This window comes from Pogona vitticeps, chromosome 5, assembly GCF_051106095.1.
Source record: "Pogona vitticeps strain Pit_001003342236 chromosome 5, PviZW2.1, whole genome shotgun sequence".
NCBI classification, from domain to species: domain Eukaryota; kingdom Metazoa; phylum Chordata; class Lepidosauria; order Squamata; family Agamidae; genus Pogona; species Pogona vitticeps.
In genome coordinates this window covers 113,085,332-113,624,167 of record NC_135787.1, presented here as the reverse complement: position 1 = coordinate 113,624,167, position 538,836 = coordinate 113,085,332, and the positions used below count along the sequence as shown (strand labels likewise).

Sequence of the window (538,836 nt, the reverse complement as noted above, 5' to 3'; positions counted from 1 at the left end):
CTGCACTACCACAACTGTACTGCCCTTCCTCTAGTATCATCCCTAATTCTTTGCAGCTCTGTGGACAACCTTCAGAGGTCCAAGCACCTCACAAGCCTACCTCTGGGCCTTGAAGAGCTACAGTTTTGGTCCCCCGGGCTTTTTTTTCTGACCCAAAAGAGAGTTTTATTGAAAATGACCCTTTTGCATCCTCTAGTGGCCAAAACATTTTAATTTTAATTAATTTTTAAATGGCATGAGTTTGCTGAGGTTACTCAAAAAATAGCAAAAGTGGCCTCCATATCACCCGGAGGGCACAATGGGACATTTTGAGGGTGAAAGCCAAAAAAGGGAAGATCTGTGGAGTTGCCAAAGACTGTGTTTGGGACGCAGAGAATTGCATGAAGCCCAGCGACCAGATGTTGCCCAGTCTTGCTTTATATCTATCCAAAGATCTCTGTTATCAGAGTCCACAGAGTTTATGTCACTTTAGCAGTCATAAGCTCATCATAGGCCTCTGCATTCTACCACTACAAATAATCAAACCGTTGTTCTGAAGTTCCAGTCATCCTTCACCACTAGAGATACTGGCTAGGGCACAAAAAAAGGAGGGGGGGGGAAGGAGCTGCAGTCCCAGCCATATCAGAGAATTACATATTCCCTATTAGGGTTACATACCTTTCTGCCACTTGTGGCAGTTGCACTAGTGATCAGTAGCATTTGAAGATGTGCAGAAAAAAGCAGGGGGCTCAAAAAGATTTTCCCCTCATTTGCATGAGCATTTCTCCCTCAACCATATAAATTAAAGTAACCAACTGTCATCGCCTCAGAAGCTTTAATCATATCTTCTTTTATTTCTGTCCTCTGGGAATGTGGAAGTGTCTTTGTGAAGCCAGGCTAAGCATATTCCACAGCAGCGTGTAGCCCAGCACAACATTTAAGGGCAGGCACAGAGACTCAAATCAACAGGGCACATCAATGCTGTTGGGAAATAAAACACATATGCTTCTTATTAGGCAATCGGATCATTTGGGCGTAGAGTTGCAAAGTCTCAGGGTGCCCAAGGAAGTCGCTCTGCTTCCCCAAGTCTTTAGGATGGGGAGAAAAATTCAGAGCAAATGGTGCTGCAGGAAGAAGCAGTTGTGTTTGTGTTTGTGTGGCAGCTTTAACACTTGAACCCCCTTTTCTGGATCCTATCCCAGGGCTCATGTCTCAATGTGAAAGTGTTGTGCTTCTGTAAGGCTGGTGCACCAAAAAGGCAGGAACAAGGAGAGGAGAGTGCAGAGAGAGCCAGTGGATGCATGTGCTTGGGTCAATCAAGTTATTTGATGTAAATAGTTTTTTAAAAAATCCAGGGACTTACTATCATGTATGGTGCTCATGCGGGAAAAAAAAATGGTTACAGGTTTGGGAAATGTCGCAAGAAATTGTTCAACAAAAATTAAGTTTTAAACCTGAAATGTTATTATTGAATATAATGCCAGAAATCATTGATAAGAAAATAAAATACTGTATAGTTTACTGTATATATTTACTGCAGCTAGGTTACTCTGGGCCCAAAAACGGACGAGTGGTATATATATAGTACTGGATATTGCGAGAACTATATATGCCTTCAGAGGCACTATAGGATCAACCGAGACATTTTGCAAAGGAAAGCTGGAAGCTGATATATAATTGGGCCCAGAAAAAGACAGAAACTTAGGAGAAGAAATAGTTTATGGTGAATCAGTGCTCACTAGAATCCTTTTATAATATTTAGATGTTCAGACAATGGTGAAATTTCTGATCTATTTGTGTAGTATGGATGTTTAGTTTTGGTGTTTTGTTGTTATTAGTGTTTATTTCTGTTTGGTTTTAGTTTTCTCTTTTGTATATTTGCATGTATTGTTGCTACTGCAATTTGTGGGTGAGAGTTTAAATTCCGCCACCTTATTGCTGTCAGAATTTAAAAAGGGGGGGAGTGATAGGGGGCAAGGATGAGGTTTTGAACTTTACAATTTAAGACAACACATGCTATTTGATTCACATGTACTTAGCATTCATAATCAGCATTTTACACAAGTGGTCATGCCTTGTACAGTGGTGCCTCGCATAACGAGCGCCCTGTTTAACGAAGAATCCGCATAGCGATGTGGATTTTGCGATCGGTAATGCCCTTCTCCCGCTCCACCTCCTCTTCTTCCTCCGAGGATGAGGCGGCGGGAGCTCAGCTCAGGGCCGGCAGCGAGCGGTGCTTTAGCCGGCTCGCTCCTCCCAGGGCGGGGGAGGTGGCACGGGAAGGGAAAGGGCCGGGTGCCTGGCTCGCCGTCTCTGCCTCCATCTCCTCCCCTTCCTCCAAAGGCCGGCCACTGGCTGGCTTGTTCTTCCCGGGGCTGTGGAGGAAGGAGGAGAGAGGGAACGAGCCCCAGCGCTGCCGGGCGCCTGCACGCCCTCCCCGCCTCCATCTCCTCCCCTTCCTCCAAAGGCCGGCCACCAGCCAGTTTGTTCTTCCCAGGGCTGTGGAGGAAGGAGGAGAGAGGGAATGAGACCCAGCGCTGCCGGGCGCCTGCACGCACTCCCCGCCTCCATCTCCTCCCCTTCCTCCAAAGGCCGGCCACCAGCTGGTTTGTTCTTCCCGGGGCTGTGGAGGAAGGAGGAGAGAGGGAACGAGCCCCAGCATGGCTGAGCGCCTGCACGCCCTCTCCGCCTTCCCCTCTTCCAAAAGCCGAGAGCTCTCGGCTTGCTCTCCCGGCAACAGAGGGGAAGAGAGAAGGGAAGGGGCCCTGGCGCGGCTGGGCGCCTTGCTCCCCGTCTCCTGCTTCACCTCCTCCTCTTCCTCCGGAGCAAGGACCCGCCGGCCAGCTGGGGGGAAATGCCAGCTGACTGGCGGTTCCAAAATGGCTGCCGCTGTTTTCTGGATGGATTCCTTGCTTACCGAGGCGGCGAAAATGGCCGCCCCTATGGAGGATCCTCGCTGAACGGTGAGTTTAAGGCCCATTGGAACGCATTAAACAATGTTTAATGCATTCCAATGGGTTTTTGTGTTCCGTTTAGCGATGTTTTCACATAGCGAAGGTTAATCCAGAACGGATTAACCTCGCTATGCGGAGCACCACTGTACCTGTAATTGATATGTTTTTAAATAAATGTGACTTACATATAGACTGAATTGATGCACTGTCTTTATCTGTTATTCCCTGCCAGAGAATTGGAACCAAAATTGGGTGCTAACAGTATGAAAAAAATATGTGAGGCAGGGAGGCCACAACGCCCAAATCGTCTTCTTGCTTGGAAAACTCTCAGAGTGTTCTGTAGGCACGGAGGTGTAAAATGTGGGAATAACTGCAACAGCCACTGTTGTTGGTTTCTTTTTGTCATGTGCCCACATGTCAAGAGAGCACCCCACAGTAGCTCAGCATTGTCAGATTGCCTCACTAGCTGGATTTACCCTGGATTCAAGGTCTATTTCCCTGGATTTTCCAAATGTTAATTTCCACAGTTAACTGGCCCTGAGGCAGCTCCACTTCAGCCGACTCTTTCCTATCCTGCCTCTATGCAGTGGCAAGGGCCTGCCTCATAAACTTACATATAGCCCCCAAATCTCAGGAAATAAGAATGGAAGTGACTTGGCACCCCTATTTGGGATTCAGAGAATAAAATGGAAGATGGCATTTCTCAGCATGGTTAAAACTCTTCCTTTTTTCTTGATCCATGATCAAGGCCCATGCATTCTTCAGCATCCAGTTATTGGATATTCTTACTTGGTCCATTTTGAAATGGCTGAGGCATGGGGAGGCCAGGCCATATCCAGATTAAATAGTGAGTGTTATTCTTTTTTCTGACATGCTTTTAACTTGTTTTCAGTCGGGGATTACCTTTGTGTAATAATGTGTTTAAGTAAAAGTAAAATACTATTGCTGGCTGTAGGTGTTTGGGCTCTGCTTTAGAAAAAAGGCAGTTTATGGAATTTGGAGGGGGAGGGTTGGAAGGGGAGAAGAGAAATTAACAGACATAGCAGATTGCCACAGCTAGGTTTCAAAATGGAAGGTTCCCCCCTCTTTCCAGTAGGAACTAGTGACATGAGAGTGACTGTCACACCCCCCCAGTTCCCCTGTTTGTTCTTCCACACAGCCCAGATTCACTTTCGGGTACGACATTTATTTCTCAACCCTTTTCCGCTCCCACTCTATCAAATATGACTCTTAAATCACAGTTCTCCAATATAACAATTTATTATATTATATACAATTTATTTATGTGTTTATCAGTAAATCATGTAAAGTAAATCATGGATGGTCTTATTTTATTCATTTAATAAATTGTGCTTTGGTAACATTTATATTTGCATAGGTAGAATAATTTTAATCAAGGTATTTATTCATTTCGTTTCACTTCTAACTCTTTCCAATCCTAACCTTAAACCATACAAGGTTTGTACTTTCCTTATCTTATTCTCTATCTCTCTATTACCCTTCTCTAACACAAGGCTGGTCCTAACTGCCTAAACTGCTTCTCTCTAACTGATATCCCTAACTGAAGTCCCTAACTCTAACTCATATCCCTGTCTTCCTTAACGGATCTTTAACTGTCTTCCATTCTTCTTATATTTTTCTTAGTTCCGCCTCTTCTGTTCACCCATTGGTTGTTAAATCAGGGTTCCATCGTGATGGACAGGAGTGCTTACTGACCTGTCCATCACAGTGACCATGACAGGCAGATGTATAAGGTATGTAGAATCCTATGCAAAAGTATATAGACGAAGGCACTCTTTGGATACTGAGATGTGAGAGCACCAGGTGTCGTGCTAAGGACTCTGGTAATCAAACTAGACCCAGTTGCCTTATTCTTTGTATAGTGGTTTGATAGGTGAAGTTGCAGGTTAGTCCTGCAGATAACAGTGACCAGAGCTTAGTACTCAGCAGGGGTGAGACGGCTGAAAAAGCCAATAGAATTCCAACTGCTCCAGTAAAGCCAGTTCACAGACTCCCTGTCTTTTTCCCGCTGACTTGCTTAGCTAAGTCTGTTTATCCAGTACTTAACATTCTTGCCAGCCCATCAGCATTGACGTAACGATCTTAAAACTAACAACATTACAACAACACTGTGAAATGGCATTTTCTTCCTCTGTGACCCACGTCATTTTCAAAAGCCAGAGCAGCATAGCCCACAATTACTGAAAGTCTTTTGGAATACAGGGTAGGATGCTGGAGGAGTTCCATTGAAGGCACTTCAGGATGAGACATTGCCATCTTTCTAGCATTCAATATGATTCACACTTAATTTTTTCGTTTTTAAAATATGAATATACAAGCAAGTGCTTTCTGCCCAGGGCTGTGTGCTGGACTTTGTGTATTCTGAGCAGGTCTCATCCACGCAACCGTTGCACACAGCCAAGCTGTGAACCAAAAGCCCTTGCTCAGCAAGTCTCCCAATTTAATTATGCACTCGTCTGTGTTTTATGCTTTCATGCTGCGGATTGACATTCACATCTTGTTTCATTCACTTCCAGCACCTGAGAGAGCTGTGCACTTTTTAATTTTCAGTTACTTTTTCTTAGAGAAACGTACCCTAACCTATTCTTGTTTGCTTGGCTTGGTAGCCTGAGTAAGAAGCAAAATAATTCATGTGTTCTATAGGGGACATGTGGTGAGGGAAATTCATAAACCATTTTGCTTGATATTTTTGCTCTGAAAATAAAATGGGTGAATTCGAATACATGGTAATGTCTGCATGACATACGAAGCTGTTTCAAATCCTTCCAGCCTTTTTGCTGCCAAAGTGGCTTTCCCCCTCTACTCCTAGAAAGCTTCAGATTTTTTTATGATGGAACATTTTGATTATGTTTATTTAGAAGATGATGCATTTTACTTTATATATTTTTACTTTTAACAACTTCGATATCTTAAGAGCTATATTCTGGATTTGGTTTTTTGTGCCTTTTTAGGCTATTAAACTTGTATTTTTAGAATGCAATTGAAATATTCTCATTTTTCTTTTTTATTCTTAAAATATATTTTGCTCCTGTTTTTTGGATTGAAATATGGCTTAAGTATTTGCCTAGAACTTAAGATCAGTTTTCATATACTTTAAGCAATTCTGCTGATAGTTTTTCTCACAACTGTAAGAGTGTCTTCAATACATTTTGACTTGTTACTTTTTGAAGGAATTTTGTGCTTAAGGAACATAGAAGCAAAGTAGATAAATAAAGTTCTTCTTCGTGGTCTCTGTGAATGCACACTAATGAGTTTAGTCTGTACTTGCACAGAGGTTTCTGGAATCTTCTAGAGCTTAAACATTGTTTGCCAGGACCGCCCCCGCAGTACACGTGGTCTGTCCATCCTGGCAAGTGCCTCAGTTCCTTTTTGCCACTGCCGAGGTTTCTTCTCTCCAATGAGCTCCATTCGCTAGCATGTTCAAAAGGGACTTCTGTGAGATTTTTCCTGTTCTACCTCCCTTGCCAATCCCTCCCTCCGTAGTCCCCCCTTTTATCCCTTTTTCTTGTTTTTTTGCTATATAGCCTCCTCTGCACGAATGTGGAGATTGTTGCAATGAGCCCCCAGCCTATATCTCATGGTACAGATCTGGGAATGGTGTCTCGAACGTCATATATTCCCAATAGCCATTCACATTTCTACTCACCACAATCAACTTGCAGATTCCCTGAGCAGGCGCACCACTCAAATGCATGAGTGGTCCCTTGACGATATCATCTTCCGTCGTCTTTCCAACCTATGGGGACATCCACACATAGACATCTTTGCAACCGCAGAAAATGCAAAATGTCCCCGTTATTGCTCCTAGGCAGGAATCGGCCCCAGCTCCTTCGGCGATGCCCTCATGATACCATGGACACCAGACCTGATTTATCTCTTCCCTCCCATTCCCCTCCTCCTCAGGACAATTGTCAAATTGCATCAAGAACAATCCAAAGCAATCCTCATCACCCCATGGTGGCCGAGACAGCCATAGTTCACCATGCTCCATTCAATCTCCATAGACTTCATCTGTCTTCCCAACATTCCACATCTCCTCATTCAAAATCATTTCACCCCGATCTTCACATGCTCCACCTTACAGCATGGAGGATTCGCCCACTGTAGCTGCTATTTTGGGAAGTGCGAGAAAGCCCAATACCAACCAATTATACACTTACAAATGGTCTGCCTTCATCAAGTTTGCATCTCAACATCATCTCCCTACAGCACCTACAGCGCTTCACGCTGTAGTCCAATTTCTTACTCACTTATTCAATAGACATCTCTCTTTATCTACACTCAAGGTGTATCTATCAGCTATAATAGCCCATCAACCACAAAGTTCGGACTCCACTACGCTTTTTCAGCACCCTACCGTGAAACAGTTTCTTCAGGGGGTATCCAGCCTCCAACCTGAGCTAACCTGACACTCAGAAATTTTGTAAGTGGTTTTCTAGGTAGCATGAGTTGTGTGCAGAAAGGATGGGGTTCTCAGAGCTTTTACCTACAAGTTTATGCCAAGATGCACTCTTCAAGGACTTAAAGACTCTTTAAGGACTTAAAGAACAATATAAGTACGGATGTCTTCTTAGCAGTGTCATTTGACCATGGATATCTTCAATATTGCTTGATATGCCACAAACACAACACAGAATAATTTATTTCTACCCACTGAGTCTCTGTTTTCTCTCTCTTTGCTAAATGCCTATCCAGCCTTTAAAAAACAACAAAAAAGCCCAAGGCATTAAACTGCAGGGAAATACTGAGCTTGTAGAGAGGATCAAGCCTCTGCCAAGAACACATTGTTGTGGAGTCATCCTGCTCATTGTCTACTAATCTGTCCCTGTTAGCATTCATGCAGCAAAGAGTGTGTCATTGGTCAAGAATGTACTGGCTGAGATTTGAGTCCTGCATTTCATATGGGAATGAGCTCTAGGATAAAAAGACATCATGGAGGCATTTGTTTCCATAAGAGTAAGAGGGATGGGATCATTTTTCATGCTTTACGAGAAGAAATCCCCACTCTGTGCCAGGTTCCTCATTCCTGCAAGTGAGCATTGACGTGGATATTCAAGTGCATACACATGTTTTCCACTACAGCTTACATTGTACTGACAAGTGTCTTGAGAATATACCTTGACAAATGTTCCCTGTACTCAGCTAAAAAAAAATCAAACATGCCTTGATGTGTATACATGGCAAATATCTCCTGTGTGCGGGGATGGACCAAATTAATTTTTGAGAATTGGTAACTTAAATAAAACAATGTCAGACTATGTCCATTGAGGCATCATGAATCTGATGACTGTTCTCTACAGGTTGATGGAAGTGCTCTAGCCCTACCTGGTTCCCTACCTGTTCCATCATCCTTCTACACATGGAAGGCAATCTGCAGTGGCGATCCTCTGCTATCTCTGGCACTCTCCATATGTGTCATTTTCCAGGGTCATGACTCATCTGGAGAATGTCCAGACAGCAGAGTTGTGTCTTTTCAGGCCCAATGGTCTCTACAGGTAGGACAGTAACAAAACAGAATATATAAGATCTGTATAGATCTAGAGTTTTCCCCTCTCTTCTGTTGTTTTGAGAATATACAGCCTTGTCGTGCTCTTTTCCCAGTTTTTTTTTTATTACAGGTACAGGAAACTGATGGGTGAGGATGGTTCCTGATCAATCATATGAGTGGCCCCATATTCATTTTTAAAAGAAATCTGAGGTTTCTTCCATTGGATTGAAGAACTTTCAAATTTTGGAAAGTTCTGGTAAAAAATTGGGCCAAACCAAATTCTCACCCACTTTTGTAATCCACACAAATGCCTAATTTACTTGATTCTTGATGAAAAAAAGGTGGATTACAATAAGAACAAGAAGAATGCACCTGATTCCTCAGACAGGAGAACTTTCACCAGACTGTAAACATTTAATCCAGTTTTAAAGGATTAAGGATTGAAATTTGGAGCTGTTTGCTTGCTGCCATTTTGGCAAATAAGAGAAGCTGTTTCTGTTGCATTAGGCAAATCACCTGTTCACATCCTATACCAATTTAGGGCCATTCCAGAGAGGAGTACATTTCCACTGATATTTCCTGGCAAAAGGAAAAACCTAAAGTAGCAATGGAAGCTCAGAAGTCAAATTTCTGGCCCCTTAATCTGGGCTGAAGGAGCTATAGTTCTGAATGAATGAATGAATGAATGAATGAATGAATGAATTAATTAATTAATTAATTAATTAATGAATTAATTAATTAATTAATTAATTAATTATGTGAAGCTAATGACATTAGTTGCTGTGTCTTCTTTGTATGTATTGCTTGTCATTATTGTCCGCTATCATTTCCTTCCTCTGCAAATGCTACAGGAAGTGTCATAATGTTCAGCTATTCCATAGCTGCTTATCATATAATGACCAGAATCAATACTGAATGACACCACACATTATTTAGAAATTTAGTCTTATTTGCTGATCTCCCTTTACTTATTTTATCCTGGCATACTAAATTACCACTTGGCTGAACTTCAAATGTTGCATTAAATCCCAGAATATGTGTTTCTGTGAAGGCCTATTTGCAGTTAACTCATGTCATTTTAAAACTGCATATTCCAGAGAGTACAACTGCATTTCCTTATGATTATATTAATGCTAATGAAAATTTCTTTCAAGGATTGTGACAACTCAGGTTCACTTTTCTTTATGTTCAAGATGTTCATGGGTTGACCTTGTCCACTCATTATTTCTCAGGTAACCTACTTCACATGGTTGTTGTGAGGAAAAAGTGGCAGGGGAGGAGCAAAGAGCAAATTTCTTGAAGGAAGGGTAGCTAGATTGTTTGGTGTGTGTGTGTGTGTGTGTGTGTGTGTGTGTGTGTGTGTGTGTGTGTGTGTGTGTGTGTGTGTGTGTGTGTGTGTGTGTGTGAGAGAGAGAGAGAGAGAGAGAGAGAGAGAGAGAGAGAGAGAGAGAGAGAGAGAGAGAGAGAGAGAGAGAGAGAGAGAGAGATTATATAAACACATCAAGTCGAATCACTGATGTGATGCTATTTAGGCAGTTATTTCCCAAACTGAATGTAGGCTGACAACAAGATTTCCTGTTGGAGCAGAAACATTTCTGGACCAGACACAGAGCATGCTTTTTATGGGTTCTGGGCCATTCTAAAAATAAACAAGAATCTGGAATAGTATAGATTTAGATAGCCTCCAGGCATGCTAATAACCACTTCCCATAGAAAACTGGGGAGGGGGGGAAGCCATGAAGATTTGGTTCAGGCCCCTGAGCCCTGAAGACAGATCCTATATATGTTTATTTAGAAAAAGGCTCACTTGTGTTCAAAGGAACTTATGTTCTGAAGGCAGGAAGCAATGCTCTATGTCATGGTGTCATCACATAGTCAGATCTGACTGGCTGTATAATTGCATGACATTTACATGCCAAACACCTGATTCTTGATTGGTTAGATGACATAGCAAGATGGAAAACCATTATACGAAAGCAAATGGCATGAGAGGCAGTGGAGAAAATGATGCAGAAAGCTAAAGTTGTGTGCGGCTTAGGAGGGCAGGTGACTGCTTCAAGTAGCACATGTGGGATGTCCTGAAAGTCCACCAATGGCCTGATGATTACTTTGTTATTCTGTTTTTAGATCTACCAAATGAGAGAACAGCTGCTGGGGTTTTCTGCTCATGTGCCAAAATGACATGGCTTTGGGTACCACCCACTTTGGCTTGGATCTGGAGACATTTGTTTTTCTGCCTTTATCTATCTATCTATCTATCTATCTATCTATCTATCTATCTATCTATCTATCTATCTATCTATCTATCTATCTATCTATCTATCTATCTATCTATCTATCTATCTATCTATCTATCTATCTATCTATCATCTATCTATCTATCTATCTATCTATCTATCTATCTATCTATCTATCTATCTATCTATCTATTATGCCCTGCCTTTCTCCTTAAAAAGGACCCAAGGTCGCTTACCTCATTGAAAGTCTCAGGCCAGCCTTCATCATCTAGTTCCCTTTTTCCTAGTTAATCTGAGCCTTGAGTTTACTTTTGCTCTGAATAGATCTGAGTTCCCTTCCCTTCCCTTCAAAACAATACATTCCTAACTGATATTTCAAATTGAGCTGTTAGGTTTCCCTCTACTTTCATTTTGCTACCTGTCATCTTTGTGGCATAAAATGCAATGAAGGGAACTATTCCCATGGTCCAAGTTCTTTGGCTGAAATCCTGTTGTTTAGCAGAATAAGTCACAACTAGAATAGGCCCATTGAATCAGAGGGAATTTGGTGAGTTAACTCCATTGTAAGTTCCATTGATTTAATAAGCTTACTCTAGTCACGACTTACTACACTAAGCAATGGAATTTCAGCCACTATGTCCTTCTTTATCATGGATTAAATCCAGAGATTTAATGTCTAGAGAAGACCCATTGAAATGAATGAGATTTATTAGTCAGAAAAACTTCTGTTAATTGAAATATTCTGGGAATGTATTTGCAAAGGTTTTCACGGTTGGGATCTAATGGCTGTTGTGGGTTTTTCAGGTTCTTTGGCCGTGTTCTGAAGGTTATTCTTCCTAACATTTCTCCAGTCTCTGTGGCCGGCATCTTCAGAGGACAGGAGTTAGAACACTGTCTGTGCTCTGTTCTGTACAGAGTTCTGACTCCAGTCCTCTGAAGATGCCGGCCACAGAGACTGGTGAAACGTTAGGAAGAACAACCTTTAGAACACAGCCAAAGAGCCCGAAAACCCCCACAACAACCATTCTGGGAATGACTAATATTTGATTTGCCCTGTCTTCTTTTCAGATGTTTATTTAAATGCCCTTGTATTGTATCAAGTTTTGGGCCATGTACTGAGTTATTTAAGAGGTCTCAAAATAACATTTGTTGAAAGTCAGGACATATTTAGACACATGTTTGTTTTAATGTGATATTTTGTGTAGCCGAGAAGTCTCTTAGAAGATGCATTTGCAGCCAATAGCGAGGGGGGAGGGACAGGGTCAAGGAAATACTACCTTCAAAATATTTTTTGTTTTTGTCTGTGTTTAATTATAGCATGTTATACAGCAAAAAAGTCAATAAAATACTGGCAGGAGAAAGGCAGCGTACTACAATATGCTTGTATGTGACATTTACTTGCATGTATACTTTATACACCTATATACTAAACAATGATCATTCACTTAATCCATCCAGACATAAAATGGAGATGATTTATAGATCTGATTATAATGGGTGAAATTGAATTATGTTCAACCAAGTTAACCACTGAATCAAAAGTCCTAGGATCACCTCTTAAGACCAAGTTATATCCTATATAGTTCTAGTGACTTGTTGTCCCTATACCTCCCGCCCACACCAACTCCATAATTGCTGCATTTCAATAAACCCCATTCACTTGAAATGATTAATCAAAGATCTCCAGCATAAGATGCACAGTGGCCCTTGTTCTCTGATTTGATTTGCTTTTTTTTAAGGGAAGGACTCCACCATTGTAAGCTGATGTTATGAGAGTGGAGCAGATCATCAAGGTGGAGGAGGATTTGAAAGAGAAAAGTAAAGCTCTGTGGGGAAGCAACTAGATGTGTTACTAGAGTCTCAGACATGAAAGTGATGACCTCATTGTTCATTTGACAGTCTCCTCGTGAGGAGGTAGTGGGGGAAGAGGGGTGTTGATCTCCACATTCTTACATACCATTTCTACATATATCTTTCTGTTTGGGAGAACTTCAGTTCAGTTTTTGTAAGAATTTCCCATGATTTGCTAATTTCTTTACACCCCAGATTAAAAGATTTGGAAGCAACAACCAACCAAACACAAATAAATAAGTGAGTGACACTGACATTCATCCATATAATCCTAGGCCTTTTGAGTGATTAACTTAAAAAAAACATGAATTGCTGTGTATTTAACCATCTTAGTGTTGCATTAGGATTACAACTCTTTTTCTTCCTGAAAGGCTCATCATCTTTAACACTTCATAGCTAGAAGATTCAACATGGTCTTCTCTATCCTGGGAATAACTGTACCTATTGAATTTGGCCAGTATGGGTGGATGAACATTTTGTTTTGGCTTGTTCTGAAGGCTTTGCAAAAAGACATAATCTTATATTTGGGACTGAAAGAACTTAAGGTCCAAAACTTTTTAATGCAGGAGAAAGCAAAACTGACAGCTTTCTTCATCTCTGCTTCCAGTGCCACATTAATGATACAAGCCAAATGATGTCTCTAGTCTAAATACTTCCCTCAAAGAGTTATTTATACATTTATTTATTACTTAAGAAATCCTATAATTTCCTCTGTCCACTTTCAGTAAATCCATTGTTCTGTGAAATTACATAACTCATTATAGCAGATTATAACCTTAGAACTACAGAGCTGGAAAGGATCAGAGTCCAACCCCTGTCAAGGAGGCACATTGAGGAATTGAACTCCCAACCTATAGATCTGCAGCCAGATACCTAAACCACTGCTACTAATTTATGAGTGGTTGGTTGTGCTACTGGATTCACATCTGGTGCGCATCTGCAAATGCAGCCAGCACCTCATTCATTAGCAACCATTTGTCATTTTGACATGTGATTTCATTTACCCATGAGTAAATTGACAACAGGATTCTAGCCACTCTAAGGAAGAATTGCCTAGTGACCAGACCCAGGAAAAAAAAAATGCAGGAGAGGTGATGGTGATGGAAGAGACTTTCCTCTCTCAGTGGGGCTAAAGCTGTTTTTTTAAAAAAAAAAACCCAAAAAGTGCATCTATTTATACATATAAAGAGATTCTCAAAAGCCTTAGAGCATTGAGAAATGCCTATGAAAATATATTTATCTTCAGATGTCAAACATAATGGAAAAAGTGAAGTCATTAAAAAAACATGCACACATAACCTAAAGCCACAGTGGTATGTTGGAGGCATTAAAAAGGAAACCTGCAGGGCAAGGATCAAATCTTGCATAAATCAAAGGCGTTCTGCATGTGTTGTACATTACTAAATCCTTCTGTTTCTCACCCATGGGGCAGAGAGAAATGAGGCTCACTTTATTGCAAGAAAATGGTGACTGGTAACTGCGGAAAAACGAAAAACAAAGCCATCCAACCTTGTAATCTTTTGGCAGGAAACGGGTGCCTCCAAAGTGAGCCTGATACATTTTGAATAAAGGTCTCAGTCCAGTGCCCTGACCCCTGCATTGTTTGGCTGGATCAAAATAAAGACAAAGTGCAAGCCATTTCTAAGACCCACTGCTTCAGAATTGGGACTGGGATTGTAAAGTTGCCCAGATCCTGCTGTCTAACTAGGCATCATGACTGACATGGAGTGGCTGCCACTCCTTCCTTTCTCCTACTTGGTGCTGATGGCTGAAACATATGGCAAGCCAAAGGTTCTCCACTCCCAATCTGTTTAGACCTCGTATGACCTTGAGATCAGAAAAAGAAAAACAGTCACAATAAATTTCAACTGGATTTTGATTGCCAGTGTTATATATGAAGGTTTATAGAGTGTCCCTCTGTTGGCTGATGGCGTTCCACTTTAATATCCCAATAGGGTGAACCACTTTGACCTTCCCCTTTTTTCAGATAAACCTTCATATGGTGGAAAAGAAGCATTCTCTAGTGTTCTGAGTTTAATTCCAGAACCACAGTGGCCTTATGGTGTGGCCTACATCATGAGGACTGCAGTGCTGCCCACCAAACTAGTTCCACCACATCCTTTGGATACTTCATTTCATCCACAGCTCCTTAGCTGGTTATCCTAGGTTATCCTGTGCCTAGCCTCCACTGAAGTAGTTCCATTCCCTATCATCTGGATTTTAGCAGCAGTACTGTTCAGTTGCAAAGCAGTTCAGAGAATTTGCAATCCATGCATACAAACTTCTGCGTTAATATTCTTCAAGAATGCACCATTTCCCATTGCTGTTTCCTTTTGATGTACAACTTCATTATTATTGAAAACCTCTCTCGATGATCCAAGTATGGCTTGCCATAATTTATTTTATATTGATGCATTTATTTACTTGACTTATCCCACCTTTCTTCCAGAACTGGTACTCAAAGGCAGCTTGAATTATAGGTGACCAAGTAAGGAGACCATGTAGAAAACAGAAAAAGTTAAGCAGAAATATCTGCTTCTTAAGACAATGGTTTTCAAATTTGGTTCCAGAGTTTTCTAGGATGTCCTGAAGATTAAGTTTAGATTGCCTTGAACTCTGAGTCTGCCATCTAAGTATTCCTTAGAATCCTTTGGAATGCACATGGGTGCTGTGTCAAATACAAGGGCTTCTTCAGCAGATAAGCTGATGCAAACTCTGATCCTCATGAAGCTTGAAAATATTACTTTTTTCAACTACGGCTGCCAGAATCCCTAAACCAGAATGGTCACAGATCATCCTTGGGTGTATGTGTGAGCTGTAGTTTAAGAAAGTAACTTTCCCAAGGCTTCCCTCCCACACTTCAGAAAATAGCTTAGCTTTATGAGGGTTGCATTCTATTGTATTCTTGGTGGTCTTATAACACAGATCCATTTTTACTTCTACTTTCACGATCCTTGCTCTCCAACATACAAACACCTAAATCCTGTCTCTCTTATGTCCCATTTACGTACCTGGCAGCAACAATGTAGTGGCAAATGTCAACATGCAATTGTTCACTGTGACATTCCCCATAGACAACCACCATCAATGTCCACAAATGCAGGCAGCTGGATCATTCCACGTTGTCAAAGGAGGTCCAAATCTAGTGGCTTTTAATTTCGTGTTTAAAAAAAATCACCCTCAAGAATTTTGAGCGACAAATATAGATTGCTCCTGCGAAATTCATTTTTCTTCAAGTTACTTTGAGGATTGTAGCTAAGTTCAAAAGGGAAGAAGGAAGCTTCAAAGGGGTGGCTGATGATGTCATAGTCCCTGCTACTCAGAAAGTCCCAGGGCCATAACTGTGTGAGCCCTAGTTTCACTACACCACTGCCTGGCACTGGCAGTGACGGGGACTTGCTGGAGAGTCATCCCTTCACCCCATCCCTCATTGCTTTCCATGTTGAACAGCAGCATACCAGGTATATGAACCTTAAGATGTGTTCACATCTCAGGTACCTCAAAGTGCCCATACTAAAGTTCCAACTGCCCTTGGAAACTACATTTCCCAGACTTCACAGTGCTCTGGGTGTGTTGCATTACCAAATATTTATGCAATGGAGGGAGTTTCAAATGAACCCTGGGGGGAAAGGCCACTCAGTACAGCCAAGCATCAGAAGGTAGACACGTTTATATTCTGGGCCAAGTAAATAAATACAAAATGTACTACGTATTTTTGAATATCAAATTGTGGGCTTAATCTAAGCAAAGGCTTGGCTTTGAAAAAAAAATGGAAGGATTTTACTGGATCTGGAAAATGTTTTGACAACCTAAGTTAGCAGTTGTGTGTGTATGCACATGCATGCATGGGCACGCGCACACTGTAAAGATACATTTTACAATTGCAGTAAAAATTGCCTCCACCTATTTATTGCTTTGCTATGAAGAAACTGTAAAAAAAAATAACCTTCGAGGAAAGCTCTGTTCCAATGTGAATATTGCATGCCCTCATAAATGATGTCCTGTGCTATACTAAGGGCCTTTTCCTGTTTATTAGATCTATACAAAATCTAATACTTGGAAATGACAACAGTAAACTTTATTGAGATGATTAAATTACATCTAATTCTACCAGACCCTTAGCTCCCTGGCAGAGCCTGTGCTCTGCATGCAGAAGATCACAGATTCAGCGCCCAGCATTGTCAGGCGAAGGCAGGAAAAGATGCCTGACACACAGCAGAGTCACTCCAAGTCATAGCTGGCAATGCAGCCGTTGACAGACAAACAGTCTATGAGCCCAGCTCCTCTGAGAATAAAAAACGCAGAGAGGAGGCTGAGATGGCAGGAGCAGGGGGGAAGTCGGTGGCAGTGAGGATGCACACATCTAGCCAAAATCACGTGATTTTAGCCAATTTTTTTTAAAAAATGATGTCTCCCAATTGTGAAACCAGGCTCTAAGTTCGTAGAAGGCAACTTCCTACGTTCTTGAAACCAGCCTTCACCTTTGGCTAATGGTGCTCTAAATTATTTATATGTTTCAGGATTTATACCCTCTATGGTTGCCAGTGGAAAAATATTTTAGCCGAGAGCATGATGCATTTAGGAAATAGACCATTTAATTTTAAAAAGAACACTAATGTTAATGTTTATGTCAAAACTTAACTATTGTTATTCTATTGTTTGCACATCATTGATACAATATCTGAAGGGAGAAAACAAAGCATTTCCCTTCCCATGAACAATGATGTGAAGCCTAAAATAGGTAAGTTACAAAGATCAAGTAAGCCCCAATCTGGGCTTTTTCTTTTTTTTCCTTTCCTTTCCTTTCCTTTCCTTTCCTTTCCTTTCCTTTTTTTTGTGAGTTAAGCAAAAAAGAAGGGAAGCACACTCTTCAAATGTATAGTCACATGCTCGCTGCAAAGTGTGATGTGAACTGCTTTCCCAGGGATCAACAATATTTATTTTACAGACTATAGTTCCCAGTGGCCATGGCGATTGGGCAATTATGGGAGCTGCAGTCCAAAAAGTAATATTCCCAAGTTCTGTGCCATCACCCAAAATCGTAGTGTCAGATGTAATAAATGCAGATCCTGATACACAATTACATCCAGTCATTTTTGTCAGTAGGAAAGTCTCCCTTAATGGCTGGATTTTTCCCCCGAAAGCCTGATTTATTCTTATTCTGCTTTAATACCTCACACATCAAGGGATGTCTGATTCGGCCACAGCAGGCACTAAATCAGAACTTTCACATCTCTTCAGAAGCAGTAAGGGTCACTTTATACATCAAGAATACAATTCCCAAGGCAGTTCTTTTCAGATGTTGAGCGGGTGAGGGAGATGGATCATGCATACCAAAAGCCATTTATATCGGAGATGCTGTATGTCTTGTTCCATTAGGTATCTGGCTGCCAAGCACAGTTGGGAGTTCAGTTCCCTGCAGTGCACCCCAAAAGAGCCAGCCTGTGTAGCCTTGAGCAAGCTGCTCAGTCCTTAAGATGTCCCCAGAAGAAGGGAATGGTGAACCACTTCTGAGTACTCTCTACCTAGAAAGTCCAAAAAAGGGCCTCCATAAGTCAAAATTGACTTGGCATAGTTTTTCGTATTATTACACGGGAAAGGCTCTGTCTGCAAGATAAGGAACCCTGCATTTCCTGATTGCATGGTGAAGACTTCAGAAACTTTGTTGGAAAATGGAGATTTTGCCAATTGTTACCAAAAGCTGCTGCTCAGATACGAAGGATATCTTTATGATGTGCAAAACATATTATAAAATGATACTGGAATGAAGGGAGGCACTGCATATATGAGGCAAATGCTCTCCCTCCCATGACTGATGCAAAAGTGTCTAGCATCTTTGATGGGAGGAGAAGCAGATGCTACAGCAGAAGAACATTTGTTTTTCCTAAACAGAAAAGCCAATAAAAGCACAATATTGTAAGGGGAGAAATTGTGAACGGATGTCAGTACCGCACGTTGTTTAAAGTTACTTTCTTTCTTGGTAGACTCACAATAGTTATTGTTACTGTATTTGAACTTGATTTATTTTGTGTTCTTTTTATTTCTAGCCTCAGGCAATGATACATTTTACTTTCATTCTGTATTAATGAGTTCAGTTTATGGCTATCATCATTTTAGGACTCAATGTCTTTTGAAAATGTGCCCCTGTGGGAGAGGCATATTTTCATGCCTGAATAATTAAAGGAGAAATTGTTGCTTTTCTTAGAAGCACCAGAATCCCTGATGCTCATGTATTCTTATGTATTCTTGGCATCATTTGAATCTTGCTTTCAGAGGCACACCATTTTCTCAGCTTAGGTTCATGAAGGGAATGAATGATAGCCATGACCTTGTCTTGACGAAGTGACATAGTCTGCAATCCATGCAGAACAAAAGCATCATCAATGCACATGCAATTAGCAAAATCAAGTAAGTGTGAAGCATCCATGATGAAATAACCCAGAGCTTGGATAACAGAACAGGGGAAACTGATTAATTGAAGGACTTGGTTTATTTACTTCATAGACTAAAACCAAAAACCTAGGTGTTCCTAGTGACAACACCTTAGCTATGCATTAAAAAAGAGAGCTCAACGTAGCTAACACACATAATTAACATAGAGTGAAAACCAATTAAAAACATTTAAACAACAAGAATCCTGCTGATGTTCGTGCCTGAATACACACACACACATATACATATACATATACATACACACACACACATATACATATACATACACACACACACATACACATATACATACATACATACACACACACACATATGTGTATATATGTGTGTATGCATGTTTGTGTATGTGTATACACACACACACACACACATACAGAGATATATATATATACACATACACACATACACATATATACACATATATACATATCTACATATACATATACTATATGGCCACACACAAATATGTACATTCTCCTCGGCAAGGTTTAAACCTCCCTTTCTTGTCAGATCATGCAGGTTTAAACCTAGTCTCCCAAGCTGTTAACATTGCTAAGGTATATGGGAAATCGCTCTGTGATTCCCACATGAACTACTGTTTCTTTGGTCCTCACAACTGTTTGGAAAACATCAACCTTGGCCCCACAAGACCAACATCACTGTTCTGGAGCTGCTAATAGTGCCAGAACAGTGCCTCCCCTCATCACTTAGTTGATAAGAAGGGCTGTGGGAAATGTGAGCAGGTTCCTCACCAGCTTTTTGGCCATGGTGGAAGTGTCCAGCATGCTACAAGTGGCCTGTGAACCACAGTGCTCACATCTGGTCTAACAAAAAACATTCACTGAAGGCATCATTTTGACCATGTTTCTCTGAGGGCCATACAGTTCCACATATGAGTAACTAGAATGGCAACTCCCTTAAAAGAGATTGTCTGTCTATTCTAAAAGAAATGTGCCTCTATCTACATTTGGCAGATTTATTGCCTTTTGTTATGTAATTGGTCAGCTGATATGGTACATCTTTTGTTACATGTCTGGAAGGGCACGTAGCCCTGAAAAATTTGCCTGCCTGGAAGGATAACATTATAACCAGAGGATTTGCTTTAACATGTGAAGCATTTTAAATAGCCTCCTTTGTCGTCCTCTTGCAGGCAATTCATTTGCTTAGCAAACCAGAACATCTTATTCTAGGAATGGCTGGATAAAAATCAGTGTTTCTAGGAATGAAGGAGATGCAGAATGCTGTGTTCCTATCATTCTCCAGCCAATATTCTATTCCTGCACTTAATTGTGTTCTGGATATTGTGTTCTGTAAATGGTTGTTTGGTAGTCAGAGATGATTTGCTCTCTTCTTCCCATCTTTATGTTGGAGGGGGTCTGACTGATTTTGTCTGATGGAGATGGGACTACAGCGCTTTCACTGGTAATGTGGCAGACACCCTCTTGCTGTTTCACCCTGATTCAGCATCATAAACACATGGATATAAATCAAGCATTCATATGCAGATTTTGAACTACAAAGAACTCAAACCTTACTAGGAGCTTTTTCTTTTTCTGGAATCTACCTGAATTTCTTTTGTATCACTTTGTTCTGCATGCAAAGTTTTAAATACTTTAAATTATTTTTTGCTCCCCATTGATTAAATTAGGGGGAAACTGTGAATTCTGTAAAGTTCTTATGTAAAAACAACAACAACCAATCAACCAAAGAAAGTCTAGAATTACCCCTAGTTATGAATTGGCCAGACACTAACAGTGGGAGAAATCTGGTAGTTCACCTCACTTGAGTATTATAATAAACCCTATGGAGTTATAGCAAGCCCCATGGCTCAGTACTGTAGTCAAGTCTCTGCTCTCAACCTTGTATTTGATCCCAACATGTTCAGGTAGCCAGCTCAAGGATGACTCAGTCTGCAATCCTTCTGAGGTCAGTCAAATGAGCTCACTGGGGGCAAAATGATCCTTGCCTAATTATTTTGTGAACCACCAAGAGAGAGTTCCAACCACTATGGGACAGTATATACAGTAAGTCCAATCAATGAGTTCCAACCACTATGGGATAGTATATACAGTAAGTCCAATCAATCAGTCAATCACTCACTCACTCACTCACTCACTCACTCACTCACTCACTCAGTCAATCAATCAATCAATCAATCAATCAATCAATCAATCAATCAATCAATCAATCAATCAATCAATCAATCAACTGATAGTACACAGGTAGAACTGAAATGGGAATTGAGGAGATGTGTATGAACATAAGCATCCCCACACTTATCTGGATGTTGAAGATTTTATGGTGAGTGTAGAATTCTGAAGAGAGCTTTTAGAACTGCACTCAGTTGATCTCAAAATGAGAAGGACTTGATTGCAGCTGCATGCTTGGGGACACCTGCGGTGAAGAGAATGAGTGCCCCCCATATCCTCATTTCCATTTGAGTTCTATCGGTGTAAAGCCTATGTTCCTCCATAGAATACATGGAGAGCTGTATTCCTGTTACTGCTGCCACTTGCAACAGGGAAATCTGACAATTTTGCTTTCTCACATTTGAATTTTAAACCTTCACTGTCATGAATGTTTGATTTGCAAACATTCCTAAGTTCTTCAAAAAATAAATTTAAGCAAACATCTCCTCCATCTGCATTGGCTAATTTCAGTAAAGACTTCCCTGCTGCAAGGTGGAAGCTGGTTGGAATCATACTGGTATTTGTGTCAAATTTGCCTCATTTGTCACCATTAACTGACAAGTTGCTGGGGTGCATCTCAGTCGGATGTGTGACCAGGCATGTGATCGAGATTCTCTCCAGTGCCTCATCAGCTAGCTGCAATGAGCTGTGCTAAGTTATGTGAGTCTTGTGCAAACACTAATAGGATTGTGGGTACTGCATAAATCATCCAAGACTATACTGTTGATGCTGCACTACTAAGTTCAGGACCAGGGATGGGGAAGAGTGCAGGGAGAAAGAAGGGCAAGTGTGGAGAACAGCAGGCTCTCCTAAATGCCTTTTAATCAAACAGGACCATGTCCATTGCTCTTTTAAATGTCCCTCCCTCCCTCGCCTGTGGCTCCTTTAGGGATCTGATCTGCTCACTGGTGACACTAAAGCTCTCAAGTGAGGTTGTGTCTGGAAAGTAGGGGGGGAAATAAAAATAAAACAGAGCACCCAGCTCTGTAGACTGTTCTGTCCAGAAGTCTTTCCATCTCGCCTGCAGTATTCAGTCTATCACCTGCCTTGCCATTTGCATTTTCCTCATTTACAGGAATGTGCACTCCCCAAAGAGAACCAAAAGCACAAACAATGTTGTGATGTTGGAGAAATATCAAGCCAATGTGTCTTCACAAGAACACAAGGTAGTGTGGGCACCAATTTGTGTGCCTTTATCTGGGTTTAGGTGGGTCAGGAGGCCAACTTTGTAACCTCTTTGCAAGATAATAAATTGCTTTCCTGTCAGAACAATACAACAATGTAACCATGTATTTCCATAATTTCTGTCTATAGATCCACCCTGTTGACTCACCCTGTTGTAAAATTCTATCACATCTGTGATTCACACTCTGATAAAGTTTGGATTCCTTTGTAATCCCATCCCTTCTGCTAATAGGTCATGAACCATCCATTTCCACCTATTTCTCCTCCTATTTCCTTGTGTAACCCATGTTATAAAAGTCCTAGTCTTCCTCTGCATGACACGCTTTTTTTCTTGCCTACACTTGAAGGCATGAATTCTGTCTTCCTTTTATTTAGCTAAATAAAACAGCAACTATTTGAATTCTCTCTCTCATTTCAATGTTATTGGCGTTAACACTTTGACTCGCTATTCCAGAGACTAGCTCCTGGTTTCAATACTGTATTATTTATTTATTTATTTATTTATTTATTTATTTATTTATTTATTTATTTATTTATTTATTTATTTATTTATTTATTTATTTATTTATTTATTTATTTATTTATTCTATTTGTATCCTGCCTTTCTGGTCTTTGCGACCACTCTAGCCGGCTTACAACACATCACACAACAATAAACCTATACTATATAAAAAGAAAAATTAGTACACTAGATAGGGATTGAAGTGTACTAATTTTTATATATATGTTTATTGTTGTGTGATGTGTTGTAAACCGTCTAGAGTGGCCGCAATGACCAGATAGGCGGGATACAAACAGAATATATATGTAAAGAAAAATTAGTACACTAGATGGGGATTGAAGCATAGATCTTCGAGAGTGGCAATAAAAACTCAAAGCAAAATTTGCCTTCTTCCATGTTCAGTTTTCTTTCGAAACCTCACATTCTTTAAAAAGTCTGCAGATTTTGGCACCTTATTATGTGGAAGCAAGCTGAAACAATATTATTTACCTGTAACTTCTACCAATTGAGGTTACAGACTGTTCCTTTCAAGTGCAAAGTGTGGTGAAGGGCAGTCAGTCAGTGAGCCAGTGGCTTGAAGAAACAAGAAAGAGTAGTTATTTGAGAACTGTGTGTACACGGAGACTGTGCAAGGACCAAGAGGATCTGAGGTTTAAGGGGCCAAAGGCACTGAAACTTCAGTGGCCAAGTTTGTTAACTGTCTCATCTCAACCCTGCTTCAGGGCACAAAGGAACAATATGGGTAACACAACATTAGAAGAGGGAAATCTTTAAAGGACTGATGTGTATGAGTGTCTGTCATGACAGGAATTTGCTTCACCTTCCAGGGTTTGCAATATTAGTTTGCTTTGGTTTTTTTTATTGTTCTTCAGGGCTAAAACAGAGGAAGCCTTTGAAGTCTAATTTCTCAAACATAAAAGTCTTCCTGAATCACAACTCTCAAGGCCGACTGTGCTTCTAACTCTAATAATTGGTTAATGTCTACATCTGCTCCAGTTTTGTTGATAACCATTGGTATTTAAAAATTACGTCTCATCAACTATAAAACTAACATGAATCCCCCCTTCCTTTTCTAACTTATCCTGTAAAAAAACCCTAGATCCTGGTTAGTTTGCTAAGAAATTTAAGACAAGGCAGTTAGTCTTCAAATTGCCCATTTCAAGGAAAGCAAAAACATATATATAGCTAATTCTGTGACAGCCAGTTGACATTGCTATGTTCTCACTAGGCAGGTTAAGAACTGCCTAGTGCTCTGGTTTCTAGGAATCTGGAGACAAATTAGATACTCAGAACAGCTGACAGTTTCTGGAAGTAATTACATTTCCGGTGCACCATACTCCACAAAGATGGAGTTATTGCAATAAAATGAAACACGATCTATGTCTTGTACTTTTCATACTACATTTACCACAAAGCCTTCATTGAACCTCCTATTAAAAAAAGAAAAACAAAGAAAACATCAGTGTGCATATTAAGTAGCTACTGAGCACACTATATTTGATGTACTAAGTGCTCAGACCTATGTAACTTTTTTGGGGACAGGAGGAGAATTGCTACTACTGAGATCCTGTTGCTTAACATAGAGTTGCAACACAGAAGCCCCATTGGATGAGTGTAGATTTGGTGGTGGCATCACAGAGGAAACACAAAAGCAGCCAGGCTGTTGACACAGTTGCTTCAATTGCTACTTGTGGAGTGGCAACGTAAAAAACAGAAAGCCTTGTGGGGAAAAAAGAGAACCAGCTATGTGACAGCCATGACTAATGGGTAAGCCGTACCTCAGAGAAATTGATCATATAATTTTTTTCTTATCTCTGCCTATTGAGTGGAGAATTTCAAAAGGCCATCTGTGCACAGGTATCGTACGGATGACTGAAGTCATGGCTACTGCGCTTTCTCAGTTTCTCTGCTGTATAAGTTACAAGTTACAGTGGTGCCTCGCTTGACGACGATAATCCATTCCGTTCAAATTGCTGTTAAGCGAAATCATCGTCAAGCGAAAGTAAAAAACCCATTGAAATGCATTGAAAACCAGTCAATGCATTCCAATGGGCAAAATACCTCATTGTGCAGCGAAGATCCTCCAAAGGGTGGCCATTTTCTGATGCCTGTAAAGTGAAGAATCCATCCTGAACACAGTGGGGAGCCATTTTGCACAGTGGGGAGCCATTTTGAAAACCCAACAATCAGCTGTTTTCGATCATCATGAAGCGAAAAATCAGTTCCTGAAGCAGGGAACCAATCGCTGTCAAGCGGATTTTTCCCATTTAAACATTGCAATAGCGATCGCAAAAACTCATCGTAAAGCGGATTCATCATGGAGCGGGGTAATCGTCAAGCAGGGCACCACTGTATTGGCTTCAAGTTTCATCTCTTGCCTTTCCTCTTGTCCTTTGTGGTTTTCGTCTTTGACATTTGGCTTGGCAGGAAGAATTCAGCATTTCCCTGCCTCACCCAGGAATTGATATGAATCCTTCCTGAGTGGGGAAACAGCCAAACCATGGCTTCTTATTCACCACTGCCAGTTCAGAAGACCCCAGCACTGACATTCAGGTAAAAGAAAGGCTAAGTGGGAGAACCAGTTCTTGTATGTATGCTTTCCTAAGACTGGGTTCTCAAAAGGTGCTGGTGGCAAGTACTAGTCCAGTCTAAGAGAACCATCTGCTCTTCAAGGAAACTAGTTCCATTTGCTTACTCAAGTCATTTTCCCCCCACAACAAGCTTTTTAAAAAAGTGGTTATTGCACCCATCTCTGTATTGGCCATGATTGAATACTACAGATGTGCAACCAATGCAGAGATGGAGCAGATGGTTTATCCTTGTTAGAACCTGATTGGAAGGAAGCAAAGTCTGAGCATTAAACCACAGAGCATTAAATAAGTTGCTGCAGCCAGCAACCTGTTCTTGATCCTGTCGTCTCACAGGAACTGTTGATCGATTCATTTACCATTACACAGTAACAAGTTTTTTTTTCTTGGCACATGACTGGGGGATTAATCTCCTGTGCATTGATATTTATGTCTGGAGCCTTGCTCCAATACTGAAGCAATTGTTTTCACAGCAAAAGCTCACTAACGTCAGCAACCAGGAGAACATCCAAAAACAGCTATAATAGAAAGCTTAGATAAACAGGGCTGCCCTTTAATTACATTTGCATTTGAAGACAGTCTGCTTAAATAAAGAGTTCATCCTCCCAGTCTCACAGCTCTGATTTAGGCTGGTTTTAGATCAGGGGTGGGGCATGTGTGGTCCTCCAAATCCTGGATTACAAATCCCATCATCTTCAACCACTAGCAGTGGTGGCTAGGGCTAATGGGAGTTGCAGTGCAATGACACCTGGAGGTCCAGACCTTCTCCATATATGTTTTAAATAACAAGATGGCATCTTTGCATGGACCCCATCCTCCTTCTCACTCTTTCACAGGAGGTCCACCTACCCCAACGTCATCATCTAGATACAGAAAATGGCCAGGTTTCTCTTCCTTTCTTTCTCTATGCTCCACTGGAGAAAACCCAATTCCTATTGCTGTTCCTCTTCAATATATTGTATCTTTGAAAGAAGCTTCTAATGGGGGGAACAGGAGCTGGAGAAGAGTGGCTTACAGTGCAGGAGCATATGAATAGATAATTAAAGCAAATAAGTGGTTTACCAGGAAACACTTGTCCATTTTGCCACGCGTCACTTTCAGAATACACAAATGACATTATTTATCAGTCAAGGAGCTATTTATATTTCATGAGTACTAGACCAGAATCCCAGTTTCAATATGCAGCTCCTCCATATGCTCAGGCAGATGTTTGATAGAAATAAATTGCTAGTCAGCCGAGTTGAGCGATTATTGCTGAGACCATGTAGAACACACTGTCTTGTTTGAATATCCATCATTTAAAATAAATAAACAACAAATAGCATTGTCTGGATAAACTCCATGCATATTCTTGCGGTGGTAAATCTTAATTAAAAGCTCAGGGCTTTCTTTAAATTCACATTTGTTCAGAATACAAATGTGAATGACTAATGTGAACTAAATAGAGAGGGTGGGAGCACTGCTAGATACTTCCAGAAAATAATATGCATTCTCAGTGTTGAATTGGCCATCTTAGTGGCAGGCAATTAATAACCACTTTAGGCAATGTAGCTCTGTTTCTCCATCTTCTTATTCATTGCATTTCCACACTCCACATGATCCTTGTGGACATTCTAAGCAACTTTTACATTGAAAGACAACCATGAAAATATTTTTTAATGGGAATATGTAAACAGAACACAATTTTTAATTGAAAATTGCCCCTTGCTGAAAAATCTAGAATACCACAAAGCAGCAGAACAACGAAGAGAGTAATTGAGAAGATGGTTGTCAAAGTATTGTACTCAAGATGTGGTTGGAGAGCAATTCCCAGCATTTCGCATGACTAGCTAGGGTTGATGAGAGTTGCAGTCCAACATCTGGAGTGTTCCCTCTAAGGTGTGCAGATGCTCATACTTGCCCAGAGCTCCATTGGGGTTGTGCATGGGCAGCTGACAGTTGGTTTGTTTACTTCCCATTTCAAATGATGTCCCGCCAAACCCCCCCACACACATGGAGCGAGGCTCTAGGTTTCTCCAGGGCAATGTTTCCCAACCTTGGGTCCCCAGATGTTCTTGGACTACAACTCCCAGAAATCCGGGGCTGTTCAGCTAGTGGTGAAGGTTTCTGAGAGTTTTAGTCCAAGAACATTTGGGGACCCAAGGTTGGGAATCATTGCTCTAGGGAGATGATTTCAGGAGAAAGGTTGCCTGACACTAACAAATCTCATATTTTTATCCCACCAATCTGACTTCAAAGCGCTAGTAGAATGAAAACTCTTCCCAGTCTGGCCTATTGGCCAATTATGAGCCTGCTCTTCCTGCACATGCAGTGCAAGAGTCCTTTATTTCATGCCAGATCCAGGAGTTCATTATTATCTCTTGAAAGAAGCCATTGTACAAACTATTCATGCCAGAGGCACAGTTGTGTTACTCCAGGATGACATTGGTGCTGGGAACATTAGCCTGTATCCAACATAGTATTAATGGGAGCACTGGCATTTTTGCCTCCTTTCCCCTGCAACACTGTCCACCAAAAACAAACAAATAAACAAAAAACCGTCTCCAGTGGGTTTCCCAGCACTGCAAAACAATTTTTAGGACATGTGAGGAGCTCAAAAAAGAAGGAACACCTCCATGAGTAAAATAACACTCCTGTCCTTTTGTTGGATAGTGCCAATTGCTTATCATGACATCTTTCCCTGCTCTCAAGCTATGTTCTTGTACAGTTTTCTTTGTCTCCCTGAGGCAAAAATTCTCCTTGACGGAAATATTACTAAAATAACAACATGAGTTACAAAGTTCTGTAAAATCCACTGAATTTTTTAACCTTATGGGCTGGATCTTCACCGAAACCTCAAATGAAGAACTGGCACTTTCATTGATAGGGTTATTTGTCTGAGAATATAATGAATACTTTAGAGAAACTGAGGATCATGTGATGACAGCCACCTTCTTTGGACCACAACACTTTGGACTGCAAGTGAGGAATATTATGCTTGAATTTTACTCTGAAGCTACCACCAACTTTTGTCTAAAAGAAAATTCTAAGATGGATTTAAGCCACCACCAAATGTGATTGTTTCATTTTTATTCACATTTCTCCTACTGGATGGGAGACCAGCCACCTTTATCCTAATACTGGGACTCAAACTGAGTCATGGCATTGTGAAAAACAAAAACAAGACAGAACAAATACCAGAAGCCTGAAGTCCTATTACTTCTATTACATGTCTTCTATGTTATCTCTACCTCATTAACCTCTCAGGGTTCCTTCTTTCCCCCCTTCCTTGTGGAATGCATGCATCAGCTGACAATGACACAGTTGGAAGAGTCCTCAGCTGTGTGTTTGTTCAGCTGCAGTAGAGATGGGTGGTCTCAAATAGAGACAAGGGACATTTTTCAGATTTGCCAATAGGCTGCACTCCCAGGGTAAGTGGATGTGCACTAAAGGAAGATGGTGTGGCCAAATGGGCTAACTTACATGTTTTTAAAAAGTATTTTAAAAATTAAATATAGTGATTATGTAGTGTAAAACTTGTTGCAATGGGTTTTATTACTGAATTATGGGTTGAACTGAAAAAGGACAAAAATTTTTAAATCACCAAAATACACCCTCTAGAGCAAAGATCCCCAACTCCTGTCTGTGACCTGGCAGCAGTCCACAGCCAGGACCGAGCCACGGACACAGATCTCCTACACACCCATGAGCGCTCCCCACAGGCAACATCTCACACATGTGTGTGAGTGCGTTCTGCCCCCTGCGAGCGTGCCATGTGCTTGCATGCAAGTGCCCCCACATGAGCATGCTGTGCACATGTCTGCGAGCATGTTCCACCCCTATGAGCACACTGTGTGCATGTGTGTGAGCACAACATGTGCATGCGCATGTGCTAGCTCCGTCCCCCTGGGGGTGCGCCACACACACTCCAACTGGTCCACGCTTGGGAAAAGGTTGGGGAACACTGCTCTAGAGGATATATTTTAAGTTAAATTTGAGCCTGTGGTGTGCAGACCCATAAAAATGCACATGAGGCATGACCACCCATCAGCAACACACTAGTTGCTCTAGCAGAGTTCCTGGATGATGTCTGAGAGGTCACTATGCTGCTAAGAATAACAAAGCTGACCTGCACAGAGCTTGTATACAGTGGCATTCGCTGTCCAGTTTTCATAGGGTGGCAAGTGGCAAACTCCAAGCCTTTGCTTGGCACATAGCTTGCATGTACATAGGCAGTATTTATCTCCTCAAATGTACGGATGGAGGCTAGCAAGTGAGGACAAGCACACATTCATAGACACCAATGCATTGTGTGAACAGGAATGTAGTCCTGCACAACACAGATAGCGTCCCCGTCACATTTGTTCCAATGAATTCAGGACTCTGTGTCTTATTGGATCTGTGATTGTACAATAAAGATTGGATTGAATTGACCCTATATGTACCATTCTGAACTTTTTATTAGCCCTCTGTTATGCAGTTCTTCACATGCAGTTCTTCCAAGATTATGTTGGGCAGTAGAACCACAACCCTGTCTTTACAATTCTCCCTCAGTTATCTGTAGGTGATAAATATATGCTTGGAACAGTCAGGCATTAAAAAAATTCTTTGTATGCTGTGACAATATTTTTCTGTCACACTTGTTTAAAAGCCTTAATTGAGTCTCATTAAGGTTGAAAAATATAACCAGTTCGCTTCTTCACAGGCACATTTAATACATCGTGTCTCTTTATAGAGAGAACATTGACAATCCTCCATAATCGGGCTGAACCATTTATAATTAGTGTTTGTCGCCTGAAGACTTTCTGGCATGTATTTATAAAGACCTTTCATGGAATCCAAAACAAACTGAATCATCAGATGCCTTAATTAAATGGGACCCAAAATGAGGAGAGAGAGGTTTAGACCAAATCCAGCTGTGACTGACACTATACAAAAATAGCTGTTAGATTTGCTATCACCACCCCACAAATATTTTTTAAAACAGTAGACGGACATATTTGACATGTTACTGGAGTCAAAGAAGTCCTGACAAAAATGTACCATTTTGCAGTATGATCTCAGCTGGCTGACAACATACATTATCCAATGTATCTGCATGGAATCTAGATGTCAAGATTGTTCTCCATACATGCACTGAAAAAAGCTGAGGAAAGTTACATTTTTGGACTACAAGTCCCAGGATCGACTATTTTAGGGGATCTGGGAATTTGTAGTCCAAGCTCCTTACTCTTTTTTCTGCTGTGTGTGGGAGGAAAAAAAGACATCCACCAGTGCCATCTTTAGCAAGTAGCATGAATATGAATAGGCCTGTGGAAAGATGGAGGCAGCAGCGTTCCCTCCAGGTTGCCTCCCTATTTCGTTTTATCTAGTTTTTTAAATTTCTTAAACTTTTAAACTTTTTAATCCTTTTTTAATCCTTTTATACATGAATACAAACACTGCCGTTTGACTGAAGAGCAAGAGGGAGCAGCTGGCGACTCTACTTTGCGGTTACAAACCCGGCCTTTATCAGCAGCCTCATTAACTTTGTTATGTCTCTGAAGATAAAGAAGCAATACTATCAGGAGTACTATAACAAAACATACATCTCTGGCCTTGTAAAGAAAGGAGCCTGTTTACCGGACCACTGGTTTTTTTTCTAAGCTACAGTGGAAGCAGGAAAAGAGCTACCTCTCTGGATCTCAGATGAATGAAGGCAAGTTGGCGTTCCGGCAGTAAGTCCTGCTATTCTTTATCTTTATCTTTTGTCGCCTACTACTCCTCCTTATTTTATTATTTTACTACCTTCCGTTAACAATATGCCTTCGATTCTGAGAGCTAAGAGGAAGAGGCCTACCTCCTCTAAAGACCAAAAAAAAGGGAAAGCAATTAAAAGGTCCAAAAAACAGCAACAGGAGCCGGTCGTGCAATCATGCTTCGACTCATTTCTGCAGTCGTCTCATAATCTGCCCTCACCTGCCCATGCTCCAATGTTGTTGAGCCCCTCATCTCACCAGGAAATAACCAATCCCCCGCAAGATTTAACGGGCTCACCGGTTGTTAAAGACATGTCCCCAAATAACTCTCCGGTCTCCGAGGAGAAGAGTTCTGGCCAATCTCCAAACGCGAAGAGCGGGCGGAGCGACCATTTTGTATCTTTTTTGCGTGAATATCTGGCAGCGTCGGATACTCCATCATTGCCGCTAAGCCCCTCCGCGGAAATTCCCCAGTCTCTGGAGCAAAAGATTGGCGACTCTTGCTTGATTGCAGCCCGCGCCTTTTTGGTATTATTGGAAAGACTATGTTTAATTGAAAAACAAATTGCCTCAATTCAAACATACAGGGAGGAAAAGGCCGGAAGTCAGAGAACATGTCCCTCCGGTGGCGATCTATTGAAGAGCACACTCCCGACTGCCAATTTATGTAACCAAACCACTCTTGCGGGCCTCTCTGTACCTTCTAACGTTAAATTGACAGCTGCCCCGAAGGAGGATGACAACAAAGCTAACAACAAAAAAATTCAGTTGATCTGGTCCCCCAGAGATGTGCTCTTGACGTTCCCAGCCAGTGATGCTCGACAATGGTCTAACAAACTCAGAATTGCTAAATCGCTATCCCTACTTTTGGACTATAATACAGAGGTACTGGATCTAGAGTGCTTCTACTACCTGCCAACAGCCAAAGGGTACAAACGGCTCTTTCTTACAACGAAAACTCAGGACCTGAGTAGCAGAATCTTAAGAAAGAAAAACAAACTGCTCGCTTACGATATTGGGGCCCAGAGAGTCTTTAAGCAGGTGAGTGGACACCTGCATTTTAGGATGAAGCCTAAGAAAGATGGAGTCAATACCTCTTCACATCTATCAGATTCGTCCGATAGACGGCAGTCGACCATTGAACGTCGTGATACTAAATTCACCTCCGTACATTATTTAAGATCAACCCCTTCTCATCAACCATTTCTTACTAGACAAACTACTCATTTTTGTCAAACCACCAGTCTATCTGACAAGGTAGAGGCGAACAGCAGGGACATACCATCTCCTCGTCCAACTTCTCCCTCTGTCGCCGCAGAAAAGAAAGGCCCAGTCTGTGATGGACCGGAGATCCAGGACAAAGACCCTTCCACCCCTGGACCCCAGTACCCTGTGAAGCTGACGCCTATGAAACACCCGCACTCAACAGCAGCTACGGTCCCCCCTCTGGCGCTCTCTCCTACCTGCATCATAAACAAAGATCCCCGGGGGGGAACATTCACCCTTGTAGATGCCCAGGCTCAGTCTGTCCCCCCGCTGATCTATGATTACACTGCTCCCAAACAAAACTCCTCTTTACCTCCCCCACCCAACAGAACAATCTCTGGCACTGGTAATCAGGTTGGTTTAAATACTCTTTCTAACATTTATTCGGAACCAGAGCCTCCAGTTCAATCCAGGCCCTCAAACGGTTGTGTCTTTCAAGACACCACAGAGAGTTTGGATCCAATCGACCATCCTGAATGACTATCAGCCCCCACTCCTGTTCCGATCTCCACATCCAAGGTGAAAATTTTGTCATGGAACATCGCCGGCTGGGGCAATAAGTCATCGGACCCGGACTTCATCAACTTTTTGACACAATTTGACATCATCTGTCTACAAGAAACCTGGACACCGAGAGGGCCTCACATCCCCGGTTTAAGCTCTTATTATGTGCCAGCTTTCAAATCTCACAAAATGGGCCGTCACTGTGCTGGCCTCTGCTGTTTTATCCAACCCTCCCCACGTTTTTCTGTTACTCCCTTTACTTTTGAATCTTGTTACATCCAACCCTTTATCCTTCTAGGTGGCGAACTACCCATTCTCTTGGTTAATGTTTACATCCCCCCTAGAGAACCGGCAGCTTCAACCAGTTGGAAGGAACTGACGTCGCTGTTAGACTCTGTGTCGCTCTCCTATCCATCAACCTATATAGTAATAGCCGGAGACCTTAACTCAAGATTAGGCCTTAATAATAACGAACTGGCCAAATTCCTTAAATGGGAACTTGACGAAATGTCCCCAGCCTGGCTCCGCTTGGATAGAAGATCCAAAGACAGTTCCTTTAATGAGAATGCCCGCCACTTAGCAAACCTTTGTTCTACTTACAATCTTCACATCATTAATGGCTCACCCGGGTATCCCCACGCTGATAATTTTACCTTCCTCTCCCCCCTCGGTGCCAGTGTGTTGGACTACATTTTGGTTTCACCTGAACTATTGACCAGCTGCAGCAACTTCTCCATCGGCGCCCGCATTGACAGTGACCACTTCCCACTATCAATTAAAATTTCGATCTCCTCCCCCCAGGAACTCAACGACAGCCAGTCCCATCACCCCAAGCTTTGGCCCAAATGGTCCCCTAAGATTAGTTCTGCTTTTGTCCAATGGTCTCTCAGCCCTGACATGATTCTCTTAAGAAATACAATTCGGTCTACCACATCACCACCTCTAGCTGCTTCATCCTACCAGAAGATTACCCACTCCCTGGCAGAATTACTTGGCTCTGTAGCTAAATCAAAAAATAAAGTCGTATATCACACCTGGTTCGATGCCGAATGTTGGGCCACTAAACGCTTTATTCGCCACCTATTTTCTCTATCTCAAGCCAACAATTCCCCAGAGATCAAGGCCATTTACGGTAGAATGAGAATTATATGGCGCAGACTTACCGACATTAAGAAGCACAATTTCGCTTTGCGGAAATGGAGTCAGCTCTTAGAGGCCATTACTACAAAGAACAGTAAACTTTTCTGGTCACTGATAGCACACTCCATCACGGAAGACCCCTATAAAAGCTCCCTGCTGATCTCCCCCTCTGACTGGTCAACTTACTACTCGAAAATGTTTTCTTCCCAGGATCCAGCCCCGAGCCTAAAGAATATTCCTTCTGAGCTCCCCCTCTGGCCCCCGGTCTCTAGTGACGAGATCCTAAAGCTCATTCATTCCCTGAAACGCGGAAAGTCTCCCGGCCCTGATGGAATCTCCAATGACCTCTTAATTAACAACGCCCAATGGTGGGCTGACCCCCTGGCAAATCTGTTTACTCTAATTGACGAACATGGGTCTATTCCGGAAGACTGGCTCACCTCTATCCTAGTCCCCATCTTCAAAAAAGGTGACCCATTTAACCCAGGTAACTATAGGCCGATTAGCTTACTTTCCACAATTGGAAAGCTATACAGTAAACACCTTCTGGTCCATCTTAACACCTGGTCCTCTTCTGCAAATCTTCCAGGTCATGAGCAAATTGGTTTCCGCCCGGGTTGCTCAACACTAGACCACGCATTAATCCTCTCGTATCTAGCAGAGAAGTACACATACCAATTTAAAGGGAAACTATTTGTGGCCTTCGTTGATCTGAAAGCGGCCTTTGACTCAGTCAACAGATCCATCCTGTGGGGAAAATTAGCTACGTGGGGAATTCCCCCCCGTCTCCTTTTTCTAATACGCAAATTACACCACGCTAACTCCTGTCAGGTTCGTGATAATCATAGTGGTTCCGTCTCTGAGAAGATCCCAATCAACAGAGGAGTGAGACAGGGATGCATCTTAGCTCCATCTCTATTTAATCTCTTTCTAGCCGATCTCCGTTCCCAGCTAGCATCTGCCGAAAAGTCTGCCCCGTTCCTAAATAAGATACCTGTACCCCTTCTGTTATACGCGGATGATGCTGCTCTCCTCTCTATATCTAGTCTTGGTCTAAGAAAACTTCTCTCCTTGTTTCAATCTTACTGCTCATGTAATGATCTTGTAATTAATGCTGAGAAAACCAAGATTATGGTCTTCTCAAAATCCTGGAAGCTCTTTCACTGGAAAATTAATAGCCAACCGATTGAACAGGTGAGATCTTTTAAGTACTTAGGCTTACTTTTCCACTTTCAACTCAAGTGGACAGTACATAGAGACTCTGCAACTGCATCCGCTTCACATTTTCTAGGAGCTATAACCAAATTTCATTATAAAGCTGGGAACCAGTTCATCCCAGCTGCCATCCAAATTTTCCAGGCAAAACTGATCAATCGCCTACTATATGGAGCCCCAATATGGATTAATGCGATGGATAACAAAGTTGAACTATTGGCTGCCTCTTTTTACCGCCGGATTCTAGGGATTCCAAACTCAATTAAACTATCGACCATAGCCCTAGAGCTAGGCACGCATTTACCCTCAACGTTAGCGTGGGCACTTACCTTCAAATTCTGGCTCCGTCTTTTCTTTAAATCAAACCCAGACTCTCTCCTTGTGCACCTACTTAAAGATCATTACCAATCTAAGTGGTTTTCACTTTGTGAAACCAAACTTCAATCGATTGGTATATCTCTAAGCTCCATCTCTAACAGCAACTTTGAACAGGCGCTTTCTATTATTAAGAAGAAACTATGGGAGTCTGAATATATTTATCTAGTTTCCAGTATCAACCAAACATGCTCCCCAATCTACTTCGGTATCTTCCCCACCTTTGGCTCCGGACATCTTTATATACAGTCCCTGCTGAACCCTCTAACCAGGAGGGCTTTTATGTTAGCGCGGATGAATATCTTCCCTTCCGAAGTTCTCAAGGGTCGATATGCCAGAATACCCTTTGAAGAAAGAACTTGTAACCGCTGTGGATTAGAACCTGATTCAGTTACGCATATTCTATGTCATTGTCCAGAGCTAAGAGATCTCCGAGACCGTACTCTAGGGCCAATCATTTCAGGCTTTCCGGGTCCCCCCCAGCTTCTGACAGGTTTTCTTCTTCATGACTTCTCTCAAGAAACAACGACTTTAGTAGCTGAGTTCCTTGCACAGGTTCTCACTTCCCAGTCCTCAAAAAATTAACTTGACTCCTCTAAGCACCTCTGCGGGCTTATTCCCCCCCCTCCTAACTATTTCAATTATTCACTCAACGGTATGTTTTAACTGTTTTTGTCTTTATGCCAATAAAGGTTGTTGTTGTTGTTAAGAATAGGCCTGTGTGCATATGGATTTTCTACTGAACACGGAAAGGGTATTGGTGTTGGCAGAACTGGCAAGGATGTTGGTGATCTAGGGCTTGGTGATTTTGATAGCCATAGCTCCATCCCCTGCCCTACAGATTTCATGCACTCATGGAGGATATTTGCAAATATGTGACTTGATGGCACACAACAACAACAACAACAACAACAACAACAACAACAACAACAACAACAACAACAACAACAACAACAACAACAAAGCAAAATAACTGAACCATCCAAAGATGCTGAGGGTCAAATTCTCTGAGGGATCTATCTCTCCAAAGACAATTTGGACATGGAACAACTTAGAATACTAAAAAAAAAAAATGATATAACATGGCTGGTTTGGGGTGAGGTGAACCTGGATATATGTGAGGAAGCTGTTTGTTGTTCTACCTCAGGCAACAAAATGTGTCAGGGACAGTGGCAGATCTTATGCTTTGTTGACAGAAGGTGACAGCTTCAGTTCCCAAAGCAAGTCTGCCAGACTTGGCAATAAATAGTGAACTACATAGACCAATTACCTGAGATCAGCATGAGGTCACTTTCATTCCTATGTCAAGCTAGCCGTGAGTGGGGCTTTGTTTTCAGGTGTGACTTCTTACCTCTATGTATGGGCAGCTCCCACTGTCTGCAGACTGAACTGCTGTGAAAGACATAAGATCAATATGAACTAGAAGGGCTTTTCGGTTGGCAGTGCCAAGTGTAAGACTGGATTCACCTATGGGGAGCCTTGTTTCCACGATGCTGCAGGTAGACTCTCAGCTTATATACCCAAATGGCGTTTATGGGACTTTTATCTAGCCAGAAATCTAATATGGAGCTAGTTTCTTTCCCTAGAAAAATGAAGAGAGGAAAAGGGAAGTGGGAGGCAGGATCTCAACAAAGAAAACAGAGAAACCTTCAAGGAACAAAATTGACTGGAGAGGCAAACTTGAGATGAGTCATGCTGGTGTCTGCAGAGCAAGAAATAAAAGGCACGGCTAAAAGGCAGACTTTGCCATGCAGAGCTATAAAATATCACCTCCAAAATAAAAAAAGGGAAGAAAACAAAACAGAATGTGCAGAGTTTTTAAAAATAGCAAGCACAGTTTTCTTGTGCAATCTCCAAGGTATAAGAGAAGTTATGTCACTATGCACCACTTATTGCTGTCATCCTTATTTAACTTATAGAAAAGACAGTGTGTCTCTTCCTTGCGCCAGAGGGAGCATAAAACAGGGTTAAATGTAGTTCATGTGCCCAACCAGCCAGAGGAAGAAGCTGGATACGAATATTGGAGGAATTGGGGGACATTTCATTCGCTATTTAAACCTTGGATCTGTAGCCAAGGGTACTCTGGCAAGGGTGGGCTGATGCTGTAGCAAAAAACTCCTCCTCAGCCTTTTTCACGAGTAACCCATTCAGTCCCTGATTGCAAGCCTCCTTCACCTCGTTTGCCACTCTGCAGCTCTGTCTTTTTAAGGAGGTCTTCCTGCTTCACTCACACCCTCAACCTGCACAACTAAAAAAGAAGCATGTGAGGTAGGCCAGGCCAAAAGGCATTCCCCTTTTCTTGCCAGGGGCTCCTGAATCCTAGTGGCCAGTCTGACCAACCCCTTTCACCCTCTAGGTGCTTAGTGCTTACTTGTGATCACCTGTCCTTTTTCTATACTTCCCACAACAGACAAAGAACAAGCATCTACGGATCCTCCCCTTTCTCTACCAGACATTCCAATGTTATTCCTCAGGCCTCTCTCCTGACCCAATAAAACTAAGCTGTTGCCTCCATGTGTCAATTGAATGTTGCCTACTCTATAGAGTGACAGCACTCAAAAACAGTGGCTGGATGAGGAATGAACTGACCCAATCTAGACTCAAAGGAATTTGGAAATTCTTCCTTTGCCTGGATGATCAACCCCCCCCCTCCCAATGCACCCCTGCCTGAGTAAGATAGCTTCCCCACAGTGACTACTCCAGCCAGTGGACTTTTGAGAGCCTAAAACCTTCCAATGCCTATCACACAAGTGCCTTGTCCTTCAAGGGTCTTCAGTCACTGCCACCCAGTTGTGCCAACAGTAATTTGGAGGAGCTGCTTTGTGTCTGGGCAAGAGGGCAAAGAGCCAACTAGGCCAAGGCATACTCCTCTGGCCGAAACATTTCCTGTTTGACCAATTACCGAGGCTCAGTTTCATCCCCAGAATTCCTCTGGTGGTCTTCTGGGCACTCCAGTATATTGTGGTGCCCCCATGGCAGGACCTATTGATGAAAACTCAGCTCTCTGGCCTCTAAAACCAAACAAAAACAGAAATAAGTAACTGAAGTATCTGAACAGTCTCACAACAGAGTTTACTCTCCAATATTTGGATACAGGCACCACAACACCCTAATTTCCAATATCCAAAGGCATATATGGTCATGCCCTTCTGCCCCACAGCAGTAGCTGTGGATGCTTCGCCAATCTGAAAAGAGTGGGTGGAGAAACAGACTCTATGTGTCAATAATCAGAATGGGTATTTCACCAGCAAAAAGCTCTTTTGCTGCACCAACTGTTGGAGTTATTACAACATCACGTGCTGCCTCTACTGGGTTTGACTGGGAGGAACCTCTCTGGGCTGGAGTGACTGTCGACCTATCCAACACTAACCAATAATTCCTTCCCTGATTCTGAATTCAAAGAGAGCATGCTTCTCTGCTAAGAGCCCTTTTTCCTCTCTTTCCTCTGTTGGAAGCAGTACATGAGTCTGTTGAGGCCTGTTGCTGAAAGCAGCAGTTTGTTGCTTGAGTTATTCACAGTAAGTAATGAAACCTTATCCTTTCTCCTACTAATGTCTCACAGTGAGTTATTGAGACTGTAAGTGCCAGTTAATGAGAAAAAGGGGCGGGCTAATATGGGGAACTTGAAGCTATCCTGCTCTGTGAATCCAAGCACTTCTGCTGCCCTGGTAGAGAAATTTAACCAAAAATTCAAAACTCTGTAATCCTAACAGAACTTCTCTCCCCACAACCATCCGCATAGTGCAAGGTATTTGCTCATAGTCTTCTCCAGGCAAAGCTCTTCCTCCATACATGGCTCAAAGCCATTCACCTTAGAAGCCACTGCCAATTCAGTAATTCACACATTCCTGAAAAATATCAACAGGCAAATAGCGTGAAACACACATTCAAAACCCAAGTGGCATATTACCCTCTCCGTTCTTCCAAGAGTCTCCTGAATATGGGCAGAGAAATGCACTTCGCCTCGCCTCTCTGGGTCCCCAGATTCCTAGTCAAACCTTTTAATATCTTCTGCAGTCTGCAGTCAATGCTGTGGTCTTTTCAAACCTGTTCCTTGGCAAAAAATGGCCTGGTGTAGCCATTGGGAGTCCTGGGAGCAGCAAGGAGGGAGCCTTTAATAGTCATAAATCACTGCCAAATTGCTGGCAGCATGCCCAATCACAATGGCAGTATTCCAGGAACAGTTTTTGACTGTTCAAAGTTTCTCTCCACCCTCTTCTGTCTGAGGCTCCCAAAGGCTACTCAGTGGCAAAATGAAGCTCTCAGCAGCCTCAGAACCTGAGAGAGGGGGTGAGGGAAAACTTTTTAAATTATTATTTACATTAAATATTACCGGCTGCCAATTATGACTACCATCTGGCTCCACAGCATAAGTTTATGCCGACAGGATTTTTCCCAATGTATAGCTCCGTGAAGTCAATGGTAAACAAGACAGCACCCTTGTACTTTCCATCACACAGATAGTATCTCTGTATAAGTATATGAAATAAGCATGGAAAACCTGTATGCCTTATGAACAATCAATTCACCAAAATCACTGTCTCAGAACTACGCTCTGTAATGGGCCTACCTTGTGCAGCCATAACGAATAACCATTACACAGCCTCATTTAAATGCAGACAAAAGCGTTGCTCCATATAATTTACTCAATTTATTAGTCCAGCAAGATAACATTAATGGATATTTAGGTTGTGCTAAGTGTTTCTGAGAAAAGAAAATTTATTTGTGCCCCATGATTCATATGCTGAACAGGAACCTTTTCTAATGGGTTGTGGTAATTTAGTGATAACCTGTGACTCCCCAATTCATGAGCAATCAGCTCCATAAGAAAATATTAAAATTTCCCTGTCACATTTCCTCAGAAAAAGGTTATGTCATATGCATCCTCATCGTATTTATTCAACTTGGCCAACAAAATATTTTCCCTCCAAAATGAACCAGAACAAAGACGCCAACTGCTCTGCTCTGTCGCAATTTGGACTGCTGTAGAAAATATAGAAGGACAGCTATAGAAAATATAGAAGGACAGATCATAAGGAGGAAAAACCAGTCTTTCACAACCTGTTTTGCATCTGTTTGATTTTAAAGAAAAAGCAACTTCTGTCTGCATGGAGTAAAACTCCCCCCCTCTTTATTGTAATGGAGCTACACCCTAGTAACTATTCGTAAAGAATAGACTGTGGCAGCCATGTTGATCGGAAAACTTGATTACTTTTGTCTGTTTTAAGATCTGCTGCCTATATTCAGAGAAACTGAATTTTATCCAAAATATATTGGGTTTTTAAGTCATATATTTAGAATTGGCCAGAATCCTACTACTGTAGGACCACTTTATCTGTGGAATCAGTACCTGTGGTTTCAGTTATCTGTTGTCTCAAAATACAATGGTGCCTTGCATAGCGACGTTAATCGGTGCAGCAAAAATCACTGCAAAGCGATTTTGTCGCTATGCGATTTAAAAAAGCCCATAGGAATGCATTGAAACCCCTTCAATGCGTTCCTATGGGCTTAAAACTGACCTTTAAGCGAAGATCCTCCATACGGTGGCCATTTTCGCTGCCTGGTAAGTGAGGAATCCGTCCCTAAACACAGTGGGTGGCCATTTTTTAAAGCCGGTGGCCATTTTGGAACCGCCGATCAGCTGGGGGAAACCATCGCTTTGCAATAATCGGTAAGTGAAACGGTACTGATCATCGCAAAGCGATTTTTCCCCATTTCAAACATCGCAATGCGATCGCAAAAGCAATCGCAAAAAGTTCATCGGTATGCGATTTCGTCATTAAATGGGGTGCTCGATAAGCGAGGCACCACTGTAGTAAATAATATCCTCCATATATATATTTCCAGGTGTACTACCAGAACTTGCCACTAGAGGGAATCAGACATTATGCTATATATATAGTGTTTGCTACACATGGTTTTTGGCATGTGTAGCAAATATTACCAAGGTCCGAGTGTAATATTCTCCCATATATTAGCTTGCTGTGGATAATTGTGGCTCCTCAGTTACCTGCAGCAAGTTACACAAATTTAACTGATAGGATTCCAGCCCATTACTTCTTGGGGAATGACCTTTGCACTACTACACAACATGAGAGATACATTTCAAGGCACAATGCTTTTCAAGCAGTAATTAAAATGTAATTTCTGTTTTAAATTCTATGGACATACTTTATAAATTGGTATAACATTCAGGAGATCAAAATATTCATCCTATAGCCACCTTTTCATGGAACTGACCATATATAACTTCAGCATTCTCCCACAATCCTGATAACCACTGCTGTTGGATATAGATGGTGAAACTCTTGCCACAGAGTGGGAATTATAGCCCCCATTAACCAAAGTCTGGTTCCACTGGAGAGTCCCAGACCTCTTCCTATCTCACCCATGACCCAGCATTATTCTTGTCATGGGCAGTCTACTGGAGGGAACTTTGCATGATTTTTTCTTTCTGGATTCATTTCTGTTCAGCCATTTTGTGTCCAGATTGTTCTGGCTGGCTCCTGGGCAAGGCAACTGATTCCAGAACTGGATTGACATGATGTGCCTCAGTCTAAACTATGGCCAAATTGGGCCCCGAAATGCACTTTTTTAAAACCTTGGGATTGGGGATATGGCCAAATAGCAGGCATAGTGCTCATTATGTAGAAAGGAAAAGAAAATGTAAAAAAGAATAAAAGGGGAAAATAACTACTGTTTAAAGAGAGAAGGATTCTTTGCTGGGGAAGGGTTTCTCCTGCAGAGCAGGAGAACTTGTCCATGCCAGTGAAATACAAGGCAAACATTCACTTGGCTGTTAGCTTCCTTGCCACCCATGAAATCTACTTTGTCTGTGTAAATTTACATAGGATTATGCGGCAGGCTTCCTAGTCATGCAAGGCGAAGGACCTAAATAGAATGTCATAAAGAAAATTAACAGCTCTATTCCCCCGGTTGTTCACCCTGTAATTTGAGAACATAAAGCCAGGGTTTTTATTATAGGTTAATGGAAAAGAGAGAAGTCCTCAGGAAAACCTTTTAAATGCTGTTGAGTCCAAAGCTGCATACCGCGCGTGCTTCTGGAGCAAGAGCATATACTATAATTTTTGTGGCTACAGCAAATGAGAAGTCATACTTATGGCTGAGTTGGGGACAAAAGATCTGTTGCAGATGGTTTGGGTTTTTCCTCCCAGTGAGTCAACAGGGAAAATAAATCAAAGTTGGTAGTGTGCCAGCTGCATTTGTATGTGTTCGGTGGGGAGAGAGCAACACAGCAGAATATATTGCTGAACCAATGCAGTTTACAAGGCATTGTACTTCATATCCTTGATGAAGCAGGTGTCCAGAAGCTGACCTGATCAACATCGATAAGACTCTTCGAGGAAGTGAAACCAGTGACGTAGTGGAACCAGGTCTCACAGGGTCAAAACCCTGGGGCCTTCTGAGTAGCAGACATTGTAACATCAACTAGTTGCCATCCTCACAGTAGCTAGAAGATAAATGGATTTCCCCAGGAGTTAGATATTTTTGTAAGCCATCCCTCTTATAATTCAAGAAGGTATTTGAGGGTAGTTAAATGTGGAACAGGCAATTAAGAACCATTAACTTCACAAAAACCTACTCTTCCTTTGTTGATATTGATTGATCCAGTTGTCTGCCTTTCTGGGGTGTGGGGAGGCTAGCAACAGAGACTGCCAGCTCATCTATGCTTGATGTCTGTGCTACCGTCCAATTATTATTTGCTAACGACCACAGTTAAGGCAAACTACTCCATGAATCAATAGTGGGTTGGCAAGGTTCCTCAGGAGAATGTGTGTGTGTGTGTGTGGGGAAATGGCACATAAGGGTGTCTTTCATATACTCTTATAGAATAGGTTTGCTGTTCCAACGCAGATTTAAAAAAATTCTTTAATCTGCTCTACTGAGTTCCTGATGACTCTCCATGGAAGCCTGATCTTATTTTGCTGCCTGCTGCATAAGAGATACCCCTGCTTGCCAGAACATGATAGAGAACCTGGCTTTCATTGTGATCTGTGGGACATGGAAATTGTATCAAACAGAAATATTAAGACCTTTATCAAGTGAAGGTTGACAAAGGTAATTTACAACCTTTACAAAATGTAAATTCCATGGTCTTCTGAGGAGAACAAAAAAGACCCAACAACCCAAACCCAGCCCCATACCTGAGGAAACAGTATTTCCATATAAGAAAAACTTTCCTCAAATCATGACATAAAATGTTTTAGGAGTTATCAGAACCATATCCTCTTTATGACAATCACACAAACACTTTCATCCAAACCAAAGGATACTCAAAGACTAGATTAGTGTGTTCATTGCTTCTCACATTTTGGTGCAGTTTCCACTGCATGCTTAATATATTTTCGGGTAGGCCAGATTTTGGTTAGAATTAACAATCCTCTGGCATCTTCCTCTATGACTTTTGTGGGGGAATATTTAAAAAAAATCCAGCAAAGCACATATCACTGTCATTATTTCAGTGTAGTTGAAAATAATGTCAACCTCAGAGTGGTAAGCTATCCAAACACATCTGTAACATTAGATTTCAATGTGGTTTGAGATTCCAGTGAGTATACATGGAGAGGAAGTATGTATCCATCTATCTCCTTTTCAGATTTCTCCATCTGGGAAGTCTAAGATCAACACTAGACAGAGAACAGTGGTTATGAGGCAATTAAGAAATGTGATTAAATATAAACAAACAAACATGCCTACTGTCTTTATTTACCAGGTATTCAATGTGTTTTCCTTGTCTCTGTCCTTTATATATACCACTTTGCCTTTGAGGAAAATATGGAGATGTCTTTGAAAACTTTGTCAGCTTATATGCAGTAACCTTAAAATCCCACATGACTTCCTGTCTGGATAATAAATGTAATTGAATAGGTTGCAGCTATTATTTAAGCAGTTCCCAATTGTGAGATGTAAATTCTGCTCAACAGCATTCTTCTGTCTGCCCTTGAAAAGGGGAACTGTTTTGGTTAGCTTACAAACTCTCCACTTTCAGAAGCCATAGAATAAATGGATATTGCAACTGACAGGCAAGTAAAAAACTAGTAACAGTGGATAGTTTTGGGTTTCCCGGCAGTGATCCGTATGAGACAACAGACATGGGATAAGGTGAAAAACATCCATATTGGGTGATATGATGTAAATAGATCTTCCCACCTATTGTCTTTATATGTTAGCACATAAGCATGGAACTATAAAGGCTCAGAGGCATGTACAGTATAAAGGTAAAGGTTCCCCTTGACAATTTTTGTCCAGTCGTGTTCAACTCTTGGGGGCGGTGCTCAACCCCGTTTCCAAGCCATAGAGCTAGCGTTTGTCCGAAGACAATCTTCCGTGGTCACATGGCCAGTGTGACTTAGACACGGAACGCTGTTACCTTCCCACCGAGGTGGTCCCTATTTATCTACTTGCATTTGCATGCTTTCGAACTGCTAGGTTGGCGGGAGCTGGGACAAAGCAACGGGAGCTCACTCCATCGTGTGGATTTGATCTTACGACTGCTGGTCTTCTGACCCTGCAGCACAGAGGTTTCTGTGGTTTAGCCCACAGTGCCACCACGTCCCATGTACAGTATACGCAGCAGTAAATTGTCAAATCTAGAGGACTATTTATTTAAAATATTCTCACCCCATGTTTCTCGTTAAAAATGACACAACTTATATCATTAAAATACAATATTTAAAGCTAAAAAGACTTGACAGCTGTGAACTGGTGGAACAGAATCTGGTCGGAAACACTGAAAAGCTAACCTGCAAAATAAGGGATCAATTGAAGTAATGCATTTCTAGAAGCATGGCACTCTTTTACAGACTATTGTAAACAACTGAAACTTTTATCAACCAGTAGTTTCCTAACTCAAGTTCTGTAGATGTGATATTTAATAAATAAGGGACATACAAAAAAGAATGTGTAAATCCAGAAACCAGTCATCTTTTGCTTATGTGACTAAGAGCAGATGTACTGAAAGTTGGATGGATACATGATTTAAAATGCTTGATCTCTATGTTGCAGTAGCTGTAGCACATTTCTTTTTCACAATCATATTTGTAATTCGTGATCATGTTAAAATTAATATTACCATATTAATAAAAACAATAATATATATTATTAGTCTCTAATATTGATGAACGTGTAAGCAGAGCCCATTCAAAGCCGCAATAATAGGAAGGGAGGGAGGGAGGCAGGCAGGGAGGAGTTGTAATAGCAGTAGTGTTAGTTCAGGCTAGTTATAGAGTTAGTTCTTCAAAATATTTGTAAGTTCATTTTGTTGTGGGTAGGGAGACATTTCTGTTTCCACAGACATTCAAGGGGTGAACAAAGCAAAGCATATGAGGAGGTTGCTGCATAGGATTTGGGACCTGCATTTTCAGGATCTTGAACAGTATGAAGTGTTCTACTTAGGATCAAGTGGAAAATGAGGATGTGGAACTAACCTACGTGGAGTTTATTTTTTAAATTTTAAATTTTTAAAAAATATTAATGTAGCTCCCAGAATCTCCTAACCAGCATGGAAATGTTGTGTATACATATAGAAAGACATGTCTACAACACATTGGCTAATAATGATGCTATATCCCAAATCATTAAAAACAATTCACATCAGACAGAATATGAATTTCTTATTTTCACTGAGGTGGAAGGTAAAGAAAGGGATGTGGTGGCGCTGCGGGCTAAACCGCAGAAGCCTGTGCTGCAGCGTCAGAAGACCAAGCAATCGTAAGATCAAATCCACGCGACGGAGTGAGCTCCTGTCGCTTGTCCCAGCTCCTGCCAACCTAGTGGTTCGAAAGCATGCAAATGCGAGTAGATAAATAGGTACCATCTCGGTGGGAAGGTAAACAGCGTTCCGTGTCTAAATCACACTGGCCATGTGACCACGGAAAGATTGTCTTTGGACAAACGCTGGCTCTATGGCTTGAAGAGCGGGATGAGCGCCGCCCCCTAGAGTCGGACACGACTGGACAAAAAAAATTGTCAAAAAGGAAGATAAAGAAGAACGTCTGCAAACCAGATGAGCAAATATATGACCTAATGAACTATTTTGCCATTCTTACCATGTTTAGTTGGTAACTGTGATGTGCATCCCATGTCCTTTGTTTATTTTGTCTTAAACACAAGTCCACCCTCTGGATGTGTGTCCTCACGTCACGCTGCCACCAGGTATTATTCCCTTAATACCAAACAGATCTTAGACACGTGCTGCCAATTCAACAGATTTATTGATTTTACACATGTCATGCAAATCACAGGAGTAAACCACAGATGTTAAGGCTTTTTCATTGAATATCATTTGCTTTCATGTTGGGTTTGTTTGTTTTCATTCACTGTTATACTTTTCCTTGACTATTGATATATTGTTTACACTTTTACTCTTTCCTATTCTCTCTAGCAATCTCCCTTAACTTTATCAATTCAATCTCCTACCCTCTCTTTAATTCCCTATCTCCAAAATCACTTTTCTCCAACTCTTTTCCCTAACTGTCTCTCCAGCTGTCCTCTTGGTTCCGCCCCCTCCTGTCCTCTCATAGGCTCCCGGCCTTGAGTTTCTCATGATGGACACGCATGACGTGGGGGTTCCGCCACAGTAACTCTTAGTGGGTAAACTGACATACACAAGATCTGTTGAAGGATTATATTTGGCATGTAAGTTATTCTTGCAGAACCTCTTCTTTATTAGCCCATTGAAATCCAATGCTGGATACTGGCCTCCCTTTTTTGCTTCCACATGCTTCTCTTTTGTGCCGTTCTATTCTTCAGTTTTAATTTTATTATAATTATGATTAGAGACAGACATGAATCTCCAGTTTGGTGATTCATTCTGGTTCATTTTGCAGTTGAACAGGTATTCAGCAGTTCTCAGTCCAGCCTCCTCTGGCGGGCACTCACTCAGAGGCAGCACACAGAGGAGGTGGGGCAGGGGAGCTGTCAAGCACCTGTTTGGCTGCAAAACGAATCAGCACAAACCGAAGAAGTGGCAGTTCGTGCCCATCTCTAATTGCAACTACCAGGCCAGCCATGTTAGATATACAAGATAAAAATACAACAACAAGGCATACAATATTTACAATCAAGTCAAAGCAGGCTGAAATTCCTAATTAACCGTGAGTTCCTAATCTAATTACTGCAGTGCTTTTATCATCTGTTTTCTTTTTATACAAGCCATTCTGCATAATTTTGTAACCTTAGCTCTACTATCACTTGAGGAACCAGAAAGGAGAAACTAGAACATAAATCTATCAGGTCTACCAGGATGATTTTTTTTAAATTTGGAAAATAAGTAGATCATGTGAATCTTTATAAAATGTGCTCTACAACAGGACCTGTTGCACAGTTTCCATCATACCAGATGGGTGGGGCAAAAACGTGGGTCATAAGGGATACACAAGTATCTTCCCTTCGAAAAGACTAAAGGCAGAGTATTGAAATGGGCCAGGATGCAAGCTCTCCAGTGCTTCACAAATTCTAAATTAGAAAGGTAATCTGCTGAGATAAAGGTCCTATTGCGATTCTATTCTATTCCAATCTATGTCACTACTGCTGTTCTTTAAAAATCATCCATACATGTACTAGGGTGTAAAGCCTGTAGAATGTGATGGGACCTCTATGGCATGGATAGGATCGGACTGACAATTTTTGATGTATTGTGTATACTGCATTTCTTTTTTGAAACCTGGACACTCCGTGAAACTTAAAAAAAAATTAAACTAGGTGAACAAAACGCGTTATCCACGATGGCCAAAGTTGGAGGGGTTCTGGCATATTTCTTCTGATCTTTTAAAAACTCACGCCCATCACAGAGGCTACTAGTGCTATATTTGAGACAAATATGCAAGCAATATAAAGTAGATGATGCCAGGGCGCCCTCATGTGGCAACATCATGTATATGTGTTAATACAATTACTTGTTTCTGATGAGAATGTCAATTCTTTTTACACTCCCTGGAGAATAACTATTCCTGAACCCTCTGCACCAGTGTTTTCATTGTGTTTAATTTATTTTTATTATGCTATCCACCCTCCACATTCTTTCAAGGAAGTTAAAAGAGAAAAGAAGAAGAAAAGATCAGGGAAAAGTGCGAGCATGTGGAGAAATTGGTATCAAGTCTTCCATGGTGCATGTTGAGGGGCATATATTGACGTAGATGGGAAGCTGCCTGTTCTCAGCATTTGCAAAGGTCTGTGTCAGTGCAAAAGCCCCATTCTTTCAGACCCAGTAACAATCCTCCTAAGGACACAAATGGGAAAGACATGCTTGCTTCATAATCTTGCAACAGTCATTCCAACTAACTGCATTAAGTGAGAAAGGTGAGACAGTATGACAACTCCCCCTGTACTGCACTTTTAGTTGAACCAGGATCAAGATCTTCCCCCCAGTAGTGGCTGCTGACCATTGTTGCTGGTGCAGTGGAAGGGGTAGCATAAATGGACATAGCTGGGATGACAAGCAGAGGCCCAGTTCCCTAGTGGAAAACTCCAAGGACGGAACACTATAGCTGTCAGTGGCTCTGCTGTTCCTAGTCTTGTCTGGTTGATGTAGCCACATCCTTTACAGTATTTTGTCTTGTTGGTGTAGCTTGTGTCTTGGTGAACCACTGGTGGTAGCAAGTAGTTTACACCACTGGTTCTTAACCTTGGGTTACTCAGGAGTTTTGGACTGCAACTCCCAGAAGCCTTCACCACCAGCTGTCCTGACTGGGGTTTCTGGGAATTGCAGTTCGAAAGCATCCGAGTAACAAAGGTTAAGAACCACTGGTTTACACCTTAGATATTGGATGATCAAGGGAGAGTCAAGTGGAGCTGATTCCCCTTCAGCACTTTCTACTTGGGCGTGCAAATTCCACCTCTGGTTGTAATGTACCATTGCCATGTTCATGCTGCTCTGAATACTTGTTGTGGGTTCTGATTCAATCTGTGTTCTTCTTATTCAAATTGCAGTGCACTCAACGCAGCGGGATTTGAACATCCATAAAATGGCTCCATATGCAAGCATGCCTCTGTCCCAAATGGTTGAAAATTGTCTGCTCAACAACTGCTTGATCAGGGGTGTGTGCATTGTATGAATGGAAAATTGTGGAACTTACAGACAACCCATCATAACGCTCAGAGCTTTGAAGCAAAAACCAATCATTTGTAATTCATACTTGTTTTTGCCAATTGGCTGAAGTTCTGTTGCTTAGTATTGTAAGTCACAACTAGAGTAGGCCCATTTGAATCAATGGAATGTATGGAAAAATGTACTCACTGAATCGGCACTGATGCAATGGGCCTCTTCTAAAGTAACTTTACTACATTAAGCTATGGGATTTCAGGCAATGTGTTACCATTTATGATGCTACTAGTGTTATATTTTAGCTGTCATGTTAATTGAGTCTGTTGTCTTTCAGATTGATATGAAAGGCCTTAGAATGTTATTTTTTAAGAATAGCTAATTGCAATTATAGTTCTAACAACAACAAAAACAGTTATTATTGTATTTACAGTTTAATAACACTGATGCTTCACCTCATTACTTTTGTGGTATAATGCAGGTAGTATTATAAATTTTGCTGTGGGACAAATAACTACTTGTTATGTTTTCTCACTACTTGTGAGCAACTAAAAATGTCTTCATGTGGCATTTGATTTGCTCCCCCCATTTAAGTTCATTTTCTTGATTTTTGCACTGATTTTTTTTCTTAAAAGAAACAACATGATGAGAACTGATTGGAATGATTTATTAAACAGCTTTTGCAGTGCTAGCAACAATGACCTCCTTTCAGGAAGTTTGTAATGAGTTACATAATGAACTACTTTTCTTTTCTTTTCTCTTTTTTAAAAAAATTATTTATTTTATTTAATTATTTGATTTGTACCCCGCCTATCTGATCTATAAAATAACTTTATAAATCTCGTTCTGGTGCCAGTCATTAGGTAGGCAGCGATCAAGGGCAGAAACCAACCAATATACATAAATGTATGAGCAAGGCTTAGTTCTTAGTTCATCTTAAATGTGTTTTCTATAAAAATGTGGATTTTAGATTTTCCATTTTTTGCCTCTTCTCTAATCAAAAGCTTTGAACTCATTATACAGAAGGTGTCTTTTATAACATCTGTATTAATACATGGTTATGTTAAGGCTCCTCGTCCTTTAAATTTCAGCTTTTGGGCAACTTCCTTTGATGTCATTTCAAATGAAATATAAATGGAGTGGCAGATATATTAAATTTTAAGTCATCTGTAACTGAACATGATTAAGACTGGATGGAGACGTTCAAACCATCTCCCTCATCTTCTCATTAACCTTTTCCCAAGAAGTGGAGAACAGAAAAGAGTCAGCCCAGACAGGAGCTACTTCAGGCAAGAGAATTTGTTTGTCCTGAAGGACGGCTTGATCTTTGCTTTGTCGTTGTTATATTTTTACTGTGAGGGAATCAAGGAAAAGAGCTTGTTGGGTTTTCTCTTTCATGTGTCAAAATAATTTAGTTCCATTTGGGAACCATACATGTTACCTCTGGCACCAAAATGATGTTAGCCAAGCCTATGAAGAGAACATTCTCCCTGAGCCTTGTGGGAATCACATTCATCAGTTCCACCCCCCACTGCCAGCTAGCTGGCTGGCTAAGCCTGCAGTTAGTGGTTTCACTGGCAGCCATGTTAAGGAGTCCTACGCATATCCAAAGAAACTGTTCATCCAATGAGGCCAAAGTTCCTCACTCAGATGGAAAAACCTCTGTGTACATGAAGAGCACCCACATCCCTTTTGACTGTGTTGATAGAATGGCCTCTCCATGAGGCGTGCAGCTGCCAGGGAGGGGCTTCTTTGCCCACCAGGCTGGAGGAGAAGGATGCAGTTGTCCTTCGTCAAATCAGGCGAGTGGGCTGGGTTAGGCAGCCTTTAAGAAGGCAGCCCAGGTCCACCTCACCCTCTCCTTCCTGGCTTCGCCTAGGGAAGAGGTGCAGTGCGAGCGCCGAGTGGTTTTGTTTTCAGCTGCATGGCTCGCACTGCATCAGCACAGCCCTGTGGTTAGAGGGGCCCATAGAAGAGGGCTTTTTAGAGCCTGGACAGGCTCTAGAGTTTAGAAGTATATATTAAAAAAACAGGAGAAAAGGGGTTTGTATGTTTAACTCTATCGTGAGGGGGAGTTGGTTGGTGATTGTGTGGGGTAGCCTCCCCTGGGAAGGGGGACCAGGACCCTGAGTGGGGGATGTTTGAAGTGGTTGGATAGCTAGGTGGTGATCGTTCCCCTCCTAAGAAGTAGCAGAGCCCAGAACTGATCTAGCAATCCAAGGCCAGATTGAGGCTCCAGTATCTGTGAAGGTGTGGCTGTGAATCCCACTGCTGTCCAAGTTTAAGGGATATAGAAAGGGATTTAGGTCAAAAGAAAGAAAGAAAGAAAGGGAAAGGAAAGGAAAGGGAAAGGGAAAGGAAAAGGAAAGGGAAATAGCAGGGTATAAGATCAGAGGTAGTACAGGCCCCAGGACTAGAGAAGGTGCAAGAGCCTGGGAGGCCATCATAAGAGTCTTGCGACCCAGACTGCAAGGTTTATAAGGAGCCCAGTTAACAGCTTAGTTGGTGGATGAGGTCTAAGAAGCATCAGGAGAGGCAAAGAAAGGGAAGCAGCCTGCAAAGTGCAAGCCCCCTCAGGTCACCTCCAGCTATATATCAGATGATGAGGAGTGGTCCATGTGAGAGAAGCTTAGTGTGTTGGAAAGGGAGAGGGCTCAATTGAGGGAAGCAGGAGATCCACCTGCAATGTGGAGGTCCTGTAGGGAGTCCAAAGCACTTAAACTGGCAGAACTTAAAAGGATGGGGGACATTATGCTCTCTCAAATTGCTGTCTTAGAAGGGGAGCAACCCAGTCCTTCAGGAGCATCTTTGGCAGTGGCTACTGCCTCAGCTCAACAACTAGAGTCGGTGGTCACAACATGGCAGCCAAGAGGAATGTGGCTGTCGTGGGCAAGTACCCAGACACAGACGGACAGTGAAGCAAGGCTGCCAGGCAACACTGTGGAAATAGGGCCAAAACAACAGAGTATAGCAGAAGGGCCCAGTCTGAGTGTGCCAGTGTGAATGGAGTCCACCCCCACCAGTGTTTCTTTGGGGACTTCAAGAGAGACACAGTCAGGTGAGGGTACTGTTACACCAGGCACTGCACAGCCTGCAGATGCTTGGCTGTGGCACACCAGGAGCCAGGCAGTGCCGGTCCCACTTGCAGGCGACACTGGGTGGAGTCTACACATTTACAGAGGCAACTACTGCTACAGCCCCAGCAGCAGGGGCCATTCCCCAGGCTAGTGTAGGGACAGGCCTTGTAGGAGCCCAGCCAATTATTCCTGATGCAGGATATAATTCAGTTGCCCATAGTGTACTTCCAGAAGGCCCCTGGGGATCATCTCCCACCAGCCACAGTTGAAAAAAATTGGAAGGGTGAGTATGTGGATGTGGTTGACGTGTGGCTCCTCCACGATGAGGGGTTCCGTATGCATGTGTCATTGCACCCCAACATATGTTGGGATGTTCCCCATGATGCTTTGTGGCTTAGGCTAAGGATGCCCTCTCATCCCATTGTGGGGGACAGGTTTGATAGCAGCCACTTGGTACAAAGGGCATCACAGATTAGTACTCTGTTGATGGACTGGTTCAGGGTCTTGGCACCGGGGGCACAGCTTAAGCAGAGGTCCTACCAGATGAGGTATGGAAGATTGGAGGGCTGAGGCCAATAGGCCCATGAGCTTAGCTGTTGCCCCCAGCACTCATTGCAGCTATTCAGCAGAGTGCAATAAGTTTTTTCAAATTTTGTGAGGAAGAGGTTAGGGGGCATTCATATCCTATCCCAGCGGAACATTTTATGCAATTTGAGGTTTATTTGTATAGGAAGGGACTGGCACTTAGGCCAATACAAGAGAGAATGTCCACCTTGGTCTTTTATGCCAAAGCACAAGGGATTAGGGACCATTCCGCGTTTGGAAGATGGCTGAGGGATGGAGCAAGGAACAGAGTGCCATAAAGAGTGGTCGACCAGACCAGATGGGCGGGATACAAATCAAATAAATAAATAAATAAATAAATAAAGGACACCTGTACGCCCATATTACCAGCCATTTTGGATAAGCTAGGGAATACATGGGACGAAGTTTGTGTAGATCACTTTGAGGCTTGTCTTTTTCAGGTGGCAACATTGATAGCATTTTTGGGAGGCCCTCCGGGTAAGTGAATTAGTGGCAGTGGCAAAAAGTGATGCATCCCTATCCTCTTTGCAGAAGAAGGATGTAGTGGTGTCAGATGAGCAGACTGCCATCCACTCAACGTAGGTCAAAAAAACGGATCAGTGGGGGAAGGAAGGGGCAGATTATTGTCCTAGGATGGTGCTCCATAGAGGGGATCTGCCCTGTGAAGGCTGTGCAAATATACCTACATCTCAGGAGAGATGAGGAGGGAGGATTTTTGCACACAAGAATGGGACACCACTGATGAAATATCAATTCTCAGGCCTTCCGCAAGGTCGAGATACAGGGGTGGCGATTTGGGATCCATTCCTTTTGTATTGGTGTTACATCTATGGCAGCACCCCTGGGATATGGAGTTGAGAATATTAAAAGAGTGGGGAGGTGGTCATCCCACAGATACCGTTCCTATGTGCAACCTCTACCACAGTTTTAGGTGCTGTCTTGTTTGTATTGTTATGTCATTTCAGGTCCCGAGTTGCCATTGTCCCAAGTTCGAATTATGTTAGGCGGTCACAGTTACATGTTTTGGGCGGACAGATATGCCGGTTGGACCAGTTTGGGTTGGAACTTGAGAGTCGGAGCAATGGCTGTGCCCAGATGGAGGGGACAAAGAGGAATGCTCTGGGATGAAATATCAATTCTGGAAAGTGAATTAGCATCCCAGGGTACTCCGGATGTGACCCCTGATATTTTGTTGATCCATCTTGGAGGCAATGATTTGGCCCAAAGATTGGGCAAATCTTTGATTATACAGGTGATTGTTGACTTGAGGGCTTTTGCTGCACAGTACCCAGCAACACATATTGTGTGGTTGGCAATTATCCCACAGTGTGTATGGAAAAGTGGTTGTGACCCAAGGTGTATTGATTGGGCCCTGAAAGGAGTCAACAAGGAAGTTGGCTGAGCCATTAAAGAGGGCCTGTGATCCATTATAACACATCCTAACATCAGGTTTAGCCAGCCTTGGTTATACAGGGTGGATGGTGTACACTTACCGGGCACGGGGCTGGGTGTTTTCTTAAGGGATTTACGAGGTAAATCTCCTCACGCACAAGTTGTTGGCTTGGTGAGAGGCAAGGGGCAAACTTTGTAGCTCCTATGACGTGGTGGGTAGTGCAAAAATAACAGGTACGAGTGAGTTCCAAAGGGGGCACACAAGAGGTGCAAGACCCTTCTCCTCTCTGAAAGGAATTAGCAGAGGTTTAGATGAGGGGAGAGTAAGCAGGGGACCCCAGGGGATGATGGGCACTTTGGGCCAGGAGCACCACCTGAGGGTACTCCAACTATTTGAGGAGTGAGAGTGCACTGTACACTTCTGGAAGAGGAACTCCCTAGGGCATGGTCTGGACCAGAAGGGTAAGCTTGACCCTGGTTACAGACCTGTTTTTGCACTACGGTAGGCCCCCTTGTGAAAGGGGAAGTTCAGGTTAAATAGGTTAATAAAGTTGTGGCTCTAGTTACCCCATGCACTGTGTCTGCCTCTTATTCCAGTCTGGGTGGGCAAAGTAATTGACATCTATGACAAAAAAAAGAATTTTTTTGCAGGAACATGAGGAACACTGCAACAAAGAACAAGCATAGAAGCTGCTGAACTGGTTGAGATGAATGGGCTATTTTGCCTCACATTTCACAAACCTCCACCATGCGGTGTGATCCATGATAAAGGAGATATTTATTCTGGACATTTGCTTATCTCTATGAAAACATAACCATATGAGTGAGGTTCCTGTTTACACAATCCATTTCTGACTATGCATACATTTTCTATCATATGGAACTCACTTTGATGAAAATAATGGATGGAACTAGATTATTGTTGTTTTCCTTGACAAATCTTGTAGAAGGAAGTGGAATGTTGGGTTTTCCAATTCCTTTTTCATGCAATACGATATACAGATGTTTGTGTAACAGGACTATTTTTCTTAAAGTTCCTTCTATTGACAATGTTTATTTATTCTTGGGGATGATTAACAGAAACCATATTCCTGAATGTCTAAACTGCAGTTTGGAGCTGTTGTTACGGACCATCAAATCATTTCTTACTTATGGTGATCTTAATAGGGTTTTCAGAGTACATGAGATGTTCAGTGGGTGGTTTAAAATTGCCAGCCCTCAATGACTTTCCATGTCCAAGCGGGGATTTGAACCCAGACCCTTTAATCTGACACTCTTCTATTGGATCACTTTGGCTGAAACTCAATCCTAGAAGCTAATTTTAAATAATATTTTGAAACTCCAAACAAGCCTACGATCTCCACATCTTAATGATGTCTTCTGCCTGTATGGATGTGACTACTTCATTCTGATGTATCCACTGAGGGGTAGAAAAATAGTAGTCTGTGGGCTGTACAGGGCCCCCATAGCCCAAGTGCAGAAGGCTAGCACCCTTGGTAACCCAGTCATCCCAATTTTTTTAAAAAGACCTACATAACATTCCCGCCTATTCTGTGAAAGTTTTAGAGACAGTTTTTCCAAAACTGGAAGTGCAAGATTGTCTGAGAGCACAAAACTGTCTTTCATCTGTTATGTCTGGAGTTCTGCACCCCTCTCTACTTTTGGGAGGCCCCTCTAAAGTGCAGCACATTTGTAAGCAAGTGAAAGCTTGTTTGTCAGAGCAAGCTTTTAGTGATGTAAGACAATTTGTGTGCATTTCTGTTAAAGTGTGGTACCCTTATTTTCTATGAAGAGAAATGCCCATTAGATACTAAGAGATGCAGGGTCTTCAATGAAGTGATGAAACAAAATCCAGAACTTACAAGAGAGTGATACCTTTATTATTGTGGACCAATTAAAATGGTACGATTCCAACATTCCAAAATCCTGAAATTCTACAAGAGTGCAAGCTTTTGAGTTGTCAAGAACTCTTCCCTGGGATATTGTTTGGTACAGTATTTTTTTTTAAAGATGGAGGATAAATAGCAATACAGTATCAGAAAACTTTGCAGATAAATTATCTGGATGGGAAGAGAATATATGTTATTTATCTGGAAAATGATGTCACCATCCATGTCAATTAGCTAAGATGCTTGCTTTTCTCAGCGTTCTTTTACTCCCATAGATATAATTATGTATGTTTTTATCAAAGTACTTGCACTTCTGCTCTTATTATCTGACTGAAATGCTAGTAAGGATACTTTCTTTCAATTCTCTGCAAGAAATAGGAACTCTATTGTGTTGTTCTTAAATCTTGACTTCTCCGCAAATGATAAGAGGAGCATCTTAGCGCTGCCTTTTCCATTGCCCTTACTTTCATCCCATGACAACAGGAGTCTGAGGAGAGGGAGGCTCTTCTGTTGAGGCAGGCTCTCCATAGAAGCCAGGATTCCATTTGCATGTGTATTTACAGTATGTGTGATGTGGCTCATGGCGGGAGCCTGCACAAAGAGAACAACACCCCCCTCTTCAGACTTCTGCGTTCATGTAATAAAGATGATGGCAGAGGTGGCAGAACTAGCTTGTTCCCTACATCATTGTGAAAGCCACACACCTTAAGAAGACATAGGCTCGAACTGGGACATAATCCCAATCAATGTAAAAGTCCAGCAATGCTGATGAGAAAGCAAAGTAATATGCTGTCCTCTGAAGATGCCGGCCACAGAGACTGGCGAAACGTTAGGAAGAACAACCTTCAGAACACAGCCAAAGAGCCCGAAAAACCCAGAACAACCATGATATGCTTAACTTTCTCCCCATGAAATCAGTTGAGCTTAGAAGAGCTTAAATCTTGTCAGGAACGTATCATTAATATATTTTGCTTCACTCACATTCATTCATTCATTCACTCACTCAGTAAATACCATTCCTTTCTCTTTTCAAAGTGGGAAACATTATAGCTAATAAAATAAATACAGTTAAAACATAAAGCAGCTTGAAGCATCAGACATTTGGGGACATTTTTTTAAACTCTAAGGGGAAAAATGCACTCACCTGAAAGAAAAGCCTTTTCTGCAGCCATGCCGAAAGAAAATTACACAAAGCCCTACTTCTCAGAAAGCTCCCTGTACTAGATAGTTGAGAAGACCAGTGAAACAATGCAATTCACAGCATGTCAGCATTTGAGATTGAAATTTGGTTAAGATTTAGTGTTTTGTACTGATGGTACTATTTTGGATGTTGGGGTCAGGATAGAAGAAACAGGGAGGGGGCAGGGGAAAGGGACAGGGAAAACAAAAGTATCAGCAAATTGAATTGCCTGAGCTTGCCTATATTTGAGAGCACAATGCTGGGAGTAAAATGCAATATGGCCAGATTTGGCTGCATTAACCATTGATTCCAGTCTTGCCCAGCCCGAGCACAGTACCATTCATCCTCTCAACTTCCCTCAGTTTTTCTTTTCTTTTCTTGCCCAAGCTCATGCATACTGCATTTACTCAGAAGTAAGTGCCCTTAAGTTCACTGACGATGCAATCAGACAGTGATATCAGGTTCATATTGGATTGCACTGGAAATTATCCCTTCTAGGGTGTGATCTTAGAAGGGACCTTTTAAAATCAACATTCTGTCCAGCTCATCTCCCCTCCCCCCCCCCAAAAAGCAGCTTTACCACTGGACCCAAAAGGTCCAGACTGGGCACAGACCAGGGCTGGACAGGTTGATGATCAAGAGTATGTCGTCCGGTTGCAAGCAAGTAGAATAAACCAGACTGTGCTGTCAGCTTTCGACTAGTGAGCTAAATAACCATGCCCCAATTTTCCTGTCAAGAAAATGTGCACAGTAGTGCAGGCCTAATCAGAAACACTCTACAAATTAAGCAGAGGCCATGGGAAAGAGAAAGGGGAATAGCGGAGTGAAGGAGGTCAGGGTGTGGTGGAGGGGGCTAGAAGAGGCCACAGTCCTTCAGATTCTCTTTGATGATGATGTCTGTCACAGCATCGAACACAAACTTAACATTCTGGGTGTCCGTAGCACAAGTCATGTGGGCATATATCTCCTTGTCTTCTTTCCGTAGATTTAGGTCTAAGAACTGGTTCTTAATGTAATTTCCTGCATCTTCAAAAGTGTTGGTTCCTAGTGGGCAAAGACACAGGGGATTGCTCATAAAATATAACGATTCTTTTTAAATGTCCCCCCCCTTTTTTTTGCTCACACAATTTGTCCATAGGTATCATCCCTTTTAAAAAAGAGCATATAACGCATGTAGTCCCCAAAGTGCACCTGAAGGGCTCAAAGGTCCAAATCCTGTCATTTACACTTGTGGAAGGCAAACAACGTAACTCACAATGGCTTCTTGCTGCTAACTAATGAATTCCCTCTGAGGTTGGGGAGGAGGGTAGCATTAGCAGTTTGGGACCATGGACCATCATAGCTCCTGCCCACAAGGGTACCCTACTGGTGGCAGTATTTTAGGACATGGCACCTAAGCCCAAGTTGGAACAAGATAATGTACCTTTTCTGAGTTCTGGGATTGACCAACCAAATGGTCACATAGCAGTGGCTTGAGTAATTGTGAAACTTTCAACAGGAAGGCGAGAAGTGGAATGTATAAACTCACCATCGTATTCTGGAAAGCAGACGCTGAGGTGAACTTTGGCAATCTTCTCTTGGAACAGGTCTTTCTTATTTAGAAAAAGCACAATAGAGGTGGCAGCAAAGTACTTGTGGTTACAGATACTGTTGAACAGGTGGAGGCTTTCATGCATTCTGTTCTATTGAAGTGGAGAAAAAGTGACCGTTAGGCTCCATAACTGTCGCTCACTTTGACTCTGAAATACTTTTCCTATCAAGGCAGCAGGGATTCAAGTGATTTAAACCTCCCCAAGGTTATCAGAGCATAGATTGTGAATAAAGTCCCTAATAAACCATCCAAAGTGACATGAAATCCTTTTCAAGTCTTCCCCTCCCCGGTTTCTTTTCTCAGCTGCCGCTGTGACTCACCACTTCTTCATCTTCTACCAAGACCATGTCGTAGGCACTCAGGGCTGCACAGAATATGATGCAAGTTACCCCTTCAAAACAGTGAATCCACTTTTTCCTTTCCGATCTTTGTCCTCCCACATCAAACATCCTACATAATGAAACACACAACACAGCATCCACTTACTACATATATATTTGTTTCATCATCAACACATGTAAGATCTACTGTAGCATATCAACTAAAAGAAGACACTGTAAGTCAAGAAGCCATAGGTCCTTCACTCCTTTGGACAGCTGTTATCAGCCCTGTATCTCTTTGAGTGTGGAGACACACTATGTGTGATCTGTTACGTAGAATTTGGAAAAGCTACTTCTTCGGACTTCATTCTCAGAATTCCCTAGCCATCACAGCTCTTGATCATGCTGACTGGAGGATTCTGAGAACTGTACTCCAAAAAGTAACTTCTCCAAATGTTGGTACCGTGTGTGTGTGTGTGTGTGTGTGTGTGTGTGTGTGTGTGTGTGTGTGTGTGTGTGTGTGTGTGTGTGTGTGTGTGTGTGTGTGTGTGTGTGTGTGTGTGTGTGTGTGTGTGTGTGTGTGTGTGTGTGTGAAGGGTTATATAGAAATACTAAGCATTCTTGCATTTTGTATTGTTAACACTGACATGGTTTTCTTAGCTGCTGTTTCATTTTATAGCCATTCTATGATTTTTTCTTTAAAAAAGACTGACTTTTACAACACTGGAAAACTTGGAGACTAGTTCTCTTTCTTAATAAAGTTTTCAGGGGACATGGCAATGTTAACACATTCAGCTGAGTTAAGCAGTGGCATTCATAGCCTCAGATCTCTGGGTTGAAGTCCCCAAACAGTGTCACAGCTGTTGCTCCAACATCTTCTCCTCCTCTCCTTTTTTAAAACAATGTTTAGAGAAGTGGTCCCCAACCTTGGGCCTCCAGAAGTTCTTGGACGTCAGCTCCCAGAAATCCTGGTCAGCAGAGGTGGTGGTGAAGGCTTCTGGGAGTTGTAGTCTAAGAACATCTGGAGGCCCAAGGTTGGGGACCACTAATGACTTTGGAGCAAAGTGAGGAGCGGAGGCCTCATAGATCTTATTATCATTGTGGGTTCAGAGTGCAGTCTCTCCAGAAATGTTCTGCACAGAGGGCTGCAAAGACCTCCCCTATGCCCATGACAGAGAGTGGAAAAGGCAAGCCCAACGAGGCAATGAGGTGAAGGAAACCAAGGGTTTGTTTTCCTGGCCCCAAGGCTTCCTGTGTGATTTGTTTGCAAGGGGAATTGTGATTCCAACAGGCTTCCAGGAGCACATCTTGGAAATAAGCTGCATAGGGACCACCTACATTGTTTTCAGGAAACCAAGGTTCTTTGCTACTGATGTCAAAGAAGCCTTTCTCCTACAAAAATGATTGGGAACCTCACTTACCTTGTGGGCCACATATCATTCACTCCTTCTCTAGAGACTTAACAGGGTTACTAAACACTTAAGACCAGGGTTTCTCATGGCTTCTATACACACCCTAAAACTGTTTAATAGCCATTCTCCCAAAGGCCAAAATACAGTAAAGTCAAAATACGGACAGTGGTAGGTATACAGGAAAGAACTGTCTACAACTAAAGAAGGAAGACATTTAAAAAAGACTGTTGGGACATACATCAAATGCATCTGCAAATCTTGTCTGACAGTTTGTTATTTCTTGGATATTTGCTTGCCTAATTTTGTAAATAACATGCAAAGCAACTTACAAATACTGTCTGATTTGCCTCTATCTCCAACAACAAGAACCACTTTTTAAATATTAGAACTGCAAATCCCTTGCTTGCCCTGTGTTGGTGAATGAGTATCCATTTCTGCAGCCTGATGATGTGGTCAGGACCCTTGGGTTGGTGAGGGCGACCATGTGCCTGCTGGATCCTTGTCCTTCCTGGCTCATAAAAGCCGCCAGAAAGAGACTGGTTGATTGAATAGGAGGAGTGGTGAATGCCTCCTTGCAACAGAGTAAGATCCCATCATATTAAAAGGAGGAAACAGTAAGACCACTTTGGACCCCAAAATACCGAGTAATTACCAACCAGTATCTAATATCCCATTCTCAGGGAAGGTGCAAGAGCAGGTTGTGGCCTCTCAGCTCCAGAAGTTTCTGGATGAGACAGATTATCTAGATCCATTTCAGTTTGGCTTCAGGCCTGGTTATGGGACACAGACTGCCTTGGTCACCTTAGTGGATGACCTATGCTGGGAACTGGATAGGAGATCTGTGTCCCTGTTGGTTTTGCTGGATCTCTCAGTGGCTTTCAATACTATTGACCACAGTATCCTCCTGACCTGTCTCTCTGGACTGGGACTTTGGGGCACTGTTTTACGGTGGCTCCAGTCCTTCCTGGAGGAAATAAATCAAAAGGTGATGCTGGGGGATTCATGTTCAACATTCTGGCCACCAACCTCTGGGGTCCCTCAGAGTTCTATTTTGTCTCCTATGTTATTCAACATCTACATGAAACTGCTGGGAGATATTATCCAGAATTTGGGGGTTCAGTTTAACCAGTATGCTGATGACACCCAGCTCTACATGTCTTTGCCACCTAAATCTGAAGAAGCTGCTTCAGCTCTAGATTAGTGTTTGGTATCAGTAATGGACTGGATGAGGGTGAATAAACTGAAACTTAATCCAGGTAAGACAGAGGTGCTCCTGGTCAGTCAAAAGGTAGATCAATGAATAGGGATACAACCTGTACTGGATGGGTTTACACACCCATTGAAAAAAAAACATTAGCACAACTTGGGCGTGTTCCTAGATGCATCTCTAAGCATGGCTATCCAGGGATCACATAACCTCCACTGGCTGCGAATCAGCTTCCAGGCACAATTCAAAGTGCTATTTTTAAGCTATAAAGCCCTAAATGGCCTGGGTTAAAGCTATCTCAAAGACCGTATCTCCCATTATGAGGCGGCTCGGGTGTTAAAATCATCAGGAGAGGCTTTTGTCTAGGTCCTACCACCTTCCCAGGTGCATCTGATGGGGACATGGGAGAGGTTCTCCTCTGTTGCTGCTCCCAGACTTTGGAACTCCCCACCACCACAGGCCAGATTGACCTCATATTTAGCTGTCCTTCCACAAGCAAGCAAAGACCTTTCTCTTCAAGCAAGCCTTCCTCAGTATCTGCCTGTGTGTGATTTTTAGATGGATTGCCATGCATTATTGTTCTGACTGCATTTTTACTACTACTTGTATTTTCCATTTTTGTATTTTTCATTTCTCTGACATTTTTTTTAAAAATGTATATTTATTGTTCTTAGCTTTAATATTGCCTTTTAATTATGTAAGATGCCTCTTTACTCATAGTTCTAAATACTATCTTTTAATGATGTTAACCACCTTTGTGCACTCATCATTTTCAAATTCATATGTTGTCTTTCAGTGTTATTAGCCACCATGTGTCTTTTTCAAGCAGAAAGGTGGGGTATGTATAAATAAACGAATGAATGAATGAATGAATGAATGAATGAATGAATGAATGAATGAATGAATAAATAAATAAATAAATAAACAAACAAATAAATCTGTTCCATCCCATAGTCAACATGCCTCTCAGAATGCAATGGACATAGATGGAAAAATGATCTCTATGGGGGTTTGGACCTATGCACACTGAGCCGCCTATGTGTGCACATGTATCAAGCTAAGCTTTTTGTCATACAGCATACACTGATTGCCAGCTCTTTTCCAAGTGCATTTCTGGGCTCTTGTTTTTACCTTTAAAGCCCTATGCAACTTGGAATGAATGTCCTTGAACTAGTACTTGGAAGGTTACTTTTAAGAAGGATGAATATAATGGCATCATGAAGCCAGTTCATAGCAAAGCAATGGCAAGAAGAATCCTTTGCTTGGTTTTGTCCCTTCCTGGCTCTTTACCTTGCCTTTAGTCCAGTGTTTGCTTGTTATGTGGCATCAAGTGACTTATAGTGACCCTATTAAAGTTTTCAAGATACATTAGCTATTTAAGGAGTGGTTATATTAGTGTCATTCCCCACCCTAGTGAGTTTCCATGACTGAGCATGGATCTCCTGAGTCCTAGTCCATCACTCTATCCTCTAAACCACACTGGGCATGGTACTCTTGTTTTAATTCTGTATCTTATTTCTGTAAAAATGTTTGCTTTTATGCTTCATTAAATACTTCGAGGAACTCCATTTTGGAAAGGAAAAGAGAAATATACAGAAAGCTAGGCAGAGCACGGCCCAGCTAGGCCACATAGCCTTCCAGCTTTCTTCCAGGTGGGCCACATTTAAGGCTATATCTGTCAGATGGAATTCCCAAAATGGAGAATAATAGGATTTGTAGTCCAAAAAAATTCCAAAAATCTCATGCCTAATGAACAATAGAAATAAGTGTCATTTCCAAAGCATAGACATAAGCTACCAAAGACCAAGTAGGAAGAAGTGAGCTACAGTTAAAGACAGGCTGGCAGGATGCATCCCGAAGTTTCAAGGATGGATTTCTCTACAGGAATGAGGATCTAGAGCATCTGCCTTAACAGATCCCTCATTGTTATCTGTTACAAAGGTGCAGGGTGTCTTCTAGACCAGGGAAATGCCAACACGTTTTAGCTTAAAGCTCTTGGCACTATTAGCCAAGATCTCATCCTTTTGAAATTGGAAGTCTGGGAAATCATAAATCAGCGGTGTTATGACAAAGCAAGTGTGACTATCTGGGGAGCCCTAGAGGGCCAGATTGGGATCCCAAGAGGGCTCAATTTGGCCTTAGGGCCTAAGGTTCTCAACAGCTGTTCTACTACCAGACAGATGATTCATAACATCACAAATTAAGTTGTTGATGCAGCAGCTTTGGATTGTGCCATTTCCTTCATTCCACCATAAACTACACCATCTAAATCCTCCCTTTTCTGTTTCTCGGTTCACCTACTGACATGTTAAAGTTTTGTGTGCAAGTGGACAATCATGGTGATTCAAATTAACCTTCACATCATGGCCATACTGTGTCGAACAGATGCTGTAGGAAACCATCCAGTACTTGGTACAATACCTTCAATTTTTTCCCCGTTTGATTTTCCTTGTCAGCCTCTTAGAAGCAGATAGTATACAGACAATAGCATATCTCTGTTTTGGAATAATTTACCTAAGCTAGTACTGATGAAATAATTACATTGGCTCCTGGGTAGAAATGCTGATTTGGGGATGATTTTGATTACTCATTGTGATCATAGCCATCCCAAAGTCCTTAATTGCCTTTTATGTCATCCTGGGCTTCTTTGGTTCTCATTTATTTTGTTAGTTAGATTTAATGCCCATCTTTCTTCCAGTGAGCTCAAGACTATGTGCACAGCTTCCCTCCCCCAATTTTATCCTCAAGTTATCCCTGTGAGGTAGGTCAGGGTGAGAGACAATGACTGGCCAAAGATCACCCAGTCAGTTTCATGGCTAAGCGAGGATATGGATCTAGATCTTCTGTGTTATAGTCTGATCCTACCCCACACTGGCCTCCCCTGGGATTTAGGAAGAAAACAATTCATACCTGAAATGCAAGTCCTTAAACGAAAACTGAGTCTCAATAATCCCTGTTGTCTTGACTCTGGAACGAAGGACATCTTGCTCATTTGGGACATAGCCAGGAGCAGTTAACCTGTCCAGGTCATTCAGATAGCTGCAGAAACCAGGCAGAGATAAAGGAAGAGACTAAGCATGGCATTCCTGCCACTATTTTGCAAGACAGAAACAGGGGTGTACCTGGGCTGAGTGGGTAAGCTTGAGGCAAAGTCTGGCAGTGAGAAGTGGACAATGACGACAATGGAAGGCCAAAACAACTGAGGCCAAACCCACAGCATGGGAAAATCTAAAAGCCTCTCTCTTCCCCACTGTTGGGTCCTGATCCCAATTGGCCCCTCTGCACTGGATAGTTTTGAAAAAGCAGCCAAACACTAATTAAAGGATTTGTGCTCAAAGTCATTGGATTCTCAAATACAGATGGAGCATTGTGTAAAGCAATAGGCATTTAGCTACATCTAGCATGTGGGGACTATGGAAGTAACTTATCACTTACTATGCAGCCGAGTCATTGAGTTGATATTCTGATGCTCTTTCAAAACAGGCCTGGATCCCCGGGTCCTTCCACAATCGTTTGATTATGCTAGCCAGCTCAGGTGGCATTGTGCCATCTTCCATGGATTCTGTGATTGCAAAAAGCTGCCTTTCATCTTCCTGAGAATGAAATTTACATTTGTTTTCTTCTAAAATTCTGTGCAGTCCATTGCACGGTATATATAACTTGCAATTGGTGCTTAATTAACTTTACACAATTATCATCATCTGTGTTATTAGAAAAATATATACACGTTTCTATTATCATCTGCAGATCTTGGAACCTAATAATTTAGGACTTTGGAATACAAATCAGGCTAAATCCACAAGAAACAGATAATAAACATCACATGGGAATGCATAACATAGACATAAAATTTAATGGCCTGTTTCATAATGACCTCCAGGCCAGATACAATCTGGGATTTCTGCAGTCAAAACCTACTCATGACTTTGATTGCAGATTTTTATCTGTGTCCTCTTTTTTCAATTACACTCAAAAATTATTTCATTCATTCATTCATTGATTGTTCGCTAATTCATTTGTTCATTTTTATTTTTATTTTCTTGTTCCTCTTCAAATTCAGAGCTATGCAGAGTATTAAAAAACATAAAAACAGTACCTGATCATTAAAACACTCTTACAATAAATTACAGGCAGCAACAAAGACAAGTGTTGCACGTTTGTTTAAAGTATATACAAGTATATATAATGGACAATGCTGTTGGGGTGCCCTACAGACACAAAAGCAATATAGTAGGTCACAGTTTTTACAGTAAAAACAAATAAAGCAAGCCCCAAATTGTCAAAATGTTAAAATTGGAAAGATTCACTGATGGAATCTTGGCAAATCTTTGGGTCTGAGTCCCACGTTTGAGTCCAAGTCTTTGGTAACAAGTCCCAAGCCTCAAGCCTGATTCCCTATTAAATCAAGCTTTTTTACCCCAGAAAAAAAAGGAAGGAGCAGGTGGGTTCTGAGTCGCAAGTCAGGTCCGAGTCATTGGAAAAAAAATGAGTGAGCCCAAGTCAAGTCATAGGTGGGACTTAATTCTGAGTTGACAGCAAGTCCCATGATTCAAGTCTCTATCCTTGAATATGACAAAAATCAGAATGAACCAAACCAAAGCTTTAGCAGCCAAGAAATAAAACTAAATGACAGTCAGACATCATCCTTTGCAGGATGAACACAGGGTGAGAGGAAAATAACCTCCTTTGCAGGCAGAGGATTCCATGTATGGGTTTCTACCACCAAGAAATCCATCTCAAATGTTGTCACAAACTATACTTCTGAAGGCAATAGTGCTCAGTGTTACCATTGATTTCCTTTACTTCTATGCCATCTTTCTTCCAGAAATGGGACTCAAGGCAGCTTACAAATACATTTAGAAACAGAAGAAAACAAAACATGAATGCGAAAGTGGAATTAAGTTCATCATGCAATTAAAATTGTAAAACTCATAGCATCACTGAATTTAAAAATATTAATATTCACTTTCTTTAATAACACAAAAACACGTGAAAACAGCATGTCAGTTCAGATGTTATGATTTGAGGCTGTTAACACACACACACACACACAGAATATATATCTATATATATGATGCAGTATAAAAATGCAGTACGTAAATAAATAGATAAATAAATAAATAGCCAAAGGCTTGCCTGAATAAAAAGATATTAGTTTGTTGTTGGAAGGAGGGTGGGGGTAAGGAGGGGATGAGCCTCTCTTGGCAAGGAGTTCCAAAGCCCAGGTGCAACAACTGAGAAGACCCTCTCTTGAATCCCCACCAAATGGGCCGCTGAATGTGGTGGGGCCCCACATTCTCGAAGCTGGGATGGTCTTTATGGAAACATACTCTCCCAGATACCACCAAGTTCAAACCACAGAGTTCATAGCCAGGACCATGTAGTCCAAATCTTTCCTAATCTTTGCTAAGCAAGCTTGAATCTAGAAATTGGGACATTTAGAAAACCCCAGCACCCTATGCCAGCACTAGCTCAGCCATTTTCAATATGGAGCCAATAATGTTGCTTTATTCGTTTGATAACATCAGTGTGGGCGTCCTTGAAAGGCCTGAAAGACCTCTGATGATGCACCTCTCAGTCGTCACATTTTTTAAATCAGTCATCAGTTGCATCATCCATTTGGACCATTTTCAGGAGACATGCCTTTTTTCTGATGGCTAGAGGCCCTTCCCTCCTCCCAAATATACCGTAGAAATAACTGGAGAAGCCCTAGGTTGGTGACGTCAGGCCTGAAAACGAGGGAGCTGGGTAGCTGGTAGCCACAACGTGGCTCCTGGTGGGGGAGGGGTCATATGCAAACCCCACTCTCCCACAGACCACATTCTGCCCACCTCCTGTTGTAAGGCCTACAGGAGAAAAGTATGAGACTTTGACTAAAGACCATTCTGGGGAAAATAGGAAAGAACTTCCCTGTTTGTTGACACCTTTAGCTACAACTGCAGATGTATTTGCTACCTTTGTGAGACCAAGGCGCTGGTAATTTACAGTGATAAAATGTTGACTTTGGAGCAAGAAATCCCAGGGAGAGATAACTTTCTGCAATTCTGTTTTAAAATATCTCAACAGCATTGTGCAGAACTGGAGGTTGTAATAAAGGAGATAAACTGTAGGTAAAAATGACAGGTAACATTCAGGCATTGACCTTTGAGATAAGTCATATTTGGATCATCTCATGAATATGGAGCCTTGCCTTCTACACCCATTTGTGCTGGACTCTGCCCTCTCAGTTCCCAGCCTCCCCACAGTGGGCAGGGAGAAAGAAGTGTTTGACTAAACATTCACTTGAACTTTCCAAACAACCTTCAAACCAAATACAATATATTCTCATGTTGATATAGCAAGATCAGAGACTAAGAGGACAGATATTGGTACATTGATGCAGATAGTGAATGGGACAACATGCGAAGCCCATCCCTGTACAGTTTACCAAATGTGATGCTCCAGGTGTTGTTGGATCTCACCACCCATCATGCATGCTGATGGGAACTGCAGTTCAACAATTTGTGGTGGGCCACGAACTCTGCATGCTCCCTTCCCTATGCAGGTCCCGCTGAATGACTAAAGACAGTTTAGCAAATGTATCTAAAAACACACTTCCACCATTTCTCATGAAGTATATAACCATTTACACAGCGATACTGTACATATTTATTCATGGGTACCCTGTGTAGTGTGATGGACCAGAACTCTGGAGACCAGGGTTCAAATCTCCTCTCAGCCATGGAATCTCACTGGGGGATTGGAACTAGTAAAACCACTCGTTAAATACCTCACTTACCTTGAAACCTCTATCAGGGTTGCTACAAGTCGGTGCCAACTGAACATAACTAACAAACTGAAGTCACACTGGATGTTAGCTACAAGAACCAGAGACCTTCCAAAGCAAATCCTTCTTGTCCATTTTTTATTCCTTTTTGATTGGCCTTAAAAAAAAGTATCACCCAAGTATAGATCCTGATAAATCAGACCGGAATAATTTTTTGTTGGGAAACACAATGCTGCTTTGAGACTCTGGTGGTTTCCTCATGGTCACAAGTGCACTAATTAGAACTGACAGGGGTTGCCCCAGAAGTGTACCAAACAAGTAGCCCTAGGCCAAGTTTGATAGAGGCTGCTGCCAATCTTGGTATACACAGATTTGATGGTGACATCACTTCAATGAATTCAAAGAAAGAACTGGAGCCATATAACCATATGAGTTAGAGTGTGTGTTTTTTAAAATGATGCTCTGGAACAGTTCAGAGCAGAGAAGAACAGTAACAAACATAAATAGAGTTAGCTGAGTTAGGTTTTGTGAGGAACTTTCTTAAAATTTTATTTCAATTCAACTCATGCAAGCCAAGGTGGCAGGTAATCTGTTTGCCCTTCCCCATCTAAGCATTTCATGTCCAGAGAATGGGAGAGGAGAATGAAGAGGAAATCGTAATATACGAAATTAGGGAGAGAGCAAGAACAGTCCATCAGCACTCAGCTTCTTTTTAGTAGGCATGAGAACTCACATGGAACATCAGCCAGCGCTTCAGGTGTAATGGCTTCAGCCATCTGCTTATGTAGAAAATCTCTTTCTATGATCAGTCTCCCTCATCTCGCAGGCTTGATCCAATATTCTACTGGGGGTGTCTGGGATTTGAGAGATTTTTATGCATTTCCCTCAGAAATGTTATCTCTCTTGTGTTTGATATGCAGCTTATGTGTAAACGTATTCTTAACAATGGTTGTTAGAAGAGCTGGATGCCCCCATTCTTTTTAAATTGCACCCTTATGGATTGAGTGAGGATAAAAGTCATTTTTAGAGCACAAGTTTTCTGGCCATCACAGAAACTGTAATCCCAAATATTCAGAGCTGTAGAGGCAGCCCAGCTAGAAGGTGGATGGATCTCTTAGGGGTTACAATAAAAGAGTGGCAACTTGTTATTTAATTTGATATTTTCAAATAAAATTGGGGAAAGAGCAAGAAGCCACTTCACATATTCAAGGGCTCCTCTTTAACATCACGTCATAACAGTCTACCAGGGCTCCCAGGAATTTTCAAGTAAGCAAACAGCTGGTAGACATTTGACAATCATTAGCCTTCTACTAGATTAGGTGTTGGCACAACTTCAGTGCCCAGTATTATTGCTACCTGATAGGAGAAGGAGACATTATTGGGCAGAATGACAGCTATATATACTTCAGTGATACTTCAGTGAAGTAAATTGACTTGTGATCAGGGCCAGCGCTGTCTCAGGCAGTAGATTTGGGAAAGCACAGATGCATATGGTATAGTTTAGAAACTTCCTCCTGAGACACCCATCCATTCTCCTCTGGTGGAAGACAAATAGACCTGTCAGTACCTCATGGATGCCCCATTCCCTTCAATTGCTGCTTTTTGACATGGTGAGGGATATTATTCAGCTTGTTTGGGTGTCCAGATTAGCAAGGTTGCTTCTGAGCATGTGCAGAGTGTGAGCAGCAGCAGGGGGATTCCACAGCCGGGCCAGGGTGGGTTCAAGTAATTAATAATTAATCAAGATTATAGGGTAATAATTGTACAATTGGCTGTTTAAATAATGTTTTTGGTGTTTTGGGGGGGAAAGCCTCCATTGAATTTATTTTTATTTTGTAACTTAACTGTTTCTTGGTCAGTTCACTAAGAGACATTTCATGGCAACCATTGTAATAAAATTGTATTGATTGCGGGTTTAATCCAGAATGATTCAGATGAAACATTCAATACATCCTCCTGTGTCTTTTTTTTTTTTTTTTTGGTCTTTCTATGTCCTCCTTTTGGTACCCATGTATCTGGCAACCCTACCTGTATGTAACCTGAACAAGCATACAGTTCTGAGGTTCTGTGATCAAGATTCAAAATGGATGACATGAAGTACTGATAACAAGTATGAGAGAGTGTTTCTTGTGAAAGGCACCACACTCACCTTGCTTTCTGAGTTCCCATATTCAATACCCAGTGTGGACATTGCTTTTACAATAGCCAGAATGGATTGCAGTGTGTTGCTGTAAACCACAGATCTAAACTCTCTGCATTCCTGATCAGTGTAGCCATCTTTATGAATGATCCTAAAAAGCAATAAGAAAGCCTGAAGTAAGAACAGGAACAGCCAACACTTACCTAAGGCTTTGATTACACAGGCAAAAGAAACCCATTTTAAATCACATGTATGTTCAAATGAGTCAACCTTTGAAAGAGTGTTTCCATTACAGAAATGTAAGCTTGAATTACTTTGGCGGGGAAGCATGTTTCATAGTGTAATGCAAGCTAAAACACTGTTCTGCTAGAGGGTTGTTTAAAATAGTGCGCACATGAAACTCAGATTATTTTATTCATTTCTACATATGTACACCCCTGTCGTTGCACATTGTGCCTTGGGATAAACAGCAGAAGAGGTGGGAGAAGCAGCAGGAAGGAAGGAGGGAAAGAAGGTAGGTGCGCTTGTAAAGTTGTTTGTAAAAAGCTTGACTGCCTCTGTCTCTTTCAGAATGCTTTTGATGGTGTCTGGGAGGCAGAGAGAAGGGGAGGACTCCGATCAGCAGGCAGCGGCCATGGGTGATGAAGGCGGCTAAGGCGGCTGCTGCTGTGTCCTGGAGCATTTCTGCATGGGAAATGTTTGTGTTTGCTTTTCATGTGTGCTGCTAGGTCCACGTAATGAGAGACAGCAGGTTAGTAGCCATGGAGGCAGAGGGGAACAGGTGCTCTGAATGAAACCGCATCCCTTTTGCAAGCTCCAGTTGCCACGAATCCTCCACTCCTTGAAACAAAGAAAGGTGAAAACTGAAGCCAAGCATTTTCCCCAGGCTTCTCATGTGTATGTATGCACACACGTGTGTGTGTGTGTGTGTGTGTGTGAGAGAGAGAGAGAGAGAGAGAGAAAGAGAGAGAGAGAAATAGAGAGATGGTGAAGGGGAGGAATAGAGAGAGAAAAAGGTGTGTGGGGGAGAAGCACATCCAAACCAAAATGCGCAATAGGATGCACCCCGGTCCCCACCATAAAGGCAGGAAATAGGGAGATGAAGGGCAAGTAACCTGACTTGAGAGGCAAGGATTTATTGCTAACCTGTGTCAATGCTTTTTTTTTTTTTTTTTTGGTGGTGGTGGTGGCAGGGAAGAGAACCAAACACACAACTCCACACAGGGACTGCTGTTGCTGGCTGTCTCCCAGTTGGGAACATGAATAGTTACGTGATTTTAAATTGAATCCATTTAGAATGGAGCTAATTGAGGGGTAAATGTAAACCCCAGCTGGATGTGGGCATGTAATTGCAGTCCATGCCTGGTGACCCCAACACAAGGGGCGTTCACAAGACTCTGCCATATCTACAGCCAACGTATATTCAGGATGATAGGCTTGTTCCAAACACCTCCTGGTCTGCACCTCCAGCCAGAGCTTGGAAGGCATTACTTTTTAAGACTACGGTCCCCAGAAACCTTGTTGTCCAGTGGGCATACTAGTTCGTGTTGCTGTACTCATTTTTTAAAAAACAAAACCATCTTCCCAGGCTCTGCGAAGGGGAAATGTTGTGAGCACTAGCTTGCTGACAGAGGTTTTATGTGGACAAATAGGTAAAATCCCATTCATTTCTTAAACCATGTACAAACCACTTTTCCCCACCCTCTAAGGACCCTCCTTTTGAAACCAGGAGAAGAATTCTATTCTCCACAGTGGATAGAGAATGAACAAAATGCCAGGATATGCATTAATATACAAAATAACACACTAGAAGATCCTTTCATCAAGAAAATGTCATATTAGCTTTTCTGAATTAATGCCCTAAGTATTCAATACACCTTTTGACAACAGGCCAAAATCTGCAGTACATTTAAGGGAAAGTGTTTTTGTTCATTTGGCGCATCTCAAACCTTATCTTTTTCTTTATCTTAAAAACAAATCTTGAAATTGAATGGACAAGGACATTCCCACATTAAATGCTTGGACAAAACAGCTGGTTCCTAACTGGGAATCCATCACTACTATTTTTATCTTGATTTGCATTTTGGGATTGAAATGTGGGCTTATCTGTTCACCCCACTCCTTTTACAATGTAGTTTACACAGCATGTTTGCTGTACCTGACAGCCTGTGAATATGGATGTACCTACTTCATTTGTTTCACGATAGTGCTCTTCCCTGATTCTCCAGCTCCTGCAAACAAAGAACAGGCATAATTATGATAGATGCCATGATAATATGGGTCATATCACTGAAGCAGAACCAAATGAGAAAAAGAATAGGAAAGAATGTAATGGAGGGATGAAGCACAAACACATATCCAAAAGGGATATATCATGGGGGGAGGGGGAAAACATTTACTAATCTCAGCGAAGTTTGTCAAGCCTAATATGTGGAAAAAGTTATTCTAGGTAATGATCTCTTCTTCTACTCATGCAATCAAGGAAATAAGATGAATAAGGCATTTTTAATGTGCATTTACAGAAGAGATTTCAATAAGTATTAACATTTAGAAATAAGGGATTAAGGGAGCAACTATACATCACATACAAAAACATGGAAAGAAGGCCCAACGGCTGTTTTATTTAAAAAACATGAAAAGTACTATTAGGAATCACTGGTACCATTCCAGGTTGGTTTAGCCATGTACAAGGAGAAACATGTAGAGTGGAATAGCTTGAAGGGCAAGATTTAGGCAATGAGCAGAAAAAAAGTTATTTGTTTATTTATTTATTTATTTATTTGAAAGCTGCCTGGTTTTCATTACTTGAATTTGCAGGTAGCCTGTAATTTGCCTGCCCAAATTCAAGCATATGGAAAACATTCCCTAAAACCCATCATGTAAGAGAGAGAAACCACAGCAGACATACTAAGTGATCATGCAAAGTTGATTGAAACAGCAGTGTGCTAATGCCATATAAATGATGGCAACATTAGCTTTTGCATTTAAGACTTGCAAATTCAAAGGTGGTCTCCAGGAACAACTGAACGCTTTTCTGATCAAGCCAGAACCAATCATAAATGTCTTTGGATACACTGTTTTTATTATGGCCCTCTGAGAATCACAGATGCAAAATACAAGGAAGGTTGAAGAATCAGAGTAAAAATAATAACCAAATGAGTCTCTGTTCATTGCATCTGAAAGGCAAACCTAAATTGCAGGAAGGATTAGGCTAGTCATTTACAAATTGTATGTCCAAGCACAGGAAATGTGCTGTGAGAGTTCTGTTCACATGCAGTGAGCAATAAATCATTAAATAATTCAAATCTTCCATAGGGCCAAAGTATGCACCTACCAAAAAAATTGTTTGCTGTTTCTTTCAATGATTCACACCTTTGGCCTAACCACAGAGGGTCAGGAAGCAAAGAAGACAAAAGTGTCACAGCAGATTTAATGCTAGAGCCTTCCAGAATGATGAACAAACACATCAATTTAGTTTCTCTAGCCTCTCAATTTTCCAAGCTTCCACAGATGTCTTCCTGTTCCCATTAATTTCATAGAATCATAGAATAATCGAGTTATGAGGGGCCTATAAACCCACGGAGTCTAATTCTCTATTCAATGCAGGTATCCAAATCAAAGTATATCTGCCAGATGGCTGTTTTAATTTTCTTTTGAATACCTCCAGCATTGGAGAGTTCATCACTTCCTCAAGTAATTGGTTCTATTGTCATACTGCTGTAACACTTAGGAAGTTTTTCCTGATATTCAGCCAAACTCTTACTTCCTGTAACTCAAGGAGACATTTATTAGGCCCATCAGGAAGAAACCAAGTTTGGCAGCGGACAACATTGGCAACTATAGGCGTGTCGCCAAAGTTTTCTTCCTTAAAGTGGTAGAGAGGGTGGTGGCTGACCAGCTCCAGGTCCTTTCAGATGAAACCAATGCCCTGGATCTGGGCTTCAGGCTGTGCCGCGGCATGGAAATGTTTGATGACCTGTTGAGGGAGGCCAACAGGGGCAAAACATCTCTGTTGGTCCTTCTCGGTATCTCAGCCACCTTTAATACCGCTGACCATGGTATCTTCCTGGAGAGGCTCTCCAAGTTGGGAATCGGTGGTCTGGTGCTTGCCTGGCTCCGATCCTTCTTCAAGGACCGTCCTCAGAGAGAATAGCTTGGAGAGAGTGTATCAGCTCCATAGAGTCTCAATTGTGGGGCTCCACAGGCTCGATTATCTCCCCAATGCTGTTTAATATCTATATGAGGCTGCTGGGTGGGGTCATCAGAGGGTGTGGGGCTTTGTGTCATCAGTATGCTGATGACACCCATCCCTACATCTTTTTTTCCAACAACAGTGGATGCCGTTCTGTCCCTTCAGCACTACCTGGAGCCTGTACTGCAATGGATGCAGGAGAATGGACTGAGGCTGAAATCGGACGAGACGGAGGTCCTGAGGGTGGGTGGTCCTGAGGGTGGGTGGTCCTTCCATTGGTGGTTTGGGAAACTCCCTCTCTTTTGGGGGAGTGACTCTCACTGCAAAGAGTGAGATTCGCAGCTTGGGGGTCCATCTGGATCTGGGACTTACCATGGAAACCCAGGTGGCGTCAGTGATCCACTCCACCTATTTCCATCTCTGGCAGATTGCCCAGCTGTGCCCCTATCTTGATGTTGGGGTGCTCACCACTCTGGCCCATGCGCTTGTAATCTCGAGATTAGACCACTGTAATGCTCTCTATGTGGAGCTACCTTTGAGATTGATGCAGAAGCTTCAAATGGTGCAGAATGCGCCGGCCAGCCTTCTTACTGCATATACTGTTGTATGGGTATACTGTGTATATACTTACAATGACAATAAATAATAATAATAATAATAACAACAACAACAACAACAACAACTACTACTACTACTACTACTACTACTACTACTACTATTATTATTATTATTATTATTATTATTATTATTATTATTATTATTATTATTATTATTATTATTATTATTATTATTATTATTATTATTATTATTATTATTTCTTCAGCATATTTTCCCCACTCTGACTGCCCTGCATTGGCTGCCCATTCATTTCTGCACTGATTTCAAAGTGTTAATGATGACATATAAAACCCTAAACAGTTTAGGACCTCGATGTCTAGCGGAACGCCTCCTCCCACCTAGATCTACCCGAATCACTCGTTTTAGCCAAGACGGGTGGCTGAGGGGGCCTAACGCCAAGGGAGGCCCAGAGAGAAAGAACAAGAAACCGGGCCTTCTCGGCAGTGGCCATTTGCCTCTGGAACAGTTTGCCTGCAGAGATCTGCCTGGCTCCCTCGCTGGGTGTTTTTAAGAGCAAACATAAGACCTGGCTCTTTAGGCAGGCTTTCCCTCCTGTCATCACCTAATTACTTTTGCCATCTTGAATTATATTATTACTGTTGTCTTTATTTTATTATATTGTTTTTACATTTATATATTATTGCTAGCCGTCCAGAGTAGACTTCAGTCTGGATGTGCAGGGTATAAACAAACAAACAAACAAACAAACAAACAAACAAACAAACAAACATAAATAAATAAATAAATAAATAAATAAATAAATAAATAAATAGAGCCTATTATTACATGTCAGGAATGACCCCGCCCCTGCTTTATATAACTATACTTCTGTTAATATAACTTTTTTATGCCTTTTTTTTTTTACAACCACATCAAACTGTTGGCTAATATTTGCTTATGATCAACAAAAATTCTAAGATACTTCTCACTCATAGTAATGCTGAGCCAATTTTTCCCCTCTTGTAATTGTGTGTTTGGTTTTTTTGTTCTGAAGTACAGAGTTTTGCACTTTTCTTTGTTAAATTTCATTCTTTTATTTCCAGCCCAGTGCTGGAGCCTATCAAGAGTTTTGAATTTTGTTTCTCTCTTTCAGGGTATTAATTATGACTCCAAATTTTGTTTCATCCACAAATTTGGTAAGCATTCCCTGCTCTTCCTAATCCAAGTATTAATAAAAATGTTGAAGCGCACGAGGCCTAGGACTGAACCTTATGGTACCCCACTTGTTACCTTTTGCCAGTTTGAGAAGGAGCCATTGATAAGGACTAAGTGTGATTCTATAACTAACTGTATATCCACTTGACAGTAGTTTTATCCAGCCCACACCTAGTTAACATGCTTAGCAGAATATCATGGGGCACTTTGTCAAAGGTTTTGCTGAAGTCAAGATATAATACATCTACAGCATTTCCTCTGTTACCAGATAGGTAACACAATAAAAAAATGAGATAAGATTAGTCCGGCAGGATTTGATCTTGACAAATCCATGTTGGTTTCTAGTTATTACTGCTTTGCTCTCAAGGTACCTGCAGAATATCTGCTTTATAATTTGCTCAAGAATTTTCCTTGGGATTGATATCACACTGACTAGTCTGTAATTCCTAGGTTCCTCTTTTTTTGTTCTTTTTGAAGACAGGGGTAATGTTAGCCCTCCTCCAGTCATTTGGCACTTCATTCATTCTCCATGATTTCAACAAAATAATAGACAGTGGTTCTGAGAGCTCTTCAACTAGTTCTTTCAATACTATCATATACAGTTCATTGGTACCTGGAGATTTGAAGATGTCCAAAATATTTGGGTATTCCTTGACTATTTGTTTATCAATTACAAGCTGCAATACTGTCCCCTCCACTTTTACTTCACATTTGCCTGGAGGGTCATAAACTGTCTTTTGAGAAAAGCCTAAGTAGGAATTGAGCACTTCTCCCTTTTCTTTGTTGCCTGTTATCATTTTCACATCACCATCAAGTAGCTGAGCCACTATTTCTTTTCTGTCTTTTGCTATACACATACCTAAAGAATGTTTTTTTGTTGCTTATACATCTCATGATTACTTCAGCTCATTCTCAGTTTTTGCCTCCCTAACACCATCCCTGCAATTCTCTGTACTCTTCCTTTGTACCCTGGATTTCCTTGTACTTTCTATATGCGTCTTTTTGTTATTATTATTATTTAAAAGTTCTCTGAGCTTTCTGTGAAGCCAAACTGGACTTTTTTTTGCTCTGTTCCACTTTTTTTTTCTTGTTGGGATTGCTTGTAGTTCTGCCTTTAGAATTTCCTTTTTAAGAAACTCCCACCTGTCTTGAACTCTTTCTCCTGTTAGGATCTCCTACCTTACCATTGTTCTGAGTTTATTAAAATTTAGTTTCCTAAAATCTAGTGTACACTTTATTTTTCTCTCCTTTGGAATAATGAACTCAATTAGGATGTGAATTTATCCACCAAGTCATCTCTATTGGTTAGAATCTGAGGCTGAACCTGGGCAAAATGGAGGTCCATCGGGTGGTGGCCCAGACATCAGTGGTTTGGGAAACACCCTCTCTCTTTTGGGGGGGGGAACTCTTACCACCAAGAGTGAGGTTCGCAGTTTGGGTGTAAATCTGGACCTGGTGCTCACCACGGAAACTCAGGTGGCGTCAGTGGCCCATTCCACACACTTCCATCTTCAGCAGATTGCCCAGCTGCATCCCTATCTTAATGTGGGGGGACTTACGACTTTGGTCCATGCACTACTGTAATGTGCTCTACATGGGGGTGCCTTTGAGACTGACACGGAAATTCCAGATGGTGCAGAATCCGGCGGCAAGACTTCTTACAGGGGTAAAAAGATAGCACCATATTTCCCCCTCTCTGGCCACCTTGCATTGGCTGCCCATTCACTTCCATGTTGATTTCAAAGTCCTATCGATGACATATAAAACCCTAAACAGTTTAGGACCTCGATATCAGGCAGAGCGCCTCCTCCCAACCAGTTCTGCCAGAGTCATTCGTTCCAGCCAAGCTGGGTGGCTGAGGGGCCTAACGCCAAGGAACCAGGCTTTCTCAGCAGTGGCCCTTCACCTCTGGAACAACTTGCCCATGGAGGTCCGCCTGGATCCCTCTCTGGGTGTCGTCAGGAGTAAACTTAAGACCTGGTTATTTGGGCAGGCTTTCCCTCTCACCATATCTTAAATTCTATATTTTCGCCATCTTGGATTTATTTATATGTTTATTGGTTTTACTGTTTTTAAATTTGTAATGCCGCCCAGAGTAGACCTTTGGTCTAGATGGGCAGGGTAGACATCTAATTAAATAAATAAATAAATAAATAAATAAATAAATAAATAAATAAATAAATAAATAAATAAATAAATAAATAAAAAATAAAAAAATAAAAAAATAAAAAAATAAAAAGCAAGTCAAGGATACCTAATCCTCTAGTTCACTGGTCCCCAACCTTTTTGGGACCATGTGTGGTGTGTGGACTCCATGGGGGGGTGGGGGCACCGCCACACTCATGGGTGGGTGTGTCACACTTGCAGGTGGGCGTGTCATGCTCGTGAAGGGGCACGTCACACTCACAGGGGGCATGTCACGCTCACGTGTGGGCACAACACGCCCACCTAAAGTGCAACACGCCTCTCCGCAAGTGCAACACACCCACCATGCATGCATGCAGGGGGCGGAGGTCTGTCTCTGCGGCCAAGTTCCAGGAAGCCCATGGACTGGCACAAGGCTGTGGACCGGGGGTTGGGAACCCCTGCTCCTGTTCCTTCCTTCATGTTTTGTTGGAGAAAATTATCAGCCACAAATGCCAGGAATTTCTTGGAAAGGCCATACTTGGCAGAATTTTCCTCCCAACATATATCAGAATAATTGAAAACTCTCATCATTACTAGATCATGTCTCTCTGACATTCTTGCAGTTTATTTTTGAAAGGTTTCATCTACACCTTCTTGATTGGGTGGTCATTAGTAGACTTCAATTACCACATTCCTTTTGTTTTTGTCCAAATTATATTAATTCAGATGCTTTTGATGGGACAACCAACATCCTCCTCCTTTATTTCTATGCAGGGATATGTGTTTGTTTTCATATGCTGTGACTCCACCTTCCTTTCTATTCTCTCTATTCTTTTTTTAACAATTTATATCCTCCAGTTGCTGTTTCCCAGTCATGGGAGTCATCCCATCAAGTTTCAGTTATGTCCATCAAGCCATATTTACCCTCTTGAACTAAGATTTCCAGTTCTTCTTGTTTGTTTCCCATACTTATGGCATTCATATATAGACACCAAAGATTGTGTGATCTGTGACCTGCTTTCCTTTCTACATTTTTATGAAGATTATTGTTGGGCCCCCTTAGAGCTGCTTGGTCTGTTCTTTTTATTTTGCATAGGCCTCTATTTTTATCTCTGAGCTTGTATCCCCCTCCCCTTTCCAATTCAATTTAAAGCCCTCCTAATGAAAGTCTTCATGCTGTGGCCAAAAACATTTCCCCCAGTCTTTGTGAGGTGCAACTCGCCACTTGCCAGCCATCTATTTTCCAGGAAGAGTGACCCATGGTCTGAAAATCCAAATCCCTCACATCAGCGGGACCTTCATAACCAGTCGTTCACCCAGAACATTTCCCTTTCCATTCCTTTTTCTGAGTACTGGTAGGATGGATGTAAAGACTATTTGAGCCCCTATGTCTTTGGGTTTCCTTACCAGAGCTTCTTGGCTGTGTCCTTTGTTCCCACATGGATGGGAAGAAAGGCTATGCATCCATAGGTTTTATGAGTGATAGCAATTATTCCATCATATTCCTAATTCGTCCTCCAAGGAAACAGCATAATTGGCAGGTCCATGGATCTTCCCACCATATTTCTTGGCATATTTCAGTTTCAATCCTATGTAGTAGGGAGTCTCCCACTACAACTACTTTTCTTATTTTTTGAAGAGTGTGGGTTCGGTGACTCTCCTTGGCTGAGCTTAAGCCTCTTACATGTCCTCCTGCAGAGTCTCTTTTATGTGTGCCGTCTGCTAGACTCCTCTCCAAGAATCTGAAAGTAGTCTTGCAGTTCCACTGTCCCTTTCTTTTGCTCCTAACTGTGACTATTTCATGGTGCTCACTCCACTATGGCTGTTCTCTCCTCAGCGTTCTTCTTCTCTGCTTTGTCCTGCTGTTCTTCCACCTTTAGTGCCTCCATTGGGTGCTGCCACTGGAGAGTTCTGTCTATGTACTTTTAATCTTTTCTTATAGCAGTTGCCACTCACTGCTCCAGTTCTTTCACTTTTTCTTCCAACAGTGCAACCTGTTTACACTTGCTGCACGTGTGCACTGTATTGTTCTCAGGCCTGAAAACAAACATTGCACACACTTTGAAGGTCACCACCACTGAGGTGTCTCTTCACTCCACAATCCCTATTACCTTTTTACATTCTTCTATGAATGCCCTTTCCTTTGTCTTGCTTGCCATGAAGGATGCCGGGAAAGTCCACTAATATATAATTCTCTACCTTTCTCTCCTTGGTCTCCCTTTTCTTTTGTCTCTTCTTCCCATAGACTCTTTCCTTACTATCTCTCCCCTGTCAAATCCCTGTTAGCTGCCCGCTGCCTTGGGTCTGTCTCAGTTTTATTCCGGTGCTGTGCTCTGTTAGTACTCAGCAAACAGAAAGGCCTGTGCTCTGAGTAAACAAACAGAAATTTGCAACATTTCTCTTGGAAGCAAACAAACACACAGAGCAGAGAAGAATTCATCCTCAGAGCAGTGGGTGGATGTTAATTTAATTGTAAAGAAGGTTCTCAGTGAAAATATCCATTTCACATTCCCTGAGACTTGTTCTGAGACAAAACACACCTCATTTCGTAAATCTGCACCTTTGTGAAGTTTTCTGTGTATTTCTGGGGAAATAAAATCTGCACACACACACACACACACACACACACACACACACACACACACACACAATGTATTTCAAAAATGCAAAAAGCTGCAAATGCATGCAGTTCAAAATGCATACAAACCAAGGCTGTTCAAAGTTCCTCTGATTTGGTTTAGGACTTCATTCAGAGATTCAGATTCAAGCCTGATCTAGTTTTAGACTGATTAAGACCTGATCCAATCGGATTCCAATCAAAATCAAAATTCAGAATCTTTATTTCCAATGGATCATCATCATCATCATCATCATCATCATCATCATCATCATCATCATCATCATCATCATCATTTTGTGCCATCAAGTTAGCTTTGACTTATGGTGACCCTTTTCAGGGTTTTCCAGGTAGAAAGTATTCTGAAATGGTTTACCATCCCTTCTTCTGAGTGCATCCTAGAACTGTGCAGCTTGCCCAAGGCCACAAAGGCTGGCTCTTCTGGGATGCACAACAAGGAACTGAACTCCCAGCTTCTGGTTCTGCAGCCAGATACCTAATTCACTGAACCAGCCAGCCAGCTATTGATTTGCATTAGGAAATTTAAACTTCTGTATTTTTTCCTATTAATCCTAACAAACTCTAGGCAAAAACGTTACTTGCTATACCCTTTTAAATATTTCCTTTGAAACAGCCATAATTTATTTTTTTCATAAAGTAACATGAAATTTGGGGAAACAGGTCTTTCTGACTCGACGATTCCTGAGTAGTTTCACATAGGTCAGTGGAAAGGTTTTGTGCCAAACAAACTAACATGCTTAAGGTTTAACTGAATAGATTCAAGCTAAGCTTAAATGAACAAAAGGTCTGGTAATGAGCAGACAAAACCACAGACTAATTAAGACAATCAACCACCACTGAAATGATCAGTGCACTTTTTAAAAGTGATCTGTGGCTAACATCTCAAGAAAAGGAAAAGAATAAAGAGCTGCATGATATAACTCAATAGATCCAGATCAAGTTGGTTTAACTTGAGATTTGTTATCCAGGGAAATCAGTTGCATAGGCCAGTACAACACATTTTAGTCAGTGAGAGAAATGTATGCAAACATTCTCTCTCTCCCTCTGTCTCTCTCTCTCTCACACACATACACACACCCTTTTAGGTACAGGAAAATATGCACATATTCGTCTGAGAGAAGGAGAAAAACCAAAGACTGAAAACAAGTAAGTTGCAACTAGAGCAGGCCCATTGAATCAGTGGAGATATGGTGAGTCAACTTCTTTGTAAGTTCCCCTGATTCATGGAGCTCCCACTAGCTGCAACTTACTACTGGATTTTAGTCAATGTCTGAAAAATAGACACAAACCAAGGGTAGCACAAGAAGAGAAATCGGATTTGGGGAAATGCAGTGATCCTAAGAATCAGACTCAGAGCTAGTATATCTGGGTGTTCATCAACATTTATTTTATTTACTTTCTGTTTTTAGTAAATTTTAAGTTCTTCAAATTTACTTTAAAAAAGTTGCCATGACAAATAGCTGTAAACCTTTATCTTCATAAAGACAGAACTGAAAGCAATAGTGTCTTACTTTCTTTTCTTCTAACAAGGACTTATTTAGTTGCCTGATGATGATCTTTCTTTACTGGCCCTTTACTAGCCAGCCTTTTACCAAAGAAACAAAGCTGACATCTGGTCCTTAATACAGTGACACAATAAGATCAGACAATTTTATAATCTGTTTTAAGAAGCTCGAGGTAATCCATACCAAACAAAAAAAAAATTTTTTTTAACTAACAGTATCTTCTATGGTTATAGAAACAGTACTAAATTTTTCCTAAAGTGACATTTCAAGATGAATCTGGTAATTCCTGATGGTGGCAGCAGTGATAAACATTTTTTTTAAAATGACAATTGTTAGTGAAAAATAACACACTCCCAAAACAGTTTATCTCACAGACTGACAACCAAAACAACATGCACAAAAGAAAAAGATTAAGAGAGAGAAGGAATAATTGAAACCCAGTCATTAGTTCTTAGTTACTCATTTTATAATACAGTGGTACCTCACAAGACGAATGCCTCGGGCAACGAAAAACTCGCAAGACAAAAACATCTTGCGAGTTTTTTGGTGCCCCGCAAGACGAAGATATTTTCGTCTTGCAAGGTATGTTTTCCCATAGGAATGCATTTGAAATTTAATTAATGTGTTCCTATGGGAATTTTTTTTTAAAAAGTCACTTACCAGGTATGGAGCTGGGGAAGCACCATCGGAGGACTGGCGGGGGTCCCCTGCAAGCATGATCACCACTTTCATGGGTCCCCCAGCAGTCCTCTGATGGTGCTGGGCAAGCCTTCCCCAGAACCATTTTTGAACTTCCTGCCCTTTTCCTCTGCCTTTTTTCTTTTGGAGGCTTGCCGAGCACCATCAGAGGCAAGCCTCTGAAAGGAGAAAGGCAGGGGAAAGGGGCAGGAAGTTCAAAAATAGTGCTGGGGAAGTCTTGCCCAGCACCATTGAAGGACTGTCAGGGGACCTCTGAAAGTGGTGATCAGGGTTGCAGGGGACCCCTGCCAGTCCTCCAATGGTGCTTCCCCAGCTCCCTACCTGGTAAGTGACTTTTTTTAAAAAAAAAAATTCCCATAGGAACGCATTAATTAAATTTCAGTGCATTCTTATTGGAAAACTCACCTCGCAAGATGTAAATTTCACAAGATGGCAGGTCTTACAGAATGAATTATTTTCGTCTTGCGAGGCACCACTGTACTACAATCGAATAATCATCTACTTAATACAGTGGTGCCTTGACTTACGAACACCCTGACCTACAAGCAATTTGACTTATGAACAGCTCTGGAGGCTAAATATTGCTTTGAGTTATGAACAGAGCTTTGACTTACAAATGAAAAAAAAACTTTCCTTTTTTTGACCTAAGTTCATCTTAGGTCAAAAGAAGAAAAAAGAAAGAAAATTCTCCCCCTAATGGTAGAGTACGGATTAACCGGATTTGCATTAGTTCCTATGGAAACTAATGCTTTGACATACAAACCGTGCCTTGACATAAGGACAAAAAACAGCCGGAATGGATTAATCGGTTTTCAATGCATTCCTATGGGAAATGGTGCTTTGACTTACGAACGTTTTGACTTACGGCCACCGTTCCAATACGGATTAAGTTCGTAAGTCAAAGCACCACTGTAGTAGGTCCCATCAAACAGAGTGAGATTTACACACAGGTATATGTATATATGACTGTTGCATCTTTGTTCTTTCTGACAGGAAGGAAATAAAACCTATGGCAGGGGGAGATGCTCCAGTTAATGATCTGCCTATGAACATAACCATAACAAAATGTCAGAACAAATCTGGAGGTTCCTAGTTACAAGAAACCTATGAGGAATTTTGACAAAAGCCAAAAGATTTACTAAATTTTTTTGTCAAATTTTACTAAATATTTTGGGTGGGAGACACATTAATCCACACATCCCTCACCCAACATTTGGGATACAGGCATCTTTGCTTGGACACATGTCCTGTTGAAAATTAACAAGAAGGCAAGACTCTTTCAAAATTAAATCAGAATAGAGCAGTTATTCTTCAAGGTGCAGTAACATTTTTGTCCTCTTTATGGTTGAATTTTTGTTTTGTGTTTGCCTGACATAGTAGCACAAACTAACAAGGCTACCTGTTCTAAATCCTCTGACTTACAATAACCCTTTCCAAGGTTTTCTATGCAAACAGTACTCAGAAGTGTTTCATCCTTCTCTTCCCTTCTTCTAGGGGTGCTCTGGGACCAGGCAGCTTGACCAAGGCTACTCAGGCTGGCTCTTTGCCTGGGAAGCACAGCAGAGAATCAAGACTCTCGGATACCTGACTCCTGCCAGTACAGAAACAACCTGCCAGAAATCTGTCTTCTCAAAATCAGCTGAAATAAATGCTCCCAATTAATATTCAATTGTGCTATGAAAGGCCTGCTTCCTGGTGGAACAGTTCCGTAGAAATTTCAGGCTTTCCATCAGCAGCTGTTGCGCTAAACATTTTGCGAGTGATTTTTGTTCAATGAACATTCATTTTAACCATCAGAATTTGTACGTCCTTCCCACTCACGTAGACTGTACCACCCATTAAAGGCTTTGACTTAACAAAGCAGCAGATTTGGAAATGTTATATAAGTAGCCACTGTTTGCATGTGGTGATGCTTGTAATTATTCAGACACAAAGAATGTAATATGCAATGAAAACCTAACACTGGTTTTGAGTATTTGTATTGTACAGCATTGTGTATTCTTAAATCTACTTTCTGGTGCGGAATCTAAAATAGGGCAGTATAAAAAGGACAGAAACAGTTGAAATGCAGATTCAGTCTAAGAATTTATTGGTTCAAGAGGATAATAAATTGGGAAGTACTAAAGGAAATGAGCAAAGACCAAGAAATCATGGAAACGCATAAAATACAGAAAGATAGAATGCTTTTCTCATGGAAAGCTGACACAATTGCTTAGGGAATGTAATAATATATATTTACCCAGTAACAACAACTTGACTGTCCTGGCGTCTCTCACTGCATCTTCTTGGAGTCTTTTCTCAAGTTCCCGTGACCTTTTGGCAGATTCTTTTGATTCAGAGCTGACTCCGTTGCCCATATTGTGGATTAGATGGTATTAAATTTGAATTATTGTCTAGCTACAAAATGCCTGCTGCTGAAATAGAAAGTACAGCAGGAAGACTACAGGGAGGTATAGCACGTTCTCTTCCACCTTCTTTCTGTCTGCAGGCTATCTTCACACTAAGTAGTGGCTTTTGATCAGCCCCAGAGAATAGGATGCAAATGGATTTTGTGGATATCTATTCAGTCAGCTTATTATGATGTCAGACATGTAAATGTATCCATGTTGCTGTTTAACCATCGGAAAGTCATGTCTAAAAACAGAGCAAAAGAGCAACCAGGAGTGTTTCATAGTTCAGAGAAGGTTCTTTGAAAGAAAAACATGATCCTATCATCAGTTTTTTTTTCAGTTTTTCAGTTTTTTAAATATTGTACATTATACTGTAACATTGAATATGACAGTAAATAAAACGGGAGAGAGATAGTTTTTTTAAACACACAAAAGCAGTCAATGAAGATTATGATTATGATTATGATTATGATTATGATTATGATTATTATTATTATTATTATTATTAGTAGTAGTATTCTTATTCTTATTATTCTTATTATTATTAATAATAATAATTATTATTATTTATTTATTTATTTATTTATTTATTTATTTATTTATTTATTTATTTATTTATTTATTTAATTTATACCCCGCCTATCTGGCCCACCGGACCACTCAGTTTAACAGATTGTTAAACTGAGTTCAGTTTCAGGTTTTCTATGTGTTCCCAATAAGTTTTTTTGCTATCTTGTTCTAGTGTATTTCCATCATTCTTCATATTGTCTTTGTAATCTATGTGTCTTTTCCCATAATGTAAAGAGATACCATGTTTACATGAAGTTCCTTATGCCATTTTTCTTTTCTGGGGTAATTTCTTTCAAGCCATTGTCTCCTGTTATCTCTTTTACCTCTGTGTGTTGAAATCTTTTTCAGTGTTTTCCAATTCCATACCATACTCATTTTGTCTACAGCTGGCATAAATGAGATTAAATATTTATGCAATGCATTTTCATTTATTCCAATGAGAAAATAGAATAATACTAGGTCAGCATCATATTCACTTTTTTGTCCCATCATACTGTATGTTGCATCAAATCAAGTATATTTTTCCAGTACGTTTTCCACTTTGGGATATTCTTTATATAATGAAGGGATGCCCTATCAAAAATAACCCTTTGTGATGTGAATTGAACATAAGAAGAGAATGTTAGGATCAGATGAATGGAAAACTCACTGACATTGCTTGTTGAAATCAAGCCTGTATATTTCTAATTTCATTTGCTTCAACCCCCTACTGATCTTTGTCCCTTTTTGTCATTCTCCTAGTTACATTTTTATCTAACACATAGTTGTTCTTTGTGCTTCCATTCTGTAATGATCTTAATATGATTTTTGAGGTCTGTGAAATGTTCTGGGATGGTTTACCATTGCCATCCTCAGTGAGCGTCCATGTACAAAGAGTTGTACAGTGAGAGCTAGCCTGTTACTCTGCTACTACAGCTTACTGATTCTCAGCACAGAAGTAATCTTCTGAAACCATCTGGGTTATACAAAGCTGACACAGAATAGCTGACTAGGTATAATCCAATGCAGTCTGACTGAACTGGAATAAGAACCAGGGCCTTCTGAGTCTGGTATCTTAGGTGCTATATAGTAATGATTGTTTATTGCAAACTGTCTGGGAAAGGCTGTCTGTTTTGGTGCATTTACTGTCACATAATTTCATTATTGATCATCATCATTGTTGTTGTCGTTGTTGTTGCATTCCCCTTTCTTTTTCCTAAGTCAAGTCAAAGGGACTTAAAGATGCTGATGAATGGTTGGTTGTGCTTTTGTTAGATTGCAGCTATTGTCATTTAAAAAGGTGATCAGATGGACATTTGTCCCACTGTTTGGTCTACTGCAAGGATGAGTAGGTTTGTTCTTCCAGTGACCACATGACATGTGCTGGAATGACCAAATGGTCCCCAGAACACCCCTTTCCACTCCTTTCTGATCCCCTGGCAGGGGCTTCTATTTTTTTTTTTTTTTTTTTTTTTTTTTTTTTGTGGGAAGGATTGCTCTGGTTGGATCTGTTTCCAGCACATGTGATCACTGGGAACAGACCAAAACTGAACCTTATGACTGTCAAGACTATGTTTTGAATATCAGATATTGTGAACTGACTTAATAAGTGAAATACTTCAGGTTATTGGTAAACTGAATACTTCCTCTGCTCTAGCAGAGGGGCAGACTCTAGTATATCATTGTTGATGCACTGCATCACTAATAAAGTAAAAAAAAAAAAGTATTCTCTTTCCCTTGTCTGAATTGCCAGTTGAGAAACCACCTGCAACCAAATCTGTCAGTGCCTCCCTATGGATTCAGCTGCAGGCAGTTTCTTGACCAGTCCTTTAAGATTTAGCACAGATTTTGTTTTCATCAGGTAACTATGTACTTCTCACCCAAACACAAAGTAATAATCAGGGCTGTTTTTCAACAAGTGAGAATGGTAGCGAACACAAGAAGATATCCTGTGAACCCTCTTGACTGTTGCCATTGGTGTTGTCAACCTTCAGGCTGCTATGTAAAGCTGGGCATTCTTTTCTTGCTGGCAGTGTGGATACAATATTGTACAGCAATATTGGGCCATTTCCTGGCATTTTGAATGAAAGTCACCAAAGCGCAAGAGCCCACATTCATAAACAGGAGTGGGTATTTTTAAAAGAATTGAATACAATTGACATCACAATGCAGAGACCTCACAAACATGTAGGTGTCCCCACAATACAGTTTTTATCATGGGCTGAAACTCCTGGTCATTAGGGTTTCTGTTATCTTTTAAGTTTTTCATTATAAACACTTAATTTTCTTGGGACTGGTTGGTTGATGAACTTATATAATCTAATCATGTTACCATCGCAAACTTAATGAGCATGCACTGGATTGCAGGTTATGAAAACTTTGTTCCAATATGAAAAGTATCAGTTATTTCCACTGAAAGTAGCACATACCTGTGAGATAATTTGGGTTTGATTTGCTCTAGCACTCACTTGCTCATTTTCCTGGCATTCCAGGGTATACGCAAAGCTCTCTTCTAGCACCAGGTTCCAGAGGAATCTCTTTTGTTTTCCTTTCAGCTTTCTTCACTGTCCAGATTTCACAACCATACATAGTAACTGGGAATAAAATTGTGTGAATGATCTTGTCTAATTCCTTCATGGCTACCCTTTCGAATCTCAATCTTCTTCAGATTTCTTTGCTGCAGTGTTGCTTTGGATGCTTTAACTAATGTATACAAAATCTTTCACCATTTCAGTTTCTTCATTGAGAACTTTAAAGTTGTATAGTCATGAAGTTTGTCTTCTTAATGTTCAGCTGCAGCCCTGCTTTGGCACTTTCTTCTTTCACTTTCACTAAAAGTAGTTTCAAGTCATTGCTGCTTTCTACAAGTAAGATGGTGCTATCTGGATATGTTCAATTATAGATATTAATTCCACCAATTTTCATACCTCCTTCAACTGAACCTTTCCATATGTTCCATGTATGGATATTGGTGACAGATTTGGCTTCAGGCAGTTTCTTAAGGGGCCCTTTAAGAAAAGGCAAAAAAAAAGTTGTGTTTCATTTTGTGCTTTGTGGTCATGTGGCACATATACCTGGATGAGTGTCCCCAAGTGTTTTAAAAGTACCAGTTCATTTCCTTCCATTTGAATTGTTATGGCTGGCTACACCATGGTACTGATTTATTGCATCTCTTGTTTTATGGGGCATTGAAACTCCTGAATTTTGTTTGTTATTTGTTTTAAATGATACGTCAATATGTCAGGTTTTGTGTGTGAGTGAATACACACCCACAAACACAGTATATGCTGTATACTGAGACTATGTGTGTGTGTGTGTGTATATATATATATATATATATATATATATATATATATATATATATATATATATATATATATATATATATATATATATATATATATATATATATATATATATATATATATATATATATATATATATATATATATATACACACACACACACACAGAGTATGTATGTATGTATGTATGTATGTATGTATGTATGTATGTATGTATGTATGTATGTATGTATGTATGTATGTATGTATCTGACTGACTGACTGACTGACTGACTGACTGACTGACTGACTGACTGGGCAGCTATAAGGCTGTAAGGATAACCGCCTTCCCCAGTGAACTGGCTCACCCACGGGATCACTTGGTGAGAGACAATGACTGCTCTTGCATGCTTGTTGCTCTCCCTGTGGGATTCCGACCTATGCGTCTCCTAACTTCTTGTAGGATTGGGGCCTCCTTGTAATTGGCTGCCTCCACCTTCCACTCTCATTGACATCTGACACATTAACAATGGGGTTTTTTTTTTTGGTTTTGGTTTTGCCCATTTGGGGGAGACACAAAGGCAAGGGACAACCTTTGTGTAGAAAGGGACTCATTTTTTATTTCCCTGCCTGCTGTTGTTTGTGAATTAATAAGACTTGCTGTCTGTTGCAGGAGGAATGTGTTGTGGGTGGGGACGGGGAGTAGGGAGCTGCCGTTGGTACTATGCTAGGTAGAGGGAGATATGGAGAGAGGAGACAATTGTATTATTATAAGGGAGGGGGGAGGAATAGGATCCTGGTTACCCTCAAATTGTCTCTCAATTCAGACAGCCTACATAGCCTTGGCAATAGTCCCTGTTAGAGATGGGCATGAACTGGAAAAATGCTGCTTTGTTTTGATTTGTGTTTCATCAAGGTTGATGAATTAGGAGTGATGAGTTTATTATTTTTTTCTGATGAATCAATCAACAAATCAATTTGTCAATTCATTTTTGTTTTTAAAACCCTATAAAATGGTCCCCCAAGCACCTAGAGACTACAAAATCGCAGAGTAGTTTTCCCTGACTCTCCTCTACAAACCCCCCAGGTTTGGTGAAGATTGGCTGAGAGATTCAAGGAGCTGTTGCCTAAAGAAATATTTTTCCCCAAGCTCTGCTCATGCTATTGGGCTGGCTGAGGAGCATCCAGCAGAACATATCAGGAAAGGGAAGCAGGTCACACTGGTACAATCTTGGAAATAACAACTCCATCCCCAGGCAGCACTACCTTAAAATAACGAGCTAGATGAAATGAAAGGCGGTATTTTTGCTTCACATCCAAATAGCTGAGATAGAATTTTGAGAAGCCCCGTAGCCCAGTTGATGGACTGGTTTCATTCTCTAGACACTCCACTTGAAAACAGCACAGCAAGAAGCAGAGTTGGGAAGGGACTTGACTGGGAGCTGCTGAGTAGACTTTAAGGGGCTGGTAGGCCAGTTCATCATGCTGACTCTGAGTATAGAATTTTCATATTTTTATGCATGACCATGATTTGGGGAAAAATAGAGAAAAAGGGGCAACGAGGGCAAAAATAGTAGTTAACATGTCCATCCACAGCAACCATAACATTTAATCAAATCTTTATTGGCAGATTTCTGCTGTAGAAAGCTGTTGAATTATGCTTTTTTTTTCCTGGTGCTGTACACTAGATGGTGCTAAGAACACCTGTGGTTGGAAATGGACAGAAGTCACGAAAGAGGGTGCAATTTTCCATGAACTCTGAAACTTCTGAGGCTATGGTATATATTACAGGATGGAAATCTCAACCGATTAGACTTATCAAAGAGAGAATGGCATCCCGTTCCCCCTTTTACATTTGAATGTGGCTGTTCTCTCTGAAAGAGAGAAAACAGGACAATAACATATCTGAACAGAAAGTCGTGACATTCTTGAACCTTAGAATCTGAAAAAAAACCTCAGGGAGAATAGTTAGAATCTGCAAGGATGGAGTCGGGAAGGCTAAGGCTCGGAATGAGCTAAGGCTTGCAACAGATGCCAAAAACAACAACAAAAAGTTTCTTTCAGCACACTTAAGGAGCAAGAGCAAAGTCAAGGAAATGGTTGGTCCACAAGCTGAGATCATCTGTCTAGGAACAGACCTGTTAAGTGGCCTTCTGATATCAGTTTGATTACCTGCATGCAGCTCTCTCCTCCCAAACAGACCTGTAGCAAAATTTCTTGTTGACCTAGAAAAGGCTGATACAGAAGACCAAGGAAACTATCTGTGACAGACAGCTCACATGTCACTCCTGTCTGTCAGGTTAGAGCTCTGGTGTGGGAGCCTATGACAGGACAGGAGGGGCGGAACCAACGGAATTAAGAGGAGAAAAAAAAAAGACAGTTTGGGCCAGTTAGGGGCAGTTAGAGAGTTAGAGAGAAGAGACAGAGATATATAGAGAGATTGAAAGAGTTAAAAGGGATAGTTAAGGAAAGATTGAAAACAAGAACTCAGAAAGTTGGTGTGGTTAAGACTGGAAAGTGTTAAAAGTGCTAAGAAATAAATAAATAGTTGAATATAGTAATACCTTGATTAAAGTGAATCTACATAAGCAAACATAAATGTAATCAAAGCAACGTTTATTGAATGAAGAATAAAAGACCATCCATGATTTTCTTTATGTGATTAACCTACAAACCCATAAATAAACATTGTTATATTTGACAGCACTGATCTAATAGTCATATTTGGTACAGAGAGGAACATATCCTCTGGTGGCAGCGAAAAAGGGTGAAAAGTACATGTCGTGCCCAAAAGGGAACCTGGGTGTGTAGAAAAACAAACAGGGGAACTGGGGGTGCGTGACACCAGCCCAGTACATTGTCAGCAATCTGGGTTCCACTGGTCCATCTCTGAGCCTGTCAGAGGTCCACCAGCTTTGGACAGTGGGTTCATGGTCAGCTGGCTCACTGATGGATCCTACTGAAGAGGAAACATCCTGTTTTAAAGGGAAACCACCCCCCATCACTATCTGCTGCCACCACCATCTATTACAAAGCAAAAATGGTCACAGTGCAATACACCTATTTTTGAAGGTGCAGTGTGGTCCCCAAGAAGATTGTTCATCTCCTGCATTCAGTATGTATATGGTTTCACAGAAAGTTGAGATCAACCCATATTTGGATGTGGGCTTGAATGAGAATCACTGAATCAGGTGCCACCGGCAATGCTGAAAAGTGTGGAGGTGCTATGAAACCTATGCATGCTGTGAGCCTAGGCCCTACCCACCATCACAACCATCTCTTATCTGGTCATCCATTCCAGCTACACCCATAGAAGCCCCTCCTAACAGCCATGTTACTTAAAGCGGACATTAGATGCAGCGATCCGAACTCCCAGTAAAGGCAAGGTGCATGAACCATACAGTTATTGCTCTTGTACCCTGTTTGTAACTTGCTCAATGTCATGACTTCACCTAAGATATTGCCCAGCGAGGACAAGTCAGAGCCTCTTAGATCTGACATGGGGGAGGATTTGCCAGAGCTGTCAGACCCAGGAACCCTCCAAGGTTCAGGAGGCCAGCTCTCCAGATGGGAGCATATCCTTGCAGGCAGCTTGAATTCCCAGATGAAAGCAACTCTATGGTTGAGTGGGAAGAAACTGGATCACACACATCTGCCTGATCATGTAAGTTGTCCAGGTTGAAAACACAAGCTCCGAGTGAAGCTACAAGAAGTCCTTGGCTGCATGGAAAGTCTTCTTGGGAGAAGGTGCTCAGTCCAAAGCAAGAAGGTGTCAATAAAGCAACGCTCTTCCTCCTGGGAAGACTGGGGATCCAAACACTGCAGCTAAACTCTTCTACCAGCTAGCCAAATGTCAACAGCTGAGCTCAGAGTCTGCAGGGCTCAGGCAGCTCAATTAGATAACCCTTGAATGGGAAACAACACTGCTTCTGGCTCCTGATGTTGCTACTGACAACTGTGGTTTCAGACTCTTCCTGTTTGTTTACATGATTCTTGCACTGATTTGACTTCAGATGTCTTTGACTCTGGCTCTCTGCCTATGCTTCTGCTATGGAGAAGTCACTGCACTTATTCATTCATCCGTTTTTATATATCATCTGCTACCTGCCCCCTGCCAGCTTCATCATATGAGGATAATTCAACAAATATGTCAAGACTCAGATGTAAAGCTTGGATGCACATAGCATATCCACACACCACTGCTTGTTCCCTCCATCAAAATGACCTGATATCTGCTGGATGCTGCACCAGATTTATACTCCCCTTTGCTGCCACACCTCTACCACAAGAATCTGTCCATCTGATGCTCAATTATTATGTGGCCCTCCTCCTGGCGTGTCTGCACATGACCTGATGTAAATCTTCATTTATCTCTTAACAGTAAGATAAAGAACCTCTCTCTGCTTGCAAGTATGATGGGCAATCTGTTTTTATGTTGATGTTTATGTTTTGTACAAAACTGGCCTTTTGTGCTAATTACCGTATTTTTTTCATGTATAAAACGACCCTTTTTCCTAAAATGATTAGGGGAAAAAATGAGTGTTGTTTTATACATGGAAGGAAGCAGTCACATGCGCACTCAGGCGCCTCTTGCTGCCGCCCAATTGGCTCTTCCAGAGCTCACGGATTGTCCCCTCTGGTGGCCCTAAGGGGGCAGCAGCAGGAGGCGGTAGTGAAGGAGCATTCACACATGCTCAGGTGCCTCTTGCTACTGCCTTTCCCGCAGTGACGTGAGCTGGAGGTGAGCCTCGGCAGTCGCATTGGAGGAGGTAATCCAGCGGGCAACGGAGACAACAGCAGCAGGAGACGGAGGTGGAGGATCAGTTGCCCATTAACTGCTCCTCTGCCTCCATCAAGGGTCAAAATTAGGGGGTCATTTTATACACTGGGGGGGTCGTATACACAGTAAAATACAGTAGGTCAACCTTTGTACAATATTGCACAATCCATGCTATCTTGTGACGGGACAGAATCTAGCATAGATTCTTCTTGCTGAAGAATTTGAAAAACTGAACAAGTTGGTTTTGCCTTTCTTTACTATAATCCCGTCCTTTTATGCTTGCTTTCTGTGTGTGCCTTGCTTCTCAAACAGAAAAGACACAATGTAATATATACACAAACTGTCTCATTCTTGATGAAAAAGGTAGCTTGACATATCAAGACATGCCATAGAAAAGATACTCAAGTGCTTCAATATTTTTTTTCCACTCCTGTGTAAAGGTGAAACAATTAGTCCTTTTTTGCAGCAACATTAACCAAAAAACCAAACAAACAAACAAAAACATGTGTTTTGCACCAGAATGTTCATTTGCATCAAAATGTTTTATTTTTTATATTTAGAAACCTTTGTCTTTTGAGTTTGCATGTTTAGTTTCCAACCATGACTAATCAGAAAGCTACAACGCAACCCATATTGGTTGGTAGTAATAGAGGCAAATGAACTAGAGCATCACTCCCAATGACTGTGGGAAATCAGGTGATAAAAACTGTATATACTCAACAGCAAATGTCTCTCAGCCCCAAAGTTTGTCATGACTTTATGCACATCATGACTTTCAAACAGCTGTGGTGGTAAAAGTAATGAAAAGGGCATCATTAGAAACTGAAGACAAATGTTGTGTTGACGTTTGGTGTCTCTTAAGTTCTAATGAGTTTCTTTCAATACAAAGGTCACATCACAGATGGACCAGAACTGCATGATATAATGGAAAATGGTTGTTGTGGGTTTTTCAGGCCCTTTGGCCATGTTCTGAAAAACCCACAACAACCATCAGATCCCGGCCTTGAAAGCCTTCGAGAATATAATGGAAAATGTTTGCGTGGAAAATAGTGTTTAACATATTGTAAAAACCAAAGCAGTTCCACTTTTTCTTGGGGCTCACAATAACTTAGCCCTTCATGCCTTAGTAATGCATAACATGTTCAAAAATTTCTCAGCTGGTAACCTGCAGATGCAGTGTCTGAACAGTGGTTATCATCTGATGATGTTGCAGACATGAAAACTATCTATGCCAGAAATTATATAAAGGATGTTTGGGACATTTCTTTATGTCCTCATGTCAGGAGGCCAACCTACAGAGACTTATTTATCTGTAGCCATCCACCACATCTTATCTGGCTAGGTCAGTCAGGAGAGCAGAGTGTCTTTGCAAAGGTCATCTATCTGTTCCACCAGATCCTCCCAGACAATGCTGCTCCAGATGGCCACTGCAAAGAAGGCCAGGAAATCATCCATAAGAAGCTAGACCTTCTTCACTGTGTCACCAACACTCTGGAATCAGCTCCTGGTGGAACTGCCCCTGGCCCCTGCTTCTCAGAGAAGCCTTTCATGGCATCCCTGCCTGATTTTATGCCTTGAGTTCCACCTTTGATTTTGAAGCTATGCCTCTTGTTGTTTGTTTACTGTCTGATTGTTTTGCGTTTATACTTTTATTGCTGTTGGGTTTTATATTAGCAAAATTGTAAGGCTCCCAGAGTAGTGTGTTGCACTAATGGGGTGGTATATAAAACAAACAAACAAGAAGGCAAGCAAGGAAACAAGAGCAGGCTCTGTAGAAAATCTACAAAGTCCAAGATGGTGCACAACACTTTTGCCAGTATGAAAAATATTGCTACTTCATATTATTTATTTATTTATTTATTTATTTATTTATTTATTTATTTATTTATTTATTTATTTATTTATTTATTTATTTATTTATTTAACTTATATGCCCCCCACACTACCCGAAGGTCTCTGGGCGGCTTACAACATTTAAAATACAATTAAAAAAGCAAAATAAAAGGGCAAAATAATTAAAATGCAATTAAAAATATATACTCTAAAAATTGCCATGAGACCCACAGCTGATATTATTTCAATTAAAAGCCTTTTGGAACAGGAAGGTTTTGACCTGGCACCGAAATGTGATCAACGTCGGCGCCAGACGAATCTCAGTCAGGATTACAGTTGTAACCTTACAATGAGTAACTTTTGCAGCATGACACTAACTCTTAGGGTCAGAGAGGCATAACCTCATTTGCTTGTGGTGCAAATTACGTGGTTCAGGTGCTGGTTTGTGCTGTTTGTTATTCATAGTGCTGGTTCTTGCATTCTTGTGGGTGACACATTGGAACGGAGGAGAGTGTGTCTTGTAATGCAAGACATCAGCTTGCAGCGTTTAGATCTTTTTCTTTTTATGCGAGTAAATGTAACTATTTTAGTTGCTTTTAAGAAATGAGAAAGTAAAGAGGAAAACATTTTTTAAAAAAATCTTACTGTATATTGGTAACTAACCATTTTTGTGGTCTTGAAACAATAACTATACCTAACTGCTTTTAAAAGCTAAGCTTCTAAGCTCTGGAGCTAACATTTGAATTTGGAAATAGATTGGGAATCTGTAACAACAGATTAGTTCAAAACCTTCAAAATGCCCACTCCAAGTTTAAACATTTCTCTGCAATATTTGAACAAGATTTTGAGCTAACTGACAATTTCTGGACTATTTCCAAAGGCAGCCTCGGGGCAATGTACAACTAACTGCAGTAATTCTGCCACTGTAATTTCACAATCGTTTAAAAACTTCTGGTCTCATGTTCAAATTTATGACAATATGGGATAAAGTTTGTGACAGAAACTCCCTCTGCCTCTCTGAGGTCACTAATATGCAAGGCGGGGGGAATGCTGTTGACACTTGGAACACTTTATCTGTGGCATGACTTAGTTAGCTATGCAGCTTCTGTGATAGATCTTATTTTTAAACTGGGGAAATGAGTATGTTCTTTCCAAATCTTGTTGACACTTATCCCCCTAGACTTTTGTTGTATTGAATTTACAGAAGATAAGGGTGTGAACCTTCAGACAGGATCAAGATGTTTATTAACAAGTCCCGAGAGAAAGAGAAGGTTTGGGAAAGAGAAAGGGTCAGTAGAAGAACGTGATGTTTTATTCTGGAAAACTTCAATTCCCCATGGAACACGCAAGCCTGTGCAAATCCTCAGTTCCCATAGTGCTTTCTAACGCACAAAATGCGACAATAAAAGATTACGTTTGTTGTTTGTTACCTTTTCCTTGATGTATATACCTATACATTTTTTTCAAACCACGTTTTCAGTAACATGAGGAAAAACTGAGCACAGTTGACCTTTTGTGTCCTGTTCAGTCACATTTTGTCCATTTCACTGGTGTTTGTTGTCAGTTTTATTCTGTTCTTCTCAAAACTTAGAGACATTCTTGTTTCTTCATTATCTGTCAGCCAGGGGAGGGCACCAATGAATCCATCACGGAGAAGGCTCAGTTATTCATTTATTTGTGTGAATAATATTATGCAGTCATTTGACCCACGGTTTATTCATTTAGGTGTCAAACTGTTCTGGAACTGATTAGGGTGTCCGATATAATAATAATATAATTTATTATCATTGTAAGTATATACACAGTATACCCATACAACGAAATTCACATATGATATGCTGTCAGAGTAGAGATGGGCATGAATCAGAAAATTGGTGATTTGTTTTGATTCATGATTCATCAAGGTTGAAAAATCATGAATTATGAATTTATGATTTTCCCCCTGAGGAATCAATGAATTGATTTGTCAATTCAGTTTTTACTTTAAAGCCATATAAAATATCTTCCTAAGCATCCAGAGACACTAAATTTACAAAGAAATTGAAATATTTAAGAGATATTGGATACCTTGGCTCAATCATCAATCCAAATGGAGGCTACAGACAAGAAATCGGATGAAATCTGAAACTAGCAGGGACAACAATGAAGGAATTAGAAAATATAATAAAATGTAAGCATGTGTGATTGGAGACCAAGACTAAAATCATCCAGATTCTTGTCTTTCCAGTCACAATGTAAGTGGTGAGGAAAGCTGACCGGGAAGAAATGATTCATTTAAAATACGGTGCTGGGGAAATGCTTTCTGGATACCTTGGACTTCCAGAAAGACAAAGAAGTAGATCCTAGATGAAATCAAGCCTGAACTATCTCTGGAGGTTGATAGGTTTGGGATAAACCTGGAGGAATTGTTGAATACAATTTTGTACAATGAAATAAGTGTTTGTAAGAATCAGTGCTGTAGAAAAAAGTAAGGCTAGAATTTATACAGCTGAGTTAATTGTAACAGCTGAGGAAGAAATCCCAGGATTGGATAACCCTGGGATAAAGCTAGCAGACCTAGCACACACACTCTGTTGGTGTCGTCATGGTGCTGTGCTGGAGAAATCCTGGAAGAAGCTGTGTCTTTGTGCTGTATATTGGAAGAAGAACTCTGGCTACTGGACTGAAATATGGTACAGTGGGGTCTTGACTTAAGAACGGCTCGAGTTAAGAACATTTTGACTTAAGAACCACTCTCATAGGAAAATATTGACTTGACTTACATACTTAGATTTGAGTTACAAACTGAAAAAAAAACCACGTGGGAGGCAGGGAAAGTGCAAAATGTGAACTTTCAGTTAACTGTTGGCCAGTGAAAAGGGTGCCTGTCTGCTTCCTCACTCCTCCCAGCGTTTAGAGAGTGGATTGGGAGACAGTCTTCAGACTGCCTGGTACTGTACTGCCTGGACTGTATTTTCCCTGCCTTCCCTGAACCTTTCTTGACCTAAGAAAAAAAGATACAAAATATCCCCCTCTAGTGGTCGAAGGCAGAATAGCAGCTTCCCATTAGTTTCTATGGACGGAAAAGAGCAGATACGGATCAAATGGTTTTCAATGCATTCCTATGGGAAATGCAGATTTGACCTGCAAACTTTTTGACTTGAGAACCGCCTTCCAATACGGATTAAGTTCTCAAGTCAAGACCCCACTGTATTTAACTGCTGAACGAATTTACAAGGACTTTGACTCTGATTTATACATTGAACTCTGTTGAAACTGCTGCGTATGAATTCGGGACTGGAAACAAGGACTAAGCTGTACATGTATGTATATATCCTGTAAATAATACAACTATTCTGCTATCAACACTGATTTATTGCTTGGCGTCTTCATCTCTCAGGGAAGTTTTCTACTGGTTAGCGCCACCTGGTGTATCCTGGTAATACCGCAACTCTGTCAGAGGTAAAAATATTGAAAGTGAGGCTGTCCTGCTTTGGGCACATCATGAGAAGGCAGGATTATCTGGAAAAGACAATGATGGTGGGAAGGGTGGAAGGCAGCAGGAAAAGAGGAAGACCAAATATGTGAGGATCTGATTCCCTAAATGAACCACAAGCTTGAGTTTGCAAGAGCAGAGCAGGGCTGTTGAGCCTGAACATTTGGGAGATCATTTATTCATAGAGTTGCCATTAATTGGTAACTTGATAACACACAGCAATTTTCCAAACATCTGTATTTTCACAAATTCCTTTGCATGTCATCTAGAGAATAAATTAATGACAAGGACACAGCACACACATCCTGTGTCACCATACATGAAACAGGCACTGTGGTGGCAGAGAGTCTTTATTCTTTTAGGGCCCTTTTATACCAAGAGACCTTGGTATAAGCCACTACACAGGAATCTGTATAGGTAGGGGTTTGACTTCCCTCATGCTCCTCAGTCACCATTTTATGAGCGTGACACAGAACAAAATCACAAAAGAGAGCATTCACATTATTAGCTGGACAGGATACCAGCAAAGATCACATACAGCCCTCCTGGGACAGGATCTGAAAACCAACCCAAAAATACATTGGCCAAGAGGAAGAGGCAAAACACAATGAGGGCAGCCAGAAACACACATTGATGGAGAACAGAAGCCTCTAATGACTCAGTCCATAAGATATGTGGATGGGAAGTAGGAAGACAAAAGTTCACGGGAAAGGGGGCAGCAGGATATTGTTCGCCATCTCCACACCAGGGAAAGAAGGCAAAAGCCAATCTCCTGTCAGGGAAAAAGAGGTCATAGTGGCAGCTAGTCAATGGACACAGTGTGTGGTGTGTCTCTCACCCCTCATTTCCCCTCACCCCACTCTCAACTGCAACAACCAGATATATATGATAGGAAGATGCCTAAGAAGCTTCACTGCCATGTGTGCCATGTTATGTTTTATCGTTTGCACCATGCTGCTTCTAATCCAGATGCAGAGAGTCTCCTTAGAAAATATGTCCCTTTTGCTTTTTCCCTCATCCACTTGTTTTTTCAACCACAGATTCCTTCCATTTCAAAAATAAAGACATTTGCAAATATTGGTCCATTTTTCAAATGTGAAATTCCAACCATTCTCCCTAATTCACATGAACCAAATTTAAACATTCCAGCTATTCCTAAGAGGAGGCAGTCCTCATATTAGAAGAAAAAAAAATCTGGAAAAGGTCACATGGTTGTGGAAACAATACAAATGCAGGAGCAGGTGATACCCTTAATCAACCATTAAGAATATAAAACAACAAAACAAAACAAAAAACAGTGAGCTTTTGATAATAAATCATCTTCTTCAAGGCTGGGCATCAAGTTCTCCCAGCACTGCTGTCAGAAGTCTCTCCCCAACCCCTGAAATCCAAAATTTATTTTTTTTAAATGTACCCCGACAGGTAAACTATGTTGTAGTGACTCACACTATGAGTGCACAATTATATTAACATGCTTCTACGTAGCTTTGCCTCTCACCCTAGAAAAGTTCCAGTAGATGTGTTCAGTCGTGCCAACAAAGTATCTGATGGTACAATGAAGCCCCTGCAAAATCCTGAAGAAAAATTAAAACAAAGAAGGCAAAAATGTTGTGGCACTTTACAGACTTACTGCTATCCTTTAACACGAGCTTTCATGGACTAGTCCACTTCTTCAGACTTGTCCATGAAAGCTCACATTAAAATATAGCAGATAGTCTTTACAGTGGCACAATGTTTTTGTCTTCTTTGTTTTTATTTTTCTTCTGGACTTTTTGTGATATACTAACACAGACTAAAACAGCTAATACTCTAATACTACAAAACCCTGCTACTCCTCAGAGAGCATCGTTGAGGGATAGGATTGTGCCATTCACATGCAGCAGATTTTACCCATCTGTGTTACTGTTGGAGCTACATCTCAAAGAAACAGAACTCACCAAAAGCTAGACAATGTTTGCTTAGTTAAAACATAAGCCGTCCTTCACTTTCCTTTGCCTTTCTCTGATTTTTCTTTTCTTTTTTCTTAAAAAACCCAAACAAACAGAAAAAGAAAAAAACAGTCTCAGTATAATTAACATTCATGTTATTTCTATCATTGTTATTCTATGCCAGAGGTTCTTACACCCCTTACAGTACAAACTTCAGTGGAATAGATCTTAATATCAAACATACTACAACCCCACTTTTAAATATCACATTGGCTTTCTTACCAACTGACCACAATCCCTATATTTTGATGCCATGTATTAATATTTGCCATGTTATCTCTCTCTCTCTAATGTCGGTGAGTTTGAATTTAATCAACAAAGCTCACATTCAAATCTAAAAGTCTTTAAGGTGTCATGTAGTTGGGTTTTTTACTTGTTTTTCTATTTCTATTTTAACTTTTAAATCTTTTAAAACATTTAAAAGACAAATATCTAACTAAATAATTTCCAACTAAATTGTCTGGGCATTTCATAAGTTTATAAAAGGTTGAGAGACTTGATGACTTGATAAAAACTCTAACATATGTGAAGTCTTCTTACATTTATGAGGGACTGTGTTTACATTTAAGTTGGAAGGCTTGAATTCTCAGGATCATCAATCAAACAGAATTTGAAAGAGCTAAGGGCAAAGATCAGGGTATGTACTATACGTAGGAGATATGTATACAGGATAAAAGGCAGATATTAGCAGTGGATGACATGGAATTTCAGTCATTGGTCATTGACATAGCTACTGTGGCCATTGCTTCATACTTTGGGGAGACATTTACTTGCAAACAAATGCCTGCAAAGCTGTATCTGCATGTTTCTTGTATGTTATGTGACAAATAGAGCATCAAACTAAACAAGTGCAAAAGTAGAATAGGGCCATTCATTGCTTTTAATTAGAATGAGTAGTCAGCAAAAACTTGGCACACGAAAAGCCAATGTAAATGGTGGGGGGAGGGGGAAATTGCAGCTAATGAGCTCCAGTTATGTCAGTGTGAGACAGGGTGGATTCAGGCTTGAAAGGAAGATAATGTGGACCACATCCATTATCCAGTGATGTCATTTGATCAGTGGAACAGACACTGCTTCTGGACTGAATTTATCCTCCCCACTTCAGCTCCATCCTACCCACTTCCAAAACTCTTATATAGATGTTTTGTAATATCCTGTGGTGGGACAGCAGAAGGAAGTGAAATTCCCATTTCACATTAGAAGTCTCTTCATGGCATCATGTGACTCCAGGACTGTGTATCAATTCCACCACAGAAGGCTTCCTGAGAACTGACCAGAAAGATTAAGGGGTATTTTGCTCATGTTATTGAGCTAGAATGCCATGAATGGCCATTGTCCATGCATCCCTCCCTTCCTATCAGAACACTGCACAATTTAAAATTATAGCTGTAAATGAAATATAGATAAAATTAAAAGTGAATTAAAATGTGCTGACAGAACAAATCAAGGTCATCGTTCTTTGGGCACATTGTGATAAAAGAAGACTGCCTGGAAGGGACAATGATGCTGGGGAAAGTGGGATACAGTAGAAAAAGAGGAATACCAAATGAGTGATGGATTGACTCAATAAAAGAAGCTATGGGCTTGAATTTGCAAGAGCTGAGCAGTGGTTTTAACAACAACTCTCAGAGGTCACTAATTCATAAGATTACCATAAAGCAGAAGCATCTTGAAAGTCGCCAACTACAACAACCAATATCTGGCATGAGAAGCGTGAATGATATTTGAACTGTATTTGTAGTGTGGTGAAAGCTTTCATCAGGCTGGCTTTAGAGTCTCACAGAAATCAGTGCATCTTCTTAGTCTCTGGATCCAACCCAGCGTGGCATAGGCAAAGGGTTAAAGCCTTCCTCCCTCCAGGCCTCAATATGGCATGCCCCTTCTCCTTTATTTTTAGGATTAGGACAAAATGTTTTTCCCTCCTTCTTTTCCAGTCGACACACCTATCCATCCACCAATAAATTGTATTGTTTTCTTATTTCAGGTACTGCTGAAGATTTATATCTTTGGCTTTGATCCCTGTAAATATTCTCACATGCCTGTGTGCATCGTTCACAATCTCAAAACAGGCAAGCTGGAAGCATTCCTCTCCATGAAAACACTTCCTCTTCCTCTTCAAGGGACTCCTCCTATGTTCCAATGTAGGATAAAAACAAAGGCTCTCCACGTCTCCCTGAAAGCTATCAGCATTGTACTGTGTCTCACTGGACACTTAAGAAAAAGGAAAAAATAGTGTTGCTGTCCAAAATATAAGAAGCCCACCCAAGGAACTTAAAAATAAAAAGCAGAACTGACACGTGAGAGTGAGGCATTGTCCAAAGTACATAGTCTCAAATAACCCTATATTATTGCTTCACAGGGCTTCAAATCAGCAACACATTTGGCAAATCTGTAGCATACCATCTGCTCTCACTCTGAAACAAATATGGGAAAGATTGGGCAAAAGATTTGATTTTGTTTAAAGTACATCTTTTACCCCCAAACTTTACATAGCAAAGGGCAGCCTGAATGTGAACAACACCAATGGCAGCAGTCAAGATACAACCTCCAGCGTATCTACATAAAAATGGATTTTAAGGGTGCAAATTATCGTGAGAAGACAAACTTCTGTGGGGAAAGAGAATAATACTAGAAAAAGAGGCAGACAGAACTTGAGATGGATTGACTCAACAGAGAAACCATGGCCTTTATTTTACAAGACTGAAGCAGGGTTATTTTTTTTTTTACTAATGGGAGTGAGATTTTAGTGTGTGTGTGTGTGTGTGTGTGAGAGAGAGAGAGAGAGAGTGAGAGAGAGAGAGAGAGAGAGAGAGAGAGAGAGAGAGAGAGAGAGAGAGAGAGAGAGAGAGAGAACACTAATTCATAGCCCCTACCACACAGTGGCAGCAATTTGACAGCACATAATACTGCCACTAAGTATCTACTGCCTGATGTTTTGGGGGGGATCCTCACCCTGCTGCTCCTACTCTACCCCCCCAGGTTTTCTTAACTTCCCCTCCAGCTCTGACTCACCAATCTCACCCCCAGGCACAACTGGGGAAGGAATCCCCAGATCCCAGAAGGGAGAGGCAGTCCTTAGGGGAGGAAACCCCCCCCCCACTTTTCTCCACAGGAAGACTAAAAGAGAGAGAGAGGAAGGGAGTTTTTTTCATCTGCATATCCCATCCTGCCCTCCCAGCTCCCTTCCTCTCTAGGAACACAACTCAGTGACTTTAAACCTTGCTGAGAAAGTGAAGCAATAGTAGTCCATTAACTTCATAGGCATATGGATCATACCCCTTGGTTTATTTAAGCCTGGTGACCTCCCTTTGTGACCCCTATTGGGAGTTGTGACCCACAGGTTGGAAATACGTGGTCTACAGCAGTGGTCCCCAACCTTTTCCCAACCGTGGACTGGTTGGGGGGGCTGTGGCATGCTTGCGCAGGGGACATGGCATGCTTTCCAGAGTGTGGTGGCTCCACGGGGGGGGGGTAGAGTGTTCTTGTGTGCATGTGCATGGCACACTGGCAGAAGGCAGAGCACACTTACCTGCATGCACTTGGCAGCACTCACAGGTAACCCTGCTCATGAGGGAGTGCAGGAGATCTGTGTCCACAGCCCAGTCCTGCCTAGCCACAGACCACAGCCAAGTCACAGACCAGGGGTTCGGAACCCTGGTCTACAGGATACTCTCTTGTGCTCACCACCATTCACACTTGTGGAAAAAGAGCCCTGACAATTGTTTTGTGTTTGGGTGAGAAGCCATTAACTGATGAAAAAGGGAGTCCGCTTCTAGAATTTTCCCTTGCTTGGTGTCTCTTCCTGAATGATGATCCTGTAGATCATTTTGGCTGCTGTCATTGATGATGTCAACATTCAAGCTGCTCTTTGCTCTGTAAAGCTTGGATACAGAGGCACTATGTCCCACATTTATAAAATGGAGAATGTGGTGGTGGTTGTTTTGAAGCATTTAATCTACTTATATAGCAATAACCTGGCTGACTGCAACAGATCTCACACATAAAAAACAAAAACAAAACCCAGGCACTGAAAGGCCACAGTGAGAAATGAGAATGTCCAGACTGAAATCTCAACCACAAACTCCAGTTCAAAGCTCTTGTAAACATTAAAAGGAGATAATGGCTTAAATTCTGTGCACGTTTGCAGTGCAAAACAAGGATGACACAATCACATGCCTATACTACTGTTTATTTTATTTTAATATAAGCCTTCCTATTCCCTCCTTTCAGGTCCCAAAGATCCCTTTTGTCCTGAAGAAACCTTTGGGAGCCTTGAGGTAAGATGGGGAGATGTTCAAGCTCTTGTAATATGCTTCCAGAAATTCTGCTGTTGACAATTATGACACAGTTAAATGCTTTATTCTTTATTATTACTATAGCTGGCAGGCAGGATTATGACTGCAACACTCTGGTGAAAATATTTTAATTCGGCTAACAGTCCTGAAAAATTGTTTAAAAAAAACCCTCAAGCCCTCAATCTTTAACTCTCACATCACAGATTTCATTTTCTGTATTGAAAATACTTTATATTAACAGATTTTCTATTTAAATGCAGTAACAGAGATGAGAACTGACTAGGTTTACTACTGCTAACAACCCAGTCCAAGGGGAGGAACCTTTGAAAAGGGAAGGAAAAGTACAAAAACTGAGAGGGGGGACATGGCCACCTGGGAAGCCCAGAAAGGCAATATTTGGTCCCAAGATCAGACAATTCCTGCCCCTTGGTTAAATTACGCTTACTCCCTTCCTCAGTCCCAGTCATGACTGGAGCCCAATACCTCCAATTTTTATATACACAGAATTCATGAAAATTGCAAATCACACGTACTGTAATGATATCTAGTTTACTCTCAAACTGTTTGAATCTGTTATCTAAAGAATAAAGAGTAGGGGGCACAGAAGCACCTGTGACTCTAGGGCCATGGGGGCAGTAATTCAACTCTAGGCTTTAGTTTGAACTTTGCAGGAGCTATTCAAGGAGCTTAAATTATTTGGGAGAGCATGACTCAGCAACTTGGATAGCTCCTGTAATGCTCATCTTGAAACTGGGAGTGGATTCATTTTCCTCATGATCTTGGAGTTAACCAGATCTTGCTATGATGGCACCAGTAAATCAAGTGTCAGGAACATATTGTGTGATTGCACCTAATCATGTTCTGTGGTCTTCTCCTGATGCAACACAGCTAACACTGTTCATTCATTCATTCATTCATTCATTCATTCATTCATTCATTCATTCATCCATCCATCCATCCATCCATTCATTCATTCATTCACTCACTCACTATATTCCACTCAGGGCAGTTTACACAATACAACAATACAATATAATATAAATATAATTTACCATATATTTCTGTTTCGAAGATGCCCCCATTTATAAGACACACACACCCATTTTCTAACCCCAAAATTAAAAAACTTAGCTTTGAGCATTCAGCCTCTGGGCTCAGAACACTCAGACATTAGGAGTCCCTGTTGAATATGAGCCTACAGACCCCACCTCCAATGAGGTTTATTCCAATTGGTTTGTTGATGTCAGTTCCATAAGGCTAATGATTAGAGGAAGCTAAGCCTCGTGACTGAAGGAAGCTAAACCTCGTGATCGAAGGAAGCCTATTTACAGAGGCAAGGTATGGGCTGTTTTGTTCTCTCCATGTTCTCAGCTTACTTCCGTGTAAAATACACCCCTCATTTTTTAGTGTACAGTGGTGCCTCGCTTAACGATTACCTCGTTAAATGATGAATCCACTTGACGATGAGGTTTTTGCGATCACTTTTGCGATGTTTCAAAGGGCTTTTTTCACTTCCCGATGATCGGTTCCCTGCTTCATCGCATTACAACGATCAAAACAGCTGATCGTTGGGTTTCAAAATGGCTGCCCACTGTGTAAAATGGCTCTCCGCTGTGCTTTAGGATGCATTTTTCACTTTACAGGCACCCGAAAATGGGCGCCCTATGGACGATCTTCAGTGGATGCTGAGGTATTTAGCCACTGGGACGCATTGAACCGGTTTTCAATGCATTTCAATGGGCTTTTAAAAAAAATTTCGCTTGACGAGGATTTCGCTCTACAGCGATTTCGCTGGAACGGATTATCCTCGTCAAGTGAGGCACCACTCTAATGATTTTAGGAAAAAGTAGCTTCTTATACACTTTTTTTCCCCAAGAAATCTTGGTCTTTATTTTTAATATTTAAGTCATCCAGTTCTGATGTAGTCATGGTTTTTGTTTTCTTATTGTTCAATAGCAATCCTGCTCTGGCACATTCTTCCTTCACTTTTACTACAAGTTGTTTCAAGTTTTTTTTTTAATGTATTTATTTCTAAAGAATAAAAAGACAATCGACCATATTACAAATATTAAATACAAAACTATTCCCCACATTTCTCCAAATCACATATATACCTTTCCCCATCACCTTTTAAAGAAATACTGACCAACAATCTAAGTCTCTTTTCAAACCACATGTCTCTATTTTATCGCCATATTTTAATAATGGCTTCCAATTTTCCGTGAATTTACTATGGCTTATTTCTTATATACAAATGTATTATAATATATAAATATAATATACTGTTTGCAGGGCCAACCCTACTCTTAGCTTGAGTGAGGTGACTGCATTGGGTAGTGCAGAAGGGGTAGCTGTGTTAGTCTGTGCAAGCAGTATAGGTTCCCCTTGACATTTAGTCCAGTCGTATCCAACTCTAGGGCACAGTGCTCATCCCCGTCTCCAAGCCGTAGAGCCAGCGTTTGCCCGTAGACAGTTTTCGTGGTCACATGGCCAGCGCGACTAGACACGGAACACCATTAGCTTCCCACTGTGGTGGTACCTATTTATCTACTTGTATTTTTTAGGTAAAAACAAACATTTAAAAAGAATTAAAAAGGCAAAAATGTGGTAGCACTTTAAAAACTAACTTTTATATTCTTTAACGTGAGCTTTCATGGACAAGTCCACTTCATCAGACATATGAGAGGGAGGTACATGGCAAATATTTATACATGGCATCAAGGTTCTGGTTGGTTGGTTGGTGAGAAAGTCAGTGTGTGTTAAAGAGTTAAGACAGAGAAGTGGCCAGCCAAGAGTCTACAAACGCCAGCAGGCATTCTGTTCATGCACACATGTTACTACAAAGGGAAAAAACTGAAACAAAACCAAAGCAAAACAAAACAAAAACAAAATAACCTTTGCAACATGAGGTGTATATGTGTCCTAATTACCATTTGTAAAACAAGTTCTACTTAAGAGATTAAAAAATCCAATCAATATAGGCATGAACCACTCCTTTTGAATAGGCAAAAATGATTAACATCTAAAGAAGGTCAATCACCCTTCGTAATTATACAGTCACTCCCTATGTCTATTAAGTCAAGATCTGATTGCATCAAATCTGTGAATGTGCTAAGCTGAGCTTATTCCCACTGCACAGGTACATTTCGGAATTTTTCACTCTGTCTGGGAAAAGAGAAAGTAAAAAGACAATTTCACTGAATTTCTCCATAGCAAGAAAAAACATCTTGATCCACACTCTTTGCAAACTGCTGCAAAAATAAAAGTTTACACTAAGTACAAAATAATGGGGGAGACAGCTTAAGTCATACAGTGGGGTCTTGACTTAAGAACGGCTTGAGTTAAGAACATTTTGACTTAAGAACCACTGTCATAGGAAAATATTGACTTGACTTAAGTACTTAGATTTGAGTTAAGAACTGAAAAAAACCACGTGGGAGGCAGGGAAAGTGCAAAATTTGAACTTTCAGTTAACTGTTGGCCAGTGAAAAGGGTGCTTGTCTGCTTCCTCACTCCTCCCAGCGTTTAGAGAGTGGATTGGGAGACAGTCTTCGGACTCCCTGGTACTGTACTGCCTGGACTGTATTTTTCCTGCCTTCCCTGAACCTTTCTTGACCTAAGAAAAAAAGAAACAAAATATCCCCCTCTAGTGGCCGAAGGCGGAATAGCAGCTTCCCATTAGTTTCTATGGACGGAAAAGAGCAGATATGGATCAAATGGTTTTCAATGCATTCCTATGGGAAATGCAGATTTGACTTGAGAACTTTTTGACTTGAGAACCGCCTTCCAATACGGATTAAGTTCTCAAGTCAAGACCCCACTGTATTCCAACTGGTTGTTGTGGGTTTTTCGGGCTTCTTGGCCGTGTTCTGAAGGTAGTTCTTCCTAACGTTTCGCCAGTCTCTGTGGCTGGCATCTTCAGAGGACAGCAAACTGTGCTCTGGGCAAGCCTACCCAGAGCACAGTTTGCTGTCCTCTGAAGATGCCGGCCACAGAGACTGGCAAAATGTTAGGAAGAACCACCTTCAGAACACGGCCAAGAAGCCTGAAAAACCCACAACAACCATTAGATCCCGGCCGTGAAAGCCTTCGCGTATTCCAACTGCTAATGTGACCTACCCCTCTCAGATCTCATGCTTGATACTCAAGGCATCCATGGTATTATTATTCACATACGCAAGCTCTCATTGTTTTTGGACTCTAAAGTATAATACAAAACAAGATCTGCAGCCTACTAAAAGAAAAGAAGTAAAAATCTCTCCAATGCACTACCACTATACTAGAAGTGAGAGTGATGTGAATGAGATGCTTCAACAGACTTCCCTCACCCTTCCCTCACCCTGCCACATATTAGATGACAGACAGACAGACAGACAGACAGACAGACAGATAGATAGATAGATAGATAGATAGATAGATAGATAGATAGATAGATAGATAGATAGATAGATAGATAGATAGATAGATAGATAGATAGATAGATAGATAGATAGATAGATAGATAGATAGATAGATAGATAGATAGATAGATAGATATGTGGCTCGCTTGGAAAAAAGAAAACTTTGAGTCCATGTTTTGCCTAGCTTCCTGTTCAGAATGAAAACTCCCACCTGGCACCAGAGCAGGAACAGGAAGGTCTCAAAGTTTTCCAATTTGTGCCTTTTTCACATGTGAGCTACATTTAGGTGCCTGTCTGTCAAGTGTAACACCTAGAATAGAACACTGTGGGATTTGTAGTCCAAAAAATTTCAACATTCCAAACCCTAGTATATGTGCATGTGTGCTTGCATGAATCTGCACAAATATTTACTTACATACACACCTCCAGAAGATACAAATAGGATTTTTGGAACTGTAATCCTAAAAATTACTTTTATACTCCCTGAAAACTTTGCTCATGTAACGTTTGTAACAGAGAAAGAAAGCAGTCTCCCTTCTTCTTCTTCCATGTTTAGCATTGAGGTGGAAACATAGCTTAAGCAAAATGGACTTACAGCTCTACATTGGAAGGTATCTTGTTCCATTTAAATTAGGCAATCTTTCTTGTCAATGAAGAGAAACAGTCCAGCTTCCTTCAAATCTAAAACCAAGAACACACACTTGTTATATTTTAAAACACTTCAATACAACTTTTTTTAAAAAAAAAAAATTAGACTGGTTTAACAAAATTGTGACCACCCATCTGAGTAGATCCTTGGTCCAACCTAGAAACAATATAGCATTGTTCTGGGGCGATAATTTGGCTGCCATGTCCAAGGTCAAGAGGACAATGAGAACCTGATCTCAATGCATCCGCTTGTGTTTTGTTGTTCAGCTGTCATCACTCTTAGGCTGCAGTTGGAGACACAGTCTCCCGGGCATAAACCCAACTAATCATTCCATTATTTCATGGACCTGCTGGATAGCTCAGTACTTTAGGTATGGGGAGTTAAATTCCCCACTGTGCCTCCTTGACAAGGATTGCACTCAGTGATCCATAGGGTCCCTTCCAGCCCTGCGGTTCTGGGATTATTAATATGCTGATGATGTCATGGCACTATATTTTTCAGGCCCTAGCAAAGCTCTATGTTTATCACATAGTCTAATCACGACATTTGCATATTGCAAATGACAAACATGGGCTCGCTCATGTTAATATTTTGATGGTGTTTTTCAAAGTTCCTCAACTTTGGCATACATAGATAGTGGAGAGAACCTTTGTTTTGTAAAGTACAAAACCTGTTTCCTGTGTACCCATGCAAATGAGATATATTCAGATGATAATAGTGCAAATTATCCAAGTGAGGTAATTACTTAGCTATTGTTATTGCTTCCTTCAAAATAAATATGTACATATATTTAAAAGAAAGACTGCTAATAGACAAAACACAGCAGGAACTGCATACTCTAAAATCCTCACTAAAGTGCCCTGGTCCATCCATTACCTTTCAGTCTGGTCAAGATGATGTGGTGGAGAGGAGATTCATGTTATGCTATCATGAGCTCACTGACAGAGAGGCAGGATATATAAAGTACTCTTGCTCTATAGTGTTAGAATTACTTTTTCCACATACTAACAGGTGAAGAAACACCTTCCCGTCATATCAGAAGAGCAAAGTACTGTAAAGCGAAACAAAATGAGAAAACAGTGTGGTACCTTAAAGCAGTGGTCCCCAAACTTGGGCCTCCAGATGTTCTTGGACTACAACTCCCAGAAGCCTTCACCACCACCTCTGCTGGCCAGGACTTCTGGGAGTTGAAGTCCAAGAACATCTGGAGGCCCAAGGTTGGGAACCACTGCCTTAAAGACTTACTGTTATATTTCAAGAGGAATTTTCAAGGATGAAGTCCACTTACGCAGACATAGAAATGAGACTGTATGATTGTCATAGTTATACATAGTTATATGACTATGACAAGATGGGAATAAAAATAATGGACAAGTGGCAGTGGTTCATTAGTGACAGAATAAATTATCAGACTTTGCATAAAGTCATTGTATTTTTCTGTATTTCGAGAATATTGATTCTCACAGAGAATATGCAGACATGCATATTTCGATACACAGAATAGAGTGATAAAATCCAGCTGTTTATGTAGAATACTGTTTCACTACAGATTCTATACTTTTTCTCCCAGCTGAATTTCTAACTGAATTTGGCCAACAAGACATCCCCACCATTAGAAAACAGCCAACTTTTTTTTGTCTTGAACCACTACCTAGTGGTTGAGCACCAGAAACATAATATCAAGACACGGGATCCAAAATGACCAGTGATGCAGTGAGTACCAAGCACACAGCTACAGCCTGCATTAGAAAAAGTTGAAAGCCAGGCAGCCTGAAGGGTAACAACCTTAGTGTTCTTTGTTTTTATTTGGGAACAGTCTCAGACTGAGGTCCAAATTCAGTTCAAAAGCTGTGCTTTCTTGCAATTGTGTGAAAAAGTATGACAGCTTATTTACGACTTTTCTCTACTTTTGTTGTTAAAAAAGGCACCAGTAGGGATGCTTACATAGCATAGCAACCAAGAGACTTCGCACCTCAGTCTCTTCATTGCTAGCATAGCAACCAAGAGCTTGAAGTGCAAACAGGAAGTCCAAATTTTGTCTCTGCTATGAATCCATGAAGTAAACCACAGACTCCTATATTTCTCAGCACTCTCTCCCTGTGGTGGCAATGAAGCAAATCAACCTTTTCTTCCAGAAACTCCCTACTTCACACCTGTTAGAGATTCAGGAACCCTGCCTATTTTGGTTGTTTTTGTCAGTCTGTCAGTTGCCACACGAAATGGAAAATGTAGGTGTCCTGCATTTTAAAGGTGGCACCTGCTAAAACATCTTCTTCTGCACAACTTCTAAAAGTATTGGAGCCATGGTCACTGTTTCATATGGCAACTCCACTGGCCACACAATCTGAACCCTGTGGTGACAGAAAGTTGTGGTGGTTAAGTCACCACAGGGTTAGATTCCTGGTGTACCTCAACATTAGCAATTGACCCAGCTGGAGGAGGTTAAGTGCTTGATACACTGACTCTTAAGACCTTGGAAGCTATGTTGAGAGGAGCATGCATGTATGTGTGCTCAAGCCAGTAAGTTTGATAATAGAAGATCTGTGCCCTAGATACAAATCTGAGAGAAGGTCAGTATAAGCTCACATGCAAGTTTAAAAGAGCAGGTGTTGTGATATTAGATGGGTATCAGAACTATTATGTTTTTCAGAGAGTTTGAAATTTCTTCATAGATGAGTCAGAAGTGTGATTCTGTTATTATTTTCTAAATTAGAGTAAGAAGAAAATGTTCTGAAATTCTCTCCTCTTTGTCATTGAAAAAAATGGAGCTGTTGACAATAGCTTGTCAAATATTTTTCTGCCGGTCAAATGCTTTCTCAGAGGTGAGCCTTGCCAGTAATAGTCATGTAACTTCCCCACCTGCTGATGAAGGAAATGATTAGTACTGTTGAAGGTGATGGCAGGAACAGGAATAGCTTGTGGGTCTTGCTTTCTCTGTAACACCCAGATTTAATGTTCCATGGCAAGAGTGGGCTAAATATGCCTCTCCAAGTATTAAACTAGACCTTTTGTTACTCCTCCTTGTTGGCTGTGGATATTAGGCCTGACGGGAGTTATAGTCCAATATCATATGGAAGAGTATCTTTTATCCAGCCTTGTTCTGGAGTATTGTGAGGAAAACAATAGCTGCCTCTCCCTTTTTTAAAGGAAAATTTGGCAATTTTTTCTCTCACTCCCTCCAAATATTCCAGTTTTCTCAGCAAAATGTCTACTGAGAAAGTTCATTTCATAAAATATAATGGTTAATTTTTAAAGTGCTACATGTTTTGGTCTTCTTCGTTTTTTGGTATTGTTTTGTTTCTTTGGCTTTTGCCTGATATGCTTGGACAGACTAATGCGGCAACTTCTTCCAAAACTAGAGTCTCTTCTTTGGAAGTAGATAAACAGCTTGTCAACAGGGTTGTGAAGGTGGCTCATAGTTTATGTTCTTATTTTCGTTAATGCTACAAATTTATGAGCTTGGGATGGGATAAGCAGGTCGGGGCACTCTCTTCTTTTGAGTGATTGTGGGGAGGAAGAAACTCAGAGCTAGATATATGCCACACACCCAGGTCACAAGCGGAGGCTTTGTACATGATCCACCCTCTATTGGCACCCTAAGATTCCTACCTCTCCCTCTAGTATGAGAAGAGGCATCCTACTGTGGCCTCTTACTGGCTCTGATTCCCTCTTCCAACCCTAGACTTTTTCTGAGAGGAATTGCTACAGATGCATGGCTGGAAATTAATTTGGGTTTTGCACTGAATTTTTTTTTTAAGTGGAAGTCCTGTTGGGTGGTATTGGCCAGTGCACTGAAGGAAAGTTAAAAAGTATTGAAACCTGCAGTGTTGGTCTATCTGGAATTCAACCCCAAATGACTTTTGGGGAAGTGTAGGAGCACTGAATAATAGGGATCTGGTGAGTCAACTCCTCTGTAAGTTGTATTGTTTCATATGGGTCTACTCTAGTGGCAGCTTGCTAAGGCAAGCAACAGGATTTCAACCAAGGCCAGAGTTTAAGTAAGTGGAAATGTAAGAGTGGGGTGAGATCCTGAGGGAAATAGCTTGCCCTGCAGAAATAGCAGCTGCAGGTAGGATGCTGTAAAACAGTGGTTCTCAACCTTGAGTAACCCAGGTGTTCTTGGACCACAATTCCTAGAAGCTTTCACCACCAGCTGTGCTGATGAGGATTTCTGGGAGTTGCAGTCCAAGAACACCAGGGCTAGCCAAGGTGGGGAACCACTGCTATAAAGTGTCCCCTCTGCCTGCCACTTCTATCTGCCCATTTGCTTCCTCCTTTTCTAATACTGTTGAGACATTAATAGAAAAAGGTGATGGTGGCTTGGAAAAGAGCCAAATCTTCGTAATTGCTCAAATCTCACTAGATTGATAATCCATGCCAATACTTTCCCTTGCATCAGCAAGATTGCCTGACATTTTCTTTTTCTTTTGTTTTCTTTTCTTTTGCCTGTTCTTTTGCAACAGAAACGGCCAAATTCTGCACAACTCAATGACCTTTCCAGGGAATCTTATGCAAGGAAAACATCATTTTCTGTTGGTTCTGTGATAATTCTGTGCAGATTTTTGTGTCCTTCAAGAAAAAAGAAATGACCACAGCATTTCTGAGAAATGCCATGAGATTTCCTATCGGATTTCGTGGGGATGGGGGGGGGAAACACACCTTGCACAGAGAAATCTCTCTGCAAGAGATTTATGGAAATATTTTTTCTTAGTTTCTCACGAAGATCAATAGGCTGTGAAGATGTATATTCTGATCTCTGAATGGGGTGGGAATAATTTTCTGAACCTCCACACAGTTGTGGCAAAAAATGCAGCATTCAAGGCTGTAGGAAAAAAATATGTCTTATTACATTTTAAACCAGTAGTCAATACTTTTACAGGCTGTGCTGCTGATGCTTGTGGGAGGAGGAAAAGTGTAGTGTTATGTAAAAAGCTAAAATTGTGAGATGGTCTCCCCACCCACTCAATCTTTCTGGTACAGTGAACTTGCTGGATGCCCAGTGATTAAAGGGTACATGGATATGACTCTGCACACATGGCATGGTGTGTGACTGAGTGATTACGCCATTCCCTTGCTCCTGAGTCATCCTCACCGTGCTGAGCAAATGGAAGATCTTGCATAACTAGAAGAGTAAGAGGAACAAAACCATAATGGTTTTAGAACTGCAGTAGCATTTAAAAAAAAAAAAGAGAGGAAAGGGAGATATAATGCCTGCTTTAAACCTGGGAGCTACAGTCATCCTTCCTTCCTTCTTTTCTTGTCTCTTGGACTTCAAAGCTACCTGCAAGCTTCTCTTCCATTACCATTCAGTAATTTCGGTCAGAGTGAGGGTTTATGCAGAAAAAAAAATAGGGATATGGGAAAACTCAGATTTTTTTTCCATTTAGCCTAGTGTTGTCAGCTCTGAATGGCAGCATCTCTCCCAGTGTTTAGATGAGATTTTAATGTAGACCTACTTAAAGTCTCCTAGAGTTGTCTCCTTCCTCTGTACCAACTACTCCAAACCCTCCAAAGCCAGATGTCTTTAGGAGATTGTACGGGAGATTCTTAACACATGGCATGGTGTGTTTCTGAGCAATTATGCACGAGCATCATAGAATCTCTTTAAGCGTATACGAAATTAAAAGGAGTCTAGGGCAGCTCTGCCACGTCTAGCTTAAGGAAACTCTCTGTATTAGAGACCTCTAGTATACTTGAATTTACATTTGTTTGTTCTTTCCTATTACATGTCTCAATAAGCAAGGTCTGTTTGGGCATTACAGAACCTCAGAGCCATGATTGTGTTTGATAGCTACTGTACCATAACTCTCTATATATTTGTTCTTTGCAGCCAGATAGATTCATCAACATGAAGGCCTTGCCTTGGGGTACCTTTCTTTTCTTCTTTTTTTGATAACCTGCCTTCATTTAGAAGTTTGTTCATAACTCAGTGTCTCCAGGGAATGCATCCCCTTTCTCTAATTCTTAGATACTTAGCCTTCCATGTTACTTAAGAGTTGAGAAATGACAAGTAGGACATAAAAGCTTCCATGGAAGTTGAACACAAGCCAGTTATTGTCGGCACCTCAGAGCTAGCTAATGCAAGAAGGTACATTTCTTTAACCAGATCTTCAATACTACGTGTTTGATGACTAATCCACATTTGGCTGGTAAATTGATGTGTGATAAACTTCTGTGTGCTTTGCATAATTAATTGATCCACTGCCTTTCATGACTCTGGCCTTCCCAGGAGGCTTAGATAGGAACCAATGCAATTTTGATATTAAACAAATGATGGAAGAGATTTGAATTGAAACAGTTTTGAAATAAGCCAGTCAAAACATTTAAATATCTAATCCCAACCAACAATATTGAAACCTCTTTGCTTGAAAGCCAATGAGAACAAATAGATTGGAACATATTTTACTTGCCTTAATAAAAGAAGCCATAGATAGAGATAGAGCCAACCACACATTTATTGGGTAAGAATTGTGGTGGGAAAGAATTTTATGAGCTCTGAAACACAACCATTCAGATACTTATTACAGGGTAGATTTTAGAAGAGCATCCGAAAATAGTATAGTTGAAAAAAAAATGCAGACAGTGCTCTTTGTCAGTGGAAGAAAACTATATCTGTAAAGTTTATAAAAGACACCAAAGTCTGAAAATCCAATATGACATAATGACAACATTAAAAAGCAAATGAGTTCCAGAGAAATTCAATGAAATTAAAGCAGAATCTTTTGCATCCTGTTAGGGAAATGCCACAAGGTTGAGACAGACACTGAGAATATCCTGTCTCCAGTGCCTGTCAACCTTTAGTTGGCTTGTAGTAGGCCATCAAATGGACTATTTCAAAGTATCTTATGTGTACAAACATAGTACAAAGAAGCTTTTGTTTATTTTCACTTTAAATCACATACAAGTAGCTAGTTACTGAGGGAAGGCTTGCCTGAAGAGAAAGGTCTTTGCTTGCTTGTGGAAGGACCACTAAATATGAGGTCAATGTGGCCTCCTGTGGGGGAGGGAGTTCCAAAGTCTGAGAGCAGCAACAGAGGAGACCCTCTCCCATGTCCCCATCAGATGTACCTGTGAAGGTGGCAGGACCTAGAGAAAAGCCTCTCCTGATGATTTTAAAACCTGAGTCACCTCATAATGTGAGATACGGTCTTTGAGATAGCTTGAACCCAGGCCATTTAGGGCTTTATAGGTTTAAACCAGCACTTTGAATTGTCCCTGAAAGCCAATTGGCAGCCAGTGGAGCTGCTGTAACCGGGGGGGGGGGAGGAGGGATGTGACCTCTGTAACCAGCTCCAGTCAGCCATCTGGCTGCTGCATTTTAGACCAGCTGAAGATTTCTGACACTTTCCATTGGCAGCCCCACATAGAACGCATTATGGTAATCCAGCCAGTAAGTAAATAGGGTATGGCTAGATCAGATCTCCGAGGAAACTGACATAGTTGATCCACTAGTTTTAATTGTGCAAATGCAGTCTTGGCCACTGCCATCGGGGCTCAGAGATGATTCTAGGAACATCCCCAAGCTGCACACCTAGTATTTTCAATGGGAGTGTAATCCCATCCAGTACCAGGTCCATCCTTATTCCTTGATCTGCCTTTTGACTGACCAGGAGCACCTCTGTCTTGTCTGGATTAAGTTTCAGATTATTCACCCTCATCCAGTCCATTACTGATACCAAACACTGATCTAGGGATGAAATGGCTTCCTTTGGTTTAGATGGCAAGGAGAGGGAGAGTTTGCTGTTACTGGCATACTGGTGACACTGAATCCCAAAACTCAGGATAATCTCTCCTGGCAGTTTCAGGTAGATATTAAGTAACATAGGAGATAAAACAGAACCCTGAGGGAACCCACAGGCCAGGGTTCCTTCTAAAGCTGAAGTGATTGAATTTCCCCATTCTGGAACAATGGAAATATATATATCTACTGATAAAGAATAATGCACCACTCTGATGGTACATATACAGAAAGTTGTGGTTGGGGTGGATGGGATGGATATTGACCATAGAAACCACTTTGAAAAGGCTGGGGCTGTACCTTCACTCCCCTGGAAAGCAAAAAAAACATTGCTGGGTGTGACGACTACAAAAGCTTTACCAAGTTATGTAGGTTCTTGTAGACATTTAAGCGGAGAGGATTTATATGCCAAATCCTGAAATGAACTTCTGTTCTGAATGTCTGTGGGCAAAAATATGTGAATGAGATAATATATCCAATAGTTGTTTACAAAACCTCCACGTTGTCTTATGTTAAATGATTGGGTGACAAGGCGAAGCAAAAACCTATTAGCTTATGTAGATATTGTCTCAAAGCCGAATATTTATTTATTTATTTATTTATTTATTTATTTATTTATTTATTTATTTATTTATTTATTTATTTATTTATTTATTTATTTATTTATTTATTTATTTATTTATTTATTTATTTATTTATTTCCAGCTTTTACCCCGCCCATTGCCCTCAAGAATCTACTCTGAGTGGCTTACAGTCTGAGTATATAACAAAAATTAAAACAACAATATCAACAACATAGAGATAGGCAAAGTCCAAGATGGTAAAACATAAAAACTAAGAAATGGAAGGGGGGAAGGCCTGCCTAAAAAACCAGGTCTTCAGCTTGTTCTTAAAAATTTCCAGCAAGGGTACCAGGCAAATCTCCAGGGACAAGGTGTTCCAGAGGCGAGGGGCCATCACTGAGAAGGCTTAGTTTCTATTTCTCTCCTTACGGGCCTCTCTCGAGGTCAAGGCCCTCAGCTGCCAAGCCTGGGTAGATTGAGTGACACGAGTAAAGCTAGGTGGGAGCAAGCACTCTGTCAGGTATTGAGGTCTTAAACCGTTTAGGGCTCTATATGTAAGCATTAATACCTTGAAGTCAATGAGGAAACAAATGGGCAACCAGTATAAGGCCATCAGAGTGGGGGAAATGTGTTCATATTTTTTCACCCCAATTAACAATATGGTGGCTGTGTTCTGGACCATTTGTAGTTTCCACATCAATCTCAAGGGCAGCCCCATGTAGAGAGCATTACAGTAGTCTAATCTTGAGATAACGAGCGCATGGACCAGGGTGGTGAGTGCCCCAACATCAAGACCGGAGTGCAACTGGGCAATCCACGGAAGATGTAAATGGGCGGTGCAGACCACGGACGCTACCTGGAACTCCCTGGTAAGCGCTGGGTCAAGATGGACCTCCCAAGCTATGGACCACACTCTTTGTGGTGAGAATCAATCCCTCCAAAAGAAACGGAAGCTTCCCAAACCACTGATAAGAGGGGCGCCCACCCTCAAAATCTTCATCTTGTCCGGGTTCAGCCTCAGTCCATTCTCCTGCATCTACAACCCCCAGACAGTGCTCAAGGGGCATCCACTGCTGTTGGAAAAAAGGATATGTAGAGCTGCATGTCATCAGCATACTGATGACACAAAGCCCCGCACTCTCGGACAACCCCACTCAGCGGTTTCATATAGATATTAAATAGCATTGGAGAGATGATCAAGCCCTTTGGCACCCTACAATTGAGGAGCCATGGTTCTGATACATTCTCTCCAAGCTGAACTCTCTGGGAATGGTCCTCCAAGAAGGATGGAGCCAGGCAAAAGCCAGGCCCTGATCCCCAACTCGGAGAGCCTTCCCAGGAGGATATTGTGGTTGACGGTATCAAAGGCAGCTGACATATCAAGGAGAACCAACAAGGACATTTTGCACCATTGGGCTCCCTCAATAGAGCAGGGTGACCAATGCTATTATCATACCATGACGCAGCCTGAAGCCCAACTGGAATGGATCCAGGGCATTGGTTTCATCCAAGAGATTCTGCAGCTGATTGGCCACCACCCTCTCTACAACCTTGCTAAGGAAGGAACATTGGCGACAGGCCTATAATTGCCAATGTTGTCTGCCGCCAAGCTCGGTTTCTTTCTGATGGGCCCAATGAGTGTCTCCTTGAGGGAAAGGGGAACCCTGCCCTCCTGGAGGTACCCATTAATTATTGAACTGGCCCATTCAGTTGTCACAGGCCTGGATGCTTTGATTAACCAGGGCGGGCAAGGGTCAAGGGAGGAGGTGGCGGCATTACAGCAATCAAGTGCCTTGTCAACCTCAAGTGACATCACTGGCTGAAAGTGAGTAATTCTCACCAGATAAGACAGTGCGCTGGATGTCTCGGCTCATCTACTGGTTTCAAATAGGGGGTTAGGTCCCGGCGTATGGCCTCCACTTTAGCTTTAAAAAAATGCTGCAAATGGGTCAGGTGAGATACTAGGGGGAGGCCAATCAGTTGAGAGCTGGCTTTCCTGACAAATTTAACATGCAAAGACAAAAATTACTTGCAATATTGTGTAAGAAACCAAAGTAAGAAACCCAGATATTCTTATGGCTTCTTGTAATCCATTGGTATGCTGTTGAGAACCTCCAGTAAGGAAAGTGGTGAAACTTTCAGAGAGAAAGCTTCACAGATGGATAGGATCTAGACAGCCATTTACATTATCACAACTGCAGCCTTAAGATGACACCTAGGTGGTTGGATGCTATAGAGCAGGAGTCTTAAACTCAATTTACCTGGGGGCCGCTGGAGGCAGAGTCTGGGTGAGGCTGGGCTGCATCAGATTTTCCACCAAGCGGAGCAAGAGTCTGAGGAAGCTGCCCAGGAGTTTCCTTAGCCCGGCTGGGGCTCTGAGGAGGAGGAGGGGTGTGTAAGCCCTCATCACCAGCCACGACCCCTCTTGCTCCTTCTTCACTACTACTACCACTACCACCACCAGCAGGACGAAGAAGCGGAGAAGTGAGGGAGCGCCAGCGACCACCTAGCCAGGGCAGAGGGGGGCACGACATAAAATTTTAAAACCCCTCACAGACTCGCCTTGCTAAAGGAGAAAAGCCCCCATCAGTACCCACGAAATTAAACAGAATGGGGCGGCCCCCCACAGGTGCTTGCGGGCACGCGTGCATTCACAAAACACACACACACAGAGGTCTGGCAACCTTCCTCTGAGGGCCCCCCTCAAAAAAGGCACATTCAGCAGCAGCAGCTACGCCCACCACGACAGAGGAGCAACCTTTGCGAGGCGAGCCCTGGCAGCCTCCAGAGCTGAGGTGGCTGAAGCAGGACGAAAAGGAGGAGGAGGGAGCACCACCGGGTGCTGAGGCAGCTGCTGGCCAGGCTGGTGCTTCGGGCCGAGAGAGAAAGAGAGCCAGAGAGCCGCTTCCCTGGAAGAGGTGGCAGTGTCAGCTGCTGTTGGTGGCGCTGTTGGAGGCACTCTTCACGGACTGGCCTGGAGTGAGCTCCACTCTCAGGCATCACTCAGCAGCAGCTCAGGTGCTCGGGGAAAAGAACTGGCAGGGCGCCTCACTTCCCGGCTCTCTCCCAAGACAGTGCCTCTTGCACCCTCCATCCGGAACTGTAGCCTGCTAGCCGGCAGACAGGTGGTCTGGCTGGCAGGCTGCAGTTCCGGATGGAGGATGCAAGAGGCACTGTCTTGGGAGAGAGCCGGCGAGCGACGCAAGGCTTTCTTTTTTTACTCTTGACAGCAGAGGATGCGTTGGTGCTTCAGGGGGCAGGCAAGGCGGGGGCCACAAACTATCATCCGGCAGGCCGCAAATGGCCCTCAGGCTGCATGTTTGAGACCCCTATTATAGAGCAGTAAGAATGCAGGATACGCCCACTTGGTGATGGTTTAAGTTTCCAAGTTAAAGCACAGAAGCTGTCCAGCTAAAGAACTACTCTGTGTTGGTCGATTCACACTTTTAAGCCTCAGTTGACTCTGTTCAGAAAAAAATATTGCTTCATTTGCTAATTTGCACCCAGACCTGCACTTTTCTTTCACAGAGATTAGGGTAGGTCAGAAGGAGGAAAAGGTAAAAGGCTAGATTAATCCCAGCATCCAACAAAGTAATCGGTGAGCTTGCATGATTTATCTCCCTGTCATGAAGCTGTTTAGGTCATGAAAAAAATGTCTCTGGTTTGAATGCAGAAGAACATTCGTAGTTTTTGTGTGTGTTTGTTGGGGGTCTCTGCTAACAGGCTATCATACCAAACCTTCCTTGTAGTGATTACGTCTATTTTGAGCCTCTGTGTATAGATGTATGTATGGCTACCTATATCAGGTTTATATTTAATTAGTTTGGGGGGACTGGGTCGTGGATGGTCCTGGATGGAGTGCTAGGGTGATTGGTAGTTGGGAGCTGAATGTTGATTGCTTGGCATTATTGAAATAGTGAGGTCTGGGCTCTGGTGAAAGTTAAGATGAGAGATGATGGTGGAGAGTGAGAAAAGTTAGAGCACAGAGCTGAAGGGGGTAAGAAGTTTGCTTGACAGTGGCAGTCTGTGGTAGAACTTATGAAGAGAAGTCTGTCTTGTAGCAATTAGTGTATGGTTAGTATGTGTGTAAAAAAAGGCTTTAAATACTTTTTTAAAAAATTATTTTAATTTTAATTATAACATAAACATTAACATAAAATACATATACCAAAATACAAATTAACTGTGTTCCCCACCACCATTTTTGATTTGGAGTTTTCCCTTTTCCTCTTGTTAGCACATATTCCAAAAATCTGCCCCATATATGATAAATTTTATTATTTTTATTTCTCCTTTCTTAACCTTTAAGTTACAAGTTAACTTATCATTTATAGTTATATTCCATATTTCATTATACCATTTTTCCATTTGAAATTCAGATTTTGATTTCCAGTGCCTCGCTATTATTAATCTAGCTGCTGTTAAAAAATTGGTAATCAATTCTTTAGTCATCCTATCATATTCCACATTCTCAAATATTGATAAAGCAATCTCAGGATTAAATTCTATATCTTTTTCACATATGTCATTTAGTTCTTTAAAGATTAGTTTCCAAAATCTTTGTACTTTTTCACATTCCCAACAGACATTCTCATATTTCCAACAGACATTCAGATAACTAGACTTAATTTTACTCAATGTTGTTGGTGTTAAATACCATCTTAAACCAAATTTGAAAAAAAATCTCTTATTCTCACTGACATAAATCTTAAAACCCCCATTTTCCACATCTTCCTCCATTCTTCATCATTTATTCTTTTTCCTCTTGTTCCCACACTAACTTCAATCCTCCTTTCTCACTCTTTTCTTCTTCTAAGTCAAGTAGGCATCTATAAATTTTACTCACTACAACCTTTACTGAATCAGTCATCTGAATATTTTCATAGGATAATAGAAATTGTTCATACTTCGTATATTCTATACCTTTTTTATATTTCTTTACCCATTCATCCATCTTTCTAATTGCATATAATTCAACCATGAAATATTCTTATTCTGAAGGATTTGTTCCATTTGATCTTTCGATCTCAGTCTTTTAATCTAATCACTTTTTTTCTTTAAATAATTCTGCATAAACTTTCATATTGGCAGGAAAACACTCTATTTCTGTCACTAGTCTTAATGGAGAGTTAAATGGACATAAATTCTTTCTATACTTATACCAGATGTTTAACATTGTCTTTAAAAATGGGTTATTAATTTCACTTATATACAATTTCCCCAGACATATGAATAAAAATGATTAAAACAACAGTAAAATCTGAATATACTTATTTAGTATTTATTCAGATTTTACTGTTGTTTTAATCATTATTCATATGCAATTACTGATCTATCCCTTCATACCTGTTACCTATGGTCCCTAAATAAAAATCCTGTTTGTTTAAACCAATCTTTCTTCATTATTTGTTTTAAGCTACAAAGCCTCTGGACTGCAAGGTCAAAAAAACAGCAGTTCAAATCCACACGATGGAGTGAGCTCCCGTTGCTTGTTCCAGCTCCTGCCAACCTAGCAGTTTGATAGCATGTAAAAATGTGAGTAGATAAATAGGTACCACCATGGTGGGAAGGTGGTGGTGTTCCATGTCTAGTCGTGCTGGCCATGTGACCACGGAAACTGTCTATGGACAAATGCTGGCTCTACGGTTTGGAAACGGGGATGAGCACCGTCCCCTAGAGTTGGACACGACTGGACTAAATGTCAAAGGGAACCTTTACCTTTACCTTGACTACTAATGAACAAAAATAAGCCCACATATCACGAAGCTAAGCTTTACCAAAAGAATATAGTGTTTTACTGAGATTAAGAAACCTTTTCACAGGACACTTGAATTATTTGAGATATTGGGGCAAGGAAAGCTCTAGCTGGGACAGTATAAACAGAACAACCTCAAGATACTTGAAAAGGTTTTATGGGAGTGGTTGTTTTTGCAGTTTATCCTTGTCACTACTTTTTCACTACGGATGCTTTGGTGTGGTGTCTAGGTTTAAAAAGGTGTAAAAAAAACTATCTGAACCGTACCTGAGGAGTGTGTGAACTAGCTAGTGTGAAAATTAGCAGGAAGGTCATTACTGCCTCAGGCCAGAACATGGCACCCCTCGTGTATCTACTCATTTCCAGCATTGTCTGCTTTAGAGTCAGTTATGAGCTCATGCCCCTTACACGGCCACTGTATAGTACTGTTTTAAATGTGTTGGCTGCATCAGCCACAGCAGAGAAATGTAAAGGTGCTAGTAGGTAGCAACTTGGAACCTATGCTTCTCTGGTTGCCCAACCCAAGCAGATATTGGTGGAAGTATTTCACATCTCAATTAAGAACTTGGAAATAACATGTTACACAAAACTACAATGATATTTGTAGCTTTTGTCCATTTTTAAAACTGGGTGATAGGGTTTATTTGTTGTTGTTTTGCACATTTCTAACAAAAAGTAAATGTGAGAATCATGGCATATGCAGTGGTACTGAATGGATTACTAATGTCTTTGTTGTCAATTAGAGTGTTCTGTTATACATGCTCTGCCTATCTACTTAGCTTCACATGCAAAAAGACAGCCGTTTTGGGTGAGTAGAGGACTTTTATGCAAATTATTTTTGAGCAAGTTGTGAAAAGGAAGATACCTCCTCCCCACCCCAAAATAACACCTGGTTCTCATGCAGGCATTGAGGCCTTTCAAAGACATCGTTCGTTGACTCATATAAGTATCTACATTGAAACCAAGAAGCATGACTTGTGCTCTGCATTCGCAAACACGCCTCACATTATTATGTAAATTTGCAAATGCTGCTTGAATTATCTGTGAAAGGGTTCCCCTGAAGGTAGGATCACAGCTCTCTCTTTTTTAATCATGATTGTATGCACGCTACATGGGATGACCTGGTTTCCTGACAGTTTAACGTTTTGAAACATACTTCAAGTCCAAGTTGCTCTTTTGCTTGTTGTCATGCTTCCTAGTTTTGTAAAAGATGTTGTTTGTATAACATCTTGGTGAAGCGTAGATACTGTAGAGAATTGTTGCTTTAATCAGAATATATATCATCATCATCTTAGAACTGCAGAGCTGGAAGGGACCTCATGGACCATTGAGCCCAGCCAGTGTCAGGGTGGCAAAATTGGGGCATCAGACTTCCCACCCATGGCTTGGTAGCCAGATGCCTAAACCGCTGATCTACTCACCAGTCTCATGCTAAAGATTAAACTCAGTGGCTGAAAGAAAACCTCTCTGGTCCTCAAGTGAATCTTCAGAGGAAATGATGGAAATGTAGCTCCAAAATGCTGCTATTAATATGTAGATACATACACAAATACAATAGATAGGGAGTTTCAGCTCACAATTGTGGACTTCTGCATCCCATGCAGGAAGAATGAGAATCACCTTTGATCAGCAGAGTACTGCCTCCTATTATTAAGCAAAGTACAGCCCGAGTATTCCTCTGGAAAGTCAAGTGAACATCCAGGTGTGCTTTTAGAACTTTTGTCTGAATGGATATGTTTTAGCTTGAGAAGGGGAAATTTTTCCTTCCACATATATCTAATTCACGTAGCTCTAAATAAACTGCTCATGACTTTACTTTAAAAATATTTACAAGTCGATTAGATACACATAGACTCAGAAGTAAATTGCATGGCTTTTGTTTAAGCTAATGGGCAAAAAGTTACACCCTTAACCTTCTCAAATGGAATTAAGTTCCACACCTTCACTTTGAACAATACCACACTGATGTTAATCCTTTTCTCCATGCAAATTTCAAGATGAAGAGTCATGTGCTGTATTAACTAAAACCCAAACACCTATTAAATAAAACAACACACCTATTCTATCTAATAATAAAAATAAAACACTTACACAACAAAACGAAGCTATTTTTTCCTTGCAATGCCAACATTGTTCCCAAGACATTTTGGTTTTCTTCCAGATATTTATTTACCTCTGTAACCTGCCTAAGTACAAGCACCTTGTAATAATGTGGTCAAATGTTCTCACTTAGGGAAGACAGTTTTCTATCTGAAAAGGCAAATGAATAAACTACCCTCCGTACTAAACAGTGTTCTGTTTAGAAGGCTCTTTATGACAAAAGCGATTTAGCGGTGTTGTTTTTTAAAAGTAACTAGTGAGACCAACATGAATTTGACCAAACTTTGGGAGGCAGTGGAAGACATGAGGGCCTGGCATGCTCTGGTCCATGGGGTCATGAAGAGTCGCATATGACTTAATGACTAAACAACAAAAGTGAGGTCAAGGAACCCTGAAATTGCAGCCCACAGAGAGTACCTGGACAGCTGACTCACTGGGCACACAGCATCACAATTTTCCCTGCTTGAATGAAATGTACTGCAATTTTGCTTGAATGGTAAAGAACCATTTCTGATTTCTGCACTCTGCCTAGACGTTGGCATGTACGTCATTGTTTAGTCGTTTCGTCGTTTCTGACTCTGTGACCCCATGGACCAGAGCACGCCAGGCCCTCCTATCCTCCACTGCCTCCTGGAGTTTTGTCAAAAGCATTGTGGTAGCTTCGATGACACTGTCCAATCATCTCATCCTCTGTCATCCCCTTCTCCTCTTGCCTTCACACTTTCCTAACATCAAGGTCTTTTCCTAGGAGTCTTCTCTTCTCATGAGATGGCCAAAGTATTGGAGCCTCAGCTTCAGGATCTGTCTTTCCAGTGAGCACTCAGGGTTGATTTCTTTAGAATTGATAGGTTTGTTCTCCTTGCAGTCCAGGGGACTCTCAAGAGTCTCCTCCAGCACCACAATTCAAAGGCATCAATTCTTCGGCGGTCAGCTTTCTTTATGGTCCAGCTCTCACTTCCATACATCACTACAGTGAAAACCATAGCTTTGACTATGTGGACCTTTGTTGGCAAGGTGATGTCTCTCCTTTTTAGGATGCTGTCAAGGTTTGTCATCGCTTTCCTCCCAAGAAACAGACGTCTTTTAATTTTGTGGTTGCTGTCTCCATCTGCAGTGATCATGGAGCCCAAGAAAGTAAAATCTATCACTGCCTCCATATCTTCCCCTTCTATTTGCCAGGAGGTGATGGGACCAGTGGCCATGATCTTAGTTTATTTGATGTTCAGCTTCAGACCGTCTTTTGCACTCTCCTCTTTCACCCTCATTACAAGGTTCCTTAATTCCTCCTCACTTTCTGCCATCAGAGTGGTATCATCTGCATATCAGAGGTTGTTGATATTTCTTCTGGAAATCTTAATTCCAGATTGGGATTCCTCCAGTCCAGCCTTTCGCATGATGTATTCTGCATATAAGTAGAATAAGCAGGGGGACAATATACAGCCTTGTCGTACTCCTTTCCCAATTTTGAACCAATCAGTTGTTCCATATCCAGTTCTAACTGTTGCTCCCTGTCCCCCTTGTAGATTTCTCAGGAGATAGATAAGGTGGTCAGGCACTCCCATTTCTTTAAGGACTTGCCGTAGTTTGCTGTGGTCCACACAGTCAAAGGCTTTTGCATAGTCAATGAAGCAGAAGTAGATGTTTTTCTGGAACTCTCTGGCTTTCTCTATAATCCAGCGCATGTTATGTACAGTGTTGTGCAAATCAGTATCTTTAACTCCATGGCTTAGGTATCTGGCTACGGAGCCAGAGCTAGGCAATGTGATTCCCCATTGTGTTCTCCCTTCTAGGAAAAGATGCAGCCTATGTAGCCATGAGCAAGCTGCAAAGTCCCAGGATGCCCCCAGAAGAAGGGCATGGTAAGCCTCTTCTGAGTATTATCTACCTAGAAAACCTTGGAAAGGGTCACCATAAGTCAGAATTGATTTGACAGCACACAATTATTACTATTTATCTCCCATCTCTTTTTTTGTGATGCATAAGTGGTCACTCTTACTTGTAAGTCTGTAAGAGCACAGCAGGCATGCAGATAAATGAGTTTATTCCGGTGAGCTGGAGGTCAATGCCCATTGTATGTACAGAGGAGACTCTAAAACTTATGGAAAAAGTCTGACTGCTCCTTGGCAACATGACATTGTGTAAGAAGAGCTGCAAAGGCTCAGTTTTCAAGAAATTTTATTTATTTGGCTAGATTTCTACAAGTGCTTTGGAGGGATGAAGCCATCTGAGTCAAAAGACAAAGCTAACTTTAAAAAAAAAAAAGCTGTAAAAAGCCAGCAGTGAAAAACAAAGTGGGGGTGGGGGGAAAGCTGAAGTAAATTAACTAAAACAAGGAACAAAATATTTGAATATTCTTTCTTTTTCCCTAGATATAAGCATGTGGTAACTAAGTAGCTGTGAGAATATAGTGGTTCCTCATTTTTAAAAAGATTGGTATTTCTATGGCAACCTGACAGAAAGAAAGCAGGGAACGTTTTGATTGCCATCATGTGTAAGTGATATGAAAGGCTCTTTTTACACTGCTGAGTTGTGGAGCTGAACCAATAATGTGGTTACATCATAAGCCAAAGAAACTCTGTGTATGTTCGAGGGCATATTTCTCCAACTGCCGGTACTAGTGCTGTGAGAAACTCTGTGACAGGGTTTGACAGCAATTCCTCAGTAAACCATGCTTCACATGTTAAGTCCTACCTATTTGAATAGAATAGTATTTATTCCAAATAAGCTTCTTTTCTCCCCTTTAGTCTAGAAATTGCTTCTGAAACCAATCCAAGATATTGTAGTAGTTTTTTCCTTATGATATTCAAAGGTCTGCTAACAAGCATATTTAAATTTCTGTATAATTTAAAAATTGAGGGGAACAAACTAAAATCCTTAAAGGTGCAACTCAGCTACTGTCAACAAGGGTTCTCTTCCAGGAGGCTAAATAAAAGCCCTTGTAATCCCAACACAGCCAAAATGTTGGCTAAAACTTCTAAATTTACACGCCACTCCTTCACAGTGTCCAAACAGCTCTTAATGCCTTCTGTGTAAAAATTAATATTAAATTTGTGGGTCAAAGACAGGCAAAGTTGTGGGACCCCAACTCCCATGATCCCTCACATAAGACTATGCTGGCTAGGGCTGATGGGAAATGTAATCCAATGACAGCTGGAAAGCCAGATAGCCCCCATCCCTGTTGCCAACAGCACATTGGCTGCTGAAGAAGGAAACGGTGCCACATCAGAGTCGGGATAAAGGGTAGTCCAGTCTCCTGAATGTCTTAGTTTCAATGTTCTTGCTGTGCTAGATTGAGGGCCACGTCGGTACTTTCTGTGCCACTGTCACATAACAGTTGAAGTGAGCTTCTCCTGCAACCCGAGACAGAGAAGTCTGCACAACGGAAAAAGGCCTCAGCTCCACCACGCCCCCCCTTTGCCGCCTTTCTCCTCAGCTGTTGTAGTAGTTCTGCAAGGTAGCGGTTGTGTTTAAAATGCCTCCCAGCAGTCAATCAGGTTAAATGAAGATCTCTCCTCCCCTGAGAAAGCTAATTAAAAGGATGATTAACAAACCTGGGGCTTGTTCACCAAATTCTGTGTTGGCACCTTCTTAAGTCTCTTGCTGGGTGCGCAAGGTGTTTGCACAACAGCAAACAGATGTTGGGGAAGCACCGGCAGAATCCTTAATTGGTAATGCCTTTTAGGATACAGTGGGTCTCAAAAGGCACTAGATTTCAGTAAAGAATCGAGTGGCAGAGGTTGAGGTCTGCGCGATATGTTGAAAGGTAGGGTTTTTTGAAAACCATCCAATCCAATTTTTATTCACATATTTCCCCGACAGAATGAGACCAACCCCTTCAAATCTAATTTGGAGGTGTCCTGAGCCCACTGGTTCTCAGGTTGCTGAAAGTGTTTGTATGTTTCCAGAATTAGAGAGGACACCTGTTCTGAAAACATGGAAAATAAAGTGCTGTGACATGTGGAGAGAAGCACTACTGTAGTCCCATCACCCTTAGAAATGTGGTGGGCCTTCAGTTTGTAGGTAGAGCGCTTATCCAGTTTCTTTTCTTTTCTTTTCTTTTCTTTTCCTTTCTTTTCCTTTCTTTTCCTTTCCTTTCCTTTCCCTTTTCCCCCTTTCCCCCCTTTTCCCCTTTTTTCCTTTTCTTCCCTTTCTTCCCTTTCCCTTTCTTCCTTCCTTGCGCCTACAGGAAAGATTCTTGGGGAAAATGTGTGTTACGGGTATGGGAGATACCTTAATTTCTCCAGTAGTTGCTACTGGGTTGCCCAAACACGTAGATGGTTCTGTAAAAAAAAAAAAAAAAAAAAAAGGCCAGCACCAAAAATGAATAAAAACAAAAAGTAGAAAATAGCAGTGGTGGTGAGAGGACAAGAATAGTCTGTGTACTTATTCCCTGGATAGCTCAGTAAGTTAGGCACCTGGGAGTTCAATTCCTCACTATGCATCCTAGGAGAGCCAGCTTGTATGGCCTTGGGCAAGCTGCACAATCCCAGGACATCCCCAGAAGAAGGGAATGGCAAACTACTTCTAAGTGCTCTCTATGTAGAAAATCCTGGAAAGAGTCACCCCAAAGTCAGAATTGACTTGATGGCCCACCCAACCAAAGTCACAAACAGTCTTTTTTTATGTTCACAGATACATTATTCCAGAGTGTAATGAAGACACATCGTGGCTAGGTGAAAGAAGAAACAATGTTCCTCTCTCCCCTTACTGTGTTCAGATGTGTAACAGTTGCTTGGCCAGGTGGCTGTGGAGAATAAATAGAACCCAGTGTGGTCAAGCTCAGTGGCAGGAGTTTCTGGGAAAGACTTCTGTCTTTCAGTGGAACTTCAACCATCAGTTTCCTTCTGCTTTGGTGCTTCCTTTTTTATTGCTAGAGCACATGGTGCCAAGAATTTTTGTTCAAATGTCACTATGTTTAACACCCAATTCAATGGTTTGTAGAGCCTTAAATGACCTGATCAAAGTGGGGGAGTCTTGAACTGCTTTCTGCCTTCTTGCTCACTTATCCCCACTTCGCCCTGTTGTGTCCTTTCCACCAAAGCCAGAGCACTGAGCAGCATGTTCAGCTGTCCAGCATGGTGTCTGGAGCTGACAGTTCTATTTTGGAGTGTACTGTGATTTGGCATTGGGGACTGAGAAATGTGATGTTCTGGTTTTCACAGATTTTTAAAATGGATTTAAATGATTTTTTAAATTATTATTATTATTTTTTTGCAAAGAGGATTTTCTGGCAAAGTGTGTTTCTTTGTTGTCATCAAATGTGTGGGGCAGGGGTCAGGGAACTTTTTTACCTTTTACCCCCCCAAAATATTTGTATACACCGATATTACCCCCTTGATGTGAAAGTAAGGAAATTATACATAATATGAATTCTAAATCTTATTGAATCTACACAGGCTGTTTACCGAAATGGCAGGATGCACCAAAATTAATAAAGATGTGCACTATTTTTCCTGGAATACATTGCACACCTGCCATGGGGTAGTATAGGGAGTAGTAATGTGTCCAATGTGCCTAGCAAGTTGCATTAAATTTTTGCTAGATCACAGAGGATTTAATCATCATCAGTGGCTGCCAGAGTGGTGCTAGCAATGAGGTGTTTGCTAGAGACTTCTGGGTTGGGGTGATAGTGTTTCCTACCACTTTCATCATTCTGTGTGTGGTGTGCAAAAAGGAACAAACCAGGCTAAAGGTCATGTCACCTACCCTGGTGCCACAGGCCAACATCAAAGGACCCGTGCACTTTTTTTTTATCATCATCAATGGAAAACCCAACAGTGGCCAGAGGATTGGAAAAGATCAGTTTACATTCCAGTCTCAAAGATGGGCAGTGCCAAAGAATGCCCCAACTACGTACAATTGCACTCATATCACATGCTAGCAAGGTTATGCTCAAAATCCTACAAGGTAGGCTTCAGGAGTATGTGGACCGAGAACTCCCATAAGTACAAGCTGGATTTCGAAGGGGCAGAAGAACTAGGGACCAAATTGCCAACATGCGCTGCATTATGGAGAAAGCCAGAGAGTTCCAGAAAAACATCTACTTCTCCTTCATTGACTATGCAAAAGCCTTTGACTGTGTAGACCACAGCAAACTATGGCAAGTCCTTAAAGAAATGGGAGTGCCTGACCACCTTATCCATCTCCTGAGAAATCTCTATGTGGGACAGGAAGCAACTGATTGGTTCTAAATTGGGAAAGGAGTACGACAAGGCTGTATATTGTCCCCCAGCTTATTTAACTTATATGCAGAATACATCATGCGAAAGGCTGGACTGGATAAATCCCAAACTGGAATTAAGATTGCCAGAAGAAATATCAACAACCTCCGATATGCAGATGATCCCACTCTGATGGCAGAAAGTGAGGAGGAATTAAGGAACCTTGTAATGAGGGTGAAAGAGGAGAGTGCAAAAAACGGTCTGAAGCTCAACATCAACAAAAACTAAGATCATGGCCACTGGTCCCATCACCTCCTGGCAAATAGAAGGGGAAGATATGGAGGCAATGACAGATTTTACTTTCTTGGTCTCCATGATCACTGCAGATGGTGACAGCAACCACAAAATTAAAAGACGTCTGTTTCTTGGGAGGAAAGCGATGACAAACTTAGACAGAATCTTAAAAAGCAGAGATATCACCTTGCCGACAAAGGTCCGCATAGTCAGAGCTATGGTTTTTCCAGTAGCGTTATATGAAAGTGAGAGCTGGACCATAATAAAGAAGGCTGACCTTTGATGCTTTTGAATTGTGGTGCTGGAAAAGACTCTTGAGAGTCCCCTGGACTGCAAGGAGAACAAACCTATTCATTTTGAAGGAAATGAACCCTGCGTGCTCACTGGAAGGACAGATCCAATACTTTGGCCCTCTCCTGAGAAGAGAAGATTCCCTGAAAATGACCCTGATGTTAGGAAAGTGTGAGGGCAAGAGGAGAAGGGGACAACAGAAGATGAGATGGTTGGACAGTGTAATCGAAGCTACCAATATTTTTGACCAAACTCCGAGAGGCAGTGGAAGACAAGAGGGCCTGGTGTGCACTAGTCCATGGGGTCACAAAGAGTAGGACACGACTTAACAACTAAACAACAACAACATTTATAAAGTTTATTAAGTACATTGAAATCCTGGACTTGTTTCCTCCAAAGTAAACCACCCTCAGAAAAGCAGCTATATATAGGACTGCAGACTTTTAATACACATTTTATACACTACATAAAGTGTATACACACATTTCACTTATTTGAAATGCAGTGTTGGAAAAGAGTTTTACAGATAGCATGACTTGTCAGAGAGATGAGTAAAGCAAATTAAGTGTGGACTCTTCCTAACGTTTCGCCAGTCTCTGTGGCTGGTATCTTCAGAGGATAAGAGTTAGAACTCTGTGTTTTGGTGTAGTGTAGATGAGTATTTGTAGCTGTGAGATCAGCTTTTTAATCCTTTTTAGGAGATTGGGTGATTATGGTGGTCAGAGTGTTGTTTTTTTTGTTATGTGTGTATTGTTGTGATAATGGGGGGAGAGATTATCTGTCACTGTGATTGATGGGTGTCATTAGCTAGTCTTTTGTATGCAGTGATCACTGGTCCTTGTGGCTGGGTAGAGTTTGCCAACCTTTTGCAGGATGTATTTTTCAGTGCTTGGCCCTACAGGCAAATGGCTATTCCAAGAATGAAATCACAAGAGCCATCAAACCAAATAAAACAACACCAAACTGAAGAAGAAAAACAGCCACCCACAAATAAAGTATTTGTGACATACATCAAAGGACTGCATGGGGAAACTTTTGAAAAAACACAACCTACAAACAGTATTCAAGCCCACCACAAAAATACAACAAATGTTACGGTCAGCAAAGGACAGAAGTGCCCCCTCACCACTGCAGGAGTATACCAGATACCTTGCAGTTGTGGCCAGGTATATATTGGAACCACAAAACGAAGCATCCACACCAGAATCAAAGAACATGAGAGACACTGCAGACTAAAACAACCAGAAAAATCTGCAGTAGCTGAACATGCCCTAAAACAAACTGGACATGAAATTCTATTTCAGAATACTGAAATACTGGAAAACACCAGCAATCATTACGTCAGACTGCACAGGGAAACCACTGAAATCCACAAGCACCAGCAGAACTTCAACAAAAAAGAGGAAAGTGTGGAGCTCAACAAAACTCGGCTCCCAGCTCTCAAAAATACAGCGTGCAAAAGGTCAACAAACTCTACCCCGCCACAAGGGCCGTTGATCACTACACACAAAAGACTAGCTAGTGACACCCATCAATCACAGTGACAGATCATCTCCCCCTTATCTCAACAATACACCCATAACAACAAAAATGATCACCTTAATCACCCAATCTCCTGAAAAAAGATGAAAAGTTGATCCCACAGCTACAAATACTTAACTACGTTACACCAGAACACAGAAAGAGTTCTAACCCCTGTCCTCTGAAGATGCCAGCCATAGAGACTGGCAAAACGTTAGGAAGAAAAACCTTCGGAGCATGGCCAAACAGCTAGAAAAACTCAATATTGTTCCTTTATGTAATTGGCTATTTAAAAAATACTGAGTGTGCACACTGTGAGAAAGACAGAGCATCAGTTCTGTTTGCAGAAGCTTTCAGATTGAAATATCTGGCCCTTCCAATGTTTTTATGCACCACTCCGAGATGCTTGTCTCAGCCTGGTTTGCAGTTTAACTTTAAACAAAGTAACAATGAATGTAATTAGTGTGATGCACCATTGAGGCAGTAATTAAAACAGCAAAGTAAAAAACATTAATTTTATATTTTAAGTCATACTATCCTTCCAACTAAAATGGGGTGGAGAAAAAGTGTTCAAGTGTGCCCCTCAATGGTAATGAACCAGATACTTATTAAACCTGCCCGAGGGTGGAGTTCTATTACTAAGATGGGACAGTTCTGCAGTTTACCACTGGTTCTTTACAGAAAAGCACTTGCAGAAGAATTTCATTACAAGACTACTTCAGTTTTTAGGAAGGCCACAAAACTAGGCCAACAGGTTCTTCTCTTAGCACTCTCTTGAGTTGCTTCCAGTTAGAGTGGATAATGCTGGGCTGGATGGAAATAATTTGAGCTGGTGTAAGGCAGCATCTATAAGAACATAAGAAGAGCACTGCTCCATTAGGCCAAGGGCCCCTTTACTCAAGCTTCCTGTATCTCCCAGATGCCTCTGGGAGCACACAAGACAACTAGATAGCTGTGTCCTGATACCCATCCATTGCATCTGCCATTTGGAGGTACCTTCCTTCTAAGCCTGGAGATTGTATATCGTCATCATGGCTTGTAACCTGCAATGGACGTTTCCTCCAGAAAACTGTCCAGAAAACTGTCCAATCCCCTTTTCAAGGCATCTAGGCCTGGCGTGCTCTGATCCATGGCATCACGAAGGGTCGGACATGACTTAACGACTAAACAACAACAAAGGCCAGCTGCCATTATCACATACTGTGGCAAGTAGTCCCACAGACTAACAACACTCTCCCAACACTCAATTGGAGTGGATGTCCGCCTAGAGTGGTCATATAGACCAGATGGGCGGGGTATAAATGAATGAATGAATGAATGAATGAATGTCCCCTGGTTCTGGTACTGCGTGAGAGGGAAAAGAGCTTTCCTCTATCGACTTTATCCATCCCCTTTCCTCATAAGGGAGGTGCCCCAGTCTAGTCATCAATTTAGTCGCTCTTTTCTGCACCTTTTTGACTTCCACTAAGTCTTTTCTGAGGTGTGGCAACGAGAGCTGTGTGCAATACTCCAGGTGCAGCCTTACCAGCATTGTGTAGAATGTCATTATAATGTTGGCTGTTTTATTTTCCATCCCCTTTTCAATGATACCTAGCATGGAATTGGCCTTCTTCACTGCTGCCACAGCAGCCACACACCGGGTTGACCCTTTCATTGAGCTGTCCACCAGCACACCAAGATCTCTTTCCTGATCCATCACGGACAGCTTACAACCCGTCAGCTGATAACTAAGGTTTTGATTTTTTATGCCCCAATGTGCATTACTTTACATTTTCCTATATTGAAACACATTTTGCCATTCTGCTGCCCATTCTCCCAGTTTGGAGAGATCATTTTGGAGCCCTTCACAGTCCCTTCTGGTCTTCAGCACCTGGACAAGTTTCATGTCATCTGCAAACTCCACCTGCCTAGCTGGCCCTGTGCGTGGAACAGATAGCACTTGTGAGAATGCTGCCTTTGAGGTCCTGGCTTTGAGCTTCCTCCCTTACAACCTAAATTTGCCCTCCAGGACCTCCTGGTTACATTTCCCCACATTGTTGGTGCTGACATGCACCACCACTGCTACCTTGTCCCCAGCACTTTCTACCAGCCTATCCAGACAAGATGTGATGTCCGCAACCTTTGCACCAGCTAGGCAAGTCACTGTACAGTATGCAGACCCCCCACTCTATGTTCCTGACAATTGAATTTCCCACTACCAGAAGCTCCCTCACCACGAGGAGTATCTTCGGTGCAACTGGATACGGGCCCATCACCTGTAGAAGGAATCCCCTCTAGGGGATGGTTTCCCTCTTGTCCAGATTGGCATCCTCCACCCCAGAGACTTCCAAACCAACCAGCTGAGGAGCTGCTTGTCTGTGGGTGGGATGATGCCCGAAGGTCCCTGGAAGTCTCACCATGGTCCCTCTCCCACTGTCTCTGCTTCTCCTGGTCTGCAACCCATTCCCTGAGTTCTTGCAGCTCCTTGCAATGAGGACACACCCATGACTTTTGCCCAAGAGTCATGTAGTCATACATTTGACACTTGGTCATATGTATGACAGGATTTGCCCCCAACTGCATGCTGACATTTGTTTAGAGCTTGCCAAATCTTTTCTCAAGGGAAGCGACAGACTGTATCTGGGGCCCTGACTTCCTTGCCTTGCTGCTGTACTCACACAGTCGTTGCGTCTTCTTACTCTGCACTTTGTTGCACTGCGGCACTTTGTTGCAGGAGGCACTCGCGCTCGAGCAAGGGCACCTGCTAGGAATCCTTGCTTTTATGCTTTTTCCTAGCCCCTCCCCTTGCCCTTCTGGATGAACCCATCTCTGCTTGCAATCTATGGTTGCAAGTAGAGATGGGTTCATCCTTCAGCTACACAGGTGTTCAGTGCTTTCCACCCCACCTCCTCTGGTGGATGCCCACTCAGGGACAACAACCAAGGGGGTAGGAGCAGGGAAGTCTGGGTAATGATTCTGAGTGGGTGCCTGCTGGAGGAGACAGGGCTAGGAAGCACCAAACCATTGGTTTGTGCCCATCTCTAGTTGCAGGTAAATCCCACTTGCTTTTTAATCAATGTAGCTAGAACGGTAATCTTTCTGTGCCCTCCATGTTGTAACTAAGGCTCAGGGTTTGGAAATAACATGTTACATGCAATGATGTCACCTGTAACTTGTTTTTCTTGTATCATTGAGGGCATAATAAAGTTCCATTTTTGTTTCAACCTTAAGGGCTTATGGTTTATGTTTCGGAGAGTAAACAAGTAATGTTTGTTCCTTATTCCAAACATAATTTTCAGTGTGCATTTTTTAAACCTTTGGACACTTTGGCCATTTTTTGTGCTCCTTAAAATATATAAAAATAAAAAAAAACCCAGGTTTTTCACACATTGCCCCAACATATTGCCTCACAAGAATAATTAATGTGAATATATATTTATTTTCTAACTTAATGACTAAAAGATGTTAGTATTTTCTGTGACTTCTCTGGGAGATGCGCCATATCCATATCATGACTGAATAGAAAAACATGGCCCTCAACTGGCGTTGTGCCTTTCCAAAATCTGTACTTTCCCTTCTATTCCATATTCTATGAGCACAGACATTAAAATTTCATTGCTCATTTCCACAACCTTTGTCCTTCAAGTGCCTTCTCAAGACGACTGCTCAAGTTTTCTTACAGAAGGCTGGACTTAGCATCGTCATTCCCATCTCTTTTAAAACAAAGCAAATAAACAAACAGAACAAATAAACTGAGGCTCTGTGTGAAGAGGGTTTTGTAGAGAATCCAGATTTATCACAAAGTCTCCCTGCAGAATTGCCACACTCTTAGTCTGTAAACTGAATTACTGTTTGAAAGACGCAGAATTTACCAGTAACAGTACTCCAGGGGTACTGTTAGGGCTGTTACTTGCTGGCTGAATTGCTGGTTGTCTTGACAGTTGTTAAAAGCTCAGAGGAAAAACAAAGGAAGTTTGGAACCGATTACTGTATTGACATCCAGTCAAATTATTTAATGGGTCAAATAAAATCCAGATCTGCTGTGTACAAGCCAGTTTGTTTTTCCAATACTGGCCAGAAATTACTTGACTGTAAACAAGGCCTGAATAAAATAGGCTAGACCTACTTCATGGAAATCAGTTTAGATGTATATGGGAGATTATTGTAGGTTAGAACGTGGTTCCCCTCAAAAGAAAGAGAAATTGTATACTCCCCCCACCCACCCACAAAAAAGAGAAGTGAATAGGGCCAGGAAGTGTTGCTCTTTATTGTCATGAGACAAGTAGATCCACTTCCAAATTTTGGTGCCCTGGGGCAAAGTTTCACTTGCTCCACCCTAGCTACAGTCCTGTACCCTGCCCTTCTCTTTTTTACTTCCCTTTCCTACTTGTTCACCTCTTGGTAGTTCTCAGAAAGGTACTTATGTTAGCAAAACCAAAAGCTTTGTGGCACTTTTAGGCTTAACATGCTCAACTCAGGGTGAACTTTCATGGGTTAAAATCCAGGGCTTTGGTGTCCTTAACCTGTCATATTTCAATCAATCCACCCATCCTGTCGCTATAGAATCATTTGGTGATTAAGAAAAAAAAAACTCCAAAGATGTTATGTGCCATCGAATGTGGATACTATATGAGTTAACAAGCTCCAAAAAGTTCTATCATAAATAGCTCTCCTCAGATATTGCAAACCAACAGCATCTCATATTAGGTTGTTCTCTCTTCCCACTGCCCCCATTCCTAGAAATGTCTTCTCCAGCAAGTTCTGCTCAGGTCTTGCAAACTGACAGCTGTGGATTTCTTTGTTGAGTCAACCCATCTCATGTTACCTCTTTGCCTACTGCACCCCCAAACCATTTTTTACCGGCAGTGTTGTCTTTTCTGATTATAGGTATATGGATGGATAGCCTCAGTTTGCTCATTTTTGCTTTATTAATATTCAGGTTTGACTTGATCAAGCATCCTCTTTCTGGTTGTCTGTGGGATCTATAAGGCTTTCCTCCAAAACCACATTTCCAATTATTTTATTATTGTCCCTTCTTTCTTCACTGTCTTTCTGTCACATAGTATAGATGATTTTGACCTTAATTTTCAGTAAGAATCTTCGTTAACTCCAAGTCCTCCCTCCTTTTTTATTTCAAAAGGCAAGGGGGCATCTTTTGGAAAACATACACACAGCTTTTCTTTCTGGGTTCTGTTTTATCCCCCATGCTTCTTGATATATACGTGAAACATCTGAGGGAGGTTGTCAAGAGTTTTAAGGTGTGATGTCACCGGGATGCAGATGACACCAACTCTGTCTCTCCTTTCCATCTAATTCCAAGGAAGCTGTCTCAGTTCTGAACCAGTGCCTGATACCAGTAATGGGCTGGATGAGGGTAAACAAACTGAAACTTAATTCTTGACAAAAGAGAGATGGTATTGGAAATTCGGAGATGAGAGAATAGGGATGCAACCTGCCATGGATAGGGTTACACTCCCCCTGAAAACTCAGATCTGTAGCTTGGGTGTACTCCTGGATTCATCCTGGTATCTGGATGCCGAGGCTTAGGTGGTGACCAAGAGTAGATTTTCACAGTTAAAACTGATGCACCAGCCATGCTCATTCCTTGAAATGTCTGACTTGGCTACAGTGGCACATGATTTAGTTAAATGCTGCTTGGATGACTATAATACACTGTATGTGGGGCAGCATCCGGAAAATCAGCTGGCTCAAAATGCAGCAGCTAGACTGCTGACTGGGACCAGTTACAGGGAACATATAATGCCCCTGCTACATCAACTGCACTGGTTACCAGTCTGTTTCTGGGACCAATTCAAATTGCTGGTCATTACTTGTAAAGCATATATGGCTTGGGTCCAGGCTATCTGGAGGACTGTATCTTACCATATGAGCCTTCTCAGCTCTTAAAAATCTTCAGAGGAGGCCCTTCTCATGGCCTCATTGCCAGTGTGGGCACATTTGATGGGACACGAGGGAGGGCGTTCTCTGTGGCAGCCTCCAGATTGTGAAATGCTCTCCTTTGGGAGATTAGACTGGGCCCCTCCTTTTTATCATTCACTAACAGCTGAACATAATTTTCAGACAGACTTTTAATATGCGAGTCCTACATGCTGGTTTGTAGCCAAGTGAGTTTGTTTTAAATGTTTTTAATCACTTAAAGTATTTTAACCATTAATCATTATTATAGTTTAACTGCTTTTTAATTGTATAATTTATTTTTAATGTTACTTGTTTCAACATTGAGTCCCCTCATCAGCAGAAAGGCAGCCAACAAACAAACAAATAAACCCCATGAAAAGGATTTGGAAATCAGAAGATTGGACGGCAGTAGTCAAGAAGATCTACAGATACCCTTTGGTGCTCACCACCATTCACACTTTTTGAAAAACAGCCCTGACAATTGCTTTGTGGTTTGGTGAGAAGTAGTTAACTGATGAAAAAAGGAGTCAGTTTTTTTTGGGTGGTTGCCCTGTGTGGTGTCACTTTTTGAATTCTAGTAAGCAAAAGAGGGTATCCTGTAGACCATCTTGAATGCTGCCATTGGTGTTGTCAACATTCAGACTGCCCTTTCCTATGTAAAACTTGGCATCCTTTTTCTTGCTGTCAGCATAAGCACAATATTGTGCAGCAATATTGGGCCATTCTTAGCTTTTTGAATCATGAGTACAGAAGCACAATATCCCACATTCATAAACCAGAGGATTTTGGGATTTTTTTGCTCTCTCTCTCTCTCTCTCTCTCTCTCTCTGTGTTTTAAAGAATTTAATAGATTAAAAGCTAGTGTAGGTCTGTGGCCCATCCTTCTAGTTCAGTATTCTATCAGTTGTGCTGCTGCTGCTGCTTAGGTATAATGACAAAGCAAGTTTAGAGCACAATTAAAATAGGGAAAATGTACTGTATTTGAATTGGGTTTAGCATGTTTTCAATTGATTTAAAAACTGTGACTACGCAGTGCACATGGTAGTGTGGATTGTTTTTATAGGAAACCATGTTATTTTGATTGGAATGAAGGTATTTTACTCTTCCACCAGAAGGTTTGTTTATTTTAACTTGAATACCTCTGTCAGTATAAATTGTGTCTGTGGGATTTGCCACTCACTGGTGTGCCTTCCATGCTCCCTGTCCTTCTCCAACCCTTGTGTGTTTGTGTGCATATCTCCCTCATTCACAAGCCAAGTCATGTCTCTGCTACCTGCCTTTGGACATGAAAACTTAGAAGTACTGATTTTGTCAGAATGTCTGCGATTAGCTTCAACCCTAGCTCTGTATCTCCCTCCTTTACAAGCTTAGTCAATAATGTCTCTGATCAGATTCAGCCCCTGATATGTGTCTCCCTCTTCTTCATCATCCTCTGTCTGTCTGTCTGTCTGTCTGTCTGTCTGTCTGTCTGTCTGTCTGTCTGTCTGTCTGTCTGTCTGTCTGTCTGTCTGTCTCTGTGTTTGTGTGTGTTCCCCCATCTGTCATTCTGTTTTAATGCTCCACCAGATTTCAAGAAATAAAAATACTTACAAAATTTAGTAAAAATAACCCTACAGCAGCAGCAGCTAGTGGCTGTGAAGGCCCGTGTGAGGTCAGGTGGGTGGGCACAAGACAAAGCATAAAATGCAATTATTCTAAAAGCCCATGTAGCCCCCTCAACTAATATAAATACTGTATGGTTCTAAAATGGATTAAAAGTTTCCTGAAGAGGACAAACACAATAACACAAAAACCACATGACTACCATGTGACTTCAAACCGAATTCAAAATGCCTGATCCGTCACCCATTTCATTTCATTATCGTAACCGCACCCTCACATGTTCCTCTACTGATGAGCTTATCAGGCCCAAGAGTCTGATGCTTTGGTACCTGTGATCCTTAGATGCTGTTCTCGTCACAAGGGGGAGGGGGAAGTAACTCATCTCGTTTGCCAGAGAGGCTTGATCATGAATTCCTAAGACTGCTCTTTGGTAGCGTATGGCGTTCCACTGAGGTGAGTTGGTCTTGATTCTTGATTCTTAGGGTTGTCTGTTTGAAAACTAGACAAGAAGGAACATAACATGTGCTTGCGAAAGTACGCACAAAAGAGGAGAAAGGGGACAAAAAAAAAAAAGAAAGTTGGGGAGAACGTGGGGTATTTGGGAGGAAGGTTCACAAGGTTTTTCATGGGAGAAACTGACCCTTTCCTGGACAAAAGGGAAACTTAGCTGCCAGAAGAACAGTTGCTGTTTACATGTCCAAAGACTGCTGTTGAAGCATATAATTTTTTTGCAAGAGATAGCAAAAAGAGGATGAAAACAGCTTGTTAGGAAGGGATGGTGACCTTGTCCTTAGTTGTGTCTTGATGGCCTGACCTCTAAACTAGAAAAAAAAGGAGGAGGAGAAGCTCTTTCTGTGGCTTCCCCAAACCGAATGAGGTCACTTCTTGCCAAGCCCTGTCCTTGTATCACAAAATAACAGGATATTGGGATGCTGAGTTGTAATTCTCGCACTAACGCCTATTGTTGGGATGAAATGAAAGGCATCAGTTTTACTCTTTGTGGATGTCAAGTGCCGTATGTTCTGAATGTTCTGAATTACACATTACTTGAAACTTCAGTTAGGAATTGAAGGGTTATCATACACCCCCTTTAAATTACATGCAGGGCTGTTTTCGGCACAATGGGGTTAGAAATCTTAAAGTTTCTAATTTTGTTTTATTTTTAAATTCCATAATGTAGACAACCAATAAAGAGGGGTTTCCCACTGAGAATGTTTATTAGTAATGGTGTCTACTGCATGGTTAATACCTAGACATGACTGCATTGTTACCTTCACTCTAATTTGTTTTTGATGTAAGAGAGGGCAAGCAAAACAACTTGTAAGGATAGCAATACCACAGCCTAGAGATGTGGGGACAGGCAGTGATCAGAGAGGGAAATGTGTACCTGTGCTGTGTGATGCAAAAATATAGAAAGAAAAAAAATGCACCTGATCAGAGTAACAAAATAATATTGCAAGACCAATTGCAATATTAGTGTTTCTTTCCAAAGAGTGCAACAGGCCTACAGGCAGAGTAGAGTTTGCTAGCATCCTGCTGATCTTTGGCAAACTGGAGATTGCGTCATTGCTGCCCATTTACACAAAGTATTCCTGGATTGCCTCTTGGGAAAGCAATGGCCAGGGAGGGACTGCACATGAAATTGATTGCTCCACAATTAGAGATGTAATTTTTTTTGAAGATTTCCACTTTTTTTTCCAGAAAAAAATGTTTCCCTGTTTCCCCCCCCCCCAGAAAAAATGGAAATTTTCAGAAATTTTACATCTTTAGAAAGCATTTCAATACATAAAGTCTCAGACGTCTTTCATTAAGGTCTTCATGTTGCATAATTTGAATACCATGTCATAGATATATTATTATTGTAAAAGAACATATTCCACATTACATTTGTTTTCCAGTTTTTCTGAAAAAAAAACCAACCCAACAAAAATTGCTTTGGGAAAAAAACAGGGAAAAACACCCCCCCCCCAATTTTCCTAGTTTTTCCCCAGGCCTTCCCACCTCTATCCACAGTGCATTCTCTGGCAATAGAATGCCAGTTATTACTTCATAGAAAGTCCCATAGGTTGAATACATTGTGAATGACAAAGTTTATGTATTCATACATTCTAGTGCAAATTGATTATTCTGTGTATTTTTTCATGTCTTCGTATTTTTATGAGAGGCCTGTCCAGACTGACCATTTTAGTGTGGGTTGGATCAGACTATAAAGGGCCTGTTGGGGTTGAAGTGAGGAGCAATATACCATTTTGGCATGCTTCTCTCATCCAAGCACAAATGTCTGCTATCAGTTAAGCATTGTCCATGGGGGGGGGGGGGTGTCATGAGAAGTTAAAGTATTTTTTTTCCTACATCTGCTAGATCATCACTGAAGTGATGAATCACTTCATTTAAATATTAAGTTTTCAAAGTGGTAGCTGTGTTGGTCTGTGCAAGTATTTCAGACAAGAAATAAAGTTTAGGGGAAAAAACAACAACCAAACAAACAAAAAAGAAATCCTTAAGCAGCTGTGACCCAAAAATGTACACTAAGCCTCAAGGGCTCCAGAGGTGTCAAAATCTACTAAGAGTAAAAATTACACAAGGGCCTCTTTCTTTCATCACTAAAATTCAATTTTGTATTTATGGATGATAAGTTAATATTAAAAGCACATCGCACCATCTTTCTTTATGCCCAGAAGGTAAAGTATTCCTTTATCTTCATATGCATGATGTGATCATACAGTCTGATAATGGAGCCACTGAAAGTATCCAACTTTATGGACAAGCTACAATGTTCGATCTTGTCCATGGTTTTGTAACTACAGTCAATCTCCCTCCCTCTCTCTCTTTTTGCTCATTCTATGTGCAAAGGTTGAGGCCAAGAGAAATCCTCTGTCCTGTTGTCTAACAGAAACAACCAATCATGCTGTTTATGAGACATATCACACAGACTTCGTCAATTTTATTTAATAAATGGGCCATTCCTTAGGTCTCTAGTCCGTTCCAGTTGCTATGTCCATAGGCCTTATCCCCAGTGTATTCTTGCAGCCCAAAAGTAGGACTTGATTACGAGTTAGAAAATGAAGATGGGTGATGTCACCCTCCCCCAGTGTATTCCAGTTAAGGTGAATTAATGCATCAAAAATATAGTGGCTTTTAATTTTATTTCTCCAGATGACCAAGGAGAGAAGAGTTTGAAGTCTTGTTTTCATTCTGAAGCTGGTGCCCATGAATGAAAAGAAGCTCCACAAAAACTTTATTTCTGCCTGTCTATCAATCTTCTCTCTCCTTGGGCTCGACTGCACCAAACATTGGAAACAAAACATGAGCTGGCTGGGAAGGAGGGACTGGTGCAGTATGTAGTGTTCGGTCTGAAATGAGACACCTGTTTCTTAAGATTCCGCATGTTGTTTTCAAGGATGAAACAATAAGGCTTTTTATCTGGATCTTACCCTTCAATGCCCCGATAAACATGAGGTTAGAGTTCTGCAGAGTTTGTTTCATTTTGTTCTTTGCTCCTGTGAGCTTTTAATAACAATATTGCATCCTAGCACATTCCTTGTACAGTCTTGGAATCTGAAGATTAACATGTGAAATGGAAGACAGAGACTGCTTAGGAAATCTTGGCACATCTTCAGAAGTTTGTTGCTAAATTCAGAAATAGCCCATCTGCATTGCTTTCTGCCTTTGTGACTAATTGCAGCTGATTTCAGAGGGCTAGTCTCTTTATTGTGCAAGGGAACTGTGGTGGCATTGCTAGGCACACCAAACTCTGACAAAGTGAAGAAGCCACAGGGTGGTCCATACCTGTCCAATGCCTGTTGAATGCAGAAGAGGAAAGGTATCTGCAACTCCTTACTGAGGACACAACAGCTGATTCTATATATCTTCGGAGGAAGCACAATACAGACTTGCTGGGTTTGGCCATGTTGGGTGGAGATACTGAAGGTTGCATGGGTGGAGGTCCTCTGGTTGGGAAAGGCTGACCCAAATACCCAAATATTGTGTTTTGTTCCTTTTGTTACTTGCTTATATGCTGTGTTTTTTTGCCAATGTGTTTAGAAGCAGCTTGATGCTGTTAGAAGAAAACAGTAGAAAGAAGAGGAAAATAATTATGTGCAGATAACATCTCTGGCATGAGAAACAGTAGAGGAGGAGCCAATCAAAGTTCAAAGTTCTTTTAATACTTCAGAAAAACAATGTATTATCTGGGGTGATAAGATGTGCACAGATAGGAAGCTTGTGCAGAAATAGGTCGAAGGAATCAACATTTTCCCAACTTCTTAAAATCACAGAATAATAGAAGAGACTATATAATAATCAAGTCCAAGCTCGCTACAGGAATCTACAGTAAATTGAACTATAGTATATCTGACAGATGGTCCCATCATTTTCTGTTGCATGTCTCCAGTGTTGGAGTACTCACCACCACCCAAGGTAATTTGTTCTATTGCTGCACTGTTCTAACAGTTAGGAAGTTATTCTTGATATTCAGGTGAAATCTGGCTTCCTGTAACTTCAGTCCATCATTACATGTCCTGCACACTGGAATGACTAACAACAGATCCTGCCTCTCTTCTGTATGATAATCTTCCAAGAAGTTGAAAAGTACTCTCATATCTCCCCTTGGTCTTCTTTTCTCAAGACTCATAACTGTGTGCTTGGTTTTCTTCGTCAGTTCATCTCTTGATCAAAATCAAGTCAAGGATAGCTCACCCTCTACAGTAGTTTCTTCCTCCACTTTTTATAGCAGAAAATTATCAGCAAGGGCCAAATTTGGCAGACTTTGTCTCCCAACAGATATCAGGAGAATTGAGACACAATTGCAACACTGTCTCCTTAAACTTCTTGTAAATTGTTTTTCTATCTGCATCTTCTCCTTGATTTGGTTGGTGGTATTTATTTATTATCTTATTTTATTTATTGAGCTTATATGCCACCCATTTAGACATAGTCTACTCTGGGTGGCTCACAAAACATGTAATAAAAACAATATGTAATAAAAACAATTAACAATTAAAATAGGTTTCCATCATTAACACAAAACAGAATAGATAAAGATAAAGAAAGAGAATTACGTAGTGTCTGGAGGGAAGGCCTGTCTATATAACCAGGTCTTGAGTTGGTTTTTGAAAATGCCCAGCGTGGGGGCCAGACGAATCTCGGGGGGGGGGGTGTTCCAGAGCCTGAGAGCCACTGCCGAGTAGAATCCAACTACCACATTCCTTTTAATTTTGCACCAGTTATATTAATCCAGATGCTCTCAATGGGACAACCAAGATAATCCTCTTGTGTTTCTGTGCAGGAATATGTATTTTGACATATAGTGGCGCTTCACTTCCCTATCAATTCTTTCTGAGCAATTTGCATCCTTCATTTCCTATATTGCAGTTATGGAAGTTATCTCACCAAATTTCAGTTATTCCTATCAAGTTATATGTGCCCACCTGAACTAAGATTTCCTGTTTTTCCTGTTTGTTTTGCATACTCCTGGCATTTATATATTGACACTGGAGGTTGTGCAATTTGCCAACTACTTTCCTTCTCAGTTTTATTTGTCTTTACCTCTAAGTTTGCATCTCCTTCCTCCTTCTAATTCAGTATAAAGCACTCTTGATGAAGTTCTTCACGTTGTGACCAAACATATTTTTCTCAGTTTTTGTGAGCTGTAACCCATCACTTGCCAGCAATTCATCTTTCAGGAAGCATAGCCCATGGTCCTAAAATCTTAATCCCTCATGTAAGCACCACTTTTGTAGCCAATTGTTCACCTGAAATATTTTCCATTTCCTCTTTATTTCTGTTCTGAGTACTGGTAGCATGGATAAGAAGACAATTTGGGTCCCTTTATCCTTGAGTTTCCTTTCCAGAGCTTCAGAGGCTGATTTTATTCTTCATAGTTCCTCAAAGTTGTGTTGATCCCACATCGATGTGAAGAAAGGAATATGTACCTGTGGATTTCATGAGTGATGGCAATCTTTCCATCACATCCCTAATCTGTCCTCCAAGGAGACAGTGTATCTGGTGGGTCCTTGGATCTTCTATGTGTATTTAAGTTTCAATTCCATGTAGTAAGGATTCTCCTACTGTATGTCAGGATCTGGCCCACACTGCCTTGGCAGCCGCAGGATCGGGGCTAGCCTGACCTAGGAATGGCCTGGTGTTTATAGGCTCAGGCCTTGGCCTGTGTAGCAGCTGCTGGGCCACTCATGAGGCTCAACTGGAAACCTGGAGGGAAGGCCTATTTAAGGAGTGGGTCTCCCTCCCAGAACTTGCCTGAGCAACAAAGGTCTTAAGCTGTGCTTTGCTGCTCCTGAGTGCTGGAGTCCCTGCATTCCAGTGTTTCTGTCCCTACCTTGGCCCCTACCCCTGCTTGCCTCCTGCATTGTGCCAGCTCTGTCATGTGCTCCTGCCTCCTCTTGGACATGACCAGCTGTGCAGTGAGTACCATGGGGCTTGATACTCGGTGTGGTAGACTGGGTCCTGGTGCCCTTGCCCCTGGTGAGAGTCTGCCTGGGATATCTTGGCCTGTGACACTATATAACTTTTCTCCTTTTTGTAGAGTGTGGGTTCAGTGACTCTGCTTGACTGAGCATCAGCCTCTCGCCTGTCTTCTCATGGAGAAGACATGTATGTCTTTCTCTGCATGCAGTCTGCCAGACTCTTTAAGAAACAAAGTAGTTTTGCAGTTCTACTGGTGAAGAAGTTCATCCCTTTCGTTTGCTCCTGTGACTCTTTTCCATGGTGCTTCTTCCACTATGTGTGTTCTCTCCTCAGCATTCACAGCTTTGTCTTGGTGTTCATCTGCTTCCAGTACCACCACCACCACCACCACCACCCCCTGGCTGCTGCTGCTTGGGTGTTCTGTCTATGAACTTTTAATCTTCTCTTGTAGCCATAGGTGTGGCCACTTGCTGCCCCAGTTCTTTTACTTTTCTTCCAACAGTGCAACTTGGTGAGTGTATACACCATGTTGTTATCAGGCATGAACATAAACATTGCACACACTTTGCAGATCACACCAGTGAAGTGCCTCTACCTGCCATAATCCCTGCTGCCTTTATTTTTTTACTTTCTTCTGTTTGTCTATGAGTGCCCTTTCTTTTCTCTTGTCTGCCTTGAAGGATGTTGGGAAAGTGCACAGATGTTTGACAATATACAAAATTTTGTTAGGGATCTCACCCTTTGTCTTCGCTACTGAACTCCCCTGTCAAATTCCTGTTGGCTTGCACTGCTACCTGAGGCCTGTCTCAGTTTTATTCCTCTACTGTGCTCTGTTAACAGCAAACAAAATTCCACCCCCTCCCCTATTCACAGCTGCTACTTGTTATTTTGCAATAAGGTGTTCTGCTTTTTTCAAGCAGATACATAGTACTTGTCCATTTTAATTAGCTGGTATAGTCAGTAGGTTTCTCTTTTTTTAAAAAATCATTCAGCTCATGAATTGGGCACAAACATAGGTGGTGTTCCCTCACTTAATTGCATGTGGACTGAAAATGGCTTTGCTGGAGGAGGAGAGTCAATGTGAATAGTCTTGTTTTAATTTAGGCTGTCTTTTGGCAGATCGGTCTGAAAAGGTGTGCATTTGAAATGAAATGTGTTCTATACCTGAAAGTTTCCAGTAGAATATATGGTGACATGTGTGCATTGATGACTCAGGGTTTGACTAAGAGGAATCTTAAGTACACTGAAATACACCCTTTCAGTTCTTAGCCACTATTTTATTCAATTTTTCTGAATATGCAAAGAAGTCTTGATTTATTTTCCTCCAGCTTGTAACAATTTCTGTTTGGAGATCAATTCTGATAAAATAATGCAACATGCTCCAGCTGTAGCTTCCAGGGAACAATTTCTGAAGATATATGAACTCCTGGTTGCTGTGGGTTTTGGGGGCTCTTTGGCCGTGTTCTGAAGGTTGTTCTTCCTAACGTTTCACCAATCTCTGTGGCCGGCATCTTCAGAGGACAGGAGTAGCATTCTGTGCTCTGGTGCAGTTTGTTTGGGAGTTGAGTATTTATAGCTGTTGGATCAGCTTGTCCTTTTCAGGAGGTGGGTGATTATGGTGATCAGTGTTTTTTTTTTCTGAAGACTCTGGCCACAGAGACTGGTGAAATGTTAGGAAGAACAACCTTCAGAACATGACCAAAGAGCCTGAAAAAAACCACAGCAGCCATTAGATCCCAGCCGTGAAAGCCTTCGCGAATACATATATGAACTCCCCTTTTCAGCAACGGAGAAGTTAAAAGTATCTTGGAAGCACTGTCTCCCACTGCATTCTAATCAACAACAAAGTGACCTCACAAATTTCTAAACCCAACATTGTCTTCAGAAGACTTTTGATTCTCTGTGTGGAATGAATCTTTCTGTTAGGACTAAGATGTACAAAACTGTTGTTCTATCCTGCCTACTTTATGGTGTGGAGACTCAGAATCTCTTATCAAAGTCATGTAAGAAAGCTTGATCACTTTCATCTTACCTCCTTTAGAGAATACTCAACATCAAATGGCAAGATAAAGACACTGAAATCTTGGAGTAAATATAGATGACTATCATTTTTACACTTTTGAAAGAACGGTAACTTCAGTGGGCTAGCCATGGCATCAAGATGTTCAATGACTATCTCCCAAAGTATGTCTTCTATGAAGAGTTTTCTTCAGGTCCCTGACTGTATAGTGGACAAAAGAAACAACTCAGTCACATTGAAGGCAACTTTGAAGGAATTTAGCATTGACCATGTCAGTTGGGAAGCTGTCACTCACAACCGAAATGTCTCCCAAACTTTGGAACACCCTTCCCCTGGCCCCTTAGTTGCTCTCCTCCTGCAACTAGACAAAGACTTTTCTCTTCGGGCAGGCTTTTCCTTAAAGACAGACTGTCTAGGAGAAGTTTTAAAATGAGATAGTTTCCCTTTTGTTATTTCTAAATCTGTTTTAATAATGCTTTACCTAACACTTTTAATATAATGATATTAATTAATTTAATATTCGAACAATTCATTGTTTTTAGTTTTAATATTGTGTTTTAATGATTTAAGCCACCTTGTGTCCTTTCTTAGGAGGAAGGTGAGATAAAAATATTTTAAATAAATAAGACCATCAGTTAAACAAGGGGCTGAAATTTTTGAAATAAAAAGAATCAGGGATGCACAGAGGAAAAGACAAATGAGAAGGCAAGGGTGTAACATTCCAACATCCCAAAGAGTCCAAGGCCAGCTAATCTGACCCACTGTTCCTCTATGTTCAGCCAGTTAGTCACCTATGTGTCCATAACTATGATACAGTTCAATCTTAACCACTCACCTTGTCCCCACCCACCCATGATAAATCCAGTGGAAGTGATCTTCTTCAAAATTGAATAATGGACTTCATAAATTTTTCTAATTTTGATTATAATTAATCAATGCATGTTCATTCTATTTTCAAGGAGCCTTTTTTCAAATCCTGGTATTTTAGCATAAGATCTTTCAGGAGAACAATGAATCTACTTCATTAAAGCTGGGCAATGGTATTGAACTACACCTTCCATTTTCCTTCATTGATAGAGTTCATGGGAAAACATTTAGAGGGCTGCACCTCCCTCCATGCAGTAGAAGAAGAAAAAACACTAAAAATATTTTAAAAAGGATAAGAGATAAACGTATATTGAGTTGATGGAAACCAGGGTTGACAAAACCTGGAAGGATCTTTTTCTGGTACTAAAAAGTGGTGAGAATCAGTGTTTGATAAGCAACAAGGCATTGATCTGCTTGGCTACGGAAGGTGGAGACTTCCATCAAAAGGTTTAAGGCTGTGATTATGTGAATGTGCCAAGGGAATGAAAATTGGTGTTGAGCAATTAATTGCTACAAAGGGAAATCAGCAGGGCCAACCCTGCCATTAACCCTAGCAGAGAGTTCATCTGAACTGTGATAGCCTAGTAAACAATTTCCTTCTTTCCCTCTAAGAGCTGTCCACTGCCAGGAGGGTTCTTCTTGCTTTGTTCCACACAATCTGGTAGCTTTTAAAAGCTGACATTATTACCACCTGGCTTTTAGAGGAGGCCAAATGGTATGAAGCAGAGTGGCAAGGACCCTTTTTGTGGAAACAGATTTTTCACTTCCTTGTTGTGTCGTTGTCATGCACTCTTGCTGTCCTGTTGCTGCCACTGCCACCCCACCCCCGAGAGCTGCAGCTGTGCCCCATGGCAGGGGGCAGTGGTGGCAGCAAACAACAATGGCCTCCCTGTAATGTGGGAATGCACTGCTTTGATTTCTGGCTCAAGTGCAACAAGAGGTTTTGCCATCTCTGGCAATGGGCAGCTAGGGCTTAGTGCCATTTATCCTGCTCTTGCTCCTAAGATGTGAAATGATGGAAACAAATGTCGGCCTGCATATGTCTCATACATCCTGCTTCAAATGAAGCTATCTTCCTTCTCATTGTTCATATTCCTTATTCCATAGGGAAGACTACTGGAGCCCTTCCAACAACTTCCTGTTAGCGATTCCACCACAATTAAATAGTAACTTCTAATGGAATGCTTCCAGAGGGTGTCAGCTTCCTTTAACAAAACAGCGATAAGAAGTGGGTGGATGGTTCGGCCGGCACCTGGAGAAAACAAGATGCACTAGTAGCAGATGTACCTCTGGGGTGGAAAGGAGTCATTCTACCTGTCCTTCTGTTACATACACACTGCAACAAGCCACTCCTGGTTAATGGCCTTTGATCCCTGTAGTCACTCCATATAGCCTATACAAACTGGAGATTATAATCCAGCAAGCTGAAGGCAGACTCTCAGCCATGTGCCATGTGTTGCCAGGAGCCAGTGAACTTTTCTCCGCTTGGAGGTCCCTTGGCAAGCACCTGACAGATCAGAATGTAAGGCTGGTTGGCTGCTGGTCATCAGCTTTGGTGTGTCAAGATCTGTAGGCAGTTCTATATAATTATTTGTAACAGTGCAGTTTTGAAACTTCTCATTTGTCAAGTCAGCAACTTCTCACTCCTTCAGGGACAAAATCAGAGAAACAAGAGGGTTGTCCTTTATGTAAATATTGCAAAATAGTATATAAAAATGTATGTGATACAGTGAGAACAGATGCATGTGCAACACATATACAAGCGCTGTTGATATGGCATGAACCTTGTGTGAAGTGTACACTGGCACAGAAGTAACACTCTCTCCACTGTGGGTAGTTATTTGCACTAGCCTGTTAGCTCTGTCCCCAGCCTAGAGATTCATGACAAATCAATCAATTTTGGATTTTTATATGAATATACCAGATTTGGACCTGTCAAACTTTATAAATGAATCAGACTATCCTGCTATGTTCATATCCTTACTTGTCATTTTTTGGTGATGCTCTTCACAATTCTAAAAGTGCCTTTAAAAGTCTGTGCCCACAAATAGCTACAGTATATGGTGGAAAATACATATACTAAAAACTGTATATTAGAGGTATATATGATGGACAATGGGCACTAAAACATGTCTGGATTCTTGTGCAGATGACTTCTTGATGCATCTGCAAACTAATGCAAACATGAAATGAAAAAAATGCTTGGGCCAGAACAGATGTTAGAGTGAAGCTGTTATTATAGCTGAAAGGCCATTAAAGTTGCAGAGAAGTGACTAAGGCAGTCTTTCCATGTTTGTGAAGTCAGACTTCAAAATATCTTTTGAAGACCAGTTACCAAATGAAGTGAGCTAATCTCCATAATCTTGGAGGAAAGACGCTTGTTGTGTTACACTCAAACTCTCACATTAATTAAGAATTTCTGTTTTCCAGTCTGAGCTGTCTCTTGTATCTGATTCTGGCCTGAGTAGTAAGAATGCCTAGATCTTTCAGTTGCTACCTCAACCTCAAGTCAATCTGTTTCTGTGAAATTTTGATGCACCAAGGTGGTTTTGCTGCACCAGGGCAGCTGCAGCACAGCTGTCCTACAAAAAGGGCTGGCAGACAGAGCCTAAATGCCATCATTTTAATACCCAAAGAGTAAGCAATACCTTTAGGTAAAGGTAAAGGTTCCCCTTGACAATTTTTGTCCAGTTGTGTCTGACTCTAGGGGGCGGTGCTCATCCCATTTTCAAGCCGTAGAGCCAGCGCTTGTCGGAAGACAGTTTCCGTTGCCACGTGGCCAGCGTGACTAGGAAGCGCCGTTTTACCTTCCCACCAAGCTGGTACCTATTTATCTACTCGCATTTACATGCTTTCGAACTGCTAGGTTGGCGAGGAGCTGGGACAAAGCGACGGGAGTTCACTCCGTCGTGTGGATTCGATCTTACGACTGCTGTTCTTCTGACCCTGCAGCACAGGCTTCTGTGGTTTAGCTCAGAGCGCCACCACGTCCCTTTATTAGACCACTTAAAATCAAGCAAACAGCAAACTTCTGTGGATAAAATTCCACTTCTTCAGTCTTATGCATCCATATTTTATGAGTAGTGAGAAAAAATGTAAGAGTCTCACCCCCCCCTCCAAAATGCATGGTGGATGTCTGTGCTGGGTCTGCTTGAAGTGAGTTTAAAAGACTGTAAATGGGAGAGAGCACAATCTCCAGCCCACTCTGGCAGCATGGTTGGGATTTTCTTCCCAGTTCTTTTAATAAAGGTTCTCCATCACTCCTCTCCCCAACGCATGCATATATTGTCCGTCGTTGAAACATAAAGTTCCCTTTTGGTTTTGGTTCTAAGGAAAGGCAATACAGAACATAGCGGCCTCCATCAGAAGGTTGGGGTTAGAAACTGCTCTGTTCACCAAGTAGAAAAAGCCAAAATCAATAACGCAGAAATCTCAAAGGAGTATTGGAGATGAAAGTCTGATATTTTATGTTTGCCATAAACATGGGAAAGCTGCAATGATGCTGCAGTTGTCTATATGCATGTATTTCTGTCTGTCTGTCTGTCTGAGCATAGTGAGCATTTGTTCCCATGGTAGAAATCTGACATCTGCAAGAGAGCATTCGCTTTTCAGAGATCTCAAAAATCTCTTAAAATCCTGGAATAGTTTACCCATGTATTAAATCACTTGCTTTCTCAACAGGCAGTAATTGAAGTGAAATGTGTGGATTGTTTCTTTTTGCATGTACTGATTGAACTGGCATCAGCTGATATGAATATGCTACCTGGCCATTTCCACTTTCCATGGGTACTAGTTTTGATGAACTATGTACTGCCCCCCAGAATCAGATGCGCCATGCCTCCAGTGGTCAGAGATAACACTTGCCTATGAATCCGACCTGCTGGCTTCCCCCAGGCATCTGCTTTTAATCACTACGTGAAACAGGATACTGCAATAGATAGGCTTTGGGCCTGACCCACCACAACTTTATTGTGCTCATGTGTATTTGATGCTTTTATGGAGGAAGAGACAAAAAGGTGATTTGTGTTACTGTTTCTGCCTTCACACGCTGTAGCATTAGATCTTTTCAGCGTGTCATGGATGGATTTTTTTCCAGTGCAGATCTGACTCATGAAGCCTCAAGGAGATGATGTGCATAAGAGATGGTGTGCAATTTAATTTTGTGGTTGCTTGTCTATTCCTTTTGCTATGTCTTCTCCTTGCCAAGGGCAGTGATAATAGTTTCAAATGTGCTTCCTGTTTGGAAAACCTTATCCTCAGTTGCAAATTATATGCACTTCATATTGAAAACAATGTGAATAACAGAAGCAGCAATTATGTAGGAGAAACACAGTATATGGTAGCTGTTTATGTGGACTGGGAGATGGAGATGTGGCTGTGTATAAGGTAAAATATATATATATAATTAGAGAACAGAGCTGGATATGTTGCTTGAAGGAAAAACAAACAGCCTGGAGCTGAGGGATCTTATTCCTCTCTCCTTTCAAAACTACTTGCTCTCACAGCCAGTGACAGCTTTAGGATGCTAGGATGCAACCTCAAAAGCATGGCTGTAACCCCACTGCTTCCTAAAAAAGGGAGCATCTCTGTTTGGGACTGAGGCGTAATTACAGGGAGTGGCCATTTGCATCACCACAAGCAGGCTGCTAGACCTTAAGGTCTGGAATAGCTAGTTCATTATGCTATTGTCTCCTTTCCTCAATATGATTTCAAAAACCTGAAAGGGAAGAAATGCTGATCCAAATCTAGTTGTCTTCAGTTGCATTATGAAATAAATGCTCAAAAGGTACGGGGTGGTGGTGGCTGCATGTTAGCCAGACAGAAAAAGAAGACTTTAATATCCTTCCCGAAAGGCAGTTTCCATGTTGCTGTGCCTTCCTCTTCCTCCTCAAGAGTTCCTATCACTCACCGGATCTTATCACTATAAGGGACACCTTCAGTTGGCAGCTGCTAAGCAGGTGAGTGGCTAGCAAATGGGTTGCCTCATCCAGCTCATCAGGTTGGAGTAGATGTCTCTCCTCAGTTCCTTGCCTGCTTTTCCACAGCTCAAATGGACAACAAGCTGGGATGCAAAGCTACACCACTCCACCTTTTCTTCTGTGTGGAGTTCAGCAAAAGGGAGAGGATTACAAACAATCTTTTCTGGTGGGTCATTAAGAGACCAAGGCAGTTTGTCTTTGTTTCTCTCCCTCCCTCCCTCCCTCCCTGTCTCTCTGTGTGTGCTGTCGGTCTGTCTCTCTGTGTTTGTGTGTATATATTTATTACATAAAAAATATATGGAATAGATGTAGCTATTTGTTTGAATATTCTTGGTCTTGGGCTCTGGTTAGGGAAGAGTACCCACAGCCCAAGGGACTAGAAAAAAGAGAGGGAAGGAGAATGAAGAATGGGGGAAATTTTGAAATTGTGAAAATCATATTGCTTATTTGGAAAGTGATAATTATATCCCCTTTTAAAAATCTCTCCCCAATTAAGGGAGGAGGTGCAAAGTTCTATGAGAACTGTTTTAGGGGGCAATGGCTTTAGGGCCCGAGATGAAAAATTTCATAAATACTTGCACAAGACTCACAACACATTCTCTGTCCTGAGGTTGCTCTTTTGTTTACTCATGAGGTTGATTTCCTTATTTTGTTGTGACTTCCTCTGGGTCACTGATAATTGACAGATCTGAGTTTTGTTCTCAGTATTAAAAACCCAGGTTCATTCTATCCCATTTCCACATGAGTTAATGAATGTGCTGCATGAAAATGCATGCACAAGGCAGCTTTTTGAGTAATCGGCACACAGAGCAGGAGGTGGGTCTGTGTAGAAATCAGCAGACGTGGGAGAGCCTGAGTCTATGTGGAAATCAGTTTCCACATAGAAATGCCTGCATATGGGTGTAAATTAGAGAACTACTCCCACTCCAAGAAGGAGAGGACATTTGAGTTCCAGCTTGTGCATTTATTAGGAAAGTGAAAATTGACTGGATTTGTATTAAATGTGAAACATACTAATTTCTTTCTGATTCCCCACTACAAACTTCATGAGAAGAACAGTTATTCTACCAATCTCTATCACTTTATTAGGAGCCTCCTTATTTAATTCCCATGTTTCCTTCTACATTTCTTTTTAAAGGCAAACATCCATAAACTATGTGATTCAAGAGATTTACTTTAGTATTTGCTATCCTTCCACAAGCAGAGGAAGACCTTTCTTTTCAGGTAGGCTTTGCCTCAGTGATTGGCTGTCTGAGAGGGGTTTTAAAATGATGAGTTGTTGTTTTGAATGTGTTTCTGATGTTAATTTTGTTGACCATTTTAGTCTGGTATTTGATTCTTTTTAAATATTTGTATACTTAACTGTTTCTAGCTTTTAAATATTGTCTTTTACTGAAAACTTGCATCCTTTTTATGGAGAAATGTCGGGTATAAATAAATGGCTACACTACGCAATACTATTTTGCCGAATGACAATTAACAATCAACAACCTTGACTCTTCAAAGTTAAGCGGGCCAAAAGTCAGTTCACAAAAGGTAGTCCTAGAACTAGGAATGAGCTTCAAGATTAGAGATCAGTTCCATTTAGAATGCAGGATGTAGCTACAACATTAGAGTACGTGTACCCCCAGGGGCACAAACCCGAACATTTAGGGATACAAGGGGGAAAATGGAATAATGGTGGGAAATGGCACATGTGTCAACAGTGTAAGATAAGATACAAGTCAAAATTTGTGAAATTAATTGAACCTTATGAGTGGTGGAGCAGGTTTTCTTCCTTATTTAACCTCAATAAAAGCCCTATTGCTTTGCTTTTTGTCATTTGGTTGAATGGTGAGGAGTCCTTCCCTAAACAATATATTGCAAACACACCACTATGGCATGCACACTCAGCAGTGTGCCCCTGACAGGCTCAACTTTCACTCTGTTGCACTTTGTGAACATTTGAGTGGTGTCACACCAGTACCAGTGTACATATAAATGGGCTCCTCTCTCAGTCCTGTGTGTCTAGAAACCATATGAATCACAAACATTTTGCTAATATGAAGGGTAGAGTTTATGGAAATGGCCTTCCAAGAGGTAAGCAAGTGAAAAAAAGGTTGGGAACCACTAAGCAACAGTACATTGGACAGATAGCTCTCCAGACTCTGCTCAGACATATTCAGCAAAGCAGAGCCTGAGGCTACTTTTTCTTTGCCCAGCAGTTAACTGTTAGGATGTTTCTCCTGAAATTTAGATGAAATCTACTTTCCTGCAATCTTAGTCATGCCTAGATTCTTGTCATGTTTTCTGGAGCAAGGTTGCTGCAGCTTCTGTTGAGCAGTCCCTTGCAAATTTATTGTCAAAGGGCCTTTAATGATAGATAACAGGTAAGTTTATTTGATTTCTTTGAAGCAGCTGGTGAAGGGACTTAGCATATTTCAGTAATTACTCTGTGGGATAGGGATACAATCCTAGCAGATGCCAATCTGGTATCCCTTGTTGTTGCTACGTATTTCAAAGTCACTTTTATTTATTTATTTAATTTATTTATTTAATTTCTATGCCGCCCACTCTACCCAGAGGTCTCTGGGCGGCTCACAACAATTAAAATTCAATACAACAAAAGATAAAATGACAAAAATACAATTAAAATACAATTAAAATACAATTAAAATTGCCATCAGGACCCACAGTTGATGTTATTTCAATTAAAAGCCTTCTGGAACAGGAAGGTTTTGACCTGGCACCGAAATGCGTCGGTGCCAGACAAATCTCAGTCGGAAGGGCATTCCATAGTCTGGGGGCAGCTGCTGAAAAGGCCCTTTGCCTACAAGCTGTCCCTCTTACCTCCTTGAGGGATGGCTCTTTCAAAAGGACCCCCTGGCTGGATCTTAACTGTCGGGTAGGCTCATATGGAAGGAGGTGGTCCTTCAGGTATCCAGGGCCGAAGCCTTTTGAGATGTGGTGACCCTAATAGGGTTTTTGAGCTAAGTTAACCATTCAAGAAAGGGGTTTACCATTACTACTCGCCAAAGGGTTCCCATGGGGGTGGGTGGGGATTTCAGCTTAGGTCATTTGAGTCATGGATCTGCAGTTTATCCACTGGCAAGTTTAAGCAGGCTTTAGGAACCAGTTTTTACTCTTCCACAGTGGAATTCAGCAAATGCTATTTCTTTTATTTTACTTTTCCCTTTTCCTTTTTTTACTTGAGGTGCTGGAGAATTGAACTGTATTGTTTAGCCAAAACACTGTTCCTTTTAGGCTATGAGGGAAGAAAATGGCATAATTCTCCATTTCTTTTCTAGCTTTAGGGAGATGTATCTGGGTCTGGAAATAGTCTTGTGAGCCACACGCAGCTGGCATGCAAAATTAAATGAAAGGGTATCCCTTAACTAGCATTAAATTAAAGGGTAGCCATGCAATGTTTAAGCCTGGGCAGGATTTCTCTTCAAGCACATCAGGGTTCACAGGAACAAAGACATTCTCTGAGCTGTTTCAGAACCAAACTATTTAGGAGAGGGATGGGGGAACATCTGGCTCTCCATTTGTTGTTGAGCTGCAGCTCCCACCAGCTTTCACCACTGGTTAAACAGCAAGAGCTGTTGGGACTTACAGTCTAACATCTGGAGGGTCACACATTTGCTTATCAGACTTCTGTGCCTCAGAACCAGTACTTTGAACCTGAAAGAGTGGAACTGTTTCAAAACATATATAGCATATCTTCTTGTCAACTTGTACCATTCCAGGAGTTGATGAACTGATTAAAGCTTCTGAAGTCACTTCTCATGCCCTTCTGTTCTTTCTCTAAGAAGAAGTCCAAAGTGCAGTCATGAGTGAGTGATACTGAATAGAGACGGACATATTTGGTATTCATATACGAATACCCCCTCACAGGTGGACATAACGAGGGGCCAGCCCCCTGCGGTCAGACTGTCCACTCAACTTCCACTGTTGCTGCGAGTTCAGCACTCCTTTCCTATTGCTCCAGAACTCATGGTCTAGACGCCACTCCTGGCAGGAGGCGGGAGGACAAGCTTGGCTGCAAGGTCAAACAGTGGCTCGCAGATCGTGAGCTCTGGAGCAATAGGAAAGGAGCGTGGAGCTTGCGGCAACAGAAGAGGGTGGGTGGATGTCCACCTGTGTGGGGGTATTTGTATTCGTATGTGAATACCCCCATCTCTAATACTGAAAGCTACTAAGGTCCAAAAAAATCAGGAATGCTTTATGTTCATCTAATTATGATGACCAAATCAGGTTATTTCAAAAGAAGATTACCATGATTCCTGGTAAACAGCTTTATTCAAAATTTCTTGAAGCATCAATATCTTGGGAATACTCCACAAAATCACAGTAGTCCACCTGCAAAGCCTATTACTTCCAGATAAGAGAGAGAAGGCCAATCTAATTGGGGTTTCTGAGCCATTACTACTACCTCAGGTCTTCTGGCTACATACTAGAGGAGGCAGGTAAATGTTGGCCCCCCCCCGAAGCAGGAATGCAAGTAAACTCAACCCTAGACAGTGTAAACAATGGCGAGATATGAAGGTTGTGGTCCAACCATATTTGGAAGCTCACCGTTTGCCCGCACTGATGCATTGGTACCGGAGTTACTCCAAAAATGTTACTTAAAGAGAAGTATGTTCAAGGAGTTCCTACAGATGAAATCTAAAGCATTTCAGAGAACCCCAAAAGCCAAAGATCAGCTAACATTTATTTTGAATGGTGTTAAATAAGTTGAAATTTCTAGTTAGTTGGAGGAAGAATGAAATAAGAGGTGGAAATTAGTTTTATTGTAATAAGTAAAAAGCTGGCTGAATGGCTCAGTGGATAGCTGAGATAGCCGGAGAGCCAGAGTTTGGGACTTCGATTCCCCGTAGTGCTTCCTGCAAAGTAGAGCCAGCCTGTATGGTCTTGGGCAAGCTGCACAGTCTTGGGGCACAGTCCAAGGGAATGGTAAATCATTTCTGGGTACTCTCTACCTGGAAAATCCTGAGAAGGGTCACAAAAAGTCAGAATAGACTTGAAAACATATTATATTCTCGAAGGCTTTCATGGCCGGGATCTGATGGTTGTTGTGGGTTTTTCGGGCTCTTTGGCCGTGTTCTGAAGGTTGTTCTTCCTGACGTTTCGCCACTTTTGACAACACATGATTATGATTAACAGGGAAAGGAAGAAGTATCACTTGATTAGGCTGAGGATGTCCGTGTACAACTTTGTGTTCAGTCCTCCAGCCTGAAAGGCAGTGCTAAGCCAACCTTCCATTAAAGCAATACTGTGTTCCTCTGCTTTCGTACTCTCCATAGAAACCAATACTGTATTCTCCCTCTTTGCTCACCTCCCACACATGCTGGTGTGGATCAGTGGGTATTAAAGTTAATATTTGCAAAAGAGCTTTGCAGATCAAAATATCACATAATCATTATGATTAGTTAAGGGTGTGCCCTGATTCAAACCTGATCACTGGGGTTACCTAATATAAGCATGGTAACTTTGCCCGCTCATTGAGAACTTCTGTACCCAAGTGAGAAAGTTGGACATAGTCTCCTCTGTCATGTTTATTTCTCCCTCCCTCTGGCTAGTAGTGCTGCTTGTGAAAAGTTGGGGAAAGGGTGAGCTGTCCTGCATTGTGTCAGTTCTCCAGAGGCAGTTGAGCCACTGAGTTTCTGCAACTTGCCTCTTTTGTCCCCACTGAGGCTGATGAAAGATCAACAGACTCTTTGGAAAAAAAAAAGACGGCAGTCTGTGGTGCTTCAGGTTGCTATAGGGTTGCCACAGCAACCTATTTTCTATCTGTGAATAAGAACTCCAACTTGGCACGTTTTTTTCTGCAACTCTCCAAATCCTGTTGGCAGGGCTACGGAGTGAAGTTCTCCATCCATCCAGATTTGTTAGCATCTTCGCCTAGTGATTGGTTCTATACTGGTGGATTTCTTTTCTATAATGATTTCAGATGTCGGTGGGCTATAACTCATTGGGGAAATGGATGTTGAAATGAATATCTATTGCCAGATCGTTAATCAGAGAAGCATTTCTCAAGCAGTAATGTGAAAATAACATACAGTGGTGCCTCGCTAGACAGTTACCCCGCATGACAAGTTTTTTGCTAGACATTGACTTTTTGCAATCGCTATAGCAATTTGCAAAACAGTGATTCCTATGGGGGAATTACGCTGGACAATGTTTGGTCCCTGCTTCACAAACCGATTTTTGCTAGACAACGAGGCACCACTGTATTAACAGCTATATACTGGAAGTATGTAACATTTTCAGCACATCTATTAACATATGTGGATGGGAGTGTTTTTGCCTCACAGCAAGCTGAAATACCAGCCTACACAGATAATCACATGTATCAGAAAACACTGGCTTATTTTTATAGGAATACTGTATAAAGGAGGGCAAGAAGTGCACGCTAGCACAGATGAAAGCTTTGCTTTTATGAACCCATTGTGCTTCTGATTGTGTTTGAACTGTCAGACATGACATTGTCACCAAATTCTCTCCTGTCTAAAGGGACATCTTTGAAATGTTTCCCATATGTTGAATGTATGGACCTAATTGGGGTGCCATATGTCAGGGACCAGCAGTCGTAAGATCAAATCCACCCGACGGAGTGAGCTCCCACCACTTGTCCCAGCTCCCGCCAACCTAGCGGTTCGAAAGCATGCAAATGCAAGTAGATCAATAGGGACCACCTTGGTGGGAAGGTAACAGCATTCCGTGTCTAAGTCGCACTGGCCATGTGACCACGGAAGATTGTCTTCGGACAAAACGCTGGCTCTATGGCTTGGAAACGGGGATGAGCACCGCCCCCTAGAGTCGAACACGACTGGACAAAAATTGTCAAGGGGAACCTTTACCTTTGCCTTTATGCCTGTAACTATTGTCTCTGTTTTCCTGCATCTCATAAGCTGCAATCCTAAACATCCATGCTAGGGAAAGAGCACGGAACCGTGGAACTGTCCTTCTCTTCCTCCCACTTTTTCTCCATTCCGCAGTACAAGACTTCCCCTACCCCTGTTGTTAGAACATTCTTCTTTGGCCCTTATCTCTGAATTAAACCATAATTGTTTAAAAGATGCGGCTTCTTAATTTATACTAACTGTCAGCAAAAGTGTAAATGTGAGTAGAGTTGTGAATAATATTTAATTAATATTTAATAATATTTAATTAATATTTAATTAATAATATTTAATTAATTAATTTATATGCAGCCCACTCTACCCAAAGGTCTCTGGGCGGCTTACAACAATTAAAATTTAATACAATAAAATATAAAATGATTAAAATACAATTAAAATACAATTAAAATTGCCATCATCAAGATCCACAGTTGATGTTATTTCAATTAAAAGCCTTCTGGAACAGGAAGGTTTTGACCTGGCGCCAAAATGTCATCAGTGTCGGCGACATTTAATATAGACTTAAAAGAGTGAAGTATGCAACAGCAAATCAAGAATGTACTGGTACCAAAGACTGTGTATTTATTGTGGTGAGAAATTTAAAAAAGGTGCCAAAATAGATTCAAATTCTTGTTCAGAGAGGAATCAAGCAGTTGTGTGAATGAGAGCCAAAGTAAAATTTTAAAGGGCATCTACTATTTAAACAATCATGTATGGAACCAGCCCAAACCTAAACCATAGGGCACAGGCTTGGAGTAAATTAAAAAGCCTGAATCTCTCACTACAGTAGGAAAAAGGATAGATGGCACCAGTGTCAAAGTGAAGAATTTGTATCCCCTAAAATATTATTTAAAAATCAGTGGCAGTGGCTCTTGAGAGTGCCCTGGAATGCAAGGAGAACAGACCTATCAATTATAAAGGAAATCAAACCTGAGTGCTCACTGGAAGGACAGATTCTGAAGCTGAGGCTCCAATACTTTGGCCATCTCATGAGAAGAGAAGACTCCCTGGAAAAGACCTTGATGTTGGGAAAGTGTGAATGCAAGAAGAGAAGGGGATGACAGAGGACGAGTTGGTTGGACAGTGTTATGGAAGTTACAAACATGAATTTGACCAAACTCCGGGAGGCAGTGGAAGACAGGAGGGCCTGGCGTGCTCTGGTCCATGGTGTCATGAAGGGTCAGACATGACTAAACGACAATGAACAATGGCAGTGCTATACCACCCAGGTACCCAACGGCCACAGACGCCTTGCAAAACAACAACACACACAAACACAATGAACCTGATGGATGATACCTGGGTTGCAACACAGTTCAAGAAGCTGGTTCTTCTCTTATGGTTTCCTAGAAATACATGTTGACTTCCTTCTCTGTCCAGTTGTTTTTTTCCAACATATTTGCTGCATCTGTTACTGGCAGCCTCTCCTTTCTCCATAGTTCTGATCCATTGTTGGTGTTTAGTTAAGTCATGTCCGACTCTTCATGACCCCATGGACCAGAGCACTCCGGGCCCTCCTGTCTTCCACTGCTTCCCGGAGTTGGGTCAAATCCATGTTGGTTGATTCGATGACACTGTCCAACCATCTCATCCTCTGTTGTCCCCTTCTCCTCTTGCCTTCACAGTTTCCCAACATCAGGGTCTTGTCCAGGGAGTCTTCTCATGAGATGGCCAAAGTATTGGAGCCTCAGCTTCAGGATCTGTCCTTCCAGTGAGCACTCGGGGTTGATTTCCTTCAAAATGGATAGGTTTGTTCTCTTTGCAGTCCAGGGGATGCTCAAGAGTCTCCTCCAGCACCATAATTCAAAAGCATCAATTCTTTGGCGGTTAGCCTTCTTTACGGTCCAGCTCTCACTTCCATACATCACTACTGGAAAAACCATAGCTTTGACTATGCGGACCTTTGTCTGATCCATAAAACTAACAAATTTAGCTTCGTGGCACAGTGGTTAAACTGCTGTACTGCAGCTAAAACTGTGCTCACGACCTGGGGTTCAAATCCCAGGTAGCCGGCTCAAGGTTGACTCAGCCTTCTATCCTTCTGAGGTCAGTAAAATTGAGTACCCAGCTCGCTGGGGGGGCAATGTGTAGCCTGCATAATTAAATTGTAAACCACCCAGAGAGTGCTTGAAGTGCTATGGGGCGGTATATAAGCAGCACGCTTTGCTTTTTTGCTTGTTCCCATGGTTTAAGTTCCTAAACATTACTGCTCAGGACTCTATTGTAGAGATGAGCTCTCGGTTTGCTCTCCAGATGTTGAAATATGAGTTTCATCTTTGCATTAGTTGTGCCAGCTTGAACTGATGTGAGTTCCAGCACAAGTCACACAAAGCACACCTTAATTACATTAGTTTTGAAAGAATTCCTATCATGGTGGGAAAGGATACATGGAAATATCAACATAACTGTATACAGGGAGACAATAGCCTCCTTCCTTTTTGGCAGTGTCAATTCTATAGAGGGGTTTTGATTAAAGTTGAATAACAAGATGAAAGCAGGAGATCCAGATATTTGCAAGAAAACAATGGATTTGCATGAAACATTCTGTGTTTTCCTTTGGCATTGCATGCATCATTGTATGCGAGAACGATGTGGGGGGAAGGATGAAGAGGGGTGGGTGTGTCTCCTGTGAAAGGGACAACTAAAAGGAGAAATGGCTTTATCTCAATAGCCCTTGCCCTACTTGGATGAGGGGGAAAATTCCCCTCACCAAAAGCAGTTGTGGAGGTAGGTAAAAGGTCCTTTTGGTGGTATAAATAGCCAAGCAGTGTACTGTACGTTCAAAGTGTTTTCTGGCACTACATTGGGAACTGAAACATATAAAGCAGTCTGCCCACCCAATGTCTTAACAGTTTGCTTTATAAGAAGGATACATGCAAGAACATGAGATAATTCTATGAACAATTTTTGTTTCACAAGACACAGAGCTAGGTCCTCTGTCCAGAGGTAAGGTTATTTTAATTTATATTTAGAAGTTGTCTACTGATATTCAGTGGCTTGGGAACAAAATTATTTGGGGTCATTGTAGGATGGGAACAATTTATTCCTCCTCCTTTAAGCAGTCCTGGTAGACTGTGTTTTTATTATTAATTTTTTCAGATAATGGGAGGATGGGGAGTTTGTATTTTTTTCTGAATGTTATCTTCTGTTTCTGTAATTGTCTAAAAGCACTAACATTCTGCCAGGACTGATCTGCATTTTTAATATCCCATGATATTACAGTTGAATATTGGACTGCTTATGTATAATGGTATATTTTGTTACTTACAATTAAATCATTGTAGTAGTCTTTTGAAGAGTATGATGCCAATGAATCTGAAGCACCTAAATTTTAATTGCAAATTTAATTCAAAAATTTAATGGAAGAAATGAAAATTTCTTTTTCCAAATTACTACAGTATTTCCTTTCCTCCCCTCCCCCCCTCAAAATACTCATGATCATGTCAGTGGCATTTTCAGGGAAGTAGTTACAAGGCGTTAACAGCTTAACTTAATGCTTATGCATCATAAAGCTAATATTAACTCTAAACACAGAGAGGTTTAATTTACTCCTTTGTTTCTTTGTAGTGTGACAGAGATTCTAATATACAGAGTAGCCAGCATCCTTACACCTCCAACTGTTGTGTGCAGTAGATAAATGGGTTGGGTAGATGCAGCTTTTCAAAGAGAGGAGCAAGCCTTTATTCTAAAATATAAAGGAGTCCTTGCAAGATGAAAAATTAAGTGCAATATTTAAATAGAGACTGGTGACCTAGTAGATGTCATTGAGATCCTATCAAGGGTGTTTCAAGCATACCATTGTTAAAGGGGGAAGATATCCCTTCTCTTGAGGAAATCTCAGATAGCCCAGGACAAACCTTGCAAAACATGAGGACTGCTCAACACTTAGAGGACCTTTGAGAACCTAATGCTACAGCATAGTGAAATCTATAGAAATGTAAATCTCTTAACTGCCTGGGTGAAAAAAAAGAGTCATAGGAAAGTGTAATTCACTTATTGAAAAATGTTCGTTCTGGAAGACCTTTTGAGAGTCAAAAGGTACATGGTTGTAGTAGTTTTAACTCTGAGCATGGTAAAGTTTTGAATTGTTTCTTTTGTTGCCTTGCAGAGCAGCCTCTTATTTCAAGTACACTCACAGACAATTTCCTACTGACCTTCAGTGGCAGTTATCAGTGACCTTGCTGCTATCTGAAGTGGTACATTGTACTATTGTGCAAGTGAGTGGCAATTTATGTTGTGCAACTTGATGATAAGTCTAGACGGGCTTTGTTTTTGTACAGTTACAAAAGCAGGGAATAGGGACCCTTAAACAGCTGGCAGGCTAGGCTGTAGCTGTTTACAAGAGCTGAAAAGTGGAGATGACTCTTGCCCTCCGTGGTGGTAGAGTAGCTATGCAGTGCTTTCCCTCTTCAGATGGCACTCCAGAAATGCACAAGCCTATTTAGAGTGGGTAGATTCTACTATAGTTTCTACTGTGCTGGCAGCATTTCAGTTCAGTATATCTGCATCTGTATTCTAAATATTGCATCTATATTCTCTTGTTCTTTCCTGCTGTCTTTCAGCAGGGTTGTTTTGAAACACATATGGTGATGATCAATGTATGGGTCACATCTTCCCCCTTTTAGTAGAAGAGGACCACTACAACCAGGTGGCTCCTACAGCATTTAACAGGATTTCAAACTCCACTTGAGGAACAAAACATCCATTGAGAAGCAAATCAGCACTAGTCATCATTCTTCCTTTTAAGAAAGGTGGAAAACCTGTGGACCTACAGATATTATTTAACTACAGCAACCCATGGTCCTTGATCAGTGACAGTACTGGTGGATTTTGGAGTCAAACAGTTTTCCACGGGGGAAAGTCTGCATCCCACAAACAGGATTGCAGAGAACGAGACAAAGGGCTGATCTCAGCTGGGTTGTGGTTGAGCCTTTTACAGCAGCTTTATATACTTTTTTTACTTCTCTCTTTTGAAGGTTTATTACTCACCCATAGCAAAAGGCTCTCAATTAGGCTGATGCTCAATATAACAAAAAGAAATTCAACGTGCATTTAATTAAGCAATTAATTAGGACTGGCCAAGGCTGAAACAACAGGCATTACAACAAGGTCTGCTAAATGGGTTGCAATAAGATGTTGCATCACCATGAGGAACATGAGAGAACAAAACAGGCACCAGGCAGACCTCTCTAGGAAGAGTATGACATAACTGGAGGTTTCTGTTGAAAAGATGCACTTCCAGGTAGGCTTCTGTGACCAAGCTGAGCATGTGAAAGCACTCCAGTCTCAAGGCTCAGGAGAAGCTTCATACCTTTAGATCTGGAATTGAACTGTTGGGTAGCTCAGTGATTTATATATCTTGCTGTGGAATCAGAGTCTGGGAATTCAGTTACCCTCTGTGCCTCCTTGTCGGAGGCTAGACTCGATGTTCCTAGCCTTGGGTCCCTAGATGATGGTCTAAAACTCTGAGAAGCTTTCACCACTTAGCTGTGCTGGCCCGGATTTCTGGGAGTTGTGGTCCAACAACATATGGGGACCTCAAGTTGGGAACCACTGATCTCTAAAAGCCCTTTCCAGCTCTGCTCAGTTCTAAGATGATTACGACATAAGATTTATTTATTTTATTTATTTTATTTAATTTATATCCCGCCTATCTAGTCACGGATGATGATTCTGGTATTCTTTTTGTGTGTGTGATTTTGGTGTTCTTGTTGCACTCATATTTTCCTGCACCAATATCCATTTGGCAGCTCTTGATATGAGAATTTAGAAAATATGGTTCTTTTAGACTGGGGTTCTAAGGAAAAAGATGAGCGTATTATTCCCAAGTAGAGTAGAACCCTGGAATTAATGGAATTTACTGAAATGTTGATTTCCAACTCAATTGGGACTTTGTTAGTTTGAAGTAGCAATTGGATTTAAAGCCAAGAGTCTTTCAGCCTGCATGGCCAGTTTGTACTAGAGGTGCTTCAGAAATTTTTTGTGGTGGCTGTGGTGGCAGCGGCAACCCTAATTCCACACTAATATATTTGAATACACAAGGTTTTGAAACACTCATAGCCCTGGGCACAGAGTGCTAAAAATTATTATTATTTATTTAATTTATATGCCACCCACACTACACAGCAATTAAAATTCAATACAGTAAAAGATAAAATGATTAAAATACAATTAAAATACAATTAAAATACAATTAAAATTGCCATCGGACCCACAGCTAACATTATTTCAATTAAAAGCCTTCTGGAACGGGAAGGTTTTGACCTGGCGCCAAAATGTCATCAGCATCGGCGCCAGACGAATCTCAGTCAGGAGGGCATTCCATAGTCTGGAGGCAGCTGCTGAAAAGGCCCTTTGTCTACAAGCCGTCCCTCTTACCTCCTTGAGGGATGGCTCTTTCAGAAGGGCCCCCTGGCTAGATCTTAACTGCCTGGTAGCCAATGTAACTTATACAGAATCGGCTTGATATGTTCCCTGGCAGCTGCACCACTCACCAGCCGCGCAGCTCAATTCTGGACCAGTTGCAGTCGCCGGACCGTCTTCAAAGGCAGCCCCACGTAAAGCGCATTGCAGTAATCTATGCGGGATGTTACCAGTGCATGTGTGACTGTCATGAGACTCCGCTCGTCCAGGTAGGGCTGTAGCTGGTATAATTTCCACAGCTGAAGGAAGACGCCCCTGGTCACCGAGTCCACCTGGGCTTCCAGAGTTAGACTGGGGTCCAAGAGCACCCCCAGGCTGCGGACCCTGTCCCTTAGGGGGAGTGTAGCCCCATTCAGGGCAGGGAAATGGCCCTCCAGCCTGTCCGGTGAAGCACCCACTAACAGCATTTCCGTCTTGTCTGGATTCAGTTTCAATTTATTAACCCTCATCCAGTCCATTATCAGGTCCAGACATGAGTTCAGCACAGAAACTGCCTCACCTGGATTGGTGGAAAATGAGAGGTAGAGCTGAGTATCGTCAACATATTGCTGACTCCTCAGCCCAAACCTCCTGATGACCTTTCCCAGCGGTTTCATGTAGATGTTGAACAGCATGGGGGACAGTATTGAGCCCTGAGGAAACCCATGACATAACTGCCATGCGGCAGAGCAACTGTCCCCCAGTACCACCCTCTGGACATGGTAAGCCAGGAAGGAGCGGAACCACTGTAAAGCAGTGCCCCCAACTCCCAACCCAGCCAGCCTATCCAGAAGGACACCATGGTCGATGGTGTCGAAAGCCGCTGAGAGGTCCAGGAGTATCAACAGGGTCACACTCCCCAAGGGAGGTTCGCCACTGGTCAGTAGTTGACCACCAGCCTTGGGTCCAGGTTAGGCTTTTTAAGGACTGGTCGAATCATCGCCTCTTTCAAGGTGGTAGGGACCACTCCCTCTCTGAGAGGCGTTCACAGCCTCCTGGACCCAGGTGTGAACCCCTCTGGCTGATCTTCCAATTAGCCAGGATGGGCAAGGGTCAAGCGGAGTGGTGGTAGAACGGACAGATCCAAGCACCCTGTCCACATCATTAGGTCTCAACAATTGAAAATCATCCATTAATACTTGACCTAAGCACGGCACACTGGACACATCCTGTGATTCTGCAGTAACTGGAGTCCAACCCACTGCGAATCTGAGCAATTTTTCCCTCAAAATGGATGGCAAACTCATCACAGTGAGCTGATGAGCAGTCTGGGACCTCCACCGGATTTCCCGGTTGAAGAAGATCCCGGACAACCCGAAACAGCTCTGCTGGACGACATTCTGAGGAAGCAATACTGCTGGAGAAATATTGCCGTTTCGCCAGCCGTATTGCCACGAAATAGGCCCGATAATGGGCTCTAAGTCGTGTTCGATCGGACTCCCAGCGGGACTTCCTCCACCTGTGCTCCAGCCATCTCCCCTCTCGCTACATTGCCCGCAGTTCAGAAGTATACCAAGGAGCTGTCTGGGCTCGGCGAGCAGGGAGAGGGCGCTTAGGCGCAATCGTGTCAACCGCCCGGGTCATCTCCCTATTCCATAGGGTGACCTGAGCTTCAACAGGAGCGCCAACCATATCAGACGGATAATCCCCCAGAGCATTCAGGAATCCATCTGGATCCATTAGTCTCTGAGGGCGGATCATCTTAATAGATCCCCCCACCCTTGCAGAGGGGAGAAGAAGCTAATAGACTAAACTTGACCAGGAAGTGGTCTGACCATGACAATGGGGTCACAACCAGCCCTTCCACATCCAAACCACCATCTTCTAGTCTCATTGAGAGAACCAGGTCCAAGGTATGGCCCTTCTCATGAGTCGGGCCAATGACACATTGAGACAGCCCCATGATTGTCATGGTGGCCATGAAGTCCTGAGCTGCCCCAGTCAAGGCAGCCTCAGCATGGATGTTGAAGTCCCCCAGCACCAACAGCCTGGGAGTCCTTAACACCAGGTCCGAGACTACCTCCGTCAGCTCAGGCAGGGAGACTGTTGGTACGCAGCAGGGTGGGCGATACACCAACAGAATCCCTAATCTGTCTCGCAAGCCCAACACACAATATAGGCCCTCAAGACCTCCTCTCAAAGTGACAGGAAGCCTGGTCAAGGAGATAGAACTCCTATAGACTATAGCAACTCCCCCTCCCTGACCCTCCGAGCGACATTGGTGCTGGACTGAATACCCAGGCGGACACAGCTGGGAGAGGGGGACACCACCCTCCTCTCCCACCCAGGTCTCAGTAATGTATGCCAGCTCAGCACCCTCATCCAGAATTACATCATGGATGAGGGCAGTTTTATTTTGTACTGACCTGGCGTTCATCAACAGCACTGTGTGGCTCGAGGGTTTGCTGATATGGTCACCTGATACCATCTGGTTGGGGGTAGGACTAGAAGACGGGATAGATGTAAGATATCTAACCTCTCTTCTCCTACGTGGGCATGTTCTACCCCCACCGCCATTCCTTCCCCTACCCAGCACCACCTCAATGGCTGCCCCCTCCATTGTGTATTTCCCACATTCAACTTCCTAAAAGTCCCAAATGCTTTTCTTCTAAATATGAAGAAATTGGCAAAAACAGGCCAAATTCTTATCAAAAACTAACTACAGTAAATTAAAACTTTCACCATCTGTAGTGCCACCTAGTGACTAAAGCTATATAATGAATATTCTGAATTTAGGATTTATTTATTTATTTACAGACTGGTGTGTTTAATGCCTTCCTGTCAGCATGCACATGAATCATGTGCACATGCAATAAGATAAGCTATTTTTAATAACCACAAAGTAGAAAACTGTTGATGAGAAAGACATTGTCTCACAAAACTCACATGATGAGAGTAGTCATCTATTTTTGTAAAGCTGGTGGCCACTCTGTGCCTCAGCCATCTAAACATTCTGTTGACCTTGGTTGATCGTGAACTCTTCTGACTCAGGATAAACATTTGTGGATTGGTACAGCGATGCCATAGCCTGGATCTGTTTGCCATAGGAGCAGAAGAACAGCACTGTTTATTGCAGAGCTGTAGGAAACTTTATAGGAACTGGTGTCAGTGGCAATTTTTTTTGCTGATTTAAATGGAGTTTTGTTGGCATGCCTATAGCAACTTCCACTGAAATATCTCAGGAGTCTAATACTGCCTGGCAGAAGCATGTAAGTGACATTCCTCTCCTTGTTGTAAAAAAATACTTTGTGGGGGAGGGACATGGAGGAGGGTGAGAATCTGTATTGCAAAGCTAGTGTTCAAAATTTGAAATTAACTTTGAAGCCTGGATGTACAAATATTTCAGCTACTCATGCTCCCAGTGGAGAGTTTGATGAAGATTTCTGGATAGTAACCCAAGCTTGCCTGGAAAGAAAATTTGGCTAGCAATAGATTCTGGAGCATGAACTTGAAGAGAAGCAGGCAGCAATGAATGTGTGTCACGAAGCTTGGGTTTATTCTGGGAAGATGAACTAATGATCAAGGAAGCTCTGCTTCTTGGAATCATACAGATACCAGTGTTAAAACAGATCTGACCCATAGCATGCAAGGGGGAGTATTAAAACGTAATCATTAATGATCATGCTTCCACACAGGAGCCTGATCATAGTTAACTTTTTCGATTTCGATTTCGATTTCGATTTCGATACCTTTATTGGCATATGAACAGACAGGAGCAAAACGTAGATACAAACCAAACAATAATCAAGAGAAAAGTAAAGTGAGAAATTACACTCAAACAGCAAGTAATATCATAGGTTGTGGGTTAAAATAGAAATTTCCAATAGATATCCTGCAACGGCAGATGTAATCAAAGGACAAGAATCACTCAGGAAAAAGGCTAAGGAGTTGGGGAAAAAAGAAAGCCACGGTTCTAGGAAAAGCTTTCTCAGAGAGGAATGAGCCGGGCAGTGAAATAAAATATGGTCCAGGGAGTCTGGCAGAGTATGACAGAAAAAACAGAGCCTGTTTACACGGGGAATCTTGGAGAAACGGCCTACATGGACCGCCGAAGGGAAAATATTCAGGCGAGCTAGCATAAAAGCTCTTCTCTGACCAGGATTAGTCAGTGAAGAGAAGTAGTTGGAAGGACGTCCTAGGGAAGGAGGAAGACTGAAAAAAAGAGGAGAACAGGTGGGGTTCAAATTGGCTGAAAGTGTCTCATACTCAAGCTGCCAGAGTTTGTGCTTGATCAAGGAGTGGGCCTGTTGTAATCCAACATCAAAGAGGGATTCTAGGTTCAGTCCTAAGGAAAGAAGTTTAGAATCGATCAGTTGGAACCAGTTCGATGTGTAAGAATCGCTAAGAAGGTCATAAAGGAGAGAATTGGGGTTAGAATGAAGATGAATGCGGAGCCAGTATTTGAAGGTGGTGACCCAGGCAAGAGTAGACGGAAGGTGGGTTCCCAATTCGAGTACCATGGTGGAGAGGCGGATCATATTGGGAACACCTAAGATCTTTCTGAGGAAAACAGCAGCAATGGAATCAATGTCATGATTTACAGCCTTTATCCAGATGGGCACCCCATAAAAAAGGTGGGATAGAAGTTTACACTGAAAAATATGCAGGGCTGCTGGAACAAATTGGTTGCCCGAAAGATAATGGAATTTTGAAATTGCATTGAGTTGGGTAGTTGATGTAGAGATAACCAATTTTTTATGTGGGATCCAGTTTAGTTTGTGATGGAAAGTGAGCCCAAGGTATTTAAATGTTGGCACTTGTTGGTAGGAATGTGTACCAACTGTCCAAGTGGACAGAAAGCTGGATTTAGAAAAAACAACTATTTTTGTTTTGGAGGAATTTATACAAAGATCGTTGACGGAACAGTAGTCTTGGAATTTGGCTAAAAGGAGACGCAAGCCGGCTTTGGAAAGAGAAAGCAGGACTGCATCGTCTGCGTAAAGGAGAACTGAAAGAGGGGCACCATTAAGAGAGGGGGAAGGGTTGGCAGCTTTAGATAAGAAAGGGGGAAGATCTGCTAAGAACAGGTTAAACAGTAAGGGGGCTAATATGCACCCTTGACGGACACCCCTATTAACTTGAAATCTATCAGATAGTATATTGGAGTTTGGAAAGCGGATCTGGCATGAGTTTGAAGAATGGAGACGCCTAAGCAGAAAAAGTAGACGAGGGTCAATGCCCCATTGGGATAGTTTGTCCCATAAAAGAGATCTATTAACGGAGTCAAAGGCGCCTCGAAGGTCTACAAAGGCGGCGAACAGTCTAGATTTATGGTGGATGGAATATTTTTCTGCTAGATGGGACAGAAGTAGAGCATGATCAAGGGTGGAGGCTCCAGAGCGAAAGCCTATTTGCTCTTTCCCCGGAAGGTTGATAGAAGAGGCCCAAGCAGAAAGTTTAGAAAGGAGAAGTTTTGAATAAAGTTTGCCAATGTAAGATAAAAGACTAATTGGACGGTAGTTACTGGGAAGGGAGGGATCACCTTTTTTGAAAATTGGGATCAGGGTGGAAATTAACCAGGAGTTGGGAAAGATACCAGAATGGTTAACTAAAGTGAAGAGGTTGGCCAAAGAGTGAGACCACCAATGGGGGTTACTAGTCAGAATCTCAGTAAGAACTTGATCTGGGCCTGGGGCCTTACCAGACTTCAATGAACTAATTAAATCCAATATTTCATCAGAGGTAACGGGAGGCCAATCAGATAGGGCCTGAAGTGAGGAATCAGGGGGGGGATTAGGGTTCGGGGAGAAGAAAATTGTGGAGAAGTGGGCTATCCATTCTTCCGAGGGGATAGAGGAAGAAGGATCGGGAGAAAAGAAAGTAGTGGAAGAGGAAACCAGAGACCAGAAGGCTTTGTAGTTATGTGATAAGATTGCTTGTAGCAGGTCGGACCACTTGCGTTGGGCAAAGAGGTGTTTTTTTGAGTCTAGAGTTAATAAGCAGGACCTTCTGGCAATAAGGTAGAGTTGTAAGGAAGCTGGGGTAGGGTTAAGGCGGAAAGAGTGAAAGAGGGACCTAACCTGCTTCTTAGCCTGCCAACAGTCAGAATCAAACCATGAGGTAGCTCGATTATGAGAAGGGTGGTTAGTTGGACTGCTAAGAGAGATAACTAAGGAGTCTAAAAGAGTGTTGTAGGAGGTAATAGCTGTGAAGATAGAGTCAGTTGTAGCGATAGTACGGTGGAGATTGGAAATCTCTGGCAATAGAATCCAAGAGAAGAAGTCGGTTTCTGTTTGAGGAGACCATTTAAGGCGAGAGGAAGGTTGTAAGGGGAGGGTAGGAGGGGAGGAGATTGGGGAAGGAGAAGTTAGGGACAGAAGAAGAGGCAAGTGATCACTGTCGGCACGGACTCCAACAGAGAAATCAGAAAGAAAAGGGAGGAGGGCTGGGGAAGCAAGGGCGTAATCAATTACGCTTGGTCCCCTAGTGGAGAGGTGGGTATATTCCCCAGGAATATCCTTACCCCATGTGCCGTTGAGAATGGCAATATGAAGGTTGAGACAAAGATTGATTAAAAAGATAGCATGAGGGGTAATAATCTTGTCTCTAGAGGACCTTGGGCAATTGAGCCAGGGGGGAAACGACTCATCAAACTCCAAATTTATATATTTGGCTAGGGCAGAATTATTGGGTCCTAACCGGGTATTAAAATCCCCCAGGATCAAAATATGGGCAGATGGATTGGCTTCCAGATTAAGGTTGGCAAGATTCTCTACCTCCATCCAGGAGCTGTTCAGAGAAGAGGATGGAGGCGGGAAATAAAGGTTAAGCAGTAGAATTTTAAGTTCGCCGTACTGGAGGAGGAAAATTTGAATATAGGATGAGGGGGAAGGGATAGAGATGAGGGTAAATAAGGAAGAGGGTTTAAAGAAACAACAAAGACCCGCAGAGGGACGTCCTCTTGATTTAGATTTAACAGCAGGGAGATGGAAAGTAGAAAAACCCAGAATAGACGGAGGGGTTAATGACCAGGTTTCCTGTAGGAGAATGATATCAAAGCTAGAGAGAAACTTAAGCAGGTCCTTGTCCGGGGCTTTTTTCCTCCAGCCGCCTATATTCCATGAGATCAGTTGGAGGGAGGGTTGGGGAGATGGGGGGGCTGGGGGAGGAACAGTCAGTCAGCAGGGGGCAGTGTTAGAGTCTAGATGAGGAGGGGGATCCACAGAAGGCAGGAGGGGGACAGGGGCTGGAGGACAGACAGGGTCAGAGGGTGAGGCTGGAGCAACTGTTGCAGGTGTAGGGTTGATAAAATCAAAATTAAGAGGAGGGGGATCCTGGGACGTAGCATCGACCAATGCGAAGGAACTGGTTGAGGCACCCCGGTTGACAATACATGTAGGGGATAGGGGAATATAGGGAGGAAAAGCAGGAGAAGGATTGGAGTATGCAGGAAGGCAGTCACAAGCTTCCGATTGGATTGAGGGAGACACGTTGGTCGGCTGGAGATCTGAGGTGATGACTTGAGGCTTCTCCAGAGAAATAGAGGAATGTTGCAAGGTAGGAGAAGAGGGGATCAAGGGGGGAGTCAGGTGGTCCATCGGCCTAGGAGCATGGATTGGTTCATTTCTCGTTGGAGATGGAGGGATCGGCGAAGTAAAGGAAAGCAGCAAGGAGTCCGATGGGAGGTGAGTAGGTCTGGACGTTCGAGGAGGGTTTATCCACTTGGAAGAGGGGGAGGCGCCAATAGGAGGAGGTTGCAGGGGAGCTTTCGTCAAAATAAGCTTGGCAGTGGTGGTATTCTTGAAGAAGCGGTGAGGGGTAACTCCCCATCGTTGTAATAGGCTCACAGACGAGAATAACATCCCAGGAACATAGTTCGAGTGAAAGGTCAGCAATAGTCTAGTTGAGTAATAAGATGTTGACAAAATTTCAATCCTGGAGAGATCGATGTTCCGGACATTCACTTTTAAAAGGAAGGCGAGATGTCTCTTCACCAGGGCGGTTCTAGTCCAGCGTGGAAAACTTGTGAAACCACTGGGGGGAGAAACTGTGACAACAGCAGCGTGAGGAACATAGACCAAATGCGTTGTGGACTTAGGAGGAGCTTGAGGAAGACAGCCATCAGGGAGGGAGCAAGGAGAAGTTACTTTACAGGCATCTGAATTAGGTTTATCTGAAGTTTTGTGGAGGCAAGATGGAAACTGTGGAGAACTAGAGCGTGGACCCTTTAAGAAATCTGTAAGGAAAGTAAGCTGAGAGAAAATCTGGGAAACCGTTCTTGCAGTTAGTGTAGAATAATGTTTTATGAACTCTATAACATCACAGTCCAGGAGAGAGTTCTCACTAGGCAGCTGCTTGGTGTAGCTTTGTTCGAGAGAATGAGTAGATGAGAGGATATGGTCCTTCTGGGTCTGGTTAGTAGAAGGAGCTCTTCGTGACGACGATGTTGTAGTCGATGTTGAAGGTCGGGGTGGGAAATAAGAGTCCAACCGCAGCTGTTTGGATGAAGGTAAAGTCTGTGCCAAATCGGGACTGGTTTGAGAGAGAGCTCTTTTGGGATTCCCCATTTAAATTGTAAACTTAGGGGAAGGAGGAAGAAAGAAAACAAACCGTTTGCTAGAGTAGATAACTATTTTCCTATTTTTCAAAAATAAAAAACATAGCTGAATCCTACCCACCTCATTGTCACCATACTGCAAGAGAGCATAAGGCAGCGTGTGAGCTATCTGAGAATCTTTCTCTGTGTAGAGAGCCCACACTCCTGTTAACAATAAAATTTTTGGAAAAGTACAGTTATACTACAAAAGGACTGAAAAAATCCCTTGAGTTACAGCTGTTGTGCAACTTACTTCTGCCCTCCGTTACTGCTAAAAGTAATCAGCTACAAACAGGTGGTTATTTCTAACAAGTACTCCTGAGTTTTGATCTGGCCAGTGTCAGCCATTGACCATGGTAAGACCATAAATTAGAAGAAGGAACTCCTGAAGATACTCAACTGTCATAGATACAAACTTTTCAAACTTCCACATAATGTTTCAGATGATGAGTTTTCCACATCTCCCATTGTGTGCACATTGATTTCAGTTGTGACTGTTAAAAAGGGAAAGGCTGCTGGAATCATATCTCTAGAATACCAACAACTGCAGCTTCTAATCACATGCTCTCTGTAATGCATAGTTTGATCCTTGGTTATTTGGCAAAGACTGCAGAAACGTCCGATTCACCTTGTGCAAACAGACAATCCTAGCTGAAAGCTTCACAGATAGAACACAGATCCTTCCTTTAACCATAGTATGCTGAGTGACCCTTGCGAGGTGGTATATCTCCGTGTATGAACTCTATTTCCCACTAAGGCTGGTGCTCAGATCAATTTTCTGTCCGATGTTTCTGGGCCAAAACCTGAACAGAACTCCCTTTGTACAGAGAGAGACATGGGTCAGCCTTAAATAGTTTGCAATTGGCCCTTGACTTCTGGAATGATGTGACTACATGTGAGTATTTGTTTTGTGATTATGAAATAGGGGGAAAATACTAAATTTTTTGCCTACAGACTTTAATTACTAGTTATACAGCAGGGGAGTGTGAGCTTAATCTAATCATTTTTTTTTCAACAAAAAGGTCTATGAATGCTAAATGATCTTCTATGCTATTGCTCATGCTGCCCTTTGTACTTCGATCTCTTTTCTGTTAAGGCCTCTGCTATATTAGAAGCTCCAGCTGGTGAGAGGGTTGCCAGGACACAGAAGCTGTCAGAGGTCCCTGAGGCAGAAGTCACTAACACAACATTTCTAAAGAAGAATGGGATGCAACCAGAACTGTGGCCTGCTGACGGTGGCAATCCTAGGAGCAGTTTTGGCCATCTTTGGAGGTGTCTTGATACCGCTTGGAAACTACTTTGTAGAGAAGACAGTGAAAAAGGTAACAAATCCTAAATCTCATCTTTCAAGATTTTAAAGGTCTTCTCCTTTGCAGGACCTGGAGATGTTACGATCTTTGATTACAAGTCCCAGAATCCCCAATTGATTCATTCACTTTGGGGGAACTCTGGGTGCTGTAGTCCAAGAAAGGTAAGGTGTGCAATCTCTTCTTAGTTTGATCATGATGCAACCCCCAAAATGTCTAGTCTTCTCATAATGCTTAGTTAATGTAAGGCTACGGGTGTTCAGGGGACAGATTGTATTTGTCTTCCGTGTGGAAGGGATTGTCACTCTCGTATTGGCCTTCTCAGCCCCACTAGACGCTGTTCGAAGTCCTCTATTCAGAGCATGTTACTTTTGTCTCTCAGGACTGAAGGATGCCTAATCTAATCTAAATGGGTGTTCAATTAGGCATAACCATTTCCTTAAAGAAAGTATGGATTTGATTAAACCTAATTTTAGTTTAAAAAATGCAGATGTGTTATGCCTAATAAATAGGGTGGAGGCACAAGTTGTACAGGAAAAGTCCTGAGAGGCAGGTCTGTAATGTCATTCTATGTCACTTTCCTGTGCACAATTTCACTTTATTTCTGTCAAAACAGAGGAATAGGAAGGGAAATAATAAATGGCTAACACTGCATTGGGTTTTGTAGAGGTAAAGTAGAAAGTTCACTGCTTTAGTATCAGTTAGATCCTTGGGCAGTTTAACATCTGTTTACTTGTCTTAGTTGGTCCTTGATCTTAGAGTCATTTTAATAATTCAATTCTTCAAAAACTCTCCAATATGTGTGATATTATGCTTCTGTACCCACAATTCAGAAAGCCTGGAAATGGCCCCAATTACTGCACAATATTGTGCCCATGCTGCCAGCAGGAAAAAGGTTGCCAAGCTTTACATAGCAAAGGGCAGTATGAATGTTGACAACATCAGTGGCAGCAGTCAAGAGGTTCCCAGCCGTGGGTCCCCAGTGTTCTTGAACTACAACTCCATGAAATTCTGGCCAGAAAAACTGGTGATGAAGGTTTCTAGGAGTTTTAGTCAAGGATATTTGGAGACCCACAATTGGAAACCTTTGATCTACGCTGTACAGGATACCTTCTTGTGCTCACTATCATTCATGAAGTGTCACCAAATACAGAACAATCTCAGAAGCTGACTCCTTTTTTCATCAGTTCTCATCCAAACATAAAACAATTGTCAGGGCTGTTTTCCAGCACAGTCTAAATAGCGGTGAGCCCAAGAAAGCCATTTCCTGGTATTTCGAACCATTAATACAGAGGCACAATATTCTATATTCATGAACTTGAGCTTCTTTTAAGAAATGAATTTGTACGCACTGCAGGTCATTTTAAACTTCTTTGAAGCCATGGCCAATACTCATTACTGAGTAATGTAATAATTTTATCAGCAGCTCCTCTAGGATGCAACACACTGTGAGAGGCTTGAGGGCTAATGCAAATAGGATGGCTTGATTCAGGTACAAATCAAACAGTCAAGCTTTGTCTTTGTTTGGGCAGGGCAAATTCCAAAAAAGCTGTGGAAGGTAAAGTGTTCTTCAACAGGCAAGTTATATGTAGAAAGGATTTCTTCGATATGGAACATTGTGAAACATAATATTAATTTTGATGTCACTCATTTTGGTGTGGCCGAGATAAAAGGCCTGTGAGTAGGTGCAGGCTTAATAGTTATTGGCTGAATTCCTATTCACACCAAGGAAACCTCTGCATGCAGAATATGCGTGCACATTCCACAGAACATCTTGATTGCATAGAAGGGCTTTGCCTTGCGATCAGGGCTCTGCCAATATATATTGCTGCCTACGGTAAAGAGAAGATGGTTTTCTCCAGCATTCTATGAATAAGAGCTGAATCGCCCAGTAGTTGAATTCTCTTTTGGACTAGCCAAGGGACAACATTCCCTATTATATCTGATAGTAATTTCAGTGCATATCCCAGTGGCTTGGCAATCTCTTTTTGCAGCAATGGCCATTAAGCTGAAAAAGCCTGAATGAGTGGTAGTGGCTAAAAGTCATAGGAGCTGCAAAGAATTAGGGACTGTTTTTGAGAGGCACACTGTATAGAATCTAATGAGCAGAGAGACTACCGATCCCTTGCCTCATTAAGACAGTCTGTTTCATGGCTGAAACAGCTTTTACTCTCAATACATTTTTCCTAGTATTTAGTCAAAATCACCTCCCTTCTAATTTAGATCCATTACTTTGACTTTGACCTATTAGAAACCGACGAAATGAGCTTGCTCCATTTTCAAAGACAACAGTATCATGACACCTGTCAGTCTTCTCTAGTTTAAATGTGTTCAGTTCACTCAGTTGTTCTTCATTATGCTTGGATTCCAGATCTTCCACTTGATGAACCCTACTTGATTTTATGTCTTAGTCTTGCTATCTTATCAAAACCTGCCTTTAGTGCAATGTTTCTTTTTATCTGCCTAATGTTTTTAACTTCTTAGTATGTATTAGCAGTCTGATAGTTATGTGCTTTATTCATTATTGTTGAAACTGCCTGGAATAGTGCACTGCACTAAAAGGGTGATTGATTGATTGATTGATTGATTGATTGATTGATTGATTGATTGATTGATTGATTGATTGATTGATTGATTGATTGATTGATTGATTGATTTTGTCATCCTAGTAGCTCTCCTCTTGACATATTCTAGCTTCTCAATATCCTTTCTAAACTGTGTTGCACAGAACTGGACACAATATTCCAGGTGAGATCCAACAAAAGCAGAGTAGAGTAGCCTAGGATAGCTATATGGTACATAAAGCTGCACTCATTCCATGCTTCTTAATCATCTTCCATTTGTGGCAGCAGCAGTGCTGTGCCTGACAGGCCCAGCCCTGTGCTTGATCTTCCTTCTCCTTATACTCTTACTAGATTGTTGTTGTTACGTACTGTCAAGTTGCCTCTGACATGGCAACCCTATGAATGAGCTGCATCCACAGGGTCCTGTCCCCAGCAGCCCTCGTCAGCTCTTGCAAACTCAAGCCTGTAGCTTCGTTTAGGAAGTCAATCCATCTTGTATTTGGTTTTCCTCTTTTCCTGCTGCCTCCAACCTTTCCCAGAATTACTGTCTTTCCCAGGTATCTTGCCTTTTTCTGATGTGCCCAAAATACAACACCCTCAGTTTCAAAATGTTTGTCTCTGGAGAGAGTTCAGGCTTGAATTTATCTACTACCCTCTTGTTCATCTTTCTGGCCATTCAGGGCATCTATAAAGCTCTCCTCCAGCATCATATTTCACATGAATCATTTTTTCCCCTGTCATCTTTCTTCACCGTCCAGTTTTCAGACCCATACATGGTAGCCAGGAATACAAGTGTGGATGATCTCTGTCTTGATCTCCGGTGACCCATCCTTACCCTTGAATTTTTTTTCTAGTCCCTTCATTGCTGCTTTTCTGAGTAGCAGTACTCCTTCTGAACTCCCTAGATGGACTGCATTCAAAACAGTGTCCATCATGAAGTCAAATGTACCAGCTCCAAAACTCCAAAACTGGCTAATCTTTGTCTTATGATCTGAAAATGTGAGTCACCCGGAGCCTATAAAATTAAAGCAAGGGCCCATTTGTAGAATGTGTCCTTAGTTGGCTTCAGAAAAGTTTCAAAATGGTGTAATTAGAATATCATGTTCTTGACCAAATTTCTTAGCCTTTTAAACATTTACCATGGCGCACATTAGGAGTTCTCTTTCAATGCAGGACTTTATTCTTAAAAGTGAATTAACTACATTGTGCAGCTCTTTTTGCTAATTATTGTTCCTCTCTCGAGCACTCAGTCTTCTGAATTACTGCCAGAGTTCTGAATAAGTAGACTTCTATGTGGAATGTATTGTGTTTTTTTTTTCCTGACTGCACTGATGCCTTGTTTGGAGGGTATTTTTCCTGAGTTCAATATTGATAATATGAAGTGTATGTAAGTTATGCTATCTTATATGGGTAGCTTGTGGACTGAGCTGGTGGTGGTGGGGCTTGGCTGCCAGATGGGTGGTATAGAAATCAAATGAATGAATGAATAAATAAACTCATCCCCAGATTGCAGGGGATTGCAATTAATTGAGCTGCCTTGCATAGGATCTTATTAGATCTGCTTCACATAGGATCTTATTGGAAGATGATTAGTCTATTCTCAGATGGTTTACTAACATTGTTTTTTCAGCACAGGAGGATGAACAGTGCTTGTGGGGATCTTGACAACAGCATCGGGGTCCTATTACCCCAAATATCTTCCACGGACCTCCTCCTATGTTTTGCCTTCGTTTGTTGAGCTCCATTTCTATATTTCCTTCTCTATAGAATCCTTTGAGTGATTTTCTCAAATTCCAGGATTCTTAGTGGTGCTTGTACTCTGATGAACCCCTGTCTCTGGCCTTCCCTGAGAGGAGTGAGAATTGAATTCAGTTTTTTTAAATGAAAACTTCCTTTCATTTGAAAGATTTTTCATGGATTTCATAGGAAGAGCCTGAGATTTGAAAAAATGTGAATGTCGCAAGGATACCAGAGCAGCAGGATCCTTTTCCCTGTGATTGCAGGGCCCGGATCAGGCTCTTTTGGTGTCACAATGTGGGAGGGGGAAGGGAAGGAAATGATTGGAAGTGGTGGGGATGAACTGTTTCTGGGTCAGTTGATTCTGAAAGGGATCACAAGACTGAGCTAAAGAACAAAGGGGGGGTAATATGACAGACAAGACTTGGGGAAAAGCCTGTACTGTTGACGTCCAGATAAAGAATGAAATGGACTCAAGGATGGCTGTAGTTGCCACCAATTCCTACTAGGGACCAAATCACATGCAGGCTTGCTGACAGCATGTATGACATATAGGGGAGTTTTCCCCTGCTCTACACTACTGCTGGGACTTGTGGAAGAATCAACCCAGCATGTCTTTTTGCAAGGCCCTGCACCACTGTGCCTGATGCATGTGCAACAAGAAGGCACATGAGTGATGATGCTGGCTCTCAACTTCTTGAAACACCCTTTCCTTTCACTAGGTTATTTCTGGACATTTTTCAAAACAAAACAAGAGAACAAAAATTTTGTGGTTTCATCAAGTCAAAATATGTTTAGGGAGGGACCATAGACTTATTTTATTTTGGGGGGTTTGGTGTTTTGTTTTGTTTTGAAGTAGAGAGGGATGTGGTGATGCTGTGGGTTAAACCGCAGAAGCCTCTGTGCTGCAAGGTCAGAAGACCTGCAGTCGTAAGATCGAATCCACGCGACGGAGTGAGCTCCTGTCGCTTGTCCCAGCTCCTGCCAACCTAGCAGTTCAAAAGCATGTAAAATGCAAGTAGATAAATAGGTACCACCTTGGTGGGAAGGTAACGGCGTTCCATGTCTAGTCGTGCTGGCTACATGACCACGGAAGATTGTCTTCGGACAAACGCTAGCTCTATGAGTTGGAAACAGAGATGAGCACCGCCCCCTAGTGTTGGACACAACTGGGCAAATTGTCAAGGGGAACCTTTACCTTTTTTTAGAGAGGGAAAATGTTATGTAGAAGTAGCTTAATGGTTAGATAAATTGAGAGATTATGGAAAGTTCTGCCCTAGAAAACGCTGTGGCAAATTTGATGGGGACTTTAAATTATGAATTTCTACCATATTTGCTGATGACAGAGTGGGCGCACCCCATGTTTAAACTCTTCCCTATTGACACTTCATAATTCACAGAACAGCCCTAGAAGACATACTACAAACAGTTCAAGAATATACTACAAACAGTTGCTGCATATTTTAAGTGGGGCATATGAGTCTAGAGGTGCAGGCTTGGGACTTTTTCTTTTAATGAACCCATGACTTGCCTAAGGTGACCCAGCTAGTTCATGGCTGACCGGGGATTATTTAGGACATGTTATCTTCCTAATGCTACTTTTATGGTGGGTCACTCAAAAATTAAACAAGGTACTATCCAGGTCAGATACTCAGTTCTCAAATCTGATGGGCAAGGTCCGGCTTAGAAAGAATGAATCTCTTTATCTCAGTTTTTCTCTCCACTTCACTATCTCCTCCTTGGAAGAGTGACCTGAATTTGGCCTTGGCTTAAATAAACACAACAGTTGCAAGCTGTTCTGAAACAGGCCCTCATATTGTGTAATCATCATGAACTACTCCAGTTAACTGAAAAACTCTGGCAGCTCACACTGCTGGACTAGAATGATTTGTCGGGGTCAACAGGTCTGTTCCAGAATAGGCACATGATTGGTGATTACAACTAATAAGAATCACCCATTTAACTCCAGACAAGACGTTCAGTCACATGCCTAGCTTGGAGGGCTGGAAGTATAGGTGACCCTCTCCTCAAGTTCAGTTTAGGTGGTACTAGACGGCTTAGCAAATATTTAGAAGTGGTGCTCATTCAAGTGATGAAAGGTATCTGTGCGTCACCACATGTGCCTTTATTCCCCTCCATATTTTACATTTGGCTATGCTTTTTGTCTGTGTTGGTTGTTAGGAGGTAAACACATGCTGACTTTGGAAGGTGACTGCAGAAGCATGCATCTCTAATAAAATGTGATTACTAGAGGGAAAACACATTGATTTTCAGGGATATATATTCCCCTTAATGTCTAGTTTGGGTCTCAGATTGTGCTTAATGGATTTGTCTATGCGTTGAGCAGAGTATGTTATCTTTGATGAATTTGTAGGGCCATGCTGAATAGACCTAACTTATACTGTAGTTCTGTATCAAAACTAAGTTTATAGGTAAGCTATGTGTGTAAGCATCCTCTACTGGTACATAATTTTGTAAATAATCCATTCTTGAACCCTTAATATTTTGCTTATGATTGTTGCAACCTCCTCATTTCTGGATTAAGACATAAGACATAAGACATAAGAAATTTATTTGTCATTGCACTCACAAGTGGGTGCAACGAAATGAGGTGCTCTTCCCCAAGGTAAAACTGGACAACACCACTACAAAAAAAAAGTTAAAAATATACACAACACAATTACTGTCATGGGCTGCTTTTTCGCCAGTCAGATCATGCAAAGTTCAGATTTCCTTTAACTTGGTGACTCCATAGTCATTACCTCCATCCCTCATATGCATCCTTTCAGTCTCGAGAGACTATGGTAACATGCTCTGTATCGAGAAGTGTCCTCTCCAGAGCATGAAGCCTGGGTAAAGGAATATGGAGGAGAGGCTGTTACCCAAGCAGCAAATCCCCCCTCTCCACAATGCTGAAATGGTCCAATGGAAAGGCAAGAGCCAATACAACTGGTTCCAGCAATGTCGCAGGAGTTGGCAGAATGATATGAACTGCCTTCGGGACTCCAGCTTCAGATTTTGCCTCTAGATTAACTCCTGAAGCCTTTTCCATGAGTGAATATAGCCACAAGGCAGTGGAGGTTTGAAATCAGAGTTTTCCTTCTCCTAGATGGGCTGCCTTCCAAGGCTGACGAGTCCCACCTACCTGGCCTGCTCTCTAATAGTGCGGAAGTATGATCCGACCCTTAAAACTTTCCTGCCTCCCAGGTGTATGCAATGCTAATTGGCTTTCCTATTTACCATATTAGGGTCAGAGATAGAGTCATAGAATTTGAGGTCCTGGCACACCCTCATTTCAGGAGGAAAGCCCCACCTCCTAGGCCATGTGGTGTGTGTGTGGGAAAACAAAAGAAATCCCAGCAAAAACAAATTCCTCAGCAAAATGTCCATGCAGGCAAACCTGGTCTTCAGCCTCCTAGGGAAAAGGGCCAAGGCCCTGGCACACCCTCATGTAAGGAGGAAAGCCCCACCTCCTAGGCCATGCGGTGTGTGTGGGGGAACAAAAGAAATCCCAGCAAAAACAAATTCCTCAGCAAAATTACCTCCATCACCCCTGAGTTAAAGGAGGTAATGAATCTATTTACACCTAGAGGGTGTCTTGTTGGGGAAGAGTGGTGTTGCAACAAATGGGCCAAGAAATGCTAGATGTTCAAGTTGGTTTCCATAAAGGAAGAGGCACTAGAGATATTACAAATATACACTGTCTACTACCGTAGGCATCCTTCTGTCTCGAAAGACTATGGTAACATACTCTGTATGGAGGACTTGGAACAGCGTCTAGTGTGGCTGAGGAGGCCAATTCAAGAGTGACAATCTCTTCCACACTGACTACTGGAGCACACAAAAATAGATCCGTCTGTGCTTTATAGACTACAGCAAAGCCATTGACTAGATAATGAAAATTTTAGGATTGTTCTAAAAGAAATGGGTGTGCCTCAGTATTTGATTTCCCTGATACATACCATACATACTTGAGTATAAGCTGACCCAAATATAAGCCGAGGCACCCAATTTTACCACAAAAAAACTGGGAAAACTTATTGACTCAAGTATAAGCCGAGGGTGGAAAATGCAGCAGCTACTGGTAAATTTCAAAAATTAAAAAAAGATACCAATGAAGCATCAGTAGGTTAAATGTTTTTGAAGATACTTCCTCTTCTGAGTTGCGAGACACACTTCACTGCCTGCAGAGGGAGGACTCATACTGGATGCTGTGCTTATCTACTGATCTACTGCTGCATAACAAGATGTAGGGTGACGGAGGATGGAGGAGGAAGGTGGGTGCATAGAATATGCAGGAGGAGGAGGCGGAAATGCAGTGTACTTAACCTGGCTCATTGGAACTACACTTGAGCTTGGAGTTCTGTTTTAGCCTAGCAAAGGCTGCAGGAAAATTTGCTTGCAATTAATAAAATTGCAGGTGAAATCTCAAAATGTCTTTGAGATTTCCACTGCTTTTAAAACCTTCCCATATGTCAGCGAGACAACATTTTAGCCTGACCACAGGAACGTAAGCCTCAGTGTTTCGAACAGCAGAAAATTATAACCAGCACTATTTTAGTGACTTACATGGAACCACCAGACAAGTACAGTATCTTTCTGGTGGAGAAAATACCCTGTACTCTTGTTTCCTCCCTATGTGGAAATAGTTTGCCCAGAGTAATATGCAATAATATGTTCCAGCAACTATAGTGTTTATTTCTTTCTTTTCTCATTTTCTGCTTTTGTAATAGTAGGAATATGGTAGATTGATGTGATGGCTGGTTAGGAGGAGGAACACACAGGAACTGCATGGGCCAAAGAAACAATGTCTTTGGATATGATCCAAGTTTGCTATTATCATCTCTGTCATAAGACTGCCTTGAATTCTGGAGGACCTTGCTGGAGCCTAGAAGCCAGAGGGCTCATAAATCTTCCATGAAAAAAAGCCCCCCCCCCTTCAGTCCTTGATCCTGTCAGGGAGGGCTGGGAAGGACCCCTGTCTAAACGCTCCCCTACAGATGCCGCCAGTTAGTGCTGACAAAGCCCATTGTTCTGACTTTGTATGATGCTTGTACCCATGTTCTGGATACATTTAATGGAGGGTGATAGTCACTTCTACAAAGAGATACCCACCATGGATATGTGGGGGGGCAAGAATGGGCAGTTCACCACAGATCTTAAATGTACTTATATTAATGAAGAAAGACAGATGCACTGTGTTATGGTTGTGCATACTGTGTGCATGTTCTGTGCTAACACATCACCATATAGTATATGACTGCCATCAATAAACATTCCTTCAGATGCTCATGTTATCTTCCCCTCCACAGAGCAATCATGGAACATTTCTTATCTTTTTTGCTCATTTTGAGAAAAAAAATGATTTCCCTTTGTCTTAAGAGGGCAAAGAAAGGTTGTGACCCTTGGATCTTTTATCCTGTCTTAGAGGAGAGACTGATATTTGGGTTGTATTTGCATACCATGTTCAGCCATGATTTATGTGAATTTCGTTGTATGGTATACTGTGTATATACTTACAATGACAATAAATTATATTATTATTATATTATTATTATGGGAGCTGTGGTCTGTTGTATCTGCCACAAATTATACTTGGGTGGTATACAGTATGGATAAGCAGTTTGCCTACCAGGAGTTGACTTCCTTTCTTGGTAGGCAAACTTGTGACATATCTCTCATCTGTTGATTTAGGCTAGCCATCCTAACAGGGCCCCGATTACAATTTTGCAATGTTCCTCTCTCATTGGACCCCCAAAAGTTTAAAGGAGAGGCTTGCTTATATTTTGACCTAGCCGTGGTGCATGCAAGCATGGGCTCTAGTGTGTGTGTCCCATTTTCCTGAGGGTTGTTCCTTCCCTGGACTGTTATTTGCTATGTGTGGGGAGAAAATTGTAGGCACTTTTCTCTGAACCACATTTCATGCCTTAATATGTAATTGCCTTTAGAATGTTACCGAGGCCACAGACCCAACTTCTCTTAGGAAAGGAAGTTGATCCCACTGATCTCAGATTTCAGGTGTCATGAACAGACACCCAACACATTGTTGCACAAGTCTCTGCATAAAGGAAATAATAAAGAGAAAGCTATATTCCTTGCACAAGCACAATTTCTGGATTTTTAGATGATGATGATGATGATGATAACAATAGGAACAATCCATCAAGTCAATTCTAACTGATGACAAACCTTTTCAGGGTTTCCTAGGTAGAGAGGACACAGAAGTAGTTTACCATTCCCTTCTTCTGGTGGTGCTCTGGGACTGTGCAGGTTGCCCAAGCCACACAAGCTGACCCTACTTGCAAGAGGCATAGTGGGGAACTGAACTCTTAGTCTCTCCAGCCAGATATCTAAACCACTGAGCTATCCAGCAGGCTTCTTTTTAGATAAATGAACATTTAATCAACCGAACCCCACCTAACCCACCTTCTTCAACTGCACACTTGGAAATGCTAGAAATGGTCTGATGAAGTCTTAAATTTCATGTTCTGCCTTAAAGCAGAATACAGTATAACATGTTGGTGCCTTGTTACGGGGTATTTCAGATATCAAGGCTCAACATTTTGCATCACAGCCTTTTCTGCTTCGTGGCCTTACTATTAATAGTACTTTAATTGCTTGCCACAATTGGGGTTTTATGAAAGACAAGAAACAGCTTTGCTGTGGGCCTGTTTTGAAATCTGAATGTGGAACTCCCTTCACTTTGGCCCAGATTTTTTTTGCCAGATGTGTACTGACTTCCTGTTCAGGATATTGCCTCATCCCCTGAGCACTGGAAGAGCAACAGAGGGTGTGGTAGCAGTTGTCAAATGCCGGCACCAGTCATCATCTCTCTCGCTCTCGCTCTTTGTTGTTGTTGTTGTTGTTGTTATGGTTGTGCTTCCTTAGTCTTGTGGGGAAGGCCTTGCAAATATCAAAATAAATATTCTCCTGTTTCTGAAAGCAAAGACCATATCCTGCTCTTCATGGAAAAGCACATTGATCTTTCCCCCTATAGAGCTTTCCCTTCTGTCTGCTGGAATTGTCCAAGGCTAAAAGGCTGCAGGTAGTTAGGACTGTTGAGCTGGGGCCTTGACTGCAAGAGGTCAATGGACAAGGAGGTCCATTTCTGACAGATTTTTGATGGCTCTCAGGGAGGCATCTTGCAGGCAGATTTTTTAAAATCTGCAAACAGAACCTGAGAATCTCAGTGGTAACCTCAGTCAGATGAAAAGTCTCTACATTTAGAAATGAGCAGTCTACTATTTTGTGACAGCTTTCTGTATTCAATTCAGCATGATCTTTTTTTAAAAAAAATCCTGCTTTTGTCTTTTTCTCTGTAGATTGGCTGTCTAGAAATGTGTCTGTAGTTGCCAGAATGATTTTTTTTTTTTGAATTCGCGAAGATTTTTGGTCCCTGTTGTAAAATTTTAAGGTTTTTTCCCCCCTCTGGCAAGTTCCAACCAGGTATCTGGGGGGGGGGGGAAGAGAGAAAATTGGAGAGGACCAAATTGCACACAAGATAAATTTGCAAATATGAAAGAGAGGTTTATTTAAAAAGAGAAGCAGCAGAAGCTTGCAAGATGGAGAGCCTGGGGTCTCACGACCCACATCCAAGCATCTCAGAGAATACAGGAATACCTGCATACCTTTATAGGAGTTGACCCACAGCAAAACAGAACACAGTGTTTCACAAGCAGAAAAATAAGTTCTGGTTTCCACAGACAGCCTGACCCAAAAGCTGCATATGTGTTTTGATGTTGCATTCTTAGAGGTGCCTTTGAGTTAGCCTTTTCAACTCCTGGACAATGATGACCAGTCAGAGACAAAAGGCATATTGTGTAAACGTGATCCGACACCTTTCACATTGCAGTTTGTATAGGCTAATGTTCAGGATGGGATACAGACTCTGAGACTGGACATAGTCTAATGTCCTTGTAAAGTTATTTTGATGTAAGCTATGGTCCTTAGGAATTAAAGAACCTCTTAATGAGGGTGAAAGAGGAGAGCGCAAAAAATGGTCTGAAGCTCAACATAAATAAAAACTAAGATCATGGCCACCAAACCCATCAACATCTGGCAAATAGAAGGGGAAGATATGGAGGCGGTGACAGATTTAACTTTCTTGGGCTCCATGATCACTGCAGATGGAGATAGCAGCCACGAAATTAAAAGACGCTTGCTTCTTGGGAGGAAAGCAATGACAAACCCAGACAGCATCTTAAAAAGCAAAGACATCACCTTGCCAACAAAGGTCTGCATAGTCAAAGCTATGGTTCTTCCAGTAGCGATGTATGGAAGTGAGAGCTGGACCATAAAGAAGGCTGACCACTGAAGAATTGATGCTTTTAAATTGTGGTGCTGGAGGAAACTCTTGAGAGTCCCCTGGACTGCAAGGAGAACAAACCTATCCATTCTGAAAGAAATCAACCCTGAGTGCTCACTGGAAGGACAGATCCTGAAGCTGAGGCTCCAATACTTTGGCCATCTCATGAGAAGAGAAGACTCCCTGGAAAAGACCCTGATGTTAGGAAAGTGTGAAGGAAAGAGGAGAAGGGGACGACAGTAGATGAGATGGATGGAGAGTGTCATCGAAGCTACCAACATGAATCTGATCCAACTCCAGGAGACAGTGGAAGACAGGAGGGCCTGGCGTGCTCTGGTCCATGGTGTCACGAAGGGTCAGACATGACTTAACGACTAAACAACAAAATGACCCTTGTTTGTTGTGGGTTTTTCGGGCTCTTTGGCTGTGTTCTGAAGGTTGTTGTTCTTAACGTTTCGCCAGTCTCTGTGTCCAGCATCTTCAGAGGACAGCACTCTGTGCTCTGGTCCTTATCTGCTGTGGAGGTGAAAAAGGGACTTCCCAAAGCAACCGTGTCTTGTTAAAGGTTGACCTTCTGTAATGTTAGCTTCAGGGTTGATGCTCAGAAGCTAGTGATGAGAAATAAAGAGTGAAACTACATTTTATACATATTGGCATGGAATAGGAGATCAATATATTTTTATTACAGTTCCCAATATTTTTTTTTAAATTTCCTTTTTCATTCTGTTCAAAGCGTTCTTATTCATACCACTCACCCTTTTTTTTCTGAACAGGAGTTAGAAGGTGGTTTGTTACTTTTCTGCTGTGCTAGAGTGTGCTTTGACAGGCAAATACTGTAGTAACTGAAATTCAGCTGTTAAGTCACCACTACAGTAGGACCATTAAATCAATGGAACTTAAGGAGGAGTTGGCTCACCAAATCCCCACTGATTGAATGGGCCCACTCAAGTTGCTACTTACTGCTGGATTTCAGCCAGTGAATTCAAATGGACCTGCAAAGTCTTAGATCTGAGTGATCTCTTGTCGTAGTTTGCAAATCAACTGTTGTGCAACTTTCTGGAAATAGGCCATTGTAAGGGGCTCTGCATTCTCTCTAACAAGCTTGTTTTGCCTTGAATTCCTCAGAGATCTGTGCCTCAACAATTAGGCTTACAAATTAAGCCGTTGTTTATATTGCCATGACCAATAGCAAAATAAAGCATGCTAAACATGCCTGATTTTGCTTAAGCAGGAACAGAAGTTTTTAGTACTGGGTGTTCAAAGAAGTGAATAGCACCACTAGAGAATATTGGGGATCTCCAAGCAGAGCTACGAAACAATGCATGTCTGAAATCATAAGGAGTTGCTGCCACTCAGAGTTGGCAGTAACAGGGTTAGGTGAACCAATGCTTTTACTCAGCAGCTTTCTTTGTTCTGATGTTAGAAATGTTTTTTTTTTCAGAGACTTTAAGTAGTTTATTTTTGTTCCTCAGATTTCTATCCTATTGTCCTCTATTCAAACCTAGATTTTTCTGTAGAATAATAAGGGTCTCAGTTGAAGCTTCAGATCGAACATTTTACCTATTGGTATTTTCCAGAAATGCTATTTTTGCCTGTATGACTTTGAACAATTGGAACGGGGCCCTAAATGGATGGGGCAGGCAGGTGAGATTTTGAGTGAAAGATTAACATTTTTAAAATAGTTCTTTTGAATGCGCAGAAGTTCATGTTGGAGCCTTTCTCTCTTTTTTTTGACAGCACAAAGAGAAAAAAACACACATAAGCACTCTTTTTCCTCCCCTTTTGCAGGAAACCATACTTGAAAATGGCACAGTCGCCTATGAAAACTGGGTTGTGGCTGGCAGCCCAGTCTACAGGCAGTTTTGGATCTTCGATGTGCAAAACCCAGAAGCAGTGATGGAAAATGGATCAAAACCTGTACTCAAGCAGAGAGGCCCGTATACCTATAGGTAGGCAAGCTCTTATGAATTAAAGCAGGAGCACAGACTTACTTTGTTTCAGTTGGTTTTGAGAAGGGCTCACCTGGGCCCAGGGTGCTGGGAGAGGCATGGCAGCAGCCACACCGTCTAGTGGAGCAAGAAGGAGGAGCTGTCAAAGGCTCCCCTAGTGGCCTTGATTAGCTAGTGAGGAGTGGGCTTTCCCTCCTAGCCCTGGTGTTGGCTGGCGGGATGAGTGGGATTCAGATGGTACAGGTAGACTGGAAATGGCGATTTTCACCCTGGTCTGGCTGCCCAGCTTAAAAGCTGGAGGGTGCAGCCACCCACCAGCAGCTCTGCTGCTTGCCAGCACCCAACCCTTTCTTCTTTTCCCTCCCTCACTCCCTCTTTTACAGTGATGGCAGGATGTGCTGTCAGTGGTTGCATGGGGGATGATTTGGGTGTTTTCACTGCAATGTGTGTGTACACTCAATCTTGTCAAAATTTTGTTGACTGGGGCATTGAGATTGGATCTGGATGGCTTAAGGGTGATGACAGGAGCCTGTTCACCCGGAACATTTACCAAACCTCCCTGTATGGGGAGATTGAGCCAGAGTCATTGTCTGGTCCAGCTAGAGGAGCTGCAGTCCCACCCCCTGCCCCAGCTGTATAAGCATCTTGGTGTGCATCTGTGTGGTTTCCAGAAAATTCCTAATTCTGGTGGAACCTTCAGCAGCTGCTGAAGTGAATGGTAGTAGACATTGGGTGGCGCTCTGGACTCTCCATGCACTAGATCCAATCCCCCAGTGCTGGCCAAGAACTGCTGCTGTAAGCAATAAAGTTGTGGCCTTTCCTCCAAAGAATTGTGTGTATTGTATTCCTTTGCAGTTTATAGCAGGGGTCCCCAACCTTGGGCCTCCAGATGTTCTTGGACTTCAACTCCCAGAAATCCTGGCCAGCAGAGGTGATGGTGAAGGCTTCTGGGAGTTGTAGCCCAAGAACATCTGGAGGCCCAAGGTTGGGGACCACTGGTTTATAGAGCCGGGGGGGGAACACTCAACAATAGGCCGGCAACACTGATTTGTTATCTTGTCAGATAGCATTTGGATAGTTAGAAGTACTGAAGTCTGGTAATCATGAGGCCAATGCTGTCTACTTATGCTTTCAGCCTACAGTTTAGTAGACCTTGAAAGTTTTATGTGCTTTACAATTGGCTTTATTTCAGAATCTGGAAAGCCTTGTGATCAGTCACCTCATGTCTGTTCCCTTGTGTCACTCCCCAGTAATAATCTGGTTTAAGAGAATACTGATCTCTGTCAGTCTAGTCCAATATGTTGATTAGCTCCATATTCCGGTGAATTGTCTGCCATACATTAAGCATCCCAGTCATTTTGAAAATCTCTCTTCCACCTTCAGAGCACATGTTGCAATGGTTCACAACCCACCTCACAGACGTGTCGACCCAGTCCTTCCCAAGATGGTGCCCTTCAGATTTGTTTGATTACAACAGCCTACTCAAGCTAATACTCAATATGTGTAGGAGGCACTATCTGTGAAAGAATAATCCAGAAATATATACAGAAAGAAGCCGTGTATAACTGGGGTTGATTGAGGAGGGGAAATCTTGGCAGTTAGAAGTTGGAAACAATTTCTTAAGATTTTGTTTTTCACTCCTAATTTGTTAAAGTTTTAATAATAATAATAGCCTTTGAATTGCAGAACTGGAAGGAACCCTGTGGATCATCAAGTCCAGCCCCTCTCAAGGAGGCACAGTGGGAAACTGAACTCATTATGTCTGGCTTTGCAGCTAGAGATCTAAGCCACTGAGCTATCCAGCAGTTCATATTCAATAACAATTCAAAAGTTTGCAATTATACTCATTGAATGCAAAGGTTGTCAAATTTTTAAATAGCTGTTAACATATTCCTTGGGGGGTTGGGGGTCATTTGTGGCCATTTTAAATGCTATTAATGACTTTTCATTTAGACTTAATATATTAATAACACATGATGGAACAGATTCATGTTGTACTATTCTCTTACTAGCTTAATGTTAATGATTTTCTTCAGTAATCTAACATGAATGTGTCAGCATATGTGTCAAAGCTCAGTTCAGAGGTTAGATGGAATATCAATTCAGCTCGTTATGGAGGTGCTGGCTTTTGTCAATTCTCATGATTTCAGTTCAACTTTTATCACTGAAGTCAAGTTTCTTCCTTTTCTAAGGATGAGATATTTACCCAAGGAAAACATCACATACCATCCTGACTCCACAGTGTCTTATTTCCAGCCAAATATTGCTCGCTTTGAGCCTGATATGTCAGTTGGGTCAGAAAACGACACATTCACCATGGTCAATCTTGCTGTTGTGGTAAGTAATGAAAGTGATAAAAAGCTAAGATGAAGGTCACAGGGTTATAACAACCTTCACAGTGTCAAAAAAATTATCTTCTCTCTCACACATGGAGATGTCCCCAAACATGCACAACAAATTAATAATGAGGATGCAAAGTAGAATTTCCAGACTTCCGACTTATTTGGTTTGGCTACATGTTCCTCCTTTGCTTATGTTCCTCAAAAAAAAAAAAAAAAAAAAAAAACACTGCTGCCCTCTTGCTTTAAGCTGATAGGGAACAGAGAAGCTTCCTCAGATCCCTTGTCCATCCTTTACCTGATTTCCTTAAGTGAGCTACTATTTATTTATTTATTTATTTATTTATTTATTTATTTATTTATTTATTCATTCATTTAAAATATTTTTATCCCGCCTTTCTCCTTAAAAAGAACCCAAGGCAGCTCAAAATGGCACCATTTAGTGTCAGTGTGGCAGCATCTCCAAAGCCCACCAGTCCTGTTAAGACAGTGAGTCTGAGGAAAAGCATGTACAGTCGTGCCTCGCTTTACAATTGCCCCACATTACAACGAAACTGCATTACGATGATCTTTTTGCAATCGCAATTGCAATGGTCTAAATGGTTTTGTTTGTTTTGTTTTTTGCTTTGCGATGATCGGTTCCCTGCTTCGGGAACCAATTCTTCGCAAAACGACGATTTTAAAACAGCTGATCGGCGGTTTCAAAAGGGCCACTGGGTAAACAAAATGGCTCCCCGCTGTTTTCTGGGACGGATTGCTTGCAAGACAGGCAGCGAAAATGGCTGCCCTATGGAGGATCTTCGCTGGACGGTGAGTTTTGACCCCATTGGAATGCATTGAAGGGGTTTCAGTGCGTTTCAATGGGTTTTTTTGGCTTTACAATGTTTTCACTTAACAGCGATTTTCCTGGAACTGATTATCGTTGTTAAGCGAGGCACCACTGTAGCTCAAACTCCATAGGACATGATCTGTAGAATGAGATCACATTTCTTTGTACGAATTAGAATGTATTGTTTGTTTGTATAGAAATAATGCTGCTCTCTGTCTGGAAGTCTAAATGAGTGAAACTATGCCACAGGAATGCAAATACTTTGACATGTGGCAGCAAAAAAAAAGTATATTGTCTATTTTTCTGTTTTATTGAATACAAAGTGATTGAATCAAATGAGAACTATTTTTATGATTTAGATGAATTATAATAGCACTGATGCAATGCAGTAAAAATAAAGAAATAGATATTAAGTCCTTTGAACTCTGAGATATGTTAATTTTGAAACCTGAGCATCCTTTTTAGACTGTTAATGGTCTCTCTCAGGTAACAAAACTGGCTTATACAGAAAACTGTATTTAGAAATACTTGTTGCATAGTTTCTGTCTTTTTGGCACTGGGGGAAAAAACCTTGTTTGTTACATCAATACCCTGCCTTTCCTCTAAAAATGGCACTCAAGGCAGCTTAAGAATTTCTTAAATGAATAAAAGGAAAGAGATAAAACAGATAAATCAATCTTTAGCTAAAAATCACAGAATCATATAATCTTTCCCACTGTAACACCATTAAAATCAAATGAGTATATTAAAAACAACTAAAATCAATAATAGGTACAAATTAAAAATAACACAGCAGGATTAGACATCATATACCAGTCTAAAAAGACATCCTTGTACTGTGTTTCCCCAAAAATAAGACAGGGTCTTATATTAATTTTTGCTCCAAAAACACATTAGGGCTTATTTTCAGGGGATGTTTTATTTTACAGTCATGTCATCATCTGGTTGCTGCACAATGGTGGAGGGCAGGGTTTCACTTAACTGGGGCTTATTTTTGAGGAAAGTCTTATATTACGAGCATCCTGAAAAATCATACTAGGGTTTATTTTCAGTTTAGGTCTTATTTTCGGGGAAACAGGGTACTCCCTTCTTAAAATCAGTTAGAGTAGAAGCCAACCACAACTTACAAGGGAGTGTATTCCATAGTCTGGGAGCTACATACAGGAAGGCTGCCTCCTGTGTGCTTGTTAGGCAGACCTCTGAAACCATTGGCATTTCCTGGAGATTTTAATGTCCAGACAAGTTCATAGCAAGGCAGGTGGTTGCTTAGATAATTAGGCCCAAGATGTTTACAGCTTTAAAGGTTTAAACACCTTGGATTAGACGTGGTAAGCAACTGGCAACTAGTGCAGGACTTCCGGTATCAGACTCATATGATTATGATACCAGGCACCAATTAGGAGCCTAGCTGCAGACTTTCTTGAAGGGTAGCCCCATATTCAGTGCATTGCAGTCATCAAGGCATGTGTAACGAAGGCATGGATGTCTGTTGCTATGTAAGGCCAAGTCAGGAAAGGTCCTAGCTGGCCTTAAGTGGAACTTTGCTATGGCATTCCTCATCACTGCTGCCACTTGGGAGTCTAGTGACGGTGCTGAGTCAGGGAGCACTACCAGGCTACAAATCTAACCTGTCAGGAGGAATGCAATGCCTTCTATAATGAATTGAATCCCAGCTCCCAACTCTGACTTTCCACTGACCAGCAGTCCTTTCGTGTCGCCCTCTTTGGCAGCAACCTCACCACCAGCACCGCTTACATATCTGTCCCCAAAGGCAGTTCCAGATGAAGCAGAAGGTAATTTCTGACTGCCAAGCAGCTGACACACAGCAAGAGGAGAAGAGGCCTGGTCCCGAAAAACCCTATAGGTTTCCCAAGCAGGAGTGCTCCAAAGAAAAAACATATCTGGATTGCAAGCTGGCACCAGTCAAAGAACATGTGCCTGCACTTTGACTGGTGCCAGCTTGCAATCTAGGTATGCCTTGCATGTATCAAACTTAAAATCCCTTGAAATATGAATATGCTTCTAGAATACAGCATGTACATCATGTGAGAAGCAGAGAGAGACTTGGAAAACCATGTGTAGTATACTTAGCTGCAGACAACCCGAGGCCCTGAAGCTCTTCTGGATTTAAACTCCCATAAGCCCTGATCACCCGTCATGCTGGTTGGCCTTTACAGGAGTTTGTAGTTCAAAACATCTGAAGGAGCACAGACAGAGTTCTGACTCCTGTCCTCTGAAGATGCCGGCCACAGAGACTGGCGAAACATTAGGAAGGAAAACTTCAAGAGCACGGCCAGACAGCCCAAAAACCCTACAACAACCATCTGAAGGATACTGGGTTGTATGTCTCGGCTCTCGTATTTGGTAATCTTAGGTGAACTCTCAGTTCCAAATTACCAAAATAAAGGCTATATCATGCTGTGTTTAACAGAATTCACCACCACTTTGAGCAATTATTTGATTTTTATTGTTATTGTATTATACAGTGCCCAGAAACCTCTGGTTGTCAGATGATCTAAAACTGCAATAAACAAAGAAAATAATAGGCAATTCCTCCCACCTACTTTAAAGATCTTTTCTTCTGCAACCTAAAACAATACACTCAATCAGAAATTCCTCCATATGACTTCTCTGATCTATGGGTTGGATCCCAATTTAGACATACTTACAGTAGAACTAATGTTTTCGGTAAGAGTTGTGCATCTAACTAATAGATATCCCTTGATGTCAGTGGGTGACTAAATCAGGATGCAACTTTTTATGTTTACCTGTGTTTATATCAATCAACCATATAAGTCACTGCAAAGATAAGACTAATTGCAGTCTGCTTAATTTGTATCTGTCACAGGCTGCACCTGCTTTGTATCAAGCTGGATTCATACAGGCAATGTTGGACATCTGGATAAAGTTATCAAAATCAAAATTCCTCCAGACCAGAACTGTGAAGGAAATACTCTGGGGCTATGAAGACCCTTTCTTGATGAAAATTCCACTTCCGGGAGTTGAAAGAAAAGTTGGAGTATTCTACCCTGTATGTATGAGTCAAAACAGGAAATGAATCCCTTCTGATGGTGTCCTCTATGAGAGAGAAGATAGTATTAAATGATGCTGTCAAGCCATCCTTTGAAAGTAAATGGAGATTAAAAAAACAATGCAGCTTTAGGATTTAGAACTTAATTTCTGGCTGGTACAACCACAAGTCAATGAGGACCAAACAAAATCTTATTTTAAATTAAAATGCTTTGTAGATGCTAACCTCTTGCATCAAATGCTAGAAGCAGAAGTGATAGTAAAGTTCAGTTGTACTCACTAATGTTGAGGGATTAAAATGCAAATGTATCTTAGCAACATAAGCTACCCATACATAAAACCTGGAACAGAATGTTCAAAGTTCCAGTTATTTTAAAGTTTAGAAACATGAACAGTCTAGTCCAGTGGAACAAAAGAGGAAGATGTCTAAAAGTAACTTCATTAAAAATGGGCAATCCATGCGGCACTGGATTGCCCATTTGCAGCAATGGGGGTGGAGGAGGTAGTGGCAGGACCAGGTAGTGAGGTGATGGGGTCAGGGGTCAGGGGCAGGCTGTGCTGGCGGTGGGTTTAGTTTCAAGTTTGGATTGTTCTGAACCATTTCGTATCCATCCCTGTTCAAAACTTATGTTTATCTGGATTCATAGACAATTCATGATGCTGGAGTAAACAGTCATGTAGGAGGAAAATATGGCGTGGGAGTATCCCTGCTTCTTAAATCCTAGCAAATGATATGAGATGATTATTACTTCTATGTGACCCTGTTGTAATTGGAACACCAATTTTAAGAATCTTGATTTAAGTTGCATTAGTTCACAAAAGATAGTGATGTTTGGCATAAAACCTGAATGTCAAAGATCTGGGACTTTTTTTTAACTTCAGCCCATTTTCTTCCTGCCAGTTTAGCAAACCCATGAAATTTCTGTGCCCAGAGAATGAGAAAAATAAGTCCACTGAAACATGAGATAGAATAGTGTAGATTTCTTTGAATATAAAATAGACCAATCTCCAAAGTCATTTTTCAAAAGAATCTTTTTACCACTTTGATTACTGAATTGTACATGTTCTTTTTCTGTCTTGTCTTCTGTCTAAAGTACAATGAAACACTTGATGGGCTTTACAGAGTCTTCACTGGGAAAGAGAATACAAGCTTGACTGCAATTATCCATAGTTACAAAAACAAAAGGTACAATTTATTTCTGAATTGTGTATCTGTAGATGGATAAGAACATGGATAAGAACATGGTTTACTAAAGAACATATTTTCACAAATGCCACATGGCCTGACCTGACTTGGGTTCTCTCTCTCTCTCTCTCTCTCTTTTTTTTTTTAAAGCATGCTTCCATACTGGGGCGGTTACTGTGATATGATCAATGGCACAGGTAAGTTTCTATAAAAAGGACTGGTTTTCTAACACTGTGTACCAGAACTTTGGTTGTATACATAGTGGTGTATTACAGTATGTATGTGTATGTAAAACAATTATGTATAGAACTAGGTAAAGGTATGAAACAGAGATGGGCAAAATTTTAAAAATGAATCACCAAATTCATTCAAAAAGTGCTAATTTGTCAATTTGTATTTGTACAGATCAACGCCTCCAACAAATATGAATCAATGAATTTTTAGCAATTTTTGATTCATCATTTGTTTGACTATAAAACAGCCACCCACCTTGAGACACCAAAATTTCTGGGAGTATTGCTTTAATTCTTCTCTAAAAGCTCTCCAAGTTTGGTGAAGAATGGGCTTCATATGACCAAGTTATACAACCACAAAGAACCCCCCCCTCAGGAAATTTCCCTCCAGACACCTAGAGATGCTGAAACTACAGAGAAACTTCTATTGACTCTCCTCTACAATCCCTCCAAGTGTGGTGAAGATTGAGTTTCCCCAAATGAGCTGCTAAGGGGCACTTTCTTGGGGGGGCACTTTATGGGTGTATAACTTGGTTGTCTGAAACCCAGTCTTCACCAAATCTGGAGAGATTGTAAAGGGGAGTCAATAGAAGTTCCATTGTGATGTTGGTGTCTCTAGGTGTCTGGGGAGAACTTTCCTGGGGGCAGTATCCTTGTGGGTTTATAACTCAAACATCTGAAACCCAAACCTCACCAAACATGCAGGGCATGTAAAAGAGAGTTGGGGGAATCTTCCCTGTGAATTTAGTGTAACCAAGTGATTGAGTGGCAATTTTATATGGTTTTAAAGTCAAAATCAAATTCACAAATCAATTGATCAGAACAAAATTGTAAATTCAGTATTTGTCGACCTTGACAAATCATGAATCAAAAGGAATTGCCATTTTTCTGATTCATACCCATCTCTTGTATGAAATTTAAAAAACATAATGAACAAGCTGAATCCAAGAAGAGGAAGATACAGAGGGTGCTCTGTGTAGTGTGTGTGTGTCCCCCTAACGAGGCAAAAAAGGAAAGTGCTTTGTGTGGCCACATGTAAACAGCCTATCCTTTCTTTCAGCATTGGTTCAAGCAATCATATGCCTGCACTAATGTGGGAAAAGATGCATATTTTTTAAAATATAAGCTTCCCTGGTGAAGAGGAAAAACTATGAATTGAGGGGGAGGAACTCTGGGCTGAATCAGTCTGACTCAAACCTGTAGTACTTTTTTTTGCTAATGTGGTCACCCCTTAAGATGTGAATTCCTATTCCGTGGGGTTTGATATGCCCTGTGTTACAATTTAGCACATTCCCACATGAGACAAAGCTTGCTCAGAAAAGACTCTGATCTTCAAACATGTTGTCATCTATATGGTATTCTATTTCAGGGCTTGGAAATGTTATTTTTTCAGATTGTGACTCAGCTTTCACAGCCAGCATAGCCACTGTGAGTTGCAATTCAAAAGATTAATATCCTAAGCTCTGAGAATGACATTCTCTGTAGGGGTGTCATGGATCTGCAGGAAAAATGATATAATATTTCTGTAGTACTCAGGTTTTGTGCATTGTGCACCAGATTTTTTTCAAGGATGGATAAGGTTTTAGACCCATAAGAAAACAAATCACATAAGAGGGTTTTTTTCCCCCACCTCCACCTCCAGCCTTAAAAATACAGGTAATAAATGAACAGTATCCAGCCCATTCAAAACACCCACAAAGGAATTAGGTGGTTGCCTTTATTCCTGGTGGTAGATCCAGCCCTCAATTGCATAAGAGTTACACTAGAAAATATATGAAGAGCATGGAAGATGAGTTTGGCACCTCTTTCACTTTCAGTAATGTATCCTACACAAGGTCTCCAATTTTATGACTTGAGGCAACTACAAAAATAGAAGTAATGCTAATAAATCAACTTTTAATGAGCTGTTGTCACAATACCCCTAGGGAAGGGCAGAAAAACATCCCCTGCTTTTAGACCATGTGTGCTGACACTGTGTTGCCAGTCATGAGCCTGTGAATATTGTGAGAGTGGAGGCCTGTCGTTAGTTAACAGGCAGCTTTCCTACTGCCATTGGACCCATAGCTGGTCATTCTGCTATAACCCAGTAGAAAGGATCCAAGCTTTCAGATTCTCAAGAAAGATTTGAAGGCAAAATGTGGGTGATGCACACTTAAAAAAACAACAACAATCCAAACAGATCTGAGGATTCTGAAGGTTTGCACAGTCTTGAATTGATTCTAATAAATATGTTATCTCCTGTGGGTTTTGGTACTTGTACGTCAGAGCGGTGCAGCTGCCTTGTATTTACGATATGATTGCAAAGCATGCCAAACAAATTATATGTGTGTTTTCTAGTTTCCAATCCTTTGGCTTCACATTGCATGCTAGAGCTGTACTTTTAGAGACTTGCGGTTTCAAGACTTAGGGTCCACACCTACCCATAGGATTTGATTTCAGGACTCAAACCAAAAGGCGTCTAAAGCAAATATTCTACTTCCAGAGGTGACTCGGTCTGGCTTGAATTGTGCAACATCATTCCAAATAAGGAAAGACCTCAACAGACATTTGCTGTAGACTTTTATAAACTAGTCAGAATGTTGAGCAGGAAACTGCTCAGTCCCACTCGCATACCTGCCAAAGTGTAAAATCTAATTTAAGAAACACACACCTCTTCCTCACGTGAATATTATCTATCTGCTGTTTAAAGTCACAAGCATGCAACATTTTTTTTTCAGTGTAGGAATATGCAGAGAGTAACTAACAGAGAACATTTGAATACTCTGAAAATAAATGTATTAAAATTGATCACTCACTATCCAATTTACCATTTCTTTGGCCTGACTGTGGGCATCTCTGGAGGTGGACTCAGGTCCTGAACTGCTAGTCAACAAGTGAGAATTTTCTTTAAGGAACACTGGTTGATCTGCCCCTTAAAGGGCTCTGTGAAACTTTCTGCCTTCCAGATAGCTATGAAGAGTTTCTCCACACTGGAGTATTTTCAAAATTCAAAGTGCTCCCTTGACTTGGGGTTGAAAATAATTCCCAATCTGGACCTGTTGATTCCAAGACATTGAAAGCTCAGGTTGATTTCAGACCAGTGCCGTAAGGAAGACAAGAAGGAAAGCCCAGGTTTTGCTTGGCCCCTAGAATGTCTGTCTGTACCAATTCCTAAACCAATTGTTAAAATGGAATGGGTGAATTAGATGAATGCAAGCAAACTGTTGGCTTTCTGTGGCTCTTCTAAATGTACGTTGAGTGATTAGATGCAACTTTGATTTTTAACTTTACTTTTTCTTCTAACAGATGGGGCATCATTTCCCCCCTTTGTCAGCAAAAGTCAAGTACTGCAGTTTTTTTCCTCTGATATTTGCAGGTAAAGAGCTTGGGGAGGGAGTGCTTTTCTGTGTTTCCTTTCTTGAATATTGAAATTTTACAAATGGAACTTCTGACTTACAGCCAGTTGGGTAAAACACTGAAGGAATAATAATAATACTGTAACAGAACTTGTGGGTTTTCAGAGCCAAACCTGGCATAACATAGTAGATCGATGATCAGAACCTTTTCCGTTATTAATTTTAATGGCAGGCACACTTGAGTCTTCATTATGGGTGGAATAAAATATTTAAAATAAACAATAGGCAGGTTACAGCATTTCAGAAAAGTACATGCTGATTTATTCCAAACATGCCATTTGGACAGGTGAGACTGATGAAAGCTACTGGCATATCCTAAAACCTGATCCCGATTTCTGGAGTAGTTCAGAATTTTAAAATCTCCCTAATGTCCTTCCCATGTTTCGAACGTATCCAAATTCTAGATTAAGTGCATACATGGATAATTCAGAGGAAACTCTATGTGCATGTTCAGATACAGGCATTCTCTCTCCATCCCATGCTATCTCCGTATCCCCTTAATCCACAGGTCCATCTATGGCAACTTTGACAGTGACCAAGTTGTGAAGGACATCTCACTCTATCGCTTTGTGGTGCCGCCAGCTGCTTTTGCATCACCACTTATCAGTCCTGACAATATATGCTTCTGTACAGATGAAGAGATCTCAAAGAACTGTACATCAGCCGGGGCACTGGACATCAGTTCCTGCAAACAAGGTGCCAACTTGGAAGTACAAGGCTTATAGGAAATGGACTGAAATTATTTGTAGTGCAAATTACAACCTTTTAATGCCCCTTGATGCATCAAACTGCTCAGCATTTCTAAAACTGTGTGGCGGTCCTTATATATATATTTAAAGCTTGGCTTGCATACAGAAAGTCTCTTTTCATTACATGGATGACTTGAATCCTGTCTCTAAGAAAGGGACATGCAGTATCTTTTTTTTCTGATGCGAACACAGTCTTCCACAAGTGGGTACCTTCCAGGTTTGTTGGGCAAAGCCAGCTGTTTTCTGAGTTTTATGATACTTCAGGACTATGGAACTAATATTCCAGTACATCTGGAATGCACCAACTTTGGGGAAGGACGTGTTCAAGTGATGCCACATTTTGAATTCAGGATATGGAAAGTTGGTATGTGGTTTGTACATGATGGGCATTAACAAGCATTGTTTGTCACAGCAGATTTTATCTCCATTTGCAAACAATATTCTGTGTTCACAAATGCAAAAAAGTAAAGATAAAAGTAGACCTGAATGGTTGCTGCAAAAGGCAATACCTTGTACAATTTTTAGCAGAGGTGTTGCTCAATTTGAAATTCTTGCTTCTAATATGAGGTTGGTGTCATAAGTTGCAAATTATTCCCCAGGTTCAGGATGCTATTGTGAAAATAAATCCATTCCTTCCTTCCCTGCTTCACCTGCCCCCATGACCATTATCCTAACCCCCTCTCTTGGCTTGGTCGCTGCTGGCATTCTGACCATAGGTCCTAATCTGTATATAGCATGTCACAGAATTGTGCAACCTGGGGATGGTGTTGTTTCGCATTGGAATCCACACTTACCTCCACATAGAGCATATTACAGTGATCCAGCTGGGATGTAGCTAAGGCATGTGTCACTGTGGCCAGATCAGACCTCTCCAGGAATGGTTGCAGATGGTACATTAGTTTTAAGTGTTTAAATGCACTCTGGCCACTGCCAAAACCTGGACATCCAGGCTCAGAGATTAATCCAGGGGCATCCCAAAGTTGCACACATGTATTTTCAAAGAGTATGAGTAAAGATGCTGCAGCCACTTCATATGGTTTCAAAAAGTGGCCCTATTTCTAAAACATCATTGTAGGACTGGAAAAGAGGGACTGAGAGGCTGAAGCACCTGAGCACTAATGCAGTGCTGCTTTCTTTAAAAGATGTATAGTTGGGGGAATTGTTATTCTTAAATAAACAAGAAATCCAGCATGCATGTGTATGCTGAGAGGTGCGGGGGGGGAGGGCTTGCTAAAGAAGCTTGGCTCCTCATTGCACCACAACACGAACTCTCTGTGTCCACTGGTGGAATATACTTTCTATATTATAAGATCAAACTATATTTTTCTTCTCCCATAGGGAAACCTGTGTTTATTACATTGCCTCACTTCTTGTATGCAAGTGAAGATGTAGGTGAAGGTGTTGAAGGAATGAAGCCAAATATTCAAGAGCACATGACCTTTCTAGATGTAGAACCAGTAAGTTATCCATGATTATGCACGCTGATCTTGCGCAAAGAATTAGCAGCAATTCCATTTTATGATTCAGAATAATTATACATACCTTGTCATCAAATGTGTATTGAATTTAAACATGTTTACTCAGCTGGTCCAAGAAGCTTGCTTGATCTGTAAAAGTGTAGGCATAAAAATGGGGCCCAGCATATTTTGACAAAAACACAGGATCTTGGGTGCCCTCTCTCTAGTAACTTGGGGTTAACACCAAGCTGACCATTGCTGTGAAATGACACCTAAATAACCGATAGAGACTGTATGGATCCCACCTGTCTGACTTAGATGGATGTGGTGCATACTGGGACCATCCGCTTCTTAACCAAGAAAAAGGCCACCATACTCTTCACCACTTTTGTGGCAGCTGCCATTTGTTGCAGCTGCTCTTGCCACATCAGTCAGCAGCAAGAGAAACTGACAGGAAAGACTAGTTGTGTTGTTGCTGATGTTGAGAAGCTGCAGGAAAATCCCCTTACATATACTTGGAGATTCCTGCCAAGAACGGTGGTGGAAATTTTAAGATTCCATTTGTACAGAGCTCTAAACCAGTGGTTCCCAACTTTGGGTTCCCAGATGTTATTGGATTAATACTTCCAAAAGCCTTCACAGCTAACTGTACTAGCCAGGATTTCTGGGAGTTGTAGTCCAAGAACATCTGGGGATCTAAGGTCAAGACCCACTGTTCTAAAACCTGTTTAGAAGTGATTCTGGGAGCTATAGTCCAAAATTCTTAACTTTTCCAAATATTGAGTTATGAAAAATCTATAACTTTATCTTATATTTTGTTCATTACCCCAATTTTGAGGCAAACTGTTTTGAACCTATCACCTAGTTCCTTCCCCCCTTTAATGTGGTTCATCATTTGTTTCACCCATGGCAAGACATTTTGCCCCAAATTTTAAATGTGTTCTCTGTGTTTTTAAGACAACAGGATTTACACTACAGTTCGCCAAAAGACTGCAAGTGAATTTGTTAGTGAGACCTTCTACAAAAATTACGTAAGTCTTTGGCCTCACTGATTAATGTACTTGGAAAAAAAATTGTTGTTGTTCATCCAGTTCTTGCACTGAGCAGATCAGAGTCATTCTAATTTAATTTTATTTTAATGTATTTATTACAGACCTTTAAAAAAGCTCAAAACCCCCTTTATCTTTCCAGTACTTTGGCTGAATGAGGTAGGCATCTTTTTGTTTCTCTTTTATTTATGTTGGTCTAAGAATTTTTGAGTCATCTTTTGCAGCCATCTTCTTCTCGACTTGTTTATTTGAAATTTCCTGGCATGACAGGAGAAGGCTCCATGCTGTAAGCCTAATATGGGCCCAGGGAAAGCCTAAGGCCAGTCTGGGAAAGAGATATTCCCCCCCCTTTGGTTTGTCCTTGCAGTTTCGGAGGCAAGATGTACAGAGTTGAAACATGCTGTTACTGCCAGTAACAGCAGGGATTCCCCATAAACACAATATTCACAATAATAGCAGGGATTCCCCACGTACAAACCATTCTGTGGTTTGAGATAACAACAGGAAGCTTTGCCTGCTAAGCATTCTCTCCCCAGTGGGGATACCCTGATCATCCTGTTGTTTTTTTTTTGGAACAAGGGGATGGAGGCTCTTTCAGTTTCACCTGTCTTGTGTCCTCCTCAGTGTCACCAGTAGAGATGGAGGTATTTGTATATGAATACAAATATCCCTGCTCAGCTGGACTTAATGAGGGTCTGGCCCCTGAGGGAAGGAAGACAAGTCTCCCTGCATGGCTGCTGAGTGGCTAGTTGAGCAGGAATAGAGTGGCACTCTGGGTGTGATTGGGCATGTGAGTGGACGGTCCGGCCCTGGGGGCCAGACCCTCATTAGATCCAGTTGCACAATGATATTCATATTTGTATATGAATACCTCCACCTCTAGTAACCAGTGCTGAGGGCTAACCTTTTTGTAAGTGCAGCAAAGTCAAACATATCAGACAGCATGGCCACGGCCTTGATATCAACTGGCTTGTGGGATGGCACCTAGACCTTCAGTGCAATAATGCTTCCCATTTCTATCCTAACAGAAGGGACAATGACTGGAATCATGTTGGCACAGATTGGCCTACATAAGGCTGATGATGTCATCAGTCATGGTCTGTTATCTTTAATTAAAAGTTTCCTATTCCTTCAGATACTGGGAATCCCTTTCAACCTGAGGAGACTCTGGGGACCTCAGGACTGCAGGGGGAACATTTAATATCTAAATATCACCACCACTAGCCCTGCTACCCGAGATGGAAACTTTTAATTAAAGATTAAAAGCCATGGCTGATGACATCATCAGCTTTATGCTTGTGGACTTGCACTGACAGGGTTCTAGCCACTGACTCTTAAGTAACCCCAACCATCATTCATTCAGTTCATTGTTTTCTACCTACTCCACTAAATCTCAACATTATGCAGAGGGAGGTAGTGGAAAATGTCTGCTCTGTTGCTTCAGAAACTATGTGATGAATTGTGTGTATGTATTTTTTTTAACATGTAGTAAATAATGGTCAATCTTCTGTTGTCTTATTACACCTGAGGAAGGCAAAACGTGTAATTCACGGTCTTCTTGCTGCCAGTTAATGGGTCCCCATTTGGATTCACAGGCATGCACCAGTCCAGTGGGTTGGTGTGTGCCCAGAACTCCAGCTAGGGACTCGTGAACTTCCAGCAAGTTGGTGCAAGTTGAAGTGTTTTCTTTCCATGAATGCAACTACACAACAGCATTTTGGCCAATAACTGGAGGTAAGCAATAATGGGTACTGTACTGGTTTGTGCAACAAGCTATTTTTGTATCCCAGACAACATTAATGAGGTAATATTTCAGCATCTAAAATATAATGGAATGTGATACTTATTTTTCAGAGTTCTGAGTTGTGGTTAAAAAGCATAATTTTTGAACCTCTGTCCTGACCCTTCTCAAAAAAAGACATTTTTTCAAACCTCTGTCCTGACCCCTCTTATAAGAGATTATGGGGGGCAGAAGTCCCGCAACACTTGGAGGGCTACATGTTCTACATTCCTGACTTTGTGTCATCTGTATAAACTGGTGGTTCTTCTTCTTTAATGTGGGGTTTACATGATGGGACAGAGCATACACTTAGAATGATGTTGCTCTATGATCTCTTTTCCTTCCTACAGACAGCTGTTATTGATGACAAGAAAGCAGAGTTTTTCCGGGCGAAAGTGACAAATAAGATCAAATTGCTACACCTTGTGGAAGCTGTGCTTATCATTGTAGGTGCTCTGATATTCCTAGGATTCCTGGCCGCCTATCTAATATGCAGAGCACAGAAATCAAAATAGGTAAGCAGTATCTCCTTTGATGATTATGCATGCATTACTTTTAGTGTACAATGTTAGAATTTTTTTTGCAACTCTGTGACAGATCTGTGGGGTAGAGCAGTGGTCCCCAACCTTGGGCCTCCAGATGTTCTTGGACTACAACTCCCAGAAGCCTTCACCACCATCTCTGCTGGCCAGGATTTCTGGGAGTTGAAGTCCAAGAACATCTGGAGGCCCAAGGTTGGGGACCACTGGGGTAGAGCACGACATTTGCCACTTTACACATGTTGAAGATGAGGTCAGGAAGAGATTCTGCTCAGTTAGTTTGGGAGTTATTTGGACACTGAATTGCAGCTATTTTTGATTGTAACCAACTTGAGATATATCAAATGTAGACATTCCTTAACTGTGAAAGGCAATTTCAGAGCAAGTGTCCTAAACAGATGTCATACAGAAATAAATAAATTACTCAGTGGCATTGTATTCACAAGCCTATGAAATGGGTTAAATTGAATTCTCCAAGGCTACCTAGCAACTTTAAGAACATTTTGCTAGGCCTCTTAGGAATGTAGTTAAAAATGTAATTCAATCTCTCAAAAAACCTATGTTTTGTTAATGTAATATGTTGCTTCTGTGTCAGCGATTCAGAACTCCAGGAAATGATCTGGCATTGCCTTGTAATAGTATGCCAGTGTGGATAGCAGGAAAAAGAATGCCAAGATTTACATAGCAAAGGGCACCCTGAATGTTGATGACACCAGCCACCACAGTCAAGTTGGTTGACAGGATTCCCTCTTGTGCTCACCACCATTCACAGACAGACACCAAGCAACAGAAAATTGCAGAATTTGACTCCTATTTTCATGCTGTTTTGACTGGGTCATAGAATATAAGGGTCTTACAATATTTGAATGGGTCATACAATATAAGAAGTGCAATGTTAAAAATGTTGTGTCCATTCAAGGAATGGTGAAGGATGGTGACAACTATAGTTCCACAACAACTGAAAGACCATATATTATATGTCTCTCCTACTCATAATTGTGTGTATATCTGAGTAGTCTAGCTACATGTGAGGGCTACATATTCCTAACTAAAAGTTAGGAATATTAGTTTTAGTTTAGTTCACTCTCACAGAAGAGGGGGGGAAATTAAATGTTTATCATTGGTTGTTTTGGGTTTTTCGGGCTCTTTGGCTATGTTCTGAAGGTTCTTCCTAACATTTCGCCAGTCTCTGTGGCTGGCATTTTCAGAGGACAGTAGTAGAATTCTGTGCTCTGGTACAGTTTGTTTGGGAGTTGAGTATTTATGGCTGTGAGATCAGCTTTTGTACTTTTCAGGATATGTGATTATGGTGATCAGTGTGTTTTTGTTGTGATAAGAAGGAGAGATTATCTGTCACTGTGATTGATGAGTGTTGTTAGCTGGTCTTTTGTGTGTAGTGCAGAATAGATCACCGATCCTTGTGGCTGGGTAGAGTTTGTTGACCTTCTGCACATTGTATTTTTCAGTGCTGGGAGCCAAGTTTTGTTGAGTTTCAAACTTTCTTTTTTGTTGAAGTTCTGCTGATGTTTGTGGATTTCAATGGCTTCCCTGTGCAGTCCTTATCCTTATCCTGAGGATAAATGTTTATCCCCACTGAGGACTAGAGGGGATTAATATCTCTGCTTTTGTTTGTGTGTTTAAAATATTTTTACCCCACCTGTCCCCTTAAAAGGACCCAAAGCAGCTATTACAGGCTTTCCCCCCAAAAAAACAATTGCAGAAATGTTTTTTTTTTTTATGAATAACATGCGTTTGGCACAAAATAACTTGCATCAGAAACTATATCTTGCATAAACTACAAGGTACTTTTATGCAAAACACAAGGGAGGGGTATTCCAAAAATAGAAGGTTTTATTTTGTTTGGTTTATTTTGGCTCCCTCCCTCCCTTTCTTTTTTGGTTGTTGTTAATGCTGCTGCTGATGGGGACAAAGCCCTTAAATATGAAAACTATTGTGGTAGCTGACCCCCCTGCCCCCAGTTTCAAGACCACAACTAATAGATTTTAGTCTGATTTGCATCTACTGTAGTTTTAAGACCCTATAGAATATTTAAGCTTTCAGAAATTAATGAAAAGTGGCTACATTTCTCAAATGAAGAAATTCTTTTGAAAAATGCTAATTCATTTCTGATTCCTTGGGTTGGGCAAGACATAGGCAATGATAGTTGGTATTGATAAATGGCAAATGGGTTCAGTGGTACCTGGTTCTGCAGCTAATCTTCCTTGAAGATTACTAGGATACAAGTGAGAAGAGAAAGGCCAGGCCTCCACCTTGCAATGGATATGCAAGTCATTTTATGTACAAAGCGCATTTTCAGAGAGCCTCTCTTGCCTTTAGGTTTGGAAACAGACAGTCAGATTTGTCCTGTGGGGTTCCATTTCTGACCCTCCCCACCTCTGCTAGCTTGATGGGTCTGGATCCATAACTGGTGGAATACGCACAATTAGTATAGCAAAATCTTTGCTCCAAGAGGCATTTGGGGGTGGGGTGGGGAAATGAGGGTCAGGCTACATGATACAGTGAGGACACCATTAGAAGGGATGCTCCCCTCCATGATGAAAGCATAGTGCATGCTTTCTATCAGCTCCATGTCCTGCATTTGTAACTGGTCACTGGAAGATAAACATCATCTTAATTTGCAGGTCAAATTGTTGAGGCATGTATCTCTGAGGAAATCAAAGCTGGAGGGGAAATGGGAGAAACACAGAATATCCTACAAAGACAGTAACAGGTGATACCTTTTTTAGACCATCATGGAAATAAAGCAACAAAAAAAAAAGTGCATCAGTATCTGGTGGGTAGTTCTAAAATTATATGGTTTTATTAAAGTCCCAAAGTCTCATGGGCAATGTAGAGGCCAGGCTAGCTTCTTAGATGGAAATGGTTGCAGTCTGCAAGCGGCCTGGGGGCAGAGGGAAGAGTGTGGCTTCAAACTTCTCCTCCACCGGTATTTTGGAATTTATCACCCATTCTTAAACAGACGGAAACCAAATACTGTGGAACTGGAATATCCTGTTTTCCTTAATGGCTTCTGTGACCATGAGTCAGTCAACAATTCACAATCAACGATTGATATGAACTGCATCGATCTGACTAACCTGTAATTTCTGTTCTCTGTTTTCAAGTTACTGATCTCGACCAAAGGAGGGGAATGAGCCTTCCTCGTGACCTTCCTTAGTGTCATTGCTGCACTGTGCTTTGTAAGGTCAAGAAACTTTCGGAAGAAACTCTTGTCTTGGCAAGGCAAATGAAGCATGTCCTTCTTGGCCACTGGAAGCCTGTAGCAGGACCAAAGAGACATTGCAATGCTACCAGAAAGCCTAGCATGAAGTTCGAACTGATAAGGGTCTCTGAGGGCATCTAAATATAACATGTTCATCCCATGGAGATCTTACTGGGAATAAAACCTGTGCTACCATTTATGCCACTTCCTGGTGCCTCCCCACTGTGTTGCACTTGGGACTTCACAAAGGGCTGTTTAAACCACTTTTAGGGAATCCAGCACTTCATGAGGCACTCTGTCCCATTGTCAAACAGCTCTCATGGTTAGAAAGTTCTTCCTTAATACTGAGTCACAACCACTGGGTCCTACTAATGGTGAGTCATAACTGTTGGGTCCTGCACTCTGGGGATGGAGAAAACAAGCTAATTCCATGGAGCAGCAAAGTGGAAACATTCAGAGAAGAAGGACAGAAGAACCGGCTGTTTACACAGATGTAAATGATCCCTTTGATGTTTCTAACCTGTGAAATCTAAGCAGAAAAACTGCAGCCATAGATATTTTACACACACTGTCTAGTTTGCCCAATTTTGTTGAATTGGCATTAAAAATATCTCTTGTTCTCTCTCTTTTCTCTTGTCAAGAAAGTCACAAACGGTACCTTGTTTTTTCCAAGCAAGCAAGAAGCACAACCTTATGGGTCTTTGTCCTTAAATGTGAGGATGAGACAGGCAAAGGGTGGCACCCACACGCATGCATCGCACATCTACCATCACAAATTATTTTGGTACCCAACTGATGAACTGATTTTCTCCAATGTACAGTAAATGCAAAAGGTCAAGCTTCAAAGTGAAATATTGTCCAGAATGCATGCTGCCATGGATGATGCCAGTTCTTTGTGTATAGGTAAAGGTAAAGGTTCCCCTTGACATTTTTAGTCCAGTCGTGTCCAACTCTAGGGGGCGGTGCTGATCCCCGTTTTCAAGCCATAGAGCCAGCACTTGTCCGAAGACAGTTTCCGTTGTCACGTGGCCAGCGTGATTAGGGAACGCCATTTTACCTTCCCACTGAGGTGGTACCTATTTATCTACTCGCATTTGCATGCTTTCGAACTGCTAGGTTGGTGAGGAGCTGGGACAAAGCGACGGGAGCTCACTCCATCCCGTGGATTCGATCTTATGACTGCTGGTCTTCTGACCCTGCAGCACAGGTTCTGCGGTTTAGCCCGCAGCGCCACCACGTCCCTCTTTGTGAATAGCTGTGTCCTATTCAAGATGACTGAGCTTGGAAAGAAGACTGAATAGAAAAGGTTCAAACAAAGTCCTTTGCTTTCACGGTTCCATCTGCAGGTAAGCTGTGATGGTGGTGTTGCCAGTACAGTTGGACTTCAGGGATATGGTGCAAGATCCTACAGTGCAGTTCCACAAAGTGAATACCTCTGCTTGAGGAAGGACAGTAAAGATGAGGCCAGCCTGGCTTCCTGTGGGAGGGTGTTCCAAAGTTTGGGAGTAGCGACAGAGAAGGCCCTCTCTGGTACCTGTAAAGGTGGTGGGACCAAGAGAAAGTCCTCTCTTGATTATCTTAACATCTAGGCAGGCTCATCAAGGGAGATTTTGTAGTTGTTGACTGAAAATATTCCTGTCAGTCAGAAACAAATTTTACATAAACACTAATAGAATGCTGGCCACAACATTATTTTTTAATTAGAGTTTCTAGATTTGATTTGTTATTTACTTGTAACAAACCAGGAAGGCAAAAGTAGGTGTAAAGCAGGGAATGGTAGTATATGGAGGAGAAGATAAATGTTACTTCTATACTACACATGGCCACCCACTAACCTGCCTCACCCCACCCCAGATCCGTGGTCTAGCACCATCTACCTTTTTAAAAAATGCTTACGCGTATTGCTCTGGATGTAAGGGAGATCTGGTCATGACATCTTTCACGCCATTGATCACCAGGGTTGGTTCAACAGGTCTGGCTTATTGTCCAGGAGAACCTATAATTCCACAAGAATTGAGTAACCTGCCCATCTTATTTCTTATTTAAAGGTTATGTTCCAAATGAATCAAACTATTTTTGGACTGATTCATATAAGGTCTGGACTGAAGCAACATGGCTAGATTCAATTCCAGGGTGAAATGTTGGAATGCTTTGGTTTGGACTGATCTGGAGGTTGCAACAACAGAAATAAACAGGAAAAATCCAGGGTATGTCTCTCAAAAATGGCATGATAAAGAGGGGAGATAGCTTTGATCACTTGGACTTCTAGCATGCAATCTGAGGCAGGAATCTCACTGACACACTCCAGTCACAGTGCTCAGAGGTCATTTGTGTGGAGTCATTAAGTTGATCCGTTCAATTATCACATACATCTCATAACCATTCTTTTAGTTGTTTATTTTATAGTGAAAACAGAAGCTGGAGCTGACTTAGAAATATAGTCTAAAATATTCAATAATATGTTTAATATAAGCCCTACATAGGACTTTCCAATATGTCTTGCCTGAAGGTGTGAAGAAAAAGAGCAGGGTAGCCCCATCTTTCCCTCATCACTTTCTTCATATAGACCAGTGGTTCTTAACCTTTGTTACTCAGATGCTTTTGAACTGCAACTCTCAGAAACCCCAGCCAGCACAGTTGGTGGTGAAGGCTTCTGGGAGTTGCAGTCCAAAACTCCTGAGTAACCCAAGGTTAAGAACCAGTGATATAGACAACCACAGCCTGAACAGGGTGATGTCTTTCATGTATGCCACTTCTAAACATTTTTGGAAACCCTGTTTTTCCCCAAAAAAGTTCTGGATCACATGGAAAACCCCCATGGTTTGGGGAGAATCTCCTTGTCAGACCATCACTCTCAGTGTGAAGATAGCAACAGAGAGAGCAATGCTATTCACACATTTACCCAGAGTGCCTTTATAAGTCTGTACAAATGTTTCATGTATGTTCTCACTTAGTTACCCGCATCTCTTTGGCCACAATGGGTAACAAGATGCTGGGTTTAGGTCCAAATTACATCTAATCAAGCAAGGTTATTATGTTCTTAAGAAAAAAGCCCCACAAGCATATGTTCTCTCTGACTTTTGCTATATTAACAACAGTTATGTCCAGTCCTGGTCTGGGATAACTATCACTCACTTCCAGAAAAAAAAACACGTAGGATTCCTCACTCTCTTGAAACATTCTCTTGGAGACCCTGGGCTTGCCCTCTCAACAACGCGAGTCAAATATTGGTCTCACTGAATCAATCGGAAACATTTCCATTTCATGGCTGTCAAAAGATGCATCGTCATCTCACTAAAGCATCGCTTAACTGCTCAAATGTTTATATCTATGTGTATTTGGAAGTGAGCATTGAATATATCTCATTTAGTTACTAGCCACTAGGTGGCACTATTGCATTTCAAAGCCAACTAGAGTATGCCCTTGCATTTTCCAAGACCTGAACAGGACTCTTAAAGGCAGGACCTTTTTGAGGTCACTAGTTCATCAGGGTGCAGTGAGTCAGAAGTGACTGGCTGGCACACAGCAACAACAAACTGGAATGCTGGAATCTGCTTTTGTAGGAAGGCGAGTACCAAAGTTGCACTATCACCTCCATGGAATGATAAACATGGGAAACACATGCCATGAGTGTTCTGGTTTTGAAAAGAATGAAATAAATATTTGTATTGAGATGTAGTGTAGTAGACTATAAGCCTGCACTTCTGATCATCAGATCTCCGCTTCGAATTTTACTTCTACCATAAAACTTGCTGGGTGGCCTAAGGCAAGACATGCCCTGCAATGTTACAAAGAGAACAGTACATAAGTGTACTGTTCCCATTGTTATGTTGCTGCTTTCCCCAAGGTGGTGCCCAGCAGATGCCCTGAGCTACAAAACCCATCACATGTGTTAGCACTTAGAGAAAGTTAGGGTAGTCAAAACTGCAGTTTTAGTAGACAATTTTCCTCTTGATCACCACTCAGAATTAGACATGGGGATGAATAAAAAACTTGATCATGATATTCGTCAAATCGCTGATTCATTAAATATTCATCCCTTCATATTTGTGGGGTCCAGAGACCCCCACAAATACAAAGGGACAAATATTTCCCCATTTTTATTCATCTCCCATATGAAGAGAGGGAAGGCTAGCCTTCCCTCTCTTCCTATGGCTTTCTCATCCTTCCTATCGGCCCACCAATCAGCTGATCGGTGAGCCAATAGGCAGCTACCCACCCCCACAGCCTATCCCCTGCCCCTTCCTCTTCCTACCTTAGCCACTGCCTTAAGGGAATCCAGGCTGACCTTTGCAAAGATGGCAAGTGCAGCTTCCCTACCCTAAATGAAGCCTCAGCCACCATCTTTGCAAGGGGCAGCCAGTGTTCCTTTCTACAGGCTGTGGCTGCAGAGGCCAGCTGGAGATGGTGGCCATGGCAATGGTGATTATGGTTCAGCTGGGGATCTTTGGGGGGCAGTGGCAGCGTGGGGGGCATGAGGGGCAGTGGGGTGTCAGTGTTTTTTTAGTAACCCTCCCCAAGAATCGACAAAGAAATTCATGCCTTGTCAGTTCATGGGGACAGCTTTGTACTTTGTGAGTTGTCAGTTTTTGATGACTCAAGAACCAGGACGACTCCAAAATAGCAAGTCATTCCCATCTCGACTCAGAATGAATGGGTGAGCTCAGTCATCTATACGGCTGCTTCCAGATATTCTTGATTCAATGCTTGCCCATTCCCCAGGCAGTGCACACTCCCCTCCCTGCCTCCTCCGTGTAACTGCCCATTCACCAATCCCAGCATGCACATCCCTCCTCTGCCTCCTCCAGCAGCCACCCACTCAGAGGAGGTAGGGCTGGGAAGCTTTCAGCATTGCCTCACTGCGGTCCATGCCCATCTCTGTTGACAATTCTTTCCATACAGTGCCATGTTTAATGAACCTTGATCGTTATGACCCCTGATTTACAAGCTGAATTAGATATGCTGTGTTTGGGGGCAAATAGACCACTTCAGCACTTTCAGTGTTGAATACATGGGGTTCTGGGTGGCCAGGGACACAATATTTATTGAATATTTGTTTCTTTATTGGAATATTGATTTATTGATTTAAAACATCCATGTATAACAAAAACTGTCCTGTTAAGACCCGTACAATTCAAGGGAGAAGTGTACTATCAATTGTAAGTGTTTATAGTTTTACCAAAGCCCAAAAGATAGAAGTCTGGATGTACTAATCAAATCACTTCATCATATGCACAGCTTACAGTAACAGCTTTTAAAAATCTTTTTGGCAGCCATATTCTTGGTTACATGAGGATCACTGTCTGCAATTAATTTACACATCTGCTCAGCCAAATTTCTATCAGACATGCTTTCCAACTTGCCTCTTGTCTTTGAAATACATACCATAACAAATGATACCTATTTGTGGCACTTCATCTATAGTGACATTCAAATATGGGCATGTTTGCTCCCCTCCCCCTCCCCTCCCCCTCCCTCTCCAATGTGGAGAAAGCATTGTCTGAATTCATTTGTAATTCTGCATCTGTATATATGAATTAGTGTACACTTTTCTTTCAGTCAGTACCCTTGATGATGAATATCCTAGTTTGGGGAAATGTCCCTAAGTCTGACACTATTGGTTTTTCTAAACCTCTGGGTATCTTTGGATACTTATGAACAATGGCATCTTTCTGGGTAGTTTGATTGGGCAGGGTTTAGGGGCAAGAGTAGGAAACATCCAGGAGTCCAGAGGCTGTTCATTGACACACCCAATCTTATGCTCATTCACACCAAAACATTTTTAGCAAATTTTGCTGTTTTTCTCTGCTGCTTCTAAATAATTCCAAGTTTTGACTAAAGTATAAAACAACTGAGGAGGGGGTGACCATGATGAAATTGCACCTCCTAGAAGCCACAAAGAGACATTTTGATACGTTTTTCATTGAGGGTAAGGGAGCCTGAGAAAATGTTTCGGTACCTATGGGCTGTATTCAACCCAGGTCCACGCTTTGCCCATCCCTGAAGGGTCACACCATGTTCTAAAGATACCAATCCTATATGGCTGGTTTGAAGAAGCAGTATTGAGGAGCTTCTGTTCAGCCGCAAAGCTGAGCAGAAGCTCCTAATTTGGATCACTACTTGGCCCATTCTTGAGGTAGGTGTTCTGCCTCTGGGTACAGGAATCTGTTTTGCCGTCTCCCCCATTTAAATGGTTTGATTGCAAGTTCGTTCTACTTCATTTATGAAGAAATGTGTGGACTCTATTAAGGTTTTGAAAGAAAGGTCACAAGGTTTCAAATGCCAAAAGTAAGAACATTCTCACTCATCCCGATATGACAGAACTCTGAATCCTATCTGTGGTACATTGCATGGTTTGGATTGAGGGCAGAGCTACTGGATGGATTATACTGCTCCCAGCAATGATTAGATAGGCTTTGAATCCCCTCAAGGAACAAATTCTATGAAGTTAACAGTTTGAAATCAGCCAAATTGGTTTTCATGGGGAAAAAATAATACAGTGTTCTTGTTCTGCTTTACTTTTTGGTGGCCAAAATATATGGCATTAAGAAGCTAAAATGTTATGTATGTTGTTGGCATTTGCTAAAACTCGAAACAACATGCTGGGTGGGGGAGGGGGAAGTGTTCCTCCAGAGAGCAGCGTGTATGTTTAGTCGGGAATTTATAAAACGCCAGCTTTCTGCATCTGGAGTAGCAGGAGTCCAAAACAAATTGTATGCTTCACATATTGTTTAGCTCTGGTGTGGTCATTTGATTCCTGAGAAATGAACACATTCAGCATTCGTAGAACAAACTCTTAACCCCTCAGAACTGCTGTCTAGCAAACACCAGCTGCAGGGTGTGTTAAGCCAACGAAACAAGGAGGAAAACCCGGCTGCTGTATTCACAGCTGGATTCATGCTTAGGAACAGGCATGCCTTTTCAACACAGACCAAAATGGGCCAGCAGGACTAGCAGTCTGAAAACAGAAGAACACGATCCAGTTTTTGGGACAAGTGCAGTTGATTTCTGGGCTCCGAGCCAGGACACATAAGGCTGTGTCTCTGGCTCAAATAGACACTGAATCCTTCTGACTTTTGGGCTTCTGGTTATGGCAGAATGACTTGGGCAGTATTTTCAAGTAATTAACACAAGGTTCAGAATAATTGTCTTGTAGGATGTACACAGGCTGCCCAGCATTATGTAGTTTGACCACCCATCCGGGGTGGCACAGGACATGGTACTGCCTGTATCAGAGCAGTATATGGTGCCTCCCTCCCCCCCCCCCCCCAAGGTGTATAGTATCCAAAGCTATACACCTTTGGGTCAGAAAATCCTACAAACCATTTTTTCATTAAAAGAAACATAAAGATAGAATAAATTCTTCTTTGCCATACAAGAAATTTCTGTCTGCACTGCCCCACCATACCTAAAGGTAGGGCCAGTTTTGCAGCCTTGCAGATCTCACTGAAAGCGATGGAGAGAACAGACAGAAGTTGGTTGTTTTTGTTACTTCACATCAAGCTGCATCTGATTTATAATGGAGCTAACAGGATTTTCAAATTAAGTTAGACATTTAAGAAGAGGTTTTACCATTGACACCACCCATTGAGTTCTCATGGTGGAGTAGATATTTGAACCCAGATCTTTTGAGTCCTGGACATGCTAATGTCTATCTGTGAGAGAAAGAGATAAATTTTTGCACCTCTCATGACTGGTGATTGTTTTGTGCTTGGTCTTGGACACTAAACAGTAAAAGACAAAAACCTATCTCACAGACATAAATACTCCACTCCCAAGCAAACTACACCAGAGCACAGGTTGCTGTCCTCTGAAGATGCTGGCCACAGAGACTGATGAAACGTCAGAAAGAACAACCTTCACAACACGGCCAAAGAGCCCGAAAAACCCAGAACAACCACTAAACATGGACTTTATTTGCAAATCTGATTTCTCAGGACTGAAGGTCAGCACTGGAATCATGGCTCCAGAACACTAATATTGTTTTCAGCTTCAGTGAAAGGTCTGCAACACTAATGTAATTTCATTTACATAATATACACTTTTGCCCACAGTCTATGCAATGATAAATATAACCCTGCCAGGTATAGAACCAGAATGAAGTCTATCTCATGTTTGCTCATACATTACAATAGGAAGGAAACTGAAGACTAAAGCAGATGCATTAAGATGTGCTTCTAATGACAAAGAGTGGTGTTCTGGAGTGTCAAAAGCTCTGCTCAATTACAATTTACCTAAACTTTTTGAAAGCCATTTCCAAACTATGCCCTCAGACTTAGCTTTGGTCTTTCAGGATGGAATGCCTGTCTTGTCTTGGCCACATGCTGATCTACCATTCAGAATTGATACAGTAGATCTTCCCTAATTGGGACCAGCAACTGGATTTGTGCCAAAGAGAGGCAGAAGCAGGTGCAAAAAGTCATGAGATGTTAATTTCTTATTAGCTCTACGAAACAGAGGATTGCTCATCTGACATCTTGGCTGAACCTCTTGAGGAATCCCATGTTTCCAAAGAGGTACCGTAGATCAGTGGTCCCCAACCTTGGGCCTCCAGATGTTCTTGGACTTCAACTCCCAGAAATCCTGGCCAGCACATGAGGTGGTGAAGGCTTCTGGGAGTTGTAGTCCAAGAACATCTGGAGGCCCAAGGTTGGGAACCACAACTGTAGATTGTTCCTTACAGCTGACACACAGCACCTCAACGTATTAAGACGGCCCAAAACATCATTGGCTGTTCACTCCCCTCTTTGGAAGAATTGTATAAGAACAGATGTAAGAGGAAGATATCTAACATACTGAAAGACTCCTCTCATCCGGGATATCAGCTCTTTAAACTATTACCATCAGGAAGGAGATTCAGGGTATTGAAAGCAAGGACAAGCAGATTCAGGAACAGTTTTTACCCAAGTGCAGTATTGAGTTTAAATGTGGGGCCATAGGTTTTTGGTGGATTTTAATTGCTGAGAGAAAATGGGGTATCTATATTTGGATGGTGAAAGTTGTGTATATTTTAACTTTTTTTTGTAGTGTTGTCCAGTTTTACCTTGGGGAAGAGCACCTCATTTTGTTGCACCCACTTGTGAGCGCAATGACAAATAAATTTCTTATGTCTTATGTCTTATGTCTTATTATCACCTTTTCTAATGAGAATTCTGGGCTAACATCTGGAAAACTGAATTCTGATTCCATCTTGTTTATCAACTGGTCCTTGACTTTCTCCTCATGAGCTAATGTCAGGGTTTTCCTCTTAGAACTATCAGGAAGAACGCAATAACCGGCAGTCTGGAGAGTCATTTATAGCTGTGCTAAGAAAACAAACTCAGAAGTGTCAATCTACACTGAAAATGTTGCTAAGGGCCTTTTCTTTCCTTCTTTAAGGCTTGTAAACAATATTTGCTCAATTTTCTTTAAGCAGTGGGATGTTTAAACAGCTGAGGTTGTGGGAGGTCTTCTTTGTTATTTACCAGGCAACTTTTTCCTGTGAAATGTAAAGGTCCCTCTTGGAGCTGCGGCAGTTGGATTTTGGAACTCACAAAATCCCTCAATAAGATCTTCCATGCCCTTTAAGTGCATCTCTCTCGTATTTACTTAGTTAATTAGTTAATTACAGGGTTCAGGAATGTGTGCCCCCCCCCCGATATTGGGGGACGTCCACTCCTACCCTCACTCATCATTGTCGAGGCTGCTTCGATTGATGAAAGTTGTCATTGAAGAATTCAGGGAAGGACGCATGTTCCTCAGCCCTGTTTTATTCAGTAGTGAACGAGGGTAACAACTGAACAAAGAGGAGAAGCAAAACACAATTCTGGCAAATTTAAAAAGACTGGGGTCTGAGTATGTTAACTCTGGTAGTAATAACTAGAGATGGGGGTATTCGTATATGACTATCCCCACACAGGTGGAAATAACGAAGATTCAGCCCCATTGGGCCAGACTCTCCACTCATGATTTCGCTGCTGCTGCCCAGCTCCACAGAGGCTTACTATGATGCCATTCTGTGACCTAGCAGAGAGGCTTGTCATCCCGCCTCTTGCCAGGGCTGGGTAATTGATTGCAGACAATGGCGTGATAGGAAGCCTCTGCGGAGCTGGTGGCAGCAACGAAATTGTGAGTGGACAGTCTGGCCCCATGGGGCCGGACCCTCGTTATTTCCACCTGTGTGGGGATATTCGTATTCGTATATGAATACCCTCATCTCTAGTAATAACCTTTCCTTCCTCTTTAGGTTAATGAAAAGTACAGTTTGACACAAAGATGCTGTTAAGTTGGCATTTGGCTTTAAGAATATTTCTGCTGTTTTTGTATGAATCATCCTAATTAAATACTCAACTATATGTGCTGGACTCTCTTAAAATGGGTTTTATGGTGTTATAACTCTTTCGCAGAGACACTGATTCAGTTTTTGGAGCTAATTTTGAGCAGCGGCAGTTATAAAGCATTTGGCTTCACTGCCATCTAGAGACTGCTTCTAGTATAACATGTCTTGATACACAAGAATCTCAAAGACTCATGCCAGAAGCATCTATAAAGCCTGTTTGCTGATTTTCCTGCCCGTGGACTCAGTGTGACTGAAAATAAGGAGGTATGGCCCTCATCAAAAGTCTCACTGGAAGACAACTGAGATGGCAGTGTACAGTGTGGTGCAGGAAAATAAACTTTAAAAATGTATTTTGTTACTGCAACAAAATATTATTGCAGTTCTCCTGACAGCTCTCCATAAGTGCCATAATCATAATATATCTGCAATTTGTGAGGCAAAATCAGTAGTGGTTCTGAACACTGGATTCTTGTGTCTCTTTGAGGGAAAAGTAATGGCGACATAAGGATTGTGCATGTACATGGGAACCCATTCGGCATCATAGATATGGAATTTCTAGCTTGCCCAGTTGCCACATGGAGGCTACTGGGTAGCCGAGAGGCTGCTGAAGAACTCTCCTCCCTCAGACAGAGTGAAAGAGACAAACTGAGCACTGAAGTGAACACTGCAGCATGAGACATGTCCTGCAGGCCCAAAGAAAGAGTTCTCCTTCTTCCCCCAACTGTACCACCTTTCAATATGAGTTTTGACTTAGCAGCTGTGTCACTAGCTATGGCAGGCCCTTCTTTTCTCAGTTCTTATGGAGTGTCTTAAAAAAACATCCCAAAATGTAGCAGTCCCCTGTCCTCCTGTGTCATGGCCCATGTTCAGCAGACCTGATTTGTAAGGATTTGAGCAAAAGCATTGAGGAGGAAGAGGAGGGTATAGTTGCAGATTTTCAAACAGGGCTGGACAAAGTGACTTTTCAAGGCTCCAGATATTGTTGGGCCGTTTTGCATCACTGAAGCAGGATGAAAGCACCTGGTGGTGTGCACTGGCAGTGGTCCAGCATCTCCTGTCAAAATGTCATTGTTTAGAGCCAGGTAACACTTTCTTCTTCAGGGAATTGATATTGGAGGGGAAGTAGCTGCTTATAATGTGTGTGTGTGTTTCATGGGCAGAACCTATCATAGACTTACTTTCAAGAAAAAGGACCAGCTTGATGTACAGTAAATATTTTTGTTGGGTTAAGGCATTAAAAAAAACCTCTTAGCATCATAATCTGAAATGTGTCATGAAACATGACTTGTTTAATTTCCAAGAGCTTTCCTGGTGATCTTTGAATTTGTCTGAAAGGATCAAGATAAAAATTCTGTACTGCTTTCTAAAACATTCTCCCACGTCCTCGCAACCCACCCATCCAGCTGCCACAACATCCTGTGGTTTAGCTCTTCTTGAAAGGACAACTTGCTTCATTGATAGTGAAGAATTAACTATAGAAAAGCAGAGGTTCTCCTTTATTAGTTTTTCGGATTGGAGCTTGACAATATGGATTCTTGGGGCTACAGTGGGGTTCTGGGACTTGTAGTCTAAAACAGAAACTTTTCCAAGCTCTCCTACAGGGAATGTTGGTATTTTTCACCCTTATGGTCCTGGAGCTCAGATCATCTACCGGTCCACAGAACCTCAAGCCTCCCAGAAGCACCCTGTCTATGTGCTTTCTTGAAAGCCTCACTTTCCTTCCTTCTCTATTCAACCATATTTGGAGTGCCACTCCCCCCCCCCAAGATAAGCTCTTTATCTTTGCTCACAACATAACAGGCAGATACACCTAAGTCCTGTCCCTGTTGTAAATATTTTCCCTATTCAATTTGGCCATTGCAGATGCCTGAGAATTTGGAAGTGCTGGTAATAAACCTCACAACATTTTCCTGATAAATTTTTCTGTAGGAAGATTGTGAAAAACTAGGTGTGGAAGATAGAAAATCTGTCAGTTTTGTTTATTTCCAGTTCCTCCCATCTCCCTCTCAAAGTATCAGGAAGAACTGTATGTTAACTTTGTCCACACCAAGTTGGAACAAGAACATACCTGCAGGGTATTGTACACTTGCTCAACTGTTTTCATCAGCCTCTAGATAAGGCAGAGCCAGCCCTACCTTTAAATAGGGTTACATTAGTGGCCTCAGGCAGCAGATTTTTGGTTATCATGAAATTGTTACTCTTTTATTTTTTTATAGCTCTTTTTTCGCTATTCGCTCGTGAGATTTTTCTGCCTGAGGTGCTAAAATAACTTCACTGGCCTAGAGTATTAGCTGCTTCAGTCTTGGGCTGTGCTGTTTGCTGCTCTGACTCAAGGTGCAACAACTCTTGGGCTGGTTATTGATGTGAGCTGATTACATGTGTGAACGTCACTCACACGCCATAGTGTAGAATGTTAGCATGTCATGGAGCATTATATCTGAGATATTATATTTCTGTGCTCTCTCTCTCTCTCTCTCTCTCTCTCTCTCTCTCTCTCTCTCTCTCATGAGGATGTATTTGTATATATAACTCCTCACTTTCTATTGAAAGTTCTACTCTGCTGGTCATGTACACCAGCAGAGATGCACTGCCGACTTCAAGAAGTACATTCAAAATGCATGTTTTAAGGAGAATTTTTTTAAAAATCCCTTGTTTGTTTCTTTATGAAAAAACAAAACAAAATGAAACAGGTTTGTGACTAAACACATATGGAATGTGTGTGTGTCTGTGTGTCATTACAAAGCTGTGTGAGATAAGATGTATGATTTTTTAAAGATGGCTTTGTGACAAACCCAGACCTACTGGGATATGCCACAGTTTCACTAAGCTGCCACCAACCATTCCCTATAAGAAGTCACACAGACCAGGGATGGATTTTTAACAAATAAACGAACAAGGTTTATTAAATAACACACAGGGAAAAATAAAAGGATCAAGTGAATAAGATATAGTAACGTGGCTTAGTCTCATTCATACCTGCACACAGTTTGGTTCACACAGAACACTTAACTTGAAGCACAGACCCTGAACCTATCAGTTCTGGCTAACCATACAGACACCTGAACCTATCAGGGTGGTACTGGCTGACACACAGTAGTACCCTGTCTGACACACAGACTCCCACTCAAGCTTCTTCTCTCAGCTCTTCTCCAACTTCTCCCTCACACGCTCCACATATATATACAGTACAGCCCCTCCTCCTGATGTCCCGCCTTCCACTCCCCATAGGATGGAACTTTCCCTCCAAACCCATGACAGACAGGTAACATCAGTGCTGTATGTAACACCTCCCCTCTTTATAAGTTGTTTTGTAGGGGGAAAGCTAACGTGCTTTTCTCCAAAAAACAACCTGGACCCAAAACATACAAAAACAGTCATATAATAACATACAATACCATACTTACTTATACTTACACTCTATTAGGCATTTAAACATTTATCATTAACAATACATCAAGTTACCTTTATTCATACAAACCAACATGTTTGATAAACAGACACATTTGACTTTTTGTCATCAAAATATATACATAGTCCATGTTTCTTTCGCCGTCTTCATTTTTCAGGTCTTCTTGACAAGGCGTCAGCAACACAGTTCACTGACCCTCTGACCACCTTCACTTCAAAGTCATAGTCTTGCAGATTTAAAGCCCACCTCATAAGTTTACTATTGTGGGTTTTCATTGTCTTTAACCATTGCAGTGGTGAATGGTCAGTGCACAGAATAAAATGTCTTCCCCAGATGTAAGGCTTGGCCTTCTGGATCGCGTAGACTATGGCCAGGCACTCCTTCTCCACGGTTGCCAAATGTCTCTCACCTTTCTGGAGTTTCCTACTCAGGTAGGACACTGGATGCTGGTCACCATTCTCATCCTCCTGGCAAAGAACTGCTCCTACCCCGCTGTTAGACGCATCGGTGTAGATGATGAACTCCCGGTCGAAGTCTGGAGCACGCAGCACTGGATAGTTGATGAGCGCCTGCTTCAACCTCTGGAACGCCTCCTCACAGTCGCTGGTCCACGGGATGCGGTCATCAGCCTTCTTCCTCGTCAGATCGGTCAGCGGAGCCGCAATCTCGCTAAACCTCGGGATGAACTTTCTGTAGTAGCCCACCAACCCAAGAAATGATTTGACTTTTTTCTTGGTGTTGGGTCTGGGCCAATCACGAACTGCTTCTATCTTGGCCTCGAGGGGTTTTATCACTCCTCCCCCTACTATGTGACCCAAGTATTTTATTTCTGGGCTACCCAGCTGCAGTTTATTCTCTTTGCAGAGCCTAGGCCAAAGCACTTCCTCCCCTGGATTAAAGTGCCTCTCCCTGCCTTCTTGGTCATCCCAAGCTTTCTTTCTGACCTTTTGAGCTTGCAGGGTCTCTGCTGCTAGCTCTAGGTTTCTCTTTAGGTCATTCCTTAAAGAGTCTATGTATGTCACAACGTCTTGTGGGTCATCCTGGGTGATCTGTTCCCAATTTTGTTTGATCAAATCAAGGGGCCCTTTCACCCTTCTCCCAAATAAAAGTTCAAACGGACTGAACCCGGTACTGGCTTGTGGCACTGATCGATAAGCAAACAAAAGGGATTGCAGCTTCTGGTCCCAATTGTTTGGATTCTCTGCCAAGTAAGCCCTAATCATACGCATTAGAGTCCCATTGAACTTCTCAGTTAACCCATTACTTTCAGGGTGATAGGCAGTGGTTTCCTTGTGTTTAATTCCACAGATTTGCCATAACCGTTTCATGAGCTTCGATGTAAATGATGCGCCCAAATCTGTGATTATTTCTGAGGCAAATCCCATCCTGGACATATACCCCACCAAGGCATCTGCCACTGTGTTAGTTTCAATGTTAGTCAAGGGTATGGCTTCAGGGTACCTTGTGGCATGGTCCACAATGGTGAGAATGAACCTATTCCCCCTCTTTGTGGCCTTGGGCAAAGGTCCCACAATATCCACCCCTATGCATTTGAACGGAGTGTCAATCACAGGCAAAGGGCACAACTTTACTTTGGTCCTGTCGCGGCTATTCCCCTGCCTTTGACACACATCACATTGTTTACAGAATTCTTTGATCTGCTTCCCTATTTCAGGCCAGTAAAAATTCTGTGTGATTCTCTGCTGTGTTTTGTTCACCCCTAAGTGCGCAGCAAACATGTCAGAGTGCCCCCTTTGTAAGATCATGGGGCGATACTTTTCAGGTACCACTAGCTGACTTCGGATCCCATCTCCCCCTTTTGAGATATTCCTCAGGGTCTCTCTATACAAAATCCCCTTTTTCTCTAGAAATCTCACTGGGGTTTCAGGTGTTAGCTGGGCGTCAGTCACCTGTTCAAAACACTTTTGGAGAGTGGCGTCTGCCTTTTGCTCTTGGCCAAATCGGCTGTCTGTGGTTAAGGTTTCCACCACAGCTTCTGAACTCCCCTCTGCTTCCGTCTCTGGCTCATCATTACCCCCCTGAACTGTCCCCGTGGTGGCTTGTGAACGTGTAATCACTAGCACCCGTTTCACATGTTCAGCCAGGTCATTTCCCACGAGCACGGCTGCTGGCAGAGTCGATGAAATCGCTAGCCGCCAAACTCCCCTCCAGCCTTGAAAGTTCACAGGTACCTCCGCTACTGGCAGTGAGATCACCTGCCCCTCAATCCCTGCCACCTTCATGCTCTCATTTGGGATTATATATTCCCTAGGAATAATATCTGGATGGCACAGGGTCACCTGGGAACAAGTGTCCCTCAGCCCCCGATACTGATGGTCAAGTATTCCTACGTCCACCCCTGCTGTTTCAAACAACTGAGAATCTGTTCTCACGAGCAAGCAGCGCTTGACCTCCACAAGAGGACCATTTTCCTCAGCCTGATCAGCAGATGTAACTGTTCCAGATTGAGTAGCCATGGCAACAGGCTCCCTCAGTGACAAGGAGCTTTGCTCTTTCTGGACACAGAACACAGCTTTTGGCTTGGTTCCACTCGAATCCTGAGGCACAATTCCTTTTAGCTGCTTTAATTTCTCACACTCTGAGATTAGATGGCCCTTTCCCTGACAGAAATAACATTTTCTGCTATATTTTGAGTCTTTCTCATCTTGTTTTGGTTTTCCCTCCAAAATCTGAGGTCTTGGTTTCATGTCTGAGGGCTTCCCTTCACCATGGGCCCCTCCCCCTTGCTGGCTTTTCCCTGGTCCCTGAGAGTACTTGCTGTAGGTTTCTTTAGGTTTCCCCATCGATTTCCCCTCACCCAAGGGCTTTCTTATTTGGGAAATAAAATCTGCGATCTCGGCTGCTTCTGCCACAGATTTCGGTTTCCTTTCCCTCACCTGGAATTTCAGTTCCCCATGCAGGACTGAATAGAACTGTTCCAGCGCTATCAAGTCTTTGAGCTGCTGAAAGGTCTCTGTCCCCTCCTGAGATAGCCATTTCTCTAGCAGCCTCACCAATTGGGCCCCCACTTGGGTAAAAGTCTGCTCTGGTTTCTTGGTGATTGACCTGAATCTTTGCCTCAGCTGTTCCGCATTTATCCCATGTCTGGCAAACACCAGTTTTTTAAACTCTGCAAAATCTTTCATCAGTTCCTCTGGCATCTCTGCATAGACTTCTGCAAGGCTGCCACTGATTAAAGATCGCATGATGGTCATCTTCTCAGTTTCCCTTACTGAGAAGTCCACAAACGCTCTTTCCACTAGGGAAAAGAACACTTCAGGACAATCTCCCTTGTGGTACACAGGGAATTTCTTCAGGTCAGCTTTAGACAATTGGCCTCCCTCAGAATCCCTATTGTTATTATTGTTCTGGTTCATCAGTTCCAATTTTCTCAACTCAAACGCCATTCGTTCTTTTTCCAGAGCAATTTTCTCTCTCTCCCTCTCCATTCTTTCTTCTCTTTCCATTTTCTCTATTTCAAATTGCCTTTGTTTCTCTCTTTCCCTTTGCTCCATTTCAAATTGCCTTTCCCTTTCCTCCCTTCTTTCTCTCTCTAATCTTTCCTCCATTTCCCTCACCCTCAGTTCATGCTGTTGGGCTAGGAGTATTTTTCTAAGCTCTGGGTTCTGTTCTCCCGTGCTGTCACCCTGCACTGAGCCAAATTCATCCTCAGAACCTTGGTCTACCTGGGGGTCTTTCACTTCACCCATTTCTGCCATTTGGCTTCGAGTCAAGGGCATAATCCCCCCCCCAGAACAGGCTGCTTTCAAAAGTCAAGCCTCAAAATAAAGCGACCACTTTTTTTTTCTTTTGCCTCAGAACCAGCTTTCTATAGATTACTGCTGTTCTTCAGCACTAACTTGCAACAGTTGCGAGCCAGAGTCTACCCCCCTCTGCTAGGCCTCTCAGCAGGCAGGCTAGATCACTGCTACTACACAGTTTTGCCTCAGCTTTTTTCCCGCCAAAACAGGCTGCCTCAGAGCTCCCTAATCTAGTCCCCAATCAGAGGTTACACGTTCTTCTACTAGCGCACCTCCCCGTGAGGTACACCTAGAAGATTACCTACGTGCTCTCAGATTGTCCCTGACTAGACCCCCCTTGCTCTGGGCACACTTGCCAAGGCTTTGCTGTACCACTGGACAACTGGACCAGTCGTATCCCACACGCTGGACACCAATCAATGTGACAAACCCAGACCTACTGGGATATGCCACAGTTTCACTAAGCTGCCACCAACCATTCCCTATAAGAAGTCACACAGACCAGGGATGGATTTTTAACAAATAAACGAACAAGGTTTATTAAATAACACACAGGGAAAAATAAAAGGATCAAGTGAATAAGATATAGTAACGTGGCTTAGTCTCATTCATACCTGCACACAGTTTGGTTCACACAGAACACTTAACTTGAAGCACAGACCCTGAACCTATCAGTTCTGGCTAACCATACAGACACCTGAACCTATCAGGGTGGTACTGGCTGACACACAGTAGTACCCTGTCTGACACACAGACTCCCACTCAAGCTTCTTCTCTCAGCTCTTCTCCAACTTCTCCCTCACACGCTCCACATATATATACAGTACAGCCCCTCCTCCTGATGTCCCGCCTTCCACTCCCCATAGGATGGAACTTTCCCTCCAAACCCATGACAGACAGGTAACATCAGTGCTGTATGTAACAGGCTTGTTATGCATTACTGCTTTGACTGGATTTCTAGTACTACTTGCGTTTTCCATTTTTACGTCTTCCAGTTCTCAGAGTGGCTTTGGTTTTCTTTTTTTTAATTGTATACTTACTGTTCTCAATTTTAATATTGCCTTTTAATTATGTAAGATGCCTCTTTGCTCCTTGCTCATAGCTTTAAATATTGTATTTTATTGATTTTAACCACCGTTGTATACTCATTGCCTTCAATTTTCAAGGAGCAGGGTAAACATATTTTAAACAAACAAACAAACAAACAAACAAACAAACAAATGTGTCACATGGCTTTACATAGGATCCTTATCTCTGCAAGGAAATCCTTTCAGGCTTTTAATGTCTTTCATTGTATATTATTGTTTGGCAGTCATTGCCTGCTCAGCACCCAAGCAGCATCTCACTGTGACATCACAATACAAACTACATTAATAACCATTTTGAGAAATGTGCAGCTTAATGTTTATGGACTATGCTTCTGTTGAATTCTGGGATTTGAAGTCCAGAAATAGAAATGTGCCCACCTCACGCCATTACAATAAGTGCTTCTTTAGGAAGTGTGTTAGTACATGTTAAGTAGTGGGCTGTTTCGGAGTTTTTAACTATAGAAAACAGTCCTTGTTGGGCTTGTGAATGACATCCTTCAAAGTGATCCTACTGGGACCCAAAAATGCATTCCTGTCTGGCCCCAACTCAACCCTCCTGATAGCCTTGATCTTGCACCTTGAAAATTGTACATCTTCATGTATTGAAGATAGATGTGAAAGGGCACAGTTACGAAGATAACAAAGGCCAGGCACCAATGAAGCAAGGGACAGAAATTTGCCATTCCTGGCTGACAGAAGGAAGAAACTGGTTTTGATTCTATTGAAAAATATGATATCACCTGAAAGAGAAAATTCAGAAATTTCAATTGCTTTTTTTGTTCCTCAAAATATCTCAGATTGTTTTGTGGTTATGAGTCAACAGGCCAAACTTCTCAGCTGGCCCTGAAGTATTTTGTTACATTCAATATATGTTGTGTGTTGATTGGTTGATTGATTGGTTACAGTTTCTAAGCTGTCTTTCTTCCAGCAGTGAAACTCAAGTTTTGCTACACCAGAGGCCATCTTGTGTATTACCAGATGTACCTTCGTTCTTCCATAGGTTGGTAGGCTCTGACTTCCAAAGGTCCCAGCCAGCTTGTCTGCAGGACAGGAATGATGGGGCTTAGGGCGATGCAACCACCTCTGGAAGGTCATAGATATAAACAGTGAATAGCCCCTCAGTTGTGCTCAAGGACTATATGCAAAGTCAAATGTGGCTGTACTCAGCTTGGATGGTGCTTTTTTTAAAAAAAAAAACTATTGGCAGCAAAGGTCCCGCCAAGGTGGAGAACAGCTGCATGAGAGAGCTTGCAGTTCATAAAGAATGCTGATTTTCTTGAGGCTGAGCAGCTGCTAATTTCCAAGTTGGTCATGAGGAGAGCAGATGGTCATCTGTGAAAAATAAGGATTAGTAGTGGTCTTTTGGTCCAGAAGACTGAAGAATGAATGGACAAAAGTGGACATTTTGCATAGATCTGAGTAGACCATATCTGATTGATTGATCCCTGAGCAAAATTCATTTTGAGAAGTGGGTGAGATTTTCTACATCCGCCTCCTCTCTTGCTCATCTTCATTTCCTACAGCTGTGCATGATTAGAAACACTAATTCTAAAAGTTAAGATAACTGAGTATTCCTAGACAAACCTTCATGCAAAATGAGAGAGTGCAGCTATAGTGGCATCTTAAAAATGCACTGACTGGTATATTCAGCTTTTCAGTCTTTCAGGAATCTGCTCAAATTATTTGTAATTAATCTCTTTTTTTAAATCAATCAGATGATTAAAGAACTTTCATAGATGTGAGGAGTTGTTTCCTGCCATTTCATTCTACACATATCTTGCAGTCTGTTAGCCAAGTGAAAAATTTTCCACCAAACGATGGTTTATTTTAAGATACACAGTTGACCTGTTTTAATTAATATAGCCTGTCAGAAGGATCCTATAACTCCATATAAGCCCTCACAGTTTTTAAGATCTTCTGCGAACTCACAGGAATGTCAGGCAAGGACCTTCCTTTTCAGGCAGGCTTTTAAGTGATAAGTGGTGGTTTTTAAAAGTGTTTTTAATACTGGTTTTTAATTTTGCTGTGTTTAATTTTTAAAAATGCTTTATCTTAAGGTGTTTTTAATTGTGACAGTTGGACAGACAGACAGATGATATTTTTTGCAGTGTTTCAAAGTAATGATAGCTAATAGTTACTATTGTTATATTCAGCCATATTGTTCCCAACTTACAATGGCCATAATAAAGCTTCCAAGGATTGTGAGAAGTTCAACATGGGATTGCTACATGCTGCCCCTGCCAATGGCAGAGATTAGAGCCAAGGTTGACAGAGTTAGTTCAACATCGTAGCCGAGTGGTCGCCAACCTTGGGCCTCCAGATGTTCTTGGACTACAACTCCCAGAACCCTTCACCACCACCTCTGCTGACTAGGATTTCTGGGAGTTGAAGTCCAAGAACATCTGGAGGCCCAAGGTTCAGAACCACTGCTCTAGCCATTATACCATTCCGGTTCTTGACAGACAAATGCAGCCCCCGCCAATTAAAATTTTGGTAGTGCAACACATACCAAGATCAGTTCCAAGTTCCTTTGCAGAGCACTTACCTAAAATTAGATTTTTCAAAGATCAGGATGCTCTGGAAATGTCTGATAGAGAGAATTTCCTGAATTGTAACACTGGATTGCTCAATCAGAGCAAATATCCCACAAAACTGCAAATCCCAGCATTCCATAGAATAGAACCACGTCACTTAAGTGATATCAAACTGCTATAGCTGTTTTGCACAGATACACTCTAGGCCAGTGGTCAGAGAACAGGGTTAAATTATACCAAACAGGATAAAAATGAAAATCCTGGGGGTAATGAGGATGTGACCCTAACCCCCTTCCCTCCTCCTCCTCTGCCCGGAGGGGGGTCCCCAGCTGCCCAATCGCCCCCTTCCCACCCCTTTCTCTGACCCAGCTGCAACCAAGTCATGGCATATAGCGGCTGGTGATGGGGCCCGGCAGCCGAGGCGGAGGTGGGGCTGGCCATGGCGGAGGGTGAGACTGGGGGCGAGTGGCCGAAGCGTACCAGCCAGGAGGAGCCTCTCCTTCCAGTGCCTGGAGAGGTGGATCGTGGTGGAGGGGGGAGGGCACAGCCATGACGCCAGCTCGGACTAGGCTCAGCCTCCCGGCACTGGGCCATCGCTGCCCCACACCCTGTCCCCATTCCCGGAGGAGCCCTGACACCGAGGCCCGACATGGCTGCCCCAGTGATCAGCCGCCAAAGCCAGTGCCGGTGCCAGAGCGGGAGGCAGTATTGGGCGCCCCCGGCAGGTGAGCCACACACTGCTCTTCGAAGGCCACCCAGCAGTCATCTGCTGGCGGAGAAAGGGAGCCACTCCCAAGGGGCCAAGGACTGAGCGTGGCCCCGCCAGGTGGCGGAGGAGGAGGTGGTGGCGACTCGGGCACGGGCGGCAGCACTCAACTGGCCACATGTGACTGAGATTCTTCCTTTCAAACCAAGGGGATAATGTCGGCGTATAAAAATTTTTAAGGAGGTAAAAGATAAAAAAGTTCCCTGACCCCTGCTCTAGGCCTTGTGTACTATTTGGCCCTGAGTGATGTATTTTAAAGAAACAACATGCAGTAGATGGCAGTATTGTAATCCCCCCATAATAAAAATATAGAAACAGAAGATAGAAATTTCAATAGGAAAACCAAGATGGAGATGAATCTTTGAAACAGAGAAATTTCCAAAATCAGGGGACATACAGAGGACAAAGTATGGATAAAGAGAAGAACAGAGCAAATCTCAGGAAGCTTGGAAGGCTGCCAACCCTAGGCTTGAAGCTTAGGTTAAATCAACATACTTTCATTTGCTTTTCTCTCTATTTCTTCAGATTGCCAGATTCTTCCTGATTCCCTTGTTAGTTGCTTCTGGCAAATATTTGCTGAAGTTCAAGCATCTATTGATCTGTGCCAATTGGCTATTTTTTGTTTTTTGTACTTCTGGAGTATTTAGCAATGTAAAATCTTGCTTGAAATCCCCTTGGCTGTACACATTAGGCCTATATTCTCTTTAAGGCATCTTAGGGTTCATATACACATGTGGCATTCAGATCGTATTTAATGAAGCAGGCACAGTGTTAAGAGCTCATGGAACACTGTTTCCTTTGAACACTGGCTCTGGTAGTCATTCTTATGATAAAAAGTATCCATCACTCACTACAAAGCAATTACCTGTTTGACCATAATGAATTTTTGTAATGAATTTTCATTTGAATTTTGACCTGGAGTCAGGTCTTCCATTCAAGCCTTTAATTATTCATTAAAAACATGTTTAAGCAACACAGAGACTTCAGTTTAGTGTATAGATTTATAGCTGGTGAAAAATACCCTTTGGAAGTCAACTGATTATGCCCATTTAATGTAGATGCAAGAGGTGAAAGCTTTCTGGATCCAGATTTAAGCAATGTTTAGAGTAGGCCCATAGAATTGTATAGATTTAAGTTCATCATAATATGTGTCCACTTTAACTAAATCCAACTCAGGATATAAGATACTGTTTAGTTATGTCAATATTTCAATATACAACATTCACCTCACCAAGGAATCTCGGGCCTACATAGTACTTGATTCAGTTGCCATAGAGACTAATACAACTACCCTCATAGTCTTAAATGGGTATAGGATGTGCCCTACATTAAGAGTGGGCAACCCTTTTTCTTGTCAAGACCCACATTGCCTCAAGGTGGTCTCTCAGGGTCCCACACCAGCAGTAAGCAGAATTGAAATCTCAACTTTGTCTTTCTGTTTCTGCCATTTCTGCCTTCTTCCCCTTTCTCAGTCTCTCTTCTTGCCCCTCTGAAGGGCTTTTGTCCAGACATATCCATCAATCTTGTACAGACTTGATCCAATCACTTATAAAGGGATTTTAAAATTAGACCTGAGGGTATGATATTATGTCTTTGGTTGCTCACTCCTATCGTAAGTGTCTTACTGTTGGAGGACCAACTGGCACCAACATTGCCTTTACTTTAGTAGCAAGTTAAAACCTGACTGTGTGGTAATTAGGGGATTTGGGCTCAGTCTTCAGGCCTTCAGTGCACTGTTTTTTGTCTCTTATACTGTTTCAAAGTATTTTAAATTTGTTTTAGTTCTTAAAATTATATTAGATTCTTTTATTATGATTTCATTGATAGCATCCCCATTTGAGCGCTGTTGATACTGGCTAGCTGAAAACACGGTAATAGATGAAATGAACACATAACATAACCAAATGACTCCTGAACAAATTCCAAATAAAAGGTAAGCCGGGATATTTGGTTCCATGCAGAATTATAAAAGAGGAGAAAGGAGGGGAAGAAAAGAAGGAAATTATCACCATCATTGTCACCATCCTGGAAAAACTCATCCTACTGAACTCATTTATCACTTGGTCTGAGGATGATGAACGTGTGGCCCTCTTGATGTTCTTGATCTGCTAGTTCCAGGGTCCATCACCACTGATTATGCTGCTTAAGGTTGATGGGAGTTGTAGCAGATCCCTCATTGGAGAAAAAATATCAAGACCTTGCATATTCTGGTGCTGAATTTGGCTCCTCTCTGTCTATTGCACTTAACATGTAATGTCTGCTTCTCAAATTGCCCTGAAACACAGCTGCGCTGAAATTAGAAAGAACATAACAGCCATGATCAGATGAAGATAACAAGGTAGACAAGGACTTCTTGTTCTGTGTGTCCTGAAGAAAGGTTCCATTTTACAAAATTAATTGATGTCTGGAAGAAATCCAAACCCCTTCCTTGAAACATAAGGGAGGGAAAATACTCTTCTGTGTTCCCTCATCTGAACTGTGTGTCTTGTCCAAAGTACAATTAACACACTCCTTCTAAGCTGAAAAATCTTGTGTGTCTCCATACCTCACCTATTGGATATCCTGTTTCTCCAGTAACCTTCCCTAGTTATGTGAAGGAGAGTTCTGAAATGAGATACATCATGGCTGGTTTCAAGGACACCACAGCACCCATGATTGTTGCACTGGATGTTTTTGAGTTTCCAGTCTAAGTCACTGGGATAGGACAACAGCATGGCATACAGTGTTCAAAGATGAGGGATATCAGTACTAATTTGTCATATAATATCTGGGTTCCTCACCTCTGACCTATATGTGGTGGTCTTTGTGTAGCCCTTCAGATGTTATTGAACTCCAGTTCCCAGCAGCCTTATGTAGAATAGTCAATGGCAAGGAATGCTGGGAGTAGCTTTCAGAGGACCTTTGCCACTCACGTTACAAAGATGAAAAGAGCATTGGGGCTGCTGTGTACATTGATCAGCAGGACCTTATTTCAGCCTTCTGCAACCTGGGGCCCTTTGGGTATGTTGGACTAAAACTCCCATTATGCCCAATGAAGTATGTCTATGATGGCACAGGATGATGGGAGCTGTTGATAGGAATTGTTGATCAGAGAAAGCTAGTTTGGAGGAATAATATGGATTGTATTCTCGAAGGCTTTCACAGCCGGGATCTGATGGTTGTTGTGGGTTTTTCTGGTGAGCACAGACAGAGTTCTGACTCCAGTCCTCTGAAGATGCCGGCCACGGAGACTGGTGAAATGTTAGGAAGAACAACCTTCAAAACACTGCCAAAGAGCCCCAAAAACCCACAACAACCAATATGGATTGTGTTTGTATATATTATAAGGATGAGTTGTACCAGATGCCCTTAATTCAGGTGAATGAGTTTATTTGGGCTCACCCATCTTTCTCAATTCATAATCTTGATACTACATAGATTTTATGAGGATATTTCACATTTCAATTTACTTTCCCCAAAGCCTCTAATCCAACTTTACTTGAGAAAAACTCATTTTACGGGAGGTTGTCAGTTCAATTCGGCCTAGATTAGGGTTGCCCGATACATGGGTACGAAAAGGAGGACATAGAAAGTCAAAAAGGAGGACAAAGGAGGACATATTGGGGTGCGGGCTCTGTGTGCGGGGTGGGATGCGGGTGTGTGTTGCTTTTGGAATTAGGTATTGGGGAGAATAGCTCTTTGATCATGGGGCAATACCATGACCATTCAATCTACTCAGTCTTGAAAGGTCAAGACTGAGAAAGTTACCTCTTTGGACTACAAAACTCAGAATCCACTGGCCACTGTGTTTTCTTATTTTAAAAAGTGTTAAAAAAAACAAACAAAACAAAACAAATTTACCTATACACTTACTGGGCTCCCAGGACCAATGGAGAAATCTATTCCTTCCTTTAATGGAGACCTATCCCCCTTGTTTTATTTATTGATTTTTTAAATTTTTATACCACCTATCTGGCTACCAAGGCCACTCTGGGCAGATTACAAAAAGAGAATTAAACAATAACATAAAAAACAAAATAATCAGCAACAATCAAACAAAATGTAAGATCTGCTAAAACAAAGTACACTAAGAAATCACATTAATAAAAGCATAATAAAGTGAAATAAAAAAGTTTTAAAAGTTGTGTGACAGATTTGAAACACTTTATAAAAAACCAGAAAAAAAAACAGAAGGCGTGGATTTCACTCTGCTTGAGAAATGCAAAGGGTGGAGGAAATGGATTTGCAGACACACACACACACACACACACACACACACACACACACACACACACACACACACACACACACACACACACACACACAGAGAGAGAGAGAGAGAGAGAGAGAGCCATTTTCTCCACCCTTTGCCATTTCTCAAGCTGAGAGAAATCCACTTGTGTGTGTGTGTGTGTTTGTGTGAGAATTTCCAGCTCCCACAAGCATGGGGGATAGCTCTGCACATGCTTATGGCTCCCGAACCTGGAAACGCACTGTGCCCAAGCCCCAGAGTCAGGGCTGCATAGGGTTGGGGCAGAAGGGGGGATAAAAGTGCCTTCTCTTCCCTGGCTTTAGGAGGAAGGAGGGACTGGACCGGCCCCTATTTCCCTGGCTTTGAATAGCCACCGCTTCAAACCCCAGACCAGTCTCCCCTCCGGCGGAGGAAAGCAGGCAAGCAAGCGCACTCACTCCACACCTCTCATGTCCATTTCCATCCGTCCCTCTCTCACACCTTCCTTCTTGCCTCATTCAGCTCAGGCGGAAGCAATAAACAAGCTTGATGAAGCCACCCGTTCCTCCCCCCCATCTCTTATCTCCAATCTCTGAAAGAACCAACTGCCCTGCCACAACCAAGGAAGTAACAGGGAGAGGTGGCTTGTTTGGCTGCAGGAGGTGGGGGTAGAGATACAAAAGCCAGATATTTTAAAGTTTTTTAGTTTTGCCTTCTGGGCAGAGGACATCAGCCTGAAAAGGAGGACATGTCCTCCTTTTGTCGGACAGCTAGCAACCCTAGCCTAGATGAACATTTGCTTTCCAGGCCAGGTTCAAAGTTCTGGTTCTAGTAGACAAAGCCCTTAATGTTCAGGGACCTATTATATGTCAGAGTGCCTCTCCCTCTTCTCAGATCCTACTTCTCCCAGTGGCCACATTGAGAAAGGCAAAAAAGACTGTCAGCAGAAATTGTGCCTTCTCGGTGGTGGCCCCATCCTTATGGAATGTGCTCCTGGCAGAAGTACGTCAGGGCCCCCTCCCTCCCATTGTTCAAGAGGATGCCAAAGACTGTCCGGTTTGAAGGGACATTTAAAAGCATCCTCTCCTGAGCTACACTGTCTGTTCTCTTGGTGTCATTATCATTGTGGGTTTTGTGTTTACTGTTTGTTTATTTAAGACATTTACTGTTAGGTAGTTGGGTCACTGTTACAGCGTATTGCTGTAAACCACTACAAGTACTGTTTTGCACCAAGCCACTGCTATATAAATGCACTAAATTAATTAATTAATATTGATGGAACTGGCTGCCCCATCCCCTCCTCAACACCAGCCACCTGGCTTGGGGGCGGGAGAGAAGGGGCTTTATAAGCCAGAACCTGTGCAGGGCCCTGCTGGACCAACATTCCTGCCTTTGGGGGAGTCTCCATCATCTGTCGTCCCTCGGGCACTGAGTGAGAGACAGTGTGCCTGTGCTGCTGCCGGTTGCCAGCCTTCCTGGGGCAGTTTGGCTTGGACTCCCTCAGCCTTGCAGGACTGGGCCCTTGCTGCCTCTGGCTGCTCCACCTCCCCTTCAACATCAACCACCTGGCTCAGGGGGAGAAGGGGCTTTAGAAGGGGTTTCTATTGTGATTATCAATTGCCATCTGGTTATGTATGTACAGACCCACAGTGGATCTGAGGGAACAGGAAGGGGGGTTGACATTGGAGAGGGCTGCAATTGAGGTGGTGCTGGGCAAGGGAAGGAATGGTGGTGGGGGTAGAACATGCCCACGTAGGAGAAGAGAGGTTAGATATCTTACATCTATCCCCTCTTCTAGTCCTACCCCCCAACCAGACTGGAGGGCCATTTCCCTGCCCCAGATGGGGTTGCACTCCCCCTAAGGGACAGGGTCCACAGCCTAGGTGGACTAGGTGTCCAGGGTCCCTTTCCTTCAGCTGCGGAAATTATACCAGCTAAGGCCCTACGTGGAGGAGCGGAGTCTCATGACAGTTACACATGCACTGGTAACATCTCACATAATTACTGCAATGTGCTCTGTGTGGAGCTACCTTTGAAGATGATCCAGTGACTACAACTCGTCCAGAATCGAGCTGCACAGCTGGTGAGTGGTGGGGCTGCTAGGGGACACATCAAGCTGATTCTGATTAAATTACATTGGCTACCAGTTGCTGCCCGGGCCCAATTCAAAGTGCTTGTTTTGACATATAAAGCCCTAAATGGCTTGGGCCCTGGATACCTGAAGGACCGCCTCCTTCCATATGAGCGTACCCGGCAGTTAAGATCTAGCCAGGGGGCCCTTTTGAAAGAGCTGTCCCTCAAGGAGGTAAGAGGGATGGCTTGTAGACAAAGGGCCTTCTCGGCAGCTGCTCCCAGACTATGGAATGCCCTCACAACTGAAATTAGTCTGGCGCCGATGCTGATGACATTTCGACGCCAGGTCAAATCCTTCCTGTTCCAGAAGGCTTTTAATTGAAATAATATCAATTGTGGGTCCTGATGGCAATTTTTAGAGTATCTATTTTAATTGTATTTGAATTGTTTTATCTTTTTATTTTATTTAAATTGTTGTAAGCCGCCCAGGGTAGTGTGGGTAATAAATAAACTCAAGATGCACAGTTGGGAGAGAAAATCAATCAGTCACTGTGTATGGAAGGGTGATTCACACACAGATGTCTTTCTTATGTGTTAATGCTTATTATTTAGCTTACACACACACACACATATGCAAGCCACAGGAAATCTAGCCTAATAGAGTTTAACAAAACAAAAAAGCAACACAACTCTTGAAACAGCTTCAGATCCCTTTATTCTTCAGGCAAACATTTGGGTTATCCATTTAAATAGTATGTTAATGCTTTTATTTTATATTTTTAATCAAGCTCTAGTGAATATTCACCGTCATGGGTTTCATCATGCTAAAACTATACATATCTATCACATTCGGTGAAAAGGAGAGTGTTTTCCAAAAGAGGAAATACATGTATCTACAGTACCAATGAGCACAAAAAACACATGGTTTAATTAAGATTTCATCAAACTTTACAAATGGCAACAAAGGCAGTCACACCAATGAAAAAATTTAGTAATGAATTTATCTTTACATTTGGCAAATTTATGTCTTGAAGAATTTTTTAAAAGAATACAACTATATACATTATTCAGTATCCTCAAAATAGGAAGATATTAAATAGTAACAAACAAGTGAACAAAAATAGGAATAATAAACTTAACAGTTTGTATTACCTACATGGAGATAGACTCTGAACAGGTAAAACTCTAACAAGACTGTCATGGAAACTACCCTGTACAGGTTTAGTGAACTTTGTTCATTGCATTTTTTTTGCAACTGTGTGGTGAGAGAGGTAAAATTTGGAGGTCACAGGATAGGTAGAACTAGCCAAAAACATGCTGCTGCACAAGGAAAGAACAAGATCCCATCTTTCCAATTCCAGCTATACTGGAGACAACTGGAATGGCAGATAATTCATACTTCAATATTGGTAACGAGACAGTGCTCGTCAATGCACCAAAGGGCAGCAGGTAGGATATGGGGTGCAGGATTGCTCTCATGTCATGCACAACTCTGTCCTCCAACATTTTGCTACTGCCCTCAGGATCTGCTGCCTGAGGTAGCCATGACATTCTGCCTAATACTTAAGGTTGGTCCTGAGGAAGGCCCACCTCTTCTAAAGTTGCATTTATGTTCAAATGAAGCCACTGGCAATGGTGCGGCTAAAAAAATATTGTAAATAAAATGAAAAGTCAGGGGCAGCTATGGTCTGAATAGAGGTGAAGACCTCATTCTGAAAGGATGAAGGAGACATCAGACTCCTATGAAAGTAGTGACAGACTCAGTTAAATCAAATTACTTTGCTTTCAGTGGGACTCTCTCTTTACTCATCATTCCAGGATTGTTATACCCAAACTCATCAACCTAGGGGGTCACACTATATGCTGCAGATGGCATGTCACTAGAATTTGAAAGAATGTTGGCATTCTAGAGATGTCCTTCCAACAGACCTGGAACAATTGTAATTACAAATACAATCTGGTTTACCTCACAATGGCCCATCACAAAACAAAATGGACTCATATGCAGACTAGAGAAGATATGAAAAGCTCCTCCTGTTACAATCACAGAACTTTTAGCACCAAGGAATTCCCTTCTCCAATGACATGCTGTCTGTAACGTGTAATTTGGCTCTTGGGCAAAAAATGTGGGTTTACTTCCAACTGATCTGTTGTAAGTGGCTTAAAGATCAATAAAAGGTTAACGAAGAAGAGAAAAATGAATGACACATTCACATGATAGGGTAAAAATGAAAGACATGTTCACTTTTCCAAGGTCTGTATTTTTAACTGTTTATAAATCATCTGGCATTGGGATGGGAACTGAATTGGTATAGCTTACCAATAACTCCAATGTACTCAGAGTTATAAAAATAAAGTGTTACAAAGAGCTGCAAAAGGGATCTGTCCAAATCGGATGAATGGGCAATAAAATGACACAATGTGAATCAATATCAGGTATAGGCAGTTCCATCCTCCCATGGCAGCAGTGAACAGGAAAAGGCATGACTGTCCAAACAAAACAATCAGGGAACTGGTGCAACTCCCTTACTAGGAAAAGATATGAATGGTTGTGGATTTTTTGGACTGTTCAGCCATGTTCTGAAGGTTTTTCTTCCTAACGTTTTGCCAGTCTCTGTGGCTGGCCTCTTCAGAGGACAGGAGCTAGAACTCTATCTGTATTCTGGTGTGGTGTGTGGGATTGTTGAGTATTTGTAGATGTGGGATCAGTGTTTGTTTTTCAGGAGATGGGGTATATTCTGTGCTCAGGGTGTTTTTTGTTATGGGTGTTTAGTTGTGATAAGGGTGGCAGATTATCTGTCACTGTGATTCATGGGTGTTAGCGTTAGGAAGAAAAACCTCCAGAACACAGCCAAACAGCCCGAAAAATCCACAACAACCATCAGATCAAAGCCTTTGATAATAAAAAAAAAAGACATAAAGTTTGGGGTTTCTTAGCTTAGAAAAATGGTGCATAAATGGGGGGATATTGGAAGAATATGGAAAATTACTGGCCTTCATAAAAGGTTTGCACAACTTGTGAGGCAGTGCCAGGGTACATGTCAGTCATTTACTCAACTGTGCAGTTGAGATGCAGTCTGGTAACTCATCCATCAGCTGCAATTTGCCATTGCACAATTACTCTCACCTTCTGCGAACACCATTATCCCAACATTTGGTGATGGCCAACAACCAAGAAAGCTTACACTGATTTATGGACAATAAGGCTATCAATGGCCACTAGTCATATGGATGTTCTTTTAAAATCCTGTGGAGATGCTGTCCCCAGGTGACAGAACCATGCATTTCTTAATGGTCCATTTAATTGGGGATATAAAAGAACTGAGTCTCTCACACACCTACATTTCATACATGTGTGGTCTAGGGTTTAGATGACGAACTTACATTCCACCAGTTTCAACTACTGTAAGCTGGGCCCAACCCTATCTATGAATCATAGGAGAGCATCTGACTTGTTTTCTGTCGTGCATAAAATATAATAGGTGGCATTCAGGTCCACACATAGAACTGCCAGAGATCTGTGCCATGCATCCCTGCCAAAATAAAAGGCAGGTACTTTACTAGATTTGGACTAAACATGCAGCGTTTTCATTGTGCGTTATGCTCAGTATGTGGTAGGAGGCAGGCCAATGCCAAAAACCTGCTCCTATTCTTCGTGGTTGGTCTGGACCTCCATTATCCTGTGGCTGCTCTGCTCCACAAGCTGCTCTAAGCATAATGGATGAACAAAGCCTTCAAACCATTACCATCATAGACAAGAACATTGAGCGTAAACTGATTCACATTGATCTATAACGATTACACTGAAGAGCTTCATCTCTCATATGATGGAGATCTGCTACAACACAGAAGGCCAGCAAGGCCATGAATCAGCAAAAGTTTGTTATCTAGATACATAAATCTTACCATGCAGAAGAAAAAAAAATGTTAGTTTAAGTTTAATCCCTTAAACAGTCAAACCATCATAACCATATATAAAGCAGCTTTAAAAATATTATTTTGAAGCTTGGGGGCTCTGCTGACCTGCATGTATTGCCAATATTTTCCTTTTAACAAACTATATTCATTATCATCATTCCCCAGGCCTAATAGGCGCCTACTCAGATAAAACCACATTTGGCTGTTAGAAGAATAAATTGTGTCCTTGAATGCTTATCGACTACCCTAGATCATCTGGAAGCAATTAGAACACTTATAAATGATATTTAATGTAATGTCAACTGCACTGTGAACGTGTTTAATTTTTTTTTTTACAACACACACAATGAGGAACCATGACACACCCGAATATTGGAGAACAAATATTAAGACTACAGGAGGTAGTTTTATTCTATAAAGCCCAAAATAGTTTTTTGGCATTTGAAAACTTGGATGGCTTTGTGACATCACATGTGTACTGGTTTGGGAAGTTTCTCATTAGCATTCCACTGGCAAGCTGCGTTTGTGATAGCTAAGCATTGCTCTCACCTTGTCACCAGGACTATCTGCTCTCTACCCCAGCCTATTGATCTTATTAGCTTTATTCATACATTAAATGAATTGTTTTAAAAAAACACCATGAATGACTGGATAGGGCTTTAATTGTAATGGGGACATAAGCCCCAAAATAATAAGGTTCCTGCTCATGGGAGCTCTGTAAGCATGTTCAGTTAAACACACTTCCGTGTGACTCTTCAGGCATTCATATGGAATATGGAAAAGTATGACTGCCTTCCAGATGGCAAGGAATGTAAGGGCAGGGCTTAGATGCACCCTTAGGCCCCTCTGCAGTTACAAATCTACCTGCTTGTTTAGGCAAGCGCCAAAAGAAGGCTGTTGACTTCTTAACCTACCTACTAATTATGATGGAAACAAATCATTCAGAAAATGATGACATTGCATGCTTCAATGTGTGCTGTTGTTCAACGTGGCCAAGGAATGGAAAGCAGCTTCATGCACATACTTCAGCTGCTGTGCTTTGCCATTCCATGTATTGTTCTGTCATGCCTGCAACGGCACTATGAAATATCAGACCAGGAGGACACTGTAACTCTGAAGGTGTTACTTTTGTGGATCATGCCTTACAACTTCTTTTGTAATACAGTGGTGCCTCGCATTACGATTGCCCTGCATTATGACGAAACCACATTACGATGATCTTTTTGCGATCGCAATTGCAATCGCAAAACTATGGTCTGAATGGGTTTTTTTTGCTTTGCAATGATTGGTCCTCTGATTCTTCGGGAACTGATTCTTCACAAAACGACGATTTTCGGACAGCTGATCGGTGGTTTCAAAATGGCCGCCGGGTAAATAAAATGGCTCCCTGATGTTTTCTGGGACGGATTCCTCGCAAGACAGCCACCGAAAATGGCCGCCCTATGGAGGATCTTCGCTGGACGGTGAGTTTCGAGCCCATTGGGACGTATTGAAGGGGTTTCAGTGCGTTTCAATGGGCTTTTTATTTTTGCATTATGATGTTTTCATTCTACAGCAATTTTGCTGGAACAAATTAACGTCGTAATGCGAGGCACCACTGTATTAATAATAACATCAGCGACCCTACGGCAACCCTTTCCAGGGTTTTCTAGGTAGAAAATACTGAGAAGGGGTTTACCATTCCCTTGTTCTGGGGGTGCCCTGGGACTGTGCAGTTTGCCCAAACCTACACAGGTTGGCTCATCTCCATGAAGGCACAGTGGGAAATCAAATGCCCAACTTCACTCAGCTCTCCAGCCGGCCCTGATTTCCTCCCACCAGCACAGCAAGTGCCCATGCTAACTTGAGCATTATAGTCCAATAAAAGTAACTTTCCCAAGCTCTTTGATAGCCATGCACTTCAGCAGAGTTATTCCTTGGAAGAAGAAGAAAACAGTCAGTGGTAGGTTTACAAATGAGAGGGCAAAATCTCTCAAAGACAGAGGTTACCTGGAGGCAGAACAAAAGGGTTAAAATTGTGGCAGGAAGCAATTACTCCTAGAGAACATTTACCTTATGGAGGCTGCCAATGAGACAAGATAAATATGAAATCTGGTTAAGTCTTAAAATAAGCTTCCCTACACAAACTTTCATTTTCAGAAATATCACTTCAAATAATACAGGCGATGGGAATGTGACCTGGAAGTGTTGCTTTTTCACATCGTGCCTGTTAGGCTCCCAAAACCTGTTTCATTACAATGAGGTCAGGGTCAGGAATGGTTTGCGTGGTGTGCCAAATAGTCTTTTAGAGGAACCAAATGAGCAGAAGACCTGATCCAAGGTGGAAAGAAGCAAAAAAAGAGAAATGGAAGCCACATTTACCGAAAGGAATCCTACAGGCTGCCCCCAAAGCCTCAGATTCAGCCTGACTGAAATGTCTTCTGGACAGCTGATAGTTTCCAGGAGGTTCACCCAGTAACTAAGTGGCTTTGTAATTTCTTTGACCTAGCTGTATCTTGTGACTCTATGGTAGAAGGTGTAGCAAGAGATAATGATGGGGAACCCTGGTAATCTTCCTGAGTGGCTACATGCATACCAAAGTAATTTACTACTAGGTACTAGTCACACATGGTTTAGAGCACCATTCCTTTGCCCTCATTTTACAATGTTAATTAAGGTCAGTGGATGCAAAGTATGAGGGGGCACAGGCCTACAGATGCCACTTCTGCCCCCAAACATTCCTGCTGGCTCGACTCCTGCCATACCACCTTGAGTGGGGAAAGATGGAGGCAAATCTTCAGGCCCCCAAGAGTAACTCATCATACAGACAGGCAGCCTAAAGCATGTTTCACTGAAGGGCTAAGCAGTACCTTCAAATGAAAGGGGACACTGAGGCTGTTGCATGCACTTCCATACACTTCCCATATGCATTCTATAAATGGATAAATAGCACAATTTGAACACTGGATGCAGAAGGTATGGGTAACACATGCTTCTCTGCATTCTGAATGTTGCATTCAGAATGTATTCTGGGTCTGTATAATTCTTTCTGTGAGAATCCATACTGATAATTCCTCCAGCAGTTGAGCCTAGGCTTGTAATGGGGATTTTCCTCCACATATGTTCTTAGGCTTTCTTTTACCATAGTTTATATTTGCAAATTCAATCATATAGGTTGAAATCTATCTACTCACAGTAGTTACAATTTCCTTTTATTAGTTAGTATGACTTTAAGCTAATCTAGATTTTCACGCTAGTTCTGCCCTTCATTTTGACCCAGAAAGCTGCCCCCTCTGGCCTGTTTTCCTTATTCTACACAAATCTAAAACACATTACAGCTGAATTGAAACTTTTTTTTTAAAGTCCCACTGATCTCAGCTGAAGTCTTCAAAACATCCTTACGTTCCTTCCAACTGAAGACAATGAAACTTTAAAAAGTTAAAATTTGGCTAGTGCATGCTTTCATTTTGCTCCCGCACTCAATGTTTGTTAACTTTTCTAAAGATGATTCCCATCTTTGAAAGGGTACACCAAGGGACACAGGGACATCTGCAGCTGTTTAGCAGCATCTGAATCTCCCCCTCCCCTTTTTTTTTGGCTGTAATGATTTTATCTTGGCTTTCTTCTTTTACACAGAGACTTTATCAGGTCAAAGGGGTTGGGAAGGAAGATTATACTCAATTAACCCCACTCTGAACTAACTATATACCCAGTACAGTTCTGTGCATCTTTACTCAGAATTTCACCCTTTGAACCTACTGGAACTTACTCCCAGGAAAGCAGTTACTTTGGTTGGACCATATCTTCCCCGGGACTCCACCTCAGCAGCTCCATCATTAGAAATTATTCTCCCAAACATTCAAAGAGTTAGGGTTTGCAGAAGTAACTTTTCCAAGTTCTGCAGGAAATTATGTGTGGGGTTGCAAATAAGATTATCACTCCCATGATACTCTCAAGAGTACGACTGACATCAGCTGGGTTTTCCCCTCAATGTAATGTACCGTAAACAGAGAAAACCATATATATATAACATATATAAAAGTTGATAGAAAATATGTGTATGAACATAGCCTGAACTCGCTTTTCCTCCTAACCCAAACTCGGTCTTGTACATCTCCTCTTGCTCAATTCCAAGATGGAGGGTCAGTGCATCACGTGAGAATCTGGGTTAAGGCAAATCACTGGCTTTATACAGTTAAAAGTAAGGATGTGTCAGTGGGCACTTCACCAATGAAATCTCTTTGGATTTGATGTTTAATTTTTCCTCTTTAGCTTAGGTAGGTTGCACTTTATGATTTTTTAAAAATGTCTTGTACCAGACCTGCCTGACTATTGTTGTTTTTTTTCAATGCTCTCAGCAGGAAAACAAACAAATCAACAAAACACAAAGTATTTGGTACCCTTGAGAGAGGGTACTAAAAAGGGTGTGTGTGTGTGATGCTCCAAGATATAACCTTAGGATCCAGGCAACTGATTTCTTCGGTTCCGACTTTTCCTGCTGTTGATGAGGGCCTTTAATTTGCCATAATCCCCCCTCAACTTCTGGGACTCTTCCGCCTGCTGCCCAAGTTGCCTTGTGTCTTTGCAGTATTGATTGATCAACTGCAGTTCTGAATGGCTGATGGATCCAGCCAAGTCCTTGGGATGAAACTGCAAAGACTGGAGTGAGCTGGCCCAGGTCCACGGGGACCATTTTTCAGTCATGAAAGCCACCATATCTGAATCTAACACCTTGAAGTTCACCTTCGCTATCGTCTGTTTGAAGTTGTTCTCTGTCGCAATGCAGTGGTAAAGCCCCCGGTCTGCCTCCTGAACGGAACGGATTAAGAGCCCTTGCGCAGTTGCAATGATTCTCTCATTAAGTTTGACCTAAAGGAGCAACACAGACAACACGTGTTCTTAATGGCATGGTTGGGAACAAGGAATACAGCAAGACTAAGATTTAGTTTTCAAAAATAGATTCATTATAAGCATAGTGTTTTTCTTCCACCAGTCACAAACATCTGGCTTAGGATGCACCCGGAAGCTTAAGAGCTTTGCAGAAATATATATAACATTCTAAATTCAAAATGCTGGCCTCTTTTATGCCCCAACCATTACATGTAAATGTAAATGCTGGGACACACTTACTTCACGTGGACACACTGTTGTGCTTTGCAGAAGAAATGTGTGGGGGGGGACTACCCCGTAGGGCTTACATCCTCCTCAGACAGGAAGCATGAACCCCGAACCCTTTGGTACTCTGTCCTACCGGAACAATCCTTGTGAGGAGAGAGACAGAATCGAGCTAGAGAGAGGCACAAATCTACATTTTGGTGGTTGCTGCCAGTTTATTTCTTGGACGAACAGGTGTTCGCCGCTTCCCAGCCCTGCCTCCTCTGGTTCCCAGTCAGAGGCAGCATCCAGAGGAGGCAGGGCAGGAAAGCCAGGCACTGCCTCTGGGTGGGTGCCCGCCACAGAAAGCAAGGCTGGGAAGTGCCAAACAATTGTTTGGTTGAGAAATGAACTGGCACAGACTACCAAATCGGAGGTTTGTGCCCATCCCTAAATTGAACCCAAAGCCAAACACACACACACACACACACACACACACACACACACACACACACACACACACACACACACACACACACACACATATATGTGTATATATATTTTATTTTTTAAATTTTCAAAAACAAAAACAAATACAAAAATACAAAATATTACTCTACAATCTAAACCACCCTGCATCCCATACCCACGGGACCCCTTGGAACAATACTTTTAATATGAACTTCCTTTCCAAAATTGTATTGATTGTTGTTTAGAGGCTTTGCCCTTTCCTTTCACTAATACAAATTCAACAATTCCACCCCAAATAGCATAAACATATTTGAACTTATTTCCCCTCTTTTCATCTTAAGTTCAGTAGTCAATTTGTCATTTAATGCAATGTCTCATACTTCATTATACAAATCTTCTACTAATTTAGTATCATTTTTATCTTTCCAGAATCTAGCTATTAATATTCTAGCACTTGTCATAAAATTGGAAATCAATTCTTTTGAACATTAATCAAGTTCTATCTTATCAAAAATTGACAACAAAGCAATTTTAGAATTGAATTCAATATATTTTCCAAATCTATCACATATTTCCTTAAAAATCCAAAATTTCTGAATCCATTGACACTCCCACCACATATGATAATACGTGCCAATTTCTTCATCACTTTTCCAACAAGCCTTAGAATAGTCTGAATTTATTATATTCAATTTCACCGGAGTCATATACCACCATAAACTAATTTTAATTTTTTCCCTTTATTCTTATCAACATTAATCTTAAATCTCTCATCTTCCAAATTTTTATCCAATCCACTTTTTAAATTCTGTCTTTAAATCATTTTCCCAAACTGATTTCAAACCTTCTGTTTCTGTCTCTTTTTCCTCTTGTTCCAAAACTAGGTTATAAATTTTACTTAGTACTCCCTTCGTCAAAGCACTTTTCTGCATGTCTTCATGTGATGATAGAAATTGTTCGTACTTAGTACATTCTCTACATTTGCCAGTAGTTTTCAACCATTCATTTATCCAACTATCTAATTGGATATAATTATACCATGATAATTTATTAGTTTGAAATTTAACTATAATCTGATCCTTCAATCCCATTTTAATCATCCAATCCTTCAATCTGGCAACTTTTTTGTCCTTAAACATATCAACTAAACCATTCAGGTTTGCTGGGAAATTTTCTATTTCGGTCACTAATTTTATTGGTGAAGTAAAGGGACATAACTTCTTTTTATTTTTGTTCCAGATATTTAACATGTTTCTTAAAAAAGGGGAGTTCACCTGATTTATTGTATTTCTTTTTACTACATTAAACAAATATTTTTCAATATTCTCATTTATATCTGAGGATTCCATATCCCACCAAATTAACCTTCCTTTGTTGTATATAATATCTCCAATAAATCTTAACTGATTCTCTATGTAATATTTTTTTTATATTAGGAATACCTAAATCTCCATTTTTTTGAGCCTTATACCAATATCTTTTATTTATTTTAGATTTTTTACCTTGATTACAAAATCCATTAATTAATACCTGCCAATAGTTAAAATCTTCTAATTGTATTGGGAGCATCCTGAATAAAAAAAGTAATTTTTGGTAATATTTTCATTTTGATCATGGCTATTCCCCCAAACCACAATAGTTTCAATTTAGAATACTCCTGTAATTTATCTTTAATATCACTTTTTAATTTATTAAAATTTTGCTCCTTTAATTTTTGAGTCACTTTAACTACATTTATACCTAAATATTTAATGTAATTATACATTTTAAAACCATATTTATTTACAAATGTTTCTTCTTTATGTTTATTATAATTAAACATCATTATTTGTGTTTTTTGCCAGTTAATAATTAATCCTGTTATTTCCCCAAATTTTTCTAAATGATTTTTAATATTACCCATACTTTCTAATGGGTTTTTAATGGTCAATAATGAGTCATCAGCAAATAAATTAATAATAATTGCATCATTTTCCCTAATCCTTTAACTAATTCATCATTTCTTATTGCATTAGCTAACAGTTCTATAACTATACAAAACAATATTGGTGAAAGTGGACACTCTCTGGGAGTCTTTAAGTGATCTTCTGATCTCTCAGCTAAGCAAACAGAAAACAGAGGAAAGACATCACCCCCAAATGCATCTCTCCCACTCATTTACTTGCTTTCCACTTTTACTCATTCAATCATCTTTACTTATGGCTTGTTTACACAATTTTCTTACTGCTTTTGCATTGCCAGGGAGAAGATGATCTTTTCTATACGCAAAGACTCCTCATTTGATTTCGAGACACCTGGTTATCCTCAAACCTGTGTGGTTTATGCATACAGTTGCTTAATTCACTTCCTTATTAATTTTAATTGCTATTTTTGCAATTAGAAGAGGGAAATCTAATTGAAATGTCATACATAAGGACAAGCTTGGTTCCAGAGCTGATCAGAATGCCTAAATATGACTAACTTAAGCCCAATCAATTTAAAAAGGACTGCTCAAAAATGACTGGATCTGGTCCCAAGTAAATATACCTGTAACGCTAGCTAACCTCAACAGGAATATCATCCAACAGGAGCTTTTAATTTCCAAAGGCTACTGTGTTTCTCAATGGGCAAGGAAAGGTTGAAACAAGTAAAGCAATGCATGTTACTCCTCCTCTTTGTGTAAATAACAGAGGGCAGAACTTGACAAATACACTGCATTCTATTATTCATCCATGACCAGTGGTATTACAAGAGAAGATTTTCCCCCTACAGGGGAACTGCCTGAGGCAGGAAAACAGAAATAATTTCACCTTTTGTTTCACCAAAAGTAGATTGATAAACAATTACACTGTATTTTAGAAAGCTGACATTTGAGAGCTTTGGAGAGGACAGTAATGGAAAATGTGATTGCATCACAGTCAGGAACATTCTTGTTGCAGGAAGTATTTTTAGTTCAGACTAATTCCTTGTCTACAGAAACTTTCTGTATCATCTTCCTCCCCCAACTTCTCAGACTTCATTTCTTTGCTGGACTCCTGAATATTAGGCCTGCGCATAGAGGGTGCAATGCCAAATGCATCACTTTTCAGTCCTAAGTGTTTTCAGTGGAAGAGGCATATGCTTAAATCCCATGTCCCAACATTTATGTGGCCTTTAAAAGGCTTGATCTAGGTCTTGAAGATGTTCATTGTCACGAGAATACGTCCAGTACCCTAGATGTGGCATTCACATGAATCAAATTCATTAAGTTACAACAGCTTGCATCACATCCATGAATCAGCTTCAGCTGTGGACCAAAACTATAAAACCTAAGAGAATTAAGAATGCAACACCAAGAAAACATTGAACTATGATATGTGTAGAGAGCACTGAAAGTTTCAAGAGGATGCTAACAAAAATGTATCCTATATACACAACAGTGGCAGGGAAGGCATCTGTGTTAATTCACACAACTGCTCCTCATTTTTCTCAAGGGGAAGGACCATACAGATTGTATGGGCTTATGGCTCACATTACATTATGGCAAACATTCATGCTCCCCCAATGTACATAGGGTTCGCTCCGGTATGCAGATTTATGTTTCCTCATTAGGATGAACTGCTTTTATCTGGTTCCATATGGAATCACTAATGCACGTTAGAATCCCAGCCTACTCAAGCAGTTTTTAAAAACTGCTTAGGGATGTGAAAAGCTCCTATTTTCATTTTTGTTGCATTTCTCAAGACCACACTGGCATTCTCATTCTGTTTCAGTTTCCTATCAAGTTGTGTAGCCTGCCCAGCAACTTTTCCATAAGGAAATTTATGTATATGTGAGTACTGATTTTCCACAATGTACATACTTTAAAGGATTCCCAGTGTGGTATAGTGGATAAAGTGACAGACTAAGACTCTGGAGAACAGGATTCAAATCCCCACTTGGCCATGGAACCTCACTTACAGGAGTAGAACTGGAAAACCACTCCTTAAATAGCTCACTTACTTTGAAAGCCCTATTAGGGTCCTTCTAAGTCAGTTCCAGCTTGACAGCACAGAATACACAAACATGCATTAAGGCATTTTATCAACCGACCAAAGCATTAGTGCACATTTTTCAAATGAATGCATGTTCATGGTGGAATTTTAATTGCTGAGAGAAAACGGGGTATCTATATTTGGATGGTGAAAGTTGTGTATATTTTAACTTTTTTTGTAGTGTTGTCCAGTTTTACCTTGGGGAAGAGCACCTCATTTTGTTGCACCCACTTGTGAGCGCAATGACAAATAAATTTCTTATTTCTTCTTATTTCTTATTTCTTATGTTCAACTATGCACACTTTTCAAGTATATGCATTGTTTTATGTGCCTTATTTCTTTATGAAGATGCATCACAAGTGTTGGAATGAAGAGATTTCCAAAGCAAGACACACTTCATTCAGCTGCTAGCATTGCCACAAGAAAAAGAAGAAGAATGCAACTCCAAAAAATTCCTTTCCTATTCCTCACCCTGACTGTTAATCAATGTAGGTAGTTGAAGATCTCTGGAGTTTTGGTTTGTCTACAGTCTTAAGTACTCATAAGAGTTCTTGGCACGGTATTGTAGCAGTCAAACCATACTTTGTCACATGTGGTTCCAGTGCAGGTGTATCTTTACTGATCATGTTTTATAGGAGCAGCAGACTTCACTACTATAACTAGGCTCCTGAAGGAGTGGCTCCTGATTGAGTGGCCCTGTTCTCCCTTCAACCTGCAGTGCTTGCAATCTGTATGCTCACCTCTTTTCTTCTGTCGTTGTCCTTCTGTAAGAGCCACTTCACAGAGGCCTGTGGAGATTTAGGAGTGCATTCAAGGAAGGTGGTGTTATTCTTGACTCCATACTGAATGACCTCAGCTGCATTTCGGTAACCTATAATGTGAGGGAGCCCAGATTAGAATGATGCCTCCATTCCTGCTGACTTGGAAATGGATTACGTTCTTTACTAAACTGGCAAGTGAATGATCATGCTTGAGATCAGGATGATCTCGTTTAGACCAAACAGGAGAAGTTCCAGGAAGGTGCAGCTTTACTTTATGAACAGTTAGGTCACTTGAGACTGTAGTCTCTTACAGATCTAGTCATACTCCATTTTATAATCCTAGAACTGCAAAGGTGGAAAGAATCCTACGGATCATCAAGTCCACTTCCTGTCAAAGTGGCACAATGGAGAATCAAACTTCCAAACTCTGGTTTTGCAATCAGATACCTTAACCCCTAAGTAAACTTCTCATGAATTATAGTGAGCAAGACATGGTGTGTGTGTGTGTGTGTGTGTGTGTGTGTGTGTGTGTGTGTGTGTGTGTGTGTGTGTGTGTGTGTGTGTGTGTGTGTAAGTGTTGTATGTAAAATGATAGTGACACACCTAAATTCTTTAAACAGTTGAAATTATTGGTTTCGGGGGTGGGACCTTCATCATCAGAAAGAAAAAAAAACTTACTAATTTCATGATTTCTTGGTGGTGCCTTTAAAAGGGAACAGAAATTTTAATCAGTGCATTCCAGAGGCCCCTGTTGGGGCACAGGGGAGTGGGGAGTTGTCACAGTAACAGGACTGGCAGTCAGTATGAAGGTAACACAAGAGCAATTACCCCATTTCTCCAAATGTGACTGGCTGTATGGTATTGTGACGCCATTTCATTACACTATTCCTGATGGGCTGTAATCACTCTAAAGAAGAGAAATATCTAAAACAAATGCCCAAGAAGTAGAAGCCAAGGAGGAAGAGTGCCTGGGAAGGGAGCCACAACAGGCTGAAGGGCTTAAGAGGGGAAGAAATTTTGAATTTTGCTCTGAATGTTTCGGAGATAACATTCGGCACCCCTATTAAAAAACTTGATGGGTTTGTTCCACAACTATATTATTTTGGAAGCCAACGGTAATTTTAAAATCTTAATATCTTTGTGAACAGAATGTTTGCAGGAACCTACTAGTCTGGCATTCCATTTTCTAGAAACTAGAACATCACTGAAGTAAAAATACGATCAATAAATTCAAAACATGTGCCCTCATATGACCTTAAATGCTGGAATCAAATACAAAGTGAGCACCTGGTAAATTAGGGGGGCAGGGGAAAAATTCTATATTTTTTAAAAAGAGTATAACTATTTAAGATTTTGTATTTGTCCATTTATTTTAGTTATGCTTTTTTGTTACTAAACAGGTTTATACCTTGGAGTTTGAGCAATGACTACTCCAGGATTTTAGGTGAACCTCAGATAAGAATCCTAAGTAAAGTGTCTTCAACGGCATTCATACTGAGCTCTACAACTTGGAAGAGTTATTTTGCTTAGACTACAACTCTCAGAATCCCTTTGACTATATTGGTTGGAGGATTCTGGGAGTTACAGTCCAAAGAAGGTCTGTTGAGAACAGCACCACTGTAGCAGCATCTGTGAAGGTCTGACTTTCTATTTATCTCAGGCTACCCTAATACTGAAAACATAAGTCCATGGCACCCTTGAAGCATTCTTCTAAAGTCAAAGTGGCCAACATTTGGCTGCACAGGTCAATTAGCTTAAAGAATCAGATGGTCTTCCTTTAAGGCAGAAGGATAAATTATTTGGTGCACATGGTTGGCTTGTCTTACATACAGACCATTTATTTTTAGACTCAAGGGAGGAAAAAAAAATCTATAAATTCCTCCAAACAAACATAACACAAACAAAAAGAAGAAGAAAATGCTTAAAATGTATGAGAGCTCTATTGTCTTTACCAGTAAACCACACAGACAGTATGATTCATTTAAGAGCAGCCACATGTTTTTATAACCCAACCCTCTTTCGGTTCAAAGTACCTTTTAGGTTAAATCCCCGGCATTGAGTCATAGGGTTTCCATGCCTCACATCTTGTCTACGACTTCTCCTAAGATGTTACAGAAAAGGGGGCGGGGGTAGAGAACAAATATTAAATTTTCAAAGCCACTTAGTTGCTGAGACAAAAAGGCCAATGAACTTTCTATAAAACACATCCTGTTATAATATATGCAGATTCAATAATACAGTATATTGTAACCATATTTCACTATTTTTATATCCATGGTATTATCATTCCAAATGAACTAATATATCAAATGATGATCAATACCAGTTTATAGTGTTATTTTAAAGATATTATTTCCTTCATATGGCAGGATGGCAATTGGTTTTCAGTGGGCTGTATCACCTACAAGCCTACGGTATATTTAGTGAAATGCCATGGCATTGTGAAAACTGTCAGAATTGTAGCAATGAACACAGCCTCTGTGGCCCAAATAGAATGCTTATCAACTTCCCTGTGAAGTTGAAGGCATAGGAAAAGAAGAGGTAACAGTTGGGCTGCCTGATGCCAGAAGTATCTTTCTGGGCCACAGGATAGACTATGGGGACCTGAATCACGTGACTCTCAGTAAGATCTAATTATGTTGGCAAGCACAAGAGATAGTCTTTTCTGTGGCGGTCCCATACTAGTGAAATGCCCTGCAGTGGGCAATATGTCGCTGAGTACTTTTAACTGAATAAACTAAATTAAATCAAATTAATTGAATAAATCGTAGATGTCAGTTTTTATTTTAAGTTTCTTACTTTTTGTTTGTTTGTTTGCTCAATCAAGCATGCAAAAGCTGTAGCAATTAGAGGCAGGCTGAGAGGCTCCCTTCCCCCACCAACTACATTCTGCCCCATTTCCAGTGAAGAGAATCTCAGAGGGCTTTGCCACACTGTAAAGGACTGGAGTGGATTTTAGAAAAAAGACATAGATTCCAGTGGGAAGATATAAGCACTCAAACTTTGTTTCTGAAGAAAGATTGTGAAATGGGCAGGATTGCTCAAGGCATACCAGAAGCCCAAGGCTCGTCAGACACAAACCATTGGGACCTTTGGAAATATTTGGAAAACAATGGATTTATGAAAACCGCATTGTGGTTGATAACAACGCTTTATGATTGTACTACAATAAGAAGTGTTAATGATTATAAAGAAGTGAGTTGCAAGAGCCTTTGTCATAGAATGCTATACGTTGCATTAAGTAACATCAGATCATATGTATCTATATATCTGTGTGCAGTGTAAGTAGTGGGAAAATGATTATTAAGGAAACACATGAATATGAACTTAGAAAGCAAATAATTATATGGTTATACATGGAGTTTTCCATATTTGTACATTTCCTTCCCATGACCTCTGTGTAAACATCTCAGTCAACGGCAGGCAAGGGAGGGAGGAGAGTATCTAAAAGTGCCCTTTTAGGGGATCGGGGAGTGTATTGGGGGAAAGCACACAGTATGTGTGTTTGTCTGTTCTCTGTGGAGGTGGTGTGGAGGCAGCGTAAAAGTGCATCTGTGGGGTGAAATGTGCAACAGAGATGTCTGCACAGGTGTCTAGATGGGTAGGGAAAGTGTATCAATATGCTCACATATCTAAAAAAAATTAGTTTCTCATCCACCTGGGGATTCGGCCTTCAGAGATGAAAAGATGTACGGGCCTCCTTTTAAAATGTTTAATACTATGGTTTATGTTACCTGTAGTTTATAGCTTGAAAATATTGTAAACTGCCTTGAAAAGGCTTAAAAATAAAATAAAATGGTTGACATTATTTGATATTCTTTGTTTCTTCCAGTGTGATCCACTCTGAAGTAAAAAAAAAAGCACCTTACTTTTTTTTATTAGCTTGTAACTGGCCATTCTGTCTCAGGTATTCTGGAAGTTGTAGTAAAAAAAGTAACTTTTCCCACATCTGGGTCAACTGGCATATTTCCTCATTTGAAAATGAACTCTTTTTCTAAAACCTTGCCTTAACAAATGGCCAGAAGTAGCCTACTATGCATCTCAAAAGCAAAATGTTGTAGAAGAGCACTTTCAGTCTGTTAGCCATCAATCTCTATCATCTAGGTCAAAACCTGAGTGAGGTGCTTTGCCCTTTTCAAGACAGATCATAGGCAGGCAAAAAAACAAGATGCTCCTAGGGAGTCCAGCATTGCTTGTTAATTTCCTTCAGAAGATCAGTGAATGTATGATGTAGAGATGTTTTAAAGGAGCCTATTAACCTAGTGACAGCCAGTATGGTAGAAGGGGATACAGTGTTGGCCCAAGATGCTGCAAACATGGCTTCAGATTCCCACTCATCCATGGAAACTTACTGTGAGGAGGAAATGTTAAACCACTCACTGAATTCCTCACGTATCTCAAAAACCCCTATTAATAGTGTGTGTGTGGGGGGGAAACATAAAGCAGAAGTTACTTAATGGTACATAACAATAAACCAAGTCCAGAACTCAGGACTATAAAACTTGATTCAGGATGATATGCTGTGGATGCCTTTTGAAGAGCGGGGAGAACATGATCAGATATTTCAAGGCCTTGTTCTGTGAATAAAATTTAGTAGAGGTCTAAAAGGGCAAAAACAAACAAATAGGCCAAGTTACTATTATAGTCTAGACTTAAAAGACTTGAGTTGGCTCCTGTTACAGATGTTTTCTCAGTCATAATGTGTTTTTTATAGATAAAAGAACAACTTATTTCCTAAACCAGACTTCATTCCATATGCATTTATTTTTCTTCTTACTATAAAAAGCACAGGATAAAAGAAACGTTTCAAGAAGACAATGGATTCTTCTGCTAATGTGATGGAGATGGTTGAAGGAATCCATAGCAGTTTCTGAAATTGTAGCTTCATTGAGTTCACACCTCTGCTGGGCATGGCAACTGGATAAAACTTCTGAAGCTTGCAATTCCCTTATAGTGAGGAAATGTAGTCTTATTCCAGAACACCAGTACATCGGAGAACCACAGGGAATAGCAGTAACTATGGTAACTATGGCAGGGAAATATAGTTGTACTGCACCGCAGCTGCCGGAAATTGCTCAGAACAGACAATGGTGCTCTGTATTAAGCTATATTTTTGATCTGGCATTATAGGCCCGTCCAAATATTCATACAGAAAAAGTTTCTAGTCTCTGTAAGTCAAGTCATTGTCAATCACACTTTCTAAAAGGTAGGAGCTGATGGCACAAGTTCCAGCTTTGCTCATTTCAGATTTAGAAAATATTAACTGCTATGAACAATGAATCAATAAAATTTTGTAATGGTAAAACATGGACAGTGGTAAAAGCACACATTTTGTATGTCTTATTGTGCAGCCACCAATCCATGTTACGACTCACTAGATACTTGTGAAATTTGTCCAGGTTTGTTAGGACCTTAGCCAAATGTTCTTGAAAGCTGGTTCTAGAATTAATGCTTCCCCAACTCATCAAGGGGCTGAATTTGTTGTCCACTGAAGGGCCATGGGTGACAGCGGCATGGCAGTCAAGTGGTCAGTGCCATGCTACCCAGCAGATAGTGTGGCATGCTGCAATCTCACATTGGTGGCTCTGGCCAATCAGGAGGGCCTGAGGCAGGAGTCCCCTCCTACACATAGTCCAATCTGGATGATTCAAATTCAGCCCACTTCTGGGGTGTTAAAATGGGACACTGGCTGAGAGCAGCCATTCAGTCCCAAAATTGTGGCCTGTTTTGACTTCCAATGCTCATGTGTTTGTGTGATTATTTCATTCTTGCCCAGGACCACCAGCTTGGATGACAATTATGTTGAGATATCAGGCTCTGTCAGTCAAAGGAAGACCTTAGTATATAGAGAACCGGGCATTTTTCAACTCAGGAAGACAAGAAGGAAGCTGGTAGACAGAGGGCATATCTCTGGCTATCAAAATAAGACATTAGTTTCTGCATTGCCATCTTTGTGTTGGAAATCTCTAAGCCAAGTTTGGACAACATCCATCTGCCATCATCTCCCACCACCAGCTATGCTGGTAGCTGCAATCCTGCAATCTCAGCAGCCACACATTTGCAACTCCTGCTGTAGATGAAACAGAATTATGGGGGGGGGGATGGTAACCAAATTCAAATTCTTTATTGTTAATCATCATCCATGTTTGAACATTAAAAGAAATGCAAAACAGCACTGAAAATCAATGCCCCAAAGCTCCAGAACCACCCATAATGCTGTGCCAGATGAAAAAAATCACAGAAATTACAATATTTTCTGTGGAGAAAAATAATAATATTGCTGCCAATGAATGATGCTGTTAATTATTAGTCAATGAACCATTTGTTTTTTACCTGGCAATGGTTCAAACAATAAAACCTGTATTTGAAAAGTCACACAAAAACATCATGTGGAAAGACTTTAGGTATCAAAGCAGTACTATTAAAAAAGAATATTTTTGTTGGCAAGACTCTGGCAACAAATAAAATAAAATAAAATAAAATTTTAAAAAGCATTCCTAACTTAAAATGGTAGCCCTTGGGAAGTGATCAGTGAAGGAGATCCTTTTCCAATATCATATTGCATTCCTGGCATATAAAGGGAGCATTCAATCTTGGCTTATATTTTGTTTTGTAAATCTGCTCCCCTCCTCCCACAAGGACCAGATATTCATTCACCTTTTCCCTGTTGGGTAGAACCTGGAGCAGGAATTGCCATCCCAAGCACAGTAAGGGTCTCTGGCAAGGCAGCAATCGGCACAGGCGGTCCCGTAGACATGACAGCGGTGCAGAGAAACTTGGGTGACCCCTTCTTCTGAGCTGACATACAACTGTTGCTGTTGAGCAGGAAATTGAGAGATTTATTTCAAGGGCTGAGATTAGAGAAGAAACGTTATCCAGGATGCAACTAATAAAAGACTAAGTCTCTCTTCCCCTTTTAGAATTAACAACAAAACTAAGAGGTGAGCTACTGATGTGGGTGGACAGTGAAAATAAATAGAAGGATCTATCAGGTTAATATGTCTCTAATATTATGCCTTCCTGTTAGAAAATGCATAGCACTTTTGAAACACTGGAATTCCTTGTTCCATTTTGCCAGGAGGAGGGTTTCATTCAGCATGGAGGTCTGTTATACTGCTTCTTTGTCAGTATTTTAATTTCAGCACCCCCACTTAGGAATTTGAATGAAAAGCATACGATGCATGGTCTTTGGCTTCTCCCATGACTTTTTTGCAAGTCTAATGGGACAAACTGGGAGCCCATTCTATGGTGTAGAGGTAACAGGCTAGGATCAAATTTGCACTCAACCATGGAAGTTCACTGGGGGAGTGGAACTGGAAAAACCACTCTTTAAATATCTTACATATTAGGGTCACTATAAGTTGGTTCCAACTTTAAGACACACAACAAATGGGACAAAAGAACCACTTCACATTATGTATGAAGAATGAGCACTGGAACATTGGAGTTCATTATGATCATGCCCAACTTGATGCCTACATGTACTTGCTTCGGACATGACAGCACATACCTGGAGGACAATTCCAGTCAGCTTTTTAAATACTCATAGGCACCACAGATGTCAATTACAGATGATTAAGGATGTGTTTTTATTGAAAGGGGAAAAAAAATCTAAAAGTGACCATCTTTGATGAATTTGTGTCCCAGGGATGCATGTACTGAATTATACATAGCATGATGTAGTGGTCTGCAGCAAATAGCTGGATTTTAGACATGGGAAGCCTTGTTTCCAAGACATACTCAGCTCACTGGTTCCTAAGGGAAGCCACACTCTCACATGTTAAAATGGGTCAGTTGTGGAAGAGATTTGGGATAAGGGTAGAAAACTAGGTCATTACAAAATCAGTTGAAAGCACATATGCAGAGAAATTCTACAGAAGCTGAGGAAAGAGCAAGCTCCATAAGTTAGCTCAGCATAGATCGAATTGAAATCAATGAGATGTGGGCCATAGCTAAATTGTCTCATTGATTTCAGTGGGATCTAAGTCCAACTAACTTCACCCTAACATTTGTCATCAGTCTGGCTCCGTGTCAACAGCCAAGATTCAGTGATGTACCTGAAGCCACTGGAACAAGGGTTTCTTTCCTTTTCTCTCCCATTGTAGGCCTGCAAGGTGCCAAAAACCTGCTTTCAAGAGTGTCCTAGTCCCCCTTAGTATGTGTTAAAGGTGTATGAGGGCAGAGGGGGAAGTACACCATTGGATCTGGGTCAATACCTGCAAGTTAAGCATCTGTGCAGATTGCATTGAAATTACTATTCAATTTATATATATCAATATATAAAATACATATTTCCTCTTTACCTTTTTAGATGAAATGGCCATTGTTGTTATAGGAGCATTATTCTGCAAGAATAAACAAAAAAATTAAAGAAAAAATGAAAGAAAGAAAAGAAAAGAAACAAAGAAGGAACAATTCTACATTTTTATCTTCTATTTTGATTAAATATGTTCATAGCAATTTCATGTACTTAAAATAACAGCTCATTTTTCAAGAAAGACATTTCACAGCTTCATAATTTTTCCTTCCCCATTCTCTGTGACCACACAATGTTTGACACGGATAGAACTGGGGGGGGGGGGGCATCTGTGCACATGCCTTGACTTGACAACATTAAGCTCCCCAATATAAACACTTGTGAGTTCTAGACAACTCGAGATAAACAGCCCTTATGTAGAGACTCCCCTGGAATGAAGATAGCTGGCTTACAACTTCAAACCATCACTTTCTGTCCGTAACAAATCCTTATATTTATGCTTTAAAGACAATACCATGTCATATTTTGCATCACAGCTCATATTTAATTAACACATAAGCAGGGTGAAGGGGATAGTGAGCAGTTCCTACACACAACAACTGGACAGCACACATGACCCAAGATTAGCAATGCAGAACGTCAGTGTTAAAAATGAAGTGTTGGCCCATTTGAAGTTTTGTTTGCATTCGGCTTATTCAAAAGACACGTATAGCGTGCTATCAGGTTGCTCTCTTTTGCTTCCTAGCCTTCAGTCAGTTTCAGAAAGGATACAAGAGCACCTTGAAGTGTTAATAGGCATGTAATGTAAAGACACACTCTATTTTTCAAAAAAATTCCTGATAACAGAAAAGGATCTAAATCATTATTCCAGAGCTCATGGATTAGCTGGAATAACTGCATGACAAAAAAAAAAATGAAGTTACAGCACATCAAGTTGAACTGTATCCAGCTACAAGGAGATATAAAGTAGAATAGACTGTGGGTAGCCAAAAACAAAACTTGGAAATGTTAATTTTATGGACTACTACTCACAGAGTTCCCACCCAGCATTTCCACAGCCCATCCAGGGCTTGGGGTTCTGTACGTGACATTTGGTGACATGATATACCCTCAAGAGATGAATTAACCTGCAGAATTTCAGACTGACAGCTCGAGGGATCTGAGTACTAGGCACCTATAAATCTGCTTTTACAAATAAGGACCCAGCAGGCTGAAGTGATCTGCGCACCACTTGTTTTGACTTGTGCACTGGATCCAAACTGATTTGTACATTATCTACGTTTTGCCACAAAACCAAACCTGGCCATTCCTTTTCAAATTGAACCCTGAACAGATTGGCCCCAACTCAGCAAATTCAGTCCAGAATCTGAGATTTGTTCAAATATAATTCTCTATTTTATTATAATAAAATTTCTTAGGGTCAAGAACCCCTTCCCCCAAACTGACTAAAACTTAAAGTTTTTTTATTTATTTTATTAGATTTATACCCCACCCATCTAGACAAATAGTCTATTCTGGGTGGCATTACAAAATTTAAAAAGAATAGAACCAATGAACATGCAAAAAATCCAAGATGCAAAAATGTAAATATTAAAATACAGCAGGAGGGAAAGCCTGCCGAAATAGCCCTGTCTTAAGTTTACTTCTAAAGAAACCCAGAGAGGGAGACAGGTGGATCTCTACGGGCAAGTTGTTCCAGAGGCGAGGATGTAAAATACATTTAATCTGGTTGTGGTGAAAGACAAAACCACAGGATCAAATGCTTACAAAGTCTGTTCAGATAACAAAGGAAAAGGTTGGTTGACAATGACAATGGAAGAAAAACATGTTGAAGAGGCATATAATTGGAAGGTAATTCTAATTAACAGTAATTGAAAATGCAAAAAATTAAAAAAAATAAAAAGCATAGGAGCCGCCCATGATCCTCGGGCCACACTTTGCTCACCTATAGATTATATTCACAATATGCCAAGGCATGAAGGCATCTCTCTTGGACATAATAAGGACTGGTAGAAGTCTCCAATCCTGTGACTTCCAAACATCCAGAGAAGGACCCTCAACTACCGTTTTTCCCTGAAAATAAGCCCTACCCTGAAAATAAGCCCTAGTACGATTTTTCAAGATGATTGTAATATTAGCAACTGCCAGTGGCCACTGAACATCTGCAGTCAGAGCCATGCCTCTGCCTGGCCTGCTCGGCTTGCCCCAGTGGGGGGGGGGGGGCGTCTGGCAGAGCCAACAACCGCTGCAGAAGAGTCAGCAATATACGGCCAGAGCCGTGAGCCAGAGCCGCACCCTTTGTTTGGCCTGTTCAGTTTATCCCTGGTGAGAGAAGGGGTCTGCTGGAGCCGACAACTCCAGTGGCCACCGAAGGCCTGCTCAACTTGCCCCTGCTGAGGGGGGAGACTGCCAGAGCCAACAACCACCGGCAGCCAACTAAGAGTGTGCCGGAGTCGACAAATCGCCAGCAGCGACAGAACAGCCACAACTGGAGCTATGCCCTTAGCCTGGCCTGCTTGGCTTACCCTTGGTGGGGGGGGGGGGGCGCCTGCCAGAGCCAGTGATTGTCAGCGGCTGTCGAACACCACCAAATACCTGCAGCTGAAGCAGCACCCCTTGCCTGGCCTGTTCGTCTTATAGTTTAATATAGTTCACATGGAACAGAAGGAAGAGGAAGGGAGGAGGGCAGTGGAGGGAGCAGCCATCAAAGTAATGCTGGGTAGAGGAAGGTATGGGGGTTAGAACATGCCTGCATAAGAGAAGAGGGCTTAGATACCTCACATCTATCCCCTCTTCTAGTTCTGCCCCCTACCAAAGAGTACCAAATCAAAAGCAAAGTATACCAGGTGATCATATTAGTATGCCCTCAAGCCACATGGTGCTGTTAATGCATGCCAGGTCAATACAAAATAAGATCGCCCTCATCCATGATACAATCTTGGATGGGGGGGCTGACCAGACCTGGATGGGAGAGGAGGGTGGCGTCCCCCTCTCCCAGATGTGTCCACCTGGGTACTCAGTCCAGCATCAGGGTCGCTCAGAGGATTGGGGAGGAGGAGTTGTGATAGTCTATAGGACTTCCATCTCTTGATGGCTTCCTGTCCCTTTGAGAGGAGGTCTTGAGGGCAAAAATTCACCACCCATATTGCTTCCTCAGAATGTTGTCAAGCAGAGCTGTTTCAGGTGGTCTGTGATCTCCTCTGGCTGGGAGAGTCAGTGGAGACACAGGACCACTTGGCAGCTTGCTGTGAGGAATTTGCTTTACATTTGGGGGGGGGGGAATTGCTCAGATTCTCAGTGAGCTGGACCCCACAAATGATGTAGAATCGGAGGATGTGTCCAGTGCGCTGTGCTTAGGTCAAATTTTAATGAATGAATTTCAGTTATTGAGACCTGATGAATGTGGACAGGGCGCTTGGATCTGTCCAGTTTACCACCACTCCGCTTGACCCTTGCACATCTTGGCTAATTGGAAAATCTGCCAGGGGTGTTTGCACATGGGTCCAGGAAGTCGTCAATGTCTCCTTGAGAAAGGGAGTGTTCTCTACCTCCTTGAAAGAGGCTGGCGCTGTGGGCTAAACTACAGAAGCCTGTGCTGCAGGGTCAGAAGACCAGCAGTCATAAGATTGAATCCATGCGACGGAGTGAGCTTCCGTCGCTTTGTCGCAGCTCGCCAACCTAGCAGTTCGAAAGCATGCAAATACAAGTAAAAAAATAGGTACCACCTCGGTGGGAAGGTAAATCAGCATTCCCTAGTCATGCTGGCCACGTGGCAATGGAAACTGTATTTGGACAAGCGCTGGCTCTACGGCTTGAAAACGGGATGAGCACTGCCCCCTAGAGCCAGACACGATTGGACTAAAAATGTCAAGGGAAACCTTTACCTTTACTAAAAAGCCTAATTTGGACCCAGGGCTAGTGGCTAACTATCGGCCGGTGGCGAATTTCCCTTATTTGGGCAAGGTGTTGGAGCAGGTGATGGCCAGGCAAGTCCAGGTGCTGCTGGATGAAAAAGATTTTCTAGATCCATTTCAATTGGGTTTCAGGCCGGGCTTTGGTACTGCATTGGTCGCCCTGTACAATGACCTTTGCTGGGAGAGAGATGGGGGAATATGACCTTGTTGATACCCCTGGATCTCTCAGTAGCTTTCTACACATTGACCATGGTGTCCTTCTGGATAGATTAGCTGGGTTGGGACTTGGGGGGACAATGGCTCAGCCCCATGGCTCAATATTGTCCCCCATGCATAGAACTGCTGGGAGAGGTCATCAGGAGGTTTGGGCTGAGGAGTCAGCAATATGCTCTACCTCTCATTTTCCACCAATCCAGGTGAGGCGGTTTCTGTGCTGAACCCGTGTCTGGACCTGATAATGGACTGGATGAGGGCTAATAAATTGAAAGTCAATCCAGACAAGATGGAAGTGCTGTTGATGGGTGGTTCATTGGACAAGTTAAAGAACCACTTCCCTGTCATGAATTGGGTTGCACTCCCTCCGAGGGACAGGGTCCGCAGTCTGGGATTGCTCTTGGACTCTGGTCTGGCCCTAGAGACCCAGGTGGACTAGGTGGCCAGGGGTGCCTTCCTGCAATTGTGGAAACTGTTCCAGCTGCAGCCCTACCTGGACAAATGGAGTCTCATGACAGTCACTCATGCACTGGTAACAACCAGTTTTGATTACTGCAACGTGCTTTACATGGGGCTGCCTTTGAAGACGATCCAGCGACTACGACTGCTTCAGAATCAAGCTGCGTGACTGGTGAGTGGAGGAGCCGTGAGAGACCATATTCAGCCAACACTGGGTACCAGTTGTTGCCCGGGCCCAATTCAAAGTGCTTGTTTTGACATATGCAGCCCTAAACGGTTTGGGCCCTGGATACCTGAAGGAGCGCCTCCTTCCATATGAATCTACCTGGCAACGGAGATCTAGCGAAAAGGCCCTCGCTCGTGGAGGGGCTGGGTGGCCAGGGAGGAAGGAGCTGCGCACCACCAGGAACTTGCTCCTTGGCTCCCAAGTTCCCAAGGGCTCTTGGAGCTCGTGCATTTCAATGGGTTTTTAAATTTCGCTTGACGAGGATTTCACTTAACAGCGATTTCAATGGAACGGATTATCCTCGTCAAGCGAGGCACCACTGTAATAAAACAAATGATGGTATTTGAAGAAATGTACATTGTTGTACTTGAAAACAGAAAACATCCAGCAAAAATAAACCCTAAGGCATGTTTGTTTTTTGAGCAAAAATTAATATAAGACTCTGTCTTATTTTGGGGGAAACATGGCGCATCATACAAGAATACATAAACTAAGGCAAAATCCTTGAAGGTGAAGGTAGCAATCTGGCCAGAATGGAGTAGTGAGGATACTTCTTTTGTTGTTATGCTCCTTTACAGATGGATTTGATAAAATGATTGACAAGCACTGCTTCATTCCACAGCTCTCTCTCCCCCCAACTGTTTATCTAACTTTGCAGCCTTAATTGGCTGAGGTCTCTGGCTTCCCAACAACAGTTAACATCAAGGCTCTTAGAAAGTATAGAAAAACAAAAACAAGGCAGTTTTTCTTGTGATTTGTGGCTTAACGTCAGAAAACTTATCGAATAATCAAAAAGCAGGGGAATTTGGCATCCTGCTGCAAGTGATTGCAATCATGATATTGCAAAAAAGGGAACGCTTTGTTTCTGGCAGGCACTGTGATTTGGAGCAGGAAAAAAAGGAGCTGTTATTGAACTTCGTTAAGCTAGACAGGCAATATTGGGAAAATAAGCTATTTAAATGCAGTATAAAAGTTTTAAAGCAAAAGTTTGCTGCTTATATACCACCCAGTAGAGTTTAAAGCACTCTCTGGGCAGTATATGATTTCGTTATACAAGCCACTCTTTGTTCCCCCAGTGAACTGGGTACTCATTTTACCAACCTCAGAAGGATGGAAGGCTAAGTCAACCTTGAGCTGGCTACCTGAGCTCATCAGGATCAAACTCAAGTCATGAGCAGAGTCTTGACTGCAATACTACAGTTTAACCACGGTGCCATGAGACTCCTCTTTTCTTCACTTGGAGAATTCCAATTTCACAGTTTTAAAAATAATAATCAAAGTATAGTGCCCCTCATTTGGCCATTGCAATCTTGCCAAACCACTTCATATCAAAGTATTTTGATCAGAAATGACTGAGGCTGAAAGGGAAATAGAGAGACCAACCTTAAACACTTCAAGCTCTTCTAAGATGAGTTCTCCACCTGTAGAGGAATTGCTGGGCAGGACCACTACTTTCTGTACTGTGCCTTGGTCTGCAAGGGAAAAGAAGGGGAAAGGGAGAGGAATGAGAGAAGCAACGTGAGGAGCAAAACACAAGGCTTAAAAAATCATAATGGAGTGCCCCCAGAAAGCTGTGGAAGAGGGACCAACTAAAATGATAACTCACTTTTGTATCCATAACAAACAATGGTAATAAAATCAACATATTGTACGCGTGTTGTATAATAAAAGAAGGAAACCAAAGACAGCCAGGGCAACTTTAGAAAGCTGGAAAGCAAGGGTGGGGAAAACCTCTATTAAAAACTCACTAACAGGCAAGCTTTTGAGCCCCACAGGGTTCTTCATAAGGGCAGACAATTCAGGTCTAGGAGGTGCAGGAGAAACAGAAAAGTCCTCAAAATCCTCATGGCCAGATGCTCTTGTTTGAAGTAACTTCCCAAATTGAAGCTACCACCTTGTAAAATCAGCTTGAGGCAGCTGCTTTCATCTCAGGGAGTGCAGATTTCATTGTCTTCCCAATCTTGGCCGATAGAAAGCCGCTAGTCACAATGTTGTGACAATGTTGTAAAAAAAGGATCAAACAGATGAACCATTTGAACAAACACTTCTGAATCCAAAAATTTGTGTGTTACATTTCTACCACATTTCCATTTTCACCTCAAAGTTCTAGATCTTTTGTCTGCATTTCCATTCTGATTTGACATGAATCTTGTGGAATATTAGGGAATGAAGTTCGGTCAGTAGACAGTGTAGCTATGTTGAGTAGAATATTTGAGGAGTTATGGATTAAAATATTTTTCCCCATCTCTACCTCTAATGAAATATAAAAAGGACTGCAATCAGCAAAGCAAATTAGAAAAGCCCTCATTGGTCAATGGCAGGGGTAGGCCACACTCTGAGGGGCTGAATGCACTCCCATATTTTCCCAAATGTAGGTTAAAGAAAATATTTTGTTCAAAAAAGTTCCCTCCTGTCTTCTGCGGTGGGGGAAAATTCTACTACATTTTGAAAAATATTTAAAAATATTTTTGGCCATTAGTGTGCGTACACAAGAGAGTCCATGCAAGAAACAAAAATGGGCTTGGGGTCACCGAAGCAGCTGCTGCCCCCTGAGATCCAGGACTGATTGTGCACAGTTCCTGGATTTCTGGAGGCTGCCCACACTTCCTCTTTATTTTATATATTTTGAAATGATGCCTGCCACCACCATTTTACTCAGTTCTTAAGAAAGAAGAGCAAAAATTTGGATGCTACCAATAAAGAGTGTGGATACTGAATTAAAAGAATGGCAGAAATTGATTAATACATTTTGTAATCATGATAGAAGACCAAGGATAAATAGGAATTTGTGGTATTTACCAAAGAGGGAGGGAGGAGTAGGAATATCTAATATTTAATATTACTACAGTATATAGCAAACCAACTGAGAAATATTCCTGACAATATAGTTAATAATAAAGAAAAATATGGAGTAAACTGGAGTTTTATATGGAAATTGTTTTTAAGTACGTCAACAAGAATATTTTAAAAAATATATAGATAATCCCTTTCTGAAGAATATCATTCTGAAGAATTTGAATGATTATAAGAAGATTTTCAGCCCACTTATTTTTTTTTTTTTTGTTAGATAATGGAATTAGATAGTTTCTGAATAACCTTAAGAAGGTTATAGGGAAGATGTGTGTTATTAATGTAGAAGACTGGTTAAAGGAAAATGTACAATAGAGAACAAATAAGAAAAAACATCAGGAGGAGAATTTCCTGGTTTAATATAATTCAGTTAAAATATTGGATTAAAGAACGGGGAGGGGCAGAATTATGGTAAATGTAGAGTTTTGACAAAATTTGAAGAAATTATACAGCAAAGGGAGAAAGTAGATGATAAAAAAAGAAAACAGATAAGCAAATTATATAAAATGCTGATAGAGGCTGAAAATGAACAGTCAAGTCTCAAAAATATTTGGCAATTGGACTTAAATGGGGAAATAGTATTGAGGAATGGAAGAAGTTATGGAATAAAAGACTATCAAAGAGTATGTCTATAAGAATTAAGGGATATTGTTATAGATTAATATGAAGATGGTACTTAACTCCAGCAAACTTAAATTTCATGAATTCTGAAGTTTCATCCCTATCTATGATGGAGATGCAGGAAGGGGTTCCGTTTGCACATGTGGTGGAAATGTGAAAAGATTCAGAAAATTTGGATAATAGGCAACTGAACTGGGGGGAGAGTATTATTATGGTAACTGCTGTAGGATTAATTATTGCAAAAAACTGGAAGATTAATTAATTTTTTTATATAGAGCAATGATATAAAGAAATGTGCACCTTAGCGATTAATGATAAATTAACAATGCAAATTGAAAATTTTAAAAGAAAACAATAAATTAACCATTTTAAGATATTTGGGATGTATTTATAGATCATGTTTTTGTGAAAGGGAAAGGTTAAACTCCAGTGCAAAAGTCACTGATTTTTTTTGAGAGAGAGAGAAATGGGGTATATTAATAAGAAAGAAAGGAAGAGCAAGGAAGAAGGAAAAAGAAGAAAAAAGGAAAAATACATAAACATCATAATCAATAAGTTAATACTCCAATGGTGGTGGGGAGCACTGGATATATGATAGTTTGATTTTTCTTTTTTATTTGATTTAATGCATGCCACTCTGTTTAATGTATGTTATTGCATGCAAAAATAATTTTGAAAATTACAAAGAAAGTAGAGCAATACTGTATATCTATAGACATATAGTTTCTCACAGCTCAGCCAATCCCTACCCCAGCTCTCAATGGCACTTATCAATGGATCTTATACTAACAATCTTACTTTGTTTGCTAGGGGTTAAACAGAAGCTCAAATAATGGCTAACTTGTTATGAAATATATCCACAAGTATACTGTTAAATCAGTGCATCAAAAAAGGGTAAAGAGCAATAAGTAGAGAATGGAGATTGAGCTGTAGTTTAAGAAGCCAATGTAGCAAGTGCCTGCTGGCAAGGTATTATATTTTTTAGTCCATGGAATGCATAGACTAAGAATGATGATACCACCCTACAGGATACTGTTATTGTAAGGAGGTAACGTAGCTTTGAACTGTTATGAACACTCAAAAGCACAATATGTATCCTAAGTATTATCAATATTATTATAAATCACATTTTTCGTATTGTAATTTGGAAAGAGGTAGAGGACATGAGAAGCTGAAGAGTAAACAGCCAAGAGGCTAAGAAAAGGGGGAAAGAAAAGGAAGAAATAGAAAAGAATCAATGAAGAAGCAGAAGAGAAATCTAAATATTGACCAGAGTGAATTGCCAACTTTTGTTGAACTCAAGGAACTATGACTGTTTACATCAAGCCATCATAAGGTTGACAGTACGTGCTATCCTTAGGTACTATGGAACACACAGATGTTTGGCCTGCTATGCAGGATATCCAACTTTCTACTTCAAGGGGGAAAAATCAAATCTGTCCATGGATTTGACAGGCTAACTGGCCAAGACTAAACTTTCTAGTCAGTAATGTAAACTTCAAAACACAGCTTTCAAAGTACACTTTGCTCCTCAAACAAACAAACAAACAATTATGCAAAATACTGCAAATGAAAGAGCAAGCTGCCCACATCATGAACACTACCATCACAGTTGCAATAACTTTTATGGAGAGATTTCTACTTTTGAAGTGGTCCCCAAGAATGAGGGAAGCTACAATCACATTCCAAGCTAAAATATGCATGTAATGTACACATCACAATCAAAGAGTCAAGGAGATGTCTGACCTTCAGGTCAAGAAAACAAAAAGGGAATAAAAAGAGATACCCCAAAATAAGCTTACTCTACCCTATGTTTTCCTCAAAGGTTTTATGTCAATTTATAATATAATAAGCATTCTTGAATGTCAAAATAATAAACAAACAAACAAACAAATATGGGGCTAACTCTACTTATTTGTCTTGACTAAAGTTAACCCAGTGAATAAATTTGATCAGAGTGGATTTGTTCAGTTCACACTGATCTAAATTTCACTGTGCCTTGTCTCTAACAGGCACATGCAACTGAATGTAGGCCACTGGCCAGATTATTGCTCACAAACTATGCAAAAAGTTCAGTATTTAAGGAACTGATATATGGAGGATCCAATAAGCAGAAGCACCATTAATTTCAACTGGCACTTCCCATATTCTCCACCTACACAATAAAGATAAAGCAGAACTAAGCCAATGGAGCATTACACTTTGCTGGCATTCAACTGGATTCTAGTTACAGTACCTAGTTCCTAGTTCCTCAAAATTGCTTTCATGCCCGCATCAGAATTGCTTGGATGATCCACCTCAGGAAACTCTCATTTTATTTCAAATATTTATTTTAGGTGAAACTGGCAGGAGAAAGATGCACAAGCTCTTATAAGAAATTTTGCAACCCACTTTTTGTTTCTGAATCATTTCAAGGAAGGAAAAAGATGATTAAAATGTTTCATCAGGGGAACATTAAAGATAAACATGGATTGTGGACACTGAAATCCAAAAACCTCTGGAGGATACACAGTTGCCCATCCTCATGTGCAAAATACTCTGTGTAATAAAAATAGTAGGTAGCACAGAAGATCTAACAAAATGCTTACAGTAAATATGAGGCAGGAGCTAAGCAAGAATGGTGATGTGCCAGTGCCAGCAGTTGGGGAAAAAATGATTGATACATCCTTTTCTCTGTCTTGGTAATGGCTAGTAAGGATACAAAATGCTGCATATCTTGTCCTCACATAGAAGGATGAGGAAGTGCAAAATTACCCTTGTTGCCCCACGTGAAAGGTAGGGTGTTTTGTGACTGTCTTGACATGAGCTAGAGGCTAGAATTAGACTAATTCTTTTGTGCACAGTCAAAATTATGCAACTGAAACAGACACACTTGAATGCAAAGAACACACATTCCACAAAATAATCATGGCTGCAGGCTTCATGCAGGGACTTTCTAGAATGAGAAGCACAGGAGGGATTATCTGCATCTTTTTAAGAATCAGAGGCTGCAATTCTATTGAGCAGCTACCCTTGCATAACTGGATAAGAAAACATCCCTTCTCTCACTCTCATCAGAAAATAAGGCATCTTGAAGGCCTTTCAAATTTCCCAGTTGAGACAGCCTACAGTGATAAGAAAAAGGATTTTAATGAATGATCATTGCATCCCTTGTGGCTACGAAAACAAACATAGTATAAAGTTGCTATAATGTACCTTCTGCAGCTCCAGCACCATTCATTGCTGTGTGCAGAGGGGAAATGGCTGTGTTGGAATGTCTTGAAATAAATATTAACTAGGCATTTCCAGGGGAAAGAGAAAAGAAGCAGGAATGGCTATTTACATGCCTCCTGTAGCATCTAGCTTTAGCCACAGTGAATACAGATAGCTAACAAAGAAGTTAAACTCAGGCCTGCTAGTTTATAGACTAGGAAGTAATTCACTATACTGCACAACAGATTGACGAACAAGCTCTGTGTTCTCCTTTTTCATGCAGAAAGTACTGTATGACAAGAAAGTAATATCTGGCTTGGGCATGTCAAGAAGATGAAGAGAAGACTGTTGAAATCCAACTTGGTCTACAGAGACATTCTTTAATGAAATGCAGTAATTACATCATTCACATGCCAACTGTTTCTCTCATTTCCACAGAAGATTAGGAAGTGCACCCCACCCTTCTCTTTCCCCCCATATTCTCCCTTTTTTGTCCAGCTTTCAAAGGGTGGAATGCATGGCTCTTTTTCATAGGTGGGATGGCTCCAGTTCTGAAGTCGATAAAAAAAAAAAAGGCTCCCTGGGGTACCATGTATACACATTAACACTTCAACCTGCCAGAGTGCTTCAGTGATGAAGGCCACACCTTAACTACGAGATCATTATCATTTAGAAAACTATGCAATATGGCACAAGAACAATTGCCTGCTTGTGGGGTTTATTTCATGAGCTCCGTAGAGTGTACCTGCTTATTAACATTTGGCAAGAAACAGCCATTGTGCATTTGGCATGACAGACTAGGATCATGTATGCATATATATATATCTCTGTACATTATTGGGAAAAGCTGGGCTCAGATCTTCTCTCTGACAAGCTGGTAAGATCTGGAAGGGTGTGTGTGTGTGTGCGTGTGTGCATGCGTGTGTGTGTGTGTGTAGATCTGTATGTGAATATTCAGAGAAGTAATCCTTCACCAGCATCTTGCAAAGATTTATCTGCATGTGCATATCAGGCCTGAAGCAAAATGGGAGGAGATGTTTTCTGAACTTGGCATGGAAATGCTTTAATTGGAGGAATGATTCATATCATAGACAGTGATAGACATGATTGGCAGCGTTTCAGTCCAGCTTCAGAGCTCCTCCTTATTGCTTAAGCTTAAATGTCACCCCACTGCCAAGTCCCACTTTCCAGTGCCAAAGGACTGCTGGATCCTATACCACACCAATTACCAAGCCTGCCAGTACCACACAATGCCATTTTTACACTCACCAGAAGGAAATTGACACAAATCTTTTAATTAACCCATCAGCCCTGTTCCTATTTTCTTTCATGACTGACATCTTTAGCAAATCCTTTCCAGCCCTATTGAAAGCACACAAGAATGACACACTGTGCTTGCATTAACTCTCTCACTCATTGGGTTCCACTTTTTAACACCATTCATTGGTCATTGTGCACTATTCATTTTAAGTGGGTTTTAAGTAGATTAAGCCAAAGGAAAGACTAGGCCTGTGCTTGATATATTTAAAATATCAGGCTGGAGTCCAAGTCAAAGAAAACTGATGCATGTGTCCCCCCCCCCCTCATTATATGTACTTACTTCATTGACTCCTATAGACTGTGTAGCTATAAAACAGAATTTGTTTTCCTTAGGTGGCTGAGCATATAAGTATATTATGCATATAATGAATATATAATAATCTCTCATACACAATGGCTGGTATCCTACTGCCCAAGTTCCAGCATGCTTCTCATCATGTGTCCATTCTCACATTGGCTGTGAGATCGGTCAGACAATTAGCTGTATGATTGGAAGCTTGAAAGAATGAGAGGAATGCTCACATTATCACCTTTCTGCTCTGAGTTTATGCAACAGCTCTTGATCAATTGCTATTAATCTAACTAGTGAGGAGCCAAGAAAACCTTTGTAATGCCTCTCACTATTTCTAATTCTTTTGGTTTCTCTTCCTGATGTTCAGTTGTTTAATATACTATATTACATCCTGCATAAAAAGGAGTCATAGTATGGAGCAATGTATTCTTCATATTTCATTTAAGAAAGGCACAGGTACAGAAGAGAAGTGTAGAATGGGGAAAGGTGACTTTAAACTTCTGCATCCACTGCAGGACTAGAGTCCTGCCCCTCATTATATAGCTGCAATTTTTTTGTGGCCCCAAATGATCACATAGCAGACAGAATCATTTTCTGAACATATATTTCAACTACGTAGATGATATCCAGGATCTCTTCCAAATCCACATCCACAAGACATACAACTTCATTGCTTCTTGGAAGCCTTTTAAAAACAAATGTTGGCATCAGTTACTAATGTATTGGCATGTTAGTGGCAACAACTGAGCTTGTGTGAGGGAATGGAAGTCCTTCTGCTCAAGCCTCAGATGGTAGGATTACTAAAAGACGCAGCTGTAATCTCTTTTCTTACCTGTTCCAAGGAACAAGACATGATATCTTCCATCTGCAGCATTGACTCGGTCAACAGCTATCTTTGTATACTTGTAGTCAGTGCCTGTCCGAATGATCAGTGGCCTCCTGTGGACTGGGTAGATGGGATTAAACATCAGGGGGTGGTTCCTGATAAAGGTCACTACGTCATCTGGAAACTCCTTGGTTGTCCTTATGTTGGGTGTGAAGGCTCCTCCAGGACACTGTAGAGGAGACATTGATGATCACCAGCAATTATACTAATGATGTTTACTTCTTTGAACTACAAGTTCCAGACTCCCACAGCCAGCTTGGCTCATCACCAAACAGTAACAAAATTAACAAACTCTTCAGTCATCAATATTATCCCAGTGGTGTTTCCACTTCCATTTCCCTTATGAGTCTAAAAACGACTTTCCAAATTGCAGAACTGTGCCTCACCTTTCTTTATTCCTTGGAGATGAGGCAAACCTAAATTAGTACAAGCAGATTAGCTGACTTCATCATTTACAGGTGATTTATATCCAACTATGATTTCATTTCAATTAAAGACCGTTAAAAGTTGCACTTGAAGACCCACACTAGTGTTCTCTTTGCGGTACCAGGTCAATTACTTTCATGCTGCACATTGAATTTAGGAATGTATATTTATATCATGAATTGATATGAATTATGAATGTATGTGTTGTTTATATATCCTGCAAAGAATACAGTTCTGGAAGAAAAGCAAAAAACAACAGGAAGACTTTCCTGAATTGATCCTGAAAGAACACATGGAGATGAGCATCACAATGCTGATCTGATTCTCAATAAACTTGAGTGGCTGGTCTTGTGACCGTAATAAAGTTTTATCTCTCTATCAATAAACTTGATGAATATCTGTGATAGTGAACAGCATATATATTTGTGGGGAGAAAAAGCTACAGATTGGGTTTGTGGGACTCCAGGTTGATTCACATTTTTGGTTGCGTGTGATCAACAGTAAAAAATGCAGATCAGCCTGCCCCAAACATGTAGCATTTTCCACATTTTTGTGAATGTGGTCACTCCCCAAGACAACAGAAGAGAAAACACCATGTGGAAAATTAGCTATAGTGTATTTCTCAATAGCTAAGTACTTATTTAAAATATGTTTCGATATTGTTCACAGCTGTGCTACCCTCAATTGCGACCTCAGCATGATTTTGGCATATCCCTTTCTGCTATTTAACAATTTGTGGTGACTTAACAATGTGTTTTGGGAGCTGAGGCAGTTTCCAACGTATACAAATGTGGACTAATGGAAAATCTGGAAATTTGCTTATAGTGGTGGAACAGGTCTTGATATTCCAACAGAACCAGCATCCCCTTGCCCTAATTCATTTGTTGATGCAGCAGCTTATTCGGTTAGGGTTTACTGAGCTTTATGCTTGTACAAGGCCCATCAGATACATATTGAATACTGTATTTTAATAGTTCACTGGTGTATGAGGGGAGTAAGTGTGGGGGATTTTATTTCCACTGTGAAGGCAAAGATGTCCATGAAAGGCAATGTCAGAATCAAGGCAAATTAACAGAGTTGTACATTTTGCTTGAACAAATGATCTAATTTGATATTGATGTAATCATGAACTTGAATCATGGAAGAAATGATAGAAGGAAGGGCAAGGTGAAATATTCAGCCTGTCCTGGTTTGCACTTTGTGAGGGGATTTGAACCTCAAAAGGACATATTGAAGGCTAAATACTTGTTTTGTCTTGTCACTCACTGAAATAGAACAAAGCGATTGATAGTCCACATCCTCCACAACATCCAACTAAGGCTGTTGTTGAAGTCATACGCATCTTATGTTCAATACACTGGTAGTATGGTGGCCATTATTAAATCATTCCTTCAGAAATGACTGTGGTATGAAAAAGAATGTCACGTAAATCTGGTGATGACCATACTTCAAATCTTGTCCTTGGCAACCTCACCATTTTTGCAAAAGAGGCAACATTGTATGATAAAAAGCCACAGCCTGGGCTTCTCATGTGACCCCAGAAAGTGATTCTCATTGTCCCAGTTTATTCTTTATTGTCCTTCTCAGGAAAACAGCTACTTTCCTTCACCTAATCTCTGTCCCTGATTCAGTCCTTCCCATCTCTTCACCTTAGCCCTTTTTCTAAAATGAGTTACATAGCTTCAAGAATAAACAAATAAACCAATAAAAGAACGCAGCACCACAAAGACTTATCATTTAACAGTCCCCTGCATATTCATCCTCAGCTAATGCATACTGCCCTAGGGACCTTTAGTCCAGCAATAAAGATACACTATAAGTTTATTCATTCTGTTGATAGGGAAAGGGAGATGACTGACTGGTGGTTAGAGGTGCATGGGCCACTTCATTTCTCTAGATCAATGGTTCCCAACCTTGGGTCCCCAGATGTTCTTGGACTAAAACTCCCAGAAGCCTTCACCACTACCTGTGGTGAACACCTGAGTGATCCAAGGTTGGAAAACACTGCTCTAGATCTTAGCAAGAGAGTACAGAGTTGTCTTCCACAAATGCACTTAATCCAGACTGCAAGTGGGAAGCCTGCCTTAGAAACTCCTTAAATTATGGCATACTAGGGGAAAGGTTAGGTGAAAACTCTTCTCCTTTGCATAAAAATCCAGCATGTGCAGTGAAACTACAGTTAGGGATGGGGAGATGCAGATGTGGAGGGATCCTCTTCTTCTGCTTTGAAGTGGTACCTTCCAGGGGAGGAGCGCACACCAAGGATCTCACTCCCAGTGCAAAGCTCTTAGTTTGACAGAGAAGCTGACTAAGAGTTAAGAAAACCACACTTTCCCTTAATCCCATCTTAAGAAAAGGGTCGTGCTCAGAGGAATGTAATGTATTAGGGCATTTATTCAACTGAAAATACTATTTTCTCTCATGAAGTATAAGAATAGTATTTATCTCTGGGGAAAAACAAGTGGTCAGGGCTTAAATGAGAAGGAGGAGGGAGTTGTACTGCTGATATGGGTTCTTGTATTATTTGGTGCTGCATTTCCTAACTGACAAAACAGAAGGACCTCTAAAGAGATAGGTTGTCAGTGGCCTGGCATTTTCTTCTCTTCTCCTCCTTACAAATCCTGTTCCTGAAGGTTTCCAAGCCAGGGATAGTTCTGAGTAGGTTTCAGGGAGCCCAGTAAGTGAATAGAGAAAGTGGAATTATCTCTCACCCTGTTCCACCAAGAGAAGCATCTTCATCAGTGGAATAATTTTCTTGGATTCTGGCTTTTATGCAAGTTTTAAACATTGAAGTTAGCAGTGCCCCTGCTTTTTTCCCCATAGGATTTGGAAAAGAAAATCTTTAATATACAACATTTTACCCAAAAAGGAGGAGTGTTTTTCCTTTCTTGAGTCTTGGGGAAGTTCCTCTAAGGCCCGACGTCCCCCCAAAAGATAAAGGCAAAACTAGACATTCCCATCCAGACACTTCTGGTTTCCTTTTTAAAAAATGCTCCAAGTGACCACATTTCAGCTCCGTATGGCCAGTGGAGGAGGCTGGAGACAAAGATCTGGTCCTCATGTTTCCTCTGTGTTTGGTAAGCAACATTTCTATTTAGTATCTCACACTGTTAAGCCTTGGAACTGGAAAAAACGTCCCATCAATTAGGACTGGTCTACACATCTGGAAAAAAGCACATGGTACCATGTTCCTAAGATGCTCTGACTTTAGAAGGTTAATCTTTTGACACCTGACTGCATTTCCACCCACTCTTAAGTTCCTTGTTGGGGAGAAAGTCTAGCTTTAGTCTTGTTCCTAACTCTATTCGTGCATCATGCCTGAGTAGGATAAAGACACCATGTGTAAGAAGAATGGCCTGCGCATGCCAGTTCCACCCTCTAAGTTGTCATACTTCCTATGTTTAGTGTAAAAGTCTGGTGTATGCTTCCAATTGCACTGAATTCCACAGGCATAGAAATCGAACCATTGAACTCCCTGCTTTATCAGGACTCCCAATCACACGAGAAGCCTGCCTCTTTTTTCAACACAAGAAGGTTGCGTCCTTAGGGTGAATGTTTGTGAATATTGGTTGGAAGAGGGTTGGGATGTAAAAAAACATTTTCTCCAAGGGCGTTGTCTATTCCTGTCAAGGCACAAAAGAGCCTCAAGGAACAGATAGAGCTATTTCCTGGTTAGTCTTCTGCATTTACAAACAAGTCAACATGCCTACGCAAAAGTAAGTCATATTATGTTAAACAAAGGTATGAGATTATATATTTCATGAGGGGAGCATTCAAATAGGTAACAGTTTAGCTTGGTGGGAAACCTTTGCCCTTTATATTTTTTGCCTTTCAGTTTCCAGAAGTCCCAGACAGCAGGGCCAGTGGAAGGGGATCTCAGAAACTGTAGGAGGGCCTCAGACTACACATCCCTGTCTTGGGTGCTACCTGAGGTGGTACAATCCAGAAGGACTCTGCTAAACATATAGATTGGCCTTAAGCTCTTCTTTTTGTCCCCCATTTTAGATTGGATCCTTGGATTTGGAACCCAACTCCCAGCATTCATTCCATTTTGTGGTGCACAGGGATGATGTGTGTTGTAATCTGACGACATCAGAGAGCCACGAAAGAAGATTTACTAAGCTATGCTGTAAATATTTAATAAATATCCTTCTTCCAACAAAACAGTACTCTGTTCATATGCAGAAGAAAGAATACTTCTTAGAGTCGCTTGCATTTTGCTGGACAGACAATGGTGGGCTGCAGGGACCTTGTACTGATCAAGGAAGCCAATGCTTCCATTCTAAAGGCAGCCATTTCAGCAAGAGTTAATGTAAACTTGAGCAAAGTTAGGTAATATATTAATTTGGCAATCATCAGACTCTGCAGGTTTTGGCCTCCCTTCAGAACATACCAATCACGGCAGATATTTCTGCCACAATCAACTGTGAGTTATTGAAAACTTTGAATGATGTAATGTATTGGGCTCACGCTGTGTTGGGATGCTTTATTTTAAATCTTATTTGTCATTTAGACATTACACAAATTGTCGTCTGCGGGTACAGCATGTCACAGAACACATTACAAGCCTTACATCATCTTCTGTGTAAGAGTATACACAGAGGGGTTGTGCAGGAAGTGACAGTATAACACAATGATATGTGTGGCCTTTGAGATGCTGCTGAACTCCACTTCCTATTATTCATCATCATTGGCTAAGGGGGAGTTGTAGCCTGACACCATCTGGAAGGCTACACTTTCTGTTTCCTAATGTTGTTCTAGAACAGAAGCAGCAATGAATATGAGAAGCCATTGTACGGCCTACAGATCCCCACCAAGGACTATTTATTGTCTTCCCCTTAACACCTTAATTCTCACCCTCATGTTGTAATTACATGTCTTTGTCAAGTACAGAAAGAGCTTTGCGAACAAACTCACAGACTAATAATGGTACACTGTGGATAAAAAAAAGAGAAAAGAAGACTGAGGGGAGGTATGAAGACAGTTTTCAAATACTTGAGTCATATAGAAGAGGGGCAGGATCTGTTCTTAATCATCCCAGAGAGCAGCACACATTATAATGGGTTCAAGCTACAGGAAGCCAGATTTAGGCTCAATATCAGGAAACATTTCTTAACTGTTAGAGCAGTATAACAGCAGAACCAATTACCTTGGGAGGTGGTGAACACTCCAGTGCTGGAGGTATTCAAGAGAAAATTGAGCAACCATTTGTCAGCTCTGCTTTGCTTTAAATTCCTGCATTGAACAGAAAGTTGAATTCAATGGCCTTATAGGCCCCTTCCAACTCAATTCTATAATTCTATGATTCTTTGATAAATTTGGCAGTGGACTCCAGGTAAGCAGTTTCTGGTGAAGACAGTGTGAAGTTGCTTTTTCAATGACTAGACAGACAAATATAATGTTTTGCCATACACATTATTAGAGCTAGCCAATTGTATTGCTAGCGGGAGATCTGAAGATAGTGCTTCTATAGTAGTCCACATCATCTCTAATGGAAGCTAAATGCTGGACATAAAGTCGGATTGTTAGCCGATTGGGATATCAGTGGCCCAGTCTCTTCAAGACTGCAGGCAGACAGCCATACTGCCAATATCTTTATTGCTGGAGTAGTGTGAAGCTGGGTTCATTTCCACACCATACATAAGCTCATCTTGGAAAGCATATAAGAAGGTTTTCATCATATAAGACACTGCATGCAACTGAGGGGCAACGGAACACAGAAAGACTCACATATCAGACTGGACGCAAAACGTAAGAATGATTGATTCTCTTTGTTGCTAAATTGCATGACAAGGGGAAATGCAAGAGTCCAATATAATTATTATTGCTGTTATTCTGGAGTTGTTAGAATGTGATGAGTAATTCTGTATATAGCACAAGCTAATATTTGATTACAAAGCCTAGCTATTAGGCATCATGTCTCACTTTTGTTCTTCTCCTTTGGCACAATCACTACTTTTAAAACTATCCCACAGCTCAATTCTAGGCATATTTTTAAAAAATCACAGCAAATGTCATTCTACTCAACGAGACTCCCTCTCAGTCTTAGAGAATGCCTGAGAAATCAGGGCAACTCAATGTCTGACTACAAGCTGTATCTTTCAAACTCCCCCCCCCAACTTATAAATAGGCTTATGGGATCATATTTTGGTAAATGCGACCAATCCCAGACACACTAAACCTCCATGTTAAGCAAATCATTTAATTCTGTATGTCACAAAAATGCTATAAAAATAATGAATGCATGGAATGCAAGCTCGGCAAGTTACTGTTATCTCTTCCCTCCACCTGTTATCTGTTAAAAACCCCCAAATGGATATTTTCATTTATCTTCAAATGTAGCTGAACTGGTATGCTCAACACTAAAAGGGAATTCCATTTCACTTTTGTCTCATACCGCTCGTATTTGAAAACCCCAGATGTGGGAACCAGATCTGTCCAAACTAATCAAATTATTTTAATCATCAGTGCCATTAATAGCCATTATGCTTCAGTTACAAGTTTATCAGCAAAGCTCTCACTGCTAATCAGCTGGGTAACTGATCTGTGCTAACAAGGCTGCTACAGTTTCTCTGTCTGGAATCACCGAACTGTTATTGTAGGTTCCCCTAGGACTACGAAAAAGGAAGACAGGATATTGGGGAATAAATTGGCCATGACCTTAGGAGGGAGTTGCAATGTCATTCATTCAGGAAAATAACCGTAAATTATTATCTTCCTCTTTGTTGGCAGCCAAGGGAAGGGAAAGGCTAGACAGGTATCTGCCCTGCTGTTCATGTTTTCTCATTGTTCCTTTCAATATTAATTCTGTCAACTCCACCACATCAGTGCTAATTGCGAGTAGATCCTATCTTTCGGGATGAGTATGCCATATGCTTTTCGGGGAGGGCAGAAGGACTGACGCTGTTTTAATAGCGCTTCCACTCACATTATTTTGTCTTGCTTTCGGATTGTGTGATCACTCATAATGGTCTTTTAGAGATATTGTTGTGCTGACCGAAGTGACATCATGGGTCCTGCGGTGGGACTGAACTCTACTCCTTTTGCCTACCCCTTGCTTGCACTGTTAAGGTGGACAATTGCAATACTAATTTTTCAAAATATTTTCCATGGAATTTAGTGCTAGTAAAGACATGCTGGATATCACAGTGGTTTAAGCATCTGGTTGTGTAGTTCAATTCCCCACCGGTCCTCCTTGACAGGGGATGGGCTTGCTGATCCATATAGTCCTTTCCAGCTCTGCAGCTCTAAGTAGGACAGAACTGATTTAAAGTGATACTCCACTAATTAAAAGGTTTATCATGTTTTCTATGTTCAGCACTAGTTCATTTGATAAACTTTAAAAGAAAAAGAAAAAGAGCAAGGATTTGAATATCAACCGAAGTGGTGGATGAGATAAAGGCAGAGAAGGCTGTGTGATGCATGGACACTTGAAACACACCTTCCCAGAATAATTAAACATTTCAGCATAAACAGTGGCAGTACTTTATATGTAAGGGTGTGGCATAATTTTGCATCAACTCAGGACAAATGCCTGCATGATCATGCCTGAATGTCGAAAATCAAGTTGTATTGAGTCAGAACACTGGCTCATCTCAGAACTTTGAAAAGTTAGTTTTTGGACAATAGCGTCCAACATTCTCCAGAATAACCACTTCTGCTAGTTATTGTCCAAAGGTTTTTCCAATCTCTGATCCATCTAGCCCACTAGTAGCTACTGCAACTGGTAATGGCTCTTCGTGTTCAGAGTCAGTGATGTCTTCCAGCCATATAAAGGGACAGCAAAATCTCAAGCACCTTTAATCAGAGTTAAGTGTAACTCTGGGTAAAAATACAGGTAGAATTTCAGGATGTGGAGGCTTTCAGCCTAAATAAATGCTGGGCAGCTGAACCCCACATGCAGCTATGCACTAAGAAGCTACCACTTCATATCCTATACTGTTAGCATCCCTGGACATCGAACTTTTGCAGTGGTTTTGTTAAACTATATTATTTGGGTCCCCATCCTGGGAGAAAGGCAGCATGTAAATAAAATCAATGAACAAAAGCAATCATTTTATAATGCTATGTCTAGGTTTATTCAACCTGTTTCCCTGACATTTTCATTCACCAGTGTCAACTGGAAGGCCAGGCAACCCAGCCACTGATTTGCCCCAGAAGCTTCCGGGCATACACTTTATCTTTCTACTGGTAACAGAAAAGATCTGATCTTGACAAAGCCCTAAATTCTCACATAGCTCTAAAAGAGAAAGAAAACCCAATAATCCCATTAGCAGTTCCCTCTCTCTCATTAACCAGGCTAACGACTTCCCTTCCCGTATTTAACGAAAATTCATGATGCTGCAGCCTACATATGGCACTTCTTGTCTTTGCACTAAGGAATAAAAAGTGAAGTTTACTTTCATTTTTCTGGTTGTTTTCTTTAAACTTTAGTCTTCTCTCTAGGCTAAACACTTTGCAGATCCTTTAGGCTTTCTACATATATCAAAGCCATTCACTGCCTTCTTTTATCATCTCTCCTGCCTCTTAATGCTGGCCAACTTGTCCACATGCTTCTTGAAATATGGCCAAAAATATCAGATGGAATGGTCCAGTGCCAAACCTAAACAATGTTGAATGAAGGATTATGCCTAAAGATAATACAGATAAAGCAAATACAAGTTCTCCATGTTAAGCATAGGTATGAAAACAACACATATCTGTTTCACAGTGTTTAGACAGGTACTTACAGTTCCAGGTCGTGGATAAGGAATTCTTCCCTGGTAAGGAATCAGCTGATGGTTTGGGCCTTCCTTGTGGGCAAACGGCCCATTGAAGACTCTCTGGATATCGGACAAATGGTACACACACACTGCTGAGCCTTTAAATACAGAACTAGGGAGGAAAATCAAATAAGCCAAATTAAAAAAATAAAACAAAGAAATGATTAACAGTGCGTTCTTTCCACCTTGCACAATAGTTTCTAAATCATTCTGGCCTCCTTAAAATGTGTAAATGTCCATCCAGCAAATTCTTTGGTCTCATGTTTTACAACTCTGAGATGTATCCTGGATCCACAACCATCAAAGCTTCATAAACCAATGTGGCACTTTTCTTGTGGCTGCGTATTTTAATGGAGTTGGAGGTAAAGACTGCAATATTGTGGTACTTTGAGAGGTGGAGAGTGTATGTTCTAACTTTAGAGTGAATGAGACATGGACCCATCAGGATGGAGACACACACACACACACACACACACACACAATTTGTCTCTGTTCTTCTTTTCCTAATATTATCCTCCTAGTCCATCTATGTACACACCAAAATGTGTCTACTTTCACCCATTACAACCATATCTTCATTCCTTCAGGACCTGAGACATAATGATAGATAGATAGATAGATAGATAGATAGATAGATAGATAGATAGATAGAGAGAGAGAGAGAGAGAGAGAGAGAGAGAGAGAGAGAGAGAGAGAGAGAGATTTGACTGAAACTCCCATTTTCATCCTGTTATTCCCCTTGCATTTATTTATTTCTCTTGAAAAACCAAAAGCTTTAAGTCCACCAGGTGTGCAACAGATATACACAAAGGGATCCCCACAAACCTTGACGGAGAGGTAGAGTGAAGATGGGCGAAAAGTTAATTGTAATAAAAATTGAACCGAAAAGGGGAGGTGAAGCAGGAGAAAAGGAATCTGATAGATTACTCCATTTGGAAGAAGAAGACTGAGTGCCACACTCTTCAAAATCTGCCTATGAATCCTCTTGTAATCAACTGCATTAGCATTAGCATCACTTCTTCTGTCAGCTTCTTCATATTATAACAGCTGGCAGGGTTGTAAAACATAGAAACCACCTATTAAATCTGAACGATGCAAATAGGGACAATTATTATTTCAGTCTGATTTTGAAAAAATTACAACAAATTTACAAAACTTTGCTATATAAGGAGCAGAAAAAATTTGACATTCAAACATCCTGAACGCAGAAGAGGTCACAATGGACAGATTTCTTATTCATAATCTAGGGGGGGTTCAGAGCTACAAAAAGTTCCTTTTTGGGAGCCTATGACTTCCAGAATCCCTCAGCCAGTATAATAACTTTACTAAGCTCTAGGACGGCTGGACAGGGTATGGGAAGCATAATGGCTTGATGTGCTAAGTTTGCACTGCAGAGAAAAAATACTGTGAAAGGTGGATTCAGTAATGCTATGTGAGGGTCCATGACAGTGCATAAATGCATCAGCCCGTGTAAACAAAAGAGAGATCTGCACCAATGCCAATTTAAGTTGAATTTCATCCAGCTCCAGTATCCTGACTAAATAACACTAGATTACTATCCACTTTGATGTGATTTTTCAAAATATGAAAAATAAATTCTTATGAGTTTGATGTGAAAGAAACCTTGGCTAGTGTAAATGCTATAAAGAGAGTGAGGAAATTATCTCCAAGGTCTAGAATAGACTCAGTGTTCAGTTTGTTCCTTCTTTATATGGGTTCCTCTATTTTGACCCATTACAATACAGATTAGGCAAACCTAATTTCTAGCTCAAACATTCAGAACACATAATGTAATCGTAAATGTGGCCTTTTACCATCTTCCCATCTCTATTGCTAAACTTCCTTCTTACACTGTTGACAGACACAGCCATCACATAGCACAAGCTTTTTACTGTGTTGACTGAGGATGGTAATAGTTCAGAGTCAACCACTCACCCAGAAAACATTAGGTTGCTAAGAGATTTTATTTTCTATTTGATCTAACTTTTGCTGGTGGTACTATTTCTAACACATGCATTTGGAGACTAAAGGAAAGAGCTAGCGGGACATTTTAAAAGTACATTATATAGGTACAGTATTACATCACTGTTTGATAACTCAGTTGGTTCTCTGCCTTCATCAAACCTGGTACAAGAGGTCACTAGTAAAAAAAAAAAAACTCCCTAAAAACAGAAAAACTGGCAATGAATCAAGTAGACAATAGTCCTCTTCAATATTAGAAAGACTTATTTCCAAAACACTTTTGAAATCCTGAAACCAAGCAAGGTGATTAAGTAGACAAAATTGTCTCTCATCTGTCAACACTTGAAAGCCATTTGTTTAACCCTGTGTATTTTGATTGGAGAGTGAAGTCAAGTGGGCCTTAGAAAGCATGGCTAACAACAAGGTCAGTGGAGGTGATGGCATTCCAGTGGAGCTATTTTAAATCTTAAAAGAGGATGCTGTTAAGGTGCTAATATGCCAGCAGTGGCCAGAGGATTGGAAAAGATCAGTCTACATCCCAATCCCAAAGAAGGGCAGTGCCATAGAATGCTCCAACTACTGTACAATTGCACTCATTTCACACGCTAGCAAGGTTATGCTCAAGATCCTACAAGGTAGGCTTCAGCAGTATGTGGACCAAGAACTCGCAGAAGTACAAGTTGGATTTCGAAGGGGCAGAGCAACTAGAGACCAAATTGCTAACATGTGCTGGATTATGGAGAAAGCGAGAGTTTGAGAAAAAAATCTACTTCTGCTTCATTGACTATGCAAAAGCCTTTGATTGTGTGGGCCACAGCAAACTATGTCAAGTTCTTAAAGAAATGGGAGTGCCTGACCACTTCATTTATCTCTTGAGAAATCTATACGTGGGACAGAAAACAACAGTTAGAACTGGATATGGAACAACTGACTGATTCAACACTGGGAAAGGAGTATGATAAGACTGTATATTGTCTCCCTGCTTATTTAACTTATATGCAGAATACATCATGCAAAAGGCTGGAGGAATCCCAAGCCAGAATTAAGATTGCTGGAAGGAATATCAACAACTTCCGATATGCAGATGATACCATTCTGATGGCAAAAAGTGAGGAGGAATTAAAGAACGTCTTAATGAGGGTGAAAGAGAGCGCAAAAAAAAATGGTCTGAAGCTAAACATAAAAAAACTAAGATCATGGCCACTGGTCCCATCACCTCCTGGCAAATTGAAGGGGAAGATATGGAGGAAGTGACAGATTTTACTTTCTTGGTCTCCATGATCACTGCAGATGGTGACAGCAGTCACAAAATTAAAAGATGCCTGCTTCTTGGGAGGAAAATGATGACAAAACATAGACAGCATCTTAAAAAGCAGAGACATCACCTTGCCAACAAAGGTCCGCATGCAGTAGTCAAAGCTGTTGTTTTTCCAGTAGTGTTGTATGGAAGTGAGAGCTGGACTGTAATGAAGGCTGACCACCAAAGAACTTATGCTTTAGAATTGTGGTGCTGGAGGAGACTGTTGAGAGTCCCCTGGACTGCAAAGAGAACAAACCTATCAATTCTGAAGGAAATCAATCCTGAGTGCTCACTGGAAGGACAGATCCTGAAGCTGAGGCTCCAATACTTTGACCAGGGAGGAGACTCCCTGGAAAAGACCTTGATGTTGGGAAAGTGTGAAGGCAAGAGGAGAAGGGGACGACAGAGGATGAGATGGTTGGACAGTGTCATTGAAGCAACCAACATGAATTTGACCCAACTCCAGGAGGCAGTGGAAGACAGGAGGGCCTGGTGTGCTCTGGTCCATGGGGTCACGAAGAGTTGGACACGACTTAACAACTAAACAACAACAATAATTTTGATAGACTTTGATGGAGCAATTCAGATATGTGGAAGCAGTTAATGTGCTGCTCCAATATTGTATGGGCTAAAGGGAACAGATGATAAATAGTTTCAGAGGAAAGCCTCATAACAAAACACAGAATCAGTGCCTCAGAGCTTATAAACAATTTGGTGTTCCTTAAGTACAAGACACTGTTTTATTATAGAAAGCTTTTGTCTTGTTATCATTGCAGGGTCGTTTCATAACCAAAATTCACAATTAAATTAGAATAGTTAATCATTAGTCATACTAATATTGTCAACATTTTCTTGTAATACAGCAAAATGTGAACATATTATATGCTATTACACATAATGTGAACTTCCCCTAGGTTCAGAGGTAGGCAATCTCAGGAGGCCTAAGGAAGCCATATTATTTGCCCCCATGATCCTTCCTAGGCTCTACCAAGTCTGGAAATGGCTGTTGAGGGCCATTTTTAAAATAGAAAATGGCTAGATGGGTACTTCCAAAGTTTATTTAACTCATTTGTGGGGGTGCTTGGGAAGCTCCTGAGTTCCCTGTACTTTTCCTAGAAGCCCTCAAGCACAGAAATATGAAATTTTTAGTCCCCCATCTTTAAAACTGAAGGTTCCAAGGATGGCCTTAGGGACAGCTTAATGTGACCCAGGAAATGCATGTTGTCTATCCCATTTTAGAAGGTAATAGATTTACAAAACACATCAACTGGCATGAGTCACCTCACAGAAAATGACTGTACTACATAAAATTCAATCTGAGCAGTTTCTTTAATAAATATATGTATGGTTACCTGGATGTTGTGAAAACTCCATATATCAATGTTGTTCGGGGGTTGTCTGTTTCAAGAAGAAACACATCCTCTGAAGGACAGAAAGAAAACAGTTATTAAATAAATCTGTGCATGCCACACAGTGATTTCCAATTCTCAGCACCACATATCCTGCTCATTCCATTTGAAGCTTGCAGGACCTGCCAGATGTTGTTGGAGCGCAACTGTAAGCATTCATCACCATTTATAACTGTTATCCACCATTTGCAGGACCACAAATTGGCCATTTCTGTCCTAGGCAGTCACTCCTGTGTCACAGGTGGCACCACAATTGACAGAGAGAATGTGCATGAGTGTCTCGTGGTATCTCATTAACATGGTTCAAATCATTCTATAGATGTAATAATAAAAGGTGTGATTCAGCATTGCAAAAATAAATGCCTGAAGATATAATCCTATTTACTCTGGGAGAAAATGCTTAGAAAGGCAGCAATTATTGTCCTCTAAAGAAGACTCAGCAGCAATATAAGCCACAAGTGTAGCAGAAGTAAAAACCCATGTTAAAGTATATAGTGTTGAAATCCTGTTGCACAGCTACACAAACAACTGTGATAATGATGTCATCATCAGATAATCACCACTAATTAAAGGCTACTTTTGGTTATTTCAGAGTGCACATGCCTTCATTGCTCTATATCTGGGTAATGTGCACCCTGGAATCAGATTTAACCAGCAAATGCACAGCTGTACAACAGATTTTCAATGAATGGTGAAACACTTGTGTAACTTATGCCTGAAAAAGGGCGATTTTCAATAATTCGGACCTTCTTTTGTCCCCCCCCCATGTTGTTGCTGTTATTGTGTAGAAGCCATGGGAGCTGCAGGACAGTAGGAGGAGGTCTTTAATCACGAAAGATCTCTCCCCAAATCATCATCATTCAACAGCAGAAAAATATCTCCTAATTATAGACTCTTCGTTATGTTCCATGGCTCCCACAGTTTCTGTACGATGAAAGGGATTATATGGGAATCTGAAAATCTGTGGGACAGTCATAAAGAGTTGCTAATTACTGAAAATCAGTCCCACTAAAAATCAGTGGGGCTGAAAATCAGCCCATCATAAGCTTTACACAGGAATAAATTACATCACAGGATTTCTGCCAATCATTTAGAGGAAATAACACCTGCTACAAGTATCAGACTGAAATCTTGGCTGCACTATAGTATGACAAATTTCAGATTCTCAACTGAATCAACCTGATTCAGATTGATTTATATGAAGTCCAGATCAGACAAATCAATTTGTCTCTATACTATACGTCTAGAATTGAATGGGGGCACAACTCACTTTAGTCTTTTTTTTCTTTTTTGTTATTTATCAAAGCTACATTTAAATGCATCTAGCATACAACCCCTGTCTAAAATTGGGCAGATCTTCTTCCCTCTTTGGCATTCATAATCTCTTCATATTTCATTTACATCAGTGCAAAAAGAAAAAAGTTTTGGTTTTCTAATGCAAGTGAAAGGCAAGCTTACAAATCAGTTGAAATCCAAAGTACAAATCAAATCAGATGCTGCACAAATTCTTGCTGATCAAACTTGGATACATTCCAAACCCTCAAATTGGACTCCAGATCAGAGTAGGGACCCATTTACAACCTTATTGGACATATCAAGTTGTTTATGTCTCGCACTCCCTTAACTTTTTTCTAATGTTAAATGAAATTTGAAAAGGTCTTTGCAAGCAAAGGCTTTAAGTACAAACCATCAGAGGTAAAACATGCTGTTATCCATCTTAGAAATTCCTACCGCTGTACCTAATTCATCAAAGTAGGTCTCTGTGCCATCATCATCCATGACGGAACATACAAGCCTTGCTTTCAAATAGGTTGTCCACTTGTTGACAAGACTACGCTGCCCACCAGTGTCATTCTAGGGAGTGAAAAGGAAGAGAAATAAACACTTTACAATGAAACATTCTGAAATCTGTACATGCTTCTGAGCAGGCACTCAGGATCTGCCCTGCCCACGAATGTACAATATGGACTTTAATTGGGATATCAAATGCTTCTACCATTTCTCCTCAGAAGGGTGATAAACTCCAAATAATAATAATAATGTGCCATCAAGTCAATTCAGACTTATGGTGACACTTTTCAGAGTTTTCTAGGTAAAACGTACTCTGATGTAGTTTACCATTCCCTTCTTCTGGGGGCACCTTGGGATTGTGCAGCTTGCCCAAGGCCACATAGGCTGGCCTGAAAAGACTCAAATAATGAAATTAGAATTTGTTTATAGACAAAGTAAATCAACTTTCTCCAGTCTGGTTCCACCAGACTTGTTGAACCACCACTTCCATCATACCAGTAACATGGCCCATTGAGTGAAGGATGTTGAACTTTTAGTCCACATGAGACATGAGATTATTAGCTTTAAAAACTATACCAACCAACCATGCAATAAAATCATGTGGTACAACTTTCCTCAACTGTGGCACGGCAGGGTGGTAGGTCAGCAGATTGCAAGCCTGAATGCTTATGCCCACAAAGGGAAACAGGATGTTGGGCAAATTAGTTCTTGTCCTGCTTTTCTGTGTAGAACAATTGAGAAGAAATTTCTGAAATGAGAACTTTCAAATGTGCAGTGTCTATCTGTAACCTCAAGTGACCCAGTCTAAAACACCTATTACATGTAGATCTGATAGTCAACACACACATCACCTAGCAACCAGTGGAAATGAATCAAACGTGTGTGTGTATGAATCCTAGTTCTTCAGGTGCATAATTAACTTTTAGGAAAAATACCCTACAGTGGAAGAATTAAGCTCAATGAGCGCTCAGCAAACTCAGTGTCAACAGAATGCTGATAGACTGTTGAGAGGATAATCTGGAGTGGGTAGGATCCAGAAGAAAGAGAAGTCTATATTACTTTAGAATGTGGCAGGTCCTTTTTTTTTAAGTATGAATTCTAAATCTTGTCTAAATAACTATTTTTTCCAACTTCTAGTAAGATCATCAGATACCACCACACATGTCCAGCTCATATTTATCTGAAGCCTAGTTTTGGAGGTTTTCTGGCAAAGATAATTCTAGCAGAACCGCTTCAGGCTTCTTAAGAAGTCATCTGGGCTTCATTAGGATAACAATGGTTTAGTCATATTTGTTTCTTCTGAAAAAATGCTACTGGGCAACTTGACCAAAAATAAAATAAAATAAACATGACATCCAGATCACATCATATTGTTTTGACAGAGAAGAATCAAATCCAAAACATAATATATCTATTCTACTGCATTATGTGCATCATTAAGAGGAAAGAACACGTCAGCAAATGCTCAATGAACTATGCAATGGTCAGATGATTTGTGACAGGGAAGCCTTTCTTTAGATAGTGCAGTGTGATGAAGAACAGGACTATCTCCAAGTGTTGGGTGAGGCAATGTGTCTTTCACACCTCCTCCAATGGCTTCCTAAGACCAGTAACTGGGCAACCGTGCAGGGTCTACACCTTGTATTTAGAACCAAACAGGCTAGGATCCATAAAGTGCTAACTTTAGAGCCGGGAGGAGTAACCTCTCAGCCTTTTTCCAGTTGTTGCTAGACTGCAATTCCCAATATCCCATCACCATTAGCTACACTGGTTAGGGCTGATGGTAGTTGTGGTCCAACAACTTCTGGAGGGCTGCAGTTACCTGTCTTTAATTTACAGGAGCCAAAATTCAAACAAAGGGCATTTCCTTTTGGAAGGGTGTGCCTTAAAGATGAATCCCTCCACACAGAGAGCTCCTACGTAGTGCTACACATCAAAAAGGCATTGTGTGCATGTGCCATGTTTTCCCTTTAACTTTTTTTAACAGGGGATGAAGCAAGAAATAGGAAAAAAAATGGTATGAAGGAACAGGCAAGTTATATATGAAGGATATTGCCAATGGCCTGCCCAAAGAAGCCATATTTTGGTCTGGTGTCTCCAAAGGGAACAACATAGGAACTTCTATGTAAGTTCTATTGATTCAGTAGGCTGATACTCGTTGTGACTTTCTACATTTATAACAGGATTTGAGCATTTGTTTCTTTTCTTTTCTTTTTCTTTTCTTTTTTTTTTTTTTTGGGTCCTATAATCAACTCTGCACAGTTTTTGTCCTGAACAGCATACCAAAAAAAAGTTTTGCTTACAGGACATATTCTAGCAATCATTGAGTGGATTTGCTTAGTGCTGCCGCTGTTGTCCGTCAGTTTCTCTTTGAAGAAGAAATACACTTTGGCATCATTCGGGTCGGTGCCATCTGGGATGAGATGGGCATCCACGAAAATGGGCTCTGAAATGACACAAAGACATGCGGCAATTAGAACACGCAGATCAAGTAATGTGACAGCAGCCTGGCAGCACAGGTACAGTGGTGCCTTGCTTAGTAATCGCTCCGTTGAGTGACGAAATTGCTTAGCGACAAAGTTTTTTGTGATAGCAAAAGCAATTGCTTTGCAATTTTTTTTTCGATTTGCGATGATCGCGGGGAAGCGATCATGGCAAAGTGACCCTTTTTTAACAGCTGATTGGCGGTTTCAAAATGGCCACCGGGAAAACAAAATGGCCACCTGCTGTGTTTCCTCACTTTAGAGGCACCGAAAATGGCCACCCCTATGGAGGATCTTCACTTAAAGGTTAGTTTTTAGCCCATAGGAACGCATTAATTGCATTTTAATGTGTTTCTATGGGCTTTTTTCCAGAACAGATTAACATCGCTAAGCGAGGCACCACTGTACCAGAGATCAATTGGGACACCCACACACACCCATCCTTTTCCATTTAGGGAACCTTGTGGTTCTCATGGAGATTGGCCACTCCAAAGAGGAGTCATGGATCTTTCTCTTATCAGAATTATGGCCTTTGTATCTGGGTCATCAGGAGGAATGAGCAGAAAAACAAAGATCAGTTCCTAGCAAAGGCTTCTGATATACAAGTAATATTTGTGAAGAAAAACACAGTAAACTCAATAATCATCTGTAACATTCAGTGGTGGCTCCTCTATTAGTTCTAGTGGGTTCTGCCCCACTCTGGGCTCAGACTGCCCTCATCTAGCCCACTCCTGCCTTACTGGAGAAAGAGGACTTTGTTTGTCTGTATGTGTGAATGCCTACCTGCCCTCATGGCTCTGTGTCTATTTGAATATGTGATAGAGTCTGTAGTAAGAACCCTATTTGCTGCAACTATTTGATCACATGCGGGGGCACATCTTAGTCATGTCCTGAGTAGTGCAGCTGAGATGCATTCCATCACTTTGTCAAGGAGCCACAATTAGCTACGGCAAGTTGCACAAACCCTATGCAATACCAAAAGGAAGCCAGCCTGTGTGTTTTGACCGGGCTCTGCCCATCCTCTACTGTTACAGGCTAACCACAAACCCTCCTGCCAAAATGATATGATCCACAGCAAGAGAGTTATTAGTAGGTGTGAAGCATCTGCAAAGTTTGCAGAGGAATAAAAGAAACCCCTTCAAAACAAGACCCAAGGAGGTGTGGAAATAGAGAGCCTCCCAACCCCCAAAGAGAAATAAGCAGACTAAGTAGCCACAGACTATTCTGTGTCTTTTGGTGGAAATAGAGAAGAAATGGAAGTGGAAACAAAAAAGGTTTCTGAGGAAGAAGCATGGCTTGCTGGCCTGAATGAGAGGACTTTGCTGGACCTCTTTGTACATTACGGGTGACTTGTCAAGACACATGAATATGTTATAGCTGTAGCATGTTTAGGGGCTTTGCTAGAGCTTGTCACCACACTATCAATAAAAGCAACAAAAGTGTTTTATGATTCAGTCAATCCCATTGATGTAATCATAAAGAAACCCAGATAATTCTCAAATATATTTGCAGAATGATTTGCAGAACAGACAGTGGAATTACAGTATTTATCGTGAGAAGTATCAGTTAACTTTCAGTCATCTTGTGTAGAAATATACAAGCTTGCTATAATGCTTTTGCTGCTAGCAATCTTCTAAATTTGGTTCAAAATAAATAGCTCTCCAGGCTTCCAATGAACTTTATCTTTACCACTCATACATATTAAGCACCTTAGTAAGGACAAGTGGTCACACAGTTGCTTTAGCACCTTCAACATATGACAGTATTTCTGAAAGTCGTAATAAGCCATTATATAAAATCTGACAGTGCAGTGGTTAAACTGAAGTACTGCAACCAAACCTCTGCTCACAACCCAGGTTCAATCCCGGTAGCCAAGGCGAGGTTCACTCAGCCTTTCATCCATCTGAGGTATTAAATTAAGTACTCAACTTGCTGGTATGTGTATGAAATATGCAGTTAAACTGTAAACTGTCCAGACACTGCTTTAAGCACTATGAGATGGTATATAAGCAGCATGCTTTGCTTTTGCTTTTTGACTTATGGCGATCATTTCCAAGGTTTGCTAGATAGAGAGGACTCAGAAGTGGCTTGCCATTCCCTTCTTCTGAAGGTGCCTGGAATGGTGTATCTTGCCAAGTTTAAATGGGCTGGCTTTTTTCCTGGAATGCACAGAGGAGAACTGAACTCCCAACCTCTAGCTCCACAGCCAGAGAACTAATCCACAGAGCTATCCAGACAGTCATAGGAAGCACATATTCTCAAGGGATGTAAATCTTTGCTTGCCTTGCCCTCTCAGGCATGGTTGATTAACTGGATTTTTTCCCTCTCCCTGCCTGAGACTGAGATATCTTCTGGAGCTATACAAATACAGTGGTGCCTCGCATAACGATGTTAATTGGTTCCAGAAAAAAAAACGTTATGTGAAAACATCGTTATGGGAAGCACCATTTCCCATAGAAATGCATTGAAAACCGGTTAATCCGTTCCAACTGGAACGGATTATCCGGTTTTTTCCCTCCCCCCGCGGCTTGGATCTGACCCATGGTGGCTACCTCAGCCATGGCTGGACTCCCTAGAGTCCGGCCATGGCTGGGGTAGCCGCTGCGGTTACCCTTTAAGCGGCGGGGACAGGCTGGGGGGTGGATCGGGGAGCTTGAAGCCTCTCCGTGCCGCCTACCCAGGTCGTTCCCGGACTTCTGGAAGTCCGGGAACGACCTGGGTAAGCAGCGCTGGGAGGCTTCAAGCTTCCCGATCCACCCTCCAGCCTGTCCCCGCCGCTTAAAGCCTCCTTGCGGCGCCTACCCAGCCCGTTCTCGGACACCTAGGTGTCCGAGAACGGGCTGGGTAGGCGGCGGGGAAGGCTACCGGCATCGGGGACAGGCTGGGGGGTGCACCGGGGAGCTTGAAGCCTCTCCGCGCCGCCTACCCCCGCCGTTCCCGGACTTCTGGAAGTCCGGGAACGGCGGGGGTAAGCAGCGCGGGAAGGCTTCAAGCTTCCCGATCCACCCTCCAGCCTGTCCCCGCCGCTTAAAGCCTCCTTGCGCCGCCTACCCAGCCCGTTCTCGGACACCTAGGTGTCCGAGGACGGGCTGGGTAGGCGGCGGGGAAGGCTACCGGCATCGGGGACAGGCTGGGGGGTGCACCGGGGAGCTTGAAGCCTCTCCGCGCCGCCTACCCCCGCCGTTCCCGGACTTCTGGAAGTCCGGGAACGGCGGGGGTAAGCAGCGCTGGGAGGCTTCAAGCTTCCCGATCCACCCTCCAGCCTGTCCCCGCCGCTTAAAGCCTCCTCGTTCCCGGTGGGGGTAGGCGGCGCGGAGAGGCTTCAAGCTCCCCGGTGCACCCCCCAGCCTGTCCCCGATGCCGGTAGCCTTCCCCGCCGCCTACCCAGCCCGTTCTCGGACACCTAGGTGTCCGAGAACGGGCTGGATAGGCGGCGCAAGGAGGCTTTAAGCGGCGGGGACAGGCTGGAGGGTGGATCGGGAAGCTTGAAGCCTTCCCGCGCTGCTTACCCCCGCCGTTCCCGGACTTCCAGAAGTCCGGGAACGGCGGGGGTAGGCGGCGCGGAGAGGCTTCAAGCTCCCCGGTGCACCCCCCAGCCTGTCCCCGATGCCGGTAGCCTTCCCCGCCGCCTACCCAGCCCGTTCTCGGACACCTAGGTGTCCGAGAACGGGCTGGATAGGCGGCGCAAGGAGGCTTTAAGCGGCGGGGACAGGCTGGAGGGTGGATCGGGAAGCTTGAAGCCTTCCCGCGCTGCTTACCCCCGCCGTTCCCGGACTTCCAGAAGTCCGGGAACGGCGGGGGTAGGCGGCGCGGAGAGGCTTCAAGCTCCCCGGTGCACCCCCCAGCCTGTCCCCGATGCCGGTAGCCTTCCCCGCCGCCTACCCAGCCCGTTCTCGGACACCTAGGTGTCCGAGAACGGGCTGGATAGGCGGCGCAAGGAGGCTTTAAGCGGCGGGGACAGGCTGGAGGGTGGATCGGGAAGCTTGAAGCCTTCCCGCGCTGCTTACCCCCGCCGTTCCCGGACTTCCAGAAGTCCGGGAACGGCGGGGGTAGGCGGCGCGGAGAGGCTTCAAGCTCCCCGGTGCACCCCCCAGCCTGTCCCCGATGCCGGTAGCCTTCCCCGCCGCCTACCCAGCCCGTCCTCGGACACCTAGGTGTCCGAGAACGGGCTGGATAGGCGGCGCAAGGAGGCTTTAAGCGGCGGGGACAGGCTGGAGGGTGGATCGGGAAGCTTGAAGCCTTCCCGCGCTGCTTACCCCCGCCGTTCCCGGACTTCCAGAAGTCCGGGAACGGCGGGGGTAGGCGGCGCGGAGAGGCTTCAAGCTCCCCGGTGCACCCCCCAGCCTGTCCCCGATGCCGGTAGCCTTCCCCGCCGCCTACCCAGCCCGTTCTCGGACACCTAGGTGTCCGAGAACGGGCTGGGTAGGCGGCGCAAGGAGGCTTTAAGCGGCGGGGACAGGCTGGAGGGTGGATCGGGAAGCTTGAAGCCTCTCCGCGCTGCTTACCCAGGCTGTTCCCGGACTTCCAGAAGTCCGGGAACAGCGGGGGTAGGCGGCGCGGAGAGGCTTCAAGCTCCCCGGTCCACCCCCCAGCCTGTCCCCGGAGCTCGGAAGGGAATTGTCGGCAGGGGACGGTGGCTTCGGGGTCCTTCCGAGGCCACAGCCCACTGCCGACATTTTCCCCCAGCTGAGCAGCGGGGCTTCAAAGCTCCCGCCGCTCAGCTGGGGGAAAATGGTGCCTATGGGGAAAAATCGCAAAGCGATTTTTCCCCATAGGCAAGATCGTTGTGCGATCGCAAAAGCGATGGCAACGAAGCCATCGTTATGCGATTTTTTCGTTATACGGGGCACTCGTTAAGCGAGGCACCACTGTAGTGTAACTTGTACAAGTTGCTCAACATTGCAACAGCTGCATTGGTTTTCACAGAAGTCTAAAAAAATTAGGGTTTGTTTGTACCTTCTAAACAATCAGCTAATTCTTCTCTGCTTGCTTTGTATATAGGTGTGCGTGTGTGCGTGTGTGCTTCTCAGAAGGAAATGACACTAGGGTTGTAAAGACAGCCCCAGAGGAATTGTGCATAAATTGCAAGAACCTTGCTGGGCAGGGAATACTCCATGTCTCAGTCTTGAGGTAAGGAATTCTACGGAAGTGAAAATGTCTTGCTCCCTGGTTCAGTTGTATCAAATGTACAATTGTATTCTTTAATTGCATAAGTGAATGAAAACAAAGAAGTTGTTTTCATTCACTTATACAATTGAAGTATAAATTAAAACAAATATTTCTCATATCCCTGTTAGTCTATAGGATTAATTTGTTGTCTATACCTGCAAGTAATGAATAGGTTAGGAACGAATTCAGTGACTCAAAGCCAGAAGCCCTGAGGAAATAGTTCGCTTCCCAAGTCCATCTTGCAAACATCTCCTTTTAACTGTCTGAAATGTATTTTTTCTGTCACTTTAACTGTACAGTCCTACTGCATAAAATGTCAAACAGAACAGTTGAATAGCATGAAGTCAATTTCTTATATCTTGTAATTTAGTGTACAGTACAGTGAAGAAATTAAACATGGTCTTCTTACCACTGAGCCATTTAGAGTTGTGCTGATCAGTCCTCACAGCATTCCTCCGGGTTAAACTACGGAATATGGCCGCATCAGTTCCCATGAAATCAATGTACATTCCTGAAAATAGTTCTTCATCTGGAGAAAGTGAAAGAGAGGAAAAAATGAATACCTCCTTGGGGGGGGGGGGATGCAATTTTAGAATGCTATTTCTATTTGATACATGTCCATTTTCTAATTCTGTAATGAGTGGGATGAAAGTGGGATTTCCTCTGAATCATGATTTTTAAAAAAAACACAAAACAAAACCCAAGTCTCCAACACAGCATCCCATCTTGATGGAAACCTTTGAGCAACCATATAATTAAGAACGAAACCAGAACAAAAAAATGTGGGGAAGAACATTTCAAGTGGAAGATGATTTAGTGGTTGAAGCCACTAGGAGCCAGCTCAGAAAGATGGAAAAAGTAACACAAATAATCAACTTCTACTTTCTAAAGGAAAGAGACATCCTTTTTATGTGCTATAAAAGTACTGGAAAGAGGAGCATAGGATTATCAAAACACCTTCGCTTGTGACATAAATATGCAACCCAACAAACAAAAGTTGTAACTTATTTTGGAATCAAAATGGACAGAGTTCATGGAAGGGTGGTGAACCTTTGTCCTCCCAACCTGAAGAGGTGACATTCAGCTTTCCAAAAACCTTAGCTGTGCTAGTTGAGGAGATGTCCAATACATCTCCATTCCTGACCTACATGTAGATATAAGGGCTAACTTACTCTGGATCCCAGCCAAATCTCTATTCCCATACTGTGATCTCCATATTGTGTAGCTTTATCATTTGATTCCAAAAACAAGGCCTTTTTAGCTGACTCCAACTATGGATGTTGAAGCAAAGCATGAGGGGAATTTTTACACGCATGCCCCTCAGCTGCATCAGAAGTCAACAGATAGCAAGTGGAAGCAAGTCTCTGAAATCCATGAGAACACCTGGGCAAAGCTCTTGTAGGGAGGAAAGGGTTAAACAACCCTTTGCCTGAGTCTCCAGATATGTAGTTACAGATGTGTAGAATGTTAGATTTGCAGGATGGAGGCCATAAGGGAAACAACTGAAGGAAATTGTGTTTAAGTCTCTATTATGAGTCATGCTTGGAGAAGGCAATTATTGAGCCGTTAATAGGATTTCAGAGTGAGAAATTCTTAAGCTGCAGTTGGCTGGCTTGTTTATGTATTTACTTTAAGCATAAGCATTCCACCTTCCTTCTGGAGAGTGCAAAGGGCCAAATAGCAAAATAATGCAATAGACTAACAACTCAAAATTGACATCAACAGTGAGAAATTTCCAGTGGGGTAGGCATGCCTCTGACTTCTTTAAGACTAACACGTTTCTTTGGGCTTAAGCTTTCATTGACTGTAGCCTGCTTCTTCTGATGAATGGCATAGAGGAGCCTCAGTAGATAGACATGCATAGATTCATGAGAATATGAAATATCATGGGAGCGTGAATGGCCCAGCGTGGCAATGGTTGATGAGGGTCATTAACAATCCTTGAGTGCGACAGGTGAAGATCTTAATCATGGATTCTTGATATAGGCTATCCTGCCAAGTTGCTGTAGAAGTGGGTTACAGTCCATGAAAGTGTATGTCAAATAAAGCTAGTTAACCTTTAATGTACCAGAAGAAGATCTAAATAGTAGTAGAATACAACATACTGCATCAGCAAAGTTATTTTAAAATCATAGGCAGTTCAAAACCAAATTAGGTGAAGTGGCAATTCACACCCCAAATGCTTTCCAGAACAGAGACGTTTCCACCAACTTGTGGAAGGACATTAAGGAGGAGGCAGTATAGACTTCCTTTGGAAGGAGGCTCCAGAGCCAACTCCACTGAAAAGGCCTTTTCCTTGTCACAACCCAGCATAATTCTAGAGATTCTTGAACACTCAAGTCAGCCCCCCAAGGCAGAAGGGAGCCCTTCAAATATCCTGCTCAAAAACCATTCGTGACCACATGACATAGTGATAGCCACAGACTTGGATGGCTTTAATAGAGAATTAGACAAATTCATGGCAAAGTCATGAATGGCTGCCAACCAGGATACAACAACAATAATTATAATTGCATGCCCTTGGGTAGATTCTGACTTGGCAGGTCTTCTAGGTATAAAATACTCAGAACTGGTTTATCATTCCCTTCTTTTGGCAGTGCTCTGGGACTGTACAGCTTACCTAAGGCAAACACAGGCTGATTCTACTCCTGAGAGACACACAGGGGAACTGAACTCTCAGTTCCTAGTTCTGCATTCATGTGCTCCAATTCCATAAGCTAGCCAGCCAGTTTAGTCAGATTGTACATTATCTGAGATATCAGAGGCATCATGCTGTAGAACACAAAGGGGAGGGTTGCAGACATATTTTGCTTGGGGCCCTCCTAGAGGCATCTATCTGGTCTTTATGAGAAGACGTTTCTGGACTACATAGACTTTTGGTCTGACTGTATGGTCATTGTTCATTCAGAGAAGTTAACATAATTGCCAGCATTGTGAACTGTGCATAGAAACATAGAAAGCCAAACCAGTGCTTTCCCCCTTTTGTTTCCTCCCATATTTCATGCACAGAGGAGAGATCCAATAATGCTCTCATTCTGGTCTTGTCAGATCCAAAATGTGGCATGTTGCTTGCTAACTAGGAATATACATTGTGGGGAAATCTGACCTAGTATAACTTCAAGGTGAGGTAGGTTATTCAGTGCAACTGAAGGTAAGGTACACAAAAGCTGAGTATTTTCAGTGTGAGCCAAAGCACATTTCCATCTCAAAATATTTCAAAAGAGTGTATTAGGCATGCAACCTTCACTGGTAACAATGGGATTATGGATCTAAATTCCTTTGCACTGAAGAATTCAGCTCATATATCACAAAGTGCACACAACGGACATGGCAATGACTTTTAAGTATTTTCTTCTCTCTGGGATTAGCAACACAAATCCCATAGGCCAGCAACACAGTCCCACAAAGCAATATATTAGCAAAAATACCTTCTGATTTCCAACAGTTACTACAAAAGCATGGCTCAGTAGCATCATTCCATTGAGGTTTGCAGATTGCTTTCCAGTGATTAGAAATACCTGTTCATCCACAAGATTCCGAAACTCTGCATTGCTAGCTGCTGCCAAGGTCATGAACTCTGTGCCGACTGTCATATATAATGTTCAACCTTTACTTGACTTCACTGTTGTCTATCAACAAGAACCTGTCACAGTAAAGGTGGGCAGCCACTGGCAAGCAGGCTTTGTTTCACAACCAGGAGACTGTATTATGCTGAAGACATATGGTTCACAATAGAGATGGGCATAAATCAAACTATGAACCAAAAAAATCCATGAATTTGGCTGTTTTGAGGTTTCATTCATAAATCACTTTGGGGATCCCATTTTCCCAATATGAAACCAAGTGCCAAGCCTACTTCTATGGGCTTCCTCCCTTCCCCCCATCCAAGTTTGTTTCAAGTTGATTCTATGAGGTGTTTTTTCTTTGAAATTCATGCCCTTGGCAGTTTCTATATTTTAAAAATGTGTACATATTACCAAGCACTTTTTTTCTTTCAGGGAATGCATTGCGAGTCCAGAATTGCAAAGATCTCTAATTGCAAATTGTACCCACTTCCAGGTTCAGTCCAGCAGGTGCAGAATTTTGCCCATGTGTTTTTCCAAACGCTCGATGAACTGAATTTCTTGCATATCTTTATCTCAGAGACTGAACTCTGTACTAGGACAATCAATTTAGATACAAAAACTACAAAACTCTGTCATAACTGTATTGGGATTTGGCATGGCTGAAACACTGGCTGTCTGAAAATCATAATTTGCCACTCGGGAATAAAGCACCTCACCTTCCCACTGGCTACAATTCCCTTCACGTTCACCTTTAGCCATATTTTATCATTATATCTGCACTTCTGTGAATTCATGCATTCACTTAAACTTCAGATGTACATGCTGCTTTTCTCCCTTTTAAAGAACTTATAGTAAAACAAAGGCACAAAAATCACAGTGGCCAAATCCTGCTGCTTAGGCATGCTTGTATAACTTGAAGTTGTACAAGTGGTTGCAAAATTCAGAACAAATCAGAAGAGCTATCCAGAACCCAGTTCCACAGGTGCAGTTGTGCAACTAATTGGGCAATCAGTCAAGGACACATTTTTGTTTTGTTTTTCTTTATCCCCTTCAGTCCACCCACCACCGAAAAGTAGCCCACAAAAAAAATCACTGAAACTGAATTTAAAGGTACTTTAAAAAAAGATTTCTGTGCTGTTCTAATTTTTTAAAAGAAAGCTATATTTTTAATAAAAGGTTAATAATTAACTTTTTCTTATTTTTCTTTCTACCGTGAGCACAACAACTTCATGATTTTTCCCCATTTGTTTATTACAGGATTGCTGTCCAGACTTAACAGAATGCTCCCACGTCGCTGTCAATTAAAAAAATAAATAAAACTAAAGCGTTTGCTATTCTTTGTCCCACTGCATACCAGCATTGTCAGTTATTTCTTAATTATCCCTCCAGCCTAGTTGTCTAATTAGTTGCCAATAACATCTGCCACCTCCTCTTCTTTTTGGTTTAATTGTCTAATTGCCCAAATAATTGGTCTTAGCAAGAGCAATAACAAGCTCATACTCTCTGGCATTGTTTCTTTCCAGTGCATATTTCATTTATGTTTGCTTTTGCAAAACTCCTAGACACATTTGCAGGGGGTGGGGCATGAGAGAACAGGCAAAAATAATTAACTTTGCTTTCCTCATCAAAAAGAAGAAAGTAGAATTGTGAAGGAAAATGAAATATAGGATTGTAACTAGAGATGGACATGAATTGGAAAAATTGTGATTTGTTTTGATTCGTGATTCATTAAGGTTGAGAATTTATGGCCCAATTTATGATTTTTTTTCTGACAAATTGATGAATCTATTTATCAATTTGTTTTAGCTTTTAAAACCCTATAACCCTCACCCCAAGCACATCAGGACACCAGAATTGCAGACAAGCTTCCTCTGACTCTCCTCTACAAGCCCTGCAAGTTTGGCAAAGTTTGGGTTTGGATGTCCAAGTTATACACCCATAAGAAGCCCCCCCCCCAAGAAAATTTCCCCAGGCAGCTAGAGACACCAAAATCACAGAAAAACTTTCCCTGGCTCTCTTCTATAATCCCACCAAGTTTGATGAAGATTGGGTTTCGAATATCCAAGTAATATGCCACAAAAGTGGATCCCCTCCACAAGAAAGTGCATTTTGGCAGCTGGCTTGAGCGAAACCCAATCTTCACCAAACTTGGAGGAATTCTAGAGCACTGGTTCTTAACCTTGGGTTACTCAGGAGTTTTGGACTGCAACTCCCAGAAGCCTTCACCACCAGCTGTCCTGACTGGGGTTTCTGGGAGTTGCAGTTCAAAAGCATCCGAGTAACAAGGGTTAAGAACCACTGTTCTAGAGGATAGTCAAGGGAAACTTCTCTGTAATTTTAGTGTCTCTAGTGCATGGGAGCCATTTTATGGCCCAATGAATCAACAAATCAAAAATCGCTAAAAATTCATTGATTCATATTCATCGGAGACATAAATTTGGATGAATACAAATAGACAAATTAGTGATTTTTGATGAATTTTACAACTCATTTTTTAAATTCATGCTCATCTCTATTTGTAATCCATGGTTATGAATGATCCTGGTTAACGTTAAGCATGGTTAGCACTAGTACATACATTTCTTTAAGACATGAGAACACTTGCAAGGAAAAGAAAAGACTTCACAATAAAGAAGCAAAGAGGTAAGAGATACTTCCAAAGAATATATCCATTTGAAAACTATGGCTTGCAGGGAGCCATCAGTACATTTCTATTAAAGACATAGGGGTTTGTGGCAAGTAATATGAGGGTGATATAACCCATATGAAATAAATATGTTCTGGAGATTGGAAAGCCGTTGTATGCATGTACTGTTATTGTTTTAAATCACAGGTGTGCAAATTAACGCTACAATATAATTGCATTTGGTTTTATGTATACTGATATTAGCATAATTTGCATAATTTGTTATATAGGCAATTGAAGAGTACGGGGGGGGGCTTTTTGTCCTTTGCATACTAGAGACAGAACCCCACCCCACCCCAATAAATTTGATATCTTTGGAGATGAAACCTGATATCAGCAAAACTCAACTTGAGTCTCCTTCATGGAATGTTTAACTTCAAATCTTGTGGCCACAAGTGGTAGCTAGCATGATTCATGCACTTGTGTGTTTCTCCCCCACCTTAAGACCTACAATGCTCAGCCCTGTGAAGACTGGAAGGTTTAACTCTTGGAGGCATTTTTGTAGCCCAATAAAAGGTATTACAGATTTGGGATTTTGCTCATGGATCATACGGATGCCGATATGTGTGAGAAAGAAAATGTACATGCATGAGCATACACATGTGTGAGTGTATCCTGCACCTTTCCCTCTCTCTTATATTATCTATTCTATTCTATTCTATTCTATTCTATTCTATTCTATTCTATTCTATTCTATTCTATTCTATTCTATTTTATTCTATTCTATTCTATTCTATTTTTTCCAAATAAATTTTCGGGGCTTCACTTATTTTTGTGCTTGTTTCTCCCTTACATCCCCTGCCAGTTCCAGTTCTTAATCTTAAAATGCCGCTGGTTTTCAACTCCTGGAAAAGAGAAATGCTACCCACTCTACAGTATATTTCGCCCCCTGTTCCCCCCTGGAAATGTGCATCTGGCAGCCAAGTGTAGAGGTCAAACAAACGACCGTGTCCCAGCTGCCAAACGCCTGTTGATTTTGGTGGGAGCAAAAGGGACTGAGAGATGTTCTCAGTCATGCTCCAATGAAGCCGTAGGGCTAAACAACCTCTGGAGTTTGTTTTCCTTCATTCTGAAGCACAAAAACCGTATGCTAAGGTCAATGGCATCCTACCTTTTGTTCCAGAAAAATCTCAAGTTGGTTTGAGAGAAAGAAGGACAATGGCTGCTCTTCTCCTTGGCAAGAAAAGCAAGCATGCTGAGCCACTCACTGGCTTAGGGACAAAGAAGGAGTTAGCCTTGCCTGTGTTGTGAGAAATTCCACAGCTTGAGAGTTTTCAAAGGCAGCTCCACATAGTGCGTACAGTAGTCCAGGCAGCATATGACTAAACCATGCATTATCATGGCTGGCTCGGAAATCTCGGAAAATGGGCACAACTGACACCCTCTTCTATGCCCAGTACTCCAAAGGGTCTGTAGTGGGAAGTCTGCCACCATATATCCTTGTCTGCCCTGGCTACTGGAAATGGAAACCCTATTTTTGCCTGACAGCATCAGTAGCTTTCCTCAAAATGCCAGCAGTGAGTGCAACAGAGGGGGCTGTGAACATGTACTCTTGTACAAATACACTCCTGGTCACCTCCCGCATGCTAGTTTTAGGCCGAATCCAAACGTACACCTGGACAGAAAACATGCATTCCAGAGAAAATGTCAACCCATCCAACTGAGATCAAATCCACTATGGGACAGCATTTACACTACACCTTAAAGGGAATAAACCTAATTTAGAAGGCACTTAACATGTCTTTCTCCTCCTACATCTTCCTATGATGTCCCAGCACTTGCTTCCCAGTGGAAGAACCAGTTCTAGCTCTCTTCCTTTTCCAACAAGCTGCTTACTCATTTACATGGAATTCCATGCAGTTCTTGCCATCTATGACCAACTAGTGAGTGATTAAATGTAAGGGAGAACTAATATTGTGAACACTAAGCAATGATTTGAGATGGTAAATTATTCTGCTGTGAAGCCACCAAACCTTAGAATTACTCTAAGAAAAGCTCTCCTAGTTATGATTGCATTTCCCCCCTGCTATTTATTTGTGCTCAGTCTCTGAATCAATTTCCAAACCCTTTTACCAAATCCATTTCCAAATCTGCCCCCATCAGCTTGATAAATATCGCTTTCTTCTTTAATACTTTACACTTTCTTTTTCTTACATACTTAATGCTATGCAAATTCTTAGAATCTAGTACAAGTATTCAAATCAAGTCATTTCTCTTATATTATTCTTTTATTGTGTCTTTTAAAAAATAAAATAATAGAAAATATTCAAATTAAAAAAATAAGTAAATTTGAAGTTGGGAAAATCATGTTAGAGATTTTCCATTTTTAAGTAGAAACGTTCATGAATTACACTGGTGACTGTCATAGCCTACCAAAAAGTTCTCAACTCTTTCTGGTCAGAGACCTGAGGAGAATTTTTTTACTTATTTTTTTTACTTAGCAATCACTTGTACATGGCCTGAAGCCCAGAAGAATGGAAACTTATTGCAAGAGGAATCTTACAGTTCAGTCCACTGAAATGAGGTGAGATGCCCTTGAATAAAACAGTTACTGACAGATAATTTTCTTCAGTTCCTTCTCTTACCCTTTGTCTCAGTTTGTTTACAACACACAATCGTTTGACTCTCAGCACCAAATGATTTCAGCCTGCAGAAGCCCTGATTGTTTTCACTTACTGATCATAACAGAGACAGTGTTCACGTTAGGGTTGAAAGAGCAGCGTCCCTTCCCAGATTCACATTTGGAATCGATCTTGAAAATTTGCTCCTGTAACACAGAAAGGAACACTCAAGCTGTAGAAAAAGCTGGAAGTGAATTTTAACCTGCTTGAATCCAATGACACATCATATGGGGTGAATGTTCAAAACTAGCCAGGGTTTACCTTATGATTGGCAGGAATAGTCCCCTATCACTCAATAACTCTTGTGGCATTTTAAAGGCTACCACATTTTTAAGACATATGGAAACTATCTGGAGTTTGTTGCTGCTACCTTGCAATTTCATTAACTTCCATGGCCTACTTTTACAAGTTGGTACAGTACTGTATAAGCCTATGAGGCCTCATGTTCCCTATCTTTCTGAAATATGTTGCTTCTTTTCTCCTCATGCTATTGTGGGTTCTCCCCACTCATCAAAAGTCAGGAAACGTATTTTGGCTTCTGGGGAGAAAAATGTCCCTGGTGGATCTCTTTCTGGGAGTACAACTACAATAATTAATAAAGAGTTAAAATTGTCCACCCCTCGTGACATTGCAAACCAGTTGCTTGAGCAAGCTGCCTACACCCTTGTATAGTATTAGAGATTAATGATTGTTTGGTTGACAATATCAAATGCTGAATAAAAGTACCCAGAAGAGGCTTGCGTGGGAAGACAGTATTGCTGCTCACACCGAGTACTGCAAGTTTGGCTTGGGATTTTTTTTGGCAAAGGATGGCTTTATGATTTCTAAATGATGTAAAGCCAATAAAAGTCTAGGGGTCAGTCTTACAGGGAGGTAGCTAAAGTTCATGCTTCTAGTATACATGCATAAACTGTGAAGGCCAATGCTTTCTTATCCCCCCAGTAACCAACCAATACAGGAAATGAGAGGCTAAGAACTGCTCTTTCCCAGCACAAATTTCCATTCACACTCCATGTGCTCTCTAAAGGCAACACAACTGGAAATGGAGCTATGGTATTTTTTTTTCTTCTGGTGTAATTTGTGAAGCATAACCCATCCCTAGCTGCCTAGGTGGTCTAGGATTTAAATCCCTATCTCCTCATGTGTAAATTCAGTATGGAACATATTGCTTACTATTCTGAATTTAAACTTTATTTACTCTTTCTAGGTGTTCCACCTACAGCAGCCTTCCCAAGCCTGAGTCGTTCTAGAATGCCTATCATCCACCATCAGTCATATTGACTGTGGCTGACAGAAGTTGTGACTGGGGAAGCTGGCTCCAGAGCAAATTGTATTAGTGAAGGGATCCAGGAACCACTTAGCTGTATCATACCAGAGGTAAGAACCCTGGCTAGAAATTAAACCCTGGCTAGAAATTTGTTTCTGGGAAGCTTGAGCGCAAGGAGGCATGAACACAAATAATGTTTGCCAACTCTGGCTGTTCCCAGAGAGGGCTCCTTGTGTGCGTGAAGATTTTGTCCATGCAAGCTGACTAAAAACTAGAGGTGTCTTTTCCTTCTTGTTCTTTACTCTTTACTCTTGTGGATCATTCTTAGTTCCTTCATAATTTTTTTCCTTAGACTTGGCTAAATTCTTTAGAAGCTGTAGCAGGCATCTTCACACTTTGTGCCAATGAAAAACACATGTTTATTGTTATCTAAAATGTGCACGTGCAGCTTCTCTATTAAAATCAAGTACCTCGTGAGGATGTTTGTGAGGCCTTTAGATGTAACTACTCCCAGATTATGGAACAGAGGTGCCACTGGCTCCTTTCCTTTTGCTATCAGTTGACAATCTATCTCTTTAGAGAGGCTTTTGGGAACTAAGAGGCAATTGAGAGGGGGAGACCACTTGAAATGTAAAATGTTAAAATGTATAGCTTTTAAGTAATGTTTTAAATTTGTATATATTATCATTTAAAGTCATCATCAATTTGTTTTATTTAATGATTGACTTTAAATGTTTTGTATGCCACATTGGGTTCCCCATGGGGGAGAAAAACTTATGGTGAATGAGTGACCTCCTAAAAGTCATTGCTTAACAGTCCTGCTCAACAATTGCAAACTAAAGATCATGGATTCCTTCACTGTGTCAATCCACCTAATATTCAGTCTCCTTCTTCCATTGTTGCTTCAACTTTTCCCAGCATTATTGTCTTTTCCAGAGTCTTTCCTTCTTGCAATGTGTTCTAAGTACTGTAGTCTCAGCTTAGTCACTTTTGCTACTAGAGTGTTTTAGCACCTGCTTAATTTGTCTTTCTCGTGGTCCATAGTTTCCACAAAGCTCTCTTCCAAGATTATATTTCAAATAAATTGATTTTCTTCCTGTCAGCTTTCTTTACTGTGCAGCTTTTATATCTTTACATAGCAATTGGGAATAATCAGAGTATAGATGATCTTGTCTTGGTCTCCACTGACACACATCTTTACTCTTGTGGATCATTCTTAGTTCCTTCATTATTGTTTTCCCTTAGACTTGGCTAAATTCTTTAGAAGCTGTACTAGGCATCTTCACACTTTGTGCCAATGAAAAACACATGTTTATTGTTATTTAAAATGTGTACGTGCAGCTTCTCTATTAAAATCAAGTATCTCGTGAGGATCTTTGTGAGGCCTTTAGATATAACTACTCCCAGATTATGGGACAGAGGTGCCACTGGCTCCTTTCCTTTTGCTATCAGTTGACAATCTATCTCTTTAGAGAGGCTTTTGGGAACTAAGAGGCAATTGAGAGGGGGAGACCACTTGAAATGTAAAATGTTAAAATGTATAGCTTTTAAGTAATGTTTTAAATTTGTATACATTATCATTTAAAGTCATCATTGATTTGTTTTATTTAATGATTGACTTTAAATGTTTTGTATGCCACATTGGGTTCCCCATGGGGGAGAAAAATAAAATAAATAAATAAAATGTCAATTGGAACTTCATCACTGATGAGCACCTGTCTCCTGGTCATACTTAGGTGATGAGGTAGCCAAACCTTCTCCAATCCAAGTCTGAATGTCAAACATTTGGTGCCCACTGTTACGCAAAATTCACGTGTTATGGCCTCTAGAGATCTTGGCCTTTTAGGAGGATATGAATGTTCATATCAATCGGTTCTTTTATTTCCCTTTTTCACTGCTAAAACATCTTTTGCCTGTGAAAAATGATGGTGAGTTGTAAAATGAAATGAGAAAAGCCATCGACTTGTTGGTAAGAAGTGTAACTTCTCACAACCTTTGCATGTGGGAATGCTAATTACTATGCACAGATGCAATAGGAACAAAGGGGAGAAAGGCACTCACATTAAATCCTTACATTTGAAGCAGCTTTGCTATTGTTGGCCTGTACAATAACAGCACTGAAAGCATGAGGTCTGCTGTCAAAGGCCTAACAGACTCCAAACATCTCAGACAGCCGTTTATTTGATCAATTGTTCATAGACATGTAGCAAAAGAGACAGGCTGACTGAAGCCAATTCCAGTACACACAAGATGTGTATTTTTATTTTGCAGTGTCGGAAGAGCATTGCTTTGCTTCATCTTGAAGTCTAGCATTTTACTGTAAATTTATCAGTGTCATATTAGATCAACAAAGCCAAGAAAAAAATATTTCTCTGATTAATGTGGAGATTGTGGGTCTTGTTACATACAGCACTGATGTTACCTGTCTGTCATGGGTTTGGAGGGAAAGTTCCATCCTATGGGGAGTGGAAGGCGGGACATCAGGAGGAGGGGCTGTACTGTATATATATGTGAAGCGTGTGTGGAGAGCAGGAGAAGAAGCAGCAGCTGGGAAGAAGAAGCTGGTGTGGGAGTCTGTGTGTCAGACAGGGTACTACTGTGTGTCAGTCAGTACCAACCTGATAGGTTCAGGTGTCTGTATGGTTAGCCAGAACTGATAGGTTCAGGGTCTGTGCTTCAAGTCAAGTGTTCTGTGTGAACCAAACTGTATGCATGTATGAATGAGACTAAGCCACGTTACTATATCTTATTCACCTGATCATTTTATTTTCCCTGTGTGTTGTTTTAAATAAACCTTATTCTTTTATTTGTTGAAAATCCATCCCTGGTCTGTGTGACTTCTTATAGGGAATGGTTGGTGGCAGCTTAGTTAACGTGTGGCAGATCCCAGTAGGTCTGGGTTTGTCACATTGATTGGTGTCCAGCGTGTGGGATACGACTGGTCCAGTTGTCCAGCGGTCCAGCAAAGCCTTGGCAAGTGTGCCCAGAGCAAGGGGGGTCTAGTCAGGGACAATCTGAGAGCGCGTAGGTAATCTTCTAGGTGTGCCTCACAGGGAGGTGCACTAGTAGAAGAACGTGTAACCTCAGATTGGGGGCTAGATTAGGGAGCTCTGAGGCAGCCTGTTTTGGCGGGAAAAAGCTGAGGCAAAATTGTAAAGTAGAAGTGATTTAGCCTGCCTGCTGCGAGGCCCAGCAGAGGGGGGTAGACTCTAACTCGCAACTGTTGCAAGTTAGTGCTGAAGGACAGCAGCAATCTATAGAGAAAGCTGGTTCTGAGGCAAAAAAAAAAAGTGGTCGCTTTATTTTGAGGCTTGACTTTTGAAAGCAGCCTGTTCTGGGGGGGGGATTATGCCCTTGACTCGAAGCCAAATGGCAGAAATGGGTGAAGTGAAAGACCCCCAGGTTGACCAAGGTTCTGAGGATGAATTTGGCTCAGTGCAAGGTGACAGCACGGGAGAACAGAACCCAGAACTCAGGAAAATGCTCATAGTCCAACAGCATGAACTGAGGATGAGGCAATTTGAAATGGAGGAAAGGGAAAGAGAGGAAAGATTAGAAAGAGAAAAAATGCAGGAAAGGGAGAGGCAAAGACAATTTGATCTGGAAAAAGAAAGAATGGCGTTTGAGTTAAGAAAATTGGAACTGATGAATCAGAACAATAATAACAATAGGGATTCTGAGGGAGGCCAATTGTCTAAGGCTGACCTGAAGAAATTCCCTGTATACCACAAGGGAGATTGTCCTGAGGTGTTCTTTTCCTTAGTGGAAAGAGCGTTTGTGGACTTCTCAGTAAGGGAAACTGAGAAGATGACCATCATGCGATCTTTAATCAGTGGCAGCCTTGCTGAAGTTTATTCAGAGATGCCACAGGAACTGATGAAAGATTTTGCAGAGTTTAAAAAACTGGTGTTTGCAAGACATGGGATAAATGCGGAACAGCTGAGGCAAAGATTCAGGTCAATCACCAAGAAACCAGAGCAGACTTTTACCCAAGTGGGGGCCCAATTGGTGAGGCTGCTAGAGAAATGGCTATCTCAGGAGGGGACAGAGACCTTTCAGCAGCTCAAAGACTTGATAGCGCTGGAACAGTTCTATGCAGTCCTGCATGGGGAACTGAAATTCCAGGTGAGGGAAAGGAAACCGAAATCTGTGGCAGAAGCAGCCGAGATCGCAGATTTTATTTACCAGATAAGAAAGCCCTTAGGTGAGGGGAAATCTGTAGGTAAACCCAAAGAAACCTACAGCAAGTACTCTCAGGGACCAGGGAAAAGCCAGCAAGGGGGAGGGGCCCATGGTGAAGGGAAGCCCTCAGACATGAAACCAAGACCTCAGATTTTGGAGGGAAAACCAAAACAAGATGAGAAAGACTCAAAATATAGCAGAAAATGTTATTTCTGTCAGGGAAAGGGCCATCTAATCTCAGAGTGTGAGAAATTAAAGCAGCTAAAAGGAATTGTGCCTCAGGATTCGAGTGGAACCAAGCCAAAAGCTGTGTTCTGTGTCCAGAAAGAGCAAGGCTCATTGTCACCGAGGGAGCCTGTTGCCATGGCTACTCAATCTGGAACAGTTACATCTGCTGATCAGGCTGAGGAAAATGGTCCTCTTGTAGAGGTCAGGCGCTGCCTACTGGTGAGAACAGATTCTCAGTTGTTTGAAACAGCAGGGGTGGACGTAGGAATACTTGACCATCAGTATAGGGGGCTGCGGGACACTTGTTCCCAGGTGACCCTGTGCCATCCAGATATTATTCCTAGGGAGTATGTAATCCCAAATGAGAGCATGAAGGTGGCAGGGATTGAGGGGCAGGTGATCTCACTGCCAGTAGCGGAGGTACCTGTGAACTTTCAAGGCTGGAGGGGAGTTTGGCGGCTAGCGATTTCATCGACTCTGCCAGCAGCTGTGCTCGTGGGAAATGACCTGGCTGAACATGTGAAATGGGTGCTAGTGATTACACGCTCACAAGCCACCACGGGGACAGTTCAGGGGGGTAATGATGAGCCCGAGACGGAAGCAGGTGGGGGGAGTTCAGAAGCTGTGGTGGAAACCTTAACCACAGACAGCAGATTTGGGCAAGAGCAAAAGGCAGACGCCACTCTCCAAAAGTGTTTTGAACAGGTGACTGACGCCCAGCTAACACCTGAAACCCCAGTGAGATTTCTAGAGAAAAAGGGGATTTTGTATAGAGAGACCCTGAGGAATATCTCAAAAGGGGGAGATGGGATCAGAAGTCAGCTAGTGGTGCCTGAAAAGTATCGCCCCATGATCTTACAAAGGGGGCACTCTGACATGTTTGCTGCGCACTTAGGGGTGAACAAAACACAGCAGAGAATCACACAGAATTTTTACTGGCCTGACATGGGGAAGCAGATCAGGGAGTTCTGTAAACAATGTGATGTGTGTCAAAGGCAGGGGAATAGCCGCGACAGGACCAAAGCAAAGTTGTGCCCTTTGCCTGTGATTGACACTCCGTTCAAATGCATAGGGGTGGATATTGTGGGACCTTTGCCCAAGGCCACAAAGAGGGGGAATAGGTTCATTCTCACCATTGTGGACCATGCCACGAGGTACCCTGAAGCCATACCCTTGACTAACATTGAAACTAACACAGTGGCAGATGCCTTGGTGGGGTATATGTCCAGGATGGGATTTGCCTCAGAAATAATCACAGATTTGGGAGCATCGTTCACATCGAAGCTCATGAAACGCTTATGGCAAATCTGTGGAATTAAGCACAAGGAAACCACTGCCTATCACCCTGAAAGTAATGGGTTAACTGAGAAGTTCAATGGGACTCTAATGCGCATGATTAGGGCTTACTTGGCAGAGAATCCAAACAATTGGGACCAGAAGCTGCAATCCCTTTTGTTTGCTTATCGATCAGTGCCACAAGCCAGTACCGGGTTCAGTCCGTTTGAACTTTTATTTGGGAGAAGGGTGAAAGGGCCCCTTGATTTGATCAAACAAAATTGGGAGCAGATCACCCAGGATGACCCACAAGGTGTTGTGACATACATAGACACCTTGATGAATGACCTAAAGAGAAACCTAGAGCTAGCAACAGAGACCCTGCAAGCTCAAAAGGTCAGAAAGAAAGCTTGGGATGACCAGGAAGGCAGGGAGAGGCACTTAAACCCAGGGGAGGAAGTGCTTTGGCCTAGGCCTTGCAGAGGGAACAAACTGCAGCTGGGTAGCCCAGAAGTAAAGTGCTTGGGTCACATAGTAGGGGGAGGAGTGATAAAACCCCTCGAGGCCAAGATAGAAGCAGTTCGTGATTGGCCCAGACCCAACACCAAGAAAAAAGTCAAATCATTTCTTGGGTTGGTGGGCTACTACAGAAAGTTCATCCCGAGGTTTAGCGAGATTGCGGCTCCGCTGACCGATCTGACGAGAAAGAAGGCTGATGACCGCATCCCGTGGACCAGCGACTGTGAGGAGGCGTTCCAGAGGTTGAAGCAGGCGCTCATCAACTATCCAGTGCTGCGTGCTCCAGACTTCGACCGGGAGTTCATCATCTACACCGATGCGTCTAACAGCGGGGTAGGAGCAGTTCTTTGCCAGGAGGATGAGAATGGTGACCAGCATCCAGTGTCCTACCTGAGTAGGAAACTCCAGAAAGGTGAGAGACATTTGGCAACCGTGGAGAAGGAGTGTCTGGCCATAGTCTACGCGATCCAGAAGGCCAAGCCTTACATCTGGGGAAGACATTTTGTTCTGTGCACTGACCATTCACCACTGCAATGGTTAAAGACAATGAAAACCCACAATAGTAAACTTATGAGGTGGGCTTTAAACTTGCAAGACTATGACTTTGAAGTGAAGGTGGTCAGAGGGTCAGTGAACTGTGTTGCTGACGCCTTGTCAAGAAGACCTGAAGATTGAAGACGGCGAAAGAAACATGGACTATGTATATATGTTGGTGACCAAAGGTTAAATGTACCTGTTTTTTGAACTTGGTTTGTATGAATAAAGGTAAATTGATGTAATGTATATGGTAAATGTTTAAATGCCTAATTGATATGGTTAACTTAGAATGTAAGTATAAGTAAGTATGATATTGTATGTATAACTGTTGTTGTGTGTTTTATCCAGGTTGTTTTTTGGGAAAAAGCACCTTAGCTTTCCCCCTACAAAACAACTTATAAAGAGGGGAGGTGTTACATACAGCACTGATGTTACCTGTCTGTCATGGGTTTGGAGGGAAAGTTCCATCCTATGGGGAGTGGAAGGCGGGACATCAGGAGGAGGGGCTGTACTGTATATATATGTGAAGCGTGTGTGGAGAGCAGGAGAAGAAGCAGCAGCTGGGAAGAAGAAGCTGGTGTGGGAGTCTGTGTGTCAGACAGGGTACTACTGTGTGTCAGTCAGTACCAACCTGATAGGTTCAGGTGTCTGTATGGTTAGCCAGAACTGATAGGTTCAGGGTCTGTGCTTCAAGTCAAGTGTTCTGTGTGAACCAAACTGTATGCATGTATGAATGAGACTAAGCCACGTTACTATATCTTATTCACCTGATCATTTTATTTTCCCTGTGTGTTGTTTTAAATAAACCTTATTCTTTTATTTGTTGAAAATCCATCCCTGGTCTGTGTGACTTCTTATAGGGAATGGTTGGTGGCAGCTTAGTTAACGTGTGGCAGATCCCAGTAGGTCTGGGTTTGTCACAGGTCTGTTGAAGAATCTTGTGAGGGTGCCTTTGAAAATGGATCAGGATTCCTCTTGCATCTGCAGAAATTAGGTCTGAGTTGTAAGGAATGAGAAAGTGCTAAATTTTGTGAACATGGTATCTCCTAGTGGAAAGCAGACTTAAAGGAACAGGTTTTATGGATATTAAACCCAAAATAAAAACACTACCTGAAATGGCCACTGCCATGGGGAGATTCTGGGACCGATAGTCCAGAAAAGATAACTCTTCTGAGTTCTAGAAGCACCAGTTCTCCTTTTTGGCTATTTTTTTATGAGCACACTGGTACGTAAATGTTTGCAGGTGTCAAGGGCTGAGAGAACACCATGTCATTTCTAAGATCACTGGGCCAGCCTTCCTACATTACACAGTGGTTGTACGACACCAAAATAGCCACGGAGCACTTAGTGTGCGGCCCTAAAGGACCTACAGGAAGCCTTGGCAATCCGCACATCCTTCTGGCCATTCCTTCTGTGAGCACAAATAATGAACTCGCCATTATACTCTCACTATACTTGCCTTGCCTGCCAGTATTATTAATCCCTTGATGGAAGAGGTGGAGAATATTTACTTCCAATATATGCAAGCTTTTCTGAGTATTTCATAACACATGTGGAAGTGCATACTTTTCATTTAATTGGGTTGGGCATCCTCACTACTCTCAAGGTGACCATTTCAACAGTTCTGCCTGCAGAGCAGTGATCTTAAATAGGGAGCACTCAGCAGTATAGGCATGTCCCTTTCCCTGCTTCCACAGTCATTCACGGTCAAATGTTTTTGGCCTTCTATGTCTCTCAGCTGCCAGTGGAAAGCTAATTGATTCCATGATACTGGAACTGCTTCGTTGGCATGAAATAAGAGAGATGTGGCCAGAGGTTTGTCCTCGCATATCTTGTGACAACCAACAGCAGGGACTTTTGCAGGGTTAGAGGTTATATACCATGTGAGCAGCCAATATTGTCTTTGTAGCAGATACTGACAGTCCATTGCATAAAGATTTGATAAATGAAATGTTAGTGCTGGCTCATCTGGAGGCAGCAACATGCTGGAAGACCTTGGAGGATCTGAATCTGAAGGATTGGTTGAACTGTGCATATCTATGGATGCATGGTATTCTGCTATTGTCTGTGCAAGAAAAGACTCATCATTATATAATCCTTCACTTGAGCAGTTGAGATTTTGGAAGGGCATCCTTTATTAGGCTGTGGACTTGAATGTTTACATATGGAGAAAAAGAATTGCTTCTATGCCATGAGAGCTTTTTTGTGGTCAAGTCAGCCAGAGTTTCTACTTTCCCTCCATTATATGCTGTGGGCAATGTATTGTGTTGTACTGAGATATGTTCTGCTTTGTAGCAAATTCTTGGCAGGCATCAGGCAGACTTCTACTGACAAACACAACCCCTGACAGACTAAAACACTTGCCTCAGACCTTCGCCCTCTATTAAGGTAGGCACATACAGGGCTGAATGCTCCACTCCCACATACATAGAGATGAGTCCGGTTGAATGTCTGTATGACACGAACAAAGTTGCCACAACCATGCTGTAGAGAGAACAAAACAAAAAGACCCAATTGATAAATGGCTGCACGTACATTGCATTGTGATATTTAGTTGCAAACACAGTGTTGAAATATAACTAGAAATGTGTGTTCTTGAGGGTTAGCCATACGTAGTTACATTTAACAGGAATCACAGAGCAATATTATTAAGCGGGAGGAGCATTTGCCTTGCATTCAGAAGGTCCCAAGTACACTCCATAGGGCATCCTCTTAAAAGTATTACAGATTAAAGTCTGGGCTCCCTCACTGGGAGAAAGGCAGCATATAAATTTACTAAATAAATAAACAGTTGGTGTAGAATCATATGGACTAGAACATAGGCATGGACAAGCTACCTCTGATCATAGGAAAGTTCATGAACAGAAAACAAGTAGAACTATCATGGTTGAAATAGTATACAAACAAATGAATGAAAGAAAGAAAGAAAGAAAGAAAGAAAGAAAGAAAGAAAGAAAGAAAACATTATGATAATCTCAAAAGGAAGTCTGAAAAACCTCTGCCTTCCAATTCTTGGCGTTGCCATTTCTTGAAGGGTGGTCACAGTCAGCAAAATGTTTCTTAGCCTTGTTGTACTTGTCTAGACAGCTTTCCCCAACAATATTGAAAGTCTGACATGATTACAGCATTAGTTTCAGCAGACATGAAACATTTAGCCGTGCTTTCAACATGTGACAAGATTTTCAGAGCCATGAGTACAGAAAATGTAAACATGCACAGAGACCTGTTCTGTGTTCTCCTTCTCCCTCCTGCCATTTTCCCACCTTCCTGTTCATTCTACTCTTTAGGACTCTCAGAGATGCGTGCTGTTCACTTTATACCCAGATGTTTGCATTCCAGGTATGACATTATGGATGATATCGTTCTGTCTGTATATGCAGCATACACTAAGATTATTAGGGATTGTGTGCAGATAAACCCTATTTCATTGCATGACATTCATGTTCCATTCCAGAGAGCATTTCATTTTTCTATGACACCTTTTTACATGATACTCAGAAAGATATTACATCAATAGCTGATGGTGCACTCTACAGGATACTCTCTTGTGCTCTTTACCATACACAAAGTGACACCAAGGAAGAGAAAATCCCAGAAGCTGGCTCCTTTTTTCATCAATTAACAAATTCTCACTCAAAGACAAAGCAATTGTCAGGACAAGTTTTCAACAAGGGTGAATGATAAATGAGCACAAGAGGTAAACCTGTAGACCAGGGGTCCCCAACCCCCGGTCCGTGGCCCAGTGCCAGTCTGTGGCCATGGCAGGACCAGGTAGAGGAGACAGATCTCCTGCCCCCCGCATGCACTCCCCCCCGCATCCCACCTGCACCCATGGATGGCCCACCCCTCACACACACATGTCCTGGTCACTGGGCCCTGCCCATTTGCGCACGCACGAGTGCACCCTGCCCATCTGCGAGCACGCCCCACTCATTGTGCATGCGCACAAGTGTGCCCCACCCATCCGTGAGCATGCCCTGCCCCTCCCACAAGCATGGGAGGGTGCCCCACCCCCCAGGCTCTGACACTGGGTCCATCCCCACTGCTCATTTCCCAGCCGGGCTCTGCCTCCCGGAGCTCGGCCAGGAAGCGAGCAGCGCAGAGGGATGCAGTGCTGGGAGTTAGAGCCCGGCCGGGAGGCCATTTGAATTTCCTGTCATCAGCCGGCCGAAGGCAGCGAGGAGCACTGAGGACTGACGCAGCCACCCTGGCAAGCAACCACTGGTGCTGGTTCTGGAGCTGGAGCCGGCATCAGGCACCAGCGGCAGCATTGGTCCGTGAAGGGCGTTGAGGAGAGAGCAGGAGGAGAGCCGGGAGGTGAGCAGCTGAAGCACCCCGGCCAGACTCAAGCCTCCCAGCCGCAGCGGTTGCAGCGACAGTGGAGGCCCGGGAGGCTGAGGAGGCTTCAGACTGGTAAGGTGCTGCTCTTTTAAAAAGTTTTGGGTGGGTGGCTTTTGTTTTGTTGGGGGGATTGATGGTCTTTTTTTTTTTTTTTGCAGTCCCAGTGTGGTGCTTGCTCTGTTTATTTTTATTTTGGTATTTTTTTTAAATGCTGGAATGGATTAATCTCATTCCCATGCATTTCAATGGGAAATGGTGCTTTGACTTATGAACGTTTTGATTTACGAACATCTTCTGGGATGGATTAAGTTCATACGCCAAGGCACCACTGTATACATGAACTTCGCACAAATTCCAAATTTCCCTCATATAGAATTACCCAGTGCTAGAGGATCCCAGAAGATGAGCACATGATCTGTACTATAGTTCTTGGGAGAAGACAGAAGCAAGAATAGCTGGGATAAGGCTGTAGTCCCTTTGTGCCAAAATATTTTAAAAAGCTGTTTTGGACTTAAGGAAATGGTGAAGCAAGAGTGTGAGTAACTGCAACACATCCAGTGGAGAATAATATGCACCCTTTAATCTCTCAGGTAAACTAATGTTGCCATGTCTGTTCCACAGAATGCAGACTAGAAAGCAATCTTCCAATTTCCAAACCCTTTCCTTGGGATAGACAAGCTGAGGAAGAAAAGTTACATTGGACTAAAAGCTACAGTGCTGTTGTGTGCATATTTTCTAAAAGATGTCCCCTCATCTTTTGATTTTTTTTTAAAAGAGAGGACTGACAGCAAAGATTAACATTAACAAAGATTCGTGGGATGGTTGAAACTATGGCAGGGTATAGGCACAAAAACTCTCCTAACATTGACTAAGACCACTTACAGTGACAAAGCCAAAAGTGGCAATTTCATAGCTTAAATGAGTGAGCTTCTGAAGATTTGTTCTGTATTAATTTTAAAATATATTTTAAAATATTTTTACAACTAGAATCCCTTTAGCAGCACCATTGCTTATTTGGCCAGGAAGGAGTTAAAAGGTTTTGCTCCTGAGAATCAACTAATTGGATCCTGACTGACAGGGTCAAATGTTCAGATTGCCCCAACCCTGAAGCTGATATCCCCTTTAAAGACTTTTGTAAGGAAAGTTTACTGAAAGCACTCAGGGCTGGGATAAATACAGCTCTGTGCTTCTGTTATGCAGAAATAACTTGAATTTGCCTTACAAAATGGTATGCTAATTCACTTGCAAAATGTGGCAAAATGTACCACTTTCTGGAGGACTGTCACTCCCTCACTTTCTTTAAAGCAAGCCTGTTTTTAAAAACTCTTTAATGGAAACTTATCTTCTGATTATTTTTGTAACCTTTCACTGACCTCCAAATGCTTCTCTCCTGAGGCCACAAAGCTGCATCAATGTATTTAGTTGGCAACACTCTTACTGGCAAGCCTGTTCCATGCATGCTCAGTTTATAATAAAGTCACCATTATTTTTTTCTGAAAGGACTTTTTTTAAGGTTCAATATCTCAGCCCCTGCAGTTTTCTTTTCTTTCTTTTCTTTCAGGATAAGCAAGATTGGTCTTTTTAGTTTGCATGAGCTGATTTATATCAGGGGCTTTTAGGGTCACTTGTTTCTGCACGGGGGTGGAAATAATTTTTCTTTTTTAAAAAATCATAACTCAAAAACCTTTTGTTCAAACATCCTCAAATCTAGCACAGTGCATGTGCAGTCCGCTACATCTGTGCCAAATTTGGTACTGAACTGAAGTCAAGTTTCAAGGTTAATTTTTTGGGGGGGGGAGTTGGCTGCACCCAGTTTTAGAGTTGCATTGTCAACTATTGATTATGTTGATTTGCTCTGCTGAAAAATATAACTGCATGACTGTGCAGCTCTAATGTCCTAGTTACACTGGAAATCAGGAGGAGTCAAATACATGGCACAAGACAGTGGTGCCTCGCTAGACAGTTACCCCGCATGACAGTTTTTTCGCTAGACATTGACTTTTTGCAATCGCTATAGTGATTCGCAAAACAGTGTTTCCTATGGGGGAATTTCGCTGAACAATGTTTGGTCTCTGCTTCGCAAACCAATTTTTGCTAGACAATGATTTTGACAGCTCCCTCTGTGCTCGCAAAACGGGTATTTTCGGGACCTAAGCTTCGCAAGACAGCTATTTAAACAGCTGATCGGCGGTTCACAAAGCTGCTTTCCTATGGCTGATCTTCGCTAGACAACGACGATTCTTCCCCATTGGAACACATTAAACAGATTTCAATGCATTCCGATGGGGAAATGCTTTTCGCTAGATGATGATTTCACTAAATAACAATTTCAGTGGAACGGATTATCATCGTCTAGCGAGGCACCACTCTACTTTGTGGACTAATGAAGGCTGACATTTGCTGGCTAAAGATATTCTCCCTTCTGGACCGAACAAGATATGGTCAGTCAAAGAGCTCCATGATTTATTAATGCTACAGACATTTATATGGTGTCTTACAGTCTGATCAGCCAAAAATTTAAGTGAAAGCCTGAAGTTGGGATGGACAGATAGCCCTGCTTGTGGCCTGTGTCAGGTTTACATGTGTTCTTTCCTAAGCCAGTTCGACCCCATTTCCTCATTGACCTGACTTTTAAAAAGATTTTTATTCCCATTTTGATACCGTTTGAGGCAAATGAAGGAAGGAATAACAGAATGGAGAGAAGTATAAAATCCAAAGTAAGGATGTGAACCTCACAGCCTCTCATCCTCTGAATGAAAGCAATGAAAACTACTGTACTGTAATTCTCTTCTCTTTCTGGAGAGATTTCTCTGTGGAAGGTGGATTTTCCCCCTCAAAAATGTTCTAAGAAAATCTTTCCAGATTCCTCAGAGGTTTCATTTTTTTTCTGGAAAAAGTGCCAAGCAACACATAATCATTACAGAACAGCATCTTTCCTGTGCAGAATCCATCCAGAAAGGATATAAGAAATACAAGGCTACACATGACTGTTTCAGTTGCTGACAAAAATGGCATTTTTATAGCACAGGATTCAGTGAAAATAGCCATTAGGCTGCACATAATCTAGCAAATTTCTTTTGAGAACACCAGATAAAAACTTTTAAAAATGTTTTTACTGTTTTAATTTTTATAGGAAGCCATATTTTGCTGAAGCAGGGGCAAGTCTTAGCAGAGAATCTCACCATGGTGAAATTTGGAAAAGCACAAATGATAAAAAAATGTAAATACTCTACATGTAAAACCCTTGATCTAATCAATAATTCCATTTTCATGTTCATATTTAAGGAAATACAGATCATGTTGGTTGCCTTGAAAATATGAACCAAGCACAATCCTTGATTTTCCTCCTCTAATGACTAGAAAATGTTCAATGAACTATGTCACAAGAAACACAAAACTATAGTTGAGGAATAGCCATGGCAAGTTTCATCACTGCTTGTTCTCCTTCTCCCATCTACATTGCTGCGATCAGAAGTTTCCATCTCCATGTCAGATTTACCACTGCTCAGTATATTCTCTAAACCTTAACTAGAGTAAACTTTAACTACAGTTAGTAGAAACCAAAGAGCTTCATAAATCGTCATCTGGAAATGCTTTGTTTTTACTGGCTATAATTAAGATTAACCATAATATGTTGGGTCTGAATAATCCAACAAGCCAAAACAGAACAAAGTTACTGAATTTCTCAGTTAACACACAGGAGATAAAATGGCAGGCCATGGTACTGTGGTTCACTTAGGCTAATTTTCACAACACTGAACATTTTGGCCAGAACACTGTCTAGTTTCATGGAAGGGAGTGACTTGATGTAAAATCAGCATCAGAGTAGAAAAGATATGGGAGATATAATTCAGGAACTGGCTATATTTTCATCTGTAAATAATGATTTTCTAAAAATGATATATTTTTTAAAAAAAGATTGTGATATTTCTCAAATTGGTTTCACATTAGGTTAAATGCAGATTAACTTTTGTATGTTTAAATCATTTATAAGATAGAATTACAAAAACCGTTTAAATGTAGCTATATTCATTACAGATTCTGGAAAATTAAGTAGTGCACAGAAAAAACACTAGGGTTTATTTTTAAAATGAACTGAACAGAACTGAAGCAGTTGAGGTTAACAACTTTTCCCGCTCTCTCTTATTTAAACTAGGGCAAAGATGGGTCAAGTCTCTGCCTTTATCCTAATCAAGACATTCCAGTCTGTATTTTGAATTTTTTACTTACAAACTGGATCTGAATTGTTATGGCTCACATGTTGAACAGCATCTGTGAGGTGCACTATTGCATGCCATGTGAGGCAACTATATACAAGCGTAGCATTTTTTCAAAGCTTAGCATTTGTAAAGAAAAAAAAATTGACTCCGCATTGTTTTGTCAGTTGAAAACCACCACAGTAGAGTGCTCACTTACCACATTGCTCCTGCAAAATCAAATCAATGTTCTTATCTTCTCACAGATTCTACAAAAAGACTAACAGAGTGGTCTAGTATGACCAGATAGGCGGGATAGAAATAAAATAAATAAATAAATAAATAAATAAATAAATAAATAAATAAATAAATAAATGAATGAATGAATGAATGAATGAATGAATGAATGAATAAATAAATAAATAAATAAATAAATAAATAAATAAATAAATAAATAAATAAATAAATAACTTACTGCCTGTTTAGCACTGTTTGGAGCAGTTAATCTCAGCAGCAAATAGACAGCTTAGATTTCAAGAACTGAACATAACGTATGTTCAAGGATGAGGCTGCTTATCTGTATTCACTAGCAGAAGAAGACCTGTTTCTTTTCATATAATATACAGTTCATGCTAATTAAAAAGCATTGGTATGGACTGCAAGATTATTAATACCTTTGGTAAGCTTAAAATGGAGTGCAAACATTTTGACTCAAACATTGGCCCCACTAGGACATATTTCAGAGCAAATGTACAGCACACTGTTCAGTTGTACAGCTGGTTCATTGGCCAAGCATAAGGAGGTGACTCACAATTTCAGACCTTGGGCTGTTTTATGGAATATACATCATCTTCATCGTTTAAAGGAACACTCATCAACATAAAGTTCTCAGTCAATGACATCTATAAACTTATTGTGCTGTCCTGGCTTCTTTTTTCATGTACAACAATCTACATTTATTCAAATACAGTAATATCATCGTCTGGTTGCTGCACAATGGCAGAGGGTGGAGTTTCACTTAACTGGGGCTTATTTTGGGCGTAGGGCTTATATTACGAGCATCCTGAAAAATCATACTAGGGCTTATTTTCAGATTAGGTCTTATTTCCAGGGAAACAGGGTGTAACTATTCTCATTTCTCCTGCTGTTGGAAGACTAAATTGTCATACATTTACTTGGTTCCAAAGGTGTTAAATCTACTATACCCCACTGTTCCACCAGAAGTGATGCTCCTCTTATCAGCACTTTTCCCCTCATGCACCCTCTTCTTGAACTGTGAGGGTGACTAATGAGGAAATAATAAAAGAAATGAATGAAGGCCGAGAAATCATAAAACACAGCAAAATCCAAAAAGACAGAATACTACGGTCATGAACAAGTACAGATTATCACATATGATTGTTCAATATAAAATATATAAGAGGAAGTGTAGGAAGGAAAAAAAAACTTATTGGACGGATAATCTTGGGAGAGTGGTTGAGATGCAGTCCAACATCATCAGATTGAGTTCCAATATTCAAAGTCAAAATGGACATGATGGTGTTGAACTTATGTAAGAAGGAGGAAGTGGTGGAGGATTTTAGCTCATCAAAAACCAAGATCAGAATTTAACACAAGAAATTTCAGAATGGACTGTCTTTTAACATGAAGTTGCCAACATCAGAATCCAAATGTATTTACTTTTACTAGAAAGTAAAATAATTCAATTGGATTAGCATGTAAATAAGTACATGAACCCAGCATTGCAGTTTTGCAGTGCAATTGTATCTATGCCTGCAAAATATTAAGCCCCATTCTATGGGCTTTCTCCTTCATAATTGAAACCTAAGTCTCAGCCATCCATTGCTTACATTTTTACATTGATGGCATTCAATAATATATAATACCCTACTAGATGAATATTATATGTATGTATACTACACTGTGTTTTCCATATTAAGGTACAGTATTGATGTAATGCTAATCCTTAGTAGCACTGACATATTTGAGTGCTACAGAAAGCAGACCCCATGCTACCATTTGCAGACTAATTTAATTAACGAGAAATCACTTGAATCCATTACAGGTGACATCTTAATGAAAAATGTTCTACTTTCTTACGCTCTGCTGATCCAGTATTTTTTTTACCTGGGGAAGTGTTGATCAAGCTAAGCCAAACTTGCAAAATGCACTTGATATATTTAGGTACACTCTTTTTAATTACATTTCCACACCCAGATGAACTGCTATTACAGCACTGCTGTCATTATAAAATTAGCAATTTAGAAATTGTGTATCTTATCAATTGGTGGCAAAACAAGGTCTGATACAGTGGTCTGGAATTAGCTACAACACGTAGCTTTAGTTGGTGCAATGATATCATTTGTTGTTCTTATTACTTATAGACTTCCTTACAGACATTTGCAACAAGGTGATGTATGATGTACTAAAATCATAACAATTAAATAAACACTGGGTTTGTTCGGCCAAGAACAACTTTGAGGATTGGAGGCTTAATAGGTAATTGGCTGAACAGATGTCTGCCTTTTTCATTTTTTGGGGAGGGGGGCAGGATTATTGTTTTAACTCCAGTAACAGTTGTGCCACATTTACCTGTTTTAAGGAAGTTCTGCTCTTTTTGACCTCTGCTCAAAACGGTGCTCTATAGCAGTGGTCCCCAACCTTGGGCCTCCAGATGTTCTTGGACTACAGCTCCCAGAAGCCTTCACCACCATCTCTGCTGGCCAGGATTTCTAGGAGTTGAAGTCCAAGAACATCTGGAGGTCCGAGGTTGAGGACCACTGCTTTATAGAACCAATGAAAGAGTCTTTATGATCAAGCAGTAAGTGCTGTTGGAATGAACAGGGATGGATGGATGGATGGATGGATGGATGGATGGATGGATGGATGGATGGATGGATGGATGGATGGATGGATGGATGGATGGATGGATGTGTGTATATTTGTGTGTACGCACACATAGACACATGTATGTATGTCCCACATATATATCTTCTCCACATACAAAAGGCCACACATATAATCAGGGAGTCTATCAAAGTACTTACATTAGTATTAGCAGTCTGCCATATATTCTCTAAAAAAATATACAGTGGTGCCTCGCTTAATGATTACCTCATTAAACGATGAAACCGCTATACAATTGTTTTGTTTTGTGATCGCTTTTGCGATCGCAAAACGATGTTTAATAAGCAAAATCTGCTTTGCGATGATTGGTTCCCTGCTTCGGGAACAGATTCTTCGCATTATGAGGTTTTTAAAACAGCAGCTTCAAAATGGCCACCCACTGTGTAAAATGGCTCCCTGCTGTGTTTTTGGACGGATTCCTCGCTTTACAGGTACCGAAAATGGCCGCCCCATGGAGGATCTTCACTGGACTGTGAGTTTTTCAGCCCTTTGGAACACGTTGAACGGGTTTTCAATGCGTTTCAATGGGATTTTTTATTTCGCTTAATCAGGATTTCGCTCTATAGCGATTTCGCTGGAACGGATTATCCTCGTTAAGCGAGGCACCACTATACAGAGTAAGTTTTATTATAAATATCCATCACTAGCAACAAGATAAGCAAGAAACACGGGTGCTGTTTTTCAAATCAACAACAACAACAACAACAACAACAATGATAATAATGATGATGATAATAATAATAATAATGATGATGATGATGAATCTGGTTTTGAACCTAAGCAGTGGTCTCCTCCCCCCAGGACATCAGGAAGGTTGTGTAAATATTTTGTTTGTTTTAGAAATTCTGTGGGATCACTTAGTCTACAAAATATGAAAAATAAAATATGCCCTCTTCTACATTGCTTTTGGCTGCACCCAAGGTGCTCCATCTTAGCCTGCCAAATATTTAATTAGAAGGAAAAATAAAATACTTACTGTAGGATCTTTGCCAGCCATTTTGCACTCATCAACTTTGGCTGTTGATGCTGGCCAGAAAATCTGTGGAAAAGGGGAAAAATACATATAAAATGGATTACATAATATTACATGCATATTTATAGGGTGGGGTGGCAGGGGAGAGAATTATCATTTCCACTTTGTTCAAGCTACTACAGTGCCTTTAAGTCATGCCTAAATTTACAAGATCAATATTGTTGCAGATCTATTTTGCTGGGGAAAGCATTTTCTCCAAGTTTTTCTTACTGAGAAAAACTTTTTTTTCCTTACTGAGAAAAATTCAGACAGCGGGGTGAGCTGCCCTCCCACCATGTTGAGTGAGTTCCATATCAGTCCCACTTTCTAAAAGAAATAATGTTCTCAAAGATATCACTGAAGTGCAAGCTGTTTTAAATTAGAATGTTCTAGAAAGCAGCACTTCAATGCCTATATTTGTCATTTCCAATTGGCGCAGGCCCTTAGAAGCATGCAGGCAGATCTGGGCTGGCGGGAGGACCTTTAGAAGTTCATATGTGGTCAAGCAGTCTAAAAAGAGTTCTGCATCTGTCCTAACACAAGAATTTGATCAAGGGCACCCAAGATGAGCCAGTCTGTCTCCCTGTGCAATCCCACAACCTCTCTTCCATCCAGTAGGAGGGGGAGGGGCACATCTTTCCTGACATCTATTACTATTATGGGCAGCATGCAGAAATCCCAAAAGGGTATCGTAGAGCCTATGCACAATCTCCTCAAAGGCCAATTGGTGTTAAAGGATGAAGAGAGCAGGTAAAACTCTTCTCTCCATAGGTGCACAAGAGACTGTGTGAACTGGATGCACTGCCCTTCAAGTGACCCAATATTTTGACATCCAAAAGATGGACAAGGGGAAGAGTGGGGAACTCCACACTTGTAAGTGCACAGTGGTTGGCTTTCCAAACATTTGTAGCAAACTCTCTCCCTTGGGTGGTACTCAGTCTGGGATAACAGACAGATTGACAGATTTAGGAAACCTGTACACTGAAAATAGCACACAGCTCTCACAACGCCATGTTGCATGCACCTCACAGGGGTCCCTGTGGCCTCCACCACAAAACAGTACCTCCCCATTCCAAGAGTGATAAGTTTGTAACTCTTTGTTGTTCTCATTTTCACACAAGAACACGAGGAACCATAAAATGATTCTTCTTACTGCACAACAAAGTGAGGTATTTTGTTCTTTCTTCTTGACAAAAGAAGGGAATAACAAGAACATAATTGTGCAAATTAAGCAAAATTGCACAAATACTGCAAACAGTACTTGAATGAAGTATACATACAAAATGATGATGGTTGTCACTTTGTTGTGTGGACTACTAACAACTGGGAGCATCAGAGGAGCTGCTTGCATCTTCCTCAATGATCAGGCAGTTGTTCCTTGTTTGCTATATATGTGTGTGTTTTCCTTCTCAAAGAGGAAGGGCACAAGTTTTATACAGAAAAGATTTAACAAATTATGGGAATCTTGACAAGAAAAAAGCAGAGCTCCTTATCAGAGTCTCACAATTGGAGGCAAGAAACCTTTTGGTGTCTCAAAACTCCTCATCGAGGTGTCTTGTCAAGTTAAGAATTTAATTAATCAGTATTCATCCCTAGTAGGTGAACCAGCTCTCTGTAAACTACCTGAAGTACAGCCAAATAGACATGAGTATACCATTGAATTATACCTAAAGCAAATTTGAGGAGAACTAAGGTGGGGCTCTTTGAATTGAAACACCTGCAGGATTTTCAGGGCATTTGACATTTTTCAGAGTGGATAAAGAGATTATACATCTCTTGGTTGCACCAGACAGTACCTACAGCAACACAAAGACCTAATCTAGCCAAAACATATATAGGGAGATCAAAAGACTGGTTAGCTATCAAGAAATGTGTTATATTCTCTCTAAGACTGCATAGCAAGTGTAAATCTAAGACAGTGTTTCCCAACTTGGGAGTTGTGACCCCCATGGGGGTTGCAAAGTGGTCTCTCTCTCTCTCTCTCTCTCTCTCTCTCTGTGTGTCTCTCTCTCTGTGTGTGGTGTGTGTGTGTGTGTGTGTGTGTGTGTGTGTGTGTGTGTGTGTGTGTGTGTGTGTGTGTGTGTGTGTGTGTGTGTGTGTGTGTGAGAGAGAGAGAGAGAGAGAGAGAGATTTTATATGTGTTGCAGCCCTTGTTAAATAATTTCTTCCTTGACCTTTGGAGCCAGATACTAAGATACTAAGTGTAGTGTGTATGTGTATGTATGATAAACAGGCCCTCTTAGGGAGAGAGAAGCTTCTACTTTCTGAGAAGGGATTACTTTAGCATATAAAAATGTTTTAAATGCAAATATGATGGCGAGGTTGCAGATTACTTGGCTATTATAAAAGCAGGCTGCAACTCAAAAAAAAAGTTGAGAATCGCTGATCTAAGACAATAGCAGGCTAACGCTTTATGAATAAAAAGAAACATTTAAGATTCTGAAGGGAAACTGCATCCTAAAGCACAGTTGACACAGAAATACACCATAGTCTTGATATTTAATGATGATAATGGCTATACATCACCTTTCTGCCTGGAAGGACTTCCACTACAAAGCAAAACTATCAAATTACAATCAGCATCTCTAAAACATCAAGAATGAGAGAGATGGAGGTGGGGGAGGGAGGAAGACCATCTCTTAATCCATGAAAAACCAGCCTAAATAAAATACTTATTTGGTTTTTATTCCTGTGCCACCTTTCTCCTGTTGAGGGGATCCAAGTAGACTATAGACGAAGGACGGACATCCTCTCTTGTTTTGTTTTTGGAGGTGACCACAACAAATCCAAAGTTTTATCCCCACAGGATATGATTATGTAAGCTTTAGTACTTTTTTTTTTTTTTGCATTTCAGGACTTTTTTGCGTGAAAAATCTCCAGAACTGGGTTCTGCGCAAAACCAGTATATTGTTTAAAATGTATTTTGCACAAAATTCAATGTTTTAAATATAAAATGTATAGGGTTTGTACAAAAGCAACACACCATGTTTCTTTTCTGATGGTGACATACCACCCCCTTCCCTCAAAAAAAATATGATTCTTTTATCGCATGCAAGAGAGGAATAAAATCTTTTTGAACAAGGTGTCTTGACAAGTTTTGCATTGAAGATGAACTGATTTCTGAGTATTAACTGCATCCTTCCTTTATAGCGTGCCTCAATCCAGGCAAAGGGAGAGCCAATCTGACCTCCTTAGGGAGGGCAACAAGGTGGTTGCCCCAAAAAGCCTTGAGTCCTTTCCTCACCAACCTAACCTTTATTGCTGATGGAAGCTACACTAGGAGCATGACAGAATAGCTTCTGCTCCATTCATTGCAAAACTTGGATTGCACATAAACAGCCAATATTGTTGACTTAGTAGTACTATTTTAAAGGATTCTAAGAGTTTACATTTTAATTATATAACTCAATTTAATTCTATTTTAATGTTTGCCATTTTATTGTATTCTAATCTCTCTGTTTCTAAACCATCCTATAAGCTACTTTGCGTCCCAATTATTGGAGAATGAAGGCATATAAATGTAACGAAATAAAATAATACATAAATAAGTTGCACATAATTAGAGAATGTGATCTGGATATTCTGCTTCCTTGTCACTTTAATACATTTGCATAAGAGCTGGTTGATGGATGTATTTATTTATTTATTAAATTTACACCCCGCCCATTTAGACTACGTCTACTCTGGGCGGCTTACAATAAAATAGCATAAAAACCACAATTAAAAGGAACAATTTAAACAGCAATATTGGTAACATTCAAAATGGAAAGATAGAAATCAGGATTGAACGTGGAAATAAAAATAAAAATCAGGAAGTGACATGGGGGAAGGCTTGCCTAAAGAGCCAGGTCTTAAGTTGGCTCTTAAAAACACCCAGCGAGGGAGCCAAGCAGATCACTAATGGGAGTCTGTTCCAAAGTCGAGGGGCCACTGCTGAGAAGGACCGGTTTCTTGTTCTTTCTTTCCAGGCCTCCCACGGCGTTAGGCCCCTCAGCCGTCTTTCCTGGCTATAGCAAGTGATTCGAGTAGATCTAGGTGGGAGAAGGCGTTCCTCTAGATAATGAGGACCTAAACCGTTTAGGGCTTTACATTATCATTAACACTTTGTAATCAATGCGGAAGCGAACGGGCAGCCAATGCAAGGCAGCCAGAGTGGGGGATATATGTTGCTATCTTTGCATCCCATTAATAAGTCTGGCTGCCACATTCTGCACCATTTGAAGCTTCTGCATCAGTCTCAAAGATAGCCCCACGTAGAGCGCATTGCAGTGGTCTAATTTCGAGATTACAGGCACATGGACCAAAGTGGTGAGTGCCCCACCATCAAGATAGGGCAATTCGCCACAGATGAAAATAGGCGGAGCAGACCACTGATGCCACCTGGGTTTCCATGGTGAGTGCCGGATCCAGATGGATGCTTAAGCTGCGAACCTCACTCTTTGCAGTGAGAGTCACCCCCCAAAAGAGAGGGAGCTTCCCAAATCACCAATGGAGGGGCCACCCACCCTCGGGACCTCCGTTTTGTCCGGGTTCTGTCTCAGTCCATTCTCCTGCATCCATTGCAGTACAGCCTCCAGACAAGGAATTTGAACCTCCCCTATAAAAGCCTATGGTTTCTTGAGGAGGGTGACCTACATTCAGAACTTACATCCTGAAAAATACAAAACTGCTTTCCAAGTCTGATTTTCTATTAATGAAACTGATGAGGACAGTAGACTGATTTTTTTAAAAGTTATACAATTCTTTTTAAAAAATTCTCAGCCGCTTCCAACTGTTAATTTGTTCAAAAGTCCAAGTCAACAATACAAAACGACTAATGTTGTATCAAGAAGGATGTTTTCAAAGTGGTTCATTGTGGATGCCAAATATGAAATGCAGGATATCTTATAAGAAAATATGCTGCTAAGCTTCCAGCTGAAGTTAGCCCAAGAGGTTTATCTAGTATTTAAATAAACATTAGATTTGAGATGAATCCCCTTAGAATACACACCCAAGAGCAGAAAAATAAATGCAGTTAATTCCTAGCAGTTTCCATTTTAGGCAATTAATGGGGAAAATAATATTTTTAAGTTACAGGAAAGCAAATATGGCACCTTATGACCCTTGGTTTACATGAGAGTTGATGGTGATTAAATGAGTGTGATGGAGACGAAAGTGGCAATGGCAGAAAAGATCCAACCAAGCATGGGACAAAACTCACTGGAAGATCTAATCAATGTTGAAGAAGTTATTCCTCCTCGCCACTATTACATACGGACAGAGCCGTCCAGTGGACCTGACCCAAACTTGCCACAAGAATGGAATGGAAACCTCTGAACAACCTGTTGTGAGGAATTTGCAGACAAAATCTCTCAATTCCACTGTAACTGCAGTTGATGAAGGTCTTGTGGATGTAACTTTGCCCCCCTTTTATCCTTTTGTAATGGATACATTTCATTTTATGCAGCCCAAAGACATGGATAGAATTCTTGGAGAGGTGATAAACACCATGTCTTTTCTGACCCTTGCCTTTCCTGGCTTGTTGAAGTAGCCAATGCGGACTGGGCAAGGGGTCAAGGGGAATGGTGAGTGAATGCCCCCTTGCAGCAAGGCAGGGTTCAAACATGGCCAGAGAAAGCAGTTGCAAGATTGCTGTTGAACCCCATTGTGCTAGACCACTGGTTCTTAACCTTGGGTTACTCAGAAGTTTTGGACTGCAACTCCCAGAAGCCTTCACCACCAGCTGTCCTGACTGGGGTTTCTGGGAGTTGCAGTTCAAAAGCATCCGAGTAACAAAGGTTAAGAACCACTGTGCTAGACAAACATTGGTCAATTTTTTGCAAGTATGGGAGCATGTGGTAGCTTCTCAGTCCCAGGTATTCCTGGATGACACAGATCATTTAGATACATTTCTGTCTAGCTTCAAGCCTAACTAAGGGATAGAAGCGGCTTTAGTCCCCTTCATGGAAGGCATACACCACAAACTGGACAGGGGAAACGTGTCTCTGTTCTGCTGGACCCCTAGCAGTTTTCTATACCATCAACTAGGTTATCCTAGGCTGTCACTCTAAGAAGGAATCTGGAGACACTGTATTATAATGCCTCCAGTCTTTCCTGGAGAGGCAAGTTCAGGATGTGGTGTTGGGGTCTCTGTTGGCCTGTGATGTCCCTTAGGGTTCAATGTTTCCCCCATGATACTCAATATGGGAAATAAAACAGGGAGACGTATGTTGATGACACCCAGCTCCAATGAAGCTGTTACAGTTTAGACTTCTGTCTGGTATTAGTAATGGCCTAGATGAGGCTGGAAAGCTTAATCCAGACAAGAAAGAGGTGTTCCAGGTCACTCAAAGGGCAGATCAGAGAACAGCCTCTGTTGGATAGGATTCAAAATTTGGATTTGCTCCTAGCCTCAGACCTTACCCTAGATGCCCAGGTTCCAGATGTGGACAGCACTGCATTTGTCTTCTTTGTTCTTTGCCAAAAGATCAAGAAGCAACTTGCATACTCAAAGGTAGTGCATAAGTTGCACCCATTCCTTGATATATCTAATCTGGTTATGATGGCCCATGCCTTATTTACATCCCTTCTGCATTACAACAATGCACCATATGTGGAACCACCTTTGAAGACTGTTCAGAAATTTTAGCTGGTTCAAAAGACAACTTAGCTAAGCAGTCAGGTTATCATCAGTTGTCAGTATTTTACTCCTCTCATGTCTGGGGGACTGCTCTTTACATCTTGAGTCTCCTCCAATCTGCCTGTACTGAACACCAACACGCAAAGTCAGCTATAAAGTTGTATATGAATCTAGCCAAGGCTTTCCACTAAACTTCACTAAGGCAATATATTATTTAAAACTTAGATGTGCTCTTATACAGATTTAGAATCTAGACAAGAACAAAACCAGATAAAATAGATCAATGAGAATTTTTGGGGGTCAGTGGGTGGGAGTTCTGCATCTCTCTGCAGACACATGAACTCAACCAGCTAATCAAGGCATTACCTCAGTCTCCCCAGCCATGGATCACCTATTGGACAGAACTTTAGCTAGAAATGTTACTGTCTGGAGATTTGGTGTCCTATTGGTTAAGTTTTGTTCTTATTAAACTGGTATATGTGGGGAGAAGATGAAGGAATGATAAGGAATGTCTGGATCCAAGAGAGAAATGGCCATATTGATTCTGTTAGTTCACCTGTCCTGTGTTTCCTTCTGTCCAAGGAAGAACAGCAGGAAGTGGTATGGCACTCAGAGCAAGTAGGAAGCATTTACCCTTCCAGCACAAATTTCTACATTCACTAAATGTCAGTGCTGTAGCTCAAAGCCCCAGTTCCCTCACCCTCAGTTATGATTGTGTTACTGGAAGTCCTAGGAAAGGTGCTCTCTTTACCTTTTGGGCAAAAATGACAATAGGTGACACCAGATTTCACTAATCAATGTTTTGAGATGAATCTAGAATTCCTGCTTGTGGGTGGGTGGGGGAAGGAAGTGTTCCAAAGGAAGGAGAAAGTGTTTCAAAAAAAAAACCCCTAGAGAACAAGACACTCAAGGGGATTTGCACAAGCCAGATAAGGAACAATAATATAGGATTCCAGAGACAGACAAATCAGTAGCATAGAAACACAGTTGCTATGACTAATGAGGAAGTGTCAGTTCTATATGGCTCTTGGACTTATTCCAGTTTGTATGAGCCTAAAGTCTGGTGATATTGTAACCTGCCAATAATACGCAGAGCTACAAATCCACTTACTGTTCTTATAAGGATAGGCAGAAGTTATTTTCTTTCTGAATCATATTTTGGTATTTCAGCACATTCATTCTGCACAGAGAAACAGATTTCTGTAAATCCATAATTTCTTTATAGTGTTGGAAGTGATAAAATCATGATTGCACAAACGACTATGTGAATACAAGAGAGATGCAAATCCTGATCTTGTTCTCCCAAGCAAGAATGAGGGAAAACAAAATGTTTCTTCCTGCCTGAGAGAGCGAGAGATTTTATGTCAGTTTTGACATTTCTGAGGACAGTTTTTGCACAAATAAAGTGAACAGCACAGATGCTACAGTAGCTGCTGCCTTGTTGATGGATTTTGGACACAATATGGGAGGAAGAGAAATCAAAAGACAAAATGTTGTGGCACCCTAAAGACTGATAGGATTCTTTCAGTTTATGGAAAAAAATCTACTTCTAAAATGAATTACAATCCAGGTAAGTTTGGATCAAAATCAAGAGGAAAAATTTACCTGCGGCTAACTTGAACCCTGCTGATTTCAACAGGAACAGGGCATGACTAATAACCTCTGAGGAACAGTATGTGCACTTCTATACAAAAACACATTGGTGCCTTTATTTAAACATAATTTAAGGTCTGTTTTCATTCCCTTCAAAATAAAAGTAAAAGTAAAGGTACAATAGAAAGTTGGCATTCTGAGGGAGGAAATATTTCAAGGCAACATCAAGTCCAGCAGAGATTCTATAGGTACAATTCTCCACAGCCCAGAATAATGAGGTGGGAAGAAGCAGGCAAGCAGTTGGAGATTTGTGTGTGAAAGTTTTTATTGCAACCAGTCAACCAGAAGAATGGGCCAGCTGCTTTTCCTTTTAAAACAATGGCCAACCAAAGCCCTTCTGCTTTATCCATTCCTATTTTTAGGAGATTTGAAGATCCCTTTTAAAATACTGTTAGTGTGTGTACTCATGCAGTAAATTCATATCTGCCATGGTCCATACATGTCAGGTAGAAACTGTTGGTATGTCTAAATTCCAGTTTGTCTACAAAAAACCTGATTCCACAGTGAAATTAAGTGTTCTGTTAACTCCACCCCAAAAGAAAACTCAGTATAGGAATAAGAATACTCCAGGTAAACAAACACATGCTCCCCCCAACTTTATCTCTGTAAAATAGCTGAGGTTCATCTATATTATGGCTATGGAGCCCAGTGGATACTAGCAATAACAAGCCTGGTCATATCAGAGTGGTGGCCCAAGGTCCTGCTCTCATCAAGCTGAGCCATTGCTGCCACCACGCTATCTCCTTCAAGCCTGACAATGTCAGCTCTAGATATCTGTGTGCTTGTATGTATACACATGTGAGTCTGTGGGTGTGTGACGTTTATCAAATTTGGATATGTACCTTCACGTTTATAGTATAGGATTATGTTAATGACCAAAATAAATCACACTGTTTTTATAGAACATTTTATAGAACACAATGTGAACAACAGAAAATGACACTTTTTAACACGTTGCAACTTTCTGTTAATTTAAAGGAAAACAACATATTTTTGACATCTAGGAAAAAAAGGAGAGGAAAAATGCTGGGGTGAGGCTTGTGAGCCCAGCCATATACTGAAAAACATAGCCCCTCCTCTAAACTGCTTTAAGAACTGAATCGAGCTAAAATCTTGCTTAGACATATGATTAAACTGAATATCCTCCTGGTTTGTGTGTAGAGAGACATAGGTTAGGTAAAGGCTCACTGTACATGCTCAGAGGCATTTCTCTTGCCCTATTCCAAGGAAATAATTTCTTGAGCAACTCGGTGATGTCTTCTTAAAATAAAGTGGAATGGAGGAGAATAGGCTAACCAATAACAAGTTTTGAAACACTTCTGGTTCCAGTTCTCATCCTGTGCATATCCATCTTCTTAAAACTTCAGATTATAACTCTGAGTTCCTTGAAAAAAATGCCTCATAGGTGATACATTGCCCAGCACTGATAACAGTCTGAACGCACTACTTTTTTCTAGTATTACACATAGCAAATCTTCAATGAAAGTATGGACTGACAACATTGCCTGAAAATGGCATAATGAAGTATGCTGGTTTCCCCTTCTTGGAAGCAAAATACTTCCATTAAAAAGATGATTAAAAGAATAAGAATAACAATAACAAAAGAGAAGCCTAGTTTCCCAAAGCACCCTGTGGACTTACACTCAAAGGATCCTGGCTTATATTATTGATATTCAAAGATAGAATATGATCTTTGCTGCCGACATAGATCCGGTCTTGATCTTCATCCATCACCAATATCCTGTAGTCTAGAGGGTGATGGGAAAGAGCATAAAACTGAGAGGTCCTGGTCTCCTGCAGTTCTGTAAATGAAAGATAAACCACGGCTTAATTTGCTTTCCTTGATTGTACAATCATAATGTGATAAAAGAGTTATGACACCAATAAAACCACAAAGGTTTTGTACGATGGCTAGCAATATAAGCACGAATAAAGTCATTTTTTCCTGTCACAAACTGAGAGCCTTGCTCTTACAGTAACCAGCCATAGTCATAAAGCATCTGGAATAACTTTACCCATTCACCCAAAGAGCCCTGTTCTTTTAATGGGAATTATTATTTACGGCTGTGCCTTTTAAAACACATCATATACAAAACAGAACAATGAGAACATCCTGAGCCAGGATCAATTAAAAGTATGCCATAGAAGCACATTTAATCCAATACTGCTATGATGTGAATCAGTTAGAATGCATTGAGACTGGGCAAATAAATTCTCTTGAACAATTATTATGTTTCCAAAATGATTTTTAAAGCTCTTAAATAGATAAATGTTTTGTTGTTAAATTATGTGACTCTATTGTATGGGAGTAGAATGGTATGATCAGAGATTCCTCTCTCCGCCTCCCCACCAGTTACTCATTTCCAGTTACTTCGGAGTGATATTGTAATTTTCTAAATTTGCTGAGGATTGGACTCTTGCTGTTCAGTGTTGTGAATACACCTAGATCACAAAACTCCTACTACTGACAATGAGGATAGTAATTCAAAGTACAAACGCAAATGTCCTCTCCCTGTGTGTGTTGGGAATGCAATTCTGAGGAATACAGGAAGTAATCATAGCCATTATACCATTGTGAAACTTATAAACATCAAGCTCTGTTTTTAGTGCTTTGCTGTTCTGATCTATCTTACCAGGGGAGAGACAATGAAATGGATATTTTTCTGCAGACTATTGTGTGGAAGGCAGAGATAATGGCTGAGATTATTGTTGACCGGAAAGCTGAATGGAGAGGATGAAGGAGGAGCTGTGTTGGAGCCCTGCCTGTGTGAAATGGTGAGAGCATTTTGGGCTGAAATGGTGAGAGCATATCAGACATGGGGGCCATCTTGGGTGGTGGCATCCCAGCTGGCTGAGGTTGAGTGGAAGTGGAAGATGAGGACAGCTAAAGTTATGCCTGAGGCAACACCTGGATCTGTGAGACTACCTGGTGTGTTTTCCCTGGATCTGCTCAGCCTTGTTAACTGGTGAACACTGATTCCTTGAAGATCGGCATGAACAACATCAGCCACCATTTCCCTCCCTGTGTCCCAGAGTGGCTCAGCATTTGGATTTGCCTTTTTAGTGCAATTTTAATGCAATGGAATATCAGTGGTGACAGGGAGGGGGAGATTTGGTGCTGGAGGGAGTGCTGGCTGCTTCAGAAGATCCCGAATCTGGCACTTGGTTCCAATCCCCGGCTCTAACGTTTCCTTCTCTGGCCAGATGCAAGGTTTTTCCTTACTCCCTCCTCTTCCTATAATGGAGTGGGATGCCTGTTACTCCAGCGAGGATGCTTCAAATATACGGGTAATTACGGGCAGGGAGAGATATGGTGTTGGCACAGTAGCAATCAAACGTAGAAGTAAAGCGGACAGAAGTTTGAAGGCTGTCCCCTCTTCTAGCTCTGCTGCCATCTGTTCGAACCTAGGTAACCAGTTTAGCCAACCTCCCTCTCTGACCCTGGTGTTGATAAATGCCAGGTCTGCCCACAACAAAACCCAACTCATCCAGGACTTGATCCTGGAGGAACGGGCAGACCTGGCCTGTATAACTGAGACATGGGTGGGTGCTGAGGGTGGAGCTACTCTTTCCCTCATATGCCCACCTGAGTATGCCATCTAACACCAGGGCAGACCAGGTGGGCGGGCGGGAGTCACCATTGTTTATAAAGATATCTTTGAGACTGCTAGGCTCTCTGTGGTAAGCCCAGGTCTAGAGGCTATCCACATGTCTTTTGGGGCCAGGGGTGGCTTTGGGATTGTGCTGGCTTGCCGCGCTCCCCGCAATCCAGCACAGTCCCTGCCGGAGCTGGCAGATTTCATCTCCGTGTTGTTGTTGAGGTCTCCCAGACTATTGGTTCTTGAGGACTTCAACATTCATGCGGAGGCTGAGGTTTCAGGCCCACAGATCATGAGTTCCTGGAAACCAGGGCTTCCTTGGACTTGACCCAGCAAGTCAACGGTTCTACCCATGTGGGCGGCCATATGTTGGATCTGGTCTTTGCTGCTGAGCAGAGAGAGTGTGCTCTGATGGTGGCCAACTTGGTATCAGCCCACTTGTCATGGTCAGATCACCACGTAATTAAATGCAGCCTCTCAGTGGCACTTTCCTCCCATGGGGAGCTTGGACTCATTAAGATGGTCCACCCCACCCAGCAGGTTACTGGATCTTGACGGATTCCAAGATACCATGCGGGGGATTCTGGCTGACTTGGTTTACGTTCCTGTCAATGCCCTGGTGGATGGCTGGTATTCTGCCGCCAGCAGGGTGGTCGACATGATCGCACCTAAACACCCTCTCTGTTGCTGAGCCCAACCAATTCCCTGGTTTAACCAGCAGCTGCGGGCTATGAAGCGTAATCGGATAAGGCTAGAGAGCATCTGGAGAAGGGCCCCAATGGAAACTAATTTAAAAACTGCCAGGATCATGTCTAATCTTTACTTAGCTGGGGTAAAGTTTGCTGGAAGAGCATTCTTTGCTGACTGGATAAGGGAAGCTCACAACCAGGGGGCGGAAATTTTCCATATAGTATGCAATCTATCCAGAGTTGGCCACAGTGATAGGCCTCCCTCTAGTATCTCCTGTGACCAATTTGCGGCACTTTTTAAATCTAAAGTGAAAGTCATCCGCTGGGACCTTGATCGCTTTTTACAGACAGTAGATCAAGCTCAGATGTCCAGTGCATCGTCTTGCCCAGTGAGATTAACTTGTTTTCAACCTGTGATGTCCAATGATGTGGACAGGCTGCTTGTGTGCTGTTGTGGCACCTCCTCCTCCTTAGACCCTTGCCTGGCCTGGCTCATCAAAGCAGAAGGGCCGGTAACAACAGAACAGGCCACCACAATAATTAATGGGTCTCTCCAGGAGGGCATGGTTCCCCTTGCCCTCAAGGAGACACTCATTAGGCCCATTTGAAAGAAACCTAATTTGGTGGTGGACAAAATTGGGAATTATAGGCCCATCACCAATGTTTCTTTCATGAGTAAAGTGGTCAAGAGGGTGGCAGCTGATCAGCTCCAGGCCCTTCTGGAGGAAACTGACGCCTTTTATCTGTTACAGTCGGGCTTCAGGCCGTGGCATGGTACAGAAACAGCACTGGTCGCCCTGCAGGATGACCTCCTGAGGTAGGCTGATGGAGGCAATATGTCTTTGTTGGTCTTCCTCGATATCTCAGCGGCTTTTGATACCATTGACCACAATATCCTCCTGGGGCGGCTCTCCGAGCTGGGGATCGGTGGTCTTGCTTTGGCGTGACTCCGTTGCTTCTTGGAGGACTGTACCCAGGAAGTGCAGCTTGATGAGATGACTTCGACCCTCAATTGTGGGGTTCCGCAGGGGTTGATCATCTCGCCAATGCTATTTAATATCTATATGAGGCTGCTGGGTGAGGTCATCCGGAGTTGTGGAGCTCGGTGCCATCAGTACGCTGATGACAGACAGATCTCTCCTTTTCTCCTACTGCAGTGGACACTGTTCTGTGCCTTGAACATTGGTTGGATGCCGTTCTGGGGTGGATGAGGGCAAATGGACTGAGGTTGAATCCAGACAAGACGGAAATCTTGCACATGGGTGGCCCCGGCATCAATGGGTTGGGAAACTCTCCTTTGGGGGAGTGACTTTCCCCACAAAGAGCAAGGTTCATGCCCTTGTAATCTCAAGAATAGACTACTGCAGTGCTCTTTGCATGGGGCTACCCTTGAGGCTGATGTGGAAACTTCTACTGGTCCAGAATTCAGTGGCCAGATTAATAACTGGGGTGAAGAAAGTTCAGCACATCTCCCCCGCTCTGGCCACCCTTCATTGGCTATCGGTTCATTTCCGCATTGACTTCAAGGTTATGATGATACCATTTAAAGCCCTAAACAGTTTAGGACCTAGGTACCTGTCAGAAAGCCTGCTCCCAGCCAGATCTGTCCGTAATACCCGTTCCTCACAGGCAGAGCGGTTGAGGGCCTTGACCCTGAAGGAGGCACGGAGGGAAAGAACTAGAAACCAGGCCTTCTTGGTAGTTGACCCCCACCTATGGAACAACCGGCCGACTGAGATTCGTCTGGCACCCTCGCTTACAGCCAGAGGTTTTAATTTCGGATTTGCTATGTATTAACTTATTTTTATAATCTTTTAAATTTTTCCCTCCCTATATTGTTGTTAGCTGCCCAGAGAGGCCTGGCTGCCATGTGGTGCGGGATATAAATTTAAATAAATAAATAAATAAATAAATAAATAAATAAATAAATAAATAAATAAATAAATAAATAAATAAGAAAGAAAGAAAGAAAGAAAGAAAGAAAGAAAGAAAGAAAGATTTCACACAAGACCACAAGAGATGGTTTTACATAGCTGCTGAGATCTGCTGTAAGTGCAACAGTGCTACCTCTTCCTTGTGCACAAACTGATTTCAACACAGTACTTTTGTCCTTGATTTTTATGAATTCCAAGATGAACTGATGTGATCTAAACCTCTTAGATTAATTTGTGAGCCAGTACCCAAAATCCTGTTGCTTAGTGTAGTTCATTGCACCAAAGCAGACCCTTTGAATCAGGAGGGATTTAATGAGCCAACTCCTCTTTAAGTTCCACAGATTCAAATGAGCCTACTCTCTGACTTACTATCCTAATACTATATGTACTTTAAGGTGAAATATTTTTAAAAATACATATTTAAATACAATTTTACTCAATTCAGACAGGCACATTTTCCAAAAATGCAGGTTTATGCAAGATAAAATTGAAGCAATTTAAGAGAACAGAAAAGTAGCATTGACATGGGGCAGAAACAGACATTGTTCTGTTCCTCCTACTGCCAAAGGAAAGGAAAGGCTAATATGTGTTTGAACTACAAATCTCAGTGTTCCCCATCATGAGCTATGCTGGCTAGGACTTATGGGTATTGCAGTCCACCAGCATCTGGAGCCTCACACTCTTCTCATCCTTGGGAAGCTGTTGTGAGTGTAAAGCCAACTGGAACCTCTTCCTGATCTTTGCTAAGGACAGGATTTTGCAGACACTGTTATGATGTTATGTCTTGAATTCTAGCACAAAGCTGTCAACAAAATTAGATTTCCTGATATTTACATCTCACAGTTGTATAAAGTGAAAAACAAATGACCAGCAAGCCACGGCTAAAGTAATAAATCTTAGCAACTGCCACATAAAGTCTTCCATACTTGCTAGAACCAGAATTAATTACTATTCTTTAGCTGTTATAAAAGGACACATTTTTTTGCTCTAGGATTCGGTCTAGTGTGCCACAAAGTCACACCCAACTTAAAGCAACCTTGACAGGGGTTTCAAGGTATGTGAAATATTTCAGGAGTGGTCTTAACAGTATCACTACCCTTCTCCCCACCCCCACATTAGTTTCCATGGTTGAGTGGGGAATTCTCCTGATTTCTAGTCCCTCACTTTATCCACCACACTCAACTGATTATGAATTAGGACCCGCTGATTACTTTTCTTTTAAATTGATAGTGCTAAATTTGTGAGAGTTTATTCATACAACTCCCCCCCTCCATTCCCCACTTTAAGATGGACAAGTCTGCAACTTTGATCTCCTCCACAACAATGCAAAGTTGCCTGCTTTACAAATCTAGGAATGTAACCAAGGAGAGCATTTGAGTCTGCATGTCAAACAGCCATCAGAAAGCTAAGCTTCTTAGCTCTCCTGCAAGTTATATTTTTGCATAGTAATCAAAACAAAGCTTTAGTGTACTCCTTCAGTAAATACAGACTGACCCTTGCTCCACAAGAGTTCCCATTGTTCTCGCTGTTCAAAAAGGTCAGTGAATGAAGTCTTGGCTTTCCTGTGGTGATTTAAGTCAATACCACTGACACTTAGGCACTCAGAAATCTGACTAATAAATCCAGTTACTTAATACTCTTATTGCTTTAAACAAAAAATAGAAGATAAATACTTGTGTCTCTCATACACTGTTGGAGGCTGTTTTCTGTAGGAACACTGGAATAACTGTGTCAAAAATGAGAGGACGGGTAAAATATATGAACACCCTTCATGTATCTGTAGGTTTTAAAGAGTCCATACAGAAATCACAAGGGTGTCTGACGGCATCAGTACTACACAATATAAGAAGGGGTCTGTGCCCAGTTCTCAGTTGCCAAAATGAAGTTCCTGCTACTGTATTTGCCAATGGATGCTTTCCTAGTAAGACAAAAAGAAGTTAGTGGTAGGAGATTTGGGCTGGAGTGGCAAATTAAAAACAAAACAAATAAAAACAAAACTACCCCTTCCTGTGAGGCATGATGCCAATTCTGATTTTTGAATCAAGTGTTCAAAAAACAAAACAAAAAGCATCAGTATCTCATGTTATCGTATCACTGCTAAAACCATTTCCATGCTCAAAGTAGCCAGCACAGGTTAATACTGCACAGGGAAAGACTACATTTCATGCATAGGGAACAAGCACCATGAAGCATTTTTCCCTTGAGGTGAAAGCAGACATCTCTGCAGTTGTGGTGCTCTGAGCCTCAGTACAAATTAACACAAACAAGGGGTCAAGCATCCTCTTAACTAAATTGAAATTGCTAGTTCGGCTTTTCCTACGCATTGATGACACCAGTGGTGTGAAAAGGGGGGGGGGACATTTTCAAAGGGAAAGAGAAAATCTACATATGCCCAGATGACATGAGAGAGGACATTACTAATCAACACATTGGTCTGGCTGCTGTCTTTCCCACTCTTCAGCAGTACCTTTGGAAAAGTCTCCTCTCATAGAGTAACACCATCCAAACAGAGACACTGTAGGGAATGAAAAAGCTTGTGATGCTGCCAGTTTGTTCATCTATCACTTCAACCAGTGCAGAAAAATTAAATACCCTTTCTCCAATTAGTAGTATGCTGCTGCAATGTACCCCTGTGAGGTTTATCTTTTTTTTAAAAGTCCCAGGATTAAGATGTTTCGCAAGTGAGGGCAGCAGCATTTCTGGCTTTCCGCTGTTCTCAGAGTTGACTTCCACACTATCTTGACTGTTTACATAAGATAACCTGGAGCTCAGATCCATCCATAAGAGATTGAGACGTGTGAAATTCTTTTTCTTTTGGAGGAGTGTGTAAGCCAAAAGTACACAAAAAGCATTCACACGATAGGATAGGTGCATCCACCGAAGCATAGAGCTAACCATTATAGTTTTTTATTTATTTATATATTTGAAATATTTTTACTCTGCCTTTCTCCTCGATGGCTTACATAATTAAAAAGACAATATGTAAAAGCCAAAAACAGTGAGTATGTAAACATTAAAAAGAATTAAACAAATATTATATTAAAAATGGTAAATAAAATCAATACTAAAAGTGCAACTGAAAGCAACAAGGCACAACAAAACCATTTAAAAACTCTCTCAGACAGCCAGTCACTAAGGGAAAGCCTGCCTGAAGAGAAAGGTCTTCTACTACTTGTGGAAGGACAGCAAAGATGGGGTCAGCCTCACTCCCTGTGGGCAGGAGTTCCAGAGTCTGAGAGAGCTGCTTTTCTGTTGCTTTCCAGAGCAACAGAGAAGGCTCTCTGCCATGTCCTAACCAAGTGTCTGTGAGGGTGGTGGGACTGATAGAAAAGTGTCCTCTTTCTCTCAGAATCTTGAGGGTTCCAGAAATTACAGCTTTAAAAAGTAATGTTTGCAAGCTCTGATATCCACTTCTGCATTATATGAAGATTCTCCCACACATGTAATTGTGTGAACAAGCCTTCGGTTTGGCTTATTATATGTATGTGCTATCCCTTCATTTAGTTAAGAAAAAACAATCTTTATTTTAATATTTTAATAACCTGAGATACTGGTATGATGGAAAAAAAACATTACCCTTTACCCACAAGTGCATTTATAATCTTTTATAACACTATGCTAGGTGGGGTACCCTCCAAAAAGCTTCTTTATAACAAAGAAAATGAAATGTGGGCTTCTTTGCTCATAAAATACATGAACGTCAAAGCTTAATTAAATATGTGTCATGATCAAGGCTTCTGCCATGTAACAAAGGAATTGATTTTCATTCCCTGTCATACTGTTTAGAACTAAGAGTTATTGTCCCCTTTGTGCCCATGTTTTAAATGGGCTTTCTTAGGGAGGCTCATAAAGCCTTCTTTTTTTGTTGTTTATTCTTTCAGCCTAATAGTTATGGAAATATGAATTGTCTAATGGCTATTTTGTATGCCAACACTGAGCAATAAATTTTGGCTGCCCATCAGTTTGAGCTCTCCAAAGGGCCCCCCCGACTACAACCCCACCTTTAAGCTTTCTCTGACAAACAGGAACAAATAAGCTTTGGTTTCTATAAGGTTTGCATAAGTTCATTTTATTCTTTATCTGTATCACTTTGCAAATGCTTTTTTGAAAATGTTGTGTGAGAATCTGCACACATTTTTATATCTTAAAGTCTCCCTTACACAGACATATTTTGCATGCAAATTTCTCTCTTGAGAGATACACATCTTGAAAGGTAATCAACCTGAGAAGAGGCAGGATTTAGGCTGAATATCAGGAAAATCTCTTTACTGTTAGAGTATTATGACAATGGAACCAATTACTTCAGGGGGTGGTGAGTGCTCCAGTGTTGGAGGCATTCAAGTGAAGTTTGGATAACCATCTGTCAGATCTGCTTTGATTTGGATTCCTTCATTGACAAGGGGGTTGGACTTGATGGCCTTATAAGCCACTTCCAACTCAATTATTCTATGGTTCTATGAGCTTTGAAAGCAAATTTGCACTGGCCTCTCTATATAGGTTTGGGACAGGCCTCTACCCCTGTCCCAAAGCAAGTCTGGACTATGATTGATGCTTCATTCAGAAGGATGGGGAAAAGAAGTTTGGTGTAGTGTGAACACCCTAGCTTACAAGGTGGGGCAATGTAGCAGTGATGGTGGCAGTGACAGGAGAGAAGGAAGCAAGAGATAGCATTGATGGGAGGAGAAAAAGAGCAGAAACAGTGCATCACAAGCAGCAAGAGGACCTGGGCCACCACATGCTCATGTGCATAGTATGGCTAGGGTCTCAATGGACATGGATGCACCTTGGACAGATTGGGTTGGTGACCCTTTCAGCATTCTCATTCTGATCCACAGAATACTAAGGACTTCATAGAACAGTCTTATGCACCTCTACACAGAAGGTGTAGGTTCCACTGAATCAAATGGGACCCTCAGGATGCAGACAATAATCTCACTGTTCTTAGTAGGTGTGATTTAAGTATGGACTTTGGCTCTAAAACCAATAGGACTTTAAAACAAATTAACTCAGTTTGTGATCTAGCCATGAATGGAATAACTTTTCCATCTTCTCTGTGGTTAAGGTGACAGGTCATAGGCAGGGCATTCAATTCTGTTCAGTATAATACTGGAAAAAGTCTGCTTTCAAAGTTCTTTTGTCCATTCATACAGCAGCATTTCTCACCTTGCCTAGCTTCAGGTTAGGAAGCTAATAAGTGTGTGTGTGTGTGTGTGTGTGTGTGTGTGTGTGTGTGTGTGTGTGTGTGTGTGTGTGTGTGTGTGTGTGTGTGTGTGTTGTCTTTAAAAAGAAAGAAAAAGAAACCAACTGCTACCAAAACTAAGCCTGCTGCAAATATGAGCTGAACAGGAAATTGTTAAAACACTGCAAAGTACTCCAAACCACTGGGGAAAACACAACTTTTTCCAAACTATACAAAGCTTCCAGCTTCCACAGTCATGCTTTTGAAAGTTTTATTGATTTCAGTCAGTGTGACATTCTAGAAGTCTAGAATGTTCTAGAAATATGGAGCTGTAAGATTTATGGGCACTGGTTGGACTCTAAACTACAGAATAGCCGGGAATTGTGATTCTTTGGGTCTCCAGGTGAGGAGACAAATCTGAGGGCAAACAACACTAGAGGAGGAGACAGTCTGGTTTCTGTTTCTGAAGTGGTTTTAAAGTTGTGGGACACAGGTTAACTAATTCCAAGTTGGTATCAGGACCATCTCAGTGTTATGATGCCTGTATTTATGTTACCACCAATGACATAATGGGCCTACATGCATACGTACACCCAAAAACAAGCCCCTCATTCCTTGCTTTTTGGCTTCTTGACACCAGGTTCACCACATCATTTGAAGCAAAACAAGGACTGGAGTACCAGTTGTCATAACTCATGAGGCTTATTATTACATAGGTCCTGACACCCTCCAAAAAAACAAAACAAGCTTGTGACTTGTAGTTTCTCTCTTCCAAGCCTGGAACTTGCTTGGGTTGTAAATCTGCACTTCCCTCATGAGGAAGAGGAATTGCAACATTTTTCTCATCACCAGGAATTGCCTGACACTCACCACAGTTTTTTTCATTAGCCAGAAAAAGAAAGAAAAGGAAAGAATAGAAAGAAGAAGAAAGGAAAGAAGGGGGGAAAAGAACATTTTGCACAAAATTTTTAAATTTTGCGTATAAATTGTCCCTTTTTTCAAAGAGCTGCACAATTCACACCTTTGCAGAATGGCCTCAAGCCTTCCTCATCTAGGTTGGCATTTTTAATCAGGACATAGGGACTCTTGTCCTTAGATCTGCTACTACCTGATCTGACAATCAATGTGTTCTCTTAAACTGTTGTATCCACACTTTGGGGGCACAAGGGCCCATTCTTCAACCTCCAGATTTTGTTACTTATTCAGACCTTTTGGTAACTCTGCCACTACTAGTTCCTTCACAAGGAACCTTTTAATACAGAAACATCTTCTCTTCTCCTCCCACCTTTGATGAGTTGTGGCCAAGGTGACAGTATGGGTACTCATGTGGCAACTGCTGCCAGAAAACTAAAGAATGTGTGAAACAATAAAATGATAAGAAAATATATATTATACACCTTTTTATATAACTTAAGCCAAATTCAAACCTACATAATTCTGACTTTATCTCTCTCTCCACCCTCCTCTCTATTTGTCTTGCCCCATTTCATTCTATTTAGCGCAACGCTCATTTCTCTACCTATCATTTCTAATACTCACCCACTTATATACTCTTTCTTCTCTCATTGGGCTAGGGAAACGACCAATGAAAATAAAGCTCTATGGCAGCATATTTCACCTTGTTCCTAACTGCCATAACAGTTTTGCCTGGTAATTATCCAGCACTTTCTTATCACTCAACACATTCATTCCATCGAGTAAACAGCCAATTTACCTAAACATATATCATTCAAAAACAACAGTCACAGGTGGTGAGTGAAACAATCATACATGAATTGCACAAATTGGCCAAAACTAGAGTGACAGTTGTGTTAGGAATTTGAAGTACTAAATGGTTTGTTGACAACTGGCCAGATCTTCTCCACAGAGCTTTGAAAAACCTTTTAAAAAGGGGAGAATTTTCCAAGTCTTGCCATGCCCGACTTCTCTCTGAGACTTGTTCCCGTACCAACAATATTTCTCAGTTTCTTGCGAAAATAAATTCTGATCCTTCCCTGTTTTGTTTGTTTTTCACCGGCCAAGCTCAATGCCCTTCCCAGGAAATTCTGTGAGGCATTATTATAGTTCTACTCACATTGGTGTCTCTTGTTGGCAAAAAATGAACATGAAACATAAAATAAACCCTGTGAGATTTCTTGGGGATATGTATGAACCAGGTAAAGGTAAAGGTAAAGGAGTGTGGAAGGGATTATCACTCTTGTATTGGCCTTTTCAGCCACACTAGAAGCTGTTCCAAGACCTCTATTCTGAGCACGTCTCTCGAGACTGAAGGATGTCTACATTAATTGTATGAACCAATCTTGCACAGAGAAATCTAGTTGTGAGGAGAAAATAGGTTTTTTCCCCCTCAGTTTCTCACCAAGAGAGACAGAGAAATTCATATCCCTACTTTAGTGCTTACTGTGTATGTGTGCTTTGCTTCTTAAAGGAAAAGGGTGTATCCCAATCTCACCTGGATGTAAAGAATTTGTTGGATAGCTCCATGATTTAGGTATCTGGTTATGGAGCCAGAGGTGGAGAGTTCCATTCCCCACTGTGCCCCATTGACAGGAGATGGACTTGATGATCCAGCACTGCAGTTCATCATCATCATCATCTCAGAGAGCTTTAGGATCTCATTGTCTTCAGAAAAAATTATGAAAATTCAGGATTTAATAAGTATCCTTTCCATCCCTACTTTACAGAATCCAAAGCTGTCTTATAACACAGCACCACTTCACAGGCATGGTTGCTAATGTGAACTGGTATTACAGTTTAGAAAAATGATTTTATGAGGTGCATAGGTCTTGCCTTAAAAATGAAAACTGCTTTATAAAATATGCCTCAGAAAGGTGCATTAAAAGTGAAAGTACATTTGAAGATACTTTATATTACAAAACCTAAACACCTTACAAAACCAGCTAATTGTTCTGGTACAAGTAACTGATAAGAAAAGAAGGCAGAAGTAGCTCATTCAGTTTCATGCCTGTTTTCATGATGAAAAAGGCAAACAATGGAGTGCTTCCATCATATGAAACAGACAACCAGGGAAAAATGGAAGTGAATGTTATTTTGCCACTTGAGTCATGTTTACCTATAATGTTAATTAATAAAGAAATGTCCCAAAAATGGATGTGGAGACTTGTATTAAACCAATGAGAATAGCAATGTATTGTAAAGCGGAAGTGTTTACAGAATAGTGTGAAAGGAGAAAAGGATGAATGTTATTTTCAACAGTTTTGTTTCTTGATAAGCAAGTAAAGAAGGGAAACAAAGGTGTCCTTTGTTTTACAAGGGTTTAGCTTCATGGTTAATAGTAACTGAGTTTTGAAAGGAGAATGAAATCATATAATATTCTGTAGTATTTATGAATGAAATATGCAAATGTTTTGTACTCTCCCCAATGTATTGTCTTGTCAGTGTATCACATCATTCTATGCAGTAATGCTGAAGGGAGGGGAAAATTTAATCCAACCTTGATGGCCAGGAGCTTTGCAGTCCAAGTCTTAGAGATGCCAGGAGCTGAGTCTGGGAAGAGAATGCCTTGAGATGAGAGACATCCTAACCTTTAAACGTCTAGACTTCTAAACCAAGGATGCACCACTAGGCCATACAAAGAAATCTCTCTCATACTGATATAAAATGGAGAGAGATTCTATCTGAAGGGAGTGGGAAGACACAGACCTTCTGAGAGTGGCCAGGAGATAATGGACATAATATAGCCATTTATTCCAACTGGCTAAAGGTTTGGTGAGAAAATATTTTTCTTTGTGTTAACATGTTTAGTGCTGAGTAACACTTTTCATTTTGGATTTTCTTATTATAAGAATTCTGATGTTATTTAGTGTATTTTTAAGAAAGCTTTTAAAGCTTTTTTACTTTTAAATGAAATATTATAGAGATGTATTACCTGCCTTTATAGGCTATGAGCTCCTGTATTTAAATGCTTTTGTACTTTGATTCATACATGGCTTAAATATGGCCTATAACTGAAGTTTCAATACCTGCATCTTTTTACAAGTTGCAAGGATGTATTTTAAGCCTACAGTTTTTGCATAACTGTAGGATTTTTGAATTTAAGCATATGTGCTTACAGTTTTTTCTTCTCAATTGTAAGAAACATTTTGAAATTTTTTGGATTTGCTACTTTTTAGCATGGAACCTAGAAAAGATGCAAATAAATAGAACTTGTACGAATTAACAAGTTCTGGAGTTGTCTGGAATTATTGCAACAATGAAGACACTTATAATCAGATGCCCAGATGAGTTGCATAAGCTTGTTATTGGTTGTCTGGTTTCATTCTGGGATTAACCCTTTACTGGGATAAAGTCAATGACGAATCATAGAATCTGTTCTGTTTGCCTTGGAGATCTATACATTTTTGTGGCACTCCCAATGGAGTCAGTTACCCTAATCAGATGCTGACACTGGCTTTTCGTTTCCATTCGGTAGATCATTCAGAGCCATCCCTATGTCACAAAGGGGCAGCTATTTAATTTGTTTTATTATTTTAGCCTCACTGCCAACAGTAAGAAAAGATATGGGTGGTTTGTTTGCAAACTTGTGCTACAGTAACTTGGCTGGCTTTTACTACACAATACACACCTGAGTCATTGAATGGAAGATGGCTTGTTCTAGTTTCAATTCATTGTTCTAGCCTTGGGCCCACTGATGCATCACAAGCTCTTTTCAATCCTTCTTCCAGTATAAAAGATACAGTAGTTCAATGTGTTCTTGAAGGCTTTCATGGCCGGGATCCAATGGCTGTTTTCGGTTTTTCAGACTGCCCCTGAACACGGTCAAACAGCCCCAAAACCCGACAACAACCAAAAAGTAGTTCCTTTTCCAACATACCTTGCAATGCTGCTGTGCAATGGAAACGGTAATGTCTGCACAGCATTTTGGGATATAAAGAACTATTTTTATTCCATGCCATGTTTGAAAGAATCACAATTTGCAAGCTTTTCCGCCTCTCTCTATACTGTTTAAAAACATACTATCTGCACTCAAGTTTTGCCAAAACATTGGTCTGGATTTAAGAGATAACTTGTGTGCTTTTCTGTTTAGATTTCATCTGAACGGAGAACAATTTAAATAAATAAACCATCTGCAATCACTCACACCATGTTTAAATTTAAACTAAACTTGCCATATTTATTCAGAGGCAGCTGAAAAGCTGCACTTTGGTCCAGGCAAAAAAATAAAATGAAATTTCCTTCACTGTTTTCCTCTGATTAAGCATAAAACTGACACAGTTAAAAACCACAGTGTTTAGAAATAATTATATAAAATATTTAGTGCCTGTGGTGATAGTACACAGAAGCTGAAATCCTGCTTCTTAGTGCAGTAAGTAGGCCCATTGAATCAGTGGGGATTTGGTAAATCAACATTTCCAGAAGTTTCAGTGACTCCGTAAGATTCAGTGATTCAGTGCTTCAAATGAACCTACTCTATCTGCAACTTACTCTATCTGCAGCTTAATCTATCTCCAATAAGTCACAACCCATTGAATCATTGGAAATTATGAAATTACTCCTCAAATCCTCACAGCCTTCTCTAGCTGTGACTTGCTATGCTTAGCAACAGGATTTCAGTCAGAGTTTTAGGTAACTACAATCTGCTACAGTACTGAGTATCGGACTCCTTGGTTGTAAAGACTACATAACAGGTAAGACAGAACATACACAGAATGGATTCAGGATAAACATGACCTATCTGAAGCTATTATATGTCTTAGGAGAAAATCCAGCAATAGCTGCAGAAAAGAGATTTCTCTCAGAATCACAGCCATGTGAAACGGTAACATCCTTCCTCCACTTCTCTTGTGATCCAGACGATTATCAGATCCTCAAATGATGCCTTCTACATTTCCCCATTGTTAATCAATTATTTTAATCTTGTTTTAAATAATTAGGTTCTTAAATTAAAACTAGGAAAATGGATCCCCAATCCATTTGGTTTTGGAAGTGATAAGCAAATATTATTGATCAAACACCCACCCAAATACCATACTTTTTAAAATATTTGAATAATTTATTGTTTTTATTTATCTCATTTAATCCCATAAACTCTCTTGGGTCTTTTTATAGAGAAAGGTGGAGTAAAAATATTTCAAATGAATAATTAAATCAATAAATACTCATGTCAATACTATAAATTAAAATAAAGATCCCAGCTATGCTGCATTACATCTCCCACCCCACAAATGTCCATATACCAGAGTCCTTTAGCTTTAGCATACAGAAGACTAGATAACTCAGTAAATTAGGTATTGGGCTGCAGAGCCAGAGGTTGGGAGTTTGATTCCTCACTATAGCTCTGGGGAGAATAGCCAGCCTGTAAAGCCTTGGGAAAACTGCACAGTCCTAAAGTATCCCCAAAAGAAGGGAATGATAATTCACTTCCGAATACTCTTTACTCAATAAACCCTGAAAAGGGTTACCATAAGTCAGAATCAACTTGAAGGCTCATTGCTATTACAGTATTTTAGGAGACAAATGAACATGCAAATCAAAGAGTTCTACAAAGCCCTGATGCCTTCTCTAGAAGGTCACAAATATCAATGCTTCTCTTTATAAAATCTATTTTCTTCAAAGAAATCCAGTAAAGCATATGCTCCCGTTCATTATGGCCCCAAACAGTTCCCTTTCACTGCTTTGTGTAATCTCGGGCATTTCTTTCGATTCTGCCTGGGACCACAGCTGTCATACAGCATAACAGTGTTTACCTGTAAGTTTTATTGCTGAGTTAAACTAATAAATGCTGGCTAGAAAAAGCACAGATCTTCAGGTGTAAAGCAGGGCATTAACTCACACTGCCATTAAACACTCTAAGCCTTTGGCTTAACTTTTACAGACTCAACAGTGACTTTTCTTTCCAAGGAAAACCAGGAAAATGCCTTAAAGCAGACATTTCAGTCATTCAAGCACAGTGAATTCTTTCTCCAAATACTGCACACCTTATCTGAAACATTTGCAACACAAGCTTCTACTTCTCCCTAGGATTTTCTCAGAGGCGTTGTAAAAGGCATGCTTTGTTGCGGAGCTCACTTATTTTGCCACCCTGCTTTTCTACCTGTTCCCTTTCCTGCCCTCCTTACTTCTCTCTCACATATCTTTTACAGTCTTCATTGTTAAAATTGTACAGTACAGTACGGTATATGCAACAGTTGATGTCATGTGAAAGTGACATGTGAAAGATACGTCATTCAAATGCCAGTCTAAAAACCAATCAATAATACTAGTTTATCATCAAGGAAACACTGAATTTATTAAGACTGTTAGAACAAGGGAGACAAAATAGGGAATGATTCAGCTGTATCTTTGGATGTCTACGAGTCAAATCATATCTATGACACTGAAGCAACCGAATCACATATAAAGTAGAAGAGGGCCTTTTAATCCCAATCTGTGTGTCATGGGCTGAGATAACTGAACTTTCATTCTGTCACATGCTTTCTCCATCTCCTACATGTTTGTTTTCTCTTATTCAGACAGGCATTTGTCCCCCAGTTTGACCCCTTGTGGGGATGTATCAGTTCACTCTTTTTGCCAGCAACCACACAATGTAATTGCCCCCAGAGCACCCCAATCCAGGATTTCTTGAGCCCCTTTCATGGGCTTCTACTTTTGGGGTATGGGTTAGTACAGTGGTCCCCAATCTTGGGCCTCCAGATGTTCCTGGACTTCAGCTCCCAGAAATCCTGGCCAGCAGAGGTGGTAGTGAAGGCTTCTGGGAGTTGCAGTCCAAGAACATCTGGAGGCCCAAGGTTGGAGACCACTGGGTTATTACACTATAGTTTACTCCATTCCCAATGTATGTGATCACTGGGAATGGACTAAAATTGAGCTTTGCAGCTTTCAGAGCTGCCAAGGCTCCTTCCACTGTCAATGTTTGGTACTGTGAAGAGGCTTAATAAGCAAGCTACCTCAAGATATCACCAAATTGAACACTTCACCTGCATCTCTGTAGAGGGGCAGGGGTGGTGAATTTTTGTTTGTTTGTTTGTTTATTCTGATAGATCATCATTGCTGCATTGAATCACTTAGATTAAATTTTTAAAATTATTTTCTGTTTGCATTTATGTGAAGTGCCAGTCAGTTTCTCACCTGGCAATACACACAAGGCAAAGAAAAAATAATAATTTAATCTAAGTGATTCAATGCATCAGGAAAGGTAAAATAAATAATTTCACTTCCCTAGCCCCTCTGCAGAGGAGTAGGAGAAGTGTTCAACTGGCAACAGAGGAAGCTAGAGGGTAGCATGAGTTCAATATACCATTTGGACGCAAGGATCATGCATATCACTCCTTCTCCCAACCTCAAGCAATCCTATTTAGACTTCACCAGCCTTCATCCCAAGGACTTATGTAGACAAGCCCTAGTTTGGTCAGAAATAAATTTGGCTTGGGAAAAAATATGATATATAGAGGGTAGAAAGTGTGGTAGCCTCCTAACCCTGAACTGGAAACACACTATCTGCCAGCTCCTCCTCCTCTCACTTTCAGATGTCATATTGCCCCACTGATTTCAGTAAGAGACTTCTTAGTTTCTCCCTGCTGAAAGTTAACGTCCTCTCTGAGCACATAAAAGAACAAAGGGAAAAGCACAAGTCATTTGTTAACTGTGGTGTGTCCTTTAGCTGAATCATACTCTATCTTTTTCCACCTTTGTTATCCAACTTTTGAAATGCATGTACACACATACATGCACACAGAGAAACATTTGTTTAATGAGGATTTATTTCTATCATAAAGCATGCATGTATTCATGCAGTTAATCAAATAGCTTTTCTTGGACAAACAAAATTTAGCGTTCAGTCTTTCCCATTTTAGATAACTACTAAAAGGCTCCAGATTCGTCTGACGCCCACTAAGCTAAGGTCCCAATGGCATGTGAATACAATCTTCTATAGACAACTGGTTGGTTTGCTTTTAATGGTGAAAGGTCCCTGGAAATAAGACTTATTCAAACAATGTTAGTTATTCTGCAAAATAAATAAAACAAATATCTTGCCTCTCAATATATAACATTTTAAACACTACATAGAGCTATTTCAACCACTCCATTATCATTCCAACGTAGATATAGCCTATCAGCTTGGTTAACAAAGACTGTTTGTTTTCCAGTTAACAAAGTGCCTAGGATAGAGCCAGTAAAGAATGATACAAAAGTAGCCATTAGAAATGTATGTTCAGTATGGAGTGTGTGAACTAATTCTGAAGTGGTTCTGTGTCTTGGGGTAGGGGTTTATCAATCACTCAAAGTTCACTGAACAAAGGCACACTCTCTTGGTAGTCCATGGGAAATGTTCTGATTGGGAATGAGAAGGAAATTATTCCAAGACAGGCAATACAAGCGGCAATAATACCATTAGTTGTAATTGGTTAGTTATTATTAATGATACCAGTGACTTTTAAAACTGCATTGAGGGGAACTGCAGTGATCTTCTTCTGTCGTATATAGCAACATGGGAGTATTAGTCTATCAGGCAGACAGTGGCAGTAAGCTGTTACAACCAACTCGTAATTGATAACGGAGGTATAATTGCATTATATTATTATTGTAGTTTAAAGAGGGATAATTCCATTCCTTTTTTAATTGTGTGATGTGACTGTAATTATTTAGTTACCTTTGTAGTTAGATGGATGTGACCCAGGTAGTGGAAAAGGAATATTATGTAATTCAAGTGCTGTCATGCTGTACTGTGGGTGTTACGTGACAAAGTGGACAGGACAACTATCTATTTTTACCTGGATTGTAGAATTTTGCTTATCTGTAAGGTAACTAAAAGTGATTTTCAGTAATATTTGAAAGGAACTAGTTACTTTTAGTTGCTTATGAGAACAGAAACAAATATACTGACTTAATTGTACAGAAATACCTAGCTGCTCTGGAAGGCACGGGCCTCAGCTTGCATTGACATGCATTCTTGGAGCTATAACTGTAACTGACTATTTTTTGAAAAATAATGTTCCAAGCCCTGACCCTGGGTTCCATACCTATTTTTCCTACAGAGCAGCAAAGAGACACAAAGACATGCCAAACCATTTACGTACAATGTAACTGCACAGACTAAATGAACTGTCTAAATCATATCCCACAATCTCAGCAGTATTACAATACCACATATGACAGGGCTGAATGCAAGGTGCAGTTGCTCCATGCTGAACGCCCATTTCCGTAACTCTTTCTCATGAATCCTGCATTGGAGAGAAAGGGCCGTTAATTCAAAACAGCCATTTTGTGTGTTAGAGATCAGACTGCATCCCTGCTTTGCACTCAAGAGCAGCTACTTGATTTTTAACCTCATCATTTTCCTGTCTTGGGAAAAATGCTTTGAGTTTGGACATGACCATCACAGTGAGTGGATCCCAAGCACATTTTGTGAATGGGCACCTTTGTAGTTGCCATTTTATGATGACACTCACAATGCTTTCCAAGAATTCCAGATTGAACCATGAGTCCCCAAAAGGCTCCAGGACCCAGTCACCAACCAGAGACTAAGCAATAAACACCCAGCACTGCATTCTGAGAAGATTTGGCCCAAACCCATTCAAGAATCAATGCAATACTGGGCCTCCATGTCCGATGCTAGGCAGAATGGAAAGCATAAAGTCTGAAATGATTCACCTATATAGGCAGGCTTTGAGAAAATTATGTCAACAGCCTCTCCCTGTTCTGGTGAGAGACTCGGGTGACAGCAAGGCCTTTGAATTTTACTGCTGCCTGTGATTATTCATTCATATTTCTATCCTTTCCCCAACACTATATCTCTGTCATTATGACAGCAAGACTGTGGACAGGGACTGTTTTATTGTTGTGGGGGTCTAACGTAATCCTTATCAGATGAAAACTGAAATAGAATTGCTTTAAATAAATGCTTAGTTTGCAAAGGCATCAAAACTGAGAATGGAAGGGCATATTTTCCAAACTGAGATCACAGATGCAGGAAATGCAAATAGCCACTTGACGCTGTGATTTCTAGGATTATTATTCCAAAGACAGAAGGTGAGGACACCAGCTATGAAATTCTGATCAGGAATCACTTCTAGTTAACAGATATCCAACCTCACACTTAGTCAGCATCAGCATTCCATATGGTGTTGCTGATTTCCAAATCTGTTTATCTGAGCATCTGACAAGTGTTAATTTTTCCATCTGTCTCTCTTGAACTGATCTGGAATGTATTTATTTATTTTTACCTTCACTGCCTGCATACAGAGCTTTTCTCCCAAGTCTTGTTTCACATTATTTTAAGATTTGTGAATGCCCCAGTGTTTGGAAGAAGGCAATGCTCATCCTTCCCTAACTGTCCTTATTTCCTGGTAGCCACCTCTACCTCAGTGTCAGCCTTGTACAAATGTCTACCTTTAACAAACAAGCGAATGTTGGTTATTAGACTTCGTACTTATCACCGTTCCTCCACTCTTCCTGGCGTTTCTAGAAGCTTAATCTTAGACAGGATGGATTCTCCATAGTGAACCTAAATAGAACAAAGGTCATAAATTTGTTTCCGATTTATGGCCACCTTGTACGTTTTCTTGGTACAATTTGCTCAGACGTGGTTGATCGATCCCTCATCCTTGTAGTGCTCTGGGACTGTACAGCTGTACATGCTCTGGGTGATCTCAACTGGCCCCTTCCCATAAGGCACAGTGGAGTTCCAGCACCACACTCTGCAGTCAGTCACCCTAATCCACTGAACTATGCTAGCATCTGTACAAACATTCAATATATTGGGCATTGTAATCCAAATAAAGTGATTTTTCCAATCTCTGGAAAAAATACAAGCACCATGTACGGTGACTGGCAAATATATTTTGCAGAAAATCTAAATGGACAGACCACTAAGGAAACAGGTCTTTTTCAGATATTTTAGTTCCAAGTGCATTTCAGATATCTTACAAAACAGCAAGTCTCATCACATGGAAGCAAAAATGCAATGCAAATCCAAGGACGGTACTATTCCTCCTGACTCATGGACAGTTGTGAGTCTGCTTTGATTGCTTCAAAAAGGCTTCCTTCCAGCTGAATCCTAATTTTAATTCAAGGAACGTTATCGGTGCAAGTACAGTATGATCAGTACGAGAAGCTAAACCATGTAGCTGAAATGGACATAAAGAGGGCAGAATAAGGACTCTAGAACCCAGAGTCTAGATCAGGAGGAGACAAGCTTTCTTTTGGCTAAGATCCTATTCCCTTGGGGATAATTTATATGGCAGTATGCAAATCTGAAGTGGTAGTGGATGGGTTCAGAATCAAAACAAGGCAGGGCCTACTCGTTTCTTATTACGCCACAAATAACACGCTATTATTATACTTGCACTTCCAGGAATGAAGACAGCCACTTATGAGATTTTTCTGCCTCCAGAGGCAAAAGAGCGTGGGTGGCTCTGAGTGCTATGGAGCTTCAGATGATGTTGCAATGCAACTTCAAAAAAAGAAAAGAAAATTAGATTGCTACTTTCATAAGACTCTTGACATGATCAAATAATAAGACAGAAAACCCGATTATCCAGCTGACTGATGTTCCAAAGTCATTGGTTTAGCAGAGACAGGCTTAAAAACAACAGAAGAAGAAGAGGAGGAGAAGCCATTAAAAACACATCAGTGGCCCTCGAGATTTATTTGTTCCCTCCTTTATTATTTTGTCTAAGGGAGTTCCTTACAATTTGCATTGAGCACAACCCAGTTGGGCTGCATAATAGAAGTTTGCTTATTGCTAAATGAATTGTTTATTGGACCAACTGACTGAACCAGCTGCTTGTGCATAATACCTAATGGATGCACATTCTTCCTCACTTTAAAAGGATATTTCGCTGGTTCAACAGGGGTCAAGATTGATATTGTAATGTGACTGCACCATTGGTTATATGGGATATCTACACATGGATGTTGCATACATATTTTACTTTACTCATGTGGCTCTGTATCTCTCTCTACTGTAACAAAATTACTTCTTGCCTTCATTCATCCAGGGCTATGAAACTTCATATCTAGCCATTTTATGGTACTAGAAAAGCTAGCTTAAATTTTGCAGCATTTAAAAAAAGGCTAAGACACCAGAAAACCCTATGCAATGTAATGTTATGTGACTGCAAAACCTTGGCATCCTATACAGTACTCTGTGTCAGCTGATAATCGGCATTGAATTTGCATTATATAGAGTCACAGTTGTCTGCTATGAAAAACTGAAAGCATAACTTTGATAAAGAAAAGGTGTACATCACATGGGGAATATTCCCATTCAATCAAAATAAAATGTATGTCTAGTTACTTTAGGAAATAAATTCTCCTTTAATTAGTTTGATAGAGTTATTTTTAAGCTTAATTGTTTTCTGATCTGCTCCAGGGACCATTTGTGTTGCTGGTAATAACATACGAAGCCCTGTATGACCTGAGTCTGGGATATTGGAAGGGTTGCATTCTCCCATACAAATCCATAGGGGGTTTAGGGGAGGCTTTTTCTCTCTGTCTTGCCTCTTTGACAGACCCATTTGGTAATGATATAAGAGAGGGTTTTCTCACTGGATACTCCAAGCCTCTCAAGCTCCTTAACAAATGAGTTATGTGCCTTCTTGTGTATTCTTCTGCCAAAAGGCAAATAGGCAGACTTCTGGCAACCAACAACTTGCTGAGGAAGGGGCTTTTAATGGGTGAGCCTGTACTTATTCAATTTATGTGGTTTTAAAATATATTTTAATTCCATTATGCTTCCATAGGATTATTTATTTAATTGTGTTTTAGCATTATAACATGTTATGTTGTTATCTTTCCTTTTTATGTGAATCTTCTTCTGAGTGTGAGGACTAAGTTTCTGCAGAAATGCAAGATACGAAAGGATATAAAATATACATCAAATGACTAAGTTATATTCATTGGACAAAGAGAATGAGGATATACAGCCTGAAGACAGCTGAAATGACAACGAAAATGCTGAATCCTTGGCCCCTGAGAAGGCTTTGGTTTAAAAAAAAACCTTTCCTTGAAATGCTTTCTCTGTCCAGCAAAAATAAAATTACTAAGGACAACGTATTTTAGACAGACCAGTCAAAACATATTCAGAAGCTGACATGGACTGATGAATTTTCTATAACTAGAGAAAAACTTTCCAGAATTTCATAAGACTCATTGTCCTTGATGTGACACATAGTCTGAAGATAGCTTGGTAGAGATGGAGATTCACGAGTTGCAACTTGCTCTCAAATCCAACTCAATTTGTACTGGCAATATGACTCAGATTCAACACAAGGGTTCTGGGTTTGTGGGGGGGGGGAATCACAACTTGATTCATGACTCAGACCCATTTTTCTGAGTTGTGTTGTTGAGTCCTCATGGGCCTACCCACTGTCCCTGCCATGCCAACCCAGACTTGGGCCTCAGGCCCGAAGACTCAGGCTCAGACTTGGGTCACAACATTTCTACAGTTGGGGTCCCACTAACATCCTGAAGGCCACAGTCAAAGAAAACAATAAGGGACAATTACAGAGAGCCTTTCCCCACCCACTTGTGAGGTTCTTAGTTACTATAGGGACGTGGTGGCGCTGCGGGCTAAACCGCAGAAGCCTGTGCGGCAGGGTCAGAAGACCAAGCAGTCGTAAGATCGAATCCACGTGACGGAGTGAGCGCCCGTCGCTTGTCCCAGCTCCCGCCAACCTAGCGGTTCGAAAGCATGCAAATGCAAGTAGATAAATAGGGACCACCTTGGTGGGAAGGTAACAGCGTTCCGTGTCTAAGTCGCACTGGCCATGTGACCATGGAAGATTGTCTTCGGACAAAACGCTGGCTCTATGGCTTGGAAACGGGGATGAGCACTGCCCCCTAGAGTCGAACACAACTGGACAAAAATTGTCAAGGGGAACCTTTACCTTTACCTTAGTTACTGCAGCTTCTGTTGCTGGGAGGAGCCAAGCGGTAGAAATGTAACAGCGTGTGTCAGCATGATTGCTCATGAACAAAACTGCAGGATTCACTAGAATTCTGGCTTGTCATTTTCTGGGAGTATAAGTTCTGTTTTTCTCATCAAGAATTTCTATTACCAGCATGATAGATTCCCTTTACAGGAAAAAAAATGCCTTTTTATGGCTTTATGTATCCAATCCAAAAGCACCACTTCCATTCTGTTCTTCTCATGTTTACCTCTAGGTAGGCATTAGTATAATAAATTGTTTGCATTGTGAAAACAGACCACTAATAATGAGTTTTTGGTAGCATTTCCTGGTTCAAGAGTTTTAGAGCACTTAAATTTGTTGCAGATTACTAAGCAGGGGAACTTGTTAACACCATTTAAACATATACAAGTCTTTGCAGTTCCTGAAGAATATTTTGTTTCTGATTAATACAAGCCTGCAGGGTATATAATAGCATACAGTATTTTAATTAATGTGTTAAGACTGCATGGAAAAAGCACCAGCTTACATATAATAATTCTCTTGATTCCTCGTTGCTTGTATAAACAAATATGTTTTTATAGTAGATGGTACACAGTATCTAGGCTGAAAATAAAGTATTTGTAGCAATTAATTAATCCAGCAAGACCCATTAAAATTATACCCAAAATCTAAGAAAGCAATCAGGTTTGATTCTTCAGCTTCCCATGTAATGAAACTTATCTTCTTTATAGTAGTTTGTAAATAACTGGACATTTTGCCATCTAGACAGGACTTCTGTTCTCCATAAAGAACCTTTAATTTGAGTCAATGTATTCCATATTTTTCATTACCAAAGTTCCAAATGTTAGACTCTCTGGATTACTAAGATTCAGATCACTGGAAGTTTTAATTTAAAATTTAACTTAATTTAAATGCAAAATAATTTCAAATAAATACTAACACACAGTGGACCACAAAACAGCAACACAAGAGACCTAGATACCAAATCTGCCCACACGTCTATTCTGGCAACATAATTATAGGAACTAAAAATGTCACATACAATATCAAATACAGCTTCACTTGCTCCTCAGCTAATGTGATCTATGCTCCTCTGTACCCTACACAAGACATACAGAGCAATCTCTACAAAAATGGATCAATGGTCACAAATCTGACCTCAGAAACCACAATACACAGAAACATGTTTCCAACCATTTCAATCTACTGGGATAATCTGTGGAAGATTTGAAAGTCACTATTTTAGAACAGAATCATTACAAATCAGGAATATAGAGGGAAAGAGTTGAAATAAACTTTATATGCATGATGGACACCCATATAAATGTATTGAATATAAGCCTAGGTAAAGGTAAAGGTTCCCCTTGACATTTAGTCCAGTTGTGTCTGACTCTAGGGCATGGTGCTCATCCCGATTTCCAAGCCGTAGAGCCAGTGTTTTGTCAGAAGACTGTTTCCATGGTCACGTAGCCAGCGCAACTAGACACGGAACGCCGTTACCCTGCCACTGAGGTGGTACCTATTTATCTACTTGCATTTGCATGCTTTCAAACTGCTAGGTTGGCAGGAGCTGGGACAAGTGATGGGAGCTCACTCAATTGCATGGATTTGATCTTACAACAGTTGGCCTTCTGACCTTACAGCACAGAGGCTTCTGCGGTTTAACCCAAAGTGCCACCACGTCCCCCTGAATATAAGCCCAGGTTTCTTAAATCATTACCAAACGTAATACTTCTGCTGTTATCTACTGCCACTGTTATTTTCTTCATAACTACCAAGCCCGTGTCTCATGACAAAGTTCAAAGGTAAAATCTGTGAGTATTCCCTACATTAACACACGATTCCTCTGCCATCTTCTTTCACCTTTATATTTAATATTCTTTTTTCTGTCCCTCTTGAGGTTTAAGTGAATCCCCAATCTTCAATCACACCATAACCCCTCCTATCTCTTCTCTCCCCACTCATCTTTGCTCAGGCCTGGTGTCTGTTTTCTGTCTTCTGAGCAATTTTTACAACAAAGACCTAAAATGAGGTAAGTCACAAATCACTACATATAAATGTAACATACATACAAGAACCAATGAATATTTAGTAGGAAACTTATATTTTATTCAACATTTCATTGTATTTCCATATATATAATGAAGTGGAGATGTCCACAAAAATTCGCATTAAAATATAATAGTCTCTAAAATGCCCCATGTTTTTGTCTTGTTTTGTTTCTTTGAACTTTGCCTGATATATTTTCTGCACTGTGTATAAATTAGTAAATCTGGTAAAAATTGGAGCTTATTGGCTTTTGAACATCTGGTCACCCAGCAGTATATGGCAGAACTATGGTTGATGACTCAACTATACACTGGCAGGGTCACAGCCTTGTTTCTCCTTAGGCCAAATGTTGGCAAGCATGCAACTGGGACTACAAAACAGGTGGTCAGTTCTCTCTGTGTATAGCCTAATTCACACACTGTGTTGTCATGAATTCATGGTCTTCATGTGTAATGAAATCTGATTATATGGACCTTAACATTAGCTCCTTGGGACCTAAGAGTTTGATTCCCAGATATTAAGGTTTGGTTCCCAAATACAAATGCTTTGCATTTGTGAAAAAAACCGAATAAAGCAGTGTGAGAGGCAGTTGTCTCAATCCATACAAGCAGGCAAAGGAAAGATGTTAACAGCCACTAAACACACCCTCTTAATCTGGTCCTCAAACATATTCCATAGAAGGATGCCAAATTTTAACAGAGGTGGAACAGGAAAGCTTCGAATGAGGACAATTACTATCTTATACTGCTGTTGACATACAGCCATGTTCAAACAGCTGAAGGGATGTTAGGATGTCTTCTGTTACAAAAAGATACCCAATCGCTCTCAATCACAAAGAGTAACTTTGTTATCAAGATGTAAGCTGCATCTGAAAATATCAGGAAGTTTGAAGCTGCCAACCTTCCATTGAGCTTTCATCATCAATGTTAAGCTGTGTTTTCAGTGCAGATACTTCAAAAAAGTATCTGGGAGGAAGACAACAATACCTGAATGTTGACAGAGAAAGAGACTGAGAACATCCAGCTTTGGGCTCTCAACTTTCATTCAAGAAACTTTTCTTAAAATCCTCAATAAAAAAAAAAACAACCTAACAATTTTAGACAAGCCTATTCTCTGCTGTGCAGTTTTTCTGACTAGAGTAATATTTTTATGTAGGAAAACCTTAGAATAAAATACATCTTCTTCTCAGCCTCCACCATCCTAACAAATTCTTACAGATGGAAATGCATGTTTTTTGAAGCAGAAGTCCAGTTAGCTAACAGACCTAACCGTAGTCTGCCCTCATAAGCTTGACTAAAAGAACTCCACCATTTTGTGATTGTTTGAGCTAGACCAATTGTTCCCAGCCTTGGGTCCCCAGATGTTGTTGGACTAAAACTCCCAGAAGCCTTAACTACTAGCTGTGCTGACCAGGATTTCTGGGAGTTGTAGTCTAAGACTATCTGGAGATCCAAGGTTGGGAGAAACTGAGCTAGACTTTCAAAGCATGCCTGGGGCATGTTTTAGATTGCAATTCCCTTTTGGCCCCGCTAAATGGTCAATGGTAATGGATCATGGGTGATGAACCTCCAGAGCATTCCAGGTAAGGAAGTCTGGCCTGAGCGTTCATTTTAAATCAGCTAGCTCTGCTTTTAATCTGAAAATGGAGCTATTTCCAAGGGTTGGCAAAAGGATACAGTTTTGTTTACCAGAGACGTAAATAAAGTTTTTTTCTTTAGTTGCCACAGAAGATGACATGACAATTGTCACAGGCAGGCCAAGATATTCTGCTGTCTGCCGGTAGAAATCCTGTATGATTAAAAATCTATTAAACCATACATAGAATAATTTGCAGCAGGCACTCCAGTTGCTTGTTCCCTGATCACCCAGCCTGGTGGTAGGATTACAATTACCACATTCACTAGATTAAGGTGAATCAACAATTCTACTTTTGATGGGGAGGGAAGGGAAAGGAATCTGTCTTAGTTTTCATCCTTACAATGACTATTTTTTTATATTTTTTAAAATTATTATTAGAAAAACTACATCATAAACATAAACCAAAATACAAACCAACTGTGTTCCCCACCACCCTAATTGGGACCTCTTGCAGTAATCTTCTTCCATTATCTTTCTTCTTCTTCCTTTATTGTCCTCTTCTCCAGAACTGCATTGATTCCTGATTTGGAGCATTCCCTTTTCCTCTTGTTAGCACATATTCAAGAAATCTGCCCCATGTATCACAAAAATTATTATTTTTCATCTCTCCTTTCTACAATGACTAATTCTGAGGGAGCAAAATGCTCACCTCATTCTCAGCACAGCACCTGAACAGCATCAGTGCTGTAGCCACTCTTGAAGGAATTGGGTATTTTGTTATAGCAAATTCAGCCAAGGAAAAACTGCCAAAACCCAAACGCCTTGCCTTCTCACTGTGATATGGTGGACTGGCTCCAAGGGCAGCTCCCTGGCTATCAGCTATGCGGCATGTCAACTTGGAAAATATAGCCGATTCTGATCAAAACCAGCAGCACATAAAGAAGACCGCAGGGCCTCAAATTCAGCAGACACATCTCCCTTGCAACAAATAGCATGAGTTTCTGCCACCGAAGATTTTGGTTTTGTTGTCCCATGAGACACACAATTCTGCTCACATATAGAATGTTTTCCTTTTGCTAACCAGTGCTGTGGTGTGCAGTTTTTGCAGTAGGTACCATGTCTTAAGTATCATATTTTAAAAAAATTATAAGATGTCATAGCACCAGAGAACTTCTATAAGAGAGGGAAAGAGCAGTGCCAGCAGTTCTGTTTAATATTAAGCAGGGATCCAGTTATTAAGTATATCACATGAATGGAGGGGGTACAACAAAAGAAACTTCTAGACATTTAACAGTTTATAAAAGAAAGAGCCCTGGATGATGCAACTGATCATGTATAACGCTACAAGAAGAAATCTTTCTGTTCCTAAATTCTCCTAAATACTATATAGAGTAGTTCTGATTTGATTTGATTTTCCTTTGGATACAACGACTGAAGTTCTTTTGCTTAGTATAGTAAGTTGCACTAAAGTAGGCCCATTGAATCAGTATGGCTTTGGTGAGGCATCTCCCCTGTAAGCTCCATTGATTGAAATAGGCCCGCTTTCGTTGTGCCTTAAACATAAGCAAACACAACATTACTGCCAAACTGCAATAACGTTTTTTTTCAACACCTTTGATCAAAAAGTGCTTGCAAGATTCTTGCCCAGGTCCAGATTGGAATTTATAAGAAATCAAGCTAGATGGTAGAAGTCTTAACATATTAAGAGTCACACAAAATTAATAGATGACTTGTCAAATAAACAAATGAAGAAGAAAGGAATAAACTGCACTATTCAAATGAATCAGACAAAAAGGTTTGGAAATGAAGAGGCAGACAGAGGCTAAGAGCAATCAAAGCAATCAACAAGTATGAAAACACTAGAGTTTTTTCAGTGATTTGCTATTAGAAGCTAAGGAAAAGCCAAAAATAATAAGGAACGGTATGAGAGAACAGAATACACATCTTTATCCCTGTAAGCCTTATGTTTGGGAAGTGCTAGCAAGATTCCTGTTCAAGATCGCAACCCCCAGATGTTAACAAAGAAACCAATTCCCCACCACACCACCACTTTATATGGTGGGAAGCATGTGGGCTGGCTATCCTTCAGTGTCCATTCTTCAGACCTGATCCAAATCAGTCCTAATCAGCCTGATTCAATTCAGGATTGTACCATATCAATTGCCCTGCTCTGCTTAGAACACAAGAGTCAAATTATTGTAAGAACTTTAAAAGTTTTTTTAAAAAACTATTAATCCCAGAACTGCAAAAGAAATCCGAGACAAAGCGTAGTGCAAGGTAAGGAGGCTGAGCTTATGGGCTCTAACCTGGGTTAACCTCAAAGCAACTTGGAAATGAGTCAAGCACTGCTGTGCCTTTGTGAACTCGAAATAACTTGTCCCTCACTAATTGCAACTTAGAATGGGAGAATACATTGCCATTTAGGTCTAGATTTTGTAAGGCACATTGGACATGCATAATTTGACTGCAACTTTCAGCTTCTTCTAGTGTCTCTCTCTGCCCCTTCTCTTTTACTAATGTCTATATGAACATTGTGCTTTTTGTTTCAACCATTCTATTACCAACACTGATGCGATCATTCATACATACAATTGGATCTAGGTTCATTTGTGTGGTGTTTCACTGACAGACATCTAAACTTGTATATGTTGTTAAAACAAACCAAAACACATATGTCTGTATTGATAAAGTATGGCAAAGGTGTAAGTGGGAAGCAACCTGCTCTAAGTCAGGAAGTAGTCTCAGAAATTGTCCTAGTTAAGCAAAATTTCAAATAAATCAGATGCAAAAGAACTGAATTAGCCACAGTAAATAATCATTATTATCTGCTTCTACATTGATTGAACTAAATGAAAACCATTGCAAAATGTTGTATTTAACACTTGGCAAATCCAATAAAATACATTAATATTCAAAATGAATGCTGAAATATGGCCACTCTAGAACAAATTTTATTCATAACTGGTGGAACTACCTATGATTCAAAGCTTTCCAAAGATAAATTACTTGTGAAATACCTTTCAATTTGAATTTTCATGTACAGTTTAAACACTGAGGTTACTTAGCTATCCTCCATGTAATTCATTTTTAGCTAACTGGGAATTGTGCTGCAGAACAATCTAATTGGAAGTGAATGGTGCGGGTCTGTTGAACTTCCCATTTTGGAGGAGCAAAATAGTTCCTAGGTAATTGATAAAGGCAAAACTTACTGATTAGGGTTTCCTTGGTAGGAAACTGAGGGAACCAAACAGAATAGGAATAGTGCAAAAAATGAACAAAGAAACCACTTTCTCTAGCTCACATCTCATTAGCTCAGAAATAAATTTGAGATACTTCCTAGCATCTCCCACCCATTGCAAACTAGATCCATTGGTTTTGGAACCATCCCAGATTTAGTATATCCTCCCTCCATGCCATACCTCAACAACCCCCAGATCCTATCCATCCTGCTTTCTGATTTCTCAGTCTCCTCCTCTGTGCTCCAATTTATGGTACTCTGTGCTGTGGAGCAGCAGTGGAGAAGGGGAGAGATGACCTTTTCCAGTCCTAGCAGGACACTAGTTACCAAAGGCTAGTAAGAAGGGAATATTTATGTTTGATTCATTTGTGATAAGAATTTATCTACATTGGCATTTTCCTTTTCATATTTTGGGATGGAATGAACTTGAAATGGATGACATTCAAATGAGGGAGAAACTACGAGTGGCAGATTCATCCACTGAGACACAGATTTCTGAGTGCTTACATGTTCAGTGTTTGGCTTGGAAACCCTATGCATTCAGCCATGTTTGGATACGTGGTTTCTCATGCTGAATTAGGGTCCCCACGTATTTTCCCTGGGAGATTCTCCATCTTTCACACTTCTGTGATAGGCAGGCATAACATGTACGTCTTTACAACCAACCTTGATTTTTGAAGAACTTACTAAAATTCTCAGATTCCTCCATAATCTGATGGGGAAGAACTTCAAGCTTTTGAAAATCTGAATTAAGAAGAAACCAAAACTGATGGGCTTTTAAATTCCTGTAAGGGAAAGGAGGATGGAGATACCTCCCAGTTTTCCTTAACTATCTCTGCAACAACCAGCAGATCAGTGAATGAGAAGGGAGGTCAGGACACAATGGAAGAAAACATCCAAGTTGCCATCCTGGGCTCCTTCATGCAAGTACAGTGGTGCCCCACATAGCGAGGTTAATCCGTTCCGGATTAACCTTCGCTATGTGAAATCTTCGCTAAGTGGGAAGTAAAAAGCCATTGGAACGCATTAAACTTCATTTAATGCGTTCCAAATCGGCCCTAAACTTCCCACTTAGAGACGTTTCCTGGCCCCGGGCAGCCATTTTCGTGCCCTCGGCAAGCGAGGGGAGGGCGCGAAAACGCTGTGCGGGGCCATTTCGGGTCCAAAATGGCCGCTGGACTCCCCAATCATCGCAATGCGAGTGCAGCGATTGGGTGCTCCGTATAGTGATCCCGAAAAAGGAGATCGCTATACGGATTCGTCGTTATACGGTGCGCTCGCTCAGCAAGGCACCACTGTATAGAAATTAAAATGACAAATAAATAATAAATCATTCTGTAGTGAGTTCTAACATACAAATAATTTTTCTCTGTACTTGGATGGTCATGGACTGAAACGTGACATAGCAAGGATGAGGAACATTTGAAGCGCCAGATGTTTTGGCCTGAAGTGTCTATCAACCTCCTACAGCCATGGCAAGTGGGTGTGGGAGATGAGTCCAAAACATCTGGAAGGGAAGAGTCCTCATCCCTGGAATTCAGGATTAGCATCAGTAGAAACTCTGAACTGGAAACAGCAACCTTTAACATTAACATTAAGAGATAAGAGCTAGTGATCTATCAGGGAGCTGAAGCTTCCATGCATTTAAGTTTTTCACAAATAGCAGAAGCTACCCATGATCACAGACAGAGCATTCTGTCATATGGCTCATATTTTTTGGCAGTGCTGAACTGCCTAAAGTTTCTGGCTCAGCTATGATCTGTCTAAGAACATGGAAAACCCCAAGAGGAACTACAGACGGTAATGAATATAGGCCCAACGTCCTCAGTGGGGGAAGTTGAAATCACTATAGTTGGAACAAAATGAGAACTGTCTGGAGGGCAAAACATACATTGTGGGAAATGGCAGGCGACCAGGACTTGTTCATATTAGAAAAGAGTGCCTCTGCGCTCAGGGTTCTGTGTGTTTCTCTGCGTGTGATTTCGTAACGTACAAACAATCACATAGCACCACACAGAAATAGCAGATGCTGCGGTCAGGTACAGTATGTGTCAGGATTAATACCATCATGCCTACATAAGATCAAGTCTACAGAAATACTATTTTTCAAAGGTATTTTTTTTCTTCTAAAAGCAAATGCTCAAACTCTGCTCTCATCATGATTTTCTTTTGTAGTTATTACCGTAGTCTTGGAAATGGGCATTTTCTCCAAAAGCAAGCTGACAGGTTCATTGGCACATATTTCTGCATCACTAGATAACGGCAATTTAATAATAGTAATCATTCACCATTAAGTCAATTCTGACCTATGACAAACCTTTTCAGGGTTTTCCAGGTAGAGAATATACATAAGTGGTTTATCATCCCCTTCTCTTAGGGCCATCCTGGGACTGTGCAGCTTGCCCAAGGCCACACAGGCTGGCTCTCCTTCCTGGAGGCACAGTGGGAATTGAAGTCTCAACCTCTAGTTCTACAGCTAGATACCTAAACCACCGAGATACCCAGTCAGCTTTATTTATTATTTTATTATTATATGCAAACAAATCTTTTTCACTATCATATAATCTCAAATGCAATATGGTAGTCTGTAAAAGTGAGCTTGATTCATATATGCAGCTGCCTAAAGGTGTATTCCGAGTGCCTCCAGTACAGATAGGAACATAAGGGGTGGTGAAGAGTGAGCTTTCACACATAAGCTCTATCCAGTCCTTAAGGAAAATTGCTGGAGTCCATATGCAGTGAGGGAACCCTGATTCTGATAGGGTTCTGACTGAGAATGGGAGGCCATCAGGTTACAGCAAACCTCCCCCTTCTTCGGATAATTAAGTTTCTGTGTTAAGCATGATGGAGGGAGTATCTAGCGTGTTCTGCTCAACTGATGTGGGTTCTGCATGGTCCCTAAACAAGCTGTATAGGGCACTACCCTCAGCCCTTCGCCAGAATAAGATTTATAACTGAAGTCCAGGTTTGGTGAAAATGCAAGTGTGACTATAACTAGCATGGAAAAGGTGGAGGAAATTTGAGTGGGAAGGAGCACCAAGGCCTGAGGCCATCCAGTCTCTTGAATATAATTAATATATTGGGATACATGATGTCTGGACTGACAACTTTCCCAAAGTTACCCCATAATAAACATCACATTTCTTTCATTTTGGTTTGGAAGGTTGCTGTGTACATTTGTATTACTGGGAAGGCAGCATAGCACAAATCCGTCATCTAAGGTAGCCCACGTCTTTGAAGTCAAGTATAAACATATGTGCTGCAGGAATAAATACAGCAGGTTTTATTTCTTGCCGGAGGAAGCTTTTGCTTGCCTCAGAACATCCTTTGATGTCTGCTGCAAATTTGTGAACCAGATGCTACAGGTTCTCTGTAAGAAGTTTCCAATATAGGGGGGCTAAATATAATTTGTAAAACAAACTGTTTAAAGACTTGTGGAACAAACAAACAGGAAAAAAAACTACATAGGAGCAGAATGGGGAAAGCATAGCTGTTAGGTTAGAGTGCTTTGCCAAGATGACTTTTTAATTCCCTCAAGTTGTGAAAGAGATAGTAGATCAGAGCTGTACTCCTATAAAGCACAGAAGTAAAGGCTGCAAGGATTATAGAAGTGTGACACTCTCCCTCACCAGTTTGAAGACAGAATGGATACACATTTACTGTCCTGTTGCTGATTGCTGAAGTAGATAAATCCTAAGTGTATATTTACAGGGAAAAGGCTGATTTACCATAACATTCAAATACTCTTCCATTGTACACAACAGAAAGTAGCAAGTTCATTTAAGCACTCAAGCAGAAATATATTGCACCAATTCATCTCAGACAAGCTTTAAAAATAGTACAAGCTTTTAGAAATAGCAGAGTGTGGCTAACTTATGATTAGCTTGCATGCCAGAAAGCCAGAATCAAAATTCAGCCACTTCATGAAGAAAAGCCATTTTATTAAAAAAAAGAAAGTAAAATGGTTTTATCAACACAAGTTATTCCTAGGTATTTTAAACTATCGAGGTAATGTACAAAATGACAGCTGAATTAACCTACATACACAAGTGTCAGAATATGTCTCATGGTTTAAATATAGACCAAACATTCTTAACTCAATGTATATTAATAAGTAGTTTATAAGCTTGTCCATGGACAAAGTTAACACTTTGACAGAAGAATCAGAAAAAAAAGTTGGATTATAAAACAAAAAAGAATCCAAGCAGCTTTGTGGTTCTTCAAAGACCAACATGTGCTTACCTGATAGACAGTAAATATCAATTTCAATTTCAATATCAATTTACTAGTCCAGCTCTAATTTGATTCTGGCTGATAACCGAGAAAAATTGTGAACACCATCTACAGTATTTTTTAAGCTAAATGTGCTTATTCCTCAAAAGCATTATTTAAATTAAAATAGTTTCTTGAACTGCTTAACATCAACTACACACTGTACATATTTCTTGCCTTTTATTACTATAGTTGTGCTGTCAGAACCTACACTTTAAATACTATCCTACTACCATAAGATCAAGCACTATACAAAAAAAAAATCAGCTTACTGGCTCTATCTATTGATTGTTTACTATAAAATTATATTAAGAGGACTTGTGCACTATCTATGCAGGCCAAAGTCAAAATTTGTCTTCACTTTCAGAAAGGGTTTGACTATTAGTCTCACATTGATACCTGTATCACTGCTATGTTTACAGGCAATATATTTTTTTAAAAAATGAATGAACTGTGCTTAGGATACATTTAAAGATTTAGGATACATTTCTTAGCCTCAATTTTATTGTTTTTCTTTTGATCCATCTGCATTTAATTCCTTATTTTGCATCTTATTGTGAGACATTTTCTTTCTATACTGAAATTTGCATGCATTTTTACACATTTTCCAAATGTACTGATTTATTTCTGCCTTTCTTCTGACCTGTATTCTATCAATTAACTAAAACATGTTTGTACACTTTTTTAAACCACATGTACATATTTTAGCTGTTTGCATTTTATAAAGTGAGCCCCTTCCTGTGTGAACATTATTTATCTGAAATGTTCTACATCCTCACAGATGCATTATGTTTTTAAACTATACACTTTTGTGGTATGATTTCATTACAGGCTGTATGATGTATTCACCCATTACTTTTGTTTACTAATTGTTAAATTGGGGAAGAATTAACATCCTGGAGGCCAGATGTGTTTCTTCTTCATTGAAAAGATTTGTTCAGATTTGTCCAAAAGGTTACTCGTGTAGAGGCTGTCAAATCAAAAAACTTCTCTGCCATTCCTGAATTCAGTGGGGTCCCCCCTCCCAAAATTAACCCTGAATATATATGAAATGAATGTACGAAGCTGATTTTTTGGAGTCTGAGCTTTGATCCTACAGTAACTTTCCATTTCAGCCCTTGGCATATCAGAGCCCTGCTACTCAAAATCCGTTCAAGAAACTGAAGTTGAAACCTTATAAAATCAAAGCATGCCCCTCATCTATTGAAATAGCCCTTCCCATGCAAAATAGTTTCTATGACTCTTTGCAATGCTGTAAAAATCCCTAGGGCCTCTATAAGTGAAATCAGAAAGGCGAACCGCCAAATTTCACCTTATGAAGCAAAAGAATTTCTTTTACTGCAACATGAGAGAACAGATTGAAAAGAAAAAAAGGCAATGTGAACTGGAAGCATTTCATAATAATTTCTCCAATAATGTGAAACAGACAACCTGCTTTCCAAGGAACAAATTATCTTTCTGATTTGGGCAGTTTTGGTAAACTATGGCCCTAATGAAGAGGTCATTGAAAAGCCCAGACTTCCAAGACTGGCCAGGCTTGTCCAAAGCCATCTGGGTGGCAACCCTACTCCTGATTAGTCCTTAGAAGCATCCATCTTTTTCTTGCCTATATTCAAACCGCAACCCTTTCATCTAAATGAGTCACTGTTGTCTATTGTGCTATTAGCACAGAATCCTGCTGCTGTAAGCATCCATTACCACCAAGCTGCTTATGACATATTGATTTCCAAGCTGGGCCCACTTCCCTCGAGGCTGCAGAGCATATGCCTATTTGTTCAATCTGCTGGTAGAAGCATGTCGGGGGGGTAACAAAGGAAGGAGAAAGCCCTAAATGCAGGTGTGTGTTTCCATATTGCTCACTCTTTCACTAAATTGATTACTATTCAAGCAGGCTTGGTGGGGGGGGGGAATCACAAGCTCTTCAAGATACGGTTTGGATCATTTTTTGCTTCCTACATTGTAACTTTATTTCTGATGTTGTGACATTGGAGTAATATATTCAAGGTTATTTCTGGAAATATTTAAAGGGAGAAAAGTCTGATGGAAAAATTAAAGAAGCACCACAGTCCAATACCTCGTTATGAACGCAAGAGTTCCTGTGTGCATAACAAAGTAAGTGCAATATCTCTGGGACGCCCTTTTTATTTCCACACTGAGGGGGGAAATGCCATGTGCAAAGGAAGACAAACACTGAGTTATTCCTTGCATTAAGAAGAACAAGGGAAATTCTGCACACTACATACTGGACCTCCATGTGAGCAGTAGAACACACACAGTGCTTTGGACTGAGTGAACAAGATAAGGAGTTTTCTCCCCCAGGGACAAAAGGGAAAATAATATCCCATTAGCCAAGATTTTTAATGAATGTATCCAACTCATATCCTGTAAGACTATTAATGGAAGTACAGACATGTACTGGTCATGAAAAGAAACCCAGTGTGTTGAATTCTTTCTTTTTCTTTCCAAATTTTCCCAGTTTTTGAATAATTATATATAAGCAGATGAGCAGAATTAAAAATGTGTGTATTTTAAAAATACACGCAAATACCTACAGTATTCGCTCATAAGAAAATGTTTTAAAATGTATTCATTAGGAAAAGTGTATCAAAGTATTCCTATGTGAAATGGGGTAAAAAGTAGGATGGGGAGTCCATGTGTAGTGGGATCCACTTGAATCAGAGTCTTCTTTCATTCAAGACTTAGGTCTTGAATGAAAGAAGAATGCTGGTGGGAGCATGGCAGAAATAAAGCTGACAGGTTTCTACATTCCTATGCTTGTCATGGCAGTTCGATCCTCCACTATGCCTTCTGGGAAAAGAGCCAGCCTGTGTGTCCTTGGACAAGCTGCACAACCCCGATATCCCCAGAAGAAGGGAATGGTACATCACATCTGTGCATTCTCTACTGTATGTGGAAAGGGTCAAAATTCACTTGATAGCATGCAATTATTTATGACGTTTGTCTTAATAGCGTCTGTTATTCAAAACATGTTATCATTACTTATTTGAATAAAATACTGAACTGTTCTGTACATCATCTTCTAAAATGTTCAGGGAAAGGGAGATGGGAAAGCAGCACATGAACAATATAACAGGCAAGCTATGCAACCTTCTTACCTTCTGTCCATCAACTTCTTGCGGCAAGGGCAGCTAATGAGAAGTGATTTAGGGAGGATGACAACTTAATGCCATCATGCAGCCAATCATATTTCCTTACATGGCAACATTATAAAGCCAGTTAAGACCAATGGCTGATGGCATACTGCCTGACACAAAATGCGGTGTAGCCAGTCCTATGTGACTATACAATGATCTGGTGAAGTCAGTTCACAGTGAAGGCATTATTTGATGTCCTAATTCTGAGCAGGCAAACATTCCCTCTCTATTTGTCAGCCTCTCGCCATTTTCTAAAACTGGGAAAGTTTTTCAAGAAATGTGCCTTTGTCCAACTCTGTTTACTACAGTTACATCCCATCATATAGAACTGCATTTCATCCTCCTTTGTTTACTCTCATTTTAAATGGAAATTAGAAGAAAAGGAGACCATACAAGTAAAACAGAATAGAACAGATTAGACAAAAGGGATGTCTCTGAGATATAACACAAGTAATCAATATCCTTGGATACTATATTTTTGTAGTGAATGTTGAAGACACCCTTTCTGTTGTTTTCAGCTTTCAAAAAAATATATTATTTGCTTAGGACACATGGCATATCCAAAAATGTTGGCTTAAAGGAGTTTATTGTGTAGCACTATAAAGCAGAACTGATTTGTTAGCCCACTTCATGATTGTTGAAAACAATTAACAAAATAAGAATGAAATGCAAAAAAAAAGATGTTATCTGTGGCAGAAATTACTAATCTGGAGAAAAGGTTAAACCAGTTGACCCCAAAATCACCACAATTCTGTCACCTTATATTAAGTCATGTTTGATGATGGTTAACTGAACAGTAAGACGCACATTCAATGTCAGAATCCTACTCATCCTATTGTCTAAGTTATGTATTCATTTCAACTCATTTCCACGGGGAAGTGGGGGAAGGAATTCCTTTTAACTGTAAGATCCCATGACTAGCCCTATGATTTATTCACATGACATTTCTGTTTGCTGTATGTCAAGTACGGTAGAGCTAAAACTGTATGGAGAGATGAGACATGTTGCAGTCACAAGAAGATCCCCACTAACATTTATTGGGCCATCATTTGACCCATTTATTTTAAAAGGAATCTGTGAATGGTAGAGAAACTTCCAATATGCTCACAACCAGCATTTGGCTTTTTTATTTCTATTTCTATGTCTTAACAGTTTAAAGTGAATACACAGTTCTTAAACATTTCTTCTGATTTTTTTTCCTGCACTGGACAATAAACACAATGTAGGGAAATTAAACATCTGAAGGACATTAAGACTTGAAAGGAATGGGAAACAAACAGTTATTGCAAAGACTACCTATGAGAATCCAAATCCCTAGACTATGTAGCCTTGCTTTTCAAAGCTTTTATGGCCCAGAAAGATTACAGTCATAATTCTATGTGCAACTGAAAATACAACTGAGCCAAGTGCTTTGAAGCAAATAGGGGTGCATTTGCATTCATAAGGAATGTTGGCCATTTTTCCTTCTGAACAGCATCATGTCAGTTTCCAAGAAGGTTGAATTTTGGGGTCCTCCTTCTCAAAATAAAAGCCCTATGCATAAAAATCCCCCACACTGGAAAGAACATTGGGTTAAAACCTCAACCCATGGCAGGTTGAGAAACATGTACAGGCAATATCCGTAGGTTTGGGTACCAACCTTCTGCCCCTGTCGAAACTCAGGTGGCATAGTTGGATCAACAAAACTGTCAATAAACACAGGAAACAAAATCCCAGATGCTTTTTGGGATTAAACAGCACAAGGGATCTGCGCAACGGCCTTCAAATGGCTTCCAGGAGCAGCAATTCAGTCTCCCCCAGAAAAAGAGAAGGTAGAGAGAAGAGCAAAGAGCACAAAAATAGGAACAGGGTGGTATAGAAGACCCATTCTAGAATAGAAGGACACACTGGGTGAAACTCTGTAGTAAGCTGAAACTCGAGAAGGCCCATTAAATCAGTGGGAATTTAGTGAGTCAGTATCTGTGTAAATTCAATTGATTCAATGAACCTACACTAGTTGTCACTTACTACTAGGTTTCAACACCATTCTCTCTCTGTATGTATAGACAGGAGGGGGAAATTCCAGGATTGCATTATCTGGTATGATGCAACTGCAGCAAGATTCTGAGAGGGAAAGGTGTATATCTGAGTGAGCCAAAAACAACTTCCCCTCAGGTCTGTCCTTGTGAGAATCATCATATTTCATAGTAACGTTCTTCAAGCATTTCTCACTCAAACAAATAGTATCCATGCCAGCTTTTCTGTCAAAGTGCTTCTAAGTATTTCAAACAATGGTGGGGAGTGTTCTAGAGCTAACATTAAGTTCTCATGGGGTGCTAACCAGTTCTGATGGGCTTTGCTACAGCCCATCAGTGTAAACTGACAGTGCATCTCAGAACACATCTAGCTTTCTCCTGTATACACATGCTTCAGAGGCAATTGATAGTAGAAACTGTTCAGCATGACTGATCCCTTCTAAGACCTTCTAGTCTTTTTTTCACATGAGGCTTCCTTGAAATTCCTGGAACAGATTTTGCAGAACACTTAAACAGAGGGTGTAGGTTTGATCTCCATTCTTCACCTCTGAGAAATGACACCACACCCTATCCTTCCTCTCTGGGAAACTCACTTCAAATAAATTGTCATTACCAGAACAGTTTTAAATTAGCTGCTGCAAAATATAAACCACAGCCTGTAGTATATAGTCATTTATATATATATTCCACCTGCAACCTTATTCATTAGGAACAGCCAAGCTATCTGTGCATGGGTGCGCTTTTCCATGGCTGTGCCCAAAATGAGAGCAGCTATATTTCTTCAGACCGTGGTCCCTAACCTAGTAAGATAAGTCACCCCCATAACCATTTTAATGGTGACAACACACTGATGTAAGGATTGCCACCTACACATATAGAACAGCAGAATTTCTTCAGACTTTGCAGGATGGTCCCAGACCAAGAAATAAACATGCTGTCACAAGATGCATGTGGAGCCAAGACAAAGCATGTTCTGTGGGAAATTAAGGAATTGCATTGCAGTGCTTAAGTGCAATTCCTGAGGTAGCCAGAGCCTGCTTGCCTGCCTGCCTGACTGACTGAAGGGCTACCAGAGGACAACACTCTTTTTGATGTTGTGTTGTCTATTTGAATGGTTGTCTGACTGAAAAACAAAGAACCACAAAGAAGGAGATCCTGATGGTGTCCATTCACGGACTGTAGACTCAGCAACAGTCTAACGCCTCAGATCATTGTCTTCCCTACTTAAATGAGATGTATTCTCATTCTGATTGAATTAGAAAAAAAATATTTGTAATTTTGCATCTGTTCATGTAAATTAGCATATGTAATTTTAGACAAATCAGTATCCTTCCATCCTCTCTCTGGGGATGGATACCATACTTTTTTGGTGACTTAACAAGTGGCCATCCTGCTTGTTTGCCATAATTTGGATTAATTATGGGGAGAAAATTACTTGGCTCTGAGGCTGCTTAGTGTTGTTTATCCATGATCTAAGTCCATGATGTCCAACAAAATAATCCTTTGTTGCTTCACTTAGTGCCCAACTGTGTCCATGAGGGGAAGACCACTGAGGTGATTGTAGAGAAAGAGCTATGAAGAAAATTGTCAGAGACCATGCATCTGAGTCTGGATCTCAAAATACTGTAATCCAGCACTACAAAGTCTATTTGACAGACCTCTTCAGGGTTAGAAAGAACACTACTAAAATAGGTGAGGAATGCTGCTCTGTAGACCAGGCTAAAGATGGTATTATGTGGCAGAACTGACCAATTCAGTGCCTTCACGCTGCCTGCCATTAGGAGGAGCTGATGTTGCACCCTATTCCCTTCTGAGCCCTAAGAGTGTGCACTAGACTAGATATCAGCCTCAAGGCAAGAAGTGACAGATGGAAAACCTTGTGATCCTGACAGTAACACAGAGACAGGGATAAAGTTTTAAAAGAGGCCGCCTGTCAAAAATGACTCTGAGGAGTGCAATGCCGAGTTTTCATGACAGATCCTCTGCAAGAAACTGCCATTTCAAAGGACACCCCCCCCCAAAAAAAAAGGAAAGGAAAGAAACGAAAAAAGAAGCCCTCTCTTCTTTTTTGCAGAATTCACAAACAAAATTCTGCTACTCCTAGTTCTCCCTGTGCTGATCTGCTCCAGTGAGTACTGCTTTGCTCTTCTTGGTTGCTGTTGTTTTTTACTTGCAAAAAGGCACATCGCCTGCCCTTTTCTTCAGCTTCAGGGCTGTAAGACGTTCCACATGCCTTTGCACCAAATAAACAACTTTTTTCCAAAGTTCCACTGCAGTGCATTTACGCACATGAAAGTAGTAAATGATGGAACTTAAAAACATGTATGGCATTAAAATATATTTTTAAAATCCTTCGGCACGCATTAATGCATAAACTAATGTGGATGACTCTCCCCCTGCTTTCCCCTGGCCCAATGTGCATCTTTGTCTGAAAGGTTGATTTTTGGACGTCTAGAACCCTTCCTGTCCCACTCATATTTTCCTGTGTGTGTTTCTTAAAGTGCCTCGTTCCCTCTCTCTCCCTAAAAGAAAATGCTCCAGAGTGACATGAATGAACCTCTTTGGGAAGCTCCTCCCCCCCCCCCCCCCCAGCCTGCTCTCTCCAGTCTGGCTCGGCACTGACACTGACAAGCAGTCACACCAGACAACCTTAAATGGTCCCAGTGCCTAGGATAATAATCTCCCTTCAGAAACCTTAGGATAGTCAAAAACTGACGCTCCCCTGTACTTTTGAACTTTCCCAAATGAGTGCAGCACATCTTTCATTATAAAGTTCACTGCCTTCCAAAAATAATGCAGCGTCTGAAGCACTACAATCCTGGATCATTTTTTCCAGTTCTCTGGCCACCCATAAATGTCGACAAGATCAGAAAACCAAAGGAGTTGAAGTGGGTGCAAAGCATCTCCCTGCCAAATCGCTTTGCAGCTTTGACCGATCTAGGCAAAAGGTCGCAACCTGAATTTCACTTACACGTCCAGAAGTGATATCTCGAGACCAGTTCTCAGGGAGGTCGCTTTTAGTAACACTTCTCCTCTTTCAGATCATATAGTGTTTGGGGCCTCTTAACTATCTCCAGTGCAGAAACTAAACAACGACAGGGGTTTGCTGGCTTCCCACTAATACCAACCCTACTAGAAATGCAAGGTGACCACAAGGTGCAAACAGAACTGCAAAGATTTGGAAGGAGGTCACTACAGAAAGTAATACAATCAGCGAGTCAGACATTTCATCTAAGATCTAGGGCAAATCTATATGACATAAGCTAGTATTTATGGCCTGAATCCCAGTGGTTAGCCCAAATACAGCAGATCAGTTGAATCAACAGGATTTATATAGCTGTAGATTCTGTTGCGGTTTTATTTGCAAACTCACATAATGTCTATTGTTTGAGTGGCTGGGAGGGACTTTTCTGAGCTGGGGTAATTGTCTATCCAGCACTAACCAATCATTCCTTCCAGCTTTTGAAGTTCAAAGAGATTCCTGCCTCTCTGCAGAGTCAGTCCTTCTCTTTAGTCAGCTCGTTTGTTGTTTGTTGCTGTTGGTCTGTTCAGCTGGTTGCCAGTATTTGTGCAGTAAATAAAGCAGCATACACAAGCGTGTAATTTCAAACAACTGTAAGTAAAAAAAATTCTCCTATACATATCTCGGAGTGAGTTACTGAGACTTTAAGTACTAGTTAATGAGAAAAGGGTAGACTCTGGGGAACGTGAAGCTATTCTTTTCTGTGGCTCTCTGGACTTCTACTGTGTAGCAAAAATAGAATGTTACCAGAAATTCAAAACTCTGCAATATATTAATCATTCAGCAAATGAGTCAGCGTGACTGTTTCAATTGCAAATAGCAGTCTGATATAATCCTATATTTTAATCATATTACTTACATGGTATACATCATTCTTTACAGCAGGGATGGCCAGTCATTTAAAGTCTGCCAGATTTATGTTGCTCCGTGTTCAAACCTCAAGGCCCACCAAGCGGAGACCTAGGAAAAGGCAGCATTGCACAAAACTGCAGGTGCCTTTGTCTGAGCTCATGCTTGCTCTAGGGCATGTTTTTTTGGTCCCGATATCAAAACTGGAGCTTAGAAACAAATCCTTCTTAGACAAATTTGCTCCCCTTTCTATCTCGCAGCATTACTGATTTCAGCAGTCTAACGTAAGCGGAAAAGAAGGCTTTTTGCTGCCATTATTGTTAAATCACCGGGAGTCTGGAAAACTCTGCTGATCGGCTGCAAAACATTTGGAAATGTAGCAGGAGATTCACCTCCTGTCTGTCCTGGCTTTACAATAACTCTATAAGCATTAGGTCAGGGCTCCAACCATAAAAGCTTGCAAGCTACACAGAGTCCCATTCATGCTGTCTTGCCACATACTCTCAGCAGATTATCACAAGCATGCAGTCTGCTGGTACATATACATACACACACACACAGAGGGGCACATGCACAGAAAAACAGCCCTTGCCGAAGACAGATCTGTATTTGCTAAATTCAAACTGAAGTCCTGTGAATGACATCTGTCCATCCGAAACAACTCAAGAAAAAACATAATCTCTTTAGACTAATAAAGCACGTATACAGACACCTTATTTTAAAAGAAGTTCATGAGATTGACACTGGTGACTGAGACAGACCATTTTTAGAGGTCAAATACAAGCCCCTCCATCATTCCTCAAGATGTGGGTACTTCAGGGGAAGATATCAGCTCTAGGCAAGATGGTCAAGGCGATGGCTAGGAAAAGGCAAGGAGCAGAATTTTGCTGCTGCCACCACCGACAAAGCAGCAGGCAATAGGCAGATGTGGTAGGTGTATTTACACCTCCACTCCCCCGGATGTGCACATAAAAACAGTCTTTCACATACTATTTCTCACCCATCACTACTTATGTAACTGAAAAAGTGTTTCAAAGGTAGCTGGAAATTCTCCAGACCGTAAACACATGCTTTAGTGGTCTGTGATCTCTACGGCCTATTAAGTTTACATAATTCCCATTCCTTTAGAAAGGCTTAGGACCCTCATATCACTGGGGGATCAGTTCCAAGCCCCCCTGTGGATGCTGAAAAAAATGGAACACTGTTTTAATAGCAATCACTACACATAGCATAGCCTCTGGCTCCATCTATTGGCCAGTTCTGGCAAATTGAACATTAAAAAATGGAGACTTTTCTTTTAATATTTTTAATATTTCAGACTGTGGATAAGTGAATCCGTGCATACTGATTCCACAGATTGGGGGGGGGGGGTTTCCTACTGTAATGCTGCTAAAAGAAATTAAGTCTTCACTGGTTCTGGGTGGACGGTCAGTTATGTGCAGCTTCTAGAATTATTTCACATGCTTTGTGAGAGCTTTCTTTCTCTCTCTCTCTCTCTCTCTCTCTCTCTCTCTCTCTCTCTTTTAGCTGTTTCAACTGGGGTGACAATAAGACATCGTGAGTAACTGAAAATGTTCAGAATGAAACGTGCCTATGTTGCCAGAGGCGTACGAGTGTTCTCAATCTCCTTTCAGTATCCCACTCTACAGAAAAGAGTGCCACAGGAAATCTTCTTACACACTTATTCAAAATTATAGACCTCGGTAACCTCATCCAAGCTTTTTGTGTGTTCCTTATTCTCTTTCCACAGCAGATAGTTCAAGTCAACTTTATCAGACCAGAGGTCAGGAATACTTGGCTCCCTTCTCTTCCTTCAGAGGAATGATGCAACAAAATAAAGTGTCGCAATGTGATTATTCATTTTGGCATGCTTTCACTTTAACTACTTTCACCACAGATAGAGAGGCAAGTCTTTTGCATCTGTACAACACACATTTTAAGGCTCAACTGAATTTTAGTGACATCTTCAGAAGTGTCTGAAATAATTTAGGCTTCTACGTATGTGCCCATTTTTGCAAATTTCTTACTCCTGCTCCATTTCCAGAGGTTTTGCAGTAGAGCAGCAAAGTTTTCCAGACTTCCAGTGGCTTAATAATAATGGCACTCTTGAATCTCATTCAATTACTGCCTAATACACTGGATGTGGGACCAAAGCTCTTGAGGAGAAAAGAGCCAAGCCACTAAAACAACTGGATGGTGTGGTTCTTCATGTAGCTGTAAAGACAATCGACTAAATAAGAACAATGGGGCAAAGACGTGCTTTGCAGATACCATAGTGCTATGCCTAAGCCAGCAGCACGCCATCTGTAACAGATTATAATCAGTTCACACCACATACAAATTCTTGAGGTACATGATGCAACATAGAGTGAGCCAACCCTTACATACTGTTCAGCAAGCAGAGTCTAGCAACACAACCCTTGCAGCACAGCATATTTCAATTTCACCCCTCCATCAACTGAAAAGGAAAAATGAAACTTAGGCTTCAGGTGGCAGAACAGTAGGGGTGACACACACACAAACACACAAAAATTTTGGCTCCACAGCACAGCCTGAACCCTGCCTTATTCCAGTCCTACAATCGACACAGCCACTGGCAGCAGCTCCTCCATGCTGACATCATTTGTGAAAGCTAGCAAGTAAACTACGTTCCAGTCTACCCACTCATATGGGAGATGTGGGCATCAGCATCTATCAAGCAATCTTACATCAGATACTTGAGGTCTTTATAAGAACTTTGAGAGGCATTTTTGAATATTTGTAGGACAAGACAGCAAAGAGTGGCCACTTATCAAAGGGGAAGAAAGTTGTAATGGTTCTTCCATAGAAAATCCAAATGGATGTAAAGTCTGGAAGGAAGGAAGGAAGGAAGGAAGGAAGGAAGGAAGGAAGGAAGGAAGGAAGGAAGGAAGGAAGGAAGGAAGGAAGGAAGGAAGGAAGGAAGGACTGACAGAGAAATATACTGGCAGCGGATGAAGATGCAATTAGGATGAAATGTCAGTCTCTCTTAATATGAACCAAGCCTAATGTTCCATACTTTCCATATATGGAAAAATACGATGACAGACCCATGAAGCCATAATAGTAAAAAGTTCATTTTGAAGAGCTTTCCTTGGTCTCTAAACTGTTTTAAATGTTTGAAAACATGCACACATTAAAGCTGCCATAGGAAGCTTATATTTACTAGTACATCAGCAGTCTCTGTGATCCTGGCAAAACCACAGTTTAATTTTTCCATGCATTAATTATTCCTGAAAGATCCCACCCCCCCATAATGCAACACACAACGAACAAGGAATCTTTCTTTCACAACATAACTCCTTCCTATATTTTAAGAAATACTGTGCTTCCTGTGTTGCACTTCATTGTATTCCACAAATTAAAATAAACTGCATATTTGCTTATGTTACAGAGAAAGGCATCTTTTTCCTTTGTAATCTATGTGGACAACCTTTTGCAATTCATTTCTTCCTTGACACCACACTGATCCAAGAAGTAGGCATTAAACCACTGGTTCTTAACCTTGGGTTACTCAGGAGTTTTGGACTGCAACTCCCAGAAGCCTTCACCACCAACTGTGCTGGCTGGGGTTTCTGGGAGTTGCAGTTCAAAAACTTCCGAGTAATAAAGGTTAAGAACCACTGCATTAAACCTTCATCCCTCATTCCCAGTTCCTAAAGGGAAATCTATAGATGTAAATTTCAGAAGCTAAAATATAGCAAGCACTGTCTTTTTGTGCAAGATGCTTTTGCCTTTAAGAGAACTGCATAGGACACAGCAGGAGAAGAATGGATGTTGGGTCTTAGCATCTTATGCATTACATTCAATACCATGCAAGACAGGGTAGATGGGAGAAATGCTTTTTTTTGTCTGTCCTGTACCCACAGCTAAACCTTCTCAAGGGAGGATCCTGTCACTCTCAGCTATTCCTGTTCATTGTTTCTACACTGCTTCTAATTTTAAAAGCCTCTGCTGTGCTTTCCTGTCCCTACCCATAATCATCGCGCCCACCATTTCATAGAAACAGTCAACAGAACAGAAGCTGAGCAGGGTTTCCCTCCAACCGGAGGAAGAATGCCAGAAAAACGACATGATGTACAGCCCTGTTCTTGGTCGGTAATGGAAATCTGGCAAATGGCTAAATAAAGTCTGAAAGCTCTTCTTATTGTGGTTTTATTCCTACCACATGTCAAGGACACCAGTTCTGCTAAGTATGGGTAAGCTTCTGATAGTCTTCCAAAAACTGTCCTGGATAGCCTAAACAATTTTGCAGTGTTATCACCCTCTCTTTCTTCATGCTTGCTTTCACTTCACTTTCCTTCTATTCTCAAGGACAGACTTAATCAACAAGATTATGCTCTAGGCACAACATTCACCAGGGCAGTGTAATAAAATGTTACCAGTTAACTTACTCATTCTCATCTGCCTGCAAGCACAACAGAGTTTACCTGAACTTATAGAATGATTTCACAACCTCTACATTTATGTGTATATGCTGTTGACAGGGCACTTACCATCTGTCTGTCTGTCGGCACCCACATTGGTATACAACGGAATGGTTAAAAAAATTTGCCACCGTATTTTTCAGCATAAAATTCACAATAATAAATTATAAATGCGACAGAATGTCCATATCACTCCTGTCAATCATAGCTGAAGCTCAAGTGCAGAAGGCTATGAGAGGACAGAATGGGCGGAGTCAGTTAGTTGGAGAGACAGAGAGAGAGAGAGAGTTAGGAAGAGAAAAGATGAAAGAGAGAATAAGAGTGTGGAGGAGAGAAATTGAATAGTCAAGATAGATAGTCAGAGATCTAGAGAGAACTGATATTATTAATAAGTTAGTTAAAGTGAATAAATCAATAGAACAAATGAAGAAGTGAACATGTAACCAGTATAAGAAGTTTTAATCAGTGATTCTGAACAATGATTACAAAGAACATCTGTGATTCAAATTCAATCTAAATAAACAAGTTATGTTGGCAGCATGTGTCTGATTCAAATATTGGGCAAGTGTGGATAAGGGACATCCACTGGTGGCAGCGAATGAAAGAAAAAACGTCGCCAGAGTGAACCTTGGTTTGGGGGGGAACAAACAGGGAACACTGGGTGGAACGTCACAATGAACAACAAAATGAGGAGAAAAGTAGAATGACCATGCAGTTAGTAAAACCAGAGTGCATATCTAGTCACTGCTACAAGGAAAGCTTGAATTTAAAAGGTACATCGTGAAAAGGTGCATAAATGTCACAATTGTTGCCATGTGCTCAAGATGCAGGTTACAGGCTCTGCAGCACTACTGCGAGTGTATCCTCAGAAGATCACAGTGATCTGGTGGGGGTCCTGGAGTCAAGTTCTTAAGGTATGCCAGACCCAAGATTCATTTGTGAGAGAAGATGAGTGTTAGGGCCATAATTACTACTTCGTTATCTTTTCTGATTAAAAGGATCAATGCTTAAGAAAAGTAAAATTTTTGGGTGACACAACACCGGCATAACCACTGGCTGGGCTAGCTGGGGGATACTGGGAGTTGTCAACTGAAACAAGTAACTTTTCTGATCCTGGAAATACATCACTAGTTATTTTAAAAGTACACATTTCACCCCAATCTGCTCCTTCCCCCTTTCTCTTGCTTCTAACTTTCTCATTTTCATTTTCTCTCTTTCTCTCCCTTCAGATTCATTGGCATTTATTACATTAGGTAACACCTGCTACGAGCCTTCTATCAGAAAGCTTTCCAAAGCAGATGGGAGTATCATACTAATTTCATTCAATGACTCTGGGATTTAAACCCACATCCTCAGGATTAAGTAAGATCAAGTGGAAATGAACAACTCTTTATTGCAAAACGGCCTCCATAATTCACCAGGGGAAGAATGAACCTTCTGAGGAAGGGGGATTCTAAACCAATCTATCACTCTAGACTACAGTTTCAAACACCCTTTGTTACTCTGGGTTTCTTTTCAGTCTCTGCTCCCTTTCCTCACTTCATCATCCTTTGAGCGGTCGCTGGCAGAACAGTCGCCTGTTTAACACAGACAGTGATAAAGCTGAAATTAAATATCAGTGCTATGTCCAATTCAGCAGTTTATCCAAGAAAGGCCCCTTTATCTGGCAGAAAGTAGAGAGCACAGGGATATCCAATGTAGAATTGAAGTAGGGCACAAAATTATGGTGAACAGCCAGGAAACACCCCCCCCCCCAATTCTGGGGACGCAGCACAAGGTCTCTTCCAAGTCAGCCATAATGATTACACCTGGACAACTGCCTACAGCATCAGATTAATTTATGAAGTTCTGGCCAATGGCTATGGCTCAGGCTTCTTCATGCATCCTTTCTCTCTCCCTACCACTCCCCTATGGCTGTGGTGCAAAGAACCTGGCTTACATACAGTATTTCATTACACGTGATCTGACTATCTTTGGTTGACCAACAACAAGGCAGATCTCGCCAGTCTTCACTGCTCAGATGAAATGCATTGTAGTTTTGTTTAAATTATTTTTTAAAAAAAATCATTTCCACTTTTCTAGATAAATTAGCATATGTAATTTTATACAAATCAGCTCCTCTGCCGTCCTCTTTTTTTTCTGGTGAGGGATTTCCTTGTTTTTGCTAAAGTAGAAGTGGAAGTGCCAATGGAAGAAGCAAGTTTGGGGAAAGGCAATTTCATGAGATAGACTCATGTTCTTCCCTTGTTATTATTAATTTTTTTACATATATATCTCGTTTTGCTCACCACCTCTCTGCTTCAAACAACAGACCTTTAACTGGCCCAAGACCAGATCCTGGATTTTTCAAGTCCCAGTCTCACAGTCCACTTACACAACATGGTCTCAACCCTGCCCCTCCTCTAGTTTGAGGTTCCGGGTACCGAGTTTCCTAGTGGTCTGTCAACAGGTCTTTAGTACAGTAATTATTGGTGCAGTTAATACATGTCTGGTCAGTAAGAAGTTTAATTCTTCTGATACGTTGAGCCAGGATGCATTGAAAAGAACCTAGTTCACTGAAAATTGCCTCCTCCTTCCTGGTGGCACTCATCCTGAGATCCATTCAAAGAATATTGTGAAGGATCAACAGATATTTCTCCCATATTGCACACAGCTTCAGTGGTGCCTCACTCACCTTCCTGGATTGTTTGTGCTGATCAACAGGTGCCAATCAGAATTCAGAATAGAAGGTCCTTACATTCCCTAACATCAACTTTCCTGTCTCCTTGCATGTCAGAAAAACAAAAAACAAAGTGCAATCCATCACTATAAAAAATGTGGCATTGCTCCCAGACACTGTCCGGAAGCTATTTTAAACCTGTACCACCTTATTTTGACTTGCTTACTGGTTCACTGTTGTCTGAAGAACTTATTTTTGTGCAAAATTGTATTTATTTATTTATTTTTATCATAACTGATTTAATTGATTCAGAGAGTGTTCATTCAGGCTAATACTTCTTGGTTTCCTACTGCAATTGGAACCGGGAAGTACTTCATCTGAGGAAAGATTTCCAAAATCGGTACTATTAAAGTAAAAAAACCCCGCAAAATGTAGTTTTTTGATGAAAATAAATGTTTGGAAGAAAAAAAAATACAATAGTTAAAGAAGTTTAAATGAGGTGGTAAGTGTTTCAAAACATCCCAGAAACTGGAAAAATCACATGACTATTTTATCCAGAGATGCATCTGAACTTTTAAACATTTATTTCTGGATCTTTGGATGGGGCTTTCGATTCTGGGGTGACTTCTATTTAACTTGGCATTTGGCCTTCATCCTAGCTGAGATTGCCCACTGTGGTTCTTAAGAAGGTGCAGGAACTAGGCAGGTGTCATTTGTTTTTTTGGACTCCAGATCCCAGAATTCTCCAGTAAGCATCAGGGCAACTTCCTCTTCTAACAGGCAACCAGGACGTAGCATGCTCTATTAAGCCATTAAGCTTGCCAGCCTGGCCTTTCTCCAGGGGAGTACAATTTAGGCATAGGTCTGGCAGGTGGAATTCTCAAAACAGAGAACTCTGGGATTTGGGGTCCACAAACCACAAATGGCACGGGCCTAGTAAGGACCACTGGACCATTTCTAGAAAGCAGATTTTTTTAAAGCAGCCATCTTGTCACTTTAGTTGCTGTTTGCAATGAAGAACTGCTTTAAAATAATTATTTGTACCTGCCTTTTTCTATCTCCTATAAGCAATGCAGACTATTGCCTTGGATTCACTTGCCATACATATCATACACATCTGTGCTCGTTTTTGCACACAGTAATAAGTTGTAGAGTGCCATAACTGAAGCGGAAATCTCTTCAGATAAGATATAGCTGGAAGGCAAAGGCTACAGCTTTCCTTGAAAGCCATATGTTTGCTGTAAACTGTGAGTGAAGTTAATTGAAGAGCAAGTCTGGATGTTGAATGAGGTCAGTGTCATGCAGAATGTAATGCTACACAGGATTTGGATCCTGGTCATGCCTTTCATTGCCATTAGTCTGCCTTAGTCTGTTGTGCGGACAAAGATCTGCATAGTCAAAGCTATGGTTTTTCCAGTAGCAATGTATGGAAGTGAGAGCTGGACCATAAAGAAGGCTGACCGCCAAAGAATTGATGCTTTTGAATTGTGATGCTGGAGGAGACTCTTGAGAGTCCCCTGAACTTCAAAGAGAACAAACCTATCTATTCTGAAGGAAATCAATCCCGAGTGCTCACTGGAAGGACAGATCCTGAAGCCGAGGCTCCAGTACTTCCAGAATCCCTGGAAAAGTTGCTGTTGTTGGGAAAGTGTGAAGGCAAGAGGAGAAGGGGATGAAAGAGGACGAGACCCAACTCCAGGAGGCAGTGGAAGACAGGAGGGCCTGTCCATGGGCTCACGAAGAGTCGGAGACAACTAAACAACAACAAAGTCTGTTGTGAGTTTATCCTTGTGCGACTAAAACCACCACTTCAATCTCCACTTCTTTCTGAAATGAAATTGGTATTGCCAGTGGTTGTCTAATATTTGCTGTCTTCATATCGTTCATCACACATACTGTAGCCTGGAATCCAGTAGTGAATCACAATTAGGATAGGCCCACTGAATCAGTGGGGAGCTGGTGAGTCAACTCCTCCATAAGTTCCATTGATCCAAAGGGCCTCCTCTAGTTGCAACTAACTATTGGTTGTCAGTCATTGTGTCTTGTTACAATGGACTAGATTTCAAGAAAGAGATGGGCACCCACAAGATATTCCCTCCCCTTTGGGTTGAAACCACAGCGCTGCCTTATTAAAATGATTGGAGGCAGCTTTTGGTGGTGTGAAGCATGCCAAAATGTGGGTTGCCGAATGGAAAGGGAGAGCTTTTGTCCAACAGACGAACAGCTGCCCTGGGCAGTATTGAGACAGAAGTTCAATTATAACCCAGAGTAGACTAGTATTCATCGCATAGAACTTGCCAAATACAGACAAGCTGTAGGAACCGCCCTGAACCCTGGCTGCCCATCTCAAACAAAGCTGCCAACTCTTGAAAGGAAAAGGGGAAAGGGAAAGGGAAAAAATCTAGGCCAGAGGGGCGGGGGGGGAAATGATACATATAGGGCAGAACAATACCATAATGGATCTTTCATACCACACTCAGTATTCATAAGAATTATGAGCAATTTGGAAAGCAATTGAAATTAAGAAAAGTAGGGGGGGAAAGCACAGAAACAGCAGACTGAGCTATTGGCACCAACATTCCCTCTAAGCTACTCCATGATTACGGAATGATGATTGTTGCATTGGCTTTGACTAAATAAGTCACACACGTTAAGTGCTGTATTGTGACCTCCCAGATCATGCCTGTTTGCATTTCTTTCCCATTTGTGGGAGGTTTTCAATTTTTGTTTTTTAATGGAGATCCAGAAACACACAGATGATGTCACAGACCTGGAGATGGAATGACTCCTAAACAGTACCAAGCAGGTCAGCTCAGATGCTACCCTTGGGCTAATAGTAATATGTAGCACTTATTGCCCCTACCATATTGCCATCATATAGTACCTAATGCAAGACACATAGCTCAAAAATTTCATCAGGTGGTATACTATGTGTCTATGCTTTTTCATAAAAATGTCTAAACGTGCTTTAATGTTCTCTAATGCCAGATGCTTTCACCTAGAATATAAAAGAATAAAAAATTAAAGTTTTTCTACAGCCTTTTGTTTTACATGCAGGTTGTATGCCTTATCCATATGTTGCATTGAAAACCACTTATAATGTGTTATTGCTAGTAGCAGGAAGTGGGTTCCTAAGAAAATCAGCTTAAAACATTCCAGTTGTGTTCACATTAAACTCACCCTGAAAAATCTAAATCTAAGATCAAGCTTTCCTTGCCAATTAAGCCTCTATCAAGCCTCTGAAATTGACTTCTTGATGAAATGCCAGCCCTTGAAAACAACTTAATTGGTTCATACAACCGAGACTGCATATACCACTTCGTCCAATGACAGTGCTTACATTGTTTCCTGTCAACTTGACATTTTGATTTCCGAGAAGGCTATATGTACTGACTCAAAAAAACGCCATTTACTTGACTCAAATGACTATCAGCAAGTTAAGTTGGAACGAGCACAAGAGGATGATGAAAAGTCTTTTTCAAATGCTGCATGGCCAGAAACTATCTGTCTTAAACACAGGCTGAAAGCAAAACTCCCATAAATAACCATTTTGTTTTTGTTTTTTTTTTCTGCAGATTTAAGGTTGTTAAAAGAAAAAGACTATTAACAATAAAACTATCATATCAAATGTGATTGTTCTGCCCAATAAATACTACCTATTTATCACTTATCAGCACAAAAATACATCCCATTAAGAACAGGGATTTTCATATTTCTTGGTCTACAAATCCCATCATTCGCCGTTCTGGGAATTCTACCTGACAGACAAACATCTAACAAACACTTAAATGTGGATCCCCTAGGAGAAATGCTCCAACTGTGGCTAGCTTCCTGCTCAGAAAGAAAACTCCCAGCTAGCCCTGAGACAGGAACAGGAAGCTTGAGTGCAGCTAGGCCAAGTTAAGCCTCAAAGACTTCCACTTGAGGCCTTTCTCCCAGGTGACCCACATTTAGGTTCTGGTAATGGTAGTAAGCATCCCTACAGATAACAAACATTCCTACTCATCATTATGCTTATTATTCTTTCTATGATGTGGTTCTAAAAATTTCCTTAAATTCAGATCCTTTGTCTTCTGGACCTTTTCTTCCTATGGCTTAGGCAAAGCTTGGAAGTAATTCTTTTTTAAATTGGACACTTTTGTAACAATGATCACACCAAACTGACACATTTCATAACAAGCAAGACAGTGAAGTACTTTCTCAGGTTACAGTAATGCTAACAATAAAAGTCTGGACAAAGCAATGAGTAATGTAATTAGTTGCTGTCCTCTGAAGATGCCAGCCACAGAGACTGGCGAAACGTCAGGAAGAACAACCTTCAGAACACGGCCAAAGAGCCCGAAAAACCCAGAACAACCAATGTAATTAGTTCCTTTATAAAATTAACATTTCAAGATCTAGACTAACAAAAGAGGCTTTAGTCCCATCAGAGAACTTACAAATATTTGGTGGAACTTTGCAATTTTTATGAGATGCTGTCCGCGGCCTATCACAAATTGCCTTTCAAATTCCCTTAAGTTGCAAAATCAGTTTTTCATGGCTTTTGGCCCCACTAGAAACTTTAGTAGGAAGCACAGCTGGATTTTGGGAGCATGCTGCACAATTCTTTGAGTTGTGGTTTGGAAGTACATTTTGCCTGGGTTTCTGACAGCAAATATTGGTCCATTAGCTTGATGAAAATCACATGTTCTTCAACCACCATCAGAAGAGGGATGGGATGTGGCGTGTCCATTGCACCATAGGGGAAACAGTGTTGCTTTATTGGCAGCAAACGGGCCATGGAATTGTTACAGCTAGATAAACTCATCCAACTCAATCTAGCAGGGTTAGAGCTTGGTTAAAACTGCCTAATAACATATGCAGATCTAGTTCCTCAATTCACTTCAAGTTGGGCTACATGCAGAGTAACTGCAAGATTTATGCAGATGTTCAAAGGAGAAGGAGAAAATACTTGCCAGACTGAATCCTCATCAATCAGCTGATTCTGCTACTTGTGGGAGCTGTTGCCATAATAAACATTATTCAAAATTGTGAAAGGTAACTGGAATACTAGCCACAAAGCCATGCAGAAGGAGAAAAAGAGCCCAAGAACACAACTCAATTGCCAAGAAAAAAGAAAGAACGTTGATATTTATTCTTTTTGCATCTCCTAGAATATGAAAGCAATGACTCCACAGCACGAAAGAAATGCACAGGAAACCGAAGAGCAGAAAGCAAAGAATTATGAATGCTAAAATAGGAGAAATGGGCCCACCTTTGGCCATTTTATGGAGGCAGATCGAATAAGAAAGTGACTGTGACGTGTCCCTTGTGTGTCCCCAGATCATTTCACTAACCTAAGGTCCATGCCACATTCCCTTTCTATGCTGCCACCAGTTGATCTCTGTCAACAATATTTACTTAGAAAGATTGAGGTCCATGCTGCGTGCAAATTTTAACAAAACAGGTTTATTGGATACAGTTCACATAAATAAGTTCCTAAAAGACTTTGAACTATTCAGTAGATTCATACTAATTTATTTCACATGTAACTCTCTCTAAGTTCCACACTTTCAACTTCCTCCCTTAATTCCTCACTAACTCTCTTCTCTGACTTACGGACTGACTGCTCTTATCTGCCTCACCCCTCCCTTCTAGTTAATCTGGCTCCGCCTCCCAACAATTCCCATTGGTGCATGCAAATACCCTCAATATATATGCAAAGGCAGAGTGATCTCCATAAGGACACACTCTGCCAGCTTTGTATCTTCTGAACACTAAAAAACCTTTCCTCAGTCTACCTGTGTAGCTCCAGTGGAATTTTCACCATATTCTTTCCTTTCAGCTGCCAATATACAGCAGTCTCTGAGTTAGCAGGGCGTTGGTAAGATCCAGACTGGCTTGGAAACAGTTTAGTACATAAACATTAGTTTCTCGTAAGGTGTTCCCATCGTATCAGGTACATCTGACCCATGCTGAAGGAATCTTGCATGGAGTACGGTATATTTCTGTTGGCTTGGACCTGGGGCAGATGGAGATGCCCTCAACTGGAACAGTAGTGAGGGCAAGCAGGAGAATTTGGAATGCAACACACCAGTCTGTTGTCCCAGTCAGGGTAATGTGTGACAGCTAGCGTAGGAGGTGGGCATCTGCTGGAGAGATCATCCCATGAGAACTGGTCGAGACACTGAGCAAGGGGGATGGGAAAGGACAGAGCAAGAGAGGAAAGGCAAGCCAAGGCCAGCTCAGTATCTTTCTCCCCAACCTCACCAGGCTTTGTGAATTACTTCATGGCGGCTCCCATCACAACAACCAGCGAAGCCACCCAGATAGCTTTCTTCAGAACAGCTGCTACCACCAGAAATCCAGCCAACCTCATCAGCCCCTGACAGAGTCAGTACAGTCCACAATTTGCCAGGCAATCTCAAAATTGTCAGAACTCTTCGCCATCAACAAGCTTGGCTTGCACTTGGGCTACCATGTCAGCAGAAAATACAGAGAACTGTGTGGCTGTTACTACACAGATCTGTCAACCAGAGCTGAGAGAACTACCAGGAAGCCTCCTCTGAAAGAAGGGAGAATGGAGTTGGCAGAGGATTTACAACAACTCTTTAAATCCATGGAAAGAGCAGGAAGGAGCCTGTTCAGAGATGCGCATCTGCCGGAATAGAGCAAACAAGGCAAGTAGGGACCACAGAGAGTGGCCGGCAAAAAGCCTTCTTGCCCCAAAGGGGAGCAAGATAAAGCCCTTCCAGAGAGCCTGTAATGCAACTTCTCTCAGTTTAGCCAAAGAGACAATAAATAATACAAACCACAGTAATGTAACAAAAGGAAGGAATCCAGGGACTTGGCTTTAAATAAAGCACATCTAAGACTCTGACTCTGTAGAATCAAAGCATTTCTGGATCAAGATGGGTTTGGCATCCTCCTACGAAGCAAGGGTGTAACACTGTGTTATTCATCAAAGGCTCTCAGTGACTTGTGTTACTCATCAACATTTCTGACAACCTTAATTTGTGGTTGCTGGTCTCTTTTTTTAACTGCTGCCGTGTGTTCTGTTCATCTTTCTTTTTGCTTTTCACTGGATCAATGTTGAACTCAGATAATGTTGAACTCCACGGAGTTCTGCAGAAATTACTCCCAGGTAAGCATGCATAGGACCACGCTCATTGCGTTTAATTGTTGTGTGAGCTACCTTGACTCATCCATAGGATGGAAAGGTGGGGCTAGAAATCAGTGAAATAAAATTAATTCCTGCTGGGATGCCTTGTAGCCTCACTGTTTATGGAATGTTCACCTCAAGTGTCCAAGATGTACAATAATTAAAAAACATAACAGTGGTCACCATATCAAATCAAAACAAAACACAATGGACAAAATCCTGTTGCTTAGCCTAATAAATTGCACAAGAGCAGGCCCACTAAATCAGTGGGGGTTTACGGAGTCAAGCCCTCTGTAGGTTCCATTGATTCAAATGGGCCTACTCTCACTGTGACTTATTGTACTAATGTCAGCCATAGTTTGAGTAAAACTATTTGAATCCATTGAGGTTACAGAGAAGTTGACTCTGTAAATTCCCAGTGATTCACTGGGCCTGCTCTTCTGTGAATTACTACAATAAACATCAGGACTTTGGCTAATGGACTTGTGTGTTTTCCCATACAAAGAATGCCAATTGCAGTAGTGGTTTTATTTATTTTCCGGATTGGCCACTGCACAACTGGCTGTACAATCATTTGCACAACCAACCCAATAGTACTGATGTATTACAATTATGTAAGAGGTTTCTCACTGGCAACTTTTTTGCTTTTCTCTTTTGTCAGTGTTTGGGATAGTAACATCATCCAATCCAATTACATTTGTGAAGCGTGAGAGCTACAGGATTTATTAACTTGGAACTTAGAGCACCTCATGTTCAACACCTAGAAGACAGCATCTAACAATCACTTTGGAATAATCTATGTTCTTGATTCTACAATTGCCACTTTGGAAACAGCAAACTGAATGTCTTGCTATAATAGCCGCCACCCTCCCATTTTGTTGGTTAGTACTCTGTGTGCATGTGTATGTATGTTTTTCTCTTAAGCTTTTTGAATATGGGGATTTCATGTTGACCAGACTAAGCTAATCAATTCATAAGTGTTACACCTGTACAAGTAGCCATTTTGTAATTCACAAAGATTTTGTGTGGATAACAATTAGTTGAGTAGTGATAAAAGAGACAGGTGTGTGGAGATGCTGGTGGACAGATCAGTTTATTTCCATTCTGTGGCACCTCCTCATGTGTTCACTGATCTCTCTTGTCCTTTCCATTTCCACATCAATTTGCAGGTTTTAAAGTCTGCATTTAAACACCAACTAAAATGCATATTTTAAAAGCATTTTCTGTAACTGTGGGGGGGGGGCATTTTTAAACATATTGAGTTTTGTTTTGTTTTGGTTTGGTTGTTTGTTTGTTTGAATGACTGTTAACTGGAAACAATCAGAAAAGCTCATTCAGACAAATGTGGAAAATCTAATAGACAGCTAAATTCCTGCCTACACATTAGATCATGAGGGAGAAACAATCAATCTAGTACATAGCAGACTTGTAGGATTAATTTTTGTAAGCTGCCCCGAGTAGATGTTGTCTAGAGGGGCGGGGTAAAAATTGAATAAATAAATAAATAAATAAATTAAATTGTTCCAGCATCCATAGCTTCCACAGCTAGGAAAAGTTGCTTCTTCCAGCTGAATGTGGGATGAGAAGGTACCCAAGATGCTATGTGAGATGTAACTTGATCCAACTGCGCTAAAAAAAATTTATGCAGTGATCCACTGGATGAGTGGCTTGAGACTTTTCACTCTTGAGCACTGAGGGATCTGATCTGAAATGAAAGCCACATTTTCATGACAGCAGTCACTGCTATCGCACACTATGGCTGCAGCGTCTCACTTCACCAGTATTAACTTGGGTCATGTTTAACTTAAGGAAACTGTTGAAAGAGGAATATTGTTGGGTCTCAGTCCACGGAAGGCCAGCAAGATGCGAATGTGGGCAAAGAAGCAAGGCTTGTCCATAAGGTGCAAAAGGTTAGTGGTGACCCTTCTGGGGTCACTGAGGGGAATCCATCAAACAAGTCAATGGAAAGCTGGAACCAGCTGCAATATGGAGGAAAGCGCATGATGAAGCTCTTCCTAGACCACTCCCCTTGAACGTCAACATGTGCAAGTTTTACAGTAGAACATTTTCTCCTTTTTTAAAAAAAAAACAAAATCACACAGCTATCTAGTTAGCATATATTTCACCTAAATATTGGGATGAAAGAGCATTATATGCAAAGAAAATAGTTTCTCAGAGAACTTTTCTCCTCTCCCTCCAGGCCTCATTCAGATCTTGCAATTCTCTCTCTCTCTCACACACACACAAGTTCTTTGAAGACGTACATAGGTGTGATGTTCTGGGACCCAGGCCAAATTCTATTTTGAGTGAAGAATTTTGGGGAGAGTCTTATATGGGATTGCTCGACTGCTGTACAGTACTGTAGCTCCCTGACTCTTTCTGCCAAGGACACTTAGGCTCTACAGGAAATTCTCCTCAATCTTTCCAAATGGATGCCTTCTTTCTCCCCATCACTCTCTCTTCCATTTCTGCCCTTACGAAGCTAGGGTGTTTCACCAGAGGTGTAGAACAAGGGAGAGATCTTCTTAAATTAGTTTAAACCTAAATTAGTTTTGCTTTTTGATATTCACTTCTCTCACAAAAGCTCAGCATAGCTTACATAAATAATGTGTCATATGAATTTTTTAAAAATCTGAAAAGTAAATTAGGGATTCCCATTAATAGGTTTCCCATATCACCTCTACCAAACGTAGTTTTCTTGGCTTTAAACATGGATTTGTCCCACTGAAGTTTTAAAAACAATCACACAGCTATCTAGTTAGCATATATTTCACCTAAATACTGGGATGAAAGAGCATTATATGCAAAGAGAATTATCTCATGTCATAATGGCTGTAAACATTTGCCTCCAAATAATATGGCTCTGCATGGAATTAACTAAAATAGATTTCCAGAAGGCACACGCACACGCACACGCACACGCACACGCGCACACGCACACGCACACGCACACGCACACGCACACGCACACACACACACACTTTCCTAAGCAACTTTTGCCACAGGTTCAGGTGATGACTCTTAGATCCATTCATCATGCACAGGTAGATAGATGGGTAGGGACATTGACATGAAGTTTGCATCCCAAAACCACACCTCATTTCTTTGCTCAGTTTGACCACCATATTTTTTCAATGAAATACATTAAAAAAAAAAAACCGCCTGCATTGCATGCACATATTCCTTCCATTATGTTTTTAAAGTGTTTGATGCATACTTGAAATGCAAACATTTCTTAGGTCACTTTTGGACCTACCATGCAATTTGGGGCGACACACCTGTAGGTCCACGGTGAGCCAGTGAACTGTGACCCCCTGGCAGTGGGTAGAGACAGGGGCCCAGACTTTAAAACCATCTCACACACACAGTCATAAAGCTTTCTACCCCTCCAGTGCTGCTGATGGTATCACCTGTCTCCCCTCTGGGAGATCTAGTGAAGCATCCTAACTCCCAGAGCATTCAGCCAGTGCCCTGAGAATCGGAAACTTTAAACAGATCTTCTCTTCTACATCCAGAGTGTCTTTTTTTCCTTGACAAAACTGCTGTGTGGTCTAGCTTATGGGTGGGGAGGTACAAGTGAAGTGGAACCTCAAAATAATTGTCAAAACTGGAAACTTTATTGTGGTCTGTGGAGTGCCACAAACCTTTCAACATCATGCAAGATCTTCTTGAACTTGAAGACAATGTGTTGGGCATACCACACACCACAATGCATTCTTTTTTCTATTTCAGAATCTCATTTTTCAGCCTTTGGGTGCCCTTTCTGTCCCCAACCCCTCGCTTGTTCTGCTTTGGCAACCTTTGGAGCAGCCCTTCTTTTGCCATAGTCTTGGGAAACAAGTAAGCCTTACTCTTTATTCACTATCTTTGCAACAAAAACAACAGCCATCTAGCACATTGGGTTGTCATCAAGAAACATACAGCAAAATCTGCAAAGGCTGTATGATGGCCAAGCGCAAGAAAGACACCGGGATAAGCCCTGTAAGTCCTTTTTCTCCAGGTGTCCCTGTCATGTCTGGTGAGACTGGCACCCTACGTGCAAAAGGCTGTCCCCAGGAAAGTTTGTCCGGCATTCCCTCTGAATTCTCTTTGGTAGCAGCACCAACAGCATAATTCATTTTCCAGCCCTTTTTAATCCTCATATATCTGATTGCACTACATTTGTTTCATGTTGATTTCATCCTGCTCTTCTCAGTTTACTTCCCATTTAGATAGAGGTTACAGCTTTACCTTGGAGCCGATTCTGGAAATATTTTCAGGGCAAGGCACCTTATATGCAGTGAAAAGGTAGATGGTGCAATGCAGCTCAGTCTGATCAGCTAGGCTGTTTTATAACTGTTCTCAATTTTTTAAAAAAAAAATAAATTCAGCTAAGAAGTTTCACACACACACACACACACACACACACACACACACACACACACACACACACACACAAGAAAGACAAGCTTGGCTTAGATCCTTAGATAAGTTAAACAAACCATTCTTCCCCCATCCTCATTACTAGTGCTTCTGAAAAAAAAAAACCTCTCAGGAAAGTAGGATACAGTACACAATTACACTTAGGCCAGCAGAAATCTCTGAGAGGATGATGGCCAATGTTACCTACTGATATGAGTCTTTGCTGAATTCTGTATTGAACTAACGTAGAAATTCAGAAGCTATATCATATGACAGCAGTTATACAGCAGTGAAGCAGTAATATAGCACTATTTTTGCAAAAGAAAAATTAAGTGATTTCCCTAAAACACAGAATGCATCTCAGCTTTTCAAATAAGTCCCAACAGGTGATGAAAATGTAATCCACTGACACTAGGAATTAGTAAGAATTGTACCTGGTTTGTTCTGGATAAGTGTTTTCCAAAATCCATTATTTACTTTATGAATTCAGCACAGAGAACTTAAAAATAAGAACAGTGGGAGAAATCAGAACACTTGTCTCTTGAGGCAAAGTGGCTTGATTGCCTGGCTCATAAAAACTTGTGAATTAGGGTTGCCCGTTGCCATATTTTCTTTCTCGTACACGCTTCACCTTTGACACATGCCTGGTAGGCAGACATAAAATGATCATCTCCATAGCATGAACCTCTAAAGCTCTTGATGTTTCCCAGTGCAGATTGAAAGGAATTACATTCCATTTGCTTTCAATAGTCAGATTTTCAAATTTATTTGTTGATTTGCAAAAAAAAAAAAAAAAAAAAAAAGGACTAGAGGTTTTTAAAGTGTGGCTGTGGGGAAAAGTGAAACAGAGTTTCATACAGTCCCAGTCTGGGCAGGGCATCAACTGGACAAAGCTATCGCCATCATTACTATTTGCACATTTATTGCACAACTCTTCCTATGGTAACTCAGTGGCTCGTCTGCTCTGCAGGAAGTATGACAGGCTGCTGGGGGTGGATTTCATTAAAGACAGCTCCTCCTGAAGCTTGTGCTTGCCCTGGGCTCTGATTCTTTCTTGTAAGCTGATACTGGTCTACAATGCCAAATTAAAAAAGAATGTAGTATTTGTCACATGCAGCTGTTTTTCTTGGATACATTCACAACAGCTTCCCTGGAAGTTGTCAAAATGGGGACCGAGGTCTTCCCACATGTAGGCTTCTGTGCACAGAATGTTGCCTCGAAATGTCCCACTGTGCAGCATTTATTACCAATATTCACAGTGTAGTAAGTGTATTTGGATATTAGGAACACTGCTGACCTTTGCCATTGTACTTTAGAAAAGAAAGTGAATGAGCTATTTACTAATGTCAGCATGGGTTTTCCCTGCAGAGCCTGAAGCCTTGGATAGGGAGATGAAGAACTGTAAAAAGTAACCAAGACACTTGTTTCTTCAGTAATTAAGGCTTTCTTCACGTTAAACATTTTGGGGAATCTGGAGAGCCATGGCAACCACAAACTCTCTGGAAGGAATCCAGAGGCTTCCCTCCCACATTGCTTTTAAAAAAATAAAATAAGGAAGCTACCAATGCCACACACAAATGCATTACCACAAAGAAAGAAAGAAAGAAAGAAAGAAAAAGAAAGAAAGAAAGAAAGAAAGAAAAGAAAAGAAAAGAAAAGAAAAGAAAAGAAAAGAAGTGGAAGGGAAGGCACTAAATGCTAAGGTTCTGACCCAACAACCCAAAGTGCATCCTAGCTCTGTTAAGTCTGCAAAAGAGTATGTTACAGGATGTGTTTGGGGTGGAGAACTATTGGCTGAGGTCCTGTTGTGCTAAAGTAGGCCCAATGAATCAGTGGGGGTTTGGCGAGTCAACTCCTCCATTGATTCAAACGGGCCTACTCTAACTCCAACTTACCTGAGTGTAGTAAGCTGCAATAGAGTAGGCCCATTTGAATGAGTGGAACTTACAGAGCAGTGGTTCCCAAGATGTACAAGGTAACCCAGATGTTCTTGGATGGCAATTCCCAGAAACCCTGTCTAGCACAGCTGGTGGTGAAGACTTCTGGGAATTGCAGTCCAAGAACACTTAGGTTAATCAAGGTTGGGAATCACTGTTACAGAGGAATTGACTTACCAACCCCCTTTTATTCAATGGGTCTGGTCACGATTTAGTATGCTAAGCAACATTATTTCAGACATTAGATATAAAATACTGCTAGCTTTTTCGGAAGCACCTTGTACAGAGTCTAATGGGCAGAGAGACTATCAGTCTCCTCATCCTCTGCATGTCCCACACATTTTCTCTATCTTCTTTACAGGAACAGAATGGCTGATGAAGCTTTCATTCCCCACTGGTAAGAAACTGAAACTCTTATGAGGTTCTTGATTTCTTGGCTAAAGTCCCCAGAATTCTGGACGTGGGAATTCTGGGGGCTGAAATCAAAGACACACAAAAGTCCCATGCCTAGACATAACTAGAAGACAAATGTTTAGATCTCCATCCCCTGGTTAGATTTTCATTAGATTAAGATAAACCAGAAAATGCCATTAGTTTTTCAATGAAAAAAAAAATCAGAACTTTCTAATGATCTACACACAAGGACCACAAGCCTATTGGTATTAGCATAACTTACTGTAGCTAATAGCAGCTAATTGATGACATGCCAGGACATGTCTTAGTCGAGTGCTTTGTGATGTGCCAAAGCATACAACCAAGATGGACCTCAGCAAACCTTACACAGACACCACTGGGATTCCTGCCAATGTGCCCCAAAGGTAGAAAAAATAAACAAAAGAACAGTGGAAGTACCACATGTGCTGGTTAGGGAATCTTGGAGTTGTATTCTAAAAATTAACATTCTCAATGTCTTGAGCGGCAGTACAGACTAAAGCCATTTGCTTTAAATTTAGTTAGTGTTAAAAGCATATTTACTTCTGTGCAAGCATACAACAGAGCCCATGTCAATGTGTTTTTAGACAACTACATGGTTTTCAACATTCCTGACAAGTTCTCAAGTAAGGAAGATGGTCAGCAGAGACACCCATTTTTAAAAATTACAAAAACCGCCTCAGCATTCTGATTTCCTTTTGAAGTAACTTAAAAAAAACCAATAATAAGGGCTTGACCATCACAAATGTCCCACTGACCTTTCAGCAAAGAAAAGCCTCTACTGTGATCTACTGGATTGCCATCTATACAAAGTGCCACATGTAATAAATGGATGTTTTATGAGCTGTGGAGGCAAATTAGCATTACAATGAAGGATTGTTTGGAAACAAGCAGTATTACTGTTGCTCAGGAGATTAAAGAAAGTATCTCAGGGGTAACTGAAAAAAAGAAAGAATGATCCATGGGGGTTATATTAAACCTTTTAAAAATGTTGACACTTAGAAAAAGCACTCTGGTGACCTTTCCTTCTTCTTAATTGCTTTTAATGAAGTGAGCAGATTATTTAGAAATAGAAGTATAATGCAGCCATATTAAGCTCTATACAGTTGCAAATATATCAGCAACTTTTTATTTTATTTTATTTTAAAAAGTGTATTCTCAATTTTTACTTAAGGAGAGCAATTGTGCAAAAAAACATAATAAACATGCACAGGTTAAGACCTAACTTGAGAATCACTAACGATTTTCTGTGGGGAACAAAGTTTTATGTAGGAAACATTGGCGCAAATCAAGATCTTACAGAGAAAGCCAATCAAGCTTAGGCTACAACCTGGAAATGACTATTTTTGCAAACCTAACATTATTTTAAAATAATAATAATAATAAAAACTTTTTTAGCACTCAGTCATATTTAATTGTGTAAAGGGAACATGGATTAATAAGTTTTTCAGTCTCTGTGTGTGTGTGTGTGTGTGTGTGTGTGTGTGTGTGTGTGTGTGTGTGTGTGTGTGTGTGTGTGTGTATATATATATATATATATATATATATATATATATATATATATATATATATATATATATATATATATATATATATAACAAGGCCTGTTAGCCACTGGGAAATACTTCTCTTACTTCCTGACTAATCTACACAGACTGACATCATCCAAGAAAGAAAAAAATAGTTATAAGTTAACTTGTCAAGATCAGAAGTACTAACCTTGGACAAAACACCTGACCCTAACCCTTTTACTGTGATGTTTGTTTGTGCAAATTACATGAAGTCTTCGTGCATCTGCCACCGCTGAGAATGGAGAGCAGCAGCACAAAAGTTACTTCACATCAAGGTTGACAGTCTACAGAAGGGCCAGGGAACGGGCAGATAGGAAGATTGGTCTGCATTTGAGCAAAATGTTGCCAGCTGCATTTGGTGAAATCATGAACCTAACTGCAACACTGCAGCCTCTTGTGCTCTTCATCTTCAGTGGTCTATGCCAAGGATGCAGCCTTCCAGATGCTGCTGTACTGCAATTCCCATCAGTCTTAGCCAACACAACCAATGTTGAGGGATTCTGGGCATCACAGACCAAGGCCTTGAGTGTGCTCCCTATCTCTGAGCTGGGCATGACTGGACTGCTGCCTTTGCTGTGTAGATGGAATACTGGTGGGGAGGAGAGGCAAGATTCAGGACCAGCCATCCATCCAACTCTTTGTCTCTTCCAATGTCCACACATGCACAGCTATACACCCATAGAATCCTCCACTGACCAGGAATATAGACCGCATAGGGATCCTGATCACACAAGGAGCCTATGCAGCTACAGTATGTGTGTGCGTGCTAAACTGCTGTTCTGGCAGCCCCCCTCACACCCACATGAAGTGTATGGGATGAAGCAGGATGTTGTCAATTGGCTTTACAAGTACGGACACCTCCAATGGCTCTTTCCTCAGCAGTCGTCCATTTAACATTAATGCAATTAATTCTGAGGAGATCCTCTCCTCAAAAACAACAAGGCTTATGTGTCCTCATGGAAATAGTAAATACCTCCTCCAGCAACTGGCATAAAAAGAGAAGTGTCACTGCACATGTGAAAAAAAACAAACAAACAATTTTAGCCAACGGCTATTGTGATATGCTAACTGTAGTAGCTTGACTGCAATTACTAGCCAACCTCACCCCAAAAATTATTATCCCAATACTCCACATGGTATCTTAGACTAGGATCATGGTACATAAGCTTCTTGTTCAAACTCACAGTAATTTTATAAGATGGTCTATTAGATCAGATCACTTGGGTTTGGAATTGGGAAACCAAAAATTCAACTCCCCATTGCATTTTAAGGTGACTGGATTGCACTGGGTGAAGTCGCACATCAACTCACAAGACTGTCATCAGATCCCTTATTTTCTTGGAAGAGTGAAGGAATGTAAAGTGGGTGAACTAATTAGCCTATTTTAGGGAGGAGAAATTATATTTGATAAATTCCTTCTTTCCCATTGATTTGTTAGTTCTGTTGCTAGAATACTCTGTCTTGTCTTCTCCTCTGGAACAGGTATATTTTATCAGACCCAGCGCCATCTCATGCCAACGTTTCACATGGCAAGAGAAAGGCACAGATCAGCCCCTGATCTCTTTCATACCAGGACACCTGATTATGTCAGTAATAATGGGCTTGGTTTTATTGCTCCTTACATTTTGCCAAAAAGGAGAAGAAGAAGAAATCAAAAATAAAACAAAAAAAGAGCATGTTGTGTTGTACTGTACGTTCAGGCAGTTATCACAGCATGCTGTAAACTTGTTAAGCCTAGACTTTTTTTTTTTACCATCTGGACAACAGACTTCTTTGGAGAGAAGCACACACACTGAATGTTCATTTTACAGGGACCACTGAACAGGTTTCCTTCATGGAGCCTTTCACCAAACTGTTAAAAGCATCTCGCTTAAACTGTTAAAAGAATATCACATTCCTTCCTGAAAAGGTAGAGAAAATTGCTCTTGGGTTGACATTTTCATCTACAGGACTCAAATCACATTTTGGGAGAAACATTTGAACATCACAAATAGCTCTTCAAAATTTATGGAGTAGTTAAGGGGGGGAACAGCAAATAACATTTGAAAAAGCTCTGTTTTAAAAGATGCTTTGGAGATGAAACACAGCTCCTTATTTCAATCCGTTTTATTTTTAGGATTTTTTTATTCTTATGCCCTTGTTAATTTTTATATATATATACTCATATTACAAATGTTTTTCCATGAAGTGATAAATTCAAATATGCCATCTCTCTTACAGACTATCCTAAATCAAAGGTTCAGTATTTACTGTATATGAGGCTATTAGTGTATACAGTGGTGCCTCGCAAGACAAATGCCTCACAGGACAAAAAAACTCACAAGACAAATGGTTTTGGCAATGGGGCTGATGACTCGCAAGACAAATGCTCCTATGGTCATGCTTTGCAAGAAGAATGTTTTCCGTTTTTTGTTCCTGCCTCATGTTTGCTGACTTTTAAATGTTTTTCTACGATGTTTAAAAAGTTAAAGTTTTTTTACTGAAATTTTTTAAATCATCTGCACAATATGTATGGCTTTAAAGAGCACTTGATAAATCATTTGTAAACCAAATTTGACTTTGTTCTGACTTTTTTTGCCCATAGGAACACATTAATTAGTTTTCAATGTATTCCTATGGGAAAACGCGTTCCGCAAGACAAATTTTTCGCAAGACAACATTAACCGCAGAATGAATTAAATTCATCTTACGAGGCAGTATTTTGTTAGAAACCTGTCTAATTGGTCACACTGTATAACCAGAAATAGCAAATTTGAAGTAGAATATTTTGTGTCAGCTTGCCAGTTTGGAAATTGTATAAAAAAATAACAAAAACCATTCATATGAATATAAGGTGTCTTCCCTATTTCACTGAAAATCACATTTTGGTACACTATGATTGTTGCAGCTCACATTCCTTTTACACAAGGTTGCCTCTATATTTGTACCTTTGAGTATGTCTACATGGACAGTGCCTGCCAGTTCAAACCTGTATGTTGTGGTTTCATAAAGCTGATTTTCACTCTCTTTATATCTGATTGTCCACTACTTCAAATTCTGATGAATTTCAGAAGCCTGTGTTTACACAGAAATGGGTTACTTTCTGCCAAATGTGCCGTTCTTTGTTTTTGTGGGTATGTATTTTTCCTCCATGTTATACAAGGGTTTGGTTTTACTGAAGAATTTTGCTGATGTGCTACCCTCTAAAATTGCCTTCTATTAAATAAATCTGTTGCATCTCACAGATCGATCCATCCACGAGCCATTCTCAAGTTACTACATCATGGCTTACAGACTCTGGCCAGAGAGCTGTTTAAATACACAATGAACAGCCAAACCTCTCTCCCAGTTCTAGAAAGAATCTAACAGAAAATGCTAGAGCCTGTTATGCCTGCTAGAAAGACTAGGAAATTTTGTCCAGACATAACATGGCTATTATGAATGATAGGTATAGATTTGTGCGGGTTCAGATTAATAATGTACCAAAAGAGCTCTTGATGTCACCAGTGTTGATTGCCAGGCCACTCCTGAGGAAGTGGACATGTCAGATCTGAACAGAAGAAACACAGAATGTAACCTCAATAATAATCATCATCAGAACTAGAGTTGTCAAATGACCAAAGTGCTCTTGGGAGATCCAGGTGTTGTTTTCCAATATGCCAGTGGTTCCCAACCTTGAGTCCCCCAATATTTTTGGACTAAAACTCCCAGAAGCCTTCATCACTAGCTATCCTGGCCCAGATTTCTTGGAGTTGTGCTCCAAGAGTATCTGGAGAACCAAGGTTGGAAACCACCGCACTAAGCCATGAAACTGACTGGATGATCTTATGGCAGGCATTTTCCCCATGGCTGGACTACCTTATGAAGTTAATATGAAAATAAAACGGGCATGAAGGGAGACACGGAAGTTGCCTTGAACCCACTGCAAGATAGTCAGGATCCAAAAATAAGGAATATACAAACAGGCATACTTTGGCAGTCAATATCTCACACAGCTGTTGTGCAGACAAGTAAACTGGGGGACTACATACACCTCTGTAAGCAGTAAGAACAATCTAGAACAGTATACTGACTCAGTTTCTACAGGCTAGACAGTAATACAGACAAACCTAAGGTTTGGTTGAGGCTAGCAGAACAGACAAACCTTAAACACTTTTAAACAGTTATGAGTCTACACAACTCAAAGTATATGGAAACTAAGCAGGAGACACTGTTGTGTGTCCAGACTTGATTTAAACCATACCTACTACCTGGGACATTCTAAAAGAGCGTGTCCCAGGACCCTGGACCCTTTTCCCTAGGAAGCTGGGCTGAGGGCGAAGGCCAGGTGTGTTTCCATGGATGCCTTGCTGAGTTTTTTTTCCTGGGCTTTCTTTTTGTCTCCTGACCACATGGCCTGGGGGTGGGGCCTAGGGGTGGGACTTCCTGCTTAAAAAGAGCGTGTCCCAGGACCTTGGCCCCTGGCCTTAATATGGTAAATAGGAAAGCCAATTAGATTTGCATAAGCCTGGGAGTTAGGAAAGTTTTAAGGATTAGATCATACTTTTGCACTACTAAAGAGCAGGCCGGGTAGGTGGGGCTCGTCAGCCATGGAAGGCAGCCCATCTAGAAGGAAAACTCCGATTTCAAACCTCCACTGCCTTGTGGCTATGGAAAAAGGCTTCAGGAGTTAACCTCGAGGCAAAATCCGGAGCTGGAGTCCCGAAGGCAGCATGTGTCGTTCTGCCAACTCCTGCGACATTGCTGGAACCAGTTGTATTGGCTCTTGCCTTTCCATTGGACCATTTCAGCAATGTGGAGAGGGGGGATCTGCTGCTTGGGTAACAGCCTATCCTCCATATTACCTTACCCGGGCTTCATGCTCTGGAGAGGACACTCCTCGATTCAGAGCATGTTACCATAGTCTCTCGAGACTGAAGGATGCCTATACTACCTGTAATATTATTGCAAAATGGATGAAATGTAAAGAAAAGAATGAAACCATAAAATTTCTTGACCATATTCTGTATATGGGCAAGCATGTCTTCTTTTCCCATATATCCTTCCCTGCTCTTTACAACTGATCAGAGGCCTCCTTCCAAATGCCATGATCAGCAACACAGATATAAGAATGTATTATTTATTATTTTCATCTTGCCCTGTCAGAAACTGCTTCAAGCATACTATTTATGAAAAACTGAGACATAAAGAAAATGTCTGATAATTTGATGTAGCTCGGAGGATTACGTTCTTCTCAGTTCAATGGTCCCTTAATCTCTGTGATTAGGATTGCACACTACATCTCTTCTTGATGTTTTGTTTGCTGTGTTTTCAAATTCTGCATGTTCATTTTCCTCTTTATAACAGTGTTTTTCCAATTCTTTATAAAACAATCCAAGAGATATTAACTCAGAAATGAATCTTGGTTAACTCAACAGTGATTCCTCACTTCCAGCAAGCTTCTGTTGTATATGCCTCTGCTGGAGAACATGAGGGAGAGGATGCAGCAGCTACATTTGTGTCTTGCCCATAGGTTTATCATAGGCAACTGATCAGCCACTGTGGGAACTTGAATCAGGCTGGATAACATTTGGGACCTTCTAGGCCTGCAGCCATAGCACTGGAACCTTAAATTCACTAGGCTTCTTTTTTGTTTACCCTAGAGAGGTCGTTCGACTAGCTAGGCGGGGTATAAATGCAATAAATAATTAAATAAATAATTGCTTCATTCGAAGAGCTAAATACACATCCCTTAAATGAATAAATAAAATGCCCACATTTAATCCATATTCTGCTATCAAAATAAAGTTTGTGGATTAGGATCAGAGCATTATGCAAAGAATAACAGAGAAAGCAAGACGGGCTTCTAGACATTTGTATGACTGCAACAGCGAAAGAGCAGACTTCCATAAATTAAAATGTGGATGAGCAGGAGACATCCTGAATACAACTGAAAGAAACTGGTGTCCCATTTATTTGTTTGGTGCTGTCTCCCATTTATTCCCTCTATTCTTCCCCTGCTCCCTTTACAGGTTCAGTGACTCACAGAGCCATTCCACTTAACAAGCGGTTTGGATCATCCATGGTATGAGCTGTTATGTGCATTTGGCAGCTGAGGCTCTTGCCGTTTGCCCAAATTTTGTAATCAGAGATAATTCCTTGCATGCCCTGGAAAATACATGTGCAGAAAGATAGGCAGATGGAAAGCGTTTTTCCTAGTGTTACACTTTAATTTTCATTTAAACCCAAGCACTGTCAGCAGAGACGGTTAGGCAAATACGGAAAAGCTGATGCCGCGATTGACACACGGCATCATCAACTTACTGGCCCAGGGCCATCTGCTGTCAGAGACCTTGTGAAATGAGAACACATGTATGGTTCCTGCAGAGCAAGGCACTAAGCAGTGAAGTGGGCAGGTGTTAAAATATAACAACAGTCCGGAATCTATTCAGTATATTTACACACTGCTAACACAGATAGAACATTTAACTAATTCAAGGCAAACACTTGTTACTTTCTGAAAAATCAAGATCCTTTAACATTTAATAAGCAATTAGCCAACTGGCAGCTTGTCATCCAAACGGGGACAGCCTCACCCTGCTAATTCAGGGTAAAGTTCTCTCAGGAATAACAAACTGTCATAAGGAGAACAGAAGGAGGAGGAAAACTAGTTTGAAATATTGATCTGCACAACAGAAGCCTCCCTACATGGAGAAAAATATTTCCCTCAGATCATGGAAGAGAGCATAAAAACAACAACAACAACAACACCTACTTGATCTAACAGTACTCTGGGTTTTCTGTAAGAGGACAGTGACTTTTAAGAGCATAATAAGGAAAAGGCTACCCTTTGCCACTTGTATATTGGTGGGGCATCAGCATTTATTTATATACCAGCCCATAGAATTAGAACACTCTGGGCAGTTAACAACATAACTATTCAGGTCATGAGCAGAGACTTGACTGCAGTACTGCAGTTTAAACACTGTGCCACAGGGCCCATATGTATGTACATGCAGGAAAGCATGTAGCAAGAGTTTGCAATGATGGATGTATTCCATCATTGCAAATTTCAAGCTTCTTATAAGTGGATGTATCTATCACACACCTACACATATTTTCTTGAGGCATTTACTTGATGCATGCTGTGAGTGCTCATGAAGAATACATTCAGGCTAAAAGTGCATTTAAACTCCCCAAGGTTAACCAACATTACACACTTTAACCTAAATAATCAAGCATGTTTCATAAACAAAGGTAAGATCAGACCCAAAACAAACACTAGCATTCACACTGCAAGTGCAGCAAGTTTATATGGAGAAGTATTTTTATTTATTGTTTGGTTTACTGGTGCAAATGGAAATAAGACAATGTTCTAGAATAACATTTGCTTTGGAATGTTGATCTGCTTTCTTACCATTGAATGTTAAGAACACCCTGGCCTGGGGCTGCGAAGATCCTTTTACACTCCAAGAGCAAATAAACACCCCAATCAACACTTGGAGACAGAGAAATGTCATTATCTTCAGATGGGAAATGTAATATCCACAATATGAAACCTAAACAAAAAGGGAGAGAGAGAAAGGTCATTGTAGGTGGTACCTACTGTTCAGCAAAAGGCAAAGACAACAGAACACGATGGGGCCAGCTGTGAAACCCCCTTTAGAGGGGATGGTGTGCCCCATTCTTTGCTAAAATGTGACAAATCTGGCAGGATGGGCAGTAAAAGGAAGCTGTAAATGAAGTATGTCGGTGGAAGAAGGCCCACAGTAAGGATCAGGCAAAGTTTATTTCAATAAGGATGATTCCCACCTGCTGGAAAAAATAATTATGTTAAATGTCAAGGCAGAGCAAAGCAAGGGCAGGCGATAAGGTTTCATGAATGAAAACGTCTTGATATTTTTAGACCTCTATCTTTACTGTGCTCTTTTTTGTAATATAAAAGGGTCGGCTCAGCCTGAAGAACCCACAGGACAGGCATGTCAAGTCTTTCCTCAGGCTGCCTCCTCTTCCCATGTGCATGTGCAAGGCCATTCTGAGGTTTTTTGCCCACATTTTTCTAAACGTGCACATATCTAATACATTTCATTCACAGAACACACCTCAAGCCCTGAAAATGTACGGATTTCTGACTCAAAACTGGATCACGTTCCATGTTCTGTCAGGGAGGTGTAGCACTGGATATATCTGTGGAAGATGTTTGAAGAGCACATTTCTCACACTCCCCTAACATATTAGTTGTACATTAAAACCGAGAAGACAAACACACCCACTGTACTTGGGGTAACTCTGAAGAGGTTACATAGCAAGACACCTATCCCACTGGTACAAGCACTGCACCAACAGTGGTGTTTTGCCCAAAATTTCCTGAGTGGCAACTGAAAAGTACTCACACTTATGAAGCACAGAAAGACTGGATCATTGACACAAATGGAGACAAGAGTTCTGCACTCTCAGATCTTTGGCATAAAACAGAGGGATCATTTACTTTGGGTTTGTCTTTGGAAGAATCCCAACTCCATTGTGGCTTCAGCAAAGATTATCAATGCTTGCATAGCTTAGCTAAAGATGTTTTCTGTATAACTAACCATGTTCCCAAACCAATGAAATCAGAATAATGGAGGTGTTAATCAAAAGGCTAGGGACAATTAAGAAATGTGCCATTGTCTGTAATACATGGTAATAAAACCAAAGCAAATGCCAGAAGGAAGTAAAACTATACTTTTATTGACCTACTGTCAATGTTATTATTAATACAGTGGTAAAGGTAAATGAACATCAAGGATCACACACAGTGACATGAAGCTATAAAGCCTCTCTAAATTTTGTTTCATTTATTCCAGTTCCATGCACGTTCCATCTTTTGCTTGTACTAGGTTAGGTAACTTTGTTCAAAAAATCATACACACTTTTATACACATTTTTGCTTATGCATATATTTTTATATGTAGTTTTCCTGGTGTATAGACTTTTGCACACATCTCCCTATTGATAAAAGGGTCATTTTCTCTGAGGCAAGGCATGCTTTCTCTCAAGGGATACTTTCACTTAAATCTACTCCAACAATAATCCATGCACATTTGCTGTATACTGCACAGAATGTGAGAGCACAAATGCAGGAATTTCCACACTTCCCAGTTACTATGCATGGGCTAAAATCCTATTGCCCAATTCCACCTGCACAATGCAAAGCTGCAGCAACAGTACCAAAAATCACAATGTGCTATCCACAAAAGCACTTCCACATGTGTGCCATGCAACAGGCTAACTGGGAGTCATGTGGTCAATTGCATGGTCTAATTGCACAATCCAGACTTGCTGGGCATAACACCCAGCAGGCTTGCAAAGCCACAAGTTCACCTTACATGGAGACAAGCAGGGCCTCAGCCATAGAGTCTTAACTAATGTGTTACAGTGCAGACATCACATGTGTGAACAAGAGAATTGGAAGAGTTTCTGTTTCCTAGTCAATGGCATTGATCTCGCCTTTGTTGGGTGCCCTTAAATTCCTTCCAATCAATATGAAAACATTAACTTCAGTGGCAATTACAACTCTGTTGAGCTGGAATAAATCTATTGTACATAACTAAAGACTGTGCATTTTGCTAGTGCAATAGATGAAATTGACATAGAGGTTATATATAATATTTCAGCAACATGTTCAAGATCTATGATCAATTCATACTCTTCAGTATTTGTTGGTCACCATTAATTACTAGCCCATACGTGATCCTCTCCCGCCCTGCATTTGTACAAACATTTTTCTCTGCTTTTACATGCATCTGTAAAATCAGTGGTGTACTTTTGTTAGACATTCCCCATTAACCAAAAATCAAAATGCATAGGGAAGATTAGCATTTGATATTTGAATAATTTAAAGAGTATTCTTTTTAAAAAGACATTGTTTCTCTAAATTTTAGGTTATGCAAACAAACGGCATAGACTGGATGTTATCCTTAGTTCTTTCTTTTTCTTTCTCCTTATGGTATGCCATCTTGGCAATTTTTTGGTTGGTAATCAATTACTTAAATTGTAATTATAATTGTAAGTAACTGTAAATTTTTGTGATTTTACATATGTATATATTGCCGTGTTTTATTTGTAAGCCACCCCAAGTAGACATTGTCTAGAGGGGTGGGGTAAAAATCCAGTAAATAAATAAAATAAAATAAATATATGAAACAAAACCAAGAGTGTATGACTGCGATTCACCAACATTTCTTCTTTAGGTACTAGGTTTTAGAACTGTTAGTGAAGCTGAAAGTCATAACTATGCAACTTAGGCTGGATATTAAAAAAATAGCATGCAATGAGAAATCAATAGGGTACATACTTTCTCAGTATTATGGGCTCCACTCACACAAAGAACTTCAGCACCTAAACCAGGGCAGGTTGTTCGCATCTTTAGTAACCATGATAGGAAACAATTACATCAGTTGACACATGGCTGTGTTATGATGTCCACTGGCCTTAATCTGTAAGACAGTCTTCCATATCCTGACACCATGCTGTGTTGGACCCTCCATGCTACTTTGAGGTTTCAGTCCAGCACATCTGGACACTAAGTTGGGGAAGACACTTCTAGGAAATTGTCTCTTTCAATGGATTGGATTGTATGAGCAGATCTACAATACAATATGCTGTAACTAAGGCTTGAACAAGAACATAATGATGAATGCTAAGGATGTGAATCACGCAGCCGTTTGCACTCAGAGAGAAACAGAGCAAGATATTCCTCTTTTCGCCTAACGGAGAGCTTTCTCTGCATGAGATTTTATTTTTCCTGGAAAAATCTTACTGAATCTCTCCAAAGTTTCATAGCCTCTTTTTTTTTTCTCCTGGAAGGAATGCCAGGCTGTGCAGGATTATTAACATTCTTGCAGAGAACAGCATACTTTCTGCACAGGATTCACCGAAAAAGCAACACGCTGCATAGGTTTTTGCCATTTCATAAGTAGAACAAGTGAAAATGAAAGAGGAGGAGGGGGAGATTGGAAAAAAATGTAAGGGTCTTATTTTTCTGGAATTGCACCGGTGGGATGGGAAGTGTCATCAGGGACTCTCACTGTGACAAGACCTGTAAATCACCTAGAATGAAAAGTATTTTGAACAGTCAGCAAATCCCTAATTAATGTTATCCTACAAGACAACAGCTCCAGAGAAGACATAGGCACATGTAGCTTATTTGGGGCCAGGGGGGAGCGGACCCCTGAGTTCAATAATAGTTTAAAATCATGGGGTTGCACATAACAAAAGGACTTTTTACAGAGGACATTTTTTATTGACACAATGCCTGTGAAGTACACCAAACTAGAAAATGGAGTGGGAGAAAGCGAGAGAGAACAGGAGAGACCAAGTGGGACATAGCGCTGTTTTTGGATGTGGGAGCTGTGTATTCAAATCCTTACCTGTCCATAACACTTACTGGGTATCAGTGGACCAAACACCATCTACCCCATAATTTAATCCATAAGAAATTGGCTTTAAAGGAGCAGAAAACAAATGGCACTCCACACAAAATCAGATATCTTCCTAATCCCTAAAGCGTCACTCTGCTCAAGCCACTGATGAGGTGGACCTCCAACCAACCAGTCTAAAACCTTGATGGGAAAACCCTTTCAACTGCGAAGCCTTCTCATCTCAAAGTATTTAAAGTATTAACTCCACAGTCTCCATTCTCTAGAAATCTTTGCCCATTTCCCCACAGCATTCTGGCCTCCTTCATGCTTAATCGGCCAAGGCAAAATCAAGCAAGAAATCAAGAAACTTCAGTGATTGTGAAAAATCTGGGACTGAAGCCCTCTCTGTGCTTGTTTTGCTATATAAAAAAGGTAAATATACCATTCTCTCATCCTTTTTTGTGGTCACCTTTCTAAATCTAACCATCGTACACCTCCTGTGGTCCCCCTCCCTTTGCCACAAAACTACACAGTAAGGCTTCCAAGTTCTGCCTTACCACTTCCCCAGCATCCTCTCTCTTTCTTATCTGGTGAACACAACCCTGCTTCTATGTGTTCTTGTGTTGTTGTCAGATGCAATAAAATAACTGTCTTAGCCCTCCATTGGTGGGGAAGTGGTGATAGGCTTTGGCAGATCATTAGCATCTCATTCCTTAAGATTTCAGAACTGCAAGTCTAAAATCTTAAGGGCATTCCTTCTGGTATCCTGAGAGAGGACCCCAATGATGTCACAAAGTCAGTTCTTGAGGTGTCATATGCAAGCATTGCGAAGGAAGTCTAACATACATACTAACACCTGTGGACTGAGCCAGTGAGTCCTAGCAACAGTTCAGAATGGGAGGAGAGGTGCACAACGGCTTTAAAGTCACTGCCCCTCCATCGTAACCCCACATACACACACAAAACCTGTATCCTTCTGGAATCCCATCTCTTTGTTTTCTCTGTCCAGAAAAGTATAGCAGTTCCTAAGATATCAGTTGACACCCTGAGAGCTGCTATAGCTATCTACTAATCAATGGTTTCGTATCCATAACAATAATAGTGCATTAAAGCTTCTGTGCCTCAATGGGAATCTTTGCTGGTCAACTAATATCCTCACTTTGTCTGATTATAGTGCAAAGCCTGCACCATGCACACACATGCCCATACCACACTTCTGCAAGGGATGCTTGTATTTTCACATCAGCTGTCCTCATGTGAGCAACTATTATTCCAGAGCCATATACAGCTGCAAATTTATATATATACAAAGGAGTAAATCCCATGGAATGTTGTGGGATTCACTTCTGCAAATGCATGCCTAGGATTACATTGATTCAAACGCTAGGGTTCAAACGCTTTGCATGATCACATCTTCTCAGTTCAACAGCAGCATCTGTCAGTTCATATGCAGGTGCTGGGAGTGTCCAACATCTGGCCCTTCACACAGTGAATATTACACTTCTTAGAGCAGCAAAAGGAAGGGAAAAAGCTTGTTATCCTCATATTACGTGCCTGGTGCACATTCTCCACAACACACTCAGCTATGTTCAGCTGGGTCAAACCCAATAAGTTATTCCCCACCACCACCACCACTCCTTGCACATGTGGAGTCCATCATCCTTGGAGGGAACTAACACCTGCTTGAAAAGAACTGGCTGTGTGTCTAGCACAGAGCAGCCAAGAACAAGACCTAGCAAATACAAGAACCAGGCAACTGATCAGAGAAGCAAGTCATAACTGTAAACTGCTCTGTAATAAGTTTGGAACAGAGATGTTTGAAGATTTCACAGCCCCTTTCGATCTGCACCATGCATTGCTTCAGGAGTGACAAGAGGCTCCATTAAAGTAACCAGCAGAAATTATTCCTGCCACATGAACTCCCAATTAGCACTAACTGACACTCTCAATCAGGTTTCACTTAGGAACCTTTGCACGCCAACCAAAGGCAGTTAACACCGGATTTCTGTCTTACCTTTCACACACATACTGTACATTACCTTGCACAAACAATACCCATTAAATTCCCCCAAGATACCCCCTCCTGTAGTCTTAGTCCCACCCAATGTTAGAATGCAGGACTATCTTGAAAAACAAATTATTTCAGCAGCTCCAGTATTCTCAGAGGAAGGGTTAATTCAATTCAACCCCACCCCACAACACTCCAGCTTATTACCCCCTTCACTAGCTGATAAGATATCCTTTCCCCCATAATCCTTTTTTCAAGGGAAGAAATGCTATTAAGTCTCCCCGCGATCGCTTTGTGAGAGACACACAAATGGCCAATCACACTGAACTTGCCAGTCTAATAGAAGCAATAGGATTAGTATTCCACAGTTGTAGGACGGATTCCCTCTTAGGGGAATGAACTGATGGGAGTTATGCAATGCGCATTTCAATTCTATCAGGGGCATAAAAGCCGTAACAGACACACGCCTGACGCTTTCCACTTTATTTTAATCTCCCAGGACTATCATTCATTCACTTTCAGATCTGCATTGTTGTGTAGCCTTCTTGGGCTGCAGCATCCCTCTCCAAAAGGCGATTTCTTTCAAAAGGAGGAACAGGTAAAGATGCACAAAAGAGATGAAGGAGCAGAACTGAGCAGAACACGACATCAAATGGGATTAACCTTTGAGGAAATATGAATAGAAATAGGCTGAGAATAAGGGGAAGGCGCCTGCGCTCTTGTATATATTTACCTTGACATAAAGCAGACCGAGCTAATCTCAGGTAAATCATCCTAGAAACAGACGGCCCGACGCGGTTTTATTACGGCATTGTGTGCCACCACGTGCGTGGCGAGAAGAGAAATCCTCACAGAAATTGCTCCCAGCCCTCTTCTCTCAGGATGTTTTAAGCATCCTTTGGGAGTTTGCAGGCTACGTTAGAAGTTCAATCGGCGCCCGCCCAAACCAAAGACACCTAAAAAGCAGGATCTAGGCAAGCAACCCGGCGGCTGCTATACCAACAGAACTCTTCGACGAAGAAGCACATTACCTGGAGGAGAGGAGGAGACAGAGAATCCTTCGCATTCCCATTGGGGGTGGGGGAGGAGTGGAGACCAAAAAAAAAGCAAAGTTTTGGAAGAACTAAGTTGCGTTTGTGCGGAAGGACGATCGAGGGTTTATTATAGCTCAATACTGAAGTACGAGGCAGGTGTCACTTCCACGAATCTGAACCTATACGGGAAGGCGGGTTGATTCCACGAAAACATATATTATATCTGGATACAAAAATAGCAGCTACACCTCCATATCTAGATATAAATAGACTTAGTCGAGTCACCGGCAACACAGAACAATTGAAACATTACGGCAAGCCGTTTCAGCTTCCGCCTTCTTCAGTTGCCCTGAAGATCAATCGTTTATTAACACATGCATGCATGCACACACACGCACACACACGAGATTCAGCTGCTGGGAGGGGGAAAATTATGTCCAGCCGGACCGGGTGTGGAGAAAATTCAAAAGTCATGTCCCACAAGTTAACCAGCCTGAAAAGGGGAACTTTCGATCACACTTACCCAGCTACTGAAGCGTTCAGTCTTTTAAATGGTCTTGGTAGCTCAGAGATTTCCTTTGGTGAGAGAAAAATATAATATATACTTAAAAAAAAACCGAACGGTGGAAGCCACTTTTTTCCCCCCAGATTGTAGATCCCAGATTCAGAGAGGAAGAGACACGGGGGAAATGTTCAGAGTGATAATATCCTTTAAGGTACCAGGAGCCTCTTTTCCCCCCCAAGTCTGGTGGAGAAGAGAGCACCTAAGACTGAATGGAAAGTAACGAGGAGCCTCTCGGTCTCCAATTACACTCAGTCCGGCGCTCCGACAGACCCGCCTTGCGAGAGAAGCAGCTGGGCTCCAGAGCCTTGAATGCATCATTAGCCGAGCAAATCGGAGGGAGGCTGGCTTGGGCGGCTCATAAATAAATGCATAAGCCACACCCACAAGGAAGTGAGTGAGTGTGTATGTGTGTGAGAGAGAGAGCGTGCAAAGGAGAACGGAGAGTAGTGTGCCCGGGAGAACCAGGTAAAAAGCGGGCGAAGAAAAGAGTGCAAACCTCCGGAGACAACCAGAAACCCACCTCGAAAGCGTGTCCGCTCAGGTGTAAACCCCCCTCTTCTCCCTCTCTCGCATGATCGCAACCAGATCGTAAGGAGATTTGATCCGGATCGCGCCCGACCGAATTCTAAGAGGGTTTCATTTGTATGCACATTTACTTGTGGGTAAACCCGTTGTACAGGGAAAGTTCCTTCGGAGCACGTCTATGTTATGTGCACGAATTACATTGTTGCAGGCTTAAGTTTACCGGCAGGCTGGCCCCTATGGAAGTTCACCTCCTGAGCAGAGCATGGGGAACTTGCTTTTTGGACTACAGTTCCCAGAATCCACCTGGTCGGGAGGTTCTGGGAGTCGTAATTCAAAAGAGCTTTCTCGGTTGCGAGCCTCAGGACCAGTTCTTTAGAAGAGAAGAAAGGAAGGTTTACTTCTGTGTAGGCACGCATGGCATGGGACTGCACTTCGGTATTACTTGGTTGGAAGTCTCATTGAACTTCTCTTCCCAGCCGTGCTGAGAAAATGGTGTGCTTTCTGTTTCTATTTAATAGCCATAAAGATGAAGCTGTATGGGTTTAACCAGAACTGTATGAAGCAACTTGAAAATGGGCAGACACGTCACAGTCAAGAAGAATTCAGTGCTGTTTGGTTATTAGCAGATTCACACTAGTCCAGCTGTTCTCAGATTATTATTATTATTAGTAATGGTAGTATTCAGACCCCATTTGTTGCCAATGGCAAAAACAGTGAAATCTTTCCCAGTAAAAGGTTTCTCTGCCTGCCTGCCTGCCTGCCTCTATTATTTCATGGCTAATCCTTTGTGTTATGACTTCCAAGTAGATGTCAGTTAAAGCTTCCAGCAGCAGTAGGCAAGCCTTTGAAAGGTGAACTTCAGCATAATTGAGATCAGCCCTTTGGCTGTTCCTGTTTTAAAGAGTCTATACTTCTGGGACACATTCTCAGGCTCCTCTGCCACGAGCATGCTGTTCCTGGCCAAGTGATGGTCTGGCCATTGACTCCTTCAAGGAGGTGCCCATTTCAAACAACAGTAACCGCCATTGTTTGAGCCAAAGTTAAGCCCTAGAACATGTGAGTGCCTTAGAAAAAGTGGAAGACACGGTAACACTGAGCATGTGCAGAGTGCCTTCCAATGATTTCTAAAGAACAACCCACCTGTCCAAATTTCAAACTAAGGTGCCTTGCCCCTACTTTTTGGAGTGAGTAATCCTACACATGGACCTAAGGCTGGTTATGTTCCTAAGTCGTGTTTCCAGAAAGATTGTAAGCCTTTCAGTCATTGCAACAAAACCAAACCAAAAAAGCATGAGCTCGGGTGTGATTTCCAGACTGCTCACAACTTCAAACTCCCACCTCTCTCCTTTATTTATTTATTTATTTTATTTATTTGTTTGTTTGTTTGTTTGTTTGTTTGTTTGTTTGTTTGTTTTGTATACGACCCATCTGGCTGAGGACCACTCGGGGCAGTTCTCGACAGAAGACGACAATAGACAATGATTTGACCTTAAATCGGAACCATACTTTCTTTCCAGCAGACCAAATGGTTAAAGTAGAAGGGTGGCAGCCTTCCAGGTGTTTTGGACTTCAACTCCCAGCAGCTGCAACCATAAGGACACATCGAGGATTCTGCAAATGTTGGCCCCAGCCGTCTGGCGAACATAAGTTTCCTCACTTGTGGGTCAACAGATGCCACTTTTTGTTCTTGGAGGTGACATTCTGACCGCTCTAATAATCAGTAAATAATATCCTTGCTTACTTTGAATTTGTGTGTGGCAATCTAGAGAAGCAACCCCAGAAACTAATGTAAGTCCTGAAACAGCAGCTTCTTTGTTGCAACATGCCTGCTCCCCCACATAACCCGGTGGATGAGGATTTAAAAAGATGCTGTTTCTGAGGGGTGCTATGTGCAGTTCTGAGGCTACTCCAGGCTTCCATTTTCCCCTTTAGCTAAAGCATCTGCCTGAGCTTGAGTCTAAATATCTCTTTTTACTGACACAAACACATACATACACACAGTTGATGATGGGAGCATCGCTTTTATTTGTTTTTAAAGTGAGAAATGCTGGAATTTAGCCCTGTTTGCAAGGGATGTCCCCAGAAGTTGTTATTCCGCTGCAAATCCCAAATCTATTGAACTCCATGAGGATTACGTGAAAGCAAAGACCCTTTGCACATGGTCAAAGGCATGTCCATCCTTGGCTGATTTTCCCCCCGAAAAGGAATGAAATATGACCTTATAAGCAGGTGCTGGGGCGCAACTCTTATGAACCCCAGGCTCAGATTGATAACTGTGGAGAAAGAGGAGGGGAGACAGAGAATCACAGCCAATTTGTCATCTCTGGAATTCATATCTCTGCAACTTGAATTTATAAATCTATATCATAGCACATTTTTGAGAGCTGTTTCTGACCAGGCCTTCCCATCTTCCCCTAGCTTGTTTCCTTCACTTCGGTGTAAACCTTTAGTACTTTTTGTGCCCTTATCATTGCCTGCCTTAAACAAGTAGAGAGATTAAAGCTCATGCATTTGTTTCTTTTCACCACCATTATTAGGTAATATTACAGAGGGAAACCTTAGTACCACCAGTCTAATTAAGAGCCAAACTGTTGCCATGTGTCTTTGATTTTTCTCCTTATAAAGAGAGCTTCCCATGCCTGCTATGACATGATTAAACCTTAACAGCACTGCCTAATCTTTTCAAATGAAGCGCAAGACTGGAATGCACTGCTATCCAGTAGATGTCACCAGACAGTGAAAAGAGGGTAGACGTAATGGAAAGCTTTCGGGAGGAGGAAAAATCTAAAACCTGCTTGGTTGATTTTTTGTTAAGTGACTCTCCTCTGTTAAAACCCTTTAGTTTAATTGTTGTGGGAATAGGCAGCACCATGCAAGAGGCTGGTATTGGATTTCTTAAGCATTCCCGGTATTACTGAGGTCATTTGATTGCAGAGAATTTAATTCGTGTCAGGTTCTCCCTTGGTCAGTTCTTTGTGTTCTCATTCTTCATCATGATGAAACCACATCGGAAGGATGGACCTGGTAGAGCAGTGGATCCAGGGCACATGGGTCTTAATTATCAGGAATTTCTGATTAGCAAGAGTTAGAACATATGACAAATTGTGGGGGATGAGATCAAAGGCTCCAGTAGTTTAACATTCTCTTCGCATTGGTCAGTCCGTGGCCAATGAAGACACTGCCAACAGCGCAAAACCATTGTGTGCACACTGCATAAGAAAATCATCTCCCATCCCTCTTGGACCTCCTTGGTTCCGCTCATCTGAAATGACAACTTTTAGCTGGGTGTGCAGATTTTTTTTTCCTCTTCTAGCAACAATATATTGTTTTGAGCTCTTTGTCATGTGAAGCATTTGGGGCTGGCCAATGAAGATCCATTAACCCGACAAAAGACCTGTACCTGGTGAAAATAGAACCAGTTTTTTTTGACATTGAGAGTTGATAAAATGTTTCTTCTTAGAAAAATGGTAATGATGAGTGCTTGCCCATCAAAATGCATCCTGCATGCTGGATTCCAACATGGGTGTTAGCAGACCAAGGACACAGAAAAGATGGCATCAATAGATATATTGTAGTGAGGAGGGAAGTGGGAGTGGGTGTCCCTCTTTCCAGCAACCACAATTGATGGAGCTTTTGAGTTCTAGATTATTCTATGCACTGCATAACACCAGGTAGCCATCTGTAAGCTGGTCCATGTTGGCCACAATAGTATCAGAGCATTTCTTCCCTCTGTAGATGACTATGCTGACTGGAACTGCTAGCTTTAGCCCAGAGTTTTAACAAGGCCAACTTTTCTTTTTTTTTCAATACAAAGTTTGAAGAAAGGTCCCTTTTTTCTTTCCAGGTTCCACCTCACAATGTTTCTTCCTTGTCATTCTTATCACTAAGGTGGAAAGTTGAATTTCCTGAGAGTGGTGGAAGAGAGAAGCAGCACTTTAAAAGCACCCCTTCACTCCCCAATGACAGAAACTGTTGTGGGAGGGAGAGGGAGAGAGAGTGAAGGGAAGCTGAGGGGGCTAAAAGCAGACAAATTAAAGCAGGAAAACTGAAGTGAGTTGAGTTACCCTCCTTACACAATCCTCCAAATACTTGTTATGAAAAATCATGGACCTTGACCTCCTTAGAAACAATGTATAGCGGTGCTTCTTTTAAAAATACGGATCAAAATGAAAGTAACTTTCCTATGCAATTATTACAAATTTCCATAAAAACATTTCCATTGTTAGCCTATTATCTTTCATTACTGAATAGTTTCCATTTTTAGTCGTAACTATATATGCTGTTTAATGGCATGTCAAGTCTTGCTTTCATTTGTGTAGAAATTCTGTTGCTTTCAGAGAGAGAGAGAGACTAGCTAGGTGTTAGTCTCACCAAGTTAATTATTTCTGTGGCAATGACATGTCCAGCAGAGATTTCTGGATTTGAGATGTGAAAAACGTGTGTGCAATGGAAGGGAAAACCTATCATCTCATACCTCTAGTCAATTCACACATAACACTTATATTTTGATTACTTCCTCTTGCCCTGCTGATGGTGTGAACTGACAGTCCTGAAGGCCTGGTGCTAGTGGTGGTGTGAGATAATATGCACGTATGCCTGTTCACACATACATGTTGCAGTTTGATGCTAAAACCAACTGATGACCACACATATGTGAACCATCTTTATATGGAAGCCAATCCAGCATATTTACTCCCTGAACCTATGGCAGCCAACTCTCATTTGCACAAATTTGTTCTGCGAATTTTGTCTACAACAAATGTGACTTGGAAGTGAGCATCACTAGTTTCTCCTTCAGGAATTGGATGGGGATTACTCAGACCAGCTGCATCAATTTTTAAACAAGGTAGGCCAAATCAGAGATCCAAATATAATATAAATGTATTGTTACAATATGTTGTGTAGATTTATGTCATTCCTTACAATAAATATGCAGTGTACTTACATTTTCCATATAACCATAATCCTTTATGAGGGAGCAATATATCAACAAGACGACATCTAAAATATTCATATGCCTTATTTGTATTCCCCCATTTGCTCACAAATTTAAGGCCTTGAGTCTTTAGATTCATTCTTGTGAATATATTGACCCTACATAAAGATTTGGGAAGTCCAAGACTAACCTAGATAATCTGGGCATTTCCATTTTATTTAGTGTATATGAGTAAAAAAGATTAAGAAAACTATTCCATGCCCTGCTTGTAAATATTAGACCACCACTGACTGAGCACAAGTGAAGAACTGCAGTTCTACTGTAGTTTCATTGCATTGCAACAGTACACATTAAAATAAATTAAAAGATTAAACAGTCTGCTCAAGATCCGAGCAACGGTTTTAAAACAAAAACCAGACTGTGAGTAGAGTGAGACAAATTTTGAGACAAAGGAAAAAAGACAGAGAGAAATTACTTTGGCTACAGATTTTTGTGGAATCCAAGAAAAGAGCAATACAATCACTTTTCTCTCTCTCACACACACGTATACACCACAGTACACTAGGAAGTCTACTACTCAAGCCCCAGTGGAATGAATGGGAGGTGTACAAGAGCACAGTAGCTTCTTGATGCTGCTGACATTTGGCAAAGTAAGGGCTTTGCATAGGAAAAGCACATTGCCACAGCTTTGCATTGGCTGAATTTTCTTTCCCTCTCCCCTTCTTTCTAGCTTAATCATTGTGACTTAACTGCTTTACTTGGAAGGAGTGTGTGTATCTGTTCCGAATGGTTAGGTCAGAAGTTGGCACATCAAACTCTACCTTTCTTCCCCTCTATTATTATTGGTCTTGTTGGCACTATCATTGCCTGAAGGTCAAAGGCCTTCTGTCTGTATCAATGAGACATGGGAGGTATCCCTGCACTTTATCATAGTCATGTGCAATTCCATAGTGGGTTTCCCCCATAGGGGATCCATATGCCCTTATTCAGAAACAGATCAGATCAGGTGGGGGTGGGGCAAGTAGTGCACAACCCTAATAGAAACAATACTTTATAATTAAAACCTGCCAAATCTATCATCTTTCTAAAAGGCCCCATAAGGCCAAGAAGTATGGAATACATTTGATCTGATCATTGGTTTTCTCCTTTTTTGCTCTTGGCTGGGAGACCCAGCCAGGATTCCTTCTCGGTTACAGCTCCATGGATCTAGCTTTGCCATCGTAAACTGTAAGAAACACTGAGGGGGAAGGGAAAGAAAACTCCCCTTCCTTTGTGATGCTGGAAGGAATCCCTCCAGAGAATGATATAGTATGCAAAAGCTGCAGTGCAAAGGACCAAGGACAGATCACACAGAGATCAAATATCATGCCTTCTCAGTAGCTTATGTCACACAAGAAATGTGTGACCGTGTTCTGCAGCAGCTGCAACTGCTGTGTCAACAGACCTATATAAAGCAGCTTGCCACAATCTAATGTGAGGTCAGAAAGGCACTTTGCGTGCTATGCTGAGTAGGAAAAGGGATGGCCACATTTTCATGGGCTGGTCACGTAAGAGATGCCTATGAGCACATGCAGGAAAACTGAAGTGCTGTAACACACGTGCCACTGTATGTGATTTGCGGGTAATTACAATCAGTCCAGCAGCAAAACCCAGCAGCAGAGTTCTGATTACATCCTGCCTGATTCCCAATGGAAACTTCACTTCCTCTATTAACACTTTTCCGTCAAAGATACAGCAGTTCTGACACCTTCAAGGAAAAATGGCTGTTGTCCACTGGAGTCATTTTGCAGCTATCCACTACCTGCCATTTGGTCCAAGGAAATGCTACTGTACAGTCACACCTCCTGGAAATTTGTGGGCAGCATGTGTATTTGAAACCATCCTTGGAGGCACATACCGCAACCCTGTAGGTGGGTTGTTGTTGTTGTTGTTGTTTTTTTTTGGAACATTTAAAGAAACACACACAGAGAATTTAGATTTGTACTCACCTCCAGCCATGATCTTGTGACTTATTTTGATGACAAATGATATAGACCTGGTGCTAGTGGAGATTATGTTTCTTTACCTTGATCCAAGAAACGCACAGCTCTGTAAACTCCACATCCTTCGGCTTTGTCTTTTACCACTTTCAAATCCAGTCTGTGCCCAGTGTTTTGTTTTGCTCTACCAAGATGGAATCCATATCCTCCTCCTTTTGTTCTTAAATTTTCCAGGTGTCTTCGTAGGTGAACATTTTTTTCAACTGCACATAGCATTTGACTGCATCCTTCCCCTCATTGCCTAAACCAGTGGTTCTTAACCTTGGGTTGCTCAGGTGTTTTTGAACTGCAACTCCCAGAAACCCCAGCCAGCACGGCTGGTGTGAAGGCTTCTGGGAGTTGCAGTCCAAAAACACCTGAATAACCCAAGGTTAAGAACCACTGGCCTAAACCATGTTTTGTGCCCATTTGAAATAATGCACATTTTCTGTGCTCACTTTTCAAGGGCTGTCATCCCCACAATCCATCTCCCACTGTCTAGAATAAATTCTTCTTATATCCCTATATCTGAGACTGAATCAGGACTAGGTCTACAGGTCGCAATCAGAGTGCCCCTGCCTTCAATGAGTCCAAGGCCTATGTATGAACTGCCTCACCATCTGCTTTTGAAGTAAAAGTATAAAAGTAGTCTCTCATCCCAACTCACTAAAGAAACTAATAGGAAACTTCATAACAGTGGTATCAAAGTGGACCATTTGGTGCCTCAGTGTTGCACATGAACATATATGGACCTCAAAAAGATGGCAGAGCCTGCAATTGACAGGAAGACAAGGCACAGTGGGGCTCTGCAGTTCGATGAAGCACCTCCTTCATACTCTTGACTTGTGTTATCTGTGTCTGTGTGTTTGTGTTTCCCTTCTGGCCAGCAAGGTCAGAGTTTGCAAAATCCCCTCCCCTGTAGCTAGCATGACTGCTTTCCTGTGGCCTTGTTAGGTGGAAGACTTTGGGATTTCTCATCTGAAAATGTAAAATTTCAAAGCTTTGGGTAGGATGCTGTTCTGCCCACCCAGTGGATGGACAGCTGTTTCTCCAGGCACTCATGTGCAGAACTCCCACAGGTTCAGATCAGATGGGGCTGGGCAAACTAGCTGTCTGTGGTTTAGGTATCTGACTGTGGAGCCAGAAATTGGGCATCCAATTCCCCACTGTACCTCCTGGGAGAAGAGCCACCCTGTGTGGCCTTGGGCAAGCAGCGCAGTCCCAGGGCACCCCCAGAAGAAGGGAATGGTAAACCACTTCTGAGTATTCTGCACCTGAAAAACCATGAAGGACGTCGCCATAAGTCAGAATTAATATAACAGCACACGATTATTATTATTTTATTGTTAGTGTGGATGTAAAAAAATACTCACTAAATTTTTCACTCTCATTGATAGCCTGTTTTGCAAATTTTTAAAGTCCCATGAGATTCCTTACTTCAAGCAGAGAGACATTCCTGTCTCCATCCCTGGGTCTCTCTAATTTGGAAACAATACAGTGTTTCTAGTGTTCTTTCCTTTACAGAAGCAAAGCAAGTGTAAATGTTCACACACCATATAGTGCAAGAAATTCTTAAATCAGAAGTCGTCATCTTGGTGTTGAGGGATGCATGGAGTACACTCATTTGTGCCATTCTGCAGGAAAGGGCAATTTTGAGCAACATGGGGCATTTTTGCACAAAAACTCATTCTTGTCGATGCGACAACTCTTATCAGGAGCATCCAGAAATTCCTCACCCTCCTTGCAGGCAAAAAGAAGGATGTCGTAGTTCCTCATCCTCCAATGTAGAGATGAGACGAGCAAGGATTTATGTCCCTGCTTATTAGCACTCTAAAGCTACCTCACAAGGCAAGGTCTTATGTTAAAAGTGCCACTAGTCCAGTGAGTCCCAGCCTTGGGTCCCCATCTGTTATCGGACTGCTGCTCCCAGAAGCCTTCACCACTAGCTGTGTTGGCCAGGAGAGCTCTAGTCTGAGACTGTCGCACATCAGTGAATATATAGCCCTCTGGATGTTGTTGGATTACATTCCAGTTTAGTCAGTGGTGAAGAATGACAGGAGCTGCAGTCAAGTAACGTCTGGAGGGCCACTCACTTTACCTCCTTGTTCTGTCATAACTGCCCTCCCAACACACACCCAGGTTTGGAGCAGAGAAGATGGTGAGGCAATGTTTTTCACCTGAAAAATTAGTGTGAGGGGGCAGAGAAGGGGGAAGTAGGATGGGAATGTATGATAGTAAGCAGCAGGAAGGAAAACAGTATGATTACATGAAAGGAAAAAACAGGCTTTATGATTTAATTAGAATGGCAAATTGTCAAGAAGATCAAGAGGCAAAGTAATTAACTGCCACTTGACCTCTGTGTGCTTTCCCCTTAATCAAACACTATCTCTGATAGAAGATGCAATTATTGGCTACTACATACACAGTGAAATCAACATCAAATGTTAGCTCCTTATCCGAAACATTGGAAATAAAAAAAATACAAATAGATACAAATAGTGAAAGATCCAGAAAAACCAAAAGGCATGAATCAGAGTATGTTCTGCTTATATCTAGAGGCTGATCTATTCATGCTGTCTTGGCAAAGGTGGGCAACTTGGGTGAGTCCAGGGCAAATCTTCTGTCTTGGTGTCTTCCAGGAGCTGTGTATGCTGCTCAAAATGTCACAACACAGAGACACAAAAAGAAGCCGGAAGTGGTTAGAAGTCCACTTTCAATTTTGAAGAATAAACTAGAGGTGTGTCTATCTGTGTTTCTGGATTGCAGCTCCCAACATCCCCTATACAGCGTGGCCAGAGGAATTCTGGGAGTCTTAATCCAAAAACACAGATGGGCACACTACTAATAAGGGCATTCTAGGAACAGTAAAAGGCACAAGAAGGCTGTGAGCTATTTCATAGGTTAGCTACCACTCCTGAAGGGCAAGGACTGATGAATGAGGACAAGAAAATGGCAACAAAAGGACTTAGGACAACAAAACCAGCCTGGGGTCCCCATGTAACCCCAGAACCATGCTTTGACCACCAAAGCTTTATGATTTACTTTCCCCACTCAGCACACACAAACAGAAAGAAGCAGCCTATTGCAAGTCATCTTACTTTCTACTCTCCTTTCTAGGAAAGGCAGAGTTGGAAGATGTATTTGTTTCTTTTGGCATTAAGACACTGGCTAAAATCCAACATCACATTAGCAGATAACCACTAGTTTGACCAGGCGTTGTCTTCTCTTGCCCTATGACTTGCCACTGGAAAGCCTGCTCCCGAGGAGTACCTCTCAGCCATTTGGAACAATCGATTGAGGGTATTGGGAAGGGGACTGGAAGGGAGAGAAGGATTGGCTACTTCCAGTTCTGCTGATGGAAGCAGTCCCATCTGTAGAATGACGCTCATGGATACTGCCTGTTACAAATGGATAGTAAGAATATATTAAAAGTATGGCCCACTTCCCAAACTTTTTATTGGTGATCTCTCATGTTCAGTGGGTTTGGAAGAAAAGATCAACAGTGGGTTCTCCACCGAGGCAGGTGTCACGTTCTTTGTAGAGGAGAATTTACAGGTGGGGCATTTTCTCTGCTGACCAGCTCTGGCCCGCAACCTCTTCTTTACACTTTTTTTATTGTTTTGTTTCTTCCCAGACCAATAGTAAGACCAGCTGAGCAATGTGAGAGTTTGTGGGAAAGAATCTGTAGCTGGGTTTGGATTAATCACTTATCCCTTCCGACTCACTGCCCCCCCCCCCATGCTTGCCCATGCATTAGGATGCTAATCAGCAAACACATGAAGAAAGAGCTTGCCAGAATGTAATTATACAATAATTGAACTGTTTTGCAGACTTGAAGAATAATCCATCCAGTGCTGCTTTTGAGGACGCCCTGTGCAAATGAATTATAACAGCACTGTACAGTAGCCTATGTCTCCTTTGTACTTAAAAATGCAGGATCATGCTAGAAATCAGAATTAGAAATGCATTCTTTTTCTCAGTCATTAGTCTCACCCATCAGAAAGTCAAATCTGACACTTGGAAAAGGATTTAACAGTCAGAGTCGCAATAATAATTTGCATTCAGAAGAGCATAATAGCATTCATAGTCAATTAGCTAATCTCCTGTCATCTGTGCACCTATGAAATTTAGAGATTAAGCCAGCAGATTGCAAAATCAGTGCATTCAATAACAGATGAAGTACCCATATGAAGTATGATTTCTCTATATCTGTATGTACGTATTTATAAAGAAACACATCATATGAAGTATGATTTCTCTATATCTGTATGTACGTATTTATAAAGAAACACATCAATCAAGCTTAAGTTAACCCAGTAAGCTAATAGAGACTAACATATCTGATGATGCTATCTAAACCTGGTGCTAGGAAGAAAAAAATGTGCAACATATGGGGCATGGAAGAGTCTATATAGAAGACCAAGGATTTTGGATATAAAGTCCATGAGTCAGAGACCGGCCGCACCAGACATGGAGATTTGAGGAGATGCGATGAGAGAAACTTTTCCCACCTTTGCCCAATGGTCCGGAATAGCTGAGCAAATGTGAACAGTCCTCAGCTTATAGCTATACCTTTAGAGGGCCATCCAGTTAGAGAAAAGTGAAAGGAAGACTGTGGGACTTGCATGATGAACAAAGAAACACAAGCAAAATGTGGATTTCGTAATGCCCAGAACAGGAGCCCAAACAAAGGATAGGCATCTGGAGATGGATTCGAGAGAGAAATGAGCAAATGGCTGCTATCATTAAAATATGCAAGAGTTAAAATCAAGGTCTATTCATGGGAGGGAAAACATATAAAGGGATGTTTATTCTTTGTACATTTGCTTTGTGCATAACTAGCGGTGTTCTATTTCCAGCATGTAGAATATGTTGATTTCTCTAGAAAGATGTCAGATTGCACGTTCGCTTTTGCCAAATTTGTGCTGAGACAAAATTTGGGGGTGATTATTTTCTTCTTCAGATATGCTATATGTCCTCTCTTTTTTCTCTCTCCTTTAGAGAGGCAATCGGTGCTCCACTGAAAGGATACAACCTTTGTATGTTTTCTATAATCTTTCAGCCTTGCCATTGCCTGTACCTCTCAAGTATATTGTTCTTTGCCTGCATCTCATGGAGCTCTACATTCCCACTTCAGCTTCGCTGTCACCCTTAATGCTTAACAGAACGGCAGACTTAGAGCACAAGCAGACATTGTGAGAACCATCTTGGCAGGCATGCCTCGTGCTTGTGGCCAAATTCTCTTTAAGTAGCAATAATGTGAATGAATCCCCCAAGTAATATGAGGAAGTATCAGTGTGATCTCCTTATCCTAATGGCTCCAATGTGATCTCAGTCTCCCCCTTCCCCTTTTTCCCCCTAACGTGACTCGATACTGAAAGTTTGGCAACAAAGACTGCTGATGTAACTCTGGGTGTAGTTTTGGGAAGGACTGATGCAATAATCTTGATCAGGAATGCTGCTCAAGGCAGCCTGTATATCCAATAAGCAGTAATGGCAGAGCTTGGAAAAGTTACATTTTTAAATTACAACTTCTAGAATCTCCAGCTGGCATGAACAGTGACTGCTCGCCTCTCACTTGTGCACTGTGAGGAAAATGTCGGTTGAGTTAAGGGATGGCTGTTCCTGAAGTTCCTTCTTCCCACATGTCACTGGCCTTCCCAATTGGTGAGTGGCGCAGGACGGGCAGAATCCCACTGCTGATTTCTGCTTGCATGAGGGAAACTATATATTTTGGCAGCAAATTGCTACTCAATAACAAGGTGGAGGTTGCATTTCTGGACACATTTCTACTTAGTAGCGGAGATGACAGCGAGTAGCTTCCTGATGAGCAGCAGTTTGATGCCAAGACTTACACAATTTCCCTTATGCAAGCATAAAACAACAGTAGGATTCTGGCCACTGTGTGCGCATGAAATCTCACTGTTTCACTTATGAAAGATAAGAGGAGACTTCCCCTGCTCTATAATGCCTCTCATAAAGGCAATCTCATCACTGCACGGCTTGGAAAATTGCTTCAGGAAGTGCTGACATGTTGAAGTTATCTATAAAAGGGCAGTTGAGGCGGACACACTGAGATCAAGAGTATCATCCTACCTGTTATCCTGATATGGACAGCTTCAGCATATTATTCCAATTTACATTAGATTATAAACTGGGTAATACTTTTTTAAAAAATGGCAAGTTACCTATAAAGCAAACATTTGATTAATGCCAGCATTTTTCTTTAGGAAAAAAAAATGTGACAAAAGCAAGGAAAAATGTGTTAAAATGTAGGGAAGAAGAAGAGAGTCCAAAACATTGGGCCAGACGTGATGCCCATCTTTCTTGAATGCAGACAGTTGATCAGTTTCAGCTGGATTCAGAAGGTTTTGAGACAACATGCCACACCTGTGAAAATGTTTGCATGCCAAGTTGTTTTCTGGGTATTCCTGAACACAGAACCGAAACCTAAACAATAGATGATTTATTCTGTGGAGAGATTGGGGGCCAAATTTCATGGCTCCTTCAGTCCACAACTTTTAACAGAAAAGGTTCAACTTTTGTCATGGGATTCTAGTGAGCAGGAGATGTGGGGTGTATGGCTGCCATGGGGTGTATGGCTGTCACCAGCACACATAACAATCCACAAAAATACCTGTTCAACATGCCACAAAAATAACAGGGTGTGACGCCATTTTGCTGCCTGAGGCTAAGGATAAGCTTTTAAATATTGCCCTTTTAATGTTGTAAGCCACCTTGCGTCCTTTAAAGGAAAAAGGAGGGGGTAAAATATTTTGAATAAATAAATAGGCTTGTACTGTACCCTACCTCCCTTCTCCCCACTTACACAGCAGCTAGACTTTAACAATAGTGAAGGGACAGAGCCTTCCACCTCACCCAAAGCCATCAGCTAGTTTAAGTTGCCCAGGGCCGAAATGTCCTGGTCCAAAGCCAATTTGACTTTAAGCAGAAAAACAATGCACTCATAATTGTGTCCCACAATAGAGCAGAATAAGCAGTGGGATCAAGAGGAAGAGCTGTGGGAAGCTGTGTGTTAATTTAGCACTTGTTATTACCAAAAGAATGCAGACCAAATTTACCAACCCCCCCTCCCCAATACCCAAGCTGAACTGCAAATGCTAACATTTCTTAAGGCAGCTCTTGCACTGCAGACTAAACAGTCCCTTAGCAAGTAGGGCTTGGCTAGGAATGCTGTCTCTGGAACGTTCCACTTTGCTGATGGATAGTTTACAGAAGAGGCTCACTCTCACATGGCTCTCTAGTCTGAATAACATAGGTATTTCAGGAAAATCCATTGACATAACTTTTTGATAGGTGAGAGTATGTTTAATCCATCCAGGTAAGTAACATGAACCAAAGTCGTTTACAAATGTCAGAACGTGAACCATTGAGGAATGTCTGTCTTCAGAAGACGCAAATAGAGGTAGAGTTTTATGTCCCTCCTGATGCTGCTGGATTACAATTCCCATCATTCCACCTATTGGTCATGTTGGCTGGGTCTCAGGGGAAATGGAGTCCACAATTACTTGTCCTTCAAACATGGAAGGGGGTGCCGTCTGTCTATAGCCACACTGCTTGAGGGCATCTAATGATGATCAGTGGTTCCTTCTGAATGTGGAGCACAGCAAAGATAGATGGCAAACATGGGACATTCCAGTTCTCTGATCTAGTTGTGGTCCTGCTTTCCACACCCATGCCCTTATGAGATGTACACAAATTCAGGTGTGTTTCACTGTCCCCAAAGAAGGGACACACTCCAAAAGTTCAGATTGAAGCTGGCTCCTCCTGCTTAGATCATGGGCTGCCCATCCATGCACCCTGGCCAGATAGCAGCCCAAAGTAAGCATGTTTCTAGCTTCCAAAGCCCGTGACAAGTATCTGGTGAAGTGATCACATTTCTTCAGAAGTCATGACTGAGGGTGCAGTCAGACAACAAGAAAGGATCATGTCTGTTCCCTTTGGAAAGGGTTGCTTTGCTGGGAGTGATGTCCTTTAAAGCAACTCTTCCATTCATACCAGAATTGCTCCAGCCCAGCCCAGCCCCTAAATGAGTAGCACTGCCACTGGACCAAGAAGGCGCAGCTTAGGCATGATGCAGGACTGGGATGGTTTGCAACCGCCTTTGCATCATGTGGTCATCAGGAAATCACTTCCACCAGGCCATGCCACAAGTGGTCCCAAATGCAAGTTGTTTTGCCTTTTGCTCACACCTGCGGCTGCAAAAGGTCCACACACATTAATCTCGGTGTAGGTCCCATTATATTCCTCAGGACTTATGCCTACTGACCAGACACACATGGTATTGTATTCTAAGACTTCAAGTATGAACGAACAAACAAGGAAGCCCCATTGAACACAATGAGTCAAACATGCAAGGGACTGCATATTTAAAATATCCCATATGGATTGTTACAAGAGAGCGAATTTCTCATAGCAGGTGTTGCTTCCAAGTAAAGATAAATAGCATTGAGCTGTCAATGTATCCTGCACAGTCCACTTTAATTCCAGGGGTCAAAATAATATTTTTCATCTTGTCAAAGCCCTACATGACCACCCACTCAGATTGTTTGCTTCCACCAAATCCACATAATATTCAGGGAAATTCCCATATTACACCGACGCAGCTGGCAAGAATGTTCTGACACAATCTATGTTTTTGCTTCTTCCTTTTGCTCCCTGCACCCTTCCCCATTTTAACAGAGGCCATCCATTTGAGATAGTTTCAGTCAAAACTGCGTCTAAAATATTATGCAGACTGAGGAAGGTAGGAAGGTTAACAAATGTTGATTCAGGAACTGTTGACTTAACACATTCCTAAAGACGAGGGGTCTTGTCTCTTTCTTTTCTTCCACACCCCCTGTCAAAAAGCCTGGGCTTTTTACAGCCAAAGTAAGCAGAATGGGGAGCAGGTCAAATGCTTAATAAGGGGTCTTAGAATTCCATATCTTCATAGGAGAATAGAGAGAGAAACCATGTTAAGTGCTCTTCTGTGTGCAACCTCTTAGGATAAGCAGTACAAGCAGGTGCAGAAGGAAAACCACACTGGAAAGTAAGTGGTTTGCATTATTTAAATGTTAATAGGGAGGGTTAGGTTCACTTGAAAGCAATAAAAACTGCAGGATCAGTAAAATATATACTGTATACACACAAACATATATATGTACATATATACTGAGCTGGAAACCCTTTTCAGAGCAGGTTACCATTAATAAGAGGGAAGAATTTCCTTGGCATTGAGATTCTCAGTTGAAATATCCATTTTTATGCCTCCTGAGGTTCTTTGAGAAGAAAAGCATGCCTTTCCTCAGAAATTCTCCCATTTGCTATGCATGGACTGCACTTCAGAAAAATAAAATGTACACAAAACCATACATGCACTTAAAAACTAGAAATAGCTAAAAATGTGTTAGGGAAAATGTGTGCCAAAAACATATACACACTTCAGTTAAGTAAAACAAAACAAAACCCAGAAGTCTCACAACTTGCTATGAACAGGAGAAATCCAACAATATTGAAGCAGAGGCTGCCAGGTCCCCGCCTTAAACATATTAAAAATGGAAACCGACCATTAAAAGAAGCATTCCTGTTATATAGGTAGCCGGCCCCTCTGTTACAACATAGGAATAAAATCTCATTCCCACTCTATGTGAATTAATTTACTATCAGCCATTGAATGTCAAATTAAAATTGTTCCAGTCGTGCTCAGGATAGGTTGCAGCTTGGATTTGCTGAGTGATTGTCATCCTCTGTATAAACTGGACCAGTTTCTATACTTCATGGAGAAGGCTCTGCTTACAGAAGTGTGGGGAGGGGTATTCGATTCTAGTGTCCACCAAAATGACCTTGCCACTACAATCAGGCAGGATCTGAGTGTAAGGTGATTCTGTCACCAGTTGAAGACTTGCTTATTTGTCCAGGTGCTTTCTTGGCCGTTAATGCAGTAAGTTACCTCTAGTGACTTCCATGATTTTAATGGGAAAGTTACTATTGTTATTATTATTAATAATAATAGTAATAGCCATAGTAGCAGCAGCAGCAGTATTTTGTTACAGCGCTATTACTGGTGAATAGTACTATGTTTTGTGGTTGTCAACAATGCAAAGCCCTACATTGGGATTTTTTATATAAAGATCAGTACAATAGGACCTCTGTATCTGGAAGGAAATGTTTCAACCCTCTTCCCCCTCTGATACCTGAAACTGCAGATAATAGGTAACACTGCCTTCCAGTGTGGACCAGGCAAAAGACAAGGGGTTAAGGAGTGCTTGAGCTGCCAGCAACCTGTCCTGTTGGAGGAAAGAAATACTCAGCTCGGTCCCTCAAAACAGGGACCAGGAGGATGTGCTGCTGCTCCCTGGGCCAAAGGCAGATGGGGGACGGGGGGGAGGGGGATGAAGACGAGACTGTCCTTCATGGGATTTCCCTGAGTCTGTCTTCTGTAAATATCTTTGGAGCATCTTCCTCTATCTCCTCAGCTCCACTCTAATGACATACACTGACAAAGGTTACCCAACAAAGGGGAGAGGCAGGGTGGTGTGAATTCAGTGATGACTACTTAAAGAACTACAGTCACAAATAAGCAATGAGTCATGAATCATGATCTCTGACTGACACATATGGGAAAGTAGCAAGTTCACTTCCCAGAGACAAGTTGTATGTCACATCCAACAGCTCAACAGCTGAATTCTGCATCCAATCAGGTTTTGACATACAAATAGCTGTGTTCAGTAAAAGCTGAGAGGTGTGATCAGTAAGGGGAAGATTTCTATGACATTTCACATTTTCTCTGCAACCTACATTTGAACCCATAAGGAAGTTCAAACATGATTGTGAATAATCTGGCCTTTCTTACTAGATTACTCATAAACATGTTCAAACCCTCCCATAAGCTGAATCACAGGTTGCAAAAAAAATGACATGTCACAGAAATCCTCACATTAGCAGAGTCCAAGGGTATCTTTAAGAATGTTGTTCATGTAGCTATGTCTATGATTTCAAAGTGATAGTTGATAGTTGAGGCAACCCATTTTGCAACATACTGAGAAGATGCTGCTTTACCACTTCCTGGACTAGAACAGCAGACAAAAACAAAAAAAACAAAAACAAAAACAAACAAGTGATAAGAATCGGAAAGAGGCAATTGAGTTCTTGCACAATACCAACACATGGCGCACAAAGCCGCTTCTAAAGGAGAAAGTGGATCTTGCATAAATACTGGAAATGTATACAATGTCCTGTGAAATAGGAACTGCAGAAATATGAACCATATGACTTAGGTTCAGGGTATCTGAATGTATTCTACCATACAAGTCTGACTGGGCCTTTGGGATCTGCTGGGGAGCCCCCGCCCCTTCAAAGGACCTTTTGGTGAGGACTCCAGAGACTCCTTGGCTGCTCCCAGGCTCTGGAAATCCTTGCCAAGAGAGGCTAGATTTGCCCCCCCTCCATTGTCAGGCAAAGAGCCTTTAGTTCAGGAAAGCTTTCAGCAATTAAGATCCTCAAACTATAAGATTTTAGCTCATGTGCTGGTTTCCTCTTTTTTAAGGCAAACTAGTATCAATGTTTTAATTGGAGATTTTTGAAATGTTGAAATGATCTGTTTCAAAGTTTAAAACTTTATTTTATTTTTCTATTGTTTTCAACTATCTTGTAAGCTGTATTTGGTGTCATTTCTGGAAAAAAGGCAATAACATACATACATACATACAGTGGTGCCTCGCTTAACGAGTGCACCGTTTAACGAAAAATCCGTATAGCGATCCCTTTTTGGGGATCGCTATACGGATCAGCCCCAATCGCCGCACTCGCTTTGTGATGATTGGGGCGTCCGGCAGCCATTTTGGAGCCGCCGAACAGCTGATCGGCGGCTCCAAAATGGCCGCCGCATGACCCGAAATGGCCCCTATCAGCATTTTTGCGCCCTCCCCTTGCTTACGGAGGTCGCGAAAACGCTGCGGGGGGGCATTTCGGGCCATCCGCGGCCATTTTGGAGCCGCCGATCAGCTGATCGGCGGCTCCAAAATGGCCGCCGGACGCGAAAACATCGCTGGAGGGGTAAGTTTGCACACTTATTGGAACGCATTAAACTAAGTTTAATGCGTTCCAATAGGTTTTCCTTACCCGCACAGCGATGTTTTCGTATAGCGAAGGTTAATCCGGAATGGATTAACCTCTCTATACGGGGCACCACTGTACATACATACATACATACATACATACATACATACATACATACATACATACATACATACATACATACATACATTTTGTTAAGAAGACATTAGGAGCCCTCAAGACCACTTTAACTTTGTGAAAAACTAAACTAGATAGGTCATGTCTAAGACCACAGAGTCTGTTTGCTCTATGAATTGCTATGATCACATATTCACAAGCAGCTTTATATTTCTTGATAGAAACAATGGCTGTTCATGCCCTACTCTTGTACCAGGAATGGCCTTAGGAATGGACCTCAACAGATGGGAAACCTTGACATCAGAGGGTTCAGCCTGGAGGCAGGCAGTGCAGCATGGCCTCTCCCAATTTGAAGAGACACTTGTCCAGCAGGCCAAGGCAAACGGCAGTCATGAAAGCAGCAAAATCAGGGAGCTGGACAGGGGATAGATTGTATTTGCAGTGTGGAAGGGATTGTCACTCTTGAATTGGCCTTCTCAGCCACACTAGACACTGTTCCAAGATCTCTATTCAGAGCAAGTTACCATACTCTCCATAGTCTATTGAGACTGAAGGATGCCTACACTTGTACCAGGGGCAGTGGCAGCCACTGCAACATAACTGGTGGAAGATAATGATGGATTCCATCAGCACCTAGCCAAAATCCTATTGGGTGGAGTTCACCTGTTCAGTAGGAATGATACCAGCTGCTACAGATTGCTGATCAGTAAAAGCTTTCTTTTGTGATTATGGGGTGCACATGGCTTTGTCATGTTGTGTGCAAGCTGTGCACAGCCCATATCAGCCCAGCCCTTTAATCAGCAGCAATCTGCCCCTGCCAATGACATCATCATAACTGTATGCATGGGATTTCAATCTCTGAATCTTATGTGGTCTGCAATAGGAGCATCTCACTTACCCTTCAGTTGCACCAATTCATCCACAGGTTGTGAAAATGTAGGTCCTCTTGATATCCAAGACTGAAGTTAGTGCAGAATACATGATTTTCAGTGTTGCAGGTAATAGTATTGCAATGGGTACCAAAAGTTCTAATGGATACTGGAGTCAAAAGCACATGTACCATAGAAATTAACTGGACCAAAGAACTGGTAGTAATAACTATGGTAAGCTCTAAGACGAATGGTCTGCATTTAATGGGATAAAGATAAAGCAGAAAGCTGCGTTGGAAGGAAAATCGAAGGAACACCTAGAGATCATGAGATATACAGGTCAACATGAGCAACATTAGATTTATGTCTGAGTGATACATGGTAGATACTTCCATTTCCACACATACAGTGGTGCCTCGCTTTACGATTGCCCCGCATTACGATGAAACTGCATTATGATGATCTTTTTGCGATCGTAAAACAATGGTCTAAATGGGTTTTTTTCGCTTTGCGATGATCGGTTCCCTGCTTCAGGAACTGATTCTTTGCAAAATGACATTTTTTAAACAGCTGATTGGCAGTTTCAAAATAGCCACCGGGTAAACAAAATGGCTCCCCACTGTTTTCTGGGATGGATTCCTCGCAAGACAGGCAGCGAAAATGGCTGCCCTATGGAGGATCTTCGCTGGATGGTGAGTTTTGACCCCATTGGAATGCATTGATGGGGTTTCAATGCTTTTCTTTCTTTCTTTTTTCTTTTCTTTTTTTTTTTTTTGGCATTATGATGTTTTCGCTTAACGGCGATTTTCCTGGAATGGATTATCGTCGTTAAATGAGGCACCACTGTACTTCTGTTTGTAAATGTGAATCTGTTCGGTCTAGTTGTCAGTAGGCCATTAATCACACACATGATACTTCAGTGTCAGCTTCAATGAACCCTGTTATGTAGGAACAAAAAAGGGTTGTGCAGACTGACAAATGATCCCAGTTTTCCACTCCTGTTTAAGTACCAAATAGATAGATATATAGAATATTGTTTCTCCCATGTCTTTGTGCTGCTGCAATCCCACATAATTGTGACCTTGAGTATTTGCTTCTATAGAATCTTCCCCCCCCCCCCAAAAAAAAGCCATTTGAATTTTGAGATCTTTAGGGAGGCCCTGCCACTCTCACGGGAACATTTTTTGAGGACAAGAGAGAGGTCCTTTTCAGTGGTTGCTCCCCAGGTGGTGAAATGCCATCCCTCAGGAGGCCAAGTTGGGCCCCTCCTCCTTATTCTTCAAGTGGCAGACAAAGACCTACCTTTTGAGGCCGATATTTAGCAATTAAAATGGACAGAAGGAAATGGAATGCCATACATTATTGTTTTTATACTGTTTTTAAACTGTTTATTCTTACTATTTTTAACATTATTATGCTTTCAAAATGCCATAATTTATTGTGTTTTTATTGGCAATGTGGGTCCCTATGATGGGAGAAAGGTAGCAGAGATATGATTCAACACACATGGAGACACACAAACCCCAAAACAAATCAAAACAAACAAAAAATATGCTAAACATACAGTAGGGTAGAGAACCAGTAAAATTATAAAATTAATAAAATTAGTAAAATTAGTAAAATTAATAGAACCAGTAAAATTATAAAAAGATAAAAACAACTAAGTGCTCAACTGTTAGGTCAAAGACCAAGTGAGAAAGGTTCCAAGCATGTCACCAATGAGGTAGACAAAATGGAACTTGGGGAACAGAAGGAGAATGCGCTGGGGAAGGGGGGGTGCCCACAGGAACAAATGGGCTCACCCCGAAATCAACGTGGCACTGTGGAAGGTTCTGACTGCACTCCTCACAGATACAGAAAACCCTATCTTTGTGCCTCACAGAGAATAGGAAATATTAGCTATTTCTTGGCTCTTGGGGCCTGGAAATAGCTGCCTGCTGTATCACAAAAGTTACTGCTATTACGGAGGAATTTCACATGTCTGTATTTGCATCATAAACCTGAAGTATACAAAGGATTGTTGAAAGTGAAAGAGCAGGCAGTGTCTGTGTAGCCTTTCATGGTAGCATTAATCTATGCAAAAGAAAATAATTAAACCTAGGATCTCATTTGACATATCAGTGATACACAATCTCTCTCACAAACACATACACACACAGTACCATTTGAACACAATGTGACAGACATCACTTTTTATTGTTCCTCTTCATATTCAGGATAACTTGTGCCAAGGACACATTGAAATTTGTTCATAGTTGTGGTTGATAAATACATACATAGCTTAAGGTGACCTACCCAAGCCCTCTGACTAGGAGCATCTCTACACAAGCTTCCCATTTTCTCTGAGGGACGATGAAAACAAACACTTAGTAGGTCGTAACAGTACAAATATGCAATTATTGTGTTACACTGAGCTCTCATCAAAACCAAGTCCAAAGAACAAGTGAAATGGAATTTATGTTGCTCTGCATTTTATGAAAGTGGAAAGAAAATAAATACAAGACAGTGAGAGGCCTATCTCCAGTTGGTATCTGCAACTACTGTAGGATAATCTAACTGAGTCAATTGTTAAATATTAAGTTAACAGTTATGTAAATCTGTGAGGGAGTCATCACCATAGGTGCTCCTAACAGGCTGTCTATCCTAACCCAGCCTCCCAGAAATATGGTACAACCAAGACCCCAATTGGTACAGCAGTTGAGGAAATCAGGTCCAGAATATGTAGATACACAAACTGAGGAATTGCTGCCAGGTGAAGGTGGGGGAGAAGGTTCAGGGAGAACCCATGAAGGTTCAGGGAGAAGGCAGAAGCTGAGGCAGATTTAGATGTCAGAGATGTAAAACGGTCCCTGGAGAAGGTAGAGGGGGGCTAAGGATACAAGAATTCCAGGGTGGGGTGATGCCCAGAAGGAACTGGAAAAAGCTGAAAACACTGAGGAAACCTCCCAGCTGAAGGGTGAGTAGGATTATATAATCAAGGAAGACCCTCAAACCTGGGTCCTGGCCCAGCTGAGAGTGCCCAAAGTAGTCAAGGATAAAGACACCAACACCCCACACCTGCTTGCCACCTGACCCTCTGGGGAGAATACAAACAGCACCAGGGACAACACCTCCAGCCTGGATCAGATACAGGTATTGGCCTTTACTGTTCAGTGCTTCCAATGAGCCCCGTGGTTGATCATTCAGTACATATGTATATCACAAACCATTGCCTTGGTATAGATGCCTTTTGAGACTTTGACAGAAATGTAAAATCCTGTTCAGAAGGAATGCATGTGTATTGATTGAATTCATAAGGGGGAGTGGTGTGGCACTGATGGGACCTGATTTGATAACACCCTGTGCCGTCAAGTTGGAGACAACTTATAGTGACCCGAATGGGGCTTTCATGGTGAGTGAAATATTTAAGGAGTGGTTTTACTAGTTCCCCAGGGAATTTCCATGGCCAAGTGGGGATTTGAACCCTGTTCTCCAGAGTCCTGGTCCTCCACTCTATCCACTACACCACACCGGGAATCTGATGACACACTAGGAATATCACAATATTCATCCTCATTGTGCTTCTCAGCATCCTACCAGCATTTCTCTTCCATCCCAGCTACACTAATCCTGTTACTTAGAGTAGCTAGTCACAATAGAATAGACGGGGCTCCTCCACAACTCCCATTATTTCAAATGGGTCTGTTCTACTTGTGACTTACAGATTTGGCAGACTTTTCTGTTATCTTTCCTCGCTGACGTCTGTATACATTTTGGTAAATCCCCCTCTCACCTCAGATGCCTTTTTGTACACATTTCCCTCTTTGATTAAGGTGTGTCTTTGCATATTTCCAGACACAGTGGTACCTATTTTCCAAACTTACATATGGGCTTTTTATGTGCACGTAAAAATGGAATGTAAACCTCCAGAACATGCAGGTCTCTTGAACACGATACATCATCTTCTATTGCCAACCTTTGGAAGTGCAAAATAAATATTTTTTGTCAGGAAAACAACCCAGCAGATTACTTTTTCATCTCACACATGCCAGACTGCCCTGTCCCATGACGTCCAAATCCAAGGTACAAATATCTCTGACGGAGACACCTTCAAGAGTATGGGTATACATATGAAAGTATCCATGCAACAGAAACCTAAGCAATTGGGATTGCAGATGGTATGGATGCCTTTGTGGTACATACAAAGTACCAGTTTACAAAAGCAGGTTTCTCGAAACTGCTGCCTTTCTTTTGTTTGGACTTGAAGTCCCATCAATCCCAGTCTGCAAGGCCAACAGTCAGGAATTCTGGAAATTGTATCCAAAATATCCAGAAGTTACCATTAAGAAAGGCTGCATCAAGGCTTCATTACTGTAGACATTAACCCGGTGGTGTGGTAAGCAGGTGTGCATAATGTCAGGGACATGGCTGATCAGCATGGTTGAGTCTGAGCTTCAACGTTCTTTCTAAATAGGGGAGAAAATGAAGTACAATTTAATGATAAGTGCCATTGACTCTCAGCCAGAAAAGGCATCTTTTTTCTGCTGCCCCTCCTTTCCACAGTATTGTAGCATACTGGGAAAAATGGGTAAAGAGAAATATTAACAAGTGGGGCCATAGCTTAGAGCATCACATATTTACCCTTACCATTTACCAGTTAATAGGCGTAATGGATAGTCTGAGGCATATAACTCAGATGAGCCTTGAAGCTGTAGCATTTCTCCATTTTCCTTCTCATGAATGCCACATCAACCGTTTTACAATATCCACCCAAGAAAAGATTGCATTTCATTGTATTATGCCACTGCCTGCTCCACCATTAGCATTTCCCAGCCCCAAAGAGGCAGGCACGGTGATTATCTGTCTGGTTCTTTCAGAAAGTTCAGAGCCTTGCACCATAAAATCAGTTTCCTCTTTCACAGACTTCGAACAACTGGCCTTACTCAAAATGTAGCCAACTTTTGCCGAAGAAAAGAAAATTGTAACATTCTTTCAGCAGTCCGCGGGGTCCTGACAACAGATGCCTGATTAAGGAGACAAGAAGTGTCAAGGAGCCATGGAAGATTCTGGTTCTTGTTTCAGACGGAGTTGGTTTTAGACATCTGCTATTTCATTTCCAGAAGGAAAATGTCTCTCTGAAGCTGGATCTGCTGAAAAAACTGAGAAACTGAACTCCTGATGATCATTTCATTTCAATGGGAAGACACAAAAGCAACAAGAGGAATGGGAGAAATTATAAACATCCACTTTTTCTTTTTTAAAAAATAGTGCTTTGGTAACTTCATGAATTACTGCGTTTTCTTCTCTTGTTGATCGAACGTACTCTACTTTCTTCTGGTTTCCAAAGTTGTTCAGACTGAACGAATTAATACATTATACATCCTTCTGTATGTGGGTGCTCAAGCAAAAAAGTCATGCCCGCCAAATCACTTTGAAGTCCCTTCTATTGAAATGCTAATTCTGCCCAATTGTAATCAACTGGCCTTATCATTAATGGTGACTGAGTCACACCTCAAATGTATGTTGATACTGCCAGAATTGGCTACTGGTTTTATTGTATCTGTATATGCTGTATATTGTATTTTATTGTACTTGTGTTGTATTTTATTGTGAAATGCACTGAGATTTTTTACAAATAGGAAGTGGCACCAAAATGTTCTTACGTAACAACAACAAACAGATAAAATACCCTATACATTTCATATACTCTGTCATTGAGAGCAGGCTAGCTTTTAGCGTTGGGTGCTTTTACCACTGATGAAAGACACAATTGTTCATTCGGGCATTTTCCCAATTATTTTTCTGGTGATTAATACTGTTACTTGATGAACTGTTCTAAATGAAGTGTACTGCCTTGATTGTTGTATTAGTTTAGCTATTGGATTTTTTCACCAGAATCCTATTGGTGTTTGCATAATGTTTTCAAAACTTGTTGCAGCTAATTGAGGCTAATTGAGGGCATGTCATGCATCTGATGTTGCAACTGAGAGGTGTCTTGACACATAGTCAATTAGATGCAATTAGCCATGGTAAGTCACTCAAAACCTATACAAACACCAGTAAGATTCTCCTATTGTATGTTTTTATTGTAAACCACTCTGAAATTATTTTGACTCAAGAGCAGTATGAAAATGGGCCAAAGGACACGTGAAACCATGGTTTAAAATTGATTAGGGTATCTTCATTTCTGTTCATACAATCATAGAATAGTGAAGTTGGAAGGGGTCTATAAGGCCACCAAGTCCAACCCGTGCTCGATGCAGGAATTAAAATCAAAGGATATCTGCCAGCTGGTTGTCTAACTCACCACCTCTCGAAGTAATTGTTTCCATTGTCTTACTACTCTAAGAGCTAGGACGTTTTTCCTGATATTCAACTGAAATCTGGCTTCCTAAAACTTGAGCCCATTGTTGTCTGTCCTGCATTCTGAGATGATCAAGAACAGACCCTGCCCCTCCTCTGTATACCAGCCTTTGAAGTATTTGAAATGTACTGTCATATCACCCCTATGTCTTCTTTTTTCAAGGCAAAACATTTCCAATGATTTCAGCCTTTCCTTATAGGGCTCGGTTTCCACACACACCCAATCATCCTTGTTGCCCTCCTCTGAACTTGTTCCAATTTGTCAGCATCCTTTCTTGAAGTGTGGCGTCCAGAACTGGACACAATTCTCAAGGTGACGCCTAACCAGTGCCGAATATAGGGGAACTAGCACCTTGCAGGATTTGGAAACCACACTTCCGTTAATGTAGCCTAAAACAGTGTTTGCCTTTTTTGTAGCCACATCACACTGTTGGCTCATATTCGGCTTGTGATCTACAACAATTCCAAGGTCCTTCTCGTTAGTAGTATTACTGAGCCAGGCATCCACCATCTTGTAACTGTGCATTTGGTTTCTTTTTCCAAGGTGCAGTACTTTGCACTTACCCCTGTTGAATTTCATTCTGTTGTTTTCACCCGAGTGCTCCAGCCTATCAAGATCACTTTGAATTTTGTTTCTCTCTTCCAGGGTATTAGCTATTCCACCCAATTTTGTGCCATCCACAAAATTTGTTGGTATCCATATCTGACCTTATTCAAGATTGTTGCATTGCACTGCTGTCTGCTGCCCATTTGGTTACAAAGATGAGAAGGAAGAACAGGTAAAAAATTAATATGAAACAAAACACAAAATAATATTTCCAAATTACTATAGCTATTTGTTTTTTCCAGAGCTCCCTGTCTTTCCTCACTGCAGTCTTGCATAACATATTTAAAAATAAACCCCTTTGTCTCCCTATTCTAATGGCAGATGTCTGTTAAAATCACACACGTGCTTCTACCAATCTCTACCAACAGTTTTAAACAACACAACAATTGCACAATTTGATCTAAAAGCCACCCCAGCTACCACCAGCTCACTCATTTCCACAAATGCCTGTTTTTGCAAGGATCCACATTTCCATCCTCCAGATGCAAGTTATAGCTAACACCTGTTATTCTGCTTGCTCACCAGTAAAGATTTAGTACTGAAGGAAGGGGCCTTAGTATTTCTTTTTAATTGAAACAGTAACTGTTGCAGAAAGGTTTCTTGTTTGAGAGGACAGAGAAGAAAGGACTGGCCCACTTTTGTGGGGAATGTCTAAGAATGGGGTGGAGGGTGCCATAGGATTGTTTATTTTATCCAACTGTTATACTGAGAGCAATCTTGGAGAAGAATCCAAGAGGAGAAGAATTCTGTACTCCATGTGGCTTCTGCAGCCACTGAATGGCAGGGGAATGAGGGATGAGATCATGCCAGCCCAGAAGACCCAAAGAAGTCAACCAAGTATTCACAGTGGAGGCAAGGACGCAATATAACAGCATCAGGTGAATCAAACAGCAAGCGCTGTTGGTGGTTCACGAGATGTAATCTGGCCTGTTATCTTTCTCTCTGTTTCTCTCTTACCAAATTGACTTCCCTTGAAATCCTGCCAATGTTTCTTCTGGAAAAGACCTTCCAAACATCATTTGAATTTCACCGGGGTGGGGGTGGGAGAGAACTTGGCTGCAACTCTGTTTTCTAGGCCAGCCTTTCAAAGTTTATTTGAAAATTAGGTGTAAAGAAATGCAGCCAATCATAGCCAGAAGATGGAAGGTGTACTTTGCATGGAGCACTGGCTAAAGGCATGTGAAGAGGGCTTGCTTTTAGCTCATGCACAGCAAATGGGATATGCATTTTTCATATCCCATCTGAAAAGCTTCTGCACCTCCTCCCCGCCCCTCCCTTGCCAAGATCAAAGCATGTAATAAAGACAACTGCTTTTTGCAACTGTTAAGGAAAATAACAACCATCTCGGGGATTCCGCTCAGTACCAAAGCATTCCTGCCAAGAGACACAGAAGTGAGGAGTTTCAGCATGTTAGTCACAGCTGTAAAAGTATTGTGAAACCATTGCTTTCCCCTGCGTTCTTGACATTTTTACTCAGCAGGCCTGTGCAGCCTGCAACTGACTCAGATATACCAGCATTGCTCCATGGCTTACAAGCTGCAGTGAGAAACAAGGATTCAGTTCCTCCTCATCACTGTAAATCCATCCACATTTCAATGGCTACAAAGGAATCAGTATGGAAGGCATACCCAAATTTGGTTTTCATACCTTGCCATTAATGTCACTGTTAAGATCTCTCCGAGCTGTCTCTCAAATGTGTTTTACTCTACTGAACAAGACTCACTAAATATTCCCTGTACTCGGATTTGTAGTTTATGTAGAAGAGTTGCGTGGTTTACTGCCATCTAACACTGATTTACGGACAAGGACAAACTTAGTTGTTTCTATAAGAAATGCAAAAATCCAGTAATAAAGTGACTGAGACGTTACTTGTCCAAACATGCCAAACTATAGGCATGTCTACTCAAAAGAAGGAAGTGGGCCTCTTTCAAGTCAGTGGGACTCACTGTGCACAGGATTGCAGCTTTATGTCTAGTTTTTAAATTAATTGATAGATTCACTGCAAAATAAAGTAAATTCTAGGTGTTCTATATGTTACATATATTTGTAGGAATGAAATCAGGGAATAGATGGACAGCTATTGGGTCATGATATGCTGTTAAGGTGCTACACTCAATACAGTCCAGGCAAAATGTATGCAAAATCTTTTGAAAAAGTGTAGGCAGTTTGCACGGGGAGAAAAATTCTGGGAGAAGAAACTAACTGTGTTTTGAATACGAAAAGGGACAGATAATCAAAAACTAGGAAATTGTCTGCTGATGGAGCAAGGATTATTTGATTTTAAAATTATTTTAAAAGGAATATTTAACTGATGGATGGAATATTTACATTCTAAAGGTAGAAATTATGCCTTCTTTTCAAAGAAATATTTAGCTTATTAAAGGACAAACTATATATTTACTTGAGAATCACTTGCACCAATATTAACTAGGGTAGATTTTTTGCCCCCATCCTAACATCTGACCATGCTCCAATAAAAGTGCAGTGGGCTAATAATATAAAAATCAGGTTTTGGAATCTAAGTACTAGCATGCTCACAAACCCACAAATTCCGTGTGTGTGTGTGTGTGTGTGTCTGTGTGTGTGTGTGTGTGTCTGTCTGTCTGTCTGTCTGTCTGTCTATATGCATATGTATTTATGTATATGTATATATGTATGTGTGTGTATATATGTTTGTGTGTATGTATATGTATATGTATATGTATATGTGTGTATATATATATATACACACACACACATATATACATATACATATACATATATATACGCACACATACATACACCTATACATACACATATACATACATGCACACACATATATACATATACATACATATACATATACACATATACACACACACACATACGTATACATACATATATATATATAATGCTATATATACATATATACACATAGATACATACATATATACATATGTATATGTGCGTCTATATATGTGTATGTGTGTATGTGTGTGTGTGTATATATACACACACACACACACATATAATGAAATAAATGAAAATACAAGGTGAAGCCTACACTTTTATGGAATACTCTTAAAATGTATTTAAAAGGGAAGTTAATAATGGAGGGGGTCAATATTAAAGGAAGAGATAGCAGGTTGCAAGAATAATCAGAAGCTAAAATAGACTGGAGCAGGAACTGGCAAGCCACTCTAGTATCTTTGCCAAGAAAACTCCATGGACAGAAAGAAAAGGCTAAAAGATATGATGCTGGAAGATGAGCCCCTCAGGTCGGAAGGCGTCCAACATGCTACTGAGGAAGAGCGGAGGACAAGTACAAATAGCTCCAGAGCTAATGAAATGGTTGGGCCAAAGCCGAAAAAACGCTCAGCTGCAGATGCGCCTGGAAGTGAAAGGAAAATCCGATGCTGCAAAGAAAAATACTGCATAGGAACTTGGAATGTAAGATCTATGAACCTTGGTAAGCTGGATGTGTTCCAACCGGAGATGACAAGAATAAACATTGACATCTTGGGCATCAGTGAACTAAAATGGATGGGAATGGACAAATTCAGTTCAGATGATTGTCATATCTACTATTGTGGGTAAGAATCCCGTAGAAGAAATGAAGTAGCCCTCATAGTCAACAAAAGAGTGGGGAAAGCTGTACTGGGATACAATCTCAAAAATGATAGAATGATTTCAATATGAATCCAAGGCAGACCTTTCAATATCACAGTAATCCAAGTTTATGCACCAACCACCAATGCTGAAGAGGCTGAAATTGACCAATTCTATGAAGAGTTACAACATCTCCTAGAACTGACACCAAAAAAAGATGTTTTTCTTATTCTAGGGGACTCGAATGCTAAAGTAGGGAGTCAAGAGATAAAAGGAACAACAGGGAAGTTTGGCCTTGGAGTTCAAAACGAAGCAAGGCAAAAACTAATAGAGTTTTGTCAAGAGAACAAGCTGGTCATCACAAACACTCTTTTCCAACAGCACAAGAGGCGACTCTACACATGGACATCACCAGATGGGCAATACCAAAATAAGATTGATTATATTCTCTGCAGCCAAAGATAGAGAAGCTCTATACAGTCAGGAAAAAAAAGACCTGGAGCTGATTGTGACTCTGATCATCAGCTTCTTATAGCAAAACTCAAGCTTAAACTGAAGACAGTAGGGGAAAACCACTGGGCTAATCAGTTATAATCTAAACCAAATCCCTTATGAACACACAGTGGAAGTGAAGAACAGATTTAAGGAACTCGATTTGGTGGACAGAGTTCCTGAAGAACTATGGATGGAGGCTCATAACATTGTACAGGAGGCAGCAACAAAAAACATCCCAAAGAAAAGGAAATGCAAGAAAGCAAAGTGGCTGTCCAACGAGGCCTTACAAACAGCAGAGAAGAGAAGGAAAACAAAATGCAAGGGAGAGAGGGAAAGTTACAGAAAATTGAATGCAGAATTCCAAAGAACAGCAAGGAGAGACAACAGGGCCTTCTTAAATGAACAGTTTAAAGATATAGAGGAAAGTAACAGAAAGGGAAAACCAAAGATCTGTTCAAGAAAAGGAACATTTTGTGTAAAGATGGCACATGATAAAGGCCAAAAATGGTAGGGACCTCACAGAAGCAGAAGACATCAAGAAGAGGTGGTAAGAATACACAGAGGAATTATACTAGAAAGATTTGGATGTCCCGGACAACCCAGATAGTGACCTTGAGCCAGACATCCTGGAGAGTGAAGTCAAGTAGGCCTTAGAAAGCATGGCTAACAACAAGGCCAGTGGAGGTGATGGCATTCCAGTTGAACTATTTAAAATCTTAAAAGATGATGCTGTTAAGGTGCTACACTCAATATGCCAGTGAGTTTGGAAAACTCAGCAGTGGCCAGAGGATGGAAAAGATCAGTCTACATCCCTATCCCAAAGAAGGGCAGTGCCAAAGAATGCTCCAACTACCATGCAATTGCGCTCATTTCACACTCTAGCAAGGTTATGCTCAAAATCCTGCAAGGTAGGCTTTAGCAGTATGTGGACCGAGAAGTCCCAGAAGTTCAAGCTGGATTTCGAAGGGGCAGAAGAACTAGAGACCAAATTGCTAACACGTGCTGGATTATGGAGAAAGCCAGAGAGTTCCAGAGAAACATCTACTTCTGCTTCATTGATTATGCAAAAGCCTTTGACTGCGTGGACCACAGAAAACTATGACAAGTTCTTAAAGAAATGGGAGTGCCTGACCACCTTATCCATCTCCTGAGAAATCTATATGTGGGACAGGAAGCAACTGGATATGGAACAACAGATTGATTCAAAATTAGGAAAGGAGTATGACAAGGCTGTATATTGTCCCCTGGCTTATTTAACTTATATGCAGAATAGATCATGTGAAAGGCTGGAGTGGAGGAATCCAAAGCCAAAATTAAGATTGCCTGAAGAAATATCAACAACCTCCGATATGCAGATGATACCACTCTGATGGCAGAAAGTGAGGAGGAATTAAAGAACTTCTTAATGAGGGTGAAAGAGGAGAGCGCAAAAATTGGTCTGAAGCTCAACATCAAAAAAACTAAGATCATGGCCACTGATCCCATCACCTCCTGGCAAATAGAAGGGGACAATATGGAGGCAGTGACAGATTTTACTTTCTTGGGCTCCATGATCACTGCAGATGGTGACAGCAGCCCCGAAATTAAAAGATGCTTGCTTCTTGGGAGGAAAGCGATCACAAACCTAGACAGCATCTTAAAAAGCAGAGACATCACCTTGCAAACAAAAGTCCACATAGTCAAAACTATGGTTTTTCCTGCAGTGATGTATGGAAGTGAGAGCTGGACCCTAAAGAAGGCTGACCACCAAAGAATGGATGCTTTTGAATTGTGGTGCTGGAGGAAGCTCTTGAGAGTCCCCTGGACTGCAAGGAGAACAAACCTATCCATTCAGAACAAAATCAACCCTGAGTTCTCACTGGAAGGACAAATCCTGAAGCTGAGGCTCCAATACTTTGACCATATCATGAGAAGAGAAGACTCCCTGGACAAGACCCTGATGTTAGGAAATTGTGAAGGCAAGAGAAGAAGGGGACGGCAGAGGATGAGATGACTGGACAGTGTCATCGAAGCGACCGACATGAATTTTACCAAACTCTGGGAGGCAGTGGAAGACAAGAGGGCCTGGCATGCTCTGGTCCATGGGGTCACAAAGAGTTGGACATAACACCTAAACACCTAAACAACAACAACAAAAATAGGCTATCAGGGAAGTTTAGAAGGCTGAGTCTACCTTAAGTCGGCTACCTGGGATTGAACCCCAGGTCGTGAGCACAGTTTTGGCTGCAGTACAGTGGTTTAACCATGAGGCTCTGATCAAGATAGTCCCTAATGAAACTTTCTTATTGTTCCCATTATTCACCAGAGATAATGAGAATTTAGTTGATAAAGAGTTGGTTGTCTTTTAAGTTTGATAGAATGAATGTGTTAATGGACTATAGGAACAGATTGCATTATTCATAGGGATAATTTTATTGTTGCTTATGCGATTGTATGGGCAATTGGGTTCTAAGTCTTTTATTATAATCCCTAATACTGTTTTTGGTATTTCTAAGAATTGTCAATAAAAGTTTTTAAGAAAGTGATGCATTTAGAAGCCCCTAGCAGTCCTACTTAAGGTTGTTGCATCAAAAGCATTCCATTATTTGAGATTTCAGCCAAAACCTGAGACCAGTAAGTAGATCCTTTGATGTCACAGGAACAGACAAGAGTGAGGAGGAGGGAGCTTTTTGCCAGACTCTGTCTCACTCCTGCCATAGTTTAATAAGAAGAAACTCATGAGTTGCGATGCTAGTGATTCACTATACATTTTGCTTCACATGGCACAATGAGCTCAACAATGACATATCAGAAACCAAGATTAAGGAGAGGGGACTGAGGAGAGAAAGCCAAAGGGTGCATTTCCTTGGATCTAGCATGCCTTTTGGAGTGACATATATGCAAACACTTTCATGAACTGCATTGATAGACCCTGGCATCAGCTGGAGACAGGTGGACATGGATGCCCATCTGTCACAGACAAAAAATAAACTTGCTCTCTTTCGTATGCTGCATGCCCAAGGTTTTTCACTTTCGGTGGAGATTCAGAGAAGCATGGCAATTCTGTCTTTTCAGCTGGCACCCTGAGACATAGAAACCCACACCTCACAGTTCTTGATGAAATTCAGGCAGCAAATATGGCATTCTTGTACCATTATGCCTATGGCATGACTGTCTCTTTAATACTTCCTCCCCACATCTGTTTCATCTGCCACCTTTTGCTTTGTATTTTTAGTTTCCAAAAGAAATAACTGTGTCAGTCTGTTTTAGTAGAGACAAACAAACAAAAACAACCAGAAGCATTGTATTGTCATTTTGTGTTTTTTTAAAAACTTTTTTGTAACCCTCCTTGAGTCCCAATTCTTGGAGAAAAGCAGTGCGTAAATACAAAAAACAAGCAAGTGAACAAGCAAACAAAATGACTCTACTAGAAGGCATCGGAAGAAGTGGATTGTAATCTACAAAAGCTCTCAGTGGAATAACGATGAATCTTGAGGATGCCACAAGAGTTTTCTCTGGTTTTTTCCCCTTCTGTTTTGTTCTGTTTTTTATTTCTTCTGCATGCTTAACATTTTGTTGTTACCAACCACTTTGAGCGTCGCATGGTTGAGATGGACGTGTGTTGTCAAACTATTTCAAGTAAATAAATAAAATGTGATGTTTACCTGTTACGAATCATGCCACATATGCTTGAAATGTGTTCTTCAATGCCTAGCTTCTAAAGGGAACCCATAATATTTTAACAGAGCCATTGGATTTAAATAATACCAGACTAACTGGATAGCTTATGTGGATGCTGCCTTTTGATTGTGTTGTTTAGAAAACTGCTGCCAGCTCTGAGGTCTGGAGCTTATTAGAATTATGCCTATGATAAATTCCAAAAAAAAAATGAGGCTGACTGAAATTTTAACCAGAAACAAGAAGCGCAAACTGCCTGGATGATCTCAGACATAACAAGCAATAACAAGCTTCTCCTGAGCAACTGCTTCCTTGCAGGAGGGAAAAATAAAAGGATTTCAAATATATCATTAGAATTCACATAGAGCTAAGAGATGCAGATGTAAGGGAAGAATGGTATCCATTCTGGTCTGGTTTGATCTTAGAACTTCTGAGCTGGATGAGGCCCTATTGACCATCAAGCCCAGCCTCTGTCAAGGAGGCACCATGGGGAATTGGACTCCCAACCTCTGCCTTCTCTGTATGAAGTCCCACTAAGATCATTTTGACTGAATCCCAATAGATAGTGCAGCCCAAAGTCAAACATGCACCCACTGTAGTTGGTTTGGAATGGCTAGTACCCCCATGTGCTGGCCCATTTGTCTTTAGTACCAAGTCTTGAGTCCCAAACCCCAATTTAAAACAGACTCCCTCCCCCAGAAAAAAAGGGAGAGTGGGTGGGTTCTGAGTCAGAAGTTGAGTCCAAGTCATTGAGAAAAAAAAACACCAAGTCAAGTCCAACTTGAGCCACTAGTGTGACTTAAGTCTGACTTGATAGCAAGTCCTGAGGCTCAAGTCCCCATCCGTAGTAATTTCCACCATCCCTGGGATGAGAAGGGCTTTGATTTAGCACAGCTTCAAGTGGTGTACCTTACACTCAGCTGGCCCTCAGTTACCTCAGGCATTTAGGATTATACTCAGGGAAGTCCAAAATAAAGAAAGCTTTGAAGACTATGTGGGAGGCTACAATGCTTTTGTGTGTGTTTTAATCCAGACTAGAGTAAGATTTTCCTGTGTAGCTTCCGGTGGTGAAACAAAGTGACTCCTTGCCCTTAAATTAGTATGGGGCAAGGAAGCAGCATTCCCCCACTGTCATTAAGGGAACTCCACACCACATCAACATATTCGTTAGCAATAAGGATGAATCCCTCCCCCCTGCCTATGAGGTTTTTAAGCTGATGGGGTAGATGATTCTCACTGTATGGGGTTACAAAACTGAAATTTCTCGTACCCTTCAATCCCAAATTATTCCAGTAATCCCATTGAAAGAGCTGAGAGAACGCGAATTCTCTCTAGCTGCTGCTCAGTTTTCAGGCCCAATTTCTAACTATGGCTATATTCTTCAGCTCTTATGTCGAAAGAATCTCCTCCACCGAAGACTATTACTAAGCACTCACTGGTTTTTCAAACTGAACAAGCCTTTAAAAAGACAGCATTTAAAGAAGAACTAAGCAAGTTGTTAGACATGTTATAAACTATTTTGGAGCTTAGGATGAGCAATAAAGAAGGAATGACTTCAGAGCAGCCCTTTTTAATGCCAATTGGCTACTGAACAGATAACCCCAGCAACTTTCAACCAAACATGGTAACTGTTAAGTCATGTTTAAAATAAATGTACATATCCTTCTGGGACACTCATGAACTTATAACTACACAGGGGAGCATATAGACTTGCATACACTTTTTTTTAAAAAAAGTTTCTTCTAAAAGCAAAGCAAAGCAAAAGCAAAGCGTGCTGCTTATATAAGCACACTTATGTTAAGAAATGTCATTTAAAATATTCTTGTCCATGCCCCAAATGGCATATGTGACTTCTTGCCATCCTCAAGAGCCCTGCAGAAGCTAAAAGAAAATGAGCAAACCTGAAAAGGGGACAGTCATGTATCCATAGGGAACAGCTGCTTACTCTGACAATCTGGGATGTATTCCATTAGGTACCTGATTTTCTGTTATTACATGCCTTTATTTAAAATAACCAGAGCCAGAGGTCAGGTGTTTGATTCCCCATTCTGCCTCCTTGACAGGACTGGACTTAATGATACATAGAGTCTCTTCCAGCTCTATAACTCTAAGATTATTATACTACTATGCTTCCTATTTCTAAAGACATAATCCTACATTTATCAATTTATACTTAAAGCAGTGAGAGGGGTGGATGTTTGAGGAATAACCCTCTACTCAGGTTTGATTGAAGACAGCAGTTATGCACCCAGTTCAAGCAAGTAGATGCTTTTTAAAAAGAAAAATCAATCACCTGCAAATTTGGTAAGATCTTAAAAGGGATTACTTTTTAGAACATCCAATTGGAAATCCATGACACTTCACAAATTGGTGACAGATCTACCTGCTTCTTATTGTGCAATGTGAAGAAAGATGTTTCCTAATTAAGGTTTCCATGATTAAGATATATGAGTTGGTTATCTGCAGCAGTCATTTCTAAGAAATTGCAAAAAAGATAACAGAGCAAAATTTTGTGTCATTATTATTCAACATTCAATTTCCTTGGTGTTTGTTGGATTCCCATTGCAAAGTAACAAGAAGAGTCATAATGGAATTTAGCAACTCAGCCTCTGAAATTAGGTACAGTGGTGCCCCGCACGACGACGATAATCCGTACTGTGAAAATCGCTGTTTAGCAAAATCGTCATCATGCAAAAACCCTTCCCCCATTGGAATGCATTGAAACCTGGTTTAATGCATTCCAATGGGGAAAGTACCTCGTTGTCTAGCAAAGATCGCCCATAGGGAAGCCATTTTGTGAGCGCTAATCAGCTGTAAAAATGATTGCCCTGCGAAGCATGGGTCCGGAAAACACAGGGCAGCCATTTTGTGAAGCCGAAAAAATTTGTCATCTTGCGAACAAACGGTTCGCAAAGCACGGACCCAATCGATGTCCAGCGAAAATCTCCCATTGGAATGACTGTTTTGCGAATCGCTATAGCGATCGCAAAAAGTCATCATCATGCGCATTTGTCATTTAGCGGGGTCGTCATTTAGCGAGGTACCACTGTAATCCACCTGAGCTGGAATTGGCAGGCAATCACAGGTTGGGGGCCAAGATGCAATCCCCCTCTTTGTGTCCCTCACATTTTGCTGCTCTGTTTTCAGTCTTCTGCACTTGGAGCATCACTCAGCAAGGTGACCAATCATTCTTTAAAACAGACACTGTGCCCTCAAGCACTGCAATTTGGGGGCCTTCTAGGTGATGAGGGCCCAGATCATTGCCATGGACAGGAAGAATAACCTGCAGCATTCCAGATATTCCAGTTCACAAGTCTGAGAACTCACTGGCTATGCAGCCCAAGGCTTTTAAGAATGGAAGCATGAATATCTGAATGGCTAGTACTGCCATACTCTTGGAGCACAATTTTCTGGTGCAAATTGCATGCCGCCCTCTAATAATCGGGAAAAGCAGCTCTTTCTCCACCCTGCTTTCTTCATATTCCCTTCAATATTTTAATGTTATAGCTGCACAGTTTCATTGGCATGTGGTTTTCAAAGCACTAACCTATACTGGCTGCAAGAATTTTGGGATTTGTTCTCTGTGCTTGTCTTCGAGAAATACTAGAGTGAGTCTTCCTGAACAGAGGTCATATTTGCCACCACAGCTGTTTCCAAGCCACTTGCCTCAGCGTAAAGATAAGTATTCCTCACCCATTCCCCTCAGAACACATTAAATACATGTTATCAGGGGATACTAAGGGTTCTAACAGGCAACCCACTAATGGAGCTACTTCATTTCAGTGGATGGGACTGTGTGACTGGAATTCGTCTTCAGAAATTGCTCAGCCTTCATCTAAAACAGCCACGCCAGAGAAAAGGGGTAGCGAATCAATTAGTACTGCATCTCAATGTAGGCAGGAGAGAGACTTTTCAGACAATGTCTTTCAGAGCATTTGCAGATAATCATGGAAGCTTAACCTCTGTTCTGACTTTCAAATTCTTTACTAGAAATTGTGCCAGACAGCTAAATGAGGCATCTTGATGAAAATGTGCTTCGTTAATGCTTTAAGTTGCTTTTGAATATCTGGTGCTGTAACTCACACTGTGTTTAAAGCTTTTTTTTTCCTCAGCAAAAGGGAAAGCTTTTTCAAATATCATGCTAATTCAAGCCCTTGTTGTATTAAAATGCTGAAACAAACTACCTTACCACTGAGGAAATGTAAAATACTTAGCTGTGCATCACAGGAAAGAAAATATTAATGATAAAAAATAATGTGATGAATGGGTGTGTGTAAGTAGGTGGCAGAGCATTTTCAGAACAGAAAAGCTTAAATCTGAAGTTCTTCTATCCTAAGTATTAAAAAATGTTGATATTCCCTACCATTTATCAAAAATGAATTGCAGTGATATTCTTCCCAAAAGGTGCTGATTTAGAGCCGTGCTCAGATATTTATAAGAATGAAGAAGAGAGAGATGAAGGAACAATGCCTCATAAGTAGTTTGGCAGAGCTAAATAAAAATAGATGTTCAAAACATCTCACACCTTATTGACCCAGGAAAAGGTCATGAATTGCCCATTCTGATATGTGTTGGACAGGTTTAAAATTGCAACAAATCTATATTTATATTCGCCTTGAGACTTCTGTCTCTCTTCCATAATTAACAGTGGAAAGAGTGCCAGACTAAGACTTAAGAGACCTGAGTCCAAATCCCTGCTCAGCCAGGAAAATTCACGTCTCATATACCTTGAAAACGCTACTGGGCTGTCATGAATGGGAACAATTTGACAGCATAAGACATTAAACTTAGCATTTGATGAGGTTAGGTGAATGCTGGAAGAAGACTTGAAGATCATGGTTTTGTATCATGTTGAAAGCATCCTTAAATATGTGAGGCCCTCTGCTTCGGATTTTTTCTGGGATGGTGAAGGCAACAAAAATAGGGACAAAGGGGGCAAAACTAACATGTTTCTCATTGAAAGGTCCCTGTGCTCATTTAACAAAGTAATGTGCAAGAGACCAGGAGGGATATTGAACAGATGCAGCATTTCATTTTACTTATACAATATTCTTTTTGCATTGGTGTGTGTGTGTGTGTGTGTGTGTGTGTGTGTGTGTGTGTGTGTGTGTGCACGCATGCACATGAATGCATGTGCATGTGTGTGATCACCTTGCTAAATGAGTATATTCAAGAGAATAGCCCTGGTACAGATGTCATGGTCTGTCAAATAATGCCCTCCCAATACACTCACCATGTTGCCAAATAGCCACCTGCTTGGTCACCCATCCATGGAAGACCACAACTGCTCCCAAGCAACCAGAAAAATCCAGTTCTTCATTTTATCCTCAAAGAGCTGTCCAGCATTTTCTTTCTCTCTCTAGCAAGGAGAAAGTATGAGCCCTGGTCTCTTAAGGCAGCCTTATCAGCATGCTTTGAGACTGTGATCTGATGTTAATTTGCTTTTAGTACTCTTACAATCAAAGCCCTGTACATGATTTATTCTAGACGTAAGTAAAATCTCCTTAAAGATAGTACTGCATGCACTGCTGGCCACATTTAAATTCCATTCAGGCATCACTTATGCTCAGCTTCCAATCATAAATGGTCTTATAGACCAGATGGGTGGGGTACAAATCAAATCAAATCAAATCAAATCAAATCAAATCAAATCAAATCAAATCAAGTCAAATAAATAAATAAATAAATAAATAAATAAATAAATTTTATTTACATGTATTTTATTTTATTTAAATGTATTTTATTTTATCTCCAATTCCCCCTCCCCCCGTACTGTGACCCAAAATGGCAGTATGAGCTGAAATTGTTCTTATTCAACTTTTTTTTGCAATGTTTTATATGAATTGTCATGTCATGATGTTATATATATTATGAAGTATTCAGGTTATGATCCATCATCGTTGATTCTCTCTTTGTGGGCATTGTGAACTGCTTGGAGCACAATGGATTGTGGAAAATGTGATGTATAAATAAGTGGAATAATAATAACAATAAAACACTGGAATATAAAAATGCCGTCAAATAAGATACATTAAAACAGGTATTGCATTAAAATCATTTAAAGGTCATTTACAAGCAAATCAATGGTGTCTCGTTTATTGCATGCAAAAATGAAGAGTGCAAAATTACATTCAAATCTGTCAGGAGAGTCAAGCATTTTGTGTCAGTTTGCTCTAGAGATGAGAAGCAAAATACAAACCCCTTTTGCACAAATTAAGTAAAACTGGACAAATAACATTGCTGTGCAATAGAACTCTTTAAGGCAGGTGGGCACCCCTGGGCAGAGAATGCCACACTCTCATTCTCCCACTAGCTGCTGGAAGAGCCTCTGTGGGGCTTCCATCTGCTGTGGAGCTTGCCAGCATCATCTGCAAGCAACATGAATATGGCTGGTTGTCGAGCCACGAGGAGAAGCCACAGAGATGGCCAGGAAGGGGAAGCGTTACAAGAGAGGAAGAAGAAAACTCTGGGATGGTCTCAGGAGAAAGAAGACAACGGCAAGACCAGGAGCTCTGGGACAAAGCAACCATCTCCCAGGACATTTTGACACAACAAAGCAGAGTAGGATCCAACAGGTAGCTGGAGGAGACAAGACTGGAAGACATCCTTGCCCAAAGAGGGCAAGGCCGATGATAGTTGAGGAGATGCTCTACGAGACATTCCTTTCAATCTCTCTGAAGTCCTGAGCAGTATGGGAGCCTCCCTGGTACAGTAGAGTAGCTCCTGGTGGACTCTCTTCCTGCTTAAGCAAAGGCTGACACAAAGGGGAGATGGGTTTGTGTAACACTTTGCCAGCCATTAGCACCAGGTGAGTCTGGTCCCCTACTCTGCCTTCTTTCCTTTTTTTAAACAAGCCTGCCAGACTTACTTTAAGTATGATGGTAATTACACTTATTATCACTGTATCTCTCAAATGTACTGTCCTTGGGGTCCTGTCATAGTTGACTTATTCTCTCAGAAATCCCAAACCTGTTTCTGGTGATCCTGCTTAGAGACTTATATCACATTGAAGAGTTATGCTATCCATCTTATATGATCATACGGCCACCCTAGTGGAGTTACATTAAAGAATGTGTGGAGAGTATTCTTGAGTAGCTCACATTTTTGTGGGTCATTGGTGTGACTCCTGGATGCAATGCACTGCTTCTTATAGAGGACACGGAGACTATGACAACAATTAATGCAAGGGCACGAAGTGCTTATGGCAACTATTTTGTTGCATAGATATTTAAGGATTGAAGGCATGGGATGGGAACTATATAGAAACAATTGGTCAGTTCTTTTGTGCTTACTCTGTGTATTTTGTATGTGTGTACATAACTTGCTCTCAAAGTGAAAGGATAGCTGTGTTTTGGAGCCAATTTGTGCAATTACTGAGACACATGAAAAAACAGAGCTCTTTCTTCTGGCCTTGCCTGGAGCTGAGGAATGGTAATAGGCTTGAAAATGTTACATCTAGCAGTCTCAATAAATCAAAACAGCCTAAATCAGTGTGGGTCTCAAGATGTTCTTGGACTTCTGTCCTACTATCGTAGAACCATTGAGAGTGTCCTAACCTATGGCATTCTTGTATGGTTTGGGAGTATCTCTGTAGCGGACAAAAAAACCCTACAGAGAATCATTAAAATTGCGCAGAATATCATCGTTCTCCAGCTATCAACCCTGAATGACATCTTCACATCCCGCTGTCTGAGGAAGTCACACAACATCCTTAGAGACTTTTCCCATCCTGCTTACAACTTCTTTGAACTGTTGCCGTCTGGCAGAAGATACAGAGCAATTAAGACTCAGACAACACGTTTTCTGAATAGTTTTTATCCCAGAGCTATAATTGCACTTAATAATGAACTAGAAGATCACCAGCAGCAAATAGTTGGACAGCCTGCGGTGTAGATGTTTGTATTTTCAGGGGGGGTGGGGATTTTTAGACTTACAATGACAATAAATTTATTTGATTTGATTTGACTGAAATTCTCAGAAGGCCTTCACCACTAGCTATGCTGGCCAGGATTTCTGAGAGTTGTACTCCAAGAACATCTGGATGCCCAAGGTTGGGAACCACTGGTCTAAACCAACAAGAGCAAATGATTTAGCAAGCATTATTTACATACCTACACACCAGAGGGAGGGGAGAATTATAACAGCTAATAGTAAATTTTAAATTAAATCAATAACCTTTCCACATTGTAATTGTGTAAAGGATCACAGTCTACAGGCATGATCAGAGCACAAGAAAGCATTTTGAAATCCCACTGAATACAAGTGAAGCAAGGTTGCCTACTAGAGATGGGGACGAATATAAAAACGGATCAGCTTTTTCGATGAAAATAGCCAATTTGTTAAATATTCGTTGATCCATATTCGACAAATTTTAAGTCCTGATTAATACGGGTCGATGAATATTTTCCAGTTTTTATTTGTTCTTTGTAAATTAAAAAACACACAATTCTGCATACCGGCCTCTGATCAGCTGGTCAGTGGGCCGATAGGCAGCCACTGACCCCCACAGCCATCCATCCCCAAAGCCTATTTCCCACCCCTTCCTCTCCCTACCTTAGCCCCCTACCCCCACCGACACCCCCTACCTACCCTTAAGGCAGGCTAAGGGAATCCAGGCTGCCCTTTGCAAAGATGGCCACTGCAGCTTCCCTACCTTAAATTAAGCCGCAGCGGCCATCTTTGCAAGGGGCAGTCAGTCTCCCTTTTTACAGGCCATGGCTGTGGAGGCCACATGGAGACCTCGGCAGTGGTGATTACGATAAGGGGGTGTCAGTGGGAGTGGTGTGTGTGTAGGGGGACGGGGTGGCACAGCAGCGGGAGGGTGGCAGCAGGGGGTGGCAGCAGGGGGGGCAGAGGCAGGGATGCTTTTCCTAATAACCCACCACAAATTGACAAACAATTGTGTTATTCATCACTTTATAGGGGCAACTTCGTGCTTCGTGAGTTGTCAACTTTTGATGACTTACAAAGTGGGATGACTCGCCAAAATGGTCAGTTGTCCCCATCTCTATTGCTTACTTAACAAGCTTTAGCTGAGGTGAGCCAGCCTTGCCAACTCATATATACTTTGGCTGCAACCCTATAGTTATGTACTGTTGGACTAAGCCCCATTACACTCAGTGAGACCTATGCTAGAGGCCAGATACATTGAACAGTGCTGTCTGTGAGTGTGTTTATAAATGAAACATTGCAATAAAAACCTTGGCAGTATCTCTTTGTGCTGAAAAACATAGTTTGGTCCAGTCCAGTAATTTTCTGCTAACAGGCTTTTGTGTTTATTGCAGAGAAGGAGAAGCTGTGACCCTTCAGATGTAGTTGTTCTGCAATTCCTATCTTCAAGGCCATCACTGGCCATGTTGTCTGGGGCAGATGGGAGCTGGAGTCTAAGGGCAACTGTAGGTTTTCTACTCCTGATTGAGTCTTCCCTCTCATCTTACACATGTAATGAGGATCGTTGCCTATTAAAAAGAAAACATCTATCTGTTTTAATCTCTCTCTCTCTCTCTCTTTCATGGGTATCTGCCCTACTTAGCTACTGTATGTTCCCAAAACTATGCAACTGCCAAGTTTGTTTCTGTAGTTTGACTTTGAGCAATTCCTAGAAGGTCTAAAGTTTAATAGGAACCATGTTGTAGCCAGATAAGATGACAATGTTAAGGATGAAATTAGGTTACAAGAGATTGGTTCCATATTCACTTTCTCTCTATTATTCAATTGGATCTATCTTCTCATACACATTATCTTTTTAAAAAAACCATTTGAATCAACTACATGTTGCTAGCATCTATGATAAATACTAGTCATTCTCCCAGTTCTGCCCCTTTGAAGATGACCTCTGATGGAACTGGGGTTCTGTAACCCTTCCATGCATTAATTCTCCTGTAGTTAACAACAGCTAACATACAAGCCAAGTAAGAATGAACAAAGATGGACTATTTCCAGAGGTATGATCTCACCATGACATTTTCCCTTGATAATGGTAGGTAACACTGCTTTCCTATAAATTCAACTGGAATGGAACATTGCTTTGTAAAAGAGATTGGCATGAAATTCACATTAAAACAGAATAGCCCATCATGAATGTTGCCATTACTGGGACTAGAAAACTCAACAAAGATAGGATCTGCCAGCTAAATTGATAACAGATTGTACTGATTTCACCTGAAATGCAGGACTGGTACTATGTTAAACTGGGGAGGAACTTTGAAGCCAACAGACTCTTCCTTTGTATTTATCCCCTTTCAACTTCTGTGTTAATGTTGGTTGTCTGGCCAATCCTAGGATGCCATGGATTACTGAGAGAGTTCTGCAAATTGTCTCATCCTGACTTCATTCCTTGATAGGAAGGAGAAGATACTGTTCTTGCCATCCATTCCATGAAGTCAAAATGTTGCTTTGTCTGCTGTATTGCACCAAGGTTATTCTTATGTATGTATGCATACCAAAACAGTTTCAGAATTGACGTAAAGATTTCCATTGTCTCCTATGTTGCCAATTCAGGTTGTTCCCCTATAGTTTGCATCGCAGCCTTCCATCACTCCAACCGGCATAGCCAAAGATGAGGAATAATGTGCATTGCTCTCCACCGACACCTGAATAATTACAACTAACACATCCCTCTTGTAATGAATGTGACACCTACTTGTAATTTAAAAATAACTAAAACTATAAAGTATGTGCTGCTTATATACTGCCCTCTGGGAGGTTTACAATTTCATTAATGCCCCCCCCCCCCGTGTCAGTGAGATGGGTACTTTGTTTAATGACCTCTGAAGGATAGAATGCTGAGTCCATCTTGAGCTGACTCCCTGAGTCCATTGGGATCGAACTCAGATTGTGAGCAGAGTCTTCACTGCAGTATCACAGTTTAACCATTGCACCGCAGTGCTCCTTTTATACATTAAAATTTCATACATTTTTAAAATTAAATTTGCAAGACAATATTTTTTATATTACAATGTTGCCTGGCTTATTTGCCTGAATGATCTTTTTATCACGATATGCTTAAACTAATAAGCTGTCTCTGATACAGTCTCTAATGACTGTTCTCCTCTGTCTATGATCAACATAATCAAAAGTACTTTCATCTCTATTCAGGTGTTACAATTATTGAAAAGGTGAGCACATGGGCAAGGAGCAGGTTATGCTGAGGAGATCTAGCACAGTGCCACACAGTTTGTGTAGTTCTTCCAACTGGTATTCACATGTATAGCACAGACATCTGCAGAGAGGAAGCTATAATGGATACAATTGTCTGGACAAGGGCTGTGACATTGTACAAGTATGTACAGATGATAGGGGATGGGCCTACTAAAAAGGAAAAAAAGTCTTGGGTTCCTTTACGAGTCACAGAGACATCTAGTATCTCAGCTTACCATAGCCCTTGAAAGACTGTCCATATGGAAGTGCTCTAATTGAAACGCTATCTCATATTCTGCTCCATTGTGATTTTATAGGAATATAAGTCCTAATTTGTTTTCCTCTCACTTCATTCAAACCAGTGAAGTTCTGTTCTGTTAATGGCAGATGCTAGCACCAATATTACATGGAGTCAAAGGGCACAGCCTCTGCTGAATAAGAACTTAGGTGTTTTCTCTTCTTCATTCATTTAGTTGACAGTTGGTCAAGATGGCGGCGCAAGCATTTGCAGCAACTAGGCATTCCAGAGATCGGTCCTTATTATTGACTCTACATGCTCAGGCACAAGTAATTTACACTCGACAAGAATTATTATCTATTGGCAGAGAAGGTTGCAACTTTGAATCGAGGGTCTCAACTTACAACATCCCAGCTGAGCTTTTAAGACAGCCTGCATATCCGGGGGTTACTCCCCCTGCCCTCCCTGTCAGGAAGAAAAGAACACGGAGAAAACGCAAGCAGAAAAGAGGTTGCAGGGCCAGTCTACGAGTGAGGTTAAGCAAAAATCCTCACAAGCCTGCATTGCCAAGTCTTTTTGTCTCAAATGTTAGATCTCTACCCAACAAGATTGAGGAGTTGGAACTTACTATCTCCCTACAGAAAAATATTTGAGACTGTTGCGTTATGATCTTTACAGAGAAATGGCTTGACTCTTCCATCCCAGGGCAGGTAATTGAACTACAAGGACGCAGAGTACATTGAGCAGACAGGTCTATTGAATCTGGGGAGAGCAGAGGTGGAGGGGTTTGTGTTTACACAAACAATAACTGGAGCACAGATGTTAAAATAATGGACATTCACTGTTCTCCTGATTTGGAGTATTTGGCAGTGAAATGCCGCCCCTTTTACCTGCCTCGTGAGTTTAATGTTGTTATAATAACAGCAATATATATACCTCCTGATGCTAACACAACCCCAGCTTTGAGTTGTTTGTTAACTGCTATCAGCAAACAGCAGCAGGCCTACCCAGATGGAGTGCTGGTGGTAGCAGGTGATTTCAATCAAGCCAATTTAAAGACCGTCCTCCCTAACTTTTATCAGTATGTGGACTGTCCCACTAGAGGGGAAAATACCTTGGATCAGGTATATAGTAACATCATGCATGGATATAAGACGAAGCCATTGCCTCGCTTGGGACAGTCAGATCATATATCTCTGTTTTTGATTCCATCATACAGACCTCTTGTTAAAAGAATCAGACCATCAATTAGAGAAATACAAGTGTGGCCAGTGGATGCATCTGAGCAACTTCAAGATTGCTTTAGGAGCACTGATTGGGCGCTGTTTGAGGAGGACAATGTTGATACTTATGCCTCGACAGTACTGTTTTATATCAAAAGCTGCATCGATGTTGTTACCACCACCAGACAAGTACGAGTGTTTTCTAATAACAAGCCTTGGCTAAATAGAGAAGTGCGCCTTTTATTAAAAGCCAGAAATGATGCTTTTCATTCTGGTGATGTACTACAGTATAGAGAGGCCAGAGCTAAACTGAAAAGGGGCATTAGGGATGCCAAAGCTATGTACAGCCAGAGAATTGAGCAACATCTTGAGAGTTCTGACACTCGTCGAGTATGGCATGGCCTACGACAAATCACGGGGCAGAGTAACAAAAACAGTCTGTGTAGCAGCAGTGATTTTTTGGCTGAGCAGTTAAATCAATTTTTCAGCCGTTTTGAGGTGGAAACAGGAACAACCATTATTCCAGCACCTACTGTCTATAATACATCACTAGAATCTACCATTGACAGACAACCACTAGTACTGCAGATTTCAGATGTGAGACGCGCTTTCCAGAATATTAACGTTCAAAAGGCAGCTGGACCAGATGGAATCATGGGACGAGTTGTTAGGGGCTGTGCTGCAGAATTAGCTGGAGTTTTTACAGATATTTTCAATCTATCCTTGTTCCAGTGTTCTGTCCCCACTTGCCTGGAGACATCTATTATAGTGCCAGTCCCCAAACAGTCAGCTGTGGTATCTCTCAATGATTATAGACCAGTAGCTTTAACATCTGTTATTATGAAATGTTTTGAGAGATTGGTGCTGGATTACATTAAGGCTAGTCTTCCACCTTCTTTGCACCCATGGCAATTTGCATACAGGAGAAACAGATCTACTGATGATGCTGTGTCCATTGTACTCCATACTGTATTGAGCCACTTAGAACAACAGGGAACTTACGTGAGGCTGTTGTTTGTGGATTATAGCTCTTCTTTTAATACCATTCTACCAAATAAGTTGTTTTTTAAAATGATCAACCTGGGATTACCTCAGGAGATCTGCATGTGGATAAAGGATTTTCTGACAGATAGGCCACAGCCAGTAAGGATGGGATCTCACCATTCTTCAACCCTGGTACTAAGTACAGGAGCTCCCCAGGGCTGTGTGCTAAGTCCCTTCCTCTATTCCCTGTACACACATGATTGCACCCCACTGTATAACACCAATGCAATTATTAAATTTGCGGTTGATACGACAGTGGTGGGGCTCATAAATAAGAACAATGAGTCTGCTTATAGAAAGGAAGTACAAAGGTTGATACTTTGGTGTAAAGAAAGTCATCTCACACTTAACATCCAAAAAATTAAAGAACTCATAATTGATTTTAGAAGGAAGAGAAATGTACATTTACCACTGTACATAAACGGTGAGGAAGTGGAGAGAGTTGGTAGTTTTAAATTTCTGGGTACTTACATCTCAGAGGACCTCTCATGGACTATAAATGCCAACATGCTAATGAAGAAGGCACAGAAGAGGCTGTATTTCCTGAGAATGCTCAGCAAGTTAAATTTATCTCAGCATTTACTTGTCATACTATCGTAGCACCATTGAGAGTGTCCTAACCTATGGCATTCTGGCATGGTTTGGGAGTAGCTCTGTAGCGGACAAAAAAGCTCTACAGAGAACCATTAAAATTGCCCAGAATATCATCGGGCTCCAGCTACCAACCCTGGATGACATCTTCACATCCCGCTGTCTGAGGAAGTCACACAGCATCCTGAGAGACTCTTCCCATCCTGCTTATAACTTTTTTGAACTGTTACCATCTGGCAGAAGATATAGAACAATTAAGACTCGGACCACACGTTTTCTAAATAGTTTTTATCCCAGAGCTATAATTGCAATTAATAATGAGCTTAAAGACCACCAGTAGTGAATAATTAGTTGGACTGTGTTACTTGGCCTGCGGTGTAGATGTTTGTATTTTTAGTGGGGGACTTTTAGTGGGTGGGGAGTGTTTGGGGAATTTTATGTGGGTGCATGTGTCTGGTTTCTGGGTGTCTGTGAATTTCGTTGTATGGGTATACTGTGTATATACTTACAATGACAATAAATTATTATTATTATTATTATTATTATTATTATTATTATTATTATTATTATTATTATTATTATTATTATTATTATTATTATTATTATTATAGGGATTCAGATGGAACACAAATCAGATTTATTTTGTGAGTAATGGTTCACTATCATTTAATTTACTATGAACCTACTGGCCTATAGCATGTAAGCTGGTTGTACAGTGGTGCCTCGCATAACGTTTGCTTCGTTTAACGTTTTTTTCGCTTAACGTTTATTTTTTCAGAGTCAGATTGTGCTTCGTATAACGTTTTTCCCTATGGGCGATTTTCACATAGCGATTTTGAGACCATGCTTCGCTTAACGGGTTTTTTTAGGTCCCCTGCTTCACTTAACGATGTTCAGTTTTTCAATTACAAAAGTGTCTTAACATGTTGAAAAACGGTTTTAAATGCTTGGAATCGTTAGTGCACCTTCTAAAATGTGTGCATACTTAATTTGGCATTGATCTGACTTTTCGTTAATTTTTTGTGAATTTTTTTCTCCCCCATAGGAAACAATGGAGCTGTCAGATTTTGACAGCTGTCAAAAGTTGGGGGGAAAAATTCACCATAAATTAACGAAAAGTCAGATCAAAGCCAAATTAACTTTTGCATCCGTTTTAGAGGGTGCAGAAGCTAATCCAAGCATTTAAAACCATTTTTGACCCTTTTATGACACACTTAAATTTGCAAAAATTGACTTCGCAAAGCCATTGAAATGTATTGAGTCGGCTTCAATACATTCCAATGGAGGAAACATTGTATCGTTTAACAATGTTTCCTATGGGTTTTTTCGCTTAAGGATGCCAATCCGTGCCTATTGGAACGGATTAACCGGTTTCCAATGAATTCCTATGGGAAATGGTGTTTCGCATAAAGTTTTTTTCGCATAAGGTTTTTTTTTTTGGAAGCAATTAAAAACGTTATGCGAGGCACCACTGTATATGGGAAGTGTCAGAGAGATGGCTAAAATGTTAATACCCAAACCTGTGATCTGGTTTCTACAATCTTCACACCATGTTACAGGCCCATGGCAACATATTCTGAACAATTCAGTACATCCAGAAGAAGGCACAAACTCAGAGGAGAGTTGTTTCATCCATACTATATAGGAATGTGCTTGTGCTGGTGCCTCAGCTGAAATGGCTGCTGTTGCATGCAGGCAGACCTCATACAGTGAGATGTGATAATGGTTGGTTGGTTGGTTGGTTGGTTGGTTGGTTGGTTGGTTGGTTGGTTGGTTGGTTGGTTGGTTGGTTGGTTGGTTGGATGGATGGATGGATGGATGGATGGATGGATGGATGGATGGATGGATGGATGGATGGATGGATGGATGGATGGATGGATGGATGGATGGATGCATGGATAGATGGATCTCACAAGACTCCAGGCCAAATTTGCTTGGCTGAGATCTCACTATGGCTAGGACTTGACACTGCAACATCTCCCCATTGCCACCAGCGCATGTCCGATTGGGATCCAGGTGTCCACTCTTTGCCCAGGGTAGTCTGCCCTCCACAATTGTGCAGTTGGGGAATCCAAGTGTATTAGCTTCAAAAAAGCTTCAGCACCAGGGAAATGGTGCAGTCATCCTGGATGAGGTAAACACAAACAAAACAGAAAATATAGTCATGTTTCTTCCCACAGCCACATCTACATGGTAACAGATACTAAGTAAAGCACAATCTTGAGTTCATCCTATTACATTTTTTGTTGTTGTCTGTGAACTTTATTAAACCTGCCTATGTTGTATGATAGGAATATTGCTAGGAATGGACACACTTTTACTGCACATTTAATGTCATGCCTTTTTGTCTGTTACATGGTCTGTAAATTGTAACAGAATTGTTATATCATAATTCCAGCCCTTCATTAAAGATTTGAAATATTTCTTGCTGCTGTATTACAAAGCATAGGGTAAAGCTCAATGTATAGCAGAGCATGAGTTCCAAACAGCTCAGTACTGTAGTTTAGGCCTCTGGTTGTGGAACCAGAGGTTGGGAGTTCGATTCCCCACTGTGCCTCCTTGACAGGGGGGATGGACTTGAGGATCCATAGGGTCCCTTCCAGCTCTGCAGTTGTAAGATTATTGATGTTATGTAACTAACTTGATGGTAAATTATGGGAAACTCTCATTCCTCTTTGAAAAAAAAGAAGTGGAAAAAATAGTTACTGAAGATTTCACCTTTCTCTCCCCCAACACATTTATTGCAAACTGGTGTCACAATTAGTAAAAGATACAAACTTCCTAGAAAAAAAAAAGAACAGTCACTGAATGTCCATGAGATCAAATGTCTCCCAGAGGTTTTTGACAGAATTCAGACTTTTGATAACATTTTGCAGGAGGTATAATTTCATTTGGAAGGAGAAATATGTCTTTCCTTTACCACCCACCCCCCCACACAAAAGTTCACATATGACATTAACTCAGGGTTCCAGGGGATAATCCCTGACCACCGTTTGAGGCAAAAATGACCAAATAATGCAGATTTTCCAGCCATGGTTTGCTTATCACAATATCTGAACTTGGAGTTCTGGCATGTGCCTCTGCCAACAAGCCAGAGACAAGCCAACAACAAAGCATGGATTATTTGTATGGCTTCTCGGGGGAGAGACAAGACAGAGTGCTGAATTTGGCTGTCTTGTGAAGAAAGCTGCAGACAGAAGATTTGTGGTTTGTTTAGCTGCTTCTGGATACACTGGGAACGACTGTCTCATTCACGATTAGCCAGATTTCTCAAGAATTCTAACTTACCATCATGACCTCTAAATACACAAACTCTCCACAATAAAAGAAAAAAATGCCACAAGTGCTCAGTGGATTTGTTTGGTTATTCCTAATTAAACAACCTTTCAGTACTCCTGTTTAATATTTTTATCATGACTTAGAAAATTGAATACTTTTGCAGTCATTAAGAACATTGTTTGGTTATCTAAACTCAGAGACGGTTCAGAAGAAGAGTCCCATGCTTTCCCTCAGCCTACTTAACAAAACTAAAAACATGACCAGATCTTGGCAGAACTTACTTTTTGGAATATATTTATAACAAACAACAGAAATTCCACTGTGTGACTAGAGGATTAAACAGAGTAAAAAAAAATCTGGCCTCAGTACAATCAGCTCTTTCCTAAGAGCAGAATTCATTGGTTCATAACTAAAACACAAATGTCTAGAGTCCATCTATTTTCCTTCTTCCTCCATGTGCAATCTGCAAAGGCAACAAGATGGAGACAGAGAGGCCTTCTCCTCACTATACTAACTGCTTACTTGGTCTCTCAGAGGGCAGAGGAAGAAGCACCAACTGCCAGAGTGTGGAACAATAGCCAGGGCAGTGGTGAGGCAATGGGTTCCTTGCTGAGGTACGGCCCTCAGCAGGTCTCCAACAGTACTGAATCCAATCAACTCTGCCCTACATAAAACTGAACACAACTTACTCTTTCCCCTCATTTCACAGTGCTGTAGATTTTTTTTCCCTCTGTCCTAGGACACTGTTACATAGAGCTGCTGATTTCTGCATCAGCTCTTCTATCACTTAGTTTCATCGTGAGCAGTGCTTTTTATGATAAATTGTATCCTGAAATACCTACGATGAACAGTTTTATGCACAGCCTCCCATGCATTCAAATGCTCTTCCACAGGGGAAGAGTAGAAGGAAATGTCTCCAGTTTCTGTTTTCTACCACAACTATAAATCTCAGGAAATCTCTCAATACATTGAAGGACATGTCAAGTGGAATCAGAAAGCCTTGGCAGCAGTCACAGTTTTATAGCTGGGAAATTGAGGCTTGTAGCTAGGCACCTCAAAAGCAGCTTCTGTACAATTATGATAAATAAATAGAATAAAATGATAAGTAGCACACACTCAGAGCTACAAAATCAGACTGTAACAGAGGTGAATTTAACTCCAGGTGCTTGGAGTCATGCTTTCACACCTTAGATCACGTCTTCATTCCAGAGTTGGTTCACAGACTTCCAAAAAGAAATATCTGGATCTCCTATTGTAAGATAATCAAGTAGAGTATGATGTATTTACACATATTTTTCAGCTGTGGAAGAAACAGAAATTGGAAAAAAAAACCAATTGTCCAGAGTACATAGAAAGAGAATGCAACCAGACTTCCAAAAGTAAAGACAAAGTTAACATTACTTTAGGCCGTCATTACTTAAGTAGTCTTCTTTTAAGAAATGAAAGGCACACAGACGGGCAGGTGATGTCATAGCTGTATGTAACAATACCTCCCCCCTTTAAAAGTTGTTTTGTGGGGGAAAGCTAAGGTGCTTTTCACCCAAAACAACTGGCAACAACAAAATAAAACATTACATTTCTCCCCACATATCAACACTTACCATTAACCTATTAGGCACACTCTTACATAACCATATTACTCAAAATATACTTACACATACTAAATCAATTGCATATAAATATACAGAACAATATTCACATAACCACATATTTTCATAACATATTAAACACAGTTATTAATTTCAAGAGTCCAAACTTATTCATCTGTCGTTGTCCGGTCTTCTGGATAAGGCGTCAGCAACACAGTTCATAGTCCCTTTGACTACCTTAACCTCGAAGTCATAGTCCTGTAAAATTAAAGCCCACCTCATTAGCTTGCTGTTTTGGCCCTTCATAGTCTTTAACCACATCAGAGGTGAGTGGTCTGTACACAGAATGAAGTGTCTTCCCCAGATGTAAGGCTTCAACTTCTGGACTGCGTACACGATGGCCCAACATTCTTTTTCTATGGTCGACAGGTGGTTTTCGCCTTTCTGAAGTTTCTTGCTTAAGTAGGACACAGGATGCTGGTCTCCATTGTCATCACACTGGCACAGCACGGCTCCTACCCCGGCATTGGATGCATCGGTGTAAATGATGAACTCTCAATCGAAGTCTGGAGTACTCAACACTGGGTGGTTGGTTAACACCTCCTTCAACTTCCTGAACGCCTCCTCGCAGTCACTGGACCATGGGATGCAGTCATCACTCCTTTTCCTCGTCAGCTCGGTCAGTGGTGCTGCAATTTCGCTGAACCTGGGCATAAATTTTCTATAGTATCCCACTAAACCAAGAAAGGATCTAATCTTTTTCTTGGTATTGGGTCTAGGCCAATTACGTATTGCATCTAGGCCAATTACATATTGCCTCTACCTTGGCTTCTAGGGGTTTGATAACACCTCCCCCTACCATATGACCCAAATATTTCATCTTGGGGCTACCCAGCTGACATTTACTGGCTTTTACTGTCAACCCCACTGCTTTTAACCATTGCAGTACTAACTCTAGGTGACAAAGGTTATCTTGCCAGGTGTTGCTAAAGATCCCTATGTCGTCAATGTAGGCTATTGTAAATGCATTGAGCCCTTGTAGAGTTTTGTCCATCAGCCTTTGGAATGTAGCTGGCAAATTCCTAAGGCCAAAACTGAGGACACGAAACTCAAATAAGCCGAAAGGGCTACAAAAAGCAGTATTTTCTTGATCTCTAGGGTCTATCCGCATTTGCCAAAACCCTTTAGTCAAGTCTAAACAGGAAATGTATCAACAACCTCCAATGGTCTCAATCAGATTGTCAAGTCTGGGCATGGGGTAAGCCTCTGGCTTGGTTACTAGGTTTAATTTTCTGTAATCCACACAGAATCTAATGCTTCCATCCGGTTTGTCCACCAGAACTACTGCAGCCGACCAAGGGTTAGATGATGGCACGATAATATTTTCTTTTAGCATCTCGTCCAGCTCCTTGCGCACCTTGTCCACACCTTGTCCTGTTACTCTGTATGGGGTTACTGCCTGTGGGGGTGCATTTCCAGTATCTATTCTATGCATAACTCCCTTGTCGTTCCCTAGCCTTTTTGTCATACCAAACTTTTTGTTTGACTTTCTGGGCTTGCAGGTTTTCAGCAGCCAAATCTAAATTTCTTTTGAGGTTGTTCATTAATGTGTCTATGTATGATACTACATTTTGAGGATCTTCTTCTACAATCTGTTCCCAATTTTGCTTAATCAGATCAAGTGGTCCTTTCATTTTTCTTCCGAATAGCAGTTCAAAAGGACTGAACCCAGTACTTTCTTGTGGGACTGATCTGTAGGCATATAGCAATAATTGTAATTTCTGGTCCCAGTTATTAGGGTTTTCTGCTAAATAGGCTCTAATCATTCTCATCAGGGTTCCATTAAATTTCTCCCTTAACCCATTACTCTGTGGATGATATGGAGAAGTTTCTAAATGTTTAATACCACAGATCTGCCATAGTCTCTTCATAAGTTTAGAAGTAAACGATGGTCCTAGGTCAGTTATAATCTCTGAGGCAAAACCCATTCTGCTCATATAGCTTAAAAGTGCATCAGCCACTGTATGGATCTCAATGTTATTTAAGGGAATCGCCTCAGGATATCTTGTGGCATGGTCAACAATAGTGAGAATAAATCTGTTTCCCCTTTTTGTGACCTTAGGCAACGGCCCTACAATGTCCACGCCAATGCATTTAAAAGGTGTAGAGATTACGGGTAATGGACATAGCTTCGCCTTAGTCCTGTCACAGTTATTACCCTGTCTCTGGCACACATCTAATCTCTGACAGAAATTTTTAATTTGTTTTCCTATTTCTGGCCAATAGAAGTTTTGAATTATTCTTTGCTTGGTCTTATTTATCCCTAAATGTGCAGCAAATATATCATAATGTCCCCTTTCTAAAATCATTTGGCGATATTTAGCAGGCACTACCAACTGGCTTTGAATATCATGTCCCCCTTTTGAAATGTTTATCAGTGTTTCTCTATACAGTAAAGCCTGCTTAATAAGGAACCTCTCAGGGGATTCAGGGGATAATTCCAAGCTTGCCACTTTCTCAAAACAACATTTTAAAGTGGGATCTGCTTGCTGCTCCTGTGAAAATATACTGCTTTGGGGTATTTCAAGTGAGAATGCCTCAGCTAGTTGTATATTTTCATTTTCTCCCTCATGAATGTCAGTAACTTTTTCAGCTGCCTCTGATTGATCTGGTTGTGAACGTGTAAGAACTAACACTCTCTTAACATGCTCAGAGAGGTCTGTCCCAATAAGTACAGCTGAAGGCAGTTGCGAGGAAATTCCTACGCGCCAATTTCCTTGCCAGCCCTTATAACGAATTAACACTTCGGCTACAGGCAAAACAATTAATTCTTCCCCTATTCCTTTAATAGTCATATTTTCATTTGGTAAAATGTAATTTTGTGGGATGATATCAGGGTGACACAGTGTGACCTGAGAGCACGTGTCTCTTAATGCTAAATAGTTGTGGTCTAAAATTCCAATATTATCACCAGCTGCTTCAAATAATTGGGGATCAGTTCTTATAAGTAGACAATGTCTAATCTCAGCCACAGGAATATTATCTTCACTATTATCAGTTTCTGCTGAGTGCTGGTGTTGCTATGGCAACCGACTCCTCCCTTGGGGAAGTTATCTGACCCTTCTGAATACAATAAACAGATTTAGTCTTGTTTAAGTTCATTTTCTGAGGTAAAATTTCTTTATTTTCTTTAGTCCTATAACATGGGGAAGCAATATGGCCTTTTTCATGGCAAATGAAGCAAATTCTATCACTCTATCACAGCCCCTTTTTCTTTTCCCTCCAAATTCTGGCTTCTGGCTTGGCCCTGTTCTGAGGTCTTTCCCACAAAATGGCCGCCCACTTTCTGTTGGCTTTTAACTTGTCCCTTGGGATATCTATTGTAGTCTTCCCAGGTTTTTCTCATACTCTTTCCCTCAGAATACATAGGTTTTCTGATTTGTGAGATGAAATCTGCAATCTCAGCTGCCTGTTTCACATCTAGAGGTCTCTTGTCTTTGACCAAATATTTAATTTCACCATGTAGAAGGGAATAAAATTGTTCCAATCCTATAATATTTTTAAATTGCTGAATTGTCTGTACTTGCTCCTGTGCTAACCATTTATCCAAATATCTAGACAAATTGGCACCTAGCTGTGAGTAAGACTCATCAGGCTTCTTGGTTAGTTTTCTGAACTTTTGCCTCAGATGTTCTGCATTGATGCCATACCTGGCAAACACCAACTTTTTAAATTCAGAATAATCTTTAATCATTTCAATAGGCATTTCAGTGTAAACCTCAGCGAAGCTTCCACTTACTTGAGATCTCAGAATAATCATTTTTTCTGACTCTCTGACTGAAAAATCAGCACATGCTCTTTCAAAAAGATTTTAAAATGCTTCTGGACAGTCTCCCTGTTTAAAAGAAGGGAATTTCTTTAGATCTGTTTTTGACAACTGCCCTTCTTCAGAGTTGGAATTTCTATTATTGTTATTGTTCTGGTTCATTAATTCCATTCTCCTGATCTCAAAAGCCATTCTCTCTTTCTCTAGGGCAATCTTCTCTCTCTCTAATCTTTCCTCCTTTTCCATTTTTTCTAATTCAAGCTGTTTCATTCTTTCCTCTTTTTCTAGGAAAGCCTTTAAAGAATACTCAATACAATTTTGGAGAGGTAATCTGTAATAAGATCAGATCATACTTTTGCACTATTAAAGAGCAGGCCGGGTAGGTGGGGCTCGTCAGCCATGGAAGGCAGCCCATCTAGGAGAAGGAAAACTCCGATTTCAAACCTCCACTGCCTTATGGCTATATCCACTCATGGAAAAGGCTTCAGGAGTTAACCTCGAGGCAAAATCCAGGGCTGGAGTCCTGAAGGCAGCATGTGTCGTTCTGCCAACTCCTGCGACATTGCTGGAACCAGTTGTATTGGCTCTTGCCTTTCCATTGGACCATTTCAGCTTGGGTAACAGCCTATCCTCCATATTACCTTACCCGGGCTTCATGCTCTGGAGAGGACACTCCTCGATTCAGAGCATGTTACCATAGTCTCTCGAGACTGAAGGATGCCTATGGTATGCTAATCTGTAACAAAATATTAAATGGAGTCCCGTGGGTAGGGGTACACGTTAGAATTTAGTTTATAATAAGCACTATTATTTGTATTTTTTTCTGTATTTTCGTTGTTATGTATGTTCTTTTTTTGGTGTTTTTTGTATTATAAAATAAAAATAATTATATAAAAAAGGAGTATGGAAGATAAAACCAAATCTAAAAAAAGGCTGTTAAAAATTCAGTAGCTAATTGTATCATTTAAAAATCTCCCATTATCCCCACTTATTTTGTTACTTTTGAAAAATTCTTTTGTTAAATGCCCTCATTATCTCCCGAAATTAATGAGTTACAAGGAACTATGTTATTTGTAACTCATTACTTCAGAGTTATTTGTAACTCATTTCTTCTGAGTTATTTGTAACTCATTTCTTCTGAGTTATTTGTAACTCATTACTTCTGAGTTATTTGTAACTCATTACTTCAGAGTAATTTGTAACTCATTACTTCAGAGTAATTTGTAACTCATTACTTCAGTTATTTGTAACTCATTACTTCTGAGTTATTTGTAACTTATTTCTTCTGAGTTATTTGTAACTCATTACTTCACAGTTATTTGTAACTCTACTTCAGTTATTTGTAACTCATTACTTCAGAGTTATTTGTAACTCTACTTCAGTTATTTGTAACTCATTACTTCAGAGTTATTTGTAACTCATTACTTCAGTTAAGCTCTGGTCCTGAGTATCAAACTGCTCATTCAACCTTTGAATCTGAACATGGCCCACCTACCAACAGTCATGCCTTCCTCTTTACAGTGGGGTCTCGACTTACGAACTTAATCTGTATTGGAAGGTGGTTCGTAGGTCGAAAAGTTTGTAGGTCCAATCTGCATTTCCCATAGGAATGCACTGAAAACCATTTAATCTGTATCTGCTATTTTTTGTTCACAGAAACTAATGGGAAGCTGCTATTCCGCCTTCTGCCACTAGAGGGGGATTTTTTTTGTTTTTTTCCCCTTAGGTTCAGGAAACGAGGAGGAAGGCAGGGAACAGTTTGCAAAGCACTTTAGAAATCTTTTTTTTCAACGAAGCCAATTTTAATTCATGTTTTATAGCATGTTGTGCTGATTTTTTCAGCACAAAGACACACAGGCAGGCTTTTTAGGTGCTGAGCAAGCCTCCCCAAGGCTCTTCAGAGCCAGCTGATTAGCTGATAGGTGGGGAGAGGAGGGTGCAGGAGCAGGGGGGAAAGCACAAAATGGGTGCCAGGCTCCCTTCTGGTGTGGGCTTTTAGCTGTTTCCTGCTCTTTTTCCTGCTGTTTGGGGGCTACCAAGGCCTGGTAAGTGACTTTCTTTTATTTATTTTTAAGTTTCTGACCCTTTTCCCCCCTCCAGAAGCCTCTAAGGGGAGGGAGGGGGCACTTTTTTTCCTGTTCGTAACTCGAGGGAAGTTCGTATGTCGAGTCCTTATTTCCCCTATAGGGCGGGTTCGTAAGTGTAATTGTTCGCAAGTAGGGTTGTTCGTAAGTCGAGACCCCACTGTATTTCAAGCTTTGCATTGCCCACCCTGATGTGGAGCTCTAAGAAGTCAAATGCTTGCCTCTTACAGATAGTTTAAAATCATCATCATCACCATCATCATCATCATATGTCATCAGGTCGATTCTGATTTATGGCAACCCTTTTCAGTACTTTCCTGGTAGAGAATACTCAGAAGTGGTTTACCATTCTCTTCTTCTGAAGCCGTCCTGAAACAGTGCAGCTTGGCCAAGACTACATAGCCTGGCTATTCTCCTTGGAGCTAACCTCTTGCTCCACAGCCAGATTCCTAAACCACTGAGCAGCTAAAGATAGTTTAGTGATAAACGTAAATACCCAACCATCATTTTGGATTTCACTCTCTTTGACGCTTTGGCCCATGGCTCTTTTCACCTGCTTGTGTTGATGAACACAGAAGTAATTTATGACTTTCTGTTATCATCAACAGAACCGCATGACTCTTTTTTTTTGCACATCGGTTAGAAGCCCATTATGTTACTCACTGCTTTATTAGGAGTATGGAAGATAAAGCCAAATCTAAAAAAGGGCTGTTAAGAACTGAAACATTCAGTAGCTAATTGTATCATTTAAAAGAAATCTTTAAGAGACTTTAACTCTCGTTGACTTTATTAGGTTCCCGAACCAGGATCAAATGTGGTTTCTCAATAAACAACAGATCAATAGGTGGCCCATTTAGCTTCATAGTCTCACGAAAATTCTTCTGTTATACAAAGGTCACTCTTTCTTATCAAAATGTTTGAACAGCAAGATGAGTAGATGGCAAAACGTTCCTTCTTGTGAATACATTTGGAGGTCAAGGTGGATGGGGCAGTTTTTTCTTCATTGCCTTTTGCTAGCAATTTGCTTCTCTTCCTTCCTTTAAGTAGGTCGTGCTGGTGTTGACAGTCTTTGTAAATGCTGGCACAAGCAACATTGGGAAACATGGCTGTGGGGTTGTAGAAACCATATTGAGGCTTTTAGGACTTCTGAAATACTCTGAAACATTTCATACATAACGGCAATCTAGGTAAAGGTAAAGGTTCCCCTTGACAATTTTTGTCCAGTCGTGTTTGACTCTAGGGGGTGGTGCTCATCCCCGTTTCCAAGCCATAGAGCTAGCGTTTTGTCCAAAGACAATCTTCCGTGGTCACATGGCCAGTGCGACTTAGACACGGAACGCTGTTACCTTCCCACCGAGGTGGTCCCTATTTATCTACCTGCATTTGCATGCTTTCGAACCGCTAGGTTGGCGGGATCTGGGACAAAGCAACGGGCACTCATTCCGTCACATGGATTCGATCTTACGACTGCTGGTCTTCTGACCCTGCAGCAAAGGCTTCTGCGGTTTAGCCCACAGTGCCACCACATCCCTCAATCTAGATAGGAGTAAAAATGGATGAATGGGTTGTTGGTGTAGATCAGTGGTGTCTCAAGATCTCTCATGTTTCCAGGTATATATGCTTCATGGGTCTTTCAGTAGAGCTATGCAGACACAGTATCACAAATGTTCAGTTTTGATAAAGCAGAAAACTTTGGATATTGTAGACAGAATTGGTTAGTCTTGTCTAACATCCTGTTCTCCTATAGTGTTAATTGTAAGTGTTTCTTTTAGTAATGAATGTGTTCATTGTTTAAATAAATGGACAGTGGCAAGGTGTAGGAGAGCTTTCTTCCAGCATGGGTTAGCACTGTTACTTCTGTAATGATGAGAGGGTCCTTTCATGATGTACCCCATGACGGACTGAAGACTATGCCTATATGGTAATAGAGCTACTCATTGCCTCATATGCTTCAGTACTGCAGTGTTTATAAAGAGGAAAGTGATAAAATAACATATTCGATTTGGGTACAGTTTTCTGGTAGATCTGACACAGACCTACTGAAAGTGTGCTTAAAGAGGACTGGTGATAAATGTAGCAAAATTCTGAAATGCTGTGGTAGATACAAGGCTTAAAATGTTGGAAGATAAACAGTCTATGGTGCAGTTGGTTACACAGTGATCCTTGTAGTCCTTCTTTCTTCTGTGCTTGTTATGGCCAATAGATCGATAAACATATAAATCTCCCTAAATATATGCTCCAACATACAGTCCTTCATAGGGACATGGTGGTGCTGCGGGTTAAACCGCAGAAGCCAATGTGCTGCAAGGTTGGAAGACCAGCAGTCGTAAAATCGAATCCATGCGACGGGGTGAGCTCCCGTTGCTTGTCCCAGCTCCTGCCAACCTAGCAGTTCAAAAGCATGTAAAAATGCAAGTAGATAAATAGGTACCACCTCAGTGAGAAGGTAACAGCGTTCCCTGTCTAGTCGCGCTGGCCACGTGACCACAGAAACTGTCTAAGGACTAATGCTGGCTCTACAGTTTGGAAATGGGGATGAGCACCGCACCCTAGAATCAGACATGACTGGACTAAATGTCAAGGTAATCTTTACCTTTACAGTCCTTCATGACCTGCAGCTGCCATCTCTGAATACACACTGACCGCTTAAAGCAGCTGCCTTGCTTTTTAAGATGAGACAGCAGGATGAGGTTAAAGCACTGGGCCTATCAGTTCTTCTTAAAAACATGCCGACTACAAAAAGGCCAGCTAGCCAGCTGGCCACCGAAGAGGACTATTATCAGCTATACAAGAGCCAATGAGCGCATGCCAGAAGCACACATAAAAAAAAAGCAAGGAGGTGGCAGTAGTAGGAAGCTGAGGAATAAAGGAGGGCTGGTGGAGATCTGAAGAGGAGCAGTGGTTACTTCCAAAGCTCTGCTCCCTGAGGTGGCCATTTTATCATACATAATGATAAGATCAACCCTGCTATGCAGAGCAAGTCTCAGGGATTTGATCAGTACTAGGGAATGATTTGGGATGAACAGGGCCTGCCCACTTGGACAGAAGGGAACCAAACTGCTGCTATTTAACATTAAAATAATACAAGAATCTTGAACATGCCTACAGCAGCTCTTTGGATCTCAGCTACCACATTTATGTACCAGTGTTTTGTTTGTAATAAAAGCTTGGTCTCAGCCCTGGACTTCCATGGATCGACAGGTAATAAATCCCAGAAATAGTTTTAAGAACTAAAGTCCTCATTTCTGTTTCATTCCAGTGGAACTTTGTGAATGCTAATTTAAATTCCTCAGTAGCCTGAAAACAATTTGTATCTGAAATGTAATTACTTTTTAAAAGGTAGAACAGGGGAGGGAGAATGGTTTCCATGCTGTTTGTTTTCTTATGACCTAATGGTAAAATTTAATGGGTATTTTATTACACAGAAGTGTTTCCCTCCTACTGCCTAGCACAAATATGGTTTCTCTAACATTTGTGTTTATTTCCCCAGAAGCCAGAGAAAGGCTTCACTGTTCAGGTCTTGCTTTTTTTTCTGAAATTATGAACTCTAATTATTGTACCAGAAGTGTATCACGTTAACCAGAACAATTGGCTTGCAAAAAAACTCAAAAAGGAATAGTCTGTAAAGGTTTCGGAGACCTTACCTCATACGACAATTATGAGACAAAGACCGTCTATCGGCGTTTTTCCGTACCCAACCGTGTGAAACTCTTCAAACAAGATTGGAATGGTAGTCAATGCAACCATTCATGCTGCAGTTTAAACAGATTACTCAAAATGGCCACATGTACGGCTGGAAGGTCAAGTAGAGGAAAAGTCAGTTTCTTTCAGGAGAATGAAAAGAGCATGAAGTCAGCTCTGGTTTGATGTTAGACAGCAAGACAATTATAAAATAGGCATTTCAAAGTGAAAGTTAAGATATTATCTGATAAAAAGAAGCTTCCTGAAAACATTTCCTAGACATTTCATGCCTACTATGATTACCACAGGAGTGACAATTTATTGATGCAAGGGTATATGCGAGGGACACAGGAAGCTGTTATAATTGGTCAGAACACTGAGCCATTTTGCTTAGCATTTTCGACAGTGGCTGACAGACACTCTCCAGGGTTCCAGGGAGGATTATCTCCTATTTTCACTACTTGAAGACAGTGGAGAGTAAACTCAGGAACTTCTCCACACAAAGCAGATGGTCTATGGCCATTATGTGACAGAGTCATCAAATAGGGAACAATGCTGTTTTCATAAGCTCAGTCAGTAAAGCTCAGTAGCTAGATTTACCTGGCCTATGCAGCTAATAATATTGTTAGCTGGGCTGAACACAAGAAATCACCATGTGCCCCTTCTTCCAGAGCCAGGGTGCTACACATATTTAAAAATAAAACATGCTTTTTTTTCTTTTCTATAATCATCCCTAACCTAGCTAGGGGACCAAAAGAAGCAACCCAATTCTAGACAAACTTACTCAGAAGTAAACTGCAGTGAGTTAAATTGCGTTCACACGCAGAACAATCACAGCTGCCAAGCCTGATCCCTTTGGTGTTGGCTCAGAATTCTGCTTGCCTTTGTCTCCATGGGGGTACAGTGGCGCCTCACAAAAGACGATGTTAATTTGTTCCGCGAAAATCGATGTTAAGCAAAAACATCAACTTGCAAAACACATTTTCTCATTGAAATGCATTGAAAACCTGATAATGCATTCCAATGGGAACGGATTGTCATCGTTAAGTGAAAATTGCCATAGGAAACATTGTTAAGCGAAACATGGTTCCCAAGCGAAGACAGCCATCTAACGAAACAGAGACCATTAAAAGACTCGTATAGCGAAGCAAGACCAAGCTGTCAAAAACATCATAAAGCAAAAAACAGGGACCTAAAATTTAACCATTGTGCAAGGCAAGGTCCCTAACATTGTAAAGCGAAAATCACCCATAGGAAACATAGTTAAACGAAGTGCAAGATCACTCCAAAAACCTCATCGTAAAGCGAATTCATCGTTATGCGATGCAACCGTCTTGCGATGCACTACTGTATATCTCCCAGGATGTCCAGAGCTGCCAAATTAGGCTTACAGAAGTGCCTTCTCTAAACTGAGTGGGATGCCCGACTTATTTTATTTTTTTAACCAGCTGACTTCCATGGCTCTCAGAAACCGCTTTTGAAGCTTCTCACAGTTTCAAAATGCAGCCCAACACGCAGATTAGCGGCAAAAGTTTGTGGCTTGAGAAAAACAAGTCAAATGCTCCTTCAGGCTTGCAGATCTCGTTGCATGGGTCTCTTGCCTCTAGCCAGAGTGTTCTTCTCCCTCACTGACTGAGGCGTGCTAATAGCAGTGATTATGCACTTCAGTCCTGCTGAGATGAAAGCAGAATGTATAAAAGAACTGTAAAAGACGGAGCTGTCCAACTTCAGTTTAAACAGAAAAAGGATCTCTAGGCATGTGTTTGCTCAGTTTTCATTCTCACGGTAGGAAGTTCCTAAAGAAACTTGGCTTGGAAGTGCAGGATGACAACAACATACAGTGTCCAGATTCAATCCAGCCCAAGGCAGCCGATTCAGCTGTCACAGGGAGGGTCTTGCTGCGGCAGCTGAAATGACATAGTTGAGTTGGGCAAGGGGGAAGAGCAATGGAGCCAGTTGCCGTATAAATCACTACCATGTGCTCTCCCAATTCAGGGCAGGTTTTTAGCTCCCAGCAAGTTGGCCACTTTCACGCAGTCATAACCTGTCAGCCTTTTGTCTTGAAATGTTCTATTAAGCGCCGTCAAGTTGGAACTGACTTTAACTCTAATATGACTCTCAAGGTGAATATTTAAAGACTGGTTTCACACACACCCAGTGAGCTTCCATGGCTGAGTGGGGAATTCGAACCCAAGCCTTCTAGTCTGTCACTCCACCTGCTACTACACTGCGTATCTTTTTGCCTTGCAATAGCCCTTTCTAAAATGGTCATGAGCTTCATCGGGGTGCTCCATGTGAAGCAAAGATGAGGAAATAGCCCTTCAGATGTTTTGCACTACAACTCTTACAATCCCTTACAATGGACCTTGCAAGGTAAGATTAATGGGAGTTGCAGGCAAAATGTTTCTCCTTCCGCCTGACATATAAAGCAATATAATTTTTATTATCTTAGCTGTGGTGTTAGTGTTGTGCTTCTCAGCATGTAGCGTGCAATACATGGCATTAAAGGGTTAGATATTACTCTGTCATACTTGGTTTCAATAGTTTGCTGTTCTGGCAAAGGCTGATGAAGAAAGCTCTTCTAAACAGATGTGGAGTTCTGTTCCAGTAGTAGATGAGAGAAAAACTGAGGAATAGAAGCCATATTTTATCTGCAAGGAGAAACACAGCAGTATGGGCACATGATACAAACATGTGTGAAGCCACCATAACTTTTCATAAAGGACAAAAGTACTGTGGAAGGAAATGTTGAATTAATTAAAACATTTGATCTGACTAGGGAATGGAGAACTATAAAAATATATGAAACGTGACAGATTATGTTTTTCATTTAATTGGACAAGGTTACATAAAAGAGATGGCCAAGTTTTTAAAAACCAATCTAAATTCATTTGATTTACATACAAGTCTAGGAAGTGGGTGTGTGATCTGGTGTTAACTCCTCTGAGGCACTGAGCTATCCATCAAAGTTTGCTGTTTGCCCTTTACAGCACAATGGTTTAGATGTAAAATCTAATTTTACTCCAGTATGTAGTTCCGGAAATTATTTGACATGTGCTGATCAGATCATTATGTGTTTCTTGTTCTGTGTACAGTGTGTCTGATTAGACAAAACCCAGAAGAAAATGCTAGAGCTGGGGTGGGAGGTGGAACTCAAAAGGGCTTTAAAAAAAAAATTAAAACTTTTTTGTAGTTCAATTTGGAAAAATAACTTCCACCCTAATTTTTCTATCCCTTAGCAGAGATGGAGAATTTCAGAGGGCTGCTTACATATGGAAATAAAAAAGTGCCACCTTTGTCTGAATAAAGTAATCACTTTGCTTTTGTATATGCTGCCCTGAAGTTTTCAGTTTATCCTGTTAGTTTATGTCACTATAACATTTTCCAAAGTTTTCACTTCAATTTTAGTGATGTGGTGCATTCTGACTCAAGCACAGAATGCCCAACATTGCAACTAAGAGAGAGAGCTCCATGTGCTGCTTTGAAGACTGCATTATGGAATGAAAACAACAGCTCCTTTACAAAATGAGATTTTGTGATGCCTTTGAAGGATACAGTTTTTGCTGAGAAGGTATTTACATATGTATGTCCATGATTTGTGGATATCTTTTCATTGTTCATTATGGTCTGTTGATGATGAAAGGTGAAGAAATAGAAAGGCTGAGGATATGGAATCAATATCTGTCAAAAAAGTTATCAAGTGTCATGACTAAACTAGAAATCAAAATAATCTATAACAAAATAATCATGAAATGTTTTGGATAGTGTTTACAACAGATTCCCAGTGTGGTGTAGTGGACAGAGTAGTGGACCAAGATTCTGGTCCACAGATTTGGCTGTGGAAATTCACTGGGGGAGTGTAATTAGTAAAACCACTCCTTAAATATCTCACTTGCCTTGAAAGCTCTATTAGAGTCGCTATGATTTGTTTCTGACATGACAACACACACACACACACACACACACACACACACACACATACACATTATACAACAGGTGGCCACCAAGGGATTGTCTCTATGGGTATTATTAAAGTGAATGAGCTGGTGTATCATAATTGATGCTATGCCTATCAGATAAGAGAAGGAATATCCTACCAGATTTCCTTGTATTTCGTGTCTGAGTTTTAAAAATCTATGTTTCTTCCTATCTTTATTCATGAACACATTTGAAAATTCTGGTAGATTTATCAAACATGAACCAAACAAAAATGTCCCCAATTTACATACCGCCCAATAATAACAGTTATGACTATGTGAAGCATGGAGAAGATCCATACCCCTCTGCTTTGTAATTGTTCAAGATGAGGAGCATATCAGGGAAGGGACAGAGAGAGAGGGAGAACAGCCCTAACAAATATAGTTGAATATATAGGGATTTGAAGTGAAACTTCTAAAACTCCATACCCATCTGTCTGCATAGGTCATCGTCTTGCTTTCTCCCATGTTGAATTTTCTAAAGTTGCAAAATCTTTCCAGCAAATATATGGAGATATTTGCAAATGTTAGGGATCTGTTATTAAGAGGAATGAAGAAAAGAAGTATCTGCCCATTCCTAGCAGGTTATACACATGCTTGTTAAAACCTTAGAAATTATAGTAGCTGCAAATAGAGGCACCAAATAACAGTGCTCCTTGCATATAGTCGTCTTCCTTACCCTGTCATGGCAGAGCTGTGAAAGCCCATCATAGTCTTAGAGTCATTCATGTGGAGGGTATGTCCTTTCTGAAGAAATAATGACAACCATGTTGACAAAAGAACAGAGCAGAAAGCATCAACATTCATATGTGGACAACATTTTCTCAATTTTGTTATGCAGGAGTTAACAGCCCTAGGGCATTAAAAGCAACAAAAACAACCACACACACACAAAAAAACAACAACAAAAAACCATTAGTGGCTTAGTTGCCAGAATATGCTACCATACACTACTTTGACCTAGCTTGGTTTTCTGATATGGGTTCAAATCCACACAGGCATGAATTCAAACTCATGATACTAATTATTTCAAAGAAAATTACTTGTAAGCAGAGAGTGTCTTTCTTGGGCTGTATTCCCCCCCAAAATATATGCTGTACTGTTTAGGCCAGTGTTGTATTCTGTTCTTCCTGAGCTGAAAGCTTCCTCCAGCATAACACTATTCAACTGTATTGCTTGTGCAAATGTTGCTGATGCACAAGGAGAGAGTGGGTTTTCTTCACAGAAATTACTGTGCAACAGCAACACTTGTGTTAAGTGGTACAATCCCATGTTACTATGGTGGCAGGATTTCCTGCTCAGTGAAAGCTCAAGAAGACATCAGCATTAGGCTTTAAATGTGTCACAACACTCTTAGTCTTCATAGCTGGTTGTAAATATTCTAACATATATTTGAGTTCAAAGTCTTGTCATGGGAACTGCAGGTCACCAGAACAGAGGCAGATACTTACCTTCAGCATAGCTATAAGACAGCTTGGGAAGAAAACCTCAAGCACCTTTTTTCTCAAGGATCATGAGGGATACATTAGATATGGTATGACTATATGCATGAGCTCATCCCCATATATATTCAGCATAAGTGGATTTATATACCCATGGGGGAGTAACCACAGATGCAAACGGGAATGCTGGAAGAATTAGATCTTTGTACATTCTTATGCAAACTGGTGTGATCTGGACTTCCCAGACTACTGTGAAGATTATGGGATACATCAGAGGATGTTGCATTATAATTCTTGATCCAAAAATGTACCAAAATTCTGCACACTTTAGGATCAAGCATGGATCAAATATATCAAGTACGGTTTAAGATCAAATGTGTTTAGAAAAATATGGATAGTGAGAAAATAAATTCAAAAATATTTAAATGTTTATAACAGGGGTAGGGTGGGATTCTAGCCCTCCAGATGTTGTTGAAGTGCATCTTTTATCGTCCTTCACCTTTGCCTATGCTGACTAGGGCTGGTTAGAATTGCAAGCCAGAACCATCTGCCTACTCCTCTTTTACTATCTGAAGTTTGTCCTGTCCCATTTATGATGGGAAAGTGTGGACTGTGGCAAAGAACTAATCATCATTATTAAAACAAACTTCTCAAATATTTGCACCAGCCATAGTCAATAGAGGCAGATGTTCTCATCACAGAGAGGAATCTATATTGTCCCGGGCAGCTATTAAGGATTACAAGCTTGTCAGAATCAAATGGTGCATAACTGAAACTTCCCTTCACAAGCACCGGTACACACGCTTATTCTTCCACATTGGGTCTCAGATTTGCCCACTTTTTTCTCCCATTTTTATTCCTAGCCCAAAAACAGAGTTCTTTTGAAGAGAAAGAATCTGTTGGATCATAAAAAGGTCTCTGCTCAACTCAATTCATGCATCATGTGAGTGATGCCATTACTGTAAATCTGTGCAATTAACATAGTCAGATTGGGCTAATTGAAGGGGAATGTAATGTATAGCAAATAGCCACAACTCTCTATAAAGTTTTTTTGGTTTGGTTTTTTTTTTTTAATTTCAAATGTTGTCTCTTAAAATATAGGTTTGTATTGCTTTTTCTAGTAGTTGGAAACTGATTGCTGAAGTGAGACTGTGTCCTCAAGATGAACAAATGTGTGTCAGAAATTGTTACTAAAGGCCTTAAGTGTGTTTAATACTACACTGACAATTTAGGTTCAAGACCAGCAGCTCAAGGCTACCATGTTGTATTTCAGCTCTGTCAGTAGCCATCATTTGACTACCTTCTGTCACACTATTGACCCATAATCTCCAGAGCTAACTTCAGACTGATCTGTAAAAAAGACAAGAAAATGAACAGGTTAATTGGAGAGAATGGAATGAAGACAATCATTATCATAAACTAAACATGACATTTCAGTTCTTGAAAAAAAGGCCTGATCATATCTAAATGTGGCACAGAAATTCCACCCAACCAAGCCACAAGACAATATAGGGGCTCTTCTTTAGGTTAAATTTATGAGGAAATGCTAGAAATATTTACAAAAACCCAATAGTCTTTATATCTCTCCATTGTAAGAAAAACATATCCATTTCTTTCTACTCTGTGCTTTCAATCCATGAGAGGATCTCTTATCCCAAGATAAGATAATGTTTTCTTCAGAGTCTTCAGTAAGGGATTGCTGAATGTCTTTTGGAAATTCAAGTAAACAATGGCTGAAATCCTGTTGTGTAAATTATGCTGCATAAGGCTGATTATGTCATCAATGGGGATGACTTTTTCAGAGATTTATTTATTTATTTATTTATTTATTTATTTATTTATTTATTTCATTTATACCCCGCCTATCTAGTCAATTGTGACCACTCTAGGCGGCTTACAACATGCACTTAAAAAAATAAATAAACATATAACAAACCACATCACAAATAATAATTTACATAAATTAAAAGATAGAATAAATTTTTTTCCCAAAGATGGCGATTAAACAGTTCCTACTTGTGTCCTGAGGCATCCACTGCTCCCATGTAATATTTTTATTGTCAAGAACCCATGAGGCTTGTGGGACAGGAGGAGGAAATCTTTAAAGTCATCCCAGTGGCTGCAGTTTCCAGTAATTAAAAATTTCTTCCTTCCATTTCATGCCCCTCATGGGTCCCTGACAATGAAAGCAATTAGATGGGATCTGTCGGTGCCTTGAGACAGAAGTAGGAACAGCTTAACTTTTTAAAAAATCATTCCAGCTGGTGACATCACCAGCCTTAAATAAGTTAGGTGGTGTAACTTGTGCAACAAGGTTTCAACCATCATCTCCAAAATAAGTCAAAAAGGTTGACAAGACAGGGCCCACCTTTGCAAAAAATATGCTGGTTCTTTTTCAGCAAAGCTGAAAATATGCTTATCAATTTTATCTTTATAATTTTTCAATAAGATCTAGGACTTTCCCTCTTGCCACCATTGTTTGCCTCAGAAACCCATTCTCGCCTTCTGAACTGCCACTGGGTTTCATCTCAAGCCCCAAGTCACAGCATGTTCAGAGGTTTCAGAAGGAGGCAAAAACATCTGAGGAATGTCATGGGAAGCCAATTTTTTTTTCCTGATAAAACTAGGTATATTTTGTGGAGGAATCACCCCATGCATATTCTCAATGTGGAGGGACTGGTTTCCTAGGAATATAGACGGAGATGGAGAGATATAATAATTCACTCTTTCCAGGGTCAACAGGAAGTTTAAGTGTTCTCTTTATCTTCAAAAGATTTTTCTGTTCCCGTACTCCCTCTGTTAATCCTCTTTATTCTCATAACAAGTGGACAAAATGTACTGTCTTGTCCTGGATTCTGAATTTTTCTGGCACAAAATTTCAAGCTTGGCAACAGCCTTGCTTGTGATTTTCCTCAATAGCCTGGCAATCTGCTGTGTAATTACATTAGGCTCTGTCTATGTATCGCATTGGCTTATGCAAACAGAAAGGATGAGATGCGATCCACCTACTTGGAGGCTCATCAATACAAAACATCACAAGTTCAGCAAGAGTCTTGGCTCTGGGAACACGAGTAGACAACACATTAATCAACGATAGAACAAGGTCAGGAGACAGATTCAAAACACATGTCTATATATGTGCCTATCTGCAGATTGTATTTCTTTAGTGTAATACTCAGCACAGATTAATGCTCTGATTTTATTTAATCTCATTTGGCTCTTTGGAAATGGGTCAAGATTTTACTAACTTTGTGACAGACAGTTCCCTCAAATATAATGAAATGTACAGAAAACAACAACACTGAAGAGGCCTTGCAAATATAACCCAATAATAATCAATGGCTATTTACAGCTTGTATGTCATTTGTCTCTGTATCCAGGGCCAAGTGTTATGATGATGTGAACTCATTTAGTTTGATTTTTTTTAAAAAAGCTGATGAGCTGCTTTATCCATTAGCGATTGCCTTGCAATAATTTACTGTATACTGCTTAATGGCTAGGCATGTATAACTTTGCCTGTCTCCTATTTGTATACAAGGATGAGAAATTTTCAAATTACTTTCCTAGCCCTGTGGAAAGGTGAGCTATTTGAGGCTGCTCTCGAGAAAAGAAAAGTATCAGGACTACTTTTGGGCAAATGAAGCAAAACTGTGCAAATGACTCACATAATGCAAAGGATGTTTTAACACAATCATGCAAAGTGACAACAGTGGTTGTTTCCCCCCCGTGGACTTTAGAGGAACAGAAGTATCAGAGAGAACTATTTGATCCTTCCTAAACCATCAACCAGCTATCCATAGCTTGTTGTGAATTTTGTGCTTTGCTTCTCAGAGGGAAAGTGAGCTGGTTTTGTGCCAGATAAAGTTGACAACCCTGGACTCTTGGAGGCAGACAGCGTAACACTGGTGTCAGAGGAGAAGGTGGAATGGCTTAAAAGAGGGGCACCAAAGCAAGCCATTAGCTAGGCAGGAGACTACCTGGTATAGTGCCAGTTAGGGCTCTTTGGGATTGGGTACCTCCCCAATACTAAGTGACCTCATGTTGGAAAGCCTACAGCTGAGTGGGATATTACTACAAGAGGTAGCAGTAATCCCACTGGGAACAATCTGTGATTACCCTGAATGCCATCAACTCTACTTCTTGAAACTTTGCATGCCTTGTCTGTGAATGATCTGCTCTGCACATTGTCAGCTCTTACGCTTCTTCCTTGGCAGATTCCTGGCTGACTGATATCCTAGCAACTGGCTCTTGACACTCTAATGACCTCTCTTCTGGCTACTCCCTGCTCAAGCAGACAACTTGGCAAGACTGTGATTTGTGGCTTAAGAGATCAGGGGCCTTGAAGTTGGCATCCAGAGTGAGCACCTGGACAGCAGATTCAGCAGGCATGAAGGTCACCCCATTGCTGTCTCCCCTACTGGGGTGAGATACAGCATGAGTCAGTTTAAATGACAAAAAAATAATAATCAAATGATCCAACTGGCTCTACTTCTCTTCTCTCTCTCTCCCTCTCTCTCCCTCTCCCTCTCTCCCTCTCTCTCTCTCTTTCTCCCAACTGGGAATGGCTGCTGGATGACACCAGGGAACAGGCAAATCGCTACAGAACTTTAAGCATGATCAAGATTAAAATGTAAAGGAAAGCTCAAATGTTACATGCATGCAGACTCTATTGATATCCAATGAGATGTTTACATTGTTTCTGGTGATTTAAGAACTATGCTGATTAAGATGAGAAGAATGGCATCTTCTCCAATAGGGCCTATCCCGAGGCAAACTGAAATTGATTGATTATATCAGGCTACTTATAAATGGCAAATATTTATTCCTAATTTCCCACCTCATATCTTCCAGCTGGGGCTAATTTAAGGCATATCAGGTACTCCCATAACCAGTCAGCAGAAACAAGACAGTAAAGTATGTGTAGCTGGCTCCATGAAAGGTGTGATGTGATTGGAAGAGTCCCATCAGGCACAAGGATGTAGAACAGAGGTGGATTTCAGAGGTGTAGCATTGCTTCTGTGACAAGAGGTGGAGAGCTGATTCTGCAGCTTTTTGTTTTCTTGGTTTAAACACCATGGCTAGTCCATCCATCATGGGAATGTAATTTTGCTTCTTAAGTACACCAGCATAAGTACAACAGCATAAACATATTCCTCATTGTGTGCCAAGTCATGCAATTGGAAGGCCATGAGGAATACAAGTGTCAACTCTTTAACTAGTAGCAATTTGCCGTTGTGCTGCACTCTGCTGCACTTATATCAGCTTTTGTAATTGAGGCACTATTTTTTTTATTCCTTTCATTTTAAGTGAGCTCAACGTGGTGGGGAACCTCAATGCATCATTTGCAGGGCTTGTGAGATCCATCCCCCTCCAGGTGAAATTGGAATAAAGCAGTACTGGGTTTTTTTATTTTCAAAGTCTGTATAATTTATACAAACTGTAACTGTGCAAAACCGCTCCCCGTTCACCCTGACAAGCACAGCACAAACAAAGGAAACATTAAAAAGCCTGATTGTTGCCCTCCTCCAAAAAAAAGATGGAACCCATGAGGCCCTTATGCTCATACCAGAGGCTGCAAAAGGTTATGAATTCATGATCCTCCCAAATAAATAGTTATAGTTACAATTGTAATAATTCCTGAACTAACTCTTTGTCATTTTGTCTTAGGAAGTACTGCATGTTGGGTAGCTAACTTCACCACAAGAGTATTTCTAAAAATGTCGTCCTGTCCTAGATCACCTGACAGCACCTTTAAAAAAATATGAGTTTTCAAAAGGCCCACGTCTGTCCCCAGAGCCTTGGAAGCTGTGGCTTTTTCACAGGGGACCTTGCTCTAAGTGGCCATGAAGACCTGCTTCCTGCTGCCTGGAACACCCCCAAAACTGAACATGAAAGTGCCTTTCTAGGCACTTCCTGTTTTGATATTTATTCTTCTTCGTGACCAAAAACAGCCACTCTGGACCTAGGGAAGCCTAGAGCACTGGTTCTTAACCTGGGGTTACTCCGGAGTTTTGGACTGCAACTCCCAGAAGCCTTCACCACCAGCTGTCCTGACTGGGGTTTCTGAGAGTTGAAGTTCAAAAGCATCCGAGTAACAAAGGTTAAGAACCACTGGCCTAGAGCAGCAGGTGCTGGCAAATTTGTGAACACCAAGCCTGCTGAGCTTGCTCACTTCCTGTCATGTCCTCTAACCATGTTTGGTTGGGAGTTAGTCCTGTTAATTTCAGTCGAGTTTCTGTCTCAAGAAATTCTGCTCAATCCTCTGTAGAATCATTTGTGAATAAATAAATATATGCAGCACTGTAGCCACAGGCTTATGTATGTCCAGTACAAAGCATTCTGTGTGATTTTAAATTCGGTATTGCAAAACTTTGTGTTGTAACAGTATGCAAACACAAAAAAACCTTGCATTAGGAGATTATGTTTTCAGTGCCTGAAATTCCAGATATTTCTAGATGTCTTGACAATTATACCAGTGAACAAAGGTGGTCTTTGTATAGAGGGGTTCTCAATAAATACTTCGTTAACAGGCTACAATAGTAATTTTATAGGTTTCTCGAAACAGTAGAAAGTGGTTGAGCGTAATTTTGCTTTCAGTTGTGGCTCCTTTTACCATGGCAGGGAGAGCATGAGTGGTTAAGCATCTTTTGCTAAGAGAATACTGATAAGCCAAACAATTTACTCAGCATATGCTTTTGCTGTGTCTATATAACAAGGAGATATGGCGGTTGTCCATGAACTCTTTCCTTGATGAGATTAGCCTTCCTGCACAGGAAACATCTGTCAGTAAATTGTACTTTCTTATATATCTGTTGATATACAGACAGCAGCCCTACAGTTCCAGAAACCCATTCCAGGGCATGAAAAGAGGAGCAGATCCCTGAGGACTTTGACAACTCGCAGTGAAACCTTGAACAGGGAAAGAGAGAATTCATGCTTGATTCCTCCTCGGGTCCTTCCTAGCTACAACAAGGGGTACTGTAATGAGCCTGAAACTTTAAGTCAGAAAGCCACACTTGCAGCAGGCAAAACTAGGTCTAATGGTGTTCCAGGCTTGGATGGCGAGGGATAGCAGTGGGATCTACTAGATCTCCAGCCATTTAACCCTGTGCACAAGGAAGAATTTAGGCAGGCTTCAGTTTTTTATTCACATTCTTTAATGGCTGGAGAAATTCTGGCTTGGTGTTGAATGAGTAATTAGGGCCTATTGGCTTTACAGCAAACCTGCCGCCAGAACAGAGAAGTACAGTTCGAATTGGTTTGTGGACATAGATCAGCAGAGTTGTTTCCACTGCTGTACTCCCTCTGGGGCCACAGATGTGGAGCCCCTAGCAGTAAGTGTCTGTACTTTGGTGTTTACCTTTGCAAAAGAGGAGTGCCTGATCTGGGAGGTGGTGAGCAGTATCAAATTGCAAGCTGAGCAAGAGTGCAAATGAAAAGAAAGCAAAGATGCTGAAATCCATTAGCGACATCTTTCTTTACATGTGCCATATAGCCAGTCATTGACACTTACTCAAACACATTCCAAAAGAATGTGGCTAATATGTGGAAAGAATAGCAGGTGCTTTGCAAAGCAGGAAAAATGTAAGATACCCTTAAGGGAATTCCAAGACTTCACAAAAAATTGAACCTGCTAGTCATGCTACTGTCAAAAGTGACAAAACCAAAAAAAAAATCAAAAAAAAAATCCTGAATCAAAGGAAAGAGAGGAGAGGTCTGATTTCTTCACATAGTAATTTATTTTGAAAGTGTTGGGGATATATAAAAACACACACACACACATGCACATGTGTGCACGCATGAAGAAAGATACAGATTTGGAGCAAATGCATTTTATGATTTCATTCCTTTACACCAAAATGACCTTGGCCATATAGCTAAGAAGTGAAACGTTTCAACTGTCATAGTTGATCATTCAAGGTGAAACAAATGGGAAAAGAAGTACAGAAAGGAGAGGAACTTCTTGGCTGATGAACCATGATCTTGATTTTGGGCTGCTGTAGCTATTGCCAGGATGGTCATGATGGTATTTGGCTTCCAGTAAGAGGAACAAAAGGAAGCAAAGTACAGAGGATCCACCCTGTCAAATCTACTTTCTTTCCTTCCTTCCTGAATTACAATGAAGTCAGATAAGGAAACTATTGGCCCAATTCAGATATTCACATGCCAGCTGAATAATCAGTAGGTTGAAGAGTCCTTTGCTCCACCCCCACAACATCCCTGCCATCTTCCTTAATCAGCAAGCTGTGTAATGCAGGAAGTCTTTGATTAATTGTAGTTTTCTGCTATTCCAGACTGGGAAATTATCATTACACAGAGCCCCTGTTTAGTTCCAGGTTTAGTAGCAATAGTTATGCAGTTTAGACACTATGAAACTATGGCTTTGATACTATGGCTAATTGAAGATTTTTGGGGTGAAGAGGAGAGCATCAAGAAGAATGGAAGAAAAAAAAGGCTGCTTGCCCAGAAGGAAGTTACTAAAGTTTTCTCCCTGCTGGCTGAGGTTTATGAGAGATTTTGTGTATTTTTTGCTTTTCTGGCCTTTTTTGGAAAAAAAAGTCATAGAAATAATATTTAATAAAAAACAAAACCACACACAAAAACAAAACACCACTCTTGTATTTTGTGCAAAACCCTTGTCTTGTACATGACATAAAGGGGCGTTTGAAGCAAAACAGAAGCCTTTTCCCCAGAAAAATAAGTTTTTTCTTCTTTCCTAGATGTTTTCCTGACAAAGCACATTGGTCATGCAAGAATTTAAAAAATAAATTATAGCGATTGACCAGATTCTTGATAAATCATCATGACGCATAGAGACACCATTTCCTATTGAGGACAGAGAAGAAAATTAGAGAGTATTTGTTGCATGAGAGAGAGAAAGGGAAAGAGAACAAATCCGTGTAGCTGACCAATCCAATTTGGGTCCATAAAAATTGTTAGGTGGCCAGGAAGACTTCCGGCTTGACGTCGTGATGATACAGTCCAGGGAGACAGAGCTCTGCTCCCCAAGACTGCTTTTCAGCCTGCTAGGGAGCCCCAAGGGGCTTAAGTCACCCCGGAGAGCTGACGAGCGAGGGGGAGATACCTGTAGATCACGAAGATAATGGCAATTGTCTTCGTTTGATCCAGGAAACTCCCCAAACCAGCAGGAGGAAAACAAACCGCTTGCTTGCTAGCGGTTTGTCCAAGTCATCGGCTGCCGAAGAAAAACAGCACTAAGTTTTGGATATTTTACATCGTGTTATCAACCTGGGTGAGACTATTTTTCTTTCCCTTTTTACTAACTCTATCAACATTCCTGACTAAAATAACTCCTTAAAAGAAAGAAAGATTCTAAGCTGTCCCCTAGCTGGTGAAAGGAAGCGGCGACCAAAGAGAGGAGCGGTTCGCTGCTCTAAAGGGGAGGCTAAGAAGACACGGCAAGTCTATCCTATCGAACATTAATCTGTATTTGTTAGAAACTCTTCGAAAGCAATAGAGGGGAAATAACGGGTGGTTTTTTTTGGACCTAATATTGCAAATGGAGATCGGGAATCATCTTTCCAGGCATTAAAGAGTGGACGCAAACTCTGAAACTTTGTTGTGTCTAAACAGTGGAACTGGAGGTGAGCCCAGATGAAGAGCAACAGTTATCTCTTATGATGACCTTGGCTTAGCTATAACTTTTAAAGCCTGTTTTTTTTTCCTGTTTCCTTTTTGGACCTGCAGCTTGGATTAATTACAGATGACTACAGACAATTAACTCTTGGATTACAAATAATAAACCTGATGGCTTTCAGATCAAGCTGGATTTACAATTAAAAACTCTAGATCATCTGGTCAGACTTGGATATATACGTCGAGAACTGGACAGTGGGAATAATCCTTGAAACTTTGTTATATGAAAAAGTAAAATTGTAAAGCTAATAGTTTGCTTAGAATATAGAGCTGTGATGATCAGGTATTATTGATGACCATTGAATATAAGGTATTGCTGATATAATGATATATTGACAATATTTGAATACCTAAAGGGTGGAAAAAATAGTGTAGTAGATCAATAGAACTTTGGAGGGTTGGTCTGATATTTTGGGGAAAATATTCATAATGAGTCTACCAAATTTATCTAAAACTGTTAAAAAACAGCCTCTGCATCATCATCTGGGCCTCCCAGTCCAGTAAAGCAAAGGTCTATTGATACAATGTTATTTCAAGAAAAAATTCAGAAAGATCTACAAGCAACACTCCAAGCGATTCAAGTTACAGTTGTATCACACAAAGAGGAGACAAAGAAAAATCAAGAAGAAGCAAGAAGAAACCATGAAGAAGCCAAGCTCAATCAACAGAAATTGGAAGAGAAAATGGATAAAATCAATGAACAGATCGGGATGATGAATACGCAAATCCAAGATATTCAGCAAAATACTATAAAGAACCAACAAAGAATTGAAAAATTGGAAAATAAGGCAGAAGAAACAGAGAAGAGACTGGATGAACTGAAAAGAGACAACCACGAACTTTTTCAGGCTAATAAAAATTTACAAGACTCAATTGCAGTGATGGAGATGGAAAGAGCCTCAAACATTCTTAGATTTCAAATACCAGAAGATAAACAGGAGGACTTACCAGAACTGATGGCAACCATTTTGGCAGAGACACTGGGAATTGAAAAAGAAGAGTTGGAAAGTGAGATAGACTAAACATATAGATTAAATTCAAGCTATGCAAGAAAGAATAGAATACCACGTGAAGTACATGTAAAATTTGTGAAAAGATCGACAAGAGATGAAATACTGCGAAGGGCCAGTGAAGAACGAATACAGTACCAACAAAAGGAAATTGTGGTATTGAAACGGAGAATAAGAGAGGGGAGGAAACAATATCAATTTTTGACCACTAAATTGATTAGGAAAGGAGTGAATTTCAGATGGCTAGTACCTGAAGGGATCCTGGTCAATTGGAACTCAAGAAGACACAGACTTGACTCTATCCAAAAAGCAAGAGAATTCCTTGAAAGACATATAACCTTCTTTGAAGAAGAAGCACAGGGGCAAGATATAAATGAAGGAGAAAGTAGAAAGAAAAGACAGAAAACACCAGAAGAGGAGAGTGAGCTAAGTGAAGAAGAGAGTCAGAAAAAGGATACTGAACAAGATTTGAACAAAACACAAAGAGAAAAAAGGAACACTAGGGCAGTAAAACCTAAATACAAGTAAACAAGATGGAGAAGGAAATTGGGATCTTCTCAGTGAACATTAACGGTTTGAACGCACCAAGAAAAAGAAATCATGTTTTTTCAAAACTAAAAAAAAACCAAAGCAGATATAATTTGTCTTCAAGAAACACACATCAGACAACAGCATTACAAATATCTGATCTACCCGAAGATTGGGAAGCTCTACTACTCAGCTGCACAACAAAAGAAAAGAGGAGTAGCTTTGTATGTGAAAGAAAAGTTAAACTCTAAAGATATCTATTCCGATGAAGAAGGGAGAATCTTAATGGTAGAAATAACAATAAATCAAAAATAGGTCTTGATGATAGCAATATATGCACCTAATAGTAAACAAGAAAATTTTATCGTAAGCTATACAAAACAATATTGGAAAAAGAATACCAAAACATCTGCATATTAGGTGACTTTAATGCAATTGTAGATGAGAGATTAGATTATAAAAATGGCAAAAAAGGGAAAAATGGAAGGAGAAGACTGCCAAATGTTTTCTTTCAGATGGCAGAAGAACTAGGACTACAAGATATATGGAGAGAAACAAATACTAAAAGCTCTCAATTTACCTTCTATTCAAATAGACATAAATCCTGGTCGAGAATAGATATGATCTGGCTATCCTCAGAATTAAAAACTGAAATACAGGAAGTAGAAATAGAAACCAATATTTGGGCAGACCATAATCCAATGAAAATGCGGTGAAAAGGAGAGAGAAAAGAAAAGACAAGATGGACTTTAAATCAGGAAATTTTGAAGGATAAAGAATTTGTGGAAAGAACTAAAAAAGAAATGGAACTCTTCTTCAAAGAGAATAAAAAAGAGGAAACATCCCTGCAGACAATCTGGGACACAGCTAAAGCATACTTCAGAGGATTGGCCATATCATATATATTCAAGAGGAATAAAAGGAAAAATCAACAACTTACAAAACTGAAAGAAGAATTCAAAAAACTGGAGCTAGAGCTACAAAAAGAACCGCAGAAGAAAATTCTTAAAAACCAGATAGAGATAGTGAAACATAAATTAAACTTAATAGAATCAGAAGAATTAGCTCAACAAGTCAAAAGAGCTAAACAAAATTTCTTCGAGAATGCCAATAAACCTGGAAGATGGCTATCTATAGATTGAAAAAAGAAAAACAAAAAAGACTGATAACGAAGCTACAAGATCAAAACGGAGACCTCCAATATAAAAAAGAGCAAATAAAAAAAATAGCTAAAGAATATTATGCTAATTTCTATGACACTCAAGAAGTTTCTCTTGAAAAGATAATACAATATATTAAAAAAGCAAATCTCCCTAAAGTACCAGAAAACATTAAAAATCTCCTAAATGAGAAAATAACAATGATGGAAGTAACGGAAGCAATTAAAAAACAAAAAAATGATAAGACTCCAGGACCAGACGGATTACCAGCAGAATTTTATAAATCCTTCCAAGATATAATAAGCTTACCAATAAAAGAGGTCTGCAAGGAAGTCCTACTAGAAGCTAAAATACCCAAGACATGGCTAGAGGCATATATCACGTTAATACCAAAAGAAGATATGGACTCCACACATATAAAAAATTTTAGACCAATATCACTGTTGAATGTGGACTATAAAATCTTTGCAGTAATTATAGCGGAAAGATTGAAAAAGTTTTTAATGGAGTTCATTCACTCAGACCAAAACAGATTTTTGCCAAAAAGACAATTAAGGTTTAACCTAAGGATAATTCTGGACATATTAGAATATTATGAGGTACATTCAGAGGAGCAAATGGCATTAATCTTCTTGGATGCCCAAAAAGCCTTTGATAATGTGAACTGGCAATTTATGATACAGCAAATAAAAGATATGGATTTTTGCAAGAACTTTACAAATATAATTGAGACAATCTACAATGAACAAATAGCTAAAGTAATTGTAAATGGTGAACTGACGGATAATATTAATATAAAAAAAGGCACAAGACAAGGATGTCCGCTCTCTCCATTGCTATTTATATTAACTCTGGAGGTATTAAATAGGAATGTGAGGAACGACCCAGAGCTTAAAGGTACCAAAATAAAGGATGAGAGCTACAAGCTACAAGCATTTGCAGACGACTTGGTGTTTATATTGGAAGACCCATTGGAAACAACATTGAGACTACTGGACAAAATCGATGAATTTGGGAAAGTAGCAGGACTGAAGACAAATAAAGAAAAAACTAAAGTTATAGTGAAAAACTTAACAGCCAAGCAAAAAAATCAACTCTCAAAGATGTCAGATTTACAAATAGTTTAAAAAGTTAAGTACCTAGGAATATATTTAACTGCTAGATGTGTAACTATAAAAGAAGATAATTATATGAAACTATTTAACCAAATAAAAATAGATCTAGAAAAATGGAAAAACTTACAACTATCACTATTAGGAAGAATTGCAACAATCAAAATGAACATTTTGCCAAAGCTGCTTTTCTTGTTCCAAACAGTGCCAGTGAAAATAGAGAAGAAATATTTTAACGATCTAAACAAAGTGATACTACAATATATTTGGCAAGGGAAGAAAGCTAGAATCAAACTAAAAATGCTCCAAGAATCCAAGGAAAACGGAGGATTTGGTCTACCGGACTGGACCTTATATTACCAATCATCTGCTCTAACTTGGCTGAAAGAATGGATTAGCCTGAAAAACAAGAGACTTCTGTATTTAGAAGGACATGATCTACAGTTGGGTTGGCATGCCTTTTTATGGTATCAGAAAGCCAAATCTCATAGGTATTTTCAAAACCATTATATTAGAAACTCCTTGTATATAATATGGGAAAAAATAAAAATGAAAATGTACACGAAAATACCAGGATGAGTTTCACCCATAGAAGCATTTGTTCATCCCAACCTTTTGAATGTTAGAAAAATTTTGAGTTATACAGATATTTTAGACAAAGATAGGCAATTAAAGCCAAAACAAGACCTTATAGACCAGGGGTTAGATGCATCGTGGTGGTCTATAATGCAAATACAATCAAGATATGAACAGGACCTAAAAATGTACGATTTTTATAAAGAACAGACAACTTTTGACCAAATAATGTTAACATCAGATGACAAATTAATTAGGAAAGTATATAAATACCTTCTAAATTGGAAAATGGAGGATGAACAGGTCAAAGAAACGATGGTTCAATGGGCAAAAATTTTTGGGTACAATATTGACTTAGAAAAATGGCAAGGGCTGTGGTCTAGAAACTATAAGATGACAATGGCAACATCTTATAAAGAGAATCTTTATAAAATGTTTTATAGATGGCATTTACCTTCTGATAGATTAGCTAAGATGTACCCTTAACAGGTCAAGTAAATGTTGGAAATGTCATAAAAAAACTGGAACCTATTATCACCTCTGGTGGACTTGTGATAAAGCAAAAAAAAATTGGTACAAAATACATACATGGCTTGTTAAAATAATCAAAAAACATGTAGATTTTAGGCCAGAGCTCTTTCTGTTAGGTATAATACCAGAAAGTGTTGATAGACAAAATGTATATTTAATACTGCATATTCTAACAGCGGCAAGGATTATTTATGCACAGTACTGGAAAAATGAAGGAACATCTACGGATCAAGAAATAATTAAAAAGATATTGGACTGCGCTGAAATGGACAGACTAACACTGAAAATCAAAGGGAAAGAAGATACAAAATATTACCAAACATAAGACTTATTCTATCAATGGTTAGAAGGATGTCGTATAGATTAGGAGTATAATGTGTGTAGTAGTTGTTTTACCAATGATTATAAACTGTACCCTGGTGACACGATGTTAAACCAATATGGATGGATTTATATAATAAAAAAAGTTTTAAAAAAATTGTTAGGTGGCCCATGGAGAGAATCAAACTCTTCCGGAAATGTGAAACACCACTGATAAAAGGGTATGTCACAAGGCCTTGTTTTTCCCCAAGCCAAGTTATTTTGGTACACAAGGGCATTCTTGGGAGTAAAAATGCAATGTACAAATTTGCTGCCCTTTCATCATGGCCCTCAAATCAATTGCTTGTGGTGACTGGTCCTCCTGATTCCTTTCCAGGGATCTCTGAAAGGAGGAGACAAGGGAAGTCTTATGGCATATGTTAGGATCTTGTGCCATAATAACAAAATGGAAGATTGCAATCACCTGGGGTACTCATGGGAGAAAAATGCTCCCTTCCTCCATCACATCCATTAGCCAATCACAAAGACTAATTACAGTTGACCTACTTGCCTTCAGGCGGCTTGATAGCAGAGCTTATCAGAACTTGCCATGGCAGCTAGAAGCTGCTGAGAATTGTAGTCTTAAAAAAGTAACTTTTCTCTGTAGTTAGTACACAATAGTTAGCCAAGCAGATTTTACTGTGAAGAGATAGAGAGGGCAAATGAAGATTTCCATTTGTTTCTCTTTGAATAAGGAAAAAGTAAAAAAGAAAGCACTCAGTTGCTCAAATCAACTAGGAGCCAAACTGAACATTACAGATAGCCGGTCAAAAGAAGGTAAAAATTCTTAGTGTTCTAAAAACATTTTAGTTAGTTAGTTAGTTAGTTAGTTAGTTAGTTAGTTAGTTAGTTAGTTAGTTAGTTAGTTAGTTAGTTAGTTAGTTACCAACCCATCCACCCACCCAGGCCACTCCGGGCAGTTCATAACAAAAGGAATAAACATTAAAACATGAAACATTGAAACATAACAACTACTCAAAATTAAACAAACATATCACCAATTAAACAAAGAACAACAGAACATAAAACAATTAATGAAAGCAAGAAAGCAGAATTGGTGACTTAAGTGCTAAGTTGACCACTGCATTCATAAATGTCTAGGAAGGCCTGCCTATATAACAATGTTTTAAAGTGTCTCATGAAAATTCCCAGTGAAGGAGCCAGGCAGATTTTGGGTGGGAAGTTATTCCATAAATGCAGTGCAATCACAGAGAAGGCCCAGGGGCTCACCTTCTCTTTCTGGCCCTCTCTTGGAGTCTCTTTCTGGCCCTCTCTTGGAGTCAGCCTTCCAGCCTGAGATGATCGAGTGGGGTGGGCAGATCTCATTGGAAGGAGGCATTCTGCCAGGTATCAAGGTCCCAAACCATGTAGGGCTTTATATGTTAATGTCATCACCTTGAAGCCAGCATGGAAATAGACAGGTAACCAGTGAACGGTGGCCTGAATGGGGGAGAACCAACCTGCAGGCCAACCTTCATGACTCCCAGTGCCCAATGGCAAAACAAAGCAAGGTAATTTGCAAACACAGGAGAGGTGAAAAGTGCCTTCTGTGATAATCACTTTTTTTTCTCCGTGTTGCTCTCAATTCCTTCTTTTAATGATGGCCTGTCTGGAATATACAGCTTGGTCTTGCAACAACTCTCTTTGCTTGCTGTGATGTAACAGGAGTTTCATTTTGCCTACTAGATCAAGATGAGAGAACATCAGCCCAGCTGCTTTGACAACGGAGCCTTATGCCCTTTTGACCCAACCCCTGCCTTTGAACAACTCTTTTAGGAAGGGTGTGGAAAACCACTGAAAGCATAAAAAAAAGGTCTGCAAAATGTTTCTCTCTCTATTTTAGTGCAGCACTGATATTACTTCCTTGCATTGACTGTATACACAAATAAAGAGGAGTTCTTTATTTAAGCTAATGGATTTCCTGTTATAATTATCTATTGAAACACACAAAAACAAAATATGATGTTATCAAGAAATGGGGAGAGGAAGGGAGTTGGAGGAAGAGTTACACTTTTTGTTTTGTTTTGCTTTTTGTTTTGTTTTTTTAAACAGGGTGCAAATGCAATCTTAGGAATTGTAGACATCAATAGGGAAAGATAGGGAGGAAGGGAGAAAGGTGGCCCTAGAATCTGTAATGGCAGATCAGCCCCACTCAATTACAAATGGAGGATATAGTTTCATTTTTGGCACTTAGCCTGTGGAAAAGAACAGGTCCCAGGAAACCCTGGTACAGTATTAAATCTCGGAGCCTCTTAGGAAAAGGTCATCCAACAGCCATGCTCAACAAATGAAGGTTTTCAGGTCACATTGTCTGTTAGTTAACATGAACACATGAGTACACAAAGTGTCTTGAAGCTCGTCAGGGTCAGCCCTCCAAATACCAGAGAAAGCAGCACCTGCTGCAAGCATAGTATGAGTCAAGTGGATGAATCAGAGCTCAAGACTTCATACATCAGGGACGGTCTGGCCAAGGCCTGCTTAGATTTCTGCAGAGTTCAGCCTTTTGGAGATGCTTTAAATTCAAGAGCTTCAGCCTGGGGGACTTGCAGGCTCTGGCTAATTAATCTGGTTTACATAAAAGTTACACTCAGCCTTCAGATTTAATCAGATCTTTAATCATTTCAATCAACAGCATGTAAGTGCCTGCCATTCCTGAACCAGGAGTAGTTTTAGGATTTTCCAGAAGGGGAAAGCATACAGAATTGGGAAGGGAGGGAGAGAGGGAGGGAGAGAGGGAGGGAGGAAGGAAGGAAGGAAGGAAGGGAGGGAGGGAGGGAGAGAGGAAGGAAGGAAGGAAGGAAGGAAAGAAAGAAAGAAAGAAAGAAAGAAAGAAAGAAAGAAAGAAAGAAAGAAAGAAAGAAAGAAAGAAAGAAAGAAAGAAAGAAAGAAAGAAAGAAAGAAAGAAAGAAAGAATATGCAATGCATACAGTCATGGCCAAAAATATTGGCACCCTTGCAATTCTGTCAGAAAATGCAACCCTTCTCTCAGAAGATTTTTGCAGTTGCAAATGTTTTGGTACTCACATGTTCATTTCTTTGTTTTGCGTTGGAACACACACAAAAAAAAAAGAGAGAAGAAAAGTCAAATCTGATACAACCCACACAGAAACCCTAAAATGCACTGGCCAAAATTATTGGCACCCTCAACTTACTACAGTATTTGGTAGCAACCCCTTTGGAAATCGTTTGTAACCATTCGGAGTGCTTTTTGAAGTCTGTTTCAGGTCATTGTCCTGCTGGAAGACACATGACCTCTGGTGGAGATGCAGCTTTCTGACACTGCCACTATGTTGTGCCCCAAAATTCTTTGGTAATCATCAGATTTCATGATACCATTCACACAGCCAAGGCATCCAGTGCAAGAAGCAACAAAGGACCCCCAAAATATCTTTGAACCTCCACCATGCTTAACTGCAGGGACTGTGTTCTTTTCTTTGAATGCCTCACTTCTTTTTCTGTAAACAGTGCCATGATGTTCTTGACCAAAAAGCTCTACTTTTGTCTCATCTGTTCACAGTATGCTCTCCCAGAAGGATTGTGGTTTTGTCACATATGTTTTGGCATCTTCCAGTCTTGCTTTTTAATGCCTTTGTGTCAGCAGTGGTGTCCTCCTGGGTCTCCTACTATAGCATCCCTTTTCATTCAGATGGTGACGGATAGTGCCAGCTGACACTGTTGTACCCTGTGTCTGCAGATCAGCTTGAATTTGTTGGGAAGCTAATCAGGGTTCTGTATACACCATTTGAACAACTCTTCATTGTAATTTTTCAGTAATTTTGCTCTTCTGTCCACATCCAGGGAGGTTAGCTACAGTGCCATGGGCTGTAAACCCCTTGATGATATTACACACAGTGGACACAGGAACATTAAGATCTCTGGAGATGGACTTGTAGCCTTAAGATTGTCGATGTTTTCCCCAATTTTTTCTCTCAAAACTCTTTACACTCCATTCTTTTCTCCACGCTCAGTGTCACACACAGCACAAAGGTTGAGTCAACATTTCTCCATCTTAACTAGTTGATAGGTGTGTCTAAATACAAATTAAAGGAGCATCACATGCTTGAAAAGCAATTATTTCTTACAATTTAGACAGGGTGCCAATAATTTTGGCCAGTGCATTTTTGGGTTTCTGTGTGGCATCGTATCAGATTTGACTTTTCTTCTCTGGTTTTTTGTGTTGTTCCAAAGCAAACCAAAGAAATGAACATGTGAGTACCACAACATTTGCAACTGCAACAACTTTCTGAGAGAAGGCTTGCATTTTCTGACATAATTGCAAGGGTGCCAATATTTTTGGCCATGACTGTACATTCCTAAAGTGTTGCAACAGCTTTTGGAAAAGGTTGCATATCACATCCAAAAGGAAAGAACAATAGCAAATAAAGTGTGCTGCTTACATACCACTCCATAATGCTTAAAGCACACTCTGGGCAATTTACAATTTAATTGTGAAAGCTACACATTGCTGTCCCCCATGAGCCAGGTACTCAATTTACCAACCTCAGAAGGATGGAAGGCTAAGTCAACCTTCAGGCTGGTACCTGACTCTGTTGGGACTGAATGCAGAATGTGTACAGAGTCTTGATGGCAGTATTGCAGTTTAACCACTGTGCCATGCAGCTCCCAATAAAGGTTAAAAATAAGAAGGAAGGAGTCATATATGCCAATCACCATTTCATAATCTTGTTCATGGATGCTGTAAAAGGAGGGTAGGCAAAATGTGTCTCATCTACTCCCATGGGACTCCTCCATACTTAACGATTATTATGATGAATTTAAAAACCCTTTCTTGGCTCAGAGAGTCCCCTTGTACAATCCAGAGTGCACGGAAGGCAATGTTGCCCCAGATCACCTGTTGCCACATAGGTAGAGAGTGAGATGTACTGTTTTCAGTTTTCAAAAGCCCTTTAAAAGGAAAGCATATGTGGGTGTGGGTGAGAGAGAGAGCGAGCACACAGGAGCAGGTATAACAACAACAGGATCCACAAGTGTGTGTGTGTGTCTGAATGCTGCCCATCTCTTCTTTGTTGTTGTTTAGTCATTAAGTCATGTCCGACTCTTCGTGACTCCATGGACCAGAGCACACCAGGCCCTCCTGTCTTCCACTGCCTCCCTCTCTTCTTTAGATAGGCCAATTTCTGTTCTTTGGACCCATCAGGGCTGTAAGGCTACCAACAATGCAAGAAGAAAAGAAAAACCTGAAGTGGCTGAATAAGTGATTTTTGGTAATTAAAAACTCCTCTCCTCCATGCTGAGGCTCCCAAAGGCTTCCCCAGGGTACAAGAGAGCTCTGGGGACTCAGAAATGCAAACAGGGGGATAAGAAGCACTTAATTAATTTAAAAATAAATTTTGCTGGTGCAAGCTGATGATATCATATGCTTACACTATGCAAAATTACACAAACAGGATTTGGGCCAGTATGTGATCATAATGATTCCTGTACAAACATTGACATAATAGAATTAATGACTACTCTGATCACGGTTCGTTGTCTCTAAACTGACATGACACTGGTCTGTATGATTTCCCTAACATGACTGAAATTCCTAATGAGCAGCAGGCCTTATTAGTTTCACAAACCTATTAATCAAAATGGACAACGCAGGATTGTTTAAGAAAGAGCTAAGAAATTGTTCAGGTCTTTTAATATTTCCTCTCTGTTTCAGATTACTTACGTGGGACATCATTCAGTTTCAGCAGCATGCAGTACGTAACCAAATTAGAGGTTAAAATATGCCTTACACTTAATTTGGACCAAGACTTTCTTTCACTATGAGCAAATGTTCAGAGCTACATCTCTATAGCAGTTGTCACCCTCCAACTATTGTTAGTTAAACAACCATTGTTAAGGTCATCAACAATGTTTGCACTTTCTGCATTTTTGTTCTCAACTTCCCCCTCCCACCCAACTTTGTATACGTATATATATTTCTGCCAACTGAGGCAACACTCCATGCATCTGATGAAGATGTCTGTAGTCCCCTAAAGGTTATGCTAAATAAAATAGGCTAGTGGGTTTTTTTGTTGTTGTTGTTTTTTGGAGAGAGGACATTTTGCTAGACATGCAAGATGACAGTACCACATGATCCCCAATTATTTGGGATCATTTGAACTGAAATTAAAAATGACGAGTAAACCAGCAGCAAAAGGAGGAACCAGTGGGAAATGAATATGTGTGGATTGCCATTAAAAAGACAGGATGAAGGAACTTGGAATTCTGCCTGTCTGAAAACAGGTGACGGCAGCTGGAGTGCAACACATCTGGATGGCAAACGGTTGAAGAGGTCTTGTTTAGGGTGATACCTGCAGCTTTGAATGGGGAGCATGAGGCATAGTTAAACCAGCTGTGGAGAATACCATGATGAAATCTTCCGTGCAAAAGGCTACATATACCTTTATTTTCAACTCTCAGAGCATATTCTATGAATGCCACCAAAAAAGAGTGTCTCCATTTTCTAGCACAAGATAATAACTGTCAAATTGAACCATAAATCTTGACTTTTACTCTTCATTCCCTTAGTCCCTGGAGATGGTAGTTCAGCAGGAGGCCACTGAAATGAATAAAGATCTTCTGCTTAAGTACTGCGGCTGGCTCTTTCCGAAAATTATAGGGTGGAGTTGACAATGCAAAAAGCTATTATTTCCAGGTTTGATCATCTCAGACCAGATGTACTGGGCAATAAAACATTCCCCTTACTTATAAAGGAGTTGCCCTTGTTTAGATGCACTTTCCAGAAGAGATTTTCTAATCATGACAACATACCTCTGAGAGGTTTAGAGCTGAACCACAAACTGACCTTCCAGACTCTTCAGGGAGTCATACTTAAATGCAATAATAAACAGAGAATGTCTGGCAATAGGCAGTACTCCTTAGGCAGGCTGTTTCTGTCTTGTGCATTCAATTCTATTGTTGAGCAGTAAATTCAAGTGCAAAAAGATCAATTTTATATTGACAGGCACTCTACATAGCAAGATAATTTGGTGGGAGATAAAGATTTTTTTTTTTGCTTTAATTCACTGAGCTTGATATGATTTATATTCATGGTTTTTATTCAATGGAGCATACTATCCCCTGAAATGATATTTAAATTATGAACTTCCGTTATAATATTTTTGCTATCGACAAAGGAACTTAGTGATGTGTGGAAATCTATCCTCAAGCTTTCTAAAGGATTTCTTCTCTTCTTCTGCCCCAACAAATCACAGTGTCATTTTCTGCCTCATTTGTCTTCCTTTTTCCTGAAAATAGTGAAAGCATTACTAAGGGCATGTTCGTGCATGCTAGTTAGAATGTAAGACTTGTCCATGTTTAAGAGGGGATAGTCAGTCACCTCCTTACAGAGCCTCGTGGCGCAGTGGTTAAACTGCTGTACTGCAGCCAAAACTGTGCTCACGACCTGGGGTTCAAATCCCAGGTAGCCGGCTCAAGGTTGACTCAGCCTTCTATCCTTCCGAGGTCGGTAAAATGAGTACCCAGCTCGCTGAGGGGGGGCAATGTGTAGCCTGCATAATTAACTTGTAAACCACCCAGAGAGTGCCTAAAGTGCTATGGGGCGGTATATAAGCAGCATGCTTTGCTTTGCTTTGCTTTACTTTGTGGTTTTTGGAGTTCCAGGAAGGTAAGATTTCATAGATTAGACCTTATTAGAAATAGAAATCTATTGGCTTACTTTATCCTGTAAAAATGTCTATCTTGCAGTTTCTGTGAAAGGTGAGAGCATCTTGCCTCAGAAATCTTTACAAATATACGCACAACCATGCATATATTTGGAAAAAAATGAACACCAACGTACTTCAGCAAGTATGGGAATTATTTAGATCAGTGGTTCGCAATCTGGGGTACGTGTACCCCCCCCGGGGGTATGAATCAGGACATTTGGGGGTAAGCGAAAAAATTTCAGGCCTAAAAGAGGGTGAGTGAAAAGGTGAGGCTCCGTTCGCAGGTTGAAGCAACATTTTGCGAACAGAGCCATTCGTAACTCGAGACATTCGCAAGTGGAGACATTTGCAAGTCGAGGTACCACTGTACCTCTTTTCCTGCTGCTTTTTACTTTTCCTGGCACTATTGCCTTTCCCCGTGATTCTTATTTTCATAAGTCATACTAAATTGCAACAGCAACAGTTAAGTAATTTTTTCTCTAAAGAAAGTTCAGGCTGGTTTGATCGAGCACCTGCTTATATCTCTTTCTAGCAGACCAAATAATCTGTAAGGTTTTGCTCCAACATTGAATGTCAAATCAACTGTTGGAGTTCTTCCTGACAGCTTTTTTCACTTAGTTTTCACATCCATACTTGGGAATGCCATAGTTTGCATGATCTTAGCCTTGGTTTCCAGCAACAAATCCTCATGCTTGAAGATCTAGTTCATAGTCAAATCAGAGTCTCAGTCAGTCTTCTGATTTCTTTAGTGCAGTCTCCACTGTTAATTTCTTCATTTATTTATTTATTTATTTATTTATTTATTTATTTATTTATTTTATTTCTATCCCGCCTATCTGATCATATTCGACCACTCTAGGCGGCTTACAGTAAAAACAACAATGTAATTTTAAAACTTTACAGCAGAAACTTAAATAAAAAATAATAATAATAAAGAACAGAATAAGAAAAAAGATCGTCAAGGGTTTTCTGTTGGGAAGGCCCGCCTATACATCAATGTTTTTAGTTGTTTCTTAAAAATGCCCAGCGAGGGAGCCGCGCGAATCTCAGGGGGCAAGTTGTTCCAAAGGCGAGGAGCCACCGCCGAGAAGGCCCGGATTCTGGTCTTTTCCTTTCGGGCCTCTCTCGGCGTTAGGCTCCTCAGCCTTATCTCCTGGCTCGCGCGAGTGACACGGGTAGATCTAGATGGGAGAAGGCGTTCCGCCAAGTATCGAGGTCCTAAACCGTTTAGGGCTTTGTAAGTAAGCGTTAACACTTTGAAATCAATGCGGAATCGGATTGGCAGCCAATGCAATGCGGCCAGAGTGGGGGAGATATGTTGGTATCTTCTCAGCCCACTGAGTAGTCTGGCCGCCGCATTCTGCACCACCTGTAGTTTCCGCAGCAATCTCAAAGGTAGCCCCACGTAGAGCGCATTACAGTGGTCTAATCTCGAGACTACAAGCGCATGCACCAGAGTGGTGAGAGACCCCACATCAAGGTAGGGCCGCAGCTGGGCTATCCGCCTGAGATGGAAAAAAGCGGAACGGACCACGGACGCCACCTGGGTCTCCATGGTGAGCGCCGGGTCAAGATGGACACCCAAGCTACGGACCCCATCCCTGGCGGGCAGGGTCACCCCCCCAAAATGAGGGAGTTTCCCATGTCCCCAGGTGTGGGGGCGCCCACCCTCAGTACTTCTGTCTTGTCCGGGTTCAGCCTCAGCCCGTTCTCCTGCATCCATTCCTGTACAGCCTCCAGGCAACGCTGAAGGGACAGAACGGCATCTCCTGCAGTTAATTGTTAATATTAATGTAATTCTTCTATAGTCATTTCTTCTTCTTAATCTTCAGTTGCAACTCTGATTTTGCAAAAAAAAAATTTTTTCACTTTCACCAGGAGTTGTTTCAAAATGTTATTTTCTGCCAGCAATATTATACCATATGTGTATCTTAAAGGTGTTTATTTCATAAAGTTTTCTATATATATGCTACACTGTATTCTTCTTATAGATTGAGCAGATTGACTTATAAAATGCACATAGGGTCAAAGAGAATCATAATACAGTAATAATAATTCCAAAGAGAGAAAAACTATGTTTCAATCTAAAATATATGTGTATGTTGCAACACTTGATTGTTCCAGTGCATAATCTGGACTGTGTACAACAAACTACAAAATGGTGCCTTGACATAAGAATGATAAACAGCAGGTACAGATTAAATGGTTTTCAATGCATTCCTATGGAAAAGTTTGCCTCAATTTATGAACATTTTGACATATGAATGCCATTTCAATACGGATTAAGTTCGTAAGTCGAGGTACCACTCTAGATTGATTATGAGATGGCTCAACTCAATAAAGAAAACAATGGCTTTCATTTGTTGGATCTGAGCAGAGCTGTTAATTACAGGATCCTTTTCAGGTTATTAGAGTCATTTGACAGAATGTAGCAACTACATACTTTTTGTAAGTATTTGTGTGGATTGAAACCAGTGGCTCCCAACCTTTTTTCACTTATTAGCCTATCTCCATAAACTGTATCCTTCATATTAAGCAACATCAACACATGGCAGCTCATCAAAGCTAGGCCTCCCCTAACAAGGTGGACATTCAGGCTAAAGAGGCAAACAATCAACAATGACAGATAACAGCAACAATGGTAACATCTGCAGTATTCATACAGTACTAACTCATCAAAAATATGCTTCTCCAGGGTAAAAAATCTTGTCACTGCCTCTGGGCTTCCTTCCACTGGGGCCTCAGGAAGATCTCTTATGACACAGAGTGGGCTGCAACACTTAAGCAGATTGACTTATAAAATGCACCTTTTGTAGTTTGTTGTATACAGTCCAGATTATGCACTGGAACCATCATGTATTGCAATTTACGCATATATTTTAGATTTATACATAGTTTTCATGACTTACTGTATACAATTAAAGTTTGTGCTCACATCTTTAAAATCTGAAAATTTTGGTACTGCTGAAGCCAACATAAATTTTCAATGTATTTACAATATGATACCCATAATCTTTTCCTTCTCTACCTCCAGCATGAGCAACTGGCATTTCTTGCTCATATATAGTAAAAGCCTTTATTGCATATTTTTGAGGATGATTTTGCTTCCACAGAAATTAATGTAATGCTCACATAGATGCTTTGGTGTCTCCTTTCCTTAGAACTGGAATGCATATTGACCATTTCTATTCTTTTGGCTATTGTTTTGTTTCCACACTTGTTAGCATATTCTTGTTGGATTTTGACAGATTCAGTCTCTGTAGTTTATTAGTAGACCATCCGTGCCTATTTACTTATTTCTTCCAAATTGCAGATTCTTCATGAAATAATTCTTCTTGGAAAGAAACTCATTTTTATCTCTTCTGCATTGTTCTTCAATATATTATTTCCTTTTTGTCTTTATTTTATTCTGATCGGGTACAACATTCTCTGCTGATTCAGCATTCCTAATACTTTCCTATTTGATTTCTGGGCTCGTTTAGAAGATATCTCTTGAGTTTTTTTTCTCCTTTCTATTTCTTTGGAATTATTATTATTATAATTCTCTTTGACCCTATGTGCAAATCACTGAGCAGTTGCAATAAGGCTTCTGCCCCTATTTCTGTCATCTTTGCTTCTCATTCGCTGTTAACAATTTTAAGAGTTTCAGCATTGATGACTGATTATGATTCTCTTTTCAATTGGCTGCAGGAATAGTGGTTTTGAATTATTTTATAATTATATTTCTTGTTTCAGTCCAGTTTTTCTGAGCTGAATAATGCAAATCTGTTATTTCCATGACCTTTAAATTCTTCAGGAATGTTTTTTTTAAATGTATTTTGCTACTATGATTGTTTTAGTGTTCTTCTTTAGATTTGATATCAACATTACTAACTATATACCACAGTCTGTTCTTAGGTTTCTGTATTGGCCATCTGGTGATACCTAAGTGTAAAACTGTTGGCTTGGTTGCCTGAAACATATACTTTCAATAAATAATTGGCTTCCCAGAATTGTGTGAACAGTTTCCCATCCAAATGAGAGTGATTAAGAAGGTTGACAGAATTTTGATCTTTCTTGGCAATCCAATCATTTTCATATGTTACATTGGCCTTCTATTTATTTATTTATTTATTTATTTATTTATTTATTTATTTATTTATTTATTTATTGCATTTATATGCCACCCATCTAGACATAGTCTACTCTGGGCGGCTCACAATTTAGAAGATAAAAACAATTTAAAATATACAGTTTTACATTAAAAACAAAATGATATAAACTGTAATATAAATTTACGATTTTAACAGTTAATTTAAAGCAAAGAGTCCCAAGATGGCAAGAATAAAAGAAGAAAAATAAGAATGACTTAATTGACTGAAGGGAAGGCCTGCTTGAATAGCCAAGTTTTCAGCTGGCTTTTGAAAATGCCCAGCGAGGGTGCCAGCTGAATTTCAGTGGGGAGGGTGTTCCACAGCCGAGGGGCCACCGCCGAGAAGGCCCGATTTCTTGTTTTTTCCTTCCGGGCTTCCCTTGGTGTCAGACCCCTCAGCCGTCCCTGCTGGCTGTGTCGGGTGATTCGGGTAGTTCTGGGTGGGAGAAGACGATCTGCCAGGTATTGAGGTCCCAAACCGTTTAGGGCTTTATATGTAATCATTAACACTTTGAAGTCAACGCGGAAACGGACGGGCAACCAGTGCAAAGCAGCCAGAGTGGGGGAGATATGTTGGTGTTTTCTCACCCCACTAAGAAGCCTGGCTGCCGCATTCTGGACCATCTGAAGTTTCTAGATGTATTAAAGTACATTTCCCTTCACTCATCAGTCATTGACTATTTTGGCTTTAAGAGGATGAAAACTGCAGTGCATCTAACATGTTGCTTAGATGCAAGTTTGGAAGAGATACATTTACAGAACACTGTGCTTTTTACATTGAAAACAGTGATGCTGTATCTGCATTGCTACCTAGCATATTTTTGCTAATGGGTACCATACTCCCACAGATGCCTATGTCAGCTGAGACATTAAAATGTCACCATGGCTCTAGATGCACTCATGCCAGATTAAAATTTAAAATGGGGAAATGACACTTTCAAGCTTCTCCTGATCCAACAGCTTTACAGACATAGTACGTCAGGGTAAGATTTAACTGCCTTGCTCTTTACTGGTTGACATTTTCATGCTTTAGGTAGTGGAAATATATGCATATGTCCTAAAGAGTGATTTATCTTGAGTTCAAGACATTAAGTAGATCTAGAAATGGGATCTAGAAATGGGATGCCAAAGATCTGGCAAACTTGAGCATTAAAAAACTAGAATTATCCAGATACATTTGAAAAGCCATGACTGTTTTAAGTCAGTTGTCATTATGAAAGGATTACGAAAAGATGACATAACAGCAGTTCAGTCACTTGATTGCCTCGTCCAGATTGGCAGTCTTGAAGCATTCCCTAAATTGAGGATTCAGGCAGAATGGTCACTGGGTTATCAAACTAAATTGCCAATAAATTGTGCCATGGTCTACAAATGCCTTCAGTGTTCCCTTTTACTGTTAGTTTTTCCATGCCATCCAGAGGGTTTATGGGAGGGGGGGAAGAATGTGAGAATGACTGCATGTTGTGTGTTTGAGGCCCTGCTGTGGACCCCTGGAAAGACCCATGTAATTTGTGCCTAATACTCCGAGACATGTATGAAAACTACTGCATGTGTGGACTACATGGGAAAATTCTCACCTACAGCTCTTCATAGAATAATGAAGTTGGAAGGGGCCATAGAACCCAACCCCCTGCTCAGTGCAGTGCTCCTTGCCCTGTAATCAAGCAGAATAACCATTATATGTCTTTTTTGCTCCTTACGTAAGGATAAGGGCATAGGGATTGGGTTGTGTTTCTGATGAATATCTTTTCCAAATTCCAAATGCTTTCTGGGAGAGTTTCTTTCTGCTTCCTGCAGCTCAAGCTGTGGCCACACCAGCAAAATGTTGCTGAGTTACTCCTTATGAATTTTGATCCTTTTGGGAGGTTCAGACAACACAGCCATTATCCATTCTTTTGTGTCCCCCCCCCCCCCCCATGTTATCTCTGTATCAAATCCTACCTGCCAGGAGGCTTCTGCTTTTTGTTGTTGTGGGATTCATCGCACAACAATTACAGTGGTGTCCTGTGTGAACAGCTGTACCAATACTTTTCCTGGCAAGCCGCCTTGTGTTGCTTCCCTCAGTGATACTGTTTGCCTGCATGTTCCTTACTTATGTTATCAGCTTCTGTCCTTCACTTATTTGTGAATCCTCCTTCCCCTGAGGCCTTACAAGTTTCTCTCTTGAGGACTTCGTGGTAGAGCTGTAATAAAAACAAAGTCCAACTACAAGTTTATCTGCAAACGCAGCAGAGAACCCCATACCCATCAAGGAAATGTCGCATTGCTTACAAGCAGGCTGCTCCTCTCTTCCAGCTTTTCAAGGATTAATTTTATATTCAGTTTATGTTTGACCAAGAATGTGTGTGGATGGGACTAATTTAACCTTTTCTTTATCAAACGGGATGTATAACAATACTTGTAGGCAATTACCTAAGCCTCAAATTAGCATCTGTTCTGTTTTTCACGCAGCTACATAAAATGGGTACTTCATCATGTCTGGGGAGAAGTCCCATTTTGTGACAATTATACACCCTGAGATCCAAGATGCAATCTTACGCTTTAACATACCATTTCCTCCTTTTTTGAAGGTTGACTGTCACGGAATTGTTGGGCTTATTGAGTTATAGGCTTCTGTTGTTGTTATGTGCAGTCACGTTGCCTCTGACATAAGGTGACCTTGTAGGTCTATAATCCTTTTAATATTCAGCAACAAAATGGCTGCTCCTGTCAGCTCTTTTCCATAAGCTCCAGCATTTTCTCCACAGCTCTAAGAAGTAATTGGAGTGATATAACTGGTCTTGAAAGAGAAGCTTCACCATATGCTATAATTTCTCAGACTGTAACACCTTTTCCAGCCTTGTCTTGTTTTTAAAATCTGAAAATTACCATTGGCCAGAATACAAGCCTATTCAAAATATGAACTGTAAAGCTGTATTCCACTGTTGATCACCTAGTATAAATGCCACCAAACTGGAAACAGAAAAAGGAGCATCTGGGAGACTATATGGGCATTTGTCCCACAATTTGGTCTGCTGTAATGCTGAGCTGGTTCGCACCTTTTGCTGGCAATCAGAAAATGAAAGTGCCAGTGCAAACCAGACCATATCCCAGAGTATTCCTACCCACACCTTTATGGGTCACCGTCAGGGGCTACTCTGTTTTAGGTGTGAGTAAGATCATTCCATTTTGGTTCATATTCCATACTGTGATTGAACGAAAACAGAGCTTGCTGCTTTAAATTTCTTTTCCTCTTTCAATATCCCAGTATTAAGTGGTTTAAGAAGATATCTTAGCCATACGTTAGGAAGAACAACCTTCAGAACACGGCCAAAGAGCCCGAAAAACCCACAGCAACCAGTCCATCGGTCCAGATAGGCAGGGTATAAATAAATAAATAAATAAATTCCCATTTTGCCGGTGCATGTTTCTTGACACCAAGCTAGAAGTGATGTGGCAGGGTCAGATTAAGACACTGGGTGGCCCAAAAAGGGTTCTAACTAGAGTGAAGGAACAGGGGCAGAAAAATTTAAAGGGCACCAAGATCTAGAGCACTGGTTCTTAACCTTGGGTTACTCAGGAGTTTTGGACTGCAACTCCCAGAAGCCTTCACCACCAACTGGCTGGGGTTTCTGGGAGTTGCAGTTCAAAAACATCCGAGTAACAAAGGTTAAGAACCACTGATCTAGAGGTCAATCAAATGGTGAATATTGGAAAAATAAATGAGAACAGGTTCAGACCCTATTAATTTTTTTTTTTTTTTGTAGCATTGAAAGCATAAACTTTGGTTATCTTTTGGAGAGAATACCACACCCCCACTTTTTTTTTTCATGGGAGACCCATGCCCATGCTTCAGGGCAAAGCGGATGAAAGATGGTGCCAGTTGACCCAGGAAGGAATCAGAAACTCCATTCATCATCTCTTTTTTTGGGTAGTTTTGTTTTGTTGTGAGGCCACTGCTTCTAAACACAGGCTAAGTGTATTATCTAGCTTAACGTGGAAGAAATGTGGACTGATTCCTCCATACGGCTAGAAAACTTTATTTAGCATTAAAAGTTCTGATTTGTAATCGCCGTGCATTCAGTCATGTTTGTGGCACTACTGCCCTTCCTCCTCGGCTTCTTGTCTTTAAAAGCAACATGAGATCACGTTATAACATCATCCATCATCATTTCTATGGTGGGAAAGACTGTATCCATCAAATCTGGACTGTGCAGATGCTTGAGTTCTGTTCAGTTTAAAATCTGTGGATTTCTTTAGGTCTCTGACAGGAAAAAAATCTTGAAATTCCTTTTTTGAAAATAATAGTGTTGAAGAAAGGAAAATCAAATAGATTTGTCCACGCATAGTGCGAATGAAAACACATTTTGAAATTTGAATTAAAAACAACAGAGGTGAGATTGAATGAATGATATCTAGGACTCTCAGCAGGATTGTTCCCTTCTTCTTTAAAACACAGAGACCTTTTTATGGCAGAGTTTTCTATTCATAATGCAAAAGGAGATGAAACATTCATGTTAGTGTATTACATCAAAGATGAAACCACTTAAAGCAACCTTCAGGGTATTTCCACCATAAAGGATTTTTTTATTTTCTTTTAAGGGGTAAACATCTTTTCCAAATCTGGATTGGATTTTAACTTTCATGCTACATCAGTTGTTGAATGAAGGATCACTTTTATCGCTCCTTAGGATGAATATCAGCCTTGATTGCCCACAAATGCTGGGAGTTGTGTAGACATCCTGAAGGCCATACATCTTAAGATCTGACAAAGAACATTTGGAATTTATAGATGCCTGAAGGCCTCCTCTGAGATTTTAAATACTGTATGGTCTCAGCACAAAGTATTTTTGGCAAGGAAGAACAGACCCTTTGGTTACACACTGTCATCTGTTAAAGTTTCCCTAAATGTCTGATTATTGCATGAACAAACGGTCAGCTAAGATGTCATTTATTAGCGGCATTAGCAATGTTACTTCTATAAGGGTTCTGAAGTACTGCACACACACAAAAAATTCATTCACCCACCAGCTCTGAAAAGGACATCAGATTTCATATACTGATTTTTTAAAATTGCTTAAAATATTTGACAATGATTCAGAGGCCACTCTTGAGTATTCCTATTTACACATGATGCATGGGACCATAAGAAAATGTTACCGCTATGTAGGACTTCCAGGCCTGCCATATAAAATATGCAAATAATAGTTGCATGACAAAAGGGAAATATCTTGGGTAAAAGTTTGCAGGTGAAGTTTTTAGTTCACTACAGCTCTGACCTGGATTTACCTATACCCCCTTCTCTATCATGTAGCTTTGTGGAGTGCTATTTTCCCCTTTTCTCTGGAGGCTTGAGAGTATGTACAGGATTTTTTTATATATAAAAGGCTTTATGGCAATGCTATGCTATACAGTATAAAGTCTGTGTGTGTTTGTTCTGTGTCATCAACTTGTAACCCAATTATAGTGATTCTACTGTAATAGGGCTTTCAAGGCAAGTGAGATAGTTAAAGCGTGGTTTTACGATTTCTTCCCGAGTGAGTTTCTATGACCCAATGGAGATTCGAATTCTGTTCTCCAAAGTCCAATCCATCATTCTGTCCACGACACATCTCAATACCGTACAGGGAAATTCCGCAGAATCAATACTCTACTGTATGTAGTATAGTAATTCAGACACATTGTTGAGTAGTAAGGGCAAAGCGGTCTTTCTTCCTTCCAGAGCAGATGGGATAGCTGCCATCTTGAAATCAGAGCAGAAAAAATGTTTTAGGTTTGTAATACTTAATAAAAAAATATATCAATTTTACTGCAAGATGAAGGTGTTCTACCTGTGAAACAGGGCTAGCCCAACAATTAGGCAAGGTGAAGCAATCACCACAGGCAGCTGAGAACTGAAGGTGGGGGAACAGTCACTCACTTGCCCCCTGAGCTGGCTTGAAAATAAAAGGAAAATTCTTCTTTCATATAAATCTTCATTATTTGTCTTATTAGAAAATGTTGATTATTGTTAATGAGTGTTCAATGTGAAATCATTCTGTTCCAAACAGACTGTGTAGGTCTCTCAGCTTTTTAATTAAAAGAAAATACATTTGGTGAATGTTTGTTTAATGGATGCATTTGTAAATTAAAAAAGCTCATTTATTACTAAATCTTTATGACCATAATTGCAATGTAATTTATTTTAATTATGTTGACCAGGCCAATATATAGATGAATTTATTAACTATGACATGTGAACTAATGCTATTTTTATCATATTCCTGTTAATAGTCCCAGATGCAAACAGACATTGAGGCTTCTGAATGCTGTTCTATAGATTGCTCTTACATAGGATTCCCCATAATATGTGTTTATATGTGTCAGAGAGAAAGAGGGAATGAATTTTGCTTTGGCTACATTCAAATGGGAATTCAGATGCACAAGAAAATCTAACCCAGCCCCTAGTACCAGAATTCTGAATTCTGCACCTTGCTTGTAGATCTGGCCCCATAACTGCATTAGCCATCACTGGTCATTTCAGTGGATGTGTTCATGTAAAACAGTGGATACATCATAGCTAATAAAGTGACAAAAATTGAATGGAGGAAAATAGTGCTGTATTGCAGTCATTTAGATGTAAGGCACATGCCTGTGTTGCAGTTTTAAAATGTTAGTTATCAGAAGGAGATTAATCTCTCACTCTTATGTTTTTGCCCTCTTCCAGCCCAAATCCAAATCATACGTTACTTCCCTGAGCCAGAGATCTGGTTGCTTTTTTCATTGCAATGCTTAAGATGTACATCTCCAGGAATACTTCATTGGATTTTTGATAATGAATTACGGCCAGAGGATATGATGTATCCCTCACAATCTATGATTTTAAATGTGTTTTTTTTTTGGGGGGGGGTTACTATCTATGCATTAAGTGCTGACATAGAATTTACAATTACAAATATAGAAGAAATGACACCTTTGTAAATTATGCTATTTCGGACAAGCAAACAAAGATGAAGGTTATGTCGAGCCATAACCATATACTGCTTCAGTAGCATATTCTGATATACAGATCATTGATATGCACTAATAGTGCATTCTGAAGGTATGTAAAAGTTGATAAAGAACCACCCCCTATTTCAGTCCAATGATATCATTCTTTCCGACTGGCTAGAAAAATAAGTAACGTTCATGCAGGAAGAAACCGCATTGTTTAGTTTACTCAAACCGCCCTACTAGACCTGGGATGAGCAAAGTGGAGCCTTCAAGATATTGTTGGACTGCTGCTCCAACACCAGAAGCAAAAAGCAGACAGCAGACTCAGCAGCACATAGGCATCACACAGAGATCATGGATTTTCCTCCATAGATGCAAACTGGCACATAGTCGACTTGGCTGAGTAAAAAACATGGTTGAATAATTTTGTGTGTTTGTCCATATGCTTAAGGCTAAGAGATGGTTCACACTGGAATTAACCTTTTCAGTGATAAATGCCAGCTGTTGGGAACACAGGCTTCTGATTTTTCCTAGAGGGCTATAAAGGTTTACAGGGCTCTTAGGAAGGTGTTCAAGTGTCAAGCTTTCTGACCTGACACATACACCCCAGATATTAGTTTTGAACCCCCTGTGAGCAGAGTACTGATCATTGCCTTATGTGTCATATTTTTCACTCACACTGTGTGGGACACAGGCAGGCACAGTGAAAAGGGGGAAAGGAAAAGTGCTGCAGAAATAAAACACATCTGCAGGAATTAAAAAGGGAGGGGGGAGCTGATAGCTTAGGTCCTATTCTTATTGCTAATGTGACCTACCCCATTCAAATCCCACAGAAGAGACTCAAGACATCCATGGTACAATAATGCACACAGTCACAACATCAATTGAATTCTAAAGTTTCATACAAACTGAGATCTGCAGCTGTCTGAAAAGAACAGAAGGAAGGATTATTCAGTGGACCAAACCCACCAAAGACAAAAGCAATGTGAATAGGAAATCCGTAACAGATTAATATCCTTCCCGTGCCCTGCCATTATGTGAAATGGCAGCCAATCATGGGGCACAGAGGAATTTATCTAGTTGCCCTGAGCTCATCCAGGATCTCGATGAATGGGATTTCTAGAAAAGCTGGGGCTTGAGCTATCAACCAAGTTTTGCTCTGTGCTTCCTAGTTCTGTTAAAATATTACTTTCATTTTCTGAGTAAGACTTACTGGCACCAAGTTCCCCACCCCTTCACCCCCATATTTTTAATGGCCAAAGTATCAAAGCAATCTTCTGTGTTTCAAAGACCTTAGATTCAGTTCAAGCTCCACTTTGGCCTTCCTTATTTCAGATCTGGCAGATACCCCAACTTCAGTTTGGATTCTGAACAAATTCCAAACTCAAAGCACATCCCTGGTACTGAAGAACTGGATTTAAGCAAGAATATATTAAGATGCCAATATTGTAAAGCTATAACAATCTGTGCTGATTGGGGGGGGGGTGTTGTTGTGATCCAGATAGAACAAATGGTAGATTCAGAAGTGTCCTTTGGTTGTTACTATTGTTGTTATTATGGATTATTGACATATCTATGTGAAGTTTCATTACAGAAAATGTTTTTTTTAAAAAAATCTAAAAGTGGTTTTAGCAGGCAGGAGCTGCATTTGAATGCCAGAACATAATATTTATGATAAATCAAACAAATGCTGTTCCTAGTAAAGGGACACTTGAAGTGTATGCAATTCTAGCTTGCCACAGCATTTTGCTATTCCTAGCTCCATAAAAGGGGGCAGTAAAATATTTAAAGGAAACTAAAATGAAAGCTTAGAAATGAAGCAATGTAGCACAGGAAGTCATGGACAAAAGTTAAGAGGATTTGAGGTACGCCAGCCTTTTCCAGCAACCTATTTGTTAAAGCTGTGGTGTTCTTGAGAATGAGGCATTATTATTGAGCAGAGCGATCAAATATGTGTGTAAAAAGGTAATGATTGGGGGTAAGAACCAGCAAAGATCTGTTAAAAGCAGACATCACACCTATTTTTTAATTTCCTGTTCTTTCTGGGTATGATCTGTTCCCCATTCTATCTTCTTAGAGGGAGCTACTTCTCATTGGACCTATATAGAATTGCACTGTCGGTTGTTCTTATTGCCTTAAATCAGGATGTTTTTCAGCATTTATTTATTTTTTTTTTTTTAATGATCTGAGCAATGAAATAAATTGGACACAATCAAATACTTTCAAAAAAGTGGCCTCTAGATCTGAGCCTCTTTGAGGAATTATAAACATGCTCATCTCTAACAAAGACCATCTTTTCTAACGTCTAGATGGGCGGCAGAAGGAGTGGGGCATACGTTAGTATTATTTTATGTTTAGTATAGAATTGGAACCAGATTGAAATAAATGGTTTTTAGGGTTTCTATTTTTTAGAGCTCCAGCCTGTGCAGTCAGTTTGCCGATCAAGGCCAGCTGCCAAATCTTAGATAGCCATTGTGACCATGTATAGTTAGAGACAGTCAACAATTTTCAGAAAGGCAGAAAGATAATATAAGCCTTGAATATCTAAGAGAGGAATTAGCTCCTACAAAAGAAAACAGAAGTCCAAAAATTTGGAGAGCTCCACATTTTAGTGTGTCATGACCCTTATTTGTTTGTTTGTTTGTTTTCAAACAGATAAACCTGTTAATCTGATTCAGCCTTCAGTTTTCTTAACTGCATCTTAGACTACCCGGTAACCAAAGTCTCCAGGCAGTGCATAATACATTAAAGCAACAACATATAAACTACAAACAATGAAACACAATCTAAGGATGGTTTGCAATAAATTCAAGATGAGATCAGCAGCAAAGAGTACAAACAATGAGGGCATATAAAACTCCACTCAAACAAGCAGCAAAATGAAAGAGATGCAAAATGATAGAAGAACAAATATGGTAGTGCCAGATCCAAGGTCATCAGCAGCTCGGGTGGCCCTAGCACTAGGCAGAGTGAGATGGTGATGGGAGGAAGGGGCAGCACCACCAACCTGCTGCCTTTTTTCCTCTGTTGGAGGGCCATGTAACTGTATCCATCGGCAACATGTCCCTCATGTCCTGGGCAAGCCTGGGGCTTTCATGTGAGGTGCAGAATGCTGTCCCACCAACAATACTGAAATAAGAAAGATTCATCCACCAGTCAACCTTTCTCCTGCTGGCGGAATGGAAAGATTGGTGTCATTTTGCTATCACCTCATGTAGCAAAATGTCTTCGGCACAATTATCAATGAAGGCCTGTTTAATTGTTTGCTCCCAACTATGATTAAAACCACGGGAGATGGAGAGAGCGGGATCACTCTTCACGATCTTTTACATTTTCAGCACTCGGCTTCATCAATATCAATTGGCAGATCAAAATATGCCTCCTCTGTTTGTATAGCCTTTCAGAACTCTGCATGGCAAGCAGGGTTGATCCCAAACAGTTTTCTGCTTGAGACAGAGCAATGAAATTGTGTTCGCTACCCATTCAAGTCTAGCTGTATAACAGGTAAAGGTAAGGGTTCCCCTTGACATTTAGTCCAGTCGTGTCCAACTCTAGGGCATTATGCTCATCCCCGTTTCCAAGCTGTAGAGCCAGCGTTTGTCCAAAGACAATTTCCGTGGTCATGTGGCCAGCGCAACTAGGCACGGAACACCATTACCTTCCCACCGAGGTGGTACCTATTTATCTACTCGCATTTTTACATGCTTTCGAACTGCTAAGTTGGCATGAGCAACAAGAAAAAGGAGCTCACTCAGTCGCATGGATTTGATCTTACAACTGAGGGTCTTCCAACCTTGCAATATAGAGACCTCTGTGGATTAACCCACGGTGCTACCACGTCCCTATAGCTGTATAACAGCTGAGGCTAAACTCAGTGAAGTTATTTTGGTGTGCGTGGAAAAATATTCTACAAACACCTCCCCCAGCTCTAGTACTAGAAATTCGAGTAGAAACAAAATAAACAACTGACAAAAGTGTTGCCATATTGTGGCACCCCAAATCTTTTACCCAAAGCAGGCACTTCGGTTTGTCTTACAGAAGGGCCAGCCTATTATAAGATAAAATTCTAAATCACCTAAGAAACCTACCAGAGGAAAACAGACTCTCCACTACATAAATGACCCCTTCAGGGCATGAAAGATGAGAGAACCCAGCAACAGGATCATGTCCAAAAAGGTATGGAAACCTTTTTTGCACTGCAGCTCCCAGAATCCTCAAGTCAGCTCGTCCCCTGGGTTCTCTCCTATTACCTCCATTATGTAGGTCAAGTTACAGAAATGCCTGAACAGAGTTAATCCTGAAAATTAATATGAATTCATACAAAGTACAAAAGGTGCCCATGTGATCCACTCACAGAAAGACATTTCACAGTTGAGCAAGACCTGTTATTGGGTCACTAAAAAGTTGCAAGTTCCCGAAAAATTTTCATTGAGGAAAGAGGAAATATAATCCAGAGTTGAGGCAAACAGTTCAAAAATTCATCTGCAGAAGAGACATTTGTCATTCATCTGGAATTCACGGTCCATTTTATTTTGTTGGCAATCTGGCTCCATGAGCCACGGAAATCACATCTGGCCCTCTTTCTGAACAATTTACCTTAACTCCAAGTTTTATATCATCTTTACCCAATTGATAGATCTGGAGAACCTAAAAGCTCGTGTTTTTTGTAACTTTTGAGCAATCTGACAAAGATATTGTCCAACCTTGAACTTTGTTCTGACAAATTATTATGAAAAACATGTGACTACTTTAGGGCAGAGGAAGTGTTCTGCAATGGAAACTAAATAAATAAATTCTCAAACTTCAGAAAAAATAACAAAATGCATCACTGAAGCCCTGCTGTGTAAAACAAAATGAAACACCCAGTTGGGAATGGCTATCTCCGTCTGGGCCTGTTTATGAGCCCTCTTTATCAGCCCTTCTCAGTTACAGGCCTCTTGCCTCTGAATTCATTGAGGTTCTAGTCAAATAAGGCTTACTGCTGACAGTTTACCTACAGCAAAATGTCACCACAATGGTAATGTTCAAAGAAACTGGGAACTATGAGAAATATCCTTTCCATTGTTTGCAATGTTCTCAAGTGTGTTTGTGGGAGGATTGAGTTGCTGCATAATTATCTGACAGTTCAGTGCCCAAACAGTGAGACTGGCTTCCAGGTAAATGTTCACAGGATCAATCTCCATGCATGAGACTTGGTATGCAGAACATCAACTATAGTTCTGGAATGGCTTACTTACAACTAGTTGCACTGACTCCAGTCTCATTTCCTGTGCGTGAATTCAGGAAGTAAATAGGCTTTGAAGATGGGGCTGGCCATAAACATTCATTAGGAACAAAACCCTGAAAAACAAAACAGTTTATTTTATAATCATCTCCCTATGTTGCTGTAAGTGGTTACTCCGAAACCTTGCTTTCGACAGTGATTAACTGGCGTGCTGGAGGATCCTTCTTCTGCAATCTGCAGTAAAGTAAATATTTGGAGAAGGAGGAACAAATCAATAAAGAGTCTGGAGGCCATCCTGTGTTCTTTCAAGCCTCATCTTAAGCATGATCCTAATCACTGGGATCCCTAGCTTTAACAAAGCCGTCCATCCTTCACATCCATGTACCTAACCAAGGCCAATCAAAAGCTTGGCCCATGCCCCAGTCATGCCTTCAGTGACATATTCAGGGAGGTTGTTTCCTCAAAGTGTATCAAAGAAGCTGATTGGGCTTTTACTGAGCCCATCTGGGAAGTTCTTCTAAATTTATCCATGTGGCATCCAGTTGTACAGGAATGTACAACTCTACTGAATCCAAGAGCTGACAGCCGTCATCTTCAGTTATTCTCTGTACTACAGTTTTAGAAGAGGTAGCTGTGTCTGGACTACACAATCTCACCATGCTGGTGATAGTTCTGAAAAAGTATAGGAATCATCATCATTATCATCATCATCATCAAGTAACATTTCCAAGTCCTGGATCCATGACCCAAAGTACTTAGTAACCATTATATTGACAATTTTAAACATCTCTTAATTTTTTTGGTATTCAAAAGTAACTAAAATTGTTTGTTGCTGTTAGGAAAAAAAGAAATCAAACGCTATAACCTGCTGGCCTGTGTATGATACCAAATATAAAAAGTAGGATTACCAGGCCCCAGGCCACCAGCCTCAATGTTGCCATCTTTCCCCATCAAGACGAACAATGCTGGATAACAAGAACATTTGATTTTTTGCATCTGTCTACACCCATGCCCACCTGGTTGGTATCAACATTCCCTGGCTCAGGACATAAATGTTCCTATATGTGTTGGAGTACCAGAAGGCCATGAATGAGAAAAGAGATTTTGGGGAAAATCTGCACTCTTGTAGACTGTATGCAAATGAATCTCAGACATATCTAGCAAAGCTTTGCAGGCTAAGTCATCAGCAAGAGTGGTTGATTTCTTAAGATCAGCAAATGGCAGGGTACTGACTTCAAATGTTTCGGGATAGGTTAATTTTCCATTTAAGAGGAAATTTGAGGAAGCTCCCCTTCATCTCATCATATTTGATTTCCCTGATATTTTCCCCCTCTTGAAGAAAATGTTCATAGAGACATTTGAAAACAAGAATTGTGCCATGGCACCAGCAAAATTCTTAGTTTTCACATCTCTCCAGAGTACAAACATGACTGTGAGTCTATAGAACATATAACCCTTGAATGGGGCCATTTTTATTGGCATCTTTCTTCCTCCTCCCCCTGCTCCCCCTCCTCTTCTTCTTCAGTTTTGCATTCAGGACATGTTCTGTGTAAAGCTTGCTGTTCCATTGACGGTCCTTCATAATTACTCCAATAAGGTTTAAATACCCTTGATCACATTGCAAGCACTTCACTCCCCCCTGCCATGAGTCGGCGCTTTTGGATATGTTCCAAGGAAAATCCAGCAGAGTCTGATAGATCGTTTCTGTGGCTAACAGTGCTCCATTATCCTAGGGAAGCAAGTGACACCCCCTCTACTCAAGATGAAAGGAAAGTGGCTGTCCTCTCTCTCTCTTGCTAAGTAATGTAGCTTTTAACCAGAAAAATCCATCTTGATATCTGGTTTTTTCCTTAGCTTAAGAAGCACTAAGGTCTCCAAAGTGAGTTTAGATATATAAGGAACTGCAGTATTTAAAACACAAACAGAATCATAGTTGTCTTTTATATAAAAGGCAGGGACACACCAGAAGCTATTCAGGATGGTACCACATGTTCTTGTTCATAGAAGCACATTTACACACATTGCCTAAACAATCATTGCCAACCTTGGGTCTCCCAACTGTTACTGGACTACTAACCCATTGTCCCTAACTAGCAGCCATTCTAGTGGCTGGCTCTGCTGATAGTGGTTGTTGATCAACACATCAGCTCAGGAGCTGAGGATGGGAAAAGCTGCCCTATAGGGTCTCTTATAGCATAAGCCTCCAGATGTAACTGGAGAAGAGTGTTTTCCACCTTGTTTGACCAGCAGTGAGGCCAGAGATAGTGTACTGTGCACACAGAGACCCAGGATGAACTGAGAGAGACTTCCGTTAGAAATCTTTTCTTTACTTCTCCTATATACTCAACAAAACTTTAGATCAGTGGTCAGGAAACATGGGTAAATTACCCCAAATGGGGTAAAAATGAAAATCCTGGGGGTAATGAGGATGGTTGTGGCAGGCATTTTACCCCCAGGCATTTTATTTCTGACAATGCTGTGTGTAGGTGGGTGTTCCGTCGCAGGGAGAGCAAGCACTGGTGAGGAACTGCACAGGGCATCCGCCTGCCCTCCTTGCCTCCAAAGTGTGGGGGAGGGGGGTGTACCAGGCCAGCTGGACTCTTTGCCGAGCAGAGCCCTAGCCGGGGCTCTCCTTCCTGCCTGTGCCCACCCACCCAGTGCGCTGGCAAGAAGGCCCCCTTTCCACCCCGCCTCAGCTGAATTCATGGCCAATGGACCTGCTGGCCCTGTGGTGTCTGCCTCTCCTCACCAAGGATGTGCTTTCCCAGCGGTGTGGTGGCTCCAGACAGGTCTCGGGCAAGCACAGAAGTGGGGGGGCATTGGCTGCGGGTGGCGAGAGCCAAGGGGGAGTAACGTCAACGTATATAAATTTTTGGGTAGGTAAAAGGTAAAAAAGTTCCCTGACCCCTGCTTTAGATCATCTAGGGTAAACTTTCCTCTGGGTCATCTATATTTAGTAAAATATAACCACAAGAGTTTTTTTGCAGCTCTCTCTCCTTGCTTGGCCAGCTACGCCAACTGCTTCCTTAAACAAAGTGGAAATATCCTAGACAATGAGCTTTTTTTAAAGCCCACTGTGCATGTACGATTCCTCCTTTAATTCAGACTGTCAGAGCCGGCACACATACCGTGAGCCTGTATGCAGACTCAGAGAATAAAGAGAGAATTGTAATCTAGGTAGTTTAAGTACCAAGGTAATTTAACTACGGCAAGAGACTGCAAACGGGTACATTTTTCAGGAGGTTATATATATAGCAGGAATGTCTGTATTTCTGTGAGTTCAGCTGACATGCTTTGCAGAATGTATAAACATTTTGCTTTGGCAAATATCATTTTAAACATCATTTCTGGGGGAAAGGAAGACAATAACGCTTACATGAATATAGTTCAAATATAGATGTTACATAGATACAATAATGTGAGGCCTAGAATAAACCAGAATCAAAATCCACAAAGATGACAATGTCAGTGCAGCTGTAAATAAGGCAAAATATGGTGAGAAAGGCAAACATAACAAGCACTTTGGATATTGTAAAGAAGCTGCAGAATTTACTGATATTACAAAAGTTTCATGAATATAATTTCTTCCGTCTGTACAACTGATCGCTGCACTCAGATTAATGAGCCCCCTGAAAGAATAAATGCCTTTAATTTAGCTCAGCCCACAACAATCTCTTACAACAAAATTAATTCTTTGTGTTCTGGTCCTTATAAAGCCAGACTGGCCCTCTCAGATTTGGGGGAATATATCTGCATGTCTGTAAAAAAATTTTTCCTTCTCATTGTTCATAATGTATAGTATTTTATGGACATGGAGGTTTTAATATGAGAAAGCACAAGGTCATGCAACCCCCCAAGCCCATGGATGGACATTGGGAAATGGCACCACAGAAAGTGAGCTTTACCGCCTACTTATTCTGACCACATAAAATTGGCCTTTGATATTGTGCTTGCCTATAGTAGCGCCTGAAATATACCCCGAGGCCTTAGGTTAACTTCATGGATTAACTGGGATTTCTCTCTGACATTTCAAAGCTAATATTTCGGGAACCCAGGTATCCTTCTTTACAGAGGACAGTACTTGAAGCCGTTCTTTATTTGAAGAGCAATCTGGTCCATGTTAATCTTAATATAAAACACTGGAAGAATCTTGAAGTTGCCCATCAACGGTTAGCAATGAAAAACATGTCACCTAACCATAGCCCTCAGTGTCCTACTTCCCTACTTGTTTCTGTCGAGATGGGATTATTTAGTCCTGCACATGTTTTGGATTATAGTGTTCACAATCCCTTATATTTGACCATGCTGGGTGCAGTTTATGGGCATTGAAGACCAAAATATTGGAGGATTGAGGATACTTCCACCATATTTTAATTGTTCAAATGATTCAATTATTTAATTTTAAATTGCGTTAATTATTGCTGAGTTTACATTACACACATAGACACACACAAACATATTTTGTGCATACCCATATCCTCTATTTTGGTCAAGCAGTTGTGCTTTTTTGGTGATGACTAGGTGGCTACCCTACCAATGTTTGATATATACCTTCAAGTATGGTATCTAATTCATCCCCTGATGTAAGAAAAGGATATTTTAGAGCCGATTTCCTTCCAAGACACTTCTAGGGCCACTTACTGTTTCAAAGTAATATTATTACATACTTACTGTTATCACGGGGATCTACCACATCATCAGGACAACATATCCCACCAAATTGAAGCAGCACACATTTGCAGATTGCAAATGAATTGCTGAAGATCATTTGTGGCTGTGTGGAACCCTTTTTTTAAAAAAAGGTAAAAATCTAATAAGGATCTAATGATGCCTTATAGAAACAAGGGGTCCTTGTCAACTAGAGATATATAACAATTTTGATAGGTTCAATTTTTTTTGTAAGAATTTTCTGACCATCAAAATTTTCTTCATGAGTTGAATGGAAATAACTTAAGTATTTTCTTTAAAATGTGGGAGAAAATGAAACTGACAGATTCATCTATTTAAGTAGATGGCTTTTTAGTTCTTAGCTCTTTAGAGGGTGGTTTTGAACCCCTTGGCTGAGGTGAGGCCCTCTGTGAGGTGAAGCCCTGGCCAAATGGCCCTGCTCAACCCCGTTTCATAAGTTCTGGGTCCACCTATGCAACATTGCATTATGAAAAATCCTAGGGCACGGGTGGCAAACCTTTGGAACTCCAGATGTTTTGGACTACATCCCCCCACATTCCTTTACCATTGACAATACAGGCTGGGGATTCTGAGAGCTTTCCTCCAAAGCATCTGGAGTGCCAATGTTCCACCAATCCTGTACTAGGACATAGCCTGAATGTACATGAGGGAAAGACGGAAAGAGGGAAGAGAGAATTGGCTCTGTTAATGTTCTCCATCATATCCTACGTACGGAAGATGCATCACCTCCTGAAATGCCTATCAAGTCCTGGATCTACATAGCCATTTCAGATGTGGGAACCCTTCAGTACAGTAGAGAATCCATCTATAGAGG

At 41.1% G+C, this 538,836-nt stretch overlaps 3 protein-coding genes across 15 annotated transcripts; 1 reads left to right on the top strand and 2 right to left on the bottom strand.

Annotated features, from left to right (window-relative positions):
* Positions 1-56,638: 56,638 nt before the first annotated feature.
* On the bottom strand, positions 56,639-86,699 carry GNAT3 (G protein subunit alpha transducin 3). The gene is made up of 8 exons (XM_020790014.3): positions 86,459-86,699; positions 73,474-73,516; positions 71,295-71,436; positions 65,815-65,972; positions 65,290-65,418; positions 59,761-59,890; positions 59,378-59,531; positions 56,639-58,893 (listed from the first exon to the last, which is right to left on the bottom strand). The coding sequence occupies exons 1-8, from the start codon at positions 86,574-86,576 to the stop codon at positions 58,703-58,705; spliced, it is 1,065 nt and encodes a 354-aa protein (XP_020645673.1). The 5' UTR covers positions 86,577-86,699; the 3' UTR covers positions 56,639-58,702.
* Positions 86,700-144,131: 57,432 nt separating this feature from the next.
* Positions 144,132-266,441, top strand: CD36 (CD36 molecule (CD36 blood group)). 11 transcript variants are annotated; one of them, XM_078394291.1, is made up of 14 exons: positions 144,132-144,237; positions 180,995-181,220; positions 195,600-195,760; positions 197,953-198,097; positions 201,777-201,959; positions 203,053-203,144; positions 203,295-203,341; positions 206,663-206,732; positions 207,281-207,468; positions 208,860-208,978; positions 209,936-210,009; positions 210,132-210,186; positions 212,158-212,322; positions 215,472-216,195. In XM_078394291.1, the coding sequence occupies exons 2-13, from the start codon at positions 181,101-181,103 to the stop codon at positions 212,320-212,322; spliced, it is 1,419 nt and encodes a 472-aa protein (XP_078250417.1). In that variant the 5' UTR covers positions 144,132-144,237; positions 180,995-181,100; the 3' UTR covers positions 215,472-216,195. The 11 variants fall into 11 exon arrangements, with proteins under 11 accessions (XP_078250417.1, XP_078250418.1, XP_020645659.3 ...); XM_078394292.1 differs by lacking the exon at positions 144,132-144,237 and adding an exon at positions 157,379-158,055; XM_020790000.3 differs by lacking the exon at positions 144,132-144,237 and adding an exon at positions 159,220-159,300.
* Positions 250,733-425,556, bottom strand: SEMA3C (semaphorin 3C). 3 transcript variants are annotated; one of them, XM_020790016.3, is made up of 18 exons: positions 425,045-425,556; positions 417,498-417,639; positions 342,726-342,886; positions 332,777-332,839; positions 322,721-322,840; positions 312,404-312,494; positions 303,885-304,004; positions 298,127-298,269; positions 295,772-295,886; positions 293,976-294,045; positions 289,329-289,473; positions 280,120-280,342; positions 272,396-272,484; positions 266,247-266,288; positions 264,601-264,758; positions 259,977-260,044; positions 257,923-258,053; positions 250,733-252,494 (listed from the first exon to the last, which is right to left on the bottom strand). In XM_020790016.3, exons 2-18 carry the CDS (start codon positions 417,598-417,600, stop codon positions 252,081-252,083), a joined length of 2,256 nt encoding a protein of 751 aa, XP_020645675.3. In that variant the 5' UTR covers positions 417,601-417,639; positions 425,045-425,556; the 3' UTR covers positions 250,733-252,080. The 3 variants fall into 3 exon arrangements, with proteins under 3 accessions (XP_020645675.3, XP_072856826.2, XP_078250415.1); XM_073000725.2 differs by lacking the exon at positions 425,045-425,556 and adding an exon at positions 418,183-418,395; XM_078394289.1 differs by lacking the exon at positions 342,726-342,886.
* Positions 425,557-538,836: the final 113,280 nt, after the last annotated feature.

Bases quoted from the DNA above. Each gene is read 5' to 3' on its own strand.
- GNAT3 (XM_020790014.3), bottom strand. From the start codon at position 86,576: ATGGGCAACGGAGTCAGCTCTGAATCAAAAGAATCTGCCAAAAGGTCA. The intron at 59,891-65,289 runs GTATGAATTGTT...TTCATTATGTAG, and splicing joins TTTAAGGACTTGCATTTCAG to GATGTTTGATGTGGGAGGAC. The intron at 59,532-59,760 runs GTGAGTCACAGC...CCACTTCAATAG, and splicing joins TGGTAGAAGATGAAGAAGTG to AACAGAATGCATGAAAGCCT.
- CD36 (XM_078394294.1), top strand. From the start codon at position 181,101: ATGGGATGCAACCAGAACTGTGGCCTGCTGACGGTGGCAATCCTAGGA. The intron at 195,761-197,952 runs GTAGGCAAGCTC...TCCTTTTCTAAG, and splicing joins AGAGGCCCGTATACCTATAG to GATGAGATATTTACCCAAGG. The intron at 203,145-203,294 runs GTACAATTTATT...TTTTTTTTAAAG, and splicing joins CATAGTTACAAAAACAAAAG to CATGCTTCCATACTGGGGCG.
- SEMA3C (XM_020790016.3), bottom strand. From the start codon at position 417,600: ATGACATTTCTCTGTCTCCAAGTGTTGATTGGGGTGTTTATTTGCTCT. The intron at 289,474-293,975 runs GTAACCATACAT...TTTCCTCCCTAG, and splicing joins GGAGTTTTCACAACATCCAG to TTCTGTATTTAAAGGCTCAG. The intron at 264,759-266,246 runs GTAAAGAGGAAA...CCTGCTCAACAG, and splicing joins TGGCCATTTCATCTAAAAAG to CAACAGTTGTATGTCAGCTC.